This window comes from Coturnix japonica, chromosome Z, assembly GCF_054131305.1.
Source record: "Coturnix japonica strain WE chromosome Z, WE-NBRP24, whole genome shotgun sequence".
NCBI classification, from domain to species: domain Eukaryota; kingdom Metazoa; phylum Chordata; class Aves; order Galliformes; family Phasianidae; genus Coturnix; species Coturnix japonica.
The window spans coordinates 63049359-63588521 of record NC_140702.1 but is presented as its reverse complement, the minus strand read 5'-3'; the positions used below and the strand labels follow the sequence as shown (position 1 = coordinate 63588521).

The 539163-nt window shown below is 40.0% G+C and overlaps 5 protein-coding genes and 4 long non-coding RNA genes across 28 annotated transcripts; 5 read left to right on the top strand and 4 right to left on the bottom strand.

Annotated features, from left to right (window-relative positions):
- Positions 1 to 20231: 20231 nt before the first annotated feature.
- Positions 20232 to 41393, bottom strand: GDNF (glial cell derived neurotrophic factor). 5 transcript variants are annotated; one of them, XR_014939654.1, is made up of 4 exons: positions 41275 to 41393; positions 39929 to 40292; positions 38675 to 38773; positions 20232 to 23225 (listed from the first exon to the last, which is right to left on the bottom strand). XR_014939654.1 is itself a non-coding variant. In XM_085529590.1 (3 exons), exons 2-3 carry the CDS (start codon positions 38745 to 38747, stop codon positions 22741 to 22743), a joined length of 657 nt encoding a protein of 218 aa, XP_085385716.1. In that variant the 5' UTR covers positions 38748 to 38773; positions 39929 to 40068; the 3' UTR covers positions 20232 to 22740. The 5 variants fall into 5 exon arrangements, 4 of the variants coding, with proteins under 4 accessions (XP_085385716.1, XP_085385717.1, XP_032297261.2 ...); XM_085529590.1 differs by lacking the exon at positions 41275 to 41393 and having other exon boundaries at positions 38576 to 38773; positions 39929 to 40068; XM_085529591.1 differs by lacking the exon at positions 41275 to 41393 and having other exon boundaries at positions 39929 to 40068.
- On the top strand, positions 23434 to 41381 carry LOC146754148 (uncharacterized). The gene is made up of 2 exons (XR_014939655.1): positions 23434 to 37776; positions 39664 to 41381. It is a non-coding gene; the product is annotated as an uncharacterized LOC146754148 (long non-coding RNA).
- A 3030-nt stretch (positions 41394 to 44423) lies between the features above and the next one.
- On the top strand, positions 44424 to 45664 carry LOC146754147 (uncharacterized). The gene is made up of 2 exons (XR_014939575.1): positions 44424 to 44674; positions 45502 to 45664. It is a non-coding gene; the product is annotated as an uncharacterized LOC146754147 (long non-coding RNA).
- A 41247-nt stretch (positions 45665 to 86911) lies between these two features.
- LOC107305858 (uncharacterized) lies at positions 86912 to 202114 on the top strand. 3 transcript variants are annotated; one of them, XR_001551906.3, is made up of 6 exons: positions 86935 to 87049; positions 167635 to 167706; positions 192359 to 192631; positions 193255 to 193326; positions 197066 to 197203; positions 201243 to 202114. It is a non-coding gene; the product is annotated as an uncharacterized LOC107305858 (long non-coding RNA). The 3 variants fall into 3 exon arrangements; XR_014939365.1 differs by lacking the exons at positions 86935 to 87049; positions 167635 to 167706 and adding an exon at positions 195934 to 196085 and having other exon boundaries at positions 192524 to 192631; positions 201243 to 201505; XR_014939364.1 differs by lacking the exons at positions 167635 to 167706; positions 192359 to 192631 and having other exon boundaries at positions 86912 to 87049; positions 201243 to 201504.
- LOC146754146 (uncharacterized) lies at positions 185397 to 212369 on the bottom strand. Its single transcript, XR_014939366.1, has 2 exons — positions 212083 to 212369; positions 185397 to 185733 (listed from the first exon to the last, which is right to left on the bottom strand). It is a non-coding gene; the product is annotated as an uncharacterized LOC146754146 (long non-coding RNA).
- On the top strand, positions 212283 to 284376 carry EGFLAM (EGF like, fibronectin type III and laminin G domains). 2 transcript variants are annotated; one of them, XM_085528796.1, is made up of 24 exons: positions 212283 to 212700; positions 230377 to 230486; positions 232278 to 232361; positions 233999 to 234025; positions 237854 to 237971; positions 238516 to 238651; positions 244622 to 244788; positions 252276 to 252391; positions 252623 to 252959; positions 255471 to 255571; positions 256285 to 256385; positions 257421 to 257565; positions 260106 to 260295; positions 263576 to 263701; positions 264442 to 264685; positions 269979 to 270090; positions 271675 to 271791; positions 274246 to 274426; positions 276379 to 276402; positions 278134 to 278212; positions 279568 to 279711; positions 281730 to 281813; positions 282802 to 282905; positions 283307 to 284376. In XM_085528796.1, the coding sequence occupies exons 1-24, from the start codon at positions 212598 to 212600 to the stop codon at positions 283459 to 283461; spliced, it is 3105 nt and encodes a 1034-aa protein (XP_085384922.1). In that variant the 5' UTR covers positions 212283 to 212597; the 3' UTR covers positions 283462 to 284376. The 2 variants fall into 2 exon arrangements, with proteins under 2 accessions (XP_085384922.1, XP_015703969.2); XM_015848483.3 differs by lacking the exon at positions 276379 to 276402 and having other exon boundaries at positions 212284 to 212700.
- A 7064-nt stretch (positions 284377 to 291440) lies between these two features.
- On the bottom strand, positions 291441 to 381642 carry LIFR (LIF receptor subunit alpha). 6 transcript variants are annotated; one of them, XM_085528794.1, is made up of 21 exons: positions 381420 to 381642; positions 339588 to 339694; positions 326438 to 326588; positions 325590 to 325710; positions 323389 to 323537; positions 321046 to 321209; positions 318560 to 318734; positions 317972 to 318241; positions 316484 to 316613; positions 315112 to 315275; positions 312377 to 312522; positions 309399 to 309564; positions 309182 to 309252; positions 308474 to 308687; positions 305395 to 305574; positions 303751 to 303852; positions 302071 to 302238; positions 301289 to 301450; positions 300071 to 300164; positions 299425 to 299503; positions 291441 to 298771 (listed from the first exon to the last, which is right to left on the bottom strand). In XM_085528794.1, exons 3-21 carry the CDS (start codon positions 326517 to 326519, stop codon positions 298133 to 298135), a joined length of 3276 nt encoding a protein of 1091 aa, XP_085384920.1. In that variant the 5' UTR covers positions 326520 to 326588; positions 339588 to 339694; positions 381420 to 381642; the 3' UTR covers positions 291441 to 298132. The 6 variants fall into 6 exon arrangements, with proteins under 6 accessions (XP_085384920.1, XP_015703971.2, XP_015703972.2 ...); XM_015848485.3 differs by lacking the exon at positions 381420 to 381642 and adding an exon at positions 348165 to 348421; XM_015848486.3 differs by lacking the exon at positions 381420 to 381642 and adding an exon at positions 347685 to 348008.
- A 51808-nt stretch (positions 381643 to 433450) lies between these two features.
- On the top strand, positions 433451 to 464503 carry OSMR (oncostatin M receptor). 4 transcript variants are annotated; one of them, XM_015848500.3, is made up of 19 exons: positions 433502 to 433779; positions 435270 to 435397; positions 438788 to 438885; positions 443345 to 443505; positions 446396 to 446555; positions 447805 to 448080; positions 448817 to 448946; positions 450207 to 450364; positions 452045 to 452181; positions 453244 to 453403; positions 453894 to 453970; positions 454360 to 454573; positions 456248 to 456448; positions 457169 to 457270; positions 457692 to 457871; positions 459206 to 459370; positions 460810 to 460888; positions 461193 to 461265; positions 462522 to 464503. In XM_015848500.3, the coding sequence occupies exons 3-19, from the start codon at positions 438813 to 438815 to the stop codon at positions 462966 to 462968; spliced, it is 2793 nt and encodes a 930-aa protein (XP_015703986.2). In that variant the 5' UTR covers positions 433502 to 433779; positions 435270 to 435397; positions 438788 to 438812; the 3' UTR covers positions 462969 to 464503. The 4 variants fall into 4 exon arrangements, with proteins under 4 accessions (XP_015703985.2, XP_015703986.2, XP_015703988.2 ...); XM_015848499.3 differs by lacking the exon at positions 435270 to 435397 and having other exon boundaries at positions 433451 to 433779; XM_015848502.3 differs by lacking the exon at positions 435270 to 435397 and having other exon boundaries at positions 433566 to 433779; positions 460813 to 460888.
- A 187-nt stretch (positions 464504 to 464690) lies between these two features.
- On the bottom strand, positions 464691 to 535251 carry RICTOR (RPTOR independent companion of MTOR complex 2). 5 transcript variants are annotated; one of them, XM_015848496.3, is made up of 38 exons: positions 535177 to 535251; positions 534972 to 535019; positions 517409 to 517506; positions 508954 to 509018; positions 508534 to 508665; positions 505135 to 505198; positions 502928 to 503054; positions 501973 to 502142; positions 501662 to 501729; positions 500086 to 500153; positions 497707 to 497789; positions 496353 to 496440; positions 495304 to 495394; positions 495114 to 495180; positions 494917 to 494997; positions 493679 to 493779; positions 492864 to 493026; positions 492364 to 492465; positions 491471 to 491517; positions 489206 to 489341; positions 488488 to 488687; positions 487777 to 487903; positions 484986 to 485150; positions 484495 to 484571; positions 484300 to 484378; positions 482816 to 482925; positions 482585 to 482672; positions 481729 to 481821; positions 480787 to 480893; positions 480151 to 480380; positions 478406 to 479429; positions 474439 to 474616; positions 473768 to 473852; positions 472614 to 472847; positions 472035 to 472187; positions 471209 to 471332; positions 469680 to 469818; positions 464691 to 469509 (listed from the first exon to the last, which is right to left on the bottom strand). In XM_015848496.3, exons 1-38 carry the CDS (start codon positions 535223 to 535225, stop codon positions 469435 to 469437), a joined length of 5136 nt encoding a protein of 1711 aa, XP_015703982.2. In that variant the 5' UTR covers positions 535226 to 535251; the 3' UTR covers positions 464691 to 469434. The 5 variants fall into 5 exon arrangements, with proteins under 5 accessions (XP_015703982.2, XP_015703984.2, XP_085386284.1 ...); XM_015848498.3 differs by lacking the exons at positions 534972 to 535019; positions 535177 to 535251 and adding an exon at positions 521890 to 522082; XM_085530158.1 differs by lacking the exons at positions 534972 to 535019; positions 535177 to 535251 and adding an exon at positions 521320 to 521404.
- Between the last annotated feature and the right edge of the window lie 3912 nt (positions 535252 to 539163).

The following is a 539163-nucleotide window of genomic DNA, read 5'->3' as shown; positions in this document are numbered from 1 at the left end:
TAAAGTGAAGGACAGATTTAAAACTAATATGCTTTAGAGAACCTGGCTTAGTTTTAGACATTTATACAGTAATATACAACACAGTAAGTGTTGTGATTACAATAGTGTGGAAAATAACAAGTGCTCTGCATTTCTACTAAGAGCACGGAGCAGTAGACATCATACAAAATCAAGCTTTCTTGATTATGAATAGATTCTGAAAGCATAATTTAAGGCTATATTTAGCAAGCACTTCATCACCTTCCTAACTCAGAGCATGTGGTCCTGATATTGTCAGCACAGCTTAGATTTTTTTTTTTAAAAAGCATTGTTCTGCATCACGATTTCATTGTATGATTTTCTTTTTCAAGCTCGACTTTTTCTCATATTATTTTTGTACATTAGAGAAACGTAAGCTTGACCTCAAAGAGTGTCATGAGCATTGCTGTAACATTCCCAAAAGGAAACGTTTTCACTGCTTTCATTTGGTGTAGTGTTTTGATAATAGCGGAACCACATTAAATGATCTACAACTTGTCCTTGTCTGTTGCAAAAAAAATAGTTCACATTTATCTAGAACAGCAAATAAGTGCTTAGTTCACGGCTACAGTTGAGATATACAAAATGATGGGCTTAATACCTAGGTAAGCATTAAATGGAGGAGGAAAAAGAAATGCCAGATGAAGAACAGCAGTTGTTAGAGCTGCTAGAGGCCTTCCTGTGTGATGTCCCCCTCAGCAACTTAACAACATGGTTTCTTTTATGGCTACTTTAAATCTTTCTTTCATAAATATAATGTAATAGAAGGTAAAATGTTATCAATTTTTTAAAAATAGAATGTTGAATAAGATTTGTAAATGTTTGTAAAAGTATGTGCATGGATTTAGGATGAGTACTAACCGTTCAGCATTTGTCTTATTATAAGTTGTTTACTGAGGCAATGTGGCTTTGTAAGGAGCAAAGCTGGAGGGAGAGGTGGGTGAGGAAGAATGCTGTAACAACTCTCTGAGCTCGAGGGGAGCTTCTCCTTTTATGTCATTTGTTCAGTTCAGCTATATCTTGTTTCCTAATTCTTAGAAGAACAAGTCCTGCAAATGAGCCTTGCAGAAGTTCTGTAAGAATTTTTTAAGGTTTTGTTGTTACTTACAGTGATTAATTTCCCAATTGTCTTGAGTGACTGTTCTAGCAGCCTTACATTTTAAATGATGTCTGTTAGAAGTTTATTTAAAAGTTTTAAAACTAATTGTACTTATTCTTGTTCTTTAATTCCTGGCTTAGTTTGTTTCCTGCATTCCTTATATGGGATCTCTGCAGCATGTTCACCAACAAAACAAATGTTAAGGCATTTTTAAAAGCAGTTTTTCATATTGAACAGCTCAGTGATAATGTGGTAGGGAAGGAGATAGGAACACTCTACTTGACCATACTTGGTATAACAAGCTGTGACTAACTTTTTTGAACTGTTCAAGGGAAAATATTAACGTGATTAAGTATTAGTACTGAAAGATGCAAGTCTGCATGTGAAATGGAACATGAAACAGTACTTATGTTTATTTTTATGAACCTTTTTTTTTTTAAAGTTTTTTTTTTAAACTTTACCCAAGTCTTAGGTCTCAGCCATTGCCAAGTTGTTATCTTGGTCTCCTCTGTGTCCATATTGAGTGTTAATGTAGCCAGAGACTAGACGGACTTTGGTTTTAATATTTCTGAAACAAGGGCTCTGTTTCCTTGCCGTTTTTCTGGCTTTCATAATAGGTGTCCTTACAGAGGTGTCTTCTGTGAATATCTGTCATCATATTCTGTGCAGCTTCTATATGTTTCCTTACAGCATTTAATTTGAGCTAGTGTCTCATTCAGTACTACTTGCCTGTCCACGAGATTTTTCTGTCCAGATCATTGCAGCCCACCACATAGTGGGCAGGCAAGATTCACATTCCCTCTTTGTATTGTTGCTGTTGCTATGGAGGTCTTGCACTCTCTCACGTATTGCTTACATGTCTTATTTTCAACAACTACTGCAACAGGTGATAGCTGTAGACTGTAGTTGAATGCTAACACTTTCTCGCCCTGTCTGCCACTACTTTATTGTTACCTTAGTTCTTCTCTACTCAGGTTCTTCTTATGACCACTATTTACTGAAGATTATACTTGCTAATCTTTTTTTGAGTGTGTGTGTGTTTGTTAGTGAGAACTGTGAATTTATGCCCAAGGGCCTCTGGCTTTTTGTATTTGTTTATATGGCTAGTTCAGTGTTTTTTTTACGTGTCTGCTTTTCTCTGTTGGGCTGTAGTTTATTTCTTATGGGAATAAAAATCATGGATCTTTAACCTATCAGTTCAATCTCTGCTGAACCCTGAAGAGTGTTTTGCAATGAGTGGCATTATTGAGAATTGTCATCCTCTTGGCTGGATCTTTGTCCATTCGTTTCTTTGACCTCTGATGACTTTGTGGGTATCCAACTTGAGACATCTGTAGCTCTCCATTTAATACTGAATCATTTGAAATTTGATGTCTTTATTGTGGACTATTGGTCACAACAGTATTGCAAAATCCCTCTCATGTTTCTTGGTTGTGTTAAATGTATCTTCTCCAGGCCTGCCTCTCAGCAATGGGAACTTACCAAAAGCCACACAATTGGAGTCAATAAAAATGAACAGACAAGAACTTCTTGAGGTTCTGTCCTCTGTTGTTGATTCCCAAGTTCTTCTCATCTGTTGCACCAATTCATGAATGTAATTGTAAACATGTAAATGAGGAGTTAGGGAGCTGAACAGCAAAGATGTCCAGCTTGCCTGCCTCTGAAGCATGGAATCATCTTATTACATCAGTTTTTAAATCTGGAAAGGTTTTAGATAATTTAAATATGACTTTAAATATAATTTTGTATACAGTATGTCCTTTCTCTGTCTTCCAGGACACCAGTAACTAATTGCTTCATAGAATCTGGACAATCTGAAATGCAAGATATTTCCCTGTCTGCAGCATATCATTATAGTTACAACACACTTTGGTTGTAAAAGCTTCCCATCTTACATACAGATACAGAGGTATCAGGGTGTGCAGGCAGTCTTACACTTGGCAGCAGTGTCCTATACAAAGGTCGTCTTGTTAGAATCTCCATAATCTATGCATTAGTAGAGGTGCTTGGGACTTCATATTTTCTGATGGCTGATAGTCAGGTAGCATGTTCATCTTACTCTCAGAGATTACTCAGAGGAAGACTGGTGCAGAAAGCATAGCCAACATCTTTTTTGTTGTTGTTTAAACCTTAGGAATAATGGTGTTTCTACAGGACTATTATATGTCACAGCTAGTACTTGAGACTTAGTCTTTCAAAGATGTAATCCTGTAGGTGGGTGCTGGTCTTCCCTTGACACGTGGTGGAATAATAGATGCAATAGATAAATACCTGTGGTAGGTGCACTCAAGTATATGGGTCCTTGAGAAGTTATGCAGACCATCTTTAACCCAGGACCAGTTCTGGCAAGTTTATTGAATCAGCTCTTAAACATTCTCATGGTGGAGATTCTACAATCTCCCTAAACAATCTGTTCCAATGCTTCATTTCTCTTAGCAGCACAAAATTTTCATAAACATGCTTGTGACAATTCCACTATTTTCTCTCCCATTTCTAGCAGCCATGGAAGTCAGTGCATAATCTTCCCTTTTGCAGCAGCTTTTTATTAAATTTCAGTTTTACTGTCTACTCCTCTTATTTTTATAATCCCCTCTTATTTTTTAGCTTTCCTTTATTGTGCCTGTTTTCTGACTTACCATTTCCTTGCATTTCTCTGTCTTGTTCAGATTGTCCACATGCTTCTTGAAGTGTATTGCTCACTACATATTCAGTATTTCAGATGAAGCTACTTTTTTAGAACAGCTGAGTAAACAGGAAAAATGTTTGCATGTCTCATTACATATTCCTGTGCAGCTCGGCGTTACTGATTTGTGTTCAGTTCTTTATCTTCCCTCAGCCTCTAGAACCTCTTCTGTAGGGTTGCTGTCCAGCTAGTCTAGCATATACATATGATTTTTAAGTGTTGCATTTAGTCCTTTGTACAAAGTTTAATTGCATTTCTCAGAATATACCTCCATATTGTTAAGTTTGTTTTGCATTTTCTCTTGATTCCCAAATGCCTGCCGCTTTTTACAGCTTCCAGTTGTCAGGGGAATATAATTAATGTATTCTCTCCTCATTCAGCTGAAGAACTGAAATTGCTCGTTAGTGGCAGATCCATAAGGTTTCCCACATGTATGAAAAGGAAATGTTTTTCTTAATAATGCTTTTCTTCAGTAATTTTCCTTGGGGTTCATAAGCTTCTAATAAATCTGCTCAGAAATGTTTGGAAAAATAGCTGACTTTCCTAGAAATTTCCCCGATGTCCTTTGCTTTAAGGATTTCTTTATTGGCTCTGTCCCTTTGTGTCCAGACAGAATCTTTCTGACATGAGCAGTGTTTGATGTGGGAGACCTCAACACATCCTTGTGCTCAGCATTTCAGTACTCCACATTCTGAACATATTTCCAGCATGTCCCAGATAGGTGCTTTGATCTTAAATTCTCACTTCCTTTAATTTTCCTTCTGTAATTAAAATTAAGATCTGCTATAGTCGTATATGATCTATGTGTTAGTAGTAGGGCTAACCGTACACCTATGGGCATACATCTGCTGATTTACCACTGTAGGACTGAATTACAGAATTCACGCTGCTGAAAGCTGTGATACTGCCATAACATCTGTTGATGCCTTGCCAGCGGTGATTGCGCTGCCCACACATTGAGTTCCCTAAATATGATCAAGTTTCAAGCATAATTGAAGCAGCAATGTTTTGTGTATTGTTTTACTCTTCACCATCGGTTCTACCATTGTCCTCTAGAAATTTTTGCTTAAAAATAATTATTTTTGTCTTATTTTTCTAGCCCAATACTAATGCTTGTCAAGATCACAGGAGTTACACTGTGCTGACTTTGACTCTAGAGTCAAATACTGTGGCTTAAGAATGTAGGTGAGTACATAACGTTCAGCTTGAAGGTCACCTAATTCTCAGTCCATCTCTCATCTATCCCATGCTTTCTAAACTTCATCACAAAGATCTTGTGGGAGACAGTGTCAAACACCTTGCTGAAGTCAAGGTACACAACAGCATCCACTGTTCTCCCCACATCTAGGCCAGCTGGTGATGACATCATAGAAGGTTACCAGGTTGGTCAAGCATGATTTTTCCTTAATCAATCCATGTTAGCTACTACTTCTGAGAATCTTCTAATTGCTTGGAGATGACATTCAGAAATTTGTGGCTTTGTAACTGATAGGTAGTAATCAGAAATGGTTATTCTGAGTTGAACGAGCTATTTATGATGCAGGAATTACTTTGCAACATAGCGAAGTACAGACATGGGGAGATGAAAGAGGCCGTGTGGACACACAGCTATCCCCGTCAGTAGTCAGTTGTTGGTCATACAGAGGAACCAACGTTAGGAGTGGGGTGTGTTGGTTTATAGCAAAGGGGAAAAAATCAAGTGTCTAATGCACTGAACAGGCTATGTAAAGTAAATCTGGTAGTAACATAGAGCTGTAGAGAAACAAAGGAAAAGGAAGATGTTAGTGTGTCTTGCAAAATGTAAGCAACTGTCATCAGCAGTACTGATCTCCTGGGAAAGAGCTGGGGGTGCTTACAGCTTCCTGCAACATGATATCTCCTCCATTGCCCCTCAGACCGTAGCCATCATCTTGTGTATCATGAGAGGGACAGCAGATGAGTGAGAAGGACACCTACCAGGAACTGTGTATATGACAATTTTAACCGTACCCCTGTGGAGTTTTTTTTCCTGTAATGATACTCCTTATTTTTCCAGCTCTATATTGTTGGCATCCTTCTTTGGCCCACATAAAGCTGTAGGCATTAGTACAGCCTTTCTCTGCTGGCTGGGTGTATATTATTCTGTTTAGTTTGCTGCCTTTGTTACTTGTTGGCATCTCTAGCACAGTGCAATCAAAGTTCACAGTGTTTATGCAAGAAAAGGGCTCCCACAGTAGGTATGAAGCTTGGGAGTTCACATGTGATTCTAATAAAAGCTAAAAAACAAACTTCTGATTTTCTAACACTATGACTTGTGGCATCAGCAAGGTTGCAGCTTTGTGATGAAATTCGTGTGTAGCTTGCAACTGGCCCTTCAACTGAAATTACCTGACTAAGCAGAGGCTAACACCAGGAATCTTCCAAATAAAGAGGTCAGCATCTTCAAAATAGCCTCTGCAAGCAGTGTTATCAACGGTGACTCTAAGCTGTTACAGCTTTTTCCATTAGGATCACCTTGGTTATTCATATAACAACGTAATGTGTCTTTATATGTATTCTAATGAAGTCACTGAGTTGTTGGCTAATAAAAATATAAATTTATTTTTGTAACATTTTAGAAAAGTTTCCAGCTCACAAGTATAGCATGTACTGCTGTAATTTATTGATTTTGGTGTATCATCCAGTGAGTTTGTAACAAGAAAGTGTCTGTAGCTGTGCCCCCATTGCTTAACTCATCACAGAACTGGGTCAGAACTGTCATTGTTGTAAAGATACAGAGAAATCCGAGTCAGTCCTCAAAGGCGCAGTGTAGCAACCAATCGAAAGCCAGTGGCAACCACAGACTAAGCAACTAAGTACCAATGATTCAGCACTTTTTCAGGATAATGACATGTCATGCAAACACAATATGAAATCCTGCAGACTTTCAGAAGACAGAAACAGGCCTTGATGAATGGAAGGGTACAGAGATGAGTGGGAGGGGGTTGGTGGGATGCTGCAGGAATGAGGAGTTTACATCCGGCTCTATTTAATATTTTAAACTAACCCCTTCGAGATCATTAAGCAGTATGCTAATGAAATTAGCAGATGATGTGGATGAATACTGCAAACACCACTGAAAAAGGAGAGGCAGGAAATAACGAAAGGAGTCACCCTGACAAATGCAAGATAATACATCTGTAAAGCATAATAATTCAAAACACAGATCATTTTTTCCAATGTAGTAGGAGGGCTCTCAGTTATACCAGAGATGGTAGAAGACAATTCACGTTCCTGCATTTCCTCTGATATGGCAGCAAAAAAATGTGGAGCTTATGCCACTAGGATTGCTCCAGAGTGACGAGCTTGAGTGACACCCAGACTGGGACTATTGCACTCTGTGCCTACCAGCCACTAATGAGGACAAAAGTGATGGGAATCATTCTTATCTGAAAATCTGCTTGATAAACACAGCACAGAGGAGTCTCCTTTTGTTCGCACCAGATGTTGATCACAGAATCATAGAAGAGCTTGTGTTAGAAGGTTTCTTAAATACACCCCATTCCACCCCTGTGCCATGTGCTGGCTGCCCCCACCAGCTTAGACTGCCCAGGCCCCATCCAACCCAGCCTTGGGCACCTCCAGCAATGGGGCACCACAGCTCTCTGGGCAGCAGTGCCAGCACCTCACCGCCCGCTGAGTAAAGATTTTCCTCCTAATATCTAATTTAAATCTTCCCTCTTTTGTTTTAAAGCCATTCCTCCTTGGCCTATCGCTATCAGACTGCATGCTCAGCATGCCTACTGCAAGTTAAAGCTCTGCTTTCTGCTTACAGTCCTGCAAACTTAGCTTTACTCCCAGAACAGCAGTTCAGTCTAAAAAGAACCACAAACTCGCTCATACTCATGATTGCTTCACTTTACATCCTTAAAATCCTGTCACTTTCAAGGGAAGTTTCAGGTAGATAAGAGACTTCATCTTTTCCTTCCTTGATTGCTTTGTCTTTTTTTTTGTGACAAAAATTTGCATTCACATGTATGTATACATATATAATACTTCTTTTATTGACTTGATGTTTGAGTTTTGCCTCGGAGTAACATGCTGTGTATCTCAAGAAATTCAGTGCCTTAACTGCGTGGATGAGCAGTTACTGTGGGGAACATATACCACAATTACATAGGTGAAATTTAGAGGCCAGGAGGAACAAAATCTGAGTTTGGCTAATGGGAGTGAGAGCTAAAAAGCGTAAAAGTGGAAGAAGCTCTGGTAAGTATTTTAATCTGAGAGGTGTGACTCCCCATCACCCCTGCTGAGTTACAGAACACTGATGGTAACCCTCTGCAGGATGGAGCAAGGCACTGGAGATCCCCACAGAGTTACAACACGAAAACAAGGGAAAAAAGAAAACAAGACAAAGAAGAGAAAGCCTGGCTGATATACTGATATAGAGCTGAATAGTGCCTCCTTGGTGGAACTGGTGAACTGAGAGCCTGCGGTGCCCATTCTCAGCCCTGAAGTTCAGGCTTGTAGGGCCTTGTTGCAATGGCAGTTTTTGGGACATCTCCCCTCGAGCAGTGGGGCTGGCGGATGGGCTCCCTGTGCTCTTGATAGGTGAAGCTGAGTGTCCATTTGAGATGCCTGTGTATCTCAGACTGTAGTCACAGAGGAATTAATGAATAAACTTTCAAAGTTTCCATAATGCTTTCTAAACATCCATAATACTTCTAAACATAAAATCATCCTGTAATATAAGGAAGACTGCAGAAGTTTTTCAGTGAAGATGATAGTTGATGCATTCCCAAACGTAGGGAGAGATTTTGCCCTTCACAAGGTGACAACCTTTTTGTTTGAGATCCCATAAAATGTCCATTTGTAGGATTCTTTCGTTAATTTTTTACTAGCTTTTAACTTCATGTTTACACTTAAGAAAAGAAAAAGGAAAGCTTTATGTCTGGAAGTGAGATAAGTATCAAAGAGGTACATATTCTGTCTGTTTCTCCTGTCCTGCATACTGCCCTCCTCTAGTCTACAACTGAGATTTAAATGGTTTTGTAAGTTGTTAAATGTTTTTTTTCTGGAAGAAACAGAGGCAATCCAATCAAATTCTACCAAGTATCCCTTCATTGCTTCCTGCCTTTCCTCTTTGCTGTTCTGCAAGAATCCTTGTCCATGTCCAGAGTGTCTAGGTTCTTTTATAATTCTTTTTAGGATCTTCTCAGAACAGAGATGGTATCTGCTCTGAGAGTCTAAATGGGAAAAACATCTTCTGCTATGGGATTGAAGAAACAGAAATACAAGATGGAGAGAGTTAATCAAAGTCAGATTAGTGGCAAATCATGAATACAGTTCAGCTATTTCAGCATCCCATTGGTATCCTTACCGAGTTGTGCAGCTGGGAAGTCTGTTAACGCAACTTTCTGAATGAAGGAAATACTCCTATCTCATGGTTGTAAACCAACTTCTGTGGTTTTGTGTTAGAGCTGCAGAGCTGTGTAACTGCATTGTCAGCTGTTTGCTTGTCACAGCAATCTGCACACCACAGAGGGTGGGCACATCGTGCCGCAGCTCCAGGTGAAATTGCTCCCTGGAGGTGCATCCTGAGCTGCACGCTCCCTAATGCACGTCCTCCTTGTCCAGTAGCATCTCAGCTCTGCTCCATCCTGGTGCACAGATCTGCATGCAGCAGGAGAACAGCCTTAGGGATCTGGATCCCTGCCACCCCAGCTCAATGTTGGTACTGCTCATTACTGAACAGATAGTCCTTTTAAATTAAAATCTTGGAATATAAAATCTCAGGCCCTCTGCCTGCAAGAATGAATGCGGGGGTGGCAATCCTGCAGGGTCTCTGTTGCTATTGCCTTGCTTTAGCAATGCCTGGCTGTTTCCCTTGTACCATTTGGTACATGCCTGAGAGGGCAGCAGCTCCACTGGGCTGCCTCCCATCCCCAGGCACGATCAGCATTCTCGCTGTGTTGCTCAGCATTCCTGGATGGCAGGACTTTGGTTTCGTTTTTAATCTATAGGTTAAGTGGAATTTTTCACTGGGAGTATTACAGTCGGTTTTTACCATGTGAAGAAATTTCACTATTCATTGTCACAATGCCATTAGGAATAGGGTGGATGTTTCTGGGGGGAGCTGCACCCTGCAAGCTGCACACATTCAGCTCCAGTGCCACGTGGTCTGTGTAACTTCTGCCAACAACATGATCAGAATCGTGCCAGCAGCACAGGGCAAAACGGAGCTCAGGAACCAGCACCTCTGCTAATGGGAATGAGCACTAAGGAGCTGCACTGACTTTAGCCAGCAGAGGATGTTGCTTCAGGTTTTCATGTGTTTGTTCCAGAAATTGTCAGAAAGACACCCAAGTTTTGTGGCAGGAAGCTGGGCTGGGGTTCTGTCTGCAGGCTGTAGCAATGCAAAGTGGAAGAAGTGAATCTGTGCCAGCATAATGTGAACATATCTCAGAGGTGAGCTTGTTGACTACACGAGGGGACGAGACTAATTGCCAGCTCTCCCAGCTGCACGGTGATGAAGGAGTGTGCAGGAAGGGTAAGCCAAATGTCCAGCGTGGGGATGGGGATGATCAGGGCTGGGGATCACAAAAGAGAAGCTGGATTTTCAACTCCTTCTGAATGCTCTTTAATAAAATGTCTAGGTTCAAGCCTTGCAGATAGTGTCAAATCTTTTCTGTAATTGCATATAAATCCATCAGACTCTTTTCAATATACTCATGCAGGCACAGGGACTTCTGAGTAATACACGGAGATTCAGTGCTTTAAATGATTTAGATGAAAGACCCCGTAGACATAACCAGTTATTTAAAGATAGCTAGGCTTCTCACTAGCATGCTTATGTAAAGATACCAGACAAGAGGCTTGAGAAAGGCTAGGCAGACCACATGGGATTGTGTGGCTGGCGTTGTGTGGCAGTGCAGTGCTGAGTACACGGGGTGCATAGGGCACCTGTCCTAATCCTGCCCACACATCGCACATGGGATGGCCAAAACAGGTGCCCTGCTCTTTTCCTTCTTTCTCAAAAGTGGAGAATCTGTCTCAGGGACATTGCAGTGTTACAGCTCACACTTCTAAGCCATGTATTTATCTTTAGTCTGGGATCTGCATCTACAAATGTCACTGAATGTGCCTGTGTTTGTGTGGCTGGGAATGGCCTGCAATGCTTTTGCTGAAGGTTTTTCTTTGCTGTCAAAAAAAGACGAATATATCTGCTTAAAATGTGTACTTGTCGATATTCTCTCAAGCTATAAGAATCAGACTCTTTCAATAAACCAGGTGCCTTTACTTGAACACAAGGTGGTTTGGAGCTTGAATTATGGCTTTTATCAACTTACTGGTTTCTTAGGACTGACTTGTGGCTATTAAAAGAACCCAGGTCCCTGTGCCGGTACATGAGAGCTGTGAGCGCTGTTACAGCTCTGATGGCCAGCTAATGATGTGTCAAGATGATCAGGGGTGGCAGAAGTCTTCAACGTATTTTGAAAAGAGGGTTTGGTGTAGGAAAAATAACACCTTGAGATTTGCGTAAGGAAATAATTTTAAACCAGGAAAATAAAATAACCTTGAAAAAAGCATCTGGATATTTGACAGTTATTCAGAGCTCATAATACACTATGGTACTGTATGTTGTTCACTCATCAGCTAAAATTAGGTGGTTATGTAAGGAGACCACGGTGTGTATCTGAATAGTTACTGTATTGGGTTTATGATGTCACTCATTTTTATTGAGTCATTAGCTATTCTATGGGTTGGCCGGGGGCAGTGTGAATTCAGTAGCCATGAAATCATGGCCAAATTAAACTTTAGTGAAGTAAACACAACAGAGCTTTTACAAGGGAAAGCAAAAGAGCTGCCAGCCAAAGGTCTCCCGCCCAGGCACAGGTGACACTGCCGCCAACTGTTATTCCATGCAAAGTTTCAGGGAAGTGCCCTATTGCTCTTAGACTATAGGCAATGGAGATGCTGGAATGGATCTGTTGGTTTGAGGACAAGATCAGCTATTGATTTTAGCATTTTGAAATCTGTTACGTTTTCACTGAGGTCCTGCAGTCAAGACAAATCAATTCAAGTCACTTTCTTGAATTGTGTAAACAAATACATGTATGCCAAAGCTAAAAGGGGAACTAAATTATTACCCACACATAATAGTGTTCCTTAGCTTTCAAACCAGACACAGCCCATATTGAATATACAATCATACCTGCCATAAGTTTTTTATTGGCTCACATACATGATGCTCTCTACCTTCTTCACTCTTTGCAGTGATATAAATGCCATACATTTCTCTTCCTGGTTTGCTGAGCCTTTTCCTTGAGCAGCTTCCCTGCCAGCACACCCATAGCAGGCACTGCTTCAGGCTGAGCAACACCACTTCATGCTGATGGCCTCAAGGGCTGGTATCACAGGCCCTGATGGGCAAAGCCTCTGAAAGGAGGAACCTTGGTGCAGAAACAAGTGAAAGTCTGGTTGATTCTTGAAGTCTCCCAGCCCTGCAGCATCACCAGGCCTTTAAATGCCAGAAATGAACACTGTGGGTAACTTGGCCCCGGTGCTGGGCCTTGCTAGAGACTCTGTGAGGTCTGTGCTGATCATGGGCACAGCTTTGCTCCTCTCAATGAAAAGCAAAAGCTGTGCTTGGGAACTTGCTCTTTTCCTGGACATCTTCTCTCCTCTTTGAAGTAACAGTTCCCATACATTTCCTGTCAAGGCCTCCAGGCTCCCACACTCCCTTTCTACCAGCTTTTTACCCATTTCTTTTTTAATCCAGAAGGCTGCTTGCTTCAGGAAAGCTTGCCTGAGATCACACTGTACCCATTTGTTTGCAATGAATGAGAGGCATTTTTCATTTTCCCTGTATTATTATTGCCAGATATTATGTGTACACTTTACAGCCATCTTGCAGAGGGAGCTGGCAAGTCTGCAGAGCTGATGTGCATAGTGTCAGCAGCTGAAATGGGCTGCTTGCTGCCAGGCCCCTGCTGGGGTCAGGAAATGTGCAATTATTGCTCTCTCTAAGTTCTCAAAAAGATGGTTTTCTTTAGTTGGATGGAAGTAGTGATTCTGCAGCCCAGCCCCAAGTACCTTTCTGCCTGTGGAGTGATTTTGGTGGCTTCAGGCATCACGGAGAGCCTGGAGCAAGCAATGATTTTGGGAAATGGTCACACATTTATCCTATGTTTACAAAGTGCATGACAATGAGATTAAAACTGTACAACAACACAGCATTAGGACTGTGTTTTCAAATTGTATTCATAGAATCACTGAATCATTAAGGTTGGAAAGACTTCTAAGATCATCTAGTCCGACCACCAGCCCATCTCCACTGTGCCTACTAACCATGTCCCTCAGTGCCACGTCTCCATGCTCCTTGAACAGCTCCAGGGACAATGACTCCAACTCCCTGCGCAGTCTGTGCCAATGCATCACCACACTCTCTCGGAATGAGTTTTTCCTAACATCTAACCTCTCTCAGTGCAACTTGAGGCCATTCCCTCTTTTCCTGTCACCTGGGAGAAGAGGCCAACCCCCACCTCATTACAGCCTTCCTTCAGGTAGTAGCAGAGAATTATGAGGACTTCTCTGAGCCTCCTCAAGACTGAACAACCTCAATTCCCTTAGCTGCTCCTGATTAGACTTGTGTTTCAGACCCTTGAAAGTTTCATTGCCCTTCTTTAGACAGGCATAGTGATGATGTGGAGGCTTTGTCTTCAGCAGGATTGTTCTGTCATGGTGTGCCATCAGACAGCAGTTGCTTTCTTCTGCTTTATTTCATCTTAATCCAGAAAGTATGAATACACACATGCCAGTTAGCATCCATTAGCTGGCTGATCTCAGGTAAACACAACCTACTTGGGACCAACACAGGACTAAAAGATGGCATTTTTTACTAGTAGAAGTGACTACAAGTCCTTTAGACATTTCAACATTGCATCAGAAGATATCACAGCATGGCCACCGTATGGCCAGGCAAAGGATTCATAGGATCATCAGCCATGCAGGTGACTGACTTGGTGAAATATGAATTTGGCAGACAGGACTTGTTCTGGCGATGTCCACAAGCAGTGGTGAAGTCACACTGCCTTCATGATACACAGAAGCTTATTTGTGTCCTCAGGTAGTGTTCCTCAGGTGCTGACAGATGGTTGTGGGTTGGCTGCTGGCAGCCCAGGAGTGACTGTGGCCTACAATGTTCTGGACATGGTGTGCGAGCAGAAGATGTGGCTGAAAGACTTTTCCTAAACCTGCTGGGATATTTCAGTGCAGCAGTGCCAGAGAGCTCTTCCTCCACTTTACCACTAATAATGACATGTGGCACAGCTTCAGAAGGATGGGGCTGCAGTTCCCCACAATCATGGCAATCGGAAGTCAGCTTTTCCTGATGGAGAAGCAAGTTACCAAGCTTTAAAACTGTAAGAAAACCAGTCAGTCTTCTTCTTTTTAAGATATATGAACACGGCTCCCAGTGCCACAGAGCAGAGCTGGAGAAGAGCTGTTCCTGGGGCCTGAAGGTGGGCGACACCATCACACACAGTGAGCTTCCACTGCTGAGTATGGCTGGTGTATGGGGATGGATGTAAAGATCAGCACATCAGCTGGGCCATTTCCAGTGTGTGAGAAATTATAAAGCCAAAGCACTAAAACAGTGAAAAAGAGGCTCTGTTTAAAAAAAACCTCACTATTTCTTGGGGGAAAAAAACAGCCATAAATGTCATCAACAGCCTAGAGAAAAGAAAGGCAATAGTACCAAATGATGAGTGGGACTAGGGGGGATGTGTGTTACAGAAAGCAGGTCTCTCTTTCATAAGGAACAACGTTTGACAGTTTGAGAAGAGCTGACAATAAAACACATGATTAAATGAGAGCCAGAGAGCAGACTTAGCCATAAAACTATACATTTAGTTGCTGTCCCAGCTAAGCCATAGCTGTATTTATTGAGTTATAACACTGGAAGAGATGAATAAACATGACTGAGTCCATGCGGGCTCAGAGGGATTACCTTTGTTTTTAAGAGAGGCTTTACCATATTTGCTCAAAAATCTTCACATGGTATAATTTTAAAGTACACTTCTGAACCTATAGTTAGACAGTGTCAAAGAAGATAAAGGAGATTTATGATATACCATGAGATGGGTAAACCAAACCAATACAGGAGACTTTCAAAGAACTTTCTTGTCCTACACGCAATAGGTTCACTGTGGCCTCTGATTTCAGGCTCTCCTGCTGTTTTCTATTTATCCTCCAGGATGTGGAAAAAAATTTAGGCTTTTCATTACTTCACCTTATGCAAAAAAAGAAACCCAAACATCACTAATGTCACATAGGGAAAACCTGTAGGAAAGGAGGGAATTGTTTGCATTAAGCATAGCCACTATCACATCTGTTTCAAAAGAAGAGTCAAAAATGTAATGGGATTGTCTGGGATAAAGCCATTTCCCCAGAGCAGCTAGCCAAAGAGATATCAGGACGCAGAGCTGCTTCACTGGTTCATAAGAACACATAATGTACAGGCTCACAGTCAAATACAAATTGCAGAACTCCTACTGAAACATATGCTCATTGTCCTATAATAACCATGTATTACCAACACTAAGAAATCAGCCTAATGCATTACCAAGAGTTTCTTAATAGACTAATGGAACAGATTCCAGTTTTTTGGAGTTATTTTTCAGGTGTTCCAAATTCTGTTCTACCAGTTGTCAAAATGAGGAAGATTGGTTTTCATACTCCTTGCAAAAATGCCTTGTTATCACTGACTTGCTGTGGGTCTTAAAATGAGATTCCCACTTGCAGCTGAAATGAAACCAGATATCCCTGATAGGAAAAGGTTTGCTGTTAACGGAATTTGAGCTCTAGTATAAACATCAGAAAATACTGCTGCAGGACATTCTCCAGATCTACCCAAACATCTGCCCTTAGGTCATCCCTATTACTTCTCAGTGGTAGGCACCCCATCCATGTGGGGTCCTCAAGAACTTTCTCTCCAGGGTGCACTTCTACATTTACCCTCTTGTTACCTGGCCTGGCAGAAACACTTCCACTGGTCATCACAAATAGGAAAGATGGTCTGTGTCACATTTATTTGGTCCCTGAACCCATTGTTTCCAGCAGTATTTGGATGCTGTTGCCTGGCCTTGGCTACTGCTGTGTCCTTTCCTCCAGTCATTACTGTTTTCAGGAAGAACCATCTCTTATGACCTTTTCTGATTCAAAGCAGCCCTCTTGGTAGCTCACAGAAGATCCCTTTAATTAACTTTCTGTGGGCAACAAGACACAAGATTAATCCATAAGTCACATAGTTTCCTCAAACCTGGAGACTTGAAGTCTTCATATGTGCAGAGCTCTGGGCAGTCAGTGTCATGCAGCAGCACAGCCCTGGGCAATGTCTTTTCCTCCTCCACAGCTACTGAATACAGCGGTTTCACAGCAATATGATGAGACCTTGTTTCACCTGCTAGAAGGTATTCTATAACAAGTGATACAAGTGGAGCTAGGTTCAGACTTGATATTTGGCAAAATGTTAGGTGTTAAATGAAGGAGATTCCCAAAAGTATGCAAAAAGCTGTCTGAAGTCATGTACCTGTTGACTTCCCCATCCAGCACCTGAAAGGAATTACTGGAAAAAGAACGGGATACAGAAAATATCAGTGTGCCTTCGTGGACATCCAGGGTTTGCCACCATGCAGAATCCTGATGGGAGCATCCCCTCCCCCAAGGAGGTATCTGGACTAATTGCAAGAGGGAAGGTAGGAGAGCTCCTCGGACTGGAGACCATGAAGGTGGAGGAGGACTGGTGACTCATCAGGACACAGGAATGAGTAGGCAGTCAGTGTAAGAGAGCTTTGACATCATCAGGGAAGAGCTTTCTCACATTGCACAGAATTAAATTGCCCCGAAGCATAAATTCACTGAAGAAGATATTGGGTGTCTTCCTTGTGAAAGATGGACCTGTGGAGGGCTGTTAGGCACTGATAAACATCTGGCTCAGAATGTTTCTAACCCACAAATTTTTGGAAGTAGGGAGGGTTTTCCAGGGAAAAAAGGGCTCTAAATCCACATTTTTGTTCTGTTCTTTTCTTTCCCAGCTGAGCAACACAGCTAGAGACTGGGTACTCTCAGATCCCAGCCTTGCCCTTACCACTCATAAGTCTGGTCTGCAGGAAAGGAACCTCTGAATCTTTTGATATGTGGAGTTATCTGGAGTTAAACTCTAAGTTGTGCTGGTTTTGTTGTTGTTGCTTGTTTGTTTGTTTGTTTTTAAGGAAAAAAATTCAGGTGCACATTAAAACCACTATTAAAAATAATACCAAATCCTAGCAAGGAGTGCTTGTCTAACCCTGCTGCATCTCAGATGGGAACGATTTTAGCCTGAAATAAGGGAGTATTTCAACATGTTTACAGCACCTGTGGGGCCAGAGATTAATGTGGGAGAGTTGAGACGGCAAAGGAAGAGAAAACTGTGTGAGAGCAGCAGAGAATTGGGAATTAGCAGCGCGGCAAGAGCACAGGGAAAGGTCTTAAAGCTGTAGAAATCCCAGTGTGCATGAAACAAGTTGAGTACACAATTGGTAAACAAAACAGGGAGGAACGGAAACAAAAAGATTAGGAGTATTATACACAGATACAATCTTGTATCGTAATGTGAATGCTGCCAGCAAATGCAGCAGCTTTGATGCATTTATTTACATTCCTGTGAAACACAAGTAATTCTGCAGCAGCCAAGGAAGCAGCTCTGAGGCAGTTGTCAGTGGCTTTAGGCCTCCCAGAGCACTCAAGGATGAGGTGTGCAGGCCAGCTGCAAAGCAGAAGAGTTTCCATGTTGGTGAGGGTGAAGGGAATGAAATACTGTAGTTATCAGTGAAATATCAAGTGATGACACCTTAAAAGCTGGACGTGGTGCAGGGTCAGGGGAGTTCCTGGGCTGGGCAGTGCTCAGCTCTAGATTTCTTGATCTGGCTGCTGCTGTGGCTCTTCTACAAGCTGGTAGTATTAATACTGCTGGAATATATGGTTTGTTTAGCTATCTTTATTGACCTGTGCATATACCTACTATATAATTTATGGTACCATTAATAGTTCAGTCCTGCAGCATTTGCTGTAGAAAATCTCCAATGAAGCCACGAGGAGATTTTGCTAGGGTGAGGAGTGCTGGCCTGGCCTCTGCTTAGCCTTTTCTCTTTCCATTGCAGCACAATTAACCTTTTCATTAGAAGGGGACTGTTCCAAATAAGCAAACCTCTCAATGTGTATTAGTGAGCCATCTGAAGCTGTCTCTTGCCCTGGAACAAAACATCTTTGTTCCAGCCACTCATGACATTTGAAGACCTATTTATACAATGTGTCAGCTCCATTTGTTTTCTTCATCCTGATATTTTCCTCTGTATTTTTGACTAGCCATCCAGACTGCAAGGACTGAGACTGCTAGTTCCCTCCTGCCCTGACTTTGGCCTGCCCCCCATTCTGTGAACAGAGGTGAAAATCCAGAATCAAACAGCTTTACCTACCTCATCCTATCTGCACTGAGATCAGTGCATGTTGGGAGAGCACTGAGAGCTTACAGCAGGATGTGATGTGACTGCAGCTTCTCTCATACCATCCTGCCTGTAGGTTCCTGCTGCTGGAGGGACCAAGTTGTATCACTCATACATGCCACCCTCCAAAGTACCTGCATTTCTCATTTGATTCATGTATGTCCAAGACTTCTAGTAAGTCCTTCACATGTGATAGCTCAGTGCTAAATGATACAAAAACAAAAACACAAACAAACAAAACTAAAAATCCTTATCAGGACATTCACTGGCAAAGCTTCTGGCCTTAGGAGTATTGGCCTGGATGCAGCAAATGGAATACTGGTGCATCCTCTCCCCTGATATAAACATTTTCTAACTCAAGACCTCTCTCTTTGCAGAACAGAACTGAGGTAGTTCCTTCCCTGCTTTAAAAGCAGCAAAATAACACCTCTCCTGGAGCTGGCACTACCTAGTGACAAGTGATAGCTTAAATCCTTTTTTTGCAGATCTTTACACAGACTGCTGTGTGAAGGTCTCAGGCTGCTTCAGTACGTGCAAGGTGCCAGGGAAATACAACAATCCCTTGCATAAACCAGAAAATGGAGCTTGCCAACACTGGTATTATCTCCACTGGAAAGTTAGGAGAGGGAGAATAGTTCCATGCAAGCAAGCCTGCACCTGCCAGCTATTGCACAATCTGCTAAAGCCTTTGATGAGGTGGAGAAGGACTTTATGGCTCACCTCATGCTTCCATATCCTCATGGGAGGAGATAGGAGTTTGGGGCTACAAGGTCAAAGATTCATCACCAGAGCATCCCACCATTGTATTTTCCATAGACACTCCTCCAGCTCTGGGGAACACGAAGCTGCAGGTCATTTTATGTCAAATGCCTCATGTCAGTCAACAGCTGTTGTGCCCTGTGGACAGGGTTTTGCTGCAAGGCACAGAGGCATGCAAGGAGCAATGCTCCGAGTTCCGTGTGCTTGAAGTGCCATTGCAATTCTTGTGAGCTCGGCTTTGCATTCCAGCAGCTGGGCTGGAGCTGCGTGCTCAGCTCCACTCAGCACAAATGAAACCAAGGCATCCATATGCTGTGCATTAAGTGAGCGTTTGATCTGCACTGAGCCCTGGAAGCCTCCTGCCCACTGGCTCTCTTCTTGGATACTCTGTCTTCCTCTCCTCAGCAGTTTCGAGGACGGCGTAGAGCCTGGTGTCAAAACCTGCAACTGCATGTGTTTACTGACTCTCTGATGGGAACTACAGCACTTAAAACAGTTGAGAAAGTGTTGCTGGCCACAGCCACAGAACTTTTCCTCATCTTTTCCGTGATAGTGGTGGAAAAGTAAAATTCAAGTGGTATTTTCCTATTTAAAGAAGGAAATATGACTGCCAAATTGGAGGGAACTTTGTCCAACTGATGCAATACCCAGGTTAGAAAAGCAAAATGCATATTTCCTGACTGCAGGAACTGCAGCTATGCAGTGCCAAGGCCACTGCAAAGATACTGCTACCTGGAGTGGGCGAGGGAGTGCATGGATAACACCAGGCTTCAAGCCTGCCACCCTGTATTATTGTGCCATATGTTTTGGAGTCACAGCAGTCACATCACCCATTAGTGCTATGTTTTACTATGAATAATAGAATAATTTGAATTGGAAGGGACCTTTAAAGGTTATCTAGTCCAAATGCCCTGCAATGAACAGGGACATCCACAGCTAGATCAGGTGCTCAGAGCCTGGTCCAGTCTGACCTTGAATGTCTCCAGGGATGAAACATACACCACATCTTATGGTAACCCATTCCAGACACCTCTGACCCACACTAAAAGTGGATGCCCCTCTGCAGAAAGAACTCAACGTTTCTCCAGTGCTTCCTTAATACAGGCTGGGGACTTGCAGTACTGTAACCTGGAAGTGTTACAATGGGGAAGAAGTGCAAGCAACAACCAAGTAACAATAGAAATGAGTTTATTTTGTAAAAAGTTATAAAATGAATATTGTACAAAAATAAAGTCTGTAGAGAACTTTGGTTGATTAACACAAATGACTGAGACATAAATCGTAGGTGAAGTAAAAAACTCCAGAGAAGCACACTCCTGTTTCAATAAGGTCTAAAAAAAAAAAAAAAGAAAAAGAAAACAAAACAAAAAAAACAAACAAAAAAAATCACAAACTTTACCCTTTTGTATTTTGAACATAGTGATTTGCTGCTCAGAAAATGCGCGGGGGGCAAATGTTGAGCAACGGAGCTGTGCATGCCCCAAGCACTGCGTCCAGCTCTCCGCCAGCAACGAGAGTCCCTTGACTCTCAGGTACTTCTGGCAGCATTTCAGCTGTGCCCTGCCCTGCACAGGCTGAGGTGTCCCCATGGCCTTGCAAAAAGAGCCCGCAGGTGGGCCCCGTGCAGCCAACCTCAGCCTGAGGAAGCAGTGGCAGTTGGTGCTGAGTTTCGTTTTGTACGCATGGTACACATTTCTAGGTGTGTTCTGGACTTTTATGACCGCTTGCCCCTTCTTTTGGGGTGCTCTGAGGTGTCCCCATGGCCTTGCAAAAGCCCAGAGGTGGGCTCTGCATGGCCGACCTCAGCCCAGGGAAGCAGCAGCGGTCGGTGCTGAGTTTTGCTTCATGCACGCGGTACAACTTTCTAGGTGTGTTCTGGACTTTTTTGACTGCTAGACCCTTCTTTTGTGGTGCTCCGAGGGGCCCAGGGCAAAACAAGTGTGGAGAGCCATTGCATATGTGAGATAAAAGGTTGGACCATAACTTCTGCTTTTCAATAGGGATTTTTTTTCTTCCTGTTGTTTTTTTCTCTTTTTTTTGGTGGGAGTTGATGCTTCACCGATCATCAGGTATGTCTACAGACCTGCACTGCAGCTCCTTCAGGAAAATAGTCTCCAGAACAGGAGAGCGGCAGGTAAGAACGCCCTTGCTGTACAGCCTCCCTTGCTGCTAGGAAACTCAGACTGCTCTTCTGTGTGGGTATGATCCTGTAACATTTCAGCAAATTATACAAAACTCTTTGGTTATTTAACACAATCGTTTACCTGAAGGCTACATTAAATCCAGGGCTAACTAGTAAGAGGGATTTAACCTTTTCTACATGGAAATATGGAAGGAAAAACTTAAATAACTACAAGAAATTATAAGGCTAAATGTGATTAATTTTCATTTGTCAATAGTTATATGAGGTCAGTTGGCAAAAAGTGTGAGAAAAAAAAAAATTGTGGCTACATTTTAAATATGACTAGAATTAGTTTGTCTAACAGATGGCTAATGCTGAGCCAAGTGCTGTGACCCTCACTCACGTTGAGCTGCGTTCACTCCTGCACAGGTATAACCACAATCATTTCCAGAAGTATTACTGAACATGAGGAAGGGCTGCAGACTTTGGCACTACATTTTGTGAACATAATCAGGTTTTTGTTTAAAAGCAAAAAAGGTAAAGTAAGTGATTTTTTGCATTCAAGTTAACACCTTCAACAGCATGGACCGTTGTTCCCAACTTATTTGTCTCTCTGTATCTTCCAAGCACCTTCTACTTTGGCACCTTTGAAAAAAAAAAGCTTTAATAAATAAGGAAAGGAGACTCATTACTGAACTGTAATAAATAACAATAACTTAATCTTAATAAATATCTTCTGTATATTTATGTCTCTGAACGGATGCATTGCATCAAGTAGTCTCTGCTCACTCACAATGACCAAATATAAATGTAGCTACGCAAGTGACATTAGTCCTTTGTAAACCAAAAGAAACACATTTTGTGTATGCCAGGCTTATTTCACTTACTATACTAGGAAGAAGTGCTTAAAAACTCAATTTGTTTTCATAGGTAGCAGAATAATGAAATCCTACACTTATTTTGAAGAAACGTGAGATGGAAATAACCAAACTTAAGCAGTAAGTGGAACCAATTTGCTTTGTACTGACACTGGTCCTACAGAACTTGAGCCTGGGAATTTTGACCTTTGCCTGATACCATCATACATAGGATATTAACCTTATTACAGTTTAGAAGTCGTCTTAAGCGCTGAAGAACCAACCTTCAATGACCAACAGCACAAGGTGTCTTTGGGTAGAGCTGAGGGCACAGACTCAGCTTCCTGGTGCAAGTGGGGATGACCCCACAGCAATGCAGTACTGTAGGGCTCTGTTTTTAAGCGCGTTCCTCATGGATGCAAGTCTCACTGGTGGTGGACCGTGTCAAGTGGGAAAGGGAGTGTGTATGCCATCAGCTGCTGGCATCCCCACCTAAGCTTTTATTTACTTTCCTGTAGGACTTCAATAACCTCCATCTCTTATGCCATCTTGCACCCCCCAGGCTTCCACGCCCCTCGTTCCGCATTCTTGGTCCTTTTTATTGTTTTCTGTTCTGAGCAGACACATCCCCGGGAACCTTGGTCCCTCTCTTTTCATCACTGCAGGAATGCAAAACTGGAGCCGCCTCCAGCGCACGAGAGTCAGACACATCCACACCTTTTTGCGGAATGTTTTTTCAGTATGTGGTAAACCAGGTTATCATCCAAAAAGGACAGGTCATCATCAAAGGCTGTGGGTCTGCAGCAAGCTTGCCTCACTTTGTCATTGACTAGTTTTTTCTTCCTGGTTAAGTTTTTCAAAATTTTGTCATACGTGGTCTCAACTGCATCACAAGATCCACTGCAATACCGGAAGATGAGCTCTTCTTTGGTTTCATATCCCAAATCCAAGTCAGTCACGTTTAAATGTATTTCTGTTAAGACACATCCCCGATTTTTGCCCTTTTGGTTCCTCCTTCCCTTCTTGCTGGAATTCTCTACATTTGTGGCTGCACTTTGCCGGTTCCTCTCCCGCCTAGAAAAAATCGGAGTCTGTTTATCTGGTGATCTCCTCAGTCTCTTAATAGTGGCTTGAATAAAGTCCACTACCTCATCGAACTGATCTGGGTAATCCTCTGGCATATTAGCTGTTTGAACAAGAGAGAAAATGCTTTGTAACATGTCAGCTCTCACAAAGTTTGTGGTTCAAAAACACAAGACACATGCAAGCTGCTCTGCTTGTTACTTCAGACATGCTAAAACCAGGGCAATCAGGAATCATAACTGAAACTCATTTGGGGGAAAATAAATGAGATTTGTATGTATCTCTGTAGGTGTCTGCTTATGCTTGGTAGAACTCCAGCACATCTTTCAGTATTGAATGAACCCTGTCAAGATTGAGGGGAAGAAAAGCACATCATGGTACAGGTATTAATTAATGGGTGGATGAAGCTATGTTAGGGAGATTACACAGGCTCTTCCTAGCAAAGCAGGAAAGGGATGAGGTTCCTTTGATGCAGTTTTGTGATTGTAAATGTTAAGCATTGCCTTTTCACACCAGCAATGGTTTGTATTGTGGAAGCCACCTATCGATAAGGTTTTTGAGTAGGACAGAAGGAGGAGTTTCCTGGGGTGCCAGGCTGAGCTGTTATTCCTGGCTGAATGCCTGCATTTTAATGCTTTTATGGTATAATTATTGTCAGAGCTTCTGAAAATGATCTTCTAGGACTATTTTGCATCACAAGACACTTATTAGACTGAGTAAAAATAGGTCAGAATAGAAGTATTATGTTAATTTTCAAGGTAAATTTTATTAATGCATTTTCTTCTCTGAAAGTTAAAATAGCTATTGCATTCTGCACTTGATATGTACTTTATCAGAGCTAAGTTATTCAACTAAATTAAATGCTAAAGTCAATGAAATATTTTGACACTGATAGAATGAACCTCTCCAAGGAAGGTGAAATTAAATGTGTTCTTCTGAAGTGTTCTAAGAATTCTGTTTTTCATCATGATTTGAAATAAAATTACATTTTGAAACTTTTATGCTTCCCATGAACTAAATCCCTCAGCTGAATCTGCTTTAGTGAAAACAGCGATTTAATGATAGGTCAGGCTGTCAGAAGTCCATGGCCAAATGCCTGTATCATACATTATTAATAACTGCATATTAAAAACGTAAATAACATTGCAGTACTGAGATAGGTTTTCTCATTCATTACGCCAAAAATTGAGTCTTTGAGGACTCACTTCCTTTGCAGAAAGACCTAAGTGGATGCTTCCTTCTGTAAGTAATTTGTAAGTGTCCACCTGCACAGCAGACTGGTGTCACACACCCAGCCCTGTATTGAAAGGGGTTCCATCTCTAAAGGACCCCTAGAAATCTGCCAATACTAGAAGTGATGCAGTGTGCCTGGCCAGGTCTTGATGCCTGCAATAAGCCACCATGACTCTCACCCAGTTAGGTACTGACATAGGAATAGATCCATGGCAAAAATTAGGGCCGCACTTCCTTAACAAGTGCTGGAACAGATAAGAGTTTTGATGGGAGACAGAGCAGTAGAATACTCCAAATCACATGTAACTGGGGGGTCAATACCTTTATTAGGAGAGACAAAAGTCTCCCAGACCAGTGGGAGTTTCCCAGTGACTATAGAAGAACACACATATGGATGGCTGCTACCTTTACAGTCATACAGGACCTGAACAAGCCAGGATCTTGCACCAAGCCTCATATTCCTGTCTACTGATGGTAAATGCACATTTCTGTCTCTTTTCTGGCTTTTCCTCTGAACCAAAACAACCACTACAAGTCATTCCTACTGGCTGGGCAGGTAGCACTGAATGCCCCATTTAGTTCTGTTGCAAGATAGGATGGTCTGTCTACACTGAAGAATACTGCCCTACTAATCAAGGTCTGGTTCAACGTGGGATATGTTCCACAAAAGTAGGAAGAGGTAGACCTCATGCTCAGTCAAGGAAGAATACCCACTTGGAGCTGTCCCAGCATCCACTGCTGAAGTACAGGCTTTGCCCTGGCATAGATATGGATGGAAAGGAGTTTGGTACTTGCTCTTGTTGATGGAGGACTGGATGGTTTCTAGGTTTCTCATGCAGAAATTAGCTTTTTTTTTTTTTTTTTACAGCCCCACTGGTGAAGGCTGTGACTCCAAGGAGACAGCTCTGGCTGTACCATTTTCTATTCTCACCTTCCTGTCACACACTCATACTACTGTGACCATCCTAGCCCACACTTCTGTTACACATACCTGGCCCAACCCTTGTAGCAACAGTGTGATACAAGACATTGGCAGCAGAGACCAACTTCCAACAATGTGGAAATTATACCAGGGTTCAGCAGTGGACAACCACCAGGAAGAGGATGGGGGATTGCTACAGAGAAACTTAACCTATGCCTGGAGACTCTTGTCCGATGTCTTCAGCTTCATAATTACTAATAATTACCACTAGCACAGCATGGGAAGTAAGCTTTCCCCTACCCAAGGAGGTAGAAAGAAAACTCTGAATTACATGAGGAAATAACAACCGAACTAGATATACTGCTTTTATACTTGCAGTTCAGCTGCAAAAATGTCACCCACCCATGTGACAGTGGGTGACATTACAGGATTCTACTTGAGGTACTAATGCTAATCTGACAGCTATAGTGTCCAAGCACTGTCCTGCTCAAACCAATGAAGTGTGCCCTAGAGAGCAGATAAAGAGGGGAAAAGGTCCATATGATGGTCTGTATTCCCATTTCAAGCCCATGCTGATATCCATCCTGGTTCATGTGACACTATTATACCAAATGCACCAATGGAGCTAACATCACTGAGAGCTTTCTATGCTGCAAAGAAGCCTGTGATAGTAATATGGAGTAAACACACTGTGGAACAGATATGAATCACTGCTAATGCAGGCACAGAATGCCAACACAGGAGAAAGTGGAAGCGAAGGGGAAAAACTAGATCAACTAATCGAGACAACAAGGTATCAACTAGAGGAGCATATCTACACACATGGACTTGCTGCAATTAGAATCAGGGGTAATTAGCAGTGTGACTGACTCCACTAATCTCAGTGGGGCTTTAACACAAACCACACAGGAAGGACTCCAAGCTGTAATCTGGGATGAAGCATGCATGGCCAATACAGCTAAAGAAGCTGAAGAACCTTGCTCAGCTCATCCCCTCTTGCAACATCAGGCCACTTAGGAGACTCACTGGGAGAGCTGCCAGCACTCTGAGTGTGATGAATGCCAATTTTCTGTCTCCAGGGTGGATTTCCTCTTCAGCACAGGGAATTGGAAAATATCCCAAGCAGATATCCAAATCATTACAGAGGAGTGCAGTGACCCTCAGTAATTTGGGGATTACATCACTGGAGGAGACATAAGGCATACAGGTAATATTTGGGAATATTTGGGGACTTTTGAGAACAATGGTCACACAGTCCCACTTGAGGAAATGTCCTGGACCTATCAGCCCTGGACAGGGAGTGCCTACTCACATCCAACTGCCCATGCTGCTAAAAGACTATGCATGTACATAATTTTAAACACAATGTTACTGTGTTAGTGTGCTATTCAGTAAATGCTTGCAAATTACACAATAATAATCCTCTACCCAAGTTGGTCACTATCAATGCAACAGTGCACCTTCTGACACCTTTTAAATGGACCACAGATATGACCCAAGTTTCGTCATGTAGTTTAGTACTACTTGAGGAACAACTCCAACCCCTGCAGTCAGCCAGACTCTGGTTGGCCCAGCTAAATACAGTTCTACAAGGCTGAGCTTCAACACATTCAGCAGCAAGGCCCTGAGCTGTTGGTACAGCACCAAATACAGCTGGACCCAGCAACCACTAAATCATGGATCCAAGCCATGGGATGTACCCACATAGCTTGGAGTGAATTATTCACTATGAGCAGCTTGTAGGGTTCGGAAGGAAAACCCAAGAACCAGGACAGACATTTTATGACTTAATAGGTATATTCTGTTTTCCAATAAGCAAGGGTGAAAAGCAGAGGGCCTGGAATTAAATGCTGTATTAAACACCTGAAGTAGAACTCTGGGAATCATGCAGAAGTACCAGCCCTAACACAAGGTGTGATGGGTTGAAACAAGGGACTAAAGATAAATGTGAAGAAAGTTGCCACCAGATATCACACACGAATAAGCAATAACCACTGACAAGGACAAAAGACCATAAAAGGCTTACAGGCAGCAAGGAAGATGGTGAAGATGGACAGTAGGACCACCCTAGCCCAGCCTCCCTGCATCACAGCCACCACAAGATGGGTGATTGTTTAGTCTCTGCACTGCAGTAAGTGCTGCTAGGGGTTAGAGGATGCTAAGCTGTGTGGTCAGGGAACACCAGCACAGGGACAAGGGCTTCTGTGGCATCTAGTGCTGGACTGTGATCTGAATAAAGACACTTGATTCATCCATGATCTGTTTAATTAGTCATCTCTCTGTTGCAAACACTGCTTGAAAGCCATTTATAGTCTCAGAATGAAGATAAACAGCCTGGCAGCTTTGCTCTCTAACAAACAGTACTGTATGGATCACACTGGTTTGAATCCACACTAGAAAGGGCTTTCTGTCGGGATTTCACATCCCTGGGCAAAGGGAATTACTATCTCTTCCTATAAACACACAGTTGGCATTTGTGTGTGTGATATTTACATATACACACTTTCAAATATGTGTAATTACACACACACATATTTTTTCAAAACAAACTAATTTACTGACAACGCTTCCCTTCTGGTGGAAAAGCTGAGAGAACAAACATGACAGATGCTTGTCAAGCTGTACAAAGTACCAGCAGAAAATGCTCAGATACTACAGCAACAAAAGCAGCCAAATCCCTTCTGAGCAGCAGTCCCTGGTCCCTGGCCCCAGGGCATGAAGGAATCGGATATTAAAAATGTGAAGCCATCTAGAATGGGATAGGATTGCCCACAACAGTATGCACTCAGCATAGGTTAGTGAAAGCTCCTTGAAGGATTTCTCTAAATCCTGAAAAGTAACATCTATCCTTGGGAGACACGGGGCCTCTGTGTATCTTGCTCATGATGTGGAATAAGGGCTCACAGATCCCAGTGGGACAGTACAACACGGCTGGACCTCCATCAATCACTGACATATGCTACCATGAACACTCACAGGACTGGTGCAAAGTCATCACACTCTGTTTGGGGTTTACATTACAATTTTGAAGGGCATTTCCTGGTCACCAAACTCACAGAATATAACTTGGCTGAGCTTCTCCTTCCCATTGTATAAAATCCCTCATCCCATTCCTTCCTCTCTTGACCCTTTCACATTCCTGGCATACAGATGTTTCAGCATCTGCCTAGTCTCTGCTTAGCACCCTGTCAGTGGGAGCAAGGGGCATACAGTGGTGCCCCAGAGGGAGTTGCGGAATGTACACATGATCTGCTTTTGCTCATAGAGTCACATAATGGTTAGAATTTGAAGGGACCTTAATCCAGCCCCTTGCCATAAGCATGGAAATGACCCATTAGACTAGGCTGCCCATGGCACCATCCAACCTGGACTTGAACACTCCCAGAGTTGAGGCACCCATATCTCACCCTCTTGCAGCTCCCTTCCCCTCACACTCTTTCAGTGCCATGCAAAAAAATGGACACTTAAGTAGGAACAGGCTTCTGGTGGCAATCACATCCTCAGTGTGTTTTCTAGTACCAGAGAGTCCAGAGCAGACCTAAAGCTGCTTTGTTTCTGGGCAGCTTCATGTCCAGCTGAAACAGGGTTATTGATCTGCCAGGGGTTTCTCAAAGGATAGAGAATGAATAAAAAAAAAACAACAAAGGAAAGAAGAAACATCATAGGATTGGTGAATACACACCTCCAGAAAAGTGACCAGGCTGGAAGTAGTTGGTAACACCAAATGTCCCAAATTCCAGGATTCTAACAATAAATAAATCTGATCTACTTTATAAGGATGTTTAGAAATCAAGAGTATCTGCGGCTTCTGGTTGCTGTCTGCAAGACCTCTGCTTGCCTTCTGAATGTGTAGATCCACATTTTATCTCATTTTTGTGTTAGGAACTTCCTTGTTTGAATGCAAACAGAAATTCTTGCCCCACTGCTACACTCCAGAACCCGAGACTTTGACCTTCCTGTCCCCTGCACAATCCCCATCCCCTGGACACTTTAAGAGCTGGCAACAGGTGCACACTCCTGCAGCAAACATCTCCAGGGCTCCCCACCAGCTCCTGCAGAAAGCCACCCCAGAGCTGTGCTTTGGGTGTACAGAGAAACATGCTTTCCTCTGGGCATCTTCTCTTCTGCATCTCCCCAGAGCCTGCTGTTACATTTCCAGTTAATTAGAGAAACCATGTGCCAGCAGGACAGGGATCTGGTGCCTGTGCTTTTGAGAACACTGAACAGTGGTCAGACTTCTACTTAAAATAGCTCTAAATGAATATCCAAATCACGCTCATTGCATTCTCAAGAAAACTGTTTCCATTAAGGAAAAATGGGCATTTCATTTCTGTCTGTTCAAATAGGATCAAAATTACATTTTGTAAAACTATTCCTTTTATTTCACCAGCAACAATTCTATTCTAAAGCCAAATATTCCCCTGCAGTGGTAGTAACACAGCATGGTAGAGCAAGAAACCCTCAGTCTGTACCTGACCACAAATTGGTTTCAGTGGGAACAGATGGACCTTCAGCTTTTGAGAAAAAATTCCAGTTACTTGTTTTGGTGCCTGGTCATGGATTAAAAAGGCTAACTACAGTCTCCAATAACCATGCTGCCTCTTTTATTTTATAAGAAAGGCTTAAATTCTATTAATTGCAAAATAATAATTAATACAAGTTGCTTCTCCTTTTTATTTTTATTTTATAATATTTCTATTTTTTAGAAATTTATCTAAAACTTTAAGTTTGAAGTTACTGGAAACTCTACTTCATGGAATAGATTTCTGTAGAGACCTCAGGAAGATGTAAGAGCATCACAGCAATATCAACTGGCATTCTGCATATCCTGAGTTAAAAGGATGTAATAAGAATCACATAAGGTATACTAAAAATGATAAAATTAGACTTTTGTTTGATATTGTAGCCTCTATGCATGTATCTGTGGCATACTGTGGGTACTACATCAAAACATCATGCTAGACATTTAATAAAATTACCAGGATAATATTTCACTTAAATATAGCTGTCTTTCAAGTACAGAGGTTCAAACAACGGCATTCAGCATCCAGTTTCAAGTAAGATTTCAAAGTTCAATGGATTTAATCCAGCTCATTATAATGATAAGTGTTATTTAGAAAACCCAGATGCAGATCTGTGTTAGGATCAAATGGCCCCTTTTCAAAAATGGTTCTGGTACTTTCATCTGGGCCCTGAACTTAAGTATTTTAATTTCCTTTCTTTCCTCCAAAGTTATAATCATAGAGATGTTTCTTCCAAGATCACTTGCTGGTGGGACATATATACATGTAATGTAACCATAATTGTAACTGCAGTGAATCACTCTCATTTTTTTCACTGCTTGTGAAAACTTTTCAAGTTAAAGAGGGTACATTTTGGTTGGATATAAGGAAAAAGCTTTTAACTGTGTGGGTGGTGAGGCACTGGAACAGGTTGCCCAGAGCTGTGGTGGATGCCTCATCCCTGGAGACTTTCAAGGCCGGGACGGATCAGGCTCTGAGCACCTGACTGAGCTGTAAGCGTCCCTGCTCGTTGCAGGGGAGTTAGACTAAATGACCTTTAAAGGTCCCTTCCAAGTCAGACCATTCTACGATTCTATGAAGATGACTCTGGTACAGCATTTATTCATGATTTTTTCTTATGCTTAGCTTGTTTTGCAGTAATATTTTCAGGTACTTTTTATAGTGGGGTGGACAAGCTCTACCGCAACACAGAATCTCTCCATCTCATACCATAAAGGTCTTCTTTAGGAGACCCCTGGAACAACATGTTTGTGGAAGTGTGACCTTAGAGAGGCTAAAATTACTCAAGTTATTATCATTTTGTTTTGTAAAGAAAGTGTGAACTGTTATGGGGATAAAACATTTATTTTATTGAAAATAAAGTACTTTTTCACAGAATCATAGAATCATAGAAAACACAGAGCTTATTGTGCAGGCTTCAAATGAAAGGCAGCTGATAAAACTGGTTATACTGAAAGGTGTCCACGACTTAAACAATTAAAACATACCTGTTTAGGAATGTCTTTGCTTTCATGCCTTGCATGAAAATCTGTGAAGCTAAGAAGGAAATTGAAACCAGTTGGTTGTATCCATTAGGAAACAGAGCATCACAGACAGCAGGGGCAGCTCATCTCTAAATGTTTAATACAGTTCTGGTTCGCTACACCACTGCCTGCCTTGCCAGCTCCCAGGAAACAAGCATCCCTGCTCTCATGCAGAAAGCTCTCAGAAATGGGCCTCTCACTGGTGTCACTTGTCTCTAATTAAGGCAAAGTGCTAAGTAACCTGGCTAAGTCACCTGGAGGATGATGCTGCTGCCACACACACCAGTCAGATACAATAACGCAGAACTGGAAACAGGCACAGGCTTCAACTACCTGGTGTGCCTATCCCTAGTGGAGTGGCCAAGCTTCGTGATTGTAGCTCCCCAGTCAGTTCCCAGCCACTTCCCACATAATCAAAATCTGCAGAGTACTTCATACTTCCTCACTGTCATGCTTAATGCCAACCCTTGCATCCTCTGCCTACTTTTTCACAGGTATAAGATGCTGATTCTTCTCAGGGAACCTCACTCTGTGGTTCACAGAAGACGACAAGGCAGCAACAACAAGACAATTATAATTGCTGCCAGTAGGGCAACAGCTTGGTCACGACAAAAGAAAAATCAAGGCTAGATGAACTGGATGAAAGAAAGGAAGCAGTCTTGTAAGCTGACAGGTCCACAACAGTTTCTTGCTCATCTGGTCAAGGTGTGAGTTGTTCCCAAAGTTCTGCCTGACTCTGGGGCTGGGCATCCACCCCCATCTATCCTGGGGTTATCAAAGGGGTGCTAAACCTTGCAACCAGGCAGGATGTGATCTCACCTCTGACTGAAAGTTCTGAACAGCCAGTCCTAAAGTACTAAGGAGCAGAAAGCTTTTGCACAATTGCTCACAAGATTTTGTTACATACCTTGGCCCAGCCTTAATGTACAGGGGCTGTATGGACACTGACTAACACGAGACACTCTCTGCATGAAGTTACAGCATGAACATTGTAGAAGAGAAAAAAGGGAGCAAAGTAAACAGCCTCTTCCTGAAGACAGGGATGGGGTCAGAACCAAGTCTGGGTGCAGCACACAACTGCCCCGCTGCCCACTGTCTCCTTACAAAAACCTTGTAAGCCTCTACGTTTGTATCAAGATGAAGAAATCTATAAATTACTAGTACAGATACCAGCTGGTTTACACTAAATGTTTTGCTCTCTTCCATCCCTGAGAGAGCCTTAAGCAAGTACGTATTACCGAGACCTGAAACCTCTGAACTGTACTAACAACAGGGTATGCAGCCACCTAATGGACACAGCACAGAGACTTTAATGGAGGAAATATTATTGGTAACAAGAATAAACTCTCTTTAGCATTCCTGGTGCAGAAGTGATCCAGGTCAGCCCTCACAAAGTACCTCGTGTTGGTCATACAGTTCCACCTTGGTGCCAGCTCCCTGAACATGGACAGCATTACTGAAATAACAGCAGAGAACCACTTCAATGACAGTTCAACACAACTCTGATCAAGCAACTGCTCCTAGGCTGCTCTTACGCTGGATCTCTCAGCTTCGGGGGTGTGCCAAGAAAACAAACAAAAAATGCAGCAGAAAGGGGCCCTATTCCTGTCCCCATCCTGGAGCTGTAAAGCAGAGTCCTGTGTGCAAAGCTATAACTGATGACGCTGCTGGGACAACCTCTGCTGCAATCTGATTTTGATCTGACCTATAAATATATGTTTACTTCCTGTATTTGAACTTTTTTTTTTTTTTTTTTTTTTTCTTCCAGTAGGAATGAAATGGAAAGTTTTAACATCACAGTTTTGTAAATGTTCTTATTATAGTAACCAGTTCACGGCACTCAGGCAAAAGCTCTGCCACAGAGCAATCATGCTGGGATGTGTGGTGCATGGCTTGTCAGATGGTGTCAGTGGCTGTACAGAGGCAGATAGGCTTTGCCCTCTTCTTGAATGCATGCCTCCCTGTCAGAAACCTTCTAATTGCTGGTTTTGCCAAGGGAGTGCTGTATGTTTGGGATGGGAGCAGAGGTGGTCCAGTCATTTTCACACATCCTGTTACTTGAAGGACATATGACAACCTTGCCTTTGTAACACTGCCTTGCCCAGATGCAGGAAAACAAGCATTCTGAAAACAGTGATTCTTTTTGGGCCTTCTCCTGTTAATTAATCACTAAGGCATTTATGCAAGTCCCACCACATTTGAAGAAATGCACCCTCAGTTTTCAGCCCTGCACCAGTAGGCACAGACTAAGGCAAAAGCTACTAAGTCACACAATGTAACTTTATTCCTTAAAAAGGAATGCTGATGTTTGAAATGTCTTAACACAATTCATTTTCAGTCCTTGATCTCAAAAATAGAAATATCTGTGTCTTAATGTTTTTTTTGCACCTATTTCAAATATATCTTTTTTACTTTTTTTCTCTTTGTAACCAGAATTGGATTGCCAAGAATCTCTAAAATCTTTCCTTTGCTTCCACTTAGCAAGTAGTACTTGACCAGAAACAACAGCTGTTTTGTCAGAAATGACCACCCTGTGGTGTCAACCACTTTACTAACACTAATAATATCAATAGCTTATTTAGATGTCTGATGATCTTGAACATTGTTATGTTGCAATATTTAGCATTCCTCATTTATTACCTGTCATTAGCTTATTCCACGGAAGTATGATAATCCTTAACAAGTGTTGTTCCATGGGGTTTGGCCTGTGTACTCAAGGTTTTAAGACACAGTTGCATGGTGGTGTGTGTGGGATGAAGACTGGATATTTGCACTAGGTATGTGCTCTATTTGCAGTTACAGAGGATGGGACTCCACAACCCTGGTGACTTTTCTCAGTTTCTGTAATTTTATATATTTTAAACCTGCTTTATGCAGGAGCACTGTAATTTACAAAGACAATGCAAGCTATCATTTTCAGGATCCTGTTCTGGTGGATAAATAATTCCTCTCCCAGCAATCCATTAACAGCCATTACTGAGCTGAAGGGGATTTCTAAAACATATTCATGAGGCCTACATAAGGTGACTAAGAAATGCATGTAAGGTGTGTTATCTAGCAGCTCACATCTGCAAAACATCTAAAAGGATCCACACTTCCACCGGAAAAATTTCAAGGCCCGTAAAATGAAAAGGACCAAAGACATAAAATTTTAAACAAAGGATAACTGTTAAAATGAGAATAAAACCAGATTCTCTTGCATTTCAATCATTTTCTCCTTAGATCTCAGAACACCCTTCACAGGAATATATTCAGCAGATATACCTGAGACTGCAGAGACAATGGATTCTAGGGCTATATGCATTTGGATTTACCCAGACGTGCCTTGTTCTTTCTTTTCTAAAATTTTGCCTATGAAAAGATGTCTCTGAATGCCTGAGATTTCTAAACGACTAGAAAACCTGGGTGTGGCCATGCAAACAAAGTTTACTATATATATGCTGGCCCAGTGACATATGCACACTCGATCTGAGAGTGGATGGATGCACCGGCTGTACTGCATACACACAGATCAAATGACGACTGTGGCACCTGCTCATCTTCTCTGATGCATTGCATTTACTGTGCACAGGCAGGTTACCTCTGTGCCTTGTGGGTATCTTACTCTAAAGCACATCTGCTGCACTTCAAAGTGCTTTGGGCAGGAAAGCCTGCACAGAAATATGGGAGTTCTGGTTCATAATGCAAAATATGTCTAATAAATACTGTAGGGAAGGTCATGCATTCATATGGGAATATAATTTAATACTGTTTTTGTCCTAAAGAGCCCTGTGATATCACTGTTCTTCCTAGATACCTTCCATACTAGTTGACAAAATTCCAGCTAACTGCAGAACCTTAATATTAAATACCTGAGCAGGGATACAAAGAATGTTTAACAGAGGTAAAATACATATATAATGTGGTGTATGTGCTATAAGGTGACAAAGGAGATTCAACAACACTTCACCATCCTGTGGCCAACGAGCAACTCATCCATTGTAACTCAAAGAAACATCTTCCCCTTCTATTAGTAAGTGATGTTTCTCACTTAGCTTTACTGCTAGAAGTTACCCAACTGATCAAAGACTTCTTGCCATGTCCTAGATGCTGGGATACTTCTGCCCTCACATATGTGTTGATTATGGCTATAGGGGGCAAACAGAAAATGTATTTCCTGGAACCACATGTAAATCAAATCAAGTATTTTTTGTTTTTGTTGTTTATATTTGTTCTGTTCACAGCTACCGTTTAATCTAATTATGCCTTTCTACCTGAAGACTGCAGCATGACCAAAACAAAGAAAGGAAGAGCTTTCTAACTCTACAAACACCACAAACTTCTTCATGTGAAATAAGCTGTCCCATGACCACTGATGCCTAAAACACCTACTAACACTGGAATCACCTCAGACGAGCTACAGATACAGAGGCTACTCTCACCCCAGTGTCCAGTCCAATAAAAAATGCAGAACACTACAATGCCAGCACTCTGCCATATCTAATTACTGCCCTGAACAACAAAGGTCAGCACATTACACCTGATCAGCCTTGGAGGTTAGGACCTTGCCTGTAGACTGGAATTAAGAAGTGCTTCAGGCCAACCCGAAAGAGATGGGGCAGCATCAGGTGACCTCAAAGCACTGTGCAGAGAAAGAAGACCCATCCAATGGGAAAATATAAATGTGCTGAATGCCTGTAAAGAAAGATCTGCACTTCAGCAAGGCACATTGCCTGCCTCTAGGAGTAGGGCCTGGTCTTTCATCCCCATCAACCACTTCTAAAGGTAGCAATCAGAGACACGAGCATCTCCCCACCTAGCCTGCACCGGGGTCACTTCAGGGCAGAGCAATGTACTACAACTCGAGCACATGCGGCACTCCAGGCAGATGAGCCAACACAGGTGATGATGGAGCTCCCAGCAGTCAGTGAGCTGCCTGCAGAGGCACTGGGCCATCAGCCCCAGAGACACACCATACAGCAGGACAACCTGCAGGCCTGCCAGCAGCCCACACACATGCCTGCTGCTTGCAAGAGAAACCACAAGGTCCATGTGGCACAGCCATATCCCCTCATTTATGTGGTACCTCCCCTGTGTAGGAGAATGCATGGCACCAAACAGCAAGCAGAGAGAAACCAGTGCACCAAAGGCCCCTGCTGCAGTTATCTAACATGGCAGCTGTGGTGGAAACACCGCAGCGTGTCTGGGTGGGATCAGCCTCACTGGCCCTGTGCTCGCAGCCTGATCCCAGACACCACAGGCTTTTAAATCAACTAAAGTAGCGCGAAAGTGATTCAAAGTATTTCACCACATTCTTACAGGCACCTCTCTCCCCTGACTCACCCAACTTGGCAGCAGGGCTGAGAGAAGAGTCTCCAGCACTTGGCTGTGGGTGCTGTGCTGCTGCTGTGCCAAAATCACAGAAACTCCCTTTTTTCTTCCTGACTTCTGCCGTGAATAGCAGTGCCGGTATTTTCCCCTTGTAGTCATGCTACTGATTTGTGACTCTCGCAGCTGAAAGGCAGAGGCCAAGCAACCAGCCCTTTCTGAACGGCAGTAACCTGGGATCCCTCTCTGCTCAGCAGAGCCCACCCTGCCCTGCAGGAGAGGTTTTAGGAAGAGGCTGCCACAGCTCAGGTGAACACTGCTTGCCTTTTTTCCCACTTGTTTAACCCCTCCACAGAAAAAAAAAAACAACACCAAAAAACAAAAAACAAAAAAAAACAAAAAAACCCAAAGTAGGAAACAATGACAAGTTTTGGACTGCTACCCATCCCCTCGAGCTGCTGGCAAGAAACCAGCTCACAAGGAACCACATTCCCAGAAGTAACTTTAAAGATAAAAGCGGTATTGTATAAATACTTCCTCCTTGGAAAGTCAGAGCACTAATGCTCTTCAGCCCGTGCTGCCGCTCCCCTAATGCTCTCCTCAACAGAGACCCAGCACTGCAGCAAGTCTGCGCTGATGTGTCCCCGCCTGCGGAGGGACTGCTCAGTGCCCCAGTGTCTTTCACCACGGCCCAGCAGCAGGGGACAGGGCTGGGACAGGAGGAGGCAGCAGCCTCAATGGGGAGAAAGTAGAATCACGGAGAAGAAACAGAAACCGAGAGGGTAAGGATGCAGATGTACGCACGGGGAGAAATGCACTGGGAGAAATGCACGGGGAGAAATGGACGAGGAGCTGGATGTCGGAGGGCGGATGCAAAGTGGCGTTGTGGCACGCAATTCTCTGCTCGGCGCCTCCACGCTGCCTGAGCCTGGCTGCTCCCGGGGAAAGCAGAGAGAGGCTGGGGCCGGGGCTGCCGCGGCCGCAGTGAAGGACGCACCTCCCGATAAGGAGATAAAAATGAATCCTGATTATGGGATTCTCTCCGCATCCTCCAATGAGCTGAACGAAGAGGGCTGAGCAAGGGCAAAGGGAGCAACCTCTGAGATGTGGCCCAGCCTTTGCTGAGCGAACGTCTTTACGATCCATGTGAGTATTTTGCCGCTTCTTATTGAGTCATATTAACTCCCACTTTAAAAAGCTGGTGGTGTTAGCGTAACACTCACACACCACTGTGAAAATCCTCTATCTGCTATTGTAGGAGACCTATTATTAGTGAGACATTATTATTATCTGTCATTTGGACTGTAAGCTGTCTTACTGTGAGCTGGTTCATGTGGATGGCTCTGCACGGAGCTCCCAACCTCCTCCCCCCCCCACTACTCTCCTGTAAATTTCCGTACGGACACACTAATTTGGGGATAAAGATCCATGGAGGATTTAATGAAACTCAGCAGCATTCCAGGATGTGAACAGCACCTCACTCTGTGGCACCCCATCTCTACCAGGACCGGTGCCCGCTGCAGACAGTGAATAATTGCATTGGCAGGGCCGAGCACTGTGAGCAGGCTGAGGCAGCGGGGAGGGAGCTTCAGTGCCTGCGTTGCACAGCGTATGTACCCAATTCTCCCGCCAGCTCCTCTGCTCACTACTAACCTCCTCATCTCTCTATGCCTTCCAACCAAAGCGATCTTAGCACTGCCAAGAAAGAAGGGACGGAAGGGGGGTGGGGGGAGTGGGGGTGAGGAGGGTGGGAACTAATGCAATTGCCAACCTGGAGCTTTTGAGGATGGAGTTTTGGAGCTTCTGGAGCCAGACCAGAACTGGCTGGGGGAGACACGGGGGCTGAAAGGTGGGGGACTGTCCTTTCCTCACCCTGATGCCTGGGCAAAGGGGAGCGGGTTTAGCAAGACAGACAGTGGTGGCTACAAAGGGGAATGTTTCTTACAGTCACTGTGCACAGCATAGGGAGGCGGCAGGCTGATGGGGGAGAGATCGTCTTCAGGCCCCTCTACCACTGAAGGGGGCCCCTCGGGAGGCATCTTACCAGCAGGCAGGGGTGAGGTGGAGACCGTGTTGAGCAGCACCACGCAGACAGCCACAATATCCCATAACTTCATCTTAGATCTCCTTCCAACACGGGCCCCTGACAGAGAGGAGAAGGTAGGGTTAGCTCCCAAGTGCTGTGCTCCCCCAGCCCTGACCCTACCTTGCAGCCTGGGGGGCAGCAGGGGACAATAACCAGTTCCCAGTTGTGCTCTCCTCTCCCCATGACACGTCCAGATTTTCCTGTCCCCATCATCTCCCAGAACTTCCACCTCACCATGAAGGAAAAGGGGTGCAGGATAAGCTCTTTGCACAAGGGATGAGAGGGTATGATTGTGTCCCTGTGCTGGCAGCCAAGTCACCTTGTGCTCATTCTCCCTCAACACCCAGGCAGAGCCAGGGCACCTGTCCCCTGGCTGGACTGGTCTGGTTTGGTCTTCAAGACTGCGCAGCTTTGCTGTGGGGTGGGCAATCCACATTTCCCTTTACCCTCTTCTCTTGTTTCTTTACCTTTCCTTTTCTTTCCTTTTCCCCTTTCTCTTTCCCCCTTTCTTCTCCCTTCCACCTTCTTTTATGTCTTTGTTTTCCTTTTTTGCTGTCTTCTTCCTTTCCTTCACCCCCTCTCTCCTTACCACTTCCTCTATCCCTTCCCCTATTCTTTTTTCCTTTTCCTTTCACTATCTTTTTTCCTTCTCATTTACTTTTCCACGTTTCCCTCTTTTCTCTTTCTCTTCGTTTCCACTTCCTGATTTCATATTTTCTTTCTCCTTTCCTCTTTCTTTTTTTTTTTCTCATTCCCCTTTCAATTTTGTCTCCTCTCCCTTTCATCCTTATTGTTTTCCTCTCTTTCTTCTTATCCTCCTTTGCCTTTCTCTCTTTCATTTTTATTTCCATCTCTTTTCTCTCTGCTCTTCTCCCATTCCCTCCTTTCTCCATGCCTGCCCTCACACAGCCCGATACCCACCGCTCGTGGATTACCGCTGCCCCCAGCCCGCTTCTGCCTGCCGACAGCGAGCGGAGAACGGCGCGGCGCCCGCCGGTGCCCGCAGCCCGGCTCGGGAGAGTGCAGCCCCGAAGAGACGCGCGGCTCCCGCAGCCCAGATCTCGGGGCCCGCTACCTCCGCCGGTCGCAGCGCGGACCACGTCCAGGCTCCGGCGCTGCCCTCGCACCTCGCAGGGTCCGGGACCCTGTGCTCCCAGGGAAGGTGCCCGCCCCGACCAGCCCGCGCCGTCGCAGCTCCCGCCTCCCTCTCACCTCCGAGCTGGTCTCGTCGGACCCGAGACGGACATCAACGCCGGGGCGCCGAGCGGCCGGACGTGCGATGCATGTGGGCCAGGTCGGGGTCCGACCGCAGGGACCGTCTTCACGAAGAGGAGGCGTGGAGAAGTGGGACAAGGTCGCAAGTCTGGGTGGAGGCAGAGGGCAGCCGCCAGCAGAAGCCCCGGCGGCTACTCCCGCCGCTGCCGCAGGTGCTGTAGCCGCGGCTCCGCGGGGGTCTGCGCCCGCTCCGGCCCCGGAGCCTCGTTCAGCAGCGGCGGGAGCGGCCCGAGCCGCGGGGAGCGCCGCCTGGCAGCGGGAGCTGGCTCTGGGTGCTGCTCTTGGGACCCTGCCTGGAAATCTGAGAAAGACACTCCATCAACAACTGCAGGGAATCAGATGAAGACATCAGGGCTCCTGTAACGCCAGCTGGTCCAGCACCGCGGGGAGCCGCGCACCGCTCGGACACGCACGCAGCGGCAGGAAGGGGAAAAAAAAAAAAAAAAAAAAAAAAGAAAGAAAAAGAAAAAAAAAAAGGCAGCTGAGGAGGGGAGGGAAAAATAAAATAAAATCACACCACCCCCCTCAGCCTGCTGGGAGAATCAGCGGCCGGCGCTGGGATTTGCAGGGCCGGTAGCAGCGGCAGCGGCGGCGGCGAGGCTTCGCCCTCCAGATCGGGGGTCCCGTCGCGGCGAAAGCTTAGATCCAAACGGGGAGCGGCTGGAGGCTGGGCCGGTGCCGGGAAGCGCCCGCCGCGCCGTGCCTGGGCTCGCCCGGCTCCCGGGGTGCCGCGGGGCTCTGCGGGCGGGGACGCGGGGCTCGGCGAGGCGCTGGGGGCTCCGCACCCGCGGGTGGAGAGATCGCGGAGCCGGACGCGCGGACGCCGGGGCTTTGCCAGGGCGACTCTGCGCCGCAGATGGATTTATAGGGCCCTTTGGCAATGACGCGCCCTCCGCTGATTCGCTTTCAGACCCAAACATACACGCTGGCCCCCCGCACCGGACCCCGCGGAGCCTCCAAATATCTCCCGGCTGAAGTCACCGGCCCGACATACCGTGCGCTGCGCGGCCGCCGGAGCACCGCTGGCTCCGCGGCGGCGGTGCCGGGCCGGGGTAACCCAACACCGTCACGGCCCCCCCCGGCTCCGCCACCCCCGCGGAGCCCCGCGCCGTCCGCAGGTGCCGGTGCTGCGGGATCTTCGGCGCCTCCCGCGCTTCTGCGCGGCGCTGCGCGGCCCTTGCGCGCCCTGCGCGGGGGGCGGCAGTCGGACTCTCTGGAGGCCGCTACAAAGTGGCCGTAAACAGTCTCGGCTTTCAGCCGTGCGCCGTGTATTTATGACTCACCCAGTTGTCCGGAGGTATGAGGTCCTCATGTCGCCGGTGCTATGAAATTAACGCGGCGGGCGGCTGGGGAGAGCTTGTGAGCCGGCCAATAAACCACTTCGTCTGCACTGGGCTTCTTCCTTTTTTTTTTTTTTTTTTTTTTTTTTTCTGTGTGTCTGTGTGTTTTGTGTTCTGTTTTAGGGTGGGGATACAGGAGGGGCAGGGATGCGGGTTGTGCAGCGGGACGCCGCGGGGAGCAGCTTGCAGCCGGCGACGGCGCAGCGCCGAGCAACCGAGCCCACGGGCGGAGAGGGACGGGATGGGGGAAGTGGGGGATGGTGGTGGGACTGGCGCTGGGCACAGCCGTGCGGGAGCTGCCACCGCAGCCCGGCTAAAGATGTCTTTCCGGCTTACCTCGGCGGGATGTGCGAGTGCTCATGGTTGTGCATTCACACGTGTGCGCTCAGACTCGTCCCTCTCTCCCGGGAAGGGCAAGCAGCCCCCGGCAGCTCCGCCGGTGACCGTGCCCACACACCCTCGTCGGGGTCGGCTGATGCGGTGGAGACGGTCACGGCGGCGGCCGGGGGTCCGGCAGGGAGGGATGGTGGAGCGGGACGGACATCATCACTGCATTCCATCCCGTGTGTCGCTCCTGGGCAACTTCCTTCCTTTCCCTTCCTTTCTCTTCCTTTCCTTTCCCTTTCTCTTTACTTTTTCTCTTCCCTTTCTCTTTCCTTCCCCTCCCTTCCTTCCGTCTGTCCCAGCAGGAAGATGGGGACTCTGTCCCACCCGCCTGGGACTTTCTGGTCCCTGGGAAATAGAACGAGGTTCACAGGTGTGAAGGGTGCACAAGCGCTGTTAGGGCTTCCTTGATCTTCTCTTGGGGGTGAAGGCACAGATGCTCCAGCTATGGCGATGATCTCAGGCCAGGGTTTAGTTGAAATGGAGGCAAGGTGTGTTCTCTGTAAGTAGTGAAGTGTTTTGAATCATATTTGTTGGAAATGTAGAGAGATTTGCTAATATCATCTGGATGGGCTGTCGGGACAAATATTTCTGAGAGTGGCATCTTCTAAATTTCAATTGGATGACGAGATGGAGAGATGAATGCCAGCCTTCACTGGGCAACATGGCTTTTCCATCACTGCAGTCAGCATGTAAGGTGGAATTCAAAACTATCCTCTGCTCTGTTTGTAATGGAGGAAGCAGCATTCCTCGGGAAAGTACTCCATCCATACAGGAAAAACAGATTTGCTGCACAAACAATATCTCAGTGGGTTGTATTATTATATATATATATTTTTAAAATGCACGCTATTTATTTTCATAACCATCTCGCTTTGGGAAAGATCAGTTTGCACAATAGTTTTCTTTTAAGGCAAAAGAGTAAAACACTGCTTAGTAAGATACTTAACATGTTGGTGTCACACATCAGCAGCCACTTAGAATTCATCCTGACTTTTTTTTTAGTACAGGCAATCCAGCAATAGTCACCTGGAGAAAAAGTTTCTACTCCTGGTCAGCAGAACTGGTGGAACATGAGAGAGAAACGTGTTAAAGGAAATAGTATATTTGGAATTTGTACAATACAGACACAGGCATCTGATAAATGCATTTGTTTATATGTAGGTGTGTGCCAGAAGGGGCCAGCAGAAGGCACTGCAAGAAGCATTGGTGAGTCTGGCTCTGCAGCACCACTCTGGTGCTCTAACTGCTATGAACTGGTGAGCAGCTGTGGGGTCACAGATGCTGCGAGCACCTGTATCCACATCTACATGCAGAGTGTCCCATGCAGAGTGCCCCACTTGCAGCCATGTGCAGTGCTCTACAAATACAGTGCCCCAGTGCACACAGTGCCCCATACACAAAGGCCCTAGCCTGAATAGGAAGGTTTGGGAATGGATGCAGCCCTCCTGTTAGGGGCTGGGCAGAGAACTGCAGTTCTGCAATGCACCCAGTCCTGCACTGAGAGGGTAGTGACACACACTGGAACAGGTTGCTTAAGGAGGTTGTGGATGCCCCATCCCTGGAGGCACTGAAGGCCAGGCTGGATGTGGATCTGGGCAGTGTGGTCTGGTGTTTGATGACCCTGTAAAAAGGGTGAAAATAACCCGAAAATAGGTGATCTCTGAGGTTCTTTTCAACCCAGGCAATTCTATGATTTTATGAACAGAGAGACGTAAGCTGAATGGGTCCTACACCAAGTGATATGAGGTCAATGTAATATTACTTTGTGTGGGTTTTGTCAGTGCAAAGTCACTAATTTCCTAAAAACAACATCAGGTGATGAAGCCAAGATACTGTGCATCTGCAATACTGCAGGAGTTTATTTTCCTTACTATTAAAAGCTGCTGAAAGCCTGGTTATAACATGCACATTATTTAGCTCATGTGAGCCATGGTGAAAGGAAATGTTATGCAGATGTCCTCGCTGCACAGATACGGTGGTTGGGATAGATGGGGTGAGACCCTGTGGGCTGTTAATCACAGTACCTGCTGCCCCACACTGCACCACCTGTCCTGGGGCCAGGGGACTGAGAGCTTGGTTTGCTCTCACCTGCTGGAAACTGACACAGCAGCCAGAAAGCATCCATAGTTCTATTATGAGCTGATACGTAAAAGCTATAAAACCTTGAGAATTGATTATATTTTTGCACAGAGATCATGAATTTTTAAACAGAACTGTTGAGGAGCTGCTTTTTTTTTTGGGGGGGGGGGGGGGAGGGTGGGAAGGAGGGGAAGAAAAGGGAACAGCTGCTGCCAGAATTAAAAAAAAAAAAGAAAAAAAAAGAAAAAGAAAAAGAAAGAAAAAGAAAAATGACCAATTCAGACCTAAATAAAGTGTGTCTTTACATTGTAAAGGTTGCCTCTTTTAAAACAAGCTAAAAAGCTGCTTGACATTATGCAGTATGGTCTCATTTTTTGTTTATATGTGTCAACATGATGTATAGATCTCTTAAGATGTCAAGCGCTCCAAATTGTGATTTCTAAGTTACCTTTGAAATACGACACATGATTTCCCAGTCACGGTGTGACTGCTCAGGCAATAGGCACTCGTTCCTTTGGCTCTGAGAGAAGAGGAGCCTGGGTTGCTGTTAACCCACCTGAGGAGCAGGGTATTATTGAATCACAGAATCATAGAAGGGTGTGGGTTGACAGCGAACTTACAGCCCTGCTCAGGCTGCCTGTGGTCCCATCCTACATGGCACTGAGTAGCTACAGGAATGTAGTATCCACAGCTCTCTGGGCAGTAGTGCGAGCTCCTCACTACTGTCTGAGTAATGAATTTCCTCTTAGCATCTAAGCTAAGCCACCCCTCTCTAAGTTAAAAGAGGTGCCTCTGAGTTGCAGCAGCCTGGTCCTGCATAGTGCCAAAGCCCTTTCATGGTCCCTGCCCTTTCTTAAAGGTGAAGATTTGCAGAGATGTGAGTATTCTGGGCACCAGGGTGATCATTCTGGTGCACACTTGCATCCAATGCTAGACCTGCCCCCATGGTGTGTTTTTATGGTGACCCAATGGACAGAAAATGAATTACCTTCATTTAGGTAAGAACCAGAGGGAATATGTGGTGGCACAGACATCTCCTGGGCAGTACCAGCCTGTCAGTGTCCCTGAGGATACAGTTGGGTGCCCAGCCTGAGCAGAGTACCTGTATTTCTCAAGTGACCTAGTTAATGCTGGCCTAATTGCTGTGTTTATGGGAGGTACTGAGAGCTGGTGCCAAGGTATGTACTTTAGCCTGCAGCTGAGTGCAGCCGTTTGACCACATTTGTCCCACTGCCTCCCAGTCCCTGCACCCCCAAGGCTGCCCTGGCATGTCCTTCCTGCCCAATGGTATGGATGGCTGCATCTGGCAGCATCCCTGGGCAGTATTTGTGTTCCCAGGAGAGAAACAGCTGATGTGTCTCCACATGCTTCACATGATGGGAAGGAGCCCTGAGCAGGAGCTCAGCTCAAGGAGAAGAAGTCTGGTGTCTGAAACTGGTCTGAGACCTGGCAAAATAGGGCTTATGAGCAACCTTAAACTTTGTTACCTTTTGGCTGGATATTCTTGTGGATACTTACTTGCAGAGTTTATCTTCTGTCCCTGTAGGTGAGGTCCAACATTTATTACTGGAGACAGGAAACACCATAGGCAAATTGTGCTCCATGATTCCTCCTCTGGGCATAATCTAATGCCCACATTCCTTTCATACTTCAGGTTCCTTTATCCTTTAGGAGATTTTTTTTTTTTTTTTTTTTTTTTTTTAGGGAGACACTAGCAGATTGAACAAAACTTTTCTGCTAACACCCTTCATACCATGGTTGTAGAGCAGAGGACCCCATGGAGTATCCCAGATTCAGGGCCCACAGTTCAGTGAGGAACCCAATAACAAGGTGTTTAAAACTTGTTAATTAAATGTAATTGCAAACAGCTGTCACATACTGTTACTGTTTTAATTGGCATTCATCACAGCTGCATCTGTATTGTGCTTCCACTGGGATCCTGGTGTGTGTGCTTTAATCTCAGAATGTGTCACCTTCTAAGAGATTAGAAGATCACAAAAGCACGAGGGCAACATATTTGTCAGGGTTGAAGGTCGCTAATCTGTGCTGAAAGCAGCCAAGAAGAGAAAGCTGTGCACTTGGGATAACTGGAGTAACAGGATAACAGTTAGGTTTTGTGGAACCAGTGAGATTTTCCATCCAGGTTCTCCCATCCTCTGTCTCTCCCTCTCCCCCAGTGATTCTTTCCATATTTCTGAATTTGTATTCCAGCGCCAGATGTCAGCGCGAGACACAAGGAAGGTCATTCAGAAGTATTCATTAGCTTGTTAAATTTCACTTCTGCCAGGCTACGTTTGTCAGAAAAATAATCAAACTTTACAAGATCTGTAGCAGAAGCCTCACTCTTCCTGCTGAACATCTCTTCCATCCCATTACAAAGGATGGGAAGATGCATCTCTGCAGCTTGAATAACTGCAGATGCGTTTCACAGAATGCTCATCTGTTTGCTTATGCCAGACTTGAAGCTGTAATTGCATTGTCCTTGTAAACCACTGGAATGTCAGATATCAGTGGTTATCCCCATCCTGGGCAGCATGGCAGATGTTTCTGGTAGGGTGAGCAGAGAAATGTAGTAATTGGGATCAGTTGCAACAACAACCAGGCTGTAAATCTGCTTGTTGCCTATGCGTGCTTCATCATGTCACAGATAATTAAACAGGGTGCTTACTCCTTCTTGTGAGGAATTATGGTAACGTTTACTTTAAGAGAGCGGTACAAAACAGTTATAACCTGTGCTGTTGGCTTGCAATGCTGAAACATACTGGCTTACATTTGGAAACTCCAGTATCAATGGAAACTGACAAACTGATTTGGTTGCTGTGCTAAGAAGGAGGCATTAATGAATATACTTTCACAGAGCAGAAGACTTATTGTGATTTGGTTCCACGCAAACAGAGCCCCTGCAAAATAGGTGTATCAGTGATTAATATGGCCATGAACTTCCTCATCTGAGAGTAATCCTCAGCCATTACAAAAGAGTTCTGAGAAGTCAGAGCTGCAATCTGGGACAAAAATGCAAACTGACATATTTTATTTATACCAGGTTGCTTTTAAAGTTACTCAGGAGGAGCCAGTCATTTTTGCTTTGATTTCTGTGAAGTCTTCGTGTGAATCATGGCTAGACCTCTGTCTCCTTCAGCAAGGAGCGTGGGGTATGCACTGTGCTCTTGCCCACGGCTCTAAGCTCTGTGCAGTCAGTAAGGCTCTGAAGTGAGGTGATGTCTGTGATCTTCAAGGAAGTTCCTCTGAAGACTACGTTCAGCATCTCAATTCAGCAAGGTGGTGAATGCTGACTGTGAGCCAGGGATGATTAGCATACTTAGACACATGCAAGTTTCTTGCTGAATTGGTTCCTGGATCTCTAAATGTCTCAGCATGGAGTTATATTTACATCACTTCTGTGCAGGCGTAGTGAAAGAAAATAGACAGTATTAATCAGCAAACTAAATCAAGTGTAACCATTTAAGGGTGTAGAGGTGAGAAAATAAGTGAATCCCACATTCCCAGGAGAGGTTGATTGGTTGCTTTTAGGTTGGAAAGAAGTGTCAGAAATTATACAGTATGTAGTGTAACTTCTAAAAAAAAAACAAAACAAGGTAAAGTTCATATTGTATGTCTTGGGACAGTATGATGCAACAAGGTTTTACAGGTAAGTGGGGTAGATTCTCTACGAAGGTTTCTGGGTGTCTGTGATGTTAGGTCCATGAGAATCAATACAAAGTCAATACTGGGAACTCTCTCTGCTGTTTCTGCTCTGGCAATATTTCCATTGGCTTCAATGTGATGATTTCCTGAGAAACTGATTGCTTCCAGAGTTGGTGTGGTGCTGTGGGATGTGGGACAGCTCCAGCAGGATTGAGCATAAGCCATTTCCTATGGAGATTTACTGTTGTCTTGGATCGTGTCATACTAACCTCTGCTGCCTTTCCCATCAGATCCTTTCCCAGCATCACTCTTATAATAAAATACCCCACCTGACATCTCCAAACCTCTGTGCCAGACTTCAGGGAACTTCTGTTTTACCTGAGGGGCTGGAAAATTAGCAATTGAAACCCGGTGGCATTCTTTATTTATTATTTTTCTCTAGAAAATTTTTAAACTTGTATCATCAGGCTCTGGAATGTCTGCCCAGGGAGGTGGTGGAGTCGCCATCCCTGGCAGTGTTCAGGAGGCATCTGGATGAGGAGCTAAGAGATCTGGTTTAGTGGTTTGCTGTAGCTACAGTAATGGGAGGACGGTTAGACTAGATAATCTTGTAGGTCCTTTCCAACCTTGTGATTCTAGGATTCTATGATTATTATCTGAGGTCCCAGAAAATTCAGCTTTCTGAAAATGGGTAAAAGGAGAATTTCCCTTCCTACACAGCCTTCCTTCATTATGTTCCCTTAGCACTTTTTGTCTGGGATGCTCAGGAAGGAGTCAGGGTGAAACTGTCAGGTCTCTTACGAGGAGCATATGATACCTGACATGGGAGCTGTCAGAGGCTGCTGGTTCAAGAAATCCTTTACTTTATCTTGGTTTGTTTCACAGAATCACAGAATCACAGAATTATCAAGGTTGGAAAAGACCTAGAAGATCATCTAATCCAACCATTACCAATACTTCCAGGCTAAATCATATTCCTCAGCACCACATCCAAGCATTTCTTGAACACTCCCATGGTCGGTGACTCCATCACCTCCCTGGGCAGTGCATTTCAATGCCTGACTACTCTTTCCAAAAAGTAATACTTCCTAATGTCCACCCTGAATCTCCCCTGGCACAGCTTAAAACCATTCCCTCTAGTTCTATCACTGATTACACGAGAGAAGAGGCCAACCCCCAGCTCACTACAACCCCTCTTCAGGAAGTTATAGAGAGCTATAAGGTCTCCCCTGAGCCTCCTCTTCTCCAGGCTGAACAATCCTGGCTCCCTCAGCCGCTCCTCATAAGGCCTGTGCTTCAAACCCCTCACCAGCTTTGTAGCCCTCCTCTCAGCATGTTCCAGGGGTTTACAGCCAGACTCATATTTTTAGAAGGAAGATGAATCCAGGTTGCAAAATGCTACTTTCAACTGTTTAGAAAAGATACCACTGCCTTTTTATGCAGGAAGGGAGTCTGATGTCAGCCCCAGGCAACATGTGGGGAAAAATCCAGGGAGGCTTTTTCCAGGGTAGCTTTTATCATGAAGTTAGTTTCTCCAAAGCATCAACAGATTCCTTAATTCAGAGACATTCCCATGATACCAAAATTCTTGTTCTTGAAATCTAGGAGTTTTTGGCTTGGATAACCCAGAATGCAGAAACAAACCCAGCTCTCACTTAAAATCACAGCAGCATTTGGCCCCTTTGAAGCTCCCTTCCCCCACCTGTCTGCCCATTTGTGCAGCCCCAGGATGCCCACAGCATTTCCCTCCTCTCTGTACAGCCACCACCAGCATCTGCAGCTCTGAGTCTCCACCATACTGACTTTCATCCCCACCTTTGTAGCACATCCTCTTGTGGATCTCAAAACTTTTGTGATCCTCTGTCACCCACTCTTTAGCCTTTGGTGATGCACTATTTGGACATGGTCCCAGCACTCTGCTCTGAGTGTCCATGCTTGAGTGTGGGTTGGACCACATGGACCCAGAGGTCCTGCCCACCTTAGCCTTTCTGTGATGCTGTCAGTTCCCATCAGGGCTGCAAGGGCTGTCCCTGGGAGCTGACAGCTACCAGGAGTAGACAGTGGTCTCTGCTGAAAATATGAGAGGAAGCAGTCATTTAAAAAAGGAGGTGATAATAATGAAATAGTGCTGAATCCTCTGAATGCTTCATTTCTCTCCTTGGGAATTACATTAGTCCTTATCACACTCCCCAGCACGTGCCAAAGTGGCTACAATATTAGTGAGGTTTTCTGTGGTCTTGCAGTGAGGGTGGCAATTCTAGTCATTTATTTATTTATTTATTTATTTATTTTTAAAGTAGGGAGAAACAGCAAAGGAGTGGAAGTGAAACAGAAACACAGTCATTAACACTGACGCTTCTGTGCTTCTGGACCTTCAGAGCCCATGACTTTGCCTTATTTGGGAAGATCCCACTGGAAGAGGCAATGATGAGAGGCTACTCAACTAAAGGCAACCCAGGTGTCCACACAATGTCTGCTTTACCATAGGGTTTTCCAAGGGCTGATGGGGACACGGGCCTTGGCAGAGGCAACCTAAGCCCTGAGCAACAGCTCTGGGACTTCCACCAGTGTCAGAAGGAACCAGTGGTGAGCTGGCTCACAGAGGAGACATCTTGCTGTGAATGTATGCTACACATGCACATGTATCATACCAATACCCCTAACTCCCCAGAGCACAATGGACAGTGAGGAATTTGAGCTGTGGCCTGCTCTCCTTGGTACAAGCTTGCAGGCAGGTTTTTGCAGAAGAAGAAAGGAGAAACTCACTTCTTGACCTGATGACTTTCTCCCCAGCAGTGAGAAAGCAGAGCACAGGTGCTTGGGAAAGTGCAGAAGCATTGCACACAGCAGGAAACAGTTCAGAATCACTAGGTTTAATGAGTTATTGTGAAGATGATGATGTCTCACAAGGTAGTAACTAGGACAGGTGCTGTGAGCTGCCACCTCTCAGGTGAGGTCCTCAAGGGTAGTTATTGGCTAGCAGACCCAGGGCAGAGGAGTGCCCACAACTGTGTTCCAGTTTGTTGCCGTACAGACACCAGAGCCAAAATGAGTTCTAACTAACCTCCCTGCCTGCTCTCTGTGTGTTTGTAGCTTATGCTGGTGGGGAAATGGGAAACATATGGGAGCAGCCCGCCCCTTGGCTGCATCACAGTGAGACTGGTTTTCTGTAAGACTTGGAGTTACCTTGGTACAAGAGATTTTTGCAAACTTTAATACAAACCATGTGAGAGCTTTCTTGCCACTCATGGCCTATGCAGAGAGAATGACTGCAAAGATAATAGTGAGAAACTGCTGTTGGGTTTTGTAGGTGATCTGAAAGGTTGATTACTAAATGAATTTTCACTGTCATCTGTACTCGTTAATGATATTAAACCTTACCGTGAAACATGATGAGCAGTATCTGTGCTCCTGTTGCTGTAGTACTCAGCAAGAGACCTAATCTCAAACTTCTGCTGGGTGAATTTGCTCTATAATGAAACCTTTGAAAAGAGAGCATCTGAGGGCTGGTTCTGTGCTCTGAGGAGCCTGGGGCAGAGCTGAAAGGGGGGTCACTGGAACTAGATGATCTCTGGGGTCCCTTCCAACCCAAGCCATTCCATGTGGGGAGGTGGTTGGCTTCCTACCCTGCCTGTGAGAAAACCCTTGGAGATGTACAGCCCTTGGCTGCTGGCTACTGCTTTTCTGTCAGCCCCAGGTTGACCTTGGCCTTGCCTTTGGTTGTATTCTTGACTTCTGCTCCTAGGTCTGTTTGTGCTTCACCCAGGAGGACTTTGTTGATGTGTTTGGTTGTTATTCACAAGTCTTTGTGTCACTTTTAAGGTTTGAAACTGTTATTCTTCCTTGCCAGGACCTAGACCTCTACCCTTCTTCCATCTCCAGCACCTGCCTTGGGCCTGTGTTCTTTTTCCCCTGTCCTGTGTTTGGCCTGGTTTGCTAAGCTCCTTTATCACAGAAGTATAACTGTGGGACAAAAATCAAATACCAGGTTATTTTTTTTTTCTTTTTTCTTTTTCCTTTTTTTCTTTTCCCTTTTCTTTTCCTTTTTCCTTTTTTCTTTTTTCTTTTTTGTCCCTCCCTGGGATTAATTTCGACTTCTTAAAAACCATTTTGGGAATATCAGCACTCTGTCTCATGGACCTGCATTTGTGTTGCCTGGATATTTTCTAACAAAGCTGAGTGAACTTCCTTCCTTACAAAGAAGCAGTATTTTCTTTGATAAGAAAGGATAAGAAGGTGGTTTAGAATTGTATTCATTAACTGGTAATTCTTACAAGTTAAACAGGAATTACATTTCCTGGCTGCTGCATTAGAATACTTTAGTACTGGGTGCAAAAGCATGATGATATAACATAAATATCACAGCAAGTAAAATAACTCTTCTATTTCAGTTACAGTTTTCTCACAGCTGGATGACAGGGAGTTATTTTTAGACTTATTTTAAGAGAAGTTTTCCCAAGCTGGACACATGTTAGTGAAAAGCTGTTTATCTTGTCAGTGTCAAGATAACTGGCAATAAACTCAATAAAGTCAGTATTTATAACCAATTCTAACTGTGATGCCTCCCATGCTGGCTTTCTGTACCAAAACTGATGTCTTCTTTTTGCACGTGTTTCCAGGACTGCACCAGCTGCTATCAAATACAATCCTGTTTGTCTGCTGTTGCTCAGTTTCAGTGTTTCATTAGGGGAAATCTGCTACCCACTGTTTCTGCAAAGCCCTGAACTTGCACCTGAACTTTCTCTCCCCAGCCACACATCCTGTCCTCCAAGGGGACAGTGCCTGCTTGTTGTACCAGTTCTTAAATTCTTACAGACCATGCAGAAGCTGCTTCATCACTGCCCAAAGCTGACGGAGATACTTCAGTCCTTTAAAAACTGAAAGCTTCTGCCCCACAGTGCTCTCATTTGGCTGTTACACTGTCCTGTGGGTCTCTGGGATGGCATCCTGGCCCAGATCCTTGGGGTGCTGAGAGCCCCCTCTCTGAGCAGGCTTTGCAGGGCAGAGCTGCATGCATGCAGGGTGACACCGGTCCCTGGTGTTCAAAAACCAAATGTTGCTTATGGCTGGGGTGTTTTGAGAAACCTCTCTATTAAAGGGAAAAATTGTTTCATTTCTGGGCACAGGTGGCAAGGAAAGCAGCCCAGCAGCTTGATTAAAATAGCTTTACTATTTCTAAGGGCAGTTTCTGAGTGCTTGTTTTCTTTTGTGGGGGTGGTGTAATCCTGAAAACTTCTCAGGGCAGCACTTGTGTTCTGATTTTCTTGATAACAGGGCAGTAACTATGGTGCTTGTAAGTTTTCAAAGCATCACTGCTTTGCTGTAAACCTAGTGAGTGAAGTACTTTCCTCTGGACAAGACATATTTTTAAGCACCTAACTTTTACTCATTAAATACAAAACCTGATGCAAACTGACCTTTAATTCTTGGCTGAGTTCAAACTATTAGAAATTCAACAGTTTCCTCTCTCGTGGTGATACTAATTGCCAAATGTTCTATACTGTGGAAGCCTGGCTATTGCAGGATGGATTTTGTTAGGAGGAGAGGTATAGGGCTCTTCCCAACCCAGTGAGTTTGTTTATTCCTCCTGCAATGAGATCAAAACAGTTTTAGTAACACTGTCAGCACACTACTGCTGCTGTTGACAGTGGGAATAAACAGCCCCTGAGGGGCATGAGGTGGGCTCTGTGCCCCACTACTGTGGGATGTGTGTTGATGTGCGTGGGAGAGCCCGGGGTGGGCCAGACGTGTTGTGTGAAGACAGAAGAGATGAGCTAGCTGTTATCAGGGTGCTGTCTGCTTGCATATATTTAGCATAATTTTTTGGGGGGTGTGTTAAGAAGAAATCCATTAGACTTTGGAAATTAACAGTAAAACCTTGAGTGCTGGCCATGGGAGGATGGGAAGTGTACTAGAGAAGGTGTGAACTGTAGCTCATGATAACCATGGTGGTTAACCATGGGTTCATATATTTTTTTTTTAAACTATTTATTTATTTATTTATTTATTCCTGGAAAACTCCCTAAAACTGCGCTAGCTGAGTTTATTTCCTATGAGCAGAAAGAGGAACTTCTGGTGGGTTTGAAAAATGACACCACTGGCAATCGTAACACTGTAATCAATCTTTTAATGTTGTGATGAAAATGCATGAAAAGGACAGAGAAATGAAAAGTAAAAAGGAGCTCTGTTTAGATATGAGTGATATTCACATCTGCATTTTGATCAACTCCATATACTTGAAAGAACCCGTCTGTGAACAGCCAGTGACATGTATTAATGACAGTAGATGCTGAAAAGAGACATACTCTGCATGCAGAGAACAATTATTTCAGAGAAGTGACAAACCTTTTCCTCTTCCAAGTTTACCAGAGGTCCAATCATCACTCAGTATATGCAGATGTTGAATTACTGGGACCAAAGTTTGTTCCAGACTTGATCAGGTGTGGCATTTCTGGCACACGGTTACTTGTGGAATTATGTTTTAGGAGCTCTTACTTTCATCTGCCACTGTCTTGAGGAGTGGGTTCTTATCCACAGCCAAAACCTGGGATGTTAAGACACCACAACACTTGTGCACACAGTGGCTGATGTGCTGCTTGGTTTGCTCCCCATGTCAGAGGAAGCTGGTGCTTGAAAACGTTTGTCTCTTAATTGAATGCAGGCACAATTGTATTTTGTTTTTTCAAATGTTCCCATGGAGTGGAAAAGTTATTATTATTATTATTATTTTTTTTCACTTTCACATTTTTGGTGCTTTTAACTTGCAGAAGAACTGAGTGCAGAGTTTTGGAACATAGCCCAGATGCTGCGGATGGGTACACAGAGGAAAGAGTTGGGGGATATGCAGGCAGAGAGAGCAACGCCACAGCTGCAAATGCTGTGCTGGAGCACAGCTGTATTCAGTGACATGGCTTGAAAGGGAGAATCGAGATGGTGGGGAGGGTGAAGGGATGCATGAGAAATGCAGCTGAGATGTGTGTATGTTGGGACTGGAGCACAGGACAGAGGTTGTCTAGCCTGTGGAACATGCTTCTGAGGTTCATGGGTCCTTTCTGATGTAATTTCAGATATTTGTGGGTGTTTTTCCTCCTGAGGTAATGTATTTGGATGGAAAGATAAACTCTTGAGTGCTTCCTATGGGACCCTGGGAGATGTCTTCCCCTCTGCTGTGGGCAGAGCAAAGGGACACTGATCAACCACTCCAACATGGGCTTCCTCTTCTAAAGTTCCCAGCCTTGGTGCTGCTGAGAGTCTGGAACAGTTCCTAAGAGAGGGAAGTGTCTGGGGCAGCCTGTTGATGGTCAGGTTTAAGCGCTCTGGCAAGCAGAAAGCGTGGCTTTCACCATGGGGAGGGCTGTGAAATGAAGCTCTGCTGTGATCTTGGCCAAGGTTGCAACATCTCCATCCATACCAGAGCACATTCATCTAAACTCTGCTCTGAGTTTGTGTAAACTATTCCCTCTCGAGCAGCCTGCACTGCTGAAGCTACACGTTTGCTTTCACAGACCCCAGACTGTCAAGCAACCTCACACAAGCATGCCTTTAGCTCATGTGACTGAGCTACATGTGTTTACTTTGTTATAGGTCAACCACTTGAGCCTACCCTCAAGATGAACTTAATGTTTGCGGAGAAAAGGCAGCAGCTATGTAACGCTGGAACAGGCTGAAAACAGAATCTATGCCTTTGAACAATAGTGAAAATGCTGGCTGGCTGAACCGGTTATATTATTATATATTGATGTGTGGACCTGTAGGAAAAGTTACTGTGGTCTCCTGCAGTGTTTGGTGAGAATTTGGAAACCTAATAGATGAGGTGAGTATCCAGTGTAGTATTAATTTCCAACAAAATTGGAAACGAGGCCTTTACAGAGAAGAATCAATCTGATAAATTTGGGAAGGAACCAAAGCACAGCTGTGTGTAAGAAGTTATTTTTGGCCCATTGAGCATATTTAAGCTGCACTCTCTAAACCATTTTACCTGCAGTTGCTGAACCAGGGCAGAGCAATGTGGATTGTGTGATGGCACATCAGCCTGGCTGGGGATGCAACTAAAGCTTGCAGTAAGTCTAAATTACAATTATGCTGAATCTAATTTATCATTACTATTATCACTTATTTATTTATTTATTTATTTATAATGTGATGAGGGATTTGATATGATTTATGGAGTTGTATGGAGAAAACTTCAATATAAACTATTGTGTCCTTAACAAAATCTATTTGTTCTAATATGTTGCTATTTGAACTGAAGGAGGGAGGCTTATTTAAACAGAATTTATGCCCTCTTTCATCTCTCAGTTCTTTAAATGGAAAAGCTGAAATGAGACACCACATTGACTAACTTTCTCGTAACTAAAAATCACAACATTTACTACTGCAAACAGATGCTCAATCTCTTTCTATAAAAAAAACCACCAAAGATAAACACTGCTCTCTCTGGTAGCTTTTCCTATTTCTATTCTAGATCTGTCAGGAAGAAAACAAGGGTCTGAGAAACAAATGCCAGTGTCTGAAGAGTGAATGTCATTGAAAGAACCCTGAGGGCTGAGTACTGAGGAAAAACCCTCCTTCTCCTAGGTCCTGGGGGAGGAAAATCTGGTGTACAAGGCTAAGAACAGACATCATGATGTTTTCAAGGCAAGCTGCCTCGTGGATTCCCTACCATTTGCAAGTCCATAACTCTCTGCAGACATTTCCTAGCCCACCCCATGCCCCCCATCCCCATGCAGAGAATCACCACGGGGGCATGTGCTGGGATCCCCAGTGCCTGTGGGAAAGCAGCCCTGGAGCTCACCGGAGCCCCTGCTGCAAGCAGTGGGGATAAGGCCTGCATTGTGCCACAAAGGGCTGGATGGTGGAGTGCAGCCCATGTGTGACTCTCAGTGGACTCAGGCACGCACAGATAATAGAGTGTTTCAGCTGCCTCTGGGGAGCATCTGTTGTGATCCGCCAGAAGATTCTTTCTGTGGTTTAAACTTTGGCATATGAGGAACGCCAATACTTGATATACACAAAATGTCAGTTATGTGCCCTCAGGCAGCAAGCTAAAAATGATATTACCCTGATGATGGATATGGGTCAAGATAACTTCAGCTACAGTAAGTTTCTTGATTTAAACTTTATTGATGGCTATGCCAATCAGCTAAAGTAAAAATTGAAGGGTGTTTTTGGTTTTCCACTAATTTAAAAGTACTCCGAATAACTCAGTGGGGAGAAAAATGACTTTCTTGCAGCGACCATCACCCAGAGCACATGCAGTGCATGGCTGTGGTGCTCCACATAATGCTGTGGGATGAATGAGCTGCTGCCCAGGCTCTGCTGACCCAGAGCCCAGCCATGGTCTCACTGGCTTCAGTGCCATTTGACTGTGCAGTGTTACTGCATTCACTGCCAACAGTGACCCTAGGACGAAAGTGCCTTGTGCCTGCAACAGAATTGCTGCTGCCTGTGGGTGGAATTGTGTGAAACAATAAACTGTCAGGCAAGGGTCATGGTGCAAATGGTGCCACAGCCAACATATCTTGCTCTGGGGCAGACAGAGCCAAAGGAGGACAAAAGTCTGTAGCAGAAGCCAATTGATAGCCATATGCATCTTATCCACAAGATGAAATCACTGTGCTGCAGAGAACTGTTTACCGTAAAAACAGCAAAATAAGTGCTAAACATGAAGAGCCCAGTTCATATAGTAAAGCCACTTCATGTGCCTGGGGAACACATGAGTGTTTCTGAGAGGGGAAGATATTGCAAAAACTTATGACCAATGTGTGGCTGTGTTAGACTGTAAAAGAGACTTGCTGACCAAAGAAGTAGTAGTTTGCTGCTTTTGAAGTTTCTGATGAAATTAGAACTTGTTAGGGAAATCCTATGGCACTTCAGTAAAATCTTCAAGCTATTAATTGAGATTTATACTGGAGGTTTAGCTTTCTTTTGTAAACAGAAGCTTTGTGGGATAGGGAGCTGAAGTTCTATAGCTGGGAAAGATCATGGAACATCAGCCTTGTGGAAAGGTTTGTCTCTGGCTTTACTCAAATCATTTGCAGCCGGGTGGTGAAGTCCAAAGTGAGTGAAGAAGTAGAAACTGTGGGACAGATTTGTATCTTACTCATACCAATGTAAATCCAGGCTGATTCTCCTCAAATCAGTGGAGTTATTTCGGTCTTACACAGGCTTAGCCAATATCAGAATCTGATCCTTACATTCTGGGTTACTGGAATTCACTAAGTAAATAACGTGAAAGTTGGGTAGATTCTTATCCTAGAGTGAAAAAAATTTACAGTTATAATTACAGCAGTAATACCTGGAAGAAAAAGGAGGAGATGGTAGGTAAAGTGAAAAGCTAGTGCAATAATTTGTAAAACTGAGTTGGAGACAAAAGACAGCTCCATGCTATCTCAATGACATAAATGGATTCCTTAAAAGTACAGCCAAGTGTAGCTTGGGAAGCAAAGACACAGTTAAGACCTGTGTGATCCTATTAAGTCTTTTCTCATGCTGTCCCCACTCTGGGCACTGTATATTTGGAAGCATGGCATTGCTGAAGCTTTTATTACCTCATGCTCTCTAGCTGCTGTTGTTTCTTAGGGCTGGATGCCTGTAAAGATCCTCCGTGGAGCAGGGTCTGTGTCTACTTCTGACTGGTAGCTAGCCATAACGAAATGCAAGATCTCATGCTGAAATAAGCAGTGCAGTCAACAGGGGTTGGTGGGAAGCCAGTGCCAGCTGCAGTTCTGCCCCATAACTCTTAAATGTAGACATACAGCAAATGCAGATCTTTGATAAAATTCTTGCAAAAGATCTCGGTGTTGTTTTCTTCTACAGAATTGTATGAAATTGTCTGCCTGCTTCTCTTTTCACTAAAAATAACTTTTCTCCTGTTTGTCACTCATCTGTGAATCGAGAAAATGATATAAATATACAGAACTGTATGTTCTAATATATGCTGCGTGCAAGGTCTAAAATTATATCCACCAATAGTAAGTTATATTTTGGCTATGTATGTAGTAGTGTAGGAAGTATTTGCGTAACATTTTATTTAATTTATGCAGAAGGACGTAAGTAAGATGGTATTACCAAGAAAGCATGTGCTTCTTGGTTTCATGAAAGAGCCTTTCCTGTGTGGGCAGGCAGGAACTCTCTGGCTTACTGTCAGGTGAGCTGGGTGTGTTTTCCCCTCTCCTCTGGCCAGAGTAGATGGCTTCACACTGTGGGATCAATGCTGCAGCCTTCCTGTGAGGTCCCATGTTCTGAAATCCTCCAGAGCAGAGTGTTTGCCTCTGCCTGCATGTGCTTTGAGGAGTATGTAAGTGAGGAGCAGGAACCAGAAGAATTAGTGCTGATTGATGTGGTGGTAGTTTTACTGATGTTTTTCCAGCACCGATTACCACAGAAAATGAATCTTTTCTGAATCACTTCCCTCTGTATGCAAAACTCAGCTGAATGAAGTAAGAATTGGACAAGAGGGATGCTAGCAGGCTGTACAGCCTTTGAAGACTGATTTCACTTTTCTGAAATGATCTGCATATAGTAATGAAACTTGAGACCTACTCAAAACCCTCATAACAATCACAGTGCCCCATCAAAGCCTGTATGTGGAGGGGAGCTCATTTTAAATGAGGAAAGCTACTCAGAAGCTCAGTTTGGAAAACTCTGAGCTGGCTTGAGAGACAGGTTTCATTCAACAAATGATTAGCAGTTTGACTAATGTAGGATACTCTCTGTTTTCCTTTGGGATGACAGATTTATTTTCAGATCTCAGATCAAAAAAGGACAGAAACTTCTGGTGTAGTCTGGTTATGTGGGACTGATGTAGAGATCCAGTGTTACAAGACAGGCTGTGTGCACCTTTCAGTGGAGCTGTAAATGGTTGAGGAACTGACCAACTGATTTTAGCATCTGTTTCCCACTTGGTGCTCATTCTTGCCAAACTATTTTTCCTATGAAACAGACCTAATGAGGTGAATGACATTCAGTCTTAAAAATTCTTCTACAATTGCTTTTGTTTCTGAAAGTCAGGCAGTGATACCACTTACAAACATAGGGTAGCAGAACTTATTTCACGGTCTGAAGATGAAAAGGCTCACTGTGGCAAATGTAGCCAGGAATCTTTGGAGGAGACCCTGGGAAAGGATATGAATCACAGCTTGGATGGCGATGGCACACAAATGGGGCAGGACAAATGAAGTCATATCTACGCAGGAGATGAGATGCAAAAAAGAGGGGAATAATCATTTCCTCAAAGTAACCTGATGGCTAGGTAGGCAAACATGAAACTGGAATGGCTCTTAGCTGGTGTGGATCTCCTCTAAATTACCACTGAAAAATCTCCTCTTACTTTCTCATCTCGCTTTCTGAACACTAATATTTCTCTGGGATGTGTTTTTCAGGTGTGTTAGGAAATGACCGTGAGTACAAAATGTGAAATAGGAAATAAGGTGATCTGTACACCTTTGTGTTAAATAACTACTGTTTATACATTTTGTTTTCTAGATCTACCCCTTGGAAGAAAAACAATAAATGCACCAATGGTGTGAATTTGTTTTTAAACCCTCTTGGCATACCTGGGATCAGGTAATGGAAGTAACTGTCCATTCCCCATTGCCTTAGATGTAAAGGGTCTGGGTGGACATTGGCAGACTGCAAGGACCCACCCTGTTCAAATCCATTCTTGCTGCTGTGACCTGTTCCCTTTCCTAGACCATTTGGATCCCTGTGACTTTTTAGAAATTCTGCCAGACATTTAATAGTATCAAAGGTATGCTCTGATCACCTAGCTGCGAAGAGGGCTTAGAGATGGTCTCACGTGTTCCTTGTCTCTGCTTTTGTTTTTTGTCATAATCATAAGTACACTTCTAAGGAAATGTCTGGCTCAACAGCATAGGCTGAACTGCTTGGATTTATGCTCATTATCTAAATCCAAGGATCCGTGTTTGGATTCTGACAACCCCAGCAGAGGTGCTGTGGAGAAGACAGTTGGGGACCCAACAGCAGGATGAAGGCCTGAACTTTTGGGGTGGTAAATCATAGAATCATAGAATCACCAAGGTTGGAAAAGACCTAGAAGATCATCCAGTCCGAATGTTCACCTGTTACCAATAGCTCCCACTAAACCAAGTTCCTAAACACAATATCCAATTGCTTCTTGAACACCCCCAGGGTTGTTGACTCGACTACCTCCCTGGGTAGTCCGTTCCAGTCCCTGACCACCCTTTCTGAGAAACAATGTTTCTTAGTATCCAGCCTGAATCTCCCCTGCCACAGCTTGAAACCATTCCCTCTGGTCCTATCACTAATGACATGAGAGAAGAGGCCGACCCCCAGCTCACTACAATCCCTCTTCAGGAAGTTATAGAGAGCAATAAGGTCTCCCCTGAGCCTGCTCTTCTCCAGGCTGAACAATCCTAGCTCCCTCAGCCTCTCCTCATACGGCCTGTGCTCCAGACCCCTCAAGCTTTGTTGCCCTCCTCTGAACATGTTCCAGGGCCTCAATGTCTTTCTTGCAGTGAGGGGCCCAAAACTGAACACAGTACTTGAGTTGTGGCCTAACCAGTGCTGAGTACAGGGGGACAATCACCTCTCTGCTCCTGCTGGCAACACTGTTTCTGATGCAAGCCAGGATGCCTCACTCGGGCATGCTGTCAGCTCATGTTCAGCTGAGCATCAATACTCCCAGGTCCATTTCCTCTATGCAGTCCTCCAGCCACAACACCCCAAGCCTGTAGGGTCGCCTGGGGTTGTTGTAGCCGAAGTGCAGGATGTGGCATTTGGTCTTGTTGAACTTCATCCCATTGGCTTCAGCCCAGCTCTCCAGCCTGTCCAGGTACCTAAGGGTCTGAGGAAGCCTGGTAAAGCTAAGAATTCATGTGCAAACTCCACCAAAGGGCAAGGATCAAACTAAAATTTCCAGAGCCTAAACCTCAGATTGAAGTCTTTGTGTTTCATTTTGTGAAAGACTCGAGAGAAATTAAGCTGTCAGGTGTGTGTGTGTGTGTGCGTGTGTGTATACACTCACAACTAGGAATGCAAGTATCTACACATTTCCCTCAAAGATTGCCTCGTTGAAGGCTATAATTTCTGCTGGGAGGAAGAGGGAAATAGATTAGCCTCCAAGCAGTATAAACCTAGGGAGAAAGCCTTCACTGGTCTTGTGATTGTGATCTAGACATAAACAGTAATTTGGTTCCAACACTAAAATATACACCAAAATGAAATTTGATTTTATTATTTTTGCTGCAGGCAAAATTTGTTCCTATGATCTCTAACTACCTTATTTTCTACCTCTTTAACTTTCTGTTTAAGAATTTACAAAGATTTATTCCCTGTCATCTCAGTTTGACAATCTGACCAAAACGGCCATTTAACTTCAGTGCTTCTGCTAATTTGTCTATTTGCTGTGATTTTAATCTCAGTTTCAATAGTTTTTAAGTCTCATTTAGATTAAAAAATTTAATAGCCTTTTTAGTCTTAATAGCACTGTAACTGAAAGCTCACTGAGAGTTACCTCTACTTTGCTGCTAATGAATAGGATAATGATCCTGATTAAAATAATTAATACTCAAGGGAAACAGCACTGCTAAAGAATATGGTTGAAAAGAAAAATAGAAGAAATAAAAGATTCTCCTCCTCCCTTCAAGACTCTTTAACTGTTAAAGCCATATATGAAACCGAGAATCTCATACCATTTGTAAGATTAAAAACAGAGCTTTGCCTCCTTGGGTGTATATTGTATGGATCTCCTTTGTAAGGACATATTCCTTTTTTGCTAGGTAAGGCTAGGTATGTGTGAGGAGCTACTAGGATGGAAACTAAAGTGTAATTCTTTACTATCTCCTACCTAAGCACTGGTGGTTTTCAAAGGAATTAACACACTTCAAAGCAGTCTGTACCAGTTTAGTAGTGTATCCTCTGTATTTTCCTCAAAATTGATGCAGCCTTATTCTCCATGGCTACTTCAGTCCAGCTTTGTCCTCGCCATCTCTTTGCATTCCTTTGCCTCTTCTTCCTCCTGCCGTCTCCCTAGGAGAGTTTAGATACTGGTGTTATGGTACTCAATAACTTTAAAAATGTATCTGAATTCATATGTTCCATTATTTTTTTCCAAATTATTTACTTGACGGGAAATGAGATCTATGTAATATTGTATTTTATTAGGGCTTTATTTATTCATTTGTTTATTTTTGAACTAGTTTTCTTTTTTTTTTTTTTTTTAAAATGTTTGTTAGGAGAGGATCAAATCAGATCAAGAACCAGGGTTATAATCCCGGTCTTTAGGATAATATTCCCCATTCACCATCATTACATAGCTATTGAATATCCTGGACTTGTACAGAAAATATATCTTGAAGATGACAATCAGTACCTTGGACTTGAGCTGATTTATAGACTGAGCTTGACATTCTTCTAACAGCCTGTGCTACTTCAGTGTTCAGATTGCTCAATGCTTCTTAAAAGCTGAAGGTGCTGTTTAAAAATATTGGAAAGTTCTTGTATCTAGTCAGAGATATAACCATGGTTGCTACTGACAGAGGACACAGCAAATGAAGTACAGAGTAGTCAGCTATTGGGAAATCTTCAGGCAAAGACAATACTGCAGATGATTCAAGATGAATAAAACTACTCTCAGACACTTCCTGGATTCAGAGAATCATTGGATGGTTTAGGTTGGAAGGGGTCTTGAAGACCATTTAGTTCCAGACACTCAGCCAGGGCAGGGACACCCTTCACTAGATCAGGCTACCTAGAGCCTCATCTAACCTGACCTCGAATGTATCCAGGAACAGAACATCTGAACTTTCTCTTCGGACCTTATTCCAGTGCTTCATTGCTTTCATATTGAATGCTTTTGTCATTCTATCTGATGTAAATCTACCTTAATTTAGTTTCAAGCCACCAACCCATGTTCTACCATAATATATTCTTGTAAAAAGTCCCTCTACATCTTTCTTCCAGTTTTCCTTTAAGTACTGGAAGATCATTGAAAGGCTCTCTATAACTTCCTGAAGGGAGGTTGTAGTGAGCTGGGGGTTGGCCTCTTCTCTCTTGTAATTGGTGATAGAGCTAGAGGGAATGGTTTTAAGCTGCGCCAGGGGAGACTCATGCTGGACATTAGGAAATATTACTTCTCGGAAAGGGTGGTCAGGCATTGGAATGCACTGCCCAGGGAGGTGGTGGAGTCACCGACCATGGGAGTGTTCAAGAAACTCTTGGATGTTGTGTTGATGAATATGATTTAGCTGGGAAGTATTGGTAATGGTTGGACTAGATGATCTTCTAGGTCTTTTCCAACCTTGATAATTCTGTGATTCTGTGATCTACTTGGAGACTCATCTTTTCCAGTCTGAGCAATTCCAGCTCTCTCAACCTTCACAGGAGAGGTGTTTTAGCAACTCAGATCATCATCCAAGTAAGGTCTCATGAGAATAGATTTGAACAAGACAATCACTTTCCTTGACTTGCTAGTAGTATGTCTCTTGATGCAGACGAGGATAAATTTGGCTTTCTGGGCTGCAAATGCACATTGCCAGCTCATGTTGAGCTTTTTATCAATCAACACCTCCAAACCCTTCTCCTTAGTGTTGCCCTCTATCCACCCATAGCACTGCCTTTTTTTTGTGCTCTGATCCATATGCAGGACACTGCACTTGGCATTGTCGAACTTCATAAAGTTTGTACCAGCCCACCTCTTAAGCCTTTTGAGGTCCTGTATGGCAGCCCTTCTCTCCAATGTGTCAACCACACCACTCATTTTGGTGTCATTAGCAAACCTGCTGAGGGTGTACTCAATCCCAGTGTCAGTGCTGCCAACAAAGATGTTAAATAGTGCTGTTCTCAATCCAAACTCCTGAGGAATACCACTCATTGCTGGTGTCCACTTGGATATAGAGACACCAACCACAACACCTGTGCAGCCATCCAGTCAATTCCTTACCCACTAAGTGGTCCATCTGCCACATGCTTGCCTCTCCATTTCAGACACAAGGATGTAATGTGGGACAGTATCAAATGCTTTCCACAAGTCCAGGAAGATGTCATTTGCTTTTCTATGATTCAGTGTTTACATTATCCAGCAATATCGTAACTCTGTCACAGAAGGCCACTAACACCAAATTTCCCAGGTACTTATTGAAGCCATGTTAGTTATCACCAGTACCTCCTTTGTTTTCCATATACCTTCGAACAATTTCTGTGAGAATCTGCTCCATGATCATTCTAGGCATAGAGATGAGAGTGACTGGCCTGTAGTTCCTCAAATCTTCCTTTCACCCCCCCCCCCCTTTTTGGAAAATGAGAGTTATGTTTCCCCTTTTCCAGTCACTGGGAACTTCTCTGGACTGCCACAGTTCTCTAGTTATAATGAATAATGGCTTAGCAAGTTAATCCATCATTTTCCTCAGGACCCACAAAGGTATCTCATCACGTCCTACGAACTTGTCTACTTCCAAGATTCCCTAAATGCTCTCAAACCTAATCCTGCAGAGGGTGGTTCTTCATTCTCCCAGTCCTTGAATTTGCCTTCTACAACTTTAGTGGTGTGGCTAGAACTAGGACATGTTATAACCATTCTTCTCTTTCAAGATAATTTTGGTCCATGGACCAGACAGTTGTGATGACAGTAGGTGGTAATATTTGGTACTAGCACTGGAAACTGATTGTTATCCAATGTTAGAGTTCAGCCTATATGCTGAGTTTATTATTCAATACTGCATAATACAACTAGGCTTGGAGAAAACATATAAAACCCTGATCCAAGGGAAGTATCGTGCGGACTTACTGTTTTCTGTTATTATTTACAGAATGATTTGCATATATCCTATTGGGAAAGAGCAAAACTAACAGCATATTTCTCAGTACCTTCACCGTTTGTATAAATCAAACCACAATACCACATCAGCAGCTGCAGGGAGGTCGTGAAGAAGAATCAGCAGAGTAAGGAAGATGAATATATTTCTACCTTCATCACACCGACTTGAGCTGAGACTGAGGCCACATATAATGTATGTCTGCTTTTCTTTCTAAGTTTTCTTCAGAATGCTCAGTTTCAGTCTGGGAATATAGGTGGGTAGGTGGCATGGGTGTATGGTCTTTAAAGGAAGAAGAACTGGGTCTTTCGAATGATACCCTGGCTATTTTGGTCTGAAATTTCACCACTTACTCATGACTCTTCTCACAAGCCAGGAAGGGCATGGGTTATATTCACAAGTCTTGGTTTAAGACTCATGGATACGCAGTAGATCTGACATAAGCTGTTCTGCCATGCCTCAGATTTCATAATCAGAGGATGGCTGGATTCCTGACAGGCTACTCTAAGTAGGAATTTCGGGTTCCAGTTTATGCCGGACGTGTCGGAGACGTGCTGGCACTTTTAGCTGCTCTTTTTATGACTGTCTCACATTAGGATTTCTGGTCCAGTTATTGTGTTTTGTAAGTGATCTATACAGCACAGGATTAACTTTAATACCCACTAGAGTAATTATCAAAGCATGTGGTATCCTGATGACACACTTACAGCTTCACATGAACTAGTAGATATTCTGCTAACTGGAAGCCAAAAAGTTAAAATCCTCAGACAGTGAGCTGGAAATAAACTTCATCTTTTCTAGCATTTGCATAATTTTTAAGTTTGAATAATGAGTTGCTGGGGAATGCTTGGAGGCATCAGTGTTGGAGGTTACAGCAACACAGTAGTCAACATGAGCTCTCTCTTGAATCTCTTGAGCAGGCGGCAGGGTTTGGTGCTGCTTTCACAGAACTCAAATTTGGAGTGGGACTGGGAGCCATCTGCATCTCAGGGTCACTGAATCAAATGAAATAATTCTTCAGGTCCACAGAGCTGCTGTCACTACCAGGCATGGGGGAAAACCAGTCCTACAAAAGACAAGGAGTAGGATGTAGCTACAGAGAACTAGGTAGGCCTATGCTGTAATGCTTTGGAGGACAATGTTTTGTCATGGTGGCAAGGTGTACTTGAGACATCAGTACCAGCAGGAGCTTCCAGATGAGGAACACAGATACATGTGTTGCATAAGCCTGCCTGCAGTGCACATAGGTAGGTGGGTGGGAGGTGCATAGACGTGTCCCCTTTGTGCTCTCTAGCATAGTCTTTCTGCCACATGCTTTCTGGTATTTTGTACTGTGCTCTGCTGAGAGAAGAGACATACAGTCAGTAGTCTTTCAGCAGGCAAATAAAAATAGAGACATTGAACTCTTCTGAGCACAGGTGTGCCATGTATCCCCATCCTTCATCTGGGAATAGGAAGACAGAAAATTTATTTATCCCAGATCTCCCTTATATGTGGTACTGAGTAGCTTGGTTCTGGCTGCACTGTGGCTTGAGCATCTAAACTTGTTTCTTAGTTGAAGAAAGTCCCTAATGGTGACCTGCGAGGGCATGGCATATAGCTGGCACATGCAACCATGCTTTCCTAGGAGTATGGCTAAATGTTTGACAGTAATCATGATTGATGGTGTGTAAGTAATGCTAAGAGTTGACAGTAGGGCAAGGTCCAAAACAGTTTGGAAAACATTGCCTTGGAATGTGTACTGAAAAATGAGGACTGTGATTTATCATTTCCCTCAGTAAAAAAACATTTTAGGCAATTCAGACATGAAACAGTTAGCTCTATCAGATGCTGGTGCAGATTATCTAGAGTTTGCTATCATTTCTCTCTTCAGCAGATGGTAAAGGCCAGGTACTAAATAAGAAAAGACAGGGAAGTTTTAGACTAACACAGTGCAGCATCATGTAACAAATAGCATTTTATTATTTCTGGTAAAGATTACGGATTAAAATGAGATCTCCCATAAGGATTGGATCACTCCTCCATCTGCCTACTGCTGGGTTATTACCTTCAAGTTTGCTGCAGCTACTTCTGACGCTTTCATGAGCAGATCATGGAGCAGCTGAATGATTAAGACTGAACTTGAAAGTCAGGGTCAGTTTCCTTCCTATGCTGTCATTCATGAGGATAATGGCTGACAGTTATCCATCTGCAGCTCTTCTTGCAGGTTTCCTTTCGGGGAAAAAAAAATAAAAAAATGTTGTTTTGTTCCAAACCAGTTTTGAAACAGGAAGACAAAAATGAACTTTATGAAACAACAGATCAGAGATAGCAAGTCTTTGCCAGAGAATATCTAAAAAATGAGCACATGAAGGAAGAATGTAAGCTGGTAGTGAATAATCAGAACTATTTTTCAGTTGAGGGATTGATTAAAAGTTTTCTGAAGTTTCTCAATGTTTTTATGTCTCAAAGACGTGAAAGCAGTTTTGGATTTCACTACCCTTTTTCTTTGCAGGGGTCAGACATGAAGAAGGGTATGGATGCTCCAAGGCATGGATACACAGTGCTTCTGAGGTACTGTGAAGCTCTTGGGCAGCAATTTGAATCCAACTCCCAGAACTGCAGCAGGGTAAACTAGGTTTTAATACTCTCGTCTGCTTTATCATGTTGCACCAATTAAGAGCACACAGCTGAATTGTGAAGAATACTGCTATCACAAGCAAAAACTATGAGTTTGTGTCATCTTGAAAAATGGAGAAAGGCTAAAATTGATGAAGAAGGAAAAGGCTGGGAAATTCTATCCAAAGCTAGGATAGGAGTGTCACATGAAGCAGCTCAAGTGAGGAAAATTCTCTGTGTTTGTATAATAGTTTAAACCATGGAAATCAATCAGTTAAGGCAAAAGGTATACATTTTAATCTGATAAAGCCTGAAGAGAACAAATTCAGTCTTCATGTATACTAACTGGTGTCACCCTTTCCAGCTAAAGAAAACAGTAAAACAAGCAGAATAAGCCAACAACAGAAAACCCACATCACCACTGACAAAAGAACCCCAGCTTGACTCTGAAGAGAAACAGGAATGAAATAATCTGCTTAAAGTTAATCAGCATCTGTTTTTTTTTTCTTTTTTTTCCTTTCTTTTTCTTATTTTCCATGGGAACAATTAAGAAGTGCCCTAAAAATAGAGTTTAAACACTTTTTTTTCAGTGTTTCTTGTGATTTACCTAACAGACATTTTTATTTTGGAAGTTGTAGAGGCAAATTCCATTTATTTCAGTAAATTGCAAGCAGATTTGCTTGGTCTTTAAATATATTTTGATTTCATAGAATGCTAATCTGTATTTAAAACACATTACTCTTTAGAAAGGAGTTTTTCTTCCTTTTCTTCTTGGCTTTCAAAAACCAATCTGATTTATTATTATTATTTTGTATCTATGTGCATTATTAACATTGCATACAAATGTTTGACTCATTTGGGAAAAACTTGGTGTACCAAGAAACACTTATCAGATGTGATGTAGATCTTGACTAAATAAATATTTTTTCCTTGTGTAGTAGATCAGTTTTGTTAATATAAAATACACAGCTTTATTGCACACAGCTGGCTCTCCTCTAGCTGCCTATATGTATGGGCAGACTTGGTAGACACTTCCATGGATTTCCTGTAATTTCAGGATGGAACATTTCAATTTTGTGAAATATCATAGTTATTGGATTGTTTTGGGTGGCTCAACTAAATCATTAAAGAAAATAAAAGAGCTGTGAATTATGTACTTATTAAGAAAACACAGGATCCCATAACTTCCAGTAAATCTTACTTAGTTTGTCTCAAAATACTGGCAAAACACATCAGCTGTAATTTCAATTTCCACTGAGTAGTAGTTTAGGCACAGAAGTCTACATTCAGAGTAGCTAGCAATACTAGCTCTGCAAGGAATTCCTAGCTGGCCACGGTCCTCATGCCCCGCCAATCTCCTCATAGGTTTTATAGGTATAAATAGAGATACCCTGGCATATCTCTCTTCCTGCCTGTCCAAGCTTCCAGAAGGGATGACTCCTACTGTGCTTTGTTGCTATAGAAAGGTCTGGCTCATGGTTTGGCAGCTCAAAAGACTGTATAGGAAAACATGTCTTTGGTAAGGATTAAAACGACTATCAGTCTCCCTTTCTAAATAAGAAGGCAGAGACACAGTGGCATTGATGGACAAGGTCTCAGGATTGCAAGTGACTGACTGGGGGTCTTACATGAGCTCCAAACACTGGATGATTTGGGAAAATATATGCTCTTTTTTTTCAGTGCTGCTGCTAGTAGTTGCTTTCCTGCCCCTTTACTGGGTATGGGTAAAATTGACACATTTCTGAAATGTTAGTAATGCCACAGGATGATAAAAGTTTAAACCTATCAACCTGGAAATTTGGAGCAAAACCATTTTTATTTAGACTGCTACTTGAACTTCTTTATATTACTCTTCAGGGATATTTTTCTGTTTCATAATTCTCTGCCACTGTTCCATGCTGTGCTATAAGGTTACTGTCTATTCAGTAAGGAACTTAATAAAAATAAGATAAAGATATTTGCAGAAAATAAATCCCCTGTTCTGAAGTATGTAGTATGTAGTAGTATTCTTTCAAACTCTCTCTTTACCATTCTTCCATGTTATTTTTAGCCTTTTCTCTGACTTATCTTTCCAATTTCTCCTTTTCTTCCTGACAAAGTTAATCTTCTTCTCTTATGAGTGAACGATTTCTGATGAACCACTGAAAGTGTGTTTTTTTGTGGGAAGGAATAGTACTCTTAGTACCAAACCCAATGACATTCTTGCAAGATGAAGTTCTGTGAGATGTAGTATGTCCATTTCTTTTACCCTATTTAGTGCATGTGAATAGTATAGGTTTTCAGTCTTATTCCCCTCATCCCTATGTGAAAAATTTACCTCCCTAACAAGGAGTTTGAAAGGGCTGTTGTGACCAGGGAGGTTTCTGACTTCCTAGAAGCCATTAACAACTTATGTTGTGTATTAATTAAACCTTTCAATATTGTGTTAAGCAGAATGGATACAGTGAAATGAAGAGCTCTCCTCATTTCTCAGTCCAACAGATCATCAAGGATGAGTTCTTAACTTTCAAGATGTTTAGGATAAAAGTATGAGAGAGAAAATCAGGCAGAAGCTGGAGAGGGAGGAGGGAGATAAGCCACAAATGCAATACTTTCCCATTTTCAGCTTCTGGTGGACACCACTGAAGAAGTAAATTTTAAGGAAAAGTATGAAAAGGGACTGTGAAACAGCTTTGTGATCGCTCAGAGGAAGCTCCATATGAGCTTGTGGACCAGCAGAGAGAACGGGGGGAAAAGGTACTTGTTTGAAGATTTAGCAGCAGATTATGGCACTCTGAAGGAGGCCAGTTGAAAGGGCTGATCTTTGTGTTTTATTTGGATTCTCAGTATGAGGTAGGAGTTGCAGAGCAAGATGGGGTAGGCTGTGAGTGGTCTTGGATGCATAGATATGAAGTTGATGGTGATCACACAGAGAACAATGTGCAGGTGATGTAATCTATAAAGATTACAGGATAGAAGCAGCAGAAGCTTTGCCAACAATCATGACTGTCTCCCATTTACTTATTTCAGCTTCTATTTTTTCTTCTTTTCTGTGTGTCTGAAAGTAATAAATGAAATAAATAACAAATGCTAGGAAATGATTGGGATAGTGAAGGTTTTTCATTAAAACCAGGAATGCATTCACTATAATTTCATTAGTATTTTTGATAGGTACAGGTGCTGAGGGCTTAGTGCTTTCTTGTTTTGGCAGCTTGTTTATCACAGTTGTTGTCTCATTGATGTCATTTTCTATGCCGCAGTTTCCTCATGTGGGAACAACAGGGTAACAATGATTTCTTGAGACTTCCTTTCTCCTTCCAGTTCTACAGCTGCCGATCATCAGCATCTAGACTATAACAGCCTTTTTTCTCCCATTCTAACATGGTCAAAATGAAAAATATCTTTAACTGGTAACTGGTAAAACTGACTGTGTAATCCAGCCTAGTTCTTAATCATTCAGCATGAATAGGCCTGAACTAAATAATACCCATATAAATTAAAAGAGAGAGCTGAAAACATCACCAGAAGTGAAACTGAAAATGGAAGGGGAAGTCACCTTTATGATGTACTTACAACAGTAGTTATTTTCAGTTCAGCTTAACTATCCTGTTTACTTCTACCAAATTTTTGTGCTCCTGGGAGTATAAGGGTATCCAGACAAAGCTCCTTTTGGTAAGTGAAGGGATTCCAGATAACTATAACTAAATAATTTCAGATTATCAGCAGTTTGGCGACCCCTGCAAGGGAGTTCTTTGCACTGCCCACAGTAAAGCCACTCACTGGAGAGTTGCCAGCTTACTACTGTGCAAGGGAATGTCTTTTTTATATTTAATGTTGTTTGATAAATATATATTCTGTTGTTGCCATAATAAAATGCTGCAGAAGTCCCAGTTGTAGGATCTGCTTAATACAGTCTGTCCTGCGTCACCTGCTGTGCCTGCCTGATGGATGCCATGCTTCCATTCAGGACTTCTCCCTCGTAACTACAAATGTGTGAACAGAAAAGCTTTTCCAAGTGCTCTTATTTACAGTACTGGAAAATGGACAGAGATCAACACACAAGGTCATAAAGTGTCTAGGGAGAACTGTAGTGCTTATTTCCAGAGACATCACAGTGGCATAGTTTCTTACTCGCTCACAATCTGCATGTGACATTGTCATTTAAAATGCATTCTCTGATCTATCCAGAGCTGGTTAGCAATTCAAGGTATGTGCCTTTCATGGGGCTGGGTTGTTCATGCGCTCTGTAGAAGCACTTATTTTAATTGGCTTGAAACAACAGAACATGTGGTAATTTTTACATTTTATAAATATACATATACATGAAAGATCTGGCTAATTGTGTGGTTGAGCAGAATGAGAGGAATGAATGTTCTCCCAGCATGGCCTATTCCACTGAAGCAAATATAGCAGAAAGCTAGGGGTCTGGTTTTTGTGGCTTTACAGGGAGAAAACCAGAAAAATAATCTTACTTATTCCAATGGAAGTAGCAAGACATATGACAGGACTATTCTTAAAAGGAGTAGAAGAATCAGACCTGAACTATATAGTTGCTGTTTTTCACTGAAAATGATATTATCTAAAACAGCCATAAGAAAAACTGAACAACTAAACATAACACTTAATGGACTAAAAATGAAAATAAGTTGGATTTATTTCTAGGTTTAACTCAAAGTATATCAGTCAATGGTACCAGAGATAAGAGGCTGTCTTCTTGCAGGATCCAACCTGTTTAAAGGAGCTATGTTGGTCCATGGCCATGGTTATATCTTTCCATGACAGATGCTATCTGAAAACCAGCACTGGGTCATACACAGAATATGTCAACTTTTTAGTACACATAAGTGATTCAGAGATTATACAAAATAGATTTTTCCATAGATCCTGAAGTAGGAAGAATTTCTTGATTGAATCTTAATGGAATCACAGTTCTACCAAACACATTTTTAAGAGTTATTGTGTATTAAGCCAAACAGCCATGTGATACAGATCCACAGTCATTCTGCTGCTGCCTGCTCTGCCTTCATGGGGGGCTGATCCTTCTCACTGCCTGCAGAGGTGTGAGGAATGGTTGGTTAGTCACACTGTAGCCCATTCTTTAACCAGCATAATCCCCTTCTGCTGGAGGAATGCTGCAGCCCTGGGTCTGAGGCAGGTTTATTTGTCTGGATCTCAGGCAGATGCAGATTCTTTTGCTAGTTGGACAAACTGTCTGTAAAACTGCATGAAGGACACTGTGAAGAAAACAACCTGCTACCATTCTCTCATATTCCAGTATTTGAAAGAGTAATGCTTCCTTGTCTTGTCTCATGTTCATTGCTACTTTCCTCTATGCTATGTGTATTCCTGTTGCTTAGTATCATTTGTTTTTATTTTGGTCTTTCTAGGAGAGGCTATGGAGGGATCAGACCCAATCTGGCTTCCTCTGAAGTCTGAGAAAATATTGGCCTTGGACCAGCAAAGCACTTACAGTCTGATAATGCTCCTATAAAATTCAATGGCAAGACTCCCACTCACTTCAGCAGCACAGCCCAAAGCGCTGGGATTACTCAGTTGCTTAAAGTTATGCATATGCCAGAGTGTTTTGCTGTTTGGAGTGCTAACTAATAAAAGCAGGTCAGAAAACCTGGATTTCCATGGAAAGGCCACTACATATTGATCATCAAAAATTTACTCTACTAATACTAAATATAAGAATGGCAGCAAGCTTTTGAGTCCATCCAACATTGCTACTAGGCACAAAGACTCAGTCTTTTGATCCACCTTGGGAAAAAGTTCCAAGCTACAGCAGTGTTACTGAATGGTTTTGACATCCACCAGAAGTGAACTGTGAGATATTTCAGGAGCTGAATAGTAGTGGAAACTGAAAAATTCATTCTTGAATCTGAAATTCAAAATGGAGTTGAGTTTCATGAAGAAGAGAAACCAATGGAGATGTGTGCAAGACTTGAGATCTGCAGAACAGCAGTGAAGTCCCATCCACTTTACCCAACTATATTCAGCTCCTTTGACTCCAGTGTCATTGAAGTCTATAAAGAAGAGTAAATTTGGCACTATTTCCTATTATTTTGATGTGTTCTTCCTTCCCTTTATTCCACAGAGCAGATGCTTGCTGTCTGTTTATCAAACTGTCAGCCTAGCCTTGAGCTCTACCACAACTCCTGGGGAAGGCTGTGCAGAAATGCAGACTTTGCCACTGAAGGTCTTGGATCAAGATCTACTAAACTCTATGGAAACAACGTGGATTTTGGACATACTCAGATCAGTATCATTTGAATAAAATGTAGAATATCACAGATAAAAGTTGATTGTTTCAATAACTTATTGTTGAAACTCCATTTGACAACATATTCATAGTTGAAATATTACACCAGCTGGTGCTGGTGGAAGCTTTGCTGCTGAAATTGTGTAAGCCATGGCTTTACTCACAGTATATAAGGCTTCTTGGTAAGTGAAAATGATCAGCAAACAGAAATACTCCTAATCCGTAATAAATGGGCTGCCAAAAATAAAAAATCTGCCAATAATAGTGAAGAAAAAGAATTGCAGAACTGATGACGTTATTTGTTTGCATAAAAACAACACTACGAATCTGCATATGCACCTTGCAATTTCAATGGAAAAGCTGATCTGTGGCCCTTTTCACCTGGAGTGCTGCATCCAGATGTGGAGTCCTCAGTCTGGGACAGACACAGACCTGTTGGAGTGTGTCCTTGGGTGGGCCACAAATTGATCCAAGGAATGGAACACTTCCCTGTGAGGACAGGCTGAAAGAGACGGGGCTGAGCAGCCTTCAGAATAGAAAGCTCTGAAGAGACCTGATGGCAGATTCACAGTATCTAAAGGGTAACATAAGAAAGAAGGGGACAGGCTCTTCAGCAGGTTCTGTTCTGAAAGGACAAGAGGAAATTGTTTCAAACTAAAAGAGGGGAAACATTGGAAACAAGGACAAGGACTTTGGATACAAGGAAGAGTTTTTTTTTCAGTAATGGTGGTGAGGCACTGGAACAGGTTGCCAAGAATGGTGGTGGCTGCCCCATTCCTGGAGACATTCAAGGTCAGGCTGGATTAGGCTCTGAGCTTCCTGATCTAGCTGTATATTTCCCTTTTCATTGCCAGGGAGCTGGACTAGGTAATGTTTAAGGGGAACTCACAATTCAAATGCTTCTATGATTATAGAAGATTATAGTTTCACAGAGGCTAGCACTGCACTGATTTCTGGATGCTCAGGTAGCGGTTTCTTAAAGCATCTGCTCAGTCGGAGGCTATGCGATACTGTGGTGTTTGACTATGTTCACTCAGATCAGTTTTTGTACTGGGCGTAGCCTGTTCATATGAAATCAAATTGACTCTTGATGCAGTTGTTCCATTCTGTTTGCAATTACAGCATGCAAACAATGTGTTACTAATATAGAGAGGCAAGCACCATTATTATTATTAATACCATGTCTATTATTTGCAGTATAAGTCAATAAAATAACACCTTAGCCCAGAACAATGGTTTTAAACCTCTTCTTTTTAGAGCTCTGTGGAACATGTGCTGCTGATGAGAGCTCTGCAACTGCAGTCTTTTTGCTGGAGACTCTAAATCAGTGCTCAGAAAATAGCACGGAATATTCTCTCTTTCACAAGAGAGAACTTTGTGCTCCATGCATTAGAAATACTACCTTTCCCAGAAGCCTCTCTATCAAACTACAGATGTTGCATCAATAAACCTATGCTGAAAAATCTTTTTGATATTGTATTTGTGAGTATTTTGTAAAACCCAGCCAATTCTAGCAAAGCAAAAGCATATTAATGAAATGTTTAGGAAAGCTGAGACAAAAGCAGAAAGCTTGTAAGGAACACAGGCTGTGGGTTTCAGGGCACCAGCTCCTCTGCATTGCTCTCCTTTGTATCTGCTTGTCTGCTGAGGGATAATGTGTCTCACAGGATCCCAGGGGACTTCCTCATCACAGAGGCTGCATTCTTTAAGGCAAAGAAAGCCCTGTACATAAATTATCTGTGCTAATATACTGTTCATCCCACACTCCCCATGACACCCATAATCACCCAGCAGGACTCAAGTGAACATGAGCCACCCTTGTTAAAATCAGCATGTTCAGTCGCTTTGCACTGTCTCAGTACTGACACTCACCCCATCGTGCTGCATGACAGTGAACAGCTGACAGAATAAATCAAGGATCCTGGACATGACAAGAACTCACTTGACCTTACTTGACTTGACCTATAATATCTTGTTGGCGCAGGAGGAGGGCAGCCTTTCTCTAGTAAAGTAATCGTATCCCCACTAATTTTTCTTCGTCCTATTCAGAGCATGCTGCTGTGTGTGCATGGAGTGAGGGGATTTGTGAGGGAGGAAATACCTTTTCCTTCTTGAAGATTATTCTAGGAAACCGCAATATAAATCTTTATTCAGTGGAGAAGTATTTGTCCTGTGAAAAATGTTAATAGAAAAAAATGGTGTATAAACTGAATCAGAGGAAGAGTGAGAAAGGTTTCAGTGCTTAATTCTTGAATCTGATAATTATTTTGCATGGGAGAAGCTGGGGAAGTGCAAATTTAAATGACAACATTTCTACAGATTATCACAAGGGCATTAACCTTGTGTGCTAATCAGAAATTAATAACAATAGCCTGCTGCAGCAAGAGTAGAAAACAAGACAAATTTCTCAAACATATAGTCTGGTTCTTGCATGAACTGCAAACCCAATTCAATCAGCTGTGTGTTTGGGGGTGAAAGTGCTTAAAACCTAAAGGCACATGAGGTCTTTGCTTCCCTCTGCCAGAATGGAGGTTATTGGGAGACTTCTTGGTGAGCTAGGTATCTATTTCTGCATCTTCAACAGACAGATATCAAATAGATGAAAGAGATGCTAATGAACTTTGCTCAGAAAGTATTATGGTAGATGAAAATAAACTAGTATAAGTAAGTGCATTAAAAATTCATTTGCACCTTCCGTCAGAGTTTTTTTTTCTTTTAGGTAAGGCTATTGCAACTGCAGTAATTACGTCAACTTATAGTAAATGATAATTTGCATGAGGAGGCAGTTCCACTGTGATAGGTCCTGATGGATAGGTCTTGTGAAAACCAAGACCTTACAATAATGTAATCTATATTTCTGTTTAGGTACTACAATTTTTAAAGACAGAAATAGTTATTTCATTTCTTGCTCTATGTACATTGCTCTATCAAAAAAACAAAAAACAAACAAAAAAAACACACGAAAAAACAGAACAACAACAAAAAAAAAGAACAAAAAAAAACCCGTAACCTCTTTCATTCACTCCTGCAATTTGTGCATGAATTTGGTAATAACATAAACTAAACAATCATTTTCCCATCCCAGCACCCAGTCAATTATTAAATAATGCATATTGTTAATTCTTGGCTAGAAATCTCTTACTGAGGTTCACAGCCAGCTGGACTTAGCTCCCACATGTTTAAGAGCTGCTGGGACTCATATGTTTTATACATAAAAATTTGGCATGGATTCCTACCTTTGTTTCTAAGCTTCGTATGCTCATGGTCCTACATAAAACCAGGGGAATTGATTTTTTCTTTATTTTATGGTGTATTTATATTTATCATTTTGCTCTTTAGTTATCTTGTCAACATACATGAATATCTGGCATATAATATTTGAGTCACGTAGATGTCATTTACTGAAAATAAAATGCAGTGTCAAAGTACCTTGACACAAGATTAGTTTTCACTTGTCTGAAGTGGGTTACAACTGTGCAGGAGTGATTTTAGTTTATTGAGATAAACTAGCCAAGAAACCCTGAGAAATTCATGCTCACTTGTGAAGAACTGACTCTTTGGCCTTATTCAGGGAGTGAGAAATACTGAGCTTTTGAAAAGGGTCGTTTTCTCACACAACACTACCTGTCACCTTTGCTGAAACTTCCAGGGGTTTCAATATTCATTAAATAGATTATATCACAGTAACAGAGAGGACTTTCAGGGTTTTGTTTGTCTTTCAAGTACTAATTCATGCCTAATTAATGCTTTTTACTAAATTATTTTGTCCTGAGGAATTAAAATTTTATTCCAGTGTGCCACCTTGGTACTGCAGTGAGGAGAAGGATGAGCTCTTACTGAGCTTATCACTGGCATGACTTCACCAGCTTTGCTGAAGTTATCCTTGTTTACATGCACTGAAAACTTGGCTCAGTGCCTGAATGTGTGATAGAAGTGATCTACCTGCTCCCGCTTTTCCAGATAGAGACATCCTGTGCATATCTTGGCTTTCTTACTTCATTCCACTTAAGTCAGAGGACATCTCCAGATAAGGAAAGCCTGGCAGGTATGAATAGCACAGAGCATTTAGCTGATGCAACTTTAGCAGGAGGCTGCAATGAAAAGGAGTTCTTGGAATTTTTGTGACAACAGGGGGATTAAATGATGTCAAAAAGGTGCTCTGTTGCTCAAGTCTAGATGCAAAAGTCTTTACCTGTAAGCATTTCATTTTCTCAACTTTTTGCAATCATGTTTTCTAGATGATACTTTGAGGTTTATGCCATTAAATGGAAAATTGAAGACAGTTGATCCAGGAAAGAGTATTTCTTTTCCTAAGTGTGGTGCCCTCTCTAGATGTCAGTTCTGCCTAAAAGCTGCTTGTGTCTGTGTCCAACTGGAATATATTCCTTTTTCATTTTTGATTTTCACTTCATTTATCTCTTCCACTTTGTCTTTTTTTTTTTTTTTTTTTTTTTTTTTACCCCAATAGCCAGTGTGAAGCAGCGTCTGTTTCTCCCTGGGAAGTAAGGGCCCTTGTGACTGGTGAAGTATTGGGAGGTATGTGTTCCTTCACATACTGCTCCTTTTTGCTACATGTCAAGGAACATATTTTGTTAAATTCCATTTCCATGCAACTTATTTTGGAATGATGTGTTTGAGTTTTCAGAGGAGCTTCTTGAATTACTTGTTTATAGAAATGTTGCAGGGTGTAAACCATAATTCATTTCCCAGATATATTTTTTTTTTTCGAGTGAAAGAAGCTTAGATGCAAAAAGTTCTCTCAGTATCTCAGTTCCATGTCTTAAGTCTTAAGAAGATTACTTTTATTTTGAATGATTCAATTCTAATGGGGATTCTTATTTTCTTCCATGTAATTTGAGTCTCAGCATTTTCCTTCTGAGTCTAAATATAATTACCTGTTATATTATACCAACTTTAACTGATTTTACATTAGGGAATTTGTATGCAGGTGCTCAAAGCAAAGGGAAAAACCAGAAATATGATGTCATCAGAGATTCATGTTAGAATTACATTTCAGAGCAGTATTTTACCACTAATATCTGTTGACTTCAATTCTGATAGACACTAAATTAATATTTCTTTAGAATGAACATCATGTTGTTTTATTATTTATTCTGAGTTCAAGAACAGTATTGACCAAAATTAATGTCACTGTTAAAAGAAATATTTCTCACAAGAAATGATACATTTTAAGGATGTGCTTAACAGCAGACCTCACCAGTAAAAGCGGGTTTCTTTTTAACTTGCTGGTTATGACAGGTTAGCTTTGGCTTAACCTTGTTCTGTGTCATTATATTTATTCCCGTGTAAAAAACAATGGCAGTTACTTTACAGGTGTGTTTGTTGTGAGTGTATGATAAAACTGTAAAATGAGCAAAAGACAAAGCACAAAGGCCACTGGGTGTTTTGGTGGATTGTCTCAAATCATCAGTAAGCAGCATCCTTTCCTACGGCAAGACAAAATCTAGAGAGAGTGTACTTAGGTCCTTGGTGTCAAAAGTGGAGTTGTGGGGAGAAGGATCTTAGCCAGCATTGTGTATGTGCTGTTTGCAAGAGACAAAAGAAAGCTTGTAGTGATCTTGGATAATAGCAAGGGATGGGTGGTCATAGGAGGACCACCTGTTTCACTGAACTCACTCAAAGAATTTATACCTGCTGCTCGAATCATCACTTGTGTTAGAGTTTTCAAGGGAAGCTATGTAAATCCAATTAACATCCCTATGCCCTTTGCTGGGACTTGGGAGATGCCTCACCAGAGACAGAGCTGCATATCCAAGCACCTTGCTGCAGGCGGGTGCTACTGACTGTGGGGCATGATACAGACTAAATGCCGACATAACTTGAGCATCCTGGCTGGGTTTTAGAAAGAAAACAGAAGCCTCATGAGGGTTGCCTGCCGACAGAAGGAGGGTCAGACTCTATTTGGAGCTGTGACACGGGCGGATGCCACAGCCCTGGAGACGGGACAAGAATTCGGCCACGTTCCTGCAATTAGCATTTCCAGCTCCAAGTGGCTCCCACTCTACATGAGCTTTCTTGGATGTCCCTTCTAAGAGGTCTAACTTTGCATGCCCTCAGTGGGGAGGCTTAACGCCTAACTCAGGGTTTTGAATTTCACAGAAGGAGCCAGATGCTTAGAAGCCAGGTATTCAGTGCCTAATCTGCAGGAGTTAACTCTTTTATTGGATCTACCTGCAGGAATTTGACCTCGAAGATCACAGCTCCACTTAGATGTTGTAGGAAGTGGAAACCCAACTCCCCCTCCCCCTATGGCATGCATTTTTAAATGGTTATATATAGGTCTGTGGCAGTTCTTTGTGTAGGCACACGTGGGGATTCAAATGATAAACCCAAGCAAGCAGTGTGCATTGAGGGAGATGTTCTGCTTTGGAGGGACACAGGTAAATGTAACTAAATGCCACAAGTTTCTCTTCCCCCGCTGGAAATATGTATTGCATTTTCTCTTAATTTTGAATAGACTAAGGACTATGTTGTAGGAAGGAATGTTAAATGTTGCTTATATTAGTTCCTTTCTTCCCTTCCTTTCTTCTTTCTTTCTTTCTTTCTCTCCCCACACCCTCTCTCTCCCATTTATTTTTACCTTGCTAACAATTTTCACATTGTGATTATCTACACCTTTACATTCTGAAAATTAAATTAACGAGACTTTTTCCAGAGGGCTGGGTGACTGGGCTGACAGAATGCAAATTTAGCAGGGGGGGAAGAACAGCAAAGACTTCACATCATAGTCTGGCTTTCTGCTCATCCACCTACGTGTGGAGATGCCTGTGGAAAAGAGAATCAGTCAGAGAATTAGATTACTTCTAATTCCTACACTTGACACAGGGTTGTTTTAAACCTGCCACCTGGGCTTTTAATGCTGTGTTTTCTGTAAGTCTCATCCAGAAATGAGTGAAGAGAAAAGACTGTTGCCTGGGGCCTCAGAAGCTTTCCAAACTTGTGAATCAGCAGGAATAAAATTCTCTTCCCAATGCTGGGAGAAGAAGGTGTAGAAAACCCATGTATCTGTGAAGGATGGTGATGCTCTTCCATTTCCTTTATTAAGGCAATCAGTTGTGGACTTTCCAAGATGTTATAAAATATCCACTGCCCTTACTTCATGCAGAAATCACCCAGTCCACTGAAAAGTCTTGTCACGAGTTGTGGTGCCACAGTTTAGAAACCTATCCTGATGCCACCAATGAGGAATCCTCTTGAGGCCTTTCTCTGACATGTACAACTCCCCTCTGCACTTGCTTAGAGAAGACTTGGCCTAGGGTGGGATTTGGCAGTGCTTGCTTAAATGCTGGCTTTGTACTATCCCTGCTGCCTGCTCACCCAGATGCCAAATGAGGGCCTATGCAGAGCTGGCTACAGAGAGCTATGCAACAGCCACCAATGAATATGTTGAACACTAAAAGGGGTCTGTGGTATGCTGATCAACCCAGTGAACTTGTTTCAAATTTGTAGCACTAGCATAGGGCCAAAGATCTGTGCACAGGGCTCCATATGGGGCCTAGCTGACTCACTCTTGGGTCAAGCACAGTCTGATATGGTCCATAGTACATCCATCATATTTGAAAAACCATGGCTGTCCTGTGAAGTCTCTGGTGACTGAAAAAGGGGAAACTTTGCTCATATTTTCAAGAAGGGGAGAAAGGATGACCCAGGGAACTACAGGAACTATAGAGCCTCACCTCTGTGTCTGGGAAGATCATGGAGAAGATCCTCCTAGAAGCTATGTTAAGGAACATACAAAGCCAGCATGGCTTCACCAAGGGCAGATCTCGCCTGACCAATCTGGTAGCCTTCTATGATGGAATGACAGCTTTGGTGAACATGGGAAGAGTGATGGATATCATCTACCTGGACTTCTGCAAAGCCTTTGTAATGCTCCCTTACTGCATCCTACTCTCTGGAGAGGTGTGGGTTTGAGAGACGGACTGTTAGACTAGGAATAGGTTGGCTGGTTGTAGCCAAAGGGTTGTGTTCAGAGGTTCCATGTCAGGGTGGAGGCTGGTCACAAGTGATGTCCCCCAAGGGTTGGTCTTGGGACTGGAGCTCTTCAACAACTTTATCAATGAAAAATGATTATACAATCAAGTGCACCCTCAACAAGTTTGCAGATGACACCAGGTTGAGCAGTGCAGTCAATACATTGGAAAGAAGAGAAGCCATCCAGAGGGACCTGGACAGGCTGGAGAAGTGGGCCCATGAAAATCTAATGAGGTTCAATAAGGCCAAGTGCAAGGTGTTGCACTTGGGCTGGGGCAATCCCAGGAGTTTATACAAACTGTGGAAAGATCTCCTTGAGAGCAGCCCTGCAGAGAAGGACTTGGAGGTCACAGAATCGCAGAATCAATGACCCAGTTGGAAGGGACCTCAAGGATCATGTAGTTCCAACCCCCCTGCCTTGCAGGGTCACCAAACGTACACATTTACTAGATCAGGTTGCCCAGGGCCCTGTCCAACCTGGTCTTGAACACCTCCAAGGACGGGGCATCCACAACCTCCCTGGGCAGCCTGTTCCAGGGCCCAACCACTCTCCTAGTGAAGAACTTCCCCCTAACATCCAACCTAAATCTTCCCTCTTTTAACTTAAAACCATTTCCCCTAGTCCTACTATTATCAGCCCTTTCGAAGAGTTTACTCCCCTCCTGGGAGTAAGTTCCCTTCAGGTACTGAAAGGCTGCAATGAGGTCACCCCGCAACCTTCTCTTCTCCGGGCTGAACAAACCCAACTCCCTCAGCCTGTCCTCATAGGGGAGGTGCTCCAGCCCCCTGATCATCTTCGTGGCCCTCCTCTGGACCCTTTCCAAAATCTCCATGTCTTTTTTGTACCAAGGGCTCCACACCTGAACACAGTACTCCAGATGGGGCCTCACAAGAGCAGAGTAGAGAGGGACAATCACCTCCCTATCCCTGCTGACCACACCTCTCCTGATGGAGCCCAGGATCCCATTTGCTTTCCGGGCTGCCAGAGCGCACTGCTGGCTCATCCATCAGGTCCTGGTGGACAAGAAGCTGTACATGATCCAGCAGTGTGCACTTGCAGCCCAGAAGGCCAACTGTGTTCTGGGCTGTATTAACAGAGAGGTGACCAGCAGGGAGAGGGAGGTGATTGTCCCCCTCTACTCAGTTCTTGTGAGGCCCCATCTGCAGTACTGCGTCCAGGCCTGGGGCCCCCAGCACAAGAAAAGCACAGAGCTCTTGGGATGGGTCCAGAGGAGGACCTCTAAGATGATCAGAGGGCTGGAGCACCTCTCCTGTGAGGAAAGGTTGAGGGAACTGGGCTTCTTTAGCTTGGAGAAGAGAAGGCTGCAGAGAGACCCTGTTGTGGCCTTCCAGTACTTGAAAGGAGCCTATAAACAAGAGGCGGAAAGACTGTTTACATGGGTTGATAGTGATAGAACAAGGGGGAATGGTTTTAAACTGAGACAGGAGAGGTTTAGATTAGATATTAGGAGGAAGTTTTTCACACAGCGGGTGGTGACACACTGGAACAGGTTGCCAAAGGAGGTTTTGGATGCACATCCCTGGAGGCATTCAAGGCCAGGCTGGATGTGGCTCTGGGCAGCCTGGTCTGGTGGTTGGCAACCCTGCACATAGCAGGGGGACTGAAACTAGATGAGCCTTGTGATCCTTTTCAACCCAGGCCATTCTATGATTGTACAGTTCATTCTATGAAAATGATAGGTACTGGGTTGTCTGATGCAAGTACGTCTTGAGACAGTTGCATGCCTCATCACCCCTTTTCCAGTTCATATCCCTGTTCCCTTAACTCTCTCTTTTAGTCCTGTCACAGAAACAAGCAAAGTCTGAAGTCCAGGTTGGATGAGGCTGTACTATTAGCATTCTAGGGCTATATCTTCTCTTTTGGAGGTCCAGAGATGACTGAGAGAACTTGCAGTTTCCAAGACCACTTGGTAGATAGGACCATTACTGCTGTTTCAAGAAGGGACACAGAAAGATTTGATTTGTCAAATATAAATGCTGTCATTATCACTGTTGCTTTTTAGATGAGAAAAGCTGTCAATTTGCAGCATTCATTTTTCAGACCACAATTGTAGGAAATGACTAGAGAGATGAAAATTCAACTTAATGTTGTCCAGTATTTATTAATGTTTTAAAACAGTACTGAAATGAATACTTCATAGAAATGGTTTTAAGATTTGAAGATGTGATATAATAGATAATTGAGGAACTTCAGTCTGAGACCTTTCAACCTCAGACAAGGAAGAAGTGTGTGAACATATGCCACACTCGAAGGCAGTGATCTGTCTGACTCATTTTGGCAGCCTGGTTGCCCGAGTCTCATTAACTCCAGTACAAGACTATAAAAAGATTGGGTGTCATTTTGAACCAAAGAGAATCTGTGAGATGGTGCTCCAGGTGGGAGCATGTCATACCAAAATGCAACACCATTAGAATTTATTTGTAGTTTTATTTTTTTTTTTTTCCCCGCAGCCATTTTTATGCATCTTAATATTTTCTGTACTTTTCTGTACAGATACTGGAAGGAAGATTGTTTTCAGAATTTTATGAGAATAAATAATTTTTACTCAACTTTTAGCTTAAAATCCATCACTAACCATGAGAATATTTTTCAGATTGCTCAACATGGGTATTTGTCATGTCTCATGCACAATCTTAATCTTCTCTCACTCATCAATTTCCCACATTAGACCATTATTTAAGTAAGATCTGGGAAACTTTCTGTTTAGACATTCTCTCCTTTATTCACATGTGGAATACTTTCTTTCCAAAGCAAAAATCTTTGATGGTTTAGAGGTTATGGTTCTGAACATCTGTTTGGAACACAATTAATTGATAGGGTTGCCATTGAGACTTATGTCCCGAAGCTGCACAGCAGAAGCTACCTAAAGCTTGCTTCAGCAAGTTGAAATACATCATAGAAACTGTTGCACGAACTATTTTTCTTTTTCTTTCTTTCTGAAGATGCTGGATGATACCAGCACTATGTAGGACACATTATGGCCTGTCTAGACCAGACTTTTTGGAGACAGTGGCTAAAAAAGGAGACATGGCAAAGGCAATCAAGATGTGAAGGTAATCAAGAAAACTAAGTAGGGGAGGAATGGCGACAGGAAAGAAGGAATTACATCTGAGGTGGTATTTGAGATTTTCTTGTCACTGATTGTAGCTATATTTCCACAGCTCCCTCTCCTTTCTGTTCAAAGAACCTTTCAGGGAGTTATGTGTTCTGCTATAGTTCCAGTTACTCTTCGATCCCAAACGAACTTCTTTTTTTTTTTTTTCAGAATATTTTTAAAGTGTGATGGCTTGAAGATAGCCCATCATTTCACTCATCAGCTGAAAGCTACTTTGATTTTTATTTATGTTTACTGATTTCCAGTTCCTCTTCCTCTTCCTCTTCCTTCTTTTACTTTTCCTTCTTCTTGCTTTTTCTCTTTTTTTCTCTTTCCCTTCTTCCTCTTGTCCTGTTTTCCCTTTTTAATTTTTTTCCCATTTTTCCTTTTTCCCCTTTCCATCTTCTATTTTGTCTTTGTTTCAGCAAGTATTATCTCACAGCCCTTGGATGGAGTTTTCAGATGATGATGGTGAATTAATTCAGTCTTTCTCACTCTTGATGGCCTTTACAAACAATTCCATAACGAGATTAATTGAGTTTTTGTGGAAATCTGATTGAAGTTTTTGTGTATTCAAGGAGATGATGTCTGCTATTAACATTTATAAATAAGGAGTTTGTTGGAATCCTTTTGTATCCCAAAGACCCCTTGTCTCTCTGTTATTATTTTGCCTGCCTGACTTCCTGAGTAAAACAAGAGTTAATGTGCTCTTTTTCTTTGAACGTTGTCTGATGTTCAGTAATGTGTATCTGTCTGGCCTGGAAAACCATAAACCTGTGGTTGTCCTGCTGTTAGTGATGTTGTCATTGAGAAACAAACCATGCTCACCAGATTTGCTGTGCTGATTCCATTCAGATGCAATGTCTTCTAACACATCTGTTACACAAAAACCATGTTCATCTTCAACAAATCTTGTTCTCATCCATCCAAACTGGAAGGTTTCCTTCACAAAGCAAATCCTAACTATCCTGTAAAGGGTTATAGGTCAAAGGTTTCAGTTATCTCTCTCTTATAGCTTTTGGATTTGATCCTAGTGATACTGTAGTTTGTCTTACAGACTCAAACTGCTAACTGTTTCCCTTCAGTTTTTTCCACATCAGATATTTATTCTTCATGGTTCCATCAACTCCAAAGTCTTGTATAGGTTGGTGGGTTTTTTTTATATTCATTTAATAAAGGACCTCTCTCATATGTTTCATTGTAACATGGCATGCAGAACTTCTCTCATTTCATGGTTTCAGACCTAGCCTTCTGTGTTAGAAATAAATAAAAATTACTGAACACAACAAGTGCTTCGGAATCTGCAACTCTCTGAAGTTTGCCTTTTGCCAGACCCCTCTGCTGGCAGATGTAAAAAGAAATGCTGTAAATGCTTTCCAAACGTTTCTCATTTTCTGGAGACTTTTATCTTGGTGGTGGTCATTATGGGAGGAGAGAGGAGCTGGAGGTGTGTTTAACTGTAGTATTTTTTTTTTTTTTCCACATAGCATATTTATTGTGTGAAGGGGGATGTTTTTTCCCCCCCTACTATTATGAGGTGTCATCCATAAGTTGACTGCAACAGATTTGCTTCATTCTGTAATCTGTGTCTGTACTTAAGGATAAGAAGAGCTTCTCTGCATGTGTTCCAGACTGAAGTACGGTGTAGATATGTACAGGTAGCTTTGTACACACTAGCTCAGGAAATGAAGGAGGTGAACAAATGGAACACTGCACTGTTAATTATCCAGCTTCTTTGCTTGGATGGAAGAAAGAAAGCTCAAAGATGTTATTTCTCAACTACTAATATCCCATATATACTGCAGTCACAGAGACCAGATGGAAATGCTAGCAGAGGAAAATAAGACAACAAAAAGAAGGTAATGTGGGTTTATTACTAATGACTCATGACAAGTTAAATTATATGTTGGGTAGTTATCTTGATGAATGATAAAAATGTGGTGCCTATGTTATTTTTTTGCTTGTTTGAAGTTTTGCTGTGAAAAACTCAAATGCAATGGAGGTGAGTATCTTTTTCCAATTAAGTTTGGTTTAAAAGTATTATTTGTAATTGTTATTTTTTTCATCATCAGTATATTCTGACGTATGAAAAGCCTGTACCGAAGGGAGATTCAGTTCTACTCAGATCTTTAGTTATTAACTTTCTATAAAAGTAGTCTGAGATGAGATGTTCTAGAGAATAAGGCTTAAAAATACTGCATGGATGATAACTGTGGAAAAGAGCTGCAGTCAGTCAAGGAACATTTCAAATGCAAACAAAACACATTTCACATAAGAAAGAATAAATACAGATAGTGGGAAATCTTTTAGGGCATATACATAAAAGCTGTGGGAAAAGTGTCTGGGGATTATGATTACTGATGGTGGTTTAAATATGAGCTGGTAAACAATACAGCACTAAAAAGAAAAATAGCTGCTACTGTATTTCATTTTACTACCAAGACTATTATATATGAAGCAAGAGTTCTTAGTTTGCTTTTGTCAACATATGATTTATAATACTGTGCTCAGTTCTGGGCAATGTGTTTTACAAAAGACCCAGACAAGCTGGACAGAGATCAGAGGAGAGTAGCTAATGTGATCGATATTTTGGAGATGAAAACTTGTTTGGAAAAAAGAGACAATATATAATGCAGCAATGACTGATAGGTACATGGGTCCTGACTGCCCCCATCAAAACACTTACACGGAGGAGCAGCACCATTATTAATGTTAAACCAGGGGGATGGCAGAAGTAGTTATGGGCTGAAAGGGAATGAAAATGTAAATTTAGGTAAGTGTGTGTGTTAGAAAAGAGGAACAAGGAATGAAGCTGCCATGGGGGTATGAAACTGTTGTTGAAGGAAGTATTTCCAGCTAAAATAATTGTCTATCCATCAAGGACAGATTCTGGGCTTAAAAGATATTTATCTGATTATGCAGGTGGCTAAGTTACACAGACCACAGTCCTTGCCAGATCCAAAAACTGACTTGAAACTAGAATTTCCCTTTTCATTTGGCATCTTCTATCCTTACTTCTCCTCTCTGCCTCTGGCACAGGTAGATCTGTATGTCCTCAGCTATTTTCTGTCAGTGAAACTTGGCTATGTGAGTGACTCAAGTTTAAGGTGTAGCATTAGTAGCAGTCCTGGAAAAGCTTTTGGTTTTAAACCTGGATACACGAAACCGCTTAAGAAACACTTGCAGAAGTGTTTTGTTTCCCAAGGCAGTGAAGGAAGTACCCAGTGACTAAGTCAGCTTTGATGTCACGATCAAAACAGCTGTCTTGATACAGCATTTTGCAGCTTCAGAGTAAAATTAAAGCCAGGCCCACGCCATGCTGAGAAAATGGTGTGGTTTCAGGGTCCAAGGTACCATTTCTCCATATCTTTGTCCCATTCTGTGGGTACATACTGTCAAGTTTGACTGTGGCTTCAAGATTTCTACCTCATTCTCTATTGTGCTGTGTAGACTCAACTCACATTTTCCTGAAATTGACAAGAATTAAATGCTTACTTACACAAGTCACTCTGAAAATAATGCCTCCTATTTATTTCCATGGAAGTTGAAACAGACACAAAGAACAAATTGTATTATAGATCAAATTCTCAGCTAGGAAACACTATTTTTTAACACTGTCACCACCATTAGACTCTAGTGCAGATCTTCATTTCATGGTGTGACAGCTGTGCATGGCTGTCTAGAACACAGCTTCACATTCATGTCACTGTCACGACTACTGAAATACACCACTCATCACCTCACTGTGCTCACATAAACATTCCACAAGTACCAGTGAATATCAGTGAGTGTCATTTTTTTTCCATGGAAGAATTCAGTGGTACACTTTTGATTCATATGCACTTCCATGTCAGATGCCGTTTGGTCAGACAGCTCCTCTGTTGCCAGTTGTCACACAACAACAACATGAAACGAGATATTGGTGGGAAGGTTCAACTTCTACTGCCATACCACCAACACCCACCACTAAAGTTGTAGGCCAAGAAAATAAAATGAGAGGCTTTCAGAGCAGAATATTCAGAATCTGCCCTTCCTGAGGCTATTCTCTCATCCATTACTGGCTGGTCTCCATGAAATATGGCTCACAGTGCTATACAGAATTATACTGCCATCACAGAATCACAGAATTGTAGGAGTTGGAAGGGACCTCTGCTGGTCTCTTTCTGGCAGTTCCCTGTCTTGAACTGGGGAGCTCAGAACAAAGCACAGACTCGCTTGGTTTGAGTAGAAGGGGAGAATTACCTCGCTCAGTCTGTTGGCTGCACACTTTTTAATGCACTGCAGTATACCACTGGCCTTCTTGGCTACAAGGGCACATTGCTGGCTCATGGCCAACCTGTTATCTGCCAGGACACACAGACCTTTCTCTGTAGAGTGTTACACTACAGAGACAGCTGATACGCAATCATCTAAGGTTGTAAAGGACCCCTTACTAGCCTATTTAGATAATACAACCCAATAAATAAAAGGAACAGGCCTAGGAATTGGATTTTTGCATGGTTGTAATCTGTATGGAACTTATCCTTTTGAACATACTTAAAACAGCAGTAGATGAATCCTTGCATCAGTTCGGTTAGAAGGGAAAGAATTTTGTCCCATATCTCCCAAGTGGAGACAGCATAATGAAACAGTTTAAGGAACTGCTAGTTCTCCAGACAGTGTTTTGGCTTCCACACCTCACATTTTCCCCTCATTCTGAACACTTGGATAAAAGGAAAATATTTAATAGGGGAAAAAAAAATGGGGAAAAAATTCTCATCTGATGCAAATCAGTGCTGTGAAGTAAGAACACTGCTGTTCTCTGTTCAGTATCTTACTCTCTCTTGGCAGCATTATCCCACAGAAATGTGCTATTTTTCACTTTTACAAGATTAAAACCTCTCCGTATCAGCATGCCCTAACCCTATATTTCTGACTTTTTCTTTCTTTCTTTTTTTTTTTTTTAATGGAACAGTAAAAGGATTTTTTGGATAAAACTTGGCCATCAGTGACTGAGTGCAGGAAACACAAGGAAGTCTGAAGACATATGAAAAAGGCAATTTGATTATTTTTGAGATAAAAGAGTACAAACAATAATAAAAAGTCAGAGGCATTTTATGAGCACTTTTCATTGACATCTATAACTTCAAAGCAGTTTGAGGCATTTTAGTGTTTAAATTTCCAGGTCAGTAGTCAGTTATCCTGTGTATGAAATATTTAAATTTAAAAAAAAAAAAAAAAAGGAAAAAAAAAAGAAAAAATTTAAAAAAAAAAAGGAAGGAATTAGAATAAAACATTGAGTCACTCATATGCGTGTGCAGACATATTTAAATTTACCCAAAATGTCTGAGTGTATTTTTGGCCTCCTCAGAACATTTGGCAATGCCAGCTCTGGTGTAGTCTAAACACCATAAATTATCTTCTTTCCAACTGCATTAAAATCACTTTACTACAGCTTTGAGTGAGCTTGACTTGTTCCTGCCAGTAATACATTACTTTCTCTTGCTGGTGTCCACTTATGCATTCAGAGGTGTGTTCTTTTGCCAGTCAGTTATGCTAAGAGTGTGGACTCCCCACGGGTAAATAAGACTTAACGTTTAACCACCTCTACACTGACAATATGGCAAGTACAAATAATGACTGGTATTACTTATTTATTTTGCTGTCAGGTTACTGTCAGAGTCAAGATTCTGAAGTGGAAGAGCTTTTGTCTTGTGTCACTATGAACATTTAGTCAAGAAAAAAATTAAAAAGCACTGAGATGCCCAGCACGAATGTTACCACAGGCAAGATGTGACGCATACTGTGCATGTGTTGCCTGAGTAAGCTGAGTATCTCTGTACAGTTTGCAGAATTTATTGTGTGTGGCCAGTTATGGCTCCCACTGCTGGGTGTACTCCACACGCTCCACTTGCCTTGGGAGGAAGCGTGTTGGGCACTTTTCTGTTATCATCAAAGAATATGTCGGCTTCTGCGGGAGCTGTACTGATATGTGATCTGCTCTAATCACATCATTTTGTTTTGTGAACTTGTGAGTGTTGCTGTAGCCAGGCTAATCACAAAGTGAACTGAAGTGCCAGAAACTTCTCTTTTCCTCCACTGCAACTGAAGTGTTGCTCTGTTTTCCCTCAGCCTGGGTAAGCAATATGAAACACGGTTTGCTCCTAAGCCTGTTTTGGTTTTATCTGTGCCTTGGTTGTCCCTCACCAACTTGAATTTTACTGAAATAAAGCTGTTGGTTCAGCTTCTGGGTTCAACAGTCCAATTGGTGTGTTCCTATGTAAATCCCAGAACAGCAGTTTGCTGTATCTGAAAGGAAGATGTTTTTGAGATCTGTGATTGCTAGAAGGCTCTTTGTATCCCTGAGGACACAGGCAGTAGCTCAGACACTTTTACTCCAAACTTTGAAGTGAAGTTGTTTATATGGCTTGAGTTATGTCATAAAGGTATCCTCTTCATTGTCTACATGGCTCAGTTCACGAAATTTGTTCTTTTGTACTTCATGCTCTGGCTTGGATGGAATCATCACCTCAAGGTGAGTGTTCTTATCTCCTTGGGAGATAACTCACATATAGGAAAGGTAGACTTTAGATTTTAAGGGTCTTTCTTATAACAGCCTCATTTGTTTCCACCCATCATATTAGATTCAGTGGAAAAAAATCCTATTGCACACACTGAAAAAGTTGCCATGCAAGCATCACACAATCTTTTGTATTTGGCTTAAATGAAACAGTTTGAATCAGCCACAGCCTTTACTCTGTAAAGGAAGCTATCCATACAGAAATGAAATGCTAATAATAACTATATGCAGGCGTTTAGTTTTCATTGTAGTCACTGGCTGGCAAAGCTGATCTCTGGTTCTCGAGCAACATTTTATTCATTTTCTTGTTGCATTTTTGTCAGCATCCCAAATCAGCTCATAGATTTTGTACTGATGATAATTAGTTTCAGCTGATACTTACTGGCAGACTTTTCTCCAAATCTGTGAAAATAAGCAGAAAAAAAATAGTATTTATAAAAGGATTCAGTGTTTTGGTTTTTTTAGAAGGCTGGAAAAAAAACAAACCCACACACCTACACTTTGAAAATACAGCAAGGCATCAAATGTGTAAATCCAATATCACAAAGAAGACAATGTTAAATATTGTGGACTGTTTTCAGCCTCAGCTAGCTGACTGCCAAGGATTATGTCTTTTGCATGAAAAAATTTTGATGAGTAAAAAAAATCCTCATATAATAGGGACTGTAGCTGACAGCTTAAAGCTTTTGCAATGAGAACTGAGAAAAGTTCTGGATGTTAATAGAAGCTTTTGCTGATAATGGCTTGAAGTTCATGAATGCTAAAAGTATGTTATTTCTGGTGTAAGGTTAAAAAGAGCATAATGTGGTATTCATTAAACAGTGCAGCCAAAAATAACATCTGTCTCTCATGAATAAGGGGTAAGGTCTCATTTTATATCTCTTCTCATTTGAAAACAGTATTTTTCTAGAAAATTAGTTTTGTACTCTTTAGGAAAATGAGAACATTCAGAAGGACAGTAACATGATCGCATAATCCTAGCATAAAGTAATAACAGTACAAAAATGTTGGTAGAACTTAGAATAACTTTGGAAGGGCATGATTCTCACTTCTCAAGCAAACTTTTGTCCTGCTGACCAGTGTGCCAAATGGATGTTTGCCACATATACTTGAGAGGGAACTGGGTCTCCTTGTCACTGATACCTCTGGTTACTGTGGAAGATAGTCATCCATAAGGCTCAGGCTGCTACTGCGAAGGCCTAAATTCTATACAGAACTGAGTGCTTTTTGGAAGATTCTTAACACCTCTAGGATCCTCTGGTTTGGTGCATGGTAGAGGTCAACGATCACTCATATTTCTTAGTCAAATTCATAGATTTCAGCTGCCTGAAAGTTATTTAGAAATTCACCTAGATTTCAGCAATCTGTTTCACATGGAAATATCAATATTTTAGGTAAGTATTGAAAGTCAGCAGCCTGGTATCTTTGAGGAGTAAAACTGCAGATGTCAGACACATTCTGTTAAGGAATGCAGAGATTTACTGCTACCAAAAACACCACCAAAGGTTAGCTTTCCCTCCCTTTGGCAGTGAAAAGCTCTGCATCACCTGAAAGACATTTTCGTTCGTTTTGCTGGATAAAAGTAGAGGGTTCTGTCTTAGGGCTGTGGCGTATTTTTTGTTTTCTTTACCCAGGTGTTTGAAATATGTTATTCACCCCTCTCTGTGTGCCTTTTGTTCTTGTGGAACCATACCATGTAATCACACCATCATGTCATGGCCACCTCTTCTATAAAGAAAGGCTGAAGGAGCTGGGCTTGTTCAGACTGGAGAAGATTCCATGGAGTCCTCCTTGTGACATTCTAGTACCTAAAGGGAGCTTAAAAATCAGACAGGGACTTACTTTTTACACGGTCAGATAGTGATAGGATGGAGGGGATGGTTTAAAATAAGAGATGAGATTTAGGTCAGGTGTTTGGAAGTTTTCTCCTCAGAAAGAGAGGTGAGGCACTGAAACAGGTTGCCAAGACAAGATGTGAATGCCTTCAATGCATTCAAGGCTGTGTTGTTTGAGGACCTGAGTAACTTGATCTGGTGGGTGGCAGCCCTGCTCATGGCAGGGGTTTGGAACTAAGTGGTCATTAAACTTCTTTCAACCCAGACCATTTTGTCATGATTCTATGATGATTCTGTGCTTGAGACACCTTTTACAATTTATTCTGGACAATAAACAATATTTTAAAAATCTTAACAGCAGGAGCATGGGCAACGTCAGCCTGATTTTCATTTTACATATCACATAAATCATTTTGGTTTGGACTATGGGTTTATAAACTACTCCAGAACATAGTTCAGAGGACTTGGTTGCCATTGGAGGAAGATGACTGATTAAGAAAAGTATTTCTTGATTTTGTCAGATCTTGGTTTGTTTACTTACTAGTAAGAATTTAATTATTCTGAGGTGGTTTATTTGCAAATGTTGCAAATAAATGATATGAATGGCTAGTATTTCTTCAGTTTCAGTTTCCTTTTGGTAAATAAAGTATTATTATTTAAAAATATTAAGCCTAAATGGAGCATTAGGGACACACTACTCTCATTCAGTCTAACATATTTATCTGTTATGTTTTGAAGATGTCAAAGTTTTCTCATTCATATGCTATGATCCTTATAGTCAATGCAGAAACATTTCAGAAATTTGCATTGCTGGAAAACCTCTGGAGTTAACATCAGGCTTCTTGGGTTGGTGTTGTGTTGTCATTTCTGATATAGGCATCTAGAGTTGTCTGCCCAGAATGCAGGGAGTGGACAGGAATGTTAACCTAGGGCACCAAGAAAGGAGCTGAGTAGAGAAGCTAAGAATGTAGGAAGCCTTTCATACTATTCTGTCTCTCAATCAGGCTTAGGCACCTAATTCTGAAGAAAGGTGCCTCTCTCTTTTCTTGGCATTCACAGGCATGAAACCTTTCTTGAAAGAAGGTGGGTGGCCAGGCCTTGATCACATAGATTACAGCTGGAACAGGAGGAGGGGAAGAAGCTTGTGGCGCTTTGTGCTTCTGGCAAATAGCTCAGTCAGCAGAGTTCTGTCTGAAATAAAGAGGGTAATATTCAGGCTTTTTCTTCAGTGAATATTTTATTATCTGTGCAAAAATAAGTAATTAGATTAGTTTTTGTCTGGTAGTCTTTCTTTCAGCAAACCATTACAAATCAGTTACTCGCACAGCCCTCATTCTGTGCACTATTACAACAGCTTCAATAGAGGAGAGAGTGTTCTTTCTAAGCCTCAAGAGCATAGTAGTTAGATTATTTTTCTGGATATCATCTTCAAGACACTGCTCCAATGTGTATATCACATGGCCTTATATTTGGTTCATTTATATGCCATAGTACTTTAACTGGCACCTTTATAATTCTAAAAGGTAAGCAAGCATAAAAAGACAAGTTCAGCCATAATCTGCCATTTTATGAGTGGTGAAGATCCTTACATATGCAAAGACCACCTTGTATGAAATCCTTAACAGTGGTTTAAATCTGAGCCAGGAAATGAGATGCACAGTAAAGTCACTATCAATGATGCTATGTGCATTGCAAGGTAAAATGGATTCTCAGATTCAATTCCTATAGGATTTGACAGTTGTTTTGGTGAAAAATGTAGGGTTAAACATAGACATGATAGAGCAACCATGCATTTGTTCTACACTCTTATGTGATAGTTGATATGGTTTGTAACCTGGAGCAGAGCAGCAGCAGCAACAAGGAACAGACTAAATTTTGCATTTAATTGCCCATTCTTAGGTCCTTCAAGTGAATGTATGATATTACAGTGTGTCTTAAAGCTTCTCTTCGCATTTAAATGCAGGATGATTACCAAGAGATAGATATAATCATGGTTGTAATGCACTAGTTTTCCTACTGTTACCAAAGTTCTGGTAGAAAATGTAGAGTAAGCAAGGATCTGAAACAGCAAAAATAAAATTTGTCTAGTACTTGCAGTGGGGAAAGTGTGGAGATTTATAAATGTTAAGAAGGAAATCATGCTGGTTTACTATTTGTGCAGCTGGAATTAGATGTTGGCATTTCTACTGAGGGAGATGGCACCTGAAGGATTTCACAGAGCATTTTCATTCTTTGTATCCATTCTTGCTCCATTTCTCTCAATATTCAAACAGCAGAACAATTAAAATCACAGAAGCAGTCTTATCTAAGGTGACTGGTATATGTATATTAAGTTGTCACCTTAGAACTTTACTTTTGAGGCTCGAGATAGGTTCCATCAAAGGCAGCATATTGCTGAAAGATCTAGTAAGAAATTCTATAATGTGGAGAATGTTGTATTCCTTGTTTCCAAAGGGATTAGAGTTCCCAGATCTGGAGGAAAGGGCCTGTCTTTCCCACAAGTTTATTAATACCTTAAATCACAGTCCTCTAATCTAATCCATATCGGCTGTGCTCTAAGCAGACAAAGGCTATATCCTTTGATAAAACTCATGTCCGCAAACTGTAATCTAACTTGCCGCATAGAAAGAAATAAGAAGTTGTTCTCATTGCCTGTTTTAGGTCTCAGTTCATCCAGACATCTGGAAATACACTGTTCATTGAAATCAAATGATGATTTCCTAGGAGCATGAGCACTAATGAGAAAATGTTGGCATTAACTTTTTATTTAATTGGATTTCTCTGTTTGTTACAGACTTAGCATAAGCCCGGGATAGCTTTTGTGTCAAAAATGTCAAGAAAATTATTTTTATGCTTGGTATCAAGATGAGTAATTACAGTAAGCTCAGCTAACTTGGGCTGTAAGATTTGGTCTTTGTTTCAAATCCATGTGAATAAAGATGGGTCAATTGCAGTAGCTGATAGAATGTTGAAGTTGTACAGGAAAGAGTTTGAGGATATAATATCTGAAATATTCTGTATGGAAAAAAGCCTGTTTTCAATCTACTGTAAGACGAGTTTTTGTGTAGTTTTTAAAAGAGTGCATGAAGCATATTTTCCATTTAATTAGATGAACCTCATACAAATGTACAGCGTAGATTCCAGATTCTTTAAATTTTACAGTGCTAATATCTGGTAAGATGCCAGAAAAAGTTAATTGAGAAGGAGATGCTTCCTTGGAAAACACACAATCTGATATCCACGTTTTAAAAGACAAGCCCATTTCTGGTACCTGATTGAGCACAAATTCAGCAGATTCCTTATGAATTCCAAGCATTTTTTGACAAGGTTACAGCAAAGAGTAAGACAGAAAAAAACAACAAAATCCATCTGAGAAAGGAAAATAGGAATCAAAAAGCACTTAATCTGTATGTTCAAGCAACCATGGGATAACATTAATACATTCATCTGACATTTCAAGAGATCTCCCAACAAACTTCATGTGGTTGTCTACTGCATTCGTTTTACTGATGGGTTAAATTGAGAAAGCATGAAATTTCAGTGGCTATATCCCATGAGAAACCATTGGCAGAGCTAAGAACAGGAGCTTTCCTATCCAGCTCCTTCCCAGTATTGACAAGAGCAACCGTTTTCAAGTCAAATTTGCACTTGGCTTATAAAATTGTAACTTAAAAAAAATAAATACTGAGATAAAAAAGATAAAAACCTCAGTGTTTTTTTAACAATTTAAAATGAGCAGGAAAATTGAGAAAGAGTAACACTAGCTGAAAATAAAGATTTCTCAGGAACTATTAGGAATATTTTAATTTATTTATTTATTTTTTAAAAACCATTTTTAACCTTTATGCTAGAATTTCTGGTTTTACTGAAAAGACCAACTTTTTCCCATAAACTGAGATGTTAGTACATCTGAATATGTATAAAGAGAGAGATGGGAAACAGAAGGTCAGCCTACCCTTGGATTCAGAGAATACCAGCAAAACCACAGTTCTGGTATGGTGCCAATGTAAGCTGTTTTACACCAAATATCATACCAAGAGTGTTCCTAACAAGTTATTCCCTGAACAGAGGAACTGGGGATTCCTTTGATTTTGTGATCTGTGGTCCATAGAATACAAGCCCTCCTGCAAGACCCCTGACTTCTTGCACTTGCCCCTCTACAGTTCCTCTCTCTGTTTTTCTCCATGTCTGCTTTTTAATGATATGGCTTCAGCTTTACCTAGTTCCCCTCTTCTCTCCCTGCTTACAAGGAGGCCCTCAGGTTTGGCCCTTCCCTTCTATGGGCAACATAATCTCTCAGCTCCTCCGCTGCAGAAGAGTGATTTCAGTATATTCTGTCACTTTTGTCTTTCCCTCTTCTTTTCTTCTTTCTGTCTCTCTCTGTCAATGGTGGGTGCTGTTCTTTCCTGTAATTCAGTTGGAAATATTAAATGGGTCTGGGAAGTGTTAAAGGAGATCTGGGAGACAGACAGGGACAAGCTCAGATATGCATCATAATTATGTAAACATAATTTCCCTAGGTGAAAAATAATGCACCATTTTGTGAACTACTTTGTTTAGTCATCTACTTGGTTAACATAATAAAGTACTTGAATCAATAATAACTCACCCTATAACAATGGGGATATGCAAAAAATACAAATGGCAGAAGTAAATCACCCATGCAACAGAATTCAGTGTCCTTCACACAAAGATAGGAGAAAAGAAGCTGTGAGGGAAACTTTAAAGATCTTTGTAGTTCTGCTGACAGGGAAGCAGGTATTTATTTGCTGTCCAACAGGTCAGTGTTGATGTCTGTAATATAGCAGAAATATAACATTTTTTCTTAGGAAAAGGAGCCTCTTTTCACCTGGGATTCACAGAAGATTCAGGAGTCAAGGAGACAAGTCTCAGTTATTGCATCAAGCTTTGAAAAGTTCCTGCCTTCCTGTGCACTTCTGTCAGTATTCCCAATGATTTTGCTGCAGTAAAAACTCTGAATGATGAAGGAAGTAAAACTAAAATGAAAACTAAACCCCACTAACACTTTTTTAAAAAGATGATTTTGCTGCCATGCATTTTTATTCCAGGAAATATTTGACCATCTGTCCATAAAACAGTTTGCCCTGGCCGTATTTCCATTCTCCATGTAAAAGACATTTCACATCCTCTTGAATGTCATTAGCTGCCCTTTCTGTATACGAAGTTCTAATGTTTTCTCACCTCCCACGCTTGGGCCAGAAAGAGACTCCATCAGAAACATTCAGAGATTTTAATGCCTCCTCTGCTTCCTTCCTTTTTCATGTTGTACAATTATACAGGCAATGAACCACAGCTGTAACTAAAAAGCAGAATTACCATACTCCCCTAACTTACTGATTTGACTTCTGAGGGAAATACTCATTTCAGGACCGTGAGATTGCAATAGGCTTCAGTCAGCTTTTGCATATTTTGCTTTGGTTTCCCATTGGGAATATTTCAGGGTATGGTCTCCATGTAGCTTTCTGGCTTACAGATGGCAATATCACTGATGGAAAAAAAGATTTAAAATTAAAAAGCATGCTTAATCAATTGTGCTTATATTTTGACAGAGTTTTATTTGATCTTGCCAGGTCAAGCCCCTTTGGGGAACAGTTAAAACATCTTTCTAAACTCATTATTGTTATCCTAATGCATATCTCAAAAACCATGTAACTGTAGGCTTCAGTGTAAGTCAACTATATGTTTATTAGATATAACATTACACAGCAGTAGTATGAGCTTTTAGATTAGCAGGCCTAATAGCATTTTACGTTATTCTGATATGATAATTGAGTTTGTGTAGGGTCTGCTTAATGAGGCAATGGAACATTTAAATGAGGCAATGCTTTTTTAGTAGAGCGCAGAGATTAACATCACAGCCTTGTGAAAGTTGGGAGATGTTCTGGATTTTCTGGAATAGAACTAAAGCATGCTGGTGAAAAGGAATGGGGTATGAGATATGTACCAAATATGGACCAAAGGAAAGCAGAGCCAGTCAGGTTAGTTATCTCTGTAATCACTCAGCATGAAGAAAAGAGCCTAGTGAAGTTAGTCTTGTGAAACTGGAGGACAAGCCTTATTAGAATGACCTACATGGAGATGTGGCTGCGGTGATTCTTGCGGAAGAGGGCCAGAGCAGAGGGAGGTCAAATATTCTATTAATCACATGTTCAAAAATTTGGTTTCATCCTGTGGTACCATCAATAGTCCTGGATTTAGTGTACACCAAAGTGGCACTCTTAACGATAATTATTGAAGATCAGGCCTTTGTAACTTAAATAACTTAAAGGACACAAAGAACACAAAGGAATTCTAGGGTCAGACAGGACTCACCCTTGGCATACATGGAGATTTAGAGTAAGCAGGAGGCTGGTGTGCTAGACTCTGTACTCAGACTAATCTCAAATGTGTTTAGCATTGTGGTGATCTTTCCTCTGCCACCTCACAGGGTGTACAAATTGCATCTCATGTGTATACTCATGAGCCTCTGCGTTCCAGGGATTCTGTCAATTGAAGGGTCACAGCACTGCTACATTTCTTGAAGATGTTAACTGTCTTTCTGTGCTGACACACACTGGATTCTCCAGTCTCCTTGGCTTACTCAGTGTTCTGAGTAATCAAGGACACTCATGGTAAAGACAGTTGATGTGTCTTCTTTTGAAGATTCAGTATTTATTAGCCCAGACTTGGCACCACACTGATGCAGACAACATGGCATCTGGACTGCAGCTGGTTATGGAACAGACTGAAACTTCGGGGACTCTTCCTAGGAGTGTAGATGGGATTTGGTTATGCATGTGAAGAAAATTTTCAGGCATTCTTGCACAGGAAAAATAAGGGTTAAAAATTCTCCGGAAGAAAGCAAGAGTAACAAATATTAGTTATCTGTTTGGCTTGTTGGCTGCTCTCCCAGAAAGCCAAAGACCTGCTATTCTATCTGTGAGTTTCTTCCACATCACCTGAACAAAAATGAAACATCATAAATTAATTACATTCAAAAAAGCTCTCAGGATTGGGCAAGTTGCTGCATTTTATGTAAAATTCTGGGCTTATGACTACCAGCACCATCCTCTGACACACTCTGGAAAATTTTGCTGCACATTGTGAGTCCCTCTGGAGAGGGAGGGAAACACACACCAAATAAATATTCCTGAAATATTTGCTTAACCAGCCCTTAATGATAGTATTGGTCTCTGGAAATAAATTTTCTTTTCCACTTAGATTTATAAAATTGCTTTTAAAATTCAGGTAATTAGACACAATTTTTGTACTTCTTACAGAAAATATCCTTTAGTCCATTATTTAATTTTGACACTCAACAAACACATTTACAAATCCCATAGGCTGTAACTTCTAAATACATTCATGTTAATTATTTTAAAAAACGACACTATCTTTTAATATATACTTAAATATTGTATTGAAAACCTTAAGTAATTGTATCTTCAGATGATTGTATAATGGATTTATAATACAATTTATGTGGTTCTTGCTCCTAACAGCTACCTCCTCAACAAGGCTTCATTTTGCTCTCTTTATATTGCATAGAACTATTGTTGTTACAACTTGGTTCCCCATTCTGTACGTAAGAAGACAAAACTTTCACTTTGATTTCGCATAATTATAGACAAGGAATTTCTAAATAAAGAGTATTGATCTGACAGAAGATCACAGCAGCAATCACTGTTTCAAATCACTGTTTTCATATTTCGGTATGTAGACTTGTACTAGACTAATAGACTAAGGTGTAATAGACTAACATATTGGGTATTGCATGCAGCCTGTTTTTCTATTCTTTATCTCTTTTACTTAAACTCATGGGATTGTTGTTGGTTTTTTTGTTTTGTTTTGTTTTGTTTGTTTGTTGGTTGGTTTTAATCTGTTGCATTAAATACCATTTTTCAGCCTTAACTGAGCCAATCAATGAACAGGTTTTTCTTCTATATTAGTAGAAAAATCCAGATAGGCTGTTGCATTGCTCGGCCTGTGTGTGTATGGATGCTGCTTAGAATCTGCAGCTGTTTTGATTCCTATTATTTGTAGATGTTGCTGTTTAACCTAGCAGGCTGCTCAGCACAACACATCTATTCACTTATTGTCCCAAACAGAATCATAATGGTAAAAGTAAGAGAACCCTTGGGCTGAGATAAAGACAGTTCATCAGGTAAAGCAGAAGCCTTGAGAACAAGCAAAGCACAGTGAGGAATTCCCTGGCTGCTTCCCATTAGCAATCAGGTGCTCATCCACTGCCAGGACAGCAGGGCTCTGCACACATAGTGCTGTGTCAGGAAGACAAATGCCATCATTCAATACTTGACCTTCCTTCTTCTTTACCCGAGTGTTTATTGCTCAGTGTGATGCCCTGACCTCTTGGTCCAGTTCAGGTCAGCTATCCTGGGCCTGACCCTCCCAGCTCCTTGTGCACTCCCAGCCCTTCACTAGCAGGGGAATATGAGAAGCTTAAGAATCCTTATCTCTGTGTAAGCACTGCTCTCCAACAAGACATCAGGGTGTGATCAACTGTATTCTTATCCAGAATTCAAAATGTGACACCATATCCTCTACTAGGAAGAAAATTTACTATACTCCAGCCAGAAACAGGACAGTAACACACCTTTATGCCTAAACAGTTTCTGAAAATGTATGTAGTTATGGTTTGTACAAAATGCAGCTGCCACATCAGCTTGTTAGCCTGGTGATTCTGCTATTGCTTGGCAGCACACATGACCAGTACATAAATGAACATACATCCATACCACTTACTTTGTCACAAATAGAGCATTAATTATTTAGTTCTCCCATTAAAAATGTCTACCATTGCTTAGAGTGATTATACTGGGCTCGACTCATTTGCTTGGAAGGCAAAGGAAAATCATTAGGTGTTCAAAACCCTGAACATTTTTCTGAAAGTCAGTCCACACTTGTGGACCACATTTATGCTTAATGTGCCTGACTGCTTAATACGGCATGAATATATTTATAATGGCATAATTATTTAGATATGATATTAAAATTCATGCAGGTATATCAATTTAATTAAAATAAACCTGCATTGAAATGCTAACTGTTAACATGGAAGCTAAACAATCTGCAGAGCAAGAAGGAAATGCATAGGCAGTGAAGCAGGGACAGGTAACCTGTAAGCATGCTGCTAGGCTGTGGAGGGTTGGGTTCAGGAATGTGTCACAGGTTACAAAACTGCAATTGGACTTGGCAATGGGTGCAAAGATTCATAAGATAGTCTTCTGTAGGTATGTCAACTGGAAAAGGAAAGGCCAGGAGGCTTATTCCCTCAGTGAGTAATACCAGCAGGCTAGCAACAACAGACAAGGGGAAGGCAGAGGTACTCAGTATTTTTTGCCTGAGTTTTCATTAGCAATTTTTCTGCACACAGGATTCAAGGGAATGGTTCAGAAGGTGGGAACTCAGGAAGCATTGCCCCTCCTGCTGTAAGTGATCAGGTTCATGACCACCTAAGGACTCCAAATATCTGCAAACCTACAGGTCCTAATGAGTTGAGACATCCCAGAGTCCTGATGGAATTGACTGATGTAGTCACCAAACCACCCTTGATGTTATTCAGAAAGTCATGGTGGTCAGGTGAAGTCCTTGTTGACTGGATGAAAGGTAATATAGCACCCAGTTTTAAGAATAGAAAGGATGATGTGGGAAACTACAAACCTATTAGCCTCACTTCAGAGCCATGGAACATCATGGAGCAAATCCTCCTGGAAGCTATGCTAAGGCACTTGAAGGAGAGAGAGGTGATATGGCATAAACAGTGCAGCTTCACCAAGGGCAGGTCCAGTCTGATCAACTTTGTTTCTTTTTATATTGTTGTAACTGTGTCAGTGGACAAGAGAAGAGCAGCTAGTGTTATCTACCTGTACTTCACTTTGGCCTTTGATACAGTACTTTGTATCTCCTTCTTTTCAATTTGGTAAGATACAGATTTCATTGTAGACTGTTTGATGGCATGCAAGGAACTAGTTGCAAGATCGTACCTAGAGAATGGTGGGCAATGGCTCAATGACTGGATGGAGATTAGTGATGAGTGATGTCCCTTAGGGGTCAGTGCGCTTTAACATCTTTGTCAATGACATTGACCATGGGATTGAGTGCACCCTCAGCAAGTTTGTGGATGACACCAAGCGGTAGGGTAAAGTTGATGAATGAAATGCCATCCAGGGAGACTTGGACAGGCTTGAGCAGTGGGCCCAGGTGAACCTCATACTTCTCAACAAAGGCACGTGAAAAGACATGCAAGATAAAATTTGTGCAGCAAGACAATAGATGAATAGTTGAACATCATTACTACATAGGTGCTGAGAAGTAAATATTTTCTGACATAAATTCTTGAAGAATTCCATATCTACTACTTTGATCTGCATAGGTAAAATGTGGACAATTAATAGCATGATGTACTGTATAATGCAGAGATGGCATATGAAACTTCCTATTTCCTAAAATAACTGTCTTGAAGCCACAGAAGGCAAATGCGCAGGAAAAAAATGGAGGAGCTAATTGAAAGAGCACATTTACAGTGTAGGATGAAAAAGCAGGAAGAAACAAAAGGTACTGCTACTGCCTGAAAATAAAATTCTGTGGCTGTGTTTGTATTTGCATGAGAATGAAGCCCTGCCCTGCACTGAAAAATGACTGTAAAACGCAGTACAGTTATTGTCAGAGGGGTAGGGCTTGACTCTGCTTTCCAAGCTCAGTCTTGTGTCCTGTTGAGGCTTTCTGGTATTTCTCTGCATCAGCAGTGACAGCAAAAGTTCCTGCTGTTTGACAGAGAGTTGTTCTGAGTGTAGGCAGAGATTTTTCTCTGGGTAATTCTGTTTGTTACAAGGTGAAAGAGGAAGCAGGAGAGCCGGAAAGTAGAAATCCAAGCACTGTCCGGAAGCCTGTTCCTAGGTCAGCTGCAATCCTGGGCTTTTTATAGAGAAGGCATTGCAATGATAGAATTGAGTAGGAAGATGGTTTAAAACATGAGAATGGCAAGTGCTTTCAGGGAATGGAGGTGGTATGAAGCAGCCCACAGACTCTGAACTTGGCATCGTCCTATTCTACATGCAGTAGAGTCTGTAGCACATTCAGTGTGGTTCTCAAGCTGGCCTTTTGGTGTAGTGCTTTTTCAGTCTTTTAGTCCTGTAGGATCCGTGGATCAGTGCAGTAAAATGCAGGATATTAGGAGAGAGGAGGGATTTTCTCCCATATTATAGTTGTTGTTTCAGTTTATAATTGCATTATGAACCTGTTAAAATGTTCTCTCTTTGGAAAGAAATCTTGTTCTTTACTGTCAACACCAATATCATTAGCTAGAAAGAAATCCTACAGCATCGTACTCAGTGCAAAGAACTGCAGTCAGTCAGCACTGGTCCGGCTGCTGTCACCAGCCCTTGTTTTCACATTAATTTCAGTGACTTTTCTAACACTGCACTGATTAGATTTTAAAATACTCCCATGAATATGAAATCCATGTGTGCACAGTCTGGGTACAGTTTGTTTGTTTGTGTTTTGTTGGTTTCTTTGTCTTGGAGATTGTTATAGGGCAGGGCTGACATCCTCACCCTGTCAAAAGTGAAGGCAGATTGTGGCCTCACTGCCACAGTGCAAGGATCCCACTTAAAGCCTTCCACTCTGCCAGAACAGGCAGCGAAATTACAGCATAGTGTCTGACAGCAGCAACAGAAGTTGTAGTTTTTTTCTTTTCTTTTTTCTTTTTCTTCTTTTTCACTCTCACCAGCTTGATAACATGCATTCCCTACCCTGTGGATTCAATGAAGAATTTATTTCATTGCTCTGCATTCAGGTTTCCACAGAACCTGTATCTTGAGTCATTTGAATCACAAACTTTCTTTTTACTCCTTTGAAAGAATCAATGCAAACACAACAGAACCAATTGGAGTGATCCCAGTTTCTTCACACAGTGCTCTGAACTTTCAAAACACTGAAGTTACCTCTAATATTATGTGTTAATATTTCTTGTGTCGTCTTGGTGAGCATGGATACTACACATATTTCAGAAATAACCATTTGCTATACCAGACTTCCTTCTAGCCTTAGTGGCAACTCTGTATATCTAACTTTGCAGTCCTTTACCAGCGATGCAATTGTAGAATTAGGAACAACAGTCAAAGTAAACCACAGTTAACTTTTAGAAAGAAGACCTTGCAAAACCCTCTCAGAAATCTTTAACCATGAGAATTAAGAGGGCTACACAACAAAGTAAGCAGGCACTGTTACTGTCTCCTGGTCAAGCCTGTGGAGCAGAAAGGGTTGTTTGCTTCTCAGATTTCTGAGCATAGGAAATTCTTCTTTGGCTGGATCTGCTAATATTAAATACTTGCTTTCTCATTCAGTGTCTCTTTTAGATGAATATGTTGTTTCTCCTCCCAGGAGCATGCATTTTTCCACCCCCGTCTACAATGCTTCAGTAGTTTGAGACTATGTGCTCTGTATGACAAACAGCTAATATCTGGATATTTAAGAACAAGATTTTTTTTCTAAGTATTCTGTCACAGAAAGTCATCGGTGATATGTTCTGTCTTTGTTTGTTTGTTTGTTTAATGGAAATGAAATTAAATCCATTCTGTTTTGTTGCTGTTATGAATCAGACATAACAAAATTTGAACAATTTTTTTCTTAAATAAAAACAGACTAATCACTTTATTATGTCAATGAAACTTTCCAATTATTCCATTTCCATTTCCATCTGCCATATCAGCACTCACACACTGTACACCACTTGTGATTATTTCTATTAGCTGTGTTGAGCAAAAAATATTTTTAAAATCTTCAGTCCTTTCTACTAGTAAATATTCTGGAAAAATAATCTTCATTATTAACACTATTATTTTGGATTACTGTCATGTGATTTAGTAGTTCGTGTGTAAAGCACACCTCATCTTTGAGGGAGAATATTTACTTGTTAGAGTTCCAGATTTGACAATGGAATGGTCATAATTTTGTGCTAAACAAGTCAAGGCCCAATTAGCTTTACATCATTTTAATTTCTGACTCTTACCAGTATAATTGTAAAATTGTATTGTCTTTTCAGTCTTCCTTCTCAGCAACTGCAGTTCTAGTCTTGGTAATTAGGCAGATATGAAAAGCAACAGGAATTTGGAAGGCACTGAAGACAGCCAAAATATGCAGATATTTCTGGAAATGGATGCAAGTGAAGAGTGATACTAGATCATAAAACCCAGCTCACCTTATTACCGTTCACTCTCTCTTCCCATTTAAGCAGACTGCAAATTAAGAGAAGATGAAAACCAATTATATATATTCCAATTTATTTTAATTTGCAGACAGGATCAAATGCATAGCACTTCAAAAATAAACTGCCTTTGGGTTTAGATTGGTATTTGAAGAGAAGTGAAATTACTCCTTCTCTCTACCTGCATCGTTTTCTATTAAAATTCAGTATGGCTTAACTTGGTATTGTGACCACTTTCACCAGGCATTTTTTGATGGAAACACATCTGGTTGAAAAGTGGGTCAAATAAAAATGGAAATTTTGAGATGCAAACTCGATTATTTGTTGTAGCTCAGGTTGTGTTGTGCCTGAGAAGGCAGAGCAGGAGGCAGTCACAGATTATTGCCTAAAAATTGGAGACTAGAATAGGAAGCAGTGAAAGAACAGAACAGCAAAGCTGTGATATAATCTTTATCCTAATGGCATTCTTTTTAGTACATAATTCTGGGTGGATTTCCGTTTCTATAAGTTAAAAATTTGCACAGCAAGGATTAGGCAGTTTTCATAATACTGAGAACCTCAATTTGAAAAGATTACTTGCTTTTAAATATTGTTTTAAAATATGATGCTCTAAAACTATCTGTTACTAAAATGCAGATATTTTAAAGGCCCAAATATACATTACCCTCTCTTTCTTGTTGTTTTTCTTCATTGTTCCCTTCTGTTGCCTGATAGCAATGAACTGAATGTAGCTTTCTGTTCACAAGGTTCCTTAGTGCCTTCTAGTGCATTAACTTTATTCATCAGGTTGCCCAATGCAACATGATATCTTGAGGCTCAAGGAAGTCTCAGATAATTTTTTTTCCTGCAGAGTCCCATTTCTTAAATCAAGACACATTCACTCTGTTTTCATTTATTTATACTTTGAAATGTGAGCATCCACATTTAATACTCTAAGTGCATCTTCGTTGACCTCATCACAAAAGACATCACATAGTCACATAGTAGGATAGTAGAACTCCTGTTTCACACTCCTTGCCAATTCTGCGTCAGTGTTGGTTAAAGAGAGAGGGGTACTTCCCAGAAGAGACAGCTGAACATTTATACATTAGACGGCTGTATTTGAAAGTAAAGTTAGAAATGCAATGAACTTACAATTAGAATGGAAGAGAGCCATAAAATTATTCAAACGGGTGGAATAACGAAACTGAAACACTGTTGAGTTTTGTCTCACAAATCCCACTGATTCATGATATATTTTACATTTTTACAAATTTTTAACAGTTTTTCTTTCTAAAGCAAAGCCAAAGAATACAATGGGCTTAGCTTGTGCAATCAGAATGGCATATTAAGAGTAGCTTTTGATAAAGTAAATACTCAGAATCTGCAACTTACCTCTTGCATTTGTCCGTATCCTCAGGACTATATCAGTAGTGAGCAGAAATCATTCTCCAGGGAGGAGCAGGGGATCCTTCAGTTCAAATCATCATCTTTTCTGGCAAACAAACAAGCAAAACAAAACAACCAACAACAAAAAACAACAAGAAAATGGGAAAGTCTGCTGTCAACTCGACTACTGCTTTTATTATTATTTTTTTAAAGAAAAAAGACAACTTATGAGATGATACATGTTTTATTCAGTAGCATTATTATTCATCGCCAAAACTAAAATTGTGAAAAGAAGTTGGGAAAATCCTGACTACTGTCAAAACCTGAGGAGTAATGTGAATATACAGCAGTTCTGGATTCATCCTCGTATGTCCCTCCAGTGCCTCAACATCTTCTGAGTAAAATACTTTCTCCTCATATGCAATCTAAATTTCCCCTCCTTTGGTTTAAAATGATTCTTCCTTGTTCTGTAACAATCAGACCATGCAGAAAGTTAGCATCCTCTCCGCTTATAAGCTTCCTTCAAACATTGTAGGGCCCTAGTGAAGTCTCCCACAGCCTTCTCTTCTCCAGGATGAACAAGCCTGGCCCCTTCTTTCTTTCATTGCAGGAGAGGTGCTCCAGGCCTCTGAGCATTTTTGTGCCCTTCTTCTGGACTCAGTCCAACAGCTTCAAGTCTTTTCTGAGTTGGGGGTTCATGTGCCTGGATGTAGGTGGGTCCTCACAAGGGCAGAACAGATGGGGACAATCAATTTCCTCAGCCTGCTCATCACTTGTCTTTTGATGTAGCCCAGGATACTGCTGGGCTCCCCTGCTGCAAGCATTGGCTCATGTCCAGCTTTCCATCCACTGAAACCCCCAAGTCCTTCTCTGTGGGGCTGCTGTCAAGGATTTTTCTAGTCTAAAGGAAAAAATTGCCCCAACACAAGCACAACACCCTGCACTTGGCCTTGCAGAACATCATTAGGTTCACATGGGCCCTCTTCTCAAGCTTATCAAAGTCCCTGGTTGCAGTACAAGTGATTACAACACAAGGAAGCATTAATTCCTGAAGAAGGTCTTAATTACTGAGTGGAGATCAAAGACACTCCTGTGAGGTCTGGAGGTGGAGGATGGCTTGACATAGTATCTCTGGAATTCTTCTCATTGAGGTTGAGACCCTTTTTGGATGAAACATGTCAGCAGTAAATATAAGGTCAGATCCTTGTATTTCATATATCTATAATTAGTTCTCTTTCAAATAAAAGTAAATGGCTCTAGCTACATTATACTTCCTGCTAATGTTGATGGACTTGATTCTGATTTCAAGAGGATATTTGTCGGAAGTTAAACATTGTGCAGTATATGTGCTGTTTCTCTAGTGTCAGTGTTGCATTTATGCAGTACTCCTCTGAAACAACTCAGTTCAACATTGCTCAGCTATAAATTAAACACAGAATGGTGCTTTTCCCACAGCACAGCACAGCCAGGCTGCTGGAATAGCTAAATATATTGCAGATCCCTGAAAACCCTGTTGCACCAAAAAGGAAGTCTCTTTAATTTCACTGGAACATTTCTGAGAGCAAAGATACACCTTGTTATGAAATGTTGCTTTTTATCTATTTGTACAATCTATTCTGTTTAATAGCTATTTGCAGTTAAGAAATTACGTTTAGCTTTCTTGTATGTGTCAAAAAAATAATAAATAAATAAATTAAAAAATCCCTGGTATTTAATTTTCTCAGGAAGTTAATGTTCCTGGGACACATTTCTCTGTACTGAACAAACTGCTCCTACCTTCTAGGCTTTTTTGTTGTTGTTGTTGTTGTTGTTGTTGTTGTTATTCATGAATTGCGTCTGAGAAGCTTTTGCTTATTTCTTGTCCTTCAGAACCTGAAGCTGATTGCTTCTGTTTTCTTGTGAAAACAAATTTGTATATATTCACTGTTCTCTGTTAACGGATGATAGCATTTTGTGTCATAGCACTCATAGTTCAGTGTCTGGTGTCTGTTACCACAGATTCTTGAAGTCTTTTCTGAATTAGGATCACAGAATCACAAAAAGACAGAATGTAGGAAGGGACTTTATAAACCATCCATTTCCAACCCCCTGCCATGGGCTGGCTGCCAGCCATGAGACTGGGATTCCCAGGTTCCCATCCAACCTTGTTTGTATTTCTCAAGGGATGGGTTATCCTCAGTTCCCTCAGCAGTCTGTGCCAGTGCCTCACTGCCCTCAGAATAAGAAGTTTCCTCCTAAAATCTAACCTAAATCTCCTCTTTTTAAGTTTTAAAAACCATTTCCCTTGTCCTATCCCTAACAGACCAAGTAAAACATTAGTCTCTCTCCTGTTTATAAGCTCCCTTTAAGCACTGGAAGGCCACAAGGAAGTCTTCCTGGAACTTTCTCTTCTCCAGGCTGAACAAGAGCGGCCCTCTCTCTACATTTAGGTAGCTTCACCAGGACATCAGCCTGAGTGTGTGAGCTCAGATACTGTTCAAAACCCACTTTCCAGTTTTCTATTGCTGTAGATAAAGGCCAGCCAGAAAAAGACAGCCTTGGCTTCCTGCAACCCTCTAGTGATTTTTTCAGCATTCATAGAAGCTCTAATTTGTTGTACTGAAGGGCTTCAATGAATAGAACTTCTGGCCTCCATTCTTGTGGGACAGAAGCAAGGCATGTGTCTGCCAACTTTTACGGGACCTGGACTGCTTCTTATTCAGAGTTAATCACACTAGGCTTTCCTGCTTCAGCTGGAGTTTGTCAGCGTTGTAACTATAAAACTGTAGTCAGAGACTCACTGCATGTAAATGATGGAAAAGAAAAGGATCTATGCAAGATATGCCTTTGGATGTACATGCTTCAACTTCTGGGCATTGGTGGTGGATTCTGAATTGGTCTGGGCAAAAGTAAGAGAGTTGAAATCTCAATTAAATTACACAGATTACAAGCTTTTTTCATGAATAGGGTCAGAGTCCATTATAGTGCTACCTCACTTTGGGCCCTCACTTTACATAGGTACTGAGAAACTTATGGAGACTGACATCACAGATCTGGGTCACTGGGGCTGAACAAGCGACCTCACACTGGGGACTGGAGCAGAGTGAGGGGTAAAGAATTTCACTGTTTTATCTTATTGTGTCAGCCCTGACAAAGTAATATCAATGAAGTGTTACAGTAATTCAATTAGATTAATGATGGTGACATAGAACTGACTTTCCCGGGAGATCATCTGGATAAGCCTGTGTAGTAGATTAAACAGTGCTGGGCACTGGGTCCTGTGTTATTAAATTACTAAAATGATATCAAGCTTGAATTTTGCCCAGGTTAGCTCTTCCTGTGTGGTTTGGGAGCTAGTACAAGAACATGCTCTGTCCCAGTGAGCAGTTCAGTATCAATGTCGGTTTGATGGTATAGACTCATATAATTTTATGACAGCTAGCCTTAGCTATAGACTGGTACATTGAACTGTGAATTTATGTAGGGCATAACAGTGAGGAAGCTCTGAAGTGGCTGAGTCATTGGATGTCTCTGAATTTTAGCTTTCTACAGATATATAGATAGACCAATATGCAATATGAAATGCAGAAGTAGTAATTCTTTTTGTCATATGTGTATACATTTACATACACAAAGAATTTTTAAATAAGTTTTTCTCTCTTTTACCTTGGCGTTCTTCAAAATTCCCAAATGCTTGAGAAAGTAGAAGAACCATAGTTAATATTTATTTTTATTGTAATCACTGAAAGCCAAAACTAACTTAGCAGAGGAAAGCTTAATGACCCTGGAGGGAGTCCTAGAATATTGTTTTATTTACTTTAGCAAATAATCCTTGCTGCAAACACGGAGTTTGCAGGCTGCACTGAACAAACATGGGGTAGACCTGTGTGGTCATGAACACATTCAGTGCAGGAAGGCAGTTAAGTTTTGTAGGTGATCTTTGGGAAACACTGAAGTTGTTAATTCCAAGGGGGAACTAAGTCTGATTTATCTTAATGTTTCTGACCATTATTAAGAAGTAAGCCACTGCTTTTAAGAAATCCACTTGAACTGTTATGCACCACAAATTGTTCTGAGTTGAGATAGTTGCCAGCCAGATGCAGGCATCATGTGAGGGGCTGAGAGCCTCAGGAATGTATTGCCATGTCTCTACAGGTGGAAACAGGCATAGCCTGGTCATGATGAGCAGGTGTGGAGTGACTGGGATGCAGATACTTCACACAAAATGTCTGTCTCTTAGAAATGTTATATCTTCCTTATTTCTCCTTTTAGTTTGATTTGCAAAAATCAAACTGAAAAAAAATATATAAAAATTTCAAAAGCCCAGTTTGAACTCAACATGGCCTGTGGGGTGATAAGGAACAAAAAACTCTTTTACAGACATATCAAGAGTACGAGGAGGACCAAGGAGAATGTCCATGCTTTGCTGGATGAGGATGGGAATGTTACCACTGAGGATAAAGAAAAGGCAGAGGTTCTGAATGCCTTCTTCACATCTGTCTTTAAAAGTCAGACCAGTTATCCTCAGGGTACTCCACTCTCTGAAATGGTAGTTTCAGATGGGGAGCAGACAAATTCTCCACGATTCAGGAGGACACAGTCAGAGACCTACTGCTCCAACTGGACTGTCACAAGTCCATGGGGCTGGATGAGATTCACCCGAGAGTGCTGAGAGAACTGGCGGTGGTGATAGGAGAGCCACTTTCCATCATCTATCAGCACTCTGTTGACTGGTGAGGTCCCAGAAGACTGGAGGCTTGCCAACTTGACTCCCATCTACAAGAAAGGTTGTAAGGAGAATCCAGGGAACTACAGGCCTGTTAGCCTGACCTTGGTGCCAGGGAAGGTTATGGAGGAGATTGTCTTGAGGGAGATCACGCAGCATGTGCGGGACAACAAGGAGATCAGGTCCAAACAGCATGGGTTCATGAAGAGCAGGTTCTGCTTGACCAATCTGATTTCCTTCTATGTTCTAGTGAACTGTCTGGTGGATGAGGGAAAGGCTGTTGGTGTAGTCTGCCTAGTCTTCAGCAAAGTCTTTGACACTGTCTCCTACAGTATTATCCTGCAGAAGCTGGCTGCCAGGTACACCCTTGGCAGGGTAAGGAGATGGCTGGAGGGCTGGGCCCAGAGAGTGGTGGTGAATGAAGCAAAATCCAGCTGGCATCCAGTCACAAGTAGTGTATCCCAGGGGTCATTGCTGGGGCCTGTTCGCTTCAATATCTTTATTGATGACCTGGATGAGGGCATTAAGTGCACCTTCAGTAAGTTTGCAGATGACACCAAGTTGGCTGGAAGTGTGGATCTTCCTGGGGGTAGCATGGCCCCACAGAGGGATCCGGACAGGCTGGATAGCTGGACTGAGGCCAATGGGATGAAGTTCAACAAGACTAAGTGCTGGATCCTTCAGTTTGGGTGCAATAACCCCAGGCAAAGTTGCAGGCTTGGGGCAGAGTGGCTGGAAGACTGTATAGAAGAAATGGACCTGGGAGTATTGATTGATGCCCATCTGAACATGAGCCAGCAGTGTACCCAGGTAGCTAAGAAGGCCAAGGGCATCCTGTTTTGCAGCCAAAATGGTGTTGCCAGCAGGAACATGGAAGTGATTGTCCCCCTGTACTCAGAACTGATGTTACCAGACCTCAAGTACTGTGTTGGTTTTGGGCCCCACACTTCAAGAAAGATACTGAAACCCTGGAGTGTGTCCAGAGAAGGGCAATGAATCTGTGAGGGGTCTGGAGCACAATGCTTATGAGGAGTAGCTGAAGGAGCTAGGATTGTTCAGCCTGGACTAGAGGAGGCTCAGGGGAGACCCTGTTGCTCCCAGTAACTACCTGGAGGGAGGCTGTAGTGAGCTGGGCCTCTTCTCTTGTGTAACTCATGGTAGGACTACAGGGAGTGGCTTCAAGCTGAGCCAGGGGAGATTTAGGCTGCACATTAGGAAATATTACTTCTCTGAAAGCAGCACTGGAACGGACTGCTCAGGGAGGTGGTGGAGTCACCAACTCTGGAGGTGTTCAAGGAACGTTTGGATGTTGTGTTGAGGGACATGGTTTAATGAGAACAATTGGTGATGGGTGGATGGTTGGACTGAGTGATTCTGTGGGTCTTTTCCAACCTTGGTGATTCTATGATTCTACGATTCTATGCCTGTACTGGCTTTACTGCTTGGGGAGTCCTTAGATAGCAAGTGTTCTGCCATAAGTTAGTTGCTATGATAAAAGTGAAATATTTTTTTATTTTTTTTTATTTTTTTTTATCTCTGTTTTGGATAATGAAGCCAGCACCTGGATCCCAAATTATTTTGCCAAGTTGTCTTGCAGGACCTGTACCTGTAGCATGATCTGTATGGATGCTTAATCCTAACCACTGCTAGTATGATCATAGATCAGTCACTACAGAGCTTAGACAGTTTATGTAGATTTTCAGAGTCTCTGGATCCTAGCAAAATTGATCCCCTAAGTCACACAAGCTCCTGTGTTCAGATCCACTTAAACAGCTGTCTCCCATTGATTTCTATCATCTGCCATGAACACACAACCAGTCACCTTGTTGAAAGGAAGGACCTCACTATGTATATGCCTTTCTTTGGCTGAATACTAAGGTATGTCTTGAACTACAGTTTTCAGCCCTCTTTGAGATACCATTGGATTTGGGACTGTTCACAACAGCTGTATTGCAGATTTCTTGGACATAAATCCAACTAAAATAGCATTGCCTGCAAATTCTTGCATTCCCCATAATCTGTATCATCCTATTCTGCTGAAAATCATCAGGGCCTCTCTCTGTATGATCACTCATCTATGTTCAACTTCCCCAACTGAAGCTGTGCATTTAACTTTCCTTATGGACTGTGAGTGGGTTTCAACTACCATAATGTGGCTACACAGAAATGAGACATACATGCTTAGGTAGTAGTTAGGCTCCCTCTATAGTCAGTATCAGATACCTATCTTAGAAGGAGATAATTTTCTTTTGGAATTACCTGTCTGCCAACAGACAAAAAGCCCTCTATGAATACTGAAGATTTTATAGAGCAAAAAAGCACATCTAGCTCATAAAATAGTAGTATATACTAATAGCTCTTCAACCTAAAATGTTAAGATACCAACTATAACTTTCATCCTGTAATTTCCTAAGAGGTACGTGATCCTACTGACTTCTTTAGGATAGGAGGCAAAAATTCATTTCTCTGATGTATGTCACTGCTGTAATTGAGCTTTTTATAAAAATTAAAAAAAAAAAAGAAAAAAAAAAGAAAAGAAAAGATTTATTTTGGGGCAGGTTTATTTTAATCACCTGTACAGTATTATTGGTATTCAGGCACAGAAGAACTGCAGGTTGGTTAAGTCAGAATCACAGAATAGATTGGGTTGGAAGAAACATTAAAGTTCATCCAGTTCTAATAGTTGCCACCAGATGAGGCTGCTGAGGGCCTCTTCCAACCTGGCCTTGAATGACTCCAGGGATGAAGCATCTACAGCTTCTCTGGGCAACATGTTTCAGTGCCTTACTCTGAGCAGAAACTTTCCAAACGTCTGACCTAAATCTCATCTCTTATTTTAAAGCCGCCCCCCACCCCCATCCTAACACTATCAGACCATGTAAAAAGTTGGTCTCTGTCCTTCTTTAATCTGTCTTTAAGTGTTGGAAAAGCACAAGTAGGTCTCCCTGGAGATTTCCCTTCTCTGGGCTGAACAACCCTGGTTCTTGGCCTTTCTCAGACTTTCTTCATAGACTGCTCCAATCCTCTGATCACCTCTGTGGCCTTCCTTTGGACCCACACTAACAACTCCCCATTTCTTGTGTTGGGGTCCCCAGACCTGGAAGAAGTACTGAAAGTGGGGCCTCACATGAACAGTTAAAGGGGTGAAAATTGCCTCCCTTGACTGGTTGGTCACCCTTCTTTTGGTGTAACTGAAGATATTGCTGACATTCCAGGCTGTAGGTGAGCAATGCTGGCTCATATCCTACTTTTCACCTACCAGAATCCCCAAGTCCTTCTCTGTAGGGCTGCTTTCAAGGTGTTCTCATTGAGAGAAGGCATATAGGTTGAAGTCTATACACAAATCTGGATTTGCCGCAGAACAAGTTCAACAACTTACCCTGGGCTTTATTGAACTGTTACATGCTCCTGGACCAGCTTTTCAAACCTGTACAGGTCCCTCTGAGTGACATCCATTCCTTTTATTGTATCAGCTGAGCTACCAGCTTTGTCATCAGCAAACTTATTGAGGGTGCGCTCAACCCTACTATGCAGGTGACTGATAAAGATATTAAAGAGCACTGGTCCCAAAGCAGACTCTTGGGAGGACATCACCTGCTACTGTCTTCCACCTGAAGTTTCAGGTGCTGGCCAAAACCCTCTGACTGCAATCATCCAAACAATTTCTTATCCACTGAATAGGCCACTTTTCCATTCCATATCTTCCTAATTTAGAAAAAAGAATATAATGTAGGACTATCAAAGGCCTTGCAAAAGTGCAGGCAGATGACATTGGTTGCTCTTCCTTTGCATTTTTATACCATCAGTCTACTATAGAAGGCCACCAGTTTGGTCAGCACAATTTCCAGGAAGATCTACTCCATGATCTTCCCAGCCACAGATGTGAGGCTCATGACCTGTATTTTCCTGGATCTTCTTTTCTACCTTTATTAAACAAGGGAGTGTTGTTTCCCTTTTTCCTGTCACCAGAGACTTCACCCAACAGTCGTATTTATTTATTTATTTATTTATTTATTTATTTATTTATTTATTTATTTATCCCCTGGCCCAGGGTACTTGTGGAATCCCTTCTTGTTATTTTTCATATCACTTGTCAAATTCAATTCAGTTAAAGATTCACTTCAAGTTTTTTAAATGGTCAAAGTGTAACCTTGATCACCCTCCACTTGGCTGCTAGCACAGTTGTACCAGTGTAGTAGCAGATGCTGGGCAGCTGTGACCACATCACACACTTGAGTACCACATACCACAGCAGGCAGTAGAAATGGTAAGTAATAATAAATATGATCTGGGAAGCAGATGAGCAGATGTCTTAAATGGACCAATTCCAGAATAACAAATTATTCCAAGGAACCAGTGTTAAAAGGCCTCAATTGAAATTACTGATTTTTGTTAATGTTTCAATTGACATAATGCAAATATTGAAGGATATAAATATGTAAGCAGTGCAGTTCCATAAAATAAACAAACAAAAAAAAAAAATGCAGTATTATTTTGAAAATTTTTAGGTATGTTGTGACATAAAAACAACAACATCAACAAAAAAACATATTTCTAATTGACAGTATTTAAACATGAACTAGTGGTTGTGCACTGGAACAAGCTGCCCAGTATAAAGTAATGGAGTCATTGTCTCTGGAAGTTTTTCAAGAAAAACATAGATATGAACTTAGGGACATGATGGGCATGGTAGTGATGGCCTGATGGTAGAACTACATGATATTAGTGGTCTTTTCCAACTTTAATGTTTCAAAGATTCCATGGTGGAAATGGAGCATCTATTGTATTTTCAGGTGGGAAGATGTGTATGAACATAAGACTGACAAATAGTAGTTTTTGTTATCTCTACTCTAAGAGATTTCTTCACATTTATTCTATTCAAATATGGTGAATAGATATACTTATTTTGTTGTGCTGTTTCTAGACATGCATGGTCAAGCCTGTGGCCTTCATTTTTTATTGTGGTTTACCTTAGCAGATCTGCTCTGTTGTCACTTCTAGCTGTATAAATAATAAATTCATTCCCTCATTCACCTCTGACTTGTGCCTGTTCCCTGTGAATCATCTCCCACTTGTATCTTTTTTTGGCCTAAGAATAAACCCATTAATATATACAACATTCAACAAAAACATTTCCAGAAGTCTGTTACCATTATTATCTTCCCCTCTAGTGAACTCAGTACTTGTTTGTACAGCACGTACTGCATAAACTCTAAAAGGTGTCAAATACAAAAGCTTCTTGGCTTCAGAATAAAATCTGTAACTGAGTATCTAATCAGAGTGGTCTTTTTCACTCCAGGCTGGTACATACTGGCTTGCCTTAGAGCTCAGTAAAGAACACTTGTTTTTTCAGGTGCACACTTTGTGGATATGTTTGTAAATCTCACTTCTGGATTGTTTGGAAGCTGGTGCTGTGTATGACCAAAGAAGGAAAGCATCTCAATGGTCAGAGATGAATAAAGATAAAAATGCTCCTACTGACTGCTTAAAAGCCGCAGCATTTGACTGCAATTGAGAAAAGTGTGCCTTGTACCTACAAAATACAAACTGCAGATATCAAAATTGATATTTTGTGAAGACTGAAAGAGTTTCTGCAATATTTTAGAGTATTTTAGGACAAAACAATTTGCACATTCTGAGAATGAAAACATGCTTTAATGGTTACAGCAAATATTCTCTTGAAAATGTCCTCTTGCCAGCTCTTCCAGTCCTTCAGGTCACCTGTACTGACTTCAGTGTGTCCAAGGAGCTAGCTAAATACAGAGACTATTTCCAGACACAGATTTGTCTGCTACTGAGATTATACTGCCAGCTAAAGCCAGATGGTAAATTCAGCCCCAGATCAATGATAATTTTACAAAATGCAGTTTGTTCAGCAAGGCTACCTGTGAGTAGGGAAGAGGAACTGAGCTGATACAACAGCTACAGTGTATTCCCCAGTAACTGAACTGTCCTCTCTACTGTTAGAATTAAGGAAAAGTTAGTCTGCCTTGACTTGGTGCTCCCTTAGAACAGCATGATTAAGTTTGTTCAGTTTCCATGGCCAGCTGACCACAGAAGTGTGCCATGGACTACAGCAGCACCTCTGACTTGCTGCATGTGTGCCCAGAAGCCCACTGGATATATAGAAGCTACTGTACATTTCTACATACCACCAACATTAGGATTTCTGCAATAATCGATAACAACTATATCAGGTTGCCTGAATCCAGTTCGTACCAGATTTGTGCTCAATTACAGGTGCAAAACCTGTAATTATCTACTAAAACAATCTGACATTCTTCTTCTGAGAGAAGATTACCAGTTGGATCTCTTTGGGATATAAAGGCCCCCAAATCTGATAATGCAGAAGTTTTTAAGCTTAGTTTAATCCCCAGAATGTGAAGCAAACAATTGTTTTGAAAAAAAATTGTGATTTGACTTAAAATGTTTGTTTAAATGTTTTCCTGGGAGGATCATCAGGGATCTGTACGACAGAGCCTTGTCATATGTCCCAATGACATTTCTGTTAGGTCTCTCAATGACATTTCAAGAGCAGCACACTGAGATTTGATACCAAGGACTATGCTGAATGGACACAAATCTGCAGAAGTTTTAGGTAGGGAAAACATACCATGAGAATGTGCAAAAATAGAAACAAAACTATTTGATGTGTGTAGGGTGAATCTTAAATAAATATGATAGTATGGCCAACCCAGAGATGTGGATGTCCTTGAATAGCCTTTGACAGCACTCACAACTGTTCTTTGGAGAAGCAGAGAAGTATGTCAGGGGTCTAAGTTTTGTTCATATTGGGCTTCCTCCAAGATACCATTTCTGGACTTCTGAGTCAATGAGGCCCCTGCTCACTGCAGAGGATGGTAACAGCACAACATGCTTCAGCCTCCAGAGCCACTCTTCTAGTGAGAAATTGCATTTGTGTCATCCAGGATGAGAGTGAAAGACAAAATAAATTGCCTAAGAAAGTAATCTATAGGGAGGCAGTAAGGAAAACCTTAGATGATGATTATTATTATTTTTAAATGCTTCTTTTTAATAAAGACAGGGAAAGACAGAGAACAATGTAAGTATCCAAAGAAGTAGCTACAGAATATGTCAAATATGCTCAGCTCTGATGTAGGAAGCATTTTTAATTAGCTGTTAAAACTTCACTGTGTTCATTCCTACCCGAACACTGACTAGGAGCAAATCATAACACGCATTCCCTTGTGTGTTTTTCTTTTCTTCATATGTCCTTCGTTCAGTACAAGGGGTCCAGTCCCTGAAGTCAACTGACATGTCAAGTTAACAAGAACAATCCATGACATTCCAAGTAATGCTGTCACAAGGTTAACTTGCTTTTCATTGCTCTGAAGAGAGACAGGCTGCAGTTAAAAAAAAATAAAAATAGGAAGAAAGAAAGGAAAAAAGGAAAAAGAAGGCAGCTACAAAAGCTACGAATAGTAGAAAGACACAGATTTGCTTTACAAAGACTGATAATACCAGGTTAAAAAAATAAATAAATAAAGGAGCAGATAATTAAATCAAATGGCCATATGCTGCCATGCCTCTAAATGGGATGAAGGAGGAATACAACCAATACATTTCCTGAAGGGTTTTAATGCTCTGCCATTTAGACAGGCACTCTGACTCTTGTCATGTGGTACATTTTCTAACAACAGAAAAAGGGAAAGGAGAAATAATGTACTTAGCACAGTCTGGTACCATGCTAGACCTATCAGCATGCCTTTATTTCCCCGTACATGTTTTATCTGTGTGATAACAGTCAGACTGGCTGTGTGGTCATAAGCCTGACAGACAAAAGTTCTGAACACTATAGAGTTACGTAAATCAAAAGTAATGTATAATAGATCAACACAAAAACTAAAAGCAATCTGCATCCTATTATTTAGCCATATTTTACAGTTGAAGTGAGCTTCTACTTGTATGTAATGTGCTGGGAAAATAGTATTACGAATGTCTATTGCATTATATCAAATCAAAACATGTTAGAATTCAGTAGCACGGAGCACATGGCAGATTAAGCTGTGAGTTAATTATGTAAAAAAATACTGATAGGAAAGATAATGAAGAAGAAACCAAATGTTGGCAGTCCTAGTGCAGCAGTGTGCTACTCACATGTGGAGTTTTATTTAGGTGACTCTTAGATACAGAATCCAGCATTTCTATATGAGAAAAATGCATCTTAATTTAAGGTTTGACTAAGGAGACTGTATTCAAATTATATGATGGCAAATGCCAGCTGTGTTTCATACAAAGAAATCCTAGTAGCATAATCTTCCTGTAGGAAGAACATATAATATACCACAGAGGATTAAGTAAGAGAAACCTGAATTGAAAGCAGAATTCCATGAATAGATCCTCTAGTCAGAGATTACAATAAAATGTCATCTGACTCAATAGGCTAGGTCATCCATTTCTTCCAGCAGACCTCCTAATTCAATTTGTTGTCTATAGACAAGCATTCTTATTCAGGAGTCACTACAGGAAACTGAAAACTCTACCTGAATCAAATTTCTATTACTTGATTACGCTCTTCTTGTAGGTGTGTAGTTCTAAGTAATAAGTGAATTTCTGTGCACAGTATTCACATGAATCACATCCAGAACATACAAGGAGTGTCTTAAAAGCATCCAGACCCCTTCCCCCATAACACCATGTTTGATTTCCTAGTTAAAATTTGGCAGGTATTGAACATCTGTATTTATGAGCCGTGATTTAAAGAACGGTGGAGATCAGTTATAATTTTCTGCTTCTTTAGCTTTTCTTTCTTTTTCTGCTTTTCTGGGTTTTTTTTGTTTTTTTTTTTTCTTTGTCCTGCTTTAGATATTCAACTGAAAGAACTTGGCTAAAGAAAACAAGAATTTTAAATGCTGTATTTTGAACTGCCTGGTCAATAATAATACCAAGTTCAAATATTTCCCATCTGGCTTCCGATCCCAGCTTGCACGCTTAGATGATTTTAGACTTTCTGGCTCTCAGCTACACGGTTCAAACGACCTGTTTTCCCCCACTCATTTCAACATTTTTTCTCAGTCTTCACTAGCACTGTTCTTACCCTTGGGATCTTGTCCATTCAGGTTAAATCATGTGCTGCAAGAATAATGGATGGAAAAGTGGTAGACATACATATTCTAAGGTGTAGCATAAGCTTATTTTTTCCCATCTCTTAGATTGTACTGAAGGTTACCTAAAGACTGAATGTTGCCTTACTTCCCAACAGTATGGATGTCAAATATGTTGGATGATCAGTAGCAATGAGCAAAAGTTCAGTGGCCATTGCAGCTCCAAGGAACTTAGCATTTCCATTGCTTCATTCAAATTGTCAGTGATATGACAATGCCAGGATACATAACACTGCGAACTAATGGCATTCTCTTTTTTTCTTGACCTTTCCTTCAATTTCCCCCTTCTTCAGCAGCTGTTGCTAAACCAGCTGCCTTAAAATGTATCCTGAACATCAGTTGGTCTCTTTTGCTGAAGTTGATAATTTTTAAACTGTCAGAGAACACTGTAAGACAGTACTTGGCTGAAAGACCCATCATCATCCCAGTGATGGAGTGACAGCAGACCCAAGGAGTGGGTCTCTTGCAGCTGTCATCTGACAGCTGTGCAGGTCAGCTGAGGAAACTGGAACCAATCTAAGCTCAGGAAGGAGGTGATAAGTTTGGGGGCTGACAACAAACCTATGTTCCATTAACTGGGAGGTGGCTGCAGGGAAATGGCGCTCAAGAGGCTTTGGTGTCATGCTGATGGTTCTTTTGTTCTCTTGGAGAAATGAAGTTGTAATCTGCAGATGTTATGAATCTTGGGAAAGGCATCTGTTACCACACTCCTCAAGGCAGAGTATCCAGGTAGGTACTTGGAGGCCCTGCTATAGGTAAATAAAGCTGGAAGGAATATGCTATGCTGTGTAAAACTGCATGCTGTAGCTTAATATGTACTCCTTCCTAAGCTCTCTGAGCTCTATCCTAAATGCAGGATGCTTTACTACTTGTGCCCATCCTGTAGGAAAGCTAATGAATTGTTTCAGGCAGAGGCAGTAGGGGAAGTCACGTGCTTATGTGAGCATCAGCTTTTACATGTGCAGAGAGGTACTGAAGCAGTATTGCCAGTTGTCTGGTTTCATCAGAATAAATAAGATTACAATGAGAATTATTTGTGATGAGTATGTTGTTCACTAAGTTATAATTCTCTTTTTCTGAAGGTGAGGGATTTCTTTCTGCTGAGTCAATATAGGGATTGCATATTACTTATCTGAGACTGCAGCGTGGCAAGAGGTTTCTTCTCTCTTCTGTGAAGTTGGAAAAATACAGACATATAGTATAATCTCCTTCCTTCCTCTGGATGGAATGAGTTCTCTATGTCACTTCAGATCAGGAAGTTTGCACTTGTTAATTTTCATGTTAAACCAAAGTTTCAAATTAACTCAAACTCTGAAGGTAATATTAAAAACATCAACAACAAAAAGCAACAAAAACAAAAAAAACACATTTACAAACTTATAAAAACCTTTGTATCTGAGTCTGTGTCTGAATAGTTACAGGAGACATGACTGTCAACTGATCACTGGCAACATCAACCTCAAATGTGACTCCACCATGATGTTCCTGTCTGTACTTTCAAAAAATCAATTAAATGAAGAGTTCTTCTATGTAGCCCTAGCTACATGCTTTTTTCTTTTATTCTAGCTTTAGTAACTGCCTGTTTTTAAACAAAATTAAATGATTAATTCATGGTTTCTGCTTAGTTTCGTGAATGCATGTTTCTTTTCTCCTTCAAAATTCTTAACAATGAGGAGAAGAAAAAATGCTATAAATCCTTGGATGCCAAAAGAAAAAACTTTTCTTTTTGCCAGCTTTCATTTGGGTTAAATTTGAATGGCTGAATAGCTAAATACTCACTGGGGAACAGACAGGTGTATCGGAAATCAATGACTATTTTTTTTCAGCATCCACTAACAACTCTGTAGATGCTACTAAAAGAGCCTTACACGGCCAGCTGGCATGTGTCAGAGAGTCTCCTGGTGCCATGTTCTCTGCTGCCCTTTCTTTGCATTCTTGTTTCCTCTGCATGAGCAAACTGGTTTCTCTCCCACTGTCCCATGCAGTGTCCTTCCCACTGATGTGGGAGAGGGACACATTCTCCTTTTTTTTCTTTTTTTTTTTTCCTTTCTCACCTCCTTCCTTCTGCTGGAAGCTGTAAGTGGATGATGATACACAAAGCCCTGGCTGGTAGGCTGTGACTCTTCTAGACTGCTTTTCCTATCCTCTCCCTTCAGTGCCCATGGTTTTTTCTCCTTCTCACTCCCTGTTCACAGGCAGCAGTTGCTCACTTGGAGCCTCTCAGAGCAAGACCCTTCTAGCGCATCCATGCTCAGATGACACCTGTAATGTTTTGGGTTTTTTTGTAATTTAGCAGGTTAAGTGGTTCTTCATCAGGCATTTAACAAGGAGGTAGAATGTTGCTAATTCTTTTCTAGATGCCTTTTACATGAGGCTTTAGAGGGCATTTGTGTTCACTTTCAATTACAAAGTGCTACTTTGGCTGCTACCAATGGGTAATGTTAGAGTTGATTTTGGTGTTGCCACCTGAATGCTTGTGATTTTGCTCGAGCTCTGATTTTACAAATGTCTAATATTTGCTGACATGAAGGAAAATATTGGTCTTATAATATACACAGGTCACTCCAGATGTAATAACTCCTATTTATTTGCATGAAAATGAGAGCAGATACAAATAACACAATAGCTCCTTGGTAGAACAAACTCAGCTACAAAACACTATTTTTCAACAAAGTCACAACCATCAGCTATCCATTTTCACCGGCCATATAAGAGCCCACAGGCTACTCTTGCCAAAATCTGTGTGTCCATCTAGAATGTGGCTTCTATCTCACATCCCTGTCACCTCTGCTGGAACCCACTGCGCCACATACATTGTGCTCACATCCACATCTATAAGTGTTCAGCAGGTGTCAGTGAATTTCAATGGGTGCCATTTTTCTCAACATGAAAGTATTCAATGACACGCCTCTGCTTCATACTCACTTTCACATCAGATGCCATTCTGTCAGACTGTCCTTCTGTTGCCATCTGTCACATTGCAGTAACATGTAGCAGAGTATTGGTATAAAGGTTCAGCCTCTGCTGCCATACTACCAACATTCACCTGTGATGTCATGGGCCAACATAATTCCTATTTTGACAGGAAATATTATTTTTGGAGTGGCCCTCATATAATTCAGGTTGGATGTTAGGAAGAATTTCTTTTCAGAAAGTGGTCAGGCATTGGAGCAGGCTGCCCAGGGAAGTGGTGGAATTACCATCCCTTAAGATGTTTGAGGAAAGGCTACTTGTAGTACTTAGGGACATATGAGGAATACTGGTGGTTTGCGGACAGCTGGACTAGATAATCTTAGAGGACTTTTCCAATCATAATGATTCTATTATTCTATGAATTTTCCTCTAAGTTGTAGTAGTACTGTTGTTAACAGGCAGACTGAGCTGTGATAGAATTCATTTAAATTACTGGATGAGTGTGGATGTCTTTTTAGCATTGTTTTAAGTCATTACCCTTGACTTAATTAAACAATATTTTTGCTACATGCTTTTGTTCAAGCATTATTTAGAAATGGAGATCTGCCCATTTTCTCTAGCTGCAACTCTTTCCTTCTGTTTTAAATGAGTATATGTAAATAAACTCTAATATAATTAACTAAACATAACTTCCGTAGACTTTGGTGCAGTGGTTATGTCATATGCTTTGAATTTAGGAGTGGGGGTGATAAGACATGGGATCATGTGTTTGGTTTCGTAGACTCAGTCCAGACATGAAGTTTTTAAGAATTCATCTGGTTCACACTAGCATTCCTTGTCACTTCAGAGAGCAAAGACTTTATTGTAAAGCTTACGTAAGACAAATCAGTTCCAGCTCGCACCTTATTTCTGAAAGGAACAAATCTTGTGTGACTGTTCCCCATTTTACAGTTCAGTAACAAAATGAAGAACACAACTGCAAAAAGGGTATGGCCAGATGGCCAAGAGGCTTTCTCCTCCCTCCTTCCTTGTCGTGGCCCCGGCACTGATTTAGCTGCAGAGAAGCTGAAGGCACTTTCCTCCAGGCAATCTGCTACAAGTTTTCTCTGCTTTACTCAACACAGGTAAATACAAGCCATACAAAGAGAACAAGTTTTGTTTCCCCTTCTATCCATTATATAATAAATAAGAGACAGAAATTGTTAAAGCATTGCTACAAACACAGGCAAGCTGGTAGGAAGTGTATGCTACATTCCCTCCTTGGCCATGGGAATTTTCAGGGCTGGAGAAGGGGCCAGGTAGGATGACCCTGTAGCTTCTATGTAGTAATTCTTCAGTTAAGATGTCTGGGACAGCTTCAAGGCCTGTGGGGATTTGTATTACCACTGACAAACAGGCTGTCACACAGCCAGCCTAAGTAGAGCAAGTCCTTCAACTTGTTCAATTTTGGTTCTTGCCCCTCAGCACTTTCAAGGGTACCAGAGGGCATGAACACAAGTTTGACTGAAATGGAATTAGTCATGACAAATGTCATCATTTTGCAAGAAGTGATAATTTTCATAAAGTTGACTTCTGTGTTGAGGAAATAATAAGATCACTCCCCACCTGACCCATTCTTGCCCAGAATGCTGGGATTGCTTTACTTACTGTTTACAGCAGGAAATAAGCTGACAGGTTCTTCCCTGCCATCCAAAACAAACAAATTCTTTTTTATTTTTTTTTTTTTAATGCCCCTAGAAATATCTTCTACCATAAGCACTGCTGATATTTCACTTTCTTTCTATGATTTGGGATATATTATTTTATTATAGAAGGTTTTTCTTCTTTCTCAGCAGTGTGAGTGACAAACTCCAGCCCCAAAAATAAGAATTATAGAGAAACTGCAGGAGTTTCCATTAAAATATAATTATGTGAAGCCTCCTTCCTCACTTAATCTAAATTCTCATGGTTTTCTCTTTGCTGTAGCTAACTGGCTCTATCAGCCTTGGTGACCTTCTCCTCCTGAGGCTTCTTTAGATTCATTCTAATGCACATGATGAATTTTATATCTAGTTATAACACCTGCTTGACAAGTGATATAAAAATACACCCTGGATTCAGTTATGCAACAAGCCTACCAAGCCTGAGCACATAAATTTTCTCAGTTGTAAATTTATATATAATCAGGAAAAAGTATCACATATATTTTCTAATTTTCTAATGGAAAAAGAAAAAAGTAAACCTTCATGATATAACTTCTATACAGTTTTTGTGCTTGGGAGAAGAGCTGAGTATCCTTTGAATTCTCATCTTGTATCAGGAGGTGAAAAAAAAAGACTTCTTGAGTGCATTTCTTCAGTTTACAGAAACAGGCAGTACAACTGAATTAAAGCATTATGAGATCTCTCATTGAAAGCCACTGTCAGTAAGCAGAAATCAATGCTGCCCTAGGAAATAAACCTTAGATGTCTCCTTGTCAACAATATCAATTGTGAACATAAGCAGGTTTAATTAATTCTTTTAAATTTTCAAATGTAAATGTGCAAAAATATTCTCCTCATAAAATCAGCTACCTAGCTCCCTCTTGAGTCAAAATCCCTGTGGTCAGGACAAAATGAGATATCACCTTTGTTTTGGAGAATACTTTTAAACTTAAGTGGATTTATTTTGCACTTACTTGTGCCTAGAACTTTCTTCTTCATTTGTGAATCTCAGAGTGATTCTTCTCTGTAGAGCACATTTTAAATTGAGCTCTTTATATTTAGCCTGGGATTAAATGTGGATATACTGTCTACTCTTATTCATTCAAACACCAACTAATACAAAAAGAATGGCCTAAAACACAGGGCACCAAATGGTCAAAATCACAACAAATACTATGAAGTTTAGTGAAAGCATATTTAGCATACTTCCCTGTGTTTTTGTAATGAAATGCTTGTGTTTTAGATTGAATATCACAGTGTTATCTGTCAGTGAGATATTCCTGGGGATTATAAGAAGTGCAGTTTTTAATGCCAGGTAGGTACATAAATGACTGGAGGTACTGCTGGTGTTGCAGATCATCTACTTTGGCAACAGAAATGTGCTGAAAAGAAGATCATACCTTAGTTGTATAACAGGCTAAAGCAAATGAAGCCAAGAACAATGTTTTTCTTCCCTGCTTACAAGGGATAGGATTAGCTAGTGAAAAGCATTGCCAGATAGACTGAGGAGGCTGGAGAGTAGTCTTCTCCCCTGAGTGGGTGAGCAAGTCTCAGACTGTCCATCTGCAAAGCCTCACAGGTACTGTCAGAGCACAAAAGGGCATCTCCTGCCCCTTTTCTCTCTTCTTTCTCATGGGGGGGATTTTTATTCAGTATCAATTGTTCTGAAACTTAAGTTCTAAACTTGTTTTGATTCTTCAATACTTTGCTGATGCTCCTACAGCTGGTTGAAGTAAACCTGGCTGTTCTGCAGAGTCCTAATGGTTTCTATACTAATTACATACTCCTTTGTTACTATCCTGTCAAGCGATTGTTATGAATTACTTTTGACTGCATTTAAGAAAATGTTAACTGCAGGCATTTAAATACACAGAAGTCTGGATAGTAAAAAGCTGTATAACTTTGCACTTCCTGTGTGTATTAAGGTATATATGTAATATAAGCAGAAATGTATTAACGAACAGAGTTAAAAAGGAAAAGAGTATAAAGAAAGCTATGATGTACAATTGAAAGAAAGTGGTTCTGAGAAGCTTAGCTTTTTCATTTATTTTCTTTTGGATATTTATCTTTGTATGTTTATTTCTGTGCATCAGATTTACTTGTTTAACATCGAAGAGCTCCTGGATGTGAAAATACACTCATTTCAGTGTACCCACACTAATATTCTATGCAGTAAAAAAGGTGCAGAAAGGGAAGCCACTTCTTACAACTCTGGTGAAACAAGTCACAGAAAGAATCACAGACACCAGGGAGTGTGTAACAGTGCACTTATGTTGTCAACACATTCAAATGTATGTGATTAATTCTCAAAATGATAATCGTCTTAAGAAGAGGCTTTTGAGTATTCTACTAAGTGGAAATAGTCTGAGGGCAGTCACTTGAGCTTTGTAGTGCTGTAAATTTGGTTAGAGATTAGCTTTTAGCCTTTATTGTTTCTTATCTGTGACAGTTGTGCCTTCTGTTCTGAATTTATTTTTATTTCTCCTCCATCCTATATTTTGTTGCCAATTTGTTGGATTTCTCATTTCTAAGTAAAGCTTTCAGTGCTATGCTTTCAATGAATAAATTTTAAAAGTAGATTGGCTTTAATGATCTCATTCACTAGGGAAGTTGTTATTTGTGTTTTAGAAATGATTTGTGTTGTCTAACTGAACTGGTGTAACTGTATTTAATACTAACTTGATTACCTCTTCTGTACTGCTTTCTATCTAGAGCCCATGCTCAAATATACCCACTTACTTCCATTGACTTCACTTGCTACCATTGACTATGGAAGGATCTGCAAGCAATATATCTAATTGCACTTTTCATTATGTGATCAATAGGCATATAAGTTAATTGCATAGTTTTACTTTCATCTTAGGGGAAAAAATAAAAATTGATTTTCAATCCTTTTACTAACCAGGGAGCACAAAACTGGTTCAACACAAATAAATGTCCAGTGTTTTTAGTAATGATCATCCTTACTGTTTCAACAGTGGAACTAATTTTTGGCATAAAGCAGTGGATTTGTGCAATATGCAGTTTGGTTGTTATTCTTTTTGTTCTCTTTTCTCATATCCCTTTGAAAAAAGCCCACATGACAATGTTAACAGAGGCAGAAAGAAAGTGAATTTGGTCCTGTATTTGACCTGTCGGCACCTCTCTATCTGATTAATATCAAGATACACTGGAACAGGTCTCAGAAACTTCTTTGGGGCTCCCTGAAAACACTCATATCATATACCCCACTGAACACTCAGTATGCAGTGTGATTCTGGCTCTTGCATCTTGTCAGAATGCCTCTATCTGTTTACTGGCTTATCCACATAAGGTCTTTCTCATTATTTCTTGGCAGTTTGGTGTGCTGCCATTTTCCCAGTTTGACCCATTGGACAGGAAGAAAAAGCAGGAATGTGTGGCCTTTCAAGAGTAAAGGAATGCTGTCTGGAAGAGTAGAAATGAGATCAGGACTGATGTGAAAAACAAGAACAAGTACATGGAAGTATTCTACAGGCATACTGATCAGAAGAGAAAGGCCAAGAATGTAGCCCTTCAATAAAAGAGAAGGGAGAAATGGCTGAGGTACTCAGAGAGTTCTCTGCCTCAGTCTTTACTGGCAGCCAGGCTTCCTGTATCTCTCATATCCATGATGAGGAGAACAAAATTCCTCACACAGTAAATGCAAACAAGTTTAAGATCACCGCATTAGACTGAAAATGTACAAGTCTGTGGGGCTGGCTGATAGGCATCCTAGGATTCTGAGGGAACTAGCTGATGTGATTGCCAAGCCACTCTCCATCATGTTTGAAAAGTCAGGACTATCAGGTGAAGTTTCTTGTGACTTGAAAAAGGGAAACAACACTCCCATTTTTAAGAAAGGTAGAAAGGAAGATCCAGGAAAATACAGGCTGGTGAGTCTCACATCTTTGGCAGGGAAGATCACAGAACAGACCCTCCAGAAAGCTATGCTAAGGCATGTGCAAGATAAGGAGGTCATCTGAGACAGCCAGCACAGCTTCATGAAGGGCAGATCAAGCCTAACCAATCTGGTGACCATCTACAATGGATTGATGACATCTGTACATAAAGGAAGAGCACCCAATGTCAAAGAGCAACACCAATGTCTGCCTGGATATTTGTAAGTCCTCTGTTGGAAATACATGGATTGGAAGGGTAGAAAAAAAATTGTTGGGATGGTTTTAGTCAGAGGGTTGTAGTCTGCACCTCAAACTCCAGGTGGAGGACATACATAGGTGGTGTCTCCCAAGAATTCGTTTTAGGTCTGATTGTCTTCATCAAAACCTAGACAGTAGGATTGAGTGTACAGTCAGCAACTTTCCTGATGATATCAAGCTGAGTGGTGTAGCTGACACAACAGAAGATGTAAATACTATCCAGAAGACCCTGGACAAGTTCGGAAAGTGGGCCTCTGAGGACATAATGCAGTTCAGTAAGGCCCTGTGCAAGGTTTTGCACCTGGATTGGGAAGATGCAAAATGTGTACATAATGAGAGAAGAGCAGTCCTGTGGAAAAGAATTTTGGAGCTCTGGTGGATGTTAAGCCCAGAAGGCCAAACATATCCTAGGCTGCATCAAAAGAAGGATGGCCAGCAGGGTGAGAGAGGGGATTATTCTCCTGTAATCTGCCCTTGTGAGACCCCTGTAGTACTGCATCCAGGCCTGGGGCCTCTGGCACAGAAAGCTGTGGATCTGTTGCAGTAGATCCAGAAGATGGCCACAGAGATATTCAGAGATCTGGAGAATCTTTCCTATGAAGGAAAGTTGAGGAGGCTGGGCTTGTCCTCCCTGAATCGATCTGGCTCTGAGAAGACCTCACTGTGGTCTTCTAATGCTTAGAAGGATCTTATGAGCAGGAGGGAGACTGAGTTTTTATGCAGTCTGGCAGTGAAAGAAAAAGGAGGCATGGTTTAATACTTGAAGAGATGAGATTTAGATTAGATGTTAAGATGAAATATTTTATTCAGAGGGTGGCGAAGCAGTGGAACAGATTGCTCACAGAACCTGTGACTGCCCCATCCCTGGAGGTGTTCAAGGCCAGGTTGGATGGAAGCTATTGCCAGCCCGAGCTGGTGGCTGGGAACCTTGCCCAAGGCATGGGGGAGATGGAACTAGATGATCTGTAATGTCCCTTCCTACCACAAGCTGTTCTGTGATATAGAAATGAGATCATTCAGCTGTGGGCTGTAAACAATACACAAAGTGATTATTTTTAATTTGCTGACCTTTCAAGATTCTTTTGTCTTTTTCAGCACCCACATGGTAAGAGGCAATGCTGACTTAACCCTTCTGCATGGGATTTGTGTTGAAACTGTGTGTGTACATAGATTGACAAGACTCCTGTGAAATTTATATGCAACAGTTAACTTCCCCAGCTGCTGGTTCCATTAAAGTCTTGGTAGCTTTTGCCCATGGCAGAGTCAGTAGAAAGGTTGTCAAAGGGGCTATGTGAGACTGGGGCACCTTGTAGGAAAATCCCACAACAATTAGCACTACTAGCAAGGATCATCAGGGAGGAAAAGAACAAGGAGTGAACTATGGGACAAGTTAAAATATTCAGCTAGTTTGTCAAGTGCTTGCAGGTTATTTACCAAGTGGTTATGCCAGGGCTAAATAGACATGGTTCTCTTCTAGTTAGCATAGAAGATCTAAGAGATGGTTACACTGTTTCTTCACAGAAGATTTTAAGAGACATTCTGAAAGTTACTGGTATGTTTATGGCAGAGTAGCTTAAGAAGTGACAAGAATCAAATACAGGCTTTCTTGAGCCTTTGTCAACCTTGCAAAGCTAGCAGAAAAGATCATATGGAAACTATTATCAGAATTTCCTCAAATCTCCAGCCAGAGATGATTGATCACATTTATGGCGGCAGGATGTCTACAGTGACTGAAGATGACAGGTAACCGATTATTTCCCTTTTCTTGCAGTCACAAAGTGTTGTGTTCCAGCCCCATTTGGTTTAGCACAATTTATCCTTAGTTTTAAGCATGCCTCTCAGCTGGATAAGGAAACCACAAAGCTGTGGGATCAGCTATCAGTACACAGGGGAAGGAGGATCAGTGCATGTAATTGAAGCAGGTAGCTATGATGACTAATTAATGACACTTCCCCCTTTGAGTTAGGTAAAAATTAAAAATGTGTGGTTTAAGTTAAACCTTGCTGCAATCAGAGATGATGATCATTTGGATCTTGCATTTGAACCAGCTTCTCTTGATGTAAGTAGCCAGCAGAAAAGTTTAGAACAGGAAATGCATCTTGGAAGAGTTTCAGAGATGTAGCATCTGAACAGATCACAGTACACTTGAAGAGGTAACAAGACCAAAACAGAAATAAAATTTCACTGATGTTTTAAGTGATCTGTGAGGTCCCTTGAATCCCATGGATGCACTGAGGCTGAAAATTCTTTACTAATCTCCCAGCAGTTTTGTTTTCGTCACTGAAGTCCTATAAGGGGAGTTACATGGGCAGTGTAGATGAACAGTGAGAAGGATATCCATTGACATTACTCAAGAAAGTCTTAATTGGTGTATCCAAAAGAAAGTTTGGGTGGAGTGAGTGAGATTTAAAAAGCTGTCTCAGAATTACTTCTTTTCATAAAGACAAATAGACTTGCATAATCTAGCTGTAAGGTGTTTGCTGATTTTTCTCTTGAAATAACTAGTGTTTGGGAATAAATTGTGTTAGATATACTGACATTTACATACTAATTAATGTGCTTCAGTGGGAGAACTCCAGGAAAAAGGATAAACAATGTTGCAAGCAGAATCTGTGATGAGCTACAAATTTTTGCTGGCATGTATTAGGGTGATTCCATTAATCATAAGTAGTGGACTTGTGTGAGGTGTATTGATGTTCATGGTGTTTTGCCATGTACAATCATATTTTAGGAAAGCTGAGTAAGTCACAACCATGATCTGGATTGTTCTTTGATAAATTGCACTTCTGAAGCAACTAGCTGTTTGCTGATATGCCAGTCTTCTGTATTACCTTTTAATGGCGTCATCTTAAAAATAACAACAAGAGCAATAACAACAACAAAAACACATACACACAAGAAAGCAACCAGTAATCCATTTTTCTTCAAAATGTGGACTCCGAAGCCAAAATTATATCCATTTATAGCAAACAATAATGGTTTAGAAGAAGGTAACTTTAACACTCATTACTGCAAGAGATGGAAACAATATGTAGTCACCAATCCAAAAGGGCAAGTTTCCAGTAGTATTAAGGTACTTATTCCTAGATGCTGTAGATCATGAGATATTGGATCTTAATCTCCTAGCATTCCTATACGCAAGAACACTATTTCAAGACATATTAGGAAGCTTTGAGAATGTTTTGATGATTGTTCTCCTTTCACTGACTTTAGTTCTGGCTGATTTCTTGAAAGCACTCTCAGGCAGCTGTTTAAATAGTTGTCCTTCAGCATGAGTGCATACAGTAAATGCTGGCAGGTTGCTTTTGCGTAAGCTTTAATCTGTCAGTACAGATACCACAACAAAATGGTAGTCTCATCCCAACTTTGCTCAGTTAAGATCTTACCTTTCATCTTTGCCCAGTTAAGATCTTACCACCAGCCCTCCACTGTGCTCTAAAATGTGTTTTCTGCAGCTAGCATGGTGACACTTGGCTAATGTATCACGACTGCCAAGCATGCCCAGGTTGCAGAGAGGGCAGGAGAACAGCTTAAAACTTCTCGTAAGTATAGTAACTTGGACTCGGTGATGTTGCTCATTTGTTTTGCATATCAAGTGGAATTTTACACTTGTAGCCACCTGAATTGTGAATATAACTGCTTTACAATTAGAATTTGTAAGTTTTGCACATGCAGCCTCCCAGAATTCTATGGCTTGTGTGACTGTACTGGAACAATCAGTAAAGTCTTGTTTTGCTATGCTGTAGATTTTGAATTGCCCTCTCTATCGTCTGTTCTGCTAGCAAGTTATCTACTACCAGAGCTCAGCCTAGCTCAGGTATGTCTCTACCTTGCATCCAAGCTCAGTTCACCAGCCTCCAGCCTGGTGTTCGAACACTGTTAATGCAGAGCAGTGAGCAGTTCTCAACTGCAGCTTTCACAGGACTGTTCACTGCTCAGCTCATTTGGAGGTTTGTTTTTTTTTTTGTTTTTTTTTTTTTTTTTTTCAGCCAGGGTCAATGATTTAAACAGGTCTGGCAGCCAGGCAACCCTGAAATCCCTGAAGTCAAATTTTATTTTCCCTTGAGAGAGATTTTAAGAATAAAGCACAACTGATGGAGCGGTAGAAATCTTTCAGAGGAAGATGCATGTTCCTCTTCGGGAGATGCATCCTAGTGACAAATTCATTCCTATTTCTAGACCAGAATGCTTTAGGGATGCAGGCTTCTTTCATATTTTATAGTACACTCTCCTAGTTTTGATAGTTATTTTTGAGCTCATTTGGCTGAATAAAATCTTAAGCATATGAAGAAATTATTCCAGGTTCTCAAGTATATATGATTGATGACTGTTTAATGCTGTCAAATAAGTGTTTTAGCTTCACTTGCAAAGATGCCTGAGTAGTGTACTGGCTGGAGTAGCTTACATAGGCAGTGACTATGGCTGTCTGTGCAGAGCTGTCCTGATATAATTATGAAAATGGTAATGTACACCTGAAGTGAACTTCATAGTTTCCTGAACTTGCGTCTCACCACTTCTGTGTGGGAACCAAACTAGAAAAAATGAGTGTAAAAATCAGACTTGCAGCCTTACCTTGCATGTAAGTTGTTTACAAAACTCAACTGCTATGCCTGTGAGACCAAACAAGGCTCATGTCAGAAGCCCAAAGAACAGCAGCCATTATAGATAGATAACCCATTGCTGCCTGAGCTCTGCTTCCACCTGCAAAGCAAATCACTGTCTGGGAGGGATGGCAGGGAAGGCACTGCTCCTCTTGATTCAAGCATGGGGTGCCATGGCCTCACCCAAACTTAGCACAGTGCCTATGAACATGGCTTCTGAGATGGAGAACATCCCCTTCAGTAGCGCCTGTGCCCTACAAGAGCAGTGAATTTACCAGTATGTTTTTCAGCAGAATGTTCACAAGAGGTGTTAAAGGCAGACAGTTACTCTGATGTAGGAGCCCTTAAATATGGGATAATATAACCTGATCTTGCAACATTCCCATGATCTGGTGGGCTATATCTGCTTCTGGAGGACATTGAACAAGAGTGAATATATCCAGCTGCCTTTATTTCCCAGAGATCATACAAGCAGTAAATTTTACCATACCCCCAATTAATCAAAAAATAGTTCATGTCACTAAATTTCAGCAACCATGAAATTGCTAGACATTATTTAAACATATGTGACCCTTCAGAAGTCTTCACTGAAAAGAGCTAAGCCATTGTGTAATCTCTAGGAACTACCATTTTAATGGCAAATTCCAGAGAAAGGGGCAGATTTGTTGTGAGAAACTGCAGGACTGCTACATGGTAGATAAGCTCTGATTTCTATACAGCTGATCCTTCCTCTCTCCTTTTCTTTTCTTCTCGGAGAGAAAATAGTGACACCCACACAATTCTTTTACAATAGCACTGGAAATGTTCTGTTCTATTTTGCATTTCTGGCTGGCATGCTGAGTATTTCCTGTGGATTTTTTAACATTAAGTATATTTTAATGCAATTAACGATTTAACCACATTTCAGTTTGAATCAATTGACTGGAAAGAATTTAGTTTCCATGTCTGCTTTCCTTAATCCTGGTGAGAGAACGGGTATTTGGACTTCTGCAGTTTAGAAACCTTGTATTCAGCCATCTTTGGTCTGCAATTGAATGTGCATAAACTCTTGTAGTACGTCAAGGTCCTGTGTGAGACCTGGACTCTGAGTGTCAAATGTACAGAGTAAGAGGCAGCCTTTACTCCAAAGAACGTATAGTCAAAAGAATCTTGTCAAACTGGATTTACTTCTCATTTTTCATAGCCTTTGTTTCAGACTCCATCGTGCTATTAAAAAAACAGTTCTGTTTGTAGAAGGTAACTGTCTAGCAGTTCATTCACCTTAGATTCCATTCTGGGCATCATCTGTTTTTCATAAAACCAAGGTTTCTGGAGCCAGGCTTGCAAAAGAATTATGTAGGTCGCTCTGAAATTAATACATTCTATTTATTTCCATGAAAATTGAAACAGATACAAAAACAAAAATATCAGTATTTGGAAGAGCAAACTCTCAGTTACAGAACATTGTTTTTACCACAACCAACACCATCCACCATCCATTTTCACCAGCCACAAACAAGACATGTTTGTAAAATCTGCACCAGCAGAGGTGACTCCCTGTCACTGTCACCATGGCTAAACATTATCACCAATCACTTGCTGTGCTGATATCCACTGTCTGGTCCACATAAATGTTCAGCAAGTGTCAACGAATCTCAATGGGTGCCATTTTTTCAGCATGAAAGAATTCAATGACACGCCTCTTCTTTCATACTCGCTTTCACATCAGATGCCTTTCTGTCAGACTGTCCCTCTGCCGCCATCTGTCACACTGCAACAACATGTAACAGAATACTGTTAGGAAGGTTCAGCTCTACTGTCATACCACCAACACCCGCCTTTGATGTTGTGGGCCTATACTGTGAAACTGGAAGCATTACTTTCAGAGCAGCTTTTGTAAAACATGAGTGTTCTAAAGGTATGTTTCTGTTGTGTGTGAATAGGAAAGCTATCTTGGAAATGGTATTCTAAGGCTCAAAACTAAGCTCAAAGTTCATAACATAATTCTGATGAAAGGACCAAACTTCTGATTTTAGAATCGTTTGTGGAGCTGAAGAAAACTTACGCAGGTAAGAATTTACACTGCTGTTTTGAAAATAAACTGTGTTAAAAATCTGAAGAATTTAGTGCCATACAAAAGAAAACTCATATTCAATTTAATTTGATACAAATGCATATCATCACTGGCATCAACTGAACTGTTAAAGCTAGCAGTTCTTTGAGCATTAGGTGCTGTGGAGCACCTTTTGTGTGTCTATTAAGCCTACATTTTGTTTTGTGAGATCAGAAGGAAGACAAAACTCTTGGACCACCTAATATATAAGAACAGCTTTTCAATTGGAATGGAAATCCAAGGATTCAAAGTTTACACCTGTGAAGATAAGATTTATAGAGGATTTTACATTGCAGTTTTAGTGTTCTTGCAATTATTGTGTCTACACTGAGTGCAGGTTAGAAAGGAGGTGGAGTAAAAAGAGTTTTAAACTTGTTTTGTGTCTTGATGCCATCTGAGGAAGAGGTATTGCTCTACGTGAGAGTGTGTTCCAGAAAGAAAAGATCATCTCTATTTATAGGAACAAATAATGAAAATGAATATCAACTTTAGTAAGCAATCTAATATCTCCTCTGTTATTCCAAGAGTTATTTGACTTCCAGGATTTGTGGAAAATACAATAGCAACATGAAAATGTATCTTCAAACTGTCAATCTCTAAGGGGTGTTGCAGTCAGCAAAGGATATACAGTCAGTAAAGGGTATACAGTAGCAGCATTATACAGTGTTGAATTTAGGCTATGGACAGGCACTCTGCGCTCTGACATCTAATGGAGATAAGAACAAAAATTGTTAGTTAATTATTTGGTACATAAGATTACTGACCTTGAATTTTTACCAAACTTTCAACCACCTGTCTTTTTCCCAGGGCCTACTTAAACTACATCTAAGATATTTTAATTCTGGCCCCCTCTCCAACTGTTGCATTTACCAGGCACAGAACATTGTTGTAAGCACAGGAGCTGCTCCCCACATGTCACCAACCAGCACAGAGAGTTTGGACTGAACTCTTCATCAAGGATAGGAAAGGAGAAACATACTGTTTTTTCAGTGAGTTTTTGCAGAGCACATTTTTCTACACAGATTTTTTTTTTTTTTTAATCCATAGAATAAGTAATTCAAGAGTCTAAGGAATTCTGTGATACAATGCATAATATTAATATGCTTTAGCCACCATTTTCTAGACTGAGGCCTAGACCTTCTGAACTAGAAGATGGAGATGATGTAAGTACTGTGCTACCAGTGTAGCTTGTTTCCTTGTGTGTACTAATGCAAAGTAAAAGTACACATTCATGATGAGCTGCAGTGATGCAAAGAACTTATTTTCACTGGTATAGGAGATGTCTTTCTCATTTTTCACATCAAAACAGTGTTCAGAAAATACAATTCATAAATGGAGATGAGATTTGATTTGGAATATTTGCGAATTCAGATCTTGTATAGTGCTCTCTCCTTTGTGTCCTTGTGTCATTTTCTCTGCCTTGTGTCATTTTTTCTGTCTTACATCTTCTGTTTTATGGGTCTTCAGAGTCAGGTGATACCTGAGGTAACTTTAATGGTTTGAGAATGCCAATGAAAGCAATCTCGGTGTCAGCAGCCAGCATGTTGGACTGGCTTTCTAGATCTGCCAAGAGAAAAAAGTCTGTCCTTTGCCTCCAAATAAGTGTTGATAATATAAAGCCTGGGGGACATGATCTGTCTCTGCAGGGTTCCCAGATCAGGCTCTACTTGGTCTCTCACTTCCTCAACCACGTCCGCTCTCAGTCTCATATGCTCACACCTTCTTTTTTTGTCTCTTTGGGGACATGCATGACAGTAGGGCTAAGAATACTTTTGGCCGAGAGCTTCAAAGCTACCGCAGGAGACAGATGCATCATTCTCATTGAAGTTCATGAGATCCGTGTGTCTAAATTCTCCGTGGTGTTTTGAGAGTTTCTTTGTAGTGGCTGATCTACCAATACCACTGGAGCACTCAGATCCAAATAGCATGCATGATCAACGATATCAAACTAATGAGCTGATGATGTTACCCCGAATGCTCCTTTGACTCCTGCCTTGGGCTGCCCTGAACAGCCTGGCATGGCCTGGCTTTGTGCCGTGCACTGCTCTTCCTGTCTCCTGCCTTACCTGACCTGCCCTCCCTGTCTGCCTGCCAACTTCCGATCAGGGTCAAGATCCTCCCCTTGCCCCACAGAGGCCCAGCACAACACTACTATGAAAGGGGAGGCCTTTGAGGTCAGAGTACCTCAGGAATGGAAAAGTTTTCTTGATATGATGCCCTGTCTTTCAGATGAAGGGGATGAAGATCACACCTCCTTGTGAGGCAAGTCCAGATCACTGTGTGTGGTCCTTAAATTACCTTGGCATCATAGCAGGAGAAGGGACCTGGGTAGATGCCTGCAGGAAACTGGAGACATCCTTACTCCTCCCAGGGATTCAGAGATGGATATAGTGTTGGCCATCACTGGTCTATATACAACTGAACTTTTTTCAGTTTTCTAACAGCTTTACCTGTGCATTACTCATTATGTGTAAAGCAGCTGGGAAATATATTTGTTAGCATCACTGATCCTTTATGGTTTTCAAAGACTGAATTTTGTTGAGAATAATAAAAGTGGAATTAGGACTCAAGTGTCTCCAGTCTAGGCTTTATATGTGGATTTAGTGAACAGTGCCGATCTGTAAAAAAGCCTTGTACTGTAGTGGTTATAAGAGTAATACCAGTAGGATAATTCGAAGGAAACAAATACTAATTTCTCCATCAATAATGTTAATTGGCACCTGGTCAAGCATTTCTCTTCTTTCAAATCATCATCCTGATTTAAGTTTCTCCTGGATGTATTTTCACATGCACAAAGATAAATTCTAAGCTTTTTCTGAATATTAGGGACATAAATACCCATACTTTTATTTTTTTTTATTTAATTTTTTCTTTAGTGCTGTTTGGAAGTGAAGAGCAAGCTTTTATAGTCTACAGTGCTGAAAACCTGCAAATCAAACCGATCCCAATTTCATGTTTGTTTTTTGTTTGTTTTGTTTTGTTTTGTTTTGTTTTCTTCCCCTTTTGAATGTTGTAAAATCTCCTTCTCCTCTCTTCAAAAATGTAAAAAAAAAGAAATTAAAAAAAAAAACAACACAACACCAAAACTGCTGAAGATGTCTTTACGAGAGAAATACTTTCCTCTTTCTAATTTTACTAGTCCTTCCTGCCACTGTGATGATTTATTAGTGCTATTTTTTTTCCCTACAGTTTTCCTAATTATCCCTTCTTTTATCTAAATGCTATTTAGGTTGGGATCTTTTTTTTTTTTTTTTTTTTTTTTGCATGGTACAAATAGGGGAGAGAGCTCTGTAAAATGGTGGCTGGAAATGCTGTATGGTTTGGAAGCCTTCATGGTTTCATTAAAAATGTGCTACTGCCAGCCGGAATTACTTGCCCTAAGGGAATCACAGCTGTATCAACAAAGCCTGCTGCCTCAAATGCTGCAGACATTGTCAAATATATTTGCTTTCAGATACGCTTTTGCTTTGCTCTTCTATACGCAAAAAAGCTGTGGCAGAAAATATCATTGACTGATGTAGCTAAAGCATTGTCTGTGTTCATCACTGGCACAAAGGGGATATTTGGTTGCAGAGAAGAAGGGCTGGGATAAACTGGAGGAGACGTGAATATTATGCAACTTTAAGGCACTAAACTGTTTGTCTTTAATTGTGTGTAACCACTATCCAATTGAGCTGGTTGTTCCTCTTCTTACAGGTTTGAGGTGAGGCAAAGACAGGTGGTTAGGACAATTCAATGTAACCTCTTTCATTGACATACTTCACAGCGAAAGTATAGTGGCTGGAATTAAACCTGTATGTCCTGTTGCTGATTTACTGGGAAGTTGCTATAGTTGGTGATTGTTCTGGGAAGTGCCACTCTTTCTCACTGTCAGAGACCATCCCGTTTTGAGACCGGAACGCCCTGAGAAATCTGATCTATATTTGAAGCTGGCCCTGCTTGGAGCAGAGGGTTGGACTAAGTGACCTCCAGAGGTCCCTTCCAGCCTGAACTATTCTGTGATTCTGTGGAAGGTTCCCTGATCTATTCAGGGGTATTATCCCGCAAAGCCTCCATCTGGCCATGTGTTAAGCTTTGATTGCACTGGCTGCACAGAGAACATCGGCCACTCTCATTCTAAATGTGGCAGGTGAAGGGAGAAAAATGTGATTAGAAATCATGTATCAATGCCACATCTCACTTGGTTAGTCAGCCACACCTTCTACATAAATCTGAGTGGATTAAAAATGGTACCAAAAGTACAAAGCCATCAGAGCTGGCTTTACTGGGGAAAGAAGCATAGGACTTCAATGCCTTGCACTGGAATGAAGATACTGTGTCAACAAATGATCCTCACTTGTCCTCACTCAGATTCTACAGGAGGTAGTGGATAAAAAGCAATCATCTGGTTCTTCAGCTGCAGCAACAGGGAAAGTACATGTGATGGTGGCTTGAGATAGGAATGGAGCATCCAGCATTTATACTTGGCACATAAAATGACAGAAAAATAATGACTTTGGAGCAAAGCCTCTCTCTTTGAAAAGCTGTAAACTTGCAATCCAAAGTAAAAGCAAAGGCTATAAAACTCTCTTTACCATTGTATGTTATTTATTGATTTATGGTGAGGTTTAGTGATCTTAGCTGCTGTTTAATAGATTTAACACAGCTGCATAACCCTGGAAAATGTCATGTCCTGAACTTTCCTTTCTCCTCATCAGATTTTGAGGAGAAAATAAAATGTCTTTCAATAGTAGACAGGAAGGAAGCATCTGCCTAAATTAGACAAGCTCACAATCTCATTAATTTCTTTTCTGTTCAATTGAAAGCTTGGTATGTTGTAGCAGGCCCTTATCAACAAAATGGGACAGGCTTTGAAGAGTACTTCCAGAGGAACTAGTTGAATACTGCACTTAAAAAGAAGCTTTAAAAAAATAATCAGGTATCTTTTAAAACTGTTTATCAACAACATCTATTTTTAGTGATGGACAATTAATAAAGACAGACAGGATTTTTAAGAAATAATATATGTATCATCCAATAAAGCTAGTGCAATTCATGTGCAAGTGCAAAAAACTAACAAAAAGCTTTTTAGTCCATGTGAACATTACAGTGAAGTAGAAAAGACAGGAAAAGTGCAGGCAATGGTAAGAAGACATTCTGTCATGGCTATGGAATTGTCTTCCCTTTCAGAATTACACACTAAATATTTTTCTTTGGTCAGTAGGACTTCCAAATCTAAGAAGGATAGGTCTCTTTGGAATTCTTTATTCCACATTTTGTGTCCATGATTTTTGTTCGTTTGTTACTGAGGTGTTGCTTCATTTCAGTTTGAAATTTAACTTTGCAATTTAATGTGCCTAAAACTTAAATTGCCATTTACTCATGTTGTGTAATAGGTTACACTCAAGCTCTGAAAAAACTAGCTAAAAGAAGATGGACATGAGATGAAGAGAGGAAGTGTGTTATTCAAATGATGGAAATGAGACCAAGGCAATTTATGTGAGAAAGAAGGCTGGGAGCGCTGAGAGGAGACTGAACATCAGAGTGCAGATGATACTGTTAAGTGTTGGAAGTGGTGTAAGGGTGTGAAGCCAACAATGGGAGTTAGTGAAGGACATTCTTTTTAGTTTGATTTAATTCTCCCAGTACTTAGCATTAAAAAAAATAAAATAAAATAAATAAAATAAAATAAAATAAAATAAAATAAAAATAATAAATCAAAGTTTTCTAAAAAATACTTTATAACTTTTAATTTTAATTTTAAAATATAGTTAAGCTAAATTAAGGCACCACCTAAAGGCACAGATGAGCTAGTGATGACCACGTAGTTGATGCTCAAGGGCCACATTTTGGGTCAGATTTCAACCATCTACTAGGAGAATCAAACATAAGGCTTCACCTCTCCTTTGCTCCCAAATGGCAGGATTGGGTCCATATTTAGTAGTTTTTACATAACATTATTTCCAGAGCCTTGGCTTAGATCCAGTTATCTATTAGACTAGGGGTCAGTGCAAACTCTCACAGATCCACTCTTTGGTGATTTCTTAGTGCAAGAAATTGTTTCATTTTTGCTCAGTGTGAATGTCCCTTGGACGAGATGACTGTTTTCAGAGCCTATTAACAGAGCTAGAGGAAGAACAAAAGTTGCCCAATGAAGAGACAAGTGAAAGGTTTTCATGTAGGAAACAGAATGGAAATCATCCAGCACAAAGCTATCAGAGGAAGAAACTGGAGGCAGTAGTTACATGAGAGAAGAGAAAGAGAAAACAGAACCTCAGATCAGACCTGTGTGTTATAATTTCTTGTAGAAACTCAGTACAACATCCGAGGTTATAGTTTCTTCTCAGTAGCCCTGTTTCATTCCCACTCTAACAGCACTGCCTACATAGTATCATTCAGGTGAGGTAACAGGTTGATGGAGTACAGTTGCACAGTGTATTCAAAAGCAACAGGCATGTACAGGCAGTTTTCTGATATCACAGTTACTAAGTGAAATTTGATGCAATACTTTTTAGTAGTCCCATATGGAGTTGCGTGTGTTGTAAGATGGCAGTCAGCACAAGCTGGAAGTATACTGTACCTAGTGTATATGTTACTATGATTTATGTGTCCTTTTCTGTATCATACAACACTTTGAGCCAGTTTTATAAATTATGGCACTCAAACCAATACATAATAGTACTTCAGCATTTGCTCTCCTATATCACCACATTTGGAATCCAGAGGATTCAATACTTACTTTGGGGGAAAAATATCCTACCATAGCTGGAACTGTAGCAGGATTTGTAGCACATGAAGGGAATGTGTTAGAAACAAACAAACAAAACTGAAAATCTTTTTGCTCAGACTTAAATATTTGTATTTCTGTCCTATCTAGGACTGCCTAGCTGTCAGCCAAGACTGCCTGTCACCAGTCTCAAACATGAGGTGGAAAGACTACTTGACTGTCAACTTAAAAAAAATTAAATCCATGTTTTTGTAAAACTCATCTTTTGTCAGCACACCACTCCGCATTGTTGCCATTTCTTCACAAAATTCTACAGGGCTTTTTTAGCCATGCTAAGGGGCATCTCTGTAAATGGTGTAATTGGTATTCCCATCAAGGCAAACTGCATTGTGTCCTGCCGTAAAATGTTGAGGTGTTCAGCTATGCTTGGCAAGCAGAGCTGATAAAAAAGTGAAGGCAAAACGATGGGTTGTTTTCTCAAGCTGCAAAGGACCTATGTTTAAATAGTTAATGCCACAGAGATTTCAGTGCAATTCTGCTTAATTTGCTTTGCTGTTTTGTTTTAAAAATGTGGGGTAGATATTATTCCCAGGTAATTCTCCAGGCTGGAGGAATTACAGACAGCAAGGTATAGGCTTTAGGAACTGAGGGGATAAATATCAGCAATATTTGAAAGCTTCACCTCTCCACAGATGTTTACTCAGATAGTCTTAGATGAAGCTAGTGATTTAACTCTCCTGAAGTACTGGTGTGGGTCTACTGTGTTGGAAGAGATGGTGCCTCTCTGAGCAAGACTTGTTATCCCCAAAGTTCTCTTGACACCTCCAACAGCCGTTGAGGTCTCTGACCTTGGAACAGGTTACCAACTTCCCTGAGTGCTTGCTGGATCAGAGTATATTGCCTCTCCTGTGAATACACTCTTCATAGGAGAATGATCTTAATTAATCAATGCCTCTGAAGAAACTGGAGGTGGAAAAACATACAGAAAGAAAAAGTCTTGCAGTCACTTTAGAATTACAACACTTGCATAGCAAAGTTAAAAGGGAATAATATGTCTGAGCAACATTTTGACAGATGCTGGTTCTTCTCTAGAATATATATATATATGCTCATTTTCTCATGTATGTATGATAGAGATTAAGAGGAACATTTTTAGAAGAGTAACTGCAGGAAACTATATACGTTAGTCTGGGACTAGTAATCCCACTTAATCATTTGGATGCCTCCAGCACCTTTTCAACTAAGATGTTTTACAAAAGTCTTTTCCAGGTGTTATGGGCCATGCTCTGGTTTTAAATGCTTGGCAAAGGCAAGGAAGATCTTGCATCAGCTGTTGAAGATGCTTTGTTTCATGAAGCTGAGGCACCGAGGAAGATTTCCTCTGGAAGGTCAGGGTCAAGAAAATGCACACTTCTGCTGCAGTCTAGCACTGAGCACTTTCTGCAGGCACTTGGGGCAGCAGGAAGCACTTTCTGACCTTACTGCAATTCAGAGGAACCTACACAGGAGAGAGAGATCTCAACTCAATACACAACCAGCTTTCTTCCTGATCCCTGCCCTGTGCCGGCAGCCATCTCTGGGTAGAAGGCAGCAGCTGGTTAATAGTGCAGAGGAACAGTACATGATTGTTTAGGACAGGAAGTTGCAATATCCACTTGCAAGAATGTAATTGCTTTTGAGCTGGAACAGGGCCAGCACGGTTGATTCCAGCTGGTAGGAACAGCTGCAGCTGTGAAGGCAGCCAAAACCAGGCCTGTTGCAGGGAGGGGAAGGAGCAAGAAGGGGTTTGCCAGCAACCTTCTGAACCCAGAAGTGTGCAGGGGAGGACCCTGCCCAGATGCCTCGTCTCCCAGATCCTCTGAATGGCCCTTGAGGAAACACAAAGACTAGCTGGCCAGAGGCTGCAGCCAGCCCCAGCCCAGAACTTCTAGCATCCATAAGGCTCTCTGGAACTTTGCCTGTGCTAGTCAGCTGTTCTCATCCTCTTTTGTTCATCTTCTCTGTCTCTCTGTTACTTTTATCCCTTTGCCTGCCTCTCCTTATGGCAGTTAACTCCCTTACCTCTGCTAAACACTCTAACTAGTCCCTCTTTCCAAGGAATTGTTGTTTTACATATGTTATCTTACATATTTCCTACACTTGGGTCTCTGAACAGGAAGTACCTTCAGTGGGGACAGGCTGCTGTTCCCTTGGTGCAACACCTTGCACAAAGCCTTGTTCTCCATTGATTCTCAAGGCAAACTGGAGGTGATAAGTGACAGCAACCATTGTTTGCCTTTGGATAATGTCTTGGGAATCCAACCATAGATGGAGTGTACTCACATCGCAGACATCAAAACCTAATTCTGTTGTCAAAGGATTTTACTGCTTTTGTTATTAATTTTTCCATAGGATAATTTCCTTAACATTCACCAGTTCCTCAGCACTCTTAACCAGCTGCTGCTTTATACCCAGAGATGGCTGCTGATGCAGGGTGAGGTCCAGGAGGTAAGGTGGTGGTGTATTGAGTTGAGACCACATGAATCCAATGTACTGATTAAACACAACTGTGTAAACAGTTACTTTTTTGAACTTGAAATCCACTTTTGAAAATCTTAACTAAAAAATCATAGGACTGAAATGTGTGTCAAGGCACTCTGACACAACACTGGCTTGATTTTGTGTCTGGGTTGTACATCACAGGTTTTGCACACTCAAAGCTTTCACCGGGGTTGGTTTTGCAAGAAGAAGAGTGTGTATCACATCTGAATCTTGGAAAGCTTGGCAAGTCTTGCAGGTGTGGAGAATAAAAGTTGTTTCTCTTTAGAAATATCTCCTATATTGCTGGGAGAATCCTGGTGTTCAAGGCTGCTTCTCAACACTTTGCTGCATGCCAGAGAAAGTTGAGGCTGCAGGATTGCTTCTCTTTCCCAGTAGTGCCAAGCCTTGAATTAGCCCATGTAGCTTCATAGTGACAGGTCCTTTTCCCTTTGGCTGACTTGGAGTGTGGTGATGGGGAGCTGAGTACTTGATATGGTTTCATTGCACTCAAGGTTGTAAATTCACCATAGTCTTGATGAAAAACACTTTGATCTTGCCCAGCTACCTTAGCCTGGTTTAAATTAAATGAGTTTTGGGAAGAGTGCCAGCAGAAGTACTTACAGCATCCAATATAGGAAAAGCAGTTACAAATGTTTATAGAAGACATAGGTGAAGAAATGAAGGAAAGAGCATGCTTAATCTACTCACAGAAAACTCATATCTGTCAGGATCATTTAGGTTTTGGCTGACTTGTATGCGCCCCAAAACCCTAATCAGGATTTTTACTGCCTTTTGTATCTGCAGCTGAGGGAGTGCTCTTCAGGGCCATTTCAGCCCTCGCTGATTGGCTCTCTGTGGAAGACATCCTTTCATTATCTCTATTCCCCTCACTCTCAGGCATAAGCAGCTTTCTCATGTGTCCTCTATGGGTTTTTTTCTCCTTAGACCAGTGCTGCAGCCTTCTTTGTGCGGCAGAAGAGGTGGCAGTGTGTATGTTTCTGTGGCTCACAGTTTCCATCCACTGTGCCTCCACATTTCCTGCTAAACTGTGCAATGATAAATGCACTTACTACACATGAATAATATCAGAAATGATGGTGTCTTGCTTGTGACTGAGATCCAACACAGAAAAAATCAACAGCATGGGAGAAACAAAGGCTGTGAGATGCTTTGTCATGCCAAATGTAATCCTCAAAAGACAATCTAACATTCACTTTTACTCAGATTAGAAATCAATCTATCTTTTATCTGTCAAGTATGGTCCATAGCTAAGTTCTTCAAGAATGACAGGGTCTGTTTGAAGATAGCTAATATTCAGTTAGCTTATTTATGAGCATTTCAAAATATTAGGCTAAGATACAGAGATATTGTTATAACTAAGTTTAATAACATATGTAGTATATCATAAATGTTCTGAGATCTGATAAAAATAGAAAGCTTCTCTCATACTTGGATGTCAGCAGATAATTCTGCAACAATCTTACGCATGCACTCAAAGAACGCACAATACTCACTGAAACCTCCTTAGGACAGAGCATTAGACCATCTTGTCTGATAACATCCTCTGCAGGGAATATTATAGAAATAATCAAAAAGGATATTTATGACATTTCTTGATCACTATCCGAATCCATGGAACAATGGAATAGTTTTCCTGTTTGTTGAAATCTCCCCATTAGGACAAATAAATGCAAGAAGTAAATACATAGAACCATTTTGGTTGGCTTATTGCTCTCATGTGTATTCTGGTATTCTTCTATATTTCATGTACATTCTTTGAATATGGAGTTGGTGAAAATGTCCATTAATGCTTCCTTGTCCAGATCACACTCTTGCATTCTATGCCCTATGTCCTGATAGCTCATTAAAAAGCTGGACAGCCCTTTCAAGCTTGAAAAGGTACAACTCCTTTCCCAAACCGCAAGGTCTTTGCAGATAGCTTTAAACACGAAATCTCTCTCAGTTGAAGTAAGAGTTTGTTCTACAGCTGATAGCACTGACTGAACTCAGTTACTTATTTACAGATGCTTGTCGATATGATCTGATAATACATTGTGATTCATTAGGTACTTATGTCAGAATAATTTTTGTGACAGTACAGAACAACCACATCTATAGCTGAAGCCTAACTTTAAGATCAAGAATAAAGATCTATTTTAAACTTAGTTGCTGTTCTTTTCAGGGAGGCAGGTAGATTACAGACTCCGAGAACTAAATCTTCCTGAAGCAGCACACACTGGTGAGAGTCCAGCAGGAATTTTGCAGCCCATGGCTACGTCCTGTTCCTTACTGATTGCGCAGACAAAAATCTTTAAGGAAGTGTACCCTTTGGTGGGAGCTTGGAGGTTCATACATATCATTTCTTTATTAGCTTTGAACTGTTGACAATAATCAAATTGAATCTTGATCATTTACATGAAAATGAAAATGCTGTGGCAGAAATTAACAACAGTAAGTCTTTTTATAACAAAAATAAATAAATAAATTCAACATCAAAGCTGAAATTCAGTTTAGCCTCCTTTGTGTGCATTGTTTCAGAAACAAATGGGAAACTGCTGTTTGTGAAAACTTATGTGAATGAATGACACATTGGCTTGCCTTTTTAAAATAACATAAAAAAGGCGGCTATTAATTTGTAGTCAATAGCAATGTTTTAAAATACATTCTACAGTGGAAACATAGAAATTCATCTAAGCCAGCAAGTAAGAGATACCTTTTACAATACATAATCTAACACTACAGAGTAAGCTTTTAAGATATGTGTTTACAAATGTAATTTCAATTATTTAACAAAGTAGTTATAGCTTTGACATTATTTGCTGAAGAAATTTTGCCCAAAACATGAGCCAGCTTGTTCTGTTGGGTACACAAACAAGCAAGGAGGAGCAGGGGTGTGGAGAATGAGCTGTTGGGGTGTTTTAAGTCAATTATGAAAACACAGTCCACAGGATATGGGAGCATATGTGAGTAGTGGTAGAAACAATAGAGAACTGGATGCATTGTTGCAAAATATGGACTATTTTAGTTTCTGCTTTATGAGTTTCTTTCTCCATACCATGAGATAACCTAATCATGAAATAGTGACTTTAAATAAAATCTGTTTTGATTCAGTCTTCCAGCAAGATAGCATACAACAGTGAGAGGTGGAGCCAACTTCAGAACATACTATAATAATAAACACCTAAAGGTATTTACCTGAGAAACTCACTTCATTGAATCGTAGAATCATAGAACGGCTTGGGTTGGAAGGGACCATCAAGTTCCAACTTCTCTGCAGCAGGCAGGACTAGGTCAAACTCTAGATCAGATTGCTCAGGTCCCCATCTGTTCCGGACCTGCACACCTCCAAGGATGGGGCATCCACAACCTCTCTAGGTAACCTGTTCCAGCACTTCACCACTCTCTCAGTGAAAAGCTTCCCCCTGACATCTACTCTAAATCTTCCTTTCTTCAGTTTAGAATCATTCCTCATTGTCCTATCACTACCTACCCATGTAAAAAGTTTATCTATCTCCTGCTTATAATCCCTCTTTAAGTATCAGAAAGCTAAGATGATGTCTCCTCACAGCCTTCTCTTCTCCTTTAGCCTGTTTTCATAGGAGAGATGCTCCAGCCCCTCAGATCATCTTCATGGCGCTCCTCTGGACAAACAACTTATTGGAAGATTTCTGTTTTTCACTGAACCTGTGTGCAGAAAATGCAATAAAAGACTGTTGTAAGAGGGTTCTTTGTGTTTGGAGAGAATGCTGTGAGATATTATTTTAGGTTTCCTTGTTCAAGCAGAGTGATGCCATCTATCTTCACCTTCTGTGAAATTCTCTGAAACACTTCTTTGTGAACACAGTTAACTAAATCTGACTTTCACTGTTTTGATAGGAAAAAAAGCATGCAGTATGAACTGGACCATCAATTATTTGTTGCTTCCTATTTACCAGTCACTTTTTTCAGGTTTAAAAAACGACTGTTTTTTAGACAAGGAGACAGTCTGTTGAGTCTGTGAACAACTCTTACAGCACTTAGAAGGAAATCTGTCCATTGACATCTCTTACTTGCAACATTTGCTACCACCCATAGCTATCAGCAAAGCAGTTGAATAAAACTGTAAAAAGTAGAGTGTAGATGAAAACAGCACACATAGAGCAATAAGCTTCAAATTACTACAGTTTATGTCCAGGTGTTTAAATGCACCCTCAGCAAGTCTGCTGATTATAGAAAGCAGGAAGGAGTGGCTGACACACCAGAAGGATGTGCTACCTTTCAGCAAGACTGGACAAGATGGAGAATTTGTTAATAAGGTTCAGCAAGGGCAAGCTAAGAGTGGTGAGGAATAATTGCTTGCACCAGCAAAGGTTAGGGGCTGATCTGCTGTTGAGGAGCTCTGTGGAGAAGAACCTGGACGTTCTTGTAGACAACAGGCTGGCCATAAGCCAGCAGTGTGCCAAGTGGTGGCCAAGGCCAATGATGTTCTGAATGCATTAAAAAGACTGCAGCCAGCAGGTCAAGAAAGGTCTTTCTCCTATTTTTTCTTCTCTGGTGAGGCCACATCTGGGTGTTCAGTTCTGGGCTCCTCAGTTCAAGAACAACAGGCAACTGCTGGAGAGAGTCCAGCAGAAGGCAGCAGAGACGACCAGGAGCATTTCCCATGAGAGGAAGGGTTGGGAGATGTGGGGCTGCTCAGCCTGGAGAGGGCTGAAATGGGATCTCATCATTGTTTATAAATATCTAATAAGTGGGAATCAAGTGGATGAGGCCAGACTCTTCTCAGTGTTGTGCAGTTATAGAACAAGGGGCAGTGGGCACAAAGTAGACCACAGGAAGTTCCATTAGAAAATGAGGAAAAACTTCTTTAACATTCATTTACAGAGAATGGAAAAGGCCTCCCAGAGAGGTTGTAGAGTCTCCTTCCCTGGATAAATTCCAAATCCAGCTGGACACTGCAATCTACCATACGGAACCTGCTTTTGCAGGGGAGTTGGACTAGATGATCTACAGAGGTCCCTTCTATCCCCCAGTAATCTGTGATGTTGTGATTCTGTGTAGTGGTTTGACAAACTCTGTAACTGTGCTGTGGCCTAACAGCACTTTCATTTCATGACAAATATGCTCAAAGTAAGTTTCTGTTTTGTGACCAAATAAAAGGCTTTGCCTGACATTTTCATCTGATCTACAGGATAAATTGCATGTGGCAGGTTTCTGGTAATTTGTTGTATTTCTGGCATTTGTTGTAATCTTCTAATGATGCCCACCAAGCAAAAGACCCACAGGAGACTGCTGATGAGAAGGGTAGATGAAGATTTGTAATGTGCCTTAGATCTGGGCTTCAAATGATTTGAAGGCATTTACTTAGAAATCTACCCCAAACCTGGTACAGTCAATGGAAGATTTGTATTGACGCCAGAGCTTTTTGGAGCAGGCTCCAAATGATTAATTCCCCACAAACAAAGGAAAAAGTAGATTCCAAGGAGTCAGGCCTGGAAGAACGACAGAATTTGGTCCTATAACTGTCATACACATTATAAACTGAGTTATGTGGTTATATAGCCCTTAATTATCTTGTAATCTTCAGTGCATACAAAAGCTGTGTGAATATTAATATTTACATACCATCTGGACATGTAGTATGATTGCCGTGTGCTATAGTTCTGTGAGTACTTGCCCTTCCAAGAAATGCCTGTTCAAGTGTTGAACAAAAAACTTACATGAGAGAATAAAGTTTAGCATTAGCAGCAACTTCCAAGTGCATTGCTGAAATGCCAGAGTTGAGTATGATATAAACTGAAAAAATGCTGACTGGGAGGGGAAGGAGGAAGGGAGAAGACAAGATATGACATAGAAAGCAAAGATGAGAGTGAAGAAAAGGGTGAATATCTTGAGTTCAGATAGGTCCATCTGCAGCTCTCAACTGAATGTTCTTTATAATGAGTTTAATTCTGTGTTTTTAAATCAGTGTGGACATGGCCAGACAGGGAAATAAAAAAAAAAAAAAAGAAGCTCAATAGATTGGTAATTTGGCAAGAATAAGAGGGTATATACCTTGTCTGCTCCCAACTTTGTTTGTATTTATGTTATATAATTGATGCAGCCTTAACTCAGCTTCTTTATGTATTGTTTTCTGCCCTGTGATCTAGAAAAGGAAGCAAAGCTGCACCCTCTCACTGACTGCTGATGAACAAGAGGTTGTGCATGCTAGGAGGTAGCAATTTCCTGTCTGTCTGGGAGACCCAGATATTCAGCTACGAGAGGATCTGCCTCCCGTTGTGCAAAGGTAGTAGAACCATGGTCTATCCATGCAATATATACGAAGTACAACTTGCCTCTGTGTATAAAGGACAGCTGTAGCTATGTGCAGCAAAACAGGAGGGCTGAACTTAGCCTGAAAGATGCTCCCTTTATAATTTGGATTCTTGTGCACAACTCAAAGAGAGGTAAGAGAAACTCTTCTCTGCTTTCAGCCTCTCATGGAAAAAGGGCTGTGTCACTTTCGAAAGAAGCTGAAGTAGAGTCCTTCAACAGCCAGCATCTACCTGAATCTCCCACAGAGATCATCGCTGTTTTTACATTAAGAAACAGAGGTCCTTCAATTGTGATGAGTAGGAAACATAACACCTTGTATAGGTGTAGCATCTGGAGGAAGTAGAAAAGAAAGAAATCTCTGCATAGATAACATTGCAGCTAAGACAGTAGGATAGGAATCATATAACATGGAAAGCCTTTTGTGGAAATCAGCAATTCATTTTAGGACAGAGTTTCTCTCCATGCAGTATTTCAGCCATTAGAGTCTCACGGTCCTTCATGAGTAGCCTGCAAAGGACTTTCAGCTGTGGTTATTTCTGATGGAACCAGCAGATTATTACTTTCACAGTCTCTTCCACCCTTCCTGGGAATGGAGCCAACTACAGCTTGAACTGACCAGCCAGCTTGGAGCTGTCAGCCAGCTGAGGCTCAGCAATGTCCTATACTATATATACATATAAAACTTAACATATTTCCAAGAAATTAAAAATTTCTTGTTTTGGAAGTCCAAGGCTGACCTATTTGCCTGAGCATCCTTTCTATGGCATATTCAGAAATCCTGACACAGAGACTTGGGTAGAATAAACTTAGATCTAAGGTGCTTCTTCCCAATAATGTTGTATTGGGGCAGTGTCAAAGGCTGTACTGAAGTCCAGGTAGACCACATTGACAGCCTTACCCTCATCCACTAAGTGGGTCATCTTGTCACAGAATGAGAAGAACTAAGAATTTTCTAAGGTGCCTGAAAACAAGACCCAACTCAAGCCAAGAGGTTTGAGTGGTGAATAGTCATTGGGTCTGCCACTTGGTGTCTGCACAGGCCAATGTAAACATACCCTTATTGGTGGGGTTTGATAGAAACATAGACCAAACTCCACCTTCTGGTCTCTCTCTACAAACTCTCTAGCATGAAAAAAACAGCTGCAGAGAAGCAGATGGATAAAAGCAGTGGACAAGTGCTGATTTGTCAGTAAAGAATATTCACCTGTGTTCCTTTTCTCTGTCATGCCAGGTACGCGTGTCCATGGCAGAAGCACAATAAACTATACAAAAAAGAAGAATATGAGTGGATAATTCACACCTATTAGTCCAATTTAAAGTTACAGCAGAGCTCAGGACATGCAGACTCTGGCTAGAGACATGATTTCCCCTTGTTTCAGTAACAGTATGTATGTAATACATAACAGTATGTAGTGCATTTCAACAGTATGTAGTTGAAACGTACTCATTTCAAACAGTAGGTAGTAGGGGCAAGGGGTCATGCCATGCTGGCCAATCATAGAATCTTAGAATAGCCTGGGTTCAACAGAACCTCAAAGATCATCTTGTTTCAAACACCCTACCACAGTCAGGGTCACCAACCACCAGACCAGGCTGGCCAGAGCCACATCCAGCCTGGCCTTGAATGCCTCCAGGGATGGGGCATCCACAACCTCTCTAGGCAACCTTTTCTAGTGCATCACCACCCTCTGAGTGAAAAACTACTTCTTAATATCTAATCTAAACCTCCCCTGTCTCAGTTTAAAACTATTTTCTCTTTTTCTATCACTATTTTAATTTAATTAAATGAGTCTGTCAGTCCATCTTTCAAACCCACATCTCTCCAATTTAGAGAGAAGAAAGTGGTGAGAGAGCATTTTAAAGGCTTTGCAGAAGTCCAGGTAGATGACATCTGTTGCCCTTACCCTGCCCACTGATGTCATCACTCCATCATAGAAGGCTACCAGATTGGTCAGGCAACATCTGGCCTTGGTGAAGCCATGCTGTCTGTCTCAGATCACCTCTTATCTCATATGTGCCTTAACATGGTAACCAGGAGGATCTGCTCCATGATCTTCCCAGGCACAGAGGTGAGGCTCACCAGCCTGTAGTCCCCCTGGTTATCTTTTCTTCCTTAAAAATCAGAGTAATGTTTCCCTTTTTCTGGTCTCCAGGAACTTCATCAGATAGCCATGATTTTTCAAATATGATGAAGAGTGGCTCAGCAGCCACATCAGCCATCTCTCTCACAACCCTGGGACACATATCATCTGGCCCCATTGACTTACACACATTCAGTTTCATAAGAAGGACTCAGACTTGTTCCACTGTTACAGTGGGATGGAATCAGCTCCTGTCTCCCACACCTAGAGCTTCAGAGGTGAGAGGACTAGATTCTGTCCCTCTGTGAATGAAGTTTCAGGTCCTAGACATTTCCAGTTGCAAACTTGAATGTCTCTGATTTCTTTTCTCCTATGTCTTGCGAGCAGTATGGAAACACCTATAGTAAAACTTCATTCACATTCACTGCTATCCTAGGTCACCTAAAGCCTTACTAGTTGTAGGCAAAACTCCAAGGCAGAAGGGGATGAGGAGAAAAATCTCAGTAGACAAGAGAGCTCAGCCTGTAGGTGGCTGAGGAGTGACTTTTGAAATGTAGTGGAAGAACACCAGTTTTCTGGTTCCAAATGCACTATTGCTGTTTTCTGTCACTGGTAATGTGAAATTCATTTTTACCCTAGATGGTGGGCTTCCATTAATTTAATTGTAACAGTTCAGATGCTGCACAGTTTTATTTTAAACATATGTACCCTGGAACTTCTATCAGAATGAATTATTCTCCTTTAAAACATCATTTGACCCAGTACCGGATGCTTCTTTTCATACTAGTTGTTTGGAAATGTTAACACTCAAATGATCACGAGTATCCTTTGAAGCATACATTGAACTGGAGATTAATTGCTGAAATTAGCACCTTGGTTGTTATTGCTTTAGTGTGTCTGCTTGAGGTCTCTACAGGACAGGAGTTGATGGTTTTACTGCTTTAAGGTTATCTTTGACATCGAAAGGGGCAAAACACTTCATTTTCTCCTCTTCCCTTTCTTCCCAGTTGGGGCTTGGAAGATTGGGGATTCTCACTCTTGAGAATCTCAGAAATTTCTCTATTTTAGAATTCTGAGTATAGAAATTTTAATTCATACATCTGTGACAGGTATTTTGGGATAGGAAACAAACCAGCAGAGTCTCCAAAACACAGGTATGTAAGTTATTTGCCACACAGTATCACTAGTGAGTTACTCTGGAAATCTGGTGAGCCTGCGAGCCTTTAAAAGAGATGGACTAAAATGAGGCACCAGCAAGGCTTCTATTTCAGACAACACCTTAAGCCCAGGAAATCAGACCTCTTTATGGAGTCTCAAGGCACCTACAGTAATCAGTCACTTTAAAAAAATCCTGACTCTTGTTTAGATAAGGCTTAAAGGATACTGCAAGGTTATTTTCTTTCTTGCTCCCTGCTCTCGGAATAGAATATGTTCCTGCAGTGCTTAATCGTATGCTTTCTGGGTTGCAGATCATTGTTCAGATAATTCATACAAACTTTCTCAGGAAGCCAAGAAGGAATTTTACCTGCTACAAATATTTTTTCCCTTTTTGCTAAGAATATTTGTTAATCATGCCTATGTTTGCACGAGGAAAGATAAGATATACATGCTTCACTGTGAAATAGTCATAAAGGAGCTTGAGTGCGATTTATTTCCTGGAGATATAACACAATATTCCAAAAACCATACCTATTGTGTTCTGCTCTGAGATGATAGCAACCTGTGCACATCAGAAAGATTCATCAGTAAACCTTTATTTGGAATACATCAAGGGACTTGTGTGTAATAGTTTTGTGAATGTGTCAAAAAAGACAACTTTGCAGGAGCTTAAAATTATTTCCCCAGAATTACGGTGATGAAACCACATAAACGACTGTGCTGTTTAGGATATGCCTATGCTCCTTGAAATAACATGAATGTTTGTCTAATTTTATTTTATTTATTTATTTATTTTTGTGAGTAAGCAACATTAGGAAGCCACCAGAAATACTTCTGCAGGAAAAGGGCTACTGTCTACAAAAAAAAAAAAAAAAAAAAAAGTGACCTGAAGTAGATGTCAAAGAAAGAGGCATCTTGCCCTCGTTTCATTTAGCAGGGGGGAATGCAGATTATTCATCAGTAGCAGTCCTAGAGTTTTTAACTTTCTGTTAAATCTCCTGGAGATTATTGGTATTGCCAACAACCACTTCAGTTTTTCTGTGACTGTGATGTATTGTGTCCTTAGCAACAGTAAAGGAAAAAAGATTCATGACTCACTTGTAAGCTGTTGTGAAGGTCTTTTTTTAGAGAAAAAGACTTCCTACCATGCGAAGACCCTGGGATTTTTGGAAGGCAATTGTGCAGATCTACTTAGCTTCTCCAATTCCTGGACTTAATGTTTAGTGAAAAGGGAAGAAGCTTTTCTAGGGAAGAAGCTTTTCTTGTGATTGGGTTGCTCTAGAATAGATTTCTTGCACTCAGTGACTCTCGTCACCATTGGAAATGAGATGTGAACAGTCTTTAACAAAAGCAAAACTTTTCTCCATATGTTGCACCACTGTTTTTATATGTAGGTCATAGAAGATACAGTGGTGGTTTGGCTTTGTTATGCAAAAGTTTTTTGCAAGACCCAGCTAGCAAAGACTGGACTGAAATCTCCTAAATCTTTATTATAGAAATCTAAATAAATAAATAAATAAATAAGAAGGTTGAGTGTGGGATGGGGGAGCAATGATTCTCAAATTCCAAACTTTCTGAGCTGCTCTTTGATACTTGATTTTGGTGGGACTAGAACCAGGCAAATACTCAAAAATTTTGCTGAATAGTGGCCTGAGGAATGTCAAACTAACAGCTGGTTCTGATTTGAATTACTGTCTTAATTAGTCATTCAATTAATTTTGGCATATCTAAAATATGTTCTCTCTCTGTGTAGCTTTCTTTCTTCTTCTGAATGGCCTCTGTTTCTCATTCCTCCTCCACAATTTCATCTGTTTTTCAAACGGTAGTATTAGCACATGAATGTAGAATTCTCTGCCCTTGTCAAGACTGAGCCCTGTATAATTTTCCTCCCTTCCTGAATCATCTCTTAGGAGGATGAGAATATAAAAAAGTTACTTTAAAAATATTATCACTGAGATGGAATATGGCATCTTTGAGTGGGTAACCCATTCAGAAAATACATTCTGCTAGTAAATCTTTAAGCCTCTTGTTAAATTTTAATCATGACTTTCTGATATAGGTGTCAATACATTTTATTTTAAGTTAAATGTCATATATGGTTTAGACTTAGATAAGTAGCTGACATTTCAGTGGACATGTGTAACTATTCTGGAAGAGTAAACCTCCACTATTTCATTCTGCCACTGCGAAATTACGATGTAACTTCTAAGTCCTCTGCTCCAAAGCTCTGCTTCTATCTATTATTCATAGGGATGGCACAGGAAAGACTGATTTTTTCATGATGCAAGAGTCTGTCTTATTCTTGTACTACCCTGGTACATCCTCTGCAGTTCTTTCTCAGTAGAATTTAATTTTTTGTGTCTTGTGAGCTTTGTTATGTCCCTGAAAGGTTCAAAAGTCTATGTCTTAGAAGAGATTTATTCTGGTCTTAGATAAAGCTACGCAGAGGACAAAGTATAAGAGAGAAGAAACCAGACTCTAGCAGTTTTACTGAACTATCTGTGTCTTAATAATCATGGCATGCCATAAATTTGTGATTTTTAATAACTTCACAGTGACCATGTGTGAACTGCAAGTCACAGAGTTTCTTAATCACCTTTTGTCTTGAACATGCAGTTGTTTTTTCAACTCGTGTATATCCATCTGAAGGAAAACTTCAGTGGGAGAGAATTCACATGCAAATATTCCTAGTTGTCTGGGTGGGTAACTATAAGTGCTGCTTTGACTAAATTGCCATAGTCAATTCTGAGGCTAGATTTTTGTGCTATTATGTACGTGTGAACATTAGACTGAAGAGACCATGCATGAGTTACCAGTACTGTGTGGTCTTTCCTAAGGTGCCTGACTCAATAGTCTGTTCTGAAGCTGCCTTTTTGGTTGCACTCAATAAATCCTCTATGTGAAATATGTGGTTACGATTCATTATTAGACTAGCTTCAGACAAGTAAATGGAACTACACTATGAATAAATTTTCCCATTGTTTAATTTTTGAAAACTTACTCTTTTTTTGATTGAGCACAAAGTTCGCAAGGTTGCAGTAGTTCCAGAAAGAGCAGAGCCTTAGATTCCTTACGCTGTCAAGTGCCATGGATCCTGCAGTTGGGAGACAGCTTAGTAATATATGTATGTTCTGCAGAAATCCATTTGTTAACCCGTTTATCATCAGTTGATCTCTACTCCAGTTTAACTCATGAGTCTTAACTGAAATTTTCTCCTTGTGTTCTCTTATCTCCATCAACTTTGTCCTTTTAGCCTGTGTGGCCAAATTTAAACAGAGAGGATTGAAAGGAAAATAGTTTAGTTAGTAGATTAAGTTAACATGCTGGTGTAGGAGGAAACTGTCATTTTATTTCTTAATTTTAATTTATAGCTATATTAAAACCTAGGTTTCACCAGTAAGCTCATCTGAGGTACATGTTCAAGCAGTTAAAAAAGAAAGCAGGACTTTGATGGCACATATGTCCTAAGTAGTCAAGCAACAGATTGGAAGTTGCTTTTTTTCCTACCATAAAACTTTTAAGATGAGAGTGTTAAACAAAACAAAACAAAACAAAACAAAACAAAACAAAACAAAACAAAACAAAACAAAACAAAACAAAACAAAACAAAACAAAACAAAACAAAACAAAACAAAACAAAACAATCAAAAAAAGCAGCGTTCAAAGTGTTAATCTTTTATTGTGATTTGTGGTCCCAAAAGCCAGGAGAAGAGTCAGAATATAAATCATTTTAAATCCACTCCTCCAGTCATACTGACAGCATAATTTCCACAAAGTCACCTCCAGATGCACTATTTGAGTTGAAGCTGTGTTCACCAGATATCAAGGTCTCAGGAGCTGGGAGTTGCCTTGCAGAATTTCAAGCCCATTTTTACTGGTAACTTTATTGCTGTTATATACATATAAATAAAATAAAATAAAAAACAAATCAATAAAAAAAAAAAAAAAAGAAAAACAAAAAAAAACCCAAAAAAACAACCAATATGCTTCATCCTGGGATAAGATGTTTTTTATACTGGTGTAGATGGTATCCAGACTGAAAGACAAGATGTTTAGTGAATTCAGGTCACATTTCTTCTGTCTTTTTTACTCTTTAATTGACCTAGGTCTGTACTGTTTGCTGATGGATTTTTAATGCAAAAACAGATTTTTTATCAAGACAGGGTATTTCTCTTTGGTCTATTGTTGATACTTGATAGTTAATGATTTCTATTTTCACTTATCTTTCTGGAGTTTTTACAGCATAATTCTTCTGGAACAGAGCCTTTCCCAAACCCCAGCCCTCCCTTGGCACAGCTCCACGCTGTTCTCTCAGGCCCATTGCTGTCACACAGAGCAGAGCTCAGCGCTGCCCTCCGCTCCCTGTGAGGAGCTGCACCCGCCATGAGGCCTCCCTTTAGCTCCTCTGTTCTGTGCCCAGCACACCCAGCGCTTTCACACACTTCTCACACACCTTGCCCTCCAGTCCCTTCAACTTTCTTTGCAGTGCTCCTTTGGACACTCTCTGATAGTTTTGTGTCCTTTCATAATGTGGTGTCCAAACATGCACGCAGGGCCCTCAGCCACTCTTCATACATCTTCACTTCGTATGGGCATAAGCTCTGCTGGGTGAAACAATGGCTGGATGGCTGGGCCCAAAGAGTTGTGGTCAATGGAGATAAATCCAGTTGGTGGCCAGACACAAGTGGTGTATTCCACCAGGGCTCGGTACTGGGGCTGCTCCTATTTAACATATTTATTAATGGTCTTGATTGAGTGCACTCTCAGTAAGCTTGCAGACAACAGCAAGCCAGGAGGGAGTGCTGATCTGCCACAGGGGAGAAAGGCACTTCAGAGGGACCTGGATAGATTGGATTGGTGGGGCGGGCCAAGGCAAGCTGTATGAGATTCAATAAGGCCAAGTGTTGTGTCTTGCATTTTGGTCACAGCAACCCCTGGAAACCATACAGGTTTGTGGGAGAGTGGCTGGAAAGCTGACCGATGGAAAGGGACCTTGGTGTGCTGATGGACAGTCAGCTGAATATAAGCCAGCAGTGTGCCCAGCTGGCCAAAAAGGCCAATGGCTTCCTGGCTTGTATCAGGAATGGTGTGGTGAGTAGGACCAGGGTAGTAATCCTACCCCTGTACTTAGCATTCGTGAGACCTCACCTCGAGTGCCGTGTTCAGTTATGGGCATTTCAGTACAGAAAGGACGTGGAGGTGCTGGAGCAGATCCAAAGAAGGGTGACAAGGCTTGGAGAATATGCCCTATGAGGAGAGACTGGAGGAACTGGGGCTGTTTAATCTGTGGTAAAGGAGGCTGAGGGGAGACCTTATTGTTCTCTACCAATACCTGAAAGGTGACTGTAGTAAGAGTGGGGTTGGTCTCTTCTCACTGGTGACAGGTGACAGGACAAGGGGAAATGGCCTCAAGTTGCACCAGGGTAAGTTTAGGATATCAGGAAACACTTCTTTACAGGAAGGGTTGTGAAGCACTGGAATAGGCTTCCCAGGGAAGTGGCTAACTCACCATCCCTGGATGTGTTTAGTGTTTGTATGTGGCGCTCAGGGACATGATTTAGCAGAGGGTTGTTAGAGTTAGGGTAATATGATTAGGTTGTGGTTGGACTTGATGATCTTCAAGGTCTTTTCCAACCTGATCAATTCTGTGATTCTATGACTCTTATCCAGTCCATTCATCATCTTTGTAGCCCTCCTTTGGACAGTCTCTAATAATTGTATATCCTTTTACTGTGGCACCCAAACCTGCATGCAGTGCTAGAGATGAGGCTGCACAGCACAGAGGGAATAACCCCTCTCCCCTCCTGGTTTGAGGCATCCATGCTATGGTGTGCCCCAGTTTCCAGCTCAAGGATTGGCTAATGGAAATGGCAGTGCCTTTACCTTGTCCTTTCTGCAAATGTAAAAGGTTGTCTCTGCTTTTCCTATGAGGCAAATTAGCTCAGGCGTTGTTTGGAATGGAGCGCAGTTATTTAAAAATCAAAATCTTCAGAGCATGAAATCTAAAGGGAAATGTATGCCAAAAGTGGCTACCTCTGTGCTTTTAGATCTACTAAGTAGAATTATAAAGGTCTTGATTTTTATGGACTCTGAATTTAATGAAGGTTTCCCTTTAACACGTAGTCTGAGGTAGGGATGCCTTGGGTAGAACTATCATTAAAATCTCAGTATCGTGCTGAAAAGTCACAGAAATAATTTCATAACATCTGATAGCAGCTACCTGATCTCCTGCTAGAGAGATGACCTTATCAGTTGTCCTCACTGAGACAATTTTTATCACTGCCATCTATAACATTTCTTGTCAAGACTAAATACTTTGCAGGCTGCATCAAACAGCAAGCAGTTCAAAAGTGAATACCTGATGTTGTATAACAGGCACAATCTCTTTCAAGCTTCTGCAGTCTCTACTCATACTCAAATAAATGTGACTTTTAGGCATATTGCTGCAAGTACATGGACATTTGTGGCCAGGATGCTTAAGAAGAATGTGTTTGTCAACTCATTCTATCTTCTCTTTTGCTTTAGTTACAAGAAAGCTGGTTTGTTTTATTATTTTTATTTTATGTTGTTGTTGTTTTAATTAAAAAAAAACAAACAAAAACAACACAAGTGAACAAAACAATATGAAAAGTCTCCCTTTGTAACATCTGCTTGACTAGATATAAACATCTTGGTGACTCAGGCTGTTTCTGCCCTGTCTGCTGGGCCTCTGCTGCCACCCACTGTGGGTTATGATAGGGAAGCTCCCAGCGCTGGAAGTGTTTTGCATCTGTTATCCAGGCGAATTTCAAAATGAATCACCAAACGATGTGATTTACTCAGTATGCAGAATTTTGCAATGGGAGAATTGTTTTTCTTCTTTCAATTAAATCTTCAAATCTTTTAAAGGATTCTGCATTCAGCAGGGTTGCTGGACAATGCTGCCTGTATCCTGTACAAACAGAATCCGAAACCTCTTCAACTAGTTCTGAGTGATGATTTCTGGAAATACCAACAAACTGACACCAGCTTTTTCTTACAATAGTCTCTGAGATAGCATAGATGTCTTTGAAAATATTATCCTATGGTAAACTACCTGCAGTTGTCTCTGCTTCATAAAGAGCTGATGTGAGTTGCCACACTGCTGTGATATGACAGCAGGCTTTTCAGGTTGGAACACCAAATTTCATTGTAATAACTGAAAACCATTATTGTATACTAGCACTTGGGCAGTTATGTTAGTATTCAAGTCAGTAACCCTGCACTCGATCCCAGCCTGTTCCTCAGAACTAGCACCTCATTTGTCACTAGCAGGCTGCCTGCTCCCTGTGCCCAACAGAGGCAGGTGGCAATTTTCACCCTGCCTGTGCTGAGGCTCTGCGGTGCAGCTCTGTGGCTGCTGGGGCCTTGATGGCTCCTGCATGGCTCTGCGGACACCTCTCCTGTGAGCAGGTCTCTTCAGAGTTGTTCCCACGACAGCTTTCCCAAGCAGTAAATTCCTCTGACATAAAACAGCACTGTGCAAATTTTATTATCTTGTGTCACCAGTACATGCCAAAACAGCGTTAGTGATGAATTGGTTAACAAAATCCTTCACTCCTTCCTTTTAGTGTCCCATCTTCCACTTAATGTTTGGGTATATGGGCTTTTTAAAGGCTCCGGTGATAATTTGCATGAACATAGGCTCTCGCACAGCCTTAGATACATGTGGGCAAGAGAAGGTCATTGATGTGCTGGGAAAATCTGTTCCCTCTTCACAGAGGACAGTCCAAAAATAGTATCCTAACTGGTTTGTATTAACTCTTTAATGTCTTTATCTCTTCTCATGTGTACATGCTGCCCAGTTCATGTAAGTAGATATTGCCTTTTCCCTTTGAACTTTTCACAAGTGTGTGGTCTGCTGCCTCTTGAATTTAGCATGTTTATTTGTGCACTGGAGTGCAACACTTGATAAAGAGACATCATAGATGTTACTTTCAGAAGATGGACAGTGAAATATTCATGCTTGGCATTCAAATACCTCCATCACAATAACTTGTTTGAGTCCACTAGTGCCCAGAAATAGGACTTGAACAGAGCCAAGCACTCCTTCCTGGGTAAAGGACCTGCACTTCTGAGCAATCACTCTTGCTTTTCTAGTGGCTTGCACATCCGTAGCTGGGAGAGAGGAGCACACAACTGCGCGCCAGTAAGCTCTGGCTGGGAGGTGACTGTATTCAGCAAACATCCTGTTGAGGTTGGCACAGCTTCACTGCTTGACTGGAGTTCACCTTAGGCAAATGTGACCCTGGTGTCAGAGAAAGGCGCACTGCCAGGCTGCACAGGGCAGGAGTGTCACATTACTTGTATTTCTTGGGACACAGCACCAGCCTGTGCTTGGTTCCACCTTGATGTAGCCTTGCTGGGCTGCTCTGCAAATGATAAGTGGTGTCTCTGAGTATTCATCCTGGCCTATCTAAATGAAGTGGACCCAATCTATATTCAAAGGCTGTGATACATGCAGCTGATACTTCATGCTTCTGGTACTGTGGATGACCCATATCTATGGCCAGACTCATTCTTAGTGTGAAATACTTGCCCCTCAGAGATACCTTCAGCATTACCTGCTTTCAACTGATACTGTTTGAAGAAAGCAGAACTTTATCCAGACTGTTCTGAGGATGCTTTGAGAAATACCCAATTCCACTTTGAGTTCCATCATTTCAGATGTGATGTCAGATTTGTGTCTGCTTCTACTTCCTAATTGCTTCCATTTGGCATTAGAACAGTGGGGTCTGGGAGGCCTAAATTTCCTCATCATCTGTAGCTGAAGGAAGTAGCAGATCGGAAGTACTGTAAGCTAAAATTAATATAAATTTTTATTATTATTATTTTAAATATAAGTTGTATAAAAAGATTACCATCATCCTAGTTCTATTTTATGATTCCATCCCATTTAGCCTCTACAGAAGAAAACAGCCATGAGGATGTGATCATCTCTCAGATGGCTGCTAACAACAACTTTGTTAAACAACAGATACCTCTTGTAGCACAGGCCAGTACTGTGCATGCTGAACTGAGAGAATGAAGGTCACTTATGTAAAGTATGCACAGTAATGCATACTTATTGATAAGTTGCAGGCGACCACACAGAGCAATGAAAAGCTTTATGTGCTACTAGCATAAAACAGAGTTTTCAATCCAGTGACAGCATTAACTCTTTTGAAACCCCTCGGGGTCACTCCTGTAAGTGTGTCCTCATATGCCCAGGATTCATGTGTCTCTCCATAAGGCTCTTCTCTGAAAACAGTTTCATACTGTAATGTCTGCAGTGCATAGAAGCCATGGAAGCCGAACTGAGTCTAGGGACTTCAAAATGAACTTAGCAAAATTTTGAGTGAGAATCGGTGCTGTTTATCTTGCTTCACAGCTGCTATTCTTAATAGTTTTTATTGTATTCCCACAAAGTGATTACAAAAAATATCTAAAAATAAGAATTTTAAAGGAATGCAGGAAATACATTTGGTCAAAGTGGCAAACGCGGATAAATTTATAATTGTTTTGAGGATCTGATATTAAAGAAGTATGGAGAAAGTTAATTGCCTCCTTAAAAATGACACAGAGTGTAAAGGCAAATACTTGTGGTTTACAAGTGCTGGGTAGGGAAAGGGGAGAAGGAAAGTAATTTATCTAGGGTTGCTAGTGGGCAATTCACTCTGGTCATTGAAAATGGACTACTACTTATCATTTAAAAAGCTGGATGGGTATGCTAACCTAGAGACTGACTCCATATGAACAATATGTGAGTGATGTTGATTTTCTTTCTATTGTAAGTGACATAGTCTTTCACTGCCTTTTAAACATTGGTGTGCTGGTACTGTGAACTCCAGATTAAAATGTGTCTCAGACCTTAGTGAAGCAAACTTGCATATGCTGCCTTGAGGGTATGCCAGATTGCACTGGAATGCAGCTCTCAAAGAGACAGTTTAAGGAGAGTCTGAGACAGCAGGAAATTGAAAGAGTCCCTGAACGCTGGGGGGCATCTGTGATATGCTGGTCTAATACACCTGGGGAGAATTTAAATCACAAAATTTTTGTCCCAGTATGGAAGCACCCAAATTTTGTCCAAGAGCATTTTCTGTCCTGGCAGGGAGTTTTAACATGCGAACATGCAGAATCATGTGTTGTTTTACTTATGGAAGTGAAGAGCAGGTTTTTTGGATGGGAATGAGTAGACAGTGAAGAGCAGGGGATGAGGGCTTTGATGTGATGGAAAAGGTCACTAGAACTGTCCTCTGAGAATAAGATCATCATGAGCCTGAGAAAGAGCTTTTCACACTGTAGGGTTGTTGATATTAGTTAAAAGGATAATAGCTGAGTGTGCTTTAGTTTTCATTTCTTTCTATAGATATCTGGTTTTAATGAAGGGAAAACCAGAGATGCATATTAATTGCGATTCCTCAGGTGCAGACCTGACTTCAAATTTGGAATTTCTTAACGTTTAGATAATAGCTAGTTGTAGGTATAGTGGACATGTCATTCATTTCTGTCTTTTCTTATTTTAGAAAGTCTGTTCTAGAAAGCTACTCAAAACGCACACTTAACAGGAAGGATCACCATAGAGCTGCCCAGAACTGTTTTATACCCAGTCCATCTTGAAGGTACCTTTGAGCCCCTAAGCTCCAGAAACTCCATTTTATTTAAGAGTCCTTTACCAGATAATGACTTATCAGATTTAATGTCATCTTGTAACAGAATTCTTGACCAGGAAATGGTATTAGCCTTTCATGTGGGAACAACACACAGCCCTTTGGTGCCTGCCTGCCCAGATGTTAAAGAGCTGCTTGCTGCAGTTGTATTGCATTCTTTTAGAGTATTCTCTTTTCCTCAAGAGAGGGCTTATTGCTTATCCTACAAAGAAATGGTGGAACAGAGCCTTCAAGGTGCCATGGAAATGGACCCCTGTGTTTGTTCATCTGGGGGGTAATTAACCAAATCCTTTTTGATGTTTGTAGCAGTAGTGCTTGTGCTCCCATTGACTCCCACTTGATTACAGCAACTCTCAGCTGAGTACAGCATCAGATTGCAGCAGGGTTAGCATGTGGCAGCAAGAATGATGTTGGGGGCCCTGAAGAAGGGAGGACATTGCTCTAATTTTAAATCACTGAACTGGCAGCTTCATCTTGGATCATCTTACCCAGTCTCAAAGGATATCAGTATGATCTATTTAACTGAAATTAACCCCTACTGATATGAGGCAATTACATTCCAAAATCAGTGGTGCATTTCTGCTAATCAGTCCCCATTTGACATTGTCCCTAGTTTTAAAATCATTACCTTCAAGTTGTGAGATCAGATTTTTAAAACCAGCTTTTGGATTGTCTGAGTCCCAGTCAATTTGTATGAAGCTGTGTTTGGTGGGTAGTTTTTAATTAAATATCTTCTAACATGAAGTAGTTTTGCAGAACACTCTGAGCCTGGATTGTGACCGAGCTCACCTGATTCCTGGAAACTGTCCTCAGGAGTGGGAGAACAAGGTAAGAAACCTTCTCTTCTTGCATGCAGTGAGATCACCCCAACTGCATTACCCTATGTAGTACTAATGCTGGCATGGCCTTCAAAGTCTTGCTTTAAAAGAAGGCAGAAAGAGACTGGGTGAGGCCCAGACTGGGAACACCTACTTCTGGAAAATGGTTTTATCAGTCATCAAGTCATTTTATGCTTATGGGTCATGAACAAGGACATGGAATTAGAAATTAGGAAGCCTTCATATTTACAGCCTCATTGAACAATGACTTATGGACACAGGAGAGGAAACTGTTTTTCAATTTTAGCCATAGATGCCAAGTAAGAGTATTCTACTACCTGAATAGATGAAACCCATTGGTTATCTTAAAAGGGTAGTTGAGTGTGTTAGACAAAAATATGAAAGAGAAGAATAAGTAGGTCTGCTTCTCTTCTCACATCCTTATCCACCAGCTGCTGTAAAGAGATCTTCCTAAAAGAGTAATATTTGATAATTATACATGAGGAGATCTGGTCACCCTAGAATCCTGTGGGTTTGAAGAATCTGTCAGATCTTTATCACTCTGATAGTGATATGGCAAAGGCGAACAGTTTAAGACTAAGAGAGGAGAGATTTAGAATAGATTTTAGGAGGAAATTCTTCACTCAGAGGGTGGTGAGGCACTGGAATGGGTTGCCCTGGGAATGTGTGGATGCTTCATCCAGGCTTCAAAGCCAGGTTGGGTGTGGTCCTGGGCAATATGATCTAATGGATGGCAACCCTTCCTATGCCCAGGGATTTGGAATCATGTTATCTTTAAGGTCTCTCCCAATCCAAGACTTTGTATAATTCAATGATTCTATGTTTAGCTTGACCTACCTGTCTGGAAGTCCCCAATTTAGATATTCAACTGGAGACAAAAATCAAGTCAATACAATCAAAAGTCAAGATCAATATTTTAGTGTCTGCAGGACCTCTTACATTATAGCAATGGTTCTGCAGACTGGCAACAATTCTTTATTAATGTGTACATTATTGGAAATCTTTCCTTTTTAAATTATCCTGTGGTATTCCTGAGATAAATATTGGCATTCTTGCAGAATGCAGATGACTTGCTAAGCCATTTCCATCTCACCTCCATGCCTTTCACCTTCACTCTCACCATCAGACCTCACTGGTGTTTTGGCCAGTGTGTGGTGTCCAGTACTTCACGGGATTCTTCCGTCTGCTTCAAAAGACTTGCTCTTCTTTTTGAAGTTCACAGTGCAGTGATTCTGCAATGCAGAGCTGAATAATTCTGCTCCTTTTTGTGTCATTTTATGTCACTCAAACTCAAACTTTGTCCACAAGAAGCTAAGCATTTTTCATGCCTTTGCCCATATATAGAGGAAAGAAGCTTACTGAAGTCAAGACCAATGTATTTCTATTGAAATAGAAATGATGTGGGAAAAGATCAGGCTTTGTTTATTCAGGGCAGAGAAAAGATCCTGTTATAGCTGAGACATAAGGCAGCAGGATATATACATCTAAATGTAACACTGCTAAGGTGCTTGTAGAAGCTCAGAGCTGCCAAGCATCCTGATTGCATTCTAGTGCCTAAACCAAACAGAGTGGAAAAGTGCCTCTGTGCTTTAGTGACCTTTCCTGGGGTCACATTCTATTCCCATTCATTTTGGGATTGAATCTTTTTTTTTTTTTTCTCTCTCTCCCTTCAGCAAATGTTTAAATGTTAAAGTTCACAGTGAGTCTTGGTCGAATTTCTGTGCCCTTCCCAAAGTTCTTTGCAGAACTCCCACCTCTCTGTTCCCTGTCTGCCTGTCTGCTGACACTGACTTGTGACATATCTTAATTTGTATGAGGTCTCAAACAGAGCCTGTTTTGGGCGGCCTGCTATGTTCACTATTAAAAAAAAAAAAAGAAAAGGTCTCAGTAGTCACGAGAGCCTGGATAAATATAGTGGAATTATTGCTCCTGCAGGATGGGACTCCTGTTTTCTCAGCCTAGTTTCCTTATTGACTCATTGGGTGACCTTGGTGAAAGTGTACTGGAACAGGGATTGACTTCATCAGGCTAGTGACTAACTCATCTCAGCCTTGTACTTTTATAAGAAGGGCTTCTGTGTCAAAGAGATACAACTCCCCCCCACCACCACCTCCCCAGTCCTATTCAGCTATTTTCACTGCTCATTGGACTTTACTCTGAGTTTTCTTTGAAGGGAACAATATCCTCTTTTATAGATGAGAGGAACAGAATTTGTCAGAACAGAGTGATATAAGAGAGACTTTTCCATCTGCTGAAGATTCAGTCCAACATTGATGGGAAAATTTAAAGAAACTCCTCAAAATGTTACTGATTCATGTTGTAATATTATTTGAAACCAGAAATATCTGCATGTTCATCTTGGTGTACGTTCATAAAAGACTGTGCCGAAAGGCTCATATCTCTTGCCCTTGATTATGAAAGAAATATCTAGTAGCTCTTTTCTGTGCTATATTTTGATAGTGAGCTTGGAGAGTGTTTGCATTGGAAAACTGCCCAGAGAACATTTTATTGGTCACATTCAATTTTAAAATGGTTTATGTCTCCCAAAACCCTAGGTTTACAGTATTTAATATTACTAATGGGATGGTACGATCATCAAGCTTTTATCAGCATAGAGATATCAGAATGGAAATAGTAAAATGACACATTAATCTCTGAAATCTCAATATGTCGCCACAGAAACACCCACCCATTATCCAGCTGTTATGAAAATACCAAGTTCCTAGTAACAGACACTTTGGAGGAGAGGTAAAAGTGCTGTGGAAAGAATATTGCAGTTGGCTCAAGCTTTCCTTTCCTTGTTCATCTTCAGCCACAAGAAGTTTGATCTCACAGGCAGCACTGCTTGCCTCCCATGAAGATGGGTCATTGCCAGGCTATATTGAAATGGTGGAGACAAGAGGTAGATTGTATTTTTTTTATTATTTATTTTATTCTTATTCTTATTATTTTTAATAAAGCCACACTAGGTACTCCTACACAGGGCATTTGGTCTGTAACGACAGCAGGGCTCCCACTGGTCTCAGCTGGCACTAGATGAAACTCTTAGAGAACTGACATTTATAAATACTGCTCGATGCTTTAAGGGTGGGCAGAGGACAAAGTCACAGGCTGCCTGTTGGAAGAGCTGTAATTTTGCAGCTAACTCCACGTCTAGGTTTGGCTGTCCCCCTTCACCTTGTATTCTGACAATACCCATAGACTATTCTGTAAGGTATGAAAGTGAAAATGGAGAAACTGTGTGTTTAAAGTTTCTGGCTGAAATCTTTATCTGATGATAGGGGAATTAGAATCAGCAGCATTTTCACTAGTGCCTGTATGAGCTTGAAATCTTCCTCCTTACTCAAGCTGCTTCTCACAGCTGCTTGCTGGGTTAAATAATAATAATAATAATAATAAAAATAGTTAACTGTTACCTAATAAAAAATCTGAAAATGCTGAATAATACATGTGTTAATGTCTTTCTTCATCTTACTACAAGTAAAGCCAGTTGGCCCTTGTAATAAGCAAATCCAAAGGGAATTTTCTCTTTCATAACTGTAGAAAAAAGATTTGTCTGGCACCAGATTTTTTGAGATATATTGGCTGATAATATTTCCTTAGAAAGAGGGCCTCTGGTACATTTTTTTTGGCATACTGGGAAAAAGGCAGTCCAATACGATAAGTTCAGCTTCTTTTGGCTTCATTTATCCCTTCAAATTGGTGGTCAGTGAAAGAGAAGAAGCAACTGTTCCCAAGCTGGGTTCAACCCACTGCCCTTGCTTGACCAGGAACTGTGCTGGAAAGGAGTACTGTAGCATGCAGGCACATGGCTCTTGGAGCAGCATCTCATCCACTAGGTATGGTAGCGGTGTTTTCCAGGGTTTGTTAGCAAGGACAGTGAAGCTGCTGCTTTATTACTTGTCTTCATGCAAGCAGTGATGATTTTAATTGTGGAAAAGAGAATGAGGTAAAATAGGGATTCCCTCTTTTAATCTAAACATTCTCAGAAATAGAGAACAAAGAGGTCTGCGTCCGGGTTTTGTCTGCTTTAATACAGAGCCCTGGTTTTTATGAGAAATATATATACACACACTTTCCCCAGTGAACAAGGGATTTGATGTTAACTGGTACATATACAAGCTTACAGTTCTTTGGCATGTCTTTCTAATAGCACTGTTGGCCCATCTCTTCCAAAATCAGATTCCACATGCAAAAGTGTGTTTAAGTCAAACTTTCTCTGTGAGACACTTATTTTAAGCTCCACAGAGGCTTTGCAGGTGTGTCAGAAATAACCATAGCTCACATAGCTGCAGGAAAAATAAAAAGTTCTGTTTATTCACTTAGTGATCTGGCTGCTTGTGTCATCCACAGTGTCAGACAAAAAGTCAACATCTCTGTTTAATGCATGTTTCCACTTTTCATGGACCCGATGTCCTTAAGTGTGACTGGTACCTGCTGTATATCTTAGAAAGAATCAGACATGTCTGAAAATCACAGCAGCAGTTTTACAAGAGACCCAGGCATTTGTACAGTGTCTGTGCATTAATGCATTCACTTTACCACTCTGAGGTTATTCCAGACAACTGGACTGGATTCCAGACTGCAGATAGTAATGATTCTCTAGGTGCATTCTAGAATTGGAAAAAAAGTCCCTAATATCAGTTTTGTAGATTCTTGGATGCGACTTGTCCAGGGATCTTTATTCAACAGGAATAAACATGGTGTCTGGCTGATAACCTAACAACACATACTGCAGGGGAAATCATTAATGCCCACACATGAGATCTTTTGAGCAACATAGCCTAAGAATAAAAAGTCATCTGTGGTGATGCATGTGCACTTTGCAGGGATTAGTCCATTGGTATCCTTCTTTTTTTTTTTTTTTTTTTGTCATAAAATACCAGCTTTATGACTGTCTCAGCACTCGTGATGATTACTGTGTTTTGCATCTGTTCAAATTAACAATGCAGGGAATTACCAAAGCTTAAACACTTTCTTTATTTTCTAAATCTCAAAGCTAGAACACTTCTGGGAACAGAATGCAAATTTCTGAGTTGAACTAGGAAAATTGAATTAGGTGGGTTGTGCATGTGAGTGTGTCTTTTTAAATGATTCATGTATTTTCTAATAAGTGAGAGCTAAAAGTCCTACCATGGTAGAACTACACGTCATAGATGACACACAGTAATAATTCAGAGCTAGATAAATAAGAGGCTTGTTTCATACTCTTTGGGATGCACAAAAAGAGCCAGTGCTTCATCTTCTCAGTGATACAAATGGAGGGTTTTCCTGTTTGTTAGTTTGTTTTTATACAGAGAATGTGTTGCCTTTTCTTTCAGAGAACTCAACCCAGTTGCATTCTAAACTCACAGCCCTGCCTAAAGCTGGCTTTAACCACATTCCAGACCTCTCTCACCATCTTTGCAGTCAGATTGTTTTTCTGACCTAACCACCTAGCAGGCTAAGTGCTGAGTTTGATTGCAACAAAGCATGTATTTCATCAGAAGGCTGATCTAGGCATCATACTGAGGAAGCATGTGATTCATGTTGCATTCCTGCTCTGCATTAGCTGTGGGAAGATTGTGTGGAGAAAAAATCCAGTCTGAAAGTGTTAAGCATCATATGGCTCTGAAAGCAAAGGAATTTTGTTGTGTTGGCAACTGCAAAGTTGCACTAGGGCTGTTTTTTCTGGTAAGAAGAAAGTAACTTCCTCTCCACAGTACCCTAAAGCAAACTCTTACTCCATCAACTGACTATCTCTCTATGATGGTAATGGCTAATGTGGCCTCAGGAACCCAGATTCTGCAGCTGCCGGGCTGAATCCCAAATCAAATTCTTAGTCTGGAAAATTCCTTAGTCCTAACCTAATCGTAGGGAAGGTTAAAATTCAGGATTGTTCCATCACTTAAGGGAAGGCAGAGTCCCAGTGAGCTGAGGTTGGACAGGTTCAAAGGAGCACCTTGCACACCTGCACAGAGGAAGTACTGTCAGCCACTGTAATTGCGGTAACATGATTCTCCCTGGTTAATACTGCCTTACAAAGACTCAGCCACAGCTGGATGAAAAGAAATTTTGGCTAAGGATAGCATTTCAAACTTTAGGAACAGCTGTTGAATAAAAGATATCCCAAAATACTTTGTTTTGCTCCAGTGAGTGCAGTGCATTGCTACAATCATCAGAGACAACTTCCTGATGTCCTCAACTCCCCCTCATCACTTTCTAGTTCACTTTCAGCTTTCAGCTTTCCTTTCCCTGTTCACATATCAACCTATGACAGCATGAGAAAAAACTGCATCTTTACATCTGGAAAACAGTGGAGCTGCAACCGGAAGTATCTGAAGGTAGAGCCTACTCATTTTGGAAGCAAATATATATTCATGCTCCATCCTCTTCTTATACAGTAGTGCAAAGTATGATATAAGGTGAATAAAGCTGAACAAAAATAAAACAAAAAACAATCGCTCAAAGTATTTGCTCTTATAAATTATAATTCCTAATCAAACAGAATCCTGAAAACTTTGTCTGTGGGGATATAGACTTAGCAAGGTGGACTTTCCACCCAGGTTCAGAAGTACATCCAGTGGTAGCAGTGACAAAGCTGAGTAAAGAATTTTTTGGGCCATGCCCTAATGTTAGGAACAAGTGTGCCCTGTATCTGAGCACATTTCACATGATGTGGGAGACTGTCAGGGTACCTTCATGTGTATAAAGAAATAGCTTTTCCAGTTCTCTTGACAGAGGGAAGATCTGAAGGATCTTAAGGCAGGAAGAACAGTGTCTGTGTCTCAGATTCACTGTCTCCTCATCACAACTTTACTCTGCCCTGGTTGTCAGGAGAATATCAGTTCTAAAGAATGTCTTATAAAGCAGCTTGGGATGACAACTAAGACCCAAACAGGATCCTAAAAGGAAATTAATCATGGTTTCTCCAGCCTTACAGGCTTTGCTTCATAGAGTTTTATCTGCATTTCCAAGCTTGTGGCACACTCATTTTTTAATGGCCTAAATCGTATCATAAGTTTATCTGAAATGCAGACTGGCATCTCTGACCACTTAATGACAGGCAGACATGCCCTGTTCCAGAAAGCACTCAGTGCTGTGTTTGGAGGTGGCCACCATGTCCCTGCAGGCTGCCTTGGTAGCAGGCTGCCTTGGTAGCAGGTTGCCATGTGGGCAGAACAGGTGGTTGTGGGTGGCCGTATCATTTACCCACTGCCATTGGGACGGTGTCAGCACACCGTACACTGAGCAGTTTTAGTAGCAGGTGTTTGTCCAAGACTATGATCCACACAGACTCGGGAGAAGAACAGATTGCTGGTCACAGCCAGCATAGGCCAGAAAAAATTGCTACTCACACAAGTAGTTCTGTGTTAGGAAATGGGCTGCTGGTTTTGCTTTTCTTCCCTAATTTTGAATTCTGTATCATTCACAGAGAACAATGCACACAATGGCAGAACCTAATGATCATGAAATTCAAGGGAGGGCTTTCAGCATATTAACATATGTATACTTTCAAGAGGGCATAAAAAGAATTTCAGGACCCAACTAGACTGCTCTGCAAACACCTTAAAAAAACCACAACACAAAACATCAAAACAAAACCCAGATGTTTTCCATATAGTATACTTTGAAGTCAAAAAGAAACAAATGAAGTACAACCTTCATTTAGGATGGAAGTCTGATCCATGTACTTTTTCTATTTCAAAAACATGGTGGATAGGTGAGGTGGATTCAAGCTTGGGAGCTGCAGTGGGCAGTCATAGAGGTAACACAAGAAGAAAATAGAGAGGAAGTGCTGCCTGGTAGTACAGCAGCTCTTTTTTTGCAGGCATCACCACTGTAACTCCAGGAGCTTATGGACAAGGCATTTGTGAGGCCAAATCTTCTGTTCAATTGATTTCTGAGAAGACTGGTGCTTAGTTAAAACTGCCAATTTGTAGACTCATCCTTCCAGCTCTAAGAGTGATGAGGAGCTGAGGACACTCTGAAAGTGATTATAATCCCATGAATTTAACCTGTCTTTCACTGAGGAAAGTAATATTTTGCAATTAGCCTACATGTATTTGCTATGAACATGAAATGTTAAGAGCAGAGGTTGTTGAGCAGCCTGCTTTTCCTTTACAGGGAACCAATTTCTATTTTGGGTCTGCCATGATGTTCTGATGATTGTTTCATTAGAAACCATGTGACAAAGGGACAGACAGGCTCTTAACATCTTAAAGAGGATTTAAGGGCTGTCTGTACCCAGCCATTGTATAACTTGAATTATCCTTCAGTCGTGCAATACATATTCAGTTCATATTCATAATTTAATCAATTTCCATGATACCTTAAGGAAGAAACTCTTTGACAGGTGAAACCAGCTTTGCTTTATTCCATTATTGAAAAGAGACCACCATTTAAAATTGCTTTTCTAAAGACCTCCATTTTACAAGGGGCCAAGGATCTTTGGCACATTATTCAATACCATCCAATCTGTCTTTCAACTATAGGTTTCTAGTAAATAGGCAGTATCTTGCAGAATCAAGCTTAAAATGAATCTTACCAGAGAACTCAGCATGTTGGATCCAAACCTGTAATATACAAGGATTTTTGCTGTTTTCAGGGAATAGAAGGATGATCAGCACCTTCCAGTATGGAACATTAAAGAGAAGACTGGACAATCCTGTCAGAAATGTTTAATTGTCACAATCTTTCTCTAGCAGAGGTTAAGGATACTAAGTAAATTGCAGAACTGTCCCTGAGCATAGATTTATTTCATAGACTCTTAAAGTAGATTGGCCATGCTTATCAGCTTTGTTTACTACAAACATTCAGATGAACACTTATCTCAATTCAGTTGTTCCTGAAGGTCAGCACACAGCAGGGAGCAATATGTCTGTTAATGACACCTCTCAGATACAGTTTCTGCTATTGACTTTAGTCTCATCTGCATACTGTGTGTTATACTAATGTAGAACCATGAGAGAAAGTCTTTTCAGAAGCAGCAAGTGGCCTAGCAGCCTCTCTCGTTGTCGGACCGCACAGCTGGCTGTTGGTGCTAATACAGGCAAAGATATCCAAATAGTTAAATGCTACCCATGAATAAATACTCTAAAAATCAAAACAGTGATATGCAGGCGGTCATTCACCTGAGCTTCCATGACTAGTTCAGAAGATTTTAGCTTATTTACTTGTGGTGGGGAGTGTGGCTGAGGCTAAGTAAGAAAATGAACTCTGTCATTTCAGTGCTGCAGTAGATAATTGTCTTTTCCTTCAAATTGTAATGGCATGTGGACCATGATGCAATGAATACCTTTGTGAGCACTCTTTTGCTGAGATGTAAAATGTCTCTTCACAAGTGACTCAGGCTCAGTGATTACACTTGGGTGACTTCCCCCACTTATTTGGACCTGCCTATAAGTTCTGGACTATGTGAGGAGCAGATATGCTGCTGTCTTAATATTCATGACTTAACAACAGCAGTAATGCACATAATGACCAGAAACCTGTTGGTAATGCCATACGTTGCAAAGGTAGCACTAAATTAGGAGGTATGTAGGGAGACCTGGAAGCCACATTCAGAACTGATTTAACTCTCCTGACTTTAGAGACGTGAATGAGATAAACTTTGCCCTTTTAACTTGTTTTTTTCTTTTCAAACTGTGTTGAAATACTTTGGTTCTATGTAGATTTTATTACAAGGAAAACATATTTGCTATGCACCACTTTCTGTCAATGTTTCAACATACCAACTCCTTTTCTCTCCAGGCTGCCTCTGGAGTGCTTGGAAGAGCGTAACAGCTCATTGACTTGCAATGTGATTAATCCTTGGATTAGCCAAAATATGATGCAAACAGATCCTGACCCAGTCCTGAATGTTGTTCTTGCCTGTGCATGCAGTGTTAGGTACCTTACAACTGTCTCGAATTGATCAGGACATCCGGATTTTGTAACCTCATTTTATAACTGTTCCTCTCTCTCTAATTCCATCCTGTGAAGTTCTGAGGATATGTAACAAGAAGCCACCCAGTTACTATTCCTTGCAGCTATCAGCCCGTGTCACCTGCTTCTTTGGCATCATCATGCAAGCATGCACTGTCACACTCCCCACTGGAATCTCAGCTCGCGGGTTGAGATTCACACCATCACTCAGCCTGACAAGAGTGTTGACTCCTGGAGCCCAGAGCTGTGTTTGGGAGCACATAAAAGTACCGGAGTCCCCTACATCTTGGCAGGACTTCAAGGACTATCCCAATGAAGAGATCTTGACAGCATAGTTGTAAACTCCACAGGCCCCAAGGGCTCAAACACCATGATATTAATGCTACGGGCTGAATTGCCAAGATAGTATCACTGTTTTGTAGACATCAGTCTCTGAGTAAGAAGCAGCGTCTCTTACACCTGTTAACTGGCATTTGCAAAAAAATTGAGATAGACTGCAGTGGGCAGTGTGGCTGACAAAGGCAGGGCATGCAGAGGCTTTATCCAGTGTTTCTTCTGTGCTCTTTTCAAAAGAGACTTCAGCTGCATGGGTACCACAAATATTTGTGAAAGCCAGTATTAACATACTGCATTATTGACATTTCTGATATATTTAGGTCTGTACTTCTACAGTTCTCTCAGTCTTTATTACAGCCTCAATCTATGCAAAAGCAGACAAATGAATAGATTAATGAAAAAGAAAAAATAATCCATCATAAACCCAGAGCTCCTAAATTGGAAACAGATTTAGGAAGCAGCTAAACTGAATGATGAACTACTGAGAGATAACATACAGGCTTTCAAATTGAGCATAACCTAGGTAAAATACTTTGCTGAACTGTATCGCCCATAGTGATACAATGTCTAAGGTAAGTTCTCCACAGCATTTCACCAGGCTGGTCTGATTGAGGTGGTAAGCCCAAGTTTCTTTGTGCCAGAAACAAGTAAAGTATTAACGCTGGAGAGGTGAAGCTGGATGATTTTTGGCAGGAGTTCTTCCAGCAGTTCAGGCAGTGTGAGGTAAGCAGTGCTGCCATTTCTTCCAAAACAACCAGCACTGAAATTAATTTATGAAGTCGGGTGTTGACAACAGATTTTAGAATCAGTCTGTTGGAGGGCAATTAACACCTTTGATAACTAACTTTCAAGTTAATTTGTTGGGAAAAGCCCTTAAGAATTTCAGAAAACATCTTACATCTTCACACTACTCATCTGTGATCTTCAGGATCTTTTCTAGAGACATGTAAGGGTTATATTTTAACATTTAAAAAAAAAAAAAAAAAAGGTTGGATCATGGAGGGCATAATTCTACAAACTGTAGGATCCTTGCAAAAGCAGAGTAACAGAACAGAACACACAAAATCCCTCCAATGTCTTCTAGTTCTGCTTTTCCAGATAAAAGACCTGATTTTCTTTCTGAAGAAATTTATAGTAATTTGGAACGATTTCATTTGTTCTGGACAATGCAGTCCATGTTGGTAATATGAGAATTTCAACTATGAAAAGTCATCAAGCCTGAAACTATTCAGTATTATGCAAAGTTTCTGACGTGCTCTCTTCAAACCATCCGAAGCAATTCATCATCTTATTAGGAAACAGTCTCTCCTTATGAATGTAAAAACATGGGAACAAAGGGTAACTTTTTATTTAAATAAATTAGAATTTGCTGAAAACAGGCATTCTTAACGATGCCGTGGTAGCGTTGCTCCAGCCTTCTGCCGGCAGCAACAGAACCGACCAGGACCCGGCGGGACCGCGGCTCCCCCTGGTGACCCGCCGGCTCCACTGCTGGCTGAGAGTCGGTCTGGGGCCTGAGCTGCGCGGGCATTGCGGCCGTGTGGTCCCCCTGTTGTGAGCCTGGGTGGGCCAAAAGCTGCTTGCACGTCCCTTTGTGTTTCTCTGGAGTAATGATTTTTGGTTGTCAAACGCATTTTGGATTTCTTCGTTAAGTCCAGTACTTATCCTGTGTTATATAAGTGGCTAGGAAAAATGTTGGCTGTGGTAGTGGCCAAATGTCTGCCATCAGAATTTGAAGTGCAAAAATATTTATATGATGTTAGCCTACTATTTCAGCTAGTGCTATTTTAAACCTACAAATCCCCATTTATTGATGGAGTATTCTTGTCACAGAGCACTTGTGTAGATTTTTACAAAGAGAGGAAATGCTGAGAGCCTCTGACCAAAGATGTGCTCAGTACATCCCAAACGCTGAATGTTAGTTTGAGTTTATTAGGGGGCTGATATCTTTAGAAATAACTTCAGGTTTATATTCACCCAAAAATGGGGATATTAAACACTGGAAATAATTATCACAGTCTGGACTTTTATTCCTGACTATATGTTAAGATGGAGATTTTCAGTCTTTTCTGGTACATGGGTAGTTTCACTTGTGATGTAAACCCAGACCTGCAACAGACCTGCTTTGCTTAGCAGTCCTTCAGTAAAGCACAAGTCTGAACCTTTGCCCTCACAGTTGTTGAAATGATCATATTATACAGCCAAGCCTTATTCTTGTCCAAACCATAAGCATCAGGAGGGTACAAGTTTTGATATCCTAGCAGTGCACAGAACCATTTTTATTTCTTCCAAACAGTTACAAGAGAGCTCTTATTTTCCATTTCTGCTGAAGCTTTATTAGCTCAAAGTGCCCTCTGCACAAGGCTGTAAGCAAAGACCTTGCCGCAGTTATTTGAATTCATCCCAGAGTTGAACATAAAATATTAGAAGGATTCCTTCAGCAGTGTTGAAATAGCATAAGTGGGCATATCTGATGCTGACAGTGCATGTGATATTCCCAGCAACTGACTGACATGCCTTCAAAAGATCAAATTCAGCCTTCCTTGCATGGTATAAGATAAAAATCTGGCCTAGGATTTAACTGTACCTGGTAATTAAGTTTAAAGAACAATAATGCCCCACAAACCTCTCCAGGGCTACAGTAAGCATGCTGGAATCTTGGTTGCCATTTCTGCAAACTGTTTACAATTCACATACCTCTGCAAATCCAGTCCTGATCTCAAATTGCTGCTCATAAACAACATAGCAGGGATTTGATGTATGAGGGCATGTTCTGAATTCCCCTTTCCTAGCAGCAGCATAGCTAACTTTTAGCATTGAAAAACCCTCTTTTATCTCCTTTTGTTGCAAGAAATGCTGCAATAACTAGTCAAATACAACTTGTGGCCAATATTTACATTTTGGCAAGAGGTGGCAAGAAGGTAGATGTAACGTGTTTTATTCTTCTGCTGCTAATTGTCTACAAATTAATATTTGTCACAACTGGAGGCAGGTCTTCCTTTGTTAACCACCCCGGATTTTTTGGGGGGATGAGTCTGTCAGAGCCAGATGTTTTCATCATTTGAAGTTATGGTGCAAAACTGATCATTTAGGCTACAAAACTGATCCTTCAGACTGTCTTCTTTATTAATCTTAGTAAGTCAGTATTTCTTAGTGAACCTCAGCAGTGAAGTGATGATTAAAAATTAGATAGACCAAAGTTACATGTGCTGTGTTGGGGAGGGGGATTAGAGCACTTGCTCAAATAAAAAATGAAAAAAAAATTGCCTGTCTGCTTTTACTTGACTTAAGGAAAATTAAGGGCTCTATACCCAATTACTAGCTGTTTTGTTAGGGCAGATGGCCATGGTGCCAAACTTGCTGATGTTCAGTAAGAATTTCTACAATGCTTTTTCATGCATGATTTAACTCCTGTGTTACCCTGTGCAGAGTCAGGAGCTGCTCTCAATGATCCTCATGGAGCTATTCCAACTTGGGTTGTCCTATGATTCTGTGTCAGGTAGCTCTGAGGAACTCAAGATTTTGTGAAAGTGAAGGTTGAGCTGGTTCTAAAAGGCAGTGCCTTTGTAGAGAGATTTTGGAGTAGAAGTGGGGTACACAAAACTGAAAGGAGAATTGTGCAAGGTGAGATCTCCCTCCTTCTACCTTGCTCCTATTTAGCTGTGTTTAGCCTGAAGTATGATATATGAAGTTACTGAAATTACAGGAAAAGGTGTTGGCCTGATCTGTGTTTGTTCCTGGTGATCATTGATATAACGACAATTTATTTCAAAGAGAAAAAGGTTGGGGGCCTTATAGAGATAAGAAGTTAGTTAGATCAAATACATATTCTGACAGGAGTACCCATCTTAAACATAGCCTGGGTTCAGTTTGTCCTCACCAATGTTCTTGGCCCTTAGGTCTCCCAAGAGTAGGCTTCCTCTTGCCTGGGACAGCCATAAGGGATTAGGGTAATTATAAAAGTATGACAGAACAGAAAGCACAGGGTTGCTCACTGCAAAATTGCCTTCATGCTATTTCTGGTTCACATGAATGGAATAATAAAGGCAGGACTTCTTCATATTTAGTGTTTCTCAGGATCATTTTAACTTGGTTTAAGTTTTAAATCATCCATTTTTTTAGTGTAATGAAGATGAGGTTTACACTTACGTACACTTAGGAGGTGACTAGCTAACCCTTCGTGGGTTCTGGATTTCTGGCACTTGGGAATTATGTTAGCAGGACACTGTCAGCAAAGGAGCCAAGGAACAATAGATAAATCTTAATAATTCTCATAGGAAATGTTGATAGAATCTCTGTTAAAAAATAGGCCAGGTAAAAACACAGACATGCAGGCAGAGCAAGACTGATCTGACTTTACAGGAACTAAATACCTCAGAGATGTATTGGAGTTCTTTGAAGAGGCTCCTGGCTATGTAATCTTGATAAATACCTGCTAATTTCCATGAGACTTTTCACAAGGTTTCTTACAGAAGTCTCCTATAAATCTTGAATCTGTGATAGAATAAAATGAAATATTCTTCATGAATTAGTACCTTGCTACATGTAGAAATAACGAGTAGGAATAAAAGTCAAATTTTTCCAGTTTAGGCAATTTACCACTGGAGTTTGTTGTGGATTTTTTTGACAGTCCGTGCTTCCTGACCTTATAAATAAGGTAGAAAAAGGGAGTAAGAAGGGGATAACAATAATGTGATAATAAATTGTTAAGGGAAGTTAAAAAAAGAAAAAGCTATGATAGATTATACTCTTTGCAGGAAGATCTCACAATGTTGGTAGACTGTTTAATGATATAATGTTTAATGAAACCCAATGCTGCCAAACATGGGTATGTGGAAGGGAAAAAGAAAAACTAAACTAAACCAAAAAACACAAAGATAGAGACACAGTGATGGAGTCAATACCAGTTATTATGTCTCAGGAAAGACATTTGTGAAATGTGTATGTGAAAATTTCTGCTCACAGTGCAGTCAGCTACACACAGAATATTAAGAGTTACAAGGAAAGAAATCTATGTAAAGCAGGAAATACTGCTGTTCTGTAACATAAATCTAAGCTTTACCCTGAAGCCTGTTTCCAGTTTAGAATTCTGGTCACTGACAGGACATAGCGGAACTGAAATAAAGATATTTCAAAGGGTAAAAAGGATGATGAAAGATTTTCAAAAGGATCTGCACAAGGATGAACTCCACAGACAGGAATTCTGCTGCCTGCAGAAGAAGATATCTTAGAGAAGGAGATGAAGGAGATGACTATAAAATCACAAGCAGTATCACAGAGAATATGCATTGGAAAATGATAGTCCTAAACAACTGAATAGAAGAAAATGAAAATTGTACCAAGAGCTGTTTGACTCCAAGGTAACATCTCTGCCATGGGTGCTATAGGCAAGGAAAGTACTGTGGGAGGGCCTGTAACTCTTCAAGGGCTCTTGCTGGAGATACTGATACTGAGCTGGGCAGCTCTACAGTGACCCACTACAGCTTGATGACACTCCTAAGGCTAAAAGAGGGATGGGAACACAGAGGAAAGGTGAGCTCAGAGTCTTGCCTATGCAAGACTCAATAACTTGCTGAAGTTGTCCTCTATAGCCTATGCTGTCCTGCTGTATCTTCACCACGTAACGAGAGGCAGAATCACTGCAAGATTGCAGTCATCAGAATGAATACTTCTTTGATGTTACCTTCTTGGTATAATCTCCTCGTATTAAGGCGTCTAACTGAATATCTATGTCAATATCCTTTTTGTCCACTAGATGTCTCACAAACCCAGTGATTGTAATCATTCTGGTAAACTTGTACTTTGAAATACGTAGGTTTATCAACTTTTTTCTAAGATGAAGGATTATGGTGACATCCAGGGATAGGACAAAGAGCAGTGAGGTACAACTGAATGCATGAGGTAAAAGCGTCTGCAGTTACTGAATTTATAGCTACCAGTGCTCTAGAGTTCTCTCTACATGGTACCCAGGCAGATAAATCCGGGGGCTCCTATTCTAAAAGTTCGTAAGCTGCATTTGCAGTTATAAGGTTAGATATTATTTAAATTTAGTTTTACAGTAGTAATGTTTGTAAGTCCCTCGATAAGTTAAAAAATAAAATAAAACAACAAAAGTAAAGAAAATGGCGATAAGAATATTTTATCTGTACTCCTGCACACCCATTCAGAAAGACCTCTAGAGTCACTGAGTGGAGTTCATGTTCAGTCAGGATATATTTATTTCACTCTGATGATTAATAAATATCACCATCTGAAAAGAAAGGTTTCTTCCTTTTTTTTTTTTAATTTTTTTTATTTTGTCATGGGAGATATGTGAACAGACAGTTTTAGATCTATCGACTTTAAATTCTGCCTGAGTACAGTCAAATACAATGATAAAGCCACGTCATGTTGTCCAATGATCTTAACGGGGATCAGGTGAGATGCTCTGTTGCTCATGGTAAATGTTGCTTGATGGTGCAGAGTAGCACACAACCAAGCATGAGCTGTGTGGGTCCTTGACAGCCTCTATAAAATAAAGTCAGCTGATTAGGTAGAGCAAGGAATTCATGCCCTAGTTTCTAATTTAAAAGATAATAGAGTGCTCTTCATGGAGTAAAACCTTTTCTTCAATTAGAAGCTTTTAAAGGTGGAATATGGCAGTTTATGGCACAGAAACTGGGAACGCTGAGACTGTGTCCATTGGATGCAAGCACCAGATGAGAGCTAGGAGCAGTAAGCCCTGGGTTTGGGTGCAGCATGTCAGGGATCATTCTGCCTGATTTCTAAACCTAGATGGGAAAAGAAGAATTTGAACTACATTAGATCACACAAACAATCCACTCATTCTTCTGCATATAGCTTCTCTTCTGTTTGAGTTGTATCATAGTTTCTAGAGAGATACTCCATCTTCATTAATAAGTGCAAAATGCACTTTAATTGTTTGTTGTTCTAAGAATCAGTTATCTTCATTGTTAAAATGCGTTACCTTATCTACATAGAATTTGTCCAACTTTATGTAGTCACTAGACTGTATTACGTCTTCCCATGTTAGGATGCATACTACTAGAACCAATATTAAGGCCTAGGAAACAGGTTATTGCATTGGTCTACAGGGCCATAAACTTTAAGAACCACAAGGGTTTCTACATGGTAGAAGTGTACAGAATGATGCAGAAAAAAAACAACACCTGGAAACCAAATTCATACCAATAGGAAGAAATTTTATATTCAACAGTTTCTACTCTTGCTTCCTTTGAAATGGTTCTCTATTGCAGTATCTGTTCAGCTTGAGCTTGAGAATATAATATGAAACTAATTAAAGTATCATATTTTAAAAATACCTCTGCTGAGAGAGGAAATCTCTGCATTTTCACAGCCCAGCCCGCCAGGCAAGGCTTTTAGTAAAGTTCAAGTGAGGAGTGAGAGTCATCTGCTCTAAACTAACATTATCTGAAATCATTGTCTAATTTTTATTTTTTTTTCCAAGGCTGATGGTGTCTATGTGAAACCAGATAACCAGATAAATCCAGACAATCCAAAATAACTGTCCATTAACTTTTACGCATTTACCAGCTTACAAATAAGATAGACTAAGATAGTTTTCCCTCCTTGTTGTTGGTAAGATTTTCAGTGCTCCTCATTTTCTTCAAGGCTGTAATAAATTTATCTTCCCTCTGGAGAATGAAAATCCTTTCATAATTTCAGCTTGTTCTCATCAGACTCTGTGGAAACTGGAGTTCTTTGACTTCATACTTCTGCTGTGCCACATCTCACGGGAAGCTTTCTAGCAGGCCTGGGGTGAAAGAGGCAATAGGGACTTTGTCAATAAAATGTGAGCTGTGGGAAGATTTGTCATGTACTTATAAGAAAACAACTGAGGAAGAGGATTAGATACTGACCTTCAAGTTAGAAAGGAAGAGACTTCAGGAAGGCAGAAGGAAATGCAGAAAACTGTAGGAAGAAAGGAGCTTGAGAAAAAGATACTTGATATAGGAATGGAAAGAGGACATTCTTGAATTTGTGAATGTTTGGAGTAGAGCAGAAAAGCTGGAATGCAGCAGTACTCTAGGAAGGTGGGACATCTGAAAGGATTTCTCCAGTACGTCCTCCTGTGGTGTGCCATCTCCTCTTATCCCAGCCTAGCAGCATCTTCAAACTACATAGGTCACTCTGAAAGTAATGCCTCATTTATTTCCATGGAAACTACAACAGATACAAAGAGTGCAATAACACTGCTTGTTCAGCTATAACATGGTATTTTTCAATATTGTCACCACCATTAACTGTGAATTTTTACCAGTGATGAACAAGAGCCTGCATGTCATGCTTGTAAAAACTTGCATGGCTGTCTAGAATGCAGCTTGTCTTTCATGTCTCAGTTGCTACTAATGAGAAGCTTTACCCACCACCTCACTGTATTCACATCCACTGAGTGTCAATGATTGTCAGTGGATGTCATTTTTTTTTTCCACATGGAGGAACTCAGTGACACACCCCCTGGTGCCATCTGTCACGTGGCAACGACATATAACGGTATTGACAGAAAAGTTCAGCCTCTACTGCCATACCGCCAACATCACGATGGCCTCTGACATCAAGGGCCAACACTGTAAAATTCTTTTGGTGGATGGGAAGCTGAACATGAACCAGCAGTGTGCTCTCACAGCCCAGAAGGCCAGCCATATACCAGGCTGCATCAAAAGAAGCATGACCATCAAATAGAGGGAGGTGACACCTCTCCACTGCTCTGTGCTGGTGAGATCTCACTTGAGTACTGCATCCAGATGTGGAGTACAGGAGAGACATCAACCTGTTGGAGTGTGCCCAGAGGAGGGCCAGAAAAATGTTCCAAGGGATGGAATACCTTCCCTGTGAGGACAGGCTGAGACAGATGGGGCTGTTCAGCTTGGAGAAGATTCTGGGGGAACCTGAGAGAGGCCTCTCAGTATCTAAAAGGGAGGCTTTGAGAAAGAAGAGGAGAAATTCTTTATCAGGACCCCTTTCAAACTAAAACAGGAGAATCAGACTGGATACAAGGAAAAAGTATTTTGCAATAAGGGCAATGAAGACCTGGAATAGGTTGTCTGGAGTGACGATTGATATCCTTTCCTTGGATGCAGTGGAAGGGCCATATGCTAAGCGATGTGATCAAGCTGTAGGTGTCTCTTTTCAATGCAGGTGAGTTTGACTAGTGACATTTTAAGGTCCTTTCCAACACAAACAGTTCTATGACTGAATTCTGGAGCAGCCTTCATACTTTATTCTTGCCCCATGTCCAGTTATATTGGAGGGCTTGCTCAAGCTACTGTTCTTTTGCTGGCTAGTAATGTTTTCTTGGGTTTCAAATTAAATTTGCTCAGGCCTTGTTTGCAACAAGTTTTCTCTTATGTTAACATTGTCTTTTATTTAAAAAGCTTTCTTACTTTCCTCATTCCTACCACAGTAAAGTAATCATGTACAGAAATTGTTCTCTTTAATCATTTTCTTATTCCTTAAATATTTTCCACTTAAATTTACTGCACTCATAAATGTCTGAAAATCAATATTTTTTTATCTGTAAGACTAGCATCATACATTTGAGCCTGTATTATTTTCATTTAAGTGCCTGTAGATACACAGATAGAAAACTGAGCCTATTCAATGCTTTTACAAGGTAGATTTTCAAGTTGAAATAAGTTAGGTTAAGGACAGTATTTTTACCATTTTTATTTATTCTTCATTCTGCTTTCAATGCAAGTATTTTGTTTGTTAGTTTATACCATAACCGACTGTACTTGGATGTCTTGAACTTCTTTATCAGGAGAAAAACAGCTGAATCGAAAAACTGTGTCAATTAGTACTTCATCTACTGCAATCATTTTGCAATTCAGAAGAACCTGATCATTTCTTCTTTTATGTTTTTCCCCCACAGAGTTTGTTTTACAGTTTGAAAACATATTTTTGTGCCAAGTATCTCATGAAATGTCACCAGAGTAAAACATGCTAAGATAGCATAAAACATCCAGAATCACAAGAGTTCTTTTGTTTCTTTGAAGATTGTTTGTCATTCTGGATGAAAAAAAAAAAAACAAAAAAAAACCAAGGAAAAAAAAAAAACCACGATGAAAGTTACTGGTTTAATAACCACACTCAAGTCCAATCCAATACGCTGTGAAAGCAGAGGAAAGACTCCCATTATCTTTTATGAGCCTGATTTGTCGCTCTTCAAACATTAGCATATCCTCCAGCACAGCAGTTAATAAACTGCTGCTGACTGAGGCCTCTGAAAATGGTGTATGTCAGAGTTTTTACAACTTCAAACAGGATTCCATCAAGTTAATCATAATCTACCAATATCCTTTTACAAAGCTAAGCAAAGAAGCATTTGTTCTATAGTATATTAGTTATGTTTTTCCCCTTGCTGGTACCCCTTTAACTGCACTCTCTTTTTCCTATTTATTATTTATCTTTGTAATTATGCTCTTTCAGTATGCATAACCTTTTGGGATATAGTTTGTATGAAAGGCACCATAGGAAATAAAGTTTTATAGCATAAAGAATTGTTTCTAAATGTTGGACATATTGGCCATTGATTTCATTTTTATTGCACTCTGAAATCATAAGCCACTTCAACAGCAAATTCTCATATCCTTAACAGCAAATAAGCAAGGAAGGAATGAATAATACATTTTATTTATGTTGCTTCCTGCAAGCTCCATCAAAGCCCATTGGGTGAAGATTTAATTTTCATTTCACTGTGTAGCTAGCAGTCACACATTCATAATCTACCACGAAGTAAATAAGATATTTGTATTGCTGCATTAAAAAAAGAGAAAAGTGAAGAACTGTTCTCCCATTGAATAAGGCCCTTCTTTCTGTTTTAATATCAGTTTTACCCCGCTACAGCCAAGTATGATGTGCCATGCATTTGGAAGGATGTGGAAGAAGTAAAACTGTATCTAGGTATCCAAGGAAATGGTTTAGGATAGCAAGGCTATTATTAATTTAGGTACACAACTTAACTAGCTTTGAAAAGTAGAATAGATGCCTTTGTAACACTCCAAAAGTGTTAGAACACTTTTAAAACCTTAATACCTTAATACCTTAGAACAACCCCTCCTTTACTCATATCACAATAATTGGAGCATGTACCACAAAAGCCCTGAGAATTCTGTTTGAGCATCTTGCCAGCACTCCCATGGTTGTCCCATGGATGTTAACAAAATTGGGGTACTATCCTCCAACATACTCCCTTTCCAGATCAGCCTTTTTTTTTTTTTTTTTTTTTTTTTTTTTTTTTTTTTTTAACATAGCCCATGTATTCCATTCTTGCTAGTAAAAGGACCCGGGGTAGTTTGAACTGTTTTTCTCTTTCTTTTTCTTTTTAAAATATGGTCTAGCATGGCCTTCATTGACTTTGCTGAAAAGAGGATTTGAAGTTTTACTATCAATATAGTTACATAGTCAGTTTTAAAGGAGTAGAAAGAAGTAAAGAGATACACATAGGGCTATGATAATGGACTGAAGCATCATTTTTAGTGACTTTCCAGTCAGTAGAGAACTTACACTCAGCTACAGCCAATGAAGAACACAAATTACTTGTATTAAAAATTTGCAGTGCTTGTTTTGCCTTGAATCTAGAAATACTAATGATGAGAACTCAGTGCAATAAGAACAGATTCAGGAATGTCCTTTGTGATGCATGGAACCACTCCTCTGGCAAATAAGTGGGAGAGGAGACATCCTAACACTAGACTATTAGTGAGTAGCTTTGACCTTGTGTGGTTTAGCTGTCTCTGAAAGGCCACTTCCTTAGTGCTCAGTTTTGTCACTGGTTAAGTGAATGTTACTGTCACACTCTCCCCTGTAAAATAGTTTCAGCACTACTGACTGTGCTCTAGGAACTGGGGACTGTCAATTCCGCAGTGCCACATGATAGTATATCCACCATATTTTAGTGATCTTACAGGTAAAGACTGGAAATAAATCAGCCCTTCTGAAAACAGTTGAAGATACTCACTGACAGCTTAACATCATAACCAATTTGAGAAAGTTCTAGTACAGCTAAATGAAAGAAAACAGAAGCAATTTTGAGAGCAATGTAAGGTGTATAACAAATATCTTCCTTTCAAAGGATTGACTTGTTATCTGTCATCTCCAGTGCTGATGAAAGAAAGCTGGGTTCTCAGTACCCATGGAGCTGCTCTCATTGGTGTCATCATACAGAAGTCTTTTAAGATTGCCTACCATCCTGAGAAAAATAAGATGGTAGATTCCTCCCAGTTCTATAAGCCTGTATCTTGGGGAGCCTTGTCCTACAGCATCCCAGGATATTACTTCCTGCTGCACTCAATGGGGTCTAAAACAAGGACTCTCATTAAAACAGAAGAGTAGCTCATACACTTCATTACCATTATTTCTGACAACTGTTATCACTTATTCTCAGCTAAATTTCTAAGCTTTCCTTTTGGCTGTGTAGGTTAAGAACTTACTGCTTTTCAGTGTAATCTGCACTGCTGAGTTAATCTCCAGATTCCAGAACATGTGGCTCTCATTGTGGGACAGTAATTATACTCTCAGAGGACCAATGAACATCAGGTGAATTGGTAGTTATTTGGGGGGCAGAGAATTTCAGTGAGTTCTGTTCGTGCTAGTGTAATTCCTTCATCTGTGTTTATTCCTTCCTAAGCTTAACCACTCTTCCAAGGGTTCCTTCTTGTTCACTCCAATCAGTACAAACATCTCACTCTCAGCTTGAAATAAATTCCAAGAGCTTGCTTTACAACTTCTGCCTTTGTGTTCTCCTGTCATTCTGTTTCCCAATGGCTTCCAGAGCATGTTGCTGTGGTCAGCTGCTGTCTTTTCTGCATCTCTCCCAGAAGACTTATTTCTACACCCATAGTCAAGTACTGAACTGCACTATGTAATTGTCTTCTCAGTAATAATGAGAAGTTTACAGAAAAGAACACAAAAGGTCTAAATTCTCCTAGACCTTATTCTGCACTCAGAAGAGTGTTAACTTTGCATTTTCATCAGAGCTCTCACACTCCCAGTTCTGAAGCCTTTGGAGGTTTACGGCCCAGATCCCTAGCTAAAATATGTATTTCCCTTGAATATTGTATCAGAATTTAGGGTACAGCTTTGAACAACAATAGCACTACACACAATCAGAATACTTTTCCAGACAGCAGCTCTCAGTGACACAATGCCCCCTCTCATCAGACATTGCCTATAGACACACAGAATACAAAGTCAGGCTGTGTGCAGGAGCTGTTTAACAGAACAAAACTACGAGCTTTACCAGCTATAGGCAACAGTGGAAAGGGGTGTGGGGCATGGAAAGTCAGATGGAGAACAGAACTTGGTTCTTAGACACAATGACCAAAACTTTTACAAGCTGATCTCAGCCTGCAAAGATCCATTCAGTGAGAGCAGTGGCCCCAAAAATGCTTTGCAGGAAGTGTTCTGACATGAAAAGTATACACATCTATGCTATTTACCACATGATAAATTGGATACAGCACAGCTTGTGATTCTCCTGCAGTACAGAAACCCTGTACTGTAGAAGGAAAGGAAATAGTGCCTGTTTAGAGATTTCTAAGAAATCTGCAGCATACTGATAGGATATGGAACTGTGTAGAACTGCCTTTCTCAGCAAGAATGATCAATCAAAAGTATGTTCAGAGGTGTAATATAATGCACATATTTAATGATAGGTTTTTACACTCATCCCACAGAAATAATTTCTGCCTCTGCACCAGAGCTACACAAATCATAGAGTGGCTTGGGTTGAAAGATACATTGCAAGTCATCTAGTTCCAGCCCCTCTGCTGTGGGCTCATTGCCACCCACCTGCCCAAGACCCCATCCAACCTGGTCCTGAACACCTCCTGAATGGGGCATCCACACCTGCTCTGGGCAGCCCATGTCAGTGCCTCACAGCCCCCTGAGTAAAAAATTTCCCCCTGACATCTAATCTAAATGTCCCATTTATCATGTGAGAAAGAAGATGTATTTGGGAGTCTCATTTTTTTTTTCTCTAATCCTGGGCAAGAACAGGAGACTGAAGATATCAGGGTGACCCGATTCCTGAATTTCTATTGCTATTTGATGATTTGCTTTCCATCTGAGAACCATTCCATACGGCTGTATCATATTGCAGAACAAGCACCCACAGAGACATTTGCTTGTGGGTGACAAAAGGGGTTGTGTGCGGACAAGTCCTGGCAGAAGGGCACTCCTCAGCAGTCCTGTTTTGGTGCGGTCATGATGCACCTTCTTTCAGCTGCAGTGTGTGGTCTTTTCCAGGTAGAGTAAGAAAGTGCCACCTCTCCTGTATGTCCAAAAGCCCACCAGCACTCCCTGTTTGCAAAAGAAACTTTTATTTATGTAGTCTGGGCTTCGTGTGTATTTTTTTTCTTTGTTTCTCATTGTTGCAGTGCAGCAACAGCTGTAGACTGCAACAAATTGGGCCTCCCAGCATCTGTGCACAGGACAGAACCCTTCTGCTGAGGTGCAGTGATGAGGCCCCAGGATCATGACCAATCTTACAGTATAAGGAGAGAGAGGAGAAAAGAGATCCTGCCCTAAGTACTGAAGCTTCTTTTCCTTTGTCAGTAGTTTCACTGCTTGTTAGCCTGGTGTATTTTAACATCTGGAAATTCAGAGAGTATAAGAAAGATGTACCAATGAAGACACTGACCAACATTTGGGTGAGTCAGCTGAAGCCTACACTACTATTGCATGAATATTTTGTTTTCTTTGTTTTTCAGTCTTGGGCTTTTTACTTTATGAGTGTGTGTTTATATGTTGGTTTTACCTTGGCTTGAAGGTAGAATAAAACAAACTTCATTCTCTTGAAGAAAAATATTAAACATCCTCAACAACAAGTATTTGTTCAGTAGTAGCATTCCAGATCTATTTTCTTTGCTTTTTAAATTATAAATACAGTTATAACGTCTGCAGCTTTCTGGCCCTTTCCAGTCAATGAAAAGACTGAGGCTAGAATTCACTGTTTTTGCCTCTATCTCACCTACTCTATGTGGGAATTGAAGAATATAGAATACAAAATACAGTACAATAAAATAAATGACTATCAATGGTGCTAGACAGATGAGGTTTGTATAGCATAAATACCTCAGAGCAAGAAAGAAATTACACATTTCTGGTGTATGAGAGGTAAAGCATAATGAGAACAAGAACTTTAATGAAACAGATAGAATGATTGTATTTCTAGGCTCGTTCTTCTTATTAATTCTTAATGAGACAACAGACTTTTTTTTTTTTTTTTTTTCCTAGCAATTTAAATTCCGTCACTACATTAATTGTTTTTCAGTGATGAATTCAGAGTCTGATGGATTGAATTGAAAAGAACGGTGGGATCTTCACACCTGGTGTCATTTCCATGGTAAGCTGGGTGATGTTCACTCCCTGAGCTGAACCACACTGGCAGAGTAAATATGTCACAGCAATGAATCTGAGGCTGCACCTTGTCTTTATCTATGCTGATAGCCTGCTTCCTGCCGGCTTTAAACTAAACCTGTGTTTGCCTTTTATGCTGAAGAAATTACTGTTAATTTAGCACTGTGCAGAATAAACATTAGAAAGAGAAAAGAAACAATAAGGAGACAAATTTTAACATGAAACCTAATTGTAACCTATTATAGAAACTGTAAGAGACTTCAAACTGTAAAATATCATTACAGTTCACTCTTAAAGAGATTTCTGTACAAGAAAAGATCTTTTTTCTCTGGGATTCTCCCATTAAGGGAAACAAAGAGAAATTACTATCAGGATTTATTAATCTTTGAAGTTTTTCAGGACACAGGCAACAGTGCCATCACATTTTTGACTGATGTTGATTTATTTGTCTTTTGTAAGGTACTCTTTCCCCTCTTGTTGCTACCAATCCTTCTCCAGAAATTCAAATCTGGACCAAAGCATTTGATTTTAAATTGATATTTCCTTGTACAGTAATACTTAAATGGCAGCCCAAGTTAAAAGTGCAATTGCAAACTAAACACTGACATTTTTTAAATGAAGTATTTTTGTCAGTTTTAAAATGCTGTTTTGGAAAATTGAAATACTTTCCCCAAATTGAGGTTTTCCCAGGAGAGGGAACTTTTTACATTAACAAACGCAGGGAACCTTTCTCCAGTACTCATTCATCCACTTGACTTTTGAAAAAGAAGCTGAGACAGGTCTCTGAAAGAAAACTGAATGGATAGAAAAAATAAACTTTGGTGTATTTTTCCACCTGCACAGCATTTCGTATTGCTCATTTTCTGCATTTTGCAAAGCTTTTAAGAGCAGGAACAGAAGAATATACATCTGTGCAGCGTTAAGGTAAAGAAATCCTGATTTCTGCCACATCACAGTCAGGAATCAACAGTGTTAAGCTCCATTCATGTCAGCATTTATTGTATCAATGTACAGAGCTTTCATCTATGCCCAGCTGAAGTAAGATGGAGTACTCACTTTAGCCTGCCATTCTTTTCTTTACAGTTAGCAAAAAAGTCCTCAGAACTTCTGCTTTTCTACTGCATGTTCCAAACTGCTGCATTTGTAGCTCAGAACACTGATGTCTAATATGTTTCGTGCCTCTCTTCATGACCAGCGCTTCTCTAAGTGTGATTTTCTGCAAATTTTCTTGAAATGAAAAGCATTCATGCTTCAAGTGAACTTAGTCTCCTTGTATTGAGCTCAGAACTGATATTGGGCTCCTTACACTTACCCTGCAGCCACTGCTGTTGCCTCTTTCCCATATCCTTTATTTTGTTACTCCTTTACCCTACACATTAAAGCTTAAATCTCTAAAACATTCTCTTATCCTGCTCTTTATCTCCTTCACCCCTAAACACCAATGGACTGATACGAAGTGCCTTGTGTCACTTTTGTCTGAAGGGTGGGTTTGTTACCTGGTATGCAGTAAGACAATCATACACACAGATAAGAGATACTCACTTTGCAAAGCTACGTGAGTTTGGGCACTGTGTGGTCTTCCACAAGGCAAGTACACCCTAGGATTTTTGTGATGTCTTTCCATGCCTATTTTTTATTACTTGACCACTGCCCTGATGCAGCATCTGGCCTACAATTGGTTAAAGATAAGGCTAATCTCCTAACCTGCAGACCAGCTAGACATGCTAATTAATGGCATGTTTTTTTTAAGGATGTTCCTATCTTCAAAGGCAAGATTAGTCATTGCATTGCAATCAAGAGTTCCTTGAGCTTCAATCCTGGCTGTATGCTTGGATAGGGGATGATAGACTGGAGAACAGCCCCACTGACAGTGATGGTTGACAGCAAGTTGATCATGTGTCACCGGTGTGCTCAGGCAGCCAAGGAGGCCAACTGTATCCTGTAGTACATCCAGCATGGTGTTACTAACCTGTTGAAAAGTCACTGTCCTGCTCTGCTCTGCCCTTTGCACCTCCAGCACTGGGTGCACGTTTGGGCACCACATTACTAAAAGACACTAAACTACCAGGGAGTGTCCAAAAGAGGGCTGCAAAAAAGATGAAGGGACTGGAGGGCAAGGTGTGTGAGAAGTGGGTGTGCTGGGCCCAGAGCAGAGCAGGGCACAGCCCTGAACTGTTGGAGTTCAAGAAGCGCCTGGACAGCACTCCAAGACATAATGTTTAAATTTTAGGATGATCCTGTGTGGAGACAAGTGTTGGACTCAGTGGTCCTTATGAGTCCTTCCTAATTTGGAATATTCTATGATTTTATGATTCTGTAATTCTATGGTTCCACTTAATCATCCTAGCTGTTTCAAGGGTGGCCATCCTGACATACAAAGATTTGTACACAGGTTTTCTGGGCCTCACTGGTCATTACATCTTAGAAGCCGGTATTAACTGATTCATAGGAGAACTCAGACTTCACCTGGGATCATACACATCTTTCCTTCAGGTGCTGTCTTGCAGTCTTTGCCCTGTTACAGCATGAAATCACAACTCCAGACCTTATTTTTTTTTCTTTTTTTTTTTTCTTTTTTTTTTTTCTTTATTAGTAGCATCTGAGCAATCAAGCAGAAAACAAGATTTTTGTCCTGGAGTACACTGAGAAGCAAATGGAATTGAGAGTTGCTGCAGATACCATGCAGTAATTTTTCAGGCAATGGGAGAAGGCTCATTTTTCAGGACGTTGCTGTCATCTTGCCCTGTGAGTGGAAGCAGAGTGCAGACACGTGCAGCTGGACATGTGCCATACAGATCACTTCAGCTCTCAGAGCTCCATTACACATGTTCAACGTGGTTGTGTGGATTCCCACTTCCTCCCCCATGCATCACAGACAAACACGCATGGTGAGTTTCCATTGTGGTACCCATTGTCCTCACACTGAAAAAGGAATAATCTCAGGAGTGCAAGTCTGTGTGTGGCTGTTGTATTCAAATGGTATTTATTGTGCATCTCATGAGGAACTTGTCACTGTCAACATGACAAAAGGCTTTCCATGTGATGGTAGTGCAAAGGGAAGATCATTTCACACTTCACTTCAGGATTCTCCAGTACCTTACACATTTAAGAAAGCTCTGTAGTATTTGTTTCTTTAAGCAGCAGTTTGGAACAGGAAAGTCTCCAAACTTCCTGAAGAACATGCAAAGTGGTAAATTGAGTGACATATCAAAGAATCAATTGGCAGGAAAAAAAAAAAAAAGAAGGGGGGCATTTTTAAAATCTAGAAACATATATTTAAATAAGGGATACTCTGTTTTTACAGATTTTATATTTCATTTGTAGAGAAAGATAGCTGTCTGAGGTTACCAGGACAAGATACCAAGATACCTGAGGCTGATCTTACAGATAATATTAAAATACATTTATTTCTTGCTTTTTATTTGATCAAATATAAATAACTTGATATCCTAGTTTACTTTAAGATAGCTCCAGTGTTGAGATCTGCCAACTACACACCCCTGCAGAAGGCACTACATGTGTCTGCAAAGAAAGACAGGGAAGGTGGGGGACAATGAAAGTTCAGATGTAGTAATACTGGCCTGAAAATAAATTCCTCAGTTCTTCATGTATTTGACAACTCTGGGAGCTGGAGCTTTACAGTGCACATAAAAAAGAGGGGTAGGCTGGCAAACATGAGAGTAGACTTCAGTTGAAAATAGTAAAAATTCTTTCATTCTTTCCAGGCCAGGTGAAGGCAGAATGAGGACTCTTGAGCCTTGGGTGAGCAGCTGATCTCTGGTTTGTTGCTGAAGGACACAACTGTCTGGTGCTTGCTACCAGAAGAAAAAAAAAAAAAGAGTAAAATGGGACTCCAGAAAATGGTATGTTAAAAATACCGTGATTAGGTCGTGGCACAAGAAATGTTAGAAAAGGCTCCAACAAAGAATCTGTTGTCTCTCCACTGAGTTTTATTGTGTAGAGTAGCATTGAGCCTTCCACTGTATCAAAATTGCCCTCATTTGGATGGTTAATACACCCTTTCTCTACCCCAAACAAGTCAGTCTCTTTTTCCATCCAGATTGATTTCAGTTAAACAGCTGGATGCTGATCTTCTTAGCAAGCACAAAAAAAGTCACTACTAATGTAATCTTTCATAGAAAATGATAGAACAGTTAATTCAGTGCTCTGTACATATTCCTTTTCTTTGCTAAAATATATATTAATTGAACACTTTAACTTTGATACACAATCTTTATGGCTTCCCTGAAATACTTCCTTTAAGAACTGGGAGACCCAGAGACCTGTATCTTCTCAAGAGAACTGTAATTCTGAGCTGGTTCCTTTACTCTCATCCTTCACATTTTATCTTTAAATCACATAAGAAAGAACCTTTTTCTTTCCAACAGTCTCCCCATCCTCAATCTATGTCCTCTGACCTTAATTTCCTCTTCCCCTCCCCCTTTTTCTCTTTCCATTTTCCTCTCCTTTTCCTGTCCCTTTCCTTTTCCTTTTCCCTTCTTTAATACTCAAGATAAAAAAGAGATTATGTCTTTTACAGACTGTGTAGAACTTTCTTGGACTTTTCTCTGAAAAGGGTTTTCTGACTCCCTGAGTGATGAATACTGAATAACCATAACATCATGATGTAAATGCCAGGACTACTTTCTTGCATGCAGCCTTCACTAGTATTTCTTTTTCTTTCTCCTTGTGATTCATGTTGGCTATGGAATTAGCTTGAGAATGAATTTGCCATGCCAACTGTTAATTAAGTGCACTGTTTAATAGATTAACTTGGTATGCTCAGTCACTAGAAGTTATCTGTTACACATCTCCACCAGCTGAATTGAAATCAGTTTTTAAAAGGAGTAGTAACTGATGTACACACACTTCCAGTGGATGAAGTATGTTCTTCAACTGAGATACAATTGTGGCATAATGAACATATCAAAATCTAATCAAAGTCACTGTTCTCTGTTGAATATTCCTGCCACTGCTGTTTTTCTCTTTAGCAATTCCTTCTATGCAAATGGGAAAAAATTAGCTATGGTGTCTAGTCTCTGCTTGGTTGCATATGAGGAATTGCAGCCATTACAGTGGGTACTTTATTTCTGATATGGTTGCAACACTCTGAGCTGGAGGGCAGGAACAAGGGCAGCATCAGCTATATCTGCCAGCTGCTGCCAGACCATAAACCAGGGAGAAACTGTAGCCTTCCTGTTCAGTTTATTTACACAAATAGGAATGAATGCATGGTTGCAGTCCCTTTCTTTATCAGAAATGCTTTTGAAAAGGTGAATGTTCCAGTTGCCTGCAGCTAACAAATTGCTAATTTTTATGTGTGCTTTCCTTTTCTGTTCTAGTTTCTTTCTGGGGTTCATTTTCTCACAATTTTAAATCTGTTGCTACTCTCCAAGGTTTTCCACAACAGACCCCAATTGACTCATCACCTCCAGAAGAACAGTGCATCCTCCTGAGGGCTCTCCAGTCTCCACTAACCTGGACAAGAGAAACAGCTCCACTCTGGGTGGAGATTGTTGCATAGACTTTAGCCTTACCTTCTGCTCCCCTTCCCCCCTCATATTCTGGAAGAACATGTATCTGTATTTTTTCCCTTTGTAATTTTTTACCCTGTCTGCACCCCTCTGAGGTGGCTGGCTTGCTCAGGAATTAGAGGAAATCTTTTTTTCTCCACTCTCTTACTTCTGCTTTCCTTGCATAAGTAGGACACAGCTTTTCATCTTATAGAATTATGGAATGGTTTAGGTTGGAAGGGACCTTTAAGATCACCTAGTTCCAACCCCCTTACATAGGCAGGGGCACCTCCTTCTAGACCAGGTTGCTCAAACCACCATCCAGCCTGGCTTTGAATGCTTATGATATTAGAAGGATGAATTCATTTTTATTTACTCAGACTTCTGAGTTGTGATGGTGAAAATATAGTTCTTAAGCAGCACATCACAACAGAAAGTAAATAAATAGATGCAAACTATCCCCAGTTTTCACAGATCCCCACACCCTAGCGTGATCACTTCTGAGGCTCTAGCTGAAGCTAACTGAAAAGATCTGTTCAAAGTTTCATTTCTAATTGCTCTGCATGACATATGAAGTATACTGCATACTTAGAACATGAGTAGAGAATTTAAATACTCATAATGTGGCTGGGTAACATTTAGTGAGAAGGAGAGTCCATGAGCCCATACCAAACTGCATGATTACATTCTCAGATGATCTCTCTTTTCTTTTTTTTTAGTTTGAAATCCTTCTAGTTCACAGTAAGATGATTAGTCAAAGTTTTACCCCTAAAACAATTTTGCTTTTTGTTTTTCTAGCATTTAGAAACAATGGGTTTGCAAATAGCAAGAGAACTGGTTGCAGCATGTGATTATAAACATATGCTGCGCATGTCTAGAAGGATTGCCACAGCTGTAGTGACACCAAGTCTATTGCACTTGAAGGACAGAGTCCTTCCAATTGGGTTCAGATGTTAGTGCTGTCATAACTGCTTCATAGCTGTGGCCTGCCTACAGAACAGCTTGCTATCATGTGGTTGTGTTTGTGTGCAAGCTGTGGATTTTTGAATGTGGGATCTGGGCTCTGGCAGCAAGCGGTTCTGCAGGGTGGCTGTGAGTTGCAGCTTGGAGAGAAGGGTGGTGCAATGCCAGAGCATCCTTGGGACATCAGAGAAGGCAGGGCACACAGACACCCTGCTCATGCTGCAGCTTTTTGATTGTGCTGGTCAGAGAAAATAGTAGTAAAGTGAGAAGTAAGGTCTGCATCAAAGTCAGTATCAGTTTAATAATGAGTGGAAAGGTTGTAATATTGGTTTTCAGCAGTATATATTGATGTAACACTTCTCCAAATTAAGATGAAACCACGTTAGTCTCCCAGTTATGTGCCATTTGTGCAACATTTCATAGATGGGATTAAGTGAGATCCTGAAGAACTGACAGGCTTTGAAAGAGAGAGGCATATGCCTCTTGTGCAGAGATGCTAGAACAGAGAGCCTGGGATAACTAGAATTTTATTGCATGTAGAAGGAACAGTAGTAGACAGATCTATGGTTCTCTCTCAGCAGAAAATAGTATAGCTTACAGGAATAGAAATAAATCAATGAAAAATGATTCTTCCCAGAAAGCTACAGAGCAGTTCTTCAGGGTAGAGACCTGAATATACCATCGGTAAAACAGGGTTCAATACATTTTAAATTGGTTTCATCCAAGAACCAGCACGATTTCTAACAGATGCAGTAAAATTGATACAGACCTCCGTCTGTTATTTCTGCTAGCAAAGTGTATCTGGAAGCCTGTAAATATTTAACATGATTTTATAGAAATGTCTTTATTTTGTACTTGTTTCTTTATTATATATATATATATTTTACATGAATAGTCAAAGGAAGGAGAAACAAATATATATCTTCTCTCTGTGAAGTAAAAAATTAAAATAATTTGTCGTGTTAAATATCACAATAGGATACTTTTAATAATGGGAAGATATGATCATCATTGCATTTCATCTGTATCGGAAGAGAAAAGAAGCCTTTAGAATCTTGTGGAAAGGCTTAGAAAACACAAACAACATTCACGTGAGAATAAAATTACATGTATATTTCTATTCTTCGTGTTGCTGTAGACCAAACCCCTGGTCACTGGAGAAGGCTGTTTTTTTCTGAAGCTGAGAGGATCTGGCTTAACATTTCACTAAGCAGGTAGAGTAATGTGAACTGTATTTTGGGATAGGAAAGGAGGTGATCCTTCTGGATATCCTGAAATTTGGACAAAACATCAACATTTCGTGGCTGAGAATTTTCTCTATCAAAGAATGTTATTGTGCTCTGTGTATCCATTGTAGAACAAATGTAGAAAACAATAAAATAGTTACAACTTTCAGTGTAACCTATGTACATTTATATTCTTACAGGTCACCTGTCCATTCAGCAGAAGTAACAATGACATCACAAATAGTGGATGTAGTACCATGACATTTGTGGTAACTGCTGCTTTTTCAAGTCTAGATAAAGCCACAAGCTGAGGTTTATTTAGCAAAAAATGACTATCTCCTCTTAATAACATCCTTGGATTTCCTGCACCCAGCGGCCATGAGATTTGACTCATTTATGTGGAGGGCCATTTGTAAAAAAATAGAAATGAATAAAAAATATAAAAAATAAAAAAGAATAAAAAGGAACATATTCTTGTTTGATAACCAGAAAACCGGAAAGCTGCCCAGATCACTACATTTACTCTGTAGTTATTGTTATGCTCTTTATCACTTCTGTCTTGAACCCGATTTTAAACTGAAAAATGGTAGTATAAGTCCAGAATAGCTCCACTGATATAGTTAGACATGTATAGATTACTATGGGTACAAGCTGTTGTGTTTTCATTTTTCAAGCAGTGTAAAGGTCAGTACTTAGTTACTTCTCCAAAGAGGGTAATTTATCTAATTTTTGATAGAACTAATCACTTAATAGAACATAAATGTGAAGTAGGTTGTTATTAGATATAGTTAGGGCTACCGTTTGTCTGGGCTTTCTTCTGTGTGGAAATTTTGTCTGGGCAGAATTTAAGAACTTTTGCACATTGCCTAGGACTCCTGTGTATTCTGAAATATTTCCTGTGCTTCTGAAAGGAAAACCCACACAAAAATGCAATGGTACAAATTAAATATTCATATTGCAAAGTTTTGTAAAACAAATCAAATTTAAAAAGATGTGACTTATTGTAAGGAAGTCCCATATAAATGCAAAGTTCTCAGGCCTTAGATAATGAAATATTAAAAGAAAAAAAAAACCTTTTTTCTCCTTAAATCGTTTATTTTTAGAGTTGTCACTGACTTAGTTAATCCTTAACTTTACCATCCTAGTTGCATATCTGTGCAGATGATACTACAGCCTATTCATCTGTAGCACATGCACTTGATGAGTCAAACAGACACAGAATCGTAGAGGTTGGAAGGAACTTCTGGAGATGGTCTAGTGGAGCTCCCCTGCTAAAGCAGGTTCCTTACAGTGGGGTGGACAGGAAAGCCTCCAGGTGGGTTCCGAATGTCTCTGGAGAAGGAGACCCCACAACCTCTCTGGGCAGCCTGTTCCACTTCTCTGTCCCCCTCAAAGTAGTTTTCTTTCCTCAAAGTTCAGATAGAATGAGATGTTAAGTTATGTGGAAAATAAGCTCAGGATAGATAGGTGGGCTGTAGCACACCACCCCACACCATGATGTGAACACTGAGTGGAAATGCGTGCCGCAGGACCTATCCTTAGCATTAGAAATATGTTCTGGAAGAATCTGGCCTTGTATTTCAAAGCCTGAGTCAAAGGAAACTGAGATGCACAGACAGGTCAGAGGGTAGTACAGGCGTTCTTATGGAAATACTTTATAGACCTGCATAATTTTCCATATGGAGTTTTGTAGCTTATCAAAAGTGTTCAAGCTTGAAACATGAATCTACTGCATAGACAGTATAAATAAAAGTGAAAATGGATGATGTGCTTACCTTGTCCATTAAATCTGCTATTGAGTGGCTACTGAAATATTCACTGTGGTCTTGTGGGAAGTAAGAAGTCTCCCAGCTTTGATGTATTAACAGCCTCATCAATTCATGTGCCATTGATGACCTGCAAACCCTTATGTTTAAAAACCGAAGATGAGTTTGTCACTCAAGAATTTGGCGAAATTAGTATTACCTAGTGTAGATTAAACAGAAGAAAGCTGTTACATTTTGTAAAATATCTTGTAGTCCAAATAGTAAGAATAATGATTTTATAATAACCTCAGCCCATCATTAACTCACTAGTATCACATCTATACACAAGAGAAGGGGTGGAACTTGGGAGAAGGTATTCTGATGGCAAGAAGAAGATAAAATGATTTCAGGTTAGGCTTATGAAATAAATAATGTAATTTTCTTGTGTTTTCTTGGCTGAGAAATAGAAAAAGTTAGTGATTTCTTATTTTCTTTGCCATGTAATCCTATTTTGGTTCTGTCAGTATCTTAATGGCCTATTGATTGGATTTTGCTACCTGCTATGTTTTAAAAAGTATTATTACTCTGTTAGGGCAATCACAAAAAACTATTTTAAAGATATTTTTAAAGTTTTATGAGTTTTCAGAAGCTTCATAGAACCTTTTCAAACTCAGAGATAGCTGGAACTACCTCTACACTGTTCTCTTTTTGTTTCTGAGACACTGAGTTAATTTGTGGTGTATGGACTTTTCAGTGATTTTTGGAAAAAGCGGAGAAACATTGAGACAAATCACTGAGGAGAATTACTTGGAGATGTCTTATCTTTTATGTAATTGAAACTTACAAGGCAGTGCGATGCATAAAAGTTTTTTAATATTGAATCTCAGAGGTAAAGTGGAATGTGGTAGAGTGTGTTGAAAATGAGGTGATCTTGTGTTCAGAAACTGAGACTTTAAGAGCATGACTGGGCACCCACACTGTATATACTGCTCATTCTGCGTTTCCATGGATCATTAGTCTTAAAAAGAAAATTCATCTTCTCCTAAGTCTCTATATTTCCTCCAGCTCCTAATGATGGAAGAAGCAAAAGAGACCAACTGAGTAATCTAGAAGAACTTGTGGTCTTCTTCTTCTTTAATGGCCCTAACCAAAGTGGCATTCCTTCTGCAGATCCATCCTTTACTTCTCTTTTCTGCACCTCAAAGAAGTGAACATGAAGTGGAAAAATCAGGTAATTCCCTGAGGCATGCTGAATAGGTGTTACTGAATAGGTCCCACAAATGATCAAGAGAAATGAGGCTTAAAACATTTATTCTGCTTATTTGTTGTGGTTTCACCTTAACCCAGATGGACAGCTAAACTCTACCACAGTTGCTTTCTAATCCTCACTCTTCCTCTAAAGAGAAAACACAGTGCGAAAGGACTCAAGGTTTGATACAATCACCAATTACCATCATGGGCAAAACAGACTCAGCATAGGGAGATTAAGGTAATTTATTGCAGTGACGGATAAAAGCAAACTAAAAATACTTTGTGCCCATTCACCCTCATCTACTTCATCCCTCTGAGCAGCACAAGGAAATGGGGCTATGATCTGTCTGAAATGCTTCATCTCTGCCACTCCCCCAAGGATCCCCACAAGGATCACTCCCACAGAATATCATCTAATCCTGATCCTCATGGGATTTCCACGTGTCAGCTCTCAAAGCACTGCCACAGCATAGCTCCATACCACGGGACCCACCCTTCAGGCACTGCTCCAGCACTGCTCCTGGTAGGCACCAGCTCACCCAGCATACCTGTCCCACCAAAGGCTGCTCCCCATGGGCTACAGCTCCTACTCAGGACTGCTCCTGCGTGGGCTCTCCATGGGCTGCATCCTCCTTCAGGCCTTATCTGGTGCTGCACCATGGGCTCCTCCATTGGCTGCTTGTGGTATCTATGGGCTGCAGGACAGGCTGCTCCACCTTGGGCCTCTGCTAAGCTGCATGTAACTTCTGCTCCACACCTGGAGCACCTCTTGCCCCTTTTCTGCTCTGATTTTGGTGCCTGGAGGGCTGCTTCTCTCACTTTCTCACTCCTTTCTCCCAGCTCCTGCTGCATAGCAGTTTTTCTGCTCTTCCAGAGCACATCCAGAGTGGCTCATGGCTCAACTTTAGCAGCAGTGTGTCCCCTTTGGAACAGCAGAGCTGGCTCTTCTCTGCCATGAGGCAGTGATGGGCTCTGCTCACAGAGACCACCCCTGCTGCCTCTTGCTGACAAAATTTGCTACATAAAGTTGTTATCTGTATCACAGAAATTACATCAGTGTAAGGATGAATTGATAAATTGGAAGCAGTATTCTCTCCTTTAATCTTCATTTTTTCCTAATAGAGATTAATGAAAGTCATAATACTTATGCACATAAAGGAGAAGTAGATGGTAGTGCACTTAGCTCTAGTGTATGGACACTTCTTCCAGCAGAGTAGGAATTAAAGCAGATTTGAAAAAGCTACAGTTTGTGGCCCTTTTAAGGCTTGTTTCTGCAGAACTCATTCCCTCACCTTCTTATTAACTGCAAAAAAAGCCAGCAAGTCCATTGACAGATTTCGATGTAAAATCTGGATAGGTTCCTAGCAATCTGCCTCTTCTTTCCTTGCTCTGAAATCCTTGTCAGGAAACTAGAGGGAATAACCCCAGGAAATTATGTCAAAAGCACGAAAGCAGGAGCTACACACTGGTCTGTGAGACTGACACATGAGAGAAAGAGAAGATCATGTATATACATTAAATATACATAAAATAGAGAAACAATGAAAGTAACTTTTTGAAGTCTTTTTTTTTTTTTTTTTTTTTTTGAGAGCAGCATGAAGAAGTAGGAAAATAAATACAGAGATGATGCTCTGAACTCTCCAATGATCTGCAAATCAGTCATTTATTTTTTTTTTCTATATCATCATCATAAACTGTGAAGAAAGAAAAGCTTACTCTGGGCAATGCATTATTCCCGCAACATCTCCCAGTCTTGCAAATACTGAATATGTAATGAGAGTGCCAGCAAGCTTTGTGACTAAATCTATGCTTAGGTTTGTAAAATAGCTCATTTGTTCTTTCTGCTTCTTTTCATTTCATTTATCATCGGTCCCAAGTCTAGCAAGAATTCACTTGCTAACAAGAAGAATGTGATTCGTTAAATCACAAGGAATATAACTTGTAAATAATTGACCTGAGAGGAGTTGGTAAGAGAGATGTATAACATTACACTTAAATCCTTCTGTGACAATTTTTTTTTAATTTGGATCTCTGTGCTTCTGTTCTTTCTTTCTGAGCTGAATAAATGTCAATATGAAAAGATTTCCGAGCTCAAGACAATGCATTCTCCATCTTACCTAAACAAAATAATAGAATAAGAAAAAGAAGGAAAGCAAAGTTATTAAAACTGGAACCTATAAATTTTTAAACAACTCTGATAGAAGGAATAAGCCAACAACTTTGTCAGAAACCACAAGCGTAAGGTTTGGATTTATAAGATACTAGACATGTTGCTGGCCCTATTGCAGTGTGGCTCCTTGTTCTGCTCATCCTGAGGTTAAGTTTACACAGGGAGATCTTTGGAACACACCTTTGGGAACTTTTAGCATAGTTCCATCATAACCCATGGCTGATGTGCTGCAAAAATATTTGCTACACAGCCAATTTATACAATATTATTTATGAAAATAAATGTTTAATGAAATTTTGGGATAGAAAAAATAATCACATTTAGTTTAAATTATGAACAAAGTACTAAAGTGGGACCACAAGTGGAAGGAAGAAGCGCTAAGTGTTTATCCTGCACAATAATATTGTTTTAAAAGTATAATGAATACTAATTCTTAATTTTAAAAATAGTTCTGATTCTTGACAAAATATTATCCTGTGATTGATACTCAGGGAGAGAGCCTTGGAAGCTCAATTCAGATCCAGATCTAAAATAACTAGATGGTGTCAGAAGTTAAGAACCTAATAGGATAAACTCAGCCCTTCATCATTTCCAGATAGCTTTCTTTTCTATGTGATCCCTATTATCCTGAAAAGAAACCCTACTAATTCTGCAGGAAAACAAGTGTTTCCAGAACCCTTGATCCTTAAGCTTGTTGGGAAGCTTGAGCTGTTCAGCAGGGCCCCTTTTCCATTTAGAAAAATGGCAGAATATTGGAGATGTTCTTTGTTTGTGTTCTAGACTTCTCTTGTACCCTGGGCAACAAAATGCTCATAAATGCTGTCTACCGTCTTCTGTGCAAAAAATAGGCCTATCCAAAACAGTCTATTTGTTAAATCAGAGGGAAACTGTGTGCAGAAAAGTTATGACTTTAGACAGCATATTGTAATATACACTCTATGCACATCAATGACATTATGTAAGAGATAAATGAAATAATAAGTGTAAACAGCTACTGTATTGCAAGATAATTAATTACTTATTTGTTGTTTTGTTTTTTACCAGTTAGGCAAGTATTTATTATAATGATTAGTTAGAAGCAGGGAATATACACATTCATGAAGCATCACTGTTTTCAAATTGATTTATAATAAAATACAAATTACTGTGATTTGTTTGTTTTTGCTATAAAACTAAATGTGTGTTGTCAAAATGAAGTTTGCTTGTTCTGAGTGATGTTTACACTTATTAGGCTTGTATTTGAAAACTGGTAAGCTAATGGTCCTTCCATTTCCATGCCTTTGTCAAGTTGCTGTAGTCAACAAATAGATCCTCAGATCTATATAATACTATATATCAGCACATGCATATGATTATACAACACATTTAATATTTCATGATTGAGTTGTTATCATGATGGAGAAATGTGTAAATTACCTTAGCATACCTTAAAAATTCAAAGAGGTGAAATTTGCATTGAAATCTCTATGCAATTGCCATTCATAAGCTCTGCTTGGACTTCAGTACCCTCAGAGAGTTTTACTGGAGAGGTTCCAACAGAACATTCTTCAACTCTAATAAGGATGGGGGGAAAAGTAAAAATGTAGATAGACAGATAGAGAGAGAGATAAGCTGCAGGAAGAACCATGAGATAAATGACTAGGTTATCTACTAGCAGAAACAGCGACAATGACACCCAAAGTAGCTTGTTCTAGGTTATCCTTTGACACTTCCTATTATTTTTAGAGTCCAGGAGACAATGTGTACATGCTGAATGTTTCCTGCAGTAAAGGCAAAACTATGCAACTGTACAAACAATTGTTCCCATGGTGGAAGCAGAAACAAGTAGCCTGGGAAGAACACAGGGATGCTGTCTGAATACTCAGAAATGTGCTCAGTAAACACAAAGTGCAGATAGAACTGAACTTGGGTGTGAAAAATAAAGAGGTACACTGATCAGAAGAGACAGGCAAAGGAGCATATAACTCCTTTGGTAAATGAGAAGGGAGAACTGGATTCAACAGACATGGAGATCGCTGAGGCACTCAACAAGTTCTTTGACTCAGACTTCACTGGCAGCCAGATTTTCTATGCCTCTTACATCTCTGAACCTCCTGTGAGGGGTTAAAGGAGGCCTATCCATCTCACTATGAGAACAGCAAATCAAAGACTAATTTATGCAGCAGAATGTGTGCAAGTCTATGGGGTTGGACTACATGCATCCCAGGGTCCCAAAGGAAGGGCAACTGATTTCATCCACCTGGACTTCTGCAATGCTTTTGTCACGTCTTGCACCACACCCTTATCTCTGACTTGGAGAGATATAGATTTCAAGGCTGGACTATTAGGTGGATAAATAATTGGTCTGATGGTCTCAGCTGTAGTCAATGACTCTATGTCCAGGTGCAGGCCAGTGATGAGGGGTGTCCCTCAGGGTTCCAGCTTTGGACCAGTGCTCTTCAACATCTTTATCAATGAAATAGATATTGGAATTGAGTGTACCTGTACAAAATTTGTGGAAAACACTGAGCTGAGTGGTATAGTTGGTACAATAGAAGGAAGAGATACTATCCAGAGGGAGCTGGACAGACTTAAGAAGTGGGCCCACAGTAACAGAATGAGGTTCAAGAAGAACAAGTAGAAGGTGTTGCACATAGATTGGGGCCATCACAGATAGATATATGTACAAACTGGGAGAACTCACTGCAAGCAGCCCTCTAGAAAAGGAGCTGGGGATCCTGGTAGATGAAAAACGTAACATGAGTCAGCAGTGTGTGCTTAGAGCCTGGAAGGCCAACTGCGTCTTGGACTGCACCATCAGGGGTAGCAGCAGGGAGAAGGAGGTGGTGGCCACTCCCCTTTGCTCTGCCCTTGTGAGGTCCTACCTGGGACCTGCATCCAGGTCTGAAACCCTCAGCACAGGAAAGACATGAAGTGGTTGGAGCAGGTCTGGAGCAGGCTGTAAAGGTGATCAGAATGCTCCTGTGAAGAAAGGATGGGAGATCTGGGCTTGTTTGCACTGGATAAGAGAAGGCTCTGCAGGGTCTTCATTGCGGCCTGCCAATTATTGAGGAGGGCTTGTAAGACTTTTTATATTGTCTGACAATGATGAGGGGGAATGGCTTTAAACTAAAAGAAGGGAAATTTAGGGTAGATGTTAGGAAGAAACTTTTTCCTTAGAGGATGGTGAGGCATTGGTACAGGTTGCCCAAAGAAACTGTGGATGCGCCATCCCTGGAAGCATTTAAGGCCATGCATCCTGGGCAGTCTGATACGGTAGGTGGTAACCATTCCTGTGCCAGGTGGGTTGGAACCTGGTGATCTTTAAGTTAAACTAAACCAGTCTGTGATTCTATGATTCTGTGCAATCCATGAAAAATACTTAACGAAAATCAACGATGTAATACTGTTGAATAGACACAATGTTATTTATTCAGAATTCATCTTTTCAAAAATCTTAGATTACAAAGGAAAAAAAAAAAGAGGAAGAATAACAAAAAAATTTGAGACTTCAGTTGAAGAGAGAAAAATATGTACTTCACACTTGTGAAACAGCACATACATTACTCTCAACTTCTTTAATTGAGTTACAATATCATCATGAAAACATCTCAAAAGTAGTAAAACCTTCTGTATCACCATATACGCCCCATTTTTTCTAGTCCAGAAGACTTCACAGATTTTCTTTTAATCTTACTCTGGACCAAATATTTCCACATATGGAGCTTCCCTGGAAAATGCTATAAATTCATACACTTCTTTTATTGCAAATGTCTCTTAAATGAAGACAAGGCCTAAAACAAAGACACGTTTTTTTCTCCCATGAATCACAATGGAAAAGCCTGCTAACCTCGCTCAACTGCCCACAGAGAAAGCATTCCATACTTGAACTAAAGAGCCTTTGGTTTGACATCCTGTTTTATCTTTTCTTAACAGCAAATTGCTTCCTCGGGGATTTACTGTTAAATCAGATGTTGAAAATAACTGTGCAGTTTTTCTTTATTTTTATTTGTTTTATGAATGGATAATGGTGTAGGTCACTGCAAAAACTGCTGGTGTCCTAAGACGTGATGTCCACAGTGATGTTCATAAAAATAGCGAAGTCATGTTACACAAGACCTTCAAAAAAAGGAAAGGGAAATTATGACCATATTTGAACATTTTCCTTTATGTCCTGGACATACTGCTGATAGAGTGGATCTCAGTGTGAAGAAGCATGAGTGTTTCTTCTGCCTTCCCAGGCTCCCTAGAAAATCATTCCTTGCATTCCTGTTCCTTTAGGCACAGAGATGGGCCATGTGCTGACTCCTAGAGAGAGAGATGAGAGAAACTTTGCTCTGTATTGTATCCCCTTGTTTCCTAGAGTAAGAAAAGTGAAGAGAAGCCTGTTTCTTTCTCACAGCTACTATATGGGAGGATGGATGTAATATCTGACCTGAACACAAGTTTGATGTATCCAAATTAGTGTCCTGGCTTAGAGTCTTCCCTGGTGGAGGATGTTCAGCAGGCAATGAACTGTTCCTCTGTCCACCACCAAAAATAAAGGAGAGGCATTAAGGAAGAAGAAATGTAGATATAGTAACATTTTTTATGCCAAATTATTGCTCGAACAATGCATAAACTACAGACTTCACTTCTGTCTGCCCATTGCCACGATGTCTTTGTCACTCCTTGTCATGACCTCTTTGCCATTTTAACCTATGAGTTAGCGATTACATGCAGCTTTTGTGTAGATGTGGAGTTCTGAGTTCATTTTCTGTTGTGTGAAGTACAATCCAGATGGGAATTCCTGCCCTGGGCCCTGCTCTTTTATACGTGCTGTGATTCCTCCAGTTCTGAATAGGCAGGCTGGCTGATAAGAGCATGTGAGAGAAACCACTGGCATCTCAAATACGCAAGCAGAGCTACTTCTCATCTGCAGTCTCTACAGCCTTGGGCATGTTCTTCCTACAGGGATGTTTCCAAAACTCATACTGTGCTCTCCATGGGAACCAGGCTTCTGTCTCCTTACCTCATCCCTGGAGTAGACAGGGGATGTTCCCTCTACCATCTCTGGTGACAGCTTTGATTTCCCCCTCAGATGACTTCTTGAAGCTCTCATGGAGTTTTTAAATGACATGGGCTCCAAATCCCTTTCTCTGATATTTTGTCCAAAAGGGCTTCATCACTGTTTCCTTGTCTTTTCTCATACCCTGAAAGGTTACAGCTTTCCTTCTTTTCCTGTCTCAGCATTATTCCTGCAGCCAGCTTTTCTTCTGATCTCTTACATTTTCCCTCTCCCTCCTCCCACCCTATGTCATAAAATCAGAGCCTGGCAGTCACTAAACAATGCATTCGTGTTATGAATTTAATAACATTCAGAAAGGGACTGTATGAATATGCATAATTTATATGGACACCCAAACCAGTCAGTTATCAAAGTGAAGAGCAAAACAAATAACTCAAGTTCATTTCAAAAACAAAGCCCACACAAACCCTTAAGACGTAACAACTCTGATGTTTCAGGGTTTAAACTAATGAAGATTAGGATGAGACCTAAAGCAGAGGGCAGATAATCCCACATCTGCCTAATGCAAAGTTTCTTGCACCTTCCTCTGTTTGTTAAGCATCCAAAAAAGATCTACTCGACTAAATGAGTTTGGGTTTTTGTCCCACAAACACTATTGCTCAAAAGGGATGCTTTGGCTGCTTCCTGCTCAGCTTTTCCTGTTGTTTTTTTTTTTTTTTGTTTGTTTGTTTGTTTGTTTTTCCCCCTGGTTCTTCGAACTCTGTGACTTCCCCTTGCCTTCCTCACTTCATCCCCTCTAATCTCCATCAAGTGTCTATATTAGTCTGACTGGCCGGGGTAGGTCTCAGCCTCCATCTGGGAGGATTAAGCTTAATGTATCTTCTTACCTCAACAACTTCCCCACCGAATCTTCTCCTTATCTTGTTCCAGAGCTACCCCTTCTACCCCATCCCTCGCAGGGAATACGGGCAGAAGCCCTAAGCGTTAACGCCAGTTTCCTCCGGAGAGACGAGCAGCCAAGCCGGGGTCCCGGAGGAGGGCAGAGGGCCGAGGACATCCCAGGCTCAGGGGCGGGGTTCAGCGTGACCCCGAGGGGCGCCGGGCGAGGGGCAGCACCGCGGCGTCGCGGGACTCGGGAGCTCGGAGCTCTCGGCGTCGTCCCGCGGGGAGGTGCGAGCCGAGCTCCGCGCTGCCGCCCACCCCGGGGGCGGCTGTAATCCCATTAAAGGGCCGGCCCCGGCATCCTCCTCCCACGCTTCCCTTCCCGGCCCTGCCCGACGAGAGTAAAAGCCCCTCCGCTGCGCGCCTCGCCCTCTCTGCCCTACTCCCCGCCCGGCTGCCGCGCAGAGGGGACGCCGGCCTCGGCCCCCGGCCCGGGCGGCGGTGGGGGAACGCGGAGCACATGGAGGTGCCGGGCGGCTGTCGCCTTGCTTCGCTGCTGCTGCTGCTGGCTTCGTGCTTAGGCTGCACGGCCGCACCGCGGAGGAGCATCCCCCGGCGTCAAGGTAGGGAGCCCCGCTGGTTCACGGCCTGAGCGCTCCGCGAAGTTTCGCGTCCCTTTACAACTGGCGTTACCTGGAGCACCCTTCCCTCGGGCCAGGCGGGAGCCTCCCCTCGGGCGACTCCGAGCGCTGGGAGAAGCCGGAGTGCTGCCCAGAGCCTCGTCCTGCACCCGATCTGCCCTCCTTTCCGGGGAAGCTGCGGGATCAGCGTGAAACCCCTTCTCTCTATTATTTTCCGTACGATAAGTCAAATTACTGACCGAGACCTGGTTGAAGCCATGGGCTGAACGCTGCTTATGCTACCAGGAGCCTGCAACCTGCGCTCAGAGGTGGGAGGTGATAGCCAAGTGCTGCCCTCCTGGCTGCGGGGCTGTGCTCTGGCTATGGAGGGGACTCCGTGGTAGAGAATAATGTGGCAAAGACTAGTATATGAGAGAGAAAATAGCTGGGGAAGCAATAATTTCATCAGAAAGCTGTATTCTGTACCTTATTCTGCACTGAGTGTGTAACTGGGTTCTTCATGATGCTGCCTCTCTGGCTGAGGGCTACCTGCGACCCACGGGAGTTCCCACTGGTGTCAAAAGGGTTTTGCACCTTAATCAAACTAGACCTTAGTGTTTGAAGGCTCGAAGCCTGGGCTCTGTGTCATGTTTGTAGCTCTTGCAGTCTGCAGACGGTGAAACAGGGAGGCAAGATGTAAACACTGGGATGGGACACAGAGTGTAGTGAAGTCAGACATTCTGCATACTCAAAAACTGTGGTGCTCAAGGAAAATGCTGATGCTCGAAAAGGTCTCAGATTTGGAGACTGTAGTGCAGCCTTTGGGATCAGTTCTGATTCTTATAACTGATTTTACCCCAATCAGATGAATGGGAAATTTAAAAAGTTTAGATAATTTTTCCTCGGCTGACAAAATCTCAGAATCAGACTCATTTTGCAATCTGTATTGCTATTTTTTGGTGTTTTTTGTTTGTTTGCTTGGTTGTTTTTTGTTTTTTCTTTTCAGAATCAGTGCTGTGCATTCTTTTGCTCTTGTGGAATAAAAACAACAAACACAACAATATGCCAGTGCAGCTGGAAACTTAATACTTAAATACAGCCTGATCTTAAAGCTCTTACTGGACAGATGGCTAATTTTGCTGGTCTGACCTTGTCTCTCAGGGATCTAGTCCCATGATCCTTGGTTGTCATAATAACCTCCATTAAGTACTTGAGAAAATTAGGTGGATGGTAGTTGTCAATGCAACGATTAGTAGCTTGTATTAAAGTACTGGGTTTGTGAAGCTGGGCATGGAAAAGTGTAAACTATATTTAAAGACTATCTTAAATAATTTTATAATTATTTTTCTGTTAACATACCAGTCTAACTTGCAGAGTTGAATGCTACTAGTGGAAATGTAGTCCTATGCATTAAACTGGTTTAGAGCTTGGAAACAAGTTACATATGGTTTTGAGGACAATTTTTTAACATACTAACATTGTTTGTACCTTACTTCTGTTAGCTACATGTGTGTATGTATTTCATATATATACACACACATATATGTATATGTTACTCTGTGTTTACTGATTGATTCACTCATCCATTTTTTATTTCTTTTTCTACTTAAGAAGTAGCCAGCTTTATCTGGAAAGTTTTGTTTCAGAATCTGTGTAAATATCTGAAAACTCTCTTGTAGCAAGATTTTAAGAGGAAAGCCTCCCAGAGTGCAGCAGTACTCCATTTGCATTCTACCACAGCCTTCCTTGAGCCCTGCAGCTGGGCTGTCATTACTGAAGCACTGAGCACAGGTGTAGATCGAGGGAACTCACATCTCTGTCTTGTTCCATCCACCGTATGCTGGGTGGCTAAGAGCAAGACGGAGCTGTGATTTATTTGCACGTCCTAATGTGGATGAAGAAGGGACAAGATGAAAAGTTCTTTAAGTTTGGTGCGTTTTGCATTCAGCTTTCACTTTGCCTTTTTCATAGTGGTGGAATCTTGTATCTTGTATCTTGCATCTGAGGTGAAAGCCAAAAGTCTCATTGAGAGATGCAATAAAACTGGTTCATCTTCAATAATGAGCTGGCCAACAGTTCTCTTGTGCCAGAAGAAATGAGATAGTCAAATACACCTTCTGTTTCCCTACATTTTTCATTCAGGGCTCACCGTACAAAGACCCATCTTGCAGAATGAATTAGAGTCAGAAATGTATTAGTGAAGTTAAAAATAAAATATATATAAAAACTGACAGAAATACAGCTTGTTAAACTTCAGGAAAAAAGCTGTTGTTCTCAAATTCAAGACATCCTGGTGACTGTTAAACTCATTTGAGCTTTTATTTACAGTTACAAGATACATTCACTGAAGACAAGAAAATGGGATGCCAGACACTTTGGGAAGGGCTTAAAACAAATCCTTAGACACCATGTGATGAATAGCGTAGTTGGGAGCAGATTAGGTGGGGATTCTCTAAATCTGGCTCTTGTGATGTTGCTTTTAAATTGTTATTGTTGTTGATTGTAGTTGTTTGCTTGTTTCAGAAAAGCTTCTGTTTTGTTGTTTTAATTATTACAATTTTTGGACCAACATTAGAATGAATTGTAAGTCACTGTCGTAGGAAACCTTGCCTGTAAAGTTTTTCTTCAAGAAGAGAAATAAGTCTAAAGAAGGTTGTTGCTTATTGCTGGCAGAGATGGTGCAAATCTGTGAGCTAAAACTAATGAAGAAGTCATGAACAATATATCTCGGGGGAGATTAATATCATTCTGCTGTTGTTTCTGACATAGGTCAAAACATGTGCTATTGGAATATACTGTTCAATGTCTTGAACATCAATACATTTAAAGAAGGAGTAATTATGTATGGATTTGTTGGTTGTTTACTGCATTTGGGCGCAAGTTGTGTCACAATGTTGTAGGACATTTGTATACTCCTGTAATACTGGGGCTCATATTCTAATAATTGCTCCTGCCTTTGATCAGCATCACTGACACCTTGTGCACATGTGTTTCTTTGGAAGCTACCAGCATTCCCATAATACTCTCCAGGGAAGAAAATAAAATCTTGTCAGGGAATGCACATAATTATTTCATTTTAGATCTTTCTTGATATCTCAATATTAGTAGCTCATTTTGAAGTACCACTTCTGGTTTCAGTTAGTTTTATCATTCCATGTTGGAGGGACCTTGCCTGGAGTACTGCATCCAGTTGTATAATCCCCAGTACAGGAGAGACATTGACCTGTTGAAGTGCAACCAGATGAGGGCCACTAAGGAATGGAACACCTCTTCTACTAGGACAGACTAAGAGAGTTGGTGGTTTTCAGCCTGGAGTAGAGAAGGATCTGGGAAGACTTGAGTGTGGCAGGCTGAAAGAAGGAAGGAGACGCTCTCTGGCAGAATGTGTTGTGATAGGACAATGGGAAACAGTTTCAAACTAAAAGAGGGGAGATTTAAATCAGATATAAGTAAAAAATTTTTGCAATAGCAGTAATGAAGCACTGGAGCTGGGTGCCCAGAGAGGTGGTCAGGCTGTATGGGTCTCTGAGCACCCTGATCTAGCTGTAGGTGTCCCTATTCATTTCAGGGGAGTTGGACTAAATGACCTTTAAGGGTCTCTCCCAACTCAAACAATTCTATGATTCTGAGATTCTATTCGTCACAGTGTTTTCTGTTCTGGCCATCCTGAAGTCACTGTCTTCATCTATAAAAGGAAACTTTTCAGTAAATGAGTGCCTCCAAAATTACTGTACTGCATTCCACCATTGTTCAGAAAGGCAAAATTAGACAACAGAGTGCTAAAAACGACTGTATCAGAGATTGGTTTTCCCAGTGATGCTTTGTAAAATAGTAGTCATGTTGGAGTTTAGGCATTAAGGAAAGCCTTGGGAAATCATCCTGTCCTGAGGCTGTCAGAGCCTTGCTTTGAGGGCTTGCCAGCCATTCTCAGGGCAGGCTTCCTATTTAAAAAAATATCGAGGGGTTTTGCACTTTCATTCTTCTCCAGCTGTGCCACATGAGATTGTAAGAAGACTAAGAGGACTTCTAGACACTCCACTCAGCATAGCTGTATCCCCGCTTTAGTCAAGGCTGGGAGCATTACCTTATTATTAATATGTATGTGAGTCACTCCCTATCTTCTAGTGTGTCTTCCAGAAAAAAAGCTTTTTTTTTTTTTTTTTTTTTTTTTTTTTTTTTTTCCTGGAAGATTCTTAGGGATAAATGTAATGGCAAGAATTCTGAATACTGGTCATCTCCAAGATTTTGAGGAGCAGAAGGACATCCTGCTTCAATAAAGAAAATTTCGAAGTATGAGATCTCTTCAGTGCTCCACAAACTAATCAATTAGCTGAGAGTACACCTGGGAGTTTCTCATCCTCAGGTTGAACATCCCAGTGCTCAGCCTTATGTCTGTTTGACTTAAGTCAGACTCAATTAATCTGGTTAATAATTTGTTTATTTTATGCTCTAATAAACGTACAGTTTCACCCCATATTTGTAGTGAATGTGAAGCAATGATCTGTGATCACATAACAAAACATTTTCAAAACCACAAGCACACTGGAGACTAAGCTAACTATGTGATCCTGAATCAAATTTCCTTTTTTATTTTATTATTATTATTATTATTATTTTCTATGCAAACAAATGACCTATCTGGGAGAAAGCAAGCAAGCAAACAAACAAAAAAACCCCAAAACATGTTCTTCACAATTAACTTCAACTGAAAGGAAATACTTACTACTAAGAACACGGAAGGGTTGGTTTTATTTTTAATTTTCAGCAATACTTGCGCATAAAACCCAAATTAGTTCTTTCATATAAAACAAAGCCTTCGTAACTCCTAGCTGCTAACATCCAGCCCACAAGAAAAGAAGATGAAGGTTATTTTTTCAGACTTTTCAGAGCTTCTGAGCTGAGAACAAGCACAGCAGACTTCATCTTTGAAAGTAACTACTTCAGAGGAGCATAAGCCTCTGAAGATTGGAGGCTTAGGGGGAAAGCTACCTTGAACCAGTTACCTAACTCAAACCAGCTAACGATGCAGTGATCCATAAAACCCTGCAGGAGAAGTGTGTAGTGTGAAATACATACATCAGGTTCACACCAGCTCTTCTACTGAACGCTGTATAATCACACCCAGGAGCAGGGGCTGCCCACGAGGAATGATATTGAAGATTTGGGCTTCAAATTAAAGAGAAATCTGTGCAATATTGTCCCAGGGAACATTTTATCCAAAAGGAAGAATACAGATTCTGGGCTTTGGTAGGAGCCATTTATTCTATTAGTGTCTTGATGGATGTTTAATTGCATAGTCAAAAGGCATGGGCTTTGTTTCCTTAAAAAGATTTTTCATTCAAGCATTGCCAAAACTTATCCCAAATAATGTATATACCTAGAAGAGAACCAAGTCACAGTATCACAGTATCGTGTGGGTTGGAAGGTACCTTAGAGATCATCGAGTCCAACCCCCGAGATTTGAGCCCCTGTGTAGCAGAGCGGCACTTCTACCACTTGCGCCACAGGGGGGATTCGAACCCAGGCTACCGGTGTTGCAACGTGGCATTCCTACCACTGCGCCACCAGGGCACACAAGTCAAGGTGTTACTGTATTCTGGCTTTATGTGATCCACATACCAAGTGTTTCCAGGCTTTCAATTTACTGTGCTGTTAATACACTCTTTTTGTGTAGTGCAGGCAAAAATCATATTATGAGCAATAGTTCTGAAATGGAGCACTGAGGGGTTCTGAGTTTCCCAGTGTGTGCAGGTGATAGTTACGCTGGCAAAGCTGACAGAGAAATGTCTCCAAGACCAGAAGCATCCCAAAGCTGAATTCTCCTTCACACTTCTCTTGATTTTTAAATTCATTTAAAATTATGGGCACCTACAAAAATGATGGTTCAGTCAAATATCAACATCTGTGCGCATTTGGAACTTGCAGTTCAAAATAAACATGTTGTGGATGTTGAACAAGCTGCTTTCAAATACAGACATTATTCCAGTTCTTCTAACATGTCAGAAGCATCGTTGTGCATGTAAGGTTTCAACCAAGTTAAATTTTGAGCTGCTGAGCTCAATACTCTTTTGAAAAACTCACAAGGGCAAACACTATAGAGAATTTCACACAAGCTGAATTCTTACATACATGAGAAACTTCAGCTAGAATATCGTTTTAGGGAAAAAATATGAACTAAGATTATCAACCTGCAAGTGATTGAAAACAAGTGTCCAGATTCAGAACATTTATGATTTACAGATAGCAGAAGCCAATCTTTGTTGCTTGGAACAGAAAGCATAGCTTAATTTTGTATCCTACTTCCTAGATAATCAAAAGGGAAGGCAATATATTTTCTGAAAATAAGCAAGAACTTTATGGCAATCACTATAGAGATGGCGGTATTGCAACTGCACAGAGACCAGCGTTCTTCTGGCATCTTTATTTCATGTTCCTGTTCCATATATTCCTATTCCTGCATAAACCGTTTTTGTTCAGATTGCTACTGTTTTAATCTTAAGCAGTTACATTGGCCACACTACATTAGGGTAAAGTCAAGAGCTGCAACTGTTTCCTTATACTAGTGGACTTTTTTGGTAGCTTAAGATGAGACTGTTTTAGTCATTTACCTCTGTGGGCTAGTAAGTCGTAATGATTATGGGAAGAACGAAGGACAAAACATTCAGAATGCTACAGGAAGAAAGGCACTCTTGGGCAAAGAACTCAGCAACACCTTAAAATCACAGAAATGTCTTGAATACCCAGACAGGTCTTGAATATCTCCATAGAAGGAGACTCCACAGCTTCTCTGGGCAACCGCTTCCAGTGCTCCATCACCCTTTACCATAAGTAAATTCCATGTTAGAACAGAACTTACTGTGTTCAAGTTTTAGGCCATTACTCCTTTGCCCTATCACTACAGACCACAAAGAGGAACCTGGTCTCATCAATTTGCCTCCCAACTCTCTTCAAATATTTATAAACATTTATCAGATTTCCTCTCCATCTTCTTTTCCATGGGTCACTCAGCCTTTCCCCATAAGGGAGATGTTCCAGGCCCTTTATCATTTTCACAGCCCTCTGCTGAACTCTCTCCAGCATTTCCCTGTTTTTCTTGTACAAAGGAGCCAAGAACTGGACACAGTACTCCAGATGAGGCCTCACCAGGGCAGAGTAGAGGAGGAGGATCACCTCCCTTGACCTGCTGGCCACACTCTTTTTAATGCACCCTAGAATACCATCGGCTTTCTTGACCACAGGGGCACACTGTGGGCTCACTACCAACCTGTTGTTCACCAGAGCATTCAGATCCAGAACACAGAGTTTTTCTCCAGCAGGTCATCTTCTTTCCTGTACTGATACTAGCAGTTATAATTATCTCACAGTCATGTACTTTCCCCTTATGGAGTTGGTCTCTCCTTATGTTGGAATAAATTTCTGTGTTTCAGTGTCTCTTGCAGCAAAGGTTTGTCTCTGAGGGTCACTCTTGCTGTTTTCACATCCTATTTCTTGTTTGCTAGTTCTTCTAATATACAGCTGATATACATATGTGTCCTATACTGCATTAGTGCAGAGATTCAGGTTTAAAGATACATTTCTATTTCTGTCACTTATAAGTAATATCTTTTGTGGTTTTGTTTGTTTGTTTGCATGTTTTACCAGTGCTAATAGATTATGGAGAGTCTTGATGTCTGCAGAAGATAGTGAAATTGTCCTGATTCTTACGGAGAAAGTGATCTGGAGAAGAAATGTCTGCTTGGGAAGATGCCAGATTTTCTCCCTGACCTGGCCTCCAGTAGTCTGCAGTAAAATGACATTTGCAATTGAGCTGATTTCTTAAGTCAGTTCTGCACCTTGAGCCATCTGCAGCAAGCCATGCACCAGCACTGAGGAAAGCAGTGGGTGGTGGTGTGGGTGACTCCCTGATATGGAACACAGAAGCCCCAACTCCCCATGTGAGTTGCTGTCGAGGGGCCTCTGCTCTTTGCTGGGGACTCAGATAGAGGACTTTGTGAACAGAGCAGGCTTAGACTATTATCACCTGCTGCTCATACAGTGAGAATGCATAGGGAGACCTTTGACATATCAAGCATGACTACATGGCTACAGTGTGAGGTCCAAGCTGACCTCTGGTGGTTCTGATGAGAGAGATGGTTTTGAGGAGGATTCAATGTATTAATATGTTTTTGCATAGCTGGGGTCAGCATCAGGGATTTTCCTTGTATAGTGAGAACCTCTCTGGGGTTTGAGGATTACTAGGATTACATGGGATCCACCTAAGTAAGGCAAAACATCACTGCCAGATATTTCACTGTTCTCATTAGTAGAGCTTTGAACTAGAAATTTCAGGGAAAGAAAGGTGTGTCCCAGAACCAAGTGAGTAAGAAGGGTTATGCTAGCAAGTAAAGTTAACATGGGATCCTGAAACCAAGGAATAGGGTGGGAATGGATGCTACATTTTAGGAAAGCTAACTTCCAGCTTGTAATAATTCCACATGGTACAGCTTTGGAGAGAACATGGGTCCTGGGAAAATGGCTGGTTTTCAAGCTTAAGAATGATCCATTGTGTCATGCAGAAAGTCTAGCAAAAGCATCAAGATTCCTGCATGGGTACACAGGGAACTCCTGATGAAGCTCATATATAAAAAGAAAATGTACAAAGGCAGGAAAGCAGAGGCAGGCATCCCAGAAAGAATTCAAACAGTGTCTGAGTATGTAACACTGTGGTGAGGAAAACCAAAGCCCACTTGAATTGAATCTGGTGAGGTACGTAAAGGGCAACAAGAAGGATTCCTGCAGTTGCTTCAGCAGAAAAAGGAAGAGTAGGAAAAAAGTGGATGGAAGGAGACACAGAGACAAACAGCACATGAAGGCTGAGCTACTCAGTGCCTCCTTCATCTCAGTTTTTATTGGCAAGACCAACTGTTTAATATCCTCATTAATGACCTAGATGGTGGGACAGAGTGCAACTTCCACAAATTTGCTGAAGATACAAAACTTGGAGGAGTTGTCTGATATATCAGAGGGTTGTAGCTGCCATTCAGAATAAACAGGCTGGAAGTATGCTCTGACAGAAACCTCATTGGAGTTCATTGAAGGGAAATGCAGAGTCCTGTACATGGAGAGGAATAACCTCATGCAGCAGTATATACTAGTGGCAGCTGGCTGGGAGGTGTGCCCTGTCCCCATCCTGTACATTTTTTTCTTGTCATATGATCAACTTTGTTTTCTTTATGCTTTATTTTTTGTGTATGTGTGTGCATAATGTATCTGTGGTTTTGAGGTTTTTTGATGTATTTCCATTTTTTTCCATAAGCTCTCCTCAAGTTTTGTTTCTGGTAGCAAGTGAACTATTTATTCAAGAGGTTGGCTTTGTAGTTGGTTTCAAAGGAAAGTGGAAAGAGAAATTTGTCTTAGATAAAGAGATTAAGAGGCATCAGTGAGAACATTTTTTAAACTGCATGAACATTTTACCATGATTCCCATTGGAGATAGTAAGTTTTGGATAGCAGTCTCCTGAAAAATATATCCTTAATTATTATTCATTGATGAGAAAAGCAATTTTGGCATTTTCATACACAATATATAACATAGCTACACTTTTTATAATTAACAATGTCTTTATTATGCTATTGTTCTATGCTGTAACTATTCAGAAAACGTAGAAGGCTGACCATCCTTCCTCTTATAATTTCATTTCAGAGTAGTATTACCCTCCTTGGTACAGTTTATGTTCACCAGGAATGCCTAAGAATCAGCTAAGAGCTTTAAGCACTGTGCCTTTGTTCATCTTCCCTAATTTCTGCTTTCAGTAGTGTTTGAAGGACCATGTGTCTCAGTGCAGACCTGTTCATAAACATGAAGAAAACATCTTCACTGTTATGTATAATCAGATTGAATACTGTCAGTGTGGGTGATTTCTGTGCTACCAAGTATCTGTGTGTTTAGTTTCCACATATGGAGAGGTTTCCAGTGCCTGTAACTTGTAATTTTTGCGTCTTGAAGCAGAACATTTTAGAAAGAGTCCCTTTCTCACCTACCTTCTCTTTCCATGCTCTGGCCATGCCATCCTGCCACTTGCCCTGTTTTGCCTCTGGAGCTCATCCTACGTTTATGCTCCTTCATGCCTCAGATACTTCGCCAATAAGAGAACAGAGAATAGCTTTTATCATTTTCCTATGCAAGTAGGTTGAATTCTCTTAGATGACATCTAAGACAACACAGAAGTGAAGGGAGCTGCCCTGCAGAGGTGGTAGGGCAGCAGAAGGCAGCCAGCTGTGGGTTTGTCTCTGTGGTAGAATACACCTCTTGATAATTTTTCTTGGCTGTGGAGTTTCCTTTGGTTTGTTGCACACAGATGGAATATCTGAAGATTGCCCTGTCTGTACTGTTTCATGAAGGCAGGACAGAAACTAAACCTTTGCTCAGAGATAGAGCTCATCCTACTTCTAATAGCCTTCACTACCAGGAATTCCCCCAAATTTCTGGTGCACAGCTATCCATGGGTAGATTTTTTTCTTTTTTCTAGTTCTTAAAAATTATTTCAAAAGTCAGTTTCTGCTTCTCCCCTTCCCATTTGGAAGGCCAAGTGACTGTACCATGCAGAGCTGCTGGCAGCAGAACCCAGCTGGAGGAATGCAAGCAGCAGGGTTTCCCCACTTCAGCCCTCCCTCTCCTGCAGTGCCACAGCAAGAAAAGCCATGATGAAGCTGTCAATGACCTTGTGCCTGCTTGTTTTTAGTGGGATTTCCTGCTTTGTGTTACATCTTGAGTTTCTAGCTTTGCCTCCTTCTTTGCTTTTCCCAGGGCTATAAGTACTCCAATGGCCATCACCTCAGATGTACTTAGGACAGGTAACAGTTGATACTTGCTGCAGCAAAAAAAAAACATCACATGGGTCTAAGCCTGACATTATGGTGGTCTTATGTTTTCTGTTGGTTTTGTTACAGTTTTTTGAGAGGATGGATCAAAAGTGTGTTAATCACTGCAACATATGAACCACCACGTTGCCTCTGTAGGCAGTAGTGGCCGCAGTCTTGGCAGTGGTGCTGGTTGTGTTGATGTGCAGGTGACCCAGTGAATCTACTCACACTGGGACCTAGTGGATCAGCAGCAGTGTAAGGAAGCACTCTGTGTTCCAGTCTGGGATGTGCCAGGGTTGTGGCTGAGAGAGGAACCAGCAGCACTCTGCTCTGATCTATGCCCCATGCAGCATCCATCTCCTGTGCTTCTCTTCAGTAGGTGATACGTGCAGAGCAGTGGCTACCAAAATTAGAGTAGTTTTCTGATTCTTTCTTTATTGGTGCTGATACTCAGTGCACCACAAGCAGGATCAGGAAAGACTGCCCTGAGATTTCCCTGCTTCAGCCATCATCTTCTATAATTATTGCGGTTGGGAGATTCTTGTTTCCTTTTGTACCCAGAAGTGGGAAACTGAAAATGCTTCAAAGAGATAGAAAGATGGCATATTTTTTTTTTCATGTATGATTTCCATATGTTTTGGTTCATCATACTGTCTTCATGCTGGTGTAGTATTTACACAACCCAGTCCAATCTGTAAAATGGAGATACATGAAAAAAGGCCCTTTTGATGTTTATTGTATTACAGATGGGAATTTCACCATTATTTCAGTGGGAGAGTTTATTTTGACACTAGGAGTACATACAAATTTTTTCTCAAGAATGTTTGTGTGATAAAATATCATTTTAATAAAATCTTTTTAATATATATATTTTTTTGACAAAATAATGAAGTAAATTAAGTAATGTTTGGCTCAGAAGAAGTCCAAAGTTCAGTTAGCAGCTCTTACTACTTGCCCACAGATTTAAAAATAAAATAATGAAGACTCCAGCTCATTTTGTTGACCTCTTAAGACTGCAATTTTCAGAAGAAACAACTAGTAAAGATGAAATGATCTGTTTTTACTCTGATGTGAGTTATCAAAATCTTGCACGATGGTTGCATCTTTTTATTCTTTGTACATTATTTGATGTTGTGAGGATCTGTGACTAACTGCAGGATCTGAAATGGACAAAATGGAAAGAGAAAATCAATTACAAAATACAGCTAAAATGCTGAGCAAAAATATTCTAACCTTGATCTTTCCAGGTATTCCATGTACAAATATTTTAAAAAAATAATGTTATCAATCAGTCTAAATTTTCAGTCTTGTTCAGAATGAAAGTAACATTTGAATTTTCCATTAAAAAGCAACAAAGTTTATTTAACTCATCTGAAACACTTTGGTTTTGAAGGATATTTTTGCCAATATATGTATTTTTCAGTAGCTGTTCATCCCTCTGGTAAGATTTGGGAGTAACCTCAAGGCTGTGAGGAACTGGTCTGTGTTCACACCAGCAATTTTCCAGCAGTAGATGCAGGATGTCTGCACAAGAGGTGTCTCAGTGGGCTGGGACACTGTGTGAAGTAGTTTACAGTCTTCCCATTATCAACCCAAACTGATTTTGTTTAAAATCACAGTGGGAATGACATTTCTACTGGCAGACTCAATGATGAAGAGGAGCATCTCAAGACACTGGTACATTGCTGCCTGGCACACACTGGAGGACACTCCCAGCAGGCAGTTCACTGGTGATCACCACAGTTATGGTGTAGAGGAATTTGATGCCTGGGCAGAGCCTGTTGCATGGCATTTGTCTTCCAGGGGAGAGGAAAGTGGTGCTGGGCACATTATTGTCTCACATTTTTGTGTTGACCTGCAGGCAGCACCATCTGAAGCTCACCAGAGTCCCAGGTCTCACTCAGGACAGGTGAGAGAGAGCAGAAGCACCATGTCATTCCTAAATATTTTGGAATCTTCCAACTCTTTAGATAGATATTGACTTCACTGTATGAGTTTCTACTGTCAGTAAAGCAGGGTGAGCGAAAATGAGGGCAGAGGCAGCAGGAGCTGCAACAAAAATGTTAACTCTATATTTGGGATAACAATGTCCTTTTTTTAGCCATTTTTAATTAGTTTCTTTTGTAAAGAATAAATTTAAATTAAATTAACTCCAACTAAGGAGAGGACTTGAATATTCTTCAGGTCAAAAGAGGAGAGAGATTGTTTGGACATCAGAAGAAGTTTTTTACAATAAGCATGATAAGGCACTGGGACAGGTTGCCCAGAGATGTGGTGGAAGCCCTGTGACTGTAGGCATTCAAGTTTTGACCATGTTCTGAGCAAGCTGATCTGTCTGTGGATGTCTCTGCTCATTGCAGGGAAGTTGGACTAAATTATATTTAAAGGTTCCTTCCAAAACCAAGGATTCTATGATCTTGTGATTGTGGCAAGTCTTCTGACTGGGAAGAGTTGAAGCACATGAACTTGTCAAAGGAACAGGAGCAGGGGAACCTGTAAACGTTTATGCTTTGGCATGGATGTGTCCCATACACCTGAAAACTAAGTGTATTTTGTCATCTAAGCAGGACCTTTGTTCTAAATGGCTATAAATGTTTAGAACAGTTTCAATATAATTTTTAGTGTGCCTGCTACAGGGTGTCCTGTAACATCTTGCAAAATACCCCAGGCATGCATTTATCTCAAAATGATCTGTTAGTAAAGTTGTGATACATGTTACAGCAGTTGTGATCAGCTGACAGTCTGCTTTGATATAACGCTGCAGTATGACTGTTTGGAAGCCCTGACATCTTCTGCATCTCTGTGACATAAACATTGTTTGTGTCAGAACCCTCAGCTTCTTTGTAATGGTTACAAAAGCAACATTCATCCAAAAATGGACATTCTTTGCTTTCTGATACATTGTGTGAAATGTGGAGTCTGGCAATCAAGAAGCGGCTCTGAGTCCCCAGATACCTATCAACAAGTTGCAAGGTCTGCAGGATGGCTGTGGAAGACTGTGGGGACAGCTGTGCAGCATGAGATACTTATCTTTGCATCACTGGGGTTGGGTTTTTGTTCTCTTCTTGGAACATGGTGGGGTCATCAGCAGCTCACTGCCAGGCAGGATGGTCCCACATATCTGCATGCTTTTACAGACACAGTTAGTGGCCATAGTAGTCATGGATTGTTGGTTGAACCTCGGGGTTCTTTTCCAACCTTAATAATTCTGTGATTCTGCAATTCTGTGATTGCTATTCAGCATAGGCTGGAGCCACTCCTGAGAAAGTTCAGGGCTCTGAATTGATTTTTGGTTCCTGAGCACACTTCCTGCAGGTCTGTTGGGCTAGGGAAAGTTCCTGACTTTTACAGAGAACTGAACAAAGAGGGTGGAAGTATGAACCTCTGCAGCACCTTGCTCTCGTTTTCTCTGGAGTAAGTTAGGGCTCAGGCCTTCAGTGGCAATTCACACTCCAATGTAACTGAGATCAGTATTTGGCACCCTGTGTCTCTTTCATCATCTGCACACTGGAGATAATAGTGTTTGGTAGGGTTGGGTGAATAATTCATGTCAGGTCTTTATTAGCAGATGCTGCCTCTCTGTGCTTGCAGACAGTCTGCAAATGGACGGCTTTTTTTTTTTTTTTTTTTTTTTTTTCCCCCCCAAAAAATTTATTTGTTATTCCAAATTATTCACCAAATACTTTCTGTAAATAATTTTATTGGCCTGTAGTGTTTTTAGAATATGAATTTGAAGTTTGCCCTGTTTGAGTATTTGTCATTGCTGGTTAAAATTTGTTATTTCAGCAACTATGCCTCCACTACAAACTTGTCTGACTGACAGGAAGTACAAGGAAGGCATTAATATGTTGGAGTTGCCGGGTTGTTGTTTCCCTTTATTACTGTTTCAGCTCTAGTACCAACCTACCTCAATGTACTGTGAAGAATCAAAGGATACTTCTAAATGTGCAATGCTGCTTAACAGTGCTACTGTTTCTAAGACAGAGGCACTTCAGCTCCAGCTGCTCTTGTCTTTTTGTAGCATGAGGTTCTCAGAGAGATGGCGCTGCTGATGGCAGGAGGTAAGCAGAGAGAAGTGGCACACGCTGCTGTGTTCAGAGCTCACAGATCATATATCAGAGGTGTATGAGACTGAGTCTAGAATAATAAAGTGGGTGAGGGCTCAGAGAGCAAGTAGCATGCCATGGCTTCACCCTGATGTTAATGGCTGAACTTCTTTTCTTCCCAAAATAAGTACATAGTGACTTATGGAAATGGTCTACGATCTGTGCTATCCTCCAAATCATTTCAAGCATTTCTCTGGGAGGCTGAACTTGTGCCAGACACTGTATCGGCCATTAAAATATATGAATGTATCACAGAATCACCTCTAAGATCATTTGTCCAACTCTCAGCCCTTCATCACTGTGACCTCTGTGACACACCTACACATTTCTTGGACACCTACAGGGATGGTGACTCCACCAGTTCCCTGGGCCTCCTGTCCATTATATCTTTAGTGTTCTGGGTAGTTCTTAGCATCTCAGGAGCAAGCTTAAAAGCCTGTGGGCTGTTCAGCTCTGCTGCCCAAAATGTTGGCTGTGTTTGTTTGTTCAGGACGTGCTGTGTTCCACATCCATTCCCTGGAAGCAGGGGAAGGAAGACATTGACCACATCCCTGGGGAGTTATTGTGGGAGGCTTCAGCTCCCTGTTTTGCTGCTTGGGAAATGGGAAGTGCTGGAACAGAGACTGGAGTTCTGACTGGAGGCTTGGATCTGTGGAGTAAGATCCTGCTGGTGTGGACTGCAGCTGTTTTGAATGATTCTATTAGTTCTGCTTAGATCATCACAGTGAAAAAGGACAATTACTTTAGGCAGAGTGCTAAGAATGTTTCTCCTCTTCATCGTACAAGTGGAGCCCTGTCCACAGGAACTTCTCTATGGTGGTGTTCAAGGCCAGGTTGGATGGGATCCTGGGCAGACTGATCAAGTGGCTGGTGATTCTGCCCATGGCAGTGGTATGGAACTAGATGATCTTTAATATTCCTTCCAACTTAAATCATTCTTGGAGATACTAGAGAGCATGTTAGTTTTCAGGATTTATTGACAAGGGATCTGCCATTAAAACAACTGAAACATTAAAATTTGAATCAGTTCTCTATTGCAGCTGTTTGTTACATGATTTTGGTTTCAAGTGCATGAATGATAGCTGTTGGGAGAGTCTGTATTAAAACCCTTGGTCCTGATGATATAATGCATGCAGCGTGGAACCATAAAGTACCCAACATCAAGGAGCTCTGGCTGGGAGGTTGCTGCCAGAGATCACAAGATGAATGATGTGGAGGCTTCTGAACAAATGTCTGTATCTTATCAGCCAGGAAAGCTATTCTGCTGCTGCTGATTTCTCTGGGACATTTTAGGATTTTTTATTTTGTGGCATGCCCTGATCCACATTTGCAGCACCCTCATAATTTGCTCTGCCCACCCTGAACTCACATGCCCCAGGCCTGATGAGAAATAGGGGAGTTTATTCTCAAAGCTACCCTCAGTGATCATTTGCTATTATTTATTTATTTTTTTTACTTATTTATTTAAGCTAATTATCTTCAGTTAATTGGTAAGGATTTCTGACAATTCTTCCAAAGAAACTGTATTTGAAAAATGGGAACATCCCGAGGAATGCCTTGGTCCCATATGTAGCAGGGTGAGGTTTGTGTTGCACCACATTTGCTCTGGCTGCAGAGCAGTCAAGCATCTCTGTCTGCCCCTTTCTCAGGCAGCACGTACAGTGACTTATGTATTACTGGAGAAATGAACCTTAGGGTTTTTTGATCTTCCAATGTTTTCTCTTTAAAGCAGCCAAATTTGCCAGTGTACTGAAAGGCCAGAACATGCAAGGGAAAGAGAAAGAAATGGAGATGTCCTGTGAGATCAGCAAAGCCATATGACACTATTGTCAAGAGGAGTGAACCAACCTAAGGACTGGGAGGAACTGAGGGGTTCTTTGTGCTTTCTTATCATGTTAAACTTAGCTTCTTGCTTAAGCAACTGGCTTTCCTGTCTATAGCTGATGAGTGAGGGACTGAGGTATCAGAGGTTAGTTGTTGCCTGGAGACCTCTTGCTGGCCCATAAGGAAGGTTTCTCAGCCTGTGCCAAAGCATCAAAGGGCTGAGGATGTTGCATTGGTTTTGTTTTGGTTCAGTTTTCCCTATACCGGAACATGAAGGAACATGAGGCCTGGTGGTCAAAGTGTCCATGAGGTGTTCTGAGGTGAGCAAAAACTCCTTAGCACAAAAAGGGGATGCCCTCCTCCCTCCTCAATCCTGGACTTTCATTCCTTGCTGACTTTGGGCAGAGGAAGGAGGTACACTCTGTCAGAATGCTGTCTAGTTATTAAGAAGAGCTTATAAACAGGAGGGAGACTGCCTTTTTATACAGATAGTGACAGGACAGGGGGCAATGTTTTTAAACTAAAAGAAGGAAGATCAGTGCTAGACGTTACAAGGAACTTCTTTACTCAGTGGGCAGTGAGGCGCTGGTGCTGCTGCCCAGACAACTGTGGTGCCCCATTGCTGGAGGTGCTCAAGGTTGGGTTGGGTGGGGCCTGGGCAGCCTGGGCTGGTGGGGACAGTCAGCCCACAGTAGGGGGATGGAACTGGGTGGACTCAGTATCCTTTCCAACCCAAACCATTCTGTGATTCTGTGACTCCATGATTATACAGTTCTGTGACATACAAGTAGCAGTACATGTCTAGCAGTTTTTAAAGGCAGCACGTGACTCTTTACGAATGGTTGATGCCAGGTGACCATTTTTCTGTCCTATGGATTCTTATATAATGTCTTTTTATTTTTGAGCAGATAGACTGGGACCTCCTCTAGACATACTGCTGGATTCACTGAACTGCACAGCTTTCAGTGTGCAATGGAGGATGCCAAAGCAGCATGCAAGCACCATCACAGGATATACAGTAAGTGATCCCTCATGCTGTTAGCAGAGAGCAGCCTCAAGCCTGTGCACATGCACAACGGAACAAAGCATTTGCTCTCCACAAATAACGCACTGTCAGGAAGGTGTTCAGGGAACAAATGACGTGAACTAATGGAACTGTAACTTTAAGAAACATGCAGTATGTATATTAAAAGGGAGCTATGATGGGAGTTTGGGTTAGATGCCAGTGGTTTATAATATAGATTGCTTTTCTTTGGTGGTTTCCATGCAAACGTCTCATTGCTCTCTGCAGCTGATAAAGCAGTGAAGTACAACTGAGCAGGTTGATACTACACTGTGCTAATGAAAAGAGGTCATGTTGATTTCAGGTCTGTTTGGATCCTTAGGTGTGTACCTTCAGCCTGAGAAGTACTTCAGCAGTACACACTATTCCATACCCTCTCTCTTTGCCTCTTTACCTCTTTAACATTATTTCCCAGAGAAGCCATTGGTTTTCCTGTTTCAGCCAGCAGTTCTGGAACCTCCAGGCCCTTCCTCAGTTCTCCTCTGCACACTGAGAATAACAGAGTGGCTAGCCTAAACTGGGCTCTGAGCATGCAAACAGAAAAACAAAGGGCACAGATTGCCACAAAAGGGATGTTCATTAGATTTTCCTTCAATTGCTATTCCAGGACTATGAAACTCGGTCACCAAACAGATGTTAATCAGAGAGGAATTAGCACAAAAAAAAACCCAAAAACAAACAAATAAAAAAAAAAAAAGGAACTTTTTCTTAGTGTTAGTCAATGAAGTCAATGAAAAGATTCAGATTTTCCAGATTTCCAGTACAAGTGAACAGAACACAATACTCAGTTTTACACAAATCATACATTACTGTCCTTAGAAGTATTAACATATACTACAAGGGTGAGACAACTTCTAGAAACTGTTGTTTTTGATACTCATCCCCTTCATCCCATGGCTGTGTAGATGACAGTAATCCAACCCAACTGCAGGGTTGCTTTTATGGTTAGGAAGATGCTCACAGTGCAGCACAAAGGACTGTGCAAGTCACAGGAGAAGTGAGTGTAGGAATATTGCCAATAGTACAGGTGTCAGCTCCAAAAAAGGGACACTGACTACTTGCAAATGCTTCCAGTTTAAATGATAGTTCTCCAAGTCACAATATTTTTCAGAGCAGTTACAGAACTTCATAGTCACAGACTGTATTTTTCACTACTCACTAAGTAGATGAAATATTCACGTCTCAGTTTATTTTTAACTCACGAGCTCATGCATGCAATGATGAACCTAGTATTAATTGTTCTGTATGCAAACTCTCTTCACGTTATGTTAGTAATTGACCCTCTTGCACCTCAGTGTCTGCATACAAAATCAAATCCTTTCTGGTTCATTAGTCTCCTGTATGCAGCAACAGACATGAAGGAAGACAGCAATTTTGATAGAGGTGTAATCACATAAAGTATTCTTTATGTGTAAAGAAGTAAAACACCAAACAGTCCCACAAATTCACAGATGTCCAAATTGATCCTGGGCAAATCATGCACACAAATCAAGAGTGCACTGAGAGGTGGGCCATATTTCAAATAAGATTAACATAAACACCCCAAGATGGACTTTGGTTATGCTCACAGTTTCTAGCAAATATGAAGGTAATATTAAAGGATGTTAGCTTTTCATGGGTTTTGAAAGTGTAGGGAATCACAGACTCTACTGCTGTTTAGAAAGTGATAGCATTGCAGTTGTTTTTAAATCACTGTGCAACACTGCGTTATTGCATTAAACACTTTAACTATATCTTCTTTGCAAGGTCTTCTACTCAGAGGTTGAAGGGGACAAAGCAGTTAAGCAGCTCTCACATGATGTTCCCCTGAGCCTGGATATGCTGAGCATGGTGAGTGTTCATCAGCAGTCAGAGCAGAAAAGTGGAATGTACAAGTGGGAACTTGCAGCTCCCTGGTTGCTGTGAATTACATGGGAGATCAGAGCCCCAAATCTGCTCTGGGCACTGAGCAAAAAAGAAACCACAAAGCTTTTCAGTAAACCACTCAGAGGACTGATACAATTTTTTCCTCATTCTCTGGCTAACTTGATAAAATTTTGGAAGTATCTTACAAGTACTGACCTCTGGTGTCTACTGAAAGAGAATTTTTAAGTTCAAATGTGCACTTTCACACAGGGAAGAGGATTTGTGCAGCAATTAACCTGAATATCAGTGTGTGTATATTGCAGGGTCTGGCACATATGAGTGCACAAGTTAAAGGGAACAAGTAGTTTTCAATGTTTTGTGGTTTTATGTTTTTTTTTTTTTTGTTTTTTTGGTTTTTTTTTAGTCCCTCTATGGGACTGCTGCCTCCCAAAGTATGGAATTTAAAGATTAATTGTACTGTTTTGTTGCATTTGTGCAAGTCCACCCCATAGAAGATTCCTCAGCTTCCATTTCTTTGGTTCTCACAAGCACTTCTTTTTCTCATTGCTTCCTATTTTTCCCCTTTCCTTTAGTTCTTTTTTTCCTTTTACCTGCCCTCTACACTCTTACTTTTTTTCTCCTCTTTCTCTGTTCAATTTCACCTTCCATTTCCACTCACAAAGGAATGCTGCCCATCCTCTTCTGCTGCAATTAATATTGAGATGGAGGTGATCCCTCTTTGCTCCTGGATGGTTTTAATGCTCTCTGCTTTTAAAAAGATGTTATGAAATACTAGCATCCCCTCAGTGCAGGGTACCTGCTCTTTGAGTTCAGCAAGACAGAATCAGCAATTTTCCAGCCTTGGCTCAGGCAGAGGGTGGAGCAGCATCTTGGTTCAGATGCAGTGAGGGAACACTTCCACAATGCACTCTGTAAAGAGCAGAGTCTGTCCCTGAGAGAGCAACACTTCCAGCACAGGAATCAAAATATTATGTGTGCACATATAGCATTGCAGGATCTTTATTTGTGGTCCTTATTTACAGCTTGATTTTTAATTCCTCCAGCTCACTTTCTTTCTTCTTTATTTCCTCACCTCTCTTTCCTTAGCCTCCCCATTTGCTGTTCCATGACATACATTCACTGCTTCTCTCTGGCCCACGCTGGGCAGTGCTCAGCAGCTTTTCCTGTAAGAAGCAAGGGGGAGAGAACTGCTCAGATTTCCAGCAGTCACCCAGTTCTGGCTCTGACTCCCATAGGTTTCTGGGATCATGACAAACAAAAGTATCTCAAGGCCATGATATATAATTTATTGATTGACATATTATTTTCTTCCCTCTCGTCTTTATGTATTTCTCACTTAGATTTTTCAACCCATCAAATAGCATTCTTGCTGGTAGTGCCAGTAAAGATCAGACAGCACATTTTTCTTGTTATTATTCTGACAACAGTAACTCTTACTCCCTGGGAAAAGAATCTGTATTCCTGCACTCACACAGGTAAATAATAGACCCAAATAATACCATTTGATGCAGTACTGACCTTGTTTTTCTTTGCTGACCCATTACTTATGTGTCCTTTTAGTGTGTTACTTCATTAACAAATCCTGTTTTGATTTTTTCCAGGGTCAACTTGAAGGACAAGCAATTTTTGTAAGTATTGCTTCAATTGAGGCTTAGTCACAACTATGATTTAAAATAAGACCAAACTTTTCTGATCTGAGCTTTCCATAGATTCAGCCTCAAAAGTATCTCCCTGTTGATCTCAAACATTGGTTCTAGCTAGCACTTAGACAGGATCTTTTGTAGTCAAAATAGTAGTGACTAAAGCTGAAAATCTAGAGGTAAAGATGGGGAATGAGAGTATGGGTGTAGCAGTTCCACTTTTAATGATGGAGAAATTCTTCATTCTGTTTTTCAGTGTTTGTGGATGTTTTGCTTGTGTAAGAAAACGTCAGCTATATTCAGATAGTGAAGACTTAGATCAGGACACCAAGGCTGGCAGACACACAGGGAGGGACAGCACCCAACAGTGTGAGAGGAGGATGAAATAGAGAGGACAGAAGTGCTGATGTCCAGGAAGAGGACTGGGAGATCAGCAGCTCCTATAAAATAGGTCTGAAGTGAGTTTGCAGCTTGTGAGCTATTCACATTAATTATTTCCAGCCCTGTCCATTCTGCTTCCTATGAGCAGTAAACAGATTGGTCTTATTGTGGAGGAGGAAGTAAGCAGGAGGTGCTTGGCTTTGTTTGGGATAAAGGCAGAGATTTCAGTTAAACACTGAAATATCAACAAACTCCTGCATTTTATTTATTTATTTATTTATTTATTTTTCTGAGATGTGTTCAAAAATGAAGAAATCCAGTGAAGTCAGTGGGTCTGGCACAGCTTTCACTGTCTTAACTAAGAGAGGCTGGGCTGAGAGGAAGCTGCTCAGATGAGACCTCGGGACATGCCTAAGACAGGACTGTCTGGTTCAATCCCAAGTTTGGATTGTGGCATTTTGGAGTTGAAGCTCTGGGCTGGGCCTTGTTTTCTGCTTGATAAAAATAACACTTGTGAGGGGTACATGTGGAGAATGTGACTGACTGGGATTAATCAGCTCCCAGCTGTCATTAATCCCCAGGAAGTGGTGTTCTTGCTAAAATACTTTCTGTTATATTCATACCAAATGCAACAGAAATCTGCAAGAGCTTTGTGGTTAAGTCTGCATAATTTGTATTTCCATCACTAAGCCTCCTCTGCTGGTGTGGGTACAGTTCTACTGCTTTATCAGAAACTTCTCTGGACTCTGTGAGACTGTTGTAGCGAGACTGACTCCTCCTGTGTGCATGTGCCTGTGCATGAGCAAAGTGGGTAGAGTCTTGTATCTGCACTGCATCATCCTATCATATAGAATGTATACACATGAGAGCAGCCTGTAGAGGCGCTGAGGCAGTACTGTTTATTAGGGCTTTGTTCTGCTGGGCCTGTATTCATGAAGCTAGGCATGTTTGTATATATAAAGGCAAGAACAATTAGCGTGCTTTCAAAGTGGGAGGCTTTTAGGTCAGACACAGAGAGGCAGAGAACAACAGTGCTGACTACATGATCACCAGGCACAGAGGTACAAAGTGGAGAATGAGTAGCTGAGACCAGGGAAAGGTTGGTAGGAGGATCAAATGTCATCACAACCAGCTTCTTCAGCGATACTGTAATCCATGTGGGGTTTGTTTCTTTTTTGTTGGTTCTTTTTTTTTTTTTTTTTGTATTAAAACCAAACAAAATGGAAAATAGATTTTATCTGGAAAATAATTTATTTTCCAGGTTTCTGTGAAGCAACTTTGAATGCAGCCCACAAAGGGGTTCAGCACAGCTGGCAGGAGCACAAGGCAGGGAGGAACACAATTCCTGCCTGCACCTGATTCCCTTACTGCAGAAAAGGCATCGCATTGCTTCACACTGTTGAAGAATGTGATATTGTAATGATAGTGCCAGATGTCATTCTGCAGGGTTTTAGTATGAGTGTCATGTAAGACAGGAAAGTGTAGTTGATGTTAATGAAGATTCATCAGGAATGTAGTGCTCTGTTTCGTGTGCCATGTTTCAAAATGCAGGAGCAATCTCAAGATAGTGAAGGGATTAGATACAATGATTGTGAGCTGACCTTTCCATACAGCACCAAAATTCCTTATCTGTGAGGCTGCTGTCTTCTCTGAGATGCAACAAACTTTATTTTAATGCCCTTCCCCTAAATAAAAGCAGAAGAAAGCAGTTCACTGAGGTTTTGAGAACAAATATGTTGAACCTAAATAGCCCAGTAGGACTTTGATTTTGTTTGGCCTTGAAGTCAATGGGATCTGTTCTGTTTAGTTTAGTACAGATTTGACTTGTGAAGCAAGTTAAGAGGCAAATGTATGTAAACATCTCACTTTTTTTTTTTTTTTTTTTTCTTTGAAGCACTATTCTTGAATAGAGTGAAAGCAATCAAAGTATCAGACACATAATGGAGGATTTTTTATTATAAGATATTTTCAGGAACAGGTACACGCAATTTAAGTGCAAACAGACAGTATGTATAACAAGGTGGGTAGAGTGTCAGGAGCATCAATATTGCTTTTCAGCAGCCATCATTTCAGGTCATATTTGGAATGATCACAGTCACTTCAGCTAAATAGGTAAATACACTCATTTGAGCGTTCTCACTAATTCTCCACATGAAGTTTCTTATTCAGAATTGTTGTCATCTCTTTCAGATGAATCCAAATCACTTAAGCAGATCGAGGGTGAAGAATGGAAAAACAGGATAATGGTCAGGCAGTCTTTGGTAATAGGAAATCAGTGATAGAGCTCCAAAACCATGGCTAGTGAAATGACAGATGGCAGGGTGTTTTTAAATGATGTTGTAGTAATGAAATATGTTCCCCAAAGAATAGAAAGGGAAAGTTTGTCCAAAAGGCCGTCATGAGGACATTTAGCAGATAATAAAATTTTAGGATTGTTTACTATTTTGCTGCAACTGGAAATGCAGATTTAAAGTCTGTCTGAGCTTGAAGTGAAAGGAGATCTCTACACTTCCACGTGCTCTGTGAATAATGTTTTCAATATCAGAGAATGAAAAACAAAAACATTCTCTGTACAACAGTTTTCCATAACTGCATTTATTTATTTATTTATTTATTTTCACAGCAAAGCAATCTGAGGCATATAAACTGTTTACTTGAGTGTGCTGTCAAAATTAATAAATCTGGGATTTTCATCCACAGATAGGCTACATGTAATGAACTCTGAAATTTTATGTAGGTATTTTTTTAAAACATGTATTTTTTTGATGAGAACATCATTGACTACTTTCTGGAAGAATTTAGTGGGCTCTTCTGAAAAATATTCTGGAGAAGTTTCTATGGAGGACAGTGTTGCCTTCCACGTGGTAGCTGTTTGTGAGTAAATCTTTCTGTGTTTATGGCAAAAGGACAAAAAAGGGAAGTGGTCAAGGCTGGTAGAATGAAGAGGACAGCCAGCTGGGAGTATCATGAGAGGTGCTGAGATTAGGCTCTGCTCTATGAGAAATTCAAGATTGTCAGTTCACACGGCTTTGCACTGCTTTATTTTCAGAAGCTCCTATGGTCTTGATTTCAAAAATAAAAATTTTAAAAATGAAAAATGCACCACACTGTTAACAAAGGCCAGCAATTGGCTCAAGGGAGAGAATAGTATGTGACTTCAACTTGACCAGCAAAAGCATGACAGGGGACACAAACTGCCCTGAGAGTTATGCTGAGAAGTGGGTCCAGATCAGCTCAATGGATTCCCCAGGGGTGGAACTGCAGCTTGAGAGGAAGCACATGGTGACCTTCATGTTTTTTTCTGAGCAGGGCTGGAAAGCAGCAGCCCTCCCAGGAGGCTGCATGGAAAACATCGTGTAAGATCCCAGTGACCCTTGCAGTTGCATGTAAGGGCTTTCATAATGCCTTTGTCTTGTTTTCTCTTGACTCTGGTAGGAAGTTGTTATTGGAGATTTGAAACCTGGCACCCCACATCGCGTTAGTGTTGGAGCCTATGGCTGGGCAGGGAAGGGACGACCCAGCATGCCTAGAGAAGTGACAACCTTATCCCGAGGTAAACTCTGCATTCTGTTGTGAAGCTGTGAGGGCAGGATCAGCTTGGCAAGTAAATGCTAAGTGTGAATTCTCAATTTGCCCAATGAGTGAGCAGGGGGTAGGATGAACTGTGATAGCAAAGTGATTAGAAACAATTTACTGTTAGCAGAGGTATTTAAGAGACATGTTGAAATAGGTGTGAGACATGGCTTAGTGATGGGACTTGGTAGGTCAGGATGGTGACTGGACTTTGTGATCTTGATGGTATTCTCCAGCCTAGATGATTCATACCCATCTGATGTTATGAATCTTCAATAAATTCCTGCTAGACTATTTGAGGTGAGGTTTCTTTTTACATTAGCACTAGCAGATCTGTCACCAAAGCCCCAGTTACATGCAGTATTGCAATACTTTACTGTTGCTTTTCCATCGATGTAGAGTTTTAGAGGGGCAACAGGGGAAGGTAGAAACATATAGATTTGATTCCTAAGTCTGTGAATTTGCATTACTGTGCATGTAAGTCCATTCATGTCTCTAATGCTGCTCTGCATTTCTTCCGGCAGATAACTGCATGCCCCCTGCACCACCATATCAGCCCCAGATTGTTGTCGTTTCTGATTCGGAAGTAGCATTATCCTGGAAACCTGGAGCCAGTGAAGGAAGCTCTCCCATACAATACTACATGGTGGAGTTTATCAGGCGAGTTTGTCAGTGGAAACTGAATTTCAGTGGTGGCGTGCTATAGTTCTGTTTTGTTTTTTTCCTAAATTGTGCTATCAAACTGACTACTTCTTGTTATTTATTTATTACTTTATATAGTATGCTAGGTTTCACTCTCAATATGTTTTGAATTACCATGAAAATTTAAAGACAATCTAGAAATAATCAAAACTGATATAAAATCAGCAGTATATCCTACCTTCTGATGAAGGGAAAAAGTGTCTAGTTTAATATGTTTCCTCTAATAAAAGCCTGGGTAAATTAAGTTTTAAGCTTCTGCTGTCATCAGCTTCTGTTGAAACGTGCTGAGAGTAGAGCTTGTGGTGGAGTGATCTCCATGAGCAAATGTGCCTTTGGCTGCTATAGGGAAAAACCCCAGGCCTGTAGATTCATTTTGTTGATTTCTTTTAACTGATGAGAGTGTATGAAGTCTTGAGTTTCAGGACTCTGATTTGCTGTTTTACCCATGCACTGATCAACAGTCCATGAAGTGTTGACTTTTATTTGTGGGTGTTTTGTGCTGTTTTGTTTTTGGTTTGCTTTTGCTTTTATGTTGAACTCTCTAAGTTTTGTGGTAGTAGTTCTAAACTGTGAAAAGCTGCTAGGTGAGTTCCTTTGTAAGATGCATGTAAAAGGTCAGGAACAGGTTGTATATGCATGCACTAGCAAGTATCTCTATCTGGCTGTTCATATGCTTGAGGAATCTAATATTTGTATTCAAATCTTATTTATTTTCACATGCTTGTCCCTCTGTTTATCCTTACTGTGAGTGCAAAATTCAGCCTTTGGAAGTTTAACCCTTTGAAAAACTTGTGATGACAGGTTTTATTTGAGGTTCCCACAAAAGAGAGAATTGTTTCTTTATCTGTTCTAAGCTGCAAAGGTCAAAAAGTAATTCTTCAGAAAAAAACACTCATTTTTAAAGAGATTTTTTGTTGCCAAAACAAGCAAGAAAAACCATTGATTTTCAGTGTGTGATTACAATATAGAAGATACTGATACAGTGTGAAGAATTCCCAAGTTGAAAACACATTAGTGAACTTACGTTGGACTTTGTGTTAGAATCAAAATGCCTCATACTCATTGGGAATCCAATATTCATTGCACTGGGATTCAGGACACAAGGGCTGAAGATGCATTATGGTCATCATGTGACCATGCAATTTTTCCAAAGTTATTTTTTCTATGTAATTGTTTTCTGGCCATCTCTCTCTCTCCTTCATCTCTTAATGGTCATATATTCATTGGATAGGAAAGGGATTTTGTTGGGTTCTGATTGACAGTGCATCTGTTGTCTGTGTTCTTTTACTGGAAAGTAGAGTTTACACATTGTCACAGAGCCAGGGGCCCACTAATGGGTGAAGTGGGCATCATCATTTCCACTTGATGTGTTGAAAGCACACCTTTAAATGTTTTTGTTCAGATGGAGAGCAGAAAATTGCTTCACTGTTTAAGTCAAGATATGTGAGGTACTGAAATTTCAGTGTTTTGTTGGTTTTAGCCTTTGGGAAAGAATTTGCTAACAGCACGGTGTTTTGATTATACTGTTTAGTTTGAGTTTTAAAGTATTCCTGTTAAATGTGGGATTATGCTCTCTTAGACTTGGAAGCTTGAGTATGTATTTGTAGAAAGTTCAATGAGCCGTAAGCGCTAATGCAGTTAGAAGTAAAGATGTAACTTTAAGCTTCATTATCTTTTGCTCCATGTAGATTTTACTACTATGAGCATTAACACAAGTTAAAACTGTTGAAATAAGACCAGTGAAAAAACAGAACAAAACAGTGCAGTCATCTGGTGCTAAAGAAATACAGTTTAGATATTACACTGGGCTTTTATTGCAAAGTTAATAACTTAATGCATATCTGTAATTTTTTGTGGGTGCAGCAAAGCTTCTAGAAACTATGACATGTTTGCATAATTTCAATCCCCTCAGGACCATATTCTATTACTTTCACCATACAGGAACGAAACTGAGAGACTGAGATGAAGGAAGGGTCTTTTTATTTGCTCGGTTTTGATATTGGGTGTTGCAAACTCGTGGACATTTTGTATATTAATTGCTTGCACCTACAGAATGTTGTCAGAACCAGAGATAACCTGCTGCCTCCTTCTGCTTGAGATCTGAATTTGAGACTTTTTGGCACTTGCATTGTTTCCCTGGGGATGTTTTAGTTTGCTGCAGGGGGTAGCAGAGAGCGATTTCAGATGTGTGATGAACAGGGATAACTCAAGATCTGCTCTGCCCTAGACTGTAAGAGTATCCCAAGGAGACCACACTCGCAGCTTGATTAAGTGCTTAAGATCAGGAGTTTGAATGTAGGCCTTACTTTTATCAACACAGTTCACAGGGAATGCACAAAAGAATATGCTGAAATTGGGACATCTCATGGGATTGTTGGAAGCTCAGTGTAAATTTTCTGTTGTTTATGCTAAAAATATTTCATGATTAAAAAAAAGTTATGAAAGTCTGTGTAGCAACACCCTTGGCATTAAGGTAGTTTGTGTTTCTAGTCATAAGTTATTGAAAAGAAATTTCTCAAAAACATCAGGCATTTTCACCTGAATACCGACATGTCTAATTATTGAATCCATTCTGCTCTGTCTGTCCTTGGTGCTGTAATATATTGGGTTGTCGTATTTGAGTATGTCATGCTGAAGTTTGTTAAAAACATATAGGGCAAATTTTGGCTCTTTCCCAGTAAGAATGATTTGAATATACAAGCCTTTTCATCCTACAGTTAGAGAAGAGCTGAACACAGGGCTATTGCACTTTTGTATACAACAGAAATTGTAATTTTTAACTAACTCAGCTGTGAACTTCCAGACCACAGATGTTGTAGGTGTTCAATTATAGCTTTCACTTGCAAAGAACCCAAAACAACAGTTCTGCTGGAGAGACTCCTCCTAAAGTCCTGCAAAAAACCAACCAAACAACAACAAAAAAGAAACCCATATTTTTTTTCAGTTTTCCTGGTTAATTCATGAAACAGATACTTCTGGTTTTACTCTTACCTCACAGTCTGAAGGAGTTAAATATCTGAAAAGATAATTAGTGAAGAAAAAGAAATAGTAGAATTAGAAATTAAGAAGGAAACATTTAATGATGTTAATGTCAGCATAACATTTTAAAGAAGAATAAGGCTGGAATGTTGTCTATTTGTTTTAGGCTTTTCCTCAGTTGACCTGGTATATTGGTTAGAGGGTTTTATAGTAAGGGATACAACAAAGCAAATAATTACTAAAAAAAATATCCTGTATTTTTTTTGTTGCTCTCAATATTTCCCGTGCCAAGTAAGAATGTATTGCATGTATTTATTTTCTTCAGGTATACCTTAAAAAAACATTTCGTAGGCTGAACATGGTACTTGTTGTGAATAGAAACATGGCATAAGTAATCAATCAAAAACCCTGTAAAACTGATTATAAGCAAGTGTTTCACTCTTAAATCATTTTCAGTTGATTTTTAAAAGAAAGCTCAAATGAGAGTAAAATTTCTGTTCTCCACATCAGAAACATTTCCTCTCTGTGCTGAACAGATCCCTAAACAACAATGTAGAGCAAAAATCCAAATGTTCTTGGACATAGCTGGGTCAGAGTTCTGCACTCAGTTTATATCTGTTCAGTCCTAATAACTTTACCTATAAATCAGTTATTTTAAAAACACTTCGAGTCTGTCATTAGTGAGATTCTTACTGCATCGTACTTCTGTATGGAGATGCACAGCTGCACTTCCAGAGCAGAAAATACCTCTTGCACAGAGTTATCCCCTGGAGTAGCCCTGCAAGGTCCTGTCTGGATACAAACACTCTGCTAGTCCAGGGGAAGCATCTCTGTGAGAAGATGAGGAAAGTGGCATCAAAATGAGCCCTTCTAGTGTAAAAGTTGACTTAAAGTCAAATTCAGCAAAATATTCCAAGCTTAGAAAACACAGGAGTTGGCTGCCCTGAGCATATGAGTTCACCGTGTTCCTCTCTCCATCTGTTTGCCATTTTATCGTTTTGTACCGATTTGTTCACACAGGGAATGTTCTGGAGAAATAGCAAAGTTCGAGCGATAAATCTCTCTCTCTTTTTTTTTTTTCCCCTCTCCTTCAGCTGCAGATACTTACACATTTACAGACATTTCCTCTGTTATTCATTTCTGTAGAAGGAAGTCTTATGAGAGACAGTGAAGTTGAAGACTAGCCTGTGGTTTGTGGAGCTGTGACATTTTCTCCTCTATCTCTGTAGGGAGTAGTATCTCCTTTGGGCTCTTTCCGTTTGAGCACTGATGCTGGCATGCTGCATTACAAAGCGGCTTTAAGGCTGTTTTTTTATAGTGAGCAGGAATTCTTCCTGTTGCAATTAGAGCCAAAAAAAGATGTGTGTAGGAAAACTGAGAACATGCTGCAAAGTGAGTGTGTGGACGGAAGTGATGTTAACAGCTTTCATTTGGAAAAGACTTTAGAAGTTTTCAGTTTGGCCTTGGCATCAAAAGCTCAGAAAAGGGAAACAGTGACAGAGAGGCCAACATCAATGTCCTCCTGCTTACCAGGAAATTGTGATGGAGGGTGACAAGAGGATGGTCTGTTTAGCTGCCACCGCATCTTGCACATTTGTCTTATTTTAGGTTTATTTTTAGTGAGACAGTAAAATATTTGCATCCTGTGTGCCACTGCATAGGAGTCAGGCAGCTACAGCTTTACCAGTACGCTTGCCCTGCTGGCTTAAAGGAGTGAAGCCTCAGTGATCAATAATCTTGTATTGACGGATAAAATAAAACATACATTAACTTTGGCATTTCCTTCCAGCTGCAAATAAACAAATACAAAATGCCTGCCTTATGTTAAAATATTCACCAGAAGGCTGTTGGAGGCATTTGCAGCTAGTCCTATGTAAACATCAGTAGATTCAGGGAGCACTTGGAGGTTATTTCCTGTAATAAATACCACAAGGACATCGTAGAAAAAGGCACTGAAATAATTTTCTCAGAAAGGTCATTGCTTTCCCTATTTTACTTTCATAGGCTTTAATTTAAATATTTTCGGTGTGCTGGACTTAATGTTTATGCTTTGATTTTGTTTACATTCGTTTACCTTCTCAATCAATTTCCTCCTTGAGGAAACTTCCCTTAGTAAGAGCAGAAATGGTGTGAAAGCTTTCTCTGAAGGTTCTGGAAGCAAGCCTTCTCTTTCACATATCCCTCTGCAGCTGAACATAAGCATTTCTAGCTTTCCTACGTTGGCGCTGGGACCAAACCACCATGTGAATGGTTGTACTGATTTCATCTGGATTGTAATGCATACAGAACAGGCATTTGTTGGCCACTGGTTTGCAGTATGAGTCTAAATCCTATCTAGGCATGGCCCAAAGGCTAAGAAAATATTTTTGCAAAGGCCAGGTTCTCTGCATTATTGTTCTTTTGTCATTTCTAGGGAGAAAACACTGTATCCAGATTTTTCAGTGTGGGGAAGATTAACTTCATTGCCTGGGAAATTAAAAGTTAGATTCTAATTTTGCTAATGCTGTTGTATGTTTGAAAGGTGGTTGCAGCAGCTTAGAGCACAGCTCTTAAAAATAAATCAGAAGTTTTCATCTATTGCAAAGAATTGCATTATACTGCCTAAGAGGAGATGGAGACCTCCTGGCGATGTACCTTCATTTGAAAACTGCGAGCTCCAAATCCATAAAAACAGACAAACAGAAACTGACTTTCAAAGTATCCAATAAACCACCTCCTTGGATTTATAAGCAAAATCAGAATATTATTTTTGTATCACTGTGTAGTGCAATCTTTCTATGACACAGGCTAAACAACGATTACACTGTCTGGCCTCTTAAGAATTAAGGATTTCAGTCATGATTTTGCAGGCTTGTATCTCTTTTATGTATTTCACTGGAAAGTTTAAAGGTAATTAATTTATACAGCCAGCATTACCTACTTATGATCTTGTTCTTTTTAACCCTGAAGGCCAGACTTTGACAGCAATTGGACAGTAATAAGAGAGCAGATCCAGATGGAATCTATGGTGCTCAAGGGACTTCTCCCAAATACCAAGTATCAGTTCGCAGTGCGAGCAGCAAACTCCTATGGATCCAGCCCTGCCAGCACGCCAAGCGATGTGGTCCGAACGTTCAGTGAGTATAGTCACCATTTTGTCATTAATACTGTATTCTGGGGGCAGTCTTTTTTGGGAAGCTGGAGAAAGAGTCCCTCTCTAAGCCAGGGTTAACAAGCACCCTGGTTCAATGCTTTTCATTCCTGCCCATGGTGCTTGCAGCATCCTGTGAAGACTGAGCTTTAAATGAAGGTTAAAACTCCAGGTAGAAGCATTCACACCATTTCTCTGTTCTGGAGGTCATTGCCAGATATTTTTTGATTGCTGCTTATTGATTTTTGGGCCAGCTTCATGCAGAACTGATAAATGAATATCATGGGGAGAAATGAGAGAGACAAGACTGTTTCAATTGTTCAGGTGTAGTCATAAATGTGTATGTGACATATGTATTTTGAAAAATCAAGGCAAATCTTTACTGTTTCCTGAATGGTAAGGCTCTTCAAGTACTAATCACAACTATAAAAATAATTGTATAAACAGACAAGCATCCTATTTTCATGAGAAGCTACATGTGAAAATATTAGGTGGAAATGCATACAAAAGTACACATTTGTGCATCAGTGCAGGACCTGCACACTGAAATAAAGGATAGGTCCTGTGTGTTCCATCTCCTGATGGCTTTCTTCAGAGTATAATCCTCTGCCAGTACCCATGTGTCAGAGGGCAGGCTCAGAGGTGCTGTTGCTCCTCACCTCCCACAGAGCCAGTGCAATGTGTGAGCAAATCCCAGCCTCATATGTCAGTGCAGACTCTATACAGGAGTCTGAGCTGATGATGGTAGGGAACGCGACCTAACTGGACTATACTCTTAATGTGCCAAAATCCTTCTTGAACTTGGGAGGTTTTAAATACTTCAAAATCCAGTTCTGAAGGCATTCATAGGTGATAGAACACCAGGAAAAAAATAAAATAAAATGCCTGCAGGTAGTTTTAATAGATAATTTAGCCACAAGTCTGATTTTTGTCTTCTCTCACATGCACACTCAGCTGCAGTCATCTTTAATTAACAGGTAGAATACTAGCCAGCTGCTATTATATATATATTTTATATATTCTCAAGTAGGATGTTGAGCTATGTAAGCACAATTAGCATGTTGTAGAAATGTGGACCGCGTCTTCAATGATTGATTTAACCCAGTAAAGAGTTAGTTTTTAATTGCTTTTGTATCTTGAAAACTCTTGTCTTCTCTGATCCCATAAGGTGATATTCATCCTTTTTTTTTGCCTCTGCTATACTTTGAATCTCTTGAACAATTTGCATGATGTTTGTTGTGGCAGCTGAACTTCTAACTTCTGAAGAAAACATTTATAAAAACCATGAAGTTGTAATAGGCTGTGAGATTTCTTGGCCTTGGACCCTCAAGGTTCAGGTTCTTGTGCCTCAGCCACACTTACACACTTCCCAGTATCCTGTTTACCTCTGATGTATGTCTCCATTCTCTAGTCTGAAAACACAAAGCTAATAAGGGTGGAGTAGTCTTTGTACTGTACTTACTACTGTAGTACTCTAGGAAAGGCACTTTAAAAGTTTTTAATTTAAATTGGAAACCCCCTATTTTACAGAGACTGGTCAAGACGACTCTTAAACAATCACCTTTGTCAGTAGATTTTGGAGTTTGAATTTACATCTACTGTACATAAATATTGATTTCTGAAGAGGTTCATACTGGATATGAGTTTGACTGATACTGGATATGAGCTTGACTGATGTATCTTGATCAGATCTGAATAATTACTGCACCTGGATGTTGCTCAGCTCTCTGAATAGGTTCAGAATGAATTTGATATTAGGCATGTGGGTGAAACGTCAGCCACGAGGTTGATCTCTTGAACTGCAGGGCTGGCAGTTCTTGAAGAAGACCTTCATATCCCAGAACCACTGCTTTATCTGAGGTTTTATACCTACCTCTAGCCCTGCACATACAATGGACAATGCAAATCCAGTTACTTGGCCCATCTGGTGTTGTTTTCCATGGCTGACTTTACAGATAGACTTCCAGACACACCTGAAAGACTGTGCTCTCTTTTTCTGGGTAACTGCCTTCACAACAACCATCTTTTTCAGACTGAGAAATGGTGTTCAAAGGTGACAGAGAACGCATGCCTTTAGAAATAAATGCTGTGGTTTTCAGGAAGCAGGAGTGTGACTGAGAATAAAACTTTCATTTATCTTTAGTAATGATGTCTGTGTCAAACTGGTGTGAGGCTAACCAGATACATGACAACCTTACATGCTTCTAGGAAAGTTAAGCTTCTGCACTGAAAATTCCTACTTTACATTATGTATCTTCAACTACTAAAATACCTTCCTCCTTCCAGTAGTCAGAAAGACAATAATTACTTTTGGCTTGCCTAATCACTCAGTTCAGTTTTTCGGGTATAGACATTCAGTGTATCTGAGGTCCTCTGGATTACACCAGCTGGTTTTTGACTGTCTTTGCAGGGCAAGTGCCTTCCATACCTCTCCCAGACACATGCAGTCCTCTGGGGATGCCTTTAGGACCATAATGCATCTCAGATGGCACCAGATGCCTTAATCTCTCAAAGTGCCAGCAGACAGCTCTTAGTCACTTATGGTTGCTGGAAGGGTGTCAGACAGTCAGCATGTCTGAAACTGAAGCATCTTTGCTTTTCAAGGTACCTATCTCAGGAATTACTACTTTCATTATAATTGTCCTCCCACATAAGCAGTGAAGCATGCCCCAGATACGTGGTGCTATTTTCTGACAGCCTGGGTATTATTTCTCAGAAATATGTGAATTATCTTAGTTGTCAGAAGTCCATACAGTGTTTGACTGCTTTGTTCACAGAACTGTTGGTGCTCAGATCCTTAGTGTGTATAAATTTCAAAAACATGGAGCTTTATGTTTGCATAACCTGGATTTTTATGCTTGTTTTAAAATAGTTAATAACATTCTGATACTTATTTTAAGTGAAAGGTGAATTCCCAGCATTACTACAAAATGCACCTCCCACAGCCCATGCTGCATTGTTTAGCAAATATTTTAGTTCTTCCAAACGCACTGAGACAATGAGACCCATAGATGCAGAGTCCGCTCTACCTGGGCATCTTTTTCTGCTGGGTCTCATCTCATTCTCACATGTAAGTCTCTTATTTTTGTTAGAAAAGTGGCTGGATTTGCAGGACTCTTCACTCAGTTCAGCACAGAAAGTGGTTGTTATTGTTTGTAAAAATGCTCCTCTGTATGCTGACTGTATCACCCGGTGTGACAGACCTCTCAAGGTCTTTGCGAGTACAGCATGTGGCCTTGATTATCAGCTGTTGCCCACTTACCTGGTAAAAAAATGCATATTTGCTTTATATTACAGTGATCCTTTTCTTGTGTATTTGTAATGTGGTTTAGTTTATTGTTTGTTTGTTTGTTTTTGTTTTTAATAGAAGAAAATGATGTAATGAATCAATTTATTAATTTTTCCTTTCTAAATTCCAGACACAGACTGCAGGTGTTTCACTTATATAGTTGTTGGGGTTTTTGGTCTGTCAAATCTTTCAAAATGTCATGGACAATTTGCTTGAAAACAAAAGTTTTCAAGTATCAAGTTTAGTAACAACAAAAGCAATGGACTGTCCCAAAGAATCAGACAAAGTGTCCTCACCTGCATCACTTAAATACCCTTAATCTCCTGGGGAAACAGATGGTGTTTGCACTGTGCCTGGAAGGTCACCAGCCTTGGGCTTTGCCAGACTGACAGAGGAAGTGCCTTATGTTAAAAATATCCTCCTGCTTGTCTCCATGGTAAAGGTGACAGAAGTAGCTGCTTAATCTGGGTACATCCTTTTCACTGGGCCTGGCCATCAGCACCTAGCTTCTCACAAATGGGGGCATTCATATGCTCTGACTTGTGCTGAAAAAGGCATTGGCACAAATGCTTAATCTGCACAGGGAGTGGATGAGCCTGTTGAGGCTTGGGGCAGGAAAGGAGCAGTCCCTCATGCCTAGATGTTGATGGAAGTAATGGTGATGGGTCTAGGAGAGCGTGGATGGAGAATGTTTTCTGTAGAATTGCTTCCCACAGGTCTCCAAAGTTTTTACAAAGGCCACATTTATATTTGTTTACACAAACTGCAACAAAAAGCAAGAGAACCACCAAAGAATGTTCGGTGCTTCACTCTGAGTCACTGGCAGGAGTAAAACTCAGATAAAAATGCCTGGATGTATTCTGGACTGAGACCTGTAAGAAAATCTCTGCATGAAGGAGATCAGTCTGTTACCACTTCAATGAAACCTGACCTATATCACCTACCTCTTGTCCTCTTCTGATTGGTGTTCTTGTGGTCCTCATTACCTAATTGGTAAAACAGAAGTTTGTGTGGCTTTCTGTTAGCTTTTAAAAATATATCTTTGATACAGCTTAATCTCTGATTACTTGGAAAGAAGCTGTCTTAAGTTCAAGACCCCCACATGTTTTCTAATTAAAAAAACTAAAATATAAAACAGGATTATAAAACCTGGGAGAGAGTCTTAAACAGGCTTCATCTTGTACATTGACACTCTGATGTAAGGTAATGCAGGGCATATATAATTTCTGGAGTTGTTTCTTTTTGGCATTTGCAGTGGACTGCTTTGCTTTGTAGTCCTGGTTTGCTACCCACTACGAGGTGAGCTCTTCACCAAATCTATGCAGCGTTCTTAATGTATGGGATAACACGAGAGATTCTCTGCTTTCTGATTGCTTTGTAGTTTTGTTGTGTCATGTCATGTGTGAGTGTTATGTCACACCCACCCTACACCAAATGTAAGGCAGAGCAAAGCAACCAAGAAGCCAGTGGGTGTTTGATAGTGTCTGATCTTTTAGGTGAATATTCATCACCTGTACGCATTCAGACATAGGTAGAAGCAATCTTCTTTGTCTTCCCTGTGTTGCCAAAACTATTCACATGCTGGCAGGTAGAATAATGTAGTATGTGCCATGTGAAGATTAGATGGATCTGTAAGAGTGAGAAAGGGAATTTCAGGCCATTTGAGAGACCTGTGGACATCAGGGCAGTTTCTGATCTTAATACTTTTCCTGGTGATGCCAAACTTACATCTTGAAGGCCTTTGAAGAAGGGCCTCAAAGCAGTCTTTTCTGTCAGCCACAATTAGCCATACCTTCTTTGCTGGATGTAAATGCACCAGCTCAAATAGCTTAAAAGGAATCATCATCTGGTTTAAAATAGTGTGTACATGCCTTATTCCAGGTTCCTCTGTTGGAAAAGCATGAAACATTTAGTTTTGCCAGATGAAAGAGGCACACCTTCTGCTTGGAGAACCATGTTTAAGTTACCAAGTCTTATTGTGCACTGATGGCTACTGATGTCATTTAGTCATAACTCCACTCAAGAGAGTTACACTTGTGAGAAACAGCATGGCATTAAAATCACATACTATGCATGTAAGCAAGTCTACATATCGGAATGCAAAACTAGGACCAAATGTTTTCCTACAAATTAATATAAAGATACATGACTCTCTGTATTATTTCATTTCTACCATCCTTACTGAAATCCTTACTGAATGCATTAAGAGACAGAAAGCTTGCTTGAGAAGAAAAGCAGGAGGCATGTGGAAGAATTTCGACTATAACAAGCACTTATTCTGTAGTTTATAAATTGTAAAACTGAGTTTTACACTCTAAATTGTAAAACTGAGTTTGTGCATTGCAGTCTGAAAACAGGTTAGATTTTTTGTGACACATGACTGATCAGTAATGTGTGATTTTTCTTTTTTTTCAACTGTTATGACTTCTGTTACTCTTAGATAATTTTCTTTTAATTCATCCATTAGAAGAACTAAATTCATTCTGAAATACAAACAATATAAGCAGTGTAAATCTAAGAGCAAGAAGTAATATTACAGACCTGACTGAAAAGGAAGAGCATTCCAGCCAGCTGCAAATTGGTACATCTGCAGACAGCTGAGTTAATGCTGGGCTCTGCTTCATTAGTACAATTTCCAGTAAACCACAAGTATCTTTTATAAGATTTCTGTTTGGGCACATTGAAATTCTTCTGTAGAAATACATGTCATAGAAAATTGCTTTTGCCAAAGAATAGTATTCTGATTCAGTTGTGGATGGATGGAAAAGAAGTAGCCAACCTTCCTTCCTGGTGTAAAATTATTTGGAGGTGGCAATTAATCTTAGTAACTATTCATGTGAATATTGGGAATATGAAGCTGTGGCCACATTTTGCTAATACCCTTTTTTTTTTCTCTTGCTTTCTTTTTTCCCTGTAATGAATGCAGGATTGGGACCAGTTTGTAAATGTGCAGCCTGTTTCTTCAGTTGTTATCCTCTGCCTGTGCAGTTACTGTCACTAGCAAAAATAATTTGTATTTTGTACAGTTTGCCTCATCTAATCACCAGCTATAACTCTGTCAGTTCTCTGCTTACATGCAGTAGTAGAACTCAGTGCTGAATAATTCAACTTGATATTAAGTTGAATTGTATTATTTACATGTGATTAAGTATAAAAGTTAGAGTGGAGAGGCTTGTACATATTCTATCCTGGTCTGTTTTGGTTGGAAATTTGTGCGCCTCATTACCTCTATTCATTTGCTTCTGCATTTTCTGTGTGTCAGTGTGCCATGTGAACTCCATTGATAAGTAGCTTCCCAGGAGAATATGGTGGGGTAGCCAGTGAGCCAGCCAGGGCATGTGCTTTTATCTAGCGCACACATACTCAATTTCATAGCTGTCCATTAAGCCTGCTGGGCCTTGTTATCTATCACCCTAGCATCAGGTTGTTCAGAGGCGGCAGTGAAGCTCTCACTGCCATCAAGTGACTCTTAGGCATCTCTGGGCTGCCAGGTCTCCTTCCTGCAGACTGCTGTCCCATACAGGACTTTCTGTCTTTGATGTGTTGAAAAGGACCTGCTAACCTGCAGGAAAGTACAGGCAAGCTGGGGCTGCCAAAATAAACAAGCACATGTAGCCAGGACTTACAGAGGCTCTGCAAAGCCAGGATTACCTGTGCTGTTCTTAAGCGACTGCAGCGTATTTTGTGGGAAGTTGATGTATGATCCCCATTGTTTCACTGCTTACTAAATGTTTTATATTCTCAACCATATATTCTTAACCCTTTGCTCTTCTGGATATTTGGTTGACAGTGGGGTGAACAAGTGATGGAGTATTTATGAAAAGGAAGGGTTTGATCTAAACAAATATGGCTATTAAAATGTGGTCCGTGCTGAAAAATGGTTGGAGCCATTCTACAGGAGGAATTATAGATAAAAGTCTATTTACAATGGGAGTATGGAGCTTTTCCTGCTTTGTTAAGGAAACCCAGTAAGTGACTCCATGAAGGTCTTAACTTGTTTTGCTTTAAATTGTGTATCACTTGTGCAACCTGTCTCATCTTCAGGTGGACAAGTGTGTTGCCTGTACAGAACAAATATCTGTGAACTGCTTCTGATTTCACTGTTCTAAGTCAGGGAAGATTTCAGCTGCTGTATGTAAAGATTAAAAACATATGAACTGAGTACACCAGTTGTGTTTTTTCAGGTTCTGAAGAGTTAGGAAGTGGAAGTTACGGACATCGTTACATCACAGAAACAGTCACTGGTGATGATGATGGATTTGATGTGGATGACTCAGACTATGACATTTACATAGAAGAGGTAAATTTCAAGATTCCACTTCAACATTTCTGTTTTCTTTTATGTCTTAATGTTTTGAAGTGTCAGATCTCATCAGATAGATTTTACATGCGCAGATACAGTAACATAATTTCCTATTTTTCTTCAGTGAGAATGGATTTGTTACTTCAGATCTGTGTCTTGGAAAGTGTTTATGTCATGCCCATGTTCAAATTAGGTTTTACTAATTTGTGTTTACTTCTTTCCCTTTAGCTCAGACCACTTCCTGCTATCAAAGGAGGCAACAGAAAATTTCTGGTTGAAACCAAGGTCATGCCAGGGTCTAGCTCCAGGCTGCTGTCACGGGTCCTTACTACCACTTCTGAGCCCACCACTCCCACTCCCACCACCACACAACCTTCCACCACGGCCATGGTGACAACAGCCATGGCCCTCAGAAGGGGCAGCATGTCCTCTGCCCCGCGCCTCTTTGATCTTTCCTGTGATGAGACCATCTGTTCTGCAGACAGCTTTTGTGTTAATGACTATGACCGAGGAGGCTCACGTTGCCACTGTAACTTGGGGAAAGGAGGGGAGATGTGCACAGAAGGTATGTTCTTATGTGCAGAGCTCCTTTTTCACCAGTATGTAGGACTGTGCTTCCTTGGTTGCTTCCCAACAGGTGACCACCCAGCACTGCTCAGCGAAATGCCTGAGGCCTCTGAGCAGTGGCACATGCAGCAGGACCTGGTTATGGCCCAGGTTTTTAGACCAGACAGAGGTTGATTTCTCATTTTGTTTTTCTGAGGCAAGAGCTGTGTAGTAAAATAACAGAAGTACATTTTTTGAATTATCAGGTTGGGATTAATGGCTCCCTAAGAACAGTAAAATCTTCCATGTTTCTTTCATGCATCAGTCCCTTTGCTTCTTCTCTTTCCTTGACTATGTTTGAAGAAATTACTCTTTAATAAAGCTGGGAAAGACAAACCTATAGCTGTGTGGGGCAGATTAATCCTGCCCCCTGTATTTGGGAGTGGGAGGATGAAGAAGCCAGACATACTGGGAGGCACCCAGGCCTGCAGTGTCCAGCCATGGTATCTCCAGCTTTCATCTGGAGCATTCATCCCCCTTTGACTCTTGCTGCCGAGGCCTAATCTCTCCTTTCTGCCAGCCCTCACAGGAGCTGGTCACCCCAGTGAGTCACTCTTCTTTTTCCTTTTTTTTTTATTTTTTTCCTTTGGAATTATTTGTCTGTTGCTTTGATGATCAAGAGTCCAGACAAATGCCAGAAACTGTGCAAAGTGAGAGGTGAGCCTATGCAGCATGGAGAATGGAAAAGGCACATACCTGTGTAGTGCTCCTAGGTCTGCCCAGACCCAAAGCAAAGTGGGTTGGCCCTCAGTGAGGAAGGTCTGTTTCTTTGCTGCACAGCATCCTGAGCATTGCTTCCCAGTTGAGTGTCAAACTCTGGACAGCAGGTGTTTGAAATTGCAACAGACGGTTGCCATCAGTGGTAACTAACAAAAAAATAAGGAGACTTACAGAAAGATGTTGCCCCTTCTAATGGGATAGTGTCATTACTTGTGTCTTATTGCCCACGATGAACATGAGAAGTGCTGAAGATCTGTCCTGTTACTGGTGATAGTGCTGTCTTACCTGCTAAGAAGGAGCATCAGGGACACATATTTTTTTCTGCACACACGTTTTGAATATTCCTAATGTACTGCATTGTGCATCAGCAACACTGATGTACTTTAATTTCTCCTCCCAGTGAAGCAGACAGAGCTCATTCTGAAATCAGTCCAGTGTGACTCAGCCACAGGGAACAGCTGCAGATGTGATTTTTGGCCTTGATCTAGTATGAAAAGTCAAGGATGTATTTGAACTGTATACAGCCTGTAGTGTTAGTCCGTTAATGTGATTCCAAAAAAACCATTTTTCACAAGGGAGTTTTCTGTTCCTTTCTACTGGTAAGCAGTAGCATCACGCACCAATTTTGCTTTGTACTGAGTTTCTCCACAGCAGCCAGTATTGTTAAATACTATATTAGTCTGAATGAAAACAGACTTTTCTTTACAGTCAGCAGCTGTATGACTTCTTGGTCCAGTCAGTGCTGTTTGTGGTCAGGGCATGAGTTAATTCTGACTGCTATGGTTGATTCAGGATTATAACACCAGTTCTGTCCACCTCAGTCTCAGATGTTTTTTATTTGTTTGCCTTAATAACAAAGAAGATGTGAGAGCTGTATCCAGCTCCAAATACACAAGAAAAATCCACTCAGTATTCAAACAGCAAAGAGGAAGAAGACTCTTCATCCTTCCTACCTTATTAGACTTATCTCTGAGGCAAAAATTCAGGCCTGAAACTGCATCTGTCCTCAGTGTTTCTTGGGAAAATGAGCTGCAAAGGTAGCAGTAAGACATACCCCTCTTATTTTCTGTGCTGAAGCTGGGATGGTAGTCTAACATAAGACAGTAAAGGGCCAGGGCTGATGACATAATCCTATGAACAGTATGGAGGATTACTGCTGCACCCACAGAATGGGAGATGCAAGAACTTTCCTCTTCTTATCCCTCCCTGAGCATTCTGCCCTAAGCTGATTGGAGAAAGGCAATGGGGGCTCCTCGCAGCCACCATATCCAGCCAAATGCTGGAAATGGCAGCTGTGGAGTGAAAGTGAGTAAAACATCATAGGTCCTGGCTCAGTGTACATTTCCCAGATATGTTTTTGTAAAACAGAAAATTCCTTTGTCATCTCTGTATTAGGTGGCTACTTAAACTGAGATAAACAAACAGATGAATTCTATTTCCTGAAACAGAAACGAAAATCTCTTCAGAAAGCTCCACCAAAGTCAGTGATTAAGCTCTTGAGAAATATTTGTCCTAGAGTATCCTGCTCTTTTCCAAGTTCACTAGTTTCTTGAGAGTAGAGGAATTGTGAGAGGTGGTGAAAGGACAAGGCAGTAGGTTAACTGGTTGTTCACTGCTGCTGACTAATGTCTGTGCCTGGAGGAACTCTACCTTGCGTTTTCACCTAATGTTGTCTAGTGCTAAATATGTGTATCAATTTTTATACTAATAGAAAATGGCTAAACCACATGCTTCTGTCATTGCTTTTCAGATATTTCTATTCAGTACCCTCAGTTCTATGGCTACTCATATATTACCTTTGAACCACTGAAAAACTCCTATCAGACATTTCAAATTACCCTTGAATTCAGGGTAAGTTTAAGCAATTCCAAGTTTTCTTGGGTGCTTTAAATTTTATTCACTTTTTCTGATATTTATAGATTCACAGAATCAGAGAATGGTTTAGACTGGAAGGGATCTTAAGGATCATTGATCTCCAACCCCATACTGTCATACTGTGGACAACAGAATACTAAATTTGCTTCAGTACAGTTTATAACATGACTGTGTTGAGACTTTATACAAGCTTTATTCCTAAAGATCCGTCTTCACGTTCAAGGAATGCATACTACTTGGGTAATCTAGGTACAGTAGGAGACAGCTGATAGGGCTGCCTGAAGAGAAGGCAGCATTTGTAGATGAGCTCTTATTTGCATCCTGCACAAGGCAGCCTGGCAAACATCTCAGCCCAGGTACAAGCCTGTTGTGGAGCAGTTGCCACTTGTTGTCTCATGTTGTGTTCTAACACTCTTCTGGCAATTTGTCAACTCAAACTGTAGGATGGCTGTGAAAAGCCACTGCATCTGCTGCTATGAACATATGGATGAGTCTTGCCTGCCTGGGTAGTTTAGCTTGAAAAGCATCAGATTCTCTGAAGGTGTGAAGTGTGTGTAATCGTGTGTGGCAAGTCTCATGTCTATACACTTAACAGGCTTGCTAGATTCTTTACTCCCCAGTTACGCTTACATTTATCTGTCACTGTGAGGCTTAGTCATTGATTGTTCATGTTAATGCTGTCATTGCAGGCTGAATCAGAAGACGGTTTGCTACTCTACTGTGGGGAAAATGAACATGGCCGTGGTGACTTTATGTCACTGGCAATCATCCGACGGAGTGTCCAGTTCAGGTAAAAGACTGATTTCCAGTAGGCCCACCTCCATTCTAAATCTGATGTAAAGAGAAAAGGACATCAGTTCTTTCTGGTACACTTGGTGTTAAACAACTATCCTGTATTTGACTTCTGCCCTACGCAGTGCACAAAATGGATAGTATGTCTTCATTGTACCGATCCTACTTATTTTCTTCTCTAATCTTTATTCAGTGTGAGAACGTGTGTCCTGCTGAACTATTTGTACTCAGACCTTGGTGTAAACGTAGAATGATCAGTTTTCTTAGGGGTATCTCATATCCAGTGTTTTTGCCTCACAGCAAAGGGATCTGCAGATCACATAGCACAGTAAAGGATATCAGGCCAGCAAGGGGCCTGGAGCTTTCATTCCATACTCCTTGCTTGGATGGAAAATGTAGTTCTTTTTATGCGATGAGGGAGAGCATTTCTTGCATTGCCATTTATATGAGGTTTGAGATGAAGTCTCTTAAGGTTCTCTTTATTTAGAAGACTGAGTCCATAGAAAGTGGGGAAAACCAAAGTGGGGCTTGCTAAGCTTCTGTTTCTGTTTACCTGCACTGAAAAGCAATCAGAGAAAATGGCACGTGCTGTGCATGGTCAGCTCCACGGAGACACTGCTGGAGGTCTCCTTGTCAATCTCTGCTGGAAAACTTGAGTTTCATGTGGACACCCAGAGTTATTAATACAGTGCTACCTTTTTCCAGGCAGGTAGTGTAATTTCCAAGATAAATTACTGTGATACAAGGAACTCAGGTTGTAATTCCTTGCATCTTGAAACAACTTCAGCTGTGAAAGAGACTTGCAATGCACTTGATAAAGCTGGAAAATGCAAAAGCTTCTCCATGAAAGATAATACAACTTGAAACCTGGGACAGATCGTACTTAGACATCCTGTCTAATTTTCCTATTGCCTGTTAATATGTACTCAGAAACAGAAATGTTCCCAGAAAACAAGGGAGTATTCGGATGTGTAAAAATGTTTGATATTTGCTTAGTGAGAAATTGTCACCCTGTCCTCTCTGTCTATGACAGGTTTAACTGTGGCACTGGAGTGGCAGTCATAACAAGTGAAAACAAAATCAAACTGGGGAACTGGCACAGTGTCACACTCTTCAGAGATGGAATGAACGGCTGGCTCAGGATGGATAATGATGCTCCAGTTACAGGAAAATCTCAGGTAGGTAGTCTGCACCTGCAGCTTGACCTAGGGACCTTTCAATATTGCAATATTTTTTTTCTTGCCAGTAGGAGTCTGATCAGATTTGAAAGGTTCATTTTCTATCGTCAGTGTTGGGGCATTTAAGCATGAACCAGGATCAGTGCACAAATTACCTCTCAGCATGGGTAGTCTAAAATTCATGTAGATAGATAACCCAGTGTTAAATCCCATCCAGGTTATCCTACCGTGCTCCCTCCTTGCTCTGCACCCTACTCCTGCACTTCTTTCATCTTTCATAACAAGCTGCTCGGAGAAATTTGCCAGATTTTACAGCTGCTGGCTCTGTTATTTTCTTTTTGAAGTCTCAGCTTTTCCACTTTCTCAACAAGGACAGATTGCTCATATGTGTGTTTGTATATAGTTATGTACAATATACATATGGCCACACAAGATTTGTATAGTAGAGTATAAATAAATGTATGCTGAGGACATAGATTTAAGCACTATAATGGAGATAGACATTCTGCCCTGACTTAACAGTATTACCAACTGTCTCATATGAGACCACCAGGATAAAACATAATGCAGGAAATTATCTTGATTTTCTCATCTCTTACCAAACCAGAAAAGAGAAACAAAATGAGGACGCACAGGGGGGGGGAAAAAAAAAAGACAATTTTAATTGGTTTGTATGTCTTTCCTCCTCCTTTTGAAAATGACTATTGGCTTGCCAACCCTGGCACTGAAAAAGGGACTTCAAGGGACCCTATTATTGCTTTACACTTCCATGTGCAAGCTCTGAAAGAAAAAAAATCTCAAGAACTAAAGTGATAGAAAGGGGATGAAGCTTGTCAGCATAAATGCTGGGTGCTTGGAGGCAATGGCAAGAACTTCTGTTTCGCAGAGTGCTCATCAGCTGAAAATGACAGAAAAGAAGGATTTTAGTGTCTGTCATGTGTCACTATGTGTTACCAGTGCTGCAAGGCCATGTGAAAGGCACATGTGATTCAGAGTGAATCAGGAGATGGGTCCAGTAGCAGCTTATGCTGTTGTATAGAATTTTGCTGGGACTGCATGTACATCTGTACATAAGGCAAGTTGAAGAGGAAGAGATGCATAGAAGGAGGATTGTTGTCCACAGATTCTACCTCCAAAAGTGTTTGATAGTGGACTCACACTTTTCTAAGTGCACCTACACCAGAAAAATAGTCATTTGGTCCAGCTGCAATTGACTCCACCAGAACCTGTGGCTCTGACAGTGTTGTTGCTCCACTGATTCTTCCTCAGTCCTTCCAAGTTAAAATTACCTATTACCTGATGTCAGCAAATGATTGTATGTCTGACCTGGTTCATGGAGATGTTAGAGAGTATCCATAAGAGTTGGAGCATGACAGACCCATGCAGGAAAACATCAAGGGCTGTGGGAGCTGGCAATCCTGGAGGAGAGCAGGAGGACTGTGTGCCCACAGCCCTGCAAAATGCCAACCTATGAAACCCTGTGGATAGATGAACTCTCTGTAACCACAGGCTCCACATGAATTATTTCACTCTGCTGAAATCCAGATCCATCTGATGTGTTTCTGCAGTGTACTGCGCAGCAGACACTCACAGACTCAATAACCTTGGCTAACTTAGCCTGGCAAAACGTAGCCCTTGGGGACAGGGCTTATTGTCATAAATACCATGGAGGCAGGGCAGGACTGAAAAGTCCACAGATTGTCTGGGCTAGTGATCAGCTCTCAGGACACACTAGGTAAAATCTAGCCATGATTAAAAGCAGGGGTTTAAAATGTTTTATTCCAGAGGTCACAGATGTTTTGAAACAGCTTTTGAGTAGGAGGCAAAATAAATATGTTGATCAATTTATGAAAAGAATTATGTCTCAGTAGCCCACGTTATGGAGGGGTTTAAATTAATGATCAAAAAAGTTCAGTTTAGGTTTTTTTCATTCCTCCTATGCGTTGCAGTAGTGCAAGTAAACTTGTACGTGTAGGGTTTCCATAGGTAGGTTGAAATCAAGTAATAAAAGACCAGGAGTAAATTTAGTGCTGGTAAAGTGGGCAGAATCCTCCTGAAGTTGAAGTGGTATCATATTATGTCTTGTCTTGGTTTTTGCTGTTATCTTTGTTTCATTTTATTTTTATTCAACACTCAGCATTTGCTGAGTTCTCCCAAATGACAGCATCATATTGGTCTGTGTCCCCCAGGGTTGCGATGAGAAGACAAGTAATCTTGGCAAAAGCAAAGGAAGAAATTTGCAGCAAAAGACACATATCCAGAAAGCTCCTTTAGAACACAGCAATTTTCAAACTTTCTGTTCTGTGTTAAGTAGCTCATGTTATCATGACGGATACAGGTGCAAAAAGTAGCATATTTTAAATGTTATTCAATTATTGATGGAGCAGGGGAATAAGCAATGAAAAGGACATCAGTGAGCAGCCTGTATATCCGCTGGGTCAAATCTTCATGGAGAAAAATTGATTTCATACAGTGTGGCTTAATTAGTTACCCTGTATAATGTTTGTTCTACATTACATTGTCTTCTGTTTTCCCTTTAGGGCCAATATAGTAAAATTACCTTCCGGACTCCCTTCTACGTTGGCGGTGCCCCCAGCGTGTATTGGTTGGTCAGAGCTGCAGGCACCAACCGTGGATTTCAGGGCTGTGTTCAGTTGCTCAGTGTTAATGGGAAAATGATTGATATGAGACCCTGGCCTTTAGGGAAAGCTCTCAGTGGTGCTGATGTAGGTAAGTGTAACAGTGTGCAATCTTTAATCAGTCCTAAACCACTCACCAGTTTTTTGTTTTCTTGGCCTGAAGAAAAATTGAACAGTCATAGGTTTGAGAGGGGGAAGATCTGATTTCAATTTTTGGCATGTTATTTCTCTGTACTTTTATGCATTGCTGTAGCTGAGTCTATTACAGTAGGCTTTTACCAGACTGCTCATGTAAATATCAATCAAATATACTCCAAACCCTTGTAGATGTAGTTATCCAACTACATTGTAGATGTAGTTATCCAACACTATGGTAGAACCAGCTCTCACAGGCAAGCAGGAAATTCAGTGTTTTTGATGGAGTTATTTCTGCATTAGTGTTTTTGCCAGCATCGTCTAGGCTACCTTTCCATGCCACTGACTGACATAATCATCAGCAGAAATCAATAGAATGCATGCTGTGTTTGTGCAAAGCACTATGGACGCAATGAAATGTGTTTTGCCTACAGGCAGCATTTCACTTCTCCAAAGCAACACAATAATCTTTCAGATCCACAGCAATGCTGTGGCCATTAAAAGGACTTTTCCCATGAAAACCCATTACTGTTGAGGCAAATAGGCTTTCCTGTTGACCATCCATTGTTTTCACTTCCAGGATCACAATATTAAAAAAAAAAAAAAAAAAAAAAGAAAGAAAAAAGAAATCTTTAAAAAGAAAGGAGGGTGGTAGTATAATATTATCTCCCCTTACAGAAGAAAAGATAGAGAAGTCAATTAACTAGTGCTGTCTTCTGTAAATATTTAGTAACCTCTACTTCATCCACGTAATGGACAATCAGAAGGCAACAAAATCCTTGCTTTAATGGCATCCCATTCTAAACAATTTAAGTGGAAGGGTCAGAAAGCGAGTGATGAAGGCAGGAAATAGATCCCATATCGTTGAACGCTCTGTGCACAGCTTCATCCACAAAGTCATCTTTCTTCTCTTCTATAGCTTCGCATTTGTCTTCTCAAGAAGGAAGTGATTAATGAGAAACTTCCTAACAATCGTCCTGTATTCTCTAGATAACATGAGTGAACTTCCGTGCTACATAGGAGGAGAACAGAGCAGCCCAAGAAATAGATATTAAGAATTAGGCTTTGAAAGCAGAAAGTAATTTCATGATAGTGAGAATCTATGAAATATATAGAGATAGATGAAAACCCTGCTGAAGTTCTCCGAGTCCTACTCTATATTTCCTCTTGTAATGCAGCTGGCTTCATTCCCATCTAGGAATGTTTCACATGCTACTGCTTCAACAATCAACATCTCTGAAAATAAATGCTGGGATCTGCCATGCGTGACTCAAAACTAAAAGATAGAGCCCAACTGTCCTTACATGGCTGCACACTCTTATATGATACTGTGCCAGGAGAGATTTGCAAGCAATATATGATGCATTAAGCTTAAAATAAATAAATTTCAAGTGAACTCTACTGAGGTTTAGGGATGGCTTTTGCTAGCCTGTCTTTTGTTTCTTTTTCTTTAGTACAGTGTATAAATCACAAATACTGTGATTTACAGACCACAGCACTGAGGGCAGGCAGAAAAGGGGCCACCCGACCCCCATGCAGGACAAGCTGAAAGCACGTGATGCTGTGATAGCAGCCTGGCTGTACATACCATGACTGCTGCAGCTCAAACTGGCTCTCAAACAAGAGAGCCTATAGCTTGTATCACTAGTGCTGCTTCCTTCTTTTCTGGTATTTAAACATTCCACTTAGCTTTGACCTTTTTGAAAATACTACCAGCATTGTTAGTACAGCAGATACAGTAAAGATGAGCATTGCTTGAGTTTCCTAGTTTTGTCTCAGACTTGATGAATTTCTATTTGTCCCACATCTTGGCTCAGTTTCCTGACCATAAAACCAAGCTTGTACTGCTCATTTCTGTCTCCACTGCAAAAAGTGATGAGTACATGAGAGATCTCTCAGACCAGACAACTCTTGTAGCCATTGAGAAATTCATCATAGGCCTGTAGATGACCTTCAGGAAAGGTGCAGGTTGTCATTTTAAAACATTCTCTGTCTTGTAATAAACTTGAATGTAGAATTTGTATATAAAATAATTTATTTAAACCCTGTAACACTGACCTTTTAAATTCCACTGGAGTACTGTTAGGTGAAAAGCAGTGAAAGATTTCCCTTTTCTTCCTGCTCCATTTCACTGTGGTCACTATAACACAGCTCAGAATGGGAAATGATGGCTAAATGAGCATCCCACAGCTGGGAGTGGGGCAGCCATTTCAAAAGGTGATTGTCTCATTCCACACAGAAGAATTTGTTCCCTTCCAGTGTGCTTTAGTTATGCTCCTTGGTTGAACCCTGAAGCCCTGCCTAGTGAGGGCTGCACTCAGACCTTGGTGCAGCAGGACATGGGCCAGATAGGCCCACATTGTTGGCATTGTCTGAATACATCTGTGTTATCTCAGGGGTGATATCTCAGTATGCCTTAATGTCTGTAGTTTGCCATAAATGCTTTGCACTTTATTCTCACACTTATGTAACACAAATGTATTTTATGGACTTTACTAATGTACAAGATCAGTTTGTTACTACCAGAGGGAAATACATGTGCAGAAGCTAAAATAAAGGAAAAAATTACATTAGGTATACACCTGACCACTGAATAACCCAGCTTCACATCCAGATCTTTTAAGAGGGAAAAGAAAACAAATTGTTTATTCTGGAGCATAACTCCAGCAAAAAGAATTGATCTATGTATTGCAAGCGGTGAGCTGATAAAATAGAAGCAGTTATTAAAAAGCCCATATGCTGATGATATGGACCCCTTTTAGGATAGACAAGAGGGCTTACAACCTCATTTTAGTTATAAGATTAACTGGTGATGATTAACACCTCCCAGGCTTAACAATGCACAAACTTAGAGCAAACTAAGAAGTACTTACAGTAATTGAAATAAAACAAATCACAGTACTTCTAAATAATCTAGACAGTTTTCAATTAATACTTAAGAGAAAACAAAGATAGGAGTCAGGGTGGAAGAAAAGTATTCTGGGGAATGACTGTAAGTTTTGACTGTCATGATTTGCTAATGAGGGCTTATTTCTGCTAATGTTAAGGTTTCTTCCTGGCCTGGTACAAAGCCAGGAAACTACTTTGTTTGAACTATATATGTATACAGTTTGACAAATGGGGGAAGAATCTGGATTGGAGAGCAAATTGTATTGGTTAGTTGCAATGACCAACAACTAAATAAATCTTCTTTGACAAACTTCTCTCATAAATCATTGCTATGGTGCTGTATTTAGGTGAATGCAGCAGCGGAATCTGTGATGAGGCATCCTGCATCAACAGCGGTACCTGCACTGCGAGCAAAGCAGACTCATACATTTGCCTTTGCCCTCTTGGATTTAAAGGTCATCATTGTGAAGAAGGTGAGAGGGTACTGGACTGCCTGCATTTCTTTTTGTTATTTAGTGTTCAATATGTTTTCCAAATGGTCACATCCAAGGATGTCTTATGTTATTACACTGAAGACAAGTACTCTCTAATATTTCATCTTACTAAAATCACACAATGAAATCCTTCCTTACATGCAGTCTCAGGCTACATCCAAACTCTTTTTAATCAGAGATTCTGAAACTTATTTTCTTATTTAAATTAACTATCTAAATTAACTACAATTAAGCTTCTCAAACTCACTTTTCAGCTCCACAGCTGCACAATCACACTAGAAAAACCCACACTCTTTTTTTAACCAGCATCAGTTGTGTATTCTAAATATAAAGGACCAAATATCAATTTTATGTTGAAATAGCAGAGTTAAAAATAACTAGTTACCAAATTAATGTGTGGGATATAGTTTTTCATGATGCCACCTACTGCTTACTACTGTGAAAAACACTGCTGTAAATCTCTACAAAGATGTATTAATTACTGTAAAGGACAAAATTTTCTAACACATAGAGCATCCTCGGGAGAGGGAGAGAATAAGGAGATAAGTGATGCCAGCTATGATGTAAAATATTTCTAATTTTGATGATGAACTTCCTCAGTTGTTTCTTCTTATGTTAGCTTTAAGCACGAAATAAAGAGAACTGCTATTTGTTGGTAGGTTAGTCACTCCCTAATGTTTAAGCCTCAAGTGACCTACTTGTGTATTCTGGATTTTCAGCACTCACCTTGGCCATACCTCAGTTCAACGAATCCTTAAGATCATTTGCTAGCACACCCTGGCCCTTGGAACCACAGAACTATCTTTCCTTCATGGAGTTTGAGATGACATTTCGTCCAGATTTAGAGACTGGTGTCCTTTTGTACAGCTATGACACAAACAGCAAGGACTTCCTCTCCATCAATATGGTGGCTGGTTACGTGGAGTTCAGATTTGATTGCGGCTCAGGAACTGCTGTCATCAGGTACAACCACATTTCTTGTATTTCCCTTCCAACAATGTCACAGATCATTCCCAGGAGAGGATTGAGTTGAAAAGGGGAATATCATAATGAAGTATGGGAATCTTTTTCTAGTGCTTGCTTCTTCTAAGAGGGCACAGAAGCACTACCATTGTACTTAAAAGGACAGCATCTTTCTTTGTTTCAAAGCCTTCTCAGTGTTACCAGATCATGCCACTGTCTTACTGCAGATGTTATTTTTCTTTCTTTATATTATTGCAGAAATTCCTTTCTCTTTCATACATTGTGGCACAGGTAATTAGGAGGTCAGTGAATGTTTATACATATTTCTAGACACAGAATTGTACTGCAGCAGTCTTGTGATCATTGTACTCCCTGGTGTCCTGCCTGATATTAGGCAGTAAGGCCTGGAGGTGTCACAACAAGGTAGAACTCCAGGTCCCCTCATTCACATTGTGTTATTTCTTGGGAGACCTAAGAGTAATACCCTATTTACCTAGAGGTCTTAAAAAGTGTTGTCTGATTTACATGAGTCACCCCGGCTTCCAGACAAAGACTGTCTGAGAATGATTCATCCCATCCTAAAATAGAAGCCTAGTACAGGAGCAATGAGATGCCTTTAAAAATGGCATTTCTTTGTGTGTAAATGAGTGCCCAGTCCTTGTATAGTTGTTTCCAGTGTTTGTAGAAAAGGCAATGGGCTGTACAGAGACATTCAGTACCTTGGCTGTAGTCCCAGAGGCTACCAGTTAGATGAGACTGACCTAATCTGTAGAAATAATATATGTAAAGCTTATGAAAAACAAACACAGTGTCTGCAAGTGCTCTATATCATGTCTATATCTCCTAACTGCTGTTAGGAGGAATACATTGATTTTCCACTGCATGAAGACTAATACAAACAAATTCACTCCAATTATGAACGGAAAGATGAAATATTATTAGGACTAATGCAAAAGAATGCACAATACCAACAATTCACAGCTGTGGAGATGCAGTTAGTGTTGTCAGATAGAGGAGGAAAGTTATCATAGATAGTCCTGTGCAGCCAACAGCTAGCAGCATGGAGACAAATAAAAAAATGTAATTAGAATGCAGGGAGTTCTTAGGAATGAAATAAAGAACAATGCCCCTGCAAAAATACATGATGCATACTGTCTTGAAAACTTCCTGCAGCTGTAGTCACTTAATTTCAGAAGAAATCAGCAGAATTAAAAAGAAAAAGAAAAAAAAAAAAAGAAAAAAAAGAGGAATACTGTTGATTATCCAGGGAAGTGAAGGAAACAATTTCCACAAGTGTGGAAAATTCCTTTAAAGAGATTAATGGAAGTACAATTAAGATTTTGGAACTTGGAATGATGAGGAGATTAACAAAAAATGATCATTCTTTGTCTTTTTATTTGTGTGGGAATTAGGAGAATCCCAGTGATACAGCAAAACAAATAACAACAAGCACAGAAGACTTTTTTTGTTTTGTTTCGTTTTCCCAGACAGTACATAAATAAGTTGTGGAAATTAATCATCACTGCATGTTTCAGATGCCAGAACTATATATAGGTACAGAAAAAAACAAAAACCTTAGACAAATCTGAAGAAAGATCCATTGAGGGAGATCAAACACAGTTGTACCGATGCAGCCTTTGACTCAGGAAATAGCTAAATAACAAGTTGCCAGAAGTTTGGAGGATATATCAAGGAAAGTATCATTCCAGACTTGCCCTGTTCTTTTCTCTGGCCAAACAGTCAGAAATATCTTGTGTCAAAGACCTTCGCTCAAACCCCAAGTGGCTCTTACAGTAGCCTTCAATTACTTTCTGATTACAGCTAATTCCTCTTACTGGTAACCACAATACTTTAAAGTAGATATAATTTCCCCCCACTCCCCAGGCACACACACACCCCCCCCCCCCCCACCAAAGAATTCTGTAGTGCTGTAGAACACCTTGGATTAAAGTTCAGCCAAGATGTATGGGGCTTGTAAAATGTGCTGAGAACCACAAGCTTGTGTCTAAGGTTGGAAATTGCCCCTTTCTGTTGGAAAGCATGAGAGCAGCATGCCAATTAACACTGAGTTGAGTGCAATAGTAATGAGTCTGGTGTGATTGGTGGGTAATAGGTGAGTTTTTTGAGGCTGCCAGGATTAGATGAAGGTTGCCAGAATTGCTCCACACCTTAGAGAAGTTGTTAAACAATAACTCAGATATACTTGTGTTCAGTGCATGTTGTGCCAATTGCATGGCCAAGCACTCAGAAAAGGAAAGGACAAGTTTTAGGTTGACTGTGCATCACCAGTTTAACAAGTTTATGTTTAAGGAGGCATAGCGCTGGTACACAGAGCAATCCTTTTCAGCCTTTAGATGAGATCCAAAACCCGCGGATCCAGATTACTCTTATATTCAATTGATTACTGTCTTTAAATGGCATTAGCTTCATTTCTGGTGATGTAACTTCTTTCTCCCACCCTTCCTGTGCCCAAGCACACAAGATTCAGACAGGGTAGTTATTTTTCAGGTCAGGCACTGACCACTTAACTCCAAGTGTTGTAGTAAATTTGCCCTCACCGATGCACATCAGGTTGCTGTTATCTTGGTATAATTAACCTCTACTCAGCTGCCTATTCCACTTGCATCTTCGTGGACCACACCAGTGCTCAACCCTGTCTCCATTTTACATCCTCTTGATGGACAACTTGCACCTTGTCATCTGTTATGCCAGTTCTTAAATAAAATATGCATGCCTGCCTAGGAAATACCAGTTTAGAAGTCTGCTTCATTCTTCATCATTATATTTTTCACCTATCTTTTGTCCTCTTTCATGGAGATACAGCTCTGGTCATCCTATCTCTTCCACGTGACCAGGCTGTTAAATATTAGAATATAACTGGAACACAACTATAATGTCTTCATAATAAGGATGTGGAAAACTTTTTAAGTGAGTCAGAAGCAGCAGTAGACTTGGGTTTTGCCATAGGTGAGACAAGTTGGAAGAAGCATAGTGTGTACAAGGTGCTCAGGAGGAAGAGCTGATGAGTGGACAAGGGAAGGCAAAACCAAAGCTGTTTACCAGAATGTGAGAAATTGCTGTCTCCCATGACCAGGTATTGCAGGATCAAGACTTTTATTATATGGAGTATATTCTAAGGTTCAGTTTGCCCAGGAAAAAGTAATCATTAACCCATCAGCACACAAAGAATCAGAAGTTCTAGTGCCAGAAGGAAGCACTACCAAATGTAGCCAAAAATAAAAAAAACAACCCTGTGAATCCAAGAACTACGAGGGCTTCTCCAAAAGTGATGGCTCCTATTTTATGATGTTGGTCCAAAATATCAGAGGCGGATCTTGGTAGTATGCCATTAAAGATTGAACCTTCCCACCAGTATCCCGCTTCATGTTGTTTCTGTGTGACAGCTGGCAGCAGAGCTGGAGTCTGACAAAATGACATCTGACATGTCATTTTGTATGTATGTATGGGAGCATGTATGGAGCAAAGGAGTGTCACTGAATTCCTCCAGGTGGAAAAAATGGCACCCATTGACTTGCTGTGTATTTCTGGGGTCTAAACAGTGGATATGAGTACCTGAAGTGATGGGCGGTACATTTCAGCAGTGGTGACAGTGATGTGAAAAGGCAAACCACATTCTAGACAACCATACACATTTTTACAAGCACATCATGTAGGCTCTTGTTCACTGCTGGTAAAAATGCATAGCTGTTGATGGTGACTGTGTTTTAAAACAGCATTTTGTAGTTGCGAATTTTCTCTACTGATTAGTGTTGCTGTGTTCCTTGTATCTGTTGTACTTCCCATGGAAGTAAATTGGAGACATTTCTTTTGGAGTGACCACTGTAGCTTGTGAATCTCAGGTGACAGCACTGCAAGGCTCATTCATCCCTAATTGTAATTGAATCTCGCAGAGCAGATGGATCAGCATGACCTTAAGCATATCAGTAGAGGAGATAAAATATACTTAATGGCACTTGCTAGGCATCCAAACCTGCTGGTTTCTTATTAAGTATATGTATACTAAGGTGATGAAATTCTGTTACCTATTGATTTACCCGAAGTAATTAAACACTCAATGCTACCACATACAATAAAGAGGAAAAGGCAACTAGCATTGCTCAATGATATGTGTTTTTTTCAGGTTCTCTGAAACAACTGTCAAAGTAATTATTGTTATTATCTTCCAAATAGAGACATATACGAACTTTGGAGAAATCTGAAGGAGCAAAATACATGCAATAAAAATATTTCAAATTATTCAGAAACAGAAAAGGAAAGGAGCTCTTATTTACACATTTTCAAATTGATGCATCTTTTTAAAATCAACATTTAAATAAATCTGAAAACATAAGGCATTATTTCACTTGAAGCAATTTCATATTTATACTTTCTCATAAAGAAAAGGCTCAAAAGTGTTTGAGTATCCTAAATTACACCATTTCTGTTTCCTTTTTCAGTTTGATTGGTGAATGAAACACGGGTTTTCACCACTCCTGGGGGAATGGCTGCAAGTTATTATTTAGATATAAAATGTTTCAGCTACTGCACCAAATGGCATTTGAAAATAGGATGCAATTTTTGTGGAACTTGTGAAGGGGAAATCATTTTTGACCATTAAATACTCTGCTATTTGAATTAGAATTGAGCCAATCGATATTCTAAGAACAGTCTTCAAAGGCTTGCTTTGAGACTGTTGAATGCTTTACACAACTGGGGATTATTGTTCCTGTCCAGGATTTCATCACATCATTAGGATCATATTTTAGTTACTTCCCCTTAATGTACAGCAGCCAGGCTGCCTATATCTGTGTGTAGTTGTCACTGGAACATAAGTAGAGCTGATAAGCCAGCACAAAGCACTTCTGTTTTAAAAGAGAAGGGAGGATGTGGGGCTAAACTGAACATTAAATGGGAAATTTTATCTCCAGGCTTATGTCATCATGAAATAAGGATGTATAACTGAGCCAAAAATTTGCCCTTATACTTTACAAATGACTGAGCATAAAAGTAGTTTGGAGGTGGATTAAGTGAATTTTGATTATTTAGATGTTTCTTTTATAAACAAAAGTAAAGAGATTGTTGTTTGTGGTAGGAACACAGTCTTATTTTCCTTTAGTGATAGGGCTCAGACATCATGTTTCTGCCTTGTAGCTAAAGGGAATCTTGAAAGATTATTATATATTTTTTTTAAGAAAATAATTCCAAGGAAGTTGACTTTTAACATGGCAGTTATTTGATAATATCAGAAGGACAGGAGTATAAAACACTTAAATCTTTCTTCCTTTTAAAATAGGAGTGAAGAACCTGTCAGTCTGGGTCAATGGCATGAGTTGCGAGTGTCTCGCACTGCAAAGAATGGTATCCTACAGGTGGACAAACAAAAGCCGGTAGAAGGCATGGCAGATGTGAGTATATGATATAAGTTGTTATTAATATATGTGTCAGTATATATATGAATACAGCTGTTTGTTTATAAAATGATCACATAGTAAGCCAACAGGCTGTTGTCAAAGCTTTTAAAAGCTGACAAAATATGCTTTAGGTACACATTTCCTTATGTAACACTGTATTCCCTCAAAGCACAAGGATTCTATAAAGGCAGATGAAATCATAGTCTTGCATGCTCACACTGTGCATCTGGACTCACATTTTTGGGAGTTAATTCGAGTTCTTTAGATTCTTCTCATGGAACTTATTTGTTCTGGCTAAGCCTGTTGCACAAACTGTATAGCACGAGATGCAGTATCTGGAGAAGGATGAAATGAAAAATCCGTGCAAAAAATCCTGTTTTTACCACTCTCTCTGAATATTGAGTTGGATAGGTAAGTCACAAGAAAATTGTTTATTTGTCTTATTCTTGCAAAAGCAACTTTTATGGCAGAATAAGGGCTGCCCCAATTCACATTTTATTCTTCCATCACTGAGAGGTCACAGTGAGTTTTAATAAGGTGAAATCACGTTTGCAAGATGCCAAGCAGGGTATTTCACTTAAACGTACATACAGAGGTACTTCCTTGTCCCAACTACCTGAGACTAGAGCTGTCTTTTATTATAAAATGTCTTTTTACTATTCTATTGAAAAGTCTGGCCATAAGACCTGAATCTAAATTCTGTTAGCAGAAGAATCTACTTTTCTTTCTTTTTTCTTTTTCTTTTTTTTTTTTTTTTTCTTTTCTGCAAATGAGGAAACCATTTAAAGGAAAGAGTTTTCTTGAAATGTGTAAATCAGCTGAAATTCCAGTTGTCTCTTAAGAAGCAGCTTGAATAGGAAACATTGAAGCATAGTTGAGATTCCTCTGGAATGTGGGTCAAGATGAACATTCATTTTTTTCTCTAAGTGCTGCAGTGCAGCTGCAAAAGGAGGTTGGATGTGAGCTGCCAATAAATTGGAAATGGCATTGCATAGTTATCCTGTCCTTTCCTGGTAAATGATTCACACTAAGAAACTGACAATTTAGCAGGCATCCTAAGCAACTACTTTTAGTAACTTATTCAAACCCAACTTTTCTTCCATTTTGATATGGATTTACTTCCAAGTTGTTGGAAACATTTATTGAGTCTCTGCTGCATAGACCTTGACTTGATTTTAGCTTCACAAGCCTCATTTGGGTTCTCTGTACTTCAACCCATTGCAGACAGTAACATGTGCAGACAGCAGTTAGAGTGTGAGCTGAATAAGTAAATAAAGAGAAAAGAAACTTGATATTGCTTCAGAGCTCTCTTTCGACTCTTCCTTCAGTTTTCTCATTCTGAAATGTGGGAGGTTTTTCAGTTAGCTCAGTGAGGATAAAATGTGGGCAGTAAATAGTGTCCTGTGGTAGCTTTCTTGACAGAACTGCATGAAGATATGAAGTTAATAGAAGTAATGTGACATTAAATAAGCCATAACATCTAATATAGCCAAACCAAAGAAACAAGCATTGCTCCTGCTACTCTGATAAAATTCCATTCCTGTGGGGCTTTTTTGTTTGTTTGTTTGTTTTTTGCAGGGGGCTTTCACACAGATTAAGTGCAGTTCTGAGATATTTCTTGGTGGAGTCCCCAGTTATGATACAGTGAAGAAGAACTCCGGGATCCTTAGACCCTTCACTGGGAGCATTCAAAAGGTATGTGCCAGAGTAATACACTGTAGTCATTTATTTCCATCTCCCTATATATCCCATTCAGCGGACACTTCAGGCATAAACTCAACCTTACAACACTGACAGTATCCAAAATAATCACCTCTGGAGCCCCACATGAAATGATTAAACACATACTTCACAATGGAAATTCTTTATAGCTTTAACAGCCAGTAAGTATTTTCCTAAATAGTTTATGACTAAAGAGCAAAAGCCATGCAGGAGCAAGCAGAGATAGACTCATAATCCTCTTTCTAGATTACATTCCTGGAAGTGCTTTTGAAGATTATATACATATATAAATAAATAGAATAGAGTTCCTCAGATACTAAAAGGAATGCACAATGGGATACTAAACACATTATAGAACCAGTAAAATAATCAGCGAAGAGATGCAAATTTAAGTGACTTCCAGTCCAGCTAGAATGATGTTACACCACCCAACAGCCACTCTCCCCTCTTCTTTCCCTTCATATGCTTTTATGTGGGGGGTTGAATCACAGAATTGCAGGGATCAGAAGGGACGTCGAGATCATTGAGACCAACCCCCATGGGGAATATCTTTTTTGTTGTTGGCAAACTCTGTGCATGACATTCTACATTTGCATAGGTGTAATTCTCTGTAATTCTCTTCTGGAAAAGGGATACATATTAATAAAACATTCTGAATAAGTACTTGAATGAGATTTCAGGTTGAATTAATATGTGATCTAGTTTAAGCTTACCTAAAATAATTTGGATAATGCCCCAAAATTGGCCTTGAATTCTCAGTATATAAAATGAGTAAATATTTGCATCAACTTTAGTTAACAAATAGAAAGCCCTGGTAATGCGTGTCATAATAATTAATCAAGGATAGAAGGATAATTTCAATTCAGTGTTAGTGGTTTCATCCAGAGATCAAGATCTACCATTTTTCAGTATCTGTGTCGATTACTTAGTTGAAAACATGAAATACAAGAGAACTGAAGGCATCAGTAATAGTGGTGGGAACAGGTGAGTCACATGAATACGTTTGGAAAGGTGAATTGACAAATACTGTGTGATTTGAACAGCCAGGTGGGGTACAGAGAACATAGGTCACACTTGCAAGGTGGGTGACTGTAGCCTAGAGTACAGAGGCACTGATAATGTTTAAACAATGTTGAGCATACAGTGTCATTTTTCTGGTGTAGGTTAGACCATAGATACAATGTCAGGAAAGAGTATTGGCAGCCTCTCAGGCACAGGAGACTAATAGTTGACTTCTGTGTTCACGTATAGCAGGATTTTGAAGAATGGAATAGAAATAAAGCTGCAGACTTCTCTGAGTACTGGAAAACAGGTCAGGCATAGGAAGGCATAAGATCTCAGTCTACTTAGGTGACTCAGCTAAGCCAAAGGAATTGACTTTGTTGTGATCTGCTAATCTCTACACGAGTATGAGATTACTTCCAAAAGATGCAGAAAAAGGCACAGTGTGAAACACGGACTGGAAACTGAACACAATAGAAGTGCAGAAATAACATGCACATATTAAGAGTGGGAGTGTGTTAACTGCTGGCACAATCTAGCTGGAAGTTAAAGAGGCTGGAAGGATAACGGGCTCTTCACTAGCCAATATTCATGACAGGACTACTGCTGAAGTTGTTTAGTGCTATCTCAGAGGATAAGTCTTCAAGCAGTTCCCACTCCCTAAGTAAACTTCTTAAGATACGTTGTCTGAGTTAATTGTGATTGAGTTAATAGTTAAAATTCTCACTTCTGACCTTGATTGTGGAAACAGATTTTTTATCTTGATGTTGCTGAGGTCAGAAGCTGAATGCACAGATGTAATCCGTGGTATCAGCTGAAATTATACAAATGTCAGTTTTACTGAAGAACATATGTTACTGGACACATGGGGAAAATCCCAGCATTTAACAGTTGTCCTTGGTTTGTACACAGATAGATTTGTGAAGTTACTGTGTTTTTCATCTGTTCTTAACCGAAGCTTCTTTCCAGCAAGATGTGCTAGAAAGCAATAGAAAACATGAAAAACAAGCTCTTCTACTTAGTGTTCCTGTTGTCAACACTAGTCTCCTGGGGGATTCCTGATCTCAGAGACACTTTTCCTCAGCAGTGTTCATCTGATTTTCCAGTCATAGCTCATGGCTCAGTATTCAGAGAACAGATCAGTAAATCCCACACCACTTCTCTCCATATAGGGGTTGCCTAGTTCTCTGCCATGAAACACAAAAGAAATTTATCTCCAACAGGTCAAAGTGAGCAACAGAATTTGTTGGACCAGTTCCTGGAAAACACTCTGATCCCAAGGAACAGATTGTTGGCCAAATTTCAAGGATTATCTTTCTCTGAAGTTTTACAAAGAAGTCTTCTGACTAGCAGTGCAGAATGAAAAGCCTGTAAGACTTTAATAAGATACATTTTTTTCTTTCTCTGTTTCTTTTTAATGCCTAGATTATCCTGAATGATCGAACAATTGATGTGAAACAAGATTTTACTTTTGGAGTCAACCTAGAAAATGCTGCTCACCCCTGCGTGGGCTCTCCATGTGCAAATGGAGGCAGCTGTGTTCCCAAGAAGGATAGCTATGAATGTGACTGTCCTCTGGGATTCGATGGACAGCATTGTCAGAAAGGTAATGATGGCTGCATCTCAGTCTAGAACTGTTTGTGAAAATGGGGAGAGATTTAGCACCTACAATTGTTGCATGCATTTCTTGAAATAGAAATTCTGGATGACAGGGCCCCCTTTGCATTCATTCATGTTCTGTATACCCAGGGAATAATTCATTTTGTTATTTAGGAACATTGTAACTGTTATCCCAGCAAGGTGCAGTAATTCATAGACAGCAGCCTGCTATCAGGTTGCTCACAGTGCTCAGCACTGAACATTTCATATGCCTCCCACCTCCCTGATTACACAGACCATATAAAGGGGCAATTCCTGCCAGTGTCCTTCAGCCAGGGATTATTTTACATTCTGAAGCATGAGGATTGATAACCCTTTTAATTTAATCCTCCCTAGTACTAGTGACAAACTCTGCTCTCATATACAGAAAAGACTAATCCTTTTATAGACATAACTATTCTGCAGCGTTAACATCAGCACAAATCCTGCCTTGGTATAGCAATGGAGACCACCAAGGAGAAAAGCCTACCCAGGCACATGTAGCTTTTCTTTCCTCAGAGCCGCTGTAATATTTCACTTCACAGACTCAGGAAAACGTTCAAATTGCATGAAAAACCTTTAAAAAAAAAAAAAAAGAAAGAAAAAGAAAAAGAAAAAGAAAAGAAAAAAAAAAAGAGGAATACATGTGATTCCACTAGGTGGAGGTATTTCTCTTCCATCAGTTTGGTCTTGAAAAATCCCTAACGAAATCCTTCCTGGTGTAACAGCAAACTAAGTTAAAAAGAGCTGAGTGACCTTATTCCCTTCATCCACTCTTTCATTTATCACGGGTGTAAACTTCAAAGTAAAAAATAGTCGTTTTGGTTAAATCATGATGAATAGATTGACCTTTTCTTCCACGGAAAGACAATGTCTTAGAACAAAAGCATTTATTAAAAAACAGTTCAGGAAGCCCCTTCACTTACGTTACTGCGGTTTAGCTAATAGCAGGAGCAGCGTCATTTATCCCAGCTTCTCAGTGGGGAGGAGGAAGAATTGTATTTGCCGAGTGCTATGCTCCTGGCGTCAAGATGGTATCTGCAGCAATCCCAGGTCTCCAGAGCGAGCTAACACAAGATAATGGCCTGCAGCTGGGGCATGTGACTGCCTGTTCATGGGTGTGCAGAGAGCCCTCCTCCTGCACCTATATCCAGGGCAACCCTTATGAACTCGGAGTAAATCTCTCAGAATTGCCATTACCAGTGTCTCGCCAATAGGCTGTAGACAAAGCTAAAGCAGCATGCACGTCCATGGGCACCACTGCTTCAGCACAGGGTTTTTGTTAGTGCACTCAGCCCCTTTGGGAAAAGCTGGCAGTGCAGACTCCATTCTTGCTGTAACTCTGAAAAAACAAAGTGCTCATGTGGTACTGTGCCTCCTTCTCCAAATTTATATACATACTTTGAAATATACATACTTCAAAGGACTCAAATGATTTTGATATGAGATACAAGCTGGATGCTGTAATGGATCGTTGGCTGAGAATTCAATAGAGCATTACTGGAGTATTACTGTGATTTATATTTTCTGTCCAAGCTGTGATGACTATTGAAGTTATTTATACTTGTAAGATGGAACAGAGCAGTGAACTGTCACTATTCCCTGTGTAGAGCTGATCTCTGCATAAGCCATGGTGAGATGATAATACTTGAAAGCAGCAGGATTTTGGTGTTTGTCCTACCTTACTGCATCTTAATGTGTTTTGAGCTGGCAAATACATATAACTGGGGTAAAACACTCGTGTGTGCTGCCATCATGGGTGATTATACTTGCCCAAGTAAAAGGGAAGTGGGGATCATGTATGTGCATGAAAGGTAAGCATGAAAGTAGATGGCCTCTGGGTGAGGGATGGGAGAGAATTATGCCTTAGAAAAATAAAACCAGAATGTTCTTGTTTTGTTTTTTGCTGGCTCACTGCAGAGTGTGGAAATTACTGCCTCAACAGTAAGTACTGCAAATGATATGAAAACTGCTCTGTCATTATGTGCCTGTGTCTGCTTTAGCAAGCTGGATGTTGGATTGCCATTAAGTATGGCAATTTTCCGTCAATAAGCCAAAATATCTTCTAGCATTTTACTTTACTTCCTTCAGCCTTGTTCTGTTGATATTTGAAACTGCATCCAGAGTACCTGCCAAGCACAGTGTGGAGGCTGCAGGACTGGTCTCTGTATTTGCAAAGCAGGAGAGCCAGGCAGGTGCTTTGTGGCAGTAGGTGCTCACTCATACTGTACTGTTGTTCAGACTTCACTCCTTGAGAGCTTTGGTGCCAGCCAACAGCACAGTGATGAGCAGAGAGCGAAGGTGTTTGTTATGACATCTTGCTGATCCTACTCTCTTCCATTTGTGAAGATCTTGCATGCATCAAAGTACTGATTAACTTCACATGGCTTTCTGCAGTTCCATACTGTGCAATGGGTGAAGAGCATACCAAAGAGCAAGCAGAGATAAACACCTATAAGGCTTTACTCGGCAGATGAAATCAAGAGTAAAGCTGTGTACAGAACATCTCTCACAGTCCTCCAACAGCTCTGGCAGTCTGTGGACTGTAGTGGTTTCTTTAGACACATTAGGCAGCTTTCCTGATTTCACTATGGGTAGAAACAGACCTTTGTCACTATCTAAAATTCTCACTCTTGGCATGAAGAGCTCAATTTTGTATCACTGTTGTTGGCTGCCAGACTACAGCAATTGCTTTATATCTGTGTCTCAATGAGCTCTTAAAGCTCAGCCAGACTCAGTACTGTACAAGGAAAGTGTGCATCCATGCTCTGAAAAGTGTGCAATTTATATGGATGGGATTAGGAATGGGTTGAGGGGATTAGTTCTTAAGAGGAAAATAGGATGAAGTTAGCTATTTCATGGATTTTATGAAATTGGCTTATATTTATGCAACAGGCAGTTTATGAGAGCTCAGCAGCTAGCTATAGGATGCTCACTTCAAATAAAGTCTGTTTAGGGCACTGCTCACACATTGCCACACACTCTGTATGATGGATGTTCAAGGATTTGCATCACACATCGAAGTTTTCCCAGTGGGAAGCTCCATCTCCAGCACCGGTTATGGTGTATGCTGACCTTGCAGCAAGGACTGAGACTGCACAATACAGCTGTGCCAGGGGCTGTTCCTGGTGAGGTGCTTGGGGAGCAGCAGTGAGCAACATATGCTCAACCTCCTGAACAGCACTGCTGTGCATGCTAATTGCATCAGCTGAGAGGCTTTGTATCTTCTGTCAGAGAGCCTTTGGAATAGTGTCATTTGCTTTCAGTACGCATAAAAGGATGAAGGGCAGCTTGGATGTCCTCCCAGAGTGATCATCTTCCTGTAATGCTGTCCAAGGGTGCTAGGGCCACCACGGAGAATCAAAGAATGTCATCACAGGGAGTGAAAAAATACTGCTATACTGCTACATTTCTCCAGTACTTCATCTTATCCTGCAATGATGTTTATGGTGGAGTAATACATTAGGCCCTTGGCATGAAGTCAGTAGTTTGACCTGCCTCAGCTACTGCACTTGCATTTACATACGAACTAGCAGTGTCTTTTTGGAAGCCAGTGTGAGCAAGTTCAGCTGGGCTCTGGGCCACCTGTTGATGTGGGAGTAAGTCAACAAAATGGTCTTTTTTCTTTCTATTTCCACGTCAGCTAACATGCACTGTATTTTTAATACTTTTCAGCTATTACAGAAGCAATTGAAATTCCACAATTCATTGGTCGTAGTTACCTCATATATGACAATCCAGACATCCTGAAAAGGTAATGTATCCCCTGTAAGCATAAGTGATCGTCCTGATTGTTCAATATTTCAGTACTGGAATACTCATGTGGGAGGTTGTTAGATATCGAACAATTTTAAGCTACATTTTTCAATTTCTAAATTTTTGGCAAATATATTCTCTATTGGTATGCTTATGAAGCAGACTGCTATAACAGCTAAGCATCTTGCAAGCTTTAAAGAAGTGATGTTCATGGCGTATGTCTAACATGGAGAAGGACTGGTTAATACTTTCCAAGAACAGAGAGCAGACATATAATACAGATCCAACATTCACAGACTAAGGATTTAAACTCTTACTCTAGATAAAATTTAGATCCTTAAAGATCTTTTTTTCCCCTTTCCTTCCTTCCTTCCTTCCTTCCTTCCTTCCTTCCTTCCTTCCTTCCTTCCTTCCTTCCTTCCTTCCTTCCTTCCTTCCTTCCTTCCTTCCTTCCTTCCTTCCTTCCTTCCTTCCTTCCTTCCTTCCTTCCTTCCTTCCTTCCTTCCTTCCTTCCTTCCTTCCTTCCTTCCTTCCTTCCTTCCTTCCTTCCTTCCTTCCTTCCTTCCTTCCTTCCTTCCTTCCTTCCTTCCTTCCTTCCTTCCTTCCTTCCTTCCTTCCTTCCTTCCTTCCTTCCTTCCTTCCTTCCTTCCTTCCTTCCTTCCTTCCTTCCTTCCTTCCTTCCTTCCTTCCTTCCTTCCTTCCTTCCTTCCTTCCTTCCTTCCTTCCTTCCTTCCTTCCTTCCTTCCTTCCTTCCTTCCTTCCTTCCTTCCTTCCTTCCTTCCTTCCTCCCTCCCTCCCTCCCTCCCTCCCTCCCTCCCTCCCTCCCTCCCTCCCTCCCTCCCTCCCTCCCTTCCATCCTTTTCTTTTTTTCTTTTTTTCTTTTTTTTTTCTTTTTTTCTTTTTTTCTTTTTTTTCTTTTTTTCTTTTTTTCTTTTTTTTTCTTCTTGATCTCTATCCTAAAAGATGCTCAGGCTGCTAAATTTATGCCAGCAAATGCTTGCCTGTATTTCAGCCTTTGGCTGGGGGGAAGCTTCCCAAATATTCTCACTTGCAGCTCAGTACCTTCTCAAAGACTGCTTGTTAGAGTGCATCTCATATGAGGTGGGGACAAGAAGTCCTTTTCTTTGTGTAGTATAAACCAGTGTTTGGGATTCTGGAGAGCCAAGCTTAACTTCCTCACCCCAAAATGGGTCTGTGAACCACAGTGCCTCATAAAGCACTGTGTGGGCAAGTTATTAAACAGAAATGAGCAATATAAGTGAAGAAGGAATGTTGTATTGTCTTTTAGGTCTGTTTGAAAGAGGACTGCACTAGTTCAATGTTTACTATTATTTTCCTATTTACATTAAACAGGGTATCGGGATCAAGAACAAATGTTTTCATGAGGTTTAAAACCACCATGAAGGAAGGTCTTTTGTTGTGGAGGGGAGACAGTCCTATGAGACCTAATAGTGATTTCATTTCTCTTGGCCTTCAAGAAGGAGCATTAATATTCAGGTAAACTATCACTTCCTTATTACTTTTTTTGGCAAACAGTGCAGTCCATTCTCAAAGAAATCTCCACTGCATTTCCATTGCACTTGTCCTTTGATACACTGTGGGACAATTTAGACTTCAAGGTCTGTTCAAAGAAAGATCCAGTTCTTGTCTAGGCCAACTTCACAACAGTCTTTTTCCACTCTTCCTACTAATACTTAGATCATTGTATTTTAAGTGTAATTTTGTTGAAGGTCATCTTGTGGTGGTAAGAGTACTGTGACTCCCCCCATGGATCTTGTAGTATTTGCTATTTCAATTAAGTAGACAGGTGTAGGGCATGGAAACAAAAAGAGGTCAAAGAGAAAAACCCTTTCCCCTCAATAGGCTCAGTCTTCATCAGACAGTGGTGGATGCACATGAGAGCAGAAAACTCAAAAATAACTCAACTCTGTAAAGCAAGAGCAGCTGGCACCAGGCTTTGTTACTGCCACTACCAAGGAAACCACTTGTTTAAGAAATGAGGAATATTATCATCAAAAAGCTGAAACCAGGGGAAATGACTGAAGTTGTCTTCTGGCTCTTCAGAATTACTTTCTCCCCTGCAGACACTTAGGCAGACTCAGCGCAACTTTGTGCATGGCACTTTTTGTGACTTGCTTTTGAAAGCCTTATCTTTCCACGTGACCCACTTTAAGGTTGTGTAAGACAAATATTGAAACAAAATGCAAATTTCATTGTTATAACAGGTTATTATGAATGACTGTTGATTAAATGACAAAGATTTTGTTAACCATTGAGACTAATTTGGAACTACCATCTACTCTACTTCCCTGATTATTCTTCACAACTACAGATGCACAAAGATGTGTATTTCTGTTTAAATTAATTTATTTCAAGATATTATCTTGTGGCTTTCTGTGGTTAACCATTTAATAACTGTTAGCTACCTCATTGTTTTAGAAATTAGCAGTTGAATCTGCAGAAGTGGTGCATTTTGTGTCTTTGGGAGAGCTGTCTTTCCAAGATGCTGGTTAGTAAGTGGCCAGTCTATTGTGTCTGTGTTCTCAGCACACTGTAATGAAACACAAAGGTTTTAAATTGAATACATTGTTTTAGTTTGGTTTGGTTTGTTTCTTTTGCTGAGACAACTGTACTTTCCTTATGCTTTTAGAAAAGATTAAAATTAAGGTCCCAGACTGAAATTCTTGTAAACCATCACTGCATAATTAAAGTGAGCACTGGAGATGGTGAGAGGACAAACATAAAAAATATATCATCTTTCACAGCAAGTAAGCCTCATGCTACTCTCGAAAAGAGCAGCTTTTGACAGATTAGATCAGAAGAAAAAACTAGGCTTCATTTGGTCAGAATGCACAAAGTTAGGTATCTGTGCTCTAGTTTGAAATTCAAATCACCTTTCCCTCCATCCCCCACCCAAAAGTGGTGGGTTCCCTGTCCAGTGCTGTAAACTCTCTCTGTTCTTCTGTGCGTCTGTGGGTTATATCTCTATTTCAGAGGATCCCTATTCATTAGGGATACGAATCTCATTTTGTAAGTAAGAGTTTAACACTGAGCTATAAAGCTGGGCTTAGCAACAGCTGTATCTTCCTGCAGCACTCTGCCTGCAGGATGAGAGGAGATACTTGCTTGAGACACACTCAGGCCTCTGAGAGTAGTCAAATTTAGGTTGACTGCTTTGCTTTGAGCAGCACTAAGCATAATATTCTTTTCTCAAGTGCCTAACTTTGGCCTTAAACTTCATTCCAGGATCAGTCTTGTCTGAATATTTAATGATATTGGCTTTAGCCTCCCTAGCTCAGTACAGGCAGGTCATCAATCAGCAGCTGGGGCTCAGACTGTTGTAGCAGCAGAACACCCAGTAGCTCTGTAGTAGTAGTGCTGCAGCTGTAGCTGTAGTAGTAGTGTAGCAGTTCTGCAGCATCCCCTCCCTTCGTGAAAGTAGGCTCAGGTGTTTGGGGCTCAGAAATTAAGATTTTTTTTAATTTTTTTTTTATATATATATTTTTTTATTTCAGCTACAACTTAGGCAGTGGTGTTACTTCCATAGTGGTGAATGGCTCCTTCAGCGACGGCCGATGGCACCGGGTCAAGGCTGTGAGGTGAGTGATTGCGCTCTGCCACAGAGGCCCTGGGGGGCCTCCTGCTGTGGAGCTGCCATCTGGTGTGAGCCACTGCACCCCATGCTCCCTCATCACTTCTTAGCTAAGCTGTGAGCAGTTTGGCTGTAGCAAGAGGGCGTACATGGAGATCTTTATACAAGAGGAGGCAGTGCCAGCTCCGAGACCAGCGCAGCCCCAGGCAGTCTGCTCCCCGGTGGTGACAGGCTCTCTCTTCAGATCATGCCATATGGGTTATTTGCATCTCTCTTTCGTGTCTGCATTTTGAAATTCCCTAGTGAGCGCTCTGTGGGCTGGCACAGTGTCTAGAGCACCTAGCATACAAGCATACAGACCTTGTATGCTTACTTTTTCTATCCGAGGGAGGCACAGACATCTCACAGTGTATATATAACTCATATTTATAGCTCATTACCTCATGGGAGTCCATCAGACCCAGCAGGGAAAGCACATGTCTCTCGCTTCATGAGATGTCATCTCCATGGAAGTCACAGGCTGATGTTAGTACATCTTGTTACCAAGGTGAGGAGCAAAGCCTACCAAGTGGCTCCTCTGTCAGTGAGGTTATTGACCATCCATAAGAAGAAGCAGCCTAAGAGCTCAAGCAAGAAAGTAGCCTTTTAATATGTAATGGGCATTCTAAGGATATCCTAGGTTATCATTTTCCTCCCTTCTTTTCTAAGCTTCTGCAGTATAGTGTTATATATCTGATTTTAAAATGCCTGTCAGCATGTGCCAATCCTCCTATCCTCCTGAGCTGTGCAATTAAATTCTCCAGTCCATTTTCCCCCCAGAAATGTGTCACCATAATTGCATGTACATAGAAAACATAATCCTGAAGGATTGATGCAGCCCTATCCTTGCTCTCCAAATGTTGAGATGCTCAGGTCTCCTGGATGGGGGAGATACTGCTGCTCCCCCTGCCTGGTTGTAAGCTGGATACATGAGAGCTGTTCACTTTTCATTTCAGAGATGGACAATCTGGAAAGGTAACTGTGGATGATTATGGAGCCAGGACTGGTAAATCCCCTGGAAAAATGAGGCAGCTAAACATCAATGGAGATCTCTATGTAGGTGAGTGATCTTAATTTGTGTTCAGCACACAGCTGTGGTTTTTTTTTTGCTTTTAAGAACAGCTGCAAGCCAAGGCATCCTAGCTCCATCTTCCTTAATGTGAAGGTTCCATGCAGGGGCCTTTGGTCCTTTACAGCCCAGTTTCTGGAGGGAGGCCTTTCCAGGGGATACTGTGGAAGGAGAGGGGATAAGTTCCAATGCAGTGTACCAGCGGGTAATTAAGGGATAAATGCTGTGTGTCACTGGGAACCTGGGCACCAAGCTCACTCAGAGCTTACTAGTGCTACAGTTTCTGCAGTGATCAGAATCCTAGTTCACTCTCTTCTGTTTATCCCCTTCGAGTATCCTAAGCTAATTTAAAAAACAGAATACATACATTAAAATTCTCCTCTTTCCTGCAGGAGGCATGAAGGAGATAGCCCTGCACACCAACAGGCAGTACCTGCGGGGGCTGGTGGGCTGCATCTCACACCTCACACTGTCAACTGACTACCATATCTCTCTGGTGGAGGATGCAGCCGATGGGAAGAACATCAACACCTGTGGGACCAAGTGACAAGAGAAAAGCCCGGGTGGCGAGGACCCGTCCTGTGCTTGTGTATGCAGCTGAAAGCCAGCTTGCTTCAACCCTCCATGGCAGGACAACAGTTGCCATCCGGGAAGATGACAGAGCCAAAGGGGATACCCTAAAAACATTTTCCCTCTCCTTTTCTCCGCTGACCAGACCAAACTGAGTATTTTGTATAGGAGCTATCCCTTTTCCCCCTGCGTGTTTAGTGAGCACTAAAGATCGTGTGTTGGTACAAACAGCAAAGAACTGTGTGTTGTAAGTAGCTCAGTGACTGTGTTGTGGTCCATAGGTGTCTTTTTTATGTCAAAAAGAGCAGTCGTTAAACACCTGCATTCATTCCATCTTGCAGAGGTACAATAACTATGTTGTGCAACAGAAACACAAGCAGGAAATGTATCTATGCATTCTAATGTATGTCTCTGTATAAGTAGTTCTTACTGCTCTCTGATTTAGCTAAATTATGTTTCATCCTGTGTAAATAACACTTGCAGTAGTTGGTTTCAAAATATTGTTGTTTGTTGAGGAGAAAGTTCTTTAAAGTTCTACTTTTTTACTACAAGCAACAAAAATCAATGGACCGATTTTGTAGAAGTAATTTTATACTTTGATATTTTTTATAGCAGCAGCAGACCTGCTTATGTGGTATAACTTTTAACATTTAAGTGTACAATACAACTAGCTCTTTGCACACTTTCCAAAAAACAGCAAAGTGACCTGTGGTTTCAGTTGGTTATACAGAAGGATCAGTATTATACAGATTTTGTTGGGGATATTTGTGAATTATAATCAGTTTTAAATCTTTTCTTTTGTTCTGTTTTGTTTTGTAAATTTTGACAGCTTAAAATTGTACATTATGAAGTTTTCCTGGCTAAACAGATTAAAAGTTTAGGAGAAAAAAAAGATCAAACTCTTTCTGCTGCTGTGTTTTTAGTCACAATTGATCCTAAAAAAAATGACAAAAGGGAATGTGCAAGAGACCTCGGTAGGTCACAGTCCTCTTAAAATAAAATAATTTCTAGGCACTGGCCCAATGCTTGTGCAACCTTGATTGCCAAACTGTAATTTAAGCAGGCAAACTGAGCACCGTCGAGACAGTAAGGAAACAGTCCAAAATTTCATAGTTCAGAAATTAACTCTGTGATGTTAACTCTTTAGCTAAAGAGGAGCCCCGAGATGTCAGGGGGCAGAGGTATGAGAGGCACACAAAGTTCCCTGCTGGTGGAGGTTCCTGAGTTGTAGTGTGTTGGAATGATCCAGTGTGCCAAAGGCAATGGACAGCCACGTCTTTTGGCTGCTTTTTACTGTGCCCAATGTACTCCTTGGGAATTGAAACATGTTCTTGACACTTGTCCTATATAAGGCTGTCCTTGAGCAGCTGAGCTACAGAATGGATGGAACAAATAGTAGTTGGTTCTAGATCTGAGAGTATGGAATAGCTGCCAAGGAGACCCCAGTCATTCTGCATGCTGAAAGGGAGACTGACTGCTAAAACATGTAGCTTGCACTTAGCATGTGCACCTGTGTTCCCCTGTTCAAAACACACTGCAGAAAAACTGCAGAGGAAATAGGCAGGTGGCAGAGGGGCACACATAGCTTTCTGCCCAGGAGAAACAAAGTTTTTCACTTTTGAAGATCCCTATAGAGAGAGAGATCTTTATATGGTCAGCAAATATCTGAATAATTCATGAACTAAGTGTCACTGAAGTATATGATAGGACACCATGTCTTTAAACTGAATGCAAGAGGAGTTTGATGCAATAGGATGTAAAAGAGGAAAGCTTGAAGAATTTGAAATGGAGTTAAAAGGAAAATCTGTGGAGGCTGCAGTCTTGATGGCTGCTAGAGAGGAAAGAGCTGTGTTTTATGTGCACTGGGGTTTTCCTATCCTAGCACACGGCAGCAAGATCTGGCCATACTCCTTGTCCTAGAGAATGATGTGATGATGGGCAGCACTGGTCCTAAAACAGCATCACTCCCTGCTCTGCCATGTGTGCCCTTCCATCCCCTTTCACTTTTGTTGTAGGAGAGCAGCTCCAAGGCAGAAAACTGGCATGCAAGGTGTCTATTTTAAAATAATTTGTTGTAGAGTATAGAATGCTTAGATACAAGGCAGTACTTCTCCAGAACAAAAGCTGCTCTTTGAAACATGAGGAGGGGGAGCGGGTAGGAAATATCTCTGCTGGTGCTTTGGGAAAGGAGAAGCAGCAAACTATAACTCTCTAAATGCCTGTTCCCTACTGCATGTATCACTGTGTGGGAATTTGGCGCTAGCAGCAGCACCCCACCGCAGCACAGAACAAAGCATGAGCAATGCAGCTGTGCAGCATCACAGGGAATGTGTTGGGGGGGATGCAAATAACACAGGTGCTGTGATTGGTTCCTTTAAAGGAAAAATAAATAAATAAATAAATTCCTGTCTGAGCTCTTTTATAGAGTGTCTGAAAAGCTTCCAGATGGGGAGCTTCCCTGCATGCACATTTGCAGTCTTCTTGGTGAATTCTGGTGATTCTCTCAGGCTGGATTTGGGAGCAGGAGCTTCTGCTCAGTGGGCTGAGAAGAAAGCAGGTGAAAAGACCATGAGAACATCTGACCTGGCAAGGGGGCTCAGGCATCCCAGGTACCTGTCTGAGAAAGGACTGGGACATGGACTCCAACCTCTTTGCTGGTCTGGACCACACTGAGTGAAAGGAAATTGCCTCAGGCTGCATAAACAAAGGTTGATCTGAAACTAATGCCTCCTATTTATTTCCATGGAAACTACAACTGATAAGGCATACACAATAACAATCTTTGATAGAGCGAATTCTCAGCTACAAAGCACCATTTTGCTACCATCATGTCACAGCTGTAACAATCTGTACCAGCAGAGTTGACCCACTGTTGCAGTCTCCATTGCTGAAATGCACAATCCACTGCCTCACTGTGCTCACATCCACTAGTTGATCTCCATAAATGTTACACAAGCTTTGATGAATGTCAGTGAGTACCTTTTTTTTTCACATGGAGGAACTCAGAGACATGTCTTTGCGTCATCCACACTTCCATGTCAGACACAATTCTGTCTGGCTGCCCTTCTGCTGCCATCTGTCACACAGCAACAACATGTAATAAAATACTGGTGGGAAAGTTCAGCCTCTGCTGCCTTACCACTGATATCCACCTCTGACATCACAGGCCAATATAATTAAACAGGAGATGTTAATTTCAGAGCAGGCCTCATCAATTATAAAATTATATACAATATGCAATATATATAAATAATAGTTATAAAATATATAACAAACAAAATTTATTTGAATCTTTCATGCTTTTTATTAAAACAAACAAAGAGAGCAACAAAACACCGAACTAGTGGGATATGTGACCCTGTTTTTGTGAAGCTAATGCATCAGTCCCTGGTTCCATGGCACTGGCTGCATCATCCTTGAAAATAATTAGTTGGTCACAAATTTACATACAAAGAAAAAGTGATGATGTGAATAAGTCATGACTGTGAAGGGTTTTATCACAATGGGAAGCATGTCTGTGTATCTTCTGCTGTTAACAGGACTGACCCAAAACGCACACAGCTCTTTGCTGTAAGTTGGGCCACATGAGGCCTGTAGGCTGTGGGTTGGACTTGTCTGGATTGGGAAAAGGTGGACAGTGCATGGCAGTGTGCTTAGTCTTATTTTCTCAGGATTTGGCCCAAGGTGGGCTGCTCACATGCTGAGCCCATTTGTTAACCACATTGCATATCAGCCAGCACGTATCATAAACTTGGCATAACCCTGGTACTACAGCAGAATCAATCACTGACAGTCCTATCTCATATATATATGTGCTATGGAGGAGAGAGACTGCCCACCCTATGATCACCATTGCCCAGTACTGACTTTCTGACAAGGCAAAAACCAGGCTTCTGAATCTGGGACAACTTCACAAGCTTTTGCATATTTGCTATATGCACTCTGTAAGTTCTTGGGACAGGTGAGCAGCTATCTGGTGGGTTTTGCCACTGTTGGGTTCTGCATTGCATTTCAAGTTCGCAGAGGTGGAATCCAGGGAACAGCAGGGACAAAATTCACACCTGTGCCCTTGCTGTTCCCAGTCCTCCTGCAGGGACCTGCTGGGCAGGCAGGGAAACAAGTGTCCATGGTGCTCCACATTGTTTGCAGCAGGTTGACAGGGAGCATGTAGTTAAATAAGTAAACTAAAGGTAAAAGATTAAAACTGCTGTAAAAAAAGGCCACTGAGATGCTGCTAGCATTGCTGGGCCTTTGTGTCTCTCTTTGTAGCGTAATCCTCTTCCCGAATCTAATCTCAGGTCTTGGTTTTCTTCTTAATTTTCCACATTCACCCTGAAAGACACTCTGCTTTCCATGGAAAAGATGCCCTTGCTGCCAGAATTGGGTGGGATGAGGCAGGCTCTGTGGTGAGCTGTGGAATCCAGGGGATGGTCAGGAAAAAAATAGAAGGTGTTGTCAGGGGAGAGGGATGCCCAGTGGGGCAGAGGCCATGTTATGGGAACTGCTGCCCGCCTGCCTGCCTAATGCCCTGCCAAAGGCGGAGAGGGCCTGTTTTAGACCCAGCTCAGGCCAACTCTGCTGCTGGGGCCACTGGTGGATAGGTTTGCTCAGGTCATTATAGGGCAAAATAAGTAAAAATGTAAAAGAAAAAAAAAAAAAAAAAAAGAAAGCAGAAAGAGATTACAGTGGAAACTCAAGCCAGACCTAGTGGTGATCCCTACTGTAGGCAAAGCTTTATATGTTGGCAACAGTGTGTCCTTGGCAGCCAAAAGGAAGGGACCAGAGGCTCTTCTTTATCTGAGTCCCTAAACTTGGCACTGGGGAGTCAGGAGGAGGCTGTTGGAGGTGGCTGCCCTGGGACCCAGTGTGTTATCTTGCCAGAATTGTTTGCCAAACCACTATTTTCATCACACAGGTTCTGCTTTTGGGAAAACCCTTTAAAGCAGAGGCTAAAACACTGCTGCAGCCTACTCAAGGAGAGCAGCAATCCCATCTCATCACTAAATCACATCTGGTTTCAGGAGCTTGCTGTGGAGGGGGTGGCTCTCCCACTTGCTCTGTGTTTTCCATGGTGTGTTACACAGTGGGACTTTGTCCCCACAGTGGGGCCAAGACCTCTGTACCTGGGCTTACCAAGTGCCAGCAGCACTGGGGCTGGCTGAATCCTGTGGCCTCGCTGGCCTGTAAGAACCGAAGGCCCTCAGTGGTGTCCCTACACAGCCTGGTAAGGACTCCCAGGTTGTTAGGAGCTGGGCCTGGATATGATCTATCAGTAAAATAATAAAAATATCACCTCTTCAGTCCCTTTTTTACCCCCTTTGTTCTGCCAGCTCCAAATTGCCTGCCACAGAGACTGCCAGGCAGCACTGTGGGCTGAGTGTCCCCATTTCTCTTGAATTTTCCCTCACTGTCAGAGCATTATTCTTTGTTTATTGTGTGCAGGACAAAGAAGACGTTGTTCCTCTCCTCCCTCTGTCTTTTTTAAGCTTCCCTCAGCCTTCCTCTCTAAAGGAACACCAGTGTTGTTCTCCCTGTTCACCGGTTGCATTTTCCAGCACCACATATGACAGTGAGACGCCGGGAGTGGGAGTGGGGACGTAGTGAAGGTCACCGTGGGGCAGACAGCCACAAAAACTGTGACTGGGTGGAAGAAAAGGGACCGCAGAACATAAGGCTGCCTCACAACTCAGAGGCTTTCCACACTTTCTATTTTCTTTTCTTTTCTTTTCTTTTCTTTTCTTTTCTTTTCTTTTCTTTTCTTTTCTTTTCTTTTCTTTTCCTTTCTCTTCTCTTCTCTTCTCTTCTCTTCTCTTCTCTTCTCTTCTCTTCTCTTCTCTTCTCTTCTCTTCTCTTCTCTTCTCTTCTCTTCTCTTCTCTTCTCTTCTCTTCTCTTCTCTTCTCTTCTCTTCTCTTCTCTTCTCTCTTCTTGCAGATTCGTAAGTAGTTTCCAGTGGCAACAGCAGCAGCTTCTGTGGTAACTTTCTGTGGATGTTAGATTTCCCCTCACTTTTCTCCATCAAGATTTCATTCAAATTACCACAATACTGCTTACTACTAGAGCTAACAAATGGCAGACACACAGGGATGCTGCAACCTTTATTCACGTATTACAACAGCAAATGCAGGGAAACACTGGATGTGAATGCTATAGACAGTGATGTGTTAGGAGCAGGTAGCACTGAAGGAACAGAGAAAATAAAGTTAGCATGCAGCATAAAATGATGCATGCAGCAATGAAGCCAGGAAACACTGACAGCACAAAGCCCACTTTACACCCATGCCTGGTGAAGAACAGAAATCCCAGTCATCCATCACTAACCAACCTGTATACTGAAACAGTAAACTTACACTGTTCAGAAGGCCCTACCACTACTTGAAACTCACGGTCCTGTTGGCTCTATGGTTTTAAATCTTTTAAGTGCCTGCATTAATAGTTCCCAGTTATTAAATGCATTCAGAATGGAAGGCTCCAGATCACAACTAGCTTGAAATATTTTTTCCATAGTTACTGTACATTGTAAATGCAGCACAAAAAGGTGTTGTCAGTAGAAATCACTGATTTCTACATTGACTTTGTGACTAGAAAACAAGCATGCACCTAAAAGTGAATCTTTGCAATCAGAGGACTTGCCACATTCATGGTAAGACGCACTACTGGGATATCTGCCTCATCAGATCTTCAAGTAGTGGTGGAGCAGGGCTGGTGCTGATCATGGGGAGATCAGAGACTACACTGTGTATTCAAGAGCCTGTGCTCTCAGCTGCTGTTGTATGTAGTCATTGCAGTGGAAGAGATCAGCAGCATAGCTGGTCTGCAACCTTTGTACGTGATATGCTGTTATGGCACTTATGTATCTGCATAGTACTGAGCCAGTGTGTTACTTGCTGGTTCAGGTGCTGTGCTTAAATCACAGAATCATAGAAGCTCAAAGTTTGGAAAAGACCTGCAAGATCATCCAGTCCAAATGTCCACCTGCAACCAATATCTCCCACCTGCAACCAATATCTCCCACTAAACTATGTCACTTAGTACAACATCTGAACATTTCTTGAACAGCTCCAAGGACAGTGACTCGACCATCTCTGTGGGTAGTTCATTCCAGCCTCTGACAACTCTTTCAGAGATAAAAATTTTCCTAACATTCAAAATGAATCTCCCTAATGTAACCTGAGGACATTCCCTCTAGACCTATCACTTGTTACACCAGAGAAGAGGCCAACCCCTACATCACCACAGCCTCCCTTCAGGTGGTTGTAGAGAACAATAACATCTCCCCTGAGCCTTCTCTCCTCCAGTCTAAACAAGCACAGTTCCCTCAGCTACTCCTCATAAATCTAGATGAGACACAAAATTCCATGGACATCGCTAGAAGAACAAATAAGCATTGTGGCATAAATATCTTCAAATGTAAGGCCAATATTGCAGCCACCATCACCTGATCATCTTAGTTCCCCTAGGAGATCTTGTGTCCTATGCCACCCAAACCAACCCCATGGCGCTCATCCAGGACCACTTCTTCCTGCCACATCCTCCTCCATCCTGGAATAGGGATGTCCACTACACAGAACCATCCATTAGAGGGAGCTGTGTCTCCTCACCTCTACAAACCCTCAGCTCTGAAAACAAATCTCAACCCCCAGTTGTTAGAGCCATATACTGAGGAAGACACAGGTAAGGGAGGCAGCCCACTTCTTCTCTTCACACTGTAGGACATAAACCAGAAGAGCTTCAGTGTACGCTGTACATACATGCTATGAAATGCTGTGTTTAGGAGAAGCAGCTCGGACAGTATTTGCGTTACTCTACTGATCACAAAGCCAAGGCAGCGCTGCTTGCCAGATCCTGAGGTTATTTATTCTGGCACAACGTTAAAATAACTCTGTTTACACTGGAGCATGAGGAGAATTTAACTCTTACTTAAAAATAAACATGCAGGCAAGGAATATCAAAACATGTAAGAGCGTAAGAAAATATATTTATTGAATTCCATGGCAATACTATGATAAAATTGTTAAATACATGCATATTTTTAGACACACAAGCATTACAACAGGAATTACAACAGCCAAGCAAACTAGTTTTAAAACATTTGCAAAGTTGGTGTCTCAGGTTAGTCTCGTGTGTCATCTAGCCCACTGGAATATTATTTCCCCATTGTGATCCAGTGCTTCCATTTTCAAGCATGCACTTGTTTAATTGCTACGCTAATAAGTTTTCTTGTTGATACACACTGTTGAATCACTATTTTATACGGTATACTACAACTTCATTAAAGTGCTGTATGATTATTTCAAATTGTGAGAATCTTTTTTGAGTAACAGATTTGGAAGCTGGAAAACTTTGATATCATTCAACAACAGAACTAGGTTAAAAGACTGGTTAGGTTTAGTGCATTAGGATGACTGTTTTGACAGTATGATTTATTGATTTATTCTCAGGACTAGTTTCTATAGGTGAACATTTCAAATTGGCAAACAATACTTTCACTACTAATTAACAAAAGTCCATTAAGATAGTTGTAAAAATAGAACACAAAACCATCTCTAAAAAATTATTTATGCTGTAAAAAGACGGTATAAAAAGAGCTAAAAAAAAAAACAAAAAAAAAAAACAACCAAAAAAAACAAAACAAAACTCCAAACATTGAACCATTGAACCTGTTCACAGTATATATTTTAAAAGTTACAGCATTAGAGTACAACAAATTTTTGGGTGACTTGCATGACTCCACCAATTCTGCTGCTTTGTGTGCCACTTCTGAAGTTTGAACTACCACTAGCATCAGGTAGGGTTTCAGATGAGAGTTATCTTCCTTTTTGGTCATCTGACAGGCTACAAAGCTTACAGTTTTGTTCACCATAAGCCACTTTAAATCACATGAAGGAAACACTGTCATGGTGAAGTTTGAGGATTGTTTTGTGTCTGTATTTGTATTGCTACTGAAAGGCATGAGACTTTACAAGTGTCTATTTTACTCTGCCCACTTTGAGCTTTTTGAGTTTTTCTCAGCCCAAATAAGGAAAATGAAAACATTCAAATTTTACGCAGCCTCTGGTTAAACTTTACTCTCTGGGCACTATAATTTGCACATTAAACCAAATGAGTTGCAAAGTTATTGAAATGTGCGGCTGGCAGAGTGTTCATGGAAGCTCTGCATCTACTACTTTAGCAGCCTGCTTTCTGGTAACACCAGTCAAAGTGCAGATTTGGGACTGTTCAAAATCCTCCCTAGATATGCTGTTAGGGAATATAGTAAAAGATGAGGGTGCTAATTGCTCTAGCTCACCATGGTGTCACCCTGACACAGGGAGAGAGTGAGACTGGCAAGGGATTAACCCCATCCTTTGCAGCACCCTGCTCACTGACCAGCTCACCTGTTGAGCTTCCCGGTGAAGCTCAGTCCCAAATATTTTCTATTTACTTTCTTTGTTGAAAAAGTGAGAGAAGTCGATAGACATTTTTATTGGGGGTTGGGTGGTGGAGAGAAAGCATTGTTATGCACACTGGGACAACTTGTAAAGTCACAGAAAACCCTGCCAACATCATTTGAGGTTTGTTTGCATAACGTGCAAAGAGGAAATAAACACTAGCATTGAAACACTGGGGAAAATCCAGAGTTATATAAATGATGGAGGAGGGGGGGGAAAACTGTTATGGAAGAAACTGTTTTCCAGCTTCTAGGAAGATATTTAAAAACTTAAAAGAGGCATGAGGAAATGAGCTTTTAAACACTCCAATGTTCCTCAATCTCTGTATGCAACATTTGGGGTCAGAGAATGTGCTCCGAGGCTTGCTAATGACAAGTCAAAGAAGAATCCAACAACAAATCTGCAGATGTGCTGACAGCATCTCTAAACATCAGTCACACAGAAACATCAGCACAAACTCTGTGTAGGATGCTGGGAGATGCAGATGGAGCAATTTCCCCTACGCTCAGAAAAATCATGCTTTGGGAATCATAAGCCAATACACACCTAGGTACATCATGCTGCAATCATATATTTGCATGAAAAGTTAGGACCTTAGTATTAAAAATTCTGATGCCATTTGATTTGGAGTCTTCATCAAAGCCTGTGGCAGAGCAAAGGATGTTATTTACATGGGAAGTTCTTGATAGATTTACGGTACAGAGCCTTGTTAGCAACTTGAATCTTGAAATACTACATTTTTTTTCCTGCATATCTCAAATTCTTTTTACTGTATTTTCATCTACTTGTAGACACAAATATGCTATTTACAAAGAAATTATTGTCTAAAAAAGAGGATACAATTTCTCATCACCTTTTAGTAGTGATATTCAAATACCTTCTCCTTTCAACAAATCCAGTTACCCTCAGTTTTGCTACCATTTACGTTCAATTGAGTGTGTAGGGTAGTATAAGAGGGAATATCACTGCCTTCAGCTCTAGCTTTATTCTGTTGAACTTGTCCAAAACAAAAAAGGATAGAAGATACCTGAATGTGCCCCTTCAGAGCAGCCTGAAACTTGCGTTGAGCAGTAGCATCCTGTTGCCCTGTGCCCAGCAAAGGAAAGTTCTGGTCCCCCTCATAAATCAAAGGTGAAGAAACATGTTGCTTTTGCCAATTGTGTTATGATGGATGACATGACTACTGATTTCCTTTGAGAAACAGCTTACCCATGAAAGCAGCAACTATGGATAACAGAGTCAGCAACAACAGCACATACCACTGATTAGGTCCTAAGTCTGCATTTGCAGCCACCACATATCAGGGGAGATAATTCACTGCCCATCTGTAATATTAGCTTACTTTTTTGTTGAAATATTTACTAGTAGTTCTGTGAGGTATATTGCATTCAAATTTACAACTCCAGAATTTAACACACAAACTCAAGATCCCAAGTATGTTCCTGTATATCAGTCAGAACAACAAAAACAATGAACGAGACAAATAGAAGAGTGCATGATGTTACATCAGACATGACTGATGTTCCATGCATGAAATGCGAAGTGCTAAAAATCGTAACAAAAACCAAACCCAACTGTCACATATGACAAGCATGGCTCAAAATATAAAGCAGCAATACTGGTGACTTGCTTCAGAAAGAAACAGCTTGACATTGGCACCCTGCATCTCTGGACATTGATTCAATCAGAGGACTGAAGCACTGAGTTAGGAGTGAAGTGTTTTGGACAAAAGCTCTTCTACTCAGAACCCTCCTGGATTTTTTTTTCTTTTCCCTTTTTTAATTTCCTATTCTTCTAGGAAAAAACAAAAAGCAAAAAGTCAAAAGAATTAAAACAAAATAGATGGTCGTTAAAGGAAACAGATATTTCAGAAAATGATGGAAATGCATTACATTTAGTTTCCTAATACACCTTTCAAGAACATAGGAAAGGGGTTTTGCTCACATCTAATTTGACCACAGAGACTCACTGAGAAGCCCAAAGGCACAAGTACAAGGAGACAGATCTCCTTTGAAGCCCAAAGTTTCAGTCTTAAAACTGGCATCAATAAATCTAGAGGCTAAACAGCACCATGCTTTGAAAGTGCTTTTGGTATGGAAGACTTTCTTAAACACACTTCATTGGTTCAACAAACCTCTTGAGCTCAAAAAGCAAGTCTATTCTTTGATGGTCCTTGTTCATTCTTATGGCTCCACACACCCACACCAAGGGTGTCACCACATGGACACTAAATAAGCACATATCCTCTCACTAATACAGTACATGGATTTACTGCAGAAGATTTAAGACAGACATCTGAAAGGTGTCCTTGCTGGTAGTGTACAGGCGAAGCCCCACTGCAGGGCTACCAACCAAGACTAAAGATATGGTAAGCCTTTGCTCTTAATGGGACCCTTCTGCCCTACATCCTGGAAACTGGAACACAAATCAAGTAAAGTTTAAAGAAAATTAGAAAAAGCAATGGATAATTAAGCAAGAGTGCTTTGGTTACGTTAAAGATGACCCTGTATTAGGGGAACTCTCTACTACATAATCTTTGTGAAATAATGATTTTGCCCTTACTGAAAATGAAGAGCAACATGAAGGAAAACTTGAATATGTGATACTTGTGTTGAACCAATTCTCCTTGAAGGCACTGCAAAAGGTGTTAGGTTGCCCCCTATGAGCTTTAAGTGCTCCCTGGCTTCCAGTCTGCCGAGTTAAAAACTGCCAGAATTTGGTCTGGTGTTGCTTCTTGCAAAATGCAACCATAAGAAAGCAGTGTTGTTCTCTGAGATCAGCTATTCTCCTACAGAGCTTTCCTTTTTCCTGAGGATCTTCATATAACAGTAATTGCTCCCCTGTACTGAGAAACTGCTCCACTAAACAATAATGTAACAAACCACTACCCGTGCCCTCTGTTCTAAACATCTTCTGCTTTCAGTTAAAAGCACATGTCAGCACAATCTAAAATTCATTAGAACATAAATATATTTAGAAAATTAAAAAAAAAATAAAATAGGACATAATTGCTGCCTAGCTATCAAGCACAAAGAGTACAACTGTGTCCTTTTATGTATTAATGTAGTGTTTGAATAACAAGCAGTAATAGGTTAGGCAGGAAACTTTCAATTGTAGGGATGCCTGGTAACAGATGGACACCAGCTATTCACACTGCCTTACTTTTCATTTGCAGCTCTGTTCATTCCAAATTTCATCCTCTAGAGCAGAATCCTATCTGCACTTCCCATTTTTCAGACAGACTGTGTATTCTGTCAGGCCCACAAATACATCTAAACTTACTGTCTTTATATTTCACTCTTCCAGAAGTCATATAACAGTTGTTAGTGATGATGGTTTGGAAGCTACTTAGTGTTTTGCCTTTAGTGTTCTGTCAGCTTTGAAAACCCTCTGTGTTTTAATTCTATGGAGATGCCAGAGACATGTCAGTATCTGAAACTGCACCACCCATTGCAGTGATTAGGTTTAACCTAATGCTTAGTTTTACTTTGATGGCCAGGTTACATGGTTCTGTAGACCAAACATCTGCTAAGCTTAGCCACCTTTCTGGTCTGTTCTCACACCATAACAGCAAGCAACTTAGTCAATCCAGCCTCCTTATCTGTTAAAAATCTCAGTTTGAAATCCATTCATCCATCTTATTTTTTTCAGATGCCACAAGCTGGTTCAGGAAATTGAAATCCACATAAAGATTTGGTTAGCATTTTATGGAGACCCTTTTTGATCAAGCACTTAAAGATCTGATCTCTCTTCACTGTGTTTTACAATGTGGAATAGGTATGTTAGAAAGCACTTTGTATTGTGAGCTAGTGAAACTCTGTGTGCTACAGCTGGAAAGTTACACAGTGAAATACTGCAATTACAGTTGCCTAAATATGCATACATGAAAAAAAAAATCAAAAATGATTGTTCAGAAAACTTATTTAAGCATACAAATTTACATCATTTAGGATATCTTTGCATCACATGTCTAGTAAAGGAGAGGTAGAATTAGTGGCCTTAAAACCTCTTAAGGTTTCTGCCACTACAGAAATCCCCCTTAGCACTCCTAGATAGGATTTGTAGGAAAAGGTCATGTTGGGTGGACAATGTGGAGAACAGCCAGGCAGCAGGTAGCAAAGCTAACATAATGAAGACCATCCAAAGAGCAATTTGTTCACACGGAGCTGTAGTACAACTTCTGATTTCTGGTGCCAAATGGCTTGGACAACTACTGTCAGTGGTCAGAGATTTCCCCATGGCTCACATAACTGCATAATGCAAAGACTCCTGAATACTGTGGGGGAATGGAATAGAGCATGACTTTGAGGCAGGAGATCTGGAGCTCAAACTATAAAATACAAAATGCATTAGTGCAATACATCAAGAAATATTAACTCCTAAACCAAAGGACAGAAAAAGTATAAAGTATTCTAAGATTGTTTTTCATTTCTTTTTTTTCTCTTTTTTTTTTTTTCTTTTTTCTTTTTTTTTCTTTTTTTTTTCTTTTTTTAAACTTCATGCAGTTCTTGTTGAGGTTTAAATCAGTGTTACACTTTTTTTCCCAAGTTCGTACCCCTGAGTCAAACATTGAATAAACATTGTACAGTAGGTACAGAAACTAGTATCTAGTTAAAAAGCAACAGATTTGAATGGCCATTGCTTCCAAAGTGTTAAACAGTGACAATACCCTTTTATATGGGAGAAAAGTGGAACTTTGATTTGTTGTTAGTTTTTCACTAGGTAAAAGATCTCAAGAGTGTCTAACCATATCCGTATCAAACATTAGGCTGAAGTTTTCAGTAAATGAAATCTTCAAATGAGCATACCTTTTGGGACTACACCATTTGAGTATGCACAGTTGAGAACAACTACAACAAAGCAAAGCAATCTTTCCAAGTTATGAGTTGTAAGAGATCATATTAGCCTTCAAACACTATCTGAATGTAGGCAGAGTTCTCTGACTATATTTATCAGGAGATCTAAACTCAATACTGCTTATATCCAATATAGTTTACTACAGTAATAACTAAATTGCTATAATTCTGGCCTCAGCCACTATTAAAATGGAACATCAACACCTTCACTAACTTAAACATGGTAACATTCACCTTACTAGAACCTCTGCTGACTGTCTCCAAGAATAATGCGTGTTTTTTGCACTTTTTCATCCTTTCTTTACAACATCAGGAACAAGAGCTTATTTAGAAGGCAGGTTCAGGTGCAACGATGACTCACTGTTAATCATTTGGCTTGTTCTGAAAAAAATGTGTGAAGGACCACCCTGTGTTATTGGGCTTGGGAGAGTCTTCATCATCTTTTGGGGGAAGCAGAAACTGTCGGGAATTAATGGAGCATGGGCTCCCAAAAGATGCATTTTCATTGTTGCTTTCAACTGATCCAGGAGAGTCTGGAGTGTCCATGTTCCAGGTGTTTGTGTTTGCTTGAGGTCTGTAACCTGCTGTTTTATCTGATTCTTCCTCAGCAGGTGAGCAACTTTCTATTTTCAGAGCACTAACAGGCAGCTGCATTTGTGGCTTATAGCCAGCGGTAGTCACTAAGTCTATTTCTGACTCCTCTTCTGGTTTAATTTGAGGCTGATACATTGACTGAATGTCAATGTAAACCACCTGAGATAGCCCCACAGGTTCATCCATAGGGGGATTTGATATTTCCTCTTCAATAATAGGGGGGCAGTAGGACACAACCACGTGGTTTTCTGTTTCAGAGTCAGATCCATCTTCAGGTACAGTGGTGTCTGTTGTTGCAGACATCATCTCAGTGTCTTCGATTTTGGGAGCTGCAGACTGCGTTTCCACCACTTCAACACTATTTGGGGTACAGGGATTCATTTCCAGTGTTTTAAGTGACTTATTCCCCTGAAGTGAGAAAAAGGAGAAGGTAGAGTCTAAGCTAAAAGGCCTGGAAACTTTGAGAGTAACAGCTTGCCCAAATTAAACCTGCATGCTGGCTTGTGTCATGCACTCATTCCAATCAATCAATCAATCAATCAATCAATCAAGAAATGCTTTGATTTTTATTTTCTGGCTCCTGACACATCCTTGTTCATGTTAAAACTATCTCAGCCACCTTAAAAAGACTCCAGACCTGGCTGTAAGTGTTTGAGAACTGTTTCCCCAAATATCAGCTTTTTATAATCCATTCCAAAAGTTTATCTAAATGTTACACTGAGTTCCAGTTATGGTGCCCACTATAGATTACTACACTTTCTACTTCCCTTACTACTATGACAAAGATAATAACTACCTGGAAGTAACATAGTCATCTACTGAGAGTTTCTATTAGTGTGGCAGGACAGAAATGCATCAGCTCTTTCCTGGTTCAAACTTCCTAAGAGACTACATCAACATTATAGTTTCAGACGTAGTTCGACAAGAGTTGCACAGTATCTTGTCACGTTCCTCTTTGCCATAGAGTTGTTTTACAATTGGAGAAGAAGACTCAAACCCTAAAACTTCTTTGCTCAGTGTCTTCTAAAAGTTTAAAATGCTAGATTTAAAATAAAGGTTACCTCACAGATGTTCTTCTGAAACTGCAGTGCCTTACTGTTCTCAGGATTTGGGATCTCTGGATAAAACGTTTCTTTGATCCTTAAAGAGGAGAGAAAGAATTTATTAAAGTCACCAGGCCCCAAAACACATTGCCAATACACTGAAGGGGTCAGAACATTTCATTTTAATTTAGAATCCTGAAGACTTCTGGTATAAAGATTCAGTGTCTTATACTTTCTCTGAGTATTTAATGGAAATAACAGCAAACCATTTTGTTTTCTTTTTTCTTTTTAAAAACAAAACAAACAAACAACAACAACAACAAAAACTAGGGAACTTATGATATGTTTATGAGAAGGCAAAGGTGAGATGGTGAGATGTCTACCAGGGTGTCTGTGGATAGCTCACAGATTATGCTTTGGAAAACAATTCATAAACACAGGAAGACAGGCTCCTGTACAACCTTTTTTGCATTCCTAATTCTCACATTGCTGACTCAGTTTCTTCCTTGCCATCTAGAATATCATTTTGCCACTTTCTTTTACATAAGATCTGTAAAAGTCCACTAACATATTTGGGTACACGGCAAACAGGAAATTACTCAAAAACACCAGTGCTAAAACAAACTTATTCAGAAAAAGTTCAGAACTGAATGCAGATATTTACCATTCCCTTTTTCTATAGCAAAAGATGCTTGCCACCACTCCAAGCAGAACAACCACTGCCACAGGGGTGAGAACTGCAATGATTAGACCTACAGCTGGGGGACAGAAAAAAGAAAAGGTATTAAAGACATCCAAAGTTTCCATCAAGCTTTATGACTTTTCTAACAACCTCACAGAATAGAGTCTATCCCACCTAAACAGAAACTCAGCTAACAGTGACCCATAAACACTGACCTATACCATAAACTTCACCTTTTCTGGAAGACCAGAAGTCCATCCATAAATAGAACTGATTCAGTGAGAGCTACAGAAACCAGCCCATTATTTCTCTCTGATTGCTTAATCGCAAATGCGCAATACAGGACAGATTGCCACTGCAATTTCTGTTCTCAGTAGGCACTGGAACAGCACTTTCAGGTTACTTGATCTGGCTAAATCTCTGGTAATGGCTCTTAAAGGCCAACCACTCTGCATAAGCTGCACTGCCTTTTATATGATTTACATTGCTTCTAATTCCCAGGGTTGCTCTATGATACATTTCCACTGCCTTCCTCTGTTGATGTTAAGTGCCTTACGTTTGATTTTTCATGTATTTTTGTTTCACCCCAGTGTTTAGTCTTCCTTTCACATGACTTTTTTTTTTTTTTTTTTTTTGTGTGTGGGTTTTCTTTTGTTTGTTTGTTTTTTGTTTTTGTTTTTTTGGGTTTTTTTGGGTTTTTTTTTAATTTTTGTTCCCCAGGTCAGTCTCTTTTTCTAACTATCTTTCAGAGTTTGTTTCTGTCAGGGGATTGATAAAACTGAATTAAAAGCAGAGAGGCATCTGTTTATAATTCTGAAACGGGTAAATATTTCCACAATGTGTTTCTTCCCATCACGTATTAACAGATAGATATTCTTCATGGGAAACTTGACAAAAACAACAAACTGCTTAAAAAGACTCCATACTACAGTAGAAGTCTGTAAGATATTTTTTCTGCATACATTAGCCTGAATTACAAAGTAGCTGTAATAAGAAAGGACTTTTTTCTCACTTTGAACTGTATCATTTTTTGTGTTTTAAAAAAAAAAAAAAAAAAGGAACTAAATAAAAACAAAAATAGGCACATACTATCTAAAGTAACCAGGAAAAAAAAAACAACCAACAAGAACACCTCAGTTTTACATACACTGGACAGCCCCTGCGCTAACAAACATTAATGAATAGGGATATTCAACTTACAGTCTTCCTTTGTCACCACATACAGACTGTTTGGAGGGCTCAACCCACCAGCAGTGTAGGCTTGTAGGTCTAGCTGGTAACTTGTTTTGCCTTGAAGATCAAGTATTTTCAGAGACTTCTTTGTTAAGTCAGTGATATTCTTAACTTTAAGTTCTGGATTCCCTGTTTGTTTAGAAGAAAGATAAACATTCACTGTAAAAAAGGATTCAGAGAGACATCCTCAGCAACAGCAAGACTTTCTTTAAGTCAACTTACTAAACCCAAGAAGTTGTCTGCGTAAAGCAAAACTGAAGCAGAGAATCCCGGTCATGACTCATGGCTGTAGGGCAGCAAACACCACAGGATTTTGTTGGATTTTTTACACTTGTGCTTGTCCTCTTAACTCAGTATGAAACTGAACTCAGTACTGTACAGAGATGAGTTTGCAATTTGGGTCCTGGTAGATACCCAATTAACATAGCCACATAAGTTCGCCTGCACCTCTTCCACCCAAGACATCTGTACACAGGGCAGTGTGTCACACTGACACTTAGTCACCGCACAGCTCTGTGCCCTTAGCAAACACAGATGTGCTCCAACTTCTGCCTTATGTCAAAGAACAACTGTGCTAATCAAGGAGCTGATATTTCAGATGCCATTGTTACATATTAGGGGCCAGCTACTAATGCAACTGAACTATTACATTTTTTTATTTTTTAATTTTTTTTTTAAATGAAATTTAAATGAAGGGGGGTGGGGGGGTGGGAAGGCTTGAACAAGGGAATGATGATCTATAGATTTACCTGATTCTAAAAGCCTAGGCTTTAAGGCATCTTTTTCACCTTTTGCAAAGGAAAGCCGATATCCTTCTAAAAACCCCTGACAATCTTCAATAGGCATGTCTTCCCACTTTACCAATATCGAATCTGAAGAAGTTTCTTCTACAGTAAAATTTGGTGCACGTTTTGGAGCTGCAGGAAGAATTAAGGAAAAAAAAAAAAAAAAAAAAAAAAAAAGTTAAATGCTGAATCCATGCAAATGTTGTAATAGTTTAATTTCAGGGCTGGCATGTTCAGCTTTCCTGAATATCTTTCCCTCACACTCAAAAACACCTGAACAGGTGCCACTTCAGAGACACAAGTACATTGGTCTTTTTCTTATTAATTACTGCAGCTTAACCGAATAACACCAGATGAGAGAAAAATCTCTTCTTGGGCAATGTTTTTACAGACACACACACATAAGTACACGTCTTCACATAACAAATGCCAAAAGACTGCATGAACATTCAACACATATGAACTCCTTTTAAAGGCTTTAGCTTTGTGATTGCATGGCTTGTCGTCAAATTAAACAAACCTCACGCTGCTATCATGGAAGTCTATCTCAGCTTAAAAGAACAGCCTTAACAGGCACCACAGGTCCTTACTGCAGTTCCTGGAGCTTACTGAGAACATTACAGCAGGTGTTGTGTAAGGGCATGTAACAGGACATAGCCTAATGTCAGACACTGATCTATTACCGTCGATCAATGCTGAACTCATGTTTGAGAAATGCATCTATTTTGTTTTGATGAATACCTGTCAGAAGCCAAATTTGATGGCTAGAATAAACCTATGGATTTTCAGCAAAATGAATACCCTTATTTTCTCATGTTCAATGTATTTCTATTATCTAACGCTTTTATCTTTTTATCTTGGAAGTTCCTAATTCTGCTTTGAATGCACACTGAAAAACCTTCTGGGAGACTGTTCATTACTTTTACATAAATGCAAATGGATGAAAGATTAGTTTATACCAAAATTTTCTCAATTTCACCTTCAGCTTTAGCAATGAAATCAACAACAGTTTTTCCAAGGGCTCAGATTAGTTCAGTAGCTCAGTTTTCCAAGCACACTGTTCCAGGAGAAAACATGCTAAACTTCAAAGTGAAATGGGCATTGTAGTTATATTCCACACAGGAGCTGTGATCGTAAAGAGCCAGGACAAGTTCAGGCTCCTGGAAGTAAAAGGGATTCAGCCACTAGTGTCACCAGGCACATAAACTCAAGCCTCAGTCCACACCCCAGGAAGCTGAAATGAGTGAATTCAGTATGACAGGGAACTCATTATGACAGTAGCCAAGAAACAAAGTACTCAGAACTCTGTCAAACCAAAGGAAGTTGTCCTCTCTTCTCCAGAAGGGACCATATCACTGAGGTTCACATTGTAACTGTGCCTTCAACTCCAAACACTGTCTATAGAGGAAACTTCTGCTCTGTAGTGGCAAATCTTACATCACAATAAAAGCTGGAGGATATAGAGTTGTTTCATGCTGGCAACTGGGATGCATCAAGAAATATATTACAATTACATACAGAGAACAAGCAGAAGTCAGTAGCACTGTTCAACAGTCTCGTCTCAATCTTCAACCAACACAGAGCTAAAAGCAGATACAGTTAAAACTCACTTTGCAAAGATCTTGAATGATAAAGTACACTTACGCAGCTCTTTTGTATACCCAGTTATGTTTTTCAGTAACTGATATCCACTGGATTTGCAGCCATATAGTGAAAAGTTGTATCTCACACCAGGTCTGAACAGAGCTGCAAGAGAAAAGCCACTAGTGAGAAGGTCTCACTTACAGACGCTAATGCTACTAACTTTCATATTGTGCATTCTCACAGAAATGAGTATTAAGAAAACGACAGCCTTAGACTGCAGCATTAGATACAAACAGTGTTAGTCACAATTTAGGTGCATTAAGCAAATCCAGCACTTGGAGAAATTTTGTTTCTAAACAAACATTAAAAATAAGCTACTCAAATTGCATAAATTGCTCTTTCCATGAGGAAACACAAACTGAAGTTATTGAAACAATCCATTTACTTTCCTCCCACAGCAGCCATGTGGATCCTGCCTCCTCTTTGGAAACAAAAACGCATTTTGAAATACACAGACTTACTGCAGCAACAGTGCAAAGGAAATTCAGAGAACTCTCAAAAGTGACACTGAAGCACTTCAGCAATGAACTCCAGGTCTGAAATGACTCTACAAAACCCAGACAGTCATCAAACTTCTGCTCTGAATGCCTTTGATAGAGGCACACGTGTTTAATACTACACTGTATAAATAATTTACAACTTCCTGTGATTTCTGCAGGTCAGTGTTTTCAAGCTGAATCTCCATCAATCTTTTCCTAAACAAGCAGCCTCTGTGGACCACTACAGAAATCAAGTGAATTTTTGTAGGAGTTCAGGTCCAGATGGAGAGAGACTTCTGGACCAAACACAGAGGTAAATGTGGTAGCTTGAGCCCAGCCCCCACAGCCTGGAAACTCTCACAACAGACATCAAAAATTATTGCAGGAAAGAGTGCAGGAGTTGAGCGGTGCATTTAGGACAGACACAGTATTGTCTGCTTAGAAAATGCAAGAGCTAGCCAGCATAAACAAAAACAACATGGACACAGCATTGTATCTGCAAGTAGGAAAGCATATTCCTTACCTACTAAGTTCGCACCCACCCCAACTTTTCTACATACACAGTTTGAAGTTGTTTTTTCTTTATATATTTTGCTTTATATAGCAAACACTTCTAGAAAGTAAATATACATATTTACAGGGAGAAGAGAAAAAAATCTGCATCTTTCTTAGGTCTTTTCTTTTCTGCTTCTACTAGTCCCACAGCAACTGAGACTCATTTCCCCATCTCCTCACCAGCAGCTAGAGACCTGGAATGTGCCCCATTCCATAGAATTTTGACTGCTGAAAGTGATCCAACACATGGAGGTCACACTAAAACATATATATATATATATATATATATATATATATATGATACAAAAACAATGCATTAGTCTTCCCTCTATCCTGAGCAGTGCATTTTATGTTTAGAATCCAAGTACATCCTGAACCCTAGATTGACCATTATGTGTTATGCTGTAACAGGATGTTGTTGGGTATAGCTAGAAAAGGTAATTTCAATATAGTTAATAAATGTGTGATGATAATAGTTTAGTGATGACTAGTATTTGGATTTGGTAAGGCTGCATAAAAAATCTTTGATCCATAGTATCGGTACTGCTCTCACTTCACTTCCTACTCAGACTCTGAACCAGAAAAACTCAGAAACTGATTTCTGACTTACCAGATTTTATCACCGCATCTGTTGTATTTGAAGGAAATTTCTGCCAGTCCACACTGCAGGGTTCCGACCCAGATGAATGGCACCATTTTACTATATAGCCACAGGTCATGTTGGGGTAAGAATTCCAAGAAATATAAATTCCATTCCCCATTGCCACAGCTCGATCTGTTTTGACATTGTCTGCAACAAAGATGACAAAAAGATCCATCAGAGACCAGACACTTATCTGTAGTCAAAGCTGAAAGAAAGCCTTCCAGCCAGAGCACAAAGGTTTTATAAACTGCAGTGATTTCTAGCAACAAGAAGAGCACTCCTGGTACTGTGAAACTTGAAACAGCACACTCAGCTATGCTTTCTGAAGTGCTGGAAATCAAATGTAGCCTGAAGCAAATCCCACAGCCAGTCTTAAGTATGATGATGAGAAGTACTGCAGCTCAGAACTGGAAAAAAAAGCACTTTTTCAAGGTAAGGATTTACAGCAGATGGCAGGTTCAAATCTGACTTGACACCAATTTGGCAGGAGCCTGCAGCTATAAATTCCTGCTGTTATTTCAGCTAACAGTTTGCTTTGTGTTTCTGTCAGAGTGTCTTGCTGTCACTCACCCAACCACAGACACACAGACATTTGTTTTTCACTGAGAATCGACAACAAAAGTTGAATCCTTTCACACAGATTCCAGGCTATGAAAGGTAAATAAATAAAAAAAAAGAAAAAAAAAAAAAGAAAAAAAAAAGGAAAACAAACAAACAAACAAAAAAAAAAACACAAAACCAGACCAAAACAAACCTGCAGTGCCCTTTGTTTATTTTTTTGTTTCTGAGTTTTTAAAGTTTGGATGCCTCTGAACCAATCAGATCTGAGAATGACTTGTGATTCCTGCAGCTTCCCTCCCTGGCTGACAGACAGGACCCTGCAGAGCTAAGAGATGTTTTCCAAGAGCCTTCACAACAGCTGTGGCCCCACAACTGATCTTCAAAAGCAGTTTCAGGGTTTGAGTTTTTCCTTATTCAGTATTCTCATTTATGCTCCCTATTGAGTCTATTATTTCATGTCATTAAATCCATAAACCATGGAAGGTTGAAGGGCAACAGCAGTTTTTAAAAAGCAGTGTTGTGAAACCTCACTCTCACAGACATGCTGTGAACGATGAAGGACTGCTTAGCTCTAAAAAATATGAACATATGCTAAGCGTACACTAATATTCTAACTTGCTAGGCCAGGCACAAAAGACACATCTGGTTAAACAAAGACAAATCAACTCCAGAAGTCTTGTAATATTTTTCCCTAAAAAGTACTATGGATCCAGTGAAATCACTCTTCTGTGATGCTGGAAGAGCATATTTGTAATTAGACTGCTTTAATTTTCTTACAGACATGAAAATTTCCTATTTTTACACTGAGTACATACCCTCTAAAATTCTTATATACACCACATTCAATGTTATTTCCTGAGCCAGAAGCCTAGAGTTTCACCCAGGGTAGCATTGCTCATTTTGATGTATTTATAGCTTCAATCTACAGCAGGAGAAACAACTACCAGCACTGTAGCACTGCTGTAAAAGAGGAGTCTGTAACAGCCAGACTGTGTGCCCTGAACACTAAACAGCACTTTCCACAGACAGCAACAAATTAATTAAGGCAGAGTATCCTTTGTTTGTGTTGTTGGGTTCCACAAAACCTCAATAGATCTTAAGCCTCAGAGCCACTGCTCTCTTATGGACACTGAAAGCACTTACAGATTGCACACAGGAAGCAGCCAGAAAAGATGTTTGGGTAAAAATGTCATCCAGTTCAGTAAATGAGTCATCTTTCATGACTCCCTAGTCAGTGACTCAGACAATTCCTATACCAGCTTGGGAGCAAACCTTCAAGGAGTGCAAGTTGGGTAACACTGAGGGGAACCTCAGACATCTCAAGTGCTCAATACAAGAGAAAGCTACAAATGACTGCAAAGCTCCAGCTGCCATCAGCTGTCCCACACCACAAATCTATTACAGAGTCCTACCCAGTGACTAGAGTCTAGTACTGGTACTGCATGAAGAGAGCTATAAAAGCATTTATTTTTAATTTAGCTGTTCCATACAATTACTTTTCCTTTCAGGAAGCAGAAAAAGAGAACATTTTTAGGTGTTAGTGCTTTGGAGAAGCACAAGAAACATTAAGAGCTATTATTTTCTTTTGCATAGAAACATGTTCGTTTTTCTCTCACTGCTGATCTCATTCAAGGCATGCATCTTCCTTGTAGGAGATGGAATTTTCTTACCAGAGCCAGAGTTGTAAGGATGGCTATGTTACCTGCTCTCTGAGTGGAGAAGGAGAAGCAGTACATCCTCCGCACAAAACAGCTAAAAGATCCAAAGGTTCAGGCTTTGGAGATCACACTCCTCCTGGCAAGCAGGGAAGCATGGACTCTCAATAACCACATGCAATATCATCTGCTCCACAAGATTAGAGTTAAGAGCAGAAAATCATTATCTGGCTCAGCTATTTCACTTTACAAAAGCCCACAGCAAGAGTGGCAGTGTTTTAATTGGGAAGCTGAAGTCCTACCTTCTTTACAAACCCCAGCTCCCAGCACAAGGATGCCAACATTTTACCAGCTGGCCCAATTAATATTCTCCTGCAGAGCTCAGAAGCATTGAAGCAACAATTCCTCTCTTAAAAAGGCACACAACACCTCCAAATATTTACTTTGATTCTCTTCAGCATGTAACACTTCTTGGTATCACAAAGGAATGTGCAGAAATAAACTGAGCTCCTTAAACATCAGAGAACTATGCTAGAGCTTTGAAGTTCCACCCTTGTTGCTCCTGGGAGGTCTCCAGAAAAGCAATAGTAAGAGAGGCTGCACACTATCATCCTTTTTTGCAGAGATCATAATTAATTGGAAAGACGCAACCCTAAAAGCAAAGCAGCAATTTTTTTCCTCCCCCATGCAGTAGATTTGCCTGGAAAAAAGAAACAAAGACCAAATGCAAAACAAGCAAAGCATGTTTGATCTCATTTTTCAATCATCAAACTCGCCAACAATATTCCCCAAGCCATGAAGGTGCTAAGCTCTCCGCTGGGAGCACTCACCACTTGGAAGTTCCACGCTTGTTATCCTTGAAGGAGGAGATGAGCCTGCATGATTTTTGGCTACAACGCTAATTACACAGTCATTTCTTCCAAGTTTTATCTCAGTACTGTTTGAAGGCTCTGTGACTTCTTTATACTCCAGTGATTCCTCTAGCAGGTAGCAGGACACTTCATGAGACACAATTTTTCCATTGGCTTCAGAAAGGGATAAGGGCTATGAGCAGACAAAGAACACATTACAAAATAATAATAATAATAATAATAATAGTAATAATAATAATAATAATAATAATAATAATAAAAAAGTTAAGGAAGGGGAAAAGTTGAAGAAGACATAGGACAATGTGATTCTAGCATTCCAATCCCATTGTCTGAGGAATGCATAGGACACCCAGGCAGGAAAGACAGTAACTCAAGTGTAAATTTGGAATTTAATACAAAGGTTTTTCTATGTTTTTCATTTCTACCTTGGATTTACCAAAAATTTAATTGTTCAAGCAAAATGCTTCTCAGTGTAAGTTTTAAACACAAAACTTCAGTAAATTTCCATTTGGGGACAAGTATTTTTTTATGTGGATACTTCTATAGAAAGTTAAGAAAAATAATCTGATTTATTGACTATCAACTTATTTGCTTATAAATCCGTAGGAAAATGGATTTTCATGCTTAAAGTTTTAACATACAGTGTAATTTAAGATTTCTATCTACCTTCCAGAAGATTCTCAGACTTTTTCCAGAAGGACTTCTCTCTCTCCAGATATCTGGTCCTCTGGCAGGAGCTAAGATTAAAAAAGAGATTCTTTTTTCAGGTTGCATTGTACACAATTTATCATCTATCAAAAAGTTAGCTTTGTAGAGAGCTAATTTAAAAAGCACATAGCTTCACAAGTTCACTCTTTATCATCAAGGAAACAGATAAACTTACGGGCTTCCAATGTTGTGTGTTCCTCTGTCCCACTCCAACCGCTCCATCTCCAGAAGTGGTCAGCAGCTGAACAGCGCACCCTGAACCGGTATTTGGTGTAAGGGTGCAATGCATTAAGCTGAGCTGTGTAAGTTGAGAACTTTCCACCAGGCATGGAGACATTATGCTGTTAAAAAGTGATATAATTTTATTTGATAAAATAAAATTCTTTATTTTAAGAAACTTTTCTTATCTTTTCTTTTGCCTGTATTCTGTGCTGAAAGTCAACACCTAAATAAGGTGGTGTTTTCCCCAAGAATACAGGTTGGAAAAATGCTACAATCAAATTATAGATAACTGTTGCCTGTCTGAAAGAAAGCAGCCTTCCCAAGGAGAGAAGGATTACTCAACGCAACAGTGTGAGAACGTGAATATGTTTGAAGAGTATCAAAAAAATACTAAAACATATTTTCTGTGCAGTCATCCTAAACAAAGGAAAATAATTCAGAGGTCTGTCAAAATGAAGTCATATGTAGCACAAAAACATATGTATGGAGCACATACACTCCTTCTGCTGCAATTGTTCTCTAATAGTGCGAGCTTCCAAGAGGATAAGCTCTGCAGGCAAGAGCATGCTGCTGCTTCTATCAAACCTCTTTAGTCCCTCCTCTCTCCTATGAGCAGCAAAGTGTTAGCTCACAAGTTCCGTCAAGGTTTTGCCTCTGGTACACAAAATCTGAACTCCCACCATGAGTGTGCACAGCTGACTGGGTGGACAAAGGACTTACTCCTACAAAGGCATGCTACACACACAGTCCATCCGAGTAAGAAGCCCATCATGCAGCACCCATACCAGACAGAGCTTTTCCCTTCAAAAGACAGCATCCAAGTAAAACTTCTGTTCATAGTTCTTACTACAGTACTACTCCCTCCTGTTATTTAAAATGGTACAAGTCTGTAGAGTATTTCTGTTCCACAACTACTTAAAAACAAACAAACAAACAAAACCTAGGCATGGGAATGCACTTTGCTGAATCTAATTATAACACATGTGCATCACAGCTGCCAAAACTGGACTCCAAGTGAGTTTAAGCTGCAACTAATTGTGCATTTGTAAAGCCAAACAACAACTTGAAAAATATAAAAATGCCAACAATCTCTCGTACGGATGGAAAAGCTTCTGAAAACATCCTCAAAATGCCATGTAAATACCCATAACAATTTCACAGCTACTTTTTTTTTATTACAGAGAACTCTTGGAGGTTTATTAAGCAACCAAAGACAACGTGACAATGCTGTAAGAACTTCTACCAAGCTGTGCACTATGTTTCAAAATATCTGTAAAGGAGGGCACAGATACAGGTGCAGTGAAGCAAACTGCTGCGGCAGTGTATGACTTTATCATCCTCCACTGCCCCAGATAACTGACCTGGTAGCAGCATTCACAAGCAATTATGCACTCCAGGCTTCAAACAGTGTAATTCAGGCCAGACAGAACTGTGCAAAACTACTTTTTGGCATTTTAAGCTGAACTGAAGGGGGGGTGATGCTTAGACGTTTGTTTCCACTCCTGATTGCAGCAGAAGCAGTTACTGCTAGGAGCAGAAAATGCAGGCAACTGTGGGTGAGGGTATCTATAACTACAGAGCTTTTATTTACATCTAAAAGCGAGTTACTTCCTCTGATAATTCCCAAGGCATTTGATTTTCTCTGCAGTACTTAGTATCTGAGTACTGCTAAACACATCACCACAGAGAATACAGACAAGTTTAAGGCTTCCACAGTCTGTAAATGCTTCTAAAGTATTTTAAAAATGAGCATGTATTTGTTACTACCCTATTATTTTAGAAAACACACACAAAATTAGTATGTTCACTGTCAGCTTCTTCACTTCTGTGGCTTGAGTGACTTTGTACAAGACTGTGCTACTAAATCTAATTGGGCAAGAGAACACTCCTGCTACAAACAGCCTGAGGATCAAGCACTGATAAAAAGCAGTCTGTGAGGTTACTGTGCTCACAACATAAGTTCAGGCTCTTTACACCAAGGCTGGGTAATGCAGCATCTGTCTACATGAGCTGGCCAGAGACAGAGATACTCCATCTGAATGAGCAGTCACAGAACTTGGAGGTAAACCTGAGGCCAGCCGAACAGGCAGCTCTGCCATTAGGCTTCCCCACCGACACAGATCACCCACACACTACTTTAGGCAATAAGGGAGAAAGGGATATACTCCCACCACCTACGCTTGGTATCTGATGCCGGTGTCTAAATTAGTGCCTTAAGCTCCTTTGACGGCAGAATAAATATGCAGCACCAATCAGTGACAGAACACCAATGCTGGGCAGTTGCTGGAAGAAAGCCTGAATGCTGGAAATCCAAACCCCACCTAAAACCACCACTTCCTCTCCAGCTGCAGAGGTCTTTACCAAGGATTACCTACTGACATGCCAGTGGGATGATCTCTCCCTATGCTGCCTCTGCCCCAGTGACATATAAGCAGGTTTAGCAACACTGTATTACAGTCATACACAAGCCAACTGCTAACAGCATGCAAATGAAATGTTCTCTTAGTTTTCCTAAGAGGAGGGAAAAAAAAGAAAATCAACTACAGACTAGTAGAGGCAATCAGAGACAATCACCATGGAAGTCTGTGTGGCAGAAGCAAAACCTGGAAAGAAAGTGCATTAGTACAATTAGCAGCATAAAGGACAGACTGCAAGGACAGTTACTCAAAGGGCGGGCAAAAAGTACTGTGCATGAAGGCATGAGTGTATCTTCTTTAAGTGCCAAATAATACCACAGCTACACTGACTTTCCCCTAAGCTACTATAAACGAGCAAAATACAGAACAGCAGGCAACAATGAAAGTGAGTAGAACTTTCTCTGATTGTACTAGATGAGCTCCTAGCCATTCCTACATTAAGTAAGATGATCAGAACAAAGATATGAAGAAGATTGTCATTTGAGCCAAAAAATTCACTGAAAATAACACTTACCAGTTTTTGCTCAGAGTGGGCACTGCTGATTTCAATTTGACACAGAAGCCTGATCTCAGCAAAGCTGCCATTTATATACCAGTGCAGACGGACACTTGTGGAGCTGTTCCCAGAAACAGTTAACTTTTCCGGAGTTTCTGGATGAACTGGATTAAAGAAAAAAACTTTTATTCTAAGAAAAGAAAAACCAAACACATTAATTTCAGGTTAAAAACATTTTGTTTTGAAAGACTGAAGAGAACCAGAAGAATAACTAAATCACCCAATTAGCACTTAGGACAGCTGGAGCTGCAGAGGTACCAGCAAACAGCCTCACTCCTGATGCGCTTCTGTTATTAAGCAGGGAAGCAGATTTACTTATGCTGAGTGTTGTTGGCATGCATAATGGTCTGGAGATGCAGGTAAACATTTCACCTACTAGCTACTTTACCACAACAGTGAAATATGGGCCATTTCATTTTCAATACATGGACACATGAAATTCACGCAATCATGGGAACCTGGCAAGTTAGAACTTAAAATCTGCAGACCTCTCCACCTCACCCTGTCCAAAACTCCTTTCATGGAGCTTTTGTGGTCTATTCAATGCTACTGCTCAGAGTGGTTAGAGAAAATAAATCTCCACTTTTGGAATTGCTCCAGTTACCCTTGAGCAAATATGTGCTCTACGTTGAGAATTAAGTGTACAGAGAGTGAAAGAAACAAAAGGAAACAAATTGAAAACAGCAGTCGTACGGACTGGATGCAAAACAGCCCAGTTTTTCATTAACATTAATAAGTTATACCAAAGTGGCCTGCCTATATATTCCTACAATTCCAGTCTTAGGCTGCTTGTCATTAGGAGATGAAAATGAATGAGCCATCTTTAACTGCAAGCTGACTTTTACAGAGTGGATGGCTGAAAAATATAAGCCCTAGAAACTCTGAATCCACAGCTGTAGTGTGATTGTGTGGAAAAGGACAGGGAGGAGAGGAAGCACAAGAAAGGTGATCATCTTCTCCTTCTCTTTGTTTATACCATGAGTGCAATGAAGTAAGTTCACAACCACAGATGATCACACCTATATGCATATTATCTACAGTAAGTAATGTTCTTGCTAGTTCCTCTTAGCATTGCCCTTTCATGCTCTAAATGCTGCATGTGTGAGCCTGTATAATGTTTTGCCCTATAAGCAGACATTGAAGTACGGAATCATAAGATGGCCTAGGTTGAAAGGGACATCAAAGATCACCAAGACCCAACCCCCTTCAGTGGGCAGGGTTGTCAGCCACCAGATAAAGCAGCCTGAGGCCCTATCCAATCTGGCCTTGAATGCCTCCAGGGACAGGGCATCCACAGTTCCTCTGGGCAAACTGTGCCAGTGCCTCACTGCCCTCTGCATAAAGAATTTCTTCCTAACATCTAACTTAAATCTCCTTTCTTTCAGTTTGAAGCCATTTACTCTCATCCTATCACTGTGTAAAAAGTCAGTTTCCCTCCTACTTATAAGCTCTGTTCAAGTACCGGAAGGTACTGAAGTCCCCCCAAAACCTACTCCTTCACCAAGCTAAACAAGCCCTGGTTGCTCCACCTTTCTTCATAGGAGAAGTGCTCCAGCCCTTTCATGACTTTTGTGGCCTCTTCTGGACCTGCTTCAACTGCTTCGTAGCCTCCTTGCACTCAAGGCTCCAGGCCTGGAGAAAGTACTCTAGATGGGAATCCACAAAGGCAGAGCACTTCCTCCACCCTGCTGGCCACCCTTCTTTTGATGCAGCCCAGCATACTGTTTGCCTTCTGAGCTACAAGTACATAGTGCTAGCTCATGTTCAGCTTTTCATCCACCAGAATCCCAAAGTCCTTCTCCACAGAGCTGCTCTCAATGTGCTCTTCTCCCAATCTGTAGACATACCTGCAATTGCCCTGACTCAAGTGCAAGACCCTGCCTTTGTCCTTGCTGAAGTACCCATGGAACCACATTTCAATCCTATTCAGCTCCTTCTGGACAGCCTCCTTTCTGTCTGTTGTGTCAGCTGCTGCATGCAGCTTGATGTCATCTGCAAACTTGCTGAGGGTGCACTCAATCCCGTCATTTATGTCATTGATGAAGACATTAAAGAGTACTGGTCCCAACAGGGGTCTCTGGAGGACACCACTCGTGACCAGTCTTCACCTGGATATACAGCTACTCTCTGGCTCCAGACATCCAACCAATTATTCATCCACCAAAAAGTCCAGCCTTCAAATCCATACCTCTTCAACTCAGAGGTAACGATATGTGCAGGACCATGTCAAAGGCCTTGCACAAGTCCAAGTAGATGATATCAGTTGCCCCTTCTTTGCCTACTGAATCCATTGCTTCATCATAGAAGGTCATCAGCTTGGTCAGGTATGATTTGCCCTTGTAGTTCACACACTAAATTTTAAATGCTGATTTGTAATAGAATACAAAGCTACACATAAACAGCAGATGCTTATTATTAGATCACAAGCAGCATTTATCCATACAGCAGCATATATAGTGCAGTAGTACTGCTGTAGAGTACATACAGTACAGGCATCTCCCTGCACGCCCTATCTTTGTGCCTCAGAACATGTGCTAAGCTTTCTTAAGTTCAAATCACAAAATGTGTCAAAAAACTTGTGACAACAAAGCAAAACAATCACAAGCATAACATGTCAGTGTTCTTTGAAACCATAAACAACCTTTAGTGTGTAGTAAACATATCTCTTTGCCTTTATAACTCTCAAGACTTACCTCTCTGATTTAAATCAACCAAAAGCGATGCCTCTGTTTGTCCAATAGGATTGGAAACTCCTAATACAAAACTGTAAGTTTTCTGATCAGCCAGAACAGGGAAGCCACAAACACGCTCTTTCTTCATTTCATTTACTTCACAGGAAACATTTTTGCCAGATATACTACAAAGTAAGCAAGGGTTGGGGAACAATATTATTTTTGAATAGGCAATTTGAAGGTAATTTATAGCAACTGTCAGAAGTCTAGACTAAAAACACAGTAAAAAATAATGTGTTCATTAAAACACATGACTTTCAGAATGAGTTGACTGCAGAGGCATATCTAGAGCTGCAATACAAGTTAAAGTGGCATCAGTTATGACTTGCCCTGTTCTCACATGAAACTCCCCTCTTTCACTAGCATAATGTTTCCATCTTCTTGCTTCTCAAAAGCCTAGAAAACAGGTAGGCCCTGTTAAACCACCTCGCAAGTCTCAACTAAGACTCTTATTTGAAGTATCTTTGTTCAGATCAGCATACATTTGCATTGGAAGTAGCTTCTTGATTGCTTTCTGAGCTAAGAAAATTTAACATAGGGAACATCTTTCTCTATCACCCCTGCCAAACTTAAACTAAGATTTGTTGCCTAGGATACATCCACTAGTCCCAGCCATTTTTAAATCAAAAGCAGGCTGGTAATACCCAAGACCAGAGCAATGTCTTCAGGGGTTAAAAACAGACTGACTGTTCACTGACTAACTTATGTTGCACATAAGGCAAACTAGTGGGACATCAGCTTCTACTTTCCTCTGGATGATACCACTGTTATTCCTCATTCCCAGTGTCTTCCAGGTAACGCACACTCTGCTTGCTCTACACAGTCCAGCTTACAATGCTGGGAGGGGAATGGGAGTAGGCTTATCAATATTTTTCTTCGTAACATTTAGGAAATGTTTCCTAGTCTGTCTTACAATTGCTCCTCAGTAAGTTTCTGTCCTCCTGTATAGTAGAAGTAATATCTGGAAGGTGATCAAACACAGGTTGCACTGGAAAAAAAGGAGTGAATGACTCCTACAGTCTCCCGGTATTCTTACATTGGTCTTATCCACATGTTGGCAGTAGTCTGACAGAATAAGCCCTTTATTTTGTCATTAGTCCATAACAGCATAAGTCTGTGGGAAGTATCATCTCTAAGTCCCATTGCAATTTTGCAAAATGAGGCTCATATTATTTTGTTTTCAGAGTTCAGTTCCAATTTCCTCAAAAATATTTCAGGCTCCAAACAATGAAGATTTTATGTCATATAAGGAGACAAGGAACAATTAGTCACAGGCAGCAAAGGATGTATTCTAGTTCTACCTTTTCACTCCTACAACGCTGAATGGTTTTACCTTTCAATTAAACTGTACTTTGTTCCTCGTACTCCATATAGTCCACTGGCTCTACCTGGTTTCCAGGTGCATTTTATTATCACAAAGTTGGATGTTTCACAGCTGAGCTCTTCAGGAATATCAGGACCATCTGTAGCATAAAACAAAACCAAAACAGTTAGACAAACTATTCCCATCTCAGTCTGATAAGTGAAACTGTGACATGTGCTTAAAAGAAGCAAAGAAGTGTTAGGGTCTACTTTGCCAGGTCTAGCTTTAACTAAAATTGTGTGGATACATATTCATTTCCTCTACTTTCTTTTCTCCAAATCTACCCCATCAGGAAGAGTATCCTGGCAAATCTTACTTCCCACTAAGCAGCTACACTGGTGAGTATAAGAAACACTGGCAGGACACAGACTTCACTACAGCCCAGATCTTCAGAAAGTATCGTATGGAATAATCCTAGAAGATTATTATAGTCTTCGTTCACTGATCCCTGATTATTTATGTGGAAGGTTCTTCCACAAAAGCAAACAGAGCATAGATAACATAAAAATGGCATCTCACTGAGGAGTCATTAAAGGCTGGATTCTATTTTGCATTTTCTAACATAGACAGAATATGAACGAAGACAGAGACTTTCAAAAGATACATGTTGGAGTTGGAACATGCTTTCAAAATGATTTCCTCAGTCCCAAGGACTCTAAGTCCACAGTGAGTGCTTGCAAAGGAAAACTGGAGCTATGGGAAGATGGCAATTCTCATAAGCATTATGATGAAAACACATGAAACTGAGGTTTATTAATTAATGGGAAGAAAAAGCAGACAATTTCAATAGTTTGTTTCAAAAGGTAGCTGCATCTGGAAGAGATTTCTGGGGCTGGCAAAGATACACAGAAAAGATACATGGTGGTACAGCATCTCTGAAGAAAATATTAAAAGAATATTTTGAAGATATCCCAGGGAAAACAAACTGTCAGACAAATTCCTTCACTGTAATTAGCTCCCAGGAAGTTACTGTCCTGGATGAGCATCTGTTGTTGCTTCAAGCACAACTGTTTTATTGCTTTCATTTGACTGGTATGTTTTTGCTTTCAATTCTTGTTCTTACTCTTGCCTTTATTAGGAACAAGTTGAAATGCATGATCTTCCAAAGTTACAGAAAATGAGGATAAATCATTGAATGCTGATAAACTACTAAGTATTACACATAATGAAGAACTGCCTCAGGAAAAGAGGTCCAGAAGGAAAGACACTATGGGACTGGTTCTAGAAGACTCTCACAGGTATTCACTGGGTACCCTCAACCCCTCATCCTCTCAGCCCTGGAACCTTCTCCACGTGCTGGAGTTTCCACAATGAAATTAATCATGTGAGTAAAATCCCAGTTTATCCTTATAAACCAAAAGCTAGGGAATAGCAAAAAAGCCACAACAGCATGTTTCCTAACAGACTTAAGAGTCTTAAGAGCATTTCCTCAAGGTCAGTAAACATAATTATACATACATCCTACAAACAAGACAGTTCCATCCATCCCATTTTCAGACATTCTGCACACTATATTTGTCCCACTGGCATCTGAAGCATTGGCATTTAGCACTCTGATTGCACTGCTCCGACTGCTCAGACGTATTAGTGGGTAATCTTTTGCTCCATATGACATCCGTTGTACCTGCCGTCCTTCTTCATGGACACAACAAAATGTTACATTTGAACCCACTGCCACCACAGTGTCCTGAGGAAAAAGGCCACTTCCACTGGGCTCAGTATCTTTTCCTATCAGAGAAGGAAAAAACAAAATGAAAAGAAAAAAAAAAAAAAGAAAAAAAAAAAAAAAAAAGAAAAAAAAAAGAAGACAAAAACAATTTGCTATGAATACAGTATCAACTAAAACTTAACTCAGGAGAACACCAGTGCACCCAAATAACCAAATCAATGCTTTACAAGGTTTCATTTACTAATAATTAAATATTTCTCTATTTAAAATACCCCCCCAAAAGTGGTGAGTCATCACAACCATAACACTTTTCCTCTGATTTTGCCTTAGATATCATAAAGTAATGGAAGTCCACGTGGTGCTAACAACATACATACCAGGAATTACTTCTACTGGGCTCCAGTCACTCCAATCCTTGTGGCCATCAAATTGTGTTACATTAATATAAAGGCGAATCCTTACATAATGCGATGTACACTCCAAAGGCATATCTGATTTCCAGTTCCAAGAATGAATTACGTCCTCATGGGTCAGTTTTGAATTGTAAGATTCCTACAAAGTTTTCCCCACAAAAAACGAAGAGTTTGTGAATGGTTGTTAGCAAAGACATAATCTTACAGCTGTCAACCAAAGGGGAAAATGAGTGAGGTTAATAATAAACTCGCAGTGGATGGCCACATTGTTTCATTTAACTTTCAGTTGCCTTGTGAATTTACTTGGACAAGAGTCTAAGATGCTAAACAGCCTGCCAGCCAGGCAAACCACCAGCCAGGAATACCAGAGGGCAGACATTTGAGGGAGAGTAGGCTGTATGTTTCAAAAGGTATATATTATATCACAGTAGGGCCTCCTCCATGTTCCAACTTTTCCAGCATGAATCTCCTGTAAATTTTAGCCTTAGAATACATATTTTATCCTTTCCCCTTTTCTAAAAAACAAACAAACAACAACAAAAATACCCCACATAATAGAGTTAAAAATTAGGTTAGAAAACCTGGGGAAATTGTTTTCTAAACTCTTGTTAAATTTAGAGGGTACTGTGATCTCAAAAATCACAGAATCGTAGGGGTTGGAAGGCACCTCCAGAGATAACCGAGTCCAACCCCTGTGCCAAAGCAGGTTCATTACAACAGGTCGCACAGGTAGGCGTCCAGGCAGGTCTTGAATATCTCCAGAGAAGGAGACTCCACAACCCCCCTGGGGAGCCTGTTCCAGTGCTCCGTCACCCTCACCGTAAAGAAGACCTTGCTCACATTCGTGCAGAACTTCCTATGCTGCAGATTCTGGCCATTTCCCCTTGTCCTGTCTCCACACACTACTGAAAAGCATCTGGCCTCTCCATTCTGCCTGCCCCCCCCCAACTCAGATATTTATAGACTTGGATCAGGTCCCTTCTCAGTCTTCTTTTCTCAAGGCTAAACAGACCCAGCTCATTTAGCCTTTCTTCATAGGGGAGATGCTCCAGATGCTCCATCTTCACCATCTTTGTGTCCCTCCGCTGGACTCTTTCCAAGAGGTCCTTGTCTTTTTTGTACTGGGGAGCCCAGAACTGGACATAGTATTCCAGATGAGGTGTTACCAGGGCAGAGTAGAGGGGGAGGATCACCTCCCTTGACCTGCTGGCCACGCTCTTTTTAATACACCCCAGAATGCCAAAAGAGCACACTGCTGGCTCATGGCCTACATGTCATCCACCAGATTCCCAGGTCCCTCTCTTCAGAGCTCTTCTCCAGCAGGTCATCCCCCAACCTGTACTGGTGCATGCAATTATTCCTCCCTAGGTGCAAGACTCTACACTTGCTTTTGTTAAATCTTATCCAGTTTCTTATTGCCCAGCTCTCCAGCCCATCCATGTCTCACTGAATGGCAGCACAGCTTTCAGGCATGTCAGCCAATCCTCCCATTTTCATATCATCAGCAAACTTACTGAGGGTGGCCACTATCCCCTTGCCAAGGTCATCATAGTATCATAGTATCACAGTCTCACGCGGGTTGGAAGGGACCGTAGAGATCATCGAGTTCAACCCCCGGGATTTGAGCCTCTGTGCTGCAGAGCGGCACTTCTACCACTTGCACCACAGGGGATTCGAACCCGGGCCCCGGTGTGGCAAAGCGGCACTTCTACCACTGCTCCACTGGGGCACACGACTGTGCCACCGGGGCACACATTCATTGATGAAGATGCTGAACAAGACCAGACCCAACACCAACCCCTGGGGAACACCGCTAGTAACAGGTCTCCAGCCACACTCTGCACCACCAGTGATGACCCTCTCTGCTCTGCCAGTCAGCCAGTCCTCAACCCACCTCACTGTCCACTGATCTATCCCATAATTCGTCAGCTTTTTTATAAGGATGTTGTGGAAGACAGTACAAAATGCCTTGCTGAAATCAAGGTACCACCGCCCTCCCCCCATCCACCCAGCCAGTGACAACATCATAGAAGGCTACCAGGTTGGTAGAGCATGACCTCCCCTTGGTGAACCCATGCTGACTATTCCTGATAACTTCCTTTTCTTCCAATTGTCTGGAGATGGCATCCAGCACAAGCTGTTCCATCACCTTTCCAGGGAGAGAGGTGAGGCTGACTGGCTTGTAATTACCTGGATCTTCCTTCTTGCTCTTTTTGAAGACTGGAGTGACACTGCTTATCATCCAGTCTTCACACACCTCCCCCATTCAATGACAGAGAGCTGTTCAGCAGTCACCTCTGTCAGCTATCTCCACACCCATGGATGCACCCCATCAGGTCCCATGGATTTATGAACACTGGTGATATCCACTGATAAATTCAGAAGACCTCCTACAATACTGGAGACAAAATATGCATGCTTATTTTTCATAAAGGACAAAAAGGACTTACTCGTGTGACATCTTCCATTGTTTCCTTACGGAGTACCTCAATCTCCCAAGAGGCATCCAGTCCATATGGGAAGGCTGATCCATTATCACTCCACTTCAGAGTTAATGTGAAAGTTGAAAAGTCAGGTGTTAAACTAAGTATGTGTGGAGTGAGCGGAACAAATGCTTGAAAAGAGAGGGAAGGAAAAGAAACAACAACAAACACATTCAAATTATTAGTCAGCAACAGCAGCCCTACAGGTGTTTAACAGACATATTTCTACTCTGAACTGGCTAGTAGCCATACAAACATGTAACTCAGCTTCTGTGATTAGAACAAGATGTGCTCTGTCATTACTTGAGCAGAAAAGTGCTGAAGACAGCACAGGTGCTGATGAGTCACCAGGTAGCAGTTACTTGCAGACTTGTAATTCAGTGATCATGAACTGATTCTTCCTAATGTATAGCCAGGCAGGCATTGTATCTTTCACAACTTTCACTCCATGCCACAAAGATAAAGTGTGCTATAGAACTGAAGTGTACATAAGCATACAAGAAGAGAGGAGGATGTAAAATCCACCAAAAAAAGAAGAGGATTTTAGAAAAAAGCAGGAAATGGGTGACTCAACAAAAGTGAGAGCAGAGAGGTAGGAGAGCAGAAGCACAGCAAGGAAGAAGCTCACATGAGGCTCTGGAGAGGATCATGAGGAATATGATTTTAAGATACAAGAAACAGGGAAGGCATGACATGGTGATAGAGACATGACAGGGAGATTAAACAGAAGCATCTCTTCTACAAATGGATATTGGTGAAACAGGAGTCTGAGAGGCAAGGGTTATAGAAGTTCAGATGGAATTGGGCCTGGTGCAGGATAAATCTAGTTTTTAAAATGCATGATTTATCCAGCTTGGGTCCTGGCCAAGGCTCTGAGAGCTTGCAACATGTTCAGAGTGATTAACATGCTACCCGGGATGTCTTGTGAGGAACCTGAAGGCATCCCTCCTGCCTTGAGTCAGACAGATGCTGGAGAACCCAGTCCATTCCCCCACATATTTTTCAGTTCTCTTTTGTTCACGTTGCCTAGCAGCTCTCAATGGAGAAGAAAACTGTGCTAAGGATAAGAAGGGCTATTGAGTTCAGATTTTGGCTGCATTAAAGAGTATGGAGGCTAGCCAAAACCAAAGACTAAATTATGAGTAACTGTGGCAGATTGCCAGTTTCAATCTTCATCTTACAGCTGGGAAGCTGGGATGATCAATGAAGTTACTTCTGGAAGTGAAGAAGAACCAGAAGATGCAAGATGAAGAAAAAATTAGCTGTCTACTAGTTCAAGTTCTGCTTCCGTAAGAAACACTTGGAAGCAACCAGTGCTATTAAACCTGACAGACAGCAAGTGGTGGAGTTGGAAATACACAACGTAATGCCAATGGTTAGAACTACTGGAGCTGATTACATGGCAGTGGTGTTGGGTGACTGTTATAGTTTCAATACAGTTACAGAGAATCTGGAAGAACACGTACTTGAAACTCTAAGGAGAAAGGTGGTGGGTATAAATATTAAATAAGATAAGGGGATTTCCTTTTGAACACTGGACACCAAGATCAGTGAAATTTCCTCAGTGCCAAGGAAGCCACAGTGTTGTTATCAAGGTATGAAGCAACTTAGTGTAGGCCACCACTGCCTCAACCTACAGATGCTTTCTTGCTTTCTTCCACCTTTCAGAGAAAGGAAGTAGGAAAAAGTGCTTTGTTAAACTATGACTCCAATAGGATGAAGCAAAGGTGCCAAGCATAGATGTCTTTGCTGAGTTTCATATAAATTTAAATGGAATGGACAACTTCAGCATATATTAAGAAAATATGAGCCTGTCATGAGTGACTCTTGATATAAATGATCTTAAAACATAGCCTAGTTATGGGAATAAACAACTTAATTCTGTATTGGTTCAGTATTTAAGAAGGGAGAACAAGCACTAGGAATTTTAATCTGCCTTCTCCCAGTCAAGTCTGATCAAATGCACTTTATGCTCCAGGTAGAACACAAACCAGTAAATATGCTACAAATCCTTTCTAATTTGCAGCAAAGAAAACAAGAACACAGAGTGATTAGCAGGAGCTAACAACATTAGGCTTTGTTTCCTCCTCACACTCTGCCCTTAATTTCTCTGTGATAAGGGGTTCCTGGGTTTTTTGTTTTGTTTTGTTTTTTCCCTGAGGGAGGAGAAATAACAACCCTCTATGTATGGCTAGATTCATATGGACTCATTAACATTCTATATACAGGAACAATGACAAAAAAAAATGCAAGCATCTACACTTTACAGCATTGTATACATATTATGAAAGTCTGAATCCTGACACTTACAGATGTCTTTCTTGTTAATTTCAAAGCGTCTAGTAGCAAAGGCTGTTCCAGAAATGCTGTATGTGGTTATTTTCACAGTGATGGAGCTCTCTGGGACTGGAATCTCTACTCTTTTCTCCTTAGTTTTATAGCACCTTGGAAGGTGGTCACTGAAAAGATAGAGAGAATTAATCCGGTATTTCAGCTGATGGGAAGTTAGAACAAGTTAAGACATTTATGTAGGATACTAACAAAACACAAATTATCTGAAACGTTCAAACAGAACTCTGTATCAAATATGTCTGTGAAGGACTTGCAGGGGCTTTGGTTAGCATCAGATTAATAGACACTCCTTTTCCTTCAAGCCACTTTTGTCACAGTGGTAGACCTGCACTAGTTGTATAATATGGCCATCCAGTTCTTAAGAGAACACCTCAAAGTGAAAAACTGACTGAAAAAAATTTTAGAGACATCTTTCTAAAACCTACAATTGCCAAGAATCAGTATTTCAAAACAATTTAAATTTAATAATAATAATAATAAAACAACAGCAACAAAAAAAAAACAACTCAGCAGTTTCTTCCTTGCATTTCCTGATGCCATCTCTCTCAATTTATTTCCAGTGGGATAGCAAACAGTACATTCACCCACCTGTGACCTCACCTCAAAACAAATCAGCTAGCAGGGGAAGAACAGAGTGCAGGGGAGAGAACTACTGAGATTCCAGATGGAAATGCAGTCTGCACACAGTGTTTGTGCAGTGCTCAGCACAATGTGATCTGGCCTTTGTCTAAAGGTCGTAGATACATACATAAAACAACAATGCATGGGTCAAGTCTCTTTGCTCATAATCATTGATATGCAACTAGAAAGGAAAAAAAAAGTTTGGAAAAATCCAAATCTTCCTCTTGAGGCAGTGATAGGAGGAAGGAAAATGATGAGAACAATGCCAGACTTCCTGCTGAGAGATTATTACTCACTTATGAACTGGAACAGGACACTGGAACTCCTATCTGTTGGAGTCAAGAGCTTGGGTTGAACTTTCCTGATTCACACAAAAGATTCTGGACTAGTGAAGGCCAGTTGAGACCTGAGTGCTCAGAAAGGCCATTCCTATTCTGTACTGAAACATCATTAGAGGATGTTTGGGTAAATGAAAAACAAAATTTCTTTCCCTATGGGAGGTCTGCATGAAGCTCAGCCATCAGTCTCTGCTTTGGGGACCCAACCCTGCTCTGCTTTGCTAAGGAAGAACAGAAGCAGCTACGTGGTTGTTGTTGTCACGAGGGCAGTACCTTGTGAACTCTGCACTCAAGATCTCTGGCCAAAATATCACATATACACAATTTTTGTATAGAAATAATAGCTGGCAATGCAGGAATAATAACTAAACAAAGAAATCAAGCATGTAGGTGGAAGAAGTGCAGCCAAGCGCTGAGACCCCAAGGAAAAGTTTGGGCTGCCTGCAGAAGTAACAGGGAAAAAAAAGAGCGCAAATGTCTGAACTGGGAGAAGGATCAAGATACAAAAATGATTTGAACTCAGTCCTAGCACATGATAAGTATTTGGCAGGCCCACAGCATGGGGAATTGCACATGTAGTTTCCTTAGTGAAAAACATTCTGAAGATTTTATTTTCTTCATGTTTTTGAAATTTTCAACTTGTATTCACTTCAGAAAGGCTACCGAATTTGTGGACTTGTTTTTATATTATCTCTGATAAACTGTTCTCCAGACAGCTTAAAATTTAGATAAGTTATAAGACAACCACCAAGAGATTTTTAATGTTTTTCCACGTGTAAACCTTGACGATTATGAATTCTACCTTGTTGGCACACAGTATCAGGATCTGCTTCTTCCAACTATTATTTCCTTTTGGACTGAACCTGGTATGAAGATGTCCCTTATGAAAACTCTGAGTAAGGTCTAGGCAGACACACAGAGAACTCTGAGTAAAAGAGAGCATCTTCCAGCTCTTTGAAGAGATCAAGGAGGAGATTTTGGCAGGAGAATTGTTAGTGTGAAAAAAAAACCAAACAACTTCATCAGAAACCCTGCCATTGCCTGAGTTAACAGTGACTGTGGAGAGCACCACTGGAGGACAACCGGCAGGCAGACTTTTAGAGGTAAAAAAGCATTATGAATTTCATGGGCAGAGTCTGAGATATAACTATACATTAATCACAGCTTAGCGTTTTGCAGTCAGGTAGGTAAGGAACTTACTTTGTAGTGTAACAAAACTCCGCTTGTCCATGTCTTCTTTTAGATGAGATATCCCAAGTACAGACCATTTTATGTAAATTGTGCGTGACACATTTTAAATTCTGGGGGTCCCCTTGTGAACCTGAAATCATGTAAGAACTACAGTCACAAATAGCAGTCATAAATGACCAACTGTAAAACAAATACTATGATTTTCACTTGTAGGCATTACGTTTACATATTTACTGCACAAATTTCTGGCCAGTATTTTAAAACCACTGCAAGATTTTTGAGTGTGCCTGATCACAGACAGCCACAGACTACTAGAAGGATTTCCACAAGTACAGAAAATCTGGATTTATATTTGTTCATGAGATGGGCAGCTGTCTCCACAAAACCCATTCCTAGACTGGCCTAATAAGCAGGCTTTGGGCCAATGGCGAAACCGCAAGCACTGATGATAAACCTAATGAGTTTTGGTTTTCCTCCATTGTCCCACATGAAGGACAATTAATGATAGATGGGCAATTAATGATAATGTGTGAAACTGTCACAAACAGCTGACACAGACAGCAGGATGGCCTCAATGCAGATATCTACACCAACTGCACATGCAGGCTATCAGGCTATCATAGCTGCATTATGGATAATTTAAAACCCAGCTTTATACTGATTAACAAGATATCAACACCTGCTGGAATAGAGAGACCAGGCCTGGCAATGCTTCTATCTTAAGGATAGTGTGGGATCACAGTGGTGGCAATTTTTGAATGCTCATAAAGTAGGAAGGCACCATAATTAAGCAGTGTCAGTAGAGAGAAACAACAACAAAAAAAGTGAACTAGTGAATTACGTAACAACATACTCACCGCTCTCTCGACTCTGCACTACACTTGTTAAACATAAAATAGCTAGCGCTAAAAGACAGCGGAGGTTTGGATTCGTCCACATTCTTCTTCTGTTTCCCAAATGGCAGCTTCAAGTAGGAACAAACATCATCTTCTAAGGAGCTGGTCAGTTCTAAAATTGAAAAAAATAAAAGTAATAATAATAAAAATAAAAAGAAACTCTTTTGAAATCCCAGAGCTGCCATCACCTCATAAATGCTACTTTTTGTTCCATCTATTTTTCTTTTTCAGTGATGCCACCAGGTGTGTTACTGACTTTCTTTTCCCTGACTGGCAAGCAAACCTTTTTCACTGTCCCAAACACTCCCTGATGCACACTTTTTCAGAAAGCTATTTCAAAAATAGATAACTTCAGGATTCACACATATGGAAAACACAACTGTACAAAGATCTCCTTTAGGACCATCTCATGCCAGACAGAACAGACATGGCAGTGCATTCTCCTAGAACAGGTATTTATCAGTGTAGATTGTATGTCACATTTACAGAAGGTCCTGAATACCACCATTGCAAATGTCCCCCATTTAGGGTGAGGGTCTAAGAGAGCAGAGTAGTTTGTCTGATTATCTGTTTTTCTTTTCACTCTGATAATTCCTCATATTTTTGCCATTCAAACCTATGAGATGCGAGAACCAAAACTGATTAACTGAGGATCACTGGTTCAATATGCTGCTAAATAATAATTTCTAGAGCAAAAACAAAAGAAAATAAATCTAAAAAGAAAAAAAGAAAAGAAAAAAAAATGGCCACTTCTGTGTCACTGGATACTTGCTGCCATAAACATTGACCTTAAGGCAAAAATCATCTAGAATATTACATTTAATGTCTTCTTTGAAGATGAATGGATTGCATGTTTTGCAAAGGTATGTTCATAAAAAACTGAGGAACACATTCAGTTCCACCCACACTTCAGACAACATCAGTTTTAGTTTTCAAAAAGAAAACTGCAGGAAAGCTTTTGCTCAAGCTCAACCTATCCCTGAAGCACTGTTTCCCAAATCATCTGAAAACTTCAAAAACCTTAGTTTTCCGGAGACCACAATTCTCATTTCCTGGGGGGCTTTTTCACAGTGACACAGATGAGAAGGGGCTAGATTATTTTCACCCAGGAATACAGCTGAGACACTCTCTCCTACAGAACAATTTTCTAGCACTGCAGGTCAGCTCTTTCAAAAGTAGTATGAACTGGAAGACCACCCAACCCTGGAAGTCTGTTCCAAAGCTAGATTTATGCTCCTTCATCTTTCAATACAGACACTTTTATTACTATTATTTAAGCAAGTCTCCCTTACAGGAGACCTGTGAATGCCACAAAGACTTCTTTGCTCCCCATCAATCTGTGTGCACCATGTTAGGAGAAGTGTAGCAGCATTACTTCAGATAATGCAGAACTCTTCACAATTAGCTACTGCTTTCTTTTGGTCTGCAGCAAACTGGCTGAGGGAATGGCACAGGCAGAGCTGGAGCTAAGAGAGATTCTGTGATAAAGGTCAATGTTATATTTGGAGAGAAGAAACACCCCTAAAACGTAATCTATTTTCATCATATTCTCAAGTGAGTCCCAAGTTTTTGTTTTCATACATTCTTAAACTGGAATAACCATGCCATGCAACTTGTTCAGGGCCAAATCAGAAGTAGACAAATCCATATTAAGGACTAATTAAGAACCTGCCAGCACTTAAAACATAATGCTGTCAGTGCCAGAAGCACCCACTGCATGTTGGCATCCCTTGAGGGCTTCATATCGTATTTGCCCACATTACTCATGGAAAGCTATGATGTAAGCTCCAGGTTTAAACTCTTTCACAAACCTCTCACTTCATCAGGAATCTGAAGACTGCTCTGACAGACCCAGGAGTTAACACTAACAAAACAACTGACTTACACACAATAAGCACATGTGAATTACAACTGACTGTTTGCAAGTACTCACAGTATTTCTTATAGGGCCATTTCAGGTTTGCAGTAAAGTCCATAATCAAAACTTCAAGTTTTACATCAAAATTAGTTGACAGCATCTGGCTAGCTTGCAGAAACCAGGGACAGAACACACACACAAACACACACACACACACACACAAAAAAATAATAAAGGAAAAAACCAATAGCACCTGAAGCAGAGAAAACTACTGTGCACTGTGAAGTTAATTAGACCCTGAAGAACTCACTTTCTAAACACACAGCTCTATGTGACTGTGCAGAACCTGTTTGGTCATGCCAGGTTTCTGAGGTAGTCAGCAGTTACACGTGCCTGTGTGTAGTTCAAAAAACACACTTTTCTGCTTTCTTATAATATGTACTTTGGATGCTGTGTGGATGCTTTAAAATTTTAACACTGAATTCCAAGAAGTCTGAGTAAAACCAACTTCTCTTAAATCAAGCAGTTTTAGTTTCTGTTTTAGAATCAGATAGGCACCAAAGGAAAGTTATGTGCTTCCATGCAAAGCATGAGAATTAGCTTGTAAACCACAGTCTTTCCCAAGAAGTGTAGATTCCCTGGCTCCCATCTTCTCATATACATTTTCAAGCTTGCTGAAAGGCTGCCAAATCAAGGGTTCACATCCAATAATTGAATGCCATTTGTCAGGAGAAAAGATCCCCATCAATAGGCTTGTTTTAATTACAAAGTTACAAAATAAATGAAGTAATTTTAAAATAGAAAGTACTTTTTCTTTGGGGGAAAGCTGCCCTTCACCTGTTCCAGGCTAATGAGATACAGAAATTTCCCCTTACTGGGCAGAGTAAGGAAAAGCTGTTACACCTCTAAGTAGATACACTGTTATGGCATAGGGCAACATAAGAATAAGAGATACAAATTTAGGACAAGAGGCATCAATGCTGTTAGGGGAAGTCAAAACCTTATGCTGAAGTGGAACAGGAGCAGCTGCTGCGAAGCATCTTTCAGCTTTAGGTCTGCATCTTTTTGAAAAGAAATGAGGGGGTAGACCCAGTCTCTTCACTGGAAAGAACAACTGCAGCTAAACCTTTCATAATGTCAATATTAAAATCCATCGGCAACAGGACATCCCATGACAGTCCCATCTCCCTTCATGTCACTTCACTGGCACCACTGTTGATTTTTCCCAACTGCAGCACAACTATCTCTTGCTCCATTTCAAGGACACTATTCTGTTCTTCCTCCAGAAGACAAAGCTGAATTTATCATCTGACTTACAGCAACCTTCTACACAGAAGACAACTGGAATCAGGTCTCCACTAGTTCCTCCCTTAAAAACTCAGTTTCTTTCACTATTTGCCAGTCCCCATTTCTAGATCTGTGATAATCCCTGGAATATATCTGTGTGGACCAAACCTGCTGTACTCAGATTCAAAAGTATTTCTGTCCCCTAAAGCCTTGAACATTACCAAGCACAATGAAAGAACTTTCCTAAGGCAAACCTCTGAGTAGTGTGTGTTTACACAGGCCATGACATATTTGCTTTTCTCTCAGTGTTCAGACCATGTTGACTCAATTGCAGTTCATGATCCAGCCCCGGATACTGCTGTATATAGCTGCCACGTAGCTGTTTGTCTAGCACTTCAGACTTCATCCTCATCCTCCAATGGGCTGCAAACCTCCTGACTTAGCATGAGTAGACTTGCACAGCAGAATTATTCTTAATGAACTTTCTTGTAAAGGTCTTTCACTCATCCAATTTTAAAATAAGAAAAAAGCCTGCCATAATTCTATGCTCACAAAGAACACCATGCATGTATTTAAAAGACACCTCCATGCAAATTTGTGCCATACCAGCAGCAAAGATTTTGGCATATAAACTGCCCATGTTTAAGATCAATTGCTAACAATAAGATTCCAAAATAATTCTGTTGAGAGCTACAGTACAAGGGGATGTTCTGACTTCTGCTGAGGGCTCGGTGGTGTGGAACTGGTTCCCATAGCCAGAAAGAAGTCATTTTAGTTCATTTTTAATACAGATAAGCTAAAGATGGACAAATAGATTCAGATTCTTAATCACTGAAGTCAGTGGATGATGGCCCCTATTTAAAACAAAATTAAGGATATGCGTGCACACACACTGGGGAAGCAACCTCAAGACAGCCAACAAACAAATTAATGCTAACTGTGGACTTCTAAGGACATTGTGAGGCATGCAATATACCCACTGGCAGATCAGACAGACTACAAAGAGGAGATGATACTTCCAGTTCAACAATATGTGTCTGGGAAAATATCTGTGGACATCTTTCCTTCAAAATCTTGTCAGCTGTAAAGGTTAAGGGTACCATCACAAGCTCAGAAAACAAGCAGAGCACCAAAAGTCTGACAGTGACACTCTGACACATTCCCAGCCTCACGAGCCTTAACCATGCAAAAGGGAAAACACGAGATAGCTGCAATCCCTCATGCTAAATGTGTTTTTTACTGTGTATTTCTGGGTTTTACTGCTTCTGTCTAATATTTTAAAATATAGCTGATCATTTGCTTGATTCTTTTTAAAATAAAAGAAAGTATTTCTTAGTCAGCTGCAACAGCTTAGTTCCTAAGTATAAGACTTCTTCAAAGTTCTATAAAGAAATTATAAAGGGAAAAAAAAACAACGTATTTTTTTCTGGTCTCAGAATGTATTTCATTGTCAAGTGCTTAGAAACCACTTTGAACACAAACAAACAAAACTGACTGAAAAAAAAATATCAAAAAGCCTTTCTGGCCTGCTTCCTGCTGGCAGTCTGATATGCCAATCGCAACGCTGCAGATCTGGTTTAATAATTGATGAATTGAGGTTCAGTGGTCACACTTTTTGTTCCCATTTTTGTGATACATATGCAGGTACATAAAAGGAAAGGTTAAAAAATGAACCTACCCAGAAGGCTCACAGAAAATATAAGTGTAGAGTAGTAGATGAGATCATACATAATAAACGTGATCAATGTAATAAATCTGTACATCAATAAATTATCTCTATTTTGTTGGGTTTTTTCCATCATTAAAGTTATCATCAAAATAATTTACCAAAAACCGGAACAATAAATGCTCTTGAGGAAAATGAATGCATAGGATAGCACAAATAAATAAATAAATAAATAAATAAATAAATAGATAGATAGATAAATTGTAGAGACTGATGTCAGGCTGTATTTCCAGAGACAATGAATACCCATCATCTCAAATGTCTCCAGGCAGAAATGAAGGTGCCAAGATCAAAGCCTTACTGCTAGTGGAAAAAAATATTCTGCTTAGCAGGTGGAGTGCATTCATTTTACTTGGCTTTGAATTTTTTTTTTCCAAAGACATTAATTTAATCTCCAAAGTGAGAGACAATGCTCCTATATCCGCAAGCACAGATCAAGTTACACATCCACATCCTAATACCGCCAACAGAAAACTCTGAAAAAATTCCCCTATCTAAAATCCATGCCAGAAGTACACATTTCTGGGAAATAAAGCAAATTGCCAGTGCAGCTGACAGTAAAGACAATGAAGACAAAAACAGAGGATGAAGTGGCTTTCTTTAAAACAGCTTTGCTGACCCCAAAGCCTTCAGTCTTTGACTCTAGAGATAGCTGAGTAATATAAAAAGGAGAAGTGGAATTAATAAGATTCATTTGAGAAGTTTGGGCTATTTTTCAATATCGTACATTCTTCTACCTCCTTAAAAAAATTCCCAGACTTGAGACAAAAATCTCTCTTTAACAATCTGAATGCAGGCTTTCCCTTTCTGTTTTATAACGTGGCAACATTCCCTGTTATAGAAGATTTGCAGGACATGAATCACTAAAAATTGTTTATAAATGAAAGCTGAAGCCCATCTGGGAATCTGGCTTTCCCCAGTTCTGAGGAATTAACTTAAGAATTCGCTAGCTTTCTTTGGGAAAGCTGATGAAATAATTCAAGTTGCCTATCTACACCAATTTAGCCTCCTAATCTGAAGCAGAAGAAAAATAAGCAAGGAGTATTAAGATATTACACAACTAATGCGCAGGAGGGCACAGGGCCATATAATTTGTCCTCTCAGGCATATTTTGGTGTGCTGTTGTTTCTGCCAAGCGTGAGTGAAAAACTCCCTCCTTACCACTTCCTCTGGCTGCTGAACAGCAGCAGCATCTCAGAAGTGCTGGGAAGCCACTCCAGGATGCTCCTGCTCTGCAAGGTGGAGGAGGATGTCAGGATGCAACTCACCAGCTCAGCTCAATGATCAGTGCTTTCACAAACTCACTTTGAAAGCTGCTGGTCACCACCACTGTCTAAATAGCCAGAGATTTTATAAAGACTGCTGGAGACAGCCATTTCACCTGGCTCAGATTCTCAAGGACAACACAGCAGCTGCACTCACTCCTCACTGTTACCAGTTCCTCATTCCTGAACAATGGAAATACAACCAAGGGAGCTGCAGATTGAGAGCGCTGGTGGATACTTCAAAGCAGAAAATGAGCATGATAAAGCATCCCCACCTGGAAAGGAGATGAGAAAAAACTCTCTGAAAAGGATTTCCTGATGTGAGGAAAGTGATGCAGACATTCTGTGTAAGGACACAGATGAGGATGCATTGAAGACATTTGATTAAGAAAGCCACGAACAAGTACCACAGTCCAAGGCTGATTTCAGGAAAGCAGTTAGTAATTCTTTGACATCACATCACAGATATATGTACAAGACCTGATACCCTGAAGATATGCCTTTAAAAAGAAATGAAAATACACAGGTGAAATAGATGTCAGATGGCTTGATCATAGCAATGGATACAGTCTTGAAATGGGAAGTACAAGACCCTTTGTTATGAAAAAATAAGGCTCACACGCAAGGTTAAACTGTGTGGCTTACAGATAGCACTGAGAAGAATATTCCTTCTGGGACAAGCAGGCTGGAAACAGAAAAGAGCAATGATACATCAGCAGTGTACTGAAAGGCCAAAATAAAGTAAAGAGATGCTGTAGGAATCTATGGCTCATTTTTACCACAACTTAAGCAGAACACATTAGATGGTATTTGGGGGATTTTCAAGCTAAGTATGTATCCTGTGCACTTTGCCTTGTGTTCTCATTGAATAATTCCTGCTTTCAATTAATTTGTAGACTAACTCAGGAACTTCTAGACCTCCAGTTATCTGCCACACCTTGCTCAGCACACACACCAAGAGAGGCACCCCCCCCCCACACACACACACACATGTTGCATCTGATGCTCCAAACACAAGACTGCGAGAAGAACAAAGTCATGTCCAAACAAAAATCAGGTGTTTAAGTCCTGAATTTGGAGGAGTCTGTTTGTATCAATTACTACCTAGTACATGGTTAACTACAAGAACGTTCATCGCTACTAGGAACACAGCTCTGCTCTCCAGATGGTAACAAAAGAAAACAAATTCTTCTGAGGAACACAGTGAACCCTAATATTACCAAAAATAGATTAAATGCTTTTGGGATATCTGCAAGCATGGGCAGGATTTATTGCTATTACATATTAGGAAAATATTATCATGGATTTAAACTTACATGCTAAACCTTATTAGACATCAGAGGATGCATACTAGAAAGGCCTGGATTGCAGCAGAGTGAAGGCTGACTTCATGCTGCAGTCACTTCCTTAGTGGGGTCTCTGCATCTATCTGCACAGTTTCTTAAAGCTTCAAGGACACCGCACATAGTATTCTGAAACCTCACCTCCCTGTTCTGAGTGAACTGAACCTGGGAAGCATGTTCAAAGTTTATGGCAGGGGTAAGAGGACAGCCAAAGCATTATCAGATATGCCTGACTTCCTTAGGAAGTCAGCTCAAATTAACAAGCACAGATTCTTCTTCCACAGAGGTACAGATGGAAAACACCTAATCATTTGAACAAAGAACAAAGTGGAGGGGTGAAGGTTAAGGGACACTATTAGCCAATGAGAAATTTAGCTTCTAGCTATTGTGCTGTGCAGTAAAAGGAAACTGATAGGAGTCATTTACACACTAGTATTTTAACCCATTTAAAAACTGTCTTGATACTTACTACTACTGGCAAATTAATAATGCAACAACGTGAAGGATTCTACTTTGGTATTTGCGTAAATCTGATACAGCTACATACACTTCCTGATATGCCTGAATTTAGTGACCTTGCGGTCACACTTCCTTGAATTCTTGCACTTCACAACACAGCTTGGAACAAGTACACCAGCCAAAAAAGAAAAAGCATATGCATAGAACACTGCTTTACACAAATGTCTATGTCTATCCATTATACCTTTGCTATATTTAATACTGGGACAATGCATAGGAGCAAAATTATTCATATTTTCCATCAAATTCATTGAAAAAAACTTTCAAACAGAATTACATAGACAAGATTTTCCTCTTCACTGAGGCTTGCTGCATTTTCATGATTCGTACCTGAAATGAAACACTAATCCACTATTCCAAAACACATTCAATTTTTCAGAGGAATGTTAGCATCTGTTTAGTTCTCAGAACAGCACAACTTCAGAGGAAAACTCTGCCCACACTGTCAGCTGTACGTTATTCCATGTGAGGTTCAAGGGCAGGGCCACTGTCACCCAAGTTTTATGAAAGGGGCTGCAATAAAAGAATGCTTAGGCAAGTCATTGTTGTCCCTGCTGTCTTTCTTCAGTTCATACACTGTTATGAACAAATAAATCTTAAAGAAGTTGACCTTATTAATGAAAGATTTCATTTTCCTTAATCTGGCAGTGTTCAAAAACTTGCTTTGGACTGTATGACCTTTAATCTTCTTTCCATCACCGGAAAAGCCTATTTAGTTTTATAAGAGAACACTGATAATTATTGAAGCAATTCCAAAAGTGTTTTTTTCTAAAAACAGCCAGCAATGACCTGAGGGTTGGAATCCTTCCTTGTTTACAGAGAAACCAATTATTTTTAAGGTAACACGGTAACACGAACTGAATCCAAAGAAATCTTGTTTCATGTGTATGAATAGTATACAAATAGACCAAATGCTGAACTGTGACTTTCACATTAAATAATATATTGAGAATAACAAGCAACAGTTATGCAATATCCTTTCAGTGTGAATGTAAGGAATGAAAGTCATTTACGAGAAAGAAATTGATTTTTTAGTAATCAAGGGAATGAGCAATTCCTGAAACTACAGATCTATATTTTCTGATAAATTCCCATTGTAATAATTTTTCTCATGTCTTTAAAACTCTTGTACTCCCACAGTGAGCAGCACGCTATCAAAGGTAGGCTCCGTTTCCACTGGGGTGACCAAATGCTTTCCTTAGTTAAGAGTGCAGTAGAAAGGAAAGCTGGCATTCACGTGCTGGTATTCCTCTTCCAACCCCTCCACAGAAGGAAGACCTACAGTTTATCACAACATTATGAGAACAAGCTTGTCCATGTGTAATTACATTGCAGCTGGCATTTATTTTGAAAGCGTAGTTATTTCACATACTGAAATTATTCCCCTTGAGGTTCTCATTTATGCATAGTCTCCTTTTGTGGCAGCAAAGCACAGGAATTAATCTTAAGTACTCAGAAACACAAATATTGACAGTTGAAAAGCATCAGAGCCAGCCTCCTTCCTAATTAACTTTTGTAAGGCCCAGGAGAGACCACTGCTACACTATGAAAGTTAAATATTTAACTCCTGCACTTGTACACACATACACAGGAGTACAGCTACTGGAAATGGTGACTTCCATGCTCCTCACACAGGCCTGCTCACTCTTTAACAGTACTGACACTCTTAATCCTATTGCTGGTCACAGCCACTGTTGGAGCCTCAGACCCAGGAGATACACTGGCACATTAAATCCATCAATCTGAAGCTACACTGCTTCCCTTTGTCTTCTCTACTCCTCTCACAGAAGTCCCTAGGTGCTTGGCAACTGGTTCACTCACAGATCAGCTCTTGTAACAGCACAGCTGGCAACCCAGAAAACCAAAATAAACCAACTCATTCACATTATCCTTTCTACCCACCCTCTAGAAAACTTTCACACCCTGAAAATAGACTCAATGCCAGCTATCTAGTTTTAGAACACTGCTCCATGTCACCCTCAGCTCTACCAGCACATGTTGCTTCCTAAACTGAAACATACCTGAAATCACTAGATGCAGAACCAAAGGAACAAGATTCTGTTCCTTTACATTTAAATTAACATACAACTTTCCATATCAAATAATTTAGGATAAATATGCAGTTTACACAGAACATTGCTAAATATAAACATATACAAAGTTCAGGTTCTGTTTTCCATTTTTGTGAGATGACTTCAAATCTGATTCAAACATTGACTGAGATGTCTCAGTCCATGAGAGTGAGAAAGATGCTAAAAAAATTCCCAAATTTTGTTTTAAATACTCCAAGTGAGAAGCTCACATCTTATCTGTTGACTGAATTTCTCTAACTTATAAAGTTTCTTGTTAGTTTATATAATGCAAGAACAGGTCCTCAGCTGTTTCATGGAGTGTCTCAGAACAGAATGAACTGTGGTAAAGTACTCAGTAAGGGGATCAAACAGTTGATCAAAACCTGCAACAGTAAAAAAAATGCATCAAAAGAAACAAAGCATTAAAATCTCAGCATTTTAAAATAATAGTTAAGATGGCTAGGGCTCAAATGTATCATTTTATCTGTGAAGAACAGAGCAGCGCTTTCTGACATTCTTTTCAGTATTTAGCAAATGCAGTGAATTGAATCCCTGACAATAAACCAGCAAGTGCTGAGACAGCAGCGTCAGTAAGGCTAATGATGCTGCACCTAATTTAAAAATGAAAGCAGCTCACAGAAAATTGAGCCTGCTACTAATGGGACACAGCCAGTCAGTTCCACAAGTTTCTCCTGACCTGATTCAGGAGTAGAATAAGAAAAATCATAAATTTTGAGTCACAACCTTACTTCATTTCACATCTTCACATCATTTTCATATGACCATCACTATAGCTGCTGCAATCTAGATCTGTCTTTTGTCCCTCAATCTTCCCTTGAGAACAAGATTATTCTAGTGAAGATCTTCTGTTGTTATTGTATCTTCTCAAGGGTCAGCATAAAAACAAGCTGCAGAGAGGGAAAAACAACCTTGGCTTTACCCAGACAAATCATTCCAATTTGGCTGTCTTTGTTTAACAGGGTTCTTCCTTCCTGCTATTATTAGTAAATCTCATTGTTTACATCTCTTATCATTAAGCTGGCAGATGATGTACAAAGGAAGGAGAATTTCTTGCTTATTAGATTCTGTATCCCACAAATCCTACATACCTACACGTTGGCATGAAAAAATCCCTTCCTGTGGAATGCTCTTCATCCCATTTTTCATGCATTGTTGCTGATACATTTAACTTTTTTGTTTTGCGACTCAGCAATGAAGCAACTATTGTTCCTAAACTGCTGAGCAAGTCCAACTGTGGGAACAAGAGATGTATGACTGTTCTCAGTGATCTTCCTGGTGGCTACAGAGAGAATAGTCAGGGCAAGGGGTGGAGAAGGCAGGAGGCAAGAGGAAAACTAACTCTGCAAAGAGGAGTTAATGTGAACATTAATATTTCGGTGCAGTTAAATGAAACCCATATTCCACTTCAGTGTATTTTTACTTCTCTATATTTCTGTTCCTTAGGAAAACTTCTGCTCACTATGCATTTAATCAGATAGATCATACATACACGACTCACAAAGCCAAGCCTGTTCTTAAACCTTTACCTGTCTAAACCCAGAGAGCTGCAAAACATCTAATGTAAACTTCACGGTGTGAAACACTGATATATTACTTTTGCTTTCCCTTTTTGGAAAACCTTCTAAAAAACTTGTACCAATCTCACCAGCATCTACAGTCATTGGAAGTTATGAGACCCCAAACATCATTCAGAAGCACCACAACTGAAACACCTTCAGAAAGTACTCTGCTCTTCCCAGTTCTGCAGTCTATATTCTGCAATTGCATTCCACAACTACATCCTGGGCTGCAATAAAAAAGGGGTGGCCAGCAGGGAGATGAAGGTGATTGTCCCCCTCTATTAGGCTCTTGTGAGGTTCCATCTGCAGTACTGCATCCAGGCCTAGTGACCCCACTACAGGAAGGACATGGAGCTCTTAGAGCGAGTCCAGAGGAGGGCTGCTAAGACGACCAGAGGGCTGGAGCACCTCTCCTATAAGGAAAGGTTGAGGGAACTGGGCTTGTTTAGCTTGGAGAAGAGAAGGCTGCGGGGAGACCTCGTTATGGCCTTCCAGTATATGAAGGGAGCCTATAAATAAGAGGGGGAATAGCTGTTTACAAGGGTAGACAGTGATAGGACAAGAAGGAATGGTTTTAAACTGAGACAGAGAAGGTTTAGGTTAGATATTAAGAGGAAGTTTTTCACTCATAGGGTGGTGAAGCACTGGAACAGGTTGCCCAAGGAGGTTGTGGATGCCCCATCCCTGGAGGCATTCAAGGCCAGCCTGGATGTGGTTCTGGGCAGCCTCGTCTGCCCAGCAGAGGGGTTGAAACTAGATGATCTTTATGGTCCTTTTCAACCCAGGCCATTCTATGATTCTATCACACTAAGGGGCTGTAAACAGTATCTCACAAATATTACATTTGTAAAATGTATTTAAATGACAACATATATACCACAGGAGAATAAATATTCTGCTTTAGAATATACATACAGAAAGTCTTCGTGAGCTACAGCAGAAGAGATTGAAAAGATCAAATATACATTTCTCATATGTGCATGCATAAGTATCCTTTCTTTTTTCCAATTAAGAAAATTAAAACACTCCAACAATAAAATATATAAAACATATAAAGGGTAATATATATATATATATATATATATATATATACATATATACATATAAATAAAAAATATATAAAATAGAAATTGTAAAATTTGAGGCACTTAACCTCAAAAGAAAAGATGAACAGGAGCTGATTATTATCAATACTGTTAAAGAACTTTTGAAATAACCAGTTCTTCATATCTCTGGGTTTAGACTGCAGAACCCTCTTTGCAAGTCCCATGAACCAGGCAGCAAAATGCCATCAGAGATCACCTGTGCTCTCTGAAATTAAGGTATTTCAAAGCCATTGGGTGCTGTACAACTAAGTGATGATTTACGCAAGAAAACAAACCTCGGTAACCACATATATAAGCATATTGTTCCTGACTATGACTAATCTGACCTTACAAATAAAGCTATGCATACACTTACACTTGCAATTTTGGCAGGAGTTCAGCTGCAGGAGCCTTTGATGGACTCAGTCCTCACTCTTCAGTGCAGCAGAGACAAGCGCTGAAGCAGGCAGCCACAGTAGGTACCTGAAGTTAAGACATTCATATATAATCAGTGAGGAAGAATGCTGCACAAGAGGTTCCATCAGAAAAGACACTGAATTACAAGTACACCTTCTATGCTTACATGTGTAGAGAGAAAAGTTAACAGTAGTCAGAGCTCATTGATGACCTAATTCTGCAGGCAGCTGCTGTAACACTAAGGGCTTGCTTCCATTACAATCTGCAGTAATCACAGACCAAACTCATCTCCAACCCAGCGATACCCACTGATTAGCCAAAAAGCACACAGCAGAGCAAAAGGGTAAAACAAAAGAAGACAACATTTTCAAGGATATGTACTTCGCATATTAATACTACCTGCTCTGCTTGTGAGTTGAAACATGGAGAAGTAGTTGGAAAATATTCCGTTTTCAGAGTATGTTTCACCATCACCCAAATATACTGAAAAAAAAAATGTCCTCGCAACTTAGTCTGCATGGATGGGGCTACCTTACAGAATTCTAGCAAACGCTGTAAGAGAAATACTAAACATTCACTGGCAATGGAAATGGGCTAATCCAGTACTGCCAGTGTACACAACGAATGAAAAAGTTACATAGAACAGATCAGGTCTGGGAGATAATCTGTTGCTGCAAAGCCTGAAATAACACAACTATTTAGTTTAACAAGGTTACTTGATCACAATTCTCAATTACATACAAAGAAAGGCTTACACATAGTCTGTGAAATATGAGATACAAAAGACAATGCCATATAGCAGACCATCATTGAAAAGTGTTGCTTCGTTGCTTTCCTTTTTTGTTTGTTTTTTAAGTGAAGTAAATTGACATTGGCAAAGCTTTCCAAGGATTGGATGAACTGCTTGAAATCTTAAAGATAAGACCAGATGCATTCCTGAAAATAATCCTAAGTATGGTCTTAGCACAAGTATTTCAAAATTTAAGTTTCAGGTTCATATTACACTAACATCAGCCCAGATTAGCATAAAAATCCCACAGATCTTGTAACTGTTTTAATACTATATGGAAGACACTATACAGTGGAAGAACTACCAATTTTGAGGTAAGATTTAAAATAACAGTCATGTGGCAAATTGCTGGATTCACTTCCACACCAGTTCCATCATTTGAAACGTGTAGTAACACTGGACCAAAAATATCTTCTTTTGAAAAATTCCTAGCATTTCAGAGAAGCCGGCCAATCACATACAATTTGGAGAAGAAGGCCGTTCTATATTGGGAACTGTGACAATCCTATTCTAGCAGATGAATTATGAGTTACGTGCCTGGAGACCTGTGTACTAAAGACTTCTCATGGCTATGACCTTTGCTGGACTACGGAGCAGGAGAAGGAGGGGAAAAGGAAGAGGAACAGGTTGACTCTAGGGAACAGATATTATTATCCTTATTACCAGCAGAAACCTTAACCGAAGTACAAGAAGCGCGTGACAAATATATGCAACTCACACACACAGTACTTTGGTACTTGTTACAGCTAGCTCAAGACAACACTGAAGTTGTCTCTTTCTCAGAACTCCACATAAGATTAAGTATTAAAAGCTTATCTTCTTAGTTTGAGCTCAAGAGTAGCTGTAAAATTATGGAGGTCAAATCTCTCTTTTGCTGCAGATGATGAACTTATTCAAAACATAAAATACTGTGAAAATTAATTGTAGTTCAAACATGTATAACTTATATTCACCTTTGGGCCACAGAAGCCCAACCTGTAAGATGGACATTTTGTAGCTCTAACCTTGATGATTTTATAATTAGAGGAGGCCGTTAGATCACCTGGTTCAAACCCATAGTCAGCCATACAAACAGGGTTAATTCCCAAGGCAAGTGGCAGAGATGCCTTGGCCCAAGAGTTTCTGGGTAACAGCACAAGCCCTGATATGAAAGGAAGGAGAGCTGCCAGAATAAGACAAATATTGCCAGACAGCCCCAGAAGGCAGCTGCCTGCCCAAGCCAGGCCCACACTGAGCAGAGCCATGCTTCCTCTCTTGCTTATCCAAATTTGCCACCCCTCTGGGTTCTCCAAGATACACACAATTGTAGTAGCAGTCCCAAACGACCAAGTAACACAAAATGCAACTTCACAGAAACCATGAAGAAGAAGAAGTCTAAATTGCCCTGATGGACTGCATTAGAGACACATTCTCAGGCTCAGCCTAAATGTGGCAGGCTGGCTTGCCTTCATGGTGCTTAGGTCTATCACATTAAAGACTGGCCTAGGATACTTCATGACATGTGGCCGAGTCAGAGTCTGGCTCCAAACCAGCTTTTTGAGAGCTGCTCAAAGTGCTCCCAATACAGAGAAAGTAGATTTAAATCTTTAGGCTGAAATGTATTGCATGGCCAAGGGTACAGCATGAGGAGTATTTGAGGGAACAAAACCAGCTGAGGAAGAGCTAGCTTTCTCTGTTCATCATGCTAGTCAAGCTTGTGACAGGTCACATCCACACCATCCACAGCAAATGTCTAACTGTGCTACCCAGTCAAAAGAGCCTGCATCTCCTCTTGAAGGGAATTTGTTAATTTATTCATGGAACAAAACTAGTTTAGATGGCTGAGGCCCAGAAATAAAACAGAGTGTGCCTAAGCAGAACATTTTTTACCACCTCTGTAACTTATGTTCTTATTACACCGTTAAGCAACTTCTATAATAACAACAAAAATAAAAAGGCACAATAAACTTTCCCACATACTTTTCAGATAGCATTTACTATCTAGAGTACAAACACACTGCTATACATAAATTCCATGATCCTGTGCTACAAACCAGGCCACCTTGGTATGAAGTTAAAACTACTGAATCCATTACCAGCGCACCTGAAGTCCCACAGTAATTCTCTGATCAAGTATACTATAACAGTGAAACTTGTCTGGCCTGGAAGCATAAAAACTGAAGCATAAAAACAAACCAAAGCCCACCTTCAGCTACTGAAGATTTCAGGTTGCTGAGGCTGGCCAGTATGCTGTATTATCTGGTTTTGAAAGATGATTCCCCTCAGTGATTAGATTTACAAGAGAGAAAAGACTCTGCTCACAGACGCATGTGGCCCAAGAGACAGGGAAACCATCCTGCTACCCCCGCAACAAGCTGGCAACACGAGCTGCCCATGCTCTGCTTTTTGGCATGACAGAAGCGAGGCAGAGGAACAGGGAGCTGCTACAGTGCCATCCTTGTTTTCAGGACACATGCTTTTATAACTTGTGCTCCCTGAGGTAAAAGGCATAATTTGGACTCCACAGCTGACAACTCAGCAGTTCTCTGTCTATGGGATAAGCGAAGGCTGCTTCTGTTGTAGCAACAGTCTTTGTCATCACTCTAGTGCCAGCTACAGACAGTGCATGGAAAGCAGGGAAGACATATGCCCTTCAAAACCTTACACCCGGACCAGCATTCATACCAATGGGTTAGGAGCTATATTTAGTTGAATCATTTTCTCCTTGCAGTGAAATCCACTGCTAGGAGCAACTCAAGAGAACAGCAGGGAAAGGCAGGCAGCAGTGAAGGGGCAAAAGACCCTGGCTACAAGCTCCTGGCTCTTATAAGAAGGGCAAGGACCTCACAGTCACACACCTGAACGGCTCCCATCACCTGTAAATCCAGGAATTACATGCTAACCAGAGTAGGAAGGACAGCAATGATCAGCAATAGCCTGGTGGTTACTTCAAAAAGCCTTACCCAGAGTTTGAAACTGCTAGGTATCATTAATGCTATTTAATATCTGTTGGTTTATAATTCAGTAAGCAAAGTAGACAAGGAACAAGGGAATCTTGGTTTTTGTGGGTTTCTGGCATTCGAGCTGTCCCCTACCCTATAAAGGTGGGTAAGAAAGCAGCTCTAGCCATCTAGGAATTTATATGGCCCTCACCACTGCCATAGTAATGAGTCTGGAAGAAATCCAGAAGATTCTGAAAGTAATCCCTGGAGACATTTAAGCACATATAAAATCAGAATTTGCAATGCACAGAACTAAAACAACATGCTCCAACATCCCATTTAGCTGCAGCTAAATAATAATGGGAAGGGGGAAAAAAAATGGAGAGGAGGAGAGAAATGATAAATTATGTAAACACCAACATGTATATATGCAGATGATCTCGAGTTTGATAAGACCAGAACACCTGCCTAACACTTACATGCTCAAAATTCACAAGGCAATTATTTTCTCATCTAAGCCAACCAATAAATTGTTCACAGAATAGGTAACATACAACCATCCAGCATGAGGTCTCCCAAAAAAGTAGTCAAGAAAAGAAAGCTGTAGCAATGCTATACTTGCTGGGGTGGCCCGCTGACTGCAGAACATACTGTGGGGTGGGGAGCATCTGCGACCATGTTGGAGATAATGAGATGAGCCAGGATGGAGACTTCTCCAGTGTTTCTGTAGATAGCATTTCTCTTCATGACTTCAATAACCTCTGACTCAGAGCAGAACTCTGTGTCCTTGTGAGGGAGACTGGAGGACCACAGGCTCCAGGCCCTGCTCCCAGGGATTACTCATATATTTTATATTAAGCTGCTTATGGAGTGAAGCACATGAACTGGCCTCTGGGCATAATCACTTCTCATGCCATATCTAGAAGAAAGTAGCTTACTTTTCTTATTTTTAGATAGAAATTAGATGCCTAACAGTCAAAAAGGATTTGTAACTCAATATCAGGAGAAAAGGCACACTAAAATACAAAACCACTGCAGGTAAATCTAGTCAGTTTTGTTAACAGCAGTAAAGCTGATTTCTGCACCTGTTTTCCACAGCTCAGTGGGCATGGACTGATATCGAATCCGGAGTAACATACATCAGCTTAAGATACTTACTTAAGCAAGTTATCTTTACATCTCCTTCATCAAGTCTTCCTTGTACTTCTAAATAACATCCCTCCACTGGAGTCAACTCTGCATTTCAACATCAGTTCCAACATAACATCTCAGTATTTTTGTTACTACTATGTCCGTATTACTACATCTGTTAATACTATATCTGTATTATTGAAAATAGAACAAAACCAAAGCTTCCTGATTTCCTTTTTGCATTTTCCCTGAAAGCTGCCATTCACAGAATCACAGAATCGCAGGGTCTGGAAGGGAACTCCAGAGATCACTGAGTCCAACCCTGCTGCTAAAGCAGGTACCCCCCAAAAAAATCATGCAGGTAGACACCCAGCCAGGTTTTCAATATCTCTTTAGGAGATCCCATAAACATCTCTGGGCCGCCCGTTCCAGTGCTGCACCACCCTTACCATAAAGAAGTTCTTCTGCAAGTTACTTCCTATGTTCAAGTTTTAGCCCATTGCTCCTCATCCTATCACTGCATACCACCAAGAGCCTGGCCTCATCCATTTGCCTCCTGCCTCCCACCTCCATTTAGATTCTTATAAACATTTATTAGATCCTGCGTCCCCCCAGCCCCCCTCCCCCCCCCCCCCCCCCGCCCCTCCATCCTCTTTTCCCCAGGCTGAACAAGTCCGGTTCACTCAGCCTTTCCCCATACAGGAGACATTCCAGGCCCTTTACCATCTCTGCAGCCATCCACTAGACTCCTTCTAGGAGATCCCTGTCTTTTTATTTTGACAGCTCTAGTAAGCTAATTACAAGGTATTATAATCTGATTTTCAAAAATGTGCATGATTTCAGCTTTCACCTACCAAATGTACAAACATTCCTTGGGTTACACAGCAGTATGGTTGAATTTAGCATGCTCTGCTTTCCCCTGAGCACTAACACATAGCATAACTGGAAAAAAAGCCTCATTTACCTGGTCACATCATTTACTGAGTCATTTGCAGAAAAACATAATCCATCTGCATCATCCCTGTGATGCGCTGCACTCTGCAAGATAGAGTCAGGATCTATAAAAATCTCCATTGTTTAAGCCTGCCAGACATATTTTACTTGAAGTACCATTTAATTTTTCAGGTATAATTCTTACCAGCATACATCAACCCTTCTGCTTAAATACATCAGCTCTCGTGGCACAAAACTTGCTTTCAGGCACCCACCAGATTAAACAATTCATGCTCTAACAGAGCTGCTTCTTATCAATAGTGCAGACTCTGCTATAGCATTACACATAAAGATGTATAAATAAATCCATGTATATATCTATTATGTTTACTGAAGTTCTTAGAGTAAGCCTGGGCTGCATATGATGATGAAACAGACCTGACTTCATGATGATAGATGGTAACTTACCCAGCATGTGAAAATTAAAGCCCCAAGAGCTCAGTGCTAAAGTTGCAGGAGCAGCTTTACCACCAGTGAAATAAGTTTTTCATTCCTGGAGAGCATCTCCACCCATATGACTGCTCCTGCCCATTCCACAGTGGCAAGTCTACAAGCATGCCCTCACCTAAAGGTAAAATCTCTCCCTTTCCTCAGCACACCTGTAAAGGGATTTTGCACAATCTAACTCCCCTGATAGGGCTTGCCACCAGTTGCTCTAAGTGACTGAAAAGGTATGTTTGGACAGTGCACAATGGAAATTCTTATCACTTAATAACGCTGATAAAAGTTTCAATAGGTAAAACAGTGATAAGATGAAAGGATGTGAAGACTGAGTAAACAGAAAGAAAAACCAAACAAATCAGGTCTTCTGCTATCTGACAGCTGTATTCTAAAGCAGCTCCAAGGCAGTGATCTTTAAGCTCTTGATTTGTGGACATCTCCATCATCCTCTGGTTTAGATACACATCCCTGCAGACCCGCAGCCTCCTGACGCTAAGCTGTTCTCTGCAGACCTCTCAGCAGAGACCTGCAGACGCCTGCCCAGCTAACAGCTGGCAGCCGTGGCTCAGCAACAGCAACCAGAGGCAGCATGGCACCATTCACTCAGCACTTCTCCCTGCATTTGCTTTTGCCTTTCCCACATCCTAATCCTTCATTCATCACAGTTTTAATTTTGAGTCATTGGGGCCCAATCCAGGAGTGCTTGCTGTCCTTTATCACCAAAAACAAATGGAATTCGGTGCTTATCTTTCTCACCACAATATTCGTAGCATACAATGGTCAAGAAGTTAAGAACAAGCAGACTATTTGCGAATTGACAAGTTTATGCATTTTCCCCCACAGGATGCACAAAGCTGTATTAATAAAACATATGTGCACCAACAGAACAACATGAAACAATACACTGCTCCATTAGAGAGGGAATGTGGCATGATATGAACCCTCATCTTTCACACAGCTAACAGACCTGCCAGAATTGATTAACTGTCAGGGTCCAAGCTACATGCTTAGGATTTAAGAAGAATTTAAAGACAACAAGGAAAAAAGGCAGAAAAGACATTCAGGTGTGATGTCAAAGAGACAAGCCACATCACCTTGCAGAAGTAACAAGCCAAACTTCATGTAAAGAAGAAAGCTAACCATTCCCTGTGTGCTGTATGATGTGATGTTAAATTCCTGAAGGAATTTAACACAACATTGCAAACTTGATTGTGGAAAATGAATATCTGACTGTTTTTGCAACAGAAATTTCAAGCACAAATGTTTGGATTAGAGAATCAAAGGGAGAGTTCCTACACATCAGCACATAGCTGAAGTCCCCCGGATACAAGCTGATTTCAATACTTATCTGAAGTCCGATTCCCATTTACAACGAAGTCCCCCGGCATTTACACTTAGGAAACAGAAAACCCCATCTATTGCTAATTCTTACCGGAGCAGCACTCAGCATGCCAGCACAACATGCTCTGTTCACACTGAGTTGTAACACGGGAATGACGTTTCTTCCAGAATCACCTTAAAGACTTAGGGTGATCTTTTTTTAAGCACGCTCTCTAAATTCAATCCCTTAAAATAGAGGCGGTGAGCTGACACTGCCGTGCCACCCCCAGCGTGAGAGGTGCGTCCGGATGCTCCTGGCCGCAGAAAGGACTCTGCATTTCCCTCCCAAGGTCTTGTTTCTTTTAATTTTTTTAGAAAGATTCTACTTTAAAAAAAAAATAGTAATAATAATGAATAATGATAAATAAAAAGTCACGCAAGAAGAGGCATAAATATTTACCCACTTCTCGGTCCTTGAACCCACCAACTTGCCGGCCAGCAGAATGAGCTGTTGTCACAACACAGCCTCTTTATAATCGCCGGCTCCGGGCAGCGGTTGCCTTCCCCGCCGCTCTCCCCCGGGGGAACCCGCGCCCGCCGCGCCCCCGGCTCCTCCGCCACCTGTCCCCGGCCCGAGCCCCGGCCAACGCGGGGGACGCGGCCCTGCGAGGCGCCGCCGGCACAGCGGGAGCTCCGTGCCCGTTCTCCCGGAGGCACTGCGGAAAGGCAGCGTAGCGCGGGGTTCGCCACCCACAGCCGCGCCGCTTCGCCCCCTGCGGCCCCCCCGCCGCCTCCTCCCCGCCGCCATTCGCCCCTCCTCGAGGCGGGTGGAGGGACGTGGGGGGCGCTTCCCGGCGCGGCCCCCTCCCAGGTGTGAGCGCAGCCCGCAGCGCGGAGGCGCCGTCGGCGAAAGGCGCCCGGACCGGGTCCGGCTACTCACCCGCCGCCGCCTCGCCCTGCCCTGCGGCGGCCTCATGCCGCGGGGGTGTGCGCAATGCCCGCGGCGCGATCCCGGGCGGCCCAGCTCCGGCGGGCAGCAGTGCGCAGCGCCGACAGGAAGGAGGGATGGAGCAGGCAGGGAGAGGGAGGGAAGGAGGGATGGAGGAGAGGGCCTGGCGGGCTGCCTGCGGGAGGAGCCTGCGCCGCGCATCGCCCAGCGGCGAGGCTGCCCAGGAGGGAGGCAGCACCCGCGGGCCTGCCCTCGGGGTGCGGCTGCTCGTGGCACCTGGTGCCCCCGGGCTGCGCCTAAGGCTGGAGCTGCGCTCATGCTCAGCCGGAGGAGCGGTGGTTACGGTTTTCCAGGGCTGAGCATTTCAGTTTCTCCCTGGTCATACTGTGCGGCTTTAGCGTCAGGGTTTTGTCAGGGCACAGTTGCCGAAGATACTTCAGCAGCCAGTGGTCCCCAGCAGGCTGTAGAAAGCAGACCGAAGTCACCAATCTGGTCACTTCAGGTTCCCTTTGACACCGTCAAACACCGTTCTCAAAAAACCCTCCTGTCCAACATCTCGGACACCACCAGCCATCTGGGGGTCAAAGTGTTGGGCCAGACTTTCAAGTGCAGAAAGTTCTTGACCAACTTTATATTTGCCTCCAGTTTTTGAGGTCTGGGTTTCTCTGAAGCCACAATAGCTACATGCCAGCCTCTCTTTTAAATCAAACTTCAAATCTTCACAGTCCCACAGTCCCAAGAGTCAAGCAATTTTATATATATATATAAATATAAATATATATGCCATGAGGCCTGTGAAATCAGACAAGCAAGCAAGCCTATGGCTCCTCTTTTGTTCCCCAGTAAACCACAGTGTGACCAAGAGAAAAAGTGACTTCTTAGTTTTCCTTGGATTTTCCTGCTTGCGCTCTACTCCAGAGGGTTTCTAGATTGCTGTAGATGGTTTTTCTTAGATCTTATATGGTAAAGAACTGCATGTACTTGTATGAAGTTGCTAAGCCAGATGTGTGTGTCCTCCCTTGGCTATATGGATGCATTTGGGGTCTCCAAAGCTGCTCTCAACAACCCTGTACATTGCCTGGCTAGGCCAAGTGAATGCAAACTATTCTGTAGCAATGAAATCTTCCATCCTTTCCTCCCCTTTCCAATTTTATTTATTTATTTATTTATTTTCCCAAAGAACATTGAAGTTGTTGTAAGCTAGAGCAAGAACATGAACCTTGTGGTTGCGTCTCTTCCGTCTCAAGAGCATGCTTGACTTCAGGCCTCCTGAGACAGCTGTCTATTCATTGACCTGTGTCACCTTCTCAAGGGCTGCATCTCCTTATAGGCATACTGTTCTTGGGAAAGAAGGGTAATAGCATTTGGAGAGAAGTCCTGGGCAGTGAATCCCAAGCCATAGATGATATTTCCTCCTGCTGCATATTTAAACATTTGTAACTCCAAGGATGTACACACTTCAGTTGAGCCCTCTCCTCAGGGGCATCTCTTTAAAGTCTCAAGTCTCTCCTGATTGCAGAAGCTTACTGGATGCCTCATTCTGTGCTCTGTGCAGTCCAGGCACACAGTGATTTGCTGTGTCAGCTGCCTAGAACCAAATCTACATTTAATTTTCCCTAGTTTTCATTATGCATCCCCTCTTGCGATGTTATGCCAGTGGAACCAGTAATATCCACAGCACCAGAACGCTTGGGGTGAAGCTGGCAGTTTTGTTATGTTTGATCCAGGCTGGGCTGGGCAAGATACAGTTTGTCCCTGTGCTGTGCATGGTAGCTGAATTAATGCAAGTTTCCACAAAAGGTATGCAACACTTCTTTTTTTTTTTTTTTTTTTTTTTTCCCCTCCCTTTTTTATTTTATTTATTTATTTATTTATTTATTGAAGGCATTGTATGTGTCAAATCAAATTGTACCACCTTCCTTTTCTGCAGCTCATATCACTTTCTCCTTCGTAATGGCTCCCTGGCATCTCATTTGACAGGAAGCCTTCCTGTATTAGGAATGCGTGCCATGATTAATTACAGAGGATCTGGCCCCATTTCTATATAGCATATGTTATTCATTTGTACCATTTTCTCTTGCTGCCAGGAGAAATCAGAGGTAGGGGGCAATCCTGAGGTGTTGGTTTTTAGTTTTTTCTTTTTTTCCTTTGAAGTTCTGTTGTTTTATTTAATGACTCAGTGTTTAGAGGCACCATTAGAAGTGAAGAAACTTTCCTGACCAGTCACAGTTTAATACAGTCTTACAGTAAAAGTGTCAAGGTGGTAAAGCTGAAGGTTGAGTTTCTGCTACCTGATTGTTACACAGTGGATTACGCTAATTTAAATAAAGATACCCCAATAACTAATGGCTGCACTGATTATCCTTACCCTGTAGTTTTTGATGTGAAGAAAATATGCTATCTATGCATCCTGACTCACCCTGCAACTTTCCCTATAAAATGTCACAGCTGCTATATTTTATAACAAAACTTATCTGCGTGTAGTACATATGCGCACATTTTTGTTTCCTGCCTTATCTCTGGTTTCCAGAAAATTAAAGGGCAGATGCTGGAACAAATGCTGTGTCTTTATAGACTTAGTGCAGGATTTTGTCATTGACTTTAACTGCAACAGAGCTCTGCCTTTCAACATTAATGGTTGGGCAATGAGAGAGGAAGATTTAAGTCTCTGTGGATAGTGGGCTAGTTTCAGTTTATCTGAGTTTATCTTGGTGCCTCCTATTACTTACAGAACAACTTGTCTGCTCTCCAGGTCAGAAAACTTCCAACTGAAAGTGAGAAGCTCAGCTAGGACATTTTCATTAATGAGAGTTTCCTGGAGCCATTTAGTCTTGCTGTTAAGGGTGTGTTGGTTATTTATGGCAGGAAAGGAACGGATGTGTTGATGTTCTGGAACTTTTCCTTTGTGCATTGTTTCCCATTTCACAGTTGTATTTGGCACCCACTTTCCTCCAGCCAATAACGAATATTAGAGAACTTCCTCTGCTGAGAAGCTGTGTGTACATTTTACAAACCCTACCATTTAACCAGAATGGTGTGATGAGCACTTCTACCAGTATTTACAAAAGCTGGAGATTGTAAATATGTAATATCGTGAGGGAATGTCTGCCAGTTATTCTCTGTATGGATCACCTATTCCTGTTTTTGTTTTTGTTCTTTTAATGATTACATAATGCAACCGGCAGAGCGTATTTGGGCCTGACTAACTGTATTCAGGAAAGCCAGTAACAAAACTCACACTGGCTGTGATAGGACAAGGAGGAGTAGGCTCTGCTCTGCCAAGAATAACCTCAAGTAATTCATATGCACTGGGTAGCGCATATGTTTTGGTGCACTCAAAAAGCAACAGTTCTTTCCTATGAGATCTCAATGGAAGCATTTTTTGTTGTTAAGCTGGATCAGAGCTATTCTTGGAAATGAGTATTCTGACTCAAGAGAAATAATCTCTTTGTAATTAATATTTTTCAAATGCAGAGTTTTCTTTGTCATTAGGTACTTATGTCTGAAGAGCCCAGTGACATATTGGCAATATATTGTTAAAAGGTATCAAAAAATTCCCTCATCTCCTGGACTGGAAGGAAAACCATATAGTTTGTTGTGGTTTGTCTTTTTGCAGGGAGGAACACTGATGGACTTCGATCTGCTGGCCTGTACTAGTTAGATAGTGCCATGAATTTAAAAAGAAATCGAAAGAAAAACACTACTTGCCAAAAACAACTGTGCTGAGGGCACTTGAATTCCTCTCACAGGAAAAAAAAAAAATCCACCTCAGATGTCTGAAAAATGCATTGGGTGGAAATATGAGAATCGCTACCAGTAATAAGACCCTTATGGTTAGCAGTGAAGGTAAGCTTCACCCACACACTACAGAGGTGCTAGCAAGGGAATCTCGTTGCCACACACAGCCATGTGTCTCAGTCTTGTCCACATGATGTGATCAGGGCTGCTGAGGACAAGGGCACCAGCTTGTGTCTTCACTGAGTATGTTGGATTTGTCTTGCAACAACAAATATTTTTCAAACAAGTCTTCCTCACTTTCCGAATAGAAACAGTTATTATGCAGTGATTTTGCCTCAGAACCTTGCTTGCCACATCCTCCAGGAACCTTAGGAAGAGCTTCTGCTTCTTGCTGTATTTCATTGTTTTGTCATATTGATGGCTACTGTCTGTCTTTCTGTTGGGAAGATGTTTACATGCACCCACATTATCAGAGCATGAGCTTTGGTAAAAAATACCTACACGTTAGTAACAAATCTGAATGCTTGGTCTTCTGGTCTTGATGCAAAAAAAGCACATTCCTCACCATTCCTTGACTTGTTTTTCACATCCATTCTTTCCACCCTTGCTCTGTTGTGTCTGCTGATACTTCCACATGCCGGCATGTGGAAGATTCAGATTTTGGAGTCCTATTGTTTTGGTTACAAATGTCCACAGTGTCTGCCATGAACTGATGTCTGAGAAGGAGCCTACTGCTGAAGTTGTTCTGCTACAACAAGCTACATGTTGTAAACATTATCAGTTGCCTTCCAGTTTAAGCAGGTGTGCTATTTTGCCTTTGACTGTGCTGGCAATGTAAAGTTTAGCATGAGCTTAATCATCAAGCGGGATGAGTTCCATTGCAGTGTTCCATACAGTAGCCTGAGAGGTCAGTCTTCATGTCAGTGAAACAAGATACAGCATATTTCTTGGAAGAAAATGAAGCTAAATATAAATCTCTGAAGAACACAATAAACACTGACAAATGGTAACAATCTTACTAACTGTGGAAGGGATGGTGGAAACAGTCCTAGAACTAAATCTGATTTATGGATATAAAACTGAAGAGGCTTACTTTGCATAGTAGTGGAAGGACCTAATTACATCATGAAAGAAGGAATTTATGAGAGTCACAGGCTAATTCAGATTAGTGATAGCCAGACAACAAGCATGGAAATGTGCAAGTTAGATACACTGAGAACATCTCAGACATTCGTGTACTCTTTATATTTTAAGTCCTTCCAGTGACTTCCCAACATCAGTGTATCTCATTCAAACATACTTCCTTTCTCTGTGTAACTGTTCCTGTCTATCCCATTTTTCTGCCTGCCAATTAATCAGACAGATATTGCCATGCTTTTTCTACTTCTAGGAATTCTCACAAATAAATGTGTCCTGTGCTATAAAGTTTAGTAAGCCGGTGCTTGTGTGATGCTTCAGATTATCTGTGCTTCAGTCCATGGCCTGAACATGTCTGATGAATGCTGGATGAATTTGAAGCAATAATTCAGCTGTCACAAACTTTGCTTGCACTCACTCGGGAACTGACATCTACATCAACAGGAGCCATTCAATGAGAATTCCAGTAACTCAGTTGAGCAGCCGGTACCACTGAGTAAGTGATTAAAATTATCAAAATTCTCCCTGCACAAAGTTTCCAGGCAGCAATACCCTCACCTCCTGCTGAATCCCATCCAGGGGAAAAATGATATCTTCTGCCATACATACTATCCTTGGACGGAGCTGTGAGCCCACTCACTGCTTGGAACCAAATTTCAGTGCATCAGCATAAAAGCAAGGAGATGAAGACATCTCAGCCAGAGAGGAAGTGAAGATACCTAACAAATGCTTTGCAGGAGCATGTGAAGTTTGATATTTACACAGGACATTGTGTATGTTTTGTCAATCTTTCCATGTTTGTAGAGGCAATACAGTGGGCTACATCTTTAAAGCCCCATGGGCCATGCACATAGAAGGTGAAAAGCAACCTAAAGAACATGTTTAAGGATGGTAAGTCCTGTGTTCCACATACTTTCTGCTTTGTTCTCATGTCTCAGAGCATCTATCTCATGTCCAAGAGATCTCTGCTGCTGAATGTGGCTGCAGCATGAGTAGGTCCCACAATAGCATATGAAGAACTCCAATGATCTCCCCAAGATGCATTCCAGGGTATGATCTGTGTTATGCCCAAGTACACAGCGATACATGAAGGCTGCAGTGGGTAGCTAAGCAGAAGAGTGGAACTGCACACTGAGCTGTATTCACTAACTTCTGTGTGATGACATGTAGAAAAAAACTTGGGTTTAAAGTATGTTTGGAACTTCTTTTGTGTTTCAGTACTACATAACATAGTGCATTAGAGGATATTGTAGTGTTAAATAATGTACAAGTAACATACCTTAGGGCGTGGGTTTGGAAGATGCCATGGCAAAGTCCATTTATTAGAAACAGCTTTATCCGTTCTGTATTTGACTTTACAAGTATTATTATTTGATGTATCAGTACAGACCTTTTATTAGCCTGCAAGAGAGCTCTGGTTAACCACAATTCTCTTGCAGGCTAATAAAATGTCTGTAAAAACATATACACAGAAAATCTAACTTTAATAAAGAAGCATATCCCAGTGTATTTGAAAGGCAGGCTGTGGTTGGCAGATGGGTAGCAATCTCAACCCTAGCTTCCCAGTCAGAGAATGGTTTCTTTTAATCCTCAGGGCTGAAAGATTAAGCTTCTTCAGGCAGAAAACTGTTCCATGAAAAACTCTCAGAACATGTGTGGGCAGCACTGCAGACACCAGGATCATACCTACATGCTTAAAACTGTACTACTGAGCATGCTCTTTCATGTGCCACATCTTTGCCAAGTTGGATGGCTAGGCAATCTCTTTTGCCTTTTGGGTCATTTGAAATGCAAACATCCCCATGTCATTGATTTTCATTTGTTAACACTGAGTTAAACCAGTGATTCACAATCACACAGCTTTGCTCAGTGCTCCCAGCAGTGGAGCACAGCTCATCACTGAGGTGGTAAATCATGTTTTTGAGGCATCTACTGTGAATACATGAGGCACAGTCTGAGTTAATGCATGCCTAGATTAGTCTTTGTCAGGTACTTTTGCAGCAAGCAGTATGAGCCTGAGCATTCACCTTGACACTTCTATGGTTCTCCACTGTATTTTGTTAGTATGAATCCTTGTACATATCCATACAGAAGGACCAAAGAAACAATTCCATTATTTTTAAATAACCTCCCCTCAAGGTATTTTTTTAACTGAATAGTTCCCCTGCTGTCAGTTAGACTGAACACAAACATCAAGCCGCCGGAGGGCTAATAGGAAGTTGAATAAACAGGAAAAAATAGCCAAGGGCAAAGGTTTAAGGGCTGCATGCTGGAATGAATATCCAAGGGCAAAAGTTGAAGCAGTACTTCTGCTATGTGTCAAACCACAGTCCTGAACTCCAGGCTGTCCCTAGGCTGGGAGAGCTGGTGAGCTCATCCTTCAGCTATGAGTCTTAGCCACTGGGCTGGAGTATTTCAGGCATGGTCAAGGACTCAAGTGCACTCACAATAGCCAGGGTGGACTGAGCAGAGACCTGGTGCTGGCAGGGAAAACTGAGAACTTGACTTTGACCATTGTCTGATGAAAGTGACAACTGAGAGAGCAGAGAGGGTGAAGCTGTGTCTCTACTTGCAAAGATCTTGATTCTTTTCTGTATTTTTTTTCCTTACCTCAGCACATGACAGCGCTACTTATCCTCCATAGGCCTCTTTAAACAAGACTTTTGGATAGCCACTAGAACATGGGAACTGCCTACCTAAAAAGGAGTGCTCAGCTTACAGCAGAACCTAAATCAAGGTTTTCTAGGCTCTTAATTAATTTTGGAGGCACTTCGCTGGTCTGCAAACATGCCTGGATTTATCATGCTGGCTGTTGAGTACTTCTTTGGCCTTTGTCTCTTCCCAGAGAGAGGAACATGCACAGCAGTACTCAACATTTTCACATTATTTATGCCTGAATTAGACTGACAGTTCTCTTTCCTTTAGAATAAAAATGAGAACTCAGAATATAGAAGTCCAGACACACTCTTTGCTGGACCTAAAATGTATAATTAGAAATCCATGCAAGCATCTAGTGAACAGGGAAGAAGGCTTGCAGTAAGTAATCTGCTGAGCATGGATCATTCTACCTAAACAAAAGCAAATTGCTGTTATCTCACTACTTTTCTTAGTTTTATTTTACTACTCAGATCTGTAAGGTTAGGCTTTGTTGTCTATTATATTCACCAACAGGCAGCAATTCCTTGGTACCTTGTTTTGGACCTCTGGCCACATGAATGTATAGTCTTCCTCCTTATGATTTTAATTGGCAAAACTAATGCCAAGGAAGACTAAATGTCTCAACCTTTAACTTATGGAATGTAGAATCTGTGTGGAGTCATATCCAGATGAAGTCTCTCATGATTTTGGATATGCTAATACTGAAGTCAGTCTTCTGTGTTTTGTTCTGTTCTGTCTATGCACAGTTCTCAGGCCAGTTGGCATTTTTAGCCTGAAACCCTTTCTTGGATTTAAATGTCAGATAATTTTCTCCCTTTGAAGTTATGTGGGAGAAACAACAGATGTTATCACATGCCATTGGAAAGATCACCTCCAGCTCAAGAGGTGGTAAAAGGCTTGTTGGGAGGACAAAAAGCTGGGGTGTGAGGGACAAGGCCACTCTAGAGGATATTTCTGCTGTCCAGAGTGCTCTGACCGCATCATTAGGCTAGAGGGCACTGTCCACTCTACATTTGAAGTTTGGCCATCCCTTAAATAGCAGTAGTGAAGCTACAAAAGCTGGAGCAGAGAGAGTGATTGTGCCAGCTATCCAAATGTCAAGCCATTGCTCAAGAGGATGCCGGTGTATTTCTTGTGTGTTCAGGTGCTGAAGCTGTGTGTTTTCACACTGAGTAGTTAAGCTGGGGAGAAACTTGTATTTACCCATAATAGTCTCACTATGATTCAGTCTGTCCCTTATTACAGGCAACAACCTTGACCAATGTTGTGCAATCTTACCATTTTCTCTGAGGAACTCTTGGATTCTTTGGGGTTTTATTCCAGAAAGACCTTATTCCTCCCACAGAGAAACCCACACAAGAGAGCAATGATGGAATGACTTGCTGAAACTTATGCTTCTTGTAAAGCTAACATAAGTTCTGCCAGTAACAGTTCTTTTCTTTATGGTCCCAGTGATAAATTTTTTCCCTACACCTTCCACATCTGGAGGAAGCAGGAGCTCCCTAAGTGTTGTGTAATGACCTTCTGTTTGAGCTCTGTCTGTTATGCAGCTCCAGCAGGGCCTGCAGTAGCCATTGGCATGTGCCAACCAGGACTCAGTAGCTGGCAGAAAATGTGATTTGCAGGAGGTAACATCTGATAATACTGTTCTGAGCAGTTAGAACAGAACAGCAGTGTCTTTCAACAATTCCAAAGCAGGCATCTCACAGCTCCCTTGCCCACAGCTCAGCAGTACTCCAGAACAGAGAGACAAACTCATACACTACAAAGAAAGGTTGTTGGTGGTTGCATAAATCATTGATTTTTTTTGAAGAATTCATTGCCAGAGAGACTGTGAGATGGTTGTTATTGCTGCATGTGGACATAAGATCTGTCTTAATAATGCAGCTGGCTCTAGTTCCAGAAGGAGGGAGTGTACCAAAGGCTCCAGGGAGAATTTGTACTGAGACACCTGTGGGATGAGTTCCCACAGCTGGCAACAGACAGAGCAAGAGTAAGATTTGCTTCCAAAGGGAACTACTCTGACTGACCCAGAACAAGCATTTCAGATTGAGATGGTCTGGGGGACAGTAAGATCACAAATGCTAAAAATCCTATCTAACCATTGCTTTGCCAACACTCTTTTCACTGTCTCTCTTTTCTTCTTTCTACTGCACTTGCATCCTTCCAACCCTGCTGTTTTATTACTCCAAAGCTGGTCAAAGGGCTGGTCCCACACTTTTACACAGAGGGCTACCTTCTGCTGTGGAAATCTCCAGTGTTGTGACCCTCATTTCACATAACAGCAATCACTGACCAAAAGGGATGCTGTTCCTACCTTTTGAAATAAACCAACATGCTGCAGGGCCAAGCTACCTCCCCAGAGATCTTCTCTGCTAATTGCAGCTCTGTATGGAGAAGTAACTTTCACAGAAAATCTCTGCATTGGAAACATATAAGAAGTACGGGACTCCTAAGTTTAGAGAAGAAAAGTTATCTCTGTGTTTGGATAGTCATTTCTCTGCTCCCAGAAGTTTGGAAAGATAAAGCTGTGTAACAGCTAAGTTTTATTTAGGGTCATAAAATGCTCCACAGTTGATAATTTAATGTTTAATATTGAATCTGTCTAGGCAATGTGAGTATGAATCTCTTGTCTCTGATTTATGATGAGGCAGATCAAGTCTATGCAAACCTCTGATGTTTGGTTAGTGAGAGAAGCATTGGACTTGCTAACATATGGCCTGTGCCTTCACAAAAACATTCCTGAAAAAGATGAATGGAGAAGAGAACATGACTTCAATGACATAATAATTAGAAAGATTGATACTTTAACGTTATGACTCACTCCTTCCTTATAATTTCATTTCTGAAGCCAATTAATATTGTTTAAGAGAGATGTGTTAATGCTTGCTCTTGCAAACAAACCTAACTGATACATAATTGCAGGGTCCAGGTGGACTACATGTTGGCCATCAGCCAGCAGTGTGCCCTTGTGGCCAGGAAGGTCAATAATATCTTGGAGTGTATTAAGAAGAGGATGGCCAGTAGGTTAAGGGAGGCTTTCATCTCCCTCTACTCTGCCCTGCTCAGGCAATGTTTAGAATATTGTGTCCATTTCTAGGCTCCACACTTCAAATAAGACAGGGATCTCCTAGAAGGAGTCCAGCAGGGAGCCACAAAAATGATAAAGGGCCTGGAGCATCTCCTGCATGAGGAAAGGCTGAGTGACCTGGGTCTGTTGAGCTTGGGGAAAAGAAAATGGAGAGGGGATCTGATAGGTTTTTATAAATATCAGAAGAGAGGTGGGAGGCAAATGGATGAGACCAGGCTCTTCTTGGTGGTGTGTAGCTATACAGCAAGGAGCAATGGGTTAAAACTTGAACATAGGAAGTTCCATAGTAACATGCAGAAGAACTTCTTTATGGTAAGGGTGTCCAGGGGGGTCATGAAGTCTCCCTTTATGGAGATGTTCAAGACCTGGCTGGACACTACCTGCATGATTTTTGTTGGGTATTGCTTTAGAAGCAGGGTTGGACTCAATGATGTCTTGAGGGCCCTTCCAACTCCTGCAATTATGTGATTCTGTGTTAATTCCTGATTTTGCAATTTTACTTATGACGCGAATGGAACATTGAATGATCTTTCCAAATTTCAAGAGCAATGAATGTTTTTTAGTTTTCAATCTGGTACATTTTCAGTCTTCTGTAGCATTACTACTATATATGTATTCAGTCTGTATCTTTGAAACTCAGAAAGAAGGACAGTAAATGACTGTATATTTTCCACAAAGTTTTGCCTTTACAATATGTGCACTCTGTGACATTCAAAATCTCCTACTGAGCTTAATCAGTTTAACAGAATAAACTGGAAACATTTAAAATAATCCAGAATTAGATAATGAAGAACCTGTGATAGTCCATGAGCAGAACAAGATCTCCATTTACAAGTCACACTGTTTTTGGATGACTAATTAATCATGCAAAATCTGAAGGCTTATGAAGAGCAAGAGAAGATACTCAGATTCAAACTTAGAGAAGAGAAAGCATACAGAGCTGGGGCACTTGCTTCTCCCCCAGTGCTTTCTGGAATGTAATCTTCGTGATACTGATTTTGATGACAAGAGCTTGGAAGCTCTACAGAGAACATATTTCAGTGCTGATCACACAAATCCCAAAGGAAGCATATGAAGACATGCTCCGGTGAAACTGTTCTTTCTTTTCAGGTGAAATCACACCTCTGTCTTGTGTTGTTCCAGCACCCCATTACAACAGTTACCCAGTTTCTCACCTCTTTAGAACTGCAGAAATAAAACAACAAAAAATTCCAGGAAAAGTATGAGTGTACTGCTGTTTGGTAGAAAAAGAAAAATAAATAATTCAGCAGAAAATAGTTTCAAAGAAGATATGTTTTCCTGCCCCAAAATTTTGGTAGAAGGACTCTTCTAATGTATGTTTGTATAGATCTATAGTGACTGACTAAACAAAAAGCAAACTGAAAACACGCAGTTAAATACACAGAGAGCAGCTTATTAGTTCATCTGTGAATAAGACTTGAACAAGTATGCAAATTTGAAAACTTTAAGTTTTATTTTTATTCTTCAGTCCAAACTCATGGTGTACCTATGATAAATAACTCACGATTTCTGCAATGGAAATTAATGGAAAGCAAGGAGTGAGTGGAAAAGGTGTAGCATTAGTTTGAGGGCAGCGGACAAGGCTTTGGAAACTTGGTGTTTCCCTTGTTTTGGCAAATGATTTATCATTTGCTATGATGTTTGTACTAAAGAAACAGGTACAGTCAGTGGAGCTGAATATTAAAGGTAACTGGCACTTACATTTCTTATTTGTACCTGCTGGAAGTGCAAGCACAACAAACCAACAGCTCTGGGTTGAGTTCCTCCCTCAGAAATAATGTGGGAAACCTGCCTAAGAAAACCAAGTGAGAAAAAATGTCTGGGCAAAGAAAGTGGAAGCAAATACACTCAGACGTTCTCCTTATCTTTTGAATACAACTATGTTCATGCTCAGTTATACAATGTATACTTTTAAGAACATTTAAAAATAAGTTAAGGTGCAAATTCTTTCAAAGAAATTGCTGACAGGGATGTCAGTGCAGAATGAGGGCTAAAATCATTTACAAGAATGAGCCAAGGTACTTTAGTCAGTTAAAACTTTTTTAGCAATTATCATGCACTTTATATCTTTTGTTTTTGAGTTTTTAAGAACATTTTACCATTGATTTCTCTTGAGAGTCATAATTGGACCATAACAGACTTGGGCTTCATCATCCACTGATTGCCATATGCTTTTCATTGGATTCAAGAAGAGTGGTTTTCATAAATGAAAGCTCAGAATAACATAGGAAGATTTGAATCATTTTAGATTTAATGACACAGGCAGATGCCAACTTCAAAGTCAGAAAAGACAAATGTGGAACTATGCAAAAATGTAGAGCTCTGACTTAATGAAGATACTCATGCATGGAGATTATTAGCAAGACTATTATGGTTTTTAAAGCTATACTTATGCTATTGCTTTCTTTTAAAACCAGTCAGTTGTGTAGAGCATATTTTCTAAAAGCCTATCAACTCAAATAGAAACCACTATGGTGACATGTCCTGAACTGGTAAAGGGATATAAGTCCAAAATTTTAAGTTCATTTCTCTGAGAGATGATGCCTGCAGCAGCAGATCTAACAGAGGGAACCACCCGAGGAAGCCTGAGTATATTCTTAAGCTTCTGAATGATTCCAGTAAAAAGTCCTTGTACAGAAAGTTCCAGCTCACTTCTTGTTTACTTGGTTAGCTGCTGTAGAAGAGTCACATAGGATTTCCCTAGCAAATCACATGTTCTCATATTGCAGTGTCCTTGAGCCAAATGCATAGAAAACCTTGGGTAACCTTTTCTTCCTCAATATACGCGGTGAGAAATGATCTGTTTTCAACACTTTTGGCCCCTGTATTGCCTCGATAGTAGCCAAAAAATGACTTATTTCAGCATATTTTCTCCTGTACTCTAAACAGCATCTGTGTCATTTTCCGTCAGTCTTATCCTTAACGAGTAGTACTTTTACCTTTATAGGAAAGACTGCTATAGATGTACTAACAATTCACAAATGTAGATTTACAGCTTTCAATATTAATCTGCAGGAAATTACTTTGTTCCAGATAGTGGAGTTATATTCATATGCCTGCTGAGATAAACAGACCTGAGGCTAGGAAAGGCTTTGAACTGGGTTCTTGAAAGCCTGTTTTCCAATATCTACTTCTTTCTCAGATACTTCAAAGTCAGACATTGCCTTTCCCTTAAGCACTTGACTCTTAAAACCAAATCTGAGTTCAAGAGGAGGAAACTGTCTTAGGTCAGTTGCCCTCATTGAAAAAAGATGCCAGTGTAAAATACAGATGACACATGTTTCCCCAGATTCCTACTAAATGGGGGAAGATAATAATAATGACATTAAAATGTGTTAAATATTTGCCAAGAGAAGATAAGTTGTGAATTCTAACCCTTGCTTCAAGAACAGTTTACATACTGAACCCAGTTACTGTCTCTCACCAACAGACATTTAAGCAGGACCAGACCCGGGGTTGCAATTAATCTAAGAAAGTGCCTCAATTACTGCGTTAAGGATTCAGGTTCCTGCTTGATGGCACTTGAAGTCTTTTTATTTGTTTTTCACAGCAGGGGTGAAAAGTACACTGTTGTCCTATCACATGCACTTAAGGAAAATGCATTCAGGTTTTCCACTAAGGAAGTAATACCTGTGAAAGATTTCAGCATTCCTCACAAGGAGAGGGGATAGCACTCACACTTCTTTCCACTGATATTACAGGGATGGTAGATTTTTATGACACTCCATTCATCCATTTTCATTACTTTTATCATCCCAAACTTCTGTTTATATCATCAAATGTCAAGCAAAACCTTCTTTTAGAATCTTTTAGAAGGGTGGTACACTGTGTTTCTTCTTCATTTCATGAAAAGCAACACAAAAGGTACTTCATGGCTATCATACCTTCCTCACCAATCTGCTTCCACAGAAGGCAGTAAAATTCTTTGCACTGGAATCATGCTTGTACTGGTAGAATATGTCTTCAAGAACCCAGACTGTTCTCTTCAGGATAACCTATTAGTACTAAAGGCCTTAATGAAATTCTCTTCATGGAAAGCTCCCTTTGAATTCACTGAGCTTTGGATAAGCTGCTTGGACTTTGATGCCAGATCTTTTTTCTTTACTGACATAGATTTTTAGTAATACCTGTAAAGTAGGTATTGTGTGTTCTCAGTAGGTGGTAAAAGTTGCACAAAGGCAAATTCTAGTGATTTGTTTAAGATATCAGTCTACATAACATCTCATAGATGCACAATACTTGTTGTGATTACAGCACTGAAGAGTTAATACTTTCAGTATCTTTCCCATTTTTTGCAGAGCATAAACTTTATAAAAGCACAGCATTTTGTTTAAAAGATGTGTTTAGTTCCTTTAACCAAATTAAAGGTTTTGGAAACCATGTCAGGCTCACAGTATAGACCGTGCTTGAACTTTGTGGTTACTTTTGCCTCCACAGTGACTCAGCCCTGGTTGTTTTGGTATTCTTAAAATATAGATTTAGCTTCAAATTCAGGTCAGCTTGTATGGTCTCACTTGCTGTCCTCTGTCTTCAAATCTGGAAGATATTTGTAAAATATTTTGTCTTCTTTCTGTGCCACCAGATTCCCAGAAGTCACTAGTAAGCTTTTATTTCCGTTTCCAATTGTAGATAGAAGAAAGCTGGTAATTAAAATAATTGTGTTATACAATCATTTAGAGGAAGGAAAAGTTCTCTTCTATATTTCCAAGCCCAAAAGTGATGCTTTCTTCATGGTTCTATGAGATCATAGAGGATAAGCACAGGAAGACTTTGGGAAATAGCTGTGGTTAACAGCACCTCAGTGAACAAGGACAGGCTAGGTACACCTGTGTTAGATACATCAGGATGCACCCTCACACAAGAATATCCAAACACAGACATGGGGAAAATTATCAAGAAAGATAGGGGAAAATTCAAGGGAAAATTATAGAAAGAGCTCAAATCAGGTACAAACAAACAAAACCAACAACTCTTCATCTTGATACCAGGAATATGTCCTTGTTGGCTTGCATTAGGAAAACTGCAAGGCAATTTAATGTAATTTTCCAGTGTACGCTTCTGTAACGGATCCAACTGATACAAAGGTATCATTCAGCTCCAGGACCAATGTTTTAAATAAAAGAGTTGGAAGGAATTCAGTGTTGTGTGTTTTAGGGAAGTAGTATGTACTTTTTAAAAATCTTTGGCAGTAAGATGCAGTCAACAGAATCTAAGTGGAAAAGTGATATTTCTGTGATATTTCTTTCATATTGGCAATTGAATCTACCCTGAAATCTACAGCCTGCTTGATAATTCTGAGATTAGATCTTCAGGCAGCTTCTGCTGTAAATTTCAAATGAGCAGCAAACTACATCTTAATTTTTGTTATTACTTTCAATATTGGCCAGAGCAGCAGTATGCTTTGCATTATGAGCACCTATAACCCATCTCAGATTCCCCTCAGACATCCTTGTATCAGCAACAACTGAACATTCCACACATCATTTTGGAGTCAGAGAATATGTTCAAACTACTAATATTCAAACTACAGTAGAACCTTTGGGAACACAAGACTCACATTTTGTTTATTTTGAGATTAAGGCAAGTAAATCCAAGAAGGATGCAAATGTTGACATGGCTTACGACTTGGTTTGCTCACCATGTAGCAGACCATAATCGCAATGTAGTTGTCTGTTACAGGGCTGTCTCTGATTGCATGTGGTTGTGCCTGCATAGCATGAGTCTCTGCTGATGGACCATTTAATTCTCACATTCTTCCTTCCTCCCTTCCTGGGATCATAAAGAATCACGGCTCCTCTCAGTTTACCCCAGATTCCTTCTCTTAGGGTGTGTTTTTGTTCAGCTGGATATATGTTAAGAACATTATTCCAGTTTACTCTTTCCACTTCACTCATGTTTTATTGACCAGCCTTAAACAGCGGGTTTTGTGTCACTCTAATCACACACTTCACCAACTGAACCTATGGGGATTCCATAAAATCACTATTCACTTTCTCTATTCACCCACCATCATTCCTAATGAAATTTCATCCACATATTTTACTTCTCAAGTTATTTCTTTTCTTCCTTTGTAACCTCCTTTGCAACCATATCTCACTTCTAGATTAAACAAAATGTGTTGCAATGGTCTGCTATCTTTTGTCTGCTTAATTATGGTCTGAAAGCAAAAAATGATTTTAACATGAAGGAACACACCTTCCTACTCCATTTATCTCCTCAGATTGGCATTAACATCAGTGTTCTCAGAATGTCAATATTCCATCCACTTCCACTGACCACCAAATGTTTGTTATCTTTTATCAGATGCTAGAGAAGCTCGTCTAAAATCCTCTTGTATGATTACAGACCAAAATTACTTTCTTTCTTTTTTTTTTTTTTTTTTTTTTTTTTACTTTCTTATGGTCTCCAATTACTTTTTATATCATATTGTCTTCCTTCTGTTGCCACTGAAATTATTAGTTACAGCAGAAGGATTGGTGAGGATGTTATAATTGTGCCATGACTCCTAGGACACCTTAAAGAGGCATGGAAAAGTCGACCTTTCTGTCTACTCCCACAGTGCATTTTCCAGAAACTACACTGCTCTTTAGTTCTTATCTCCTCTGTATAAGAGATGGGTGTATAAACTGTCACAAACAGGAATTTATAAACTGTACCACACAGGAAGTGTTATGATCCTTGTTATAATCTATCTCAACACTTTTTAAAAAGTGCTGGAGAAACTATTTTTGTTCCAACAAAGTCAGTTTCCGTGGTCATTAAGCTATCTAATATCACTGCCCAACAAAGAACTTTCCATCATCCCTTTGGTTTCAGTAATTCAGCTCTTAAACTCCCAACATTTTGTCTTTTGTTGCTTCTGAGAATTCCAACTGTCTCTAAAATCTCTGGTTTTTTTTGTTGTTGATCTACAAAAAGCTCAACTATCTGTACTAAGAAAGTCATAAAAGACTTGCCTCTCACTGTCCGTAACTGCATTCTTGTATTCTGTCCTTTTTCGCACTCACAGTTGATCTTCTCTCCCTCTCACAAAAGGCTCTCACTTTGCATGCATTTTCCTCTTGCTCCATTTAATTCACTAAATCCTGCAAACTCTACATACATACAATACTTAAATACCATATATCCTTTTTTGGCCTTGTCACACTTAGCATGACACCAAACCAAAAGTTACATTCTCACTGTAGCATGTCAATGTCCATCTACTTTCCCACGTGCTTGCAAGTGTTCCCTTGTTTCTTATGCTTGGAATTCTCCTGAATTATCTTTCCATCCTGTTTCTTTAATATATCTCCAGGACCTTATGATCTGTAACGAGTCTACTGAATTTCCTTATCACTTTTATACTGCCACTCTATGATTCTTACATTTCCAGCCTTTGTCTTGAGACAAAATATGCAATACAGTATGTAGGGTCTACCTCTGTAGATAGCTATCTATGCCTGAGAACATTTTTAAGAAGTTTTCTGAGCTATTCAACTGTGTCTTTAACTGTTACAAAATCAATTAATCTCGTGTCATTGTCAGTTTTTGTATAATAGACCTCTCCCACTGTCTTCTCCATCTTCCTATTCTACTTTGTTATTCCAGTCATCCACCACTATTTTGATGTCACGCTTAGCAAGATTTTTGGATATATATGATAATCAGCCTTGAATTCATCTTTTATGATTCTATGATTTTATGTTGTTAGGCAGTTGGATTTTTTTCTTTGTTTTTGTTTTTGTTTTTTCCTGGGAGCACATTTATTCACTCCTAATACATTAGCTGTCTCATCAGCAGGAGATATGGACAGTTTGCTTAATGTTAGCTTCAAAACCAATAAAAGCTGATAATGTAATTTCAGCGGCTTGACAAAATACCAGTGGAGATACAGTGAGACATAATTTCCTCCTCCTTGACCTTATTCCAGCATTCTTGCTGCTAAAAGAGCCAGCGATACTTCTTCCTAAGAAGCAGAAGTAGACTTGGGCATCTTTCCTTCCTTTATTATAGCCCTTAGAGAATGCTTGGGACTGATACCTCTCTTTTCAGGGCCATTGTATCACTCACCATAAAACTTATTTCCATTAAACTATTTTTTTATGTCTTCTCTGAGTAAACCAGCATGGATTTCATAAACTTAATTAGCATGGCTATGATGTGCATGTCATCCTGTATTTGCTTCACTGCAGTTTGGATTAACAACATGTCTTATCTCTCTGCAGCAAAGAGTATTTCTTGCAGCAGAGTAAGTCTTAGCTTCAGAGTACCTCAAGATCTAAAGCTCCAATTCACATGGAATTTGAGTACCTGCATCTTTGCACTACTTTGAAATGCAGCTCTGAATGCAGCTATCAGACACTTTGAGATGCCTCATAGAAGATAAGACTTCTGTGCTCTTTTCTGTCAGCACCTATTACGTCTGGATAAGAAAAAGAAATTGTTTATGAAAGCAGATGCTATTCCAAGATTTCTCTTTCTTAATAAAATCATTTGCAATTGTTTAGGCAGGAGACAGCATGCTCTCATCAATGTCGCGTCTTGAAGTCTGTAAGACTTCCCGTAAAGCAAAAGAACCCAAACCCTATGTGTCCTATTAAGTGAAAAGAGCATGAATGTCCCTTCTCGGTGTATCTGCCTCTATATCTGTGTCTGTCTATGCCTATCTGCAGAGTGGGATTGCTACTGTAGGTCTATTTTAACCCCTAAGAGGAAGAGATGACTTAGAATTTATCTTCAGAATGTTTTTATCTCCAATTCTACCATTTATAATGTTAGGGCATGGTGTCAGAGTCATACTTTCCTGCTGTTGAGGTGCTAGGATTGCAGCTAAAAGGTATAAAATAATGTGTTGTGAAGAAGAAACAGGCCTTTGTTGAATATTCTTTATACATTGTCACCACCACAGGATCCTTGATTGTAAATTGGTTTCTCCTAGTTTAAGGATCATTTCCACAGCACAGCATGTTGGTAGAAAAGCATTTTGTAGAGAGCAAGACACTAGAATGGAAATTAGGAGGACTGGGCTCACTTTTATGTTTCTATGACTGTAAATCTTTGGGAACACTGCAAAGTGTGAGTACAACAACACTAAGCATTAGTACTGTGTAAATCCATCTTTGACTAGACAGAAATAGCAGCCTCTAGCTAAACACCCAAGTGCCTCACGTATCATCTCTTGCCAATTTCAGATCTATTAACTGGCATCCTAGAAGCCAGCACACCAAGCTAGGAGTGTGTAGAGTTGATTGAGAGGAAACAACAGCAGGATCTGTATTTATGGTGTTGTATCACAGCCCCTATCTCCCAGTAGTGGTACCACTCAGTAGGACACGGGTTTCCTGTCACTTGACGGGTATCTGTGTACATGCACCTCCTGTTTCTGCTCAGTACCACCTCGTCTGGATTCTTTTGTGTCCTCATCAGCTGTTCTCATAAAAAAATTATTCTCTGTTAATCATAGAATCACAGAATCACAGAATTCTAGGGGTTGGAAGGGACCTCTAGAGATCATCGAGTCCAACCCCCCTGCCAAAGCAGGCTCCCTACACCATGTCACACAGGATAATACTTCATAGCATGTTAAATAGCGTATTAAGACTGTGACTTGAGATCTCCTCTGGTTCAAATTTGAGACCAAATCTTTCCTACAAGTTCACTGTTATCAAATAAGGGCTGTTTTGTTTTTTGATTTTTTTCTTCCTTGTTTGTTTGTTTCTGCTTCTCCTGTAGAAATTAATCCTTTCCAGATGAATTGCTGAAATTATCTTCAGACAAGAAAGAGAAAACTTATTCTGCCTTTGTGCTAAAGGTACCATTTTGGAGCATGGGGATTCCTGTTCCTTCCCCAACCAGTATTTCTGTGCTCTGTGGGAAGCGGAAAAGCTTGTAGTATATGAAAAATATCAGTATGAATGCTTCAGAGGACAGTGACTAGGACATTTATCTGAGATATAGTAACTTGGATTAATATCCTTTCGTGTTCAACTGACTGGGGAAAGGATTCAAATCCAAATTTTTCATCCGCATTTACTTTCTATCTGACTTCTGAGTTGAAACTCAGTGCAGAAGCATAGCACCTAATGATAAAATCTCCAGAAGCCAAAATTTAGAGGTCAGAGATGGAGATACTTTCAATAGCTAGGCAAATATGTAGCAAATGACTCTGTTATAGATGTTCTTGTTTGTAACACAGTACTGATACATGGGTCTAATATGTACTTGCTTAATCATCCTCATAAATTTGGTTGCTATGTCAGTGTTTACACCTTTTCCCTTCCTTCTCACTAAGAATCAGAGTAATTCTGCATTGCCATAATCAGATGACCTTTCTTATTTAAAGTAGAAATTTTCCTGTCAGGGTTAGTCTGTTCAGTGGGTCCTGAACAAGGTGTTCCCGAATGCAAAATAATCATAAGGAATGAACAACACTCCTTGCCTTACATGGCAGTTCTGGATAGGCAATCCTGATATGCTGTTTAGTAATGGAACTGCAGCTTGTGTAACAATGATGAAACTGTTTCCCCATGTGCAATGTAACTGAGGCATATTTAGCATTAACGCTGTAAATAGCCTTGTTGCATACTTCTTGGTCCAAAGGTTGAAGGCAAGATTTTTGAGTGGAACTAATTTTGGTACACAACCCAGAGGCTTATCTCTTCTTTCCAGGATGAATTAAAATAAGACATTACTTTCTCCTACAATCCTTGCCTCATTTAGTGCAGATATTCTGAGACCAAAAATCAATGAAGAATTACTATGTAACATTTATTTAGTTGTTATTGCAAACACTGAATAAGGAAAACAAAAGATGCAAAGCATGTCTGTGCAAATCCTCTTCAAGTCTTTCTTGACTTTCTTCTTCTACTACTTTCCATGCTCTTAGTAACTTCATTAAGAGCTGCTGGTTAAAAAATGTATAATTATGATTAGTCATGTTATAGGAATATCTTGGATTAAGTAATAGTAATAGTAATAGTCTCGTGCGGGTTGGAAGGGACCTTAGAGATCATCTGAGTCCAACTCCCGGGATTCGAGCCTCTGTGCTGCAGAGCGGCACTTCTACCACTTGCACCACAGGGGGGATTCAAACCCCAGGCCCTGGTGTTGCAAGGCGGCATTCCTACCACTTGCGCCACCAGGGCACACATATAAGTGATATCCCCTTATTAAGCACCCTAGTATCCACATGCCAAAAATATTAGCAGATAATTGATGTTTGATGGGCCATCTGTGTTCTAATGCCTCAAAAGAAACCTCATAAAAGGAACAACTTTTTAAAGGCATAAGAGATAATGTAAAAGTGAAATAGAATTTGGGAAACTTTAATTGCTTCAGCACGGAACAGTTTGTTGAATGGAATGTAAAGGAACTACAGATAATACTTCTTTGCTGCTTGGCTCAAAAAGAAGATAATTGTTCATTGGGAAAGAAGATTAATTTGATGAGGCTAGAACTACAGCTGCTAAGCAGGAGTACAGAGAGTTCATGTTTCCCAGAGAACATCTCAGAAATAACTGAGGGAGAAGAGAAATAGGAACAACAGGAGCTCAGTCAGTCACTTCAAGATTGTTTCATAAAAGAAGTAAACAGGATTAACTATAATGAGATTATCAGCTAATTCTGTGAGGCAACACCCATAAAAATCAACAGGCAAAGGAGAAGGATCTGAACTCTGTGGTATTGTTAACAGCAGTGAGATATCTGTCCCAATAATATGCAATGCTGTTGTAGTTGTAAAATTGAACTATAATCTCTGATAGCAAGAATATTTCTACCCAGCATGTGAAAGATCCTGAAGCTCAATGCTCTGATTTCATAAGGAAAATTCCTTTTACAAAGTAACCAGAATTACCTTTTCACCAACCCATTCTTCTTTGCCACTGGAGCACTGCATTCAGGCAAGACAGCAAGACAAGCAGTTTTCCTGCACTGCTTCTTTTTGCAGCTAACTTTTCTGCTTTCTGCATATTTCTCTAGCAATGTTTTAATGCCTTACATGCACTTTGCCACCAACAGTGAGTGTGTAGTTTCTGTCTGTGTCACAGAAGGGCTCCATAATCAGGAGAGTCCATCCTGGGACTGTTCTCTTTATTACTGAGAGTCTCTTTATATCAGGGTCAACCACATGGTAACATTTGGAGGAATAAATCATCCCACCATCATTCCTGATTCTGAAGTCTCCTCTGATCTCTGGCTTTCCTCTTCCTGTGTTGTTGCTGGTGGACTCAGAGCTCGGCACATTCCCTGTGCTATTTAAAGAACTTATTGAGCTGGTATATTATTTTAAGACAGCCACTGTATTCTTTAAAGCACCAACAGGAAGTGTTTAGCCTACGTAAATCTTAGTGACTTTTCTGTTCTCAGTTTATACACACAGACTGGATTTTCCATGTTATATATGTATAAACAAAATTAGATTTAAAAACAGAGGACTCTATCCCACATAACATTTTCCTCTTGGGCTCTCTTTTCAGGGAGACTTTTCATACCAGGAAAACCTGCCACAGCTGACTGGAATGGTCTTTGAATAAAAGATGTAGCTCCTATTTCATACAGAAAGGTCATCTTGTTTCAAGGTTTGCTGATGAGAGCAGGGAGGGCAAAAATTGTAACAGCTGAGTGCAGCTCAAAGTCAAAGAATTTTGTCAGGACTACATGGGTAAAACACTTGCAGAGTTATGTCAACCATACTCAACTCCTCCTCCATCCATTTAAGGGTCCAGTGGGGGCCACAAAGATGGTTAAGCTCCTGGAGCATTTCCCTTATGAGAAAAGGCTCAGACACCTGAGACTGTTCAGCCTGGAAAGGAGCAGGCTGAGACAGGATCTCATCAATGCTTATAAATATCTGAAGTGTGAGAGTCAAGTCCATGGGTCAGACACTTTCTGGTGGTATGCAGCAACAGAACAAGGGGCAGTAGGCACAAATGGGAACACAGAAAGTTCCATACTAATGCAAGAATTTGCTTACTGTCAGAGTGACAGAACACTGGAACAGGATGCTCAGAGAAGTTGTGGAGTTTCCTTCTCTGAAGAAATTCAAGACTCATCTGGATGCCTACCTGTGCAACCTGCTTTAGGAGAGGGTTGGACTCAATGGTCTCTAGAGATCCCTTGCAATCTCTGCAATTCTTTGATTCTGTGATCTTCAAGATATCATCAGGATCTACCTGAGATATTCTACCACATCCTCTGCTTCTGTGAAGTGACAAGACTGCCATGCCCCATACGAGGGCCCAAAAAATGATTTAGCCCTTGTTATTTTCATGGGATCACTCTTCTCCTGCTGAGACTAAACAAATAGAACGTCAGCTTATTTGAAAATGTAATACACTTTTCCTATCAAACAGGCAGAATTATGGAGAATTTGCAAGGAAAGGGCTCTGGAAATGACCTCAGGTCACTCCCAGGTCTCATTAGTTCTGTGTGTCCTGGATCACCACCTGCCTCCTTGAGAAAAGGGAGAAAATTACATGGATAAGACTTCTCTCAAGCTTGACATAGTACAGGGAGCTAGGTCAGGCATTTACCAAACTTGCCTTGTTATGGGCATCCCTCATTTGAAAGAATATCTACTTAGCCTCTTATTCAAGCTTTGCTACTAGAATTTTCCCTATTGCTTTTTTAACCTTCTGTATCTATGGTATTAAAAGTAACAAGTAAACAAAAGATCAGCTGAATCAAAACCAGGTTGCTGGAAGACTGGGCTGGTTGCTCATAGATGGAAAGAAGCCAAAGCAACCTGGCTCATGGTTGTGCAAACAAATATCAGTTACAATGAAGCATTTTTGCTTAGCCATTCCACTTGCCCAGGAGAATGTAGTCCACAGACCCAGTTCTGCAAACATTAGTACTAGCCTGGGAGTTAATTTCTCAGCACTACACAAGAACAAACTAGAAACTGTCTCTTCCCCACTGACATTCTCCTTCTCTTGAGCTTTGACACCAGCAATCCATAGCAACTCTCCAGGTTCACATATCACAGAATAGCTGAGGTCTGAATGAAAACAGGGAGCTCATCAGATCCCACTGGCTCCGTGGGCAACTAGTTCCTGTGCTGACTCACCCATGTAATAAAAATGTATCTTCTGATGTTCAGAGGGGGCCTCCTGTGTTCCAGGTTGTCCCACTGACTTCTGTTCAGTTCCTTGGCACCACTGACAGAATTGTGGTTCTTCTTTCCAGCTCCCTTCAGGCATTTGTAAGCACTGACAAGATCACTCCAAACCTCACATCTCCTCTATCTCCATATCTCATACTTGGGAAAAAAAATGTAGATATTACCACATACTGATACTTATTTTCGCAACAGCAAAGAGCACCCTGTTCCCTGGTGGAACTGCCCGTTCTCTTGCAATATAGAACTCCTTTAGAAACAGCCAAGTAACCAACCAAAACCAAATCTAAACCACTTAACTGCATCAGTGGACAAGGTAACTGTGTCAGTGGACAATGGAAGAGCCTCTGATATCATCTACCTGGATTTTTATTATGGCATTTGACAGAGTCTCCTGTAACATTCTTCTTTCCAAATTGGAAAGATAAATATTTGGTGGGTGGATTGTACAACAGATGAGCAACTGGTTATGTGACCATACTCAAAGTGATGGACAATGGCTCAATGTCTTAATGGGCATCAATGACAAGTGGTCTCTCATGGGGTCGGTGCTGGGACTAGTGTTCTTTAGCATCTTCATCAGTGACACTGACAGTAGGATTGAGTGTACCCTCAGCAAGTTTACAGATAATGCCAAGCTGTGCAGTGTGGTCAACATGCTTGAGTGATGGGATGCCATCCAGAGAAACAGGCTGAACAGAGGGCCCAGGTGAACCTTGTGGGGTTCAATCAGGGCACAGCCCCTTCTACCAGTTTTTTCTGGACAGCCCTGATGAAAAGAACTTGGGGGTACTGGTGGATGGGAAGCTGGACATGAGCCAGCAATGTGCCTGCACAACCCAGAAAGCACTTCCCCTGCGAGGTCAGGCTGAGAAAGCTGAGGCTTTTTTTCTGATAGGCCAATGGGAAATGGTTTCAAACTGGAAGTGAGGAGATGTAGTTCAGATATAAGAAATAAGTTTTTTACAGTGAGGTTGTTGAAGCACTGGAAAAGGTTGCCCAGAGATGTGGTTGTGCCCCAACTCTGGAGACATTCAAGGTCAGGCTGGACCAGGATGTGAGCAAGCTGGTTGAGCTGTAGGTGTCCCTGTTCATTGCAGGGAACTATATGACCTTTAAGAGTTCCTTCCAACTCAAAAGAACATACGATTCTATGATTCGAACCAACCAAACTACATTTAAAAAACCTCACAAGTTTACTTGTGGGTATATTCTTTCTTTAAAATGATTATTTCACAGAAACTTCATCAGTTTCCTTATTGTAGGACATCCTCATGCAATTTCCAGAATGAAGAGAGAAAACAGACTGTTTGTTTCTAAATGGGATATCATACTTTTTAGCTGGCACTGGTTATCAGATTTGTCAAATGAGAAATAAATGATCTTAGGTCCAGTGCATTAGCTGTTGCTAAATTACAATCATTTTCAGAAGTCAGTTTAGTAGATGTGACAGAACCTCTATTTGTTTTCTGCAATGTTAGACATAACAGCATTGTATTTTTATTTTTTTCTCTGCAGTGCATCATCAAGAAAATCAGGTCTCAGCAGGTTTAATGTATTCTTGTTGTTACATCTTCACATTTTCCCTAGCTCTTGTTCCAAGTTTGGGCTGGTTACCTGAGTCCCATGGGATATTTTCTGAAGACAGAGTACTTGTACTCCACTCTCCTATTTTTAAGAGATCATACACTTTTTGCTTTCAAAAGCAGATTCTTCCTTTGCCCTTCTGTTTAGAATTAATCCATTCCTGCCTCCTAGCAACCACTTACCATTACATCTACAGCCAAGACAGCAAGTAAACATCCGCTGTGTAAGTACCTAATGTAAGTGGAGTTAATGAACTCTTAGCAGGCACTGTTCCCTTTAGGTAGTACAGCCTGAAAATCTATGCCACCTACCCTTTGTCAGCACTCTAAGGAGAGGGATCCTGAGATTGGCAGCAGACAGCAATGTGCTGCTGACTGATAAATGTGCTAGAGTAACAAAGTAAAAGCAGACTCTTCTCTTGGATACCAAATACAGATCTAGCCCTATTGTGGACCTTTTTAATGCCTTACAGTGACTATCAAGGGGCCAACAGAAATAACATCTACATTCATCTATCTAAACAAAGCACCTACTCTAGGTGCTTAATTACTTTTAACTAAGTAATCAGGGATTATTCTTAAATTAGAGTAATCAGGGTTCCTGCTGTAGTCAGTGGACAGATGCATTTATGGAGAACAATTTAAGTCTGAATCTGAATAGATCTCTGAGGGTACCTCTTTTTCTCTCTCCACTAACTCTACAAAGACTTAAGACAACCAGACTTCTGACTTGGGCATCTCAGCATCTGATGTTAGACAGAGTTAGTGTGGGTAATGCCTGTGTTCCAGTTATATCTATACTATGAACAAGCAAAATATTTATGACCAGTATGGTGTCATTAGATGTTTTTTCAGCATAATTTAAACCTGAACTGTCCTAAGCATCTGAGATGTACTTTAAGCTATACAGTAATGATGATAAGAGCCAGTGCTACTAAAGTATGCACATTGTAGAGTTATTTTTACTCCTCCTGAGGAATGGGCTCTTACCTATCTCCTATATATACACCAGAAATTCTACTCTACTTATTTTGCTGATGAAGTAAGCTTGGTTTGCAACAACCATGTGCTAGACTAGTCCTTCACACTTTGTCTCCTGATACAAATTTTAGCAGAAATATTAACTTAAGAGATTTCTCTCTGCTGCCCCATGGTAGGGGGAAGAGCTCTCTCAGTTGTTCTGGCACCAGTGTCTCTGGAGTCAGTTTCTAATCTGGATAAATAGACTAAATTCTACAACAGAAGGCACCAAAAACTGAAGATCGCTTCTATTGAAGACTGCACTTGAGAAAGTGCTACACATTGTAATAAATACTGATGTTGTCTCATTGAAACATCTGTTATAATCCTCAGTTGGATTCTCATCAGTTTTACTGATGGATTTTCAGCATGTGTTCTCCATGAACACAAAAACCTTGCAAGCAACATATAATGTAGTAAAGAATATGCAGAATTTACTGGAGGGCTCAGACAGGAAACACAAGATTAATTTACCTCTGCAACATGGCACTGCACATCCCAAGATGTTACCTTATGCTCCCTTACAGGCAATGGAGAGAAAAAGGTTCTCAAAAAATGTGATCTATTTCAGACAACAATGAACTGTGCTCTGCTCAGTGCCTATTTGTCATCACTGTCTGCTAGGAAACGTGAAGAGTTTTCTCAGCTGTGAGCATATGTATTGTAGGGAGCTATCAAATCTTCATTGTTTTTTATTGCAGAGACATTGTCACAATTTTACTTCTACTCATGTACACAGGTATATGCATGTGTACATATATATGTATACGCATTCAAAATTTATTTAATAAAGTTCCAAGTTAACACGTATGTCTGTACAGCCCATGTTTAAGCCCATTCCCCATTCCCTTCTGACCATTCCACCAAAGATTTCCTTTACGAAATGACTGTTACATGTACTTCAAATTCTGTGAAGTCTCTATAGCTGAGAAAAATACAGCGAATATTGTGCAAGTCCTCCTCAGTCAGCTAGAAAGATTCAAAAGCTGGCAGCTGCTTCCTCTGCACGTAATAGCTGGAACTGGTTAAGCACAAAACCAGAGTGGCACAAAATGTTTGTGTCAGCATAACAAACACCCAATTCTTGGATCTTCATGCTGCACAGGCAGTTTAAATACCTCTCCTCCTAAGCCCAGTAAGATGATGCAAGAATGTACAAACTCCAAACTCTCAGTGTTTTCCCTCTAACTAGGATAAAATTCTAAGGTTAAAGAAGTTAGCTAATAACTATGTGAGGAGCCAGAGGCTGTCTGCTGTGGACAGTGCTGTTCTTGCACAAACATTTGCATCTCCTCCACTATAGAGATCACAATGAACTGAGCATCTTCTCTGATCCCTTGTGAACTGACCCACTCATCACACCTACATACTTCTGAAAGGGTGAAGCTGTTAGGCCTTCACCACCCTTCATAACTCGAGGCACTTTCCAGCCTCTCATGACATTAAATGTGCTGGACTTGCAAAAGTCAGTGGCATGAGAAAAAAATTCAACACGGTTTCATAAAGATCAACCAAGCATATTCCCAGGTTGTCTCACATCTGGAGATTTCTGGGCTCTTTTAGCTGCATCCTACAGGCATTCAGAAAAACAGAAGACTAAATAAAATCTCTTCCTGTTGCTTTCCTCTCTTTGGAATAAAACCAAGCTCTGTAGTGCACAACACATTGCTCATCAGAGTGCCTTCCTGCCAGAGCACTTTACTAACTCAAATTATGCATCACAACACCCTTGCAGGATGGAAGAAAAGTTTAAAAAGCTGGTAACTGTTGCTTGTTGGAGCAATCTCATGGAGGTCAAAGACTCTGTATGAGCCAAAGAAATTTAAGTAATAGGATGTGGAAGCACTGAGGACAAGATCTCCATACTTCACAGCATGATGAAATGTGGAGGCCATTTGGTACTTGCAGATCTCTGTTGTTTTTTTGTTTGTTTGTTTGTTTGAAAGCTGAGCATTTTTGAGAGAACAGGCTCAAACAAACAGACTCCTACCATGTCTAAAGCAGCAGAACAGTAACTAAGAAGGTCTCAAAAGCATCCAGATACCTAGCTCCTGTCTGAAATCCCACATATACAAACTTAGCTCTTCAGGTGCTTAAATACTTGTTGAAAACATGTCCATACAAAAAGCACATCAAATACAAACCTCAGAGACCATGTTCATCTATCCCCTGAACACATACTTTCCCATCCAGCATGGGTTTCTGTCCCCATGTATTGTCTCCTATTGTCTCTGTGCACTGTTTGCAGACACTGTGGCACCATTTGGGCAATCTCTAGTGGTCTTCTTCTTTGCCAGTTCAGTGTTTATAATTTCTATTTCTTCCTGTTTTTAAGTGGCTTATCTGGCACAGTGTTATTACAATGTTATTATTTTCTGGCTCAATGAAAGTATGATTAAAGCAGAGAATATAAACAGACTTTGGGAAAGCTGTCATTTAAATCCTTCCTGATTAGCTTTCCTTTGAAAACTACCACTGACTCTGGAATGGGAGGTGGTGGGCCTCAGTCAACTTTAACATCTGGACCCAGAATCACAGTTTGAATTCACAGTAGTTCCTGTCTTTACAGAGGAATAAACGACTTGCTTCTTTAACCCTAACCCTCCCAGAAATTAGTATTTTCATACTCCATGGAGAACCCTGAAGTAAAACTAAAGCAGGAGTCCAGAACCCTGCTGTACTGCAGCTGTATGAGTACTCAGCACATTTCACCCCTTAGAGGACCTTGGATGCATCTGTTTCCCAAAGTCACCGAGAATATCAGAGGGACAATCAGGGACTGCGTTCTGGTGGAGAATGGAATACCTTTACTCCTGCCTCAACTATCACACTCAAAGATCATCTCTCTCACTGAACCGGAAGCAGAAGGAAGAACCTGCAGCTCACAACACAAGTCTCTTTGGGAACTGTGGAGTTCATCGCAAATTATTCTCAGCTGCCCTTCCTGGGAGGAGATAGAGAGATCCCCTTTAGGCTTTCTGTGATTGATTTGTGATGGGTCAGGCTCACAGAGCACAAAATAAAGAGCCTTCTGTTTGATTCATGTAACCCAGGCACTGCTGCAAGAAAAAGCAAACAAAGAGCTTCCCTTAGTTCAGACACTGTGGCATTCTCAGCCTGCGAGCACTGACTTTTTTGATATTATGTACATATAGCGAAGCTCTGGCCTTCCCTGCATTTGCCTTCTCAGAAGCCACATCCTGGCAGCCTCACAGTGCAAAAACACAGCACGGCCACCCAGGCTGAGCCAGAACCATGGCAGCACAAAGGAGTAAGCACTGCAGATGGCTGGACAAAAGATGCAGCATGGAGAGAGCTGGGATCCTCCAGGTTGAGGGAATTCTCTCCCCACCAGCTTGGCTGGGATCCACATTCCTGCATTCCTGGCCCTGCCACAAAACAAGGCAGTGTTGTATAGCGGAAGGCTGGATGCTTTGTTGTGGGTAATAAACATCAGGAGAGTTTGAACAGAAAAGCCAAAGTTTTGCAGTTCCTCTGCTGGCCTGTGACCTGAACATATAAACACTTAACAGACAGTCATAGGTTAAGTTATTCTACAGCATTTTTTTTATAATGGCAAACAGTTTCTCTGAACTGAACTGAATTTGCTTGGATTAAACTACAGCCTTCTTGACTTTTTTTTTTTCTTTTCTTTTTTTTTCTCCTGTCTTGATATAAAAATGCCAAAGCTCTGAAGAACTGAGAACTGTTTTCTGCTGAGGTTGCTAAATTGATTCTACCTTGCAAACCCAACACTGAGAATCAGAGTTGTTCAGACAAAAAATGGCTAATTGCACTTCCATCAGCAGTTCAAACGCCACTAAAGCCTGTTATTTTCATGCGCTGAAACAACAAAACAGATAAGAAAGAAACATACATAGTTTCTGCTAAGTACTATGCTAAGATCCATGTCCTGGGTTACTGGGTCACCCACCCATTTTCTAGTGGATAAGGGATAGAGAAGTTAGACTTTTGGGGATGGTGTTTTTGTGCATTGATTTGGTGTGTCAGACACACAAGCAAGGGGAAAATAATGAAATGGAGTGAATTGTTTCACTTTTCTAAATATGGCCTGTCCTTTTCTTTTAGAAGCCACATTTTTGTTAGGGTGTATGGATCTTGCCACTGCCCTCAGCACACTTCTGTACAGGTCCTTCATGGAGAAAGAGGAGATAAAATACTTCAGGATGGACCTTCCTGATTATCACCTGCAGGCCAAGCATTTCCTAAACTTGCTTCCTGGAACTTGTCCCATATGGATATTTGGATACAGCCAACATGTTTTGGAGGGTGAAAGAGCTCAACAGAATGGGCACAGCCAGTTAAAGTCAGTGTCAAATCATGCTTTTTTCCCCCTAGAATAGCAAATTGGTAGTACAAATGTAGTTTCATAAGCCTTCCTTGTGCTAAAGATTAGTGATAGAAAGGGAATATTAAACTGTTAGGTTTGTCTTTAAGCTACCATTTTCTTTCCCACAGTTCCCTTCATCTCTCTACTTGCAGTACCTGCCTATATATTCTTGCAGTGATCCCAAACATGTAAAGTCTCTGTGCCATTGAACTTCTGATCACAAAAAAGAAAGAGGTAACATTTAGTCTGAGGGGAAAATAAATAAATAAATAAAGAGAGCTGCTGATCTTGGTAATTTTGAAAGAGTGTGAGTGACAAACAGAATCAGAAGTAGCCAACACAGAAAATCTCTGAACTTATTGTTTCGAGCAGATCCCATTCAATTTTTCTATCTGAGATGACTGGATTTCTGCTCCTGATAAAATACTGTTTTCTGAAGTAAGATCTGAACCAAAGGCCATTCACAAGCTTCATAGAAACATTGCTGTTACTGTTAAACTTGATAGCAGCTTGTTTTTATAAAATAAGACATTGATGCCAAATTGGAGCTGGCAATATCATTTAAAGAAGTGTTATTCTGGATATAAACAGGAAATGTTTAGACTACTGATCTCATGATTAATGAAAGTTTCCACATCTACATAGCAGCCAATTTTCCCTTTCCTTGGAGATTACTCCATAACATGATCTAGAGAAGGGTCAAAACTTCAGATCCTCCATATTGAAGTATATGAAAAATAGCATTTCTGTGGAAATGTTGGCATGTTTTTCCCCCTCTGAAATCAAACCCAGGTATTCAAACTTACTCCAGTAGGAGTGGAAACCAAGTCAGTCTTCTGAAAGATTTTTGTTCAAGCTTCTTTTTTTGAGGGCCAAGGAAGTTTTCTTTTGAAAGAATTCTCAGATTACCCTAAGTTCATTCATGGAAAATTGCTCCAAATATCTTGACTACAGACTACAAAAAACCCTGTCCTTCCTCTTAGACACCCTTATTTTTTTCCTTTTGTTTCCTCTTAGACACCCTAAACATTTTCCCAGTTAGGGGAAAAAAAGTGAACTTTACTTAATAGTTCCAAAATGTATTGTATGGATCTATTTAGACATTCTCATTAGTCTTTAGGCTACCAATCTAAACACATGTGAAAAGGGAGGCTAACAACACAGCCCTATAATTGCCTGATCTAATTGTCTGACCAGAGTACCAATTTAGAATAACAACAGGACGGGGCAGAACTTGTTAGCTAGTACATGCTGTCCCCAGACCAGCAAACCAGGGAAAGAGAAAAATACAGTGTTTATGTCGATTATTCCTTCTGCAAGGCCATAGAAACCTCAAACACCCAAGGGAGACCAGGACCATCAGGACAGTGTTTAACTTGGCACTTTCAGTTTCAAGCCAAGCTTATCAATATTTACTTGTTGGAACTTCTGAGAAGGAGAAACTGCACTGAGCAGAGAATCTTCAGGCAAACTGAAAAGAAAAATCAGATGGAAATACATACCAGTGCTTTTCTTATGAGCTCACAGACAAGTTTAGACTTACCCTAGAGAGCCAGCCAGGTGTTCTGGAGCTTCTGCAAGGTGTCAGGATATCTCTGCTTTTGCTGGAAGCAGCAGCAATAGGCAGGACTCCACAGGAGATAGAATTACAATTCAGCATCTGGTTTTCTTTTCTCTGAACTGTTTGGAGAGATTTTGCTTCTGTTTTATCGAGCTCAAGACTGCTTTTCTCCTGCTTCTGCCACATGCAGGACATTGAGTTCCCCAGTAGCTCTTCGTCATGCAAAGAATGGAAATCTCTGTACAAACACTCACCTGTACCATAAAAACCTTCTGAGGTAATTACTTGGCAGAAAGACTCTCTTATGTAAGAGCAGTTGCCCTAACCTAAAGTGTTTCTACTTCATAGCTTTCAGGAATGAAGGGTGTTTGAAGTTAATAATTCACTGTGTAACAGTTAGCTTGCAAAAATTCAGTTCATATGTAGAACGGGTTTCCTTAGCTAAATAAATAAATAAATAAATAAATAAACCAGACGTGGCAGATATGAACATCTTTGCTAATGTCTAGTAAGCAGGGAAAAGCTGTATATAATGCATAGCTTCATTCTGCAGGAATATATTTATCTTATGTATAATGTGTATTTATAGGGCATTGTACCTGGGTACTAAATTACTTTCATTAAGAACATGACCTCAAGTTTGCTGCAGTCCCTGAAACTGCTACTGGCCCAAATGCCTTTGGGTAGTTACAAGACTCAAATATTTAAGTTTAGAAGTCTCCATTGACGTCCATGTAATTTAGAATTTAATGAAGACTTCATGGTTATGCAAACTTTGAGTGGGGCACAAGCACTCTGAAAGTCATATTCTTTTTTTGAGGTGTGTGGTCTTAAGTCACCACTTCTAACTCTAACTGAAAGACTACCTCACCCAGTTGAAATACAATTGTCCTTCGTGGTGTCACTGACTTCATTCATAACCAAGTAAATAAACTGTGCTCCATGTTGATTGCTTTTCTTGCATGTGTAGGAATGTGCTTATGTACTTTTCCTTATTTATTTTGTGATAATTTGTATTTCCTGAAGCAAAGCTTTCAGATTCAAACCTGGATGTTTCCTGTACAATCAGACAATATTCATGGCATAGGCAAGTTTTTGCTCCCCTGTTTAAAGGTAATAGCTGCGTTGTCATGTTTTTGTTTCATAATTTCAAGTACAGACAGTAGCTTGCTTAATCACTCAACAGTAGGCTGTCTTCAGTTTCAACTCCGTCTTCTAATTTGAGCAGCTTGCACCATCAAGCTTAGTGCAAGCATCCATGCAAGCATAATTCTTGGTAACACAGATACAGGAATGACTGCAGAAGTTGGAATCTGGCTTTAAGAACAGGGCTACATGACTACATGTACAGGCACATTGTTATTTATCCGTAAAGAAACAAAATATAAGTTTATTGATCGGTGGAAAATTCAGAACCAAATATACTTAGATATTCATGGCCCAGTTACTTCCTAAATAATACCTGATACTGTCTGTATATTAAAATTTGACCACTTATGCATTTGTTTGAGTCCACTGAGCTCAGCAAGGCATCTAGTTGATCAGGTAGGTTTATGGTAATACAGAAGGTCTGAGGTCAAGCCAGGAAGTAAAAAAGTCAGGATGAGGATCAGATTTGGAGAGGGCTCAGTGATGAGATATAAAAAGTCAGTTCATCTGAAACCTGTAATTTGCTGGAATTATTATGTATTTTATTTATAGTATATATAGTATCCATAATATTTAAAATCTGTAAGTACTTAGTGAAATTACAACATATTTTAATGCAGTAAAGATATCATGTAAATTTTACATAACTGTTTTTATTCTGCAGCTGTACTTTGCTACACTCTCTGCTTTCTTCTTAGCATCTATTCACTCTCATAACAAAACATTTCTTTCTCTTTGCTCTTGTAACACTGTTCTTAGACCATAAGATTGTTCTCAGTGCATTGAGCTGATCTGATGTATTACAGTTCATGCTTGGTTGGCTATAGGTCACACAAGAAGGCTCCTCAATCAGCAAATATTTTGATGCAGGCTCAAGTCAAAAGTTGTTTCAGAAACAAATGTTATAACAGATCACATCTACCACATGTTTAGGTCCAGTGCTTCTATGACATACACACCGGATGTCTAGAATTGGTCTAGAAGGCTCTGTGCCAGGCTAGTATACATGTAGACTGAAGGCTAAATCTGGAACAAAGTGGAGAACTTACCAATTTGTAAATATGCATATTTTTGTTCATCAGATAAAAAGTGGACTTGAAGAGATACCACCTGTATCACCTGTATAACTTTGCAGGGGCTGCTCCATTTAGATGGGGCACAGTGGAAAGGGTATTGGCAGAAATCATTGTTTGTGTTGATTTCCATTCACACCACACACAGTTGCAGAAATATCAGCCAAATATTGTGGATTTTCCTCTATTTTCGCTGCTGAGTGAGACCTCCATTTTAACTGGATGAATTCTGCTTCTGAAGTTTATGGCATTTTTCATGATGCTGAGATTTTCATTGGCTCAGCAACATTCTGTTGGCCATAAATTCCCAAAGTAGAATAATTTTCCTGATTCCTTGTTAGGAAATGATCTGCAGAGCTTGTTTGTTCTGTCAGAGATTTGCATGCAAGTTCAAATTTAGCTACTCATCTCCTCACCTTCCTGTCTGCTCAGATCATGTATCTGGAAAGAACAATAGCCTGTCAGCTGCTGTGGGCCAATGTTCAGTTCTAATCTGGAGAAAGCAGACAGTTACCCAGGAGCAGAATGTTTTTTTTCCCACAGCCATTTTATTTCTGTACTCAGTTTGTCTGCTGATCACATTTTGAACGTGCCCTTTCATATTAAGAACTGTTACTCATGTGTGGCCTATGCTTAGTATCCCAAAGTTAGGAACAAAATTTCACTAATGTACACCTCAGTGTCTTATCAGATATTAATAAGGAGATATTTTAGTGGGGCATATTAAGGGAGATAGTAACATATATTCCACACGGGGGTTAAAAGAGAAAAAAGGAGAGACAAAATACTCATTCTTCTTTGTGAAGCCCTTCCTGTTAATGCTGCTGTTGAGAAAACCTCTCCTGTTCTTCATCTAGAGACTGGAAAACTGAAAAGGCAAAGATAATGGGCTTTAAAGTGCACCCTCACCAAAGAAGCTCAAACCTTCAGGAAAACTTCCTTGTCAGAAAAACAGTGATGCAGTACTGTGGTTAAGCAACAGAAACTGTGGAAAGTCTGCTTCTAGAAGCTTTCAAGAACAGGTTATGCAAATATTTGTCAGGATTAATAACATTCTGTCTTGAGCAAATGTTTTCTCCTGCCCTGGCAAAAAAGAAGGACTGAATATTTGAACATTCCCCCAAAGTGTTTTTTTGTTTGTTTGTTTGCTTGTTTGTTTGTTTATTTTATTGTTGCATTACTCTGATTCTTTATATTATAGAATTCATGGCCTGGAAAATCTGCTTTCAGTTATGGAGATTAAAAAGAGATTGACTTACTGAATTTCTGAAAGGAGCTCTGCTGGGTTTCTATCTCTTAGCACATGCCATAAGGAGAAGATTTCTCATTCACCTGGAAGACAATTTGATCTATCAAGGCTCCAGGCAATTGCTGGTTGTAGGAAGGCATGCTTAGGAAAAATTAAAGATAAAATAAAATGTGTATTTATCTAATGTACCATCACTAGACACTTGATGGCATGTTCACACTAGCACTTGAAGTGGGATTTCTTTGTGAAAATCTGTTGGTTTGGTTCCCTCTGTAGTCACTGGGAGCAGACAGACAGCTCTTGGAGGAGACAGAGCCCATTTTTCTTAGATGTGGCAGCCTACTGACGCAGCTATTTCTCTGTATTGACTAGAGACAGACCCTAGAATATCACCAAAGACCAGAGCTGAAATCACTGTAGATAAATTTCACCCCTAGAGTCTTTAAGTTGATTAGCTTTCTGAAAAATAGGGCATAGTTCAATTTCAAGGAGCAGAGTGTGTCGTTCTTCTTTCACTGTACGAAGCAAAATAAATTCCCCTTGGTCTTGGAAAGCTCTGTTTATCAGTCACTCTTCTGCAAAACACTGGATTAAATAATTACAGTGGTCCCATCCAGACTTAAATTCTTCTAATTAAAGAAAAATAAAAAATAAAAAAATGCAAAGACCAATTAGTTCTCATGGAGTTTCTATACATGAGAAATAGCAAAGATAATAAAAGTCAGATTTTCAAAGGTAAGGTGCCTTCACTGCCAGTAAAATTTTTGCATAACTCAATAATTCTTGGGATAACAGGCACTAGTATAAAAATAAAAAGATTGATTTCCTTTTCAGATTTCATGAGGTTGGTTTAGATAACGCATTGTTTGAAAGGCTCAGTAATGTTATTGTAGAGATAATACAGCTGAGCAGGAACACAAGATACTGTAATTTACAAGAGCACAAAGTGGCTGAAATGATTAAATTTAAAAAGTACATAACATTCATATTCAAGAAATAAGCCTTAAGATAAACTCATAAGAAGATGTTTCAGCTTTTTTCACTAAATAAATGATCCAGCTGGCACATAGCGAGGAATTACCATAATCTTTCTGATTTATAAATGCATTAAAATTTGCCAAAGCACCACATATCTATTTAATTTTTTTTCTTTTTTTTTAATTTATTTTGTGCGTGTGCATGTGTTTGTTCATATTGTGATGTATGCTTGTAAGCAAATTATTTAAAATATATTTCTGTCATTCATTTGATGGACAATCACAGAACTGGGAGAAGGTCAGAGGAACAAAATCCTCATCATAAACCTGCTGAGAGATGCTCAGTTCTAGTGAACTCTCACACCTCTGGCTCCACCTTTCTGTGTTAATGATTTACATAGGATCATACGCGTAGCCAATGGTTCTCAGCCACTTACAGTAAGTTGTCAAAGAAGTCTCTCCTTGGCGCATGCAGTTCTTTCTCAAACACAGCAGCTAATGACTTATCAGACTATGATTACCTTCAGCAAGTATCTAGTAGATATTTAGCTCGAGTTATTATCACAAGGATGACTGTCTGGAATGTGCTTGTTCAAAAGTATCTTTCCTGCCTTTGAAAAGGCCTCAGGCGCAGCTCATTGTTCTGCAGAAGTAGGATGAAAAAGACTTCAGACACAATATTTTGTCCTTTCAGAATGAGATTTGCCACTGTAATACTTAAAATTCATTTAGAGTTAAATGCTACCTGAGAAAACAGGCCAATGATACAAAAGTGGATGACTTTGTAAAAGCCCCATTGCAATACTGCTCATACATCCTATGAAATGCTTCTGGAGCAGCAAACTCTTTTGGCTCCAGAACTGTATTGTCTACTGATTTCCTGAACTAAGAGATGCAGGCATCTGGATAGGGAGTACAGATCAGTAAAGATTTTGGGCAAATGTCCAGACTGGAGGAAGCTTCCCAACACATTCCAGCCAGGAAGCCTCAGTTGACAATTCTAGTGCCAGGCCACAACATTGCCTTTCATTCACACTATGAGTGATCGTTTTCTCAGAGAACAGCTTCCTTGTTGCACTGACTGTGGCCAGCATAGGACAGAAATGCCAGAAGGCACTGTTTGTATGGCCTCCTTTGCAACTCATTCATCCAGGCACACAAAAAATAAGCAGAAAAGACGAGGCACATGCACTAGGTCCTGCCAAGATATCAAGAGAGGTTCATGTGGTACAATGCAGAAGCAGGACGTATTCCATGTGAATAAAGTCTCTATTTCCCTTTGTTGAAGAGCACATGCCTTACTAGGATGTGTATTGTTTCCTTTCCAGCAACCAGTGCCTCTCAGGATTTGCTGATGAGTGCAAGTTTCTGTTGCTTTGGAAGAAATTGGTGCAAAAGATGAGGAGGAGGCTTAGCTCCTCTCTGCTCTTCAATTGCCTTCATTTTCCATGGGAGGACTACTTTATTCAAATACTCAAGATGAAAAAAAGGGTCTTTTCTGGTACTCTTTTGAAAATACATATTATTATTATTGTGATCCCTCAAGAACTGTTGCACACTGAGAAACCAGCCAGTAAAGGGCAGAGATAGCAATCAGGAATGATTAAACCATACAAAAATGTCAGTGGCATAACATGACCTAACTGTGATTCCACAAATTATAGATGAATGCAGAGGCTGAAAAAGCAAAAGCAGAAAACACACTGTAATCTTTATATTCATATCCCCCAAATTTTACCAAATTCCTTGGACCAGTTGCAGACATTTACAGAAACCAGCTGCTGCTTTCTGCACTTTGTCCCTTGAGAAATGGGTTCAGAGTAGAAAAGCTGACAAGAGAGATTGAGATTAAACTTGTCCTCATCTTTAGAGGTCAGATAGGTCATATTTACAGAGACACATGAGCAGATTCCTACCCGAGTATGCTGATGAAAACAGGTTGGGACGGCATAACGTGACCTCTACAACTCTGCTACTGAGAAAAGCCATACGTGCAAAGGCACGCACAAGAAGGAGAGGGAAGAAGTGGAAGCTTATTCTCAGTGTTAGATTAACTCCTGCTTCTTAGTGATAGGCTATCAAGTATGTGCTTGAGCTGAGAATCCCATGAGTGCCATGAACAGTACCAGATTAACCTCTGCTCTGAGGCATGTTTATGAAAGATAGGGCAGGTTTGCTCTTGGATTCACAGAAAGACCTATCCAGAAAATAGGGTGCTGTACATACTTGACACACCTTCTATTCTGAAAAAAAAAATCCTGAAGGTTTCACCATTTGTTTTTATGATATATTCAAGGGGGAGAAGTAGATTGTCACATTTTTATTCTAAAAATAATGAAAACTAGCACATAGCCCAACTGAAGCAACAGAAAATCATTTTCAGATTTTCACTTTGCCTTAAATTTTGTGATAGAAATGTTTTATGTTAATTATGCAAGAAAAGCTAGAAAATGTCTGTTGAGCTCACAGCGTAGAGTTGTGATTCTGAAGTGGGAGCCCAACATGTGCTCATACTGTCAGTCAGGCATGACAAGGAGATGATCTCAGGCTTTCCCATTTTAGACTCATTCTGGACTGAAGCAGAAATTTTGTCAGTTCCGAGTAAGGTTTTAAAAAACTCTACCTTTAAACCCTACTACTTCCAGTATAAGATATACTATTAAATAGACTAAATTTACTAAATATAAATATACTACTGCTTGAGAGACAAAAGAGTTAATCCTTTTCCTGAGATGTCCACAGGACTCTGTATTTCACAAAGTTTTCAAGAACAGAAAGATATGGTTCCTCTCAGTATTATTAATAGGTAAAAAAGCCTTGCTATCTTTTCTATATGGACAGGTGTTTCTTAAGCAGCAGAATAAATATTACCTCTAGAGTCTATACATTAGATACTATAAAAGGTTTAGAAATCTTGCTCTGGGGGAGGACAGGTGCTACTGCTACAAACACCTTCTTTTATACACCTTCTGACATGAGTGCTTTTGTACAACACATTGCTTCCTTCAACTTCTCCACTTGTTACTGAAACCAGTCTAAATGCAAAGTCATATCCTTTTCAGACACATTACCAAGGTAAAAGACTTGAGGTTCTCAAGTGAAGGATAACTCTCATACAGTTTTGGTGCAGTTTATATGACAGACGGTATGCTGTCCAAAGGAACCTAGACAGACTTGAAAAGTGGGCCCACATGAACACATCAATGTTCACAACAATCCAAGACCAAGGTGTTGCACTTGGTTTGAAGCAGTGCCAGACATCCCATTTGGAAGAAGGACCTGGAGGTTATGGAGGACAAGAAGCTGGACATGAGCCAGCAGTGAGTGCTTCCAGCCCAGAAGGCCAACTGTACTCTGGGTTGCCTCAAAAGAGGAGGGGGGCAGCAGAGAGAGTGAGAGGACTGTTGTCCTCTTCTCAGCCCTCATGGGACCTAACCTGAAGTACAGCTTCCTGGCCTGGGGACCCCAGTAGAAGAAAGTTGTGGAGGTGTTGGAGCAGTTCCAGAGGAGGGCCATGAAGATGATCAGAGGGCTGGAGCACCTCTCTTACAGGCTCTGGGAGTTGGGATTGTTCATCCTGGAGAAGGCTCCTGGAGGACCTCTCTGCCCCCTTCCAGTACTCAAAAGGAACTTACAAACAGGAGGAAAAACAACTTTTTACAAAGGTAAATAGTGATAGATCAAAGAGGAATGGCTTTAAACTAAAAGAAGGAAGGTTTAGATTAATTTTTAGGAGGAAATTCTTTACTCCAAGGGTGGTGAGACACTAGCACAGGCTGTACAGAGAAGCTGTGAGTGTCCATCCCTGTATGTGTTCAAGGCCAGGTTGGATAGGGCTCTGGGAAGCCTGTTTTGGTGGTAGTAGGTGATGGGTGATACTGGATTGTTTTTAATGTCCCTTTTGATGGCAGGTGGAGTTGATACTGACTTGTTTCTAATGTCCCTTCTCATCTAGGCCATTCTGTGAAAGATATTTACAGAGGTTTTTTCCAACATTGTTTTGGAGTGGTAACAGTTCTTAACTTGTGGAATTCCCTAGAAAACAGAATAAACTGTTCCCTGTCAGCAGCAGTGTACCCACAATGTCTTGCAGTTCCTTTCAGTTTTCAAAAAAGCACACACATGATGTGTCCCACAGCATCTGGTATGAGACATAACATCAGAAGTTATCCTGATTTTACAGCTGGATAAAACAGGGCCACAGATTAATAAGCAAGATATTAAAATTGTAAGTTTAATTAATGTTTCTTCATCCTGGTATGCCATTTGTATACTCCAGCGTTTTATCAACCAAGTCTTTTTTCCTCTTGAACAACCTTACTGAAAGTAAAATGCACAAAATCCAGGTGTAGACTTGCTTGCTGCTTAAGAAAGCCCTTGAAGAGGCCACGGAATCATATCTCATTAAGAACAGCATGAATCAACATAATCAAACAAAACTCTTGGCCAGCCCAGCAAACCTGCAAATACGCAGTCAAGAAACGTGAAGCAGACCACTGGAGTTATTTTGGTGTTTTTTTGCATTTTAGCTCTTGACCACTAGGTTTATTTCAAAACCACCACTAAAGTTGCATGACATCCAGTTTCAGCTGTGATGCATGAATGAGTCTCAGTCAGAAAATCAAATAGTTTTTCAGGTTCAGAGCTGATTGCAGCCAAGCCCTTTCATTATCAGTAGGGTGGGTGATAGGTGAATGGTCTAATTACTCACTTATACCAGAGTGCCAGTGCTGATACAACAATCACTATCATTGTGATTAAAAGGCTACCTGACAGCGATACAACACTGTCCTAACACAGAAATAATAGTTAACGATAACTCTGCATTCACACCATGGCCAGTCTAAACTTGGAAATTTTACTGGCAGAGACATGCTGGTTTGGAGTGCAGAGAGAAGTGTCACACATCTCTCTGACAACTGTGCTGGCAGGCACCCTGGAGGAGTGCTTAGATAGACAAAACAAGTTTCTGCAGGATAACAGTAGCTGTCTGCATAGGCTTGGCTCTTATGAGAAGCCAGGTACTATGAACTGACTTAGCACCCTTTCCACCAAATTTGATCCAGTGTCTGAAGCCATGACTGTCATTAAAGATACTCTATTCCAGGAAATGGTAGAAGCAGTAACAGCAAGAGAGCTCTTTCCAGTACAGATGTCTTCTCTCAAGGGTAAGAAGTTCATCAGTAGAACTACCGTAAGATCTGAAGGGTGTGGGTTATACCTCTTCAAGTGTAACAGTGTAGTTAAAATGGTCTAGAAGTCGAGGCAGTCTGAGACTGCTCTTTGACTGCAGATTACTTCAGTTAGTGAAGCTTTAGGACAAAGCATCAAAACAGCTGTAGATTATTAAACTGTAAGGTTTATTTGGTAGTTTCAATAAAACTGTTGCAAGAGAGTAAAATTGCCGGCTCAGACAATGACAGTGAAGTTGTACTCAAACAGGGATGGGAATTCCCAGAGACAGCAAATTTAGGCATCCCATTTGTGTCTCTGAAGCTGAGGAGACTCCAAAATCTTCCCTGCTGCCTTGTGTACAAAACTCTGTCATGTACATTCTTCCTCCCATTGTTTTACAGTGCTAAAATTAGTGCAGAGCAACTGTGGAAAACATGTATGGAAATAAAGAAACTTTGCTGAACATAGCTTTGTGTTTCATAATTTCAGCATTCTGCTCTGAAACAGAAAACTGCTGACATTACTTTAGACCTTTGTCACCCTCCTAGATGCCCTGTCCTTAAGATTTTGTCCTTTTCGGTCGAAGGTAGACAAGTAAGATGTGCAGTGCAAAACAGGCATATATTTTATGGAAGAGCGTTGTTTATTATTCCACTAGTGCATTTTTTTTTCTTTTTTCTTTTTTTTTTCTTTTTTTTTTCTTTTTTCTTTTTTCTTTTTTCCTTTTTCTTTTTTTTCTTTTTTTTCTTTTTTCTTTTTTCTTTTTTCCTTTTTCCTTTTCTCTTTTCTCTTTTTTTCTTTTTTCTTTTCTCAATAACATGATGATCTACTGAAGATTTCAAGTCCACAGCACAAGGCTATGCCCTCCCTTTGTTCAGAAATTCCTTGTTTTTCCACTGCCTTATTTCTGCCACTGCAGTTCTTGACCACATCACTTTCACCCTTCCCAACTTACTCTTTGCCTTCACTGCTGCACTGGTCTCACTGGACTCCCTGCTGCATTGCTGTACTCACCAGTAATACCATAACATTTCTAGATATCTTGCAGAGCCAGAAAAGCAACAGTCAGCCTTAATTAATCACCTTGACTAAAATCCTTACACTGTTAATTTTATAGAATTATACAGTCATGGACGATTTTTAATCTACAGGGACATTAAAAAGTCATCTAGTCTAACTTCCTGCAGTGAACAGGAATATTTACAGGTCAGTCAGGTTGCTCAGAGCTTGGTTCAGCCTGACCTCGAATGTCTCCAAGGATGGGGCACCCATTTGAGCAGCCTGTTCCAGTGCCTCACCACCCATACTGTAAAAAATATATTACTTACATGCAATCTAAATTTCCTCTCTTTCAGTTTGAAATCATTTCCTGTTGTCCTGTCACTACAGACTCTGCTAAAGGGTCTTCTTTCTTATAATCCCCCTCTAGATACTGAAAAGCAGCTCTCAGATCTCCCTTCTGCCCCAGCCTGTCTAGGACTCTCTGGATGGCATTCTGTCCTTTGAGAGTGCTGACCACACCACACAGCTTGACATCATATGCAAACTAGCTGAGGCTGTTCTCAGTCCTGCTGTTGATATAATTGATGGAGATATTAAAGAGAACTTGTCCTGGTACTTAACCCTGTGGGACACCACTCATCACAGATCTCCATCTGGACATTGAGAAATTTACCTGGATCTCTGGATGTGATCTTGTATTCATTTCCTTGTACACTGAGCAGTCTACCCATCAAATTCATATCTTTCCAATCTGAGGAGAAAGATGTCCTTGCTCATTGCAGGGAGGTTAAACTACATGGCCTTTAAAGGCCCGTTCCAACCATAAGGATTCTATGATTCTATGATATGAAAGACTATGCAAAAGCTTTACTGAAGTCCAGCTAGGTTACATCAGTGGCATTTTTGTCCACTAACATGATAACAACATCACAGAAGGCTAGATTGGTCGGAGTTTGCACTTGATGAAGCCATGCTAGTGGTTCTTTGTCACCACCCTATCATTCCTAACCCTAACCCTAACCCTAACCCTAACCCTAACCCTAACCCTAACCCTAACCCTAACCCTAACCCTAACCATTCCACTATCTTCCCTGGAACTGAGGTGAGGCTGACAGACTGGTAGCTCCCTGGGTCATCTTTTCTGCCCTTCTTTAAAATGGATGCTATTTTGCTCTTCTTCCAGTCACCAAGGACTTTTCAAACATCATCAAATGTGCCTTGATGACTGTGTCAGTCAATTCCCTCATAACTCCGGATTGTATCTTGACAGGTCCCGAAGTCTAGTGGACATTCAGGCTCCTCTGGTTGTCGAAAACACAATTTTTGCTTACAGAGGGAGGACCATCACTCCTCCATTGCCCACCTTCCAATCACTTGAGGGCTGTGTCCAGAGCAATTGCCAGTGAGGACTGAGGAAAAAATATTGTTGAAAACCTCAGCCTTTTCCACTGTTTCCAGCCCACCTGTATTTCCTTCTTAGAGTTTCTCTTCCAGTTGATGTGTCTATAGAAGCCCTTTTTTTTTTTTTTTTTTTGTCTACTTCTTTGCACCCCTTGCCAAGCCCAGTTCTAGATGGACCTTGGTCTTCCTTATCCCATCCCTACGCAGCCTAGCAGCATGCTTATATGCCTCCCAAAGTACCTGTCTCTGCTTCCACTACCTGTCCATTTACTTCTTGCTCTCCAGTTTGACCAGTTCTTCCACGCCAGTCTTCCTGAAGACATCCCTTCCTTTCCTGACTTCCTAAACCTGAGAATGGAGAGCTCTTGTGCCTGAAGGAAAGCTTTCTTAAAGATCTGCTAGCTCTGCTGTGCTGTCCTCCAAGACTGTTTCCCAGAGTGTTCTGTTGACTGACACCCTGAGGAGCAGGAATTTAGCCTTCCTAAAATTTAAAATCCTGATATCTGTCTCACATCCTTTATGAACATAAACTGTACCATTGTATGATCATTACATCCCTCCACATTCTGCTCCTTTTTATTCCCTACAGAGAAGAGCAACTGATTTTTTATTTTTTTTTATTTATTTATTTTTTTTTTACCAGGACTGCCATAAAGGTACAAATGATCTTGTAGTCTAAATAATATATTGCAGTTCTTTCTTGGACAACTTATGGACAGAACTGTAGTAGCCTAGGAGTTAAGCACTGTGTTAGAGTAACTGCACAGATTAAAAAGCTTTGGGCAAACCCTCATCTGTAGCTGTGGACTGGGAAAGGAAAGGAGGAAAATAGTGATTACACAATAAATCAAAAAGCCAGCTTTAGGGTGAATGAAAGTCTGTCTAGCTCTGACTACACAAATCAGTGAATGGAGAGAATGGCTTGTTTGGTGTTTCACTCCCCACAGCCCCCAAAAGCAAGCCTCCCTGGGGAAGAGCTGTTAGTAAAAGGACATGGGTTGATCCTATTTCAGCACAGATTTATGTGAAAATCTCTGCAACAGACAGAGGAAAAACATGTGAGTTAAAAGTTCTGGAGGGGAATGCAAAATCAACATGCGGGTTCATTGACTGGAAGGTGGGAGGGTTGTGAAGTCTCAGTGTACTATAGAAGTATGCACTTAACTGCTCTTTCCAGCAAACCCAATTGTGCAGTGTTTTGCATTCTTATTTACCACTAATTGTGACAATCAGGATGCCATGCCTGAGAAGAAAAGCTGAATATATATAGTTCTCTTTGTATGAAGGCTGCTCTGAAAGTAATGCTTCCTATTTTATGTTGGCCCATGATGCCAGGAGCAGGTGTTGGTAGTACAGTAGTAGAGGTTGAACTTTCTCACCAATATCCCATTACATTCTGTTGTCACGCAACAGATGGCAGCAGAGGGGCAGTCTGATAGTATGAAGTAAAGATGGGTCACTGAATTCCTCCATGCAGAAAAGATGGAACCCATTGAGATTCATCAGCACTTGCGGAACATTTATGGAGACCAGATAGTGGATATGAGCACAGTGAGGTGGTGCATGGTACCTTTTAGCAGTGGTGACAGCAATGTGAAAGACAAGCCAGGTTCTGAAAGGTCATGCAGATTTTTACAAATGTGGCATGCAAGCTCTTGTTCATTGCTGGCAAAAATGCATAACTAATGTTGGTGACTGTGTTTCAAAGAAGTGTTTTGTGGCTCTGAATTTTCTCTGTCAGATAGTGTTATTGTGCTTTTTGTATCTGTTGTGGATCCCCTGAAACAAAGCAAAACAAAACAAAACAAAACAAAAAAAAACAACAAGAGGCATTACTTTCACTGCAACTCTATGTATCCTGCTGATATCTTTCCTGCAAATTACGAGAAATGCAGTGCTTTCTTTTAAAAGCAAAATGGAAATGGACTTCTTGTCAGCAGAGAGACACTAGAACTCCCATTAATCTCTCTTTCTTGCTGCTAAAAAGCAGAGTTCACACATCCTGCAACCCCTACTGATAGCTAATAACTTGGCTCCCTGAGAGCTAAGAATAAAAAAAACAGATTCTTACTGGAAAATCAGCATGGCCCTTCCTCTTAATTGCAGCATCATGACAGAACCTATATTGAATATAAAGATTTGTACCACACTTTGACAGCACTGCATTAATAAAAAGACTACTATTGGCATTTTTTGTGTACTGCACATTCCTACAGAAAATTATCTCCATCGCTATCTCAATTGCCCTGTCTAGTTGTTGAGTATCAGTGAACTGAACTAAGCATTTTTGAAACTGATGTAGTGGCAGATGAAAATCTTTTGATTCCACTGACTGAGTTTATATGTGCTTTCTCTTACTGTCTAGGCTGAAAAATATATATTCACCCTACATACGTAGGAAAACAAATGATACCAGTTATTATTTATAATAATTAGAATATTGAGCTTTATAAGTGTAATACAGCACAATAAATACATATATCATTGTTTAAAAAGTAGTCACATCAATGAATAATCATAGTGATACATCAGAACAGTGCTCTCTGGATATGCTGACAGCTACTTCCATAAAAAACAGTGAATCAAGCATCAAAGTCAATGGAAAGTGGTCTGATCAAAGCAAAATCATTACAGCCTGGAGAATCTTTTTTGTTGATTGACTACTGACAGTTTAGAGTAGGCAGTTTTGATACTATGATCTGATATTGATGCATCGTGTATGCCATAACCAAAAAAAGGAAAGCATTAATTCATACCTCTGGCTTCCACTGTAGCCCTTCACATAAGAAGTCTGGAGGATTGCCATCAGTGGAACAATGTCTTTAATTAGGAATTGTACCACAAAGTTCTGTATACGCTGAGTATCAAATCCACTGAATTGTTACTGGTAGTTTCTGTCAGATGGGAGTAAAACTCCATTGTTTGAACAGCATCAGCAGTCTTTCAAATATGCACAACTGTACATGCTTACACCTATTCACTGTACTCTCCCACAAGACTTGAATTGAAAGCAGTTATAATTATACAGAGAACAAAAATAATTACATAGAAATAAAGTTTATGGCATTTATATAGACATACTAACTTATGGACTACATCCCCCTAAGCCTCCCCACTCTTCACAGACCACCCTTTCGATGTGACATCCTATCTCCACCTTCATGCCTGGACTATTAACCATGTGAGCTGCTTCCCATTGCACAGCCACTCATCATGGGGTCTTCCAGGTTGACCAACATTTGCATCTTCACTACACTTCATTTGGATGTGCTAAGTATTTTTGGCTTCTGGGATGTCGTCTACATAATCTCAGATGAGGCTGCACAGCTACAGATGAGGACTTGTTTATGAGCATACCTTGCAATCACCACCCTGGTACTTCTTGTTGAAAATGTTTCCAGCACCTTAGATGAGTGCTGGCTGGTTCAATCCTCCAGAAGGCATACTGAGATCATATTAGGGGTCACAGAATAATTTCTCATCTGGAACACAGTTCATAAATACTAGAAATGTATAATTATTTTCCTTTCTTTTTATGCTGCTGTAGTAAGTTGTGCATCCTCTCACAATGAACAGCCTTACATGACTAAATTATTGCTGAGATTATGTAAGGAGGATTATGTAAACTCTTAGCTCTTCAAGTGACTTCACTCTCCCTCTTGATATTGGTTTCTAAGTTTCCTCTTAGCTAGACTTGCCTAGAAATCAAAGTCATGCTGGTGCAAGTTTGGTTTTGAGAATTTGCCTTGTTATCAGGCATCTCTTTCATGCAGACAGCTGTCATCTTTAAATTGAGTGTCAATGGAAAGCTTGTTCCAGTGCATAGTTTACTTCTTTAATTTACTTTTTGTTTTATTTATCCATATAAATTCATTCTTTTACATACTTAAGAAATAGGCGTTTCCTTTCCCATGGTTAAACATAAACTCTGTATATGATTTTTTAAATAAAACAACATTTTTTTAATCACCAAATTCAATGATTTCCTTATTAAAAAATGATGGAAAAAAATGAAAACAAGTTCTAAAATATTGGGAAATGAGCAGTTCTTTTGTTATGTAAAGGCATTAGAATGTCTCCAAGGTACTACAAATAAAATAATTTATAGTAAGTGAGATTGTTATTGCTGGGAAAAGGACCTCTTCATGCCAGCTTTCTGTGGAAAAAAAATAAAATAAAAAATCAGATTAATCCAATAAGGATGCTCAGGAATATGCAGCAAATAATAAAAGCTTTAAGGATCCAAATCAAGAACTGTAAAGTACCTGCTGAGGCACCAGTTTGGAACAGGATTTTACTGTTCATCTGGGACTTAGGCAAGAAAGGTAGACGTAGTGTCCTGAAAATGAAGATAGGTAACACATTCTATCACTGTGTTCTTCCGCAGTGATACTTTATACCAGATTATCCAAAGGAGTTCCAGTAGCATAAATGTGGAGTAATTCAGTTTTGAGCCAAGCATGGATACATGGATGAAATAAAGTATTCAGCATTGGAAGGATGCAAATACTGTCTGGAAAGCCCATTAACTGACTTGCATGGCTGCCCAGAACAAAGCTGTCATGTCAGAGTAAATTTTGCGCTCTATTTGAGGGGAGTAAACTCTTTGAAAGGGCCGATAATAGTAGGACAAGGTGAAATGGCTTTAAGTTGAAAGAGGGAAGATTTAGGTTGGATGTCAGGGGGAAGTTCTTTACTAGGAGAGTGGCGAGGTCCTGGAACAGGCTGCCCAGGGTCATTGCGGATGCCCCATCCCTGGAGGTGTTCAAGGCCAGGTTGGATGGGGCCCTGGGCAACCTGATCTAGTAAACATGGAAGTTTGGTGGCCCTGCCAGGCAGGGGGTTGGGGCTTCATGATCCTTGAGGTCCTTTCCAACCCGGGTCATTCTGTGATTCTGTGATTGCTCATCATACTCTTAATAGCATTCAGATGGTAGTGGCTCACCTTACAGAGACAGCATTACTACAAAACAAGTAACTCATCCATGTAGCCATGTGACTGAACCATTAATAAATGAGAACAAGCCCTGAAAATGACTAATAGATGTATAATATTCACTAGAAATAGGGGTTTATCAGAGGTGATTTGTATTCCATACACTTTCTGCCTTCGAATTATGAGTTTCAACATTTTGTCCCTCTTATGTTCTAGATATCTCATGAGGAGCCTCAGCTGCAACTCTCAGGTCAAAGATGATGATGGCAAGATAGTGGGGCAACAGAATCTGCCACCTGGATGTGGAGGAGCAATCCTTGTAAGAAACACATTCTGTCTGAATGCAACCACATTTCATACTTGTGTTCTCATGAGTCTTGTTCCAGCTCATCTGGAGGCTTCAGAAGGCACTGTGGGATTGAGAGGTATTTATTACAAAATATATATGTATATATTCGATCCATCAAGACTCAGATATATGAAGTTCATATTTCCTTATGACTGTTCCTTTGTTTCATCTACTGAAGCACTACAAGGAAATGTTTCTCTGTTTTCGATGTCTCACATACCTAATAGTGCAAAGTAAGCTGATGAAAGCACAGGCCCATTGAGATGAAAAATTCTGAACTCATTCTATTAGATCTCACCTACCATTGGCATTACGTGGTATGATATCTACTCTCCAACACTATGATTACTACATTAAGTAACTTGTAGTATAACAGTTTGCACTTTGTAGAAGTTTTTGCTTATCACATGCATTTTGGACAGGAACTACTTAATTTTCATGAGAATACCTTGAAGACAACAGTGCTAAGAGGAAGATGGACTAAAGCTAAAATGTATTTTCCAACTAAATAAATGGCCTTACTGACCTCAGTGGTTTGCCTGAAAGCTTCTTATGTGTCTAACAGCCAAAATATCATTTGCATTTGGAACCAAATTTCTACAGAAATTTTAACAGCTCATTCTCATTAATCTCAGTTGTGATTTCAAAGTTAATATGAGTCAGATGAAACACCTGAAAAATCTGGCACTAAGAAATTCATCCAAGTCCTTACAGTCGTGACTCTGTACAAAGAGGGCTTTAACTGCCTTTATCTCAGACTTTACTCTGCCCATGGTCCATGAGCCCTGTGAAAGCTCAGGTGTGGACATATACTGCTTACCTTGTCTGTGCTGTAAGTCTAACTATTCTTTCAGTCCTATCTCCTAGATGGCTCTTGGACCTATGCTGTATATTGGTTTGCAGTCCTGTTTCTGGTCCCATCTTCTACTTCTGGCAGGGTTCCCTGGGTGAACCCTGCAGCTGATTCATCATTTTCTCTTGTGTGAGACTCTTGATAGAACCAGTTATCAGCTTCCTAACTCTTTCCTGCCTGCTCAGCTGTGCTGGAACCATGTTCTGGTTGTGGCACCATCTTGTGTGATGGTTCCTCTCTGGTTTGTCTTCTCCTGTAGAGTTGTTCTGCTCCTGCTGCTCCTTGACACACATGACAGAGAGATTTTTTGAGCCTTTCCCCTGTTGAGTTGAGTGCATGTAAGAGTGTTTTTACAAATACTTGTAAATTTCCATTCAGATTTCCATTCAGTGTGTTGGGCCAAACTGCAGTCTCAGCAACTGTACTGTAAGAATAGAGAAACTTCCTGAAATTCTCCTGTTCTCTAAGTCAAGTCTGAATCTATACAGGCCAAAATATTACCCATGAAAATGGTTACATGAACTTAGAATATGCCACTGATATATTAAAAAGGAACAGATCTACTTTTAAGACCAAAGTCATTGGTGCTTTTTTTTTTTTTTTTTTTTTAATGCGGGGAAAAAGATGAAAAAGATCTGATAAAAGCTTTGGGATCATACAGTCCATTAATATATAATGAGCAGTTTTACTTTCTTGATTAAGATAAAAGGTGGAAAGGAAGGAAAAGAAAAAGAGTTTTAGGAAAACAAATGCAGAACTTGATCAGAAAAAATGGAAAGCAGTAAGCGAATTACTGGAACCTGCACAAGTGAACAAAGTCAGTATCCAGTTTGACAGGTAGTAGAGATCAGTGCCATGCATCAGTATGCCTCTGTATCCATCAGAACATGCAGAGCAATGCTGCTCAAACTGACCTGATGTGGAAAAAACACATGATCAGAACATGTGGACACAGACAATAAATAAATAGAAACTGTGCTGCAAGTCATTGAGACATAAAAGATAGAAAACATATAAAGCTCTTAGAGGAAACAAATATGAGATCAAACGCCATTAGAAGTACATTTTCATCTGAGGGCATGTGGGAATTCAGCTACGGAACTTTCATTACATTTAATTGGTGTCATTGTATGAAGTCCCAGTGCACCAAGTTGCTAATGCAAGCCATCAAGGGTGGATCTGTACTTCTGAAGATGCCTTGAGGAACAGCAATAGTCTCACCTTATTATGAGCTCAGAGCCTCTTTTTCTTGGAGGATGCATATTAATTGTCAGCTCACTTTGACCTACCTGTTAGAAAATGCCATTTGCAGTACAGAAAAATAATCTGTATGTTGTTAACCATGCTGGATGTGGAAATGAAACAGGAAATGTATACTTTTACTTGTGTTCCTTTCATTTTGCATTCAAGGGATTGCTTTGGCCTTTTCATGTTTAGCAGTTTTATCAGAATTCACTGTATGAATATTCTTCATGTAGAATAAGAGCTCAGATGTTTTCAAAATAGACTACAGTTTGTCTAGATAAGTTCAATATGTTGACTTCTCAGCTGTGACAGCCTTGGGGGCTGGCGCCAATGGATACCAGTGGAAAAAAAAGAACCCTCACAAGTTTGCATTCTGCTTCATTCTCCACAGCAAAGTGTTGAAGTGTTGGAAAGCACTCTGACAGGGCAGAAACTAATCTTATTGCAAACTGTAGATCTACTGCTGTTGAAAGAATTAAAGCACAATTCAGTGTTTCAGAAAAACAGCTGCTGTCATCATATAACATATGCAGGCTTTGCAGGTAGCTTTGTCTTTGTTGTTGACAGATTCATGCCAGCACAAATAAATGGTCTTTTAAAAACAGGGGCCAAAATATGACAGAGTGGAACAGAGATTAGCTGAAATTCTGGACTTTACTTCTGGAAGAGCTGCTTTGAGCCAAAGGCTGTGCTATGAGGTACAAGCTACTTCTCCTGGAGTACTGTGTCCAGTTCTAGGCTCCCCAGTACAAAAAAGACAGGGATCTTTTGGAAAGAGTCCAGTGAAGGGCCACAAAGATGGTGAAGGGCCTGGAGCATCTCCCCAATGAATAAAGTCTAAGTGAACTAGGTCTGTTTAGCCTTGAGAAAAGAAGACTGAGAGGGGACTTGATCCAGGTCTATAAATATCTGAGGTGTGGGGGGCAAAGTGGCCAAGCCAGACTCTTTTCAGCAGTGTGTGGAGACAGGACAAGGGGAAATGGGCAGAAACTGGAGCATAGGAAGTTCTGCATGAATGTGTGCAAGAACTTCTTTACAGTGAGGGTGATGGAGCACTGGGACAGGCTGCTCAGGGAGGTTGTGGAGTCTCCTTCTCTATTCAAGACCCATTTGGACACCTACCTGTGAGACTGGGAGTAGGGAAGCTGCTTTGGCATGGGGAGTTGGGATCGATGACCTCTGAAAATTCTGTGATTCTTTCTGTTCTCACTACAATACTAACCATTTTCCCACTAAGGGTCATCAGGAAATATCAGTGACTAAGGGAACACAAATGTGTCCAACCAAGGGAACAGAGAAAAAGCCATGTGCTAAGTTCACCTCTGAGAAAACACACTGTATAAAAGCCTCGTGTATTTATAAAGTTGGAAGACAGGCATTCATGCTCTTGTTGGCACAAGATAACCTCAGTTTAGCATAGTACAGTGAAAATGAATAGACCTGGGGCTAGATTTAAAAGAATAGCTTGGTCACTTATTCTCATGGTTGTTTGTATCTTTCAAGAAGATAGGCCATCCATTGGAGCATCTACCATGCTCCAGTTTTTGTGCTTTCTAAAATTCTAGCCGCAAATGTCACTTTCTCTTTTGCTTACTGTCTTTCTTTCTCTGGCCTCTCTGATTTACCCTGCTACAGGAGTTGCTTTAGGTTTTAGACTTATTGTTTGCAAAATAAATTCTGTTTAACTTCTTCCTCCAAATTTTCATCTAAGGTATCTGTATGGGAACTGTTATGTTAAGGCCTGAGCCACTGACTGAGCACCTGGTGAAGGGATATTGCCAGCCATAGGAGCACAGGTGGAAGAAATTCATCTGTACAAAAGGGATGGACCCTGGCTCCACCCCTCCATAACCTTATTTAAGGGCTGACAGCCTGAAGTGTTTCTACTGAGTGACTGCCTCCATTGGAGTGTCTGGGGAAGCTCTAATCCTTGGAAAGGAGTAAGAAATTCCTTATTACTGGATTGTGACCAATACTTTTCTTAGGTAATCCAAAACTGGTATAAAACAACTGTGTCTGCAGTTGCCTATCCTTACAATACTTAACAAAGACCATGATTCCATACAAATCAAAAGCAAAGGTTGAGATTGCGGGTATTTGCCAGATATTGTGTCTATCACCAGCACCCCCAGCTCCACCATTCTTGTCCTCAGATTATCTTGTCCAGAGGTCTCCAAGTATGCCAGCAATTAATTCCCTAAGAAAGTATGCAGGAGAGAGCCAACTGATAACAGAGTGTATGCCACTTGTTGGCACAGTACTCAAATAGCATACTATATTATTAATAACTTTGGGTTACCTAGCTATTAAAAGAAATGTGAAGGTCATATGATGCTCAAAGCTGAATTTCCACATGAGCAGTAAGTAGACTTCAAGTTTAAAGTATCACATTTTCTAAGGATAAGAAACTGTTTGCTCAGTCAGTTTCTATGAAATAAAGAACTAAATGAATTGTACCCTAAGTAAAACTGTTGAGAACATTAGGTTGTTACAATTACACTGTTATGTTTCTCCATTTCTTTCACCAAGCATTAACCATTCAAGAAGTGTTGCTGGCTTGATGTTGTTGGCTTCTAGTTTTGAAGAACAATGCACCTATTTCTGAGAGTAAAGTAAGGAGAGAGTAGTTTGCATTGTATTTCTTAATTCCATTCAAGAGTCAGAATCATAGAATGGCTCAGATTGGAAGGGATCTCAAGGATCATAAGGTTTCAACCACCTCACTGTAGGCAGAGCTGACAATCACTTGAAGTAGCTATCAAATGCATGCCCCATCCCTGAAAGCCAGCTCGCACAGGGCCCTGCCAAACCTGATCTAGCACCTGGTTGTATCATCCACAACTTCTCTGGGCAATCTATTCCAGAACCTCAACATCCTTTAAGGGAAAAACTTCTCCCTGACATCTAATCTAAATTTGCCCTCCTTTAGTTTTAAACCACTGCCCTTTGTCCTATCACTATCTACCCATGTAAAAAGTTGATTTCCCTCCTGTTTATAAAATCTCCCTTTAAATACTGGAAGGCCATAATGGTGTCTCTCCTCAGCCTTCTCTCCAGACTGGATAAGCCCTGCTCCTTCAGCCTGTCTTTGTATGAGAGGTACTCCAGCCCTCTGATCATCCGTATGGCCTTTATCTGGACCCTCTCCAAAAGTTTAATGTTTTTCCTTTGTTAGAGGTCCCAGGACCTGGACACAGTACTTCAGATGGGGCCTCTTGAGGGCAGAGTAGGGTGGGATAATCACCTTCCTTCTTTTCCCTACTGACCACCCTTCTTTTGATGCAGCCCAGGATATAATTGGTCTTCTGGGCTGCAAGAGTACACTGATGGCTCATGTTCAGTTTTTCATCTACCAGGACTCCTAGGCCCTTCTTACCCTGACCTAAGCGCAAAACCTTGCACTTCACTTTGTTGCACCTTGTTAGGCTCACATGGGCCCAACATTCGAGTTTATCAAGGTCCTCCTGGATGTCATCTCTTCCTTCTGCTACACCAACCGTACATCTCAGCTTGGTGCCACCAGCAAATTTGCTGAATGTACATTCTACGCCATCATCTATGTAATGGACAAAGATGTTAAAGAGCACTGGTCCCAATACAGACCTCCAAGGGACACAATTTGTCACCAGCCTCTACCTGCACATAAAGCCATTGATCTCGTCCCTCTGAATGTGACCTTCCAACCAATTCCTTATCCACCTAATAGTCCACCCTTCAAACCCATGTCTCTCCTATTTAGATATAAGGATGTGGTGGGAGACCAGGTCCAGATAGGTGACACCAGTTGCCTAGTCCTCTTTGTAAAGCATATCAACACATAGAACAAGTCATTACAACACGACAATAGGACAATCAGGAAACATAAGGTCTTGTACTGCTTGCATGAAAATCTATCCAAACATGGCAAAATGACAAACCAATAGAAGTACTATTTGTAGGAATGTTTTAGCACACCAGAGCTAAGTCTGAACACAATGAAGTACCATCAAAAAAATGGTTGTTTGGCTCCTAATCTAGCGTCTCTGCAGGCAATGCATACTATACGCACCCTTAGATTATTTCTGTTTAAACTTCTGCCCAAGATAAACAAAGCAAGCAAGCTACATCCTGTTGTAACCTTTCAAGCATTTTCCCTAATCAAAATTGGCAGAATGGCTTTCTCCTAATCAAAAAATCACATCGCTGATTTAAGAAGTCTCATAAACACACATGATAAGATCAGAAAGGAAGTAAGGAAACAGTGCCACTTCAGCAACCAGCTCAGTACTAGATCAGGGAATTACTATTCTGAGAAGAGTAGAGTGCTATTTCTCTTTACTAGAATACTAACATGTGATAAGTAAGCTGCCCATTCTGTACTCATGATATGTTGCTCTACAGCAGAATTAGACATCTCCTTGGCTCCACTACAACTTCACTCCCTGTAGCCCTTTATGCACTTTTACTAGCTTCTCTTGATTGTTCTTAGATCGGTCTTGACTGTAGGTGACTGATAGGTTGTTTCTCTTATACCATCCTGTTGATCAGAGAAAAACTCTTCCAAACTACAGTCAGAGTTATAGTATGATGGGTAGCTGTCAATATTTTATGAAGTTTGTTCTGATTTTAGCCCAGAGGGACAATACAAGTTAGTACAAAGTGGAGGCAAAAACAAGGAGGGAAATGAAACAATGAATCTTTTCATCGCTCTAAGTACTGAAGTTGGAAAGGGAAGCTGTGCATATTTCTCTCAACTATGGCCTGTTGAAAGAAAGTTGAGAAGAGAAAAAAAAAAAAATATTCTGCACTGCTCTTAAACTAAACATCTTTAAAGATTAGGAGAGGACTTTCAGAAACAACTTTTAAAATACACAGCTTTCTTTGTTTTACGGTAAGTACAGAGATAACACAAAAAATAACTGGAACTATTGCTAGAAGAAAGCATGAGGTCACCTAGATCAACCCCCTGCCCAAAGGTGGAATCAACAGTATCTGTGTCACTCTCAGTAATACTTACCTAATTTATATTTAGTTTCAGTGATGGGGACTCAAACACATCCCAAACAATTTAACCCAGGGACAAATAACTAATTCTTAGCTAATGTTTTTAACACTTCCTGCCCTCACTGCAAAAAGTTTGGAAATACATTTTATTCCTTCTTCTTTTCAGTAACATGTAACATATCTGAAGCTGTATCTTGCCTCCCTTTTTCCCAGATTAAATAACCATATTTGTTTCCATCTTTCCTAATAGGTCATGTTTTGGACGTTTGACCTGTAGCTTTAAGGTAGTACTAATCACTCAAAGGACAACAGTCTCTGCAATGATGCATACACCAGTGTTAGGTATAGTTGCCAGGTGGAGACAGGCAGACACTAGTTTAAAAACATGCTCATTCATTGCTTGTTTTTCATCCCTATCCTGTCAGTTCTAATGATCTGTTGTGTGTCCTCATAAGATTCTAAAACTTTTTTACAGTATATCTGAGTAGCACATAGTACGGCAAGGCCACACAGAAGTCTCTATTGGGACTTAGCGCAGATATTCGATAGCACTCACTTACACAGCTTATGCACTTTGCAAGCTTGACAATTCCAAACACCTCCTGACCTCTGATGGTCCAGGACATGTATACCATTTGTGTAAAGATGCTCAGCAGCTCTCAGGTGGAATATCTGGCCAGAAGACCCATTTTTTTTGGAATTTCTTTCTGACATTTTCCCAGCTAAGAGAAGTGTCATTCTCACTGCTAAGACTTCAACCTCACTATTGTGATTTGTTAAATTTAACAGAACTTCCTGTAATCCTTTTCCTTTTACATATTAGCACACTGATATTTTCCATTAGGAAAAAACATCAGAGTTGATCACTGCCATCATGTTAGGTAGCTCTAGTCATATCTACAATTAGTCAAAAGGTATGGAAGAGGAAAGAGAAACATGCATCATTTTGAGATGAAGCGTTAATTGTGCTGTGCAATATCAAAAATAATGACCTTACAGAAGGTGCTGGATTTAGCCCTTTGACTTAAAAGAACAAGCAGTAGAAAATATATGCACAGAACAAAATGAAGATCAAGATGTGGGAGTTTTATATTCTTTCACAAACCATCTTCTGATTTATTTCAAAGAGGTTTGCCTGCCTGTGTGATCAAAAAAGGAAAATTCTTATGTCTTCAGCAGTGGAATACATTGAGATAAGTGGAGGAGCAGATGGATAGAAGTTAATTCTGTATCTGTGCTACAGATTGTCTCCTACTTGCGCACTTCTGTGCAATTTCTGTCCAGTATGAAACTGCAGTGCAAAGCCAATTAACGCTGCTCTGAGACAAGTAGTTTCTTTTCCTTTCCACTCAGCTGTACTGAAATTTTTACTAGTGGGAAGCCAGACCAAAGGAAAGGAAACATGTCATTATGCATTAAAACAGTGTTTGCTTTCAGTAGCTGGAATAAGTCTTTCCCAGGAGACCTTTCTACAAGATTATGTCTCTTTATTCATGACTCTCACTTGCTTTGTCTTGAAATTTCTAAAAGAAACTATTATTTTCATGTTTCCAAAGAACGCATTTCTAAAGGCAATGTTACTAAAAGCCTCTAACTCAATTCTTTGCTAGTCCAGACAGAAAAAAACTTGGATAAAGGTCTAGATATTCTAAACATTAATGAAGTTGTTTTGATACAGTGACCATTACCTTATTCAGATACAGCATGACATATTATAATGTTTTTCACAGAATCAAAGAGTCCTGAGTTGGAAGGGACACTTAAAGGCCACCTAGTCCAGCTCTCCTGAAATGAACAGGGACATCCACAGCTAGATCAGGTTGCTCAGGGCTTGATCAAGTCTGGCCTTACAAGTCTTCAGGGACAGGTAATCAATCGCATCTCTATGTAAGCTGTTCTAGAGATTCACCACCCTCACTCTAAAATACATTTTCCTTATATCTAACCTAAATCTACCCTCTTTAAGCTTTGCCCTTGCTCTGTCACAAAAGATCCAGCTAAAGAGTCTGTCCCCTTCTTTCCTGTAGCTGCCCAGTAGCCTGTCCTCAAAGGAGAAGTGTTCCATTCCATGGATTATTTCTACTGCTCTCCTCTGGACACACTCCAACAAGTCCATGTCTCTCCTGTACCGAGGTCTCCACATCTGGATGAAGTACTCCAGATGATGCCTCACCAGTGCACAGTAGAGGGGCAGGATCACCTCCATCACTCTTCTGGTGACGCTTCTTTTGAGGTAGCCCAGGAAATGGCTGGCTTTCTGGGCTGTGAGGGCATGTTGACAGCTCACGTCCAGCTTCCTTTCTACCAGTACTCCCAGGTCTTTTTTGGCAGGGCTGCACTCAATCCTTTCATCCTTCAGCTTTATTTGGAAGTGAATGTTGCCTCAACCTAGTGGTGATCTTACTTGATAACAGTTCTGTGTGCATGGAAAAATGCCTGACACTTCATGCTTTTGGAGGGAAGAATATTCTTGTGGAATTGAAACAATTTCACAGAATCACATAGTCATAGGGGTGGAACCTCTGAAGCTTGTCTAGTCCAACCACCATGCTAAAGTAGGTTCCCTGCAGTTAGTTATATATATTAAAAAAAAAAAAAAAAAAAAAAAAAAAAAAAAAAAAAAGGGCATCCAGGAGGGTTTTGAATATCTCCAAAGAAGGAGACTCCACAACCCCCCTGGACGTCCTGTTCCAGTGTTCTGTTACCATCAGAGTAAAGTTTTTTCTCACTTTTGTAAGGAATCTTCCACTTTGTGCCCATTACCCCTTGTCCTTTTGCTGGGCACCCACCTGACACCCAGCCATGGCTGAAATATGCAGACAAATACTTGCAGACAAATTCAGAACGAAGAACTTCATTTCTCTTAGCAACTGTGTTAGCAACTGATGGAGGTTTCTGATGTGCATTAGAAGAGCCATAAGATACCAAATTTCTGCAAGAGTTTCTCAGAAACCATCAGCTACTCCTGTGAGTTTTCTGTATCGTGGAGAAGCCCGTAGGGATAGAAGATCTGTGCAGATGCCTTCATGTAATGGGAGTACATGGCTCTAATTATGCCTTTTCCTGAATTTGTATGCAGGCATTATTGGTCTGTGGTTTCTCTCCTATCCTGCTCTAGGATGGAAAGTGGAATCTGATGAAAAACAGAACACACTCTGTTCTGTGTATTTCCCTAGAGTGAGGCATCACGAGCTCCAAACTTTTCTAAAAACAAGGAAGTCCTTTAAACAAAGACTTATCCCACCAGATGGTAAACAGCAAGGGGCTTCAATTCCTGGCTGTGACAATTCCGGTACTGAGTCAGTTAGTGCCAGTTTCAGAGCAGTAAGAAAGAGAAAAAAATGAGGGTATCTGCACTTCTTAGCTGTTGCTTAATATGTTGCAAGAATACTTTTAAAGGCTCTGACTATCTACAGACAAAAACTGCTCCATGAGATAAAAATCATTACTGGATGTGTCTGCCATGTTCTCTCACTGTTCAAGGGCAACTTGAAGGGGCTTGCATTAGTTGTATTCCAACATGGAATCACAGCTGTCATCCTGAGACAGAGAGCTCAGAAGTACTTAAGATTTGTCTGATTACACTTTAGATGTTTGCAAAATGAAAGTAGTTGTTATCCCTAAACTCTGCATTATAGAACTATCACTTGGCAAATTAAAGACACTCTTTTAGCATCAAACATTTACACTGAGATTAAGATATGGTCATATCATTTCACTGTGTTAACAGTAGCATTAGAGTCACTCATAACAGCAAAAACAGATCTTGAAAGTCAAAGGTTGTGTAATTTCTTCTGTAACTGTGCTGGTCAGCCATAACTTAGTAGGCTTGGAATTGGTGTTCACACCCAGAATTGGTATTCAGCCCAGCTGAAAAGTCATGAGCTCAGCTCAGGGTAGTTTAGTAAGGTGGTATCTCCTCTACTGTGTGGCAAGCTATCAGCACTCCATTAACCCTCAAAATTAAGACTGTAGTCATGACTTTAATGTATGGTTTCCTTTCCAGCAGAATGTCACAGATAAAGACCTCATCTATAGAAACATATGGAAAGATGGAAAGCATTCCAGAGATACTAGCCACAAAGAAAAGCTCTAGAACATAATAAAATACAGACCTCGGTGTCTGCATTAGAAGTTTCTGGACACGCCTACTCAGTACAGCTTCTGTTCTTGATATACCCATACCAGTATTACAGTCTTTAGAGTTCTGTCAGTGAAAAATCAGATTTCAGAGGTAAATCACACGAGTAGTTCTTCATTAAGCTCCAAAGAAATGTGGTGAAGTACTATAGGAATCCCATGCATGCTCTAAGAAGCATCTCAATCTATAAAATGTCCTACCAAAGCCAAAAGGACAACACAATATCTATGGTACTGTATCTGTACAGTACCAGTACCTGTACAGTACAGTACAGTACCATACAGTACAGTGTATAGTACTGTATGGTACTACCTAATGGCAGTAATTCCCCTTATTTGTATGGGATGGTTTCTGTATTTCAGAATAGCGACAAAGGGTGTGGATTATATATATTTGGAGGTAATAGAAGGGCAGGAGTCCCAAATGAGACCCCGAGATTTCTCTCTAATATTTTATCCAGTGTTAAAATCCTGAACTCTACCTTCTCTAACCAGTGGGAGAAATAAATGCCACTCATGCTTGGAATGCAGAGTCTACTTCAAGTTCAGTCAAGATTATCTCAAAAGTAGCAGGGATTTCAGCAGGAATCACATTCATAACCTTCCCTTAACTCCTCTCTTCAATCCTTTTGGGGTAATCTACTTAAGACTCTTGCCTCCCCCCACCACCAATACCTTCACCCAGGGATAATCAAATATCTTATTGCAGGCTAGTGCATAATACTTATCCTCAGATGCTTAATCAATTCTGAAATAGAACAATGGTGTAATTTTACACTGAAAGCTAAACTGAAATATTATCCCTGTGCAAATATTCACTCTAAAGCATGAAACAGTGGCTGACAGCACCCAAAAGGCTTTCATAGCATCTGTTCACATTCATAACTTTGGACCAATGAAGCTACCTCATTCCACATGTAGAGGCAGCCACAGACTCTGAGGAAAGACCAAAAGGATAATTTTATTCAACACTAAAAAGAATTGACAATTAAAGAGAATTATTGACTCTGTGGACAAGAATCTTGTTGTTTATGGATGCCAAAGCCAAACAATGAAGCATCTTGCTGCCTGCCCAAAATAAAATTCAACTTGTCAACACTTGTATTATTTTGGTATCAGGTCTGAGATGTATCTTCTAGACTATGTTTTCAGGTTCCCCTTTATATATCATGTCCAGCTCAATATTCTTCAACTCAAAACATAACTTATTTAGAGTACTAATAGGACCGATTGTTTGAAGTAATGTTTATCTGAACACAGGCTTGAGCTTTTATAGATCTTATGTGTGGCACAGACAGGATTTTCAAGCAGGTTTAACTGTACATCCTATTTACTGACTGCTAATAACTCTGTACTGATGTCAGAGATCCCATTAGCCTAAGGCAGAAAAGCACTGACTGCTGTGGACAATATCACTTTTCAAACAGAATTGTCTGATATCCTAACATGGGTCACTCCTGAAGCCTGGAAACTATGGCAAATACGCTTTGTGGAGCAGGAATCCTTACAGGAATACTTCCAGTTGCCACGGCTGCAATAGAGGTTTTGATTTGATACTTTCTGCCAGCTAGAACTTTCTGCCATACTCAATTAGTACCTGTCCAAATCCTGTTCTATGGATCCATTCTGAAGCTAATTCCTAGACTGTAATTGCTCTACTAGCCCCATGAAAGCTCATCACTCACACTTGAGAACTTTTATTTCTATTGCAGCTTTTTGCCTGGTGCAAGCAGGCAGCTTCCAGATCCTGAAGAAGACACACTCTCCACAGATAATCCTTACACAAAGAAAGGCCCTTGCCCCCTTCCCAGGCAATCCATTAGAGCTCTCACCATCATTCATTAAGTCATCACTTGCTACCTACCTGTACCATGCCCCCTGTTTGAGTTTTTTCACCTCTGTTTGGATACAGACATGACTGTGACTGTCCCATCCCATCCCATCCCATTTCATCCCATCCCACGTATCTTCCACTAGTTCTCTCTTTTGTCGTACATGATAGGTTTCTCTTCATTCAAAGGCTGTTCCATCTTTACCTATTATCCTTTTTTTTTTTTTTTTTTCAGTATCTAAAGGTAATTTAGTGATTCTAACTGACTAGTGTGAAATACTAGCCTGCACATTTCCTGCTTAAACCTCACACTTACATATATATATATATGAGCTTATATATGCAATCATGAAATTCTGCTTCTTTAATATCCTTACATATCCCTTTTTTTAAAGGTCATCTGCTCCTGATGTGCAGTGATAGTTCTTCACCAATATGGGAAAACTTCACAATGGATAAGAAATCACCCATAACTGTTATGTTAGATTTCTTTATTATTAAAAAAAATAAACAAAAAATAAAAAAAAAAATTACTTTTCAGCAACTTGTATTTAACACTGCTACAGAAAACACTAGATTCTGTTCTGCCTCATATGTCATTGATAATGTTGCCATTTAAACCCTTTCTTTTTTACTTTGTCCCTGGAGATCACAACTGGCCTGGAAGGAAATTAGCTTGGCTCTTAGAAACACCAGTATGTTGGAAGTCATGAAAAAGAGGCAGACAAAATGTCAGTAAAATCCTGCAGATGTCTTTATAGAAAGATTTTTCTGAAGACAGCTAGGTTTTGGCCAAGCCATTTTCACTGATTTTAAATACTGACAGCAGTGACAATTACCAAATATGTATATCTGCTGATATTATCTGATGAACAAACACACCTAAAAAGGACTGTTGTGTTGCTTCTGCTCCTTCACAGGACTTGTGTCTGTGTTTCAATTTGTCAGCAACAGTAAAAAGTCACTGGAAAAAAAAAATCTGTATTAGAAGGCATGAATGTAAAAAAGAGAGATACAATTAGGGTTAATGTAAACATGAGTGATATTATACAGGGGATTTTGTTATAAATGAATGTTATGCAGGAAGATGAGATTTTGCTTACAGTCCTCTTCAAAATTTACTTATTTACTTGGTTACCACCGGTGAGGCACCTTTCCTGCCACTTTTAGACACAAGTCTTGGGTTCTCATACAATCCACATCCTATTTTTTCCTTCTTCTTTTGGAATTACAAGTATTTTTAATCTCTTCAATTTCCAGTGACTCCTTTGGAGCTATTCTTATTACTCTCCTTCAGAGTAAGCTGCTGCTTTCAGTACATTGTACAGCATTTTTAAGCCTCCCCTCTATGCTTTCCTATTAGAATGCAGAGCATATTCTTACTTCCTATGAACTGCAATTTGAATTGGGCAACAACTTGGCTTTCCTTCTAACTGCATTTGCATATTTCTCTTCATTTAATCTAGATGTTCTTCAAAGATTCTCTTATAAAAATACAGAAGAGCTGTTATTAGGAACTATGTTGCTGTTCCTGAATTTCATTGACTATGACTCCTTTGTTTGAGCCTTGTGTGTTATTTCTCAAGAGAGTGTTGGTTCTTTGAAATCATCCAAACCACAAAAGGTGCAAAAATGCTATCAGAATGACTGTGAAATCTGTTTTGTTGAGATATTTGTATAAATTTTATTTTCATTAAATCACAGCTACTTAAGATTTGCAAAAGATTTTTGAAAAACATAAGGAACTAAAGAACCTCAGTTACTTCAGTGAGATTTTTCCTGAATATAAATTTTGGACAATATAAATGATTTTGCTGTTCTATGGAAAGTTCATTGCCATTTAAGTCTGTCCCCACTTTTGTTGTAGTTGTTGTTGTTGCTGTTGTTCCTGTTTTGCTTTGCAGTTTCAGTGGTGAGGAAAGAAAGCTACTTCCCTCACCTAACCATTCTAGAAAAACAGAACTTGGGTGCAGTCTGAACAAATCTACCCATTTGTAGCTAACAGTAAACTGAATGGTGTTCATTATATCAAGAGTATATTGGCAAGATTACAGCAAAATAGTTCAACTAAGAAGTTTATCCTTGATACAGTTAAGCTGATGGAATGTGCACTTATGTTATGTTGCCAAAACAAATTAAGCTGGGACACAGAAGTTGCTATTGTTTTTTTTCTTGTACCAAAAAAGATTTCAAACACTTTGGGATATAATGATCAAGGTCCTTTTTTTAAAAAAAAAAAGCAAAAACCTTTCACACAGTAGGAGAAAAAGAACTTGATTGTTAGAGAAAATGCCCAGAAAAAGGCAAAGTGTGAGAATTTTCTGTGCTTGTGACCTCACTCCGTATTAGTCTAATTTTCTTTGTAACCTGTGCTAAGTGATTTGTTCTCTGGTGCAATTAATTTGATTGGAAAAATAGCTAACTGAAGTCTGACATTTAGAACACTTCCTTACTGTTTCACTGTAGCAGAGTTTCTTCGATATAAATAGAAAAGTAATTGATAAATAGCTGTGAAGAATCAGAAGCTGAAAGCTATTTATCAAGGCAAAATAAACATTTCTCATGCTGCAAAGAACATAACTGAGTCTTCATGTTCATGACACAAATAGCCAATAAAGGAATGCTGGAAAAGCAGTTTATGGCTGGAAGCTCAGCACTGTTTCCTTGTAAAAGCTGAATTCAGCCCTTGTCAGAAACTCAGGTCCCAAAGACCTGAGTATTTTACAGAGATCTGTGAGTAAGGATTAAGTTACAAAAGACTTTATATATGCAAAAATTAAGAAAAGCAACTTGCTTACTGTCGTGTAAGAAAGGCAGCTCTTATCTCCTAATCAGACTTGAAGCAAATACAGAAATGGTGAAGGCTTAAATACAATCCTATCTTCTCTCTCCATTCCATAAGAAAATCACTGAATAGAATCATAGAATCACCAAGGTTGGAAAGGACCTCCAAGATCATGCAGTCCAATCATCCACCAGTATTTCCCCACTAAACCACGTCACTTAGTACCACACCTAAATGTTTCAAGAAGACCGCTAGGGACAGTGATCCAACCACCTCCTTGGACATCCTGTTCTAGCGCCTGGCAACTCCTTGTGCTAATTATGCAGGAGGCCAACCCCCAGCCTACCACAACCTCCTTTCAGGTCACCCCTGAGCCTCCTGCGGACTAAACACTTCCAGTTCCTGCAGTCAGTTCTTGTAAGACTTAAGCTCCAGACCCCACAGCAACTCTGTTGCCCTTCTCTGGACAAGCTCCAGGGCCTTGTTGACTTTCCAGTAGTAAGGGCCCCAAAACTGAACACAGCATTAGGGGTATGGCTTCACCAATGCTGAATACAGAGGGATGATCACCTAACTAGTCCTGCTGTTAATGCTATTTTTGATACAAGCCAGGCTGCCTTTGGCCTCCTTGGCCACCTGGACACACTGCTGGCTGATGTTTAACTGAGCATCAACCAGAATGCCCATACCTATTTCTTCCATGCAGTCTTCCAGTCACTGCCCAAAGCCTGTAGCATTGCCTGGAGTTGCTACAGCCAGCATTCAGGACCCAGGACTCAGTCTTGTTGAACTTCATCCCACTGGTCTTAGCCCAACAATGCAGACTGTCCCCTGTAGGGCCTTCCTACCCCCAGACAAATCAGCATTTCCCCTCAGCTTGGTGTCATCTGTAGACTTATTGAGGATGTACTCAATGCCCTCATCCAGATCATCCATATAAATATTGAACAGGACAGGTCTCAATACCAGCCTCTGGGGAACACCATTTGTGACTGGTTGTCAGCTGGATTTAACTCCATTCATTTACCCAGCAAAAAGTGTACCTGCCCAGGCCAGGGGCTGCCACCTTCACTAGGAGAATACTGTGGGAGACTGCTGTCTGGGCCTGATCCAAGTTGTCCTGTGTACACTGTGTGATCTCAATGGGGATGATTCCTCATAACATTTCCTGGCACTATGGTCAGACTGAAAGGCCTGCAGTTCCCTTGATCCTCCTTATGACCCTTATTATAGATAGGAGCCTGAAAGAATGCAAGTGGAGAGGAAATCAAAGCATTTGCAAAAATGTAGCTGAAATTATGCTGTACTTTCTTGTTAAATAATCAGAAAAATACCATGTACAGTAGCCAGCACACTAGAATTATAATAGGTAAAATAAAGGAATATATATAATAGTTTTATTAATGACAATCACAATGTCAGTGTGGATAAATCTGTGCTGCGTACTTAAGTATAGTATTTTCTTGTTGATAAAGGCAAGAAAATTAAGAGTTAGAAAAATACTATGATTTTGTAATGCTGACTACCAAAAAAAGGCTGTGTGTATACAGTCAAGAACAAAATGTGGGAAAAAAAGGTGGGCTTCTGGAATGAAAATACAAAACAAATTTGTGTTTCTAGGGAAATAAATGGAAAAACAATCCTGTCAACATATCTTTTAAATGGAAAAATAATCCTGTCAACATATATTTATTATTTTTATAATAAGACTAAGAAGCTACCTGGTCTACAGGCCTTACTGCAAAGGCATAGTATCTACCTATACTGTGTAATTAGAAATAATATTTAAATGTATTTTCACAAGAATCATTTTGAAAAAAATATTGCTGTCAACATCATTTGAAAGTTAGGATAGGTAATCTCTTCCTTTTTGCCACAAGTGAAAGTAATTCCCATATAGAAGAATTTTCCTTATCCTTTTTCTCTCTCTCTCTCTCTCTCTTTTTTTTTTTTTTTTTTTTTTTTTTTTTTTTAGTAAAAACAAAGGGACATAAAATGTTGTAATCATTTTTCCTATACAAGTCCAAATAGTATCTTCTGGTAAAATATCCACAGCATCAGAAAGCTTTTCTACAGTGCATGGGAAGATTGGCAAGCAAGCAAAGGATTTTGCAGCTAATTAAACAAAAGCAGATTATGAAGATACCAATTATGGAATCAGAGAATCATAGAAACATAGGAGCACAGAGTCATAGAATCACTCAGTTTGGAAAAGACCTTAGAGATCACTGAGTCCAGCCATGACTTACCCATACTACCCTAAATCTAACAGACTTCTGCTAAATCATGTCCCTGTACACCACATCCAAACAGTTTTCAAACACATCTATGGATGGTAACTCAACCACCTCCCCCGTGGGGAGCCTATTCCAGTGCTTAACAAGCCTTTCTGTAAAGAAGCGTTTCCTGATATCCAGCCTAAAATTACTCTTGCACAACTTGAGGCCATTTCCCCTCATCCTGTCACCATTGAGAAGAGACCAACCCCGCTCTTGCTGTAAGCAACTTTCAGGCACTGGAAGAGAGAGATAAGGTCTCCCCTCTGCCTCCTATTCCACAGACTAAACAGCCCCAGTTCCCTCAGTCTATTCTCATAGGACATATTCTCTAAGCCCTTCACAAGCCTTGTTGCCCTTCTTTGGAACAGCTCCAGAACCTCAATGTCCTTTCTGTACTGAGGTGCCCAAAACTGAACACAGTACTCAAGGTGAGGCCTCACCAATGTCTAGTATAGGGGCAGGATCTGATATGATCTTGATATCTGCTATTTTAGACACAGCCAGTGATTACAGCAATGGACACTTCAAATGGCAGGCTGCATTTCTCAGATAATGCATTCTTAGCTCAGCCCCAGGAGAAGGACACCAGTGTGAGATCTCACAATTGTTTTCCGCAGTGCACAGTGTGCTTAGAAGTAAAGGCAAGCTGAGTAACCGTCCTGCTTCTGTCTGAAAAGGGCTGTGAGATGACTTTGCCTCACTGCAGCCTTGTATTTGACACAAAAGTCTCAAATATTACATATACTTTGCTCTGTGTGCTCCTAAAAGATAGTACTGAGCACTACAGTGAAGGACAGTCTTTACAAAAATGCAGATTTCCAAGCCATTTTCCAAGATTAAAGGTTGGATCAGCTAAGCAGAGGTCAGAACTATATGCCGTATGCAACTTTCAGCATTTGGGCTGTTTAGGAATGACATCAGCTGTACCCTTTTTCGCTCTATCCATTCCTTGTGCTGGTGGGATTGGAGAAGGTGCAAGAGGCTGCAAAAATTTCTTCTTGTGCTTAGTACAGGTGACATGAGATATGCCTTTCATATCTGTATCTCTGTACATTGGCTCTCCAGTCTGACTGTGACTGTAAGACTGCAAAGAAAAGTGGTGGAGGGCTGTAGAATTTCCTGCTGCTTTACACATAAGACCACATGGAACATAGATAATGGTTCAGGTGCCCAAACACACTATCTCATAAAGCTGAAATTCTAAATTTGGGTGGATGTTCAGCTAGATAGCCAAAGAGCTACTGCGAAGGTACAAAGTACAAGAGTTACTGTCTTGACTGCACAGAGCTGCAGTGTTCTTAGCTAAAAGCTTAGGAAGGCTGCACCATCCGTACTGGACTGAGGGCAAACCTACGTACAATTGCCAAAAGCCTCCAAAAACACACAGATCCCATGAAGAAAGGGCAACTTGTGTCAAGGCTGCTGAGTACATAAATGTCACAGAAGACAGACAACTCTTGGCGGCACAGCTCTTCTCTATTAATGTTTTCAGTTTAAGAACAGTCACAATCATATCCTGTAGCCTTTTCAAGGTCTTTTTAATCTCTTGTGCTCACACACACACACACAGATAAAGATGAGGCTTGACATTTGTGAAGGGAAGTTTTACAGCAGATGATAAATTCAATCATTTCTGGAAGGCTGCACCACTCCTAATTTCTCAGAAGACTCTCAGGTGAACTGTTACACTTCTTGTAACCCTACTCTAGCAGCTTAATAGGTGCAATACTTCTCCCTTTTTTTCAGGATTATTAAATACTTGTTTTGCTGCTTAGCAGTGACAGAACTGTGGTTATTCAAGATCAAAGTAACATCATATTTGAGGGAAAAAAAAGATGCTGTCTATATATCTCCTGTGTGGCAGCCATTTGTATTTCAATTTTTAGGAAGTTGGTCAGTTCTAGTATTTCTTTCCTGTAACATTACCAGGCTATCTCGCAAAGCACAATGTCAAAGCACAGTGTGACCATGGGAATGCTGCTTCTCTTTTCATGGCAACTTTGTACTAAAAGGAGGAAAACAGTATTTCTTTCAATTTAGCATCTCAAATCTCAGACAGTACAATCAACCTATTGTTGGTAAGATTTTGACTATGAGCCCATTTTACTTGGGCTTGAGTTTAAAACTCCTGTCAGAATCTTTCTTCCTTGTGCTTTTATGTACTTCAGTAAAATCCAAACACAGTTGCCTTTTTTCCAGTGTGCTTCTTAAAATCCTTTTGATTCAAATTGTTGGAAATACCAGATATGTCTAGTAGCCATTGAAAAATGTAAAGATAAGGAGGATGAAAAGAAGTAATGAAGTGCTGTACAAGCTATAAATTTGCATTTAATGGAGAAACAGTGTCTACGTGGCAAATGGTGTGAGGAATGTTCTGAACTTCTCACATCCTATAGCAGGAACTCTGGGTTGCTAACAAACAGAACTGGAAATTCTCCTGGTTAAGAGAGAGAGAGCTGTCCAGTCTTGAGGGTTGATTTACATGACTGAAATGTAAAGTTATCCAACAACATTTGTAGGGCTAGTAGGAAAGGCCTTTACAGAACAGATTAACCACTCCGGAATTACTGAAACTTCAGAGGAACGTGCATATGAAACTCTTCACTAATATAACCCCTGACAAAGCATTAGTGAAGGTCCATAGGCAGCGCTCATAGTGAAAAATTATGACAAAACCATTTGAAAACAATTGATGTTGTGAGAAACTGTTAATAATCAGAAGATGTATGCTTTATTAGAAGGTGGATGCCTTTTGTGGAAGCAGAGCAAACACTAATAAATTTACAACATTTATACCAAACTCATTTCATTACTAGACATTATTTGAAACAATAGAGAAAATTAGTCTATGGACTATTAGTCTATGGATTAGAAGCTGAGAATAGAAATCTTTCCCTGACCTGTTTAAGTTCCATTATGACATAGTTTTCAAGTTCAAATATAATTTCACAGTTCTAAACTTTTCTTAGAATTTCCTTAGCACTGCTAGTTCAAAAAACAAAACACACAAACAAAAAAAGAACCCTCAGATATTTCCCCAGTGTATACTGGCCACCTTAAAATGCATTTTCTTCTCACTCGTTTCCATGGTTTAAGTCTTGCCTGACATTTACACAACCACACTCCATTTTCACTGCTGTATGGTCAGATTTCCACCATTCTTTTAGATGCTTGGCAGATTTAATAGCAGTTTTCTGTGCTTTTCATTACTGCAAGTTACCACAGAGAAATCATGTAGCCATGGGCAACCACAACAGAGATATCATGATCTTGTGATCTCTTTCTGTTAGCCAAAATGAGCCAAACCCAGTGCAACCATGAAAACTTCAAAGCACATCCAGGCACCCACTAGATGCTCAGAAAGATATAACCAGTCTCTTACAATTCCTTTTCCTCTCATGCATAACAAGTTTATGATCACTGCAAGGTAAAATTATTCAAGGACAAACTAAAAAAAAAATATGATGTTATCAAATTAATGTTCAAGTATTCTCATGTAGTGTATATGTATCCTTCAGAATACTTTTTAGGGGAAAAGAATTGATAAGAAGGCAGGTGCGGTGGCATCTCACAAGCCTGAGTGAGCAAAGGAAATATTTTTTATGTATATGAAAGCTATGACTTGCAGTAGTGTAAAAAGGAATCTACGGGAATTTGGGGACACTAAATTTCTTCTCTATGCCTGGTCAGAATAAGGAAAGTATTACACATGTATGGTTATGAGCTGGTAGCTGGGAGGTCCTTTAGTGCCAGGACACAGAAGCTGATGGTGAACGTATGGGTCAGTAAGAATGCAGAAAGAGTTGCCTTAGCTGTTCAGAAACTTCTGAAGATGAAAGCAAAAGATAGAAAGATATTGGGAGGAAATGAAACAACGTTTTCCCCATAATTATGTCATCAAGAAGATAGACTTTCTGCTTCAATTATTCCAATGGGTTCAGCAGGTAATTCTGAGTTGTAAGCCATTGTAGCAAGCCTCCAGCAGTTCCTTATGATCTTCATTCTGACATTTAACATAGACTATGAAGAACAGTTCCTAAGATTCCTAAGACAAGAAGCCTAAGTATGTGACTCAATCAGCAAAATCAAACTCACTCTGTGACAAAATTCAGTAAAGTAAACCAAGGTATACTAATAATTTGTACCGTTTCTAAACAAATATTTAATTCACCATATCCTCCAGAGGTTTTTCCAACCCTAGACTCACTGAGAAAACTGATTATACTCTTAACCTTCTCAGAAATCCACTGTCGTTGTTCCCAGACCCTTTTTCTGAGACTGCACCAACCTGTCACTCAAGTCTAGCCTATAAAGTTACCACCTAGGAGTCATCATCAAGAACACTCTCTAATGTCTTTCCTGGCAGCCTAGGTGTAAATTTTATGTATCATCTCCACATTACTTTTCTCCAGCTTAGATTTTTCTGTCAATATAACTAGCTAAAATCTTTCCAAAAATTACTTCTCAACAATCAATAAAAATTCCCCTCTCCAGCCTCGCCCAGCTTGACATGCTCATATCTATGCAGTATAATATTGCCAGTATTTTATCAATGTCTTTCATTTTAACTGGATACCCTTCTTCCTTCACACTGTCTTCCCTTCTCTGTGACACTGAGCATCTTTTCTTTCAAGGGCTTTCATGGACTACTCCAAACAGAAGCCACCTTGCTGACCCTAGTCAGAGGGCTAGGAGCCGCAAGACACTTAGCATATCCCACAGAGGACAGAGTTGAGAAAGAGCATAGTTCACACAAAGATGACAGTGGCTCCCCAGGAGGCCCACAGTTCTGTCTGTGGTTTGGGGTTAAGCTGTGTCCTAGGATTATCTCACAGTGCCAGCTCCAGAAACCCTTGCTGGCTTACTTTCTCCCACAGAGGAATTCTCAGAATACTCAGTAGCCTGCTCCATCCTTGCTCTGGTGCTTCTACATAAACCTATAATGGTAGCCACGCTTGAATGGTTTGACAAACGCATGTAGAGTGTTTGCTTTCACAGAGCACTTATACAGTTAGGATCATCAGGTTGTTGAAATTTCAGTGCCTGGGCTTTCATATAGCCTCTCTACTGCTATACATGATATGTGTGATATGTAACATTCTTTGTGCCTCCTTTACCATATACAGTCACCAGCTGTCTTTTACTTTACAGTTCCATGGATGCTTTAAGTTTACAAGCACCTGTGCGGGACCTAGCATGGACGAGACTGAAAGTTCAGAAGAGAGACTCCTCAATAGTTTAATTACTTACATATTGTTGTCTTTTCCACCCTGATGCCTTGCTACTCAGACTACAGAGTACTTCCTCATGGGGCTTTCTTCATGTCTCTTACTTTACACTATACAATATACAGATACTAGCTCAGTAAAACTGCTTCAAAAAAGGTAAGGAAGTATTTGTTGTTTTCAAGTAGCAACACTTTGGTTTGCAATTATGTGTTTACCTAGTTCCTTTCAGTCATTGTTGCTTCTCTGCAGGACAATACTGTTACTGACTTCCTTTTCTGGCCTCAATCTGCCAGAAGCAGACATGCAGTACTTGAAAGAACCACAAAAAACTGGTGTGGCTCTGGTAGTGTCAAGAGTAGGAATAGTAACAGAATACCACTAAACTGGAGCTGAACAAGCTCCTTCCATTTTCTCTTCTCTCTTATCTCTTGTCAGAGCAAGGAGACTAGTTTCAAACAAGCTACAGATACAAGCTGTGTGTCTTGAAATGTTCCATGTGTTGTGGTTCTTAGGATTTATGCAGAGTTAGCTTTGTAGGCATTACACTTCTCACTTTAAAGCAGAGACTGGTAGCAGAGAGCTTACACCAATGAGTCTGCACTCAAGGGCATACACCACTTCATTCTGACATGCATGAAACCACCTTGTGCTATAGGAATAGATCATGCTGAAGTGCTTCACACTTCCACAAAAGGTTGTCACAGCTCTTACACTCTCTTGTCTGTATTATCCTCAGCCTTATATTTACAGAACATTCTTAGTTTCCAAAAGTAATTTCAGGAGTAGAAATCTCAGTACAGAAATAAATAAATGAAAGAAGGAAATGGATTTTTCCTACTCTCCATTACTGCCTGGATACTAATAGCTTTATCCTGCCAGTGGCTGAAAATCTCCTGTTAGGAAGTGAGTTCCCTCATTATTTAAATGTAATCTGAGTGCACTCAGTGCCTCGCTAAGGCACTTGACACTTCATAGGAACAGATGCTAAATGTTCAGTACATTAACCATCTGACTGTTACCCTCAACCTTTTTGATAATTGGAGTTATTTAAAATTCCACATACTGCTGCTCAAATATTGATAACTCCTCTCCTGACCTTTCTAATGAATATAAATAACTTATTAATCATCACTTATTTATCTTCTACAAATAACAATACATGAGACAGACACTTATCTTGAGCTTTCTATGTAAACACTATTCTCTATCTGACAAATTAGCAGTCTGCTGCAACCTAATTTGGCAAGAGAAAGTAACTCCAATTAACACTTACTAAGCAGCCTCACAGAACTGTTCAGGTAGTCCTTTTCAGTTGTTCCAAGCAAAAATAGAAGATATTCACTTCTATACTCATCTTTTTTTTTTTTTTTTTTCCACAGTAAATGGAAGAATTGCATTCTAATAATGTATTTTCAGATATTTTTTTTTTTCCTCTTCCGTTAAGGAAAAAGCTGACTTTGACTCTTTCTTTATTGTTTGGTAAGTATTTGGAGACAGTGGTTTATTGGTATACAAAACATCTATAAGCACAACCCTGTGGTGTTCAAGAGGGCAGTGAGGATGAAATAAACTTTAATTTTCCCAAATTAGAAGCAGCCAAACTTTGCTTACCCTCAGCTGCACTTCCGCTTGGAAGGCACCACAAAAAAAAAAAAAAAAAAAAAAAAAAAGAGAGAGAGAGAGAGAGAGAAGCATTCATGTTGTTTTGACCAGAAAGAATCTTGGATTCTTTTCTACATGGACTTTTACTTAGATGAATATGAAAGTGTATGATTCAGAAAAGCCACAAAAAGCAAGATTTTCCCCACATTAATCAATGCATCAATGTGTCAATTAATGTATGAGACTGGAGATTTACCGGAATTTGCAGCCCCTCCACCAGCTGAAAAACCGCGATGCATTGACCTGCTGCGCCACCTAGCACTCGCTCGCGAGTATTTACACCTGGAGTTAGCAGGAGCTGTGAACCAAGAAGAGTATCCAATACAGAGCACTAACTGAAATACTGTCCTCTAGAGTGACTCGCTTACGGTATGAGGGTGATATTTTTCGAGCTTGTGTCTCTTGCCTTGAAAAATCCTTATAGCTAAATCATAAAAGTTACCTTTGTACAGTAAGTCCTGGTCTGCAAGCTGCCATATAAACGTTGGTAGAGAAAATAATGCAGCCAGGTGAAGAAAGTATTCCAAAGGTGTGTCTTTCATCAGCAGAAAAGCTATGGGTCAGCAACACTTATTTTTCTCAGAACAGTGGAGAAAGCAGAACTTCTCTCTAAATAAGGTTGTGTGTACCTCTAATTAATTTATTAGGGCTGGAATAACTGATTGAAATGGCCATAATCCCATGAAGCATAGACAGTGCTTGTGAGCACAGCCACAAACAACTGTACTGACATATTCCCTGTTTCCTCCAAAGTCTTCTCACTAGTTAACGGTTGTTTCTGATAGTAACAGCTATAGAGACACCCATCCCCAGCATTCCACAGAGCATTTAATTGCCTGATTGACTGCTCCAGAGTCTTTTCCCAATGTTTCTCATTCCCCGGGCTAGAATTCTTCAGTCTTGCCTGGACGCACTGATAAACCCAGCACAGGGCTTATCACGGAGATTCTTTTACTTGGCATGGCAGATAGGAAATGTTATACTGAGCATGAGCCACCAAATCATTGATCCAAACCATCAAAGAAATCAAATCAAATTATTCTTTTAAAAACACAGCCAATATTTTATACATTAGATCATGCATTCATGTGATATAATCACCTACCTTGAATTTATGATGAATTTCTAATTGATTAATTGTGGTATTGATTCACTAAATATATATTAAAAGTTCAACCGGTAATAATACTAGATTCACTTCATGGTATATAATTTTATTTAACTTTTAAATACTTTAAAAGTATTTAACTTTAAATTCTAAGTTAGAATTTGTATTTCAAAGGAGAAGGAAGACTCAGTAATTCTCAGTGGTGGGAATTTGGATTTCTGCTTCTGATATATCCACAACTGACATAATTATTTTTTCTCCCCATGAAATATGATGTGTTTGCTATCCATGATTTCTCAGCACCTTATAAAGAATGGATTCTAATCACTGCTGAAGTACTTTGAATTATACAGCATCTGAAAAAGCACACCTTCTGTTTAAGACATTGGTTCTGCTTTCCATGAACATTCAGTGGAACGAGACTCTCCAGGAACAAGACTGATGAATACAAGTAGCCACATCCAAGACATGGAAGATGTGGAACAGAATGAACTACTTTTTTATGGTTTGTTTGTTTGTTTGCTTGCTTGCTTGCATGTTTTTTCATTTAAGTCACCAAAGCACCAACATAACTCATTTCCAAATAATTTCATGGGCATATGGGTAGATTTAGGAGAGTTACCTGTTGTATGGGTAGTACTTGAAGATGCCACTGTCAATTGCTTATAAAGTTGAAAAAAATCTCAGTTGGGCTGGAACTTTGCTGGTTATCTATTGTAGGTTTCTGAATGTTATTTAAACCTCCATCCAAATGACTTCTAAAAATTATTTCCAAATGACTTATAAAAATTACTTTTAAAGGAAATCTGGAGACTGCACAGAGTGACTCCAATACCCTCATGCTTGATACAGTGGAAATCCCCACACTTGCTGTAAACAACTGGCCTGGAGACCTGAAAGCAATCTGTCTGCTGCAGTCCCACTTATGTTGCTATTTCAGATTTCTCAATTCACTCTACAGTAGTCACACTCTGAAACTGTGTATGAGCCAGTTAATTTCTCTTATCATTTAGAATAGTACAATACTAATTTTGGAAATCGAAATACCTAAGAAAACATGCGTGCCAATATTCACCCTGTGGAAAACAGCCCTTTGTTCTCTCACTTGTGAAACTAGCTGGCAGGGGTACATGCCAGCACTACATCATGTCCTGTCAGTGGCTTGTTTTGTCTTAGTACTCAGGAATAGCCTCAGGTTAATGCCATGGCAACAAAGGGGCTTTTGCAGGGAAGTAAGCTTTGTCTTGTCTCTTGTTAGCTGTTGTCTCCAATTTGAATTATGATTTTTACATCTGGAAGCTGTTAGTACACTGATCTGACCCCGTAGAATTCACTCTAATTCTGCTCTGCAAATATTCAAACAGAGAAGTCGTTCTACTATTATTTATTTCTATGCCTTTTATGGATCTTCTTTGGTTAGTGATTTGGTTAGTCTGATTTCATCTGTGCTGTTAAAAATGGATATCAGCTAGAGCTCCTTTGCTGCTACTGACTTCAGTGGGAAATACCCTTGATTTTTGTGTTGGATACTGAATTTTATTTCTGTTCTAATGTTAGGTGAAAAGCCCAAAGCACAGTGAAAATCCATGAAGAACCTTCTTCTTCTCCTTCTGCATACAGCCAACTTCATTATACAGTCACCAAAAATGGGCTGCTGTGTCTGGACATGACAGACAGTGCAGTATAGATGACCTGAATAAGTCCAGTGTAATATAAGCATGAAGTAAAGCTAGCAGCCCTGTTAAAACTGCAGTGTTCTGATCACACACAAAGAAATACTAGGCCAGATTTTTCATTCTAGCAAGCTTTCTCACAGGAAAAAAATCAGCAACCACTTTGATCAAGCACATTAAGGGCTGTTTACTCTCCTATCCTGGAGTGTCACATTATACTCTCAATACTACATTAGTCCAACATTCCAAATATGGTATGAAGGTTTAACTCATGACTCCCACTTAAGAGAAACGTTCTTGATGTCTCTTCACACAGTTTGCCACAAGATGGTAGCAGAGAGTTTATCATTAAAATAAATAAATAAAAATAAACAAACAAACAAAAACTGAAAATGCACCATGTCCCAAAGTCCGAATGTTTCTAAGCTTAATCTATCTGGGATAATGCAGTAAGCCATACAGTGATTGAAAAGGTTTTGAAGCATAAATAATTTCTCCTTCTGTATTCCCATCCAGCTACCCATTAATGTGGGGGTCTGAATTCATTTGGCACCTGTTCATTCAAATTCCTGTAGCACTTAAGATCTCGTGAACACAGAATATATTGTGAAGTGCCTATAGCCTGCACAAACACTTCTGCTGTCAAGAACTAGGTGGAAGAATGCAGAGGAGGTCCATTTCTCTGGGTATGACTATTACATGTTGCACATATTTGTCTATCAAAGGAAGATGTTTAGGGCACTCCCTTTAAAAGTGTAAAAGCATGCAGTCTTTTCTGAGCAGCCTACTGGTCAGAGAGCTCAACTTGAGAGTGAAGAGTTGGATTCAATTCTCCGTTCAGCCAGAGGTTCAAACTTGGAACAACTCTGAAGAATGTCTGAAGGAAAAGACTTAGGAATGATGAAAATGGAGGCTTGAAATGACATATTAATTCTTAATAAACACCTTTAAAAATTAACGACACTATTTTTATGCAACTATTCATTAGTGGCAAATAAACATTTGTTTTTTTTCTACAGCAATTCCCTAACATAAGTTACTGTGCATTTTCAGAATAGATGTACACTGGTTACATAATAGCTGAGATTGTATCAAGTTCTACATGCACAACAGCTGCACAATCTCTTGTTAAGAACCACAATTATTACTCGATCAGAGAGGTATGCCTGGAGGGGAGGCTGTTGCTGGAACCACACAGGTTTGTTTATAACACACTGCAATTCAATACAAGCTCAGGCTCTGCCCTTTACAGTGACCTCCCAGAGGTGCAATGGAAATGTCTACAGAAAGCACAAAGCTTACTTGGGTAGGCTCCTCAAGGTGCACCAGTAAAACAAGTGAAGACAATTACACCATTCCTCCTACATTTGATGAGACACTGCAGGCTGGCAGATAGGAATTTTAGCTTGACTGGAAGCAAAGAACATTATAGCTCAATCCAACACCAAAATAATTACATAGTTTCTGTGACTTTGCAGGTGTGAGGTGGCCAAAATTACTTTTCGATGACTGCAGGTGAAATTCTTCTGGCACAATGGAGTACACCTGAAATTGTTTTGTCCATTGCAGTTAATCTCAAGAACACATCACAGTCTTTTGTCCTGCAACAACACCAAAAGGTGGGGGCCCTGGTAGATGAGAGGCTGGACGGTAGTGTGTTCTTGCAGCCTGGAAGGCCAGCTGTGTTCTGGGCTGCAGTAAAAAAGGGGTGTCCAACAGGGAGAGGGAGTTGATTGTCCTCCTCTACTCAGCTCTTGTGAGGCCCCATCTGGAGTACTGTGTCCAGGCCTGTGACCCCCACCACAATAAAGACACAAAGCTACACACAGCTCCTGGAATGGGTCCAGAGGAGGCCCACTAAAATGATCAGAGGGCTGGAGCACCTCTCCTATGAGGAAAGGTTGAGGGAACTGGGATTGTTTAGCTTGGATAAGAGAAGGCTCTGGGGAGACTTCATTGTGGCCCTCCAGTACTTGAAGGGAGCATATAAACAGGAAGGAGAATGGCTGTTTATGAGGGTGGATAGTGATACGATAAGGGGGAATGGTTTTAAACTAAGACAGAGGAGGTTTGGGTAGGATATGAGGAGAAAGTTTTTCACTCAGAGGGTGGTGAAGCACTGGAACAGGTTGCCTAGAAAGGTTGTGGATGCCCCATCCCTGGATGCATTCAAGGACAGGCTGGATGTGGCTCTGGCCAGCCTGGACTGGTGGTTGGTGACCCTGTCCATGGCAGGGGTGTTGAAATGAGATGATCATCATGGTTCTTTTCAAGCCAGGTGTCATGGTTTTGTAATTTTTGCTATTGGTATTCCACATCATAACATCATGTGGACCACAGAGAAGAAGAACTACACATCCCAGAGGACCTCACGGTCAGAGAGGGAAATACGTCATAGAAGTGACATTGGCTCCCTCTCACTGCCTGGCAGTGGGTGTTGGTGTGCTTCCAAGCCATGGCACCTTCAGATCTCTAAGTAGGATTCTTGGTCTATGGAAACCTCTCTCTCTCTCTTATTTGCTTGATTTATTAGCCTCAGTTTCAATTAGATATTATTATATTGTGTTATCTTATATTTCAATATCATAGTTAGTAAAGCAAGCTTTCCTCCTTAGATCGTTGCCACTTCTCTGTTTCCTTGAGCCCAGCTCCCATCTTCCTACCACTTTCCCTTTTTCCCTCCCATTTGTTGGGGGCCAGGCAGCCCACAGGCCTACTGCTCTCCCCCTCCCCCCCCCCCCCCCACTCGCCATCACGGACATAGATTACCAAGATAACACCATGACACCAGGCCATTCTATGATTCTATTAACTTCTGCAACCACCAGCACCGAATAAAAGCTATTTCTGTCTGGAAATCAAATTTTGCATGAGGAACACTGCTTACAGAAAATATTTATTTTGGTTCTGGAAGTTACCACTGTGTGGTCTGAGAGCAGTTAATAATGGTTCAGTGTTAAGAAGAAACAATGCCTTGAGCTGTAAAGAATCTGCCTTGGCTGTTAGCAGACAGTAACCTGTCTGATAAAACAGAAGAGGCCTACTTGATTTCCAGGTGATACGAAGCTATGATGGATCACAAGCATACTAGAATATATGATGAGAACATCAGTGTTAACAATATTCTTTAAACTACTGAAAGAACTGAACTTATTTAGCCAAGAGAGGGCTAAGAGGATCTTCTTATTTATCTTCAATACTTCAAAGGCTGCTGCAAAATAAAATCAGTGAGATTTTAGACAGAAATTGGTGAATATAAAGTGCTAGTAATTATTTTGATTTGTATATTCAAGAACTTCCCATTGCTAAGGATAATTAATTCCTAGCTAAAGACTGCCCTGGAAGGCAATGAAGATTCTAGCAATAGAAGTTTTGAAGGAAAACTTCAGACAATTAGGTTGTAGGCATGATCAATTCTGCTTTAGTGCTACGGGTGGCCTCAAAGATCTCTTTGCACTATTTTAAATATACATTTACAACTGGAAGACTTCAGGATTAGTCATACATGTTACTGCTTTTCTGTAAGAGATTCCAAATATGCCGCAAGTCTCAATGAGATCAGACATCCTATTTTTCTACTCTTTTTCTTAAGGCAGGTAATTTTTCACATAGAAAGTCTTACCGTCATCCAGTAAGCAGGTCACCTTGTCATAGAATGAAAGCAAGTCTCTCAGACAGGATCTACTATTTGTAAACCCATACTGACTGGGCCTGATCCCCTGGCTGACCTTTAATTGGTCCATGATATTTCCCAAGATTATCTGTTCCATAAGCTTCCCTAAAAATGAGGTGAGACTGATGGGCCTGTAGCTACCAGGATCATCTTTCTGGCCCATTTTGAAGATGGGTGCCGCACTTGTCAGCCTCCAGTCCACTGAGACACCCCCAGATAGCCAGGACTGCCAAAGGATGATGGTGAGTGTTTTGGTAACCACATCCGCCAAGGGTGTGCATTCTAAGGGGCAATTCATCTGGCTCCATGGACTTGTAAGCATCCAGCTTCCAGAGCAGGTCCAAAACCATTTCATCACGGATCATGCAGGGCTTGTTCTGATCCTCATCCCTATCTACCAGTGCAGAGGGCCTCCAACCTTTACATCCGCCACCAGACTTTCTCTGTTAACAAGCATCAAGTCCAGCATTTTTATTCCCCTAGTTGGCTCCCTCATTACCTGTGTCAGGAAGTTATCATCTCCCACACAATTATCCTAAATGATAATAATTTCCGAATTATCCTTCCTAAATCATAAGCTCAATACTTTTCACCTGAGTGTTCCTACTAATGAAACTTAGTATATGCATAGAGCAAAGCAAAAGCAAACAAACATATGAACAAACAAAACCCCAACAAAACAAAACCACAATACAACAACAACAACAACCACAACAACAAAACTTACAGAAAAACAATGACAAAAAATAATTAAAAGAGTTAACAGAAGGCAAACAACTGATATAGTATTTTACACAGCATTTTCTAGGTTCTGCCTGTACATTTTCTGTATCTTAAAGAAACACCTGATAGAGAACGAGAACTTCTGGGAACTCTGTAGAACTTCAGGATGCCTGTGTCTGCTGGGAAGAGAGATCCCCAGGACTCTCTGACTTCCTAAGCCTAAGAACTTACAAGGAATTCTACTAGCTGTGCCTGATGAAAGAGTGATTTAAGTTCTTTTTTCTAGCTGACTCTGAAATAGAGGATACTTGAAAGAGGCCTGTTCATGAGCAGTTCCTCTGATCTTCTCCAAGATAGAAGAACTTGAATCACCAGTAGTACTGAAGGAAGGGGCAGGCAGCATATGTGTGCACTGGGATGGGAAAGGAAGATACCCAGGACAGTAAAATGTAAAAATTTGTCTTGGAGGTGATGCCTAAGGGCATGGGTTCTCAGATGGCACCTTCTCAATCCTGCTGTTAAAGGGAAGATGTCCCAGATGTGAATGGAGAATTCTGAGGGTAAACATATGCTCACACAGCTGGTGTCAACTAGAAGTGATCAGTTTTCTGACCATGGGATCCCTGTTAAGGAAGAAGGACTGGTGGGAGATGACATCTGACTGATTAAGAGGGGTTAAACCTTATTTGCCAACAGGCTCCAATCCTGAGGAGAACTTCAAACTAGGAGTGATGAGGTCAGCAACGACAAATGACAGTGAAGTGAGGGAAGTGATTGACTGGTTGGCAGCTGCCCCAAGCTTATGCACACAAATGAGAAAGCTGAAAGGGTGGAATTATGGGAGAAGATCCCATACTTTGGGAGGAAATTACCATGGCTGTTTGCCCACCTGAAGCGATATTACACTAATGACATAGGCACTGGGAACAAGCAGGAAGAAAGCCTTGCTTGCAGATGCAGGGCTACAGTGGTGCCTTTAATCAACAGCAAAGAAATTATAATAATGCATCCAGATCTTGGCAGCCCTGTTCAAGGAAGATGCTGAGAAACAGAAGTTAGACCACGAACGTACTAAGATTGTCAGTGGCCTGTAGCACTAAAAGCCTGTTTTGTTTCCCAAAGAGGAAGCTAACGGAACACCCAAAGGCACGCCACAACTATCTAAACTGCAGTTAGAAACTGGGTAAGCAACATATCCTATTGATTGCAAATGCTTCAAGATAGCAAGAAGCAAGTCACAAATTTTGGTCAGGGATGTTTAGGTTGGACATTAGAAAAAGTATTTCAGGGGAAAGGAAGTATTGTGTCAGGTTACTTAGAAAGGATCTGAAATTGCATTTGTTGGAGACTGAGCAATTACCACACAGGTGAAGTCCTGTTTTGAAGGAGAGGGTTCTGTCCCTTCTAGGTCAGTTTGCTTAGTTACTTTTAGCCAGGTGCAGACACTTTGTAAAAAGAATATATATAATTCAAAATAAAGCATTTTGTTACTGGCTAACACACACTCATAAAAACATAGTTGTGTTTAGTGAGCTATTAGACTGGGCATTAGTATACCTGACACTTTTATTACTGTCCTAACAAAGCCTGTACAGGGCAGGCAGGCATGAACAAGAAAGGAAAGGGTCATTTCCAGTGGTTCACTGGAAAAGTGTCAAAGGATTCTCAGCATTGCACTGTTGCCACCTTCTACCAGCTCCTCCGAGGTAACTGTAAGATGTATTGATTCCCAGCTAATTGCTAGCTAGACTTATTAGCTTGACTAGACTTCCTGAGGTGATTTTTCCTGTCAGGTTTTTATACCTTTTTATGCTGGTATTTTCTTTCCAAAATCCTTCTACTACCAATGACATCACGCCAACAGCCCTTCTTCTGTCCGTACCTATGAATTTGTGAACAACCCATGCAATATTTATTGCACATTATTCAAATCCTACTCTCCCACATAAAAATAATAGAGTTCTAGAAGGATTTTTTAATCGTGCTGTTAAAACACAGTTTAGAAAATAGAACTTATTAATATATAATGGTGATTTGCTAGTGAGAAAAAGAGAGTGAAGGAACATGCCAAAAGATGGGCATCAAACATCTGTGACCTTGATTTTTAGTATAACTACATAGTTATATGACCTTCCACGCACTCACTCCTCTGCATTCAAAGAGGGCATTGTAAGGGTGCAGGAACTGTGTATGTATAGTGTTAGTGCCTCAAATAGGCAGGCAATTAAAGATGAGTAACCAGTGAACGTCTAGGAAACACTCAGTTTGCATGACTCAACATGCATAGGAACTCCACGGAAGACATGGATGTGATTCTCCCGAATATACGAACATTGAAACTGTCTTCTCATTTGAGATCCTTTTCTTGGACACACCATGAGAAAATGGAAAAGCTAAGTAAAGCAGCAGGGCGCTGTTCAGCAGGGGAAGAACATGGGAGGGAGGGAACACCTGGCGGACCGCAGTTGCAAAGGTGCTGAAGGCGGGCGGCTTCCGACCTCGAGAACCAAACCCTTCTCGGTTCCGAGCTCCGTCGGACGGCAGCACCAGCCAGGCAGGCAGTGACAACCGGGGAGCCCCGGGAGCTCTGGGCAGGAGGAGCGACGTGATAACCCTCCACGGGAATGAGGCCAAGGGGGCCAGCCACGCTTCCCGGAGCGGGGAGGAAATTCCTGAGGCTCTCCTCACCCGTCCTCCGCGAGCTGCGGGAGGCACCGCCCCGCACGGGAAAGGAGGGGCTGCCCACGCCGCCCAGAGCTTCGCAATCCTGACCCGCACCGAGTCGGGAGGCCGGGGCGACGAAGCCGCCGGGGGAGCGTGCCTCCCCCGGTTCCTGAGAGAGCTGCAGGTGAGTCGGACCGGTCACCCAGCGCCCCTCATACCCATCTCTCTCCCCGCGCCTTCGCTGAGGGGAGCTCCCGTCCCCTTTTGGGAAGTGCTGTGCGGAGTTCTTTTACTCCCTATTGTGGTCACCGGAGTGCCCGCTGGCACCCCTGACTGCCTCCCGCTTTTCCACCCTCCCGCTTCATCTGTCCCAAAGCTCCGGCGAGGTCCTTCAGCGCCGGCAGTGCCCCCTGCCCGCCCCGCAGTCTGACCGCGGGCAGCGGCTGAGTCGGGCGGGGTTGAGCGCTTCGTCCCTCGACGCTCCCGCTGTCCCTGCAGGCTGAGGCTGCAGCCCGGATGGAAACTGCCGAGTGCTGCCCCGTGCGGGTCCTGTGTTCTGCGGAGGGTGACTGTTTGGGATGTGACTTTCATCTCTCTTTTTCCCTAAGAGTTTCGTGCCAAGCTAGTTCCTGCGGGGTAACACTGATCCCCTCGTCGTTCCCGCAGACGGAAGAGCGCGGTGCGGCTGTTGGTGCTGTGCCACCACGGGGTGCCACTCCTCCCCACCTGCTCGCAGCGTTTGCGTGTAGATGCGCATCGGAATTCCGACTTGTTCATTTCGCTGAGTGCTTCACACCTTTCAGACCCCGTTTCTGCACCCTTTAATTGCATTTTTTGTTTGTTTGTTTGTTTGTTTGCTTCGATTCTAACCCTTGTGGGACCGAAAAATGCGATGTTTACCTGTTGTGGAAAAGCTCTCTAGAAAATCAACATCAAAGAGCACTCTCTATTTAAACAAACCAGCAACAGTTCGGGAGACAAAGCTGTCCCTGAATAATCAAGTAGTTGCACGTGGATCAGAACTTAGTTATGGAAAATCCTTTCTTCCGCATGCAGCTTTTATAAATTGCTTTTTATCCTTTAGACAGCAAGGTTTTATTAGCAGCTTTCAGTGTCTGCACACAGCTGTAATTTCTGCTGTAAACTGGCGAAATATGTGGGAATGGTCTTTAATGTTGCTTAGAAGGAGAGAGGCTGAGCACAAGGACTAATTTGACTGATAATGTCAGTGGTGTCCCTGCATAATAATGTCCTTCAGATGAATAAAATTTTCTGGGTCATAGAAAAACATTCTTTTCTCAGCCTGTGTTCAGGCTTTGGATCATTTAAGGATGTGGGTACAGCTGGCAGCTGTTTTAAGTAAGCAAGGGATGCTGAGAAAGAATTGTATGAAGGGTGATTTGGAATACACAACTGGAGGAAGACTGATACAAGGCATATCAATTCTGTCATGTACTAATGCTAAATATTCATAGCAGACACTGCAGCAGTATGTGCACCATACAGATCCAGCTCCCAGCTGCTAGCTCATGAATACTGTGACCCTCATTCTGAAGGAAGTTTCAGTTGAAGTTTTATGCCTTTAAGAGAGTTCTGACAAAATGTTTATCTTGGGCATACTTATCAGATGAATAACAGGAATTTCTTTTTCCTCTATTTCGTGGAATTGCAAAGGCATTGGCCAGAAGAGGACTTATGTTGATTGTCTGCATTTTGTTCCAAAGAAGAAGCAGTTTACTAGAAGATATTTATTTAGACTATTAGAAAATTATGTGCAGAAAGAGAATTTATCTTTTCCCAAGGTAATGTGTTTTACATTTGATTTGTGTCTTGGAAATGCCACACGATATGCACCACAGTCTCTCCTTACTGTATTAAAGCAAAACTTAAAAACAAAACAATAAGAACAAAAACAAACAAAAAACCCCAGCCCACTAACAGCAATATTATATGTGTGTATTTGGGGGAATGAGACAGATTCCACTTTACTTTTTGGCCTGCATCTGTAATTTAAATTGAGTAATGTATTCCTAACTGCCTTTTGTAATTCAGATGTATCTGTTCATCTGTGCTTTTTTTTCCCTCCCCCTTATCCAGATATCTGCTGGAACCAGTGGTTCCTAGCTGAAAGCATTCATGTGACTTGCCTTCACATAGACCTTACTTTAAGCGTTCAGAGGCACAAGCTATCTGGACAATTAGGCTTAAGGAGATTGACTCTGATGAGCTGATATCTGGTGGACATTTAGAATGGTATTCCTTGGGGTTGATATCTGAGCCAGTGCTGTTTAACATCTTTATCAACACTCTGGATGAAGGAATGAAATACATCTTTAAATAGGATGCAGATCAGGTTAAATAGATGGAAACAATTCATGCTCTAGCAGGCAAGGATGTGATTCGTTGGCGCATCAACAGCCTGAAAGAAATTAGATGACAAATCTTGGGAAGTTTAGAGAAGATAAATGTAAAGTCCTGCTGGATGGAATAGGAGGGAGCAGTGCAGCTGAAGAACTAAGATGTCACACTGCCAAACAGCCAGCAGTGTATTTTATGACAAGGATGGCTAGCTATCTATGGGGCTATCTTAGCAAGACCATATCCAGAATTTCCTTTTATCTGGCACTTGTGAGATCACATCTACATTACTGTGTCCAGTTCTTAGCTCCCTTTACTAAGACGGACAGACTAGGCTGAATCCAGAAAAAGATTCTGTGAGGGGTTGGAGGCACACTGAGAAAGAGTATATGAAATAGACACATGTTTAGCTTTGAGGGGAGAAAGTTAGAAGCAGCTCTAACTACCATCTCTAACTACCATCTTGCCTAACTAATAGGTACTTACTGAGAAGACAAAGCTAAATCTTTTGCAAAATGATGAGAGAAAACCAATGCAAATTGTATCAAGGAAAATTCAGCTTAAATATATACAGGGGGTTGTTAAGAATGGGAAAAAGTTGTCCAGGGAAGTTGTGGCATCTCTGTCTTCGGAGTTCTTCAAGACTCAGTTGAACAAATGGCACTGTGATTCTAGAGAAAACCTATGGCAATTTTTACTTACCTAAGTATTCAAATTGCATGTCTGCTGTCTGTATTCCAAGTCACTGACATGAGAGCTTCTTGTTTCTCACCTTTAATTTGTGGACAAAAAATTCACAGGCCTTCCAGGCTGAGGAATGCTAACAAAACATGATCTCTCAGGCTTTAAGAAACGTTGACAGTGATTCACTCTCAGATGAAGAACTGTGGCACACTGATGTGGTGCTTCTCAAAGAGCATAACTTCATGTCTTTTCAGATTGATAAATAAACAACCAAAGCATTTAGCAAAACAGTGATTTTGATATTGCCAATTTCAATATAGTAGCTGAGAATACCTGTGTAAAGCAGAAAAGTTTTTCGACTTGTTTTCTAGAGAAGTAGTAGTTTAAGCGAATAGTCTAGTATTTCATGACTGCCACAATGCTTTTCCATTAGTTTTAATGTGTAAATGTTACATGACAAATAGGTCACAGAATTGTAGGGGTTGGAAGAGACCTCTGGGAAAGGGTGTGCAAGATCTGACTTTGTATTCATTTCCTATAATACAAAATAAGAACAATGTACTGAAGTTTTACGGATTTGTAACCTAATCTACTTTGGAAAAACTTCTTTCTACTTTCTTTCCTTTCATTTGCCATTCCACTGTATAGCAAAGAGTCCTTTACTGTGTTTATTTCAGACAAGATATATCAAATGACTTAATTAACTTTTAAAGATAGAATATCCATGAAGAAGTTGATTGTATTTAGTTCTTGAGACAGACTGTTAGTTGAAATATGAGTTAGACCTATGTTCTCAAAATCATGTTAATTATTCAAGTTAATTTTAGCATTGTCAAAATACTTCTGAGGATATTGCTACCTGGGCAAGAAAGACTGCAGGATCCTATGAATTAGGAAGGGCAACATTCACCTTTTGTGTCCGGGAGACTCCAGGTGAAGCATTTGGGCTTATGAGGAGAAATCTGGGACACACTGAAGCAAGGGCGCTCATGAGTGCAGGGCCCCAGACTGCTGCGCTAACTCCAAACTCTTCTATATTTTCCTTTTGACCTCTACAAGTTGACCAAAAAAAAAGCAAGTTTGAAGTCTTTTACCTTGAGCTGTCAGAGAAATTTGTATCTTTCTAAAACCACAGAGGATCCAAGGATGTGCCATTAAATTTAATTTCTGAAACTCTGAAGTAATGAATTGGAGGTTTTCTGCCAGGAAGAAATTCTGGAGTAAATTCCTGGTAATGTTCTGTCCTTGGCTTTTGTGGGGACAGAAGGTCATCCTGGTTATCTGTCCTGCTAAGCAGTTCCTATTGCCATTTTGGAAGTTAACACTTTTTATCAATATTCTACGCAGCTCCAGGAATGCACAGGATAGAAACTAGAAGTAAAAGAGAATTGTGTCCTATGATACTGTTTCTGTTGTTTGGAGTTCTGTACCCTCTGTGCCTGTATGCTTTTAACTGTGCTATTGCTGGATGTTTACCTCTTCCTCTGCATAGGGGAATGTTGAAGTGGTAATCATGTGCTATGAGGTCTGACTTGTCAGTCCCATGGGACTGTACTGAGATGTGTGAGTCGGATCTTCATCACTCCACAGTTGGGAGTGTGAAAGCTGTAACCAGACTGCTAGGTAGAGCTTGGTGTTATTTGAGGTGACAGTTCTTCTAGGTATGGAAGTTGCTAAGATTATGACACAGTCATTTCAACTCCAGCCTTTTTCCCTCTCTACTACTGTCCTCTGTGCACAGTGGAACAGGATCCACAATACCTTTCACACCTTTATCACCTTTTTCCTTTGTTAGGGTGGATTACTTGTTACTTGTTCAGGGGGAAAACCAAAAAAGCATCAGGCCAAACTTTAGTTTTGGTATTCCTTAGGAAATCTGATGGAAAACTTATAAAAATCTTGTATGTTTTTCTTCTTTAGACTGAATTGAACTTTTTGTGCATATTTTCCTCTATATTGTAAAAAGATCCTAAGAACAAGATGATGTTTTTTTCATTGTCTATTCTTCCTGAATTTCTCCTAAAATCCCAAGTTGTTGTGTGGCTGGGTTTTCATTTATTCATTTGTTCTTAAATAAATTAATAACAATTATGTGATTTACAACTATCCTAAAAGAAACACACAAATGGAAATGTTATATTTCTCAATAGATCGTGTGCGGGAAAAGGGAGATGAATGATGAATCACTTCGTGTTTCTGGCAGTATTGCTACACTTGAAGTCTTGCTGCATTGCATACTCACAGCAAGGTAAATATTATTTTTTTAATTTGGAAGCTACAACTGGAGCTTTGGATTTGCTGATTTTTAACTCTCCTGTGATTAAACAATGTTACATGCTCAGTCAAATTATTCTATTTCATAAAGAGATGAAACAGCATTCAAAATTACCTTTTGTAAACACGTCATGCAAAGTTGCCCTTTGAATCAATCACTTGCACCGCTATAAAGTCAAACCGTATTTGTTGATCTGCTTCCATTCTCTTGTCTTGGTCTATACTTTGTCCCTTTTGAATAATTTACTTTTTCTCCGAAAACTTTTGTGTTTCTTCATGTCTTTACTTTTGTTTGTTTCATCTGTGGGAATGTTAGGACTTAGGGTGACTGTTTTCTGGTTGTGCCTTCAAGTCCCAGGAAAAAATTTTTATTCTCTTACTCTTCATGAATGCACCTCATACTAAGAAAAAAGTGCATATACGTATTCTCAGGGAACATAGTTAAATATAGTAAAGCTTTCCAGAAGACTCTGTATTTTAAAGGGAATTGCTTGCAATCTTGCTACTGCCAGTAGCACTGGGCATGTTGCTAAAAGAAAAATGAACAATTTTAATTGGCATTGTCTGTGACCAGTTAAGAGGTAGAACATAACAAAATGTAGTCTTCATTGTAGAAGTTTCATTGCTCTAGCTATGGTGAAGGATGAAGAGGTTTTATTTATTTTTATTTATTTAGTACAAATGTACTTGATACTATACTGAAGAAGTAATGTATGTATTTCTTACCTTTTTCATCCCTTCTCTTTTCATCCTTGAAACTCATACTTGCACTCTTCTATCACTTGGCATGCTAGTTTCTTGATTTTGAGATTCTATTACTAATATCCTCGGAGTGGCAAACCTTTGCATTGCAGGCAAGTACAAACAGTTACCGCATCACAATAGCCTAGTAACATGTTTTCACATGCAGTTGTTCAGGAGTAACAGTCTTTGCTGTTAATCATAAGGCTGTTCATGTAGTCTGAATTACCTTTTGAGTAGAACAAGTCTTAAGATGCCTTTGTTGTTTAAATTTCCTAGGAGGAGTAGGTTATAACTGTATATGTCACAAATATTTCTACATAAGTGTATTATACAACAGAAATCTTAACAATTCCTGTGTTGTAACTCAGTGGTCTTTGAGATCTTGAACTCTAGAAGTAATCCCTAGCTATGTTGCTTCTGCTCTTTGTTGGTAAAGTGTATGAGCCATTGCAACTGATACAGATCTTATACCAGGCCCTGTGTAAAACAAAATTCTGTGAGGTCAGAAATGACCTATCATCTTCCTAGAAGAAGATAGAAAAGAAATTTTTGTACAGATGGGGGAAGAGGGAAGAGAGGGGAGGAAGAAAAAAGCAAAACAAGACACACACAAAAAAAGCCAGAAACCAGTGAGAGTTTTGTTTTTGTCATAGTATTTAAGTACTGAGAAACAGGATGAGATTTTTAGCTTGGACAAAAGGTGTCAGAGGTAGAGAAGAAAGAAAAAACTCAAGTTCAACTTAAAATTTCAGGTAAAAAGACACTGGAATATATTTATGGATAGTTGGAATCCCCGTAAGGTTTGCATTTCAAAATAATAAAACCTTTATGGAAAGTAACAAAAATGAGGTACTATATTAGGCTTGTGCTGTTTAGTCATATCCTATTTCAATTAGGACGACAACTTGTTTCTTTGTATTTGCAAATATCATGCATACCCACTGGGAGTAAAATCAAGTCCTGAAGTTGTGGAGCATGTTATGATGTTGAGTCATGATGTGGTCACGGCTTTGTGATGAAGTGATGTTGTAGGCAAGCACTTGCAAACAACGTTCATAGGTGTGAATCCACCTTCAGCACTTTTCTGGGGAGCTCCTCAGTTTCCCTGTTGCTCCTTATCCCATTTGTAAAACTAAGAAAAGGTTTCTGATTTTCCACTGGTAAATGTCACAAAACAGATGAAAGCTTAGCACAGTTTTGCAACTTTTAGGCTTCTGGTAAGATCTGGAATGAGTCATTTTTGTACTCTTTCTCTTTTCACTGTAGAGAGAGAATAGGGATCCAGGATGGCAATGTTTTTTGTATAGACAATGCTTGATCTGCCTGTGAGGTTTTAGTTTATTCAGTGAAGGAGAACTAACTGTTTTCCTAAGGGGGCTATCTGAAAGGACACAGGACAGGGTAAAACAAAGGGGAGTCATTCTCTGAATATTTGTTCACCTACAATCCTGTCTATTTGGCCATGTTTCTGAAAACTGTCTGGAAGGTTCAATCCTTTTAGATTTACTACTTTTTCAGGAATTAACCGTCTTCCCATTTCATTCAGTACTGCAGACCTAAAACACAGGAAGACTAGGGGTCCAAAGATTCAGATCAGCCACCAATTTTTGTAGACAAAATTAATCCTTTAAAGGCTTTGCCTTGTGGTACTTCAGTTAGCAGGGTGGTGAAGGTACAGGTGGAAAAATGAGCAGTTAAGATTACATACATCAGAAGAGCAACATTACTGCCAATTCCTTAGCAGAAGAGGGATTTTTACAGCCTTTGTCTTGTTTTGGTGTTGAAAGTCCGGAGAACGTAAGGATACAAATGGATCATCATATCTTCTCTGACGAGCATTAGATGTTCAGCTTCCACACTTAATGGTATCATTCTCTGCTTTGGTTCTTCTGGCTCCCTGCCTGGTCAGTCATTGGCAGTGAGTCCAACATTTCTTTTTTTCCTGTAAGACTTAGAATTGCTATTCCTCATCAGTCAGGGAAGTGAAACCTTTATCCCAGGCCCTCAGCTTTGTTTACTCCATCCCAGACATTAGCAAATCATCCCAGTAGTATAAAACTGATGGCCATTATTTTTTTACTATTTTCCAATCAGAAGCAACTGTCAAACAGCAAGTCAGGGATTGAAAGACACAACTATTGCAAAAGTAGAAAATTTATTTCTTTACATAAAATATTTTTGTAGTTACCTCACAGAAGAAGCACTTTCAAAACCTGCTGTCATGTAATCATTTACATTCAACTTTTCCCATCTTTTCATATATGTATATGAAAGGCTATGGAGGAAGAAAATACATGTGCATACATCTGTGTGTACTTCCTTGAAAAATTTTATTGAGTACCACAAGCCTGTTTCTGAAACCAAGAGGTTGGACAATAAAACCTAGTTTTCTCTCTCATATTTTGTCTTTTCCAAGAGATGGGTGGATTTGTTGTTTTTGAATGGTGACAAAGCATATATATAAGAGGAGCAACTACTCATAAGGTGATCTGTGGTTTTCAGCTAATTAGTGCTCCTAGAAAAAAAAAATAAAAAAAAATCTGCTGCTCAAGGAGATTCTCCTTTCCTGAAAAATAAAAAGGGTTTAATCTGAGTTTTTAAATGTAATTTATTCTGGGAGTTAAAGCCAGACCTACAAAGTGTATTTGCCTTAAATAATTAAATCTTCATTAGGTCAAAGAATGAAAATTAGTCAGGATTTTCTGACTTAATTCTTAAAAGGCTTTCTGGGTGTTGGAATTTCCTGAGATTCAGTCCCTTTGATATATGGTGTTATCCCTCTTCACTAGGCTATAAGGAAAAGGATAAATACATGGATAAAGTAGCTGGTAATTTAAGAGCATAATGAAATTAAATAACATACCAAAGATAATGCTGAGGGGCTGAGGACTATTGAGTAGTTTCAGGAACCTTGTTCTTGCTTTCTAACTTGTTTTTGGTTTTTAAATAAACAGGACGGGCCTTGATCTTTATTTGTTAGTTAGTCTGTATTTCCTTCTGCACTACTAGGAGTGACCTTGTCTTGCTTCTAACCTCTCCTGTTGTTTCAGATCTGCTTGAACAATACAACAAACATAGTTGATAGACACAAAAGAGCACACCCTGACAAATCTGGAGAAAGATTCACAATCAAAGTGGTTTTGGGGAAAGTTCTTAGCAGTGACCTAATTCAATTTTTTTTCATAATTATTTTAATGGGTTTAGAATTTTTCCTTTACATTCTTCTAATTGTTTTCTACTAAACTTCTTTGTTACAGTCACTACTGGTCAGTTGGAGAGTCATTGTTAGAGATGGGAGCAGAATTTGGTATGTCTTATGACTTGTTTGAAAAAACATAATGGTTGAGGTTGGAAGGGACCTCTTGTGCACATCTGCTGCAACTACTGCTCAAGCAGGGACACCCAGAGCAGAATGCCCAGGATCATGTCCAGGTGGTTTTTGAAGATCTCCCAGGAGTAAAGTCCGCAGCCTCTCAAGACAATGTGTTCCAGTTCTCCATTATCTGCACAGTACTGTAGTGCTTCCACGTGTTCAGACTGTTCCATTTACCCTTTCTTTGTTCCACTGCCTTGGCTTATGTTTCCAGGAAAAAGCTAGCATGGAGATTTTTGGCCTCTCATAGCATACTCTTCAAAGGACTGAATAATACTTAAGCATTAATATTTTTGTGTAATTTTTGTGCTCCTAGAATCCCTTGTGTTTCCAGTAACATATCTTAATGTTCACAAGGATCTGGCTCTTCAGCGTCTGCTTGTGGAGTGGGATGTTGGCAAATCAGCACACAATGCTGAGCTGGTAATGTCTTTTGAAATACAAGTCCGTCGAGCAGATGAAGATATTGTGTGGACGGTAAGTGCATTAAAAAAAAAAAATAGCTGTAGTAATTACTAGGAATATGAAAGAAGCTAAAGGGTAATAAAATGTTCAAATGCATATGCAGATTGCCTTGCTGTGTAAGTTTATGATTTACAGCAAAGTATTTCTAAAACTTTTAATAAAAGAACCTAAGTATTTCAGTAAATACCAGACTTGGTCTAATGTTATGCCCAGATACTGTGATCGTTCAATTGAAGAAGTAATTTCCACCTGTGCAGTACATATATATGCCTTATGTAGCTTTAATGAGGGACTGTATATATGCCTTATGTATCTTTACTGAGGGACTGCAGTGGGCAAGCTTAAAAGATCTGATTCTAAAACCTTCTGTTTCCATTCCAAGATGCAAGTCCCTCAGGCAGCCTGCAGGAAAAATTGCATTTCATTTTAGAAGACAGGCTTTTTGTTAATGTAATAGCTAACCATCACTGGGGACAAATAGCACATGAGCTGTGAGTTGCTGCAACTCTTCTCATCTTACAAACCAAACAGGATTGTCTCAGCATGACTGAGGCCTTTGAAGACCAATATTTGGCCTTGTCAGCAACCACCACGTACCCAGTTCATCCATTTGAGAAGAAGGTGGTGGAATCTCCTTTGCCAAGTCCCTTTCTGCTAACTTTCTTTAGCACGTGAAACAGCAGGATATTTTGAAGAGGCTCACATATTATCACCTAAATTATTACTGTTTTGGTCTGCTTCTGACATTTTCTGAGTTGTTGACTTTAGCGTGAGAACTTTTGTCTTCCAAGAAATATTCCTATCCTTTGGATCTGATAAAATCTTTTGGGAATTAAACATATGTCTTTGGGATGTTATAGCTTTTTATGAGTCATCTGCTGATTGAACTGTGGAGGGATATTAAATACACATGTTAAGACTTAGCTGGAATCATTTTCTAGTTTTACTCATTTTAAGCTGCTATTTATAAGAAAGGATGTATAGCAGAAAAGGGCTTACTTCAGATCAACCAGTTGTTAGTATTTTTTCTATTAGGTTTGAAGAAGCACTTCACTCTGTGTAGTTCAGAAGACTTGGGTAATTTTGATGCATGAGGTAGAATCTCATGAGTAGATCTAACTTTCCAGTCAGAAGCTGGGGCTTTGTTAGTCCAAATTATTATGGTTATTTTTTGAAGGATGGTGGGTGCGGAGTTGGAGCACTGAGGGTGTGGAGTTTGGATTATTCTTCCAACAAATTATTAACTTACTGGAAGAAAGAAATAATCTTTTGAATCCAAGTTCCAAGTTTGTAATGTTACTCATAATAAATATGATGTGGAAAATAAACAGGATATTTTGGATGTCACTGTCACACAGGAATGTACTCGCTTATGATTTTTTATTTTTTTTTATGAAGACTTTTCTAATAAAGAAACTCTGCTTTGCTATAAGTAGACTCACATGCACAGTCCATGAAACTTTCAAAGCAGCGGCTGCAGTACTCAGTGCTATAACTGAGTAATTCTAAAATGTTTACAAAGTTCTTCTCCAAGAGGAGCTGAAAGCGTGGTGTGATTACTATAAGAAGATCTGAAATACATGTTGTGTTCCAAAATGTTTTGGAACATTTATGGAGAACTAACAGTGAATGTCAGCACTGTGATGTTGTCAGTGGTGCTTTTCAGCAGTGGCAACAGAGACAAGAAAGATAAGCCATGTTCTTAATGGCCATGTACAGCTGTCACACCACAAAATGAAGAGTATATCGATCAGCTCATCCACGCAAATCAAAGGGTTACAGGCAGGGAGACATATATCCATGTGTGTGTTTGTATAGACGTATATACATTTTCTGAGCAAAGACACTGTCATGGCCACTGTGAAACAGTGGGCCATCTCTGCTAGTGCAAAGTTTTGTGAATGTGGCATGAAAAATCTTGTTCATATAGCTAACAGTGGTGACTATGTTATATAGGTGAGAATTTGCTTTATCAAATAGTGTTACTGTACTCTTTATATCAGTTGTAGTTTCCATGGAAATAAACAGCAGACATTACTTTCTGAGTGACCTACCTATATGACTGGATAATGCTTAGTCATAAGTCCTGCTTAGTCTGAGTTGCAGTGCTGTTAGTACAGCCCATTAAGCTTCTGGGTGATCCGTAGTACATGTGTGGTATGAGAAACTTATGCAATACCTTCTCTTAGAACACAGCAGAATATTTTATATCTATTGCTGTGGGCTTTCATTTGTACATGTCAGTACAATAATGCTCGACAAGTTTCAGAGCATTTTGCTTTGCTTTTGAACTTCATATTATATAATACGTCATTCTTCTGTTATTATGGAGCTCCTAATGCTCTTAATGTGCTCTTTCATGTGCACAAAAAACTTGCAGCATATGCATGATACTCAAATGTCTTGGTGATATTTGTGGGTGTTTTCCTGCTTTCCTTGTCACTGATGTACCATCCTCTGATGCTGCTCATCAGAACCATAACAGGACAATATATGCATAATTCCCTACTGGCCAGTGCAGTTGTCTTCTGTAGTTCAGAGCCAAGGATACGTAATGCAGAGCATAAGACTAAGTACATAGCAGGTATCAATGTGTCTGCAGACTGATGTATTAGCAGGCACAAATAACTCACTGAAGGTCCCTGAGGATTAACCTGTTTCTTGTGGAATGTGTCCAGAGTTATAATTATGTTGTTAAAACCAAGCAACCTTGCCAGTGTTTCTGCCTCTCTGCTGTTGCTAGTGCAGATTTGTAAGCCATTAGTTAATGGGAGCAGCAGGTAGAATTTCAAATATTCATTTTTCAAAAGTAGTTGAATCTGCTCTCTGCTTGATCATACTTCTAAAGTGTCTAAATGCTGCTGTGATTTCAGTAATTTGCCTTACCAGCCTTTACTTGCAGGAGTTTCTTAATGCCACACTCGATAAATCAGGAAAGCCTCTTCACTGGACATGGGATTCAGACTTACCTTTGGAGTGTATGTCACACTCAGTAAGAATCAGAAGCAAAGCAGAAGCATCAAAAACCTGGAGTCAGTGGAGTCTGTGGGAGACTATCCCGGGTGAGCAAAACAAGCCTTTGCAATATTGGCTTTATTTTTCCAGTGCAAAGCTAGATTTTAATTTTCTGATGACTTTACCATTAAAGTCCAATTCAGGAAAAACAACATAGCTTTGATTAGTTTTAAAGACATGAAGAGTGAAGTGTAAGTCAGCTCCCTCTGTCACCTGGAAGTGGACTAATAATACAAACAAATGTTATCAGAAAAAAAAAAAAAGAAAAAAGAAAAAAAAAGTTTTATTTTTGGATCATCATATGTCTTATTAAAGCAATTTGATTTCCACAGAATTTGGTTTAAACAAAGTGTACAACTGTTTTAGGATATATATATATAGGTGTATATATATATATATGAATATATATATATATGAATATATATATATATACTCTTCTTGCTTGGATCAACAAGGTGTTTTAGTTATAAGAGAAATTCCTGGTTGTAAATCAGTATGCTTAGACTGTGTCATACAAATTGCCAATATCCCTCACTTTATTTAACTGAAGATAAGAAAGAGTTTCTATTTTATTCTCACTATAACAGTTTTTGTGATTTTATTTATTTAAAGGAAATCAGGTTGGAGTCACAAAGGCTTGCCATAAACTGATCCTGCATACAGATTCTATTTAGAGCCTCCTGATTTTTAATCAGAGAGAAAGCTTTATACTCAACCTATTCAAAAGCTTGTGAGGTAGCTTAAATCTTGCTGATTCTTGCCCCCATCAGAGGGTCCAACATTGAACACCATAGATATTCCACATCCCCTTACCAATCTCATTTACTCCTTGTTGGCTTATCTTAGTCAAACATCTAAAAGGTTCAGAGCACGTTGCTTTTCAGTCCTCTGCTCAAAAGCAAAAAGAGTGGACACCTTGGCTGTAGACTTCAGCTTGTTCATAGGTTCAGGAGGCAGAGTTCATCTGTAAAGGCAATTCTTGAATGTGCACTGCTTGTTTTCACCCATGTGAAAGGAAGCAGGATGGATTTAGGCCTCTTAGGTGTCAAGCTACATTATACATGGATGGGTTTATTAAAATGCATATAATGTATAAAATTGTATATTGATATAATACATATAAAATACATATAAAATGAATATAATTACATATCTAATTGGTCTCTGATGGGGAAGAATATTAAATAAATGGTCATGAATGACAATTCAATAGCAGATTTTCATGTAAATACTCTGTTACATAAGGTTACTGCCATAGGAAAATTTTGAAATGGTTTATTATGTATTAATTTACAGGTCTGGATGCTTCAAATATCAGTGAACCAAAAATTTTTCCAGATGAAAAAATTATAGAGCAAGGCTTTGACATCAGTCTTTGTTGCATTGGAAGGAAAGGTCAAATCATAAAGGAATTTTTTTTAAATTCACCCATTCCTTACTTCAATCGCACGAACAGTCAAGTTGGACTTCTCATTGCAAAGAATGTGACATTCAAAGGAGTGCCTCATGTCTTCTGTAGAGAGTCTTGCAGTGAAGTCAATTGCTTTGCTTATGCAGTTTTCTTTGTGGGTAGTAAGTGAAGGCTTTGTATCAATTATGTTTCCCTGTTCCTGTTAAGACAAGAGTGGCTGCGGGGGGTGTGGGGAGAGAAAAATACAATCTGACTGTAATTTGGCATTGTCCTTTTAGGTCTAGCCAAATTCAGGTTAACCTCTGACTTAAGGTCTGTATGCATGCTTGTAGGGAATATTACTGAATGGAAAGCTTTGTTTTAAACGTGTTTAGATTCATTAATGATGTGAATATAGTGGGTATAATATGTGGCACTAAGTGTTGCATGTACTGGAATAGGCTCCCCAGGGAGGTGGCTGAGTCACCATCCCTGAATGTGTTTATAAAGTGTTTGTATGTGGTGCTTAGGGACATGATTTAGTGAAGGGCTGTTAGAGTTAGGGTAGCATGCTGGTTGGACTTTAAAGTCTTTTCCAGCCTGATTGATTCTGTGATTCAATGTAAAAATGACAACATCAGCAACAACAACAATACAGGTTAAAATAGTTAATGTATGAATGTAATAAAAAGTAATAACCTAAAGAAGTGTTTACATTGCAATTAATTTACAGTGCAGTCCTGGTAACTCTGCAGAGTGATAGCTGAATAAGTGTAATTGAAATAATGACATTTGTAGTAAATTAGGCTTTGTACGCATCCATTGTTTCTAGTATGCTAATATATTGAGTTTATGGATTATTATTATTTTCATTAACTGCCATGCTGTTGGCTTTTTATGGTTATTCACTCTGACAAGGACCACCTGATACACCTCGTGATTTTTCCTGCCAAACTCGGAACATGAGAGAAATAACTTGTACTTGGGACCAAGGACAAGACACCTACCTTTATGGAAGTCACTCGTCAAAATACAAGTTGTCTGAACAGTATGTCCTCTCATTGCTGCAATAATTCTAGCATGTGATATACAAAATGGTTAGATTCCTTATGACCATCAGAATCTCTGGAAGTGTTTTTATCCTTGTTGCAGATAGCTGCTTGCCTCTTTCTAACTCAGTTTTTCAGCTTATTTAAGCTATGACCTGTAACAAAGTTACTGTTTCATTAGATCAGTGTCTGCTTGATAAAGCCTGCTATAACAACTATTCAGTATTAATTTGTATGGAGACTTTCAAGTAGCTATAAAGATACCTGCAAACAGGATATATAACTTACAAATAAGATCTGATTTGTTGGGTGATGCGCATAGCAGATAAGTAGGATTTAATGAACTAGCAGGTTGTGTGTCACTGCATTCACAATCTATGTCAACAGTAAAGCCTATCAAAACTTGTGATTCCCAGCTAGGCACCAGTTAGCCTCATTAGATTCATTTTTCTTTATGATTTTTGTAACTCTCCACTTCCCTCCTGAATTCTCAAGCTACCTCAACTATCCTACATCTGTCTGTAATTTTAGTTTCTCTCTCTCTCTCTCTCTTTTTTTTTTTTTTTTTTTCACCTTATATTTTTAAACTCTCTGTAGATCTGTAGACTTTCTCATAGCTTTTTCTTACCAGTCTGGGTCAAGGTCTGTGGCAAATCAGACCCAGGCCCTGGCTTATAGCTACAGAGGCATTTAAACTCACATGAGAGGAAGGGAGGTGAGGCAAAGACAACAAAGAAAAAGGTTTGAAGAGAACTCATAATACAACTAATTTGCATCAAAAGATCCTAGGAGGCAGCCATCCTAGAGCCTTCAGGGTCTCTGCATCATTCACTTCTATTCAGCTATAATGATGGTTTAAAAGTGGAAGGTTAGCAGATGCACTGAAACTGCTGTTTCATTTGAAAATATAACTATAGACACAGGAAAGCTTCATCATTGGTAAACCCTGTCCCTTGTTTAGAAAGCGGCAAATCCATGATGAAATACTTAAAAGCAGTTTAACTTTTCTGGCAACTAGGGATGGACTTAGTCTTCTTCAAGGAAAACTTCCTTCTAGTTGTATGAATAGTATATTCATGCTAGTTTGGGCTAGGGAAGAAAAGTAGGTAGCTTATCATAGTCCCATACAGCCTTGTTTTCTGTGATGCTGTTTTTTAGTTCAGGCACGATGACTTCAGCGTCTATCTTTGTTCTATATATGTATACATGAATATATATATGTCTCTCTCTTTTTTCTTTTCCTTCACTTTTTAAAATAGGTTTTCCAGAACTTCTGTTCCATGCACAGTAAATTGTTCTGAGAGGTGCCTATGTTCTTGGGATATAGGGAAGCAGAGGATCTATAATATCACACTGACTGTTGAAAACCCACTGGGAAAGAGAACTGCCATGGATGTTTTTGATGTGGCTCACAGAAGTAAGTCCTTTTCTATTTCTTTGATGAAAGCTTTTTGTGGAAGGCCTTGTTCTTCTCATGATCTTAATACTTCGATGCCAGCTTAAAGTAGAAGTCACTGTTTTTGTCTTCTCCAGTTTTATTAGTTTTCTGTGCTATAGTTAGCTGCTTTCTCTTCAGTTTCAGCTTTGCAAAGTTCTGTAAACAGAAGTGGTCATGGTTCCATGCTCTGCATTATTTTGTGTGTTCCAGGCCCCTTAACTTCCTATTTTTACCTCAAAACACCCATGTATTTACTGTGTTTCCAGCAGTCTTTCCAGATCTTCTTAAATGTTTTCGTGTCTTTTAACTCCACCACATCCTCCTCAGTGTTACCATATTTCTTCATTCCTCTTGCCTATTTGAAGAAGCAGGAAGCAACCTGTGATTTATCTGCTTATGAAGTGGATAGGTTGATGGACCAGGAGTTTGCTGATGTAGTTGTTGCATTCTGGCATTGCTTCCTTCCTTAAAATCTCTCCTTTCAGGTTTACTAGACATGTTATTTTGTTATGACTCATAGGAACACATGTGAAAAGTTCTTCTCTGCAAAGTGTGTTTCAGAGAAGCAAGTCAATTATTGATTTTTTTTGAGGGAAGAAGAAATGCAATAGGAAGAAAGAAAAAAAAAACAAACCTGTGAGATTGTAGTATGATACTGTATTGTGATAGAGTTAGTTTTCATGGGAAATCAGTCTTGAATTGTTAACATTGAATATGCTCGGTGCATTCAAGTTTTTTATACCGTTCTCTTTGCCAGTTTTAGTGATTGTTACAAGTTGCAGAAATGATATATAATACTTATGTTGAGTTAGTCTTTTAAGTAGTGATGGCAGTAAAGTTCTTAATGTTTTCTGTGATCCTGGAAATAATTGCAAATAAAGGAAAAATGAAGTCCATAATTTTCAATTCTACTTGTGGGCACTGTGTATTAAGCATGAGTCCCTTTGAGTCTGGAAGCCCCCAGATGTTAAATAATGCTCTATCAAGTTCTAGGATAATGATGAAAGCTGGACACTTACCATTCACTTTCACTGCCAAGTTTAATTCCTTGGGATTGTGCTGATAATAGCAGAGTTAGAAATCTGCTGCTCTAGCTGAACACTGTTTACATAACAGTAACAGATCTCAGAAATCTTTTACAGGAAGTAGCACTGGTACTGTTTACCAAGAGGGTAGCTTCTAGTAGGACTTAAACTAAGAACTGTGACAGATTGTGGTACAGGTTTCTGAAGTATAGGAACTTGGTGAGTGCTATTCACTATGCTGCATCAAGAGATCCCACCACTCCCTAAGTTACAGCATTTAACTGCACAGTGTTCTAAAATATCTCCAAATCAGCAAAAGGGGTTTGTTTGTTTGTTTATTTGCTTTGTTTCTTACTTGTATAACATCTACAGTATCATAGAGTCATTTGTAAGGGATCTCTTCCTTTAAAGTCATCCAGTCCAATCTCCCCTTTTCAGGGAGGTTATGAAGAACCATGGGCATTCGGTTTTCATTCTGAAAATAACTTTAAACTTATGTCTACTTCTAGAGCAGCAGAAAACAATTATACTGTATTTAATATTTTCTTCATTGCTCAACTAAAACACCTTAAAATACATTTGTATATATTTTATGCTTTACAAGAGTTAACTTGGCTTCTCTGTTCATTTGTAGTTCATCCGTTACCACCTTTTCAGCTGTGGGAAGAATACACAGATGCAGAAATCGAGTTACACTGGGAGCAAAAGGAAAAGAAAATTGAACTCTTTTGTCAAGCTGAAGTGAGGCATCCCAATGGGAAAGCAAAACTGGTATGAAATCTGGATTTATTCTAATGCAAAATTATTATAGCTATTGCTAATCCTCATTTGTTTGCCATGCCTTTATAACTCATATCATCTTACAAGCAAACGGCAGAGAAGCGTGTTGAAGGTTCACAACTTTTTAATATTAGTCTAGGAGTCTCCTGTACACTATAGGCTGTGCTTAATGCTAGTGTGCATGGTTCCTAATCACAGGACAGTTTTTCTTTTCATTCTCTTCAACCTCCTTGAAACTGTTTCAGTAGAGTCCTCATATTCCACCTCTTTCACAGTGAAGTTGATTTACACTTTGTGTATTTACTGTGGTTTCTTTGTAGTCCTTTTCTTATGAGGGCAGTTGGCCTGCAGCATGTTAAAAGGCATTAAGAAGGTCAGAAACAACCTGTGTTCTGTCTTAACTACTGCCTAAGAGCAGTTAGATTAAATCATTGCTGTGGTTGGCCATTACGGGAGCACACTCACTTTGTGTCTTTTGCAAGAACTTAATCTACCTGTTAAGATGAAGTGTGGAAAAAAAATATGGAAATTGAAAGAAAAGACAACTATCTATGCTGTGCATATGTATAGAACAGCATATTGCTTAAACGAGCTCAGTAAGAGGCCTGGGAAGGGTGAGAATAAGGTCTCTAAATTCCATCTGCCTTTATGTGAAGAGTTATTGTTTGACTTACTGTGAGAGGCTGTGAGAGGCTCCTACCGAGAATGTTACACTGAACCAGGTTGTACAGCTCTTTCTGGATTTCCCAGTCTTTGGAACTCATTTCCCTCACCCACCCTTTCTTTCTCTCTCTCTCTCTCTCTCTCTCTCTCTCTCGTTCTTTCTCTTTTTCTCTCTTTCTCTCTCTCTCTCTCTCTTTCTCTGTCTTTCTCTTCCTTCTCTTCCTTCTCTTTTTTTTTTTTTTTGACTACTTTTCAATTTTTGTCTTTTTCAAAAACAGGCTTTACTGGCCCTTGCATGAAGTATAGGCAAAAGCAGTTTTTCAAACAAAAGCATATTGTTGCTCATGAAGCAAAACAAAACTCTGACTGTTCTGTTTGTCTCTTTTGCAGTACAATAGTTCAGATACACGACTATATCGTAACAGTATCACCCTTGGTGGGCTGCAGCCCTACACCAGTTACACAGCTAGAGTACGTTGTGGTGCAGCTAAGCATTTCTGGAGATGGAGCGAATGGAGCAAACCCCACTCTTTCAGAACAAAGGAGAAAGGTGTGTCTGGTCTATAGAGAAAGGAGTCTTGAACTATGTTCTCCACCTGGTACCTTGTTCTGCTTCTTCCTACTCTTGCATTATGTCATTAGAAGAGAGGCCAGTTGCTTGCATGAAAGTAGAATCATACTAAGTAAGATTTTGGAAGGTGGCTTCTTAAATCATCCTTCATACCAGCCTCTAGAATTTCATCCACTGCAGGCAGTGGAAAATCCAGGTAATCAGGAGGATGGATAGTGTAACAGTGTTCTCTGAGGGCTAGAAAAACAATGCAGAGGTGGGAACAAACATCTGGGAACTGAAAGCAAAGAAAGGATTTTTAGAGAAGTGAACCATACTATCATTCAGAATTAGAAGCTGAATACAGCAAGAAGTTAAAGGGTAATATTTTGGCAAGACATAACAATGACTGGGAAAGAGAAATCCAGAGGGTTTAACCTCTTCAAATGGGGGCAAAAAAAGCATCTTTGTTTTGCTGTATTTCCTCCAGCTCCATCAGGGAAACTGGATGTCTGGAGAAAAATTACACCAGCTCTGTGGGGGAGGAACGTTACCTTATTCTGGAAGGTGAGACACTGGTGCAGAAATGGAAATAAAACTATTGGTAAATGGGTTTGAAACTTCTCTCATTAACTTTACCAAGTCTGTGTGCACTTTATGGCAAGATAAATATTATATATTACATATTTCAGGATGTTTCTAGCTATGTGATCTTGGTATTTCAGACATACATGCTTCTATTTTACCAAGTATTTTAACAAGGTAAATCCTATTGCTGGTATTTCTACATTTCTATTTAAAATGGTATGTTTATGATTTTGTTCAAAGAAGTGTTTATATTGTTACAGAAAAAATGTATGTGAGTTATTATTTAAATTTCTAGTTCTTTTTCTCATGTTTTTCTTCAGAAAAAATTGCTAAGTACTTAATGTTTACACATGTCTGTTTTTTCCTAGCAAGAAGCAGGTTTTCAAGCAAATGGAGAAATCATTTCATATGAAGTAACCTGGGAAAGAGCAGACCGATCTAAACCTGAACATATCTCCCTTTCATCAGATTGTAATAGTACAAGGATTTTCATTGACAACCATCCCTACAGAATCAGAATTATAGCAAGGAACGATGTTGGTTATTCACATCCTACAGTGTTGATCATCCCTGCAGCAACAGGTAACAGTATTTCCAGCTAAACCTAGATTTCCAGTACCAGAGTTTGATGCCCATTTATATTAGGTAAATCTAATCTAATCGTAAGTCTGTCCTTATGGATGAAGGAGTGGAGCAGTGCGGGTACCTCTTTAAGGCAGCCTTTTTAAGAGCACCAGAGCTTTCTGTCTGAAGGCAGGAGGCTAGCATGTCTGAGTGGGTACCTCCTGGCCAAGCTACAAGATAAAAAGTGAAAGCAGGGAAGAGAACAGGAATGCCATCCAAATGTGCAGAAGTGAGATCAGGCAAGTCAAAGCACAGAGGAAACCTGGCAAGGTAAATAAAAAACAAAAGATTCTATACACACATTGGTCAGAATAGAAGAGTATACCCTCTCTGACAACGTGCCTTCAACAGGTGTAGAGAAGACTGAGGTACTCAATGAACTCTTTGCATCTGTCTTCACTGGCAGTCAGACTAAGAAGTCTGCCCTGAACCTCTAGGCAGGGGTAAGGGGAGAAGAATCTCTCTCACTATAAGAGCAGAGCAAGTTAGAGATGGCGTCATGAGGCTGACATGAGCCAGCAGTGTGCATTTGCAGCCCATATGGTCAACTGTATCCTGGGCTGCATCAAAAAATTCCAGTAGGTTGAGGGAGGTGATTATCCCTTGTACTATGTCCTGATGACCCACCTACAGTGCTATGTCCAGCCCTGGGGACCCCAGCACAAGAAAGACATGAAGCTGTTGGAGCAGGTCCAGAAGATGGCCACCTGGATGATCATAGGTTGAGGGAGATGGGCTTGTTCAGCCTGAGGAAGAGAAGGCTCCAGAGAGGCCTAGTGGCAACCTTCCAGTACTTACAGGGAGCTAATGAGCAGGAGGGAGGCTCACTTTTTACACAGTATTAAACTAAAAGAAGTGAAATTTAACTAATATATTTAATATATTAGGATGGAATTCTTTACTCATGCTGGTGAGGCACTGGCCCTACTGTCCAGGGAAGCAGTGGGTGCCCCATCCTTAGAGGTGCTCAAGATGAATTGGGTGGGGCATTGGGCAGCCTGAACTGGTGGGGGCCAAAGGACTGGATAACCCCCGCCCCTGGCTAGCCTTTAAGGTTAATTCAAATCTGAGCCATTCTGTGAGTCTGCAATTCTATGACTTATCATCTTGAGGGAGTAAATTAACCTGACCTGAAAACTGAAATTTATCTGGAAATTTTTGCTGTTTTTGGCCTATGGGGAAGTAACTCTGTGCATATTGACACGAATGCCTGAATCATGCCTCATAAGAGAAAGTCTGTTTTCCACATAGTCTTTGCAATGTGGTTAGCCTTAATCTAGGCTTCAGACCTACAGCATGTGCTGTGACAGCCCACCCTTCCTTGTGTGAAACTTGTGTGTATGATTAGCCACTTGTGGCTTTCTGTTCTTGACTTCAGTTTCTTGCTGTTGAATTCTTTTTCTGGATTTCTAGTAATAACTTCTGAATGTTTTCTGAGCAGTCAGCTTTCAGTAGAAGTAGAGATTAGCTTTCTGCTTGTGAGAGGGCTCATATGTCTGATCATGAAGGAGCAAAACTACTTATTATGGTTTTAACGGCTTAGCACTGAAACTATATTGACTTTAGTTGATTCAGGTCTTATGCAAGATAATAATAGAAACCATGTTTTGTTTCTTTTTTCTTCATTCCTAGACACTGAAAAGAAGCTCAATAATTCAGAGCTTAAAGAAGAACATGTTAATGGTACAGATGGTGGAATTTTGATTTCCTGGAAGCCCAGAGATAAATCTGAGAGTTACATTATTGATTGGTGTAACTATCCAATGCTGCAGCCTTGTGATTTGCAGTGGAAGAGATTTGGACCCAACACTTCCAGTGCTCTGATCAAATCAGGTGAAAGCATAATATATATATTTTTCTGATGTCCAAATATTCTATGCTGAGGGCATTAAGTGAATTCAGAATATTGAAGTTTGTGCAGTGCAGGTACAGCTATGCAAAAACATTTGGCATAATGTTTTGCCCAGAAACCAAAATAGACACCATAAATATGTTAGCACCACTGAGCCACGGAAATCAGAGCAGTATTTCAGCAAAACATCTGAGTGTCTTTAAGTAATATCTTGAAAGAGAGCAGTGAACGTTATCTGTAAGTATGGAGATGCAAAATGGAGCTCTGCCTTGTCTGTTGCACAGGATAGAAGTTTACACTGACATTATAATTCCTGCTGCACAATGAGAGGCTTAGTGCTCTCATTGTAGCCCAGAGAATGTGTCTCTCCTATTGTGCGTATTTTAACCTGGTAGTGACCATTAGATCCAAATCCTTTCTGGCTATGTAAAAGTCACTATGACAAACTACTGCAGATGAAGGCATATAGCCTTCCCAGACTCTCTCTCAACTGTGTGTTTACCTTTTGAAGTGAAATGTCCAAAGTTGGACTGAGCACATCTTAGTATTCAATAAATAAATTGCACCTCAATCATTAAAGGAAAAACAAAAAGCAACCCACATGAAATGCAACCCACACAGCAATGGCAATACAAAAAATTAATCACACCATGGGAACCCAACTCCTGACCTTTTTTAAAATCAGTTCTACAATTTCACAGCTTCTTTTGTTCCCGGGGTGAGATACAATTTCCACATCTATGCATCTGCTGCTAATGGAGCCTCCTTGCTGGAGAAAAAGACCGGTTATCTTAAGGAGCTTCGTAAGTTGGAAATGCGTTTCAAGTTTATGTATTTGCTGAATTATCTGTCACAAACTGCTTCTGTAACTAGGTTAAAATGTACTTGCTGTGTTGTTTCAGTATCATCTGTGAAATGCTTGATTTACAAGCTGTAAAACAATGTATATTCCCTATATAGGGAGGATATGAGACTGGCGCTGTGACCAGGTCAAGTCCACACTAATCAGACTGAACTATGATTAGTATTCCTTACATGCTTTGTGTGTTATGTAGACTCACACTATGAAGGTACCAGATTTTTTGGAGTGCTTTGGCTTTTTTCATTCTTTAGTTTAAATTTAGATACAGATACACAAGGGAATTTAGAACATTTCCTAAGTGAGAAGATGAACATGATTGAAGGATAATGTCAAGTTTAACACAGATTTCCTATTTTTTCCAGCTCCTCGATTTGACCCTGATGTGAAAAAGGTTGAACTGAGTTATCATGAAGTAACACTGCACTGGGATCCTTACCCCACAGATGAGATACACCCTGGTTTCTTGAGAGGCTACCATGTTTATGTGTCACCTGTACAAGAGGACTGCAATTTGAAAGGATCCAAAAAACATGTTCTTGCAGGTAACAGAGCCCGGGGGTTTTGGAAGTTCTGTCACTAATGTAGGTGAGAGGGAGGTCTTGTGGCTGACATTGCAGCCTCTTGAAAAGGTCATATTAGGCCAGCAAATCGACCCATTAGGTATGGCATAGGTTTTAACACTTGCTTCTTTTGTACTTGAGGTATTATTGGGCAGAATTAGGGTCCTGGAGTTACATGGATTTACAGCTCCCCATCCTTTTTCTGTAGCTCTCTTCATCATTAGTGTGAACTACAGAAAGGATTCTTTCAGTACTGTAGGAGGAGTCATTCCTGCTTTTTGCAGTCTGAGTTCCAGACAAATTTCCAAAACATCTGTTTGTGATCTACTTGGATGAGAGTCGTAGGAAGCATGGTAGTTTTACTAGGCATTTTAAAAACAGATGGAATAGCACTTATTTCCTTCAGAATTGGAACACTGTGGAAATTCCCCATTTGAATTCCTTTATAATGAAAGTATTCGTGGTTGTGCTCTCCAGTGGAGTTCTTCAGGCAGCAGAACTAAGCTGTGGGGTGGCACAAAGCCATGTTTAATTTTCATTTCTTATTTTAATGATTCATGTCCAAAACTGCCCCAGATGATAAGTGCATTAAAATTTCCTTGTGTTTCCAACTCATTTAAGGTTTTGGTTTTGATTATTTGCTTTTGTTTTTTTCCTTATCTCTTCTTCCAGGTGGGTCATGTTTTCTCTCAGATCCCTTTCTCCATTAGGCTAGCACCAGAATGAAAAGCATAGGTTGAGCTCAAGGAAAAACATGAAAATGTTCCAGTCAGGTCTAAACCAGGCATTGAAGAACCACACTTCTGCAAGTAATCCCAGTTAGACTTAAAATGGTTAAATAACAGAAAAAATAAATAAATAAAAACTTCCCGAGTACATGAGCTAGCAGATAGGAGGTGTGACTGGGAACATGAGAAACAAGCTAACTCCCTGGGGTCTGGGAGTTGCACAATACAGAGAGTTTATTTTTGAGACAGAGATCTCTTGCCTTCAGTTAATTTGGAAGAACTTGATCTAAGCTTAAAAGGTATAGAACTCTGAAGAAAATGGCAAAACACCAAATCAAACTCTAGTCAGAAGAAGTGAAAATACAGGGATGTGTTTCTTGACAGCAAGTCATCAAAAGGCCTACTGCAAGTCAGACTGTACTGTCGGAGTCCAGCTAGAAGGGATGTGAGCACAGCACAGCGGCAGTGAGTCAGGATGCATCATCTTTCTCAGAAGAAAGTGTGCAGATTACAAAGAAGGAGAACTGCAAAAGTTCTGTTATTTCAGTGGCTTAGTTACATTGATTCGTAACATCTGTTTCATCCTAGGTGGTTCAGTGCTATGTAAATTCACAATTGAAAACCCAGAAGAAAAAACATACACTGTGAAACACCTGACGGCAAACACAAAATACAAGTTTGCCATTAAAGCATACACAGGCGGAGGAGAAACTCCCATTATTAACTTCAGATACATTGATACACCTCTGGACTGTGAGTACTGGCAATGGAAAATGTTTCTCCTCACTGAAGGATGGGAAAATGCTGGAGTAATCTTCCTTTCTCAAGGGAAAACATTTAATTCTGAAACTGAAATATGTATAGAAATAAGATATTTTGATGCTTTTAAGTGGATGTGTTTTTAATTTGGAGTGATAAGAATTCCACAGGTACATCATTTCCCTCTGGGAAGTAGCATAATTTATGCAGATTTGCAAGCCTAATGAGTCCAGTTTCGTAGATCATGGAAGATTCGTATTTTGATTTAATTCATATTGTAATACAGGAGAAACTAAACACCAGTAGGCAAACAGAGAATTTCTGCATGGGCTTTTGAATTTCTAATTATGATTGCTTTACTTATTAGTCTTTAAACCCATCATCAAGCTAATTCTTTCTAAGTCAGTAACAGAGGGTTGTTTGAACACTGAAATTTACTAACAGGGCAGATTTGATCTCTGAAGCAGAACAGGAAATTACCTGCCTCTAGTTCTGTTCCCTTGAAAGTACCATCCAGCAATCTCAGCTGTGAGATTTGTGATCCAAATTCAGAGTGTCCAGCTATGAAAAATTTGCCTGGAGTAACCATGGAGGGGAGGGAAGGGTGAAGTTTTGGTTATGCAAAGACACCTCGTGCTTTATGCTAACTAAATAAAGGGCCCAAATGCACATGGTACCCTATCAGAGGCAGTTCTGAATCTTGAACCTTTGTTCTGTCTCCCATGCTGCATGTTTAGGCACAGACATTTGTACTGGCAGAATTAAACCAGGAAAACTAAAAAGGAGAATGCAATGTGACATTTGTTTCCTGCTGTGGTTTGTGGTAGAGACACAAGCAGGCTGGCTGGCACAGGGCAAGAGGGCAGCAGCCAGGGGAAGTTTCCAGAGGACACTTGTTCTTTGTCAGGGCCTACGTGTAGTAGCCTGAACTATTTGTGAAATATAGTCTAAGGCTGTGTGCTATAACCAGAAGTGAAAATACTGAGATCCTTAGACTGCATAAATCTTAGGAGAGCAAGAACACTGGCAGAGTCTGTCTTGATATGGTCTATCCATTCCGGAGGTACAGAGTTTATGTCAACTATGTCTCACTGAAAAAATGCATTTCCTCAGGGGATCTGTAAGGAAATCTGAAATAAGTACTCGTTGAGTAAGGTTACTACACTTTCAGCTGTTGGAAATGTGTGCATATAGTTAAGAAGTCAATGTGAGTGCAAAATGAAGGAACCTAGCGATACTTCAAATTCAGTAATCGATAACCAAAGACATGCTGCTGTAACCCAGAACCCAGAACCAAAATATCTTACAGTCAATCACAGATGATTGCACTGCTGAGTTAGACATGGACTTGATAGTATTTCTGTTGCAGAATCTCAGGCTATATTAAACAAGTGAGAAATTGTAAACAAAACTGAAGTATTTTTCTTTCACAGCAGACATGCTGTACCTTCTAGTCCCGCTTGTGGTAATTCCTTCACTGATAATGGCTGTATGCCTCTGGAAGATGAAGTGGTAAGTTATAGTGCATTTTCTTCTCACAGTCAGAGAATACATGTCGTGTAATTCGCAAACCACAGCTGCTTCTTGTTGCTTCCAGCCTGTTACAAAGCCTCGTTCATTTTTTCTTTGACCATCCATCTGTGTGGATGTTGTAAGTATTTGGCTCGCAGCATTTCTGAGACACTCGTCATTTCCAGCTGTTTCTCTACACATCTATGTGTTGCTTTGGCTGGCAGAATATGCTTTGATGGTAGAACAAAAATAAATAAATAAATAAATAAAAATAAAATCACTTGTTTTGCTTTCTTATTTTCAGGGTGAAGGATTGCTGCTGTCCTGTGATTCCTAGTCCTAACAAGAGCAAAGTGCTGTCATTTGAAGAGTTTAAAGTAAGATCACTGAAAATCTAGCATTTTTTAGTTCTCCCTTCTTGATCAGTAAATATTTCCCAGTATTAGCTACATTTAATATGACTGACACTCAACTGCAGAAATGAATGCAAATTGATATCTCCATTTCATGGAAAACTTAGTCATAGCTAGATACTAGTAAAAGTGAAAGCAAAATTAGACACCAAATGGAATTTTTTGATGGAGTACTTCTTCCAGCATTACTATTCTGAGCACAGTATTAGCTGATAACAACAGAACATACTGTGAGACAGTGCACTTTGATCCAGCCTACAAACTGTATCAGCCTGTCTCTTGGCTGTGTCCCTTTTGCTGTCATGCAAAGCAAAGAGTATGATCTACTTAATGACCTCTGGGAAGATTAATGGGACTCTGCCAGATCTGATGGTGAGGAAAGAGATGGTAAAAGGCCATAAGCTTCCACTGTAGGTCCTATGAACCAGGAGCTGCTGCCTTAGTGCCATGTACAAAGGGGCTGCCTCAAGAGGGGTGGTCAGCAGGATGAGGGATGTGATTACCCCCCTCTGCTCTGCTCTGTGATGCAAGTCATGCAGTACTGTGTCCAGGGCTGGGGCCCCCAGCACAAAAAAGACACAGAGCTGCTGGGGCAGGTCCAGGGAAGGGCCAGTACTTAAGAGAGCATGTAAGAAAGGTGGAGACTGACTTCCTATACAGTCTGATAGTGATAGAACAAGGAGGACTGGTTTTAAGCTAAATGAAGGGAGACTTTGATTAAAAGTTTGGAGGAGATTCATTATTCAGAGGGTAACGAAGGACTAGCACGTGTTGCTCAGAAAAGCTGTGGATGGAAACATTCAAGGCCAAGTTGGATGGGGCCCTGGGAAGACTGTTCTGGTGGGTTCTAACCCCTGCCCCTAGTTGGGTTTTAAGGTTCCCTCCAACCCAAGCCATTCTGTGAATATACAAAGGGTTGTGTTTTTCCCCTTGGGGCCATATCCACTGATCTCTTAAAATGCCTCCAGGGAACTCCACCACTTCCCTGGAAACCCTGTTTGAATGCTGTTTCCTTTTACTCTGTGAATTTCACATGAAATCCAGCTTTCATCAAACATTTTGTATTTTTCATTAATTTCTGTTCATTTATTCCAAACTCAAAACATTTATAGGACAATTTCACAAGTGCTTAAATTAATCACTCTCTTTTTTTTACCCTTGGATTCTTCCACTAAACACTTTTTTTTGTTTGTTTGTTTGTTTGTTTGATACTTCTGTAGATTGGTTCTGAGAAAGTACTAAAGCTAAGTGACTGCATTCCTGACACCCTAGCACTGGATAATGAAGATGAAGCCAAAAAATTCCCTCCACAGAGCCTGATGTCTTCAATGCCAACAGAAGATAAGACTGACCAGAACCCTTCCTCAGTTTATCATAACAAAAATGAAGAGAGAAGCCTTACATTCACACCTACACCTCAGACTCATATTTGGTTTGAAAATTTTGCTTATTCTTCTTATCTTGCTGTTGAAACCAATCCCTATGAAACACCAGGAACACTAGAAACTGTGAAGGGAGAACTGTCAGCAGTGCTGTACCAGCCACAGTACTACCTCAATATTTTGAATGATGCTTCTACCTCATCACCTGGAGAAGCAGCTGGCAGGATGACCAACCTGAGATACATTTCACAGACAGACGTACACTGCATTGGAAGGAGGCTTTGATGTACCCTCTTTGAATCTGTCTGTTGGTTGTGTTATGAAATAGAAACAGGAATTTCTGCAGGCACAGCATCTCTTTCCAATACAGGCTTTCACAAGCCCTGATGTCCTACCCCTGTTATCTCTGCAAAGCTGTTAATTGATGACAAGTTCAAGAATCCTGGCTTTTGCAGTGGAATGCTGCATGCTATATATAATATGATCAGAAATTACTGGCTCTAAGATTTACAGGCCGATGTTTTACAGCCTGTAATGCACAGTGGGAGCCATTTTCCCATCAGGGCAGCTAGTTGTTGAGGAGTTACCAACATACTCATAGTGCCCATAGCCTTTTTTGGCATTAACCCTTGCATGTAGCAAACTCCAGACCACGTAAGTAGACACGAGTCAGGTGCAGTTATATTAATGCCCTTTGAGAATAAACATATTCAGGCACTATCTCAGCTAAATCTTCAGATACTATTGTTTGCACGTTAAAAATAAGTCTTCCTCCAGCTAGCAACGAAGGGGCTGCTGGCTGTGACTTTGGGACTCGCAATGACGTTCCTCTTGGTACTCACATATTTTAGCTTGCAGCATTTGCAGAAACATGAATTGAGCACTACGGCTCTGTGATAACTGAGAATTTGAACAGCAGACTGAGGTGAACTTGGTCATGTTTGATTGTATCTAAAAGTCCCTCATTTCAAAAACAAACAAGGCTTATTTAAAGAAAACTTGAAAGGCAAACTAAAAAGCAATAGCAAGGTACCTAAGGAATTCTTATACAGGACTCAGTGAAAAAGTCAGATTGTCCCACAAACCAAATATTAGTATTTGATGTGACAGAGGGGATGGCTCTAACAAGGTGTTATTATTTCCTTCTTCTGAGCTGCTGTTGCTGGGGCTTGGCTGCAGCAGCTGAGCACACCATGAGTGGCAGCACTACTGTGGGTGGAGGTCATGTAGCTGGTGCTGCCTTCCTGATGGTGGGTGAGATACTTGTGCCTGTCCAGAGCTCCCATCTCAGCTCCAGCAGAGGTGGTTCCTTTGGTCTTTCCTGGACTGAAAGGACTTTGTCATTTGTAAGCAAGAGAGCAGCTTACCAGCAGACACAGGCCTGCCTGGCAGCCTGCAAGGTTAGCTCCTCTGCCTGTAACGCACAAATCTTTCTGTGGGCTGCTCACGATGGCTCTTGTTTCACAAAACATAGGAACAGATTATTCCAAGGAGAATAAGGCTTTTGTGTAGGTGGAAGGGTATCATGAGGGCACTAGAAAAGTATTTCTCACATGGGGATAAAGAGGCATGGAAATGCTTTTTTTTTTTTTTTTTTTCTTCCCTCCCCCCCTCTAAGACATCTGTCTTGTATTAATAATGGTTGTATGAGTTCAAAACTGAAAGATGTATTTCTTGTTTCATTTCTTGTTTATAGTTCAGCTTTCACATCTGTTGCTGAAATGCAAGCACTTGAATTGTACAGACATCACATCATGGGAAGTGACTGATTCTCAGTATCAGCATTCTGCAGTTTTAAAATAAAAAGGCTGTATAAAATACTACGGAGTCCCCTCCTATTTCACAGGACATCTTACAAAGTATTCATGTGAAATATACTTTTGACAAAAAAAGATGTTTATTTGGAAAGCTTCCGCTTGTTCTAATCAATTAGTAACGTACAAATATAAATAAAATTCTAATCCATTTCTAGTACTGAGAGGTACATATGAGACCAGAACAACTATAAGAAGTTTAAGTACATTTTATTAACAATGCATCCCTTTGATAAGATTATGCTTCAGGAGGCTTTTAATGCCCATAGACATGAACTGTACACACTATACAAAAAAAAAAAACCAAAAAACCAAAAAAAAAACCAAAAAAAAAAAAAAGGAAAAAAACCACAAAAATCAAGGTGGGCAACACCATTTTGGGACAAGCCTCTGTTTAAATTATACACAGCTCAATGCAATATTCTTACGGAAAATATATAAATACTTTTTCTTTCTATGTTACAGGTATACAATATAAATCAGATTTCAATGTCTGTTCAGTGACCTACAAACACTACAACCTCCAAGTATGTAGCAGCGTATTACTAAATAAAGACAACATGGGGCAGGGAGGGTAAACCTTGAGATTCTCCTTGATCCCTCCTCAGAATTATTAACTCACATCATCTCCTCTAATGCAGTGTTAGGGATGCTGACAGCCCACTACTGGAACAATGTTTCAATTAATCCTATAAAATATCTACCTTGGCTCATGAAGATATTGCATCCTGTGATGAAACAACCGACTCAGTGGCAAAATGGCATGTTAGGCTTTTTGGCATAAATTACATTTCCCAAATTGAATAGTGTGTTTTATAAAGCAATTTAAGCAAAACTGTGCAATTTCCGCATGCTGTGGCATTACTACCTGATTATGTCACAAAAACAGCCCAAAGAAAACCCATATTCTTCACCAAACATACAAAGCCAATGAAAATAACTGTCCAGGGAACCAAAACCAAATCAAGCCAAACGAAACAAGAACCAGAACAGGGAGAGTGGATTTTTGACTGAAATAGAAAGTGTTTCTAGCACATTCCCAAAGGACTTGTACAATTCTCACCTTGTACACACCTTCAATAAGCACATGATAACAAAGTGTAACAGAAAGAACTTCCAGCACCAGCTTCCAACTGGCTCCACAGCGAGCCCCCAACAACAGCACTTCGGCACAGCAGGAGGTGAGTGCTTTGGAAGTGCTCCAAAGCATGGCAAGAATTTCACTGTGATTCCTCAGCTTGAGCTCATGCTCACAAAGTAGCGTAACCAAAATGCCAGGCGTCAAATAAAGAGCACAGATTAGGAAGCAACAACTACTGCTTGATTTCTCACTGGGATTCAATTACCTACTATTTTTGATGCGTTTCTCACATAGCTATCTTCAGACATTTCGAAGCAGTGAGAATGCCATACGTTCCTTCAGCTTCTCGGTGCAAACTACAACTCTCATTCAAGATGCCATGACATGTATAACATGCATTTCAAAGTGACAAGAAGATGAGCAGTACTGTAGCTTCTAGCTTTTAAAATGTTTCTAAGGGCAGCTCACCTCAATGTGCCAAACTCTGCACACAAGAACTAATGGCTGTTGTTTCTTGTGGGGAAAAATAATAAATCGCTTACAGTATATACAACAGGTCAAATAAGAACTGCCAGATAAGGAAAGGTGACTGTGACAGCACAACACACCAAGGTCTAGCATACAAACCAAGCACCCCAAAGCCCAACTATCAACAGCTCCAAGTGACAACCACAACAGCTGGAGATATTCAGCATCCCTGAATTTCAGGCATCAAAAGCCTCCTCCTCCTCCTCCCTTTTTAGTGCAGAGAAGCAGGAAATAACTCAGAGCCCTGGAATTACATCTCTGCCCTTCAAAAAGGGCTCTCCCTTTTCAGTGACTACCAAAGATGACCAAGAATGTGAGTCAGATAATTCAGTAGGCCACACTGCCCTGGTTTCCTAGTGAGGCCCCCTTCCCATGAAGGCTTTCAGCTCAGACCTGTTCAGAGTATTTCCTACGTGAGCACACTTCAGCAGCCAGGAGTTTCCTTTGCCACAGCAAACTGAATTTGTATACAGTGTCAATGAGCGCTGTCTGCTTCACTGTTTGTTTGACTGTATTCCAACCATGAGTGGGTCTGTCAGCTTCCCTTCCTACCCCTTCTAGGAAAAGCAGAAGGATTCTTTATTAGGTTTAATGGACACACTTTTTCTTTTTTTTTTTTTCTTCCTTTTTATTTACCACAGGTTTCTTTCAAAGTTTTATTATGATGCAAATAAAGCCCCAGAATAAGAACGTTAAAAGGGATATTAAAAAAAAAAAAAAAATTAAAAAAAATTGATAAGAATTAGAAATTCACAGCTTATAACTAGGTATCAGTATCCCTTCATATGCCAATTAAAATGAAACACTAGCATGAGCTTAATGTAAATTAACTCTAGAAATGTATGTTATGTACAGACTTTACAACCCTTATATGCTTACTTGTTGAAATCTACTGACACTCACACACTTTTAGAAAAAAAAAATCATTTTAACTAAATTTGCAGCAATAATACAGACATCAAGTTTCTGTAGTCATGGATCCCCATACAAGCAAGTATTTTAGGAAATTTAAGATTCAAAATCTTTCAAAAGTATATTGACATTGCTTTGCTTACCTTTTCCTATAATCAGAGGCCTTTCTATTGCGCTTTCTACTTTAAGTGCTATGTATTAAGCTGGTAACAAATGAACACGTGTGTTTTATTTAAATAAAGGTGATAGAACTTGTTTATTTTGCTTTAACTGAGAAAAAAAAACCAACACATGGAGTTGTTTGATGTAACCCCATCTAGTTACTAAAACAAATCTCTTGTACTCTAGCCTAACTGAGGTAGTGTTTGAAACTACTGTGTAAGATACGCCAGCCCCATTTTTGGGAACATTACATTACTTCCTTTGGAGTTTACACCACTATTTGGTCTACTGTGGTTGGCATTTTGGTTTTACAGATTTCTTATAACCAGTGAAGTCCAACACTGGTGTGGTATGTTTTCAGAATATTTCAAAACATTTCTTGACACAGATACATTATGTCTGTCACTGACTACCAAATGCGTGAATTTGAAGATCTGCTCCTTCTTTCAGTGGGAACTCATGAGAAGAATCTCAGGAACTAGACTTGGCTATGAGCAGCAACTTACAGATCTGCTTTATGAGAACCTGATGGTACACAGTGCACATAAGAACTCAGTGAAGTGATATCTGCAAAGCAGTGCTTATGCGGCAAGATGAAGTTTTCAATGAAAGCAAGTACATTTTAAAATGACACTAGGATTCATGTTTTACTGCTCACAAGACAACTTACTGAAATCCCCAGTAGCATAGCTCGTAAGAATACAGTTATGAGTATCACCTATCTTATAAATTTCACTTATCTTCACTTAAGTATTAATCTGACAATTATAAAAATGGTAAAAGTGAATGGATAAAAATACGTCCTACTTAGTACAGTCCAGCTGAATTATTCACCTATATCAAAATCAAAGGGTAACCCCTTCTATTACAGTCATTCTAACAAAGGTGGCCATGCTACTGTATATATACACATTTGCATATATTTATATTACCCTTGTATGAAGGCTTCTGAATTTTTAGATGCATTATAAAAGTGATGGGACTCCTATATTTTTCTTTTCCATTAGGCTTGCACTCTTTAGAAACTTCATCAGTTTGATAGAGGCATGTGTTTTCCTCATTAACAGTCACTGTATCATAGAACTTTTGCAACAAGTCTCAAATTCCAATATAAAATTTTAAGTTCTGTCGCTACAAAGTTTGGTACTTAAGGCTTTTCACTACAATTATTAGCACTATCTGACGCTTGATCACTCATCCACTGAAAACTCAATCAAACCTTTGTTTTTATAAAAGGCTGTTTTCATGGAACTTGGAAAACCGCTCACATGCCTTCTCACAAAAGCAGCAATGATTAAATGTCTTCAAGTCTAGTTTATACAATATTCATTTATCTGATACAAATCATGCCTGTTAAAGGTTTTTAGTTAAGAATAAGACCAACATTCACACTATATGAGCATGAGCGTAGAAACTGCAAACGCATGCATATCATTTAGGGAAAACAATTTGATTTCAGCATTTTAACTTTAAATGATTTGCTATTTTTAAATCAAACTGTAGTGAAAATCCTTAACTGGTTCAGATAAGATACATGTATGTAAATGTAATGAAAATGGAGAGACTGCTAATAAAACAACTTACAACTACAGTAACATTAAAATAACTTAAAGGAACCTCAGATTCAGAGGCTTTTCTTTCTGTCTGAAGTTACAAACCCCCCAAGTAGTGTTATAAACAGTACAAAAATCAACAGAAAAGATCTAACATTTATCCCCTGCTGTCCACGATCACAGCACAGCTCCCCATTGCTGGCAACGGAATGCACCCTCATCCAACTCCTGGGGTTTTATAATAAAAAAAAAAAAAAGAAAAAAGAAAAAAAAAAAAAAAAGGAAAAAAAAAGAAAAAAAGCAAAAAAAAGCAAGGCGTAATTCTGCTTCTCCAGAACAGAATTAGAAGTCAATCATAGGTGTCTCTGTGTGTTGTTCTTTTTTTTTTTTTTTTTTTTTTTTTTTTTAATTTAAGGTAAAAAATGAAATGAAAACTTGTGGAGGTGTTCAGTGCTCGGCTCTTGCATATACTGATAATTACTATTATTAGAACTACATAATGTTTAATAAATCCCCAAGGGACTCCATAGACTAGGGCAGTAATTGGTTGAGGAAGAAAAAGTTTTTCAGTTCATTCTTCAGGTACCAGTAGCTTCTGGAACAGTCTAAAAGATGATGCTCCAAACTTTATTATCCAGTCAATTGGAGGATGTCTGAGAATTCCAGGAAGTCTGTATGTAATGAACTCTGTGAGACAGAGGTCAGGATTCAGCTGATATATCAGTTACTGGTTGCTTTGTTGGTGCTGCTAAAATAGCCTCCGCTTCTTCGTGCATCTGAAAGAAGTCAGGTGAAATATTAATGTCATTAGAGATTTTACAAGAATAACATCATAAAATTATCTTTTTTAATAAAACACCTGGAAGCATTTATTATTCATTGTAATGAAACCTGTACCCAGTTGTCACGTTTTGGTTTCTTCTGATTCTCTGCACCCTCCACTTACCTGTAAGAACTGCACATCTTGAAACAGCTCCTGAATGAACCTTCTGGATGGGAGTCGAAATGTGCAATGTGCTAACAGGTAGGACACCTCAGAATACAGGCATATGTCATCAAATGCTTGAGGATACTTCTCCTTAATTCTGATCAACAGCAAAGAAAACAAACATTTTTTTACAAGTACTGAGAGAAGGTTTCCATAATAATCTCTAAAATTGTACAATTAAATCTTCGCTTCCATAATTAATGAACTAGAGCTCTTCAGTAATAGGCAATGTAAATTCTACATCTGACAGACAAATTAAAAATCAGATAGCACTGTCTTATAAAACCGGGAGAAACTTGTATCAAAAAGATGAACTAGAATATTCTGTACACCTTTCGGAACAGATATATCTGAGATCACCTACTCTACAACAGATACTGAAAAATAACTGCAAAGAGGCATCCGCATGTATAGCAGTACTAAAAAGTAAATAGAGAGAATACAATATTTTATAAATAAGATGGCCATTACTGAATTTTCTTTTAGCAGCTGTATGCCTGTTTTCAACATCAGCAGTACAGAAGCCCAGTTTCTAAAACAGTATTTAGTCCCTATATTATTGGTACTTCTACCATAATTTGTGAATATGAATTAATGCCAGTAGTGGTATTCTTCATAGAAACAGATTTGTGCTTCTCAAGAAATTACTTTGCTACTTTGTCAGACAGCTACTTAAGTCAGACAGCAAAAAATAAACAAAACATTTACTTTTATTTATTTTAAGGTGCAAAGCAAACAGTGCACAAAGAAACATCATTCTCTCTGTACTCAGTGCTGGTGAAGCTGTACCATAAGCACTATGCTCAGTTCTGGGCTCCTCACTCAAGACAGACATCAAGGACTTGGACTGCATCCAGAGGAAAGGCAATGAAGACAGTGAGTAGTGTACAAACCTTCTGAGTATTTGCTGATGGAATTGGGATTGTTTATAATCTGGAGAACAGGAGACTCAGGGGAGGTTGTAGCAAGATGGGAATTGCCCTGTTCTTCCAGGTAATTACAGACAGGATGAGATACATCAGGGCAGGCTCAGATTGGATATAAGGAAAAAAAAATTCTTCTCTCAAAAGAGTGGTAACACAATGGATGAGATTGCTGAGAGAAGTGGTAGAGCCACTATTCAAGAAGCATGTAGACACATGACTTAGGGACATAGTTCAGTGCACACAGCAGTGATGGATTGATGACTGGACTACAGTTTATCTTAGAGGCCTTTTCAAACCATAATTTTTCTGTAATTCGATACTGTTAAATTAGTGATTTCAAGAGGAATGGGAAGAGAAAGACAGAAACAGAGCAAATAATATTAAAAATGCAAATTCTTTGCTTAGCTTTTACACTATGTTCAGCTATCTCCAGTAACCCACCATAGTTTCTGTTTGATGTTATCTTGAAAAGTAAGAAACAAGATCAAACTCTACCTTACAAAGCTTAGAGAACATAAAGTACTGAATGTTGATAAAACATCTGAAGTGTATTTAACTTACGTCAGGAGTCCAGTTTCATGGCCCTTTGTTCCCACTGAACTACTCAAATTGATTACTAAACGTAAGACTTCTTTCCGGAGAAGTATTCTGCACACTGGCGTATCATCTGGGATTGATTTTACTCCTAAAAAAACAAATGAATCAATCAGCAAATCAGCATTTTGATTATGCTAATTCAACATCACATAAGCCCATTTTGAAATTCTGTATACACAAACATATGCACACACACAGAGGTATTTCCAAATATATTCTCAGTGTTCTTGAATTCTCATTAAAACTTAAATACATTAAAAAAAAAAGCATCCTGAAAATAAAGATAAACCAGCACTTCAAAAATTCAGACAGACATTTGGGAAAACTGAAGACTGAACACAGACTCAATCCTATATCTATTACTAAAGCACGTTGATGGGTTAGATACTACATAAGTTCTTACATTAATTCAAAAGAGAAAGTGAATCAAAAACTGAAATGTCTCTCTTTAAAGAAATATCCTCTTTTTTTTTTTTTTTTGTTTAAAGATCTTTTACTTTTTTTCTGCAGGGTTATGTTTAAAAGAACAAAGAAGTCAACCAGATTGCAGTGTAGGATAGAGAGATGTTTAACTGCAAAATTCCATATAAACAAAACAGAATATTAATGTACTTTTTCGTATCTCACAACATAATGGACAATGCAGCTACCTCATTGGTTATGGTATTCAAAAGTGGCTTATTTTAAATAATAGACATAACTTTATTCTAGTGCTAGAAAAAACATTCCGTAGTACCTAAAAATACTGCAGGAGCTATGGCTTCTAATAATACTAAGCTTTCAAACTCACCTAGTACAAGCTCTGTACTCTTGGTGCTGCTGGCTGAACCGTGGGATACTGCATCACTACAGCCTGAAATTCCAGAAAATTTGGAGGAATGCACATCCAAGTGATTGTGTATGGTTTGCCCACACCAGTCAGTATATGGAATGTCTGAGAAATCTGACAGAAACAAGATGTTGCATCTTTGTTACTCATGCTTTTCCTCACCTGATTCTTTTCAACAATGTTAAATGTGCACTAACCAGTGCATTCAGTATGGTAACTGCCAGCATTATAAACAAGTTGGAAACTAGTTGCTGAATTTTGGAGAAATTATATTCAAAATGTTTTAAAATCTTTTAGATGTTTAAAAAGCTTTCAGAAATACCTAAAAAACATGCAAACAACTTGTCAGCCTAAGGCCCCTAGAAATTGAGAAGACCAGTTTCCACAGAAATATCATTTATTGCATAAACAGTTTATTAATAAGAATTAATTTTCTGGTCGGTATCAATGAGAAAAAACCTAAAGTCCTATCACTTAAAGATTAACAAAATTCAGCATTCTCATTTAGTTTTATCATGCATCACCACAAGGAACACAGACCTGTGCGATTATATGAAGAGTTCACTTTGTTATTAGGCTGATAACCCAGAATCTGAATGCAGACACAATAAAGGCAGTTCTCATCTGTGTGTTCCTGTAATCCAGTATCCTCTGTATTTTCTAAAAACTGAGAGGCATCTGAACGGCTGGTATTCATTATTTCTGTGAGACTGATCTGCTGTCGGAGCATCTGAAAAGGACTTTTGACAGCATCACTTGTGCCCGATGGAAGACCTGCAGATAAGCAAATAACAGAAAAAGCAATACAACAAGACCACCAGTTAATAACAAACACAATTTTAATTAAATTTCTTATTCTAAAACTATGTGAGGATCTATTAATTTTTTAGTTTTTATTTTATAATCTCCTAAAAATCTGTTAAAATTCCAGAAATAGACATCAAGCTTTAGCCCCAGCTTACCAAACATAACACAGTATCATAAAAGACTGAATTAAATCTCTAAACATGCACTATTAGAAGGTGCACAGTTCCACTGTGTGAAATTCCAAAAGTGCATCCATAGTGATAACTAACATCCTAACACCAATATGTTACAAATTTTCATAGTATCAATCAGGATTAGTACAATGTAGCCAAAGTATGCATTGTATATTCACAAATGAAAATAGAAACCATTTTAAGAATCACTTCTTGTAACATAAAGAAACTAAACTTGATTCAGGAAAAGGATGAAGACTTTAGAGCTCTCCCTCGGATAGAATATATCAACAAGTTAGTTATGAACAAAGACTATAGTGCAACTTAGCGAACCACAGCAGCATTCCTACAGGAAAACCAGCATTATATGCTACACTACAATCATGAAAGACAAGGATTAAGCAGGATGCGTTTATTTGTATCCTCAAGTGCTTGTAATAAAGTTCCAGTTATTGAGAAGCAAGACAACAGCTGTACCACACAACTTTGGGACCAGCATCAACATTTTTAGCTGTCCTACTGAAGAGAGAAAAAAAACAAAAAAACAAAACAAAACAAAAAACCCACCAACAAAACAACAAACACACATTGATGCCCTACAGACTTGCAACTGCTCTCGAAAGTACTTTTCCAGATCTAGTCCGAAACCCCAAACAATTAACCAGAAACAATACATATACAAATGAAAAAAGGAAGTTACAAAAGAGAAAATACCTCCTGCTTCAGGTGCAAAAACTCTTGCTCCACGGTCGTCAAATGGAGGTGTAGTTTTCTTCTGGAAATAAGGGGTCTCTTTTACCTGGAATATTCAAGAGACAATTGAATTTAGCGCAGGTGATAAATTTACCCAAAGAAGAACAGATTTTGTGAGGACAACTACAACAGAAAGATCTAATAACTAGTATTAAAGACAAGCCAATGAAAACAGGAAAACAGATTTGTGAATAAACACTGATTAAGTACAGCTTATAAACAGTCACCAAGAGAAAAAAACATAATGATAGCCTGTAAGATGTAGAGATGAGAGAGAAGAAATGAAGCAACATAAATACAGCATAAAAAGGTACATGAAGAAGAAAAACAAAGTATCCACACAAAAGAAAACAGGAAAGTGATATAGGAAATCTTGCCTTTGCTGTTGTTATTTTTGACAAAGAAAATGAGATTTTTAAGGCAAAGACAAATTAAATTAAACATAAGAAACCGCAGATTTGTGTTTGACATAGATCATGTCCTCTCTTGGATAATTACATATTATTAAACCATGTGAGCTATCAGTATATTACATTGTAATGTGTTTTAACTAAGTGTATAGAAATAGGAAACAGTTCACTATCTTTCATCAAAAAATGCAGACAAACCCATTTATAGTATCACATACGTACCTGAAATATTTCATTGATATCCACTGGGAGAGCAAGGCCAATGTAATCATCAGAGCTTCCATACGTAGCATTAGAAACCATGGAGCGAACAGAGGAAGAACGCTGAAGTGTGTTTTGGTTAATAGGACTTAATAAATCTTCCTTATCTAATGAAGCATAACTTAAAGCTTTCATGAACCTGTAACAATAAAACAAATTGCATTCTTAGTAAATCTGCTAACCCTACAAAAGCATAATTTTTATTCAACTTAAGTCTGAAAATGCACAGCCAAGACACAAATCAATGCAGATTTTGGCTTTTAAACTGCTAAATGTCTCATTTTGAGCGCACTTGTCTGTACACAAAATGTACAGAATGATTATTCACAAATTCAAACCTCAGGCACATCACTGAAAATGCAAAACTTGGACGTGCTAAGAACCAGAGATGGAACACTTTTTCTATACTCCAAGGACATCTCAGTGTGGAAGAAGAATGTTCTCAACTTAAGAATACACAGAACAAATGTGAAGCTGCACAGTGTGCAGTGCTGACTGTGACAACCAACCTGAGGAAGGGAGAAGCAGGTTGGTAAAATAAGACTGGAGATCATAAGTTGGAGGAACATGCCCCCAGTGCTGGTATGAGGAAAAATCTCATCGCCCATCTCTCATTTTAGTCCTCACTGAAATTATAAACCTACAAATGCTTCCTGCAAATTTAGCAAAAGCAGACTGTCTACACAGTGGAGTTAAGCTTCCTATTCCACGATAACCACAAGCACTTATCTACAGCGACAAGACTGCTTTGCACTTTCATCGCTGTTCTTCCTCAAAACAAAATTAAAAGGAAAAAAAAAAATCCACACCTAGAAAGTCACATTTGGGTATATGTAAAAAAAGAAAAAAAGGGGAAAAAAAAGAGAAGAAAATCTGAAAAAGTAAAGAAGATACAAGTGCTAAAAAATGCTAATTGCTATGCAGAGCACATGAAAATTATTACACTGCTGCCATAGTTTTGGCTTGGGTAGAGTTAGGTGCTTTAGATATCTGATAAAAACATCAGTGTTTCAGTTGTTGCTAAGCACAGCCAAGGACAGCTTCTCACACTGCCCTGCCAGTGAGGGGTTGAGGCAACACAGGGAGCTGGGAGGGAACAGAACCAGAGCAGCTGACTAAACAAGCCAAAAGGATGTTCCATACCATACAATGTCATGCTGAGCAATAAATGCTGAAAGTGGGAAGAAAGGGTGGAGAAATGTTTGGAGTGATAGTATTCGTATTTGTGACAGTTTTTGCACACGTGGAGCCCTGCTGTACCGGCAGAGGTTGAACACCCACCTGCTGATGGGAAGTGGCCAATAAATTCCACAATGTGCTTTGCTTACACTAGGGTTTCTGCTTTATTGGAGAAGCATCTTGAACTCCATCCTGGAGTTCTTGCACTTTTACCTGATTCTCTTTCCATTCCACCCAGGAACAGTAAGTGAGCATCCGTGAGGTGCTGATTTGCCTGATGGTGTAACACCATTAGTATATCACAGCCTAATCACAAAAATTGCATTTGTTCACCAGAATCAATGCCTTATTTAACACAAAGTACATGGCTACAGTAGACTGAAAGAGACTGCAAGTAGTGATCAAGCAATTGTCCATATGAACACTGCTTGATTCATAGCAGAAGTGGAATGCATGGAGTAAAATGAAGAATGAAAATAATTACAAGCAGAAAATGATGATTACGCATGTAAAGTGAATTTAGAGAAGTTGATTCAAATCCTGACTCAGCCACAAATGTGATATTATTGATGAATATACTGATTTTTTTTTTTAATTAAAAAAAAACTTGCGAAATGAAGTTTCCTGCAAAAGTCTCCAAATAATTTTGAAGTTTTAAATTTGATTTGCAGCTGAATGATGCTACTGAAATAATTTTAAATTCTGATTTGAACAATTCCATATGATACTAAGAAAAGGAGAAGGAAGGAAAGAGCAGAAGGAAAATACTAATTGTGTTTGAAGAGTTATTGAAGACAAAAAACACCTTCCGCATTATTTCCCTATTTGTAATCAAAGGACAATATATAGTATTTTGTGAATGGAGAGCTGTTATGAAAATAAAAACCAACGCTATTAATCATTCAAACACTATAGTAAGGACTGGCAGAGAGACTCTCAAGATAAGTACAGGAAACAGCTTCAAATATGACAGTGTGTTCTGAACATTAAAAGAGACACATCCCTCAGGAAGCTATTCTTAAACTGCTTGGATTATTACACATCAGGATCTAGAGTGTAGTGAACATTTGATTTTTTTGAAACTAACATTCTGTCTTGGAAATAATTTCCTTTAATTGTGGTAGGCTTTTTGTCGTTCTTGTTTAGATGGGCAACTGGGCTGCTAAGGATTAGAAGATTCTAACTAATTTATACTGAAATCAAAACAAACCATTGTGTTCAAGGAAAGACTAGATGTTATGTTGAGGAACATGGTTTAGTGGGAGCTATTGGTAACAGGTGAACAGTTGGACTGGATGATCTTTTAGGTCTTTTCCAACCTTCATGATTCTATGATTTCTCCTCATTTTACTAGAGAGCAGCTGAGGACAGTATTTAACTGGAGGCAGTAACATACAAGGAAATTAAACAGAACAACCTCTGCAATCAATATCAGTAACCAAGACAATCCAAACCTTTCATAATATGCCAGTGTAGTTTAACTTTCTCAGATGAGCACTTCAACCACTTCAATTCTATGTTAGGAATATTGTTAGTATTACATTATGTGCTGAGTCCTAGGATGAAAGTCCATCTCAGCAAAGCTTACTCTGCATACCAAATGCATGAGTGCAAGGAATGGTGCAGTATGACTACAGCAATAGTAGAATCTGTCAAGCCACTGAAATTACACTGACTTGTTCCTATTTCAGGACAGGATACCAGTAACAGAGCAAAGAATGGCACTTTTTGTTTGCCAGGATGCTACACCTTAACTACTGAATCATCTTCAGAATCACACACAGTCTACTTCTACCTTAACTGATCAAAGGAAACAAAACTCTTCTACGACATTTATGCAGAATCTTTTGAAAACATAAACAAATTAGTATTACTCTTAATTAGGAAGAAAATGAGTAGTAACAAGCAGGTGCTATATACACACAGCTGGTTTTGTGGAATTCAGTTGCTATTCTGTGCATTCAGGAGGTGACTAACGTACTTGCAACTTATCCCATTTCTTTCCTGTGAGAAAGGACTTTTAGGAGAAACCAAAGATTGAAATTTCAGTGACTACTTGAAAATCTAACCCATTAGTTAAAGCAGATCTGAAAGGAAAAAATTAGAGAAGCAGAAAGCACCAGTCTCACTGTAAGAACCTTTCAGGTACTGGAAGAGGGTGATAAGGTCTCCCCTCAGCCTCCTTTTCCCCAGACTCAACAGCCCCAGCTTTCTAAGCCTCTCCTCATAGGGCTGATTCTCCAGGCCCTTCACGAGCCTCGTTGCCCTTCTCTGGACATGCTCCAGTACCTCCATGTCTTTCCCGTGCTGAGGTGCCCAAAACTGAACACAGTACTCGAGGTGAGCCCTCACCAATGCCAAGTACAGGGGCAGGATGACTTCCCTAGTCCTGCTCACCACACCATTGATGTCAGTCATGTGATCAATAATGTCAGCCATGTAATTGCACTTAAATAATGAGAGTTGAACAGGAAGGAAACATGATGGAAGTAAACTCCTTTGTCACCAACAGCATTTAAAAGACTGAGGACAGCTATGAAAGTTGGGATTCTCCTATAGCATTTGTGAATATTAGATTTCTTATTGGTTTATTAAACTCCTTATGTCAGTAATGAAACATGCTGAAGGACACTGTAACAACTGTCACTTCTAGATGAAGCTGGAAAAAAAAAAAAATCAGAACAATATATTTCTTATTCAATTGTTCTTCTAGCTATGAAGAAAGAATAAAAACAGACTAATCTCTTACCGGCTTGGGGTTAGCCGAGAATCCAGGCTGCCAGACTTCATGGTAATAGTGTCAGTAAAAAGCACATCCTTTGCGGGAGATGCTAAGGCTTCTGAATGAGAGAGTGAAGGATGCATCCTCTGTTGCTGTAAGCGTTTTAGTGTAGCATAACCAAAGGCATCTCGAGAACTTGTGTAGCTAAAGTTATAGTCAGCAAGACTTTTTATTGTAGCAAGAGAAGGAGCTTTAAGAGACTGGGCTCTCCGAGGAAGTGTATGAGAAGATCCCGGTGGTACCAGGGATACAGAGTTTGATTTTGAGAGAGGCAGATGGTTAGACTGTGGTGTTGAACAGTGGCTAGGTTTAACTGTTTTTGTGCTTACCACAGTACTCAAACTTCCACAGTCAGTGTCTACATTTGTAGTGTCCACACCTACAGTCTCCCTTGAAGGGCTAGAACTCATTGAACTTATGCCACTTGTTGTTGTATCTGTATTAAAACTTAAACTACGACTCTTGAAATGTGTTTGCGTAGTACCATCCCCTATTAGCCTTTCTCTGCTTGTATTTTCTCGGTGAATTTCATTTCCAAGACCTTTTGGCAGCTTCAAATCATTTTCTCCAATACTTGGGGTACTATCAGTATCCTCTTTTGTTGGAAGTAAGCACATGGAAGTTTCCGTTGGTAAAGTCTGGATTTTTGGAACTCTGAAAACAGGGTTGAATTCTTCTCCAGAAGGAAAGTCTAAGGAAGGTTCTGTTACAGTACGATTTCGCCTCAGGCTTGATTTACTGTCAGATGATGTCAGCTTTCCTCCTTTTGGATCACTGCTACTTCTGTGCTTTTTATTCGGTAGAGTAAGAGAGTTTAGAATGCGATTTTTCACAATTCTGCTAGATGAAAAAAAGGGAAAAGGACTACGGTCTTTCTCCTTTGAAGGCCCAGGTCTGTCATAAAATATCTGTTCTGCATCTTCTGTAATATCTAGGAAAAATGTACTAGTAGAAGTACTACCAAAACGGTCATCCTCCATGATGAACATACCTGAAATCATGAGAAGCTTGTCAATTAAAAAGGACATTTCTCCAATGTGCATCAATTAAGTCATGAAAAAACAACCTCATGAACAAAGTTAGAATTGTAGTGTGTACTGCTTATTGTTATTTTCAATTGAACCTTTTTTTTTTTTTTTTCTTCAGAACTTAGTATGGCAAATTAAATAACTTCAGGAACACTCATGCTGAAACTTGCTTTAAAAGTAAAGCCACACTATCTTACTTCAGTGAATGCATCCAGATACTAAGATTACACATGGTACATTCCTTTAATGGTATCTAAATATGGTATATATATGAATTCATATTTAAAAATATCAGTAACACTACAGTCTAAATATAGCAATGCTTGTGTGTATCTATATACTTCTAGACATTCCTTTGAGGAAAATCATGTAAATGTACATCTAGAGCATGGAGTTTTCTGTAGGGTATTGCATCAAGCTGTCAAGACCTGACTATGAATTTCTAGCTTACCTTAACGTTTAAGTTTCTTACCTCTACGTTAAATGTAATTCTGAAGTACTGCTTTGTTTCTTCTCACTTATCTATCTTTCTGAAAACAGAAAACCTTCCATGCTTTCACTCTTGTTCCTTGCTGATATCACTTTGAAACTATTTACCTAACATCACACTTGTCAAAAGACTGAAACAAAAAAACATTTGTTTCACTTTCTGGTTCAAATTTATTTATTTATTTTTACACTTACTGGAAGGTGCAGATTCACTTTCACTGTTATGCCTAGAACTGGTGGACTCAGAGTTTAAACTAAGAGTGCTGGGTATAGAAGAAAGTTCATTGCAGAGCTGCTCCATGTCATCAGGAACCACTGGCCAAGGCTGTCTACGACTATGTCTTACTGCATCCCAGTTGTGATGCTTCAAAATGTCACATCCTTGTTTAGTTTTGGCTATCAGACCAAGCACGTAGACACAGGTTCTGTATTTAATACATACATAGAGAAAATAACAATAATAGCATCAAATTTAACTCAACATTTTTTCTTTTTTATAAGGAAATACTTTCAGAACAATTCAGTACATACTTTACAAAATTATCACATAGTTTTTGTTTGCAGTTTTCATTTGTAAGTTAACAGAAAACTAAAAAATGAAATAAAGTATCTGAAATTCATTGAAAAAAAATCTACCATCCAAAAATAAAGCACTTTCTACTTTTGAACTTCCTAAATAATTTTGAGAATTTTCTCAAAATATGTTATCAGTAATACTTAATAACTGATTTCCAAGTAGCAAAAAAACATCTACATGAAAGAAGCAAGAGTATTTGAAAGCATTCTGGGACTGCAATCTAAAAATTTTGTTTAGAAGTTAAATACACATACCCTCTAACAGAGAGAACCTCACAATGCTGGGCAAGTGCCATTATATCTGGAATTACATTCTCCTCTTGAAGCAAGTTAAGACCCCAATTTGATGATCCAATGTTACCCTGGAATAAAATAGTTTGTCAGAAAAGTTTTGAGTTTGATGTGATCTGCAACATCTATGAAAAAACGCCCTCAACACTTTTGTCAGTGATATGGTTTCTAGCATCATCCTCTCAAAGATTTAAGAAAACTGAGCATTTTCTCTCCTTTTAATCTCAGTCATGCAAATCCAGTAAAAGACTCAGGATACTATGTACAACTCAAACTGCTAACTACTACACACTCCTCAACCTACCAATTCTACTACAGCCAGCATTAAAATCTTAGTTTACTTATTTTACTTACCTCTCAAATAAGCATTTTTTACATTATTAAACATTTGTTCAAGATAAGTATTAGAAAAGAAAATTTGAAGGCAACAGGAAAAAAGGGAACAATCAAGGTGATCAAGCAGCTTTGGAATTATAGCTTGAATAAGAAAAGACACCATGTTTTACTCAGCGTTATCCCCAGTACCAGAGAGAGGTTAAGACTATATTCACAAACCTCAACTATGGAAGCAAGCTTTCCTGTAGAAACATATTGTGGAACACAGTCTGGAATCAGAAGTTACAACCTGCTGACACTGTCACTACATGCTGAATTTTTTTTTTTTTTTTTTTTTTTTTAAAACAGTAATAGCTAAAGCAGTGACACAAAACGCTTAGAAAAAATATACATAGTGAACAAAATTCATATGATATTTCAGTTACGATATAAAAAAAGGAGGGAAGAAGCAAATATTTTTTAGAAGAATTTGTAAACAATGGTTTTAAAGGATTTTGTTCAGTTACTTCAGAATACAAAGTTGTAACAGAACTCAAGCCACTGTAAAAAGATTGTAAACATGTTACTAACCAAGGCCCAAAGGGCTGCTTTCAGCTGCTTAATTCCTTCCCACTTATCCAGCATTGGGGAACGAACAGTGTAACTCAGATCCGTAACAATACTCTGAAGGAGAAAAAAAAAAAAAGAAGAAAAAGCAGTCAGCTGAAAATGAAGAGACCTCATCTAATTAGGTTATCTTATATACTTTTTAAATTACTGCTTTATGTTTGCTGAAAATGCATCTCACTGTGAATAGCAGTAGCTCTGGCATAATAAGCCTAAGTTAAGAGGAAAAGTAATGTAGGTAAAAACATCAATAATCTGATGCATGCATTAATAAATATGAGGTTATCTCTGATTTTATAAAGGAAAACTTCTTCCACAACATAAGCGCTCACAAAGTTTTTAAATACTAGAGACAATTCACCTTTTTGCAAATTCACTTTAAAAATCACTTCAAATAATAAGTAAACAGCTTTTTTTTTTTTTTAAACATTTCTTAGATATCTGAAAGAACGTTTTATTACCTCAACTCTATGCATTTATACGCATGAAAGGATAGACAATTCTAGCACTAAAAAAGGCACTAAACTATATTTCTACTACCAATTTGCTTCCCATTGTTTCTTTCTTTTTTTTTTTTTTTTTAACTGGTCATTTTAAGAAAAATACTGCAAGGTATTTCTCTGATATTTCAGTGTCAGGAAAGAATTTTGCATTAGTCTGGATGGAAAGGTTCACAAAATTATGGCCCTGTAACACATCAGTTTTACAATCTACTTATTTTGTAGTCACTGTTTAACTGACATCTCTTAAAACACATTCCTTAAAAAAAGGAATGCTGTACACTAAAATCCTTCAAGTTATAAATCATTATAATCCTTACCTGAGACTCCAGTAAATGGCAGCCTGTTTTATGGTGCACCAGTTGGCCATAAAGGTGAACTGGCAGGTAGACATGTGGCCGCTGTAATCTGGTGGGGGGAAAAAAAAACACCTTTCCCAGAAATTTTGAAATTATCTATTAAAATAAATTATGCTGAAGTGTAATGCAGTAATGCAGTGAGTTACTCTTTTTTTTTTTTTTTAAATGAAGATTTTTGTAAACAGTGTTTACCTTTGGTTGCTCCGACGAACATAGTTATCACCATCAACAGGTTTGCGATACGTTGTAAGTGCTTCATTAAGTTGTTCTTCAATCAACTCAACATACTTTAAGTTATACTCCTAAAAGAATATAAAGTTTGACACTATACATTTTGGTGGCTTATTTTTTATTGTATGATACTTTATAAAGAAGGAAAATAAGAATTGCTTCTTAATTAAAGCTGAGCTTCTTTATTATCTGAACGTGTGCCCTCCAAAATAACCATAACTTGACATTAGGACTTCACAGAAAACTCTAAGTATCTCAGAAAAACTGTTAGAAGGAACAGAAGAAATGTATCACACCTAACTTTAACCTGAAAAACCTCATCAGACCCTAATACATTTCAGTATACATAATATTGTTTATAAACTAGTAAAAAAATTGCCTAACAGCCCATATAATTGTGACCATTCACAAAATAATTACCACCTCAGGAAAATAAATGTCAACACTGCAAAAACAAAATCATCCATGAAGACTAATTTTAGTCTGCCAACAATGTATGTATGTGATTCTAAAAGTAATGCCTTGTTTGTTTTCATGCAAATGACAACATGCACAAAGAGCAAGTTCTCAGCTATAAAATGCTTAGGTAATTCCCATTTTCTGGTGTGACAGCTGTGCATGGCCACATGAAAAACAAGTTTTTCTTCCACATCCCAGCCAACACCCCACCAGTGGTGTGTCCCACTGTGCTATCACCCAGTGTTTGGTGTCCATAAACATTCCACAGGTGCAAATGAATGTAAACAGGAGCCATTTTTTCCACATGGAGGTGTTCAATGACACACCTTTGCTTCCTATGTACTTCCATGTCAGATACCATTTTGTTGGATTGCCTCTCTGCTGCAGTTTGCTGCACAGCAACAAAGTGCAACAGGATATTGGTGGGAAGACTCAACCTACCTCTACTGCCATACCACGAACATCTGACTCTGATATTGTGGAAAAACATAATAAAATAAGAGGCAATACTTTCAGAGCAAACTATTTTTTATTCATTCTTTTTAAATGCGTCTTGTGTTCTTATCTACTCTCTAACAGCATAGGCTAATACCATCTTCATGAGATTTGGATATAACTTTAATTACCTACCATCAGTGTTGACAAGCATCTTGAAAAGCAGTATTCCTTTCCACATTTCTCTATGTAAGACTTAAAACAACCTATTTTAGAAAGTCATTACTCTCAATGTATTAATTGGAGAAGCAAATCTATATAAAAGTCTGGGGTAAAAGAGTACCCATCTACAGAGGAGTAATGCAACTCTAAGACCAAGTTGGCAAGCTTTATCAGCCAATTCCTAAGTCACTGAGGGAATACATGTACTGGAATTAGTAATGCACATGTAAATCTATAATATTTTAAATTACACTTAGCCCTCTCAAATGTGTTCATATAAGTTCCCTCTTCCTAATTCCAAGCAAACACACTTTTATTCTTTGTATTACCTTTTGCCATTTTTCCATTTGCTTTGTTACGTAGCCTCTTTCATTCAGATATGAAAACCCCTTTGGAATGGACAGAAACCTGCAAAGAGTAACATCGGATAGTCAATACCAAACTTCAATCACATAGTATAAATAAAACCCAAATGCTTATTACTTCCACAGTGTGAATTTCAACAGCATACTCAATACACTTACCTTAGGAGTAGAAGCAAACCCTTGTCTCCAAGGTGAGATAGAGCTGGTTTCATTTGGATAAGGGCATGAAGATTGGCCTAAGATATTTAAAAACACATAAGTAATATCAGAGCATTATGATCCTCTAGAAACTATGATTACAATCACCTGCCAGTCTGATAAAAGGAAGTATCAAACAGCACTCATCATTATATCATCCACTTTTGCTACCTTCTGTCATGACGTACGTAATTATTTAAAAAAAAAAGTATAATTATAAAAATTTATTAAGACTGAGTAAATATTTATAGTAAGCATAATCTACTTCCTATTGTTATTAGTGGTGCAGTTTGTAAACCACATGCAGAAAAGCGTATTATTACTAAGACTGTCAAGGACAATCAAGAGAACAAGGAATGAAAAGCTGCCTGAACTTCTTTATTACTGGAGAGGGTAGGAAACACCTTAGAGTTGCATACCACACAGAGATAGAAAAGGGAAAAGACGCTCACCTTGTCTTCACATGCCTCATCTAAAATATCAAGTGCCTCAGAAGAAATAGTTTTATTTTTATCGTGTAACTGGGTCACCAGTAACTCAATCCCCCAGTTGCTGAAGAACTCTACATTTGCTCTCAGTAATACTCTTAAGTGTTTTGTTGCATACAGCCTGCAGCTCTGCAAAAGCAAGGACAATAATTTTTTTTTTTTTAATGGAAGAAACATAGTTAATGAGGTTAATGATTTATCACTTCTGAAAATACATTTTCAATTATCATATTTTACAGAAAATAACTGTAATGAACACCTTATGCATTAAAACTATAGTCCATGACAGAACTACAGTGAAAACAACAAATTTGAATCTGAAATCATTAGTAACCTGGTCACTGCTGAATCCTACTTCATGTCTCTAGTGTTCTTATACTTCTAAGGCTATGATACCTCTAAACTAATAAATTTTCTATTTGTTAATCTATAATAGATCTGTACTGAGGAGATACACAGTATCTGTATTAAAAGAGACAAATGAATTGGTCCAGACTGGGAAGTATATTGTTTTCTGGAATGATCTGTCCTCCTGAAATACTTAGTAAATGGGATTTCACCAAAAACAAGAGTATGAAGCATGAATCTTGTTTCATTATTTCATCTTCAAATACTTGCTTATTTTTACTTATTCAACATATATGGGCTTATTTTTTTCAGAGGGGAGGTTAAGGGCACTCTGGCTGCCCTGTCTGGAGGTAACCAAGAGGTGACCTCACTGCTCCCTCCAACTCCCTGAGGAAGGGAAAGAGAGCGAGGTACCAGGCTCTGCTCCTGTAAACCAATGTTAGGACGGGAATGGAAAAGAGTTGTATCAAGGGGAGATTCAGATTGGACATAAGAAATTCCGGGTAAAACTGGAACAAGCCTAGAAATGTAGCTGATATCTCATGTCTGTCAGTGTTCAAGAAGCATTAGGGTAATTAGGGTAATGCCCTCAATATAACCTCAGGTTAGCCCTAAAGGGCTCAGGCTGTTGGATTCAATACTTCCAAGTCCCTTCTTAGCCTAATCCATACATATTCAGTTAAAGCAAGAAAATGAGCATATTTAGCTCATGAAATGAGAAATATTTCATACACAACATTTCAAAATTGAATCTGAAACACAAGAAGCCTTATTGGAGGTGGTCTTTTACGCTCAGTTCCATGCCTCATTAAACCTAATTCAGAAGCAAGAGACAGCACACAATCAAAATCATAATCCAATATCTGGATGGTGAATTAAGAGAAACTCTTCCACAGGCACTAGTTTGTTTACTACACAGACTCTAGCCATTCTTCTAGGTTCTTATCAGAAATTCTTAAATAGACAAGTGGAATAGCTTGTGATTGTCTTATTTTAACTGGATGCTTTTAATTGATTTCAGTACTCACTTGTTCAAGATGGCAGATTGCTAGTACTAGTAGTATATATATACACTCCCTATGTTTCTGAAGAATGAAGGGCATAAAGTGGAATGAGTTTCAATTTCTCCTTATCATGCTCTCTAAACACAAAAGGAGTGCTGTATCTTGTACACTGTTTTAGAAGTCTACATAATAAAGCCCATAAATGGCAAACACCTCCCCTAACACCTAATAAAGATTTACTTTCAAATTATTCTTCAGTTAATGGAACAACTCATGCAAGCATGTCACTTCAATATTTTCCTTATTCTTTTGAACACCATCTTCTCCTAGAACAGACTACTCCTTCCACGTTCTGGATGAGACTTACAGGCTTATTAATCACAATAGCTCAAAAACATCACCTATACCACTAAACTACAGTTAATACAGCTGATCCAAAACAACCAAAGAAATCAGACAATGTTGCTAAATTCAAGTATCAAGAGACTGTACTGGCAATATTTGTACACAAGCATTGCCAAAGGGCTTTCCAACAAGTTCAGATTCTGCTTCTTGGTCAAGCAGAATTTAGGGACATTTTCTCAAAATTCACAGAATCATAGAATCAGAAGGTTGGAAAGGACCTACAAGATCATCTAGTCCAACCATCCTCCAACTGCCATTGCTACCACAAGCCGCTAAACCATATCTCGTACCTAAAATTCCATCAGTTCAGTTATCACCATAAGAATGCATGTTGCTAGGCACATAGAAAGCAGGAAAAGAGTTTAAGGAAGTTAATTATTGATGTATGAAATCATGTGTGGTTGACAGAATCCATTTCTTCTGGCTGAGATAGTCTGCTTTATTTGTATTTTGTCTCTTTCAGATGAAAAAAAAAAAAAAAAAAAAAAAGAGGTCCCTTTCAATTAAGAATTCCAAGCAGGTCAGCTAATCAGGAAACAATGCCCTGCAGCAGCTTTACCATTACCCAATGTTCAAAAGACCAATAATGGAAGCTTCACTACTTAAGTGGTTCAGAAGGTAATTTTTCCTTTTTTTTCCCTTGTATTATCACAGAACAAAGATTCAAGCTTTAATTTTTTTCAGTATTTCCTAACTTTACTTTTGTGAAGTCTATTCCCCTTGGAACATACTTGGCACACACATTTTAAGAGTAATTACCTATGTATGAAGTATCTGTTTGAATGACTTCAAGCACTGAGTACAAATACAGTAGAAGGTGTGAAGTCCATTGTAATTTCAAGAGCTACATGAACATGACTTTTATGCTTATTTTGTGTTTATTTATACTAAACACATAATACAAAATCCCATCTGAATTCATGCAACATCTTAAAAATGTTACAATCTTGGATAACAAAGTGGCAAACAGAAATGTACATAAACTGAAGAGAACTTACATCTGTAGCTGCTGTCAGAATTTTAGAAAGGATGACTCTTGCTAAGCCATCTCTGCTGTAATCCAAACTGGAAACAGTCAGTTTTAATAAATGATCTTGGTTCTTCAAAGAACAAAGATTAAGAAGACTGTCAAGGGGAAAAAGAAAATATCAGTATTTAAATCCAGTAATATTCACTTACTTAATCAACAATTTCAACTTAGCCTTCTGAACATTTAATTTAATAGATACAGAATTCAAAGTAAATTCCTATATTCAGTGATTTAAACTATTAAAACTGTTGGGGGGGGGGGGGAGGGGGGGAAATAAAACACGGAATGGCAGGAGAAAAAAAAAAAAACTTTTAAAATGGTTCTGTAGCAGTTTTGTCAGCACATTGCATTAGTAATTATTACAAAAATAAATGTTTATAAAGAGCTGTTAACAATTCTTCACTCTAAAGCTGTAAAACTGTATGGATTTCATTATCTTAAAAAGATTTCATTATCTTAAAAAGAAACCAACAAAATAGAAACTGACTTCTTCACCAGCCCACCGAGAAAAATTCATAAAGTAAACAAAATCCACCTGACAAACAGGGAGTTTCTACTTGATGTAATCCCAAGAATTTTGAAGTCTCTAGCTTTACAGATAGCAGCCCTCATACACAGTTTACAAGCTCTGCAACGATTATAACTGCAAGCACAATTCAAACAGAACAAAAACACCTACCATTGAAACACGTTGCATTTTTCAAGCATTTTGACTCCATGAGGGTGACAAGAAAGAGTACCAAAAAACAGAAAATAGTGCTGACTAAGGGTATTCAGTAATCCATTATTTTGAAGACTACGTTCAGGTTTCATTCCTGATGAAGCATTGAGCCAATTAACAATATCTTTTACCAGCTCCTCCAGATAACCTTGTCCGTCCTAAGAAAACAAAGAGTAAAAGCATTTACTAGAAAGAAAACTAGTACTCTCTTTACTGAAATCTGCCATTTTGAGCTTTGTGAATGTACAAGCAATTACAGACACAAAATAGAAAGGCTGATGGTCAAACAATTTAGACTAAAAAGTTATAAACATTTATGAATATACTTGTTTGTTCCAGGAAAAGGACTGTTCAATGATATTTTCCCTGGTCTTATGATTCAAGGCATAAGCCTTCAACACGGAAGGAAGGAAGGACAGAAAGGAAGGACGCATGTAGCAAGAACATAAAACAACTGAACTAAACAAAAAATCCCTCCAGAATTAAAAAAAAATGCATTTAATAAAACAACTTATACCTCCCCCACATCTCATCTGGACAATTCAGGATTTTAAGTTACATTTCTTAAGTATGTTGTTCACTTTTGGTTTAATGCAAAAAAAGTTTACCTAAGTTTTTACTCAAATGTAGGGTTTTTCCTTTTATGCATTCTCCCTTGATAATGAAAGTCTCTTACCTCTTCTGATTCAAGAAGAAATTCAGTAAACTGACAACCCACTACAGTGAGCTGCTTAGCCTTGGCATAGTCCAGATCCAGATTGGCATACAGTTTACTGCTAGGCTTATAGAAATACAACAACCTCCTTACAAACCTATGGAAAGTATGAAGTAACATTATTTTTCAGAAAGAGAAGAAATTCCTAGCAGTACAAATTGATTCTGCTATGAAAAATATTTTATCACTTGTTGCTTATTGACAATAAATTTACAGAAGCCATTAAAAGAGAGTAGCAGGTACACTACTGGGTCTATCCAGACAATTTCAAAGATGTCACTGCACTGTGTGTCACAAAGGATTTTCATGCCCGAAAAGTATGCAAAGGAACTCAATCTCTATGATCTTAAAGATCTTAAAAACCGCAGGTTTCTTCTTGTTTACATAATTTAGTTTGCTATAATTTATCCAGTGCCAAGAGCTAAACAATAACCCCACATGTCCTAATGTTTGTGTGACGTGACTTTTAATCAACTATTAATGTATTTATGCGTTAACATTATTTTCACTCACTTCACTTAAGCATTTCTGAAGCATAACAGTGCTAGCAATTCTGCTAGCAAATAGAGACTCACTAGGCAAAAGAACTTCATCTCTGCACTGCAGAAATAAAACTTGAGCAGAGCTTCCCCCTACCACTTATTAGTACAAAAATAAATTCATATTTGTGCTTTAAAACAATATTGTGCCTAAAGGTCAAAGCATTAAGGAAGTTAATATGGCACCGCCTATAGCTAAAAAAGTGAGAGTAGACAACTATCCCAGTTCTAAACAGAGGACAGAGGACCAAGTACAAATGAAATCTAAGAATTTCACATTTTTTCAAATAAAGGGTAATTTATTTCCTATTAGCAATGTATGTATTACTGCCTATATTTATAAATGAGTCTATTATACATGAGTGCAAATATATAAACACACATGCATACACTGCATGAATGGTGTGCCTGAGATTAGGTAATCTATATGAAAACACTGCAGTTTTCTTTTAATAGTGTTTCTGCCCTATTTTCTGGCTAACAGTAAAATAAATATATAAAATGTTTTCAAAAATAGAAAATTACAGAAAAATCCTCAACAGTGAAACTTTTAATTAAAACAGCAGCAGCATTTCACAGCCATTAAAACATGTAACCCATAATCCTCTATAAGTTTTATTCCATCTTAACTCCACATTTTCTAATTTCCTCACTGAACAATGCCCAACTGCACTGCAAAACGAGGGGCACAGTAGCACTGTCCCAGGCAGGTAGGTAGAGAGGTGGGTATCACAGACAGGACTGCAGACACTCCTTTAGAGAAGCAATATTAGAAAGCCAACAGACTTGGCAAGGTATCCTTTACCACACAGTACAGATAAGCAATTTATGTTCAAGTATGTGGAAGGGGGGGGGGGGGGGGGGGGGGGAAGGGAACACCAATAAAACCATAAAAAGCTACAAAAAATTAAAACTATGATTACAATGAGAATATCTCTTAGGCAGGAAGCACTATATAAAAACAGATGTATTACTTTCCAGTAAAAGTTTGAGGTGGAACAGATTGAGCCTTTCAGTTTTAGGTTTTCCCTCAGACCTCTGAAGAAGTAGCTTTCCATGCATACCACTGCAGAACTACTCTTCCAAACAGTTTATTTAAATCGAATCAGTTTTTGGAATGTATGTTAATAGTAACATCCAAGAAATAGCAAGGAACAATTACCACAAAAGCACACTAATAACATAAATATCTTAACGTGAATAGATGTGAAAGAAACGAGAGATGTAGTATTATGTTCTCAGTCTGCTTCTTTGTTTTGTTTGATTGTCTCAAGTTGCACATTCTTCCAACTAGCAACTAGAAACATCTTCCTCTTGGATTTTGATGACACATGTAACAGTACTACACAACCATACGTCTATTTCATCAAAAGTTGTGAAGTGTTGTCATCAGACACTACTGTATTAGTTTAAACTTTAAAATTAAATAGGGTTTTGTACAACTTGAATGATCTTTGTTCAGTGAATATGTATATATGAAGTATGCACAGAAAAGAAATCACTATATCTTAGAGACCTGCTTGCTTGCTTAATACAAATGCTGAGATGTAAATCTTTACTGTTTTGCTGCTAATGTACAGATTAAGTTTTAGAAATGTGACATCTCCAAGAAATACCGTATTGAAATTACAAAGGACAGTTTTTCCAATTTCTTTCTTCAATGCAAGTCTATGTAATTTTTACATACCTGTGCAATTGTTCATCTTTATAGTTCCTTAGATTTACATTTGGCCACTAGAAAAATAGCAAATATAGCATTACATGAAACTTGTACATCAACTGTTGGTTAATCACTATTGTTTACTCATTTCTACTGTATTCAGCTAATATTCTGAAGTATAAGAATCCCTGCATCTAATGTTACCTATATTAAAGAAAACAATCTATTTTATTGAGAAGTCCACACTTCTTGCTCCTGTAGCTATTCAATTTTTTCTGGGATCGGAGCGGTAATGTTGGATGCATGCTATGTGAACAAGTCCAAAATTCCAATGAAAACAACAAACTATGACATGCAAATGAAGATAAATAAAACAGCTTTACTCTGTATCTGTTCTGAAAGTAAACAACACATTTTAATATGCATAATAGTAAATTTAAGATCATTATATTTCAAATCTATTTCAATTCAAATAAAGCCAAATAAAATTTAACGTGTTTTAACAAAGACATCTGCAGATTCAGTTGTAGTGTTTGTCCCCTCATGAAGCTTAAAGGTTGTGTTCAAAGCATACTGTATATCAGTATATTGAGCACTGAACATTTTATATATTCTTTATGTTAGTATCCACTATATTGTATATACAATATATTGGTATTGATTAAATCAATTTCATTCTAACTTTCTAAAACTGAAAAGATTATAACAAAATCACCAGGGTTGGAAAAGACCTCCAAGAACATCTAGTCTGACTGTTCACCTATCGCCAATATTACCCCACTAAACAATGTCCCTTAATATCTAAACACTTAACTATGGCATATAGTATGGAGTAACATACAACAAAACTCTTAGAAATAGAAACAGCTTTTTTCTAACAGGTGCTTCTAAAAAACTGTATTACACCCTTTTATGCTTACCTTCAGTATGGTCCCTATCAGATTCCAGTTCCATTCAAGGTTCTCTTTATGGTTGAGAACCTGGCTGTCTCGCAGATTCATGATCAATGCTTCTTCTGTATCCTGTAACACAGACATAAGAAGTTTTCTCATATCACTACTATAGTTATATAGTAACTATATAGTTACATTTCATGTAACCCTCATCAGAAGGTCTCTGCGCCACAGTAATCCGCATCTGAGAGTAAACTGCAGGGTTTTACTACTGTGGAAGTAGTAATCTTAGAGCAAGTGATCATAAGAGAGAAAAAATGCATTGAAATTATTATACTCTCACTCAAGTTCAAGAAAACATATCATACCCCAAAGTAGCTGAAAAAAATATTAAATTTAAAATATCTACAAAAATCATATTAATTCTTCTGAATTAAAAGAGAAAGTAAGGTGGTAGGATGGTATGGGATTTAAGTATCCAAGATATAATTTCAAATTAAATTCTGAAAGAGTAGTAATTGTTATACCTTTAAAATAACGATGTCTTTCTGCACACGGTATTGATCCCTTTTTTGATGGGTTGAGATTGCTTTCTGAATAATATGATCTAAATGAAGGCTATAAGGTTTAGGTCCTCTTTTCTTCATCTCGTGAAATCGTTTTAAGCAGTTCAGTGCAGCACTTGCTCGTCTAGTAAAAAAACAAAACATCAGTGTTTGACAACTATGAGACAAATAGAGAATTAGTGATATATACTAAGTTCAATAAGCAAAGCTCAAGGAAGGATTTGCCAACAATTCTGAAGCCAAAGATACTAGTCTTGATGCAAGTTTTCATACATTCTCATTCATTAGTTTTGTAGTACAATTACACAGAAAATAGTGAGAATTTCTACTGAAGAATGAGCCTTGACACCTCTTCTTCTGCCTTTTTTTTTTTTTTTTTTAAATCAAAATGCCAAAAGGAAATGTGATAGAATGCACAGCTTAAATACATAAAACACATCTCAGATGTTTCTTTTGTCAAGCAACAGCTCGTAGCTCATTTAGGAATATTATGTGTAAGAAATCTCACAACATATGCAGATGCGTTCTGAAAATGACTATCAAAACTTTCTTCCTGGATTTTAGCATTCCTAAGTTCTTTCTGTAATACATCACTTCCAGAGTCATCTACTAGAAATTATTTCGTCAGTGTCAGTGATCATTTCTATATGAAAACGTTTGCTGGTAAATAAAGATATCTGTGATTCCAAGCAACAAAGAAAGATAACATGGGTTTCCATTCAATTACAAGAAAGGACGTATTTATTTTTGTTTTTAGAGAAACTTGGAATTCTTACAATCTCTTCTCTTTCATGATGTCAAAAGATGCTGCCATATTCATTAGCGTTGGTAAGCAGTGCAGGTGATGACTGTGAGAATGAGGAAGAATTGTGTTTGCCTAAACAAAAAAAAAAAAAAGAAGAAGTCTGGTTATTATAAATTATTACAACATTTTTATTAGAATCAGCATTTTCAAAAATCTACTATTTCTGATGAGAGCTTTGCAAATGCATGAGATTTTTTCACATATTACCAACAATAACTGGACACAACTCTGAATATTTTATCTAATTTATCAATCTGAACTACAATTAAAAATAAAAACAATTGTAGGGCTCTATCCTGAAATTCTTATTTTTGCATTGGTGGTAGTTGAAGAGGTGATATACCAAAAAAAAAAAAAGCAAACTATCAGTCATCCTTTTATGTCATGTATGAGAATACTAAAATATATATAAAACCAGAAATACAATTTCAGACTGTCCATTCTACACTTTTAACAACAGAAGATACTTGATAAATAAAAATTAACAAAAATACGCAAGAAGCCTTAACAGAAAGTGCTCTGCTGCATATGCCCTCCTTGCTGTCAATAAGGGATGTGGAACAAAACAAAACTACTTGTTTGGCCAGAAAGGTAAATCATATCACTTCACATATGACCAACAGTTCCTCAGCAGTCTGCAAAATAGCACTTGCATGTGCATTTAAAAACATCATGTCTAGGCAAGAAAAAACACATAAAAGTTCTCTTCTTCAAACACAGGGAGGCAAGAGGCATGAAACAAGGTGTCTTCCGTTTCTCTGTGTTATTCAGAGGCTATCAAGAGCTGCATGGGAAGACCAACTTAGGAGTTGCGTGAATGAATATTAGGAAGTGCTGCAGCTGAATGTGCAAAAGTTTTATCTACACAGACTGTGAAGCAGAAAGCTAAGCATCCTGCCACTGCTGCCATTACACCAAAGCTCAAACAAGTAGCAGCTTTATTCCCAAACACAGTAAGAGATAAGTGAATTTGCAAGATTCTAGCTTAAAAATACATCTTACTGAGGCAAGGTGGAGAAACAGTGAGAGCTGGAGATGATTCAATTCATGCTTTCTTTCAATATACGAATTGTTATGAGGTAAAAATAACATTATTTTGATGGAAAGTAGATGTTCCAAGTTATGAACAAATTCCAGTCTTTACAAAAAAAATAACTATTGTCAATGAATAACTAATTATACTTAATCTCAGAAAGAAACCTTACTTACCATATGCAGAAGTTCTCCCAAAAGAATAGTTGCCCTAACAGATACGTGGTCATCACTACTTGTGATCACTTCTACAAGACCCTGGAAAAAAGTTAAAAATTACAATATTTACTAGAAAGTGTGTATGTTGTATCTTAGATCAATGTTCATAAAAGAAAGGTAGTAAGCATCTATTCTTATCTAATATCACCAGTTACCTCTAGAAGTCCATTGGTAATAAAAGCTGAAAGCACTAAAGCCAAGTAATTATCCATGAGATCAGGCCTAAGGAGCAAAACATGGAAATAGTTTAGAAAAAACTTTAAAAAAAATTATTTCTGCAAGAGAAAAGCAATTCTTTTGTATACAACTAATCAACAGCTCAGTCTGAGTTTATTGAATACCAACCTTGACCTGGCTCTATGTGGTAATATGGTTTTAGCTTCAGCAGCTACAAAGCCATCAGAGAGTCTCCAACAGTCCTGAAATCTGCTTGGATCTACAAGAAAACAAACAAAACCAATGTTAATTACAGTTCTGTATTTCAGTGTTATTTTAATAGTAGTTAGATAAGCAGGTTTGAAATTAAAGAAAACTTTTGGTCAAAAAGGATCTACAATAAGTCATCCAGTCCACACTACTACATGAAGTAAGGTCAACTTCAAAGCTAAGACAAATATTTAATTTAAATATCAAAATAATGTCTTCCTGCATTCACAAACACATGAAATTTGTCCAGCTGAAAGCACTGCAACATTTTTAAATTCGCATGCAAACTGAGCAAAGTCACAAGTTTTTTAAAAAAAACTATTAATAGTGAAGTTCAGTACAATGATTAAGGTTCTATAATCAGGCCCTTGACTGACATTCGTAATTGGAGTTTGGAGGATGATGGAACATCAGAATTACTCTCTTCAGGTTCATACTTTTGTAAGAGAAAAGTAGAGAATGCTTTTAAAACTTGCAAATAAATAATTCTGAACTTAAAAGAGTAACTTCTCTTACTATAGACATGAAACCATACAATTACCCTAGGACAAGCTTACTGAAGAGCACTGAGGGCAATTAGCATATATTCAGTATGCAGAGATACTTTTCAGTAACTTATCTGTGTCATTCACCACCACTCCTACGCTACCAGTGCTTCAAATACTTCCAAGACTAATAATTCGTATTGTGCAGTCTTTTGTGCAAATGCTCAATTACGCTCCATTACTGATCTTCTTACAGACTTTCAACTGACGCATTAAGAACTTCAGACAAAAGTGGACTTGTGGCTTGAACACCGTTAATTTGTTGAAAAAGGATTTTAAACAGGACTTCAGAATACCTCATGAATTTGCTGATGAAAAGGTTAATACTAATATAATTTGCAATCCAGTGGAAAAATAAAGGGTTCACCAAATTTGTAGAAGAATTTGACAGAATTCTTGTGTGAACTGGTTCGAAATACTTACCTACACTAAGAAGTGCCTCAATAAATTCTTCTGCAACAACAGGGAGAGGAAGACGAAAAATGTCATAGAGAACCTCAAGCAGACCCCGCTGCAAAAACAAAAAACCCAGCAACTTCATATATTTAGAAAATATGGCCTTTCTGTTCACAATTAAATTAGCACTGAGGTTGACTTTTACAGTGTGATAAAACTGGTATCTGATTTGGAGGTTTTCTATTTGTTTGGTTTTTTTGTTTGTTTGTTTGTTCTGTTTTATTTTTTTTTTGGATTACAAGCATGTTTTCTGAAGGAATCTGGAGAAAAAGGGAAGTGGTTTGCTCACTTTACAATAGTGCCTTATTATCACCATAACCTAAAGAAACAAGCTCCTCAGACTACATATATATTTTTTAGAATTGTTACTGCTGTGACTGGCAGTTTCTTTGTTTAGGCAATAACCTGGAAGGAAATGCTTCTATATGTGTCAAATCCTATGTTTTAATCTCATTATTAAAGCTACAAAAGATTTGCTTTGAATTATTGTTAAAGCAAAAAATGATTTTTGTGTGCCCCAGTGGTGCAGGTGGTAGGAATGCCGCACTGCAACACCGGGGCCCGGGTGTTTGAATCTCCTGTGGCGCAAGTGGTAGAAGTGCCGCTCTGCAGCACAGAGGCTCGTATCCTGGGGGTTGGACTCAATGATCTCTAAGGTCCCTTCAAACCCACACGAGACTATTACTATTACTATTTACTTGCAAACTACTGAAATAATTTGAATTCATGAAAATGATGGACCTTCTCTTAATGCCTGTTCTGTCTGTAGTAATTTAATATTAGCAGTACTATATGAAGTATGAATAAGAACTAAACTTAAAACCAAGATCAGTGGTTGAAAGCATATTTTTCTTGATAGCAGCAATTTCACACTATATTAGCATATTTCTAAAATATGTTTTAATTCAGAGCAATTTCAAGACTTATATATATAAAAAAAGAATCTAAAAGTAAATAAACCAAAAGAAAACAAGATTATAGATTGGAAGAGTAAATCGGTTTCAATGCCAAAAATATTCCTGTTTATACAAATATTTTATTTACTGTCTCCTCACGTCTAACACTTTTTCCCTTTTCCCTCCTCCATTCCCTCCTGTTAGACAGAGTGAGCTTTGATTCACACTTCACTGACACTGAAAGAGCAGGCAGCCTGACCACATGGAAAAATGACACAGGAAATTTAAGGGTCAAGTAAACTGAAGACTAGTGGTCTCATAATTAGATTCTGGGTTAGACCACTAAACTGTTAAAAAAAATTGCAAGCATATTAAATAAAACATCACATATATTCCTATTCCAATAGGAAATATTTAACACTTACCCGTATTTCCATATTTGGTATACAAAGTACCCCAATGAGAGACTGAATCCCAGAATTCCCAGGTTTGCACAGACTAATAATGCCTAGAAAACATTAATACACAATGTTACCTCACCAAACAAAGGAGATATTAGACACTGTTAAATGATTTCTAGTTCAAACACAAGTATAAATGACAAAAATTACTAATCACTAGCATTTTTATGTCATCTTTTAATCAATGTTCAACAAAATCTAGTAATTTCATAACTAAGAGATAGTTACTTTTGTCCTTTCTAATGTGAACAGTATGTTCAAGTTATCTCCACAAAAATAATATTCACAAAGGAATAGCATATAGACAAAATCATAAACAAAGAATCAGTCTTAGACCAGAATATGTACACAGAGCCATTAGCAGTTTCTTCAACAAAAGTTGTGTCTAAGCCTAACCAGCAGTCAGGTTCCTTTTAATCTCAGATGAATTCTAAGCAGCAAGATTAAATATATCTAGAATAACATTCTCTATGCATTGCTTTTAATCACCTTATCCCAAATCAGAAGGGCTCACCTTTTCAAAACAATTTTATTTTGCATAAAATTTGACAGCCTCTCATATTTGGTCCTTTTACACAGAATTTTTACACAACTTTCATTTCTTAACATTGAAAGGAAGAACTCTTAAACTGTTCTTAATTGTTACTGAAGCTGACCATTACTTTGTTTTCAGCCTCAGTTTATACTTAAATCTCTTCATTCAAGATGTGGCTCCTGAGACAGACAGCAACCATGCTCATTTCCTTACTATTTTTCTTCATGTTACAGAAGGAAAAAACCTTACAGTAACACACTATTCTAAAAACAAATAAGTTTATTCAATAAATAACATTTTTTATTCATTTAAAGGAGGCGGTTCTTGGTACATATAAACAAATCTTAATTCAGGGAAGTACTAAAAAATGAAATGTAATAACTACTTAAACCATATTACTAAAAACAATTAGTTAACTTCTATGACATACTTTATGTGGAATGATATCCTCAAGTTCAAAACTTCCACATCACAAATACATATGTCCAGCTCATGTACCCATGAACACACTGAGAGCATTTCATAGATTCTACAGTAAATCTCAGAGACATTCTTCTCCCCCCCACCCCAAGAGTATTCAACAGTCACTTTCCCATTGCAATGCAGGAATAGATTTCCCTGCACACGGTCACTGCTGCATGCCCCAATTTCATCTGTAACACAATGACTGCAGCAGAGGATAAAGTACTTCATATCAAACTCTAAAGAATAACTCAGTCCAGACAGTTATGAAAGAATGGAACAAGACAGACAGCACAGACAGGTAAAATAAGAATAAAGCACCTGAAAAGCCAGGACAAAAACTAAACCAAACAGATGTTTGGTACTTTTTGCTACAGGGCCTTTGGGACATTTCTGTACAGAAAACATTAATGTCCCCTTAGCCTCCAACAACATAAGAAAATGCAATATAAGAGTACCACTGCAAATTTCAAAAACAATTGTAACTTGAACTTTTCAAGATTATGGTATTAGTTCTAACAGTATGATGGAAGGAAAATGTAGCAACATTCCTAACAGAAATTTCTTCTTAGAATCTTCAGAGTTGCCATGAACTCTCCAGACCTGCATGCCAGCATCAAGAAAACACAAGATATTTTTTGAAGTGACATCTCAGTGCTAAGCTTTCTGATCATTTTTTTCAGAACATTACACAATTTAAATAGTCTTACAATTATTTATTTTTTTTTATAAAGTCCAAACCATTCTTAAATACTCCATGTGTAAAGTCTATCCAAAATTTTGGTCAGGGTCACTTGATTTTGTAGGACTCTGACTTTGGTACAAGAATGAGACATTGCTACCATGTTAAGTGTGGTAAGATAACAGAGAAAGCAGAGAAATGATTTAAAAAAAAAAAAATACAAAAAACTTTTCTGGATTCAGAAACATCTTCTACATGAAGACCAAAACTACGTCCAGATTGGGATTTATCTTCAACTACACCACTTAGTAAAAGCAGGTGCTAATGAATCTACTGTTGAAAATGTCTACATAAAGATTTCTTATTATATTGACAGTAGAATCTCAAATTCTTATGAGATGATGCTACTTTCAACATTCCTCCACCCATATCAAGTATTACCATAAGGCACAGCTGATACAGTATTTTAAACTGAAAATAAGGCTGCATCTTATCTATAAGGTTAGTCTAAAAGTATTTAGGAGTCCTCCAGTTTGACAATACCAAAACATTACAGGAAGGAAATGACAGAAAAACCAAACTGTCAGATTCTGTGATTAAATAAACCATGACATTACACTGAAAAGTCCCTGTCAGTCAACAAATAAAAATTAAGAAATCTTACCAGCCCATGATCGAAATGCTGCCACAATTCCCATTTTACTAGCTAGGAACCGTGCTTCTCTGTCCTCTCTGCAATTAAACAAATGTGACAAGATACAGTTAATTACTGTAAAATAAACTGTGTTATTTACACAGCAGGTAGTTAACGGGTTCTGGATGGGGTATAAAAATCAAAAGAAAGAAAATTTTCACATGCTTACATTTTTGTGTGTGCCTATATATTTTACACAATATGTACACACATACAAATATAACCCTTTTTAATCATTGTGTCTTTCTCTTTCAGTTGAGTTTCTGCAGTGGGAAGATTACAAACTAAACACCTACTTTTGGCCTATCACAGTAATCACTTCCAAGTCTCCACTGATAGTAAGAGTACAGCCTTAGTACTTGAACACTGTCCAAATCTTATAATCCACTGCCATGCAGTAATTTACAAAAGAAAAAAAAAAAAAAAAAAAAAAAGAATATGTGAGGTTGAAAGTAACTACTGTGACCTATTCTAACTTCTTACAAAAAGGAAGCTGTTGGCTATCAGAGCAAACCAAGTAATAATCAGGACTTTATCCTCTCAAGTCTCAGAAATTTTCAAGGATGAGGGCTGTAGCACTTATCTGGAACAGCCTGTTTCAACCCTTGAGAAACCTCACATTAATTTGTTTCTCAAGTTGGAACTTCTTTTTTCAGTTTCTCTTTGCTGTTTCATGTCTTCACAATGCACCATTGTGAAGGGTCTGACTACTTCTTCTTGATAAACTTCGCACAAGTATTAGAAAGGCTCTTCCCTAAGCTTTCCCTCAGATGATGGGTTTACATGAGTTTTTGCAAGCACAAAGAGAAAAGAAAAATTACATCCTCCAGCTTGTTAGCTATGCAATTTTAAAAGTAGCCCAATACACTGTCAATCCTGTCTGCCTCCCAGGCATTCTGCCTACTAGAACAGTTTACCATTTAGTCAGGCTCACAGTCTGAGTACAGTCACAGTCACAGTACATCCTTCCAGGCACAGAACTTTGCATCTGCCCTTGCTGAATTTCATAATGTTCTTTTGGCCCACTCTTCTGGCCCAAACTCTGGACACCAGCAGTATCTTTTGATTCTACCCAGTTTGCTATCATCTGTAAACTTCATGACAGTGTACTTCACCCTCACCTTCAGGGAACTGATAAAGATGTTAAACAGGATAGGTCTCATGCTAAATTCCTGTGGTACCACTCTTGCTATATGACCACAGGCACAATACAGTTGTTTAATTACTGCCCTCCAAGCCTGACTGTGCAACCACCAAACAGAAACTAAAGCAGACATACTAATAATGCAGATATTTAAGATAAGAAGAAATCTGTGCCAGAAGAGACACAAGTTGTGATAATTTCAGGTAAAAGAAATATTATGCAAGAAGAATAAATTTTCTCATTTAATTCTTAATTCCTAACAGTGTTCTATAAACTTGCCATCTAGCTATTGCACTCAACTTCAAACAGTTCAGTATTAGTTCCCTGATTTGTTTTGTCACTTAGGAGAAAAAATACTTCAACTACAATTCCATGTACAAAAGTTGAAGTGCTAACACTTACTTGAGCTGTCCTTCTGCTGTGTCTGGATTATGCCTGTAGTGAAAATCTGTGTAAGGAGCTAAAATTCGCTAAACAAAAGAAAGACATGCATTACTTTCATGTAACAAAACAATTAATGGATTTTGCCTTTTCATCAATCCCACTCCAACTTGTCATATTATTCTTCCTTTACATATCATGCTCTTAGTTTAAAGGTTAATTGTTTTGACATTTTGCATTAACAAACTGTGAAATCTCAACTGAAAATTAAACATCTTCATTATCAATATGCTGTTTAATTTCTGTCACTAAATAAGTAAAAATGAACCCACCTCTAATTCTACATCTGCTCGCACATACTGACGGGTCTTTGGATGATTAATGAGGTGCAAAACAGTAGTTATCAAAGCCTCATTTATTCGGCTTAGCTGACAATCAATCACATTTTTCAGGATGGTACTTAAACCACCCCGAAGAGCCACCACCTCCGGATTCTGAAGTGCTAAATGAAGAACAGATTACTACAGTAAGTGATAGTAGAGAAAAGATCTCAAGATTTTCAGTATGACAAACTTGTCTGTTTAGCAAATATATCCTTTCCTTCCTGAATACTGCTTTGATTCATATAAGGTTTACAATGCAACTGACAGACCGCAGTGATGAACTGAGATTTTTAATTTTATCAACTAAAAATCTAGTCGAGCAGTCACCATTGTGCAGCAATTTTACACCACATCTTTAACTAAGTTTCCATACAGTAAAGCTCAGGTTTCCCTGCAAAACAAGATCAGTCCAGAAGAGAAATCTTTGATAGTTATAATTTAAAAAAATAAGAAATTACTTATTTCTTTAAACTAGAAAACTATGTTTTGAAAACACTGAAGTTATTTTGCACTAATATTAATAAACTGAAAATACTCCGTAACTCACATACAAAGTTCTCACAACTTCCAATCCAGTAATCCTAAAAATTATCAGCTGTTTTAAGAAAATACTGAACAGAAAAAATGCCAATTATTAAAGTACAGTGCCTAAGGCACAGTACCCAAAATCTTTGATGTACAAGATATTTTAATTTTAAAGCCTTTATTTTTTAATTCTAATATCAATCTACTGACTAAATCTAAAAAACAGACATTAAGAACATTCAACCTCTGATTCACTAGTTAATAAACAAATTCACCTTATTATTTGAATAAAAGCCATTTAATGCGAACACATTAGAGAATCCCTTCGAAAACTGATGACACACATTTCAGTTTTCTTAGTTAGCTTCAATTATCTTACCTAGTTCACAGATAATGGCAATACATGCTCGAACCATTCTGTCTCTTTCTTGAAGACCATCATTGCCAACTGCTATCAAAGAATTAGTAATAGAGCTGGGAAACAATGAAGCATTCACAGTGATCATCTGTTAAAAATAAAATAAAAATGCCATCTGGTTTTGTTACACTATTTCTCAAAATATATTTGGATTCACCAGCATTCTGCTTCTTAGATAAAACTGTACAAATAATTCCACATATAATTTGGTTACATCCTGCAAATCCTAAAGCTTCTTATAGAATTCTCAAGAACTTTTGTTAATTTACTTCCCTATTCTCTTCCGGCTTGTGTTTTTTTTTTTTTTTAATTATTATTATTATTATTTTATCATAATAAAGATACCAACTGACAAAGAGAAGAATAGAAACTCTTCTATAAGATTAATCCATACCACAGCATTCATTACACCTATTCAACTGTTAAATTTGCCAAGACCAAAATCATGTTTTACAGGGACCTGCTTCTGCACACAAAGGAAGAGAGAGCTGTAGACAACATAAAATAACTGTCTACAAAAGATGTTGCTACACAACTTGGAAGATATACCCCTGAACCTTCACCTACAGCATCTAATCTTATCCTTATTATAAGCTGCATAGCTACATCAAAAATAAATAAATAAATAAATAAACCGCCCACAGATTTTAAACATTTCATATTGAAAAACACAGATGAAACCAGACTTTCTTTCATATGTCAATAGTAATTAAATTAAGGGATAAAAGCCACATGCAGTAAATTTAAGACAAAACAGAAGAGTCTTTTTCCCCAATAGTAAATGGTCCTTCATGCTACTTAAGAGCTCCTGCACCAAAACCTTCAGTTGATAGTTTAAGCAGAATTTAAACTGCTTTTAAGGAGAAAGGCTGCATGCACACATTAAAGAAAAAAACAAACTAAACAAATCACTTTCCCATCCCAAAGAAGGCTTTAACGGCATAGACTGAAAAACTATCTACTTACATATTTTCAGTTTGCTAAAATTAAATACACATGTCCTATATACTATAGAACAGAAGAATTACTGAAGTTATGCAGATGTATTACTACGGGGAAATAGGTTTCTGTTGTTTGACTGCTTTAAAAGGGAACAACATTTTCTTGTAAGTCTACTCAACCATATCATATTTTCTACTAATGAAAAATATGCAATGCGAAATAATGCTCAACAGCCACGAAGCATCTAAAATTTTTTTGAATCCAGTTTGTTAAGATTTTTTTTCCATATTCTTTTGTTTCCAAAAATAGAAAAAAAAAATAATTAAAAATTGGTCTTTTCCAAAATTGTTTTGTCCTACGTTCATTCTTACAGCTTCCTGAGATGTCTAGGACATTTGTCTGCCAAAGGGGTTTGTTTTTCTTTATTTGCAAGGCTAAAGCGAGAGGAGACCAAACATTTTGGCAAATACATTTTAACACTATAACAAGTTTATTTTTAAGACATGTTTGAGAAACTTCTTGTCATACATAACATTACTACCCACAAAACAGGAAGCCTTAAGATAGCAAGCTAAAGAAAATCCAAACTCTTCCCCACCTACAGTCTTTCATTTTTAGAACAGCATAAAATAATAATTAGCAATAGAATGGCAATATAAATCACGTCTAGTAATAGCTGAAACAGTTTCTGAAGCAACTTATTTTCATTAGAGACACTGTTAAGTTACAAAGCTCTCAATATAAAATATTCTCATTGAGCATAACTGAAATGCAGAATTAGCATGACAACTGTTAAAAAAAGCATGTAAACAAGAAAATCTTCAAAGTTTATCAGCAAATGCTTTCTATAGATTTCAGAAACAGGATTAATGCTTTGTATTTTATTCTTCTTTATGAAAAAGGATAAGTAAGGAATGCTTAATGTTTTATATTGATACTACACTCAATACAGGAATTTTTCATATCAAAAACAAAGAACTGCATTCAGTTTTATCTTCATCAGTGGAAAATCTGCAGGAATTTTCTAGCCTGCTAAAGATTTTTAGTCAAAAAGATGAACATAAGTCAGTCTTTTTTTTTTTTTTTTTTTCCCCCCAACTAACAGCTATAACTTTTTCCTCATATAGTAACATAAGAGTGTATAAAAAAAACTGCTGATGGAGAAATCCTGGAGTCAGCATAGCTGACTGGCAGATGTAGTATAACTATATGCAGTTAAATTTTACCTTTCGGACTAATCGAAGTGCTTGTGTTCTTTCTACTTCATTACTCTGCTGTATGTCAATGCACCTAAAATAACAAAAACAAAACAAAAAAAAATGTTTCATTGTGGTCTGCTTTTTTTTAATAGCACTATCTTTCACCTTAACAGTTAACACCCTGCATGAGTATTCATGCAACTAAATAAATGTAAGAAAGATTATTAAGAAAAACTGTTTAAAAACCCCCTTTCAAGCAAGTATACTTATTACAGATTACATTCAGTTTATTTAATTTTCAGTTGTCTTCCAAAGTAAATCATTAGAATATTTTCAAATGATGAGACATAACTTCAGGAACAATTTAGTGCTAGCTGCATCTGTCATTTCAAATAAGGCTAAAGAAGAGCATTTGTACTGTTTCAAATCAACATGTTCTGTGTGCTTTCAGATCAGAAAAGTGCCTTCGCCCATCCAAATTTAACAGTGCAAAAAAAAATGTGTGCACATTAATCCAGAAACATGCACACATTAGTATCACTACATAAAATCTTAAAGTTTTAATGAAGGAAGCATCAGAAACGACAGTAAATACATCTAGTCACCACAGTGACCTTATCATCTCATTGTTAATTTGCTCTTTAGTATTGCTGTGTTGTCATAGGTTATGCTTACATTACAAATTCTCAGGCCTGAACTACTTTTTTGTCCTGACTTTGTACTGGGCCTCTAAAGCAATATGGTAATTTAAAGAACTGGGATAAATCTGACAAGGCCAGTAACTAAGCTCAAGTGCCTCTGTATCAATGAACGCAGCATGGGAAATAAACAGGAGATAGAAACCGTGGCACAATGGAGAAAGTATGACCTAAATGCTATCACAGAAACACGGTAGGATGAGCCCCACAATTGGAATACTCTGATTGAAGACTATAGGGTTTTCAGAAGGGATGAACAGGGTAGAACCAGAAGTGAGCTTCCCTCTGTGTTAGGAAGTAGACAGATTGCAAAGAGCTGTGTCTGAGAATCATGATCAAGATGAGAGATTGTAAGTTAAAATAAAGAATTGGTCCATTAAGAGGTATCTAGTGGTTGGGGTCTGCTGTAGGCCACCTGATTATGGGGAGCCTGCTGGCAAGGTCTTTTTGCTTCAGCTGCAGGAGGTCTCATTCTCACAGGCTCTTACCCTGATGGGGGATTTCAGCCACCCAGATACCTTCTGAGATAGCAACACAGTGGGTGGCAGACAACCCAGGAGATTCCTGGAGACTGTTGAGGATGACTTCTTGGTCTAGATAATAGATGGACCAACCCAAGGTGAGGTACTGGATCTGGTGCTCATCAATGCAGTGGAGAGGATTAGAAAGATTAAGACTCAGGGTAGCCTGGGCTGCAGTGATCAGATCATGCCCTGGTGGAGCTGGTGATCTGGAAGAACGCAGGCCTGGCAAAAAGTAGAATCAGGACCCTGTGCTTCAGGAGAGCAAAATTCTGGCTGCTCATCGAACTGAGTGGGATCCCCTGAGAAACTGTCCTTAATGGCTATAGTACAGTACAGAACAGGCAGCACTTTAGGGACACTGTTCTGAGAGCACAACAGCTTTCCATACCCCAGTAGAAGTAGTCAAGCAGGGGGACATGGCTGCACAAGGACCTACAGCTTAAACTGAGGGAAAAGAGGAAAATATTCGGGAAGTGGAAGCAAGGTTTTGTAGCCTGGGAGAAACACAGCCCTGCTGTTTGTGTGTGTAAAGAAAGGATTAGGAAAGCCAAGACACAGATGGAGCTGAACTTAGCAAAGGATGTGAAAGATAACAAGGTAGAAGGCAGGAGGAGACAGGCCAAGGAGAGTATTCTCCCTCTGCTAAAAGGTAATGAGGGAGCTGGCTTCCTCAGACATAGAAAAAGCTAAGGTACTCAATGAGTGCTTTGCCTCGGTCTTCATGGGTGGTCAAGGCTTCCCAAGTCACTCAGGGCCCTGAAGCTTTACGTAAGGGTATGGGGGAGTGAATTTTGTTCCACTGTAACAGTCAAGCATGTCCAAGACCTCTGCATGAAACTGAATGTGTATAAGTCCATAGGGCCGGATGATATCCATCCTAGAGTTCTGAAAGAGATGGCTGACATGATTGCCAAGCTGCTCTCCATCATATTTGAAAAATCATGGCTATCTGGTGAAGTCCCCGGTGACTGGAGAAAGGGAAACATTACTCCCATTTTAAAGAAAGAGAAAGGATGACCTGGGAAACTACAGGCCAGTGAGATTCACTGCTGTGCCTAGGAAAATCATGGAGCAGATCCTCCTAGAAGCTATGTTAAGACACATATGATACAAAGAGATCCTGAGACAGCCAACGTGGCTTCACCAAAGGTAGTTCTTGCCTGACCATTCAGGTGGCTTTCTATGATGGAGAGATGGCATCATTGGACATGAGAAGAGAAACAGACGTCATCTACCTGGACTTCTACAAAGCCTTTGACATGGTCCATCACCACATCCTTCTCTCTAAATGGGAGAACTATGGATCTGAAGGATGGACTGTTCAATGGATTAAGGATAGATTGGCTGGACACTGCGTTCAGGCCTGGGGCCCCCTGTCAAGAAAGACACAGAACTCTTGGAGCAGGTCCAAAGGAGGGCCACTAAGATGATCAGAAAGCTGGAACACCTCTCCTGAAAGGAAAAGATGAGGAAACTGGGTCTGTTTAGCTTGGAGAATAGAAGATTCTCAGGAGACCAAATTGTGGCCTTCCAGTACTTGAAGGGAGAATATAAAAAGGAGGAGGAATGGTTGTTTACATGGGTTGATAGCGATAGGACAAGAGGAAATCATTTTGAACTGAGATAGGGAAGGTATAGGTTAGATATTAGGAGGAAGTTTTTTACTCAGAAGGTGGTGAAGAATGGGAACAGGTTTCCAAAGGAGGCTGTGGATGCCCCATCCCTGGAGACATTCAAAGACAGCTGGATGTGGCTCTGGTCAGCCGAGTCTGGTGGCTGGTGACCCTGCACATAGCAGGGGGGTTGAAACCAGATGATCATTACAGTCCTTTTCAACCCAGACCGTTCTATCATTCTATTACAAAAATACTAAAAACAAGAAAACCACAAAGTTTGCAACTTACTAATAATACCACAGGTTTATTTTTGATTAGTAGCATCTGTGATTCAAATACATCTTTGGTATGTCTCAATTTTTTTCATTATTCATGTGTATCAAATACTAGAACAACATTGCCTTTGGATTAGAAGTATTGTCCCTCTTCTTAAGAGTTGTATATTTCTCAGACTGAATTAAGCAGACTTATAAAACTACATATACAAAAATTTAAAAAGATATTAAACTTATTCTTACCTGTCTCAAGCATGAAAAAACTTACAATATAAATTTCAAAATGTTACAATTTACAAGAAGGGAAAGTTACCGGGCAATCAGGTAATCCACTTTCAACTTCAGCACCTTCTGGAGAATACTAGAGTCTCGAATGAGATAGCGAAGGGCTCGCAATCCTGCTGCTCGCACCTCTTTTGCTTCGTTTAGTAAAGCTAACCGCAAGCTGTAAAAGGAAACAGAGAGTGAACAGTTATACAGTAGTTCATAGATTTTACCATACTCACACTAATGTTTTTTCCTCTTTGCCTGAAAGTATATTATTTACTTCTGATTATATACAATAAAATATCCATAAAGCACACATTCGTATTATGAAATTTTGAACACATGAACTATAAAATGCCAGTGCCAGAAATACAAATGAAATTTACTTAACTCCTCTTAAATCAATTAAAGTTCCACACTTATACCCAAGTATCCCAGTAAAATCCTTGTTTTCCTTATTACTTACCATATTATGATCCTATCATATGTAAAACCTAGCTTTTCCTCAGCATGGCCAGTATTACAAAGAAGCTGAAAAAAAAAAAGCAAAAACAAATGTATATTACTTACAATTCTATTGAAAATATCCGCATAAAATGTAAGATATTTGGTAGTACTTCCCACGTCATGCAAGGAATTTCATTCATTGCAAGGGGAAGCATACCAAAATCAGACTTAACCATTTTTGCTGCCAGTACTCTGTTTCTGTGTGTATGAGATACAGAAGTCTCAGTCCTCTTAGAAAGGAAATGCTTGCAGAACTATATACTCTACTTTCAAAAGCTATGCTTCAGATTGCTCCTCTAGCTGCTTTTACATTCTCTGTAGAAGATGCACTTGTGCAACTGGTAACCTCAGTAGATACTAGAAATCCTGAAGAATGTAAAACATGTGCACTGAATAACACAACTAGGGTGACAGTTTTGAAGCAAAGCTATACACTGACTGTCCACAGCAGCACAGGCACAGAGGACAGGGAAGCTGTAAATGAATCCTGGAAGAAACATTCAGCCTGACCTACCATCAATTCCTCAGGATTTGTAGTTTTCGGTACCCCTGAAGTAAGTGCAAAGATTGAATGCATACCTACGAGCTGTATGAACTTCTAAACACTTCAAGCTCATTTTTCAGTTCTGAGGACAAGGCATAAGTTTCATAAATGCAGTTTGCAAAACCAAAACGTGAAATCAAGTGCATGTCATGCTTTAATGTATCAAAAAAAAAAATAAAAATCTCTCATTCAAAAAGATCTGATACTGTTCTCCTTCATATGAGCAGCAAAGAAGTTCCTAGACATCTTATTTACTGCCCATTCCTAAAATAATAGGAGAGTACTATAACCAAAAGTGAAAGCACTTGAAATAAAGGACTTCCAAAAACTCAAGTAACTAATACTGACGGCAATAGTTCCTGTAGTTTGTCCCTTTCTTTTGAAAGAGATATTCATTCAATTTCTAAGCCACAGCATTATTAACAGTTCATCCTCCGTGAGGAAGTTCAGTGTTTGTGCATCTAGTGAATACCACAGGAATTAAAATACAGTAAACACTGCACGTTTATTATTAACTCCATTTATTAGCACAACAGTCACTCAAAATGAAGATATTTTAATTTTATGCTCAACAAGGACAAATTCTTGCAAAGACTATAATAACATACTTATTATTCTGAGAGAAATACACAATAATTATGCTGAAAACCAAAGCTGTTAGTGAGAATGATTACTGCAGCCCCAAAATGGAGCTGGTTGAGGACAATTTAATAACAAAAGTTAAATGCAATCTTGCCAATTTTCCATTTTTCTTAGCAGCAGCTATAAGCAGAAATAATAAAACATACCGAAAGTTATTATACAACCAGTTTCCTCCACCTTTTAATTTTAAATAATAAAACTACGCAATTGCATGCATTAACTCCTCATGACAATATGTGAAAACCTTCTGTCAATCTGTTTTTATGCCATATTGCTGGACTGCCTAAGGCCACCAGTGCTGCCTTAGCATTTCTATTGATATCTCATGAACTGTAAAAATTGGCAGGCAGAGTGTAAGCAAAACAGTGTGAGAAGACAGTGAGTAAAAACAGTTTCTTGTTCACTTCAGACAAGTTCATCAGCAGTGTTTCAAGCTCGTTATACATCTAGACCTCACCCCTCATTCTCCCCACTTACAGATGAGAAAACTGAATTTAACATACACCAGACCATTTTCAGCAACCTTTTCCCTATATTTTGACATATGAACAAGCTGAATATTTCTGAATATGATAATTATTATAGGTATTTGAAGTGTGTCCATGCATGCAAAAAACTCCTAACAAGAGAATGAACAGCTATAGCTAGCTGAAAAAGAGCAAACACAAGACTATCTACTAGTAAGCTATTCTCACTCCAAGGGGCCACCATTACTTAAGTACTGGGTCTTTCAAATTTGCACAATATCATGTTCTTACAGGATTACCAACCAGAAAATAATTCAAAAGATGGACAGCAAGTTCAGAATTCAAAACTCTTCAGTGATTTAAAAGGAGCACCAGAACTGGATATGGAAATTCTATTAAGTGAACACTATCATAACAATCATAACACCATACATTAAGAGTCACAGAAAAACTGTGAAGAATCCAGCAGAGAAATACAATCCACAAAACATTATCAAATGTGGAGTATGTTAACAATTTTCAAGAGTACAGTAAGATTTATGAGTAGTCTATATCCTAAAGAATTAGAAATGCTAATCTTAAACATGAGATAGTCCCATTAAGAGTATTTTCTTTGCAATAGGCATATATTGCGTTTGAGACTAAGAGACTTCTTTTCCTACTTCACTGGCTGCTCTTAGAACAGCATAAAGAACAAAATTCTGGGCTCCACATTTTAAGACCAGACATGCTGGAAAAAGTGGAGCAGCAGAATATACACGGGAGATGAAATATACATTGATTAAGTTGATTTAATCTAAGAAAAAAAAATACTTGCAAAGTAAGGCTGGATAGATATGTGTTTAATAGGGAAGAAAGTTACAGAGGTTGCTTATAAATAAGATACTGTTCAGCTGGTCTGAATTCTCTGGGTATTTGCTTGTTTACAAAAGTCTGGCCTGAAATATATTTAAGGCAAAATCTTCCTACTTTCCTTCCATTTCACTTTCAAATAAAATTAAGCAGGTAAATGAATCTGGACCTAATGCAGTAATTTTTGTAGTTGGCTCAATTCCTGACAGAGACAAGTCTACAGTGTAGGCCAGAAGGCCAAGCATACCCTGGGTTGCATCAAGAGAAGAGTGATCAGCAGCACGAAGGGGGTTAATTCTTCCCTCTACTCATGAGATACCACCTTGAGTACTGTGTTCAGTTCTGGGGCTCCCAGCACAAGAAGGAGATTGAGTTGTTGGAGCAGGTCCAGAGGACGGCTACAAAAATTATCAGAGAGCTGGAGCACATCCCACACAAAGACATGCTGAGTGAGCTAGATCCCTTCTGCATGGAGAAAGCTCTGGTGGGACCTTAAAGCAGCTTTCCAGTACCTGAAAAGGGCCTACAGGAAAGTGGGGAAGGGACTTTTCAATAAGGGCATGTAGTGACAGAATGAGGGAAAATTGCTTTAAAATGTCAGAGGGTAGATTTAGACTAGAAGAATCAATTCTTTACTGTGAGGGTTGCGTGACACAGGAACAAGTTGTCCAGAGAAGCTGTGATGCCTTCTCCTTGAAAGCACTCAAGGACAGGCTGGATGGGGCTGTGAGCAACCTAGTCTAGAGGGAGATGTCCCTGCCCATAACAGAAGGGTGGAACAAGATAATCTTTAACGTCCCTTCCAGCCCAAACGATTTTGTGGTTTCCGTGACATATTCCTAACTGTAACACTTAACAATGAACATAAGTTTGTAGGCACCAGCATTATCAGTACATTGAAAATCCGCTTTTGCCTTGACAGAGTTACAGTTCACTAAAATGGCAAAAAAAAAATACCCTACCTGGGATTAATAAAATACAATTCATATTTTAATATTTACATAAATTTTATATACACACATGTGCACACAAACTATTTTGCATGTTAGAGCTGCCTACATCTAAATTTTAAAGTTTTTGATACTATGGTGAATGAACGGGAACAGCACAAATCATCTATGAGCAGATGATTTAACACTAGCATGAAACAATACTCACTCTACGCCAAACAGTGATTAACTTACAGTGAGGGTTGAGTTTTTTTTGTTATGTTTACTGTCAGCTATGAGTTTTTCATGCTACTTGAATGAGTCATAGCAATATGAGCAACACATCAACATGTCTTGGAAACAGTAGCTCAAAACAACAAAACCACAGGAGGTCAACAGCATACACCAACTGAGCACAAAGATTCTTCAATGTTTAAAAGTGACAGAACAGCTAGAGCAATTAATAAGTAAAATTTGATATTATTCTTTATGTATGAAATGCTATTTTCATGCTAATTTTTGAAATACAGATTGAATCTCAGTAGTAACATTAATGAAGAGATCGCTTAGTAGGTTGCAGTCTTACTAGAAAACTTAACAAAAACTACAGACTTTTTATTTAGACCCATTTCTTCTCCATAGCTAAATGCCCCACCCCTACCTGTTACACATTTCACAAAGTTTTGTTCATAATGGTATAGTTATTTGGATGACTATTACATTCAGTAATTACTGCATTCAGATTTTGAGATCTCTGGGACAAGAAAGACCCTAAAATGACAATGGAAGAAGAAATCAAGATGTAGTTTTGCACATAGTGCAAGGGTCTATGAATCAGACAGACACAGACTCTGGGATAGCCCCTGAACTCAGTCCACATTCTATCAAAATCCAACAGCATGCTCAAAAGCTATCAGATACAATAGAAACTCATTAGATGATAATCCAAAAAGTTTTTGAGCAGACTGATAATTTTTCATATTATCTATGCTAGGGTCCAGATAAAAAGAATTATGTTATATTTTGTCCTTAAAATAAAATTCTCTTTGAATGTACAAAAGTGTCACAAAATCTATTCCTTTTTTTTTTGTTTGTTTGTTTGTTTGTTTTCCCCCTGTTAATCATTTAAATAGTCCTAGTTCTAAGAAATATAAAACTCTCAGATGCTAACAGGGAAATAACCTTATATTCTACAGGATTCTAAGCATGCACTTCAAATAGGAAAGATATTTTCAAGTAGGTAAATACAATGTTACTGTTCCTTCTGGTTTTCAGTAATTTACTACTTACTGCTTCTCACTGGGGTGGGGAAAAACCTCCAGAAATCACCATCGTGTTTTGTTATTAACCAGTATAAGATGGGAAACAAGGTGCTTGTCTTCTCTGGATGGCTTTATAAATGAAAGTTGTGTAAGCAATGACAGATCACTGAATTCAGAGCCACATAACTTTCTAAACCACTATTATAACTGCAGGTGACACCAACCATTTATTAAAAGGTCAAGTCCTCAGTTTTCAAGACAAAACTCCAATTACATATTTTTTTTTTAAACAACAAACAACAACAACAACAAAAAACCTACAACTACCCAGTGACACAGGCATTTTGAAAGTTAGATGACTGTTTTTGTCCAATACAGGCCAGGCGGTCCTCCATAAACCATTTTACCTTCAAAGCCACAACATTAGGTACTAGCTGATGAGTAGCAGACAAGGAGAAAAAATACTGAGAATAAATACTCTTTTCAGTACTCTGAATGTCATCAAAACTGTGACTGTTATGTCTTTGAGTAGAAAATGCAAATATTATGTGCTTGTAAGACAAAAACACTTCACATTCTGCAATCAAAAAGCAATACCACTTTTTATGAAGTACCAGATTACCACAGTAAATGCACATGCTGCACCAGCTAAAACTTCTTATGAAAGGAAAGAAAAAAAAAAAAAAAAGAAAAAAAAAAGAAAAAAAAAAAAGGAAACATAATTTCAACTCTGACACACTAATTTCACACTAAGTATTTGCCTTAAAACACCATTCTTGGAGATAATTAAAGAAATCCTACTTACTGCCTGTCATAATTATTTTATTTTAACAGTTATTTGACTTTTGCATAAAGTCTTGGGAGTCCAGTTTAAAAGAAAAAAATCCTTGAAAATCTAGTCTTTAAACATCACAGGTATCTCTGAATTAACACAAAGTTTAAAGTTTACAACCAGGTCTGCCAGGAAAACCCATGTTAACTTGTTACTAGTCTTCATGTGAATAGAAGTGTTTTGCTCTATCTGAGCAGAAGAGCTCAGAAGCGGTATTCCTTCCAAATGTAACAGTTACACAGTCCTTGAAGGAAATATTTGGGTCAGCAGGGAGCAACTGTTTCAATGCTAACATTTTCCAACCATTTTGTTGCTTTTTTTCTTAGTGTAGTAACTTTCATTTTACTAACGTGTAGGAGTTTGGATTTTATAGTTTGGTTTCTTTTTTCATATTATTTTAACAGAAATACACTATTAAAAATGCCAGCATTACTTTCCCTACCCACAGTATAAATCCCAGGGTGCCAGAGCAACTATGGACTCCCCTCCTTGGAGATCTTCAGAAGCCACCTAATTATGATCTCAGGTACCCTGCTCCAGACATCCCTACCTAAAGAAGTGGTGGGAACAGATAGACCCAGAAGTCCTGTCAACCTTAGCCATTCTATTATTTTGAGAAATTAGAGGCTTCCATATAGATCATTAAATGCTAGAATACACAGACAAATGAAGCTCATCAACATGATTTCAAGACAGAACACAGACATCCACAGCTGTTAACCCAACAAACAAAATTCTACTGCCTTCCCCATACTTCTATTTCACAAACAAGGAAATGAGACTATGTCAATTCATAGTAGCAGATAAGAGTGCAAAAGTGAAATAAAACTCTTCCCCCATATCCAGACTTTTACTCTTAACCACTGGAATGAAAAACAAAGGACAGTTCCAACCACAACAGAGACAATACATTTTGTAACTTTTACTGTGCTTTGTTCTCAACTTACAATTCAAACAAAAATTGGAGGCGTTTACAAAATTAGATGTACAAATTATAAACTTATACTGGTCGTGCTGGGATATCTGCTTTGTAAGTGCTAAACAGATGCTAAACACCAAAGATCAGGATCACTGCCTTGCATGAGGTCATTCTGATTAAGGATCAACCCAATTATGAACTACAAGTCTGTCTTCAGAAGTCAAAGACACAAGCTACTTTTCAGAAACTCTTCATTCCTTACCACTGTTCATTTGATGCTGAATGCATTCTCCAATTTTACACTAGGTCAGTATTAAGGATAGCAGGTTTTCAAAATATTTAAACATGAAATCTTTCTAGAAGAATGGTTCATCCTTAATTACATGATTTATAGGTAATTTGCATCTGTTGACTTTCAGTAGTGAAACTGATACTGTTTTAAACTCCATAATTTCAAATGCTGTCTTCTCACTAAAAACTATGCACTGAGGAACCTAAATCCAGCCCCTGAGTTTTAACTGTATTACTGTAAATTAGCACAGCTTCTCAGCAAATGCATTTTCATATATTCTGAAGGAACTCAAGATGAAGTATTTAAAGGTTTGTCATTAAAACACTAAAAGACAAGCTTACTTGTCTTACTTATATTTGTTCTCAGCACACACACTCCTGCCAAATGAATCTCGTATGTTATCACTCGAGTGCTGTAGAACTTAGAAGGAATGATTTCAACAAACAAGAAATGTGCCTACTTTAAAGATACTAATGAGTGTTTGTCCTTCTCATATCAAAATTAACCCCTGATCATTCATTCTTAAGTGAGTGTCTCAAAACTACTAAGAAGCCTCCTGGCTATCTTACTGTTATCACACGCAGAAGTGATAATTTAAACCTTACTTTCCCACTAATTCTCTACTACCACCTCCTTTCTTGCCAACTGTCAATTGCAGAATCCATCCTACATGGCTGAGACATAGGTTTCATCTCCAGGAATGCAGCCCTAAATGTGACACTATCAGAAAGGTGTACAATTTACCAACTGCTAAAGGTCAGTATATTTGATCAGGTAACACAAACACTGTTGCACCACTGCTGCCTACCCCACTTACTGCAAAACATTTCTCTCTTGCCTTGATATCTGGAACGCTGATTCAGCCATAACCATTCACTATCCTACAGCAAACATGTTTCTCCCAACTCCCAGTCTTCTCTGCTCTCTTCCACAAGTTGTTCTTCATACAAAGAAAAGCCACTTACTCTCATTCTGAATGTCTTTCACAGTCTTTTTCCTCACTCTATCATCTCTCATTCTGCAGTTATTCATTATTGAATCCTACCATCTCCCAACATACTTAACAAACTTTCAGGCAAGGATCTTTTATATTCCCATGATCAGGAACTTTCAATTAGGAAAAAAACAAAAACAAAAACAAACAAACAAACAAAAAAAAAAACCCACCACCCTCAAAACTCAGTAATATAGACCACTTTTGAAGTTGAGTCTTTAAATCTTTTACATTATTAAGAGCAGAATGGAAGTTGACAACTTTTATACTGTTAATACTGCTCAAGTCACAGCCTATCATGCTCCCTAACACAGCCTTCCCCCTCACCATACTTTGTCAGTTAACATCCAGAGTCATACATTTCAGATATTTTATTCAATCCTGCGAAGCATGAACCGATTCTTTAGCTCTATCTGAGCAACTTAATCCCTGACTTAGAAGACAATTCAGATCCCTAAGCAGTACAATATCACAAAGTCGACCAGCAGACAAAGAAATTTCAGCATGACCTTGTATTCACTTGTTTGCTTGTTCTTGTTTATTCCTTCCCTCTCCCGCATCTTGTAACCTTCGCGTACTATTTCATTATGCTTTTTGATGAATCTTACAGACATCTGAAAGAGTACATGCAAAGCATTTTGTCCATTTGATCACTTGTTCTGACACCACACAAGCACCTACCTTAGTAAAATTGTTCAAGTGACCTAGTTTCCTCATATTTGAAACGCCTTGTAATTTGGCCACATTTTGAAGAATCTCTCTCATGTTATCACAGGGTTCTGGAAAAGAAAGACAAGTTATTGGTAGACATTAAAAAAAAAAAAATCTAATCTAAACATGCATCCAACATACAGTTTCCAAAGCATGGTACTTTCCTGCTCCTAACTGAAGATGCAGATCATCTGCCTTCAAGCAGCATCAGTTGGACTTATGCACAAGATCGAAGCCAAGTATACCCCAGTTCCTTAACATAAGCGATAAAGCCTAAAATAGCAGTCCCACTCCTCTTCAAAGCAGGTTTTAATCAGTATCTTAGATTTACAAAAATATTTATTTAATGACTCAAACTTCAGTCCTAAGATCTCTTAACTAAAAAGCCTTATCATTCCCAGTGTATTTTAAAGACAATTAGTAAAATCACAGACTGATATAAAAAGACAACATTTTGTTATCTCACCACTTTATTCTCTCCCCCTCTCCACATAGAGTCAATGGGATTTTTGGAAGACAAGACTTCTCTGCTCCCCATATTAACTCAGACACCAGTTGTTGACCTTGTATTTTGCTGAGAAACACTGAAGGACTAACAAACATGGAGAGAAGACATGACATTGCCTGCCTTCAGGAATGAGGCTGGGGGTGCACACAGAGTAGGACAAGAAGCACAGAACAGGCCTGGACACAGAGATGCACACAAATCAACCATATCAAACTCGGTAAACTCTGTACTCAGTGGAACTTAGAGCAGTTTTCAACAATTTTCTCAATTGCAAGATTGTTGTGGAGTCTTTGATCAGACACTGTATTCTGCAAAAGCCACGTGCTACAACACCATCAACAGCATTGTAGTTTGAAATAAAATACCAAGCCTAAGCTAGGGCCAGGAACTACTGAAATCCACTGTGACCAAGAAAAAAACAAAACAAAACAAACAAACAAACAACAAAAACAAACAAAAAAAACACAACAAAAAAAACAAATTTATAAGAAAACTTTGTGAAGAGGCCAAACACTGAATGTCTGGAAAGCTGTGATTGTTGTGCCCAGTGCTAACTTCCAGCGAAAGAAACTTGTTTCCTACAGCACCATAGGAAGCTACAACTGAAATTCTGGTGTGTTAATAAAACTCTTGTACTTCCCTATTCATTCTGCAAGGATATTTGTATATATTTTCAGTATCTAAAGGAAACCAAATGCAGATGTGAAAGAAAGGACCTTCTCACTATGGGTCTACACAGCAAGCTGAATTTGTTATCAGCTTCTCAAATTTAAGATCAATAAAATTAAAGGAGCAGACATAACAAGCTATCTGAAGGATGTATTTAGAAGATAATAGGGAGCAAAGATATTTCAGGAATATCAGACAGAATTAATTTAGAAGACAGATGACTACATGGCAGCTCCTTGATACTAGTATGTAACCCTGTTCTAGATGTCTCAGCTCCTAAGGTAGACCACAGAGATCTCAGCTATCAGCCACTAAATCCCCAAAGTATTAACTTAAATAGCTGCAAAGCCTCCTCTCTAGAGTAAGATGAATCAATTGGTTCAACTGTACTGATTACAGTGACTTAAGCAAATGTTCTGACTGGCTACTATCACACCCTGTAATCAGGACAGGGCTTTTTGGTTTGTTTGTTTGTTTTGTGGTGTTTGGTTGTTGGTTTTTTTTTTTGTTGTTGTTGTTTTGTTTTTTGTTGTTTTTTTTTTTTTTTTGTAGTCAAAGGGTCAGATGGATTTTTAGATGACAGACTACATGGGGACCAAGCTCAAGTGCAATCAGCTTTATACAAAATACCCTCTTCCACAAATCAACAATACATAGCCAGCTGCCAGAAAACAGCCACCCTCCATTTCTAAATATCATGCAGAGTGAAAATAAGCAATAAGCTTCATACTTCAATTGGAACAGTTCTGTGTATCTGTTCAGACTCTCCCCCCCCTTTTTTTTTTCTGTAACAGGCATAGCAAAATCTTTCATACAATCATAGATTAAAAATCTTATTAATTCCTATCTGTTCCACGTATAGGATTCTTCTGTACAGCTTACTTTTCCAGGACTTAACTCAGTTTCAGCTTTTTGTAACAAAGCAAGTCTTACAGAAGAACGTCAAAGATAAGCAGGTTGGAACAGTTATGGCAGTACAAATAGTTCATATCATAACCCCTAATTTCAAGGGAAAACAGCTTCCTCATAATTTCATTTCTCTGAAAATAGTTTAGCTGATTTCTACTCCTTGGCCTGTCATGGGTTATGGGTTTGGACCTGTAACATAACCCCATTTATGCCACAGGAAAGATCAGAGCTGAGCAGACTGAGCTCTCCAAAACATTCTCTGAAGAGCAAGCAGAAACAATAGCTTTCCTAAATTAGTAGAAGCATGTCTGTAATTTTAAATTTTGAAAATGCAGATGGTTACACATGGAAAGTAAACCTCCAGAAATTAAGCTTACCATACGGTCAGAAAATACATGGGATCTCCCAGTAAATTTCTGGTATATCACTGGGAATAAATATTTCTATTTGGTTGCTTGATGTTGTGGGGTATAACTTGAAACTTGCGCCCTGCAAAAGGGTAGCTAGCATGGAAATGAAGAAGCTGGGACATGATTAAGTTATCCTGCCCAATTATAACACCTTTGTGACAACTTCATACCTCTCTAAAATAGCTGCCCAATTTAAATGTGCAACATCATTTTATTCTACACACGCAGAAAAGAAGAACAGTTTAAGTAACTTCTCTAATTTGTTTTCTTTCCAAAATGGCTTAACTTCCACAGACAGGAAGGTTTGGTGGAAACCATCTTTGTAGTGCTTACAAGAGAAGCCAAGAGTTTCCCAGAAGCTTTTCTAGCATACAAATACTTCAAAACAAAACTGGGACTTCAGCAGCAAATCTGCAACTCTGTGAGAACACAACGAGCATTCCTACTATCAAGATGATTGTACTAATACAGCGAGTTATCTTGCTTACAGTTTGACAATATCAACAGCCAACACACTGGAGGAAAACAAACAAAACACAAAAACAAAGACAATAAAGAAATAAACACTCCATAATAGCATATTCCATCAGAGTGAACTAAAGTAACAGAATTATTTTGGGTCAGACTTATCCAATCAAGCGCTGCTTTCAACTTGGGAAGAGTTGTTTTTGTTTTTGCTTTCTAAGAATTGTGATATTTTAATTTCAAGGAATGTTCATCATTTTTTCCTCTTCTTTGAAACAGATTATACATTTCCAGAAGTAGAAAGCTTATTCAGACATCCTAACAAGGCTTTTTTTTTTTTTTTTAAATTAAAAAAAAAAAACACCAACAGGAATGTAAGTAGACCCACTGCTGATGTAAAGTAATTTAAACAAAATAAATGTTATTAATGGAGATGCAGCTTCTTGCTTTTTTGTCCCTTAATTTAAGTGAGTTGAAAATAGATAAAATGCATATTGGATTTTCCAAAACAAGCAGTAGTATTTCCTATTTATCAAAGACCAGATCCAACACTGCACTCCTTGTTACCTCAAAGCATCATTCAGCAACCCTAAAGAACACAACTTCAACCAGACACACTCAAAAAAACAAACCCATGGCAAACTGTCTGAGAATGATCTCTCCAAGAATAAATATCCTGGCCTTTATACTTCATTTTAAGCTTAACAGTACACGTTGAAGACAGCAAGGACAGGTTTGTTTATTGTTTGTTTGTTTAATATCTCATGTCAGACCACTGCAGCAGACATTTCTTAGCTTTGATTAACTAACCCTTTCTCCTTACTCCTTCAGTAGCTCTTGTTTTTCTATCTGAAAAAGATGAAGAGAAGCTACTTAAAGTTTTAAGACCCCCACAACAGTCTGTTATTTCCTGGCATTACCTCATTTATCACGGAGATGCTGACTCATCATGAGTCAGCCCACAACAACAACAAAATATCTTCACATTCCTTCCCATGGTGCTTCTGAGGGTGGAGTTGTGCAAAATGCCTGAGCCGATCAGAGCTCTCCTCAAAGAATCCACAACTCCTTCCCTTACCTTCCTTCCCTCTGCCCTGTCCCACTATATGATACACCTTATCCTTTACACTACTCTAGCCAGCTTTACGTAAAAATGCTTCTGATTAACTAACTCTGCAGCCTGCTTCTCATTCTTTTGGTTACAATGGTTTTCTGCTGGGTTACTGGATCCAGTCCTGAAGTCATGGAACAAGCTACACAAGTCTCAGACACCGAGACACTAGCAGGCAGTGGTGGAACAAAGACATACCCCTTTCAGCTTAAGTGACTCATTAGATAAAAGTCAGGTACTTTATTTTTACCTTCACTTCTACACTTGGCAAGTTGTCCCAATTAACATATGGAAAGCCACTCTCTCAAATCTCATCTAAAAACTTGTTGATATATACAAAGCTTCCAAGCCAGGCCATCTATGTTTTGCAACAGCTTACCTTTATGTTCATTAATGTCTGATTTTCTATGTCCCTGTTTTTCCTTTATGAAAGTAGCAGATCTGTAGGTTCTGTGTATTCTCATTACACCAAGCACACAGTTCTTAATCCATAGCTGTTTGCTCTGAATAACATCCAGTACAAATCATCTTTTGCCCACAGCAGTACTTGGTATTTTAAAGACCATAGCCTCAACAATTCAATCATTCTCTACACCATATCATAATTCATAGATCCACATACACTGGAAGTTTTCATAGCTGTTTTGTTATTGTTTGTTCTTAAACTACTGTGGCCTTCTAGCATTTGACTCATTTTTTCATCCCTTCAACTGTGACAGTTTTTTCCTCATTGAGAAATCATGATGCATTCTGACAGATCTCATTCTCTTGAGAGTAAATAACATTACCACAGAGCTCCAGCTACACAAAACAATGCTCCATCTAATGCAGGGATGAAACAGGACCAGCAACAGCTACATTAGCAGGAGTGACAACTCCCTCCCCCACTACCCTGGCTGACATTGTTGCGCACATGCACTAGCAGCATGTCAATTAACTATTCTGCTATGTACATGTCAGTAACATGCAAACAAGAATGGTAGGCTTTAGCATGTTAATAATTCAGTAACTCTGAAGTTAGGCATGAGTTAAACAGATAAATATGTGCTTACATATGCATTACCTCTGAGATGCTAGGTCAGTGGCTGAACACAGAAAACACCACATATTACACCAAGAAAACTCAAGTGTAAGACTGCACGATTGCTGTTATAACACATATTAGGATCACAGTGACAATAAGTGAGATAAGAGACTAAATCTGGCTACATACTTAAAGAAGGAAATTGTGCTTAACTGAAGTGAAGCATTTAGTAATTGTGTAAGAACAACATCACAGGAGATACCTTCCTCTCACTAAGGGAATGATCTTTCCGATCTTTTCCAACCTTAAATGATTCTATGACCTTGCTTAACTTAGCACCGACTGTACAGATCTTTTTCCTTTTTTAAGACTAACTGCTACACATTCGAATGCGGCAAGGTTCCTTTTAGCTGCTTGTTGAACAACAAGCTGTCAAAAAGAAGAAAATACCTTTGAACATTAATACATTGCTCTCAGTTTCCACTGAAATTGCCATGAGTTATAAGTTACTAAAGCAATGAATTATTAGGAATCTGTTACTTAGAGTTGCCATTAAAGTGGTTTTTGTCCAGAAATGAAAGGAATGAAACGCCAAAGAGGAACTATATCCTTCCATTATAAACTTATTAAAAATTATGAGAGAATACATAATCCTTCTAATAATATCAAATATTCTTAATTTTCATCTAATTCAAATGTGGAAACTATACATAAGTAAAACCAAGAAGTTCCAAAAACACTGGAAGAAACGACAACTACATACGAAAGAGATAACTTCTAAATTATTGATATGTACACACTCAGAACCAAACTTTGCCATAATAATAATAATAATAAAAGCTATTGTACAAATGATACACTTACAGCCTTTGATTTCCAAAAAACAAAACAGTAATACTGAAATACACCTTCAATCTAAAAGAAAAAAATTACAGAGAATCATACATTTCAACATTACACATGTACTGCTGTGTTGAAAGCTAAGCAATACAGACAAAATAAAATAACATTTTCACATTGTAACAGGCTTGAACTGGGGAGAGAAGTTCAAGAAATGCAAAATTTTCCAAATTATCTCCATAGAATATTATGTATCAAACTAATCCATTGAGATCATGCTTGCAGAAAACTCAATCTAAGCACACATTCTCATCCTTGGACTATGTTAATTATTCACATTATGTCATCCTGTATGCTACATTTGTAGACAGCTTTGTTTTACTACTAAAACACAAGAAAAACAGGTTTTATATTTAAAATGCTAACAACATTCATAGCATTTAAAGCTACAACATTACTACGCCAGCAGAAGCGCAGAACAAAGCTGAAGGCTTTGCATCATATAAGTGATTTTGGATTGCTAGAGACAACTTAAAATACCTTTAAACTTTGAACACAGCAAGACATAACCAAAGAAAGCCCATTCCAAAGGATAAAATTTACACTGACTTGAAAATGAATTACAAGTTGTTTTTGATAAACAAATGATTCTTTAAATGCTTTACAGTAACATACAAACAATTATCCTGCCTAAGTTTTCTCAAATAACAATTTTGAAAATAAGTTTCAACTACGTAAAGTACCAAGTTAGGTTTCTGTCATGGTTTAATAATTTTGTAATTTTGCTATCAGTATTCCACATCATAACATCATATAAAGCATGAATAATTTTACTGAATCTGCAACTTACAGAAGAAGACTACACCTCCCAGAGAACAACACGAGCAGAGAGATGGGTCACGGGACCTGGACACTATATTATCTCTGCTGCAGGCTAAATTGACGTCTTTTGAGTTCTGGTGTTCAGGGGAGTGTGTGGGAGTCTTCACCGTGTCGCCAAGAGTTTACAATAGGCCTCTCGGTTTCGGGACTCATTTCTCTCTCCTATCTTGCTTGATTTGTTAGCTCAATTTCAATTCTACTGTATTATATTGTGTTATTCTGTATTTCAATATAGTATTTATTAAATAAGTGTGCCTCCTTAGATCGTTGCCGCTGTTTTCCTAATTTGCCTCCTAAGTTTTCCTTTCAGCCTAGGGCCCCTGTGGGGCCTGCGCCCAACCCCCCACCCCACCCCGTCACGGACGCAGGTGGATTTTCGTTAAAACCATGACAGTTTCAAAATTCACTAAGTAATTTGTCTGTTCAGCAAATTAAGGATTGCTGCACCCTCAAACTTCAGGAAGACGTGATGTTGCTGTCAAGAGCCTTACCAATCAATACTGGTGTATATACAATCTTCACACATAACGCATTTTTCTCCCTTGTGAAAAACTTATTTCCATCTTCCTACAATATCAGACGAACATGCTAATTATTAAAATCAAGCTGAAATTAGACTCCAAAGAAAAGCCCTGTCATTAGCACTTCCTATTAGAACACTGATATAAATGCTCCCAGTTACAATCTAGAAGAACTTGTTCTAACACAGAGAGTTTAGATATTAAGTAAAAAGAAAAAAGGAAAAACAAACTTAGTCATGAACCGCTTGAGGTTGGGGAAAGCCCAGTGGCAATGCGATCATGCTCCTGCCCTTCTGCTCTCTTTAATGCACCAATTATCTGCTGTCAAAGGCAGGCTGCAAGGCAGGAATGATCTAGTACCACGGCAATTTTGTTCAAAAGGAGGTATAAAGTTGGATGACAGGCCTTTGCCAGATCTGTAACACTGGTTATGTTATACAGAAATCAAATTAGTCTTATAGAATCAAAGAATCCTTTAAGTTGGAAAGGATCTTTAAAGGTCATGCAGTTCAGTGCAGTGAACAGGGACATCCACAGCTGGATCAGGTGGATCAACCACATCTCTGGACCTGTTCTACTGCCTCACCATCCTCACTGTAAAAGAAATTTTCCTTATATCCAACCTAGACCTACCCTCTTTAAGCTTGAAACTACTCCCCCTTTTCTATCACCAGAGACCCTGCTAAAGAGTCTGTCCCCTTCTTCCCTGTAGCTCCCCTGTAGGTTCCAAAAGGCCACTCTCAGGTCACCTCACATTCTTCTCTGCTCCAGACTGAACAGCCCCAGCTCTCTCAAACAAACTGTCCTCATAGGAGAGGTGTTCCATCCTTTGGATCACACTTGTGGTCCTCCTCTGGATGCACTCCAACATGTCCATGTGTCTCCTGTACTGGTGACTCCATATCTGGATGCAGGACTCCAACTGAAGCCTCACCAGCACAGAGTAGAGAGGCAGGATCACTTCTCTTGACCTGCTGGCCATGCTACTTTTGATGCAGTCCAGAATATGGTTAGCCTTCTGGGCTCTGAGAGCACATTGCTGGCTCATATCCAGCTTCTCATCCACCAGAACCCCCTGTTGGTTTTTTTGGTTTTTTTTTTTTTTTTTTTTTTTTTCCCGGCACTCGATTGTTTCATCCCTGAGTTTGCACTGGTAATATGGGTTGCCTCAATCCAGGTGCAATTTTCTAATCACATAATAATTTGAACGAGGGATAAAAATTTACTGTAATGGTCTAGAAATTTATACTTAATCCCTCAAACTCACATTCTTCCTTCCTGACAGCAATTCTAAAAGGAGAAGTCAGGCCAGTCATAATTTCTAGTAGCTTTCTAGAGATGTGCACTGCTTCATATCATGCATTACTGTTTGGTTTGTGTATCATGCAAATCCTCTTTCAAAACTACTCAAAGTAATTTTGATCATGCATTTCCTTGAATATTGAGCTGAGAAGCAGGTTAATAATACTATCACTGATATCAGCAGAAAACTTCTGAAAGTGAGGAACTTGATCATATCTAAAAATATTTTCCCAAGTAGCATTTTAATACTGTCTGTAATCATTTTAACATGTTCAAGAACTGAAAAACATAAGAGCAGTACAGCTAAACGGCCCTTACTGATGAACTGCAAGGTTCTAATAGCTAGCCACTGTCCCCAGAAAATCCTGCTCCACAGGGTCCTGTGCAATCAGCAATAACCTAGCTCCATTATCCTGAGGTAGGATCACCCAGTCTGCTGATAAAGACATGGTGGACAATTTGTCAAGACAGAGAAAGAGTAAAGCAATAACTCCAAATCCAAACATTAATAAAGTTAAACACAACTGCAAACTGCGGGTAATTCACAAACAGCAATAACAGCAGCAGGAAATCTTTTCGCTGATTGTATGATGTGATAACTACCTCCTCAGAACACAATAACTAGAAGATTTCTAGATAGCACACAGGATGATGATTGTTAGGAGCTGCACAGAGGACACTCATTCACTCACAGCTGTGATGGACTGTTCAATGCTTTTATTCTCTCTTAACAGTCAACTTTCAGAGAAAGGGCAGGAAAAATCATAACCACACTGTAGATTTCCACAAGAAAATGTAAGTACAAATTTTTAAGATATCTAATTTAAAGACTTCTCTATGGTAAAATTTTAGCCATCTTGCTGAAGAAACATGCTAGCCTAAAAACCTGTTCCTGATACTTCTCTTTCTGTATGAAGTAATTGTCAACTTCTGAAAGTAATTTGTATTTTCATTATAACATGTATAAACTTTAACAAGGAAGCCAAATTTTACTGCAACTAAAAAATAAAAAATTAAAACAAAAACCCCCATTAGATCTCCACATCAGTCACCAGATATTTTTATTTGAAAGGATTAATAAAGCTATTCTTTGTTACTCTTTCAGAGTATTTGTATATTTTCCCATTAACCAAGGTCATATTGATTTGTTTTGGAAATCTTACATCCGCATACAACTAATTTCTTACTCGTTCTATAGTCTTACATCAACAGTTGCTGCTCATTTCACAACCACTGTGTTCTACACAAACTGGGTATTAAGATGCACCTCTTTCACTTTGACCAAAGAAGTGCTAACTATCAATACCCACTTGTCCCATCCCATCCCCACCATGTTGACATCCTTTCATTCTTAAGATTCACAAAGTTACTCATTTTATCACTAGTAAGTAGCATAAAATTTTCTTAACTTCACGTTTCTCCAGCTGAAATGAATTCAGAATCTTTATTGTTTTTATGCCTTACATAATTACATATCTTAAATTCTACAATCAATAACGTAGCTTGCTGAACCATTGAAAAACACCTACTCGACTAAAAGATCACATGCAGTCAGAATAGCCGCTAGCACAAAAGCTCACCTTTCAGGAAACTTTCATAAAGTCTCCATCACTCAGCCTGAATTATTAACAAACTTGGATTCCAAAAGTGTTGTTGTTCAGACAATTTGGATTTCACCATAATCCCTGCATACTCAAACCACTATTTGGATGCCTGGTACACCACTGAATAACACAACAAAAATCTAAGAACATTAGTCCTGCAAAGATATAAAATTTCAGTCATACAACGACAAAAATACACAATGTAAGTAGGATTTTTCTTTATTTACTTAAAGCCATTTTATCACTTATTCCTCTTTACCAGCTTTCCACCTCTTTATCAGCTGCAAGGAGTTGGAAAATACATTCTACACAAATTGCATTCTGAAGTTTTGCTAACTCCTTCTGAGGATCCACTCTACATAAGTTTCCCATCACCAAAGCAGATGGTTAACAAGTGAAACATTGCTTCTGCAGTATAAATGAAGACACTAATTGCAGAGATTTCTAAGCTACAATAAATCGTAACATTTTATTGTGAAAGTTCCAAGTGTTCCAGTTAAAGTAGTTTGTCAGCTACTGGCCAGCACTTGCACAGCTGTGTTACGGCATTTTCCCTTCTGTAGTGAAAGGGATCAGCCCAGAGCTGCTCAGCTTGCAATCACCTGTGCTATGGGATAAGCATTTTCCTACCTGTATGCAGTAAAGACAATTCTAATGAAAAGCAAACATCTTATTTTATGTAATCTATTATGCAGTTTTCAGAGCCTATTGTTGCATGTTTGCGCCTTAGTTCTAGGAAAACTAGCCTGCTTTTAAGTTAGGTAAAATTTCATTTTAAAAAGTTATATGACATGGGCAGGAGTAAAATTTGACCTGAAAGATGAAATGCAAGTCCAGTTTTTTAGCAGACTCCCAAAACTAGTTGCTACTATTTCATCAGAGATTTAGTTCTGCAAAGATGGGATTTCTATGGGATCTAAACAGTTTATAAACAGCCATTTTTTAATGCAACTATATATTGCTTCTTCTCACTTTTAATGTTGATGTTGAACACCTCTAAGTTGGTAAGGAAAAACTTAAAAGTTTGCTAGCTAATTAGTAAACTGCTCAAAGATTACAAGGTAGGGCAGAAGTCTGATCTATTTCTTCCTTGGAAGGCTACTGTTGACATAGCATCCTTATTTACTGTAATTACAATGAAGGATGTGCATTTCTTTGCATAGCACCTACCCTGCATAGGCTCCAACAAAAAAAAAAAAAAAAAAAAAAAAAACCAAAACAAACAAAAAAAACAGAAAGCAAACACTGCCGTAGTTTAAAAGAAGGATGAAAGGATAAAAAAAAAAGGCAGAAGAGTATATAATAATATATATACTCTATATAATATATATACTAATAATAATATATATACTACTAATAATATAGTCTATAATATATACACTATATAATATATATATATTATAAAATAAAATACTCTTATAAAGAAACTAACAAACTAGATATTTAGGTACTTCAGAAGACTATATTATATATATTATATATATAAAATATATAATAATATAATATATATATATTATTATATAGCATCTATATTAGAAATCAATGAGGTTGAGAATTTTTCAGACAGACAGGCAGTTAAGACAGCCCTTTACCTGCTTCCTAGATCGACTCTCTACACCCTTGAGCTGCAAAAAGCTGTTGCTAAACACCTTCTTGCTACTACTACAGCTTCTGTTACAGATTCTCAAAGTAGGAAGCAAAAAACATCTTACTCTGTGTGATTTGCTAGTACAAGCATTCTATTACAGTTACCTATCGAGTAAATGTAGACCGTGAAGCAAGGGCAAAAGCTGCTCATACATTTCATTTGGATATTTTTAAAATCATGTTTTTAAGGACAGAGGAGTTCTACTTCTCCAAATCTTCAAGCCAGTCCATGTCATGCAAAGAAGAACTGGAAGTTTCTCTGTAACAGTCTTGCCATCAATGCAGAAGACTGAATCTGAGCCACCAAGAAAGCATATACCAGTCAGCATCTTTGCATTTTCTTTACCACCTTCTTATAAGGACTCCAAAATCGTTTCTTTCCCCCCCCTGCTCCCACCCTCCCCCAGCTACTTAAGCTCTCAATGTTGGGCAGGTGGGCAGCATTCCTCCCTGCTTCTTCTTTACTGGTGAAGGAAATTGGAAACGAAGTGGTCACCGAATCTCAAGCTGAATTTGGAAACAAAATTCATTCAGCCTTCTTTGACTACCACTCAAATAGCCCTTGAAAATGCCCAACATTTTTGTGGGCAGCAAACTGCAAATAGTCTTCTGAGACTTTTGTCCTGCATGCAGTGCATTTCAATTTGCCATGTGGGCACATGGAATGAAATATAACACCGTTTAAAGTGACGTAAGCACAGTGAGAAAGGCTATACATGTCATATTTTCTCAGGTTAAACAGAACTCTTACGTGTTTGATTGAAATGATGGAGGGGGGGGCGGGGGTGGGGAAATGATTTTTATTTTATCAGATAGCAACATACCAATTTGTGAAGCTAACTCTCAAAGAGAAAAAAGCCTGTTCTCAGCTACTTTATTCGTACTTGTTTCTTGCTGAAACTAAGACTCAACACAAAAGCGAACCAGTACAACAAAAGCTGCTAAATCAAAGTAGCATCTTGTAATGCATGTTTACCAATTACAAATTAAAGACGGAGACAGGTACATCTCATTTAATTGAAAAGCACTATATCAACAAGCTAGGACTGTTAACCTTGAAGAGAAGGAAACTGAGAAAGTCATGAACTTGGCTTCATCCATCCTCAGCAGTCCTATCTGCACCCCTGTATCTCGCAAACATGGCAGGGAATAAATGACCTCTGGAAAGCTCCTGATAGACACTGCAGCCTCAAAACTACAGGAACACACACAAATAAGGGGCTCTCTTGAACAAAGCATACTCAAAGGACACTGCCTACAGATAAAGCAGTATAAGGAACATTTCTCATTCAGACTGCCAGAGCTCATATAGCAGCTGATAGGCCCAAAAGCAGGGCTGTGGGTCACAGCAGGGTAAGGCAGTACTGAAACAGTAACCAATTTTCAAAAACAGTTTGTAAATAGTTTCTGTTAGACATGAGCAAAGCAAGAGATATTACACAAGTCTTGCAGAATGGCTAGGGCTTTGGGAGATATACGAGCTCTGCAGTTCAGCTAGGAACCCCCTGCAAAATAGGAACAAAGATGAATTATGTTAACAGTATGTAATGCGTGCAGCACAGTTATAGACATGACCACAACCAGACTCAAAGCAAGAATTCCTACTGAATGTGATAACCTGGTCAATAATTCCAATTGTCCTCCCTGGCCTTATGTAGTTAGGAGTTTGATTTCAGGAGTCTAATTAAACCAGTCTGCCTCATCCCATTGCTAATTCCTTCCAGATGACTGCAATGGGAGTTGCACTAGTGGTGAATCTGTCCTCCTTTTCCTCTTCTGTTCTATTCTGAGAAGGTAATATAACAAGGTCAAGAGTTGAGTATGATGAATCCCAATTAATAATTTAATTTTGTAATCAAAAGATGAGTCAATATATAGCCTTAAATAGTCAAACACAACCAGTTTACCCTGTATCTTCACATTTTTAACCTTACCATACCAGTACTATGCCCAGCCTTATTTGTGCTGGGGACAATTTTTCCAGACTGACCATATTTTCAGAAAACTGACATGGGGGGGGGGGGGGGAAGTCCATAAAACCATTGCCACCACATAAGATTTACCAGAACTGTCTTAAAAGACAGAGCATAGCCTGACCTGAGTGACTGAAAACTTCTGAAAGCCATAAAGTAACAACAAATCTCAAACTCCATACCAATATCTTTAAGCAACATACACAATGTACCACAATACAAAAAATCCTTCAAAAACATTATGGAAACATTTTTATTTTTATTTAAATGCAGAATGCTATAAAGCTCCAAGGAATTAAATCCACTACACTAGGCATGATAAAAACAACATAAAAAGCAAACTACGAAGCGCGTTCTGGGAAACATTGGTAACCCTCAACAACAGCAGCAGAGAGGAACAGAAAAATCAGAAAAAAGCAGACCAGCTTTCCATGCAGCAAGGTATTCCCTGAGTACTACTGCCCTAATAGACAGAAAGAAGCAGAACCCAAAGCAGCATAAGCTAGGCTAGCACACTCCCCTCAACTATTCTTAGTTCTGGAGTACTTAATAACAGCACTGGCCCCTTAAACAGTCCACAGCTATGGACTCCTAAAGGTCTGATTTGTATGCTAAGTCTTTTTTTCTCAGACCCTCACTACACAAGAACCTGCTTGACATGAGGCAATACCAATTGGAGTTAACGTATTAATAATAAGGATATCGCTGTAGCTAAAGTATATGACACATGTTGATGGCAATTTTCTAATTCACCCAACTCAGATAATCCATGTTAATCAACACAAAGTTAGTTGCCTGGGGAAACAAAAAACAATAGAATATTATTGTAAGTCACTAAAAACGTGAGCCTTGTGGGAAAACGGCCATCAGCTCAACAGAGTCAACCTAAACAGTGTAAGCATACAGGGGTATGGGAATTTAAAACATTTAAACTAATTGCTCATGTAACTATTGTTAACAGTAGAAAAAGAACATTGGTTGTGTGTTCAGTGAGGGAACCAGGCTATCGCCTAGCTTAACTAACTTCTCGCTGAGACATTTTCATTCGTATTTTAGCATTATATTCAGGATTCTCTATATAGTATGGCAAGTTTTTTTTTTCTCCAAACCAATCAAATCCCTCACTTTCGATAAGGGTTAATTGGCACTATGAGGTGGCTTAAACACCTAATGGAAGAAAAGAAACCTTGCTACAGTTGCCTTTTGAATCCTGAGTAAAAGATCTCCAACAGATCTAAAAGTCACCACTCCCACATTTAAATTTTGTGTAAGAACAATACACATCAGAACAACTCAGTGTTACACAATGTAAAAAGGTTACTAAACACATTCATTAAAATCCTGATTCTGTGAATTTCATAAACAGATAACACTACTTACAGTAACAGCTGCGTAAAGTGTTTGGACTATTAAGCCTTCGTCCCACATTCTGTTGATGAAGCTACACTGGTTTTAATGTTAAAGACACTAAAGCAATAGTGTCTGTGCCATGATGAGGAGGTAGAACACAAGACTCTGCTCTTTTAAACTGAAAAAAACTCAGAACTTTTCCAAAGAACTAAATGCATTTCTAAATTAGATACATACAGATACAGATAGCTTTCAGTCCAAGGTAAAACTGTTTAAGAATAAAATTCTAAAAATAAACAGTAGCCAAAAACAAACAAACAAAACAAAACAAACAAAACATATTTAGAGATGAAACTGTTGATACGGCCCAACTTCAAGCTGAAAGCACTATTGATACTGCCAGCATTAATACTTCCTTTATGTAGAATTCACACTGAATCAGTAAGGTTGGAAAAGACCTCAAAGGTAATCTAGTCCAACCGTCCACCTACAAACAATATTGCCCACTAAACCATGTCCCTTAGTACCACGCTAAGGACCACAGAAATGCTTCTTGAATGCCTCCAATGACTCAGCCACCTTCCTGGACAGTCCATTCCAGCTCCCACCACTCTTTCAGAGAAGTTTTTCCTAATATCCAATGTGAATCTCCCCTGTGCAACTTAAGGCCATTCCCTCTAATTCTTTCACTGTTATCTAGAAGAGGCCAACCCCCATCTCACCACAAACTTCTTTTCAGGTAGTTGTAGAGACCAATAAAGTCTCCCCTAAGCCTCCTCTTCTCCACACTGAACAATCCTAGTTCCCCCAGCTGCAACTCCTAAGGCTCATGCTCCAGTGCTGTCACCAGCATCACTGCCCTTCTCTGGACACAATCCATGACCTTGATGTCTTTCTTGTACTGAGGGGTCCAAAACTAAACACAGTTCTCAAGCTGGAGATTCACCAGAGCTGAGTAAGGGGGGTGACCACCTCCCTGCTCACGCAGGTTATGCTATTTCTGATACAAGTCAGGATACTACTGGCCTTCTTGGCCACCTGGCTCATGTTTAGCTAAGCATCAAACCAATGCCCCCAAGTCCTTTTACTCTGCACACTGTTTCAGCCACTCTGCCTCAACCCTGTAGCATTGCCTGGGGTTGCTGCGACTAAATTGAAGATCCACTACTTGGTCTTGTTGAACTTCATCCCGCCTCAGCCCATCCAGTCTGCCAGATCCCTCTGTAGGGCCATCCTAGCCTGAGGCACACCAACACTTCATCTTAGCTTGGTGTCATCTGCAAACTTGCTGAGGGCACACTCAATGTCCTCATCCAAGTCATCGATAAAGATATTGAACAGGACAGGCCTCACTACTGACCCCTAGGGAACACCAGCTGGATTTAACTCCATTCACCATCACTCCTTGAGCTTGGCCATGCAGCCAGTTCTTTACCCAGCAAATTGTAGCTGTCCAGGCCTTAGGCTGCCAACTTTGCCAGGGGAATACTGTTGGAAACAGTGTTAAAGCCCTTGTCTAGGTACACTGTATCAACGTTTCACAGCCTGCTTTCAGCTCATTGATTATGTTACTTCCTTGTATAGCTCCTTGCAAAATGGACCTATTCATGAGTGCAGCTGTCCTAGCGCTGAGCAATAAAGTACTGCAAGCGCCTACTTCATCCCCTGCCTCAGACAAAGATCTTCTGCCCACAGGAGGCTTGCTGCTGCTGAAGGCAGTTTGTTTCCTGCATTTATCCTGCTTCTTGGGAGAGCCCGGCCGTCCCACCAGCGTGCAGCAAGACAATACATTCAGGTAGGGAACAAGCTGTTATTTGTCTAAGCGGGAACTAGTTAATGTGTAGCACGTTATTGTTGTTTCCTTCCTCTCATCCCCCGCGTACTTCCGAGAGCAGCGGGTAGCAGGGCAGGTCGGCAGACAAGTGGCAGATGAATACCTCCAACACTGCAGTGAGGACCTCAGAGCGGCCACCTCAGCTGCAGCAAACCCACACGCGCGGCCGCGGGAGCAGCAGCAGCAGCGGGGCTCCTCCAGGGCGCCCGCCCGGCCCCAGGCTGCGCTGCGACTCCATCCGCAGCCGCGGAGGCGCCCCCAGGGTTACCCTGCCGTCTCCTCAGGGTACGGGTCCACGCACAGCCTTCCTCCCACAGCCAATCCCGCTCCCTACAGCCCGCCGGCAGCCCCCGCCCCGCTCCCCGAGCCCCCCGGTGCAGCATCCAGGCCCCTCGGCCGGCCCCGAGCTGCAGGCAGCTTCCCCTCGGCGGGACGCGGCGAGAGGACAGACGGCGACCCGCATCCCACCGCCCCCGGGCCGTACCTCGGCTGAGATCGAGGGGGACGTTCTCCTCACCGCTGTCGTTGCGACCTGCGGAGACGGGGAGAGAAGCGGAGAGCGCGTTAAGCGGGCGGCGAAAAAAGAGCCAAGGGAAGAACAGAAGGAGGCGGCGAGGGGGAGGAGGGCGGGTGAGAGGGGTGAGAGGGGCACCGGGAATGAGGCGGCGCGGCCCGGCCGGGCGCATTACCTCGGATGCGGAGGTGCCTCAGCGAGCGGGCGCGGAGGCTCACCGCCATGTTTACGGCCCCGCAGTCACAACACCGGAAACCTCGCCCGCTCTCGCGAGAAAAGCTCCGCGGAGCCGCCACGGTCGCGTACGGCGCCTCCGCCCCGCCCCGCCTCCCGCCTTCCCCCCCCCCCCCCTCCTCCGTCGCGCCGCCGGCGGGAGCAGCGCGGGGGCGGCTGAGGGGAAGGGGGGTTAGGGGGGTGGCTGTGGGCGTCGCACTGTGGGCCCGGCCCTCAGGAGAGGGTGTTTCTGGGTGGGTTTTTTGTTTATTTTGTGAGGTTTTCGTGCTCGGTTTTCGTTTTTCTACAGCTGCACTTGCCCCCGTGGTGGCTCGTGGGATGACGAGTGGCAGCGTGCATCCCTGTGTGTGTGCAACAGTTAAGAACAAAAAGGAAAATAACATCCCTTCATTGCGCTGTTTGAGTTGCAGTGGGTCCCTGCAGCGTGGACCTGTTTGTTTCCCTGAGATTTGTTAATAAAATCAGCGTATGTGTGAAACGCTTATGCTGAAGGAGGGCCCTGTGCAGACCCAGCAGATTATCCTACACCTCCTTGTCTTTTCCAGGCAGAAACCCACCCTACATGCACTCCCTTTAGCCCGTGGTGAAGTGCAGGATGGGCCCTACAGGCATAGATCCAATGACTGCAGTGAGTTTCAATGCTTTGGCTTTCCCTCCTTGTCATGGGTTGTCTTTCAATTCAGATCCTAAACCACCACGCTAAAAACTGGTGTTCTAAAAATTAGCACTGACTTCAATGGTTAAAAGTAGCTTCTCTCTACAGCCAGAACAGACGGGTTGTGGCGTTCCTTTCAACTTTCAGCTCATGATATGCATATGAGAACATTATTTTAATAGGATTATGTCACCTTTATTTAGTCTATAAAGCCTTTTTCTACAATTTCCTATTTCAGTTTTCGCTTATTAAACAAGAGACTAATGTCCTTGATGGATTCCGGGTTCACAAAACTTAAAGGTATAAATAATAAGATCTCATTCATGCTTAACACAAGACCAAAGTGTAGCAGACTTGCTTTAATGGTTTCATCAATTTGCCTCAGGGGTTCCCTTTGAAATTTCATGTCCAGGGAACCCTTGACTTCCTGAAAATGCCAAATTAACCACCACTTCTGGTAGTAATACTGCATCCTGTTTACTAGAGGTGCTGCTGGGACTCATTAATTTCACATCAGCTTTGAAGCACCGTGGAGTGATGGCCTTGTCTTAAGCTTTTCAGTTGGACTTGAACCTGTAATCTGCGTGTGAAGTGCTGGTTCCATGCTGCACTTAATTCTTCCCTAATAGATATATGGTCAGACAAACACACTGCTTTGTGGTAGAAAAACATTCTCCAGCACGGACATCAAGACTTGTTGGAGTGATATTTAAACTCCAGCTGACTCTTCTAGCATTCTGTGCCTGCAGAAATGTGACACTGTTTAATAATCAAAATAGTTCTCTGAACTCTTTGCTTGTTTTTGTTTGTTTGTTTGTTTCTTCCTGTTTTCCCTAATTAAATAGAGTTATGCAGGTAAAATTCAGGTCATCTCTGATACTGACAAGTGAAATAATGTCCCAGTATCAATTATGAGTGGGAACACATAAGGCTACATGATAGTTTGGAATGTAAATAATATTTATATATATGTGCATATATATATATAAAGATTTATATTAGAAAATGCAGAACAGCAAGGATGTGCCAGTCTTATCTATCACTTAAGGAGCTTTACACAAGAAGAAGATAAAAAAGCATGCTGCGGAAGGAAGTGTGGCCCTTCAAATGTCAAGGCTGCACGAGGAGTCCTCATTCTGCCAGAGGGCATTTTGAGGTCTTCTTCTGGAGATTTTCTTTCTGTTCTTTCCTTTATTAAATGTGGGGAAAGGATCACAAGAAAAAAAAATAAATAAATAAAAATTGTTTTTGATTCCTTGCCTGCATAAAATTTTCTACATATACCTGTAAACTATCTGGGAAGGGAGGAATGGGGCAAACAGAACAAAGCAACAGAGAGCAGTTATGTTGTTGATCTGGTGGGATGGGGGTGGAATTAATACCAAGGTGACAAACATCTTCACCAGTCCAGTGATTTTTCTGTGTTACAGATTTACCCACATGAGGCAGTCTATTTAGTTTATTAGTTTTGCCTTTTATTGTCCGTAATTAGGCAAAGAAATAAAATGTTTTAATATCCACGTGGGAAATAAGCTCCTTTGATTTTACTTTGATTTTCTTCTTTGCATGCCAGAGACTCATGAAGAAACTCCTTTTTTCCATCATTTTCTAATGAGAAGATTGTAATTTTTGTCTCCTCACAAATGAGATTGTGGTAGTGTTAGCATTTGTGTAGCTACTAGGGTCCTACAATATGATGTAAAGAATGCTGCTATCTGAGCTATAAATGTTCAGGTTTTAAAACCTAGTATGAAGATACGGAACAAGTTCTTTCCCACTTGTTTAGAGTCAAAGAAATGCAGGCACCAGGGACAAGGTGAGGGCAGAGCCTTAGGTGGCTGAAATTGCTGATACACTGTGGAAGTGAGTGGAAATGTGCAGTTTACCACAGCCTGCTCTTCATAGTCATGTAGAAGGAGAAGAAAAAAAAACAAACAGAAAAACATAAATCAAGCCACACAGATAAGATGTTAGCTTTCTCAACTCAAGTGAGCTACAACAATATGGATTTGTTGCACTTTGTCTCTCCTAGTTATGTTAGTAATAATCCTCCTTAATTTTCAGTGTCATAGAATTGATTTCAGATAGACATAAAATCCTGAATGACAATTGGCTGAAGAGGAAGAGTAGAAAAAATAGTGAATGAGACAAAAAGGTTTAAGAAAAATCTTTGCTTCTTTTGCTATCTCTATACTGTTGGTAAGGACTTTGTAATTACTCTCTTTGTTCTGACTTTTTCTTTTCACAAAGTCTGCCCAAATACTTTAGAAAGGATGAGACTTCAACCCTATTTGCTAGTGTCAAGAAGAACTGTCAGTGAAATGGAAGGCATAGGGAAACCACCATCCATGGAAAGAAATACCTTGAAAGCAGTTTGGTTGTCAAATGGGACAGAAAAGGGTCAGCTAAATCAGCTGTTTTCTTGGTAAGTGTCTTTTTGCATTGGATTCTGTCAGAGGATCTAAGAAAATGTGAACATGGGGAAGTTCTGCTAAAAAACGTGGCTGAATTTGAGGTACAGAAAGAGTCCTCAGGACTCTGCAGCTGTCCTGAGACAAAGGTTTCCACTTCAGCCAATTTGGCTCTGAGAACATTGTAGTCCAGTGCCCAGAACTGCTCTGAGCCCTGCTTTAAGTGACCAGAACGGGCGCAGTCACTGTGCTTGAGCTCCAGGCTGTGGTAAGTGTGTGGCTGAGCAGAGAACATGCAAAAGCACCAGGAGGTGTGCGTGGATGCTGATTGTTTTGAGGTGAGCATTAAGACCCACAGCCTGCCAGCTTTTCATCTGGATGAATAATGGCCACACATTCACCAAGCTGCCTGGACAAAAAAGCGCGGGGCAATTTGCAGCTTGCTCCCTGCAAGGATTTTCCCAATGGTTTTGCTCTTTGAGGTGTGATTGCTTTGTTGGTGAATGTGGTGTATCCCTAATACATTCCTATACTAGTCTTCCCAAACACAGTTCAAATGGCGTCTTTCTATGTATATTTTTATGAAAAAGGCATTTGACATATCTTCACAGTTATACAATTATACAGTATAAAACAATAATTAACAATCAAACACTTGGCAGAAGCAAAATTATTTGGCTAAAGAAAAACAATTAACATGTTCTTCTGGAGTCACTCAGATTTTGATCTAAGTTAATTCATGAATGTAGCAACTTCAAATCCAACTGGAAGTAAAAAGTAGATAAATAAATAAAAAAATAAAAATTAGTAGAATTTGAATTGATTGCAGCTGGGTAAAATGTTAATATTTCCTCATTATTCA

Bases quoted from the DNA above. Each gene is read 5' to 3' on its own strand.
- EGFLAM (XM_085528796.1), top strand. From the start codon at position 212,598: ATGGAGGTGCCGGGCGGCTGTCGCCTTGCTTCGCTGCTGCTGCTGCTG. The intron at 234,026-237,853 runs GTAAGTATTGCT...TGACTCTGGTAG, and splicing joins TTGAAGGACAAGCAATTTTT to GAAGTTGTTATTGGAGATTT. The intron at 256,386-257,420 runs GTAAAAGACTGA...TGTCTATGACAG, and splicing joins CGACGGAGTGTCCAGTTCAG to GTTTAACTGTGGCACTGGAG.
- OSMR (XM_015848499.3), top strand. From the start codon at position 438,813: ATGATGAATCACTTCGTGTTTCTGGCAGTATTGCTACACTTGAAGTCT. The intron at 448,081-448,816 runs GTAAGTGAAGGC...CACTCTGACAAG, and splicing joins TGCAGTTTTCTTTGTGGGTA to GACCACCTGATACACCTCGT. The intron at 456,449-457,168 runs GTGAAAGCATAA...ACAATTTCACAG, and splicing joins CAGTGCTCTGATCAAATCAG to CTTCTTTTGTTCCCGGGGTG.
- GDNF (XM_032441370.2), bottom strand. From the start codon at position 39,152: ATGTGGATTGCCCACCCCACAGCAAAGCTGCGCAGTCTTGAAGACCAA. The intron at 23,226-38,575 runs GTAAGAAACATT...TTGTTCAAACAG, and splicing joins CTATGCTGTGCACAGTGACT to CTAATATGCCAGAGGATTAC.
- RICTOR (XM_015848496.3), bottom strand. From the start codon at position 535,225: ATGGCGGTGAGCCTCCGCGCCCGCTCGCTGAGGCACCTCCGCATCCGA. The intron at 495,395-496,352 runs GTAAGTATTTCG...GTTTTCTTGTAG, and splicing joins TGAGGCACTTCTTAGTGTAG to ATCCAAGCAGATTTCAGGAC. The intron at 493,027-493,678 runs GTAAGAATTCCA...TTTTTTTACTAG, and splicing joins ATCATGAAAGAGAAGAGATT to ACGAGCAAGTGCTGCACTGA.
- LIFR (XM_085528794.1), bottom strand. From the start codon at position 326,519: ATGTGGACGAATCCAAACCTCCGCTGTCTTTTAGCGCTAGCTATTTTA. The intron at 299,504-300,070 runs GTAAATATCTGC...CTCCTCTTTAAG, and splicing joins TGCTATAGAAAAAGGGAATG to GATCAAAGAAACGTTTTATC. The intron at 298,772-299,424 runs GTAACCTTTATT...TTCTCACTTCAG, and splicing joins TTCAGAAGAACATCTGTGAG to GGGAATAAGTCACTTAAAAC.